The sequence below is a fragment of the Ceratotherium simum genome, chromosome 15 (assembly GCF_057802395.1).
Source record: "Ceratotherium simum simum isolate JZ-2026a chromosome 15, ASM5780239v1, whole genome shotgun sequence".
NCBI lineage: Eukaryota > Metazoa > Chordata > Mammalia > Perissodactyla > Rhinocerotidae > Ceratotherium > Ceratotherium simum.
In genome coordinates this window covers 58,639,511-59,186,174 of record NC_141914.1, presented here as the reverse complement: position 1 = coordinate 59,186,174, position 546,664 = coordinate 58,639,511, and the positions used below count along the sequence as shown (strand labels likewise).

The following is a 546,664-nucleotide window of genomic DNA, read 5'->3' as shown; positions in this document are numbered from 1 at the left end:
TTTAATCACATTATTGTAAGCAATAAAGTTTTAGAAATATGCTAAAGTGTCATCCAGGTTTAAAAAAGAAAGTGAGACTAAATCATCCTGGATTACTCCCAGACTCCTTTGTGTCTTAAAAGGTTAAATTTTCCATAAATGCATAAAATAATTTTACATTTACTGGAACTAATTTATTAAAATGATAAATATTTCAAATAAAATTGCAATTCAAAATAACATCATAAAATTACAAACTTACTTCCACAAATTATAAATTATTGTGATCTTAATATTAATGAAATTTATGTTTCCAGCTGGAAATACTTACTGATTAGTTATGATTCAGTGAGATGTAAAACCAAAATTATGAGAAGAGAATTATCCTAAATACATCACTGAGAAAATCCTACCTAGCCCCACCAATTACCCGCCTAGGGTCTTGAGCACTCGCTATTCATGTTGAAGCTGAGACATAGACACTCACCCAGCTGAGCCTTTGGAAGTTATCCTGGCGTGCAACTGTGGACCCAAGACATGAGTCATAAGAAAAGGGATGCTGGTCAGCTTCCATCTCTCTCCAGGCCCATGATTGTCGTGTCACCCTGTAGAATCAGGAGATCTGGCCTTGAGAGATTGATGGAAAGGAGAGCCACCAAAGAGAAAACTGAACCAAAATCTAATTGCATTGAAAACAGGCAGATACAAGTGAACAGCTGGGCTTTCTCAAACCTTTCCGCATGTGGAGCCTTCATTTTCCTAGGTCATCTTTCTCTCGGCGCTGGGTGGGTTGTATGGTCCTCAGTCCTTGTCTACATAACAGAAGTCAAACAATAATCCTACCTTCAAAAGGACTTTTTCATATTTATTTCCATGTCAGATTATCCAATGTATCTTCACTGATACAAAGATTCCTGGTGGCCTTCACATATGTCCCTGGATTTCTCAGGGCCACATCTGCACTATCCACCACTTTTGTGGGAATGAGGAAAGTGCCCTCCCCCAGACCTATGCAGGTGAAGGGCTTTTTCTCCAGAGGACACAGTCTGAGTGAGGGGCCACCCTGGCGTGGAAGCAGATGCAGGCTCCTTTTGCACCCCTACACACCTCCACCTGTTGGGCAGGTGCATTTTGGGAGGACAGAAAGGACACCTTCCTTCAAGCAGCACTGAGGGGTTGGCAGAGCATGGCACTATCCTTCTCCGGGTGACTTATTTCTACATGGACATCCAGGCTCCCAGAGTTATATGTTTCTCTCCACACCCATCCCCTCAATCTCTCTCTGCTGTTTCTACCATAGGGCTGTTTTATTTCACACTCAGAATTAGAGAACCCAATCCTCAGCAACTGCCAGATTTTATTAGTTTTTGTGACACCCACCCACCTCTCATCTGTTATAATGAACTGTAACTTTAACCTTAACCTTAATCATGACTACCATGTCTGTGGCACTATCTTAATCAAATACCACCTGATGTCAAAGTAGTGACTTTCTCCCCACTCAACCTATGGATCTAGCCCAAGGCACCAGATTTAATCATGCTTGGATTCAGCCTGGTGTACGCTCATGTCCCATCTTTGATTGTCTAACAAATAAATTGTCCATTTGGCTGCAGTCAGGGTCACCCTACTCCCCAGGCTTCTACTGCATTCTGTTAGAATTCTCCCTGCTGTTTCCAGCCCAGTCCAATATACCATCACCTGCCATCACTACAAAATCGTAGCTCAGTTCAGTCACTTTCCTAGGTCTTGATTTGTGTGTCCTCTTGGAAGCTTTTCAGCTCCTTGTTTATAATCTTTTTGTCCAATGCTCAAAGAAAAAAACTGTTGACCAAGGATTCTATAACTAGAAAAGCTATCTATTAAAAATAAAGGTGAGATGAAGACATTCCAGATAAATAAAAACTGAGATAATTTTTTGCTAGCACATCCACCATACAAGAAATAGTAAAAGTTATTCAGACTGAAGGAGACTGGGCTCAGATAATAATATGAACGCACATAAAAAGACAAAGAGCACTAATAAATGTAATTATAAGACACTATCAATGAATATTTCTTTTCTTAACGAATTTAAAAAGCAATTTTAGGGGCCGGCCAAGTGGCGCAAGCGGTTAAGTGCGCGCGCTCCACTTCAGCAGCCTGGAGTTCACTGGTTCGGATCCCGGGCGTGCACCGACGCACCGCTTGTTAAGCCATGCTGTGGCGGCATCCCATATAAAAAAAAAGTAGGGGAAGATGGGCATGGATGTTAGCCCAGGGTAAATCTTCCTCAAGGAAAAAAGGGGAGGATTGGCATCAGATGTTACCTCAGGGCTAGTCCTCCTCACAAAAAAAAGAAAAGCAATTTTATCAAAACATGTCAGTAAGTGTACACTGGGGGGCACAGTCATTTAAGAAATCTGTGCAAATCACTAGTTGACCACTAAGCTCATGGAATGTAGACTTCAATGGACATACATGACAAAGCATACAGTGTTTACAAAAAGAAGTTAGAAAACAAACAAACAACTGCAACCCACAATAAGTAGCAAGAAAATCCCAAGGAAGGGAGATAATCTGATTTCCAAAGTTACTACATTATAATATTCAAAATGTCCAATTTCCAAAATATCTACAAACTATGCAAATAAGTAAGAAAGTATGGTCCATTTATAAAAGAAATAAAGGTAACAGTTGCTTGTGAAGACCAAACATTCAGCTTTAAAATTTTTATATGAATTGCCATCAATATTCTCAAACAGCTAAAGGAAATCGTGGACAACAAATCAGGAGAATGTATTCTCATCAAATAGAGAATACCCATAGAGATAGAAATTATAAAAAAGGACCCAAAAAAATGCTGATGCTGAAAATACATTAACTGAAATGAAAACTTCACCAAAGGGTTCAACAGCAGATTTGAGCAGACAGAAGAAAGAATCAGCAAACTTGAAGGTAGGTCAACTTTAAATATCCCATCTGACTAGCAGAGAGGAAAACGACTGAAGAAAAAGGAGCATGGCCTAACATACCTCTGGCTGCCCATCAGGTGTACCAACACAGGCATTATGGGAGTCTCAGAAGAAGAGGAAAGAGGGAAAATTTCAGAAGGACAATTTGAACAAATAATGGCTGAAAGCTTCTCATGTTTGAAAGTCATGAATCTACACATCCAAGAATCTCAACAAGCTGCAAGTAGCATAAACCGAAGAGATCCACACTGAGACACGTTATAATCAAACTGTCAAGAGCCAAGACAAACAGAAAATTTTGAAAAAACTAAGAGGGAAGCAATTCATCATGTGCAAGGCATCCACAGTAAGATTATATCAGCCAATTTCTCATCAGAAACCATGTAGTCCAACACATAGAGACAGAGATTGGATTGATGGTTACCAGAGGGGAAGCGGGGAGGGAGGAGGGCAAAAGGGATAATTCGGCACATGTGTGTGGTGATGGGTTGTAACTAGTATTTGGGTGGTGAACATGATGTAGTCTATGCAGAAATAGAAATATAATGATGTACACCTGAAATTTATACAATGTTATAAACCAATGTCACTGCAATAAACAAAAAGTTAAAAAAAAAAAAAAAAAGAAACCATGTAGTCCAGGAGACAGCAGGGTGACAATGTGTTGAAAGGAAACATTATCAACCAGGAATTCTATATGCGGGAAAACCGTCCTTCAAAAATAAGGAGAAATTAAGATATTTCCAGATAAAATCTTCAAGAGTTTTTCACTAATAGACCTGTGCTACCAGAAGTGCTAAAGGGTTTCCTTTGGGTTGAAATGAAGGGACACTAGACAGTTACTCAAAGTCATGTTTAAAAAATAACATCAGTAAAGGTAACCACATAGGAAATATCAAAAACAGTAGTAAAGGCTTTCTGCTTTGGAACTCCCATTTTTTTCCATTTTCGTATATGACAAAGTCCTAATGCATAAACAATCATTATAAATCTATGTTAATGAATACACAATGTATAGAGAAGGAATAAGTGACAAAAGCAACATAAGGGGGAGTAAGAGCTCCATATAGGAGCAGTTTTTGTACAAAAATGCATTTGTTTGTATTAAACTAACTGTCATAAATTGATGAGATTAATTGAAATTCTCAGGGTGACCACTAAGACAATAACTAAAAAATATACAGAAAGGGAAATTAGAAGAAAAACTGTACACTAGAAAAAATCAATAAAACACAAAATGGAAATGAATTAAAATCTACAATTAAAAGCAAAGATTGGGGAACCTCTGTACTCTTTTCCCATTTACATGTCCAGCAGAAAAAGTGTGATGGATTAAAAAACAACATGATTCAACCTTATGCTGTCCACAAGACACTCTCTAGTTCCAAAGTCACAAATTGTTGGAAAGTTAAGTGATGGATAAAGATATTTCATGCAAATGATAACCAAAACAAAACTGTGGTGGCTATACTAATATCATTCAAGACGTTTTAAGTCACAAATACTAAAGTTACAAAGAAGGACATTGTGTATTGATAAATGGGAAAATTCATCAAGAATATATAACAATTATAAATACGTGTGTGTGTAACAATGCAGTCCAAAATATATGAGGAAAAATGATAGAATTAATAGACAGTTCCATAATAATATTTAGAAACTTAAATATCCTACTTTCAGTAATGGATGGAAAAACTAGAACAGAGATCAGTGAGGAAATATAGGACTCCCTAATAAAGTGGGAATTCTCACTTTCACACTGGTATATATAATACAGTATGTTATTATAAGTTTTGAACTTGAGAATACATAACTAGACTCTCCTTATTATCAATTTAAATAAATCACAGACTCATCACAAAGCAAGCAATATCCATGGTCTGCGACATATAACTGATTATGGGTAAACATTTCCCCTATATGAACCTTACATTTCTCCTCTGCAAAATGGTTTAAAAATCCATGATGGATGTTGACAGATCCAATGAGCTAATTTGCAAAGTACCGCCTTTATAACAAACACTCAATAACCATACGTAATAAGTATATTAGTACTAAAAGGGTGGAGAATGGTGAAGCGATGCCCACCATTATGCAGAACTGATCAGGCTGAATAGAGCAGATTGGTCAGCAGGTGTAGCCTCTCTCTCCTGCCTCTACACATCTCCTGCATTCATTTTCAAGTCTAAGGACAGCTCGTCCAGAAACACAACCCGGCGACCCTGACGCTTCTGTGCAGAAGGATTGCCCTAGCCTGACCCATCCTACAGTGAGGTTTCCACCGTGTTTTCTCTGGGACCTCCAAGCATCAGTTTCCATGGTCTCTCTTCTATCTTAATCCCATCTACCTGCCAAAGGGAAACAGGAGCCTCTCAATTGTATGTGATCACTCCAGTCTCCCCCAAAGTGCCGTAGAATCCAAAATTTTTTCCTATCTACTATATTCCTTCTCCTCAATACACTGCCAAAATCAAAAAAATACTTGCCATGTATTGTGTTCAGTTTTCAAATTTGATCAAAAGCTAATTACAGACACACTGGGTTTTGGGAAAGGGAGTAAGGAGAATTTTAGTTATCTTCTTTTACACATCAAAATGTTCAATTACATTTTACAAAACTTTAATAAATTGAAAGTTGGTGAAAATGAATAAATGAACTCTCATTGTTGTCTCTGGCCCACTCCTCCCTTCACCCCACCACCTCAGTGCTGCACAGCATCGCCTCCAGCCCCTGTGACAGAGGGTTGAGTGAGCTCCCTTGAAATATCTCCTCCCCCACTGGAATACAACCTTCTGCTCTTACTCATCTCTACACCTGTGTTAACCACATGCCTAAGGCCACTGTAGCCACTGACATGGGTATGAGTGAGTTACTTCTCCACCAAGGCTGTGGTCTGGTACAGAAAAAATAAATGAAACAACCATTCACATCTCTTCACTGCAAGGACATCCTTAATGGAGAATTGACTAAATTAGTGTAAATGTAGGATGGAGATCATTTATTTTTCACTCCTAGACCTGCCATAAGCCTCCCAGAATCCTAGTGAAACTTCTCTCCCATTAATATTTCCTGGGTGCCCTTAGAAGATCCAGGCCGAGAGGAGGGACCTGCCCGTCTGTCTGCTGTAACAGAAGAGTCCATGCAGGAGAGAGAGCAAGTCCCGACTCACCCAGGGATGCATTGACAACACTCAGCTGCCCCCCCTCTTCCTCAGTATTCTCCCCGTGGGACAGTCTGATAACTAAGAAGACAGAGCTGAGGGAGGAAAAAGAAGCCAGGAGACTCCAGTCTTTTCCACCATTTGTACATACACCAGTCATCAATTCCTAAACCTTCACATGGCAGAGAATCCCCTGGCTCAAACTGAAACTGAACACAAACTCAAGTTCATTTCCCTGATAAGCAGCAAAGCAAATCACCACAACGTCCAGATTGTAGCAATGAAAGAGGTTTATTATGGAAAGGCAGCCAGACGAGGAGACGGGAGTGAAAAAACTCAACCCCACCTCCTTGAAAGGAAAAATGTAGGGGTATTTGTCAGGGGTTTTAGGTAGGGGAGGGGGAGCATGTGGCCTTGCTGGTTGGCACCTTCACCCTGCGTTTAGTCTTGTGAGACTGAATCTCCTTTCTTCTTGACTGTCTGGACATTGACTTCCTGAGAAACACAACTCATCATACACTAAAAGGGACAGAAACATCTGGATAGTTTTAAAAAACAATTGATTATTAGTAGCTGAGTATGCACAGCTGCAATTAGCAAAGCTTATCTCAATTTATTTTTTCTCTCTTCTAACCTACGGAAAATTTTAGCTCATTCATTCTTGGTCTCAAAAGCACACCTGTGGGCGGCCCGGTGGCGTAGTGGCTAAGTGCATGTGCTCCGCTTAGCCGGCCCAGGGTTTGCAGGTTTGGATCCCTGGCATGCACCGATACACTGCTTCTCAAGCCATGCTTTGGTGGTGTCCCATATAAAGTAGAGGAAGATGGGCATGGATGTTAGCCCAGGGCTAATCTTCCTCAGCAAAAAAGGGAAGGATTGGCAACGGATGTTACCTCAGGGCTGAACCTCTCCACAAAAAAAAAAAAAAAAAAAAAAAAAAGCACACGCATGAAGAGTGATCTAAGACAAACAGGGGGAGCAGTCTCTTTCCTAGGGTCACAGGGAGAAGACGTTAGCAACCGATGATCACAAAGAAGATGTTAACATCCTTATTTTACAGAAAACAAAATGAAAGTCATAGGGTTTTATACTTTAATTAGACCTGGTGCTCAGAGATATTATTTAATTCCTTCCATGATACCAAATCCTAGGAGAATATGATTTATGTTACATGGAGACTACTGTATCCACAACCAAGGGTACCATTCTAATTTAGTAATTCTTGGTTAGGTGCATCCCCATGTGTCCTTCAATACCTGCACAAGCCCCTGGTGGCCCACATCCTCCACGGTACTCTGTCCCCACCCTCTGCATGTACTGGCCCTCAATCATCGCGGCTCCTCCACATGGGGATTCAGGCAATATCAGTGCAACCTCCGCTCTATCCTCCGTATCCTTGACTAGGTGACTGGGCTCGTTTGGAGTCTATTTAATGGTAATGTGCAACAATTCAAAGCTTCATCTCCTGTTGGAGGGTTCAATAACTCTCATCATGTAAAGATAGCACAAAAAGTCCCTTGTACAGGAATGAAGCAAGAGTGCATACATGGTAATGCCACTGTTGTGTCCCACATTCCCCACAGGACAGGAAGGCTCAGACATATGGCGTAAAGGAAATTTAGTTGAGTCTTTCAGATGTTGTAGCGAGATGGTAGCTGGAGTTCTGTCCTAGTAATTACCATCAACAAGAACATCCCTTCATGTCATAATTTATATAGAGAGAAACAACTTTCAACTGTAAATACCACCAAAAACATTACTAATGAAATGTACTGCATGGACAAATAATGATAATGTGTCATGAACAAGGTTAGGATTACAACCCTTTGAGCCTGAGGTCTGGAGGGGAGAAAAAATTATCTGATAAATAGATTGAGGGCCTGCACCTGGAATTACATATATTTGCTTATTTCATCCCCAAATAACACTACTGTTTATGAGTTAGTTACCCATTTAACAAATGACATAAACTGGTTCAGAAAGCCTTATGAATATGACAAAATCACATGGCTACAAAATGACAGAGCTAGAATTTAAACTCAGCTCTGCCTGTCTCTGGATCTCAGATAACTAGACATGCCCCCCTTGAGGGCTTTCACCTAGACCCAGACCCAGGTTTTCCGTGGATATGTCACCTCTCAGCTCAATGACCAGAGACCTCTCCGTCTTCCCACAACCCTTCTCCTTTCACCCTGTTCACAACGTTACTCCCCTTGCCCAGGTCCTCTTACTGCGGGAACCTCCAGTATACTGACCTCCTTCCCAAACATCAACTTCCACTTTTCCTCAGTTTCACTGACCCCGTTTAACCCCTACCTACTCAATCCAACATATATGTACCAAAACACATAGATCTCATGACCCTCGACCTTTCACCACATCTTTGGATCAAGACCCCAATCCCAGGTGACTCCAGAATCTCTCTTTCCCATGGCTGCATCTGTCTCAGCACAGGATTAGGATACTGACCTGGTCTAATTACAGGGCCACAAATCTCCCAGTGGCTTTTTATAAATATCTCCTATCCTACTATAACTTGATAATTAAGTCATTCTTCCATGATGCATAAATGTTCAGACTTCTCCCATGCCTTATGAGTCTCACAAATGCTCACCTTTCTCTTCAGCTTCTACAAATGGGACCACCTCTTACTACACAGATGAATAGATAAGTTGAAGTCATATTTCAGCTTGCTGCTGTGAAATCCACAAATATCCCTGAATTTCTATCCACCGGTGACCCCTCACCTCATAAAATTGGAAGTTCATCTCTATCGCGGCGTAAGCTGATTTCTGCAAAGATATTCCCTCCTCTCCTGCTCTCTCAAAGACTTTTTATTACTAATTATAAACTGGATCTCTTTTACCAGCAACCTCTCCATCACTTCCCCATCCATCCCCTTAAACTCATTCAGTCTCTCAATTCGTGAAACAAAAGCCTCCTCTGAACCAATTTATCTCTAGTTTATGCCAGGGTCTTTCCTCCCCTTGATAATGAAACTGAAAGAGAAGTACACACTTTGTGACAGTCTCCTCACACCTGGCTCACCCCTTGAGTTACTATGAATGAGCTGCACTTTAATAATGATATTCCAATGAATAGATCTTTTTTCAGCTTTGTTGAGGTATAATTGACAATAAATGCATATATTTAAGGTGTACAACATGATAGTTTGATATACATATACATTGTGAAATGATTACCATAATCAAGCCAAGTAACGTTTATTATCTCACAAAGTTACCTTTTTTTTCTGGTGAGAACACTTAAAATCTACTCTCTTAGCAAATTTAAAGTATACAATACAGTTTGATTAACTGCAGTCGCCACGCTTTAGATTAGATTCCCCAGAACTTATTCATCTTATAACTCAAAGTTTGTACCCAATGACCAACTTCTCCCCCGTTCACCCAACCCCCAGCTCCTGGCAACCTCCATTCTCTTCTCAGCTTTTCTGAATTCTAATTTTTATGATTCCACATATAAGTAAGATCATACAATATTTGTCTTTCTATGCCTGGCTTATTTCACTTAGAATGATGTCCTCCAGATTCACCCATGTTGTCAAAATGGCAGGAAACCCTTCTTTTTTATGGCTGAATACTATTCTATTATAGACAGATAGAGAAATAGGGAGAGAGATAGATCACACTTTCTTTATCCATTCATTCATTGACAGACAGGTAGGTTGTTACCACATCTTGGCTACTGTGCATAATGTTGCAATGAACATGCGCATGCAGATATCTCCTAGATACTGACTTCATTTCCTTTGGATATATACCCAGAAGTAGGATTGCTGGAGCATATGGGAGATCTATTTTTAATTTTTTTAGGACTCTCCATACTCTTTTTTTTGTTTTTTTTTTTTTTTAGAGTAAGAGTTGATTTTGTTGTTGTTGAGGTAACATTGGTTTACAACGCTATATAAATTTCAGGTGTACATCATTGTATTTTGATTTCTGTGAAGAATACATCATGTTCACCACCCAAAGATAATTAAAACCATCCATCACTATATAAATGTGCCCTTTTACTCCTTTCACTCTCCCCTTCCCTTCCCCTCTGGAAATCGCCAGTCTAACCTCCATATCTATGTGTTTGGTTTTGTTGTTGTTGTTGTTGTTATCTTCCACATATGATTGAAATCACACGGTATTTGGCTTTCTCTGTCTGACTTAATTCACTTAGCCTAATACTCTCAAGGGCATTATGCCCATGATGTATTTTATAATGGCTGTACCAATTTACATTCCCAGCAACAGTGCACAAGGTTTCCCTTTTCTCCATATCCTTGCCAACACTGTTATCTCTTGTCTTTTCAATTATACCCATTCTAACTGGTGTGAATTGATAGCTCATTGTGGTTTTCATTTGCGTTTCCTTGATGATTAATGATGTTGTGCACCTTTTCATACACCTGTTGGCCATTTGTATGTCTCCTTTGGGAAAATGTCTGTTCAGGTCCTTTGTCCATGTTTTAAATCGGTTGTTTGTTTTCTGGTTGAGTTATATGAGATCCTTATATATTTTGGATGCTAATCCCTTATCTGATATACAGATTCCAATACTTTCTCCCATTCTGTAGGTTGTCTTCACAATTTGTTTATAGTTTCCTTTGATGTGCACAAGCTCATTGGCTTGAGGTAGTCCCACTTGTTTATTTTTGCTTTTCTTGCCTGGCCTATTGAGGTCATATCCAGAATATCATTGTCAAGACCAATATCAAGGGGCTTTTGGTGTCATATCCAAAAAATCTTTGCCAAGACCAATGTCAAGGAGTTTTTTCCTATGTTTTCGCTAGGAGTTTTACAGTTCCAGGGCTTATATTTAAGTTTTTAATCCATTTTGAGTTAATTTTTGTGTATGGTCTAAGACAAAGGTCCAACTTCATTCTTTTGCACGTGGAGATCCAGTTTTCCCAACACCACTTATTGAAGAGACTATCCTTTCACCATTGTGTATTCTTGGCACTGTTATGAAACATTAGTTGACCGTGTATGTGTGGCCTTAGTTATGGGCTCTCTGTTTTGTTCAACTTGTCTAAATGTGTGTTTTTATGCCAGTGCCATACTGTTTTGATTACTGTAGCTTTATAGTATAGTTTGAAATCAGGAATTGGGGTGCCTTCAGCTTTGTTTCTCTTCCTCAAGATTGCTTTGGCTATTTGGGGTGTTTTGCAGTTCCATACGAATTTTAGGATTTTGATTACTGGTTGAACCTCTTACTCACTATTGGTCTGTTTAGATTTTCTATTTCTTCGTGATTCACTCTCGGTAGGTTGTGTGTCTCTAGGAACTTCTCTGTTACTTCTAGGTTATCCAATTTGTTGGCATATAATTACTCACAGTAGTCTCTTTTGATCCTTCATATATCTGTGGTATCAGGTGTAATGTCTCCTTTATCATTTATAACATTATTTATTTGAGTCCCCTCTCTATTTTATTGTTATCTTTATTACTTTTTATCTTTTATTGTTTAACCTAGCTAAAGGTTTCTCAATTTTATCTTTTCAAAAATCAAACTCTTAGTTTCATTGATCTTTCTATTGTCTTTCTAATGTCTATTTCACTTATTTCCCCCTAATCATTATTGGTTTTCTTCTGAAAAACATTGAGAAAAACAATCCCATTAAATAACATCTAAATGGTAAAATACTTAAGAATAAATTCAACCAAGGATGTGAAAGACCTTTACAATGAAAACTACAAGACTTTGATGAAAGAAATTAAAGAAGACACAAACAAATGGAAAACCACCCTGTGTTAATGGCTTTGCAGAGTTAATATTGTTAAAATGTCCAACTACCCAAAGCAATCCACAGATTCAAAGCAATCCCTATCTAAATCAAATGGCATTTTTCACAGTTATAGAACAAACTATCTTAAAATTGGTATAGAACCACAGAAGACCCCAATCCTGAGAAAGAAGAACAAATCTGGAGGCATCACGCTTCCTTATTTCAAACTATACTACAAAGTTATGGTAATCAAAACAAGGTAATACTGGCATAAAAACAGACGCATAAACCAATGGAACAGAATCAAGAGCCCTCAACTAAACCCATGCATTTATGGTGAACTAATCTTTCACAAGGAAGCCAAGAATACTCTATGGGGAAAGGATAACCTCTTCAATAAATGGTGTTGTGACAAGTGGATAACCACATGCAAAAGAATGAAATTGGACCCCTAACTTACACCACTCTACAAAAATTAATTCAAAATGGATTAAAGACTTAAATGTATGACTTGAAACCATAAAACTCCTAAAAGAACACATAGGAGAAAAGCTCCTTGACATTGCTCATGTCAATGATTTTTTGATTTGACCACAAAAGGAGAGACAAGAAAAGCAAAAATAAACAAATGAGACTACAATAACCTAAAACCTTTCTACCCAGCAAAATAAATAATCAACAAAATGAAAAGACAACTTATAAAAAACAAACCAAAACAAATAATCTAATTAAGAAATGAATCGAGGGGCCAGCCCAGTGGCATAGTAGTTAAGTTCACACGCTCCACATTGGCAGCCTGGGGTTTGCAGGTTTGGATCCCGGGCATGGACCAACACACCATTTGTCAAGCCATGCTGTGGTGGCGTCCCATATAAAATAGAGGAAGATGGGCACGGATTTTAGCCCATTGCCAATCTTCCTCAGCAAAAAGAGGAGGAGTGGCAACAGATGTTCGCTCAGGGCTAATCTTCCTCACCAAAAAAAAAAAAAAAAGGATAGAAGGTCTGAATAGATATTTTTCCAAAGAAGATATACAAATCTCCAACAGGTACCTGAAAAGATGTTCAACATCCTTAGTCATTAGGGAAATGCAAATCAAAATGACGATGAGACATCACCTCACACCTACTAGAATGACTATAGTTGAAAAAAGAGGTGTTAGCAAGGATGTGGAAAAACGGAAATCCTTTTGTACTGCTGCAGGGACCATATATTACTACAGCCTCTGCATATTGAAAACAATATAGAGGTTGCTCCAAAAAGTTAGAAGTAGTTATCCAGTTTTCCCAGTACCATTTGTTGATGAGACTATCCTTTCCCCATTGAGTGTTCTTGGCTCCCACTTCAAATATTAGGTGACCTGATATGCAGAGCTGTTCCATTGTTTTGTAGGTCTATTTTTATGCCAGTATCATACTGTCATAATTACTATAGATTTGTAATATGGTTTGAAATCAGGAAGTGTGATGCCTCCAGATTTATTCTTTCTCAAAATTGCTTTGGCTGTTTGGGGTCTTTTGTGGTTCCATCCAATTTTAGAATTGTTTTTCTATATCTATGAAAAATGCCATTGAAATTTTGATAGGGATTGCACTGAAACTATAGATGGCTTTGGGAATATGGACATTTTAATAATATTAATTCTTCCGATCCATAAACAGAGGACATCTGTCCATTTGTTTGTATCTTTTTCAATTTCTTTCATCAAAGTCTGGTAGTTTTCATTGTACAGTTCTTTTCATTTCCTTGCTTAAATTTTTCCTAAATATTTTATTGTTTTTGATGCTATTGTGAATGGGAAAGGATAATCTCTTCAACAAATGGTGGTAGGAAAGTTGGATTACCACATGCAGAAAAATGAAATTGGACTCCTAAATTACACCACTAAGAAACTTACCTCAAAATGGATTAAAAACTTAACCATAAGACCTGATATCCTCAAACTCCTAGAAGAACACAGGGAAGAAGCTCCTTGACACTGGTCTTGGCAATTGTTTTTTGGATATGACATCAAAAGCACAAGCTACAAAAGCAAAAATCAACAACTGGAACTGCATCAAACTATAAAGCTTCTGCACAGCATAAGAAACAATCAAGAAAATGTAAAGACAACCTATGGAATGGAGAAAAATATCTGTATATTGGATAAGGAGTTAATATCCAAAATACAAAAGGAACTCATACAACTCGCCAGCAAAAAAAACAACCATAAAATAATCAGTTTAAACTATGGGCAGAGGATCTGAATAGACATTTTTCCACAGAAGACATCCAAATGGCCAAGAGGTACATAAAAAAATGCTCAGCATCACTAATCATTAGCAAAGTGCAAATCAAAACAACACTGAGATATCACCTCACACCTGTTCAAATAGCTATCATCCAGAAGACAAGAGCTGAGTGTTGGCTAGATTGTGGAGAAAAGGGAAGCCTTGTGCACTGTTGGTGAGGATGTAAATTTGTTCAACCACTATGGAAAACAGTATGGAGGCTCCTCAAAAAATTGAACTACCATATGCTCCAGTAATCCCACTTCCTGTTATATATCCAAAGGTAATGTAAACAGGATATTGAAAAGATATCTGCACTCACATGTTTACTGCAGCATTATTCACAATAGCCAAAATCTGGAAACAACCTAAGTGTCCATCAATGGATGAATGGATAAAGAAATGTGGTACATACATACACAATGGAATATTACTCAGCCATGAGAAAGAAGGATATCCCACCATTTGCAACAACATGGGTAGACTCGAAGGCATTATGCTTAGAGAGATAAGGCAGACAGAGAAAGACAAACATTGTATGATATGATTTTATGTGGAATCTAAAAAAGTTGAATTCATAGAAACAGAGAGTAGAATGGTGGCTACTAGGTGCTGGGGGGTGGGGGAATTCGGGAGCTGTTGTGAAAGAGTAAAAACTTGCAACTATAAAATGAATAAGTTCTCAAGATCTAATGCACAGCACAGTGATTACAGACAACATTTATTCGATATTATATACTTCACAATTGCTAAGAGATCTGATCTTAAATGTTCTCGCCACAAAAAGAAATTATGATTATGTGACATGATAGAGGTGTTAGCTAAAGCCATGGTGGTAATCATATGGCAATATATATGCATCAAATCTGCACAGTGTACACCTTTTAAAAACTAAAAGTAGAACTACCGTGTAATCCAGCAAGCCCATTCTGGGTATATATCCAAAGGTAATGAAATCAGAATCTTGAAGAGACAGCTGCACTCCCATGTTCACTGCAGCATTAGTCACAGTAGCCAAGACATGGGAACATCCCAAGTGTCCATCGACAGATGAATGATAAAGATGAGGAGGAATATAGATGAAAATGAAACATTATTCAGCCATAAAAAAGAAGGAAATCCTACCATTTGTGACAAGGAAGGATCTGGAGGGCATTATGCTAGGTGAAATTGGACAGAGAAAGACAAATACTGTAAAATATCACTTCTATGTGTAATTTAAAAGAGCCAAACTCAGAAACTGAGAGCAGAATGGTGGTTGCCAGGGGCTGGGTGGCAGCAGAAATAAGGAGATATTGGTCAAAGGGCACAAACTTCCAATTATAAGATGAATAAGTTCTAGGGAATCTAACAGACAGAATGGTGAGTACAGTTAACAGCACTGTATTATATACTTGGAAGTTGCTAAGAGAGTAGCCCTGAAATATTCTCACCACAAAAAAATGGTATTATGTGAGGTGACGGAGGTGTTAAGTAACCTCGTCATTTCACAATGGTAATCATTTCACAATATATACATGTCTATCAAATCATCACGTCACCTTAAACTCAAACAATGTTATATTACATCAATTATATTTCAATAAAGAAAGAATTTCAAGATGATGAGAGTGGAGCATGAAACCAAGCACGGGCTTTTCTGAGCAAAGGACCCTGTGTGACAGCACAGGGGTCACACCAGTGAAGCTGGCCCTGGTTCTACCTGCAAAAACATATCTAACAACTGAGCACTTGTCACCGTCTCCACTGGTAACAACCTGGCCTGAGCTCCCACCTGGGTTACTACCGATGAGCCAGTGGTCATCAAGATCAAATGCAGTCAGCCACCGTCCCACGCACATTAATGACATTTACCAAATTCTAATATATGTGTACAATGTATAAAACATATTAGTTTATAATATTTATTAGAAAATCAAATATTATATTATTATAACTATATATAATATAACATCAAATTAGGAAGTACACCATGCTGAAATTAGAAATATCTTCGTGCAAATACATGACAAATTTTGATGCAGTTATCATGATGAGATGATATTGGGAAGCAAGTGGAAATTGTTAAGAAAGCTCACAAAGCAATGTCCTGACCCCCCGTGAAGATGCATGCTGAGTATAAGGCCTCTGCCCTTGCTCACAACCAACGTGAGGAAGTAACTTTGAAACAGAGGACTGTAAATAGTTAGAGGACTGTAAAGCTTTAACGAGACATGAAATGTACTTTCTGATTTAGAGAATAAACAGAAAAGAAAAGTAAAGAAGTGGGAAATGAAGAATCAACAGATAAAAATATCAATTCTTATGGGAAAGAGGTTTATAATAAAAATAAGGTTATAGATATCTTACTTTCACCTTTTGAATGGAGATATACAAAATTAAACTCAATGCCTTCAGATTTTACATTTTTAAAGGAGAAAATTTGTTTGCAATGAACGTATCTAACTTACAAAAAGCAGCCATTGTCTCGGCTCTTTAATATTCTGAAGATTTATGTTTAATATATTTCATCTTAAATGATTTAAGCAGCATGAAATGGCTGGTATTTCAAAAAAATCACCATTGTGTTTGGATCGTCTACAACTGATTCATGATATCTTCTTATCACATTCTTACCAAAAATTTGGTAGCGGCCTGGATTTATTATTATTGTTTAATAATACTAGTCACATTGGAATCCTGCAAAAGATGTTTCAATCAACTAATATTTAAAAATATTTAAGACTGTCACTGTGATATGAGAAAATGTCAATCATAGCAATATTCTCATTTGTAAACAAGATAAGCTAAGAAGTATATTTTAAATATATTATAGATAATTTGTCTTCCTTGAAAGCCAAGAATGTAAAATTATAATAACTCCTGACTTTGATATACTTAAAATATTGAAACAAAATAATGTGGTGTTTTTTTGTGTGTGTGAGGAAGATCAGCCCTGAGCTAACATCTGCCAATCCTCCTCTTTTTTTTGCTGAGGAAGACTGGCCCTGGGCTAACATCCGTGCCCATGTTCCTCCACTTTATATGGGACACCGCCACAGCATGGCTTGACAAGCAGTGCATCAGTGCGCGCCCGGGAACAGAACTGGCAAACCCCGGGCCGCCGCAGGGGAGGGCGTGCACTTAACCTCTTGCGCCACCCATCCACCCAAAATAATGTGTTTTAATACATCTCATCTTTACTTTTTCAATATTTTTTCAGCTACCTTCATGTTATAGGAAAAATTAGCCATTAACAATTAATGAAAGTGTGTATACAATTGTACACTTCTTCCCTTTCGCTCAGGGATTCTGTAGTCTCCTCCAGGCATGTCCTGTGTCCCCAGCTCCTTCCATGGGAAGGCCTGGATATCTCATACATTCTTTTCTCGAGTGCACCTGTGTGTCCCCCTCTCTGAACCTGTGCAGGGACTCCTCTCATAAACCCCCTGAGTCTGTAACACACAGCGGGCTGTGATTTCCCCCATCAGCCCCTTAAAGGCTGATTCTGCTGTAAAATAAGCCTCATGAAAACTTGCCCTGAGAAAGCAGAGAATAAACTACATGGGAACAGTCCAGAGCATGAAGGCTCTGTGCTCACAACTGAAGAAAAACATCAGAAAAGTCACCGCAAAGCCCCCTCCTGAGCTGGAGGGGTGGGCAGGGACAGTTTTCCTCCCTCGGAAGTGGCCACGCCCGGTTGGGTCCTGAGGACAGGAAGCTCTTGTCTCACTGAGGCCGGGCACATGGGTCCATGGGCAGTACACCCAGCGCTTCACCCCAGTCTCAGGGGCCTGGGTCAGGAAAAGGCGGGTTTGGGTGCCCTCTGCCCCAGGTCCGGGGGCAGCGCTGTCTACTGTTGAGCACTGACTCTAAAGCTGAATCACAGCAATTCATAGATTAGGCAGTCTTAATTTTTCAAGTTCAAACGGAAACGGAAACGGGGCATAGTATCCCACCCCTTGATGAGAGTGGATTCAGATAACAAGAAGTACGAGGTCAAAATACAACAGTCAATTAACATCCTCTGTGCTGGCAATGAATGAGTAGAAGTTAAAATAAAGGAAAATACCATTTACAAACTGGTACAAAATCAAAATAAATAAAATCCTTAGGTAAGAATCTAAAAGAGTAAATACAAATCTGTATCCAGAAAACTATCAAACACTGTGGAAAGCTAGCAAAGGAAACCTACCTAATTGGAGATTTATTTCACTTTCATGATCAGTAGACTCAATGTTATTAAGATGTCAACCCTTCCCACCTTGACCTATAGAGTCAACACAATCGCAGTCAATATCCCAATAAGATATTTTGTAGATATCTACAAAGTGTTTCTAAACTTAGAAAATCCTATACAACAGTGCAGAACAAAGTTGAATAAGTCACCCTTCCCCATTCCCAGATTTATAAAGGTACAGAGATTGTGATCTTGGGGTATGAATGTGCAAACAGATAAACGGAAAAGGATACAGAGTCCATAGACTCACAAACATACGGTCAACTGATCTTTGTCAAAAGATCAAAGGCAAGTTGATGGCGAAAGGATAGTCTTTTAAACAAATGGTGATGGCACAACCGGGTGGCCATATGGAAAAAAATTAACAAAGACACACACTTTCCACATGACACAAAAATTCACCGAAAATGGTTCATAGATGTAAACATAAACTGCAAAACTATCAAAATTCTAGGAAAAGCAAAGGAGAAATCTATATGACATTGGCTTTCATGATGAGCTTTTACATACAACACTGAAAGAATGAGTCTTCAAAGAAAAAACAAGATAAGGTAGACTTTGTTAGAATTAAAATTTTCTACTCTTTGAAAATCACTGTTAAGGGAAGGAAAAGACCAACCCAAGACTATGAGAAATATTTGCAAGATGCATATCTAAGAAAGGACTTGTATTAAAATGTACCAAGCATCATGGATTCAACAATAAGAAAACAAACAACCCAATTAAAAAATGGGTAAAGATCTGAACAGACACCTAAGCAGTGAAAGTATACGCATAAAATAAGCATGCAAGAAGACGCTCAACATCATTTATCATTAGAGAGAATCAAATTCAAACAAAAATGAGAGGCCATTCCAGACAGATAGACAATATCAATTCACGGCCGGGTGGCAGAACAGCATGGACTCTCTTTCATTGCTGTGGCCTATGCCTAGTGGTACAGCCACTTTGGAAGGCACTTGGGCACTTTCTTACAAAGTTAAACATAATCTTAACACATGATCCACCAATCACATCCCTAGGTATTTACACAACTGTTTTGATATATAATGTCAACAAAAAGCCAGCACACCTATATACTGCACCTTATTTATAATGGCTGGAAACTTGAATGAACAAAGATAACCTTCAATAAATGAAAGGATGCCCAAATGTGGTACATGCAATGTAAAGCTACCCAGTGATGAAACTGAAAGAGCTATCAAGATATACAAAGCCATGGGGGCCAGCCCGGTGGCGTAGCTGTAAGTTTGCCCGCTCTGCTCACGGCAGGCTGGGGTTAGCAGGTTCGGATCCCAGGCGTGGACTGACATACTGCTTGTCAAGCCATGTTGTGGCAGCGTCCCATATAAAGTAGAGGAAGTTGGGCATGGATGTAAGCCCAGGGCCAATCTTCCTCAGCAAAAAGAGGAGGATTGGCAATGGATGTTAGCTGAGGGCTAATCTTCCACACACACACACACGAAGAAAACCAAAGATATACAAAGCCATGGATGAATCTAAAATTCATATTTCTAATGGAAAGAAGCCAGTCTATAAAGGCTGGGTAGAGTATGATCTCATTTATATGGCATGCTGCAAAGACAAAGCTGTCAATCTGGTACACAGATAAGTTTACCAGAGTTGTCCAGGGATGGTATGGGTGGAAAGGGATGAACAGGTGAAGAATTCTGTGTGATGCTTTACTGGTGGATGCTTGCCTCTCTGCATTTGACAAAATCCCCGGATTTTTACAGTATAAAGAGTAAACCTTGACTTATACAAATTACAAAAATTATTTAGGTCTGTGGATCCTTGGATGGAATGCAAATATGACTAAAGAATATAACTATATTGCAAATGTACAAAATGAACTCACTGCAAGTGGTGGGGGAAATGGTATTGACCTAAGTAACTTCAGAAATCACTGGAATCTGTAAGACTGAAAGAAAAGGAATTGAGTAAGCAGAGGACTCTGCACTTGTCCCCTGCAACGTGATGCAAAGGCACAGCCACTGTCCACGTGGATGGCAGACAGCACCAGCCACTCACGGCAAGATAACGGGGCTGAGTGATGAAGTCTCAGGTCTGTTTCACTCCATTGGCAAAAAGACCAAGACTAATGAAGAGTTCTGCGGATCAGACTTTGCCCAATTCTCATTTCCACTCTCTATGGTTAGGAGCACACTTGGGGGGTTGCATGTTAAGAAACACTTGGTTTGATGACAAGACAAAACTTTATGTTACTGAAGAAGGGGGTGAAGTTTCCACATCAGGACCATTGAACTGTGTGATGGTATTTTTCTCTGGAAGAAACTATGCCCTCAATCCAACAAGATTCTCATTGCTTCCTCTTTCCCAGGCCTTCTGGTGGGAGGGATAGAAGGAAATTCATGACCTCAGCCTCTAATCCGGTAGGCAGAACAGGCACACACAGCTCTCTCTCTCTCATGGCCACTGGGATGAGGAACGGATCAAAACTGACCTGGGCTTTGGTCACAGAGAGGACAACAGATCCCCTCTGCGAAGGGTGGGATCACCTGGGTCAGCCATCTGTCTGAGGAGACAGACACGAGGTGGGCAGGTGTTCCAGGTGGGGACAAGAAGAACAAAGGTGTGGCAGCCAGAGAGCCCCAGGCATGTTTGAGGAGGACAGGCCATCAGCTGTGTGGGGTGTCGGCTGTAGGAGCTGTAGGGGCTCGACAGCCATTCCAAGCAGGCCCGGATGCCCAGCTGGGAGACCTGGACATTCCTCTTTGTGCAGACGGCCCAGGACTTACCCAAATCCTTCACGCTCAAGCATAATGTCTCTGGTGGCCGAGGACCTGTTCGAGTCTGACAATTCAGACACTCATGAACCTGTGCAAGAGCTACGAGGACCCTCCAAGAGGGTGAGGGAAATCCCGTCCCCTCATGAGTCCCAGAGCCGTGGAAATGCAGCTATCATTCTTGAGACTTCACCGTAAACCCAGTCGTGTCACTAGCTATGTTTGCCAGACTTCTCTCTTTTCACTTAATGTCCATGACTCAGCTATGTCATTCTGCTTTCAGAAACTGAGCAAACTGGGACTCAGAGTGTTAGGATCCCCACAGCACCAATTTCCAGCTGTGTGACCATGGTGAGATTACTGTGCCTTTCTGTGCTTCCTTTGCCTTCTTTAAAAAACTGGGATAATACCCACAACACCCCAAATAATTTTCAGTGTAAAATGAGTTATTTCAAAAACTGGGAAAATAACCACAATGCCCCCAAATTATTCTGAGGGAAAAATGAGTTAACACACAGAAAGTCTCTTAATCTAGCCACCCTTGCCTTCCTCCCAGCCCTCATTAGTCCAGGGTCCTGGCACTTCTCTTGCTCTTTGGAGATAAGGTATGGTTTTCCCTATAGCCAATCACATTCCTGGATGGCTGTGCCAGGTCAGGAAGGGCCTGGGCTGTGGGGAACCAGGATGGATGCTCAGCCCCCGCCTGCACCGTAAAGGCCTCCCAGACAGAGGCCAGCCCTACTGCGTGTCTGAGGGACACTTGCAGCCTTGAGATGGAGGGGGAGCTCAGAACTGCTAAGCAGTTCCTCTGGGTCTTGCTTTTAGAGGGTGTTTCCACGGGAGGATGTTCAAAACACTAGGTGGTCACCCTTGAGTTCCTGATCATGGGGCAGGCTCTCGGGGTGAGCTCAGAGCAGTGTCTGTTTTCCACCCAGATTCTAAGCCTTTGAGGATTTAGATTGGTGAGGCCGTGTCCATGCATGCCCAGAAATCATCAGTTTGGAGAAATGCCCTGTATGGACCATCAGGCCCCAGGCAGGGAGGGGTGCCCATGAGGTACCTGACCGAAGGCTGGGGCCCTTGAGGGAATTTCTGCCTTAAAAAGAATTAAAGAAGGAAGTGCAGGAGGCTGGAGATCCTCGTTCACAGGGAGCAGTAATGTGCATGGAACGAGGCCCAGCTGCAGCCTTGAAAGCTGCATCACAAATCCTTCCCCTGGAGAGAAAACGGGCTGGAAAAGGACTTTGGAGTCAGGGACGGGGATCCCACGAGGATTCTAGTCTAGGTAAAGGGTGCACACGGAGCCCATGGAGGGAGATTGAGGGTGGCAGGTCCTGCCTGCCCTTAGTCCATTTGCCAATGGCCTTCCCCTTGCCTTGTCCTCTCCACACGCACAGTTCCATCTTGTTACACGTTTCCCACTCTTAGAGCTGACGCCTTTCCAGAGATTGAACTAGAAAACTACAAGTTCCAAATATTTGGTCCCAAGAAACCTCAGCAAGAGAAGCAGAAAATGTTTCCTCTTCCTCCAGAGTGTAGAAAGGCAGCCACTCTCCTGGGCACACAGTGGTCCTGGCAAGTGGTATTTTAAAGACAGCGACGTTTCTGTGGCTGGTGCTCTGCCTGGGAATGGACCTCCAACCTGAAGTCTCAGGGGTCTGCTGGGCCATCTCTGCTCCTGGCCCAGCGTCATGACACTGAAATGAACCTGTCCTCTGAGGAGGGGTCTTGGGGTCTCCTTCAGTAGCCAGGGAGGGGAGCTGGCCCCTCTCCCTTCTCCCACATACAATAATCTGATGACTGTACAATCTCTTAATTCAAGGAGGAATCTGACAGTCAGTACAGCATTTAAATTGGCATAGGAAGTAGAAGAACCAAACCACAACTCCCAGGCTGTAATCAAATAGGAATTTAATGTAACAATATTCAAATCTAGCGTTAACTATTTACAATGAAATATCGCTGCTACAAAGAGATAAAGCGGCCTTGGGGAAGAGGTGGCAGGGAGATGGGGCCAGTGCTCCCCGAGTGCCCTGGCTGTGTCCCGACTGCAGGGGGTGAGGTCGTACTAGCACTGGGCACTCCTTCAGTCCTCGGCTTGATGGTGGCTGTGTCCTCTTGGCCTTGAGAGTTCTCTGGCCAACTAGGAGCGGGGCTCCAGCAGGCACGACAGCATGTAGCTACAGGACAGAGTGGCACCTGTGACCTACCAGAGACCACACTCCAGGTATCCCTCCCAGCATCCGCCCAGCAGCTGGAGCCCAGGTGCCCTGGCCGTCACAACGCCACAAGGTCGGGGCTGAGGAGGGAGCCATGGACACGGGCTGTCTGGACTGGCCAGCAGGGAGAGGCCACCTCCACCCTCCCCATCTCTGGTCCGGCCTCACCTCTCATTCTCACTGAGCCGCTCCATGTCGGAGAACCAGGCCCCAAATCGCTCCTCGGGCTCTAGGTTGTAATCCTCGGCTGCCTCCTGGAGCTGCACGATCTCCATCATTACTTTGTGCTCCTGGGACCAGAGGGAAGGAGGGATGCACACAGAGCCTGCTGGGGGATGCTGCAGGGCCCTGAGGCAGTGAGGAGTGGGGCAGTGGACTGGTCCTGGGGCTTTGCTCACGTGGGAACCTCCTTCCCTCCAACTCCATCCAGGCCCTACCTGTACTCAGAGATGGGGATAAACAGCCCCTCCTCCAGGAAGTTTCCCTTGATGCCATCCCCCTACCCCCACCCACCTGCTGGGTGGCTCTCCCACTTCTCTGTTATCCAAATCTCTCGATACATGATACTCGGAGGATGCAGGGGATGGAGCCCAGGAGTGATCTGCCCAGGGGCACCTCTGATTTCCACTCCTCCTCCCTCCCCCACAGGGACTGCCACAGCTGCTCACCTTTTTCTTTTTCTGGTAGTTGACCACATTCCCCTGGAAGGCAGATAGCCAAAGTCCATCAGAGAGAGCCCCCTAGCCATGACTAGCCCCCTATGCCCACCCCTTCTCATGCTGCACTACTGCCAGGTCCCAGGAGGGGGCCGGGCATGCACAGACAACAGGACTTGGACCTAGGCCAGGCTCTGGGCTCCAGGGAAGGGAGGACATGGGGGCTGAGGTTCAGGGACCCTGTAGCCCAAGCCTCGCTGATGACAGACAGGGAGGCTGAGGCCTCAGGCAGGGAGGGGCTGCTCCATCCTTGATGTGTTACTTGTTTTGGAGGGGCCCAACTTCTCTCGCGTCCCTCAAACAAGTCCTCCTGCAGCTCTGCAGTCAGGCAGCTCTGCTGCTTCATCAGCCTGGGGAACTGGGGTGCGGGTGTCATGTGCAGACTTTGTTCCCTCATCCCTAAGATGTGCATGATGGCCCAGCTCACAGGGGTGGCAGGTAGGCTCTCATGAGAGGAAGTTACCGTGTTCTGACCACTCAGGGCTCAGTAGTGCGGCTCTCTCTTCCCAAGCCCCAATCCTGGTCACCCCTGCCCTGCCCCCGGCTCACCCACCTCCAGATAATCCTCCATCGCAGCGTCCAGCATCACTAGCTCAGTTAGGATGGCACCAAGGAAGGGGACGACAGCCTGTGCCATTGGGGTTGGATGGGATGAGACCCTGGTCTCAGGTGTCCCCAAGGTCCCTCCCCTGAAACCTCTCATCCTCAACCTCCTGGCCCACGCCGAGGTTCCCAAGTGGAGCATCCTCAACCCTTAATAGCCTCCCCTCATTCCCCACCCCTCACACTTCAAGAACACCCGACTCCTCCTCATCACCTCCCAGGGCCTGCTTTTGGCCAATCACAGGGTATTTGATCCTTGTGATCCCTCCACACTCCTAAGTCCATCCTGCACCAGCTCTCCAGGCCCTCCTCCTGGTCACTTCTAAGGGAGGATTTCAGGCACTGTGACAAAGGAGGCAGGGCTGCAGGAGGAAGGCCCCTCCTCTCTGGATTAGAGGCCTCCAGCTGGGAGGGCAGAGCCCCTCTCCTCTGACCCTGGAGCCCTTCCCCCACAGGCACACTCACCTTCTTCTGCAGCCTCTTCTGGCCTCTCTGGAGGTTCATCAGCAGGGTGGCAAACTTGGAGGGCCGCTTCTGCCAGGATGGAGGACAGGGTCAACCAGGCCATACTCCCCTCATCCCCTTTGTCCTCAGCACCACTGGCCTCAGACCCTGGACATCTGAACCAAGTCAGCTGGTACCAATGCTACTCCATCCTCCATTAAGCTCTGATTCTAGAACAATCCCAGCTCCAACAGTCACTCAGTGTGTGACCTTGGGGCTGCGGCCTGTCCTCCTTGAGGCTGTTTCCTCATCTTGAAAGTGTGAGAACTCACCTACCTCACGGGTTCTCCTGAGGACTCGGGGTCGTGTGACCATCATCATGGTTCTCGCCCTCACCCCTCCAGATGGAGCAGGGCAGAAAGCACCACACATCCCTTTCCTCCCTTTTCCCTCATCCCCGCTCTGTGAGGCCTGTACCACATGATCCTCATCCCTCCATTTCCCAGATGAGGACAGAGGCCCAAAGAGGGATAGTGAGTTGCTTAGGGGCCCACAGAGCAGAGACCGCTTGCCCAGCACAGCCAGAGATGCTGTTCCTGCTGCACTCCCCTAACCCCCAGCCCCACCGCTGACCAGAGTCCTGTCCTCTGGGCTCTCAAGTTGTGCCCTGACCCCCATCTGGGCCGAGCCACGGATGGGGAAGGACAGGGTGTCTCGGGAACCTGGTTGAGTGGCTCCTGCTGCCCCAGCCCACGGGAGTCTCTGCCCTGCAGACTGGAACTGAGGCCAAGCCAAAGCCTTCAGGTCCCCAAGGAACCCCTCAGGATGGTCCCCTGCTCTGCAGTATTTCTTCTTCCACACAGTAATGGGAACCCCCGAGGTGCCACCACTGATGGATGGTGTAGAGTGTAACAGGATGCTTTTCTTCCTCTTTTACGTGAAGCATATGAGGTCTATTCATGAAGGATCCAAGAAGAATCCATCAGTTCCCCAGACACCTCTCATAAGCCACCTGGGCACGATTTAGTTCTGACTAGGCACCAGGTGAGATTCCTGACTGTGACAGACAAGCAGTGAGAGCTCTAGGGGCCCAGTGTGGAGTCACAGAGGCACACACATCCGTCTCTGCCCCAGCCATTTGGACCCAAGGCTGGGCAGCCTTTGCACACCTGGCCCAAGGGAAACCCCCTGCAGTGCCCTTCCCTGTGGCTGGCAGGGTGCCCTCCACTTGGAGGCGTGGTGAAGACAGAGGAGCAGCAGGGGCCTGGCTTCCTGAGGACAGACTGCACTGGTTTAGGGAAGAAAGGTACCCCACCCACCCCATCCACCCCACAGCCTGGAAGAAGCTAAGTGCCAGCAGCGTGGACCGGCACGGAAAGCAGCACCTGCTAAACTGGGCAGCTCAGCATCCCCTCCTGGATATCCCAGCCACCACCACTTCATGCCATGACCAGGGCCTCCCACCCTTCACACCCCTCCCCCACCTGCCCATGTAACAAACAGATCCCAACTTCCTGTTCATCCAGGAGAGATCAGAACTTTTCACAGAAACTTTGAGAAACTAAAACACCACATCCTGCCCAGTCCCCCTCCCCCCTCACCCCTCCTCTCCTTCCAGACCTCCAGCCTCCACTCTACCTTGATGAGCAGTTCCCAGCCCACTGCGTTGTCTTCATTACAGAGCTTTTTAAATTTTTGGCAGCTCTTCCTGAGGGTAGGGCAAAGAAGGAAGGAGAAGTTGGGGAATAATGTGGGGGCTGGGGAGTATGAGTGCAGATTCCTTCTATATGAGCACCTCAAAGCTCCAAACTGCCCGGATGAGGGTTGTCACTGGGTTCCTCTGAGCACTAAGGTCTCCATGGACCACGGAGGGGGCTCTCGTGTTGGTCACCTGGGGTCTCCATTCGCATGTCTCCTGAGAAGCTCTGTGTCGACCAGTTTGTTTTCAGTTGGGCATAGAGCTCTGGGCTATATTGGGAAGACTTGAAAATCTCCAGTGTGGCTCAACCCACTCTCTGCCATTAAGGAAACTGAGTCCTGAAGCAGAACTGCTGGCCTAAGGTCCCGGGGAGGATCAGAGACCCTGCCCACCAGCCCAGTCCGGTCCCCAGGTTTGCTGCCTCCCAGGAGGCCCCAGCTGACTAGGGGCCATGGCAGCCATGTGGGAGATGCCTCCTCCCCCTGGTCCTCCTGTGGAGAGACGCCACCCACCTGGACACTTTCCCCCAGGTCTTCTTGAGACGGTGTATGGACACGCTCTGCAGGGCGGAGAGGATGGCGTGCAGGGAGGAGAAGTTCCTCAAGGCCTGGCACTCCTGAGGAAGGGGAGAGAATGAGCTGTGAGCGGGAGCAGGAGCCCGATTTGCTCTAGCTGCAGTCCCCCTCCGTTCCAGTCTCCCCTCCCGGGTGGGACAGACGCCCAGGGAGCCAGGCAGGGCACAGTCGGCCCCAAAGACTCACACTTCCAGGGAGGAGGATTGTAGCTCAACCCAAGGAAGGAGCCAGGTGGGAAGTGAGCACCCCACCACTGGGACATGTGAGTCAGGGTCAGCGGCCCCTGGCAGGAAGGGCCTAGGGACCGTGCAGGGGCTTAGCCCACAGACTTCAATCCTGAGAGCTGATAAAGGAGAAGAGGCAGTTCCGAAGGCTCTGGAGAGGGCCTCCCACAGCGTACCCTGGCCACCTGAATCCAGTGCTCCACCACCCTGGCTCTGTCCCGGGCCGTCATGCTTGGGTCCCCGAGGCAGGAGGTGACAACACAGTTGGCCACACTGTTGAACTGCACGACTGTGGCACGAACGGTGGGCGCCAGGTGCTCATTGCCAGGCTTGTTCCTCTTGCTCCAGGTGGAGCCCAGGCACTGAGAGGGCACCACGTTCTTGAACAGTTCCTGGGGAGCAGGGGAATGTCACTCGGCCGTGCCACAGCCCAGCTTTGTGTCCCTGGCAGGGGTCACCAGTCAGAGCTGGAGCTCAGGAAGCTGGGGCTGTGTTCTGAGCCCTGTGGGAGCCCTGGGTTTCATTCTCCATTCACTGAGGCATCCCAACACAGGATGACCCAGGACCCCATACTGGGGGCGAAGAGAGGGGAGCACTGCACCCAGCCCAGCCCCACTAACTGCAGGCTCCAGAGGGCTGCTCAACTTGGCTCATCCCAAGGGGGCATCGTCCACCCATCCTGATCGTCCTCTGCTCCCACTCTCCACTCAGATGCGCCTGCATGTGGGGCCGCTACAGACACGAGCTTTGTTCGTGTGTCTCTCTTTTAGTGAAGTCCACATCTGGTGCCTAATAAGTGATGAGGCTGTGGAGCCTCCTGGGCAGATGAGTGGGTTGCCCCTGGACCTGGCTGCACTCAGTGAGTTCTCCTCCCCGCCTCTTGGGCCAGGCCCCACCAGCTTTCTATCTGTTCTACCGCATTTACCCTGCACAGCTACTCTGTGCAGCAGGTCCTGGTACTTCCTGTCTCTATGGTTTGAAGGTGCACAGAGAAGGCTTGGGAATTGCCCAGCCCACATGGCTGGGAAGTGGGGCAGCTGGGATTTGGACCCAGATCATAGGAACCCAAAAGGGGAAAGCAGGTGTGGGGCAGCTGATGGCAGAGGGAAGGCTTGCCCCTCCCCACCCTCGAGCCAGATGCTCACTGCGTCCATGACAGTCAACTGTTCTGCCACCGCCCTTGGAGAGAAGGCCATGAGGCTAGGCGTCTCCTCATGTGGCTGCTTCTTACTGGCCGCACGCCAGGGACAGGAAGGCTCTGGAGCTGAAGGTGACTCTGCCTCTGTGATCAGAGCTGGAGATGGAAATCCCAGCAGACCTGCTGGCCCCGTTGGCTCCAGTTCAGGACCTGGCACTTGAGCTGGAGCTGATGACGGCACCCGCTCCGCTTCTGGAGCAGCTGATGGAGGTGCTGCTGGCTCTAGTGCGGCAAGTGACGGGAGAAATAGAACTGGAGCCACGTGTGGCTTCAGATGTGGCCCTTGCTCTGGCTGTGCAGCTGGCAGAAGCGAGGGAGCTGGTGCTGGAGCAGAAGGAAGACAAAGGGTCACCTACAAAACTGACTTTCCATGTGCCCTTCCCCAAAGAGGAAGGATCCCATGGCCTTTAAAGGAATACCCAGTCATGACCCACCCCCTGGGGTAGTCTTCCCAACCTGCAGCCCCCCTTACCCGCTGACTCGGCCTCAGTGGCCTGGAAAAGCTCCAACTGGATGAGGAAAGGGGTGGCATGGTGCTTCCGGCCCAAGCCAGGCAGGATGTCCTGCATACATGCCAACTTTAGGTTGAACCCGGAACAGTGCAGGTGCTGCCAGATATCCTGGGGAGACGGCTCAGGCCAGGTGCCCAAGATGGGAGAGAGGGCGCTGGGGAGAGTCCCGTGTGGGGCAGAGTCAGAGGCCCGGCCTTGCATTCCACACTGTGTTCCCAGAGCACCTTCTCTGTGTCTGGGCCCAGAGGACGGCCAAGCCTAGTCCAACTCCTCTGTGGCTGTCCTTGCAGTGGAAGGCCTGCTCATCAAACAGGTCTAACAGAGAGCCTGTGTAAGGCTGCTCTTCCAACTGACACTCTTCTCCTGAAGGGCCTGGGCATGGCCTACCCCATCCTCCATGCACTTGAGCATCAGGACTGAGGTTTGAGCAGACTTGTGAGCAGGCTGCTCACCACACCTACTATTCTGAGCCCCGATGGTGGTGGTTAGGAGATGTGCATGTGGAGAGGGCAGACAGAGGGAGAGGGAACCGTGGAAGCGATGGTCTCACAGTGGCCAACTCAGCCCAGCCTCTCCTCTGCTTCCCAGGGGTGCTGGGACCCCATCCACAGCTCTCTCTGACTCATTTCCTCCCGCAGGGGAAGCCCCCAGACCTCAGCCCTCCCACAGAAATCCAAACATCTGTGAGATCCAGCCTTCTGCCAGTCGCTCCCCACACACAGTCTCCATAGTCCCCCAACCACTTCTGTGGAGACGGGAGGCCCTCCTGCTGGACCCAAAGACCACTCATGATTTTAATTGATCCTGAAGTCCATCATTGTGTTCAGACTACGAGAGGATGCATCCATATCTAGAGGGAGCCAGGGGGTGTCACATCTAATGGACTGTGGACATGACTACTTATGACATCTAGAAGCGACTGTGAGGCTCTCAGCCTAGAAGTGAGCCGCAGGGATTGTATCTGCTTCATTCATTGGATTATCTCAGTGTCTAAAAAAGTGCCTGCCGTAGTAGGTGCTTAATACACATAGTTGACTGAATGAACCCCAACCAGATCCTTCCCAGTTATCTGAGTGAGCCTGGGCTCCTCTGCTGCCCCCAGAGATCACGAATCTGGACTCGCCAAAGGCAAGAACCAGGATCAGCTAGAGGAAATCTCAACATTCTCTGCCAAACGGGGAAACAGTTCTCTTTCCAGGTGTTTTCCAAACTCAGTAAGGCCACAGGCCAGTGAGGTGTAAGGCAGAGAGCTTCTTCACTGGGGACAGGGAAACAATAAATGTGAGGACACACAGCATGACCAGCAGCCCTTTCTCTAGAGCCAGGCAGCAGGTAAGCACCTGCCATGGCTTCTGCCATGATTTCCTACAATGACCCTATGAGCTTCATCCTCTTACCACCCCACCATTCAGATGAGCAAAGTGAAGCTCAGCGAGGTGTGGTGACATTCCCAGGACACACAGCTAGTAGGCGGGAGACTCACCACTGTGCTGTGGAGGGGGTGGGCACTCACCAATGGAACAGCTGGCCCAGGACCTGTGGGCTGGCGGTGAAGGCCTGGTACACGCATGAGAAGGTGGTCACGGAGATGTTTCTACCCTGGAAGGATGGTAGCAGGGAGTCTGCCACCTTCTCCACTGTGCCGGCCTTGAGGGTCAGCATCGTGCGGGCCTCATCCACGGACAGGGTGGATTCCTTTTCATACCACAGGGACAAAGAGGGACATATAGTCAGTGGTGTCACCATGAACCACCAGGAGGATCAGGGTCTGGAGCTCAGACCTGAAACTCCCCGCACCTCAGGAACCTGTGTGAGTGGGACATGAGTGTCCACCTTGAAAAAGGATTTGGGTTTCAAGCACATTTGAGTTTTAGGGGAATGATAAACACGTGGCACCTTGAAGGCCTTCTGTCACCTGAGGAACACTAGCACCTCCCTGGATTCAGAGCCTGTATTAAGAGCATTGTCCCAGTGAGTCATCAATAAACACGCCACCGTAGATATGGGAAAACAGAAGGTTGGGATTTCACATAGCTGCTCAAGACCATGCAGGTCAGAACTGAGAGCCACCCGAGGCTTGGGCTGCATGACGCTCCCTTTAAGCTCCTGAGGCTTGGTCCGCTCCTGACGTGGAGGAGAAGGGTCAGGGGACACCACACTCCTTGGAGGACCCTGCAGAGTCACCTGACTCAAGTGTGGGTTCTGGGCCCGCCCTGACCATCTCTGGTCCTGGGATGGAGACCCATCTCTGCGTGCTCTCACCCCAGACCAGCACTGGATGCTGTGTTGGCCTGATGCACCTGCCCCGTGTCCACACATATGGAGTAATTAAACCTGTCAACCAGCTCCTCAACGATGTCCTGGGAGGCATTCTGCAAAGTCAGAGCCCGGGACCAGGCCAGGAGGCTTTAGGGACCTTCTACCCGATCTGTGGTTTTATGTTATGGTAGGCCTAGCAAACTAACACAGTCTATTAGGACACACTTAAGCTGTTCCCTGCAGCACTGCTGAAATGGCAACAGAATTGAGTCATGTCAAGGTCCAACAGCATTGAAAGGATGAATTGCTGTGGCAAATGCCCTCCTTTAGGGAACATTATGAAGTCACCTAAGGCCACAGCTCCTGACCTGAAGGCCCACAGTGAGGTGTGTTCTGTGAGACGACAAGATGTAGAGAAACGTACAGAATCACGTAATCTCACCCCATCACCATTGTGTATAAATCCCCCCAGCAAGTGTGATGGTTTGTGAGGCTTGGAGAAGGTCTACAAGGATAGTGTTGCTGACAGCCGGGAAGTGAAAACAACCAAAACAGGGCGAACTGCTAAGGTATCCATGACCTCGTGAAAAGTGAAAACAACATTAAATATCTTCTCAACGATTCCAACAAATATGTGAAGAGTGTCTTTCTACCCTACCACATAGCGGGTTGGGGAAGTGGAGGTCCAGATTCCTTAGGGAGTGGGCCTGTAGGACGCCCAGTTGGGAAAGCCATGGGAGGTCCCAGGGGAGTCCTCAGATTTGTGCCTGGGTTGTCGGCTCGCCCTGATCATCTTGAGGTCCTGGGTGCAGAGACCCACTGCTCATGCTCTCACCTCAGACCAGCCCTGGATGGTGGTGGGCTGTTGCACCTGCCCCTTTTCCAGGGGCCTTGAGTTGTTGATACCATCGGATAGCTCCTCAAAGATCTCCTGGGGAGAGTTCTGGAAAGATAGTGCCCGGTAGTCGGGCCAGGAGGCATCAGGGGCCTGCCTGGACATTGCCACCGGGGGACACCCCCATGAGAAATTCTGTTCCCTACTTCAGGCACAGAGGGGCATCTGCAAAGACATCCAGCCAGGGAGGGAAGCAGATCAAACCTCTAGGTCTCGCAATTAACACAGGGCCGAGGAGCTTGGTCCCCAGCACTCGCCTTCACAGCCTGCCAGCCATGACCTGGGGTATGAATACAACAGACTGGCCAGGCTCACAACACATAACAACCTGCTCCTGCTCTGGAAGGACTCATTCCTCACCCCCTGCCTCCCCCAACCCAAAACACACACACACACACACACACACACACACACACAAATAAGGGGCAAGGGGTGTGGGGCTGCTCAGGTGGGATCACAGTTGTGGCCTGCCCTGCACTGGGCTGTACTGGGCTGCCCCATGTTACCTCTGGGCCCCTCCTGCCAAACGGCCAGCAGTATTGGTGATGAAGCTTGAGCCAACCTCGATAGGAGGACAAAAGTCTCTGTCTCTGGGCTTTCCTGAGCCTAGAGCTTCTGAAGGCTGGGAGACAGCAGCAGAACATCCTGGCGTCTGAAGTGTCTCCAGCCAAATGAGCTGGATAGGGGGCTGTCTCTAGAATGTTGGTGCATGGTTACCAGATTTCAAAGTCTGTTGGGGTCTATCACCGAGGAAGTGAGGTCACTACTTCAAGATTCCATGACCTGGGCTGCTTCTTGCAATCAGACCTACCCAAAGTCCCCCATGTCATCTCCTCAGCTGTACACATGGAGCTAACACAGCCCACCCACAGGTACCCGGAAATGTACCGAGGGTCCTGGCTTTGAGGAGGCAGAGTTGAATTTAGACCTCCTTTATCTGACAAGTTCACTGTCCAGGAAAGCTCATTGTGCCTCTCAGGTCCTCCCCAGTCTCCAGACCTGCACTATGGGGATCAGGTTAGAATCTGCTTCCTAGGGACATCATCAGGTGTATAGGAGATCACATCTATACCACCTGTGAGCTGGTGTCGAGTGTATCTAAGGCAAAAACTTGGAAATAGAAGAATGACTAGAAGGGAAGTAGCAGGAATACCACTCAAAACAGGCCTGGGTTCCAGCAATCTGATATTGGAACAGGCACTTTAGTCCCTCTTGGCCTCATTTTAATGTCAGCACAACAAGAGGGTCGATGAATGAAACTCAGACACTGTCGTCCTCTGGATTAAAGCTCAATTGTTTCCTGTTCTACGTAGAATGAAACTCAAGTGCCTCATCCCGAACCACGGGGTGGGCAGCCTTCACACTGGCTCCCAGTGATCCCCACCCGTGGGACACACACCCCTTAAGGATTCCTGTGTGACCACTGAGTGCTCACTGACTGGCTCTCACCAATAGAACACAGCCCGTGTGATGGGATGCCATGTCTAAGTCTTCAACACAAAAAGTCTCTCACTTCCTTCTTCCCCTCTCTCTTGAGTTCCATCTCTCTCTCTCTCTCCCCTATCCCTGAGCTGGAGAATGAAACCAGATGTTTTGAGCTGTCATATATAGAGGCCCACATAGGAGAGAACCCAGGCAGTGCCCAGGCCAACAGACAGAAAGAACTCATGCTCTGAGTCTCAACTGCATCCTGAACCCTTTGCATGAGCTTGGGAGCAAATTCTCTGCCAGTCGAGCATCAGTGGAGGCTGCAGCCCCAGCCTGGAGACACCTGTGTGGAGGAACTGAGCTAATCCGGGTCTGGATTCCTCATCCACAAAAGTTGTGAGAGGGGAAATATTTGTGGTTTTCAGATGCGAGGGATTGGAACAAGGGTTTCAGGCCCCAGGATCTGGCCCTGCCCTCCCGCCTCCCCTCCTCTCTCCCGGCTGCCTCCAGCCGCACTGGCCACCTTTCTGACATCCTCTGGCCAAACCCCTCTTGCCCTTGCGTGTCAGCAGCAGTGGTGCCTCCTCCCTGACACACTGCTACCAGACTTGTGCAGGGCTGGCTCCCTCTTATTCTGTCCCAGCAGATGTCACCCCAGCGAGGCCTTTCAGACCCTCCCACCACCGACCCCCAGCCCTCCCTCACAGCCCCCTGCTTTGTTTCCCTCCAGCACTGGCTCTTTCCTTTCTCACATCTTTGCTTTCACACTTTTGTTCTAGTCTGTCCAGACTGGGAGCTCCTGGCAGGCAGGGACCACTCAGTCATTGTCAGCCCTGCATGGAGGCCCACCCGGGCACCCGGCACAGGGTGAGTGTCAGTGCGCAGTCGCCGAATGAATGGGAAAAGTGTGTCCCCTCCTCCTGCCTTTGACCAGCTCAAACTGTGGAGATGAAAGCCGGTAATAGGAGGTGCAAGTTGTTCTGAGGCAGGGGACAGCCAGAAAGATCTCTGCACGACTCTTCACTGCTCCAGGAGCTGAGGCAGAGCTGAGTGGCAGTGTGTAAATTTAAGGTGTACAGCACTGTGACTTGTACATACACTGCGTAATGACACCAAAGTTCCACGTATATCCATCACCAAGAAGAAAAATCTTTTATCTTGTGATGAAAGTTTCAGGTTCTTCTCTCTTAGCACCTTTCAAATATACCACACAGCAGTGTTAACTTACACAGTGCTGTATGTCAATTAGATCTCAATAAAACTGAAAAACAAAACACAAAATCCTCAGTGGGCACCACTGACACGGGAGGCTGCCTGCCCCCTGGTAGCCAACACCAGCACTGCAGCCCAGGCAGGAACTCCACTACACAGGAAGGAACCTTTCCGTGGGTGTCCTCAAGGCAGAGGCTCTCCAGTGTTCCAGGGTAAAGGAGCAGGACCTGCAGGCTTCCGGGGCATGGGAGGAACCTCAGGAGACCACCTTCCTCCCCTTTATCTGTCCCCCACTCCGGGGTCCCCTCTTTACTCATGACGCCTCCTAACCTGAGCCAGGACAATGATTCCCCCCTACTTCCAAATGAGGACCCTCAGGGTCCAACAAGGACTCATCTTGTCCCTGGACTCTGGACTCAGTGTGCAGTGCTCTGGCATGTCCTTCTCTATCCCAAGTTCTCATCCACCCAAGCCACCAAGCCTCTCTCTGTTCTGAAGGCTCTCCAGGGGGTGGGAAAGGGTTTTCTCAGGCTCCCAGAGCACAGTGAGTCATCCATGGAGAACCAGTGCAGCAGACACTTTCTGAGCACGTGGGACGCATGGAGTCTCCCACAGGACGCACTCCACTCTACACAGGAGGACACCGAGGCCTTCTCTCCTGCACCCAGTGTCTACACGAGGGAGGATGGGCTCACCAGAGTTCCAGGTGCCCACAGAGGCGGACTGCAGCACCCCAGTCCTGTGCTCTCCAGGCCTGGCCAGGGACGTCCCCGGAGCAGGTAGAAACCTAGGAACCTCAGGGATTCTTCTGTCCACCTCTGGGCGCCTGGGCGTGTCGCTAGGAGAATGGATGCTACCGCCCCATGGCAGAGGTGCCTCCAACCTTTCCCCTCTGCCCCTTGTCACTTCTCTGGTGTCTACTATTTCTTGACTGCACCTCCATGGTCCCCACAGCAGAAGTCAGTGTGAGCGTGCCTGTGCACGAGAGGATGAGAAGAGGAAAATGACCCCATATGGAGAGGGGTGGGCAGGGTTCTCCTTGGATCTTCAGGTTTCTCATTTCTAAAAGAAAACCTGAAGGGAAGGGGTTGAGCCTTGGCCAAGGAAGCTGGAGCCCTCCCTAATCTTCTGGATTCTGACCCCCTCCTGTGGTCTGGGTCAGTACCTGCCTCTTTTGGGCCACAGTTTCCCAATTGTACAGTGGGGGGTCAGGTGTGGAACAGCATGAGCATGTGCTCAGCCAGGAGAAGGTGTCACGCTCCATCAATACTGGGGGTGTCAGGGTGGTAAGCTGCTCAGATGAGCAGAGGCACACAATGCTCGCTATCACAGGGAGACATTAGGGAACAACCTGGCAGTCAGCCAGGCCTCCTGTCCAAGACGTGCAGACTAAAGGGGCATGTGCCAGGCCGAGCCCAGCCTTGCCAGGCACACACAGACAAGACACCTACGGCTCTGCTCATGTGACAGGTCTCCGTGCCCTTGCCCCCACTCCACGCTCTGCCGCTCTCTCTATTCCCAATAGAAGGGGACATTGGTGCTGGCCAGGCAAAAGCATGAGATACCAGCATCCTACAGTCTGCCTCCACGCCTGCCTCTGCCACTGTGCATAAGGGGATCTCTCTCAGAGGACAGTCCTCTCTGTCGAAGGTCACACAGGGCTTCCACGGCTAAACACGCACATTGGTTAGGAATAGATTCTGCCGCACAGTCGTGAACACCCTAAATAATAGTGGCACAAACATGAAAGAGTTGTGTCTTTCTCATGTAAATACCCATGGAGGTAGGCAGCCAAACTACTGCTGGAAACGTCACAACTCATCTGCCTTTCTGCTCCAGAATCTTAGGATGTGGTCTCCGTCATCAAGGTTGTCCATGGCCCAAGATGGCTGCTGGAGCGCCAGCCTTGACAAGCAGCCCTGTCTGCACGTCCCACCACCGGCAGGAGAACAGGAGGAGGGAAAGCTGGCCCTCCCAGCTCTGCCAGGTCCTTCTGGCAGCCTCCCCACAGTCCCACACCAGACTTCTGGTCACACATCATTGGCCTGCACTTCATCTGGTCACTCTTAGCTGCAAGACAGGTCAGGAACTTCATCTTTCAGTTTGTTGAATTGCTGCCTGAAAGAAAATGGATTCTCTGTTCTACAGGTTAAGAGAGGGTGGAAACCACCAGTGCTCTCTCCCTACACTAACCTTCCAGTTGAAGAGAAGATGAGGGGATTATCAGACAAATTGGGCGTTTCTTCATCTACCACAGCCTCTCTTTTCAGGTTGTTTATTCATTCTCACACAGCACAAAAAGTCTTGCTTCCAAATCGGTAAATATGAATGGGGTCCCTGCCTCTGTTCCCAGCAGGATGATCGGAAGCACTGTGTGGCTTTCACCTGCCTGTACCTTCTACGTAGATCTGAGCAAATCCTCCTATTTCGTAAATGGAGTGGGTCTGAGGATGCAGAGCCTTTTAGGCAAATAGCATGTTTTTCAAGAGCAGAGTCAATTTTGAATCCTGCAAATCCAACAAGTACAGCGCCTTGCCCCGGCCCCCCCATTTCTACTCCAAGGAGACTTAGAACCTTCACGGTGAATATTACTAGTTAAAAGAATCCACACTAAAGAAAACTGATAATGGTTAAAATGGCACGTGGTAAAATTTATCAGTGACTAAATAGTGATAGAAGAAGAAATACATCTGAACACATTTTGATATGAATAATAAGATCCAGGAAAGTTGACTTGGTAGAAATAATGAGACCTAAACAAAACTCAGAATAGCAGAATCTGTAGTCAGTACATTATGATGGGGATTAAGAAAAATCTGTCCATTTGCATAAAAAATAATTGATTCTGAGAAAAAATAGTATCAGAGAATTAAAAATCAAAGGGATACACTAGAATTGTTTTACTGTGCTACATTTTAAAGAAATCAATCAAGGAATTAATAATACTGTATTGCATATTTGAAAGTTGCTAATAGAGTAAATCTTAGAAGTTCTCATCACAAGGAAAACAATATAAATCTTAATGATGATAGATGTTAACTAGACTTCTCGTAGTGATCATGTCACATTACATACACATATTGAATCGTTATGTTGTATACCAGAAACTAATATAAAAACTGTATTTAAATTTAAAAAATGTCTTATTATGTTTTCTCTGAAAACTATATTATAACAAAAATTTTTAAGTGTGTTGTATAATTCTGATTTCAAGGTTCTATTAGGCTCAGAAGGAAAACATTTGGTCTTTGAGACAACAATCAAAGTTGCCTCAGGTAAAAGAGCTGAGATGAAATACCAGGGTCAAAATGGAAGAGTACAAATGACAAGTCTAAATTGTCCTCTGCTCATTTCTTTGTATTTGCACTTTTAAAGTAAAATATATTTTTATTGAGGTAAAATACTCATAACATAAAATTTACCATCTTAACCATTGTTATGTGTACATGTCATTAAGTTCATTAAGTTCATTTTCAGTGGATTACCTACAATAATATTGCTGTGCAACCATCACCACAATCCTTCTTCAGAACTCTTTTCATCTTGCAGAACAGAAACTCTACGCCCATTCATCAATAACTCCCCATTCCTCTCCTCCCAACTCCTGGAAACAGCATTCTGCTTTCTGTGTAGACCCTAAGAAGTCAGGACTGCAGGCAGAACCAGCAGACTCCAACAAATTTGTGACTGTGGACTAACCATGTGCTAGAGACTCAGGTTCCCAGTGGAACCATCTGCTAGTTCAAGCTTCCTGCTAAGCCTTTCACTGCCACTGTGGACTAACCAATGCTCTGTTAGAGCATCTTGTCAGATTGGGTCTGTGACCCATTAAGCCTAGACTGGAGGGCCGGCCCCGTGGCTTAGCGGTTAAGTGCCTGCGCCCCGCTGCTGGCGGCCCGGGTTCGGATCCCGGGTGCGCACCGAGGCACCACTCCTCCAGCCATGCTGAGGCCGCGTCCCACATACAGCAACTAGAAGGATGTGCAGCTATGACAGACAACTATGTACTGGGGCTTTGGGGGAAAAATAAATAAATAAAATCTTTAAAAAAAAAAAAAAAAAAAGCCTAGACTGGAAAGCCAGTTAGATGGGGCGCTCAACGCAAAGAGAGTGGATCTCGGATGCAAGAGGAACTTACCCACAGCTCTCAGAAACAGCGAAAAAGACAGAGAATTCAAAGGTTTTGCCGGTACCAATCGTAGTGTTTCTCATCCCTGAAGCCATCAGAAGTCTCATTCAAATCCCACTGCTGCCACCAAACTGTTAAGAGGATTGACTGGACTAGGCACAGGTGCTTGGCCATAGCCACAGAAAATCAGGTAATTGAGGCCACCAAGAAGTATTGACAACCACAACCCAACACAGACAACAACTACAAAAGACTCTATCCTATTCCTTGTGCAACAGTCTCCTAAGTCTCTTGCCAAATGGTTTTAGGAAACTGCCTGGCCCCAGACTATACTGGCCAAGGAAGGAGGGGTCTGTGCCCTTCCAGGGTCCACTTGCTGCAGATACATCAACAACTCACAGGTTCAAACCTACCTATACCAGGTGGCCCATGAGGTTAGAATACTGCATAATTTTACCCAGATCTTTGAACAGATTCCCAGGGCCCCCAAGACCACTGACCTATTTTCATGGCTGGTCTCTTCAAGTTGGGGACCATGGCTACGGATTGGATGTCAGACTGTTGCTTCTATGATTATAGCCTTTGTTACTGTAGCCCCAGTCAGATGTTTACTCTCTGGGCTACAATGTGCCTTACACCTAATAGCTGCATTAATTACCCTAATTTCACAATTTTATCGAAGAAAATCTGCTTTGCATAACAAACACCATTTTAAAGTATATAATTCAGTGACTTTTAGTACAATGATAATGTTGTGTGGCTATCACCACTATCTAACTCCAGAACATTTTCAGCACCACCAAAGAAACCCATACTCATTCGCTCTCTAACCAAAGCCCATGGAAACGCCTCATCTGTTTTCTCTCCCTATGGATTTGCCCATTCTTGACTGAACACTTCATTCAAATGCAATCTGTGGCCTTTTTGTATGGCTTCAATTACCACATATTTTTTAAGGTTCATCTATGGCCTAGCATGCAGCAGTACTTTCTTCCTTTTTATGGCTGTATAATATCTCAGCTCATGAATATGCTCATTTGACTTATGTATTCATAATTTGATAGAAATTTGGGCTTGTTCCACTTTGGGACCATCATGAATAATGCTGCTTTGAATGTCCATGGGTAAGTTTTTCTTTGAACTTATGTTTTCCATGCTTTTTTGTACATACCTAATATTGGACTCTCCAGGTCAGTGGTCATTCTAGGTTGAAGATTTTAAGAAATGCCAAGCTGTTTTGTACAGTGGCTGCATTATTTTACATTCCCACCAGTGCTGTATGAGGGCTCCCCTTTCTCCACATCTTTACCAACACTTGTTATTTTCCGTTATGTTGAATATACCTTCATATTGAGTGTGAAATAGTGTCATATTGTAGTTTAAATTTGCATTTCCATAATATTTAATGATATTGAGCATCTATCCTGTGCTCATTGGCCATCTGTATATTTCCTGAAGTAATGTCTATTCCAATTGTTTGCCTACTTTTTTTTTTTGATGAGAAAGATTGTCCCTGAGCTAACATCTGTGCCAATCTTCCTCTTGTTTGCATATTTTGATTGATTTATTTGTCTCTTATTATTGAGTTCTAGGAGATATTTATATATTCTTTTTGTGTGTGTGTGATGGTTGCACATCCTGTGGTTTTTTTTTTTTAATTTTTTGCTTATTGCAGTAACATTGGTTTATAACATTGTATAAATTTCAGGTGTACATCATTATACTTCTATTTCTGCATAGATACATCATGTTCACCACCCAAATACTAATTACAACCCATCACCACACACATGTGCCGAATTATCCCTTTCGCCCTCCTCCCTCCCCCCTTCCCCTCTAGTAACCATCAATCCAACCTCTGTCTCTATGTGTTTGTTTATTGTTGTTATTATCTACTACTTAATGAAGGAAATCATACGGTATTTGACCTTCTCCCTCTGACTTATTTCACTTTGTGTAATACCCTCAATGTCCATCCATGTTGTCACAAATGCCTGGATTTCATCATTTCTTATGGCTGAGTAGTATTCCATTGTGTATATATACCACATCTTCTTTATCCATTCATCCCTTGATGGGCATTTAGGTTGCTTCCAAGTCTTGGCTATTGTGAATAACGCTGCAATGAACACAGGGGTGCATGTATCTTTATGCATTGGTGTTTTCAAGTTCTTTGGATAAATACCCAGCAGTGGAATAGCTGGATCATATGGTAGTTCTATCCTTGATTTTTTGAGGAATCTCCATACTGTTTTCCATAGTGGCTGCATCAGTTTGCACTCCCACCAGCAGTGTATGAGAGTTCCCTTCTCTCCACATCCTCTCCAACACATGTTGTTTCCTGTCTTGTTAATTATAGCCATTCTGACAGGCGTGAGGTGATATCTCATTGTAGTTTTGATTTGCATTTCCCTGATAGTTAGTGATTTTGAACATCTTTTCATGTGTCTGTTGGCCATCTGTATATCTTCTTTGGGGAAATGTCTGTTCAGGTCTTTTGCCCATTTTTTAATTGGGTTGGTAGTTTTTTTGTTGTTGAGATGCATGAGTTCTTTATATATTTTGGAGATTAAGTCCTTATCAGATATATGGTTTGCAAATATCTTCTCCCAATTGTTAGGTTGTCTTTTCGTTTTGTTGATGGTTTTCTTTGCTGTGCAGAAGCTTTTTAGTTTGATGTAGTCCCATTTGTTTATTTTTTCTGTTGTTTCTCTTGCCTGGTCAGACATGGTGCATGAAAATATGTTGCTAAGACTGATGTCGAAGAGTCTACTGCCTATGTTTTCTTCTAGAAGTTTCATAGTTTCAGGTCTTACATTCAAGTCTTTAATCCATTTGGAGTTAATTTTTGTGTATGGTGTAAGGTAAGGGTCTACTTTCATTTTTTTGCATGTGGCTATCCAGTGTTCCCAACACCATTTGTTGAAGAGACTTTCTTTTCTCCATTGTATGTTCTTGGCTCCTTTGTCAAAGATTAGCTGTCCATAGATGTGTGGGTTTATTTCTGGGCTTTCGATTCTATTCCATTGATCTGTGTGTCTGTTTTTGTGCCAGTACCATGCTGTTTTGGTTACTGTAGCTTTGTAGTATATTTTGAAATCAGGGAGTGTGATACGTCCAGCTTTGTTTTTTTTCCTCAGGATTCCTTTAGCTATTTGGGGTCTTTTGTTGTTCCATATAAATTTTAGGATTCTTTGTTCTATTTCTGTGAAAAATGTTGTTGGAACTTTGATAGGGATTGCATTGAATCTATAGATTGCTTTAGGAAGCAATGGACATCTTAACTATGTTAATTCTTCCAATCCAAAAGCACAGAATATCTTTCCATTTCTTTGTGTCTTCTTCAATTTCTTTCAACAATGTTTTATAGCTTTCCGTGTACAGCTCTTTCACCTCTTCAGTTAAGTTTATTCCAGGTATTTTATTCTTTTTGTTGCAATTGTAAATGGAATGGTATTTTTAATTTCTCTTTCTGCTACTTCGTTGTTAGTGTATAGAAATGCAACTGATTTTTGTATATTGATTTTGTATCCTGCAACTTTACCATATTCGTTTATTATTTCTAAAAGTTTTCTGGTGGATTCTTTAGGGTTTTCTATATATAAAATCATGTCATCTGCAAATAGTGACAGTTTCACATCTTCCTTTCCAATTTGGATCCCTTTTATTTCTTTCTCTTGCCCAATTGTTCTGGCTAGGACTTCCAGTACTATGTTAAATAGGAGTAGTGACAGTGGGCATCCTTGTCTGGTTCCTGTTCTTAGAGGGATAGCTTTCAGTTTTTCACCATTGAGGATGATATTAGCTGTGGGTTTCTCATATATGGTCTTTATTATGTTGAGGTACTTTCCTTCTATACCCATTTTATTCAGAGTTTTTATCATAAATGGATGCTGTATCTTGTCAAATGCTTTCTCTGCATCTATTGAGATGATCGTGTGATTTTTATTCTTCATTTTATTAATGTGGTTTATTACGTTGATTGATTTGTGAATGTTGAACCGTCTCTGCATACCTGGAATAAATCCCACTTGATCATGGGGTATAATCTTTTTAACATTGTTGTACGCGATTTGCTAGTATTTTGTTGAGGATTTTTGCATCGATGTTCATCAGTGATATTGACCTGTAACTTTCTTTTTTGTGTTGTCCTTGTCTGGTTTTGGTATCAGGGTAATGTCAGCTTCGTAGAATGAGTTAGGGAGCTTCCCCCCCTCCTCAATTTTGGAAGAGTTTGAGAAGGATAGGTATTAAGTCTTCTTTGAATGTTTGGTAGAATTCACCAGGGAAGCCGTCTGGTCCTGGACTTTTATTTTGGGGGAGGTTTGTGATTACTGTTTCGATCTCCTTACTGGTGATTGGTCTATTCAAATTCTCTACTTCTTCTTGATCCAGTTTTGGAAGGTTGTATGATTCTAAGAATTTATCCATTTCTTCCAGATTGTCGAATTGGTTGACATATAGCTTTTCATAGTATTCTCTTATAATCTTTTGTATTTCTGAGGTGTCTGTTGTAATTTCTCCTCTTTCATTTCTGATTTTACTTATTTATGCCTTCTCTCTTTTTTTCTTGGTGAGTCTAGCTAAAGGTTTGTCAATTTTGTTGATCTTTTCCAAGAACCAGCTCTTGGTTTTATTAATTTTTTCTATTTTTTTTTTGGTCTCTATTTCATTTATTTCTGCTCTGATTTTTATTATTTCCCTTCTTCTACTGATTTGGGGCTTTGTTTGTTCCTCTTTTTCCAGTTCCTTTAGGTGCATTGTTAGATTGTTTATTTGAGATTTTTCTTGTTTGTTGAGATAGGCCTGTATCGCTATAAACTTCCCTCTTAGAACCGCTTTTGCTGTATCCCATAAATTCTGGCATGTTGTATTTTCATTTTCATTTGTCTCCAGTATTTTTTTTATTTCTTCTTTGATGTCTTCATTGACCCAGTCGTTTTTCAGTAGCATTTTGTTTAATCTCCACATATTTGTGGCTTTTCTGATTTTCTTCCTATAGTTGATTTCTAGTTTCATACCATTGTGGTCAGAAAAGATGCTTGGTATTATTTCAATCTTCTTAAATTTATGGAGACTTGTTTTATGACCTAATATGTGATCAATCCTGGAGAATGTTCCATGTGCATTTGAAAAGAATGTGTATTCTTCAGTTTTTGGATGGAATGCTCTGTATGTATCTACTAGGTCCATCTGTTCTAGTGTGTCATTTAAGGCCAATGTTTCCTTATTGATCTTCTGTTTGGATGATCTATCTGTGGGTGTAAGTGGAGTGTTAAAGTCCCCTACTATTATTGTGTTACTGTCTATTTCTGTTTTTATGTCTGTTAATAATTGCTTTATATATTTAGGTGCACCTACATTGGGTGCGTAGATATTTACAAGTGCTGGGCCAGCCCCGTGGCTTAGAGGTTAAGTGCACACGCTCCGCTGCTGGCGGCCCAGGTTCGGATCCTGGGCGCGCACCAACGGCCATGCTGAGGCCACGTCCCACATACAGCAACTAGAAGGATGTGCAGCTATGACATACAACTATGTACTGGGGCTTTGGGGGGAAATAAAATAAATAAATAAAATCTTTACAAGTGTTATATCCTCTTGTTGGATTGTTCCCTTGATGATTATGTAATGCCCTTCTTTGTCTCTTTTTACAGTTTTTGTTTTAAAGTCTATTTTGTCTGATATGAGTACTGCTACCCCTGCTTTCTTTTCATTGCCATTTGCATGGAGTATCTTTTTCCATCCCTTCACTTTCAGTTTGTGAGTGTCTTTAGGTCTGAAGTGTGTCTCTTGTATGCAGCATATATATGGGTCTTGTTTTTTTATCCAGTCAGCCACTCTATGCCCTTTATTTGGAGCATTTAGTCCATTGACGTTTAAAGTAGCTATTGATAAGTATGTACTCACTGACATTTTTAAGCTTTTTTTTGTCATTGTTTTAGTAGTCCTTCTCTGTTCCTTTCTTCTTCTATACAGAATTGATGGTCTCTTTAGTTTGACCTTTGTCTGAAAGCTCTACTCTTTAACTCCCCTCCTCCCTCCTTTTATGTTTTTGATATCATATCTAACCTCTTTTTTGTGCGTTTGTATCCATTACCCTCTTATCATGGAAATAGATAATTTTTCCTATTTGTGGCCTTCTCTTTTCCCCTTAAATCAGTCCCTTTAACATTTCTTGTAGCACTGGTTTCTTGGTGACAAACTCCTTTAATTTTTGCTTGTCTGGGAAATTTTTGATCTCTCCTTCCATTTTGAATGATAACCTTGCTGGGTAGAGTATTCTTGGCTGTAAGTTTTTTCCTTTTAGCACTTTAAATATATCGTGCCATTCTCTTCTAGCCTATAAGGTTTCTGCTGAGAAGTCAGCTGATAGCCTTATGGGGTTTCCTTTGTACATAACTTGACTTTCTCTTGTGACTTTTAGGATTCTCTCTTTATCTTTAATTCTGGACATTTTGATTATGATGTGTCTTGGTGAGGGCCTCTTTGGGTTTATCTTCTTTGGGGCTCTCTGTGCTTCCTGTACGTGGATGTCTGTTTCCTTCCTTAGGTTAGGGAAGTTTTCATCTATTATTTCTTGAAATAGATTCTCTGCCCCCTTGTCTCACTCTTCTCCTTCTGGGATACCTATAACACAGATGTTGGTGCACTTGATGTTGTCCCAGAGGTCCCTTAGACTGTCCTCACTCTTTTTAATTCTTTTCTCTTTTACCTGTTCAGCTTGGGTAATTTCTTCTAGTCTTTCATCCAGCTTGCAGATCCATTCTTTTGTATCCTCTACTCTGCTTTTGAGTCCCTCTAGTGAATTTTTCATTTCCAGTATTGTATTCTTCATTTCTGATTGGTTCTTTTTTATATCTTCCATTTCTTTGTTGGCATTCTCACTGAGTTCATCTATTCTTCTCCCCAGATCAGTGAGCATCCTTAACACTCTTTGTTTGAACTCTCTGTCAGGTAGGTTGCTTATTTCTGTTTCACTTAGTTCCTTTTCTGGGGTTTTGTCCTGTTCCCTTACTTGGAATGTATTCCTTTCCCTCCTCATTTTGCCTCTTTCCCTGTGCTTGTGTCTACGTATTAAGTAGGTCAGCTACGTCTCCTGCTCTTGGATAGGTGACCTTATGTAAGTGATGCCTTAGGAGGCCTGCAGTGTGCTTCCCTCAGTTCTCAATATTCCTATGTGGGCTACGTATGTCCTTCTGTTGTGGCCTGTTTGTTTTCCCTGTAGGCACCCAGGGAGGCCGAGTTATGCTCCTGGCCAGCTGTTGTAATGCTCAGCTGCTTGTAGTTGTTGTGGGCCCTTCAGTCTCTTTATCAGGTGTGGGGAGCCCCAGCACAGTTGGCTGCAAGTTCTAATACGACATTTGTGTTGTAGTATATCTTTTAAGTGAGTAGGCCCCCAGCGTGGCAGGTTGTTAGGCTCAGGGCCTTACAACTGCTATAAGCCTCCAGCCTTTAGGTCTCTTGTCAGCTCTCTGAGGATTGCAGCTGGGTGGGGCTGGCCTCAGGCACGGGAGCACCCAATTGTTTCAGGCTTTGGAAGGTGGGGCAAACCCCCTATGTGGGTCTTTGAGAAGCACAAGTCTTCTGCAGCTGACAAGCCCTGCCGCCCACAGGTCCACACACAAAGTCAACACAGTCCTGCCCCGTGTGTGCGCCCCGACCTCCCGAAGCGGACCCAGTCTCTCCACGGCGGGAGCCCCACACACTCTACCACCACCCCACACTCTCCACCTGCTCCTTGTGCATGTCCTGCCCCACTGAAGTCAGCTGAGTTGCCAGGCTGCAGGGAATCCAGTCACCAATCTATGCAGGTCCACAAGTTGTCTGAGGGCTTGTTGTTGGGTGGGGCCAGTCTCTAGGGTGGGCTGCCTGCCCTGGCTGAGCTGGATTAAATCGGTGCTCTAGCGGGTGGGGCAGACCCTGGGCTAGCAGGCCCCAGGGAGAACTCCAATGGCGTCTGTGTCAGCACGCCCACACCAGGCCACAACAATGGCCGCCGCCAATGTCCCAGTCCCTGGAGAGGTCTCACCTCTCACCGAGATGCACTCAGGGCCTATTAGGTGAGTCTCTTTTCACCAAAGCACTGTGCACCTTTCTAGCTAGTGATTTTAGGTTGCTTTCTGAAATGGGTGAGTTTGCTCGTGGGCCCTTTAAGAGCCGGTTTTATTTTCTTTGTGAACCAGCATTTCTGGGGGTGCTCCCCAATGTTTCAGTAGCAGGCAAAGTCAGATATTATGCCACTCATCTCGATTGTGCTGAGTCCACAAAATGCCCACAGCAGGGGCGCTCCCCGGCTCAGGGCCCCACTCCTCTAGGGAGGGCTGCGTACCTTTGGGCTGCTCCCGGGCGGCCGTGAAGCTGGCGGCTTGTGAAGGTGGCGTTTTTCCTCTCCAGAAGGAAGTCTCTGCCTCTTCCACCACAATTAGGATTGTACTTTGTTGCAGGAGTTCCTCTTATCCAGTTTTCAGTTCTGTCTCAGGGGTAATTTTTCCATGAGTAGTTGTAAATTGGCTGTGTCCGCGAGAGGAAGTGAGTTCAGAGTCTGTCTACGCTGCCATCTTGGCTTCCTCTATGTATTCTGAATCCTAGATCCTTATCAGTTATACAAGTTGCACATAGTAGGAGAATTCAATACCCCACTTTCACCAATGAATAAAACATCCAGGCAGAAAATAAGGAAACCGCAGACATAAACAACATGAAATACTAAGAGCATTTTACTGAACAGCAGCAGAATACACATTCTTCTCAAGAATACACAAAATATTTTCCAGAAGAGATTACATGCTAGGTGACAAAACAAATCTTAACAATTAAGAAGAATGAAATCATATCAACTATCTTTTCCAATCACAATGGCATGAAACAAGAAATCAATAACAGAAGGAAAACTGGAACATCCATAATAGGTGGAAATTCAACAACAACCTCTTAAACCGCCATTCAATCAAAGAAGAAATCAAAAGAGAAATCAGAAAATAGCTGAAGACAGACAAAAAGAAAAAAAATACCAAAACTTATGGAATGCAGCAAAAGTAATACTAAGAAGGAATTTTGCAGGGGATAAACTGGCACTTTAGGCAGAGGTATAAGTTCAGGTCCTGTTGTAGAGGCAGAGTATAAGAGAGATTTTCTGGAAAGGGAGGCAGGAGCCATATCATCAAGGGCCATCAAGTGGAAGCATTTGGATCTTATACCCTGTGGGAAGCCCATAGAGATTTTAAACTGAGTTGTGACACAATCCTCTGTTGTTAGGTTATAACCACAGCAAAATTTACATTAAACAAATTTGCCTGCTTTTCTCCTGTTCATCTGTCTTTGTCAGTTTAATTTTCAGATCCAGCCAGGGACCCTAAGAGGGTGGAGAAAAACTTTTTCCTCCCCTAAAACAGGCAATAAAAGTAAAGTTAAAAAGAAACCAAACTTTTGGGGCCAGCCCGGTGGTGCAGGGGTTAAGTTTGCATGCTCTGCTGTGGCAGCCCAGGGTTTGCAGGTTCAGATCCTGGGCGCAGATCTACACACTGCTCATCAAGCCATGCTGTAGTGGTGTCCCACATCTAAAGTAGAGAAAGACTGGGACAGATGTTAGTTCAGGGCCAATCTTCCTCACCAAATAAATAAACACTCAAACTCCCAGCTTAGTCTATGTCCTGATATGACCACCTCTTTGCAATTAGAAAAATCAAAGTAAAACCCAGCCTACTGAGCAAGAAGTTACAGTTGCCCACCCAGTAGTCATTTTCCTTTGTCTTACAATATTTGACACTTACTTATACTAAACATGATTTGTTATTTATCTGAAACTGAAATTTAACCGAGAATCCTGTATTTTGTTTGACAACCCTAACATTGATACATCCAACAGTCATATTCCTCAGTAACATATACTTATATAAACATATTCAGATTATCAAAAAAATAATTTTTTATAGTGGTAATTATTTCTATGTCAAACATGAAATTTATAGGTAACGAATTGCACACACCAATACAAAACTAGGACTCCTCTCCTCATAGTTTTGAATAATAAGTAATAAAAAGCCATACCAGAAGTATCAGATTATTTTTTAGCAAATACAACTATATACTATGGACAGAGTTAAGTATCCTGACTTAACATTTAGTAAAATTTACTCAAGACTTTGAAATGGCAAAAAATGATTACTGAGTGTTCTGTCTTGTGCATCCTTCTGGATTATGTCCTCCTTTGATTTTTTTTTTTTTTGAGCTATTTACAACTCTGTCAATGGTGGACAACCGAGAGCAATGCAAATGACTCTCGTCCAAAACTGTGCAAATGAATTCTGTCCAGTGAGGGACAATTTCTCTCCCTATGCCCTGTGTGAAAAGCCAGTTTTGCATTGATTTGTCAATTCATTTCCTCATTCCTTCTCTACCTATCTAGCTAGCTAGCTATCATTTTGAATTCTCCTTTGAACCAGTTATAATATCCTACTGGTTCCTTCATCAATTAATGAATTAATTAAATAAAACCTTTGACACGTATTCATTTTAGATTTGTACGAAAATCATGATTTTTACCTTTAAAATACGTATATTTTGAAAGATAAATCAGTTCACTGATATTTGATCATTTAGTGCTAGGATTTATTCTCAATCATCTCAGGAGGCTTTTTGTTTTGTTTTGTTTAGCTAGTCTAAAGCCAGTTATCTGTTTACATACATTTTTGGTAACATTTCTTGCTAAAGGGAAATAACTGTAATGACAAACAAGATAAAATGTGAGGCATTGTTTGTCATAGGGAAACTTAGCAAAGTAACTGGATGAAAGGGTGAGGGAAGAGAATGATAATTAATATTTTCTTCAGTAAAATAAAAAATAACCTTTGAGCCAAATCCTTGGAGAAGGTGGACGATGCCTCTAGCACCATGGAACCAACCAACAGCTGTAATCTGAAGCAATTCTTACCCAGGATGAGGACCAATCCTGGGGGAAGGAGGAAGGAAGGAAAGAATGGAGAAGAAAAGCCTTCAGTACCTTCCCCTAGATACCAACATACCATTTCTGTTCTGTTTTACCCCTTCCAGATGTTTCCTCTTCAAAAACATCCTCCTCTCATGATGCCGTCCCTTAGATGTCGTAGGGAGGAAAACGTTTCCTCGATCTTCTTAGGGTCCCCAGATGAGTCTGAAAATTAAACTGACAAAGACAGATGAACAGGAGAAAAGCACATAAATTTTACTGAATTTTTACCTGTACGTGGGAGCCTTCACATGAGAATGAAGACCAGAAGAAGTGACCAGAGCAGGAAGCTTTTATATCTTTCAGATGAAGAAACAATACATTTGTGAAGAATTGACAAGATAAAGGGGGTTTGGGCTAGAGGTAGAAGGGGAAGAAGTAACTAGGAAGATAAGGGTTAGTTTAACAGGGTTTGTTTGTACAGATTTTTTGGTCCCAAATTCCCCATCTCTGGTAATAAGAATGTCTTTCCTCCTCCTGGTCCAGGGAGGGTACCTTTCACATGGGAGTTTTATGACCTGTTTCAGGGAAGAAGCGGGGAGAGGGGAGGTCAGAGTGACCATCTTGCTTTGGTGTCTTTTAAATTCCTTCAGCTTAAGATATTTAATATGCCAAGGTGCCGTATGGGAGGGTAGTGTGTCCAGACCCCCAGTGATGCCTTAACTGTGTCTAAGGACTGTATTGAGAGGGAATAGGAGGAGTAAGTATTTCAAGAAGAGCACAGACTGGAAGCAGTGATTTGGGTGGTGGGTGGTGCTGGGCTGGATCCTGTAGGAAGCGAGGAGCTGGAAGAAGAGGAATAACCACAGGGGCATCTGAGAGGTAGATGTGTGGATCTCTCTGAACGTGGAGAAAAACTTGAGCAGGCTCCCCAGTGATGGCCCTTTAAGGCCCCATAGCAACCCTTTCTCCCTCCTCTGCATGCCTCAGCCCTCCGGACGCCTCTTCAGGAGACTTCCAAGACCCCTCCCAGGAGTAGAAGGCAAACAGTATGCAAAGGTCCTGAGCACCAGTTTGGATAGTGTGCGAGGGGTGAGTGGGGAATGGTGTGGGGACAGATGTGGCGGCGGCAGCAGCAGGCTCCTAGCACCAAAGTTGTGAATTTGGTGAGGGCAGGGGCATTCCCCAACTCCTGGGCAGCTCTCATAGCTCCTAGAGCCCTGAAAAGCCTTGACTACTATCCCCCCAACCCCTAATGAAAGTTGTGGGTGCCAGACAGAAAGTTGTGGGGGCCCTAAATGATTTATTTTTTTGCTGTTGTGTTAACTGCCGAGCACAGCATTGCCCTTCCACCAGTCATGGCTGCTGTTTCCTTTCCAGACAAAGTAACTGTAGTAACTTTTACTTATTAATACTTTATTATACCACATTACAATATATCTATATCTATAATCTCCAATTTTCCAAATAACGCTACAGAACAGCTATTATTAAAAACTCAACCTGGATGTCCAATATCAAGTCCTCAAAATCCAAATCCCAAAAGTCCTGGGGTCCCAGCCCATGACTCCAACTTTGTGCACATTGAGAGCCGTGTTGCATTGGTAAGAAGTGTGTAGGGCTGTGTTAGCAAAAGGGGTGAGGTTGTTGGCATGGGATGAATCCTCTGGAGGGAAACTGTGATACTGAAGGCCCATCAGTGAAGACAAAGTGACATCCAGTCAGCCTCCCCATCTCCTGTCAAAGAGAGAACTAGATTCTCTGAGCAGAAATGGTTCAGACAGGCCTGCTTCTTCCAGAGGGCGATGTTACATCTCCTGTAGCACCCAGATTTCTGGCTGTGGACAAAGCAAGCAGACCTGTGGAGGATGTGAGGCCTCTTTCTCATAATTTCTCGCTGCGTCTGAAAGAAAATCTCTAGGAGAGACCAATTATTTGTCTCTTCATTTCCTTTCATGAGTTTTCCCCCACCCAGACTAATGGTGGTCCACGTGGAACCCGAGACATGCAGAGGCCTTTTAAGGCAGAGTCCATGTCATATGGTCAAGCCTCTGCTCCACCTGCCTGAGCTCTGCAAATGATCCTCAGGGGTACACAGGGTTCCTGCTCTGGCCCAGCCCTCCTCCCATGCCACTCACCTGGTAAGCCACAGCAGCATCTGGAACACCCACAGGGCTTCGGGTATTGGCATCACTTCTTTTTGGGAAGAAGTTTGAAGAAGCAGAGAAGCAGCCAGCCAAGGCTGACTCTTCACACCTGAAGGTGAGGGCAACCGCCTCCATGTCCTCTCCTCGTCCTTCTGGGCCAGGTGGGGCTGCTCCCTCCATGACTTGGAAATGAGGCTCTTCATTTTCATCGTCCAGCCCTGGACCTGCTTATCAGCTCAGTGCCTTCTCAGGTACTTGTAGAAGCAGGGAAGTGTGGTGTGAAGGGATCAGAATATGCCATCCCCAAATATGCTTCTTTGGCATAAGGATTATTTTGAGCTGATTATTCTGAGAAAGTGAAGACACAGGAGAAGCTCTGGAAACAGCAGAAGTTACTCTTTGGTAAAGGAAATTGACACTGGAGAGGAGGCCTGTACCAGGAAGAGAGGTATTCCCAGAGATCACTTTTTCACCTGAGAGACTTCTCTGCATGGTCACCTTTGTTTATCAAACATTTCCTCATCTCACCTTCCCATGAATTGCCTTGCCCCCTCTGAAGCCCCAAATCCCTCTCTTTCCTCAGCTCAGAATGGTAAATAAGCCCCCGTCATCTAATTGCCTTTTGAGTCCCATCTTCGTGGGGCTCCCATACATATGGAAGTAGGTAATTAAAATTGTTTTTCTTTCCTGTTAGTCTGCCTTTTATTACAAGGTGTCTCAGCCAAGAACCTAGAAGAGTAGAAGGCAAATATTTTCCTCCCCTGCAAGTGGAGAGAGCACAGGCTTTGGAGTCATTCAGTCTCTCTAACCTACCTCGGTCCTGTCTCCTGTAATTTACTCTTTACAATACTCATTTTTTCTTTTAATGCACTTGTCACATATCAGAATGTACTTTGTGTTACTATTATTTATTTATTTTCTTGTTTCTTCACTATAATCTATATTCTCACTAGTTTGGGGCAGGGACCGTGTGCACCCAAACCCTAGCACAGAGCCTGGCACACAGCTGGCCTTCAGTAAACATTGGTTAGAGCAGATGAACACATCACACCATCTTCTATTTTGTTCGCATTAAGAAACAAAAGTGCATAATTCTCTTTTAGCAGTAATAAGGATTGAGTTATTGGATAATTATACAACTTGTTCCAATTAATAAGTATTGGAACAAATTGAAAATTAATTCAACAGCAGACTGCTATAATTGGCCAAGATAATGAATTCCCTATTTCCCGCACCAGATTCAGATGCATAGAGAGATTCCTTAGTACAACTGATGTAGTCAAAACCTTGTTTATGACTCATTTTAGAATTTCCATGAGAACTCCACTCCACTCACATGCCCCTACTTACTCAAACACCTCTGGCTGAGAGCAAAGGGATTTACCTCAGGAGGTGATCAATGACTTTACTCTCCTGCCTACGTGTTCCTTGAGGTATATCACATTCATCCACCCCCATGCCCTAATCTTTGAGGCTAACCAACCACCTAATACTTTTTCCTTTGACATTTCTATAGAATACTAGAAATAGCTAAAAATAGTATATAATGGCCCCGCACAGACTCTTCCATGCAGCAGCTCTCTACTGCCCACGGGCCCTGTCCCCAGGCAGCTCTTTACTACCCACGGGTCCTGTCCCGATGCTGAACACAAAATAAAGGTGCACAAACGATCGGCTCCTGTCTGAAAATTCTTTTTCCACTCGCGACTCTGCAGCCCCACATCACAATCATAAAATCTTGCAAGAAAAGTGAGCACAGGTTATATAATTATATGATAATACATGCACATTATAAAAATTCAAACAACACAGAAATACATGCAGCAAAAGTAAGAGTCTCTTTCAACTCCACCCCCTTCAATCCTACTTGTCTCCCCAGCAATATGTATTGTTAATGACTCAGTATGTAGCCTTCAAACCTTTTTTTAATCCCCTTATAAAAATGTATAGTGATTTTACATAAGTAGGATTATGATCTACATATTGTTCATTGTTTGGTATTTCATTGATCACCTTTCCACTTCAGTATATCGAACTCTGTTTGCTGGTTGCATGGTATGGATATTCCATAAATTGTGTAATTATTCCTTTAATGATGGATGGTCAGGGTGATTCTGATATTCTGTTCTCAGAACAATGCTGTAATAAGCATCCTTTTGGGAATGTGTGTGCATATCTCACATTTGCTTATATTTCTGTAGGATGGATCTCTAGAAGTGTTACAACCAGGGCAAAGGATATGGGCATATAACATTTTGACAGACACTACCAAGCAGGTTTCCAAAAATGTTGTATTCCAAAAATCATGTGTCATAATTGATAATACATGCTTGATGATTGATACAGATGATTGAGGTGCCCATCAACTGTATTTGATGGTGCCTTACTGACATTTCTTACCGATACTCAATATTAACAATATGTTCAATTTTTCCCAGTTGTAAGGATGAAAAATTTACATCTTGTCGTTGTTTTATTTTTTATTTTTCTAACTACTACTGTGTGTGGGCATCTTTTATAAAGCTTCCTGGCCATTCACCTTTCATCATAAATGAATTACCTGTGCATGTCCTCAAGAGGTAGATATCCCCATCCTCCTGTAGCCAATGGGGCTGAGAGTTTCAATGAGAGCATGTGTAAATTTTCCAGCATCTTTTGCCTGACACCCACATAACCTTGCTTCCAAAAGCCGGGAGGTTTGCCTTGGGAATACTCCTCATGACTACCAAGAGTAGGCTTTAACCAACAAATCCAAGCTGGAGAAGAGAAAGGACCTACAAGTTAGAATTTAAGAGTTGGATTACTGTCAGGGCCGGCTCCGTGGCTTAGCGGTTAAGTGTGCGCGCTCTGATGCTGGCGGCCCGGGTTCGGATCCCGGGAGCGCCCCGAGGCACCACTTCTCCGTCCAACGTGAGGCCGAGTCCCACGTACAGCAACTAGAAGGATGTGAACCTATGACATACAACTATCTACTGGGGCTTTGGGGGGAAAAAACTGAATAAATAAAATCTTTAAAAAAAAAAGAGTTGGATTACTGTCTATCTGAAAGTAAGAAGGATCCCCATGTCTGGTGGTAAGTGGGGCGATAATAACCCTTGACATGTACTAGCATATTTCTAAGGCTCTCATCTACAATTAATTGGGACTGGGTGCACTTGGAGGACAAGATGTTGGGAGACCAAATGCTTACCTCTTTAAGTCAGTATGGGGTCATTGATAATTTTTAGGATTGTGGAGTGGGATACTCCCTTATAACTGTATGGGAGGCCAAAAAAGAAAATGATAGGCTTATATTAGTTAATTGCCAGCCTAAAGGATGCTCTGAAAGCCAGAGGGCCTCTATGGCAGCTCGAAAGTAGACTGCAGACTGTCCTGAAAATCAGGTTTAGATCTGATTATAAGGGGGCAGAGCTGCAAAGGAAACTAGATGCACAATTTCAACAGGTCTCCTACATCAAAGTCAGGGCCCTGATACAGAAAGAAACGGACCCTGAGACCTGGGATAGGGATGTTTTGGTGGATGACTCTGAGAATCTTAAACCTCAGATTTCCCTAGGCCTTACTACCTGTCAGAAACAGCTCTTACCCCTGAACAAGTCTCCTCTTGCCCAAAAGGTGTGCAAGGACCTTACGTGAAGCATATACCTTACAAGATGATGCTGCTTCTCCTCAAAAGCTTCCTCCACCACCCTTCATTACCCACAGGCTTATAGCCAGAGTCCGCTCTAAGCCCAGCCTTAGGAGGGAAATATGAGACCTAGTGTGGGAATAAATAGCTTATACACCAAAGGAATTGCAGAAGCTTGCTAATATAATCAAGAAGGAATGGGGGGAAAGACATGTGAGTGGATATTGAAGGTGTTATTGCAGTGGGAAGAGTGAACAATAGGCCAGAGAAAGGAGTTCATTGACAAGGGGTACTCATCCATGACTCAGGACTTAGTGTCTGGCAGAAACACTGGAATTGGTTCTGAGACTTTTTTTGCGTCGGCTTGTTGAACCCTGGACATGATGAAACCCTACAGTAAATGAAGTGGAGTTTCCAGAACTTCCTTGGCATGGTATTGAGTTGGTTCCTGGTGAAGAGAATATTAGAATGGATTTATTACATAAGGTCTAAGAACTCATAACCTAACTGTGTTCCCAGGAGGACCAGACACTCCCTTTACTAAGGTAATAAGAAATGCATAGCAGAGAAGCCACTGGCACTTATTGAAAAGCTTGCTAATCCCCGTTCTCGGCAGGCTGGATAGTCTTTCTCGTGAAACGGAACTCATTGATGTCAGCAGGGATGTTAGGATTCTAGAATGGCAGAGGCCAGAAGACAGCACTTAAGCATTGTAGCCAAAATGGTGTAGTTATTGCAGCAAGGCCACCGACGCAGGCAATCAAGGGCCTTGATGTGCAATATCTATGGCAAATGTTGAAAGATCACGGTGTTCGTAGGTATGAGATGGATGAGTATCCAACTAAGGTGTTGCTTAATTTTGTGACATTAGCTTTATCATTTTTGTTAAAATGACACACAGTAATAGTGAAAAATTTCTACTTTGGTGACCGTTCATCCTATCTCTCTGTGTTTGTGTTTACAATTTTACATGCGTGAGGTCTGGCTATAAGTGCTGTTCTATAACCTGCTTCTTTAGATCATTGTTCTGCAGGCATCTTTCTTTATCGATGAAAATAAATATACATGAGAATTTTGATTCCATAAAGGCAGTATGACATGGTTTGATTAGCCTGGACACTGGGCCGGACTGCCTGAGTTCAAATGCTAGGTCCACCAATTTCTAGCTGTGTGAAAGTAAATTGAATTCTCTGTGTCTCTGTTTCTCCATCTCTAAAACGAGTATAGTAACAGTACCTACTTATTAAGATTATTGTGAGGATTAAATGATTTAATCTATACTTAGATCATGCTTGACAAGCGCTACCTATTATTACGTATCGCTTTCCAGTCTCCTAATAATGGACATTAAAGTTGTTGGGGTTTATTTAACATATAAACAATGCTGCAGTAAACAACCTCACCCCTACATCCTCTATGTGAGTCATTGTTTTCTTAAGAAAGTTCCTAGAAATGAAATTTCTGGAGCAATGGTCATGACCTATTTCCTGAATGATACTTTTTATATTTTTCAGAATTTACTTCAAGTTTCTAACATGAGAGTTGAATCCCGCCTGGACTACTTTTAAATATGGATGTGTCCTATTATCTCTTTTTTACTATTAAATAGGAATTTGAACTTGGGGGAGAGGGAAATTAGAAACATGGGCTCAGATCACCATTTGGTGTTTTGTGACTTTTAAATTGCTTCTAATTCTGTGCCCTGCATGTTGTAGCATGAATACAGCAGCGCTGAATCTTGACCAGGGTCTCACGTTCAGAACAAGTGAGTTAGATCAGTGACCTTGTACCAATGGCCTTGATCCTTTGGTAAGTGGTTTTTGCAACCAGTAGTTTAATGAATGATATATGGGTCTTGAGAAAAATAATTCATTGATCATCCAGATGTGACATATAGATGCTTCCCAGTTCTCCCATACATGGCTTAACTGATCCTGATGGCAGTATTTGCTGACTGGGTTCCTATCCTGTGGTTCCTTGTCTCTGAGTCTGTGAACCACAGTAAATTTCCCTCTAGAGAGAGGGACCTTCATTCCTTCCACTCTATTCCATCTTCATTTTCTGCTCCTCTAAGGAAATCTCTACCTTTACCGTCTGCCCTGTTCCTTAAAAGTTAACTTACTCTTTTTTTGAGTCTTTTTTCCTAACCTAACCTCTGCGTGCCTCTCTCTAAACTATGTTTCCATGTCACAGCCCTGTTTTAGGGAGAAGCTCATCATTCCTTTTCTTAGCATGTACTCTAATAGATAGGAGCCTGAGGAGGGGGTGAAGTCAAGCATTCAGATTGATTAAAAATGGTCTCAATTCTTGTTTTTATGAATTCATTCTTCATTCATGCTTCCATTCATGCTTTCATGTGGGTCCCCTTCATTTGCTTAGTCATTATGCACTTATTCATGCATGAAATATTAATATATTCTGCATGTCTGCATTCAGTTCTCAGACATTCATCCCAGCACTCATTCATTCATTCATGCCTTAATTCATTCAATTATTGAATTCACTCATTCATTTACATAGAATTCATATATTCACTCATTTATTTATTAATTTCTTCTATATCAGTCAGGGAAGCAAGAAACCAATGGCACATTCAAATTAGGGTCATTGGAAGGGATTACAGAAGTGTGGGTAGAGTGTAGGAAAACCACAAGGATTAGTGTAGCACACAGAGGGCACTTTTACCACCTCCGGGTCTGAGCGGGCAAGGGGAGGGATAAACTGAGACCCTTCATTGAGGGATCCCTGTCTGGATGGGAGGGAGTCTGGACATAAATACCATGATCCAATTCTCCTTCCTCTCGCAAATCTTCTGCCAATGCCTCCTCACCACCAATATTCTCTGAACAGAACTGGAAGTCAGTGTGCAAGAGAAGGATAGAGGCAGTCCACACTGGTCAGCCCACTGGAGAACAGAGGGTGAAGGTGGGTGGAGAATGTAGCTAGAGAGGCACAAAGATGTTCCACATACTCTCTGAGATTCTACGGCTAGTCAGCATTGCATCTTCCCTCATCTCCTTTTCTTCTATTGGGAAAGAACCAGCAGGAGTGGGCAGAAAAATCCTGCCTAGGAAATTATTTTCACAACAGAAAGCCACATAGAATGGGGTCAGTCTGGCTTTCTATGAATCTTTGGATTATGCCTCCTTGGAAAAGTCTTTTGGGTTCCTCCATTATCCCACCCCCAAGAAGAGTGCTCTCCCCTGGGACAACATTTTAACAACACATTGTGTCTGGACAACTGCATTCTGCATATCTTGAGGACACAGAGGGTGTCTTACTTGTCTTATGTGCCTAGGGTCTGGCCAGGGCCTGGCACAGAGTAAACGCTGGATTAAAGAATGCATGCATGCATGAAGGCTGCAATCAGAGGCTGCTACGGAGTTGAGGGAGGGAACAGTATCATGAGTTTCTTTCATTCTTCCACAAGGTGGCAGCAATTACCATGGACCAATTTTCTTAGGTGTGGAACTCACGCACATCGCTTCCTTGAATGTCTTGTGATAGAATAAATCTATTTTTAAAATCATTATATCAAGGACAGAATAAAATACACTGATGATAAGGAAGAGAAAAAAATGAAACTAAATATTTGCTATCACTAACATTATTAGATATGGTACTGTAACTTTTACTTTAAAAGGCATTTGGAAAACACGTGTTACTAAATTTCTGAAAGAAATAAAATGTGCCCTCTGTGCAAATATGAGATAAAAAATGAATAACCTCTGCCCCGTGCGGGCCTTGCTGTTATCTGTTCACCCAAATCCCTCTGCCGGCTCTTCCCACACACCTGGGCCTGTCTCTTGTCCTCAAAGTTAAAAAGTTCCACAGCTTCTAGTTTCTAGGTGGCTTGCTTCTTTTCCCTCTTCTCTCCAGCCACTTCAGTCAGTGCAGAAAACATACATTGTGCTTCTTACACTGGCCTGTGAATGCTTGAATTCATCTCCATCTCAGGTCATATGAACTTCTGAAAAAGGGCACCATTTTTAGAACATTGTTACTAAGCGTTCTTTACAAGCTCAGGGATGATGGTGTCCCAGTGAGGTCAGGGGTATCTTAGTTTTCTTGAAAGTACAGGTGGTCCCCGACTGGTCCCCGACTTAACGATGGTTCAACTCAAGATTTTTTGGGGCCGGCCTGGTGGCTTAGCGGTTAAGTGCGCGCTCCGCTGCTGGTGGCCCGGGTTCGGATCCCAGGCGCATACGACGCACCGCTTCTCCGGCCATGCTGAGGCCGCGTCCCACATACAGCAACTAGAAGGATGTGCAGCTAGGACATACAACTGTCTACTGGGGCTTTGGGGAAGAAAAAAAGGAGGAGGATTGGCAATAGATGTTAGCTCAGAGCAGCTCTTCCTCAGCAAAAAGAGGAGGATTAGCACGGATGTTAGCTCAGGGCTGATCTCCCTCACAAAAAAAAAAAAAAAAGATTTTTTGACTTTACGATAGAGTGAAAGCGATACCCATTCAGTAGAAACCACATTTTGAATTTTGAATTTTGATCTTTTCCTGTGCCTGTGATATGTGGTACGATAATCTCTCGTGAGGCCGGGCAGCGGCAGTGAGCCGCACCTCCCAGTCAGACCTGTGATCACAAGGGTAAACAACAAATACACTTCCAACCAATCTGTACCCAGGCAACCATTCTGTTTGCCACTTTCGGTACAGTGTTAAATAAATTACATGAGATATTCAACTCTTTACTATAAAATAGGCTTTGTGTTATAGATTTGCCCAACTGTAGGCTAATGTAAGTGTTCTGAGCATGTTTAAGTTTGGACAGACTAAGCTATGATGTTCAGCAACGTGGGCATATTAAATGCATTTTCAATTTATGACATTTTCAACTTAAGATGGGTTTATCGAGATGCAGTTCCATCATAAATTGACGAAGATCTGTATTTACAATTCCTGAGTGTCTTAGAAATCAAGAGCATGCTCCCTGCATTTTATCTTTTTATTTGCAGAAATCTTGCTTGGATTTTACTACTTTTACCCTGCAGCAAAGATTGCCAAGACTCATCTTCAAATTTACCAACAATTCTGGATTTAGCATAAATTTTGTGCTGTAACTTTCAAAAAAGCTATGTCCAAGAAATTAAGGAAAAAAATGCTAAATAAAAGGAGACTTTTTATAATCAAGGAGTCACTACAGAAGACCAGTAAGGAGCTAGCCATTGGAGTGGTTGGCTGGACCACGAGCAAATTCCTGGGGTGGGGAAGGGGAGGCCAAAAGCAAGCTGGAGCTCTAAGGGGGAGGAGGGGTGATATGTTTGAAGGTGTCAACTTCTCAATAGAGACAAATTTAAGAATTTTAAAAATTCTCAGTTAAGATGTCTCCCTTAGGAACAGACAAGAATAAGAAGGATGAGGAGGTAGGAAGAGAATAAAGAAAAGAAGTAGCACATAACACAATTGCTTTGGTGACAATGGTCTCCTGGCAGTGGAGAAAGTCTCTAAGAGGTTGCTTCTCCCAAATCTCCCAGGCTTTTCTCAGTTGCTAAGGGAGAGCTCGTCCTCATTCTACACCTACCGTGTCCCAGGAACCTTATTCTTCTTTTGTATATTATATCAGTTAAGCTTTACAACAGCTGTATGTCAAAGTACTATTTCCAAAAAGTTAAAAACATGATTTACATATAAAAATAGAGAGAATGTGTGTCAAAATTGTATTCAACTCATTAATGAATGAAGGAACTAGTAAAATGGCAAAGTTGGTTTCCAAGAGCATTTGAGGAAAAGGGGTTTATGTAGCACATAGGAAAGGAAATTTTTAAAAAGTGAGATAAGTCAGAGAAAGACAAATATCGTATGATATTTCTTGTATGTGGAATCTAAAAAGAACTGACTCGAAAAAACAGAGAGCGGGATAGCCGCTATCAGGGACTGGAGGTGGGGGAATGGAAGAGATGTTGTTTAAGGGAACATACGTGCAACCAGTATATAAATAAGTCCTGGTGTCTAATACACAGTACGGAGATTACAGACAACAAAACTGTATTATAAACATTAAACTTGATAAGGGACTAGATCTTAATTGTTCCCACCACTAGAAGAAATGATAATTACGTGATGTGACAGAGGTGTTAGCTAATGCTACAAAGGCAATCATATTGCAATAGAAATGTATCAAATCAATATGTTGTACACCTTAAACTTACACAATGTTATATGTCAATTATGTCTAAATTTTTTAAAAATTCTGTTATTGGAAAAAAAGATTGCTAATGTCCTACAGACAATAAAATTATAACCTTTGATATTATTTTTTTCTACTGGACAGAAATCTACAAATTAATATTTAACTTCGTGATTTTGGGGCTCTAATCAAATAGCAAATAGGAAAGTTAAACAAAGGTACACTCTTTTAGGGAATCAAACAATCCTTGGGCAGGCCTGATAAATAATCACCCCGCATGACATTGAAAGGACATGAAGTCATTCTATTTCTGATAATTTCTTCTTTAACCTCTAGCTGTTTTCTCTCTAGACTGAAAGCTCTATGGGGTCAGGAGCCAGCTGTGTCGTCTTTCCCACCATTGTGAACATCATGCACACACATAATGTGCAGTGACAGGCACCAAGTATACAGTCACTAAAGCTGAATTGAATTGAGTTTTAGAAAGGTTAGTAACTTACATAAAACCAAGGAGTAGCTGAGTGGCAGATTCTGAGATTTCTCATAACCTCTCAATAGGGAGGCGTGTTAGTTTCCTAGGCCTGTTGTAACAAATTATCATGAACCGGGTACCTTCAAACAACAGAAGTTTGGAGCCAGTCCTGAGGCCTAGTGGTTAAGTTCAGCGTGCTCTGCTTGAGCGGCCTGGGTTTGGCTCCTGTGTGTGGACCTACACCACTTGTCGGTGGCCATGCTGTGGCGGCAACCCGCATACAAAATAGAGGAAGATTGGCAACAGATGTTAGCTCAGGGCTAATCTTCCTCAGAAAAAAAAAAAATCAGAAGTTTATTCTCTCACAGTTCTGGAAGCTAGAAGTCTGAAATCAAGGGATCCTTCTGATGGCTCTAGAGAGAATCCTTCCTTGCCTCGTCCTAGCTTCTCATGGTTGCCAGCAGTTCTTGGCTTCCTTGGCTTTAAGCTGCATCACTTCATTTTCTGCCTGTCTTCACATGGCTGTCTTCCCTCTATGTCTGTCTGTGTCTCTGTGTCTCTTCTTATAAGGACACCAGTGACTGAATTAGGGCCCCTCCTAATCCAGTCTGACCTCATTTTCATTTATAGCTTCATTAAATCTACAAAGACTCTATTTCCAAATAAGATCACTTTCACAGTACCAGGGGTTAGAACTTGAACGTATCTTATGGGGGGCTCAATTCACAATTTACAGCAGGCTATGGAGTCAGGAGATGTTGGGTTTGAATTCTTCTAGACTACTTAGTCAGGGGAGGATCTCTCAGTGGTGTCTGCAGGCTTTCTGCTTCCCCAGGTCCTGGGGAAAATCCTGTTCTTAGCCAGATGGAATTTCAGGAGCCCCAGGCACTTATCATGACTATTTTCATCAAGTCACCTTGATCTTGTATCTCTAACTCTAATAATAAATCCCTTTCCTGTTCTCTGAAATAAAGTCCTTCCCTTTTACCCATGTTCTAGGAAGTGGGTCCTTATCGTGACCCTTCCAGGTCTGGGCTTTTGGTACCTACCCAGGAGACCAGTTCTTCTGGGACCTAGTCCATACCCTTCTCTTGCCAGGGTACCCAGGTGCCATCAGTGCCATTGGAGCAGCGTCAGTTACTAGAGAATAGGGAGGGAACAGACACTCTATTCTGATTAGCAAAGAGAAAAGTGGCTGAAGGTGGCCTGTTCCTTTTTGCAGTTGGCCTGGCATTCAGAGGGATGGTGAACAGGTGTCTAGTCTGGGTGGGCGTCAGTGGCCTCCCATCCAGGTTGGGGTTTGGGAGCAGCAGCAGTTCTCAACATTGGGTGGCTGTAGAGAGCAGTCATCTTCAAGGTTTTAGCTTAAGAAAACTTCCAAATTAATTTTGAAAAACTATGAACCCCTTCATATATTTTTAGGTTAGCATCTAAAATTTTTCATCATTACTTTAAATAATTGCAAAAGACATAATTTTTGACATTTTGTAATATGGTAACATTTTAAAATAAAACTGTTCTATCCCTCTTTTAAAAGTGTCCAGTGGAATCTAAATACTACTATAATGATTTGATATCCATGACCATGTCTTTACATATTCATGAACAAGTTCTTCTTAAATGGTTAGATTTTTTTTTTTTTGATGAGGAAGATTAGCCCTGAGCTAACATCCATTGCCAATCCTCCTCTTTTTGCTGAGGAAGATTGGCCCTGGGCTAACATCCGTGTCCATCTTCCTCCACTTTATATGTGGGACACCTGCCACAGCATGGCTTGATAAGCAGTGCGTAGGTCTGTGCCCGGGATCTGAACCTGCAAACCCCAGGCCGCTGAAGTGGAGCATGCGAACTTAACCACTATGCCACCAAGCTGGCCCAAATGGTTGGAATTTTTGTATATTTGTTTTTTCCTTCTTAAACTTTCATTTCCATTTTAATTCTTCCACAGAATTTAAGCTTCATGTAATACACTTTTAAGCATGAATGTCTTTAATTGTTTACTGTCCTACTTCTCTGCCAAAAAAATAAAAATCATAATCTAAAATGATCTTCTTGACAATAACAACAAAGTTCTGAGGGCTAACAAATTTTTCTTTTGGGTTGAGTTATTGTAACCATTATCAGTACATAATCAAAACAACATAAAGATAATAAATTTTGATAAATAATCAGTAAATATAAAATGTAAAATTTATTGGAAATCCAATCCCCGATGAAATAACTGAGTTTTTTTCCTCCAATTGGTTCATGAATCTATGAATGATTATTAATTATTGCTGGAATGAGACAGAATTTTGTATGAATTCTATTACTCTTTTAAATTTTTATAGATAAATGCACTGAGAAATATTATTAATGTAAATAAGTAGCAAAAATGGAAGGAGTTACATACTATGAATGCCATTCAATTGTATGAGCTCCTTTTGAATTAGGTGCCCAAATCATAATAATAAATAATTATTTTAACTCACCTATTACCTGACAATTTAATTAGATCATCCTTCAAATGGGCTAAAGAAATGAACTGGTTATGACACGACTTGCAAAATGATTTGTTGCCCAGTCATCAGAGGCATTCAGTTTCCCAGATTTCTGGGAAATATATCAAAAAGACTTTACTAAGACTTAACAAATGATTATTAATTATACTTATTACTCTTTCACTTTGAGATACATTGATAAACTCAACATACCCAGAGAAGACCGGGAAAATTGAAATATTGTTAGTTTTCTATACCTTTGCCAGTACAATATGTTTTATAAAATGGTTTTATCATATAATTTAAATATATTTTCATCTCAGTCTTGGAGCTGAAAATTTTCTTCATTTGGATAGTGGAAGGGTGTGATTGGCAAACCAGTCATCTTTGTTAGTCCCATCGGCCCCAATCAGACTTACTGTCTATCAGAAAAAGTCTGACCACATTTTTCAATATAAATATATGTTATGCATTTCAAAAAACAGTATAAAAAAACACTAGAAAAAGGTTATGGAATACTTTTTGCAAGATCGATTACTAAGAGCAGTCAAGATTTAAATGACATAGATCTAACATAGTTAATTCATCGATGTTATAACAAGGTAGTAAATCAAAATGCTATTTCTCATTACTTAATTTATAATGATGCAGTGTAATTTGTAGCTTAAAATATTACCTATTTATGAGATACAGAGTATGATAAAAAGTGTACTCAGATGCTGGTATTCAGCTTTTGGGATTAACTAAATGAATTGTACATAAAATTATAATTAACTCCATTAATTTTGTTAGACATCATGATCAAGCTTTCCTAAGTATCTAAAGAAAAAGAAATGTAACTAGTACTATTAAAAATAATCAGTCCATGGGCCGGCCCCATGGCTTAGCGGTTAGGTGCGCGCGCTCCGCTGCTGGCGGCCCGGGTTCGGATCCCGGGCGCGCACTGACGCACCGCTTCTCCTGCCATGCTGGGGCCGCGTCCCACATACAGCAACTAAAGGGATGTGCAGCTATGACATACAACTATCTACTGGGGCTTTGGGGGAACAAAATAAATAAATAAAATCTTTAAAAATAATCAGTCCAGCAGTTAGCATTTATTTTAAAAAAATAGAAAATACTAAATATTTTAAGATGAAATAAGATCAGAATTGATCATAATTGAAACAAATACTTTATTGCATGATTTGATAAAAATAGATTACAACTCCATATTGAATAATATGCACCAATTCTAAAAAAAAAAAAACACTTTATAAAGTTTTATATGTAATTTTTATCCACTGAGTCTTTAAAGTCTTGGTTTTTTTAGTTACATGAAGAGCCAGTTACTGACTATGGTAGATAGTGTCTAAGGTGACTCCCCCATGATCCTTGCCACCTGGAGTTCACGCCTTTGTGTAATCCTTTCCCTGCAGTTCTAACCAACCAACAGAATATGGGAAAAGTGCTGGAAAGTGATTCTGTGACTATGTAATGTTATATAAGACCCTGTCTTGCTAGGAAATCCTCTAGAGCCTCTCCTTGTTGGTTTGATGAAGTAACTGGCCATACTGAGGGAGCTCATATAGCAAGGAACTGTGGGTGGCCTCTAGGAGCTAACTATAGTCTCAAGAAGCTGAGGACTGCCACCAGCAGACAGCCAGCGAGAAGTCAAGGCCCTCAGTCCTACAACTACAGGAAATGAATTCTACCAATAACCTGAGTGAGATTGGAAGTGGATCCTTCTCCAGTCAAATCTCCAGATGAGAATGCAGCCCAAATAATGCTTTGATGGCAACCTTAGGAAACTCCAAGCAGAAGTCTCAGCTAAACTGTGACCAGTCTCCTGACCCACAGAAACTATGAAATAATAAATGTGTGTCGCTTTAACCTGCTAAGTTTGTGGTAAATTGTTGTGCAGAAATAGATAACTAATATATTAATCTATTCAGCTTTGGAATTTTTTAGGTGCTTTCTTTTAAATAATTACAAATACTAGAAAAGGATATTAGAATATCTGAAAAGAATAATTTATGTTTAAATATGTGGGAGAGGGACCTTGTTTTTTTTTTAAGCATTCAGTATATCTCATTGATTCTTTCTTGGCTTTGTTTTCATGGAACTCTTCTGAATAATGCTTTTATTTTGTTGTTGTTGTTGTTGGTAGACAGAAAATGGAAGTGGCAAAGTCCTTACATGAGAATTTCCATTATTCCCACTACTCTATTACCACACAGCAGAATCCCTAGGCCAAAATACTCTGTTTATAACATAGTGCTTTACTCTTTTTTTTTTTTTTTGAGGAAGATCAGCCCTGAGCTAACATCTATTGCCAATCCTCCTCCTGTTTTTTTTTTTTTTAACCTTTTTCTCCCCAAAGTCCCAGTAGATAGTTGTATGTCATAGCTGCACATCCTTCTAGTTGCTGTATGTGGGACGCTGCCTCGGCATGGCCCAACAAGCGGTACGTTGGTGCGCACCCGGGATCCGAACCCAGGCCGCCAGTAGCAGAGTGCACACACTTAACCGCTAAGCCACGGGGCCAGCCCCAAGTGCTTTACTCTTAACAGAAATGCATATAAGACCGGGAAAGACAAAAAGCTCTAAGGATTTATTATGTCCTAATAAATCATTAAAGGAGTCTGCTCCTTTGTTTAGCCCCCTGGAGGTTTTTACACTCAAATAAAATGCTCCCCTGTAAGACTGGGGGTGGGGGAGAGGGGGGCCTTTATTTAAACAGTGGGAGAAGGGCTGATGTGAGCACAAGCACGTTCTCTGGCACATGAGTTTTGGGAAAGAGCACCTCTGGAAGTTCAGGATCTGGATTTGCTCCTTTTACATTCTCCCCACTTACATACCCCTTGGAAAGTTTTAGGACTAGGTGATTAATCCGAGGCATCCCTAACAATTCAAAAGCCCAACCTCCTGATGCTGAGGCTTACAACCAGGCTTCAGTTCTCCCAGGAAGGATAAAACTACAAGGAAGAAAACACTCTCCACCCTCTGGAAGCTTATATTCTGGTGGAGGGATACATACACTACACAGAATAAGGAAGTTGTATAGAATGTTAGGAGGTTAAGTGTTATAGAAGAAAATAAAATAAAAAAGTGGGATGGAGGTGATGTGAAGTCTGCAGTTTAAAGACTTGGTCAGAGAAGTCCTCCCTGAGCAAGTTACATTTGAACAGGGACTTGAAGGAGGAGAGGGCAGGAGCTATGTTAATATCACAGGGAGTCCCATGCAGGGTAAAGTGAATCCGATTGGATTGGATTTCTAATCTGTAACATTGTGTACTGGAACAATGGATCAATGTTCATCTCCTGTAAGAAAACTGTACTTGAGGAAGTTATTTCAGTCATATTAATGTAAATCAGAAAAAATAATTTAAGGAAAAAAAGGAGGGCCGGACCCGTGGCTTTGTGGTTAAGTGCGCGTGCTCTCCACTGCTGGCGGCCTGGGTTCGGATCCCGGGTGGGCACTGAGGCACCACTTCTCCGGCCATGCTGAGGCCGCGTCCCACATACAGCAACTAGAAGGATGTGCAGCTATGACATACAACGATCTACTGGGGCTTTGGGGGAAAAATAAGTAAATAAAATTTAAAAAAATAAAATAAAAGGAAAAAGAACTGTGGTCTACAAGAAATAGTGATGAGCAATAAAACCAGTAAGAATTATAATTAAATATAAGTACTTAAATTGTGGTTGTAGAGGTTAATGTAGTCATTAAAATTTTTTTTTAAGTAGAATAAGAAGAATGTAAAAACTTAAAAATAAGAGTCTATAATTTTAGACCCAGATTTAAAAAAAGAAAACCCAGGAAATGGCACATTATAGAAGTGGGGAGAAGTATAGTAGAAAACAAGCAAGTAAAATCCTTATAAAATTTTTATCTTCTTGGGAGAAAGACACAGAAACTTTAACTCTGGGCTTTTTTCTTTTTAACACTTAAAGGTTAATACAATCAGAATAAAAATGGAATATAAAGCTTCATCCTTATAGTGAAGGGCAAAAATGAGTGGCACAGATAAAGATTATGGCTTTATCTTGAAGGTTCATTTCACAATAACGGTAACCAGTAGAAGAAAAAAAACTCTAAAATGAAGAGAGGGAAAATGGGAGAGAATGTGAGTATATATTTAAAACAGGGAGTCAACAGTAATGATGAACTAATTAATCTTGGTATAACCTTGGGTAAACTTCCTGCTGAGAACAACCAGAAAATCTCAAGAGAATATATATTTATATCTAAATCCTCTCTCTCTGTTCCTGTCTCTCTCTCTGTTTCTTTGGAGAAGATGGAAGCATAGAGAGAAATGTGAGCCCACATGAAGCTGTTTTTTCCTAGTGACATCTGCCAATTCTAGAAGAGGCAGTCAACGGACCAAAAACTGAGCAGAGCTTTTGAGAGACACCAGTGGTTAGGAGGACAAAATTGGAGTTCAAGGCCTATCCAGCCAGGAGGCCTTGGTAAGCCCCCCAGTCTTTGGGCTGTGGTCTGGAAGAGCTACACCCTATGAGTAAACCAGAAATAGACTGGCCCCCAAAGGGACTGAAGTCCAGTTTTAACTCATCTCAATGAGAATTAAAGGAATCTGGAATTGCTAGTGTCTCCAGCTGCCAACCATAAATAAATAAATTCTCTCTACAACTTTTAATACACACTGATACTAGTAACAAGGACCTTAGGATACAGGACAACATGTTCAAAACCAAGAGAGAAAACACACACTAGAAAGGGATTCGTGGATGATCTAGATAATGGAGTCATCACTTGTGGACTTTAGCTATGTTAGTATGTCCCAGAAAATAAAAGAAGACTGAAAATTTCAGCAGAGAACTGTAAAGTGCCTGCACGCATGCACACACACACACACACACACACACACACACACAGAGAAAATGGAAATTCTAGAACTGAAAAATATGGTAATTGAAATTAAGAACTCATCTTTTTAAAGTCAGGTCATATAAGGCATAGATCCTGGTCAGCCTACGGAATGAAGTGCATGTCTACTGGTCCAAGCAGACATTGTTGGTGCGAAGGTAACAGAATATACACCACTAGCTGGGGGTAGGGGGTCCTGGGTCAGCCAGGATCCCACGAACAAAAGTGAGAATGCTCAAGGGAAAGTAAGAATGCTTCAATATTACAGAATCAATTATTATAAAAAAACAAATTAATGGGGAAATAATAAGTAATCATCACAATAGAGGAAAAATAAATTTGATAAAATTAAATATTAATCCCTGACTCTTAAAATTGACTCTTAGTAAACTAGGAGAAGAAGGCAACTACTTTAAAGATATCAAAATTATGTTCCAGAAATCAACAACACACATTGTACTTAAGAGTGAAGTACTAGACTAGATCTATTTCTGTTAAGTTTAGAAATTAGACAGGGGTTTCTATTGTCAACCTACAAAAACAGAAACCATTTTAAGAGGCGAAGTATTTATTTGGGATCAAAGAATTGCAATTCGGGGAGCACAGATTCAGGTAGATAGAAACCCAAATAGTGTGCCAATTATAGGAGAGGGGCTCAGGGTTTTTATGGGAAAAAGGGAGGAGGATGAGTTGTACTAAAGAAGAGTTCACTGATGCTAGATGAGGTAAGGCTGGGTTTGTACTTCATAGATTAGCTTGAGATTCAATCATCAGGCAAAAGGCTAGACTTGTACTTCATTGATTGTTTAGTGATTCAGTCATCAGCAGAGTCCAATTTCATCAGTCCTAACAAACAGTGTATTCTTGGAATGTTGGTGGTTTGGTCCAGTTTGGAAGATAAAGAAAACAAGATGTGCAAGGCAATTCTTCTGAAATGGCTGCTATGGCTCTATTTTAATATGGCTCCACTCATGTCATCTTTCACACTATTATTTTTGCTATTTTTTAACATTCTGTTGAATGTTCTAGTCAATGCTACAAGAAAAATAAACAAAAAGCATACTATCAGAAAGGAAAAGCAAAATTATTATTTGCAGATGATATAATCTAGATATATACCTAGGAATCCCAGGATAGTCAGCTTAAAAACATATTAGACCAATGGAAAGATCAGATATCCAGACATAAGATAAATATTTTTTAAAAATTAACATGTACATCATAGCCATATGGACTAAGCAGAGATTATAGATAGGCCAACAGAGATAAACTCATCTAGCACTCAAAGCTGGCATAAGATTAATACAAAACTTGGTGAACTTTAGTTTTTTGTTTTTGTTTTTTTTAATTTTTCCCCCAAAGCCCCAGTAGATAGTTGTATGTCATAGCTGCACATCCTTCTAGTTGCTGTATGTGGGACGCGGCCTCAGCATGGCGGGAAAAGCAGTGCGTCAGTGCGCGCCCGGGATCCGAACCCGGGCCACCAGTAGCGGAGCGCGCACACTTAACCCCTAAGCCATGGGGCCGGCCCATACTTGGTGAACTTTAGGATCACAACACCACCACCACCACCACACACACACACACACACACACACACACACACAGACCCATTTCATTTATTCAATAGCTTTTCTTTACTCTAGCTATAAATTGGTAAGAAAGCATAGTGGAAAGAAACTCTATTCACAATAATAAGCTATGAAATAAGTAGGAATAAAATTACCAAAGAATATCTAAGACACAAGTATATTGAATTTAAAAGAAGACTTGAATAATTTGAGAAATATATCATATTCCTGAATGACGAGATTCAATATTTTAAATATAACAATTCTCTCCAATAAATTCAATGCAATCCTAATCCAAACCTCAAAGAGTCTGGGTGACAGTGGAGAAGAGGGATGAAAAATGCATTCTAAAGTTCCCCTGGGAGAATAAATTAGTTAAAACCACCATGAATATTTTGAAGATGAAGATTAATGATAGGAGACTTGCCCTACACAATATCAAAACATATTGTCATATTGTAACTTACAGTTATTAAATAGTGTGGTACTGATCCAGGAATCAATGAATAAAGTGAAATGTAGAAATTACATATATATGTTAATTAATTAGTTATATGATGAAGATAGAGTATTTCCGTATTTCCATATTTCCAGTCAAGGGGAGAATATACAGATTGTTCAATGTATGGCACTGTGTTAAATGAATAGTCGTTTGAAATATATATAATATAATATAGGAATATATATATTCCTACTTCATACCATACATTAAAACAATTATGAGGAATATGAAATGTTTATATATAAAAGTGAAAACACTGAAGTAATAGGAGAAAATATTAGAAAATATAATCTTTGAAGGGAAGAAGTTTTGTTAGCATGTACCAAAACCAGAAATCATAAAGAAAAGATTGACAAGTGAGTGCATCAAAAGACACCAAAAACAGCTAAAATGAAAAAGTGGAGAAAATAGTTAAGCATATATGACAGAAAAAAAAGTTAATAATTCATAATACATAAAGAGCCTTTGCAAATAAATTATGAAAAAGGTAACCAACTTAATAGAGAAATGAGCAAAGGACATGAAAAGGCAACTCAAAGAAGAAATGCAAATAACCAATAAGCATTTGAAAAGACCTCAGACTCAGGAACAATCAAAGGAATGCAAATAAAAGTGAGATGGCTTTTTCTTTTTCTTGTTAGATTGGCAAAGATGAAAAGTCATCTTGGTGAGAGTGTGAGGAAACAGACTTTGTTGGTAGCAATGTAAATTGGTACAGCTTCTCTAGAGGTTAGTTAGGCGATATGTGTGGACACGTTTTAATGTGTAAGGCCTTGGGCGGGCCCCGTGGCTTAGCGGTTAGGTGCATGCGCTTCGCTACTGGCGGCCTGGGTTCGGATTCTGGGCGCGCACCAACGCACTGCTTCTCCAGCCATACTGAGGCCGCGTCCCACATACAGCAACTAGAAGGATGTGCAGCTATGACATACAACCATCTACTGGGGCTTTCGGGGGAAAAATTTTTTTAAAATTTAATGTGTAAGGCCTTGAGTTCAGCAATTCCACTTACAGGAATTAATCCTAAGTAAGTATCATCTGTAAAGATGGGCAAAGATGTATATTGCAGTATCAGAAATAGCCTAAATTTTATGATAGGGTATTGGTTAAATGAATTAAGATATATCTATAGAAGAGAATGTGCAGCCATTGGAAATGACAACATAGATCTATGGAAACACGGCTACTACATGTTAAGAGAAAAAGAACAAGTTGCACTCATATCTTGCTAGTGCAAGAGTAAATCGGTAGGGTAGTTTGGCAATATCTATCAAAAATTTCAGTGCAGAAATGCTTTAACTCAGACATTCCACTTTTCTAAATATATATAAAGATATATACAAGTTCTCTCTAAGAAGTATTGCTTTTTTTTAGTAGATTTTATTTTTTTGAACAGTTTTAGAAATACAAATAAGTTGAGAAGATAGTACAGAGAGTTCCCATAAACCCCCACGCCCAGGTTCCCCTATTATGAACACCTTACATTAGTACATTTGTTACAATTAATGAACTGATGTTGAGACATTATTAGTAACTAAAGTCCATAATGTACTCAAATTTTCTTAGTTTTTTTTCCCAGTTTTACTGAGAAATAATCAACATACAACCCTGCATAATTTAAGGCGTACAGCATAATGGTCTGATTTACATACATTGTGAAATGATTACCACAATAGGTTCAGCTAACATCCATCATCTCATAATAGATATTTTTTCCTTAGTTTTTACCTAATGTCTTTTTTTGTCTAGGGTCCCATCCAGGCTATGACATTGCATTTACTTGCCATATCTCCTTAGACTCTTCTTGGCTGTGACAATTTCTCAGAGTTTCCTTGTTTTTGGTTATCTTGACGGTTTTGGGGAGTACTGGTCAAGTATTTTGTAGGATACCTCCCTGTTGGAATTTGTCTGATGTTTTTCTCATGATTAGACTGGAGTTATAAGTTTTGGGAGGAAGACCACAGAGGTAAAGTATCATTTTGAACATATCATATCAAGTGTGTATGCTATCGACATGATTTATCACTGTTGATGTTGACCTTGATCACCTGGCTGAGATAGTAGAGGCATTTAAAAAAAAAAGTTATAAGACACTAGAGTTAATCTAAAGTATCTATCTATAGGGCCGGCCCCGTGGCTTAGCGGTTAAGTGCGTGCGCTTCGCTGCCGGCGGCCCGGGTTCGGATCCCGGGTGCGCACCGAGGCACCACTCCTCCAGCCATGCTGAGGCCGCGTCCCACATACAGCAACTAGAAGGATGTGCAGCTATGACAGACAACTATGTACTGGGGCTTTGGGGGAAAAATAAATAAATAAAATCTTAAAAAAAAAAAAAAAAGTATCTATCTATATAGGGGATAATTGTACATGCATGCAGTGGCATATTATGCAAACATTAAGAATAAAGAGGTAGGGCCGGCCCCGTGGCTTAGCGGTTAAGTGCGCGCACTCCACTGCTGGCGGCCCGGGTTCGGATCCCTGGAGCGCACTGACGCACCGCTTCTCCAGCCATGCTGAGGCCGTGTCCCACATACAGCAGCAGATAGAAGGATGTGCAGCTATGACATACAACTATCTACCGGGGCTTTGGGGGAAAAAATAAATAAATAAAATTATTAAAAAAAAAAGAATAAAGAGGTAGACCTATATATGATATTAAAAAAAGATATCCAAGTTGAGTATACAAAATAAGTTACAAATCATATGATCCTATTAGTATGAAAAAGAACATATAATACCAGCTCAAGACAAGGTTGACATGAGGGAAGCCATGTTGTAGAAAAGAAACTCTACTGTAACTTTGAATGACCTCTGACTAACTAGCCCAGCTGGATATGCACCCTCCAGGAGATCTAACTGCTCTGTTGATTTCCCCTGCTTGTGCAGGTACCTCCCAGTTGCCATAAGATGATAACTTTGTTCTTTTGAGTTCCTTAGGAACGTGATGACCCCCAACAGAGAATCTATGCTAACTGCCGTCATCAATGAAAACTGAAAGACCTGGCATGGCGACTCCCAGTCTGTAAGACCAGAAAGTCAACATTCCTAACCCCCTCCCCAATAACCCACCAGCCTATATAACTGCTGTAAGACTTTGTGCCCCTTAAGATGGTTTTTTTCAGACATTAGTTGGCCACCTTCCCTCTTGCTAGCAAGCTGTAATAAAAAACGTCCTTTTTCTCCTACCACCTTGCCTCTTGACTATTGGCATGTCCTGCGGCGAGCAGAAGGCCCCACGTTGGGCAGTAACACATAGACGTAAACATTTGTATATGCAAAAATTTTTTTCTGAAATGATACAAAAGGAAATCTTAAAAGTGATTGCTTCTGGTGACTGGAAATATGAGGCTGGAGAGTACTTTCACTTTGTAACGTGCTCCCGTCTCTCTTGTTTGAATTTCTACCTGGAGGATATGTTACTTTTATGTGCAACTTTTTAAAGTAAGTTGATACTATTTTTGTAAAATAAACATATTTTTCTCTGTGCATTGAAAAAACAAATCTAGAAAGATAGGCATCATTATTAGTAGGTTAATATCTCAGTAAATGGCAACTCCATTTTACCAGTTGCACAGGCCAAAAACCTAGGAATCGTACTTGACTCTTCTCTATCTCTCTCACCCACATTTAACCCATCAGCACATCCTGTGGGCTCTGTCTTCAAAATACATACAGAATCTGACCACTTCTGTTCCCAGCCTGGGTCACTGGATTATTGCAATCCAAACCTCCTATCTGGTCTCCTTGGTGTCACACTTGCTCATCTGCAGTCCATTCTCAACACAAAAATCAGAAGTCACGTCATATTACTCTCTTGCTCCGAGCCTTCCAATGGCTTCCATCTTATTCTGAGTAAAAGCCAAAGTCCTTACAGTGACTCATAATGTCCTAAATGATCTGTCCACCATACCCCACTTTCTTACTGTTCACCTCACAATCTCATTCCTTTCCTTTCATACTGGCTTCCAATCTTTATGCAAACTCCCTTCTCAGAGTCCTTGCACCTGCTATCCACTTTGCCTGGACATGATCCTCTTACCAGATTTCCCACCATCTGCTTAACTTGCTCCCTCACCTCCTCCAGGTCTCTACTCAAATATCAGGAGTTCAGGGGCAGGAATGGGCACTAGTAGGGGTGCAGTGGATTTGCCGGGAGGCCATGGCAATGCTCCTGGGAAGAGAAGAATGGTGGCCTATCATGGTAGCCATGGAGAGGTGGAGAAGTAGATGGATTCAAGGTGCAGCTTAGCAGGGTGCCTCCAGCTCAAGTCACAGTCAGGGTGGAATCTGAAGGCTTGACTGGGCGAGGACCCACTTCCAAGCTCACTTATGTGGTTGTCAGCAGGATTCAGTTCCTCAGGGGTTGTTGGACTGAGGTGCCACAGTTACTTGCTAGCTATGGGCTGGGGGTCTCCCTCAGCTCTTCGCTGTGTGGGCCTCTCCACTGGGACTCACAACATGGCAGTTGGCTTCCCTCAGAGGGAAAGCCCAAGATGGAAGCAACAGTCTTTTTGTAACCTAATCTCAGGGGTCACATCCCATCAGGTACTTTTGCCATATACTATTTATTAGAATTGAGTCACTGGGTCCAGCCCACACTCAAGGAGAGGAACTGCACAAGTTCATGAATACCAGGAGGAGGGGATTATTGGGAGCTATTTTAGAGGCTGCCTATCACAACCACTATCTGAGATTTTTCCAGTTGAAGCATCAATTTAAAATGTCATTGAGGGGCCGGCCCTGTGGCTTGGTGGTTAAGTGCGCGCGCTGCGATGCTGGCAGCCCGGGTTCGGATCCCGGGTGCGCATTGAGGCACCACTTCTCTGTCCATCCTGGGGCCGAGTCCCACATACAGCAACCAGAAGGGTGTGCAGCTATGACATACAACTATCTACTGGGGCTTTGGGGGCAAAAAATAAAATAAATAAAATTTAAAAAAAAATTAAAAAAAAAATAAAATAAAATGTCATTGAAAAAATTCACTTGAGATTACTGCAGCCACAGCTTTGGACTCCACCCGGCACAGGTGGACACAAAGAAATATGTGTCAATTTAAACCCCCATCAAAGAGACATAGATGTGGAGGATGTGACACTAGAAAATGATACATTCCAGAAGCAGCAATTTACAACATATTGTTATTAAACTTTTGATTAACAAGTATAAGCTGAATTATCTCAAACAAAGAGAAGCCATAGTACAATTGTTATTACTATCTACCACAATAACTACAGACAGAATTTCTCTATACTAGACCTGTTTTTTCCCCCTACAGAGTTTGCAATTGACGTTATAAGCAACAAGACAATAAAAAGGCAGGAGATGTGTGTTGAAATAAGTGGGGCACAAGAGCATATTATAAGAAAAGTGAAAGTAGTAAATATTAAGCCAAAGCCAATTTCTCCATTTCTAGAATCCATTCTGGGGTAGCAGGAGAACTACCATACTAATCAAAATAATAGAGCTGAAGGAAAACCATACATCAGAACATTACAGAAACCCACAGCATGTCTTTGATTACTGTTAGAGCAATTTAATGCAGAATAAATAATAAGGCATGGCAAATGGAATTTCTATAGTGACAGACTGATGATACTAAAAAACTCAAAAGAAATGAGTATTATATGAATAGCAATATCTCTGAAAACATAGATATCACTTATATTTGGGTGGTTTTTTAAGGATAGCTAGGCATAAATAATTTTTGAAAAATAATTATTTTTATTGCTCCCCTTCTCTATTTTCCTTTTCTTTCAGTTATTTTATCTTTTTTTCATATTTAACATTTTTTATTGTGAAATTTTTGTTGTACATTATTGTTTATCACCATATAAGTGCATCCCTGCACCCCTTGTGCCCACTCCCCACCCCCCTAGCCCCTGGTAACCACCAAACAGTTCCATCTGTGAGTGTGTTGGTTTATCTTCTACATATGAGTGAAATCATGCACTGTTTGTCTTTCTCTTTCTGGCTTATTTCACTTAACATAATACCCTCCAGGTCCATCCACATTGTTGCAAATGGGATGATTTTGTCTTTCTTTATGGCTGAGTAGTATTCCATGGTATATATATACCACATCTTTTTTATCCAATCATCAGTCAAGGGACACTTGGGTTGCCTCCATGTCTTGGCTATGGTGAATAATGCTGCGATGAATGTAGGGTGCAGAAGCCTCTTTGGATTGTTGATTTCAGGTTCATTGGGTAGATACCCAGTAGTGGGATAGCTGGATCATAAGGTATTTCTATTCTCCTTTTTCTTTTCTTTTTTTTTTTTTGTGAGGAAGATCAGCCCTGAGCTAACATCCACGCTAATCCTCCTCTTTTTGCTGAGGAAGAGCTGCTCTGAGCTAACATCTATTGCCAATCCTCCTCCTCTTTTTCCCCAAAGCCCCAGTAGATAGTTGCATGTCATAGTTGCACATCCTTCTAGTTGCTGTATGTGGGACGCAGCCTCAGCATGGCCGGAGAAGCGGTGCGTCAGTGCGCGCCCAGGATCCAAACCCAGGCCACCAGTAGCGGAGCGCGCACACTTAACCGCTAAGCCACGGGGCCGGCCCACCTTTTTCTTTAGTTCAATTTCCTTTTCCTTACCTATCTAATTTTTTCCGTTTCTTCATTTTGTTGTTTCTTAAGTTATTGTTGGTTAAACTTTGCTTCTAGTCTCAAAAATATAACTAGGTTTTGCAATAATATATCTTGACTCACAGGTATATGAAACAAATATTTTAGTTACTGTCTGGCTCTCAATTCATTTTCCTCAAGAGAAGGTATTGGGGGATAGTAACTTCCACATCTGATACTCCTTGCTGCACAACAGGCGAATTGAGCATCCTCCTCTTTTAGTCTCTTTGATGTTGAATTCACCCAAGTCTAGGGACTTTGTGTTTTAATATTAAAACATGAAAAAATAAAAAATAAAATAAAATATGGATCAGGCATAACAGTTATGATACCACTACTAATAATAACTTGAATATTTTAACAGCTTTAATGAGGCATAATTGACATACAATAAAAAAAACATAAAAACGAATTTGAATATCACTTTTTTCTTTTCGCTTTATGATTGTGCTTTGAACATTTTGATAGAAATACTTCTCCCAAGGTGGAACATAAACAGGTTGGTAACAGATATTTTTGATGATATCCTTGGTGGATATGGCAAACGCTGTTAGTTGCCAATGCAGCCTTGTTAAAAATCCTAATTTTTTCAGATTATCAAATGGCAATGTACATAGGGAAATAGGATCCCTCCTGATCCCAAAATTATAAATTATGATTTGCCCAATCCTATTCATTTTTGCTTTTGTGTAGACAGGTGACCCAGTCCTGGTCAATGAGATATGAGTCAAAGTCTGCAGGGCACTTCTGAGAAAAAATTTTCCTCCTTGTCAGCTGTTTTGGGACTCTGAGGGACCAAGTCAACCACTGAGGATGCGGAGTAGAAAGATGAAGAAATATAGGTCTTTAATGACTTGTTGAGCTGCAAATTAACTGACCCTGCATCAGGCCTCCCTCTGAACTTCTTGTTAAGTGATATCATAAATAGCCTATCAGAGCCACTATGTTATATAACTCTAGGGAGGACTATTCACATCATACAACATGGTGGTCCTGGATCTCATTGGTTAAGCCACTTATAGTTGCAGCCAAAAGCATCCTACTCCATAAAGTGGGGCAGATAGAGTTCCAATATTAAGAAACTGCCTCTGTACACCAGTTTACACCTTGCAAAAGACTATTATTGGAAAGTTTTAAATTACAAGTAACAGAAGCCACAGTTCAGATCTCAACAATAAAAGGAATTCATTGGCTCGTGTAAATGAGAAGTCCAGAGGTAGGCAGGCTTCAGGGGGTTTGAACTAGAATTTCTTGATGTCATCCGTAATGCCTGATGTTCTCAACTGTCTGCCCCAGGTACTGGCTTCTTCTTCAGTTGGCTTCTTCATGGTAGCAAAACATTTGCAATTGTTTCCAGCCTCCCATTTCCACATCCCACCCCTCAAACTCTGACTGAGCCATTGGCTTAGCCTGTGTCACTGCTCAATCTTAGGAGCTGAGGATAGAATCAGATTTCCTAGAAGCTCATGGGTCCCTAACTGGAAACTGGAGGCTGGAAAGGAGAAATAAAATGCTGGGACCCAACCATGAAGTGTCCGCTCCATGGACTGAGAATTATAATGCAGAGGGACTGTTAAAACATGTGTTTGGAATTCATTTATATTCTACTTATTCTCAAAAGAATGTGAGAAAGAAAGAGCCAATGACGTAGGCCCATGGATTACCAATAAAGCATGAGATTTGGTGAGCTCTTTGGAACTAAGAATAGCCCTGGTTGTCTGTGAACCTCTGCTAAGTCCGAGTTTGAACATTTGTGAGATAGAACTTCTGTTTATTTCTAGAACTAGAAGTCAAGGCAATCAATAGTGACAAAGCAGCTGCTTCAGGAGAAATGTCAAACTCTACGCTCTTTAAAATTGTTAATGCAAAGTTTTGAAATTTGTGAACTCAACACCTTCACTTTTCTGAAATGCAAAATTACGAGTATAAAAAAAGAATGCAGTGCAACTCAGTCAAATCCACAGACACTTAGTGGTACAGCTGCCATTTGCACCAGAAAATGAAGCAAAATTGGCCGAATGCACAACTAGCTATTTGCAGAGGCACTGGAAATCCACCGCCTGTGTTTGCACGGATTCCTGGCCGTGCTTGGTGGCAAACCATGGTCATCGAGAGCCTGGCTTAGGTACTCATCACCCTGTAAACCTTAAATTTATTTCACACCTGCTTTTGAAACTGGAAATACTGTGAACTTGTTTTCCCAGATGGATTTGGCAAAAATTCCAGCACATTGTACAAAATGATAGATCAGAGTAAACCCAGTTCTCAAATTCATTAGACATCTGGAATCAGTGAAAAATGTGATATCTCCTTCAGAAAGGAACCTGATGCCCTCAGAGGGCCAGGGCAGCGCCAAGTAGAAGAAGCTGCCGTCCCAGGAGTGGCTTGCCTGGGGCCTTCCCCTCTCAGGAATGTTCCTAGTCAGGTAAGCCTATCCAAGCCCAAAGCTGTAAGGACTTGGCTACTTTCTCGCAGAAAACCGTTCTACAAACTAATTGCCTTTAGTATGGAAATGTATTCCGGGACTGAACTGCAAGGGTAATGTTGAAAATTCAATGCAGTGCAGTGCGTATAGAAACAAGCTGCTTAGGAGGGAGAGGAGAGAGGCAGCCAATAATAACCCTTTACTAATGCTTTGGGATTGCGGTTTAAGCAATTAACCTTTTTTTCCCTTCAATTTTTAGAAAAATATAATTTGGGCACTTTTAAAAAATAACCACAGCAGTGCTATGTTCACACTGTAAGTAGAAAGTACAAGTAATGGAAACATTGATATTTCCCCGACCATAAACTCCAGTTTTCTCTTTCATGTACTAAAAGGCTGTATAAGGCAGTGGTTAGGAGCTTGGATCTAGACCAGGCTGCCTGAATCCTGGCTCTGCCGCTTGTCAACTAGGTGATCTTGGATAGATGACACACGTGCTGTGCCTGGGCTTCTTTATCTGTAAAATGGGGATAATAGGTGTGTCGCAGGGCTGTTGGAGAATTTAGTGAATTAACATATGTAGCACATTTAAAGCAGTAAACACTATTTCAGCATGAGCTATAATTATTTGTGAACTTTCAGATACATTTACTGAAGGTAGTTTTATTGGAATCCCAAGATGACTAAATCAATATGTACCTCCATGCTATGTTTTTACAGACAAAATTATCTGCTTTGAAAAGTCATTTAACTATCTTATTAAAAGTTGAATAGCACTATTAGTTAAAAGTAATTTAGAATATTATATTAGAAGTAGTCTTTGCTCTGTGCAAACATTCCAAAATGTATATTATTTGAAGGTTCTACAATTTATTTAACAAATATTTTGGGCCGGCCCCGTGGCTTAGCGGTTGGGTGCGCGAGCTCCGCTGCTGGAGGCCCGGGTTCGGATCCCGGGCGCACACCAACGCACTGCTTCTCCGGCCATGCTGAGGCCGTGTCCCACATACAGCAACTAGAAGGATGTGCAGCTATGACGTACAACTATCTACTGGGGCTTTGGGGGAAAAAATTAATTAATTAAAAAAAAAAACACACAAATATTTATTGAGCTCCTACCATGTGTAAGGCACTGTTCTAGCATGGGGTTGATGGTTGTGAAAAATCCTTGCTTAAGGAACTTATATCCTTTCAGGAGGACACAGTGAAGAAACAAATAGATGATATGTCAGGCGGTGATAAGTTTATGAAGAAATATAAAGCAGTCAGGGTAGAGAGTGATGGAGAGTAGGCTCCTATAGGGAAGGCCTCTCTGATAAGGTCACACTTGAGAAATGACCTAAAGAAGTGAGGGAATGAGCCATGTGAATGTTTGAGAGAAGGGTGTCCAGAAAGAAGGTACAGCAAGTGCAAAGGCCCTGAGATGGGAGAGTGCTTGGTACATATAAGGAATGTCAGTGTGGAATTTAAACCCAAGAAGTTTGTCTCCAGAACCTGCATTCCATAGTCCCACATTACCTTCTGCACTTTCCTCCATAAATTCTCTGCCTCAGACAGGAAGGTTATAGAAAAAATGGTCATCAGAGTCATATAGTCTTACATTTATGTGTTATATTGACTTACACATGAATTCCAAAGAATCAGCGTGGACAATAAATTTGACTTTTCCTTTTCTAAAGTAGCTCAGAGTAGGAAGCAAAATACATTAAATTAAGAGCAGCAACTAGGACATTCTGAAATGCTCTTTAGCCTAGCAAGACCCTCGGCACAGGGTTTTTGTGTAAAATTTTGCACGTCTAAGTCTTTTCCTGGGGCAAGTGCTGGGTCCCCAAACCCAGTAAAACTTGAGACTCACCACATCAGTGAAGAGTGTTTCAGAACTCAGAAATACTTTTGGTTTTGTTTTTTTTTAAAAATCTCACATGAGCAAAAATGTAACAGAAAAATAAACGTTTTTGATTGTCTTAATTTGAAAAGGGAAGTATAAAGAAAACCAATTGCTTTTATTTATCTGTTTTTTGAGGTTGTGTGGATATGGTACCATTTAGAGAATTACTAATTAGCTGAATTAAAGCTGAGGAGTTAAGTCTGGAAGAGCTTATTTTGAGGGCAAATTGTATGAGTAGCAGATGACTTCACAGAAAAGCAGCCACCTGGCTAGAGGAATATTTGGAAGAAAACGCACAACTGACTATTATAAGCTTTCTATTTCTGAGGCAGAGCCAGAAATTCTGGGTAAAGAGAATCTAAATCAGTGGTTATAAACTAAGAAAGTGTGTTATTCTGGGTCCGCTGAGAATCAGCCTCCAAGATGGGACTAGAAGTGAGAGGATTTTATTAAGGGAAACATCTGTGTGAGAGAAAATGGGGAGGACGGCAGATAAGCTGGGAGAGCCTCATGCTGTGATGCGAGTCTGACTCTGAGTGAAGGAGCCGGAGCAGGAAGGTTAGAGGGAAACGTCCTAGATCACCTGCAGTCTAAGGAAGGTTCAGCACGGCCGGCAGGGAGTCCTGGAGCCAACGTCACGCGCTAGAGAAGTCCCATGTTCCAGCACTGGCCTGTCTTGGTACTGGTGTCCCTGAAGCACTATCGGCTACGAAGAGCCTGAGGGAAGCCTGGCCTCCACACAAGCTAGTGATGGACTTCAGTGTGGTGCCCATGGTCACTTATGCTCTAGTTGACACTGGAGAGGTGCAGTCTTGGACCACAGAGGAGGTAATGGATCACCTGGGGAGCTGTCTCTCTGCATCTTCCACCACCTCCCATCTCAGCCCCTCTACCCAACTCAAGAAGTCATTAGCAGCCGTGGGGGCCTGCTGCCTAGGGGAGAAGCACCGCCTGGGCCGCCGGACGCTAGTGAGGGTGGGTCATGTCCATCTCATGTTCTGAGTTGGTAAAAGGGGTTGAGATCATGGGAAAAAGAGAAATATCTTCTGTTTTGATGTTTATTTTATGAATGCATTGTTGGGAAAGATCTTTCATAAATGGCTTACTAAGGATTTGTTACAACGTTACTCAGTAGCTGATAAATTGCTATGTCTGTATCTCTGACTTGTTCTAAAACTTCAGAGGACAAAGTTGTTTAATAAACAGTTCTCATGGTCATTTGAACAGAGCCCAGTTTGTGTGGTCCCAAGAACATTTCAGTAAAAGACAAGTTTAAATGCCTGCTGATGAAGGTAGCTCAGTAAAGATGACGCTGTGGCTACATGGCAGGGAGTGTCAGAAACACATCCCACCCACACACCCCTCAGCCACGCCCCCTCCACTTTCTGCTCTTCCTCCTCACTGAACACTCTCCTCTCAGGCTTTCTCAGTGGACCACTTCCCACTTGCTACAGTGCACATGGAAGGTGTCTTGTTCCAGAATGAGATCTGACCTAGAGTATATAGCATTTGCTTATCAATAGGCATCTCCCTCTGAGCATGAGTACTCCAGTCCTGAAAATCAGGTGTTAAATGCAACAAACCAGGTCCTAGTTGCCATTGTTTTAAATGGGAAAAACTGTTAATGGCTATTGGTCAATGCTTAAGCATTTCCTAAAATGCAATGTTACACAGTGAAAAGTCTGAATATAATAAACAGAATCTTCATATTAGAATGTGAATTTTCAAATTGTCACTTTCTGATCACCAAAAAATTAATTCTTTGCCTGAGGCCTTTCACAGTCACTGGAGCTCACAGTCCGCTGCACTAGCACTTTGTCACAGGGTAGAATGTCTTCCAATTAATGCCCTCTGGGAGCAGTTCTCCCCCAGTGACTGACGGGAATGGGTGGATAAAGACTGCTGCTACCTCACCCCTCGACGGAGTAACTCTGAGGCATGTATTCAACACTGACTACCTTACTGGTATTTCCCAGATCATTAACCAAATAAGATATTTGCACTAAATCCCTGTCTCTATTTTCTGCTTTTGAGGAAACTAAACCAAGTCTTGTAACCACAGACTTGATGCGTTATGGATGACTATGATGTTTTGATCTCTTTCTTAGCTCTAGCAGCATCCCAGATGGACATCCCCTTCATTGATACTCAGCACACTTTTCAAAATATCTATGTGTGATTCTGACGTCCTACCAATTTTATTTAGAATATAAATCATTACTTTTCTCCTGCATCATTTTGTTTAAAATGTTGTATTAATTTTTGAGGATGGAAATATAAATTTTTCTATATAAACATTGCTGAAAACATTATTTCAAGAGGTATGACATTGTATGGAACTTGAGCATTAAAAATCAAGAAGTATCAAAAAGTGGAAACAAGCAAAATGTCCATCAACTAATGAATGGATAAACAAAATGGGGTATATACAAACAATGAAATATTATACAGCCATAAAAGGAATGAAATACTGATACATGTTACGACATGGATGGCCCTTGAAAATACGCTAAATAAAAGAAGCCATACATAAAAGGCCACATACTGTATGACTCCATTTATATGGAATGTCCAGAGTAGGCAAATAAAGAGACAGAAAATAGATTAGCGGTTGACAGGGCTGGAGGAAGGGCAAATGAGACTGACTGCTAATGTGTATGAGGTTTCTTTTGGGGTAATAAACATGTTCTGGAATTAGATAGTGGTGAGGGTAGCACAATCTTGTAAATACACTAAAAATCACTGAAATCAAGAGGCGTCCTACCAGGAAAATGCTGACCGGGAAGATGTCTTGTGGGATATACCTATACTGCCTTGCAAGGATCTCTAATTATTTCCTGGTTGAGTATGTATTAGACTTAGTTTATGAACCTTCCTGGATTTCCTCAAAGATGACTTTCTGCTCAATACTACTGATGACCCTCTGGGAAGATTGCCTGGCATGGACCATACTCTTATAGGCTACAGAGAGGAAATTTTGATCCTTTTTGGAGGCAGGCTCTCAATGAGCTCACCTTGGCAGCTGAGTTTCATGGCACTTCACCAATTTGCCAGCTGGGCTCCCTGCAGCAGTTGCTCCCAGTCCCCAGTGCTCATGAGCACAACTCATGCCTCACCTCACATCCCTCTCATCTGCCTCCCTGGGGCCTCACTGTCCCTGCTGAGGCACAACACACTGCAGGACCTGCCTAGTACCCATGACACACACTGGTTTGACCAGGCAAGTCATGAGGCTGCAGGTAGGCAGGCAGGAGTGTCCCTGGTTCTTGCCCTCGTCCTGCTGGCTCTCCCTTAACCTATAGTTCGCTCAGAGGAAGTCCCCTCTCTGACATAAGCTTTAGCATGTCCAACCGCTGCCCGGAGGACCAGCTAACAACTGGGAAGAGTGGGGAAGTTAGTACCCCTTCGGGTGAACTTTGACCACTAAGAAAGAGTAGAAATGAAGAAGCTGACAAATGAATACTTCTTTCTCCTTGCTCTCCTACCTGTGAACTCTTCTGAGATGTAACGTTCCACACAGTTTCTTGAGAGATGAGTGTCATGACTGAGCACCCAGCTGTGTTTTCTGGTGCAGCTGTGGCCAGCGCAGTGAGTACCACCTTGTATCTGCTTCCCCTCTTTTCTGGATTCATTTCCCTTTTCCCCTCGCTCTTGCTTCCTGGTATTGCAACCATCAATTAAGTGTTTGCACATAAGTTTTGCCTCAGGATCTGTTTTCTAGGGGACCTGGGATAAGACGGTATACCATTTTCTCTTACAAAGAAGCACAACCTGCTGAGAGCAGAGACTAGCACACACTGGAGGAAAGCAGAGGAAACGCTGGCACCCAGCACAGCAGGCCATCGAGACCCCACACAAGACTCTCCAATTCCCTTCCTTGCCATTAGACAAAGCCACCACTTCACCTTATGTGGCATCCAAATTTACATTTTGTAAAGAAAATTAAAACTTTATACCACAACCAGCTTGCTAGTTTAAAATATCCTATTGTAAATCAGCATTTTACCCTGTGTACCGCAAGTGCACAAGCAATGAGCATAACATAATAAAATTAAATCAAACACACTAGCAAATATCCAGCTCAGTGAGTCTTGTCCTTAAAAATATTTACTCTTGGAGGCTAATCACTTCCAACTTGGTGCAATTATTCAGAACGGTTTGGGAACTAGTAGCCACATTTGGTGTATGGGCACGTCATATCAGCCATCAGGACAGCCGGACCTTGCCAATTAGCACCTTTGTTTGTGTTGCCTGAAGACCCTTGGAACAAGAACTGAGGATATCAGGGCCTCTCGGGGGATCAGGGCCTGTATCTCCTGTAGCTACTCTCTTCAGTGTGTGGCTCAGGCATGAATGCTTCATGACCCTAGAGACCAGGAACGCTGCATTTCTTGAATATCCTAAATTAAACCTGATTTGAGCTTTCTATTTATCTATTTCTGTCACCAACTAGGTGCCTCCAGAAACTCAAAGGTGGGTTTGGAAGCAATTGACTGTTTTTCCAAGTTGTTTCTTTTCCTTTTGTGTGTTAAGGAGATGTAACCACCAGCCATCCTGAAACTGACCAGGGGAGGCACTCAAGGGAGATATAACGGGAACCATCCTGAAATTGACCAAGCCTCACCACAAGAGCCATGCCCATGACCTTTGCCTTATTTTTAATGCAAAGATCTCTCCAGGAGGAGCTTAGGCCTCATTATGTGGAAGCATGTTTTCCAACTGAGCCTGTGCAAGCGAATACCCGCCTCTCCCTTTTGAATATTAATTCTCCAACTGAAACAAAAGTTCCTGCTTCCGTTTCTTGGGCGGACACCATGACTTTGGAAATGATTCCTCATGGCCTCTTATTTGCTGCAAATACACTTTACTTTGTGAGACAACTTCCACTGGTGTAGAGTCTTATTTAACTCACCAGGAGGCGAGCCCACTTGGTTGGGTAACATTTCTACTGGTACTAGGTGGAATGTTGGTCATCTTCTAGCCCCTTTTATCCACTGGACCCTAGAGTCAGAGTGCTAGGACCCACGAGGCCTACGATAACGTTTAAGACCTGAAGACTAAAAAAGATCTCTTGTTTCAAAAAAACTAGCCAAATCAATATTAGTGGATGCTTAATTAAATTTTACAAAATGTTCTATTGTTGCATATTTATTAGGAATTAAATTTAGTATTTAAAAAACTCCGTCACATTTGAAAAGAGTTCAAAAATATTTTTACAATATGCACAATATTTTCCTCAGAAATTAGAGCCAAATATAAATTAAATGAATTAGGCATAGAAAAATCATCTCAGAAGCAAAAATGATAGAAACTCAAAAAAATTTTTTGGCCAAAGAAATTTCATTTAATGTGGGACATGGGTGCATTTCAATACGTTTTATATAATGTGAGGTGTGGTCTCTGAAAGTAAGTGCTTGGGGATTATTACAATTTTAAAGCAGCCCTGTCGACCAGGGTCTTAGGGAATCCTGACTGGAAGAGAAGCTTGTCCTTGAGGCCTCCAGGGGCCTTGCCCATCTGAAGCAGGTCTTGCTTACCCGGCATTGTGCCCAGGTCAGCTCACTCGTGGCTGCACCTTGAGGCAGCAGGCAATCTCTGATGGTGGCATCCACTTCCTCTGTCCCCAGCTTGGGCATCTGAGCCTGGCCTGGGCCCCCAAGGGCACAAGTAGTCACTGGGGCTTAGCCCTCAGGAGTTCACATAGCCCCCCCGCCCCCAGGGTGCTAAGGCCCTACCACTTGGTGCTCCTCCTCTCCAGAAACTCTCTGTCCCATCCAATTCCAGGCTCCTTCTCTCCGCAGGCACAGACCTTCCAAACCAATGTGGGGGTGGTCTGCAGGACAATCCTGATACCACTGAATAAGCTGTTAGCGCCCTCCTGGGGTAAGGGAACCCAGGTATCTAGAACTGGAGGTCTGGAGGTTCTTTCTCCTGGTAGAGAGGAGGAGGGAAATTACTTTTTCACTTTTTTTTTGCTCCCAAGGCTACAAGAGCAAAACATAAAAAACAAAAAAATTTTTTTTTTTTTTTTAAAGATTTTATTTATTCAGTTTTTTCCCCCCAAAGCCCCAGCAGATAGTTGTATGTCATAGGTTCACATCCTTCTAGTTGCTGTACGTGGGACTCGGCCTCACGTTGGATGGAGAAGTGGTGCCTCGGGGCGCTCCCGGGGTCCGAACCCGGGCCGCCAGCATCAGAGCGCGCACACTTAACCGCTAAGCCACGGAGCCGGCCCCAAAAAATTTTTTTAAGAAAGGATTGATTTCTTTGTAACTCAACCTGTTACATTTGTATTTCTTTTAAAAAAAGGAAGCTTTAACAATATGCTTCATCAAACCACATCCTCCCCCTCCCATCTAATTCTCACATCTGCTCTTTGCTCTCTTCCTCGCCTTCATTCCCAGGGAGAATCATCCGTGTGAATGCTGAGGCTTGATTGTTCAGTCACTGTCAATCTTTGGGATTGTGAAAATTGATCAAGGAAAACCTCATTTAAAGATTTTATTTATTCATTTTTTTCCCCCCAAAGCCCCAGTAGATAGTTGTATGTCATAGGTTCGCATCCTTCTAGTTGCCGTACGTGGGACTCGGCCTCGGGTTGGACGGAGAAGTGGTGCCTTGGGGCGTGCCCGGGATCCGAACCCGGGCCGCCAGCATCAGAGCGCGCGCACTTAACCGCTAAGCCACGGAGCCGGCCCCAGAAAACCTCATTTAAAATGGAGTCAGGAGGCAGGAAGGGGGAGCTCCCACACAGTACCACTGGAGGCCAATTACGGGAAAGATAGTCAAGTACAGACCCCGACAGATGTCCTCAACAGGAAAGAATCGGTTAATTACAGGAAGAAATGTACACTGCATCCCAAACAGAACTCCACTACCCAGCAAGGAAGAGAAACCATCACCACCCTGAACTCTTGCTTTTCTCCAATGGACTTTCTTTCCAAACAACCCCTCCCAATTTCCTCCTTTTTCTCTATAAAATAATATTTCTCTCCCTTGTTTGTTGGATTTGCCTATGGCCCACCATAGCATGTACATCCTGAATTGCAATTCTTTGACTATTCCTGAATAAACTTGTTTTGCAGGTAAAATAATTGGCTGTTTTATTTTTAAGCTTGACAGGATGAATCCCAAATAAAAATGTACTCCCTTCTTTTTTTTTTTTTTTTTTTTAAAGATTTTATTTATTTTATTTTTCCCCCCAAAGCCCCAGTGGATAGTTGTGTGTCGTAGCTGCACATCCTTCTAGTTGCTGTATGTGGGACTCGGCCTCAGGATGAACGGAGAAGTGGTGCCTCGACGCGCACCCGGGATCCGAACCCGGGCCACCAGCATCGCAGCGCGCGCACTTAACCACCAAGCCACAGGGCCGGCCCTGTACTCCCTTCTTAACCTACCAAACCATAGGATATTTCTGTTATCAGGTTATGGATATTTTAAAATTAGATTCAGACATATAATCACAGCAATCAGGCCTTCTCTTAAAGATTTTTTTTTTTATTTATTTTTATTTTTTTTTCCCCCCAAAGCCCCAGTGGATAGTTGTGTGTCGTAGCTGCACATCTTTCTAGTTGCTGTATGTGGGACTCGGCCTCAGGATGAACGGAGAAGTGGTGCCTCGATGCGCACCCGGGATCCGAACCCGGGCCGCCAGCATCGCAGCACGCGCACTTAACCGCCAAGCCACAGGGCCGGCCCTCAGGCCTTCTCTTCAACTTCTGTCTGGGTCTCATGCAGCAAGCATCGGTTCTTGTGGAAAGACATTTTCACTGAATAGTAAGTGCTTACAGTCACAACAGAGTGACCTTTTATACTTACTTTATGTCTGCTCACAACTTGCTCCTCCCGAAAGTGTACCCAGGATTTCAACATCTGTCCTAAATGCAGTCACTTTACATGTGGATGTCACAACCTCTGAGACCTACTGTTTCTTAATGTCATTCTAGATACTCTGGTGCTAAAGTCACATTGGTTTGGGCTTGACTTCCCTAGAATTGTAACTGTGGGGGCACCAAGTCCAGCTGTGATCAGCCTGTTTCAAGGGAAGACTTTGCATAAAAGATGGACCTGACACTATTGATACGTAAATGAATTTTGACTTGAGAGGCTGACTCTGCTTTCAAAAAGGACTCCAAATCAGTTTATTAGTGGGAAATATTGAAGTCACCAGCAGCAAAGTCTAAGTTTTTTTTTTTTTTAATTATTATTCTGGTAAAAAACACATAAAATTTACCATCTTAACTTTTTTTTTTGCTGAGGAAGATTTGTTCTGAGCTAACATTTGTTGCCAATCTTCCTCTTTTTTTGCTTGATGAAGATTAGCCCTGAGCTAACATCTGTGACAATCTTCCTCTATTTTGTATGTGGGTCACTGCCACAGAATGGGTATAACGAGTGGTGTAGGTCTGAGCCTGAGATCCGAACCCGAACGCTCTGAACTCAACCACTGTGCATGGGGCCGGCTCCCCGTCTTAACTATTTTTAAGTGTGCAGTTTAGTAGGTTAAGTATGTTTACATTGTTGTGCAACAAATCTCCATGACCTTTTCATTTTGCAAAATTGACACTCTATACCCATTAAAAAACAACCCCCATACCCCCCTTGCCACAGCCCCTGGCAATCACTATTCTACTTTATGTTTCTATGAATTTGACTACTCTAGATATCTCATAGTATAAGTGGAATCATACAGTATTTGTCTTTCTGTGACTGGCTTATTTCGCTCAGCATAATGTCCTCAAGGTTGATCCATGTTGCAGCATGTGACAGGATTTCCTTCCTTTTTAAAGCTGAATAATATTCCATTGTTTTATATATATACCACATTTTATTTGTCCCTTCATTCATCAGTGGACATTTGGGCTGCTTCCACCTCTTGGTTATTGTGAATAGTGCTGCTATGAAAATGGGTATGCAAATACAAGGTGTAAGTTTTGAGGCACCTTTTCCTATTACGATGATGGATTTGAGTGGATTTAATCACATTCTAGTAACCATATTCTGATCTTGCTGTTGTTCCTCTTTCAAAAACTGCCAGCCTCCTGTATAGCCAATGAAGTAATATAAACTTATTATTCAAAGCTCTTCAAAATACAGTGTCAAGTGACCAATCCTGCTTTATCTCCTGCTAGTCCTCTAAGCTTTCCTCTTTTTGAAACACTGTGAGCAAACAGAATGAATGCCATTTCTTCTTTCTGGAAGTCTATATCCACAATCCTACCCCACTTTTTCTGCATGTCCAAATCCTCCCATCCCAAATCCCCCACCCCTCCTTCATGTGAAGCCTTCCTGATCCCTCCAGCCAGATACGATTTCCTTCTCCTAAAAATCCTAACGTCTTCTGTCAGGTAGGGTCTTATCATACCCTGCTCTGTATTTATAAGAGTTTCCTGTAAACTTACTGTATCTATTCATCCCCTTCAACTAATAATAATTCACTTCTATTGGGTGCTTACTATGTGCCAGACACTGTTCTAAGCACTTCATGTATATTAGCTCCCGTAATCCTTAAAATAACCTGTGGAATAGGTATGATAATTATATATATTTTACTGATGAGACAATTAGGTACAAAAAGGTTAAATAACTTGCCCATCCACACAATATGCTTTGAGTGGTGGCACAAGGAGGGCCAAGGCAGGAATGGCAATTTCTTCCATTACAGAAGGGCCACCAGCCCCTTTTGCCTCACTATACAATCAGCAAGTTCACCACAGGAAGTATATACTGTATGCTTATGCTTTTGTCAATGACATTTGTCAATCTGCAGTATATTTATGATTTGTTATATGCTAAAGAACTGTCCTTCTCACTACAAGCTCCAGGAAGATAGGAATTGTTAGTTTTCCCTGGTTCCTAGTCAGTGCCTGACACATGATAGGTGCTGAATAAATGATATACTTATAAATAGATGAATGAGTAAATGAATGAGTTATACTCTACACTGTCAGGGGGATGGTGGGAAAAATAGCTGGAGAAATGTCCCCTGGGTGCATTGCAGATTCTGGTGTGCACGGAGGAATAAAAAGCTTACTTGCCCATTCTAAGCATGATATAAAAGGCACAAATTATGAAGGAAAAGATAGAATTGACCTTATAAAAATAAAATATAAACAAACAAGCAAAAAGAAATCAAATAAAGCTCCTTTATATTTCAAAGCATCATAAACAATGGAAAGGTAAATGACAAGGTAGAGAAAAATTTACAACTTGAATGATAGCCTTAAGATGTAAAAAACTTTCACACTTTAGAAGTAAAGACAAATGTCCTAGTAGAAAAATGGACAAAGGACACACTTTGAAAAGATGTTTGTTCTTGCAAAGAATTTCCCTGTGTCTGTAGTGAAAGTATAATCTTAAGATAAGATGAGCAACAAAAAAAAGTTAAAAAACCTAAATGGCCTTTAATGTTTTCTATCTGTTAGTAAAATCAATTTTTAACTAACTGATGGGTGAGTTATTCTTTGACTTCTCTTTTTTCTGCTGAGGAAGATTTGCCCTGAGCTAACATCTATTGCTAATCTTCCTCTTTTTTTGCTTGAGGAAGACTAGCCCTGAGCTAACATCTGTGCCAGTCATCCTCTATTTTGTATGTGGGATGCTGCCACAGCATGGCTGATGAGTGGTGTAAGTCTGCCCCAGGGATCTGAACCTGTGAACCCAGACCGCCGAAGCAGAGAATGCTGAACTTAACCACTATGCCACGGGGCCCAGCCTCTGACTTCTCTTTTTTTTATTGCTATCTAGGATTCAAAGGCACATTGATTAGTTTCATTTATTACCAGCAATAGTAGAGAGAATTTGAATGGGACTGAAATAATGATTTTAGAATAGCTACCTTCATTCATTCATGAACAAATATGTATAGCATGCCTACTGTGTGCCAGGCATTGTGTTAGGTGCTGGAGTTACCATGGAAAGCAAATGAGACACAGTTTCTGGTCTCATGGGGCATGTAAAGTACAGTGAGAGTGAAGGGAAACAGATATTAATTTTTAATAAATCACAAAAAATATATATTTACAACTTGGATGAGCCCTCTGAAGTAAAAGTACAGGTTGCCATGAGAAGGAGCAAGAGGGACCTCACTCACATTGCAGAGTCAGGAAGGCTCTTGATAAAGTGATGTATGAGCTGAGGTCTGAGGGACACTAGTTAACTGGGAAGAGTGGGTGGGAGAGTGGGCTTGGGGAAGGCGAGCATTCCAGCCAAATGGAACTGCCTGAAGAAAGGCCCTGAGTCAGGAGGGAGCTTGATGCTTTGTAGGGAGTGTGAGAAGGCAAATGTGGCTGAAGTGGATGGGCTGAGGGAGCAGGGGGCATGGAATAAGGCTGAGAAGAAGAAGGCCATAGTTAAGACTTTTGTCTTTATTGTAAGAGCAATAAGAAGTCATTTAAGGGTTTTAAGCAGGATTATTCAACTATTCACAATGTTTCATATTATAAATTAGCTAGAGTGTTGATGTGTGTTAATTAGGATAAAAAAATTTAGGTAATGCTTTAGATTAACGTTATAGTTTAGGAAGCTTGTTTGAAGATTACCCTAGTGAAGCCTAGGGAAATCAGATGAAGGATTCTTAGGGTAAGTACGGTTTACGTAAACACTTGGTGCAATGGTATAAAAATTTTATTCAGAAAACAAGTATCCTTGATCTATCTCTGTAATTAATTAAAAAACTTGGGTTGTAGAAAAGGACCTTGTGCTTTTGGAGTCCAGTGAAATAAAACTGCATTACACCCTAACATGATTGGTGTCTGTCACACTAGTTCTCCATTCGACAGAACACCTGAGACATTAAAATTACAAGTCCAGATTGATATACTATCATACTTATTTAAAATGATGAATTGATTTTCTTAGCTGTACTACTAAAACATTCATTTTCACTTAAAGGCATTTAAAAATGAAGATTTATTATTAAATTTAGCATCTAGAAAGGTTTTATGAGAAGCACTGCAGATTTAATATAGTTTTTGTGTGTGTGTGAGGAAGATCAACCCTGTGCTAACATCTGCCAATCTTCTTTTTTTTTTTTTTTTTTTTTTGCTGAGGAAGACTGGCCCTGGGCTAACATCCGTGCCCATCTTCCTCCACTTTATATGGGACGCCACCATAGCATGGCTTGCCAAGCTGTGCATCAGCGCACACCCAGGATCTGAACCGGCGAACCCCAGGCCACTGCAGCGGAGCACGTGCACTTAACCGCCTGCACCACCAGGCTGGCCCTGTAATATAGTTTAATAGTAATGATCACGGTTAATGACTTACCAACAGGACAACTATCAAAAATCACTTTTAAGACAGAATTTGTAGTAATGGTACCTGATGTTAAGGTGCTTTGATCACACCATTGGTGGGAGTGTAAATAAGAACAACGTATTTTCAAAAACAACTTGGCCCTAAATTGTAAAGTTGAACATTTTCATTCCCTACTACTCAGTAATTTTACTTCTAGGTATATACACTAGAGAAACTTTTGCACGTATGCACCAAGAGAAAGTACAAAATTAATTTATGAAATCATTGATCATAATAGCAAAAAACTGGAAACTCAAACGTTCACAGAAAGAAGATGAATACATAAATTATAGAAGAGTCACACAGTAGAATATTATATAGCAGTGAAAATGATAGAACTATTTGTAACAACATGGAAGGATCTAGAAATATAATATTGAGTGAAAGTATAAGGATCAGAGGACTATCTACAGTAAAATCCCATTTTTATAAAGCTCAAAACCAAACAAAACTAAAAAATATATTAGTTAGGGATGCAGACATATGTGATAAAGTTATTTTTAAAAAGACAAGGCGGGGCTGGCCCGGTGGCGCAAGCAGTTAAGTGTGCGCGCTCCACTGCGGTGGCCCAGGGTTCGCCAGTTCAGATCCCAGGTGCGCACCAAGGCACCGCTTGTTAAGCCATGCTGTGGTGGCGTCCCATATAAAGTAGAGGAAGATGGGCACGGATGTTAGCCCAGGGCCAGTCTTCCTCAGCAAAAAAGAGGAGGATTGGCATCGGATGTTAGCTCAGGGCTAGTCTTCCTCACAAAAAAGTAAAAAATAAAAAAAATAATAAAAAGACAAGGAGATGATAAAACACAAAATTCAGGATAGTACTGTTACTGAACCAAGTGGGCTCGCCTCCTGGTGAGTTAAATAAGACTCTACACCAGTGGAAGTTGTCTCACAAAGTAAAGTGTATTTGCAGGAAATAGGAGGCCATGAGGAATCATTTCCAAAGTCATGGTGTCCACCCAACAAACGGAAGCAGGAACTTTTATTTCAGTTGGGAAATGAATATTCAAAAGGGAGAGGTGGGTATTCCCTTGCACGGGCTCAGTTGGAGAACATGCTTCCACATAATCAGGTCTAAGCTCCTCCTGGAGAGATCTTTGTATTAAAAATAAGGCAAAGGTCATGGGCATGGCTCTTGTGGTGAGGCTTGGTCAGTTTCAGGATGGCTGGTGGTTACATCTCCTTAACACACAAAAGGAGAAGAAACAACTTGGAAAAACAGTTAATTGCTTCCAAATCCACCTTTGTGTTTCTGAAGGCACCTAGTTGGTGACAGTGTCTACCTGTGGAGGAGAGGCAGGGCGGTGGGCTAGGGCCAGAACCCCTGGGCTGGTACAAAGATATTGGTCACAGCCCAGCTTTTAAGTCAGGCGGTGGTTCATGGGTGTCACACTCATGGTTGTTGTGCTTCCTAACAACACTTCCATGTGCTCTTTTATATAGAGTTTAAAATACACAGGTGTATATTGATAGAATATTAGTAAAAGAGTCCTACTCAATACTCACTACATATTTATATGCAGATAGCAGGAAGGATTTAAGAATACTAACCAAACTGATAATTGGGAAACTTAAAAATGTGCAGAGAATTTCTATATGTATAAAAGGTTCATTTAAAATTTATTTTACGGGATTTTTATTACAACCAGAGGCTTGGCTGGTAAGTCACTTTACATTTGATTTTTATAACTTTGTAATAAGTGGCAAAAACAAAAAGAAATGAGAACATCGTGGGACAACATCATAGTGGAAAATAGATTTATTAAATTCTGTTTTAAAGATTTCTTAAACCTAAGAGCTACAACTCTGAAAGTTTTTCTGAGAATATATTACTTTTAAAAGCTATATTTTATGTTCTTTATATACTTGCAAGGCTGACATAAATTAATTGCATAATTGAGAACGATACTTCCCTGGTAACTATTTTATCCCTATTATAGTATCTCATGAAAACCTAGGATTGCAATTAGCTCTCTGTTCATTACGTCACTTGTAATGGTAAAATGTTTGCATGATGTACATTCTACGGCACTTCTTTCTTCCCTGTGAAATTCAGATAGTATTTTACTTTAGCAACAGATCTTTTAGGCGTTATGTAGAGACAAAGGACAGGTTACTTGCTCTTGTCTTCTGTTCCACAAGTGTTCCCAGTGGGTGAGGGAAATACTCATAGAACAGGGCTGGTTCCAAAAGCTGAGGTCAGAATTGGGGGATGAGACCCCGTGTGTTTTTTTGAGATTTCTGTAACAGAGATCTACTGAAATAGTATTAGTATAAAAATTAGACTAATCATCTCAGCACCCCTGGGCACTCAGTGGATGTTAGAGTACTGAATTGGTGGTCAGAAGAACTGAGTTTGAGTTTTCAACTTCTTATTTGCTGAATTGTGATATTCATTTAACATCTTTGTGCCTCATTTTCCTCATATTTATAAAATGATAATAGCTCCTTTCTCTTTCTCATAGGATTATTATGGAATGGAAATAAGTTAATAAAAATGAAAAACCTTTATAACCTCAAGGAATATGCAAATGTTAGTTTGTCACTAGAGGAAGGTCTCTTTTATTAATCAAATATATTAAAGTTCAGAGTAAACTGTAACAAAAAGCATATTTAGGCCTTTAAAATAATTACTATGTAAAGTACGTGAATTTCTTTTTTTTTTTTAAAGACTTTATTTATTTATTTATTTTCCCCCCAAAGCCCCAGTAGATAGTCGTATGTCATAGCTGCACATCCTTCTAGTTGCTGTATGTGGGACACGGCCTCAGCATGGCCGGAGAGGCGGTGCGTTGGTGCACGCCCGGGATCCGAACCCGGGCCGCCAGCAGCGGAGCGCGCGCACTTAACCGCTAAGCCACGGGGCCGGCCCCGTGAATTTCTTAATAGAAATAAGAAAATGCCTAAAGGGTCTCTTTGAAAAATTTTATTTATTTTCACACAAATGAACTACAGATCTTTCCTGACTTATATTGGGGTTACATCCCAATAAATTCATCAAAAGTCCAAAATATCGTAAGTCGAAAATGCATTTAATACATCTAACCTACTGAACAACATAGCCTAGCCTAACCTACCTTAAACGTGCTCAGAACACTTACATGAGCCTACAGTTGGGCAAAATCATCTTAACACAAAGCCTATTTTATAATGAAGTGTTGTAATAAAGTGTTGAATATCTTATGTAATTTATTGAATAATATACTGACAGTGAAAATCAGAATGGTTGTGTGGGCACATGGTACAGAATGGTTGGAAGGGTATCGGATGTTTACCGTCCTGATGACTGGGAGCTGTGGCTCGCTGCTGCTGGCCAGCATCACGAGAGTATCCAACCGCATATCTCTAGCCCTGGGAAGATCAAAATTCAAAATTGCAAATCTGGGTTCTATTGAATGTGTATGGTTTTTGCACCACTGTAAAGTCAAGCAATCAGAAGTCAAACCATTAGGGACCATCCGTATTGACGTCAAAACGTATCTCCACAGAATCCGCAGGATATCTAGATTTATTAATCAAGTCAAGCCCTCCTTTTGCTATTTAACCTCCAGAGAGACCAGTATGGTCCTGTCTCTTCTTTGTTTAGGTATGGAGGAAACACAGTCATGCCTCTCATGAATGTCTGCTGCCATCCGCAAGTCATGTTGGGACCGGCTGGAAGGGCCCCTAGGTTTGGAGTTTTACTTCTGCTCCAGGGCCTAGTTTGACCTGTAGTTCCAGAATCTTGATAAGCTTAATTACAAGTTGCCTTTGCCATAGAGGAACAGATTCATGTACAGAGAGACTGAGAATACACCTGAAAGCCATTGCTAATTTACAGTAAGAAACAGCGTAAGCTTATCTTCATAATAACAATAACACAGTCCCCTTTCTTCATAGTTCCTAAAGGCTTTTAAATTTATCTCCTTTGGAACCTCATGGCTTATGACTTTTGAACAGGAAATGACATAGTTTACTTCTAAACTGTTTATTTTCTCTATCAGGTGGAAAATACTGAAAAGTGCAAAGTAAAACAGGAGACCATATCTTAGTTGTCAAAAATAACATACTGTTAACGGTTCTTCATATTTCCTTCCTGTCTTTTCTACGCGTTTGTATTATAGAGATCATATTGTAGACGTCATGTAAATGTCAAATGTCATTTTTTTCTGGTTATGAGGGCAATCTACGCCTTTTGTAAAAACTTTGGAAAAGTTGTAGAAAAGACAAAAATCCAAAGCAGAAAATGAAAATCACATACAATTTACTACTGTAGTTAACCACTGCGAACATTCTGGTGTGTTTCCTCCCGGTCGTTTACTTCTTTTTACTTATTTATTTTGCAAACGCAGCGGGGATGTACCAAGGCAGGGGTGGTCGCTGGGAGGGGCAGCCTCTGCTCTCCAGCCTAGTGGACTGGCAGCTGCAGATCAGCACCTTCTTTCTGGACAGGGGAAGCGGGAGGGACTCGCTTCCTCTAAAGCTCACTTGTTTCCGCATTCTAAACTGATCTGTACATTGTTCTTTTCCCAGCATCTTCAAGGACACCGACACCCTGAAGTGTGGCATATCTGGGCGGCGTATTTCAACAACTTCTCCTTGACCCTTCTGGAAGCCCGTGCTCCTCCCTGCGGCCTTCACTACAGTCGTCGAGACTCCCGCCCCCATTCGCCTCCCGCGGCGACAAGGGGCGGGAGAGGCCGCCAGGTCCGGGCTTCAGGGGCACCCTCCAACCCGAACAGCGGAGTCGGAGCCCTAGCTCGCGGCAGGGTCGGGAGCGCACCGGGCTCCACTAGGAGGCTCCGTGTGCCTCTGGGGAAGGGCTGCGACCAGGGGAGCCTCCGTGGCTGAGTCCCCTGCCCCCAGGGCGGCAGCTCGCAGAGAGGCAGGCCCTCCCCGCCCTCGAGAGGTGACCGTCAGAGCGCACTTCCTGGTGCTCCGAGTCCTCATCAGAAGGTCTCTGCCCGTCGCGAGGAGGCTGCTAGGCCCCAGGCTCGTTCTTGCCTGCGGGCTCTGGGCAGGCCTCCGTCAAGGAACACCACCCGTCTGTTCTCTCCGCCCCGCTTTGCGAGCCGGCAGAAGTGCGTCCCTTCTCGCTTGCCTTATGCCGCCGAGGCGGGGACGGCACTACCGCGCGGCCAGCGGAGGGGGGGCGCTCACGCCCGGGCCTCGGCTTTCCAGCCGGCGGCAGCGGCCTCGGGCAAAGCAGCGTTCCGACGAGGAGGGTCAGTGTTATATTGCCCCGGGAGCCCGCGCGGGAGGAGGAACCACCGTCCACTTGAGCGCGGCCGTACACGCGGCCCTCAGCTCCCCCTCGGTTCGCTGGGCCGCCCGGACCTACGTGTGCGCCCGCCGCTGCCGAGCCTCCTCAGCCTCTGACAGCTCGGCGGAGCCTCGGGCCTGGAATCCCGGCTCCGGGGGCAGGACGGGGCGGGGCGAGCGCGCGGGGCGGGGCGAGCGCGAGCCGGCCGAGGAGGGAGCGCGCGGGCGAAGCCGAGCCGAACCGAGCGGAGCGGGAGGTGCCGGGAGAGGCAGGCAGAGCCGGGCGGCCGCCTGCGGCTCCGCGCGGATCGTGCTGCGTCGCCGGGCTCCGCGGACCCCGCCTCTGCCCAGGCTCCCGCAAAACTTTTATTCTCTGGGGCCCCGGTGTGTGCAGGAATCCGAGCGCTCGCGGCTCTGCGCTCCCCTGCAGCGGCGACCGAGGAGACTCGCGTGCCTCCCCGCGGGCTCTCGCGCCGCGCGCCGCCTCACCTGCCGATCGCTCCCCGAGCGGCCAGGGGGCCCCGCGGAGGGGCCGCGCGGGCGCCGGCGCCCCTGGACTCTCCCGCCCGCCGCGGCAGCCCCGCCGGCGCAACTTTCCCTAGATTCCTGCCGCCCAGCCCGGCACCCGGGGCTGCCGCCGCCTCGGCCGCCGCCGCCGCCTCACAAAGGGGCGCGGGGAGGGGAGGCGGTGCGGGCGGCGGGCACGGGCGCCGGGGCGCAGGGCGCGGGCCTCGGGCCGCCGGGGCCGGGAGACAAAAGGGGAACTGCCTCTGTCGGCCGTGCGGCTCGGAGCCGCCGGCTCGTCCGCCTCCCGCCCGGCTCCGCGAGCCTCCTGCTCCCCCCTCCCGGGGGCTGTCCCCGCAGAGCTCCGGGGCGCGCGTGTGTGGTGGTCGGGGCTCCAGCGATAATAAATGATAGAGGATACGATGACTTTGCTGTCTCTGCTGGGTCGCATCATGCGCTACTTCTTGCTGAGACCGGAGACGCTCTTCCTGCTGTGCATCAGCTTGGCGCTGTGGAGTTACTTCTTCCACACGGACGAGGTGAAGACCATCGTCAAGTCCAGCCGGGACGCCGTGAAGATGGTGAAGGGCAAGGTGGCCGAGATCATGCAGAACGATCGGCTCGGGGGGCTCGACGTGCTGGAGGCCGAGTTTTCCAAGACCTGGGAGTTCAAGAGCCACAACGTGGCGGTGTATTCCATCCAGGGCCGGAGAGACCACATGGAGGACCGCTTCGAAGTTCTCACGGACCTGGCCAACAAGACGCACCCGTCCATCTTCGGGATCTTTGATGGGCACGGGGGCGAGGTAGGAGATCTTCGGGGCGTTGTTTGAGAGTGTGTGTGTGTATAGACAACAGGACCTTGTGTGCGCCACGGGGTAGGACCTGGGTGCGAGGGGCGTGGTGATGACCTATTTCGGGCTAGACAAGGCCAGTCGTTCAAATGCCGCTCAAATTGCCGCAAACACTGCTGGATCCAGACCTCTTGGGACTGAAGGTCCAATTTGGGGGAGGGAGGGTCATCCACAGCCTATTTCATGCCTCATGATTTATGAGGTTCCCCAGGGCCAGAACTTAGCTTATGACTGTGCTAGTTTTGCTGGGAGAGTTGATGGTTTCTACAGTGAACTTTGGCCTGGGGCCTCAGTGCTCCTGTTCCAAGGTTTGAGGCTAACCTAGGCACAAATCGGGAAGCAAGTATCTTTGATGCTCCATTTGGGAAAAGAGACTAGATCTTGAGAGCCGAGGCAGTGAGGGCTCAGGGGGAGTGAAGGAAGCTGTGACTCCTTTCCCTCACCCTCGCCCTGAGGAGGAATCCGCGGGGTATCTCTGCGCTTCTTCTCAACTCCATTCACTTGGCAAGTGCAATCCAGCCAGGTGACGGCAGCGCCTCGCTGGCCGCCTGCTTTAGCTGGATCGCGGCGCGGGACCCAGCTGCCTCTGGCCTTTGCAGAGGTTGGGATGCCCACATCTCACCTCTACGCCCTGGCCGGCGTGGGGGCGAAGACGTTTCTCTGCTGCTAAAATCCTTTATTTTGGGGTTCATTTGGGAGCTAGAGACGAGGTTAGAGGCCGGTTCAGGTCCCTTTCCCGCATTTCTGCGGTGGCCTGATTGCGCGCCGGGGCTCAGATGAGGCGGAGGTTGGCTCTGGTCCTTGGGCATCGGCTCAGGCGGAGTGAGTGGCAAATGTGGCTACAGCGCCACTCCAAAGAGCACCAGGCCAGCCCCCCCGCCCCCCTGTTTCCCAATCTGGCAATTGATAACAGAGTTTACTGCTGTTAACTCTTTGTTGTCGTTGCAGCATGCTTTCTTACTCATAGCCCCCCCTCCTTCGCCACCTCTTCTCCGTCATTTCCCCTTCCCTCACAGCCCCAGGTGCCCATCCAACTTTTCCCCCAATTCTCTTCTTGATCTTTCTGGTCTTTGGACGGGCTGTAGGGGAAGTCATTCTTTTTCAAGCGTTTGCTTGTTCTTCTGTCTTTGGTTTGGGTGGAGATTGAGAAAGCTTTCAATTGGTCATCTTATCTGTATCTTTGATACAAAATCACTTCACCCACCGCTCTGCTAATCTTTCCAAGATACTGTGTCTTCCTGCCTTGTAGATCCAACTGTGCCAGGAATGACAAACTTGGTTGGAAAATTTATTTGGCAGAGCTGAAATCAATTTTTGCTATTTTCCATCCACTAGCCTTTTGTATGTTCTGTCTTTCATAATGAAGTTTTCTCACTGGTTGTAATTTTGTAGCCTCTGGTGTAGTGTGGGGTTCCTTTCCCCGAGGTCACAGGGTAAGAGAAAGACAGGAAGTGAATTGAGGGAAGAGATGCTGTGTACTCGGGGAAAAAACATACCTGAATGACAAGGTTGCCACTGTAATGACTAATTTGTTTCCTTGGTTTGAGTCAGAATGTCTGTATTTTCTTTTTATATGCCTAGACTGTTGTGAACCAATTAATAAAGCTTATATTTATTATATAATTTTACATTAAAATTGTTGGCAGGTGATAATCTGCTTCTGGTCTTAGAAAGCACAGTTTTGCTTTTAATTTAAAGGTCTGGATGTAATATGAATGTTGTGAAACTTTGGGTTGTACTTATCTGGGTGTGCTGTCTTGGCATGTTTTGAGCTGCACGTGTAAGTGAATAGGTATTAAATTTTGCTTTAAGTTGATATACTAAAACCTGAATGTTACAGACCCAAAGAGATTTCAGGTTAAAAAATTTCCAGTACTATTTTCCAGTAAATGTACCATCCAGAAAAGGGACATGATAAATGCTTTTATTTAACGAAAAGTATTTTACATGTACAGGGCTTTTCATTAAATTTTTGAATAATCAACAAGAAGATGATCATTGATAGCCAAACTATGAAATGCTTTTCATTGTCCCTTACATTAGAAAGCCTGCTGTTTGCAAAATAATTAATATTATCAGTACCTTAAAAATAGAATAAATTGTTTTGCCTGTAATCTCGTGTGGTATGTAGACAGTTCATTCATTTTTGTTTTGTTTTAGGGCAAAATAAGGAAAGTGCTATACACAGGAGTTATTTAATTGTCATTGGGAATGTGATAATAACAAATAATATTAGGTAATTTCTCTCCTGATGTTTTTTTTTTATTCAAAGAAAATCTCACCATCGAATTCTTGTCTTTTGTGTTGTTCAGCTCCTTTAACACTCACCAGAGGAGGGTGCCACTGTTTGATTTTGGTGTAGATGATACCTATCTCCTTTCAGAAAAGAGGAAGCTTTTTCTGAACTATTATTTATATATATGCTGTCTGTTGAGTCCTACAGAAGATGAATGATGAGTTTAATTTATTTCTAATAATTTAGACTGATAAGATAGGCTATTAAATACCAGGGCTCATCTGCAGTGGTAGTGCTTTTTAGATCCAGAAGGGACTTAAGCTGCCTTGTATATCCATTTCATCCCATTTTTTAGATGAGATATTTGTTGATGGCTGGAGAAGTTGTGACCTTCCTAAGGCTACATGGTTAGCCTTCAAGGCCTTCAGCTTGGTGGTCTTTCTGTTAAACTACTGACAAATCAGTTTGCATGTTTACCTGGTTAGATAGACACATAGCACACGAGGGATACAAAGGTGAATGAGACATGATTCCCAGCTTCAAAAAAGTGTCACTGTAGTGAGAGAGAGAGAGAGAGAGACCCGTATACCGGAAATTACAGTCAGTGGGTGCTTAGCGTGGTAGGGGACCCCAAGGAGGGGGCTTTAAATCAGACTGGGCGGTAGAGGCCCTGGGAAGACACCTGGAAGGTGTCTTTTTATTGCAAGGTTAAACCGAGGCTTTGGCTTGAGACCTGACTTTGAATCTCTGCTCTGCCTTGTACAGCTGTGACCTTGGGCAAGTTGCTTGAGCAACTTTATCTGGGAGGTTTTAATCTGAAACATAGGGATAATGATGCGTGTACGGTGCACTCTCATCAGTTGTATTGTACCCTCTCTAGAGAAGTACTTAATGGAGAGAAGGATGTGGAAGAAGAAAGCTTAGAGACCTAGAAGTCTGCTGTGTTAGGGCAGCGATGTCCAAGGGAGAGAGACTCTGCATGTGAAAGGCACAACTTTGGTCCCTAGAAAGGTCTGTGTTGGATAATTTCTTAGGTATCCCCCAAATTCTCTATTTCTCTTTGGTCTAACTTCTGGTGAACTGATTATTAATTTAGGATTCCAGGTATCCTAGCATTAGGAAAGCAGCATCCTGGCTTTGGATGGGAATTTTGTGATTAGTGAAAAGAGATAGTCTCTATGGTTAATTAATAAATTGGTATTCTGATTTGCACTTCAGCCTCTTATGAGTTGGGTTAGCATGAGTTAGTTCTCTTGAGTCTAATCAACTGTGTATTTTTGACAAAGATGTGTCTCTGGACTTACTGTGCTGAGGACCAGGCTGGATGGCTGCGATGTCTAGATGGATGAGATCTTAAAGAGCTGTCTCCGTGGTCCTCTAGGCCAGCTTCCTCACTTGATGGCCTTGAGCCCTTGAGACATTCTAACCACGATACTATAGGTAGGTGGTTGACTCTGAGTGTGTGTGTGTGTGTGTGTGTGCGCGCGCGTGTCTAAGGCTACAGCAGTGATTGTTTGGCTGTATAGCAAAAGATTAAAACAACAAAAAGGTAAAAAAGAACATAGCTCAGATTGTATCAAGTGATGTGAAAAGGTTACTTTTAAAATTAAATAATGTTTAGGAAAATGTTTTTTTTTGTGCTTATCTGTAATTTTTATCTGCAAGCAAAAGATGGGTTTTTGTTTTTACTTTTTATATTATCTAGAAGAAATATCACCAGTCCTTTGAGGTAACTTTGTCAGTGTTTATGGGTGAAACCCGTCTAGAAGAACAGATTGTTAGGTGCTCATGCTTATGGGCATTACGGTGTTAAAGATCGTGTATCATTGTATCATACAGTTGACACACAGCTTGGCCAGTGGTAAGCTCAGAGTTCCACACTTCACATCAGAGAGAAGCTGTACTCAGATGCTTGTCAGGGGCAACAGTCTTGAGGCTCAGCACTGCTCAGGAGCTCAGAAGACAAACTGCTTATGGAGGGTTGCCTGAAGGATATACAGTCTAGTTCTTTGGATCAGTGGTTTTTAACTTTTCTTGAGTCTTGCTTCTCTTTGAGGATGTTATGAAACTACAAACATATTCCCCAGAGAAATGGACTTGTGCATCAAGTTTTGTTGATAATTTCAAAGATAAGTGGATGCATGAAGTTTCTGGATTTTAGGTTGGTCTAGATAGAATAAAATCCGTTTCTGATAAATCTGGACCTGCAGGGAGCTGTGTACCTGGACCCTTTCCTTGGCTGGATTGCCTTCCTCTCCATCATTTGCGTTTGTTGACTTGTGTGCTGTCATTTGCCTGGGAGTGTTATTATGAGGGATGGTCTTCTAAAGCTCTATGACAAGTCAACTGCAAGGATGTCATTGAGGGCTTGATTTGTTACATTAGGTAGTATCCTCTTTATGAGGACCAAGGGAGAGAGAGTTCTCTGATAGCTTTTTGTTTTTATCTTAAGGATGCTGAATCATGTAACTGATTGGATCATCCTGTATTTGTTGGCTGCTAGAAGTCTTAGAGCCAAACCTCTGAGCTCCCTCGAGCAAATGTGCAGAATTTTATAGAATACATTAATTTGGCACATGAACTTACTCCCAGGACAGCTTCTCTTTTCTACATTCGGTTTTCCTTTGTCCCATTTTTCTCTTTCTCCTCTTAGATATGTCATTTTATCTTGTTGTGGTATATGTATTTATGTAAGTTTCACTGGATCCTTTTTGAAATAAGATATAGTTCTGAATAAATAAATTATGAGTGGCACAATGTGTGATCTGCTTTTAGACATTACAGCTGCTGTTAGTAAATGTTGGGTTCCCACATTACTGATGTACAAGAGGCCTGTGGATTTAGTGTGGACAGATGCCTTATGGTTTAAGAGAAAATTCAGATTATTTTGGCTTAAAATGGCACATTAACATTTCTGCCAAAAAGTGAGAGTTGCTTCCCCCTTAATAAGCCCCATTCGGTGCTTAGGAACCTCTTTGTAGGTGAATGTAGGGTCCTGACTGCTGACCTTGGTGCATCTTCTGAACAGATTATTTAGGAATTCAGTTCAGTTAAACCAGCATTTTCTGTTTAGTCTGCCACATGTGGAAAAGTCTTATGCTCTCTGTGATGCTCAGAGATGAAACAGTGTGTTCTCTGCTCTCAGGAAGCATTCTGTCTACTTGGAGAGATGACCTTTTTAAAAATAGCAGAACAACAAGATTCAGTTGGACCACCTACAGGAGGGTGATGACCTGACTGAAGGAGTTTGGAGAGTCTTGGATAATTTGGAAAGGAACTGATGATGTTTGATTATATCCTAGCATTTCAGTAGATGGAGATTGGTTGGAGAGAGGATGAAAAGATGCTATTACAGGTGGGAGAAAAAGTGTGAAAATGGTATAGAGGAAGTAAAATGCAGGCACAGTTGGAAGAAAGGCAGGTGCCCCATTTGTTTAGAGCAGGGTTTCCCCAAGTGCTGTCACTCTAGTAGTCCGTTCATTATTTTTTTTTGTATTTGAGTTCCCTCTGTGTTTTGATATACTTAATATTGTTTTTTTAGATTGACTGACTTTTTTTTAAGTATATTTATTTTTAAAAGAAACTTTATATCAGCACTGTGAGTGGAAAATCCATAAAATGAAATTCTTGGCCTCCAACTTGCTAAGAAGCTGTCTTTATCTTGATGGAGTAGAATGATTCTAATGATCTAATCATTAGAATCTAATGATTCTAATGATTCCTCTCCTAGTCTCTGTCTCTAGAGTCCCACTGTCCCCCTCCCCTTGCTTTTTATGAGCAGAAAAGTGGCTTTTAAAATTTAATTGTTGGCCATAATGTGAGGTGAGGCAGGCTGCTTGCTCCCTTCGTAGGTGGAAGGTACCTAGTGATGCCCCTCCTTGAGGAACCCTGGTTTGCAATAGCTTTCCTCTGTGACTTATGGGACAGATAAGGTTTCATATGTAACTTACCTCCCTGGGGAACCCAGAGTTATGGATAGTTCCCAGTGTGCTGGCAGAAATCCCATCCCCATTTCTAAAAATGAAGGTCAGTGAGAAGACATTATAGGAATAAACCTGAATCCTTTCTAGTTTAGTTTGAAAAGTAAATTCACAGGTTTCAGCACTTGAGCCATTATTGGTCACACACTGTGACATACTGACAATGACAAGACACACCAGTGTGCTGGGACCCACAGTTGAGGAGCCTTGGCCTGGAGTTTACACACAGATGAGGAGAGGGAGATTCTGCTGGAATTGTTGTTAGCACTGTTGCTAACTATTGAAGCCACATTGAGGAGCATAGGCCATGCTGTAGACACTGGAAAAGCATTGGAAAGTTTTGAGCAAAGGAATGGCATGAGATCTGTGCTTTAGTAATCCTGTTCCTGTGATCTACATAGAGGGTTGATGTGAAGAAACAAGACGGAAGGGCGGGGGAGGGATGGTCAATTTGGAAGCCTGGGCCAAAGCAGTGAAGATGAAACTGGGGGTGGGGGCCATTGCTGAAGGAGAGGGACACAGTGGAATGGAGACCCCCTGAAGTGTTAGACTGCTGTCAGGGTCCCATTGTGGCACCAACAGTGTGAAAGAGGCCAGTTGGATAGAAGAGCAGATTTGGACTATAGTGAGTTTGGCTGTAAATTTGTTTCCTTCTCCCTTATATTTAGACATTTTCTGGGATTCATAAGATGACCGTTGACCATTTCCTCCCCAGTTTTTAAAACATTATTTCTATCATAGCTTATCTAAATGGACTCATTTTAATAATTTTATTTATTTATTTTTTTCCCCCCAAAGCCCCAGTAGATAGTTGTATGTCATAGCTGCACATCCTTCTAGTTGCTGTATGTGGGACGCGGCCTCAGCATGGCCGGAGAAGCCGTGCGCCGGTGCGCACCCAGGATCCGAACCCGGGCCACCAGCAGCGGAGCATAAGCACTTAACCGCTAAGCCACGGGGCCGGCCCCTAAATGGACTCATTTTAAAACAGTGAAAATATACTTTATATATAATATCTGATTTATTCAAATGGAAAGGCATTTATTACTGTTTTACTTCGTTACCAGGAATAATTCAGGTTTTGTTACAAGAGATAGCTTTTCCAAGACTAAAAAACAGCATGTCTTCATTTCTCTTGAATGATTTCGTTTCCCTGACACTGATTTTAAAATGAAAGATATGTATATCATTCAGTCTCACATGTAAATGGTCCTTGGGCTCTGTCCAGTTAAATATAGGCACTTAATTCATTAGGGACTCAGTTTTTTAAAAAGTACTATTTTTATTTTGAGTGTTAATATTTGAAGCATTTGTTTTATTCTTAATTTCTACTTTGATCTTTAACCACTTCAGTAATATATTTTTGTGGTTTAACTTTTGTTACCATTTTCCTAATTCTGTTTAATTAATATTAAAATAAATCTGTAGCAAGTTAAGCATATTTAAAAAAATTAATTTTAAAATTATAAAAGTAATATGACTACATGATAGATAGTATAGAAAAGAAAAAACACTCCAAATCTCATTATTCTTCACATCCATTATGACGATTTTGGTGTATTACTTGCTTATCTTTTTTTATGTGCATTTTAAATATGATTTTACATTGTTATAATAATGTACATATAGTTTTAAATCTTGGCATTTTTCACTTTGTATAATCCTATAAACACAGTGATTTTGCTCCATGATTCTTTATTTTATATCTGATGTATTTTTAGTTACAGAGAAATATTTTGCTGGATGGATATTTGATATATTACTCAGTTGCTTCCTTATTGGTATATGTTTACTTTTCTCTTACTTTTCACTATTGTAAATAACATGGTAATAAGTATTTTTGTGCCTTTACTATAGTTTGGATTATTTCTCCAGGGTAGATTTCCAGAAGTGGGATTTCAAGATTAGAGGAGAAATAAAGAAACTACCATTATCGGTAATAATAATAATGGCTGACATTTATTGAATATGTATACTATGCCAGGCATTGTTTAAAAAGTACTTTATATATATTATCTAATTTTAATTATCATAATAGTTTTTGAGGTAGGTACTGTTTTATCCCCATTTTATGTATGTAGCAATGAAGGCACTGAGAGGTTAAGTGATTTACCCCGGGTCTCTCACAGCTCATAGGTGGTGAAACTAGGATTTGAAACTGGGATTCAGACTCGGAGCCGTCTGTATCCAAAGCCTGTGCTATCAGTTTCTGGTTGAAGCTCCACAGATCTCATAATTTGAGTCATAAAGTGTGGATGGCAGTGTTAGGTGGACACTGCCTGGTCTTCTCGTGTTGCTCAGGACTTGGAGTTTCTTGTTTGATTCTGACGGTTGTGTGCCTGTGACATGTGGTGGTGTTCTTGAAAACTCTGTGCTGGAAACCTTAGTAGGTGGAGCTTGCAATTACGTAAGGAAGTCCTGCAGTTAAAAAAAGCAGGGGTCAGAAGTCGGAGCAGATGGAAAGTCACATTCAAACAGCTGTTCTCATCCACTCCCCTTCTTTGCTGACAGAATCTCTGTCCCACTACAGAGAATCTCTAACATTTTTACCTGTTGGCTCACGAAAGGCTTCCATGGAACTTAGAGTGGCATTAACATAGCCATTTGCAGTAAACAGTAATGATTTATGTTTTATTTTACTTTCAAGTACCAAAGGCTTGACTTTAGGATAAGTATATAGGGGTATGTATGTGTTTGTGTAATTTCTCTTTATCCTGAGGCGTTGTTATTGGTTTTTTTTTTTGAGGACCAAAACAATTTCCTAATAATATAAGTGATTGTTAGTTTTAAACAGCAAAGTATTTTTTCATTTGTTTGTAATACTGAGTTGGTCTGTTTAGTTTGAGTAGATGCTAGTCTTGTATTTTCATTCCAGAAGGCTACTTAATACATTATTCTCAAAGTTAACCTAAGTCAAATGCAAGCTTTGGTGATGGTTAGTTATAATTTGTTGTTAATATAAATTTTCAAAGGCAAAGTTTAAATAAACAAAGGAAGCCGTCATTTAAAAAATCATTAATGGCATTGTTGTACCTTTTATAGCTCCTTTTATAGTTATAGGCCCTCCCTTCAAAAGTGCAAAGCATTTTCAATGAATAATCATATACAGAAAAATCATAATACTGATAAATTGATATCCTTTCAATGAAGTTGAAGTCTGTGCTATGAACAGCTGTCCTTAAAAAGTGAAGATTTACTTTACATCTGAAAAACAAATCTATAAATCTTGATTCCCTGATCTCGCTGGAGAATTTTTTTTTTCCCTTTCCCTCTTTAGTGAGAAATAGGGCCCAGTTTAATGGAACTGTAGCTGCCTCCAACTTTTCTAGAGTGAGAGAGGGCTTTGGTGGTTGAGTCTGTTAAGAATGAGACTTCCTTTGCTCTATTCCTGGAAGACCCGGGAGTTCCTGTGTGCTGCTGGGCACGGGGCTCCTGAAGGTAGGTTTGGGGTCACTATGTATGATTGTGCAAGATGTATGTTGTACAGCGATACCAGATAGAGAGACTCCATTTTCTAACATGTACAAAAGAACTGTCTGCTCCCCAAGCAAGGCATCTCTGGGTCACCTGGAAAGGGTGCCTTCATCTAATTTGTGCAAACGTGAAAGGCACCATAGCAGTAGGCTTTATTTCTGAGACTCACATTCTTTCCCATACCATCATCAGAGTTGCCCTCCTTGTTTTGCTCCTGTGTGAGTAGCTGACAGATAATTTATGTGTCTTAGTTGCTAAAACAAAGACCAGTTATCCATTGCACATCATGTCAGCAAAACCTTATGACTTCCCTGGAGAAGTGAACACTTATTTGCAGTGGCTTTTCAATGTTTGTATTCAAGGTTTTGGTCATTATAAATATGAGTGGGGATTTAGTGCCCTGTAGCAATAAATCTTAAATATGTCAAATTGTATTTTTAATAGGATAGTCTATATTCAGTACTACTCTTGGACAGCAAAGTTTTTAATCTAAAAACATTTAAAAAATTTATTCACTTAGTTATTGAATTGCCATAGGGCAGAAATTGTTTTATTCTGATAAGTATATACCATTTCTTTTTAATCCAGTAAGTGCTTCCATTTATCTTTTTAATTAAATAAATTAATTTTCAGTTAAATTAGTCACTGGACATTTTCTGGCCAAGTAAGTTACTTACTAACACTGTCAGGATTTTATGGAAATTGAGACATAGTAGGATTTTTGGTCATACTGTTTGCCTTTTTTTGCTCCCTAGAATAATGAGGTGAATTTGCCCTAACAACTGGTTTGCATAGGTATGTGATAAATATTATTGTCCTAGAGTTTGGGATTAAGAAGTTTTTCCTTCTCTTTTATTTTAACACTTAGATGTTTTTCTACATTTCTGTTTAGAAAGAAGATAAATTTTCTCTTTAGATCAGCCTGGCAGGGATCTTGAATTGTCACGTAATCCAAGTATAGTGTCTAACGCTTCACAGCTACACGAATCATCTATTTTTAAAGACTTTCATCAAGGAGATTCCACGTTGTCCCTGGAGAATTTCTTTCTCTATAATCCTTTCTCTCAGGAAATTCATCTTTATATATGAACTAGGTCCCTTTGGTTAAAGCCTATTTCTGGTCTCAACAGAGATAAATTAGGATTAGGTTGTTACTATTTGTAAATTAGTAAGATTGTGGTAATGAAAAACTCCTCCCTGCCTCCCCCCATATTAAATAAGGACATCCAATTTATGGGAGAAGTACTCATCTCAAAAAAAGGAGATACAAGGTAATTTCTACCGAAGACAGAATATTTTCCAGATGAGCAATAATAGCTCCTCTTTGTAAAGAGCTAGTTTGGCTGTAAAGGACATGTCCTCTTCTAGTGTTACAGATTGGTTGATTTTGTCTTTTATGTCCGTTGTCAGAGGCTTATTCTACAGGTGGAATAATTCTAGCCGGACATCTAGATGGTCCTTTATTTGGAAGCTTTTGGTTGCAAGTGACAGAAAACTCAAGTGGAAGCAGCTTAAACACTAGGGGCATTTATTATCTCACATAACAAAAGACCTGGAAAGTGGGTGTTTCCAAGGTTGGTGGATCCAGCAGCTCAGTGACTTCAAGTCTTTATATAACTACATCCAGAAACATGAAAAACAGACTGTACTTGTGGTGTGTTCTTAAAGCATGAGGAAAATCTTCCAGAAACTACCCCTCACATCTCCTAGGCCAGAACTGTGCCCATGCCTAAACCAGTGATTTGGCCATGGGAATACTATCACTGTGATGAACTCTAACCCAGAGTTCATCAGAGCATAATCCACTCTGGGTACGGGGAGAAGTCCAGCCTTCTCTGGAGGGCATGACAGCCCAGGAAGGTGAAGAAGACTAGAGTTTTGCTAGCTGGGAAGAAGGGGAATGGTTGTTGGGTGGGCCACACAGGTGGGAAGGGAGTTCAGAGGTGGTGGCCTGTAACATTTCTTGTCTGCACATTAGCAACTGCTGTAGAATGTTGCTGTAAAGTATGTAACATTGACATAGGGGAAAAATTAGCTTGAGAGCCTTTAGACGAGAGTAAACCATCTTATTTTTGTATTGGCTTAGAGATGACTTTTTTTGGAGCTGAGAGATAAAGTTGGTATTGTAGGGTCCCAACAAGTCTTAAGAAACTGTTAGTAGATAGTTTTGTAACTCAGATTTTCCCTCTGTTCTGTGTTAACTAGCAACAAGGAGGGGCCTGAGTGTTCGGAGAACAACAGGGTGTCTTTCTTCTCTAACATATGACTGTGTTTTCAGTACAGTTAATCTACTGATGAATGTGGAAGTGTCACAGCAGTTCTCTGGTGGCTCTCCATATCTGTTTTAAAGATTTTATTTATTTATTTTTTCCCCCCAAAGCCCCAGTAGATAGTTGTATGTCATAGCTGCACATCCTTCTAGTTGCTGTATGTGGGACTCGGCCTCAGGATGGACGGAGAAGTGGTGCCTCGGTGCACACCCGGGATCCGAACCCGGGCCACCAGCATCGGAGCGCATGCACTTAACCACCAAGCCACGGGGCCGGCCCTCCATATCTGTTTTAGACAATGAATTTGCTGGTCAAATTCAGAAGGATTTTTATCCCTTAATTATTACATATCATTAGTTTTGTTATTTTGTTTTAAAATATTCAAATCTACTCCAGGCCAAAGAGGAGAGATTCCTGGGAGGTTCAGGATTTTTGTACCCATTTTGGAGGGGGACAGTCTAGGTTGCAGTGGGAGGGGAGGACATTAAAGTCTTCAGATTTTTCTGTGGGCCAAATGGATGCCCTTGGAGTAAATTCTGTGTGTGAGGATGACATCCTGCTGCTGCTGTAAATGGATTACAATGAGGGCATCTCTTCATTATGCTTTCCTGACTGATTATTGCCAGACTATAGAAGTGCTTACTGACTTAATTTCCATTTAGTTTTAGTAGCTTTTCTGATTCATTCTCTCTCTACTTTTTTTTCCTTAAGATATGCCATCATATTGTCTATATATAATGTAATTTTGTCTCCTGCTTTCTAAATAGTTACACTTTTTGTTTTTGTTTCCTGCCTCATTGCATTAACTAGGACAGAACAATGTCCTGAATTCTCATGACAGTGAGTGTTATCATGTTCCTGTATTTGAGATTATTTAAAAAGTTTGACATGAGGGGAATATAAAATGGCTTCAGTTTATGGATAATAGGTCTAAAATTTTCTTACTGATGTAATGAAAAATGAAAACCAGTGTTAAAGTAAGAGCCAAAGAAGAAAAGATATTTAAGATATAGTAATACAGAGAATTAATGATCACGAGGATGGACTAGAACTTAATGGATGTGATGCTGAAAACTGGCGTGCATATGTTACGTGAAGGGAAGAACAAACACTGTCTTGTCTTCTTCAGGGAAAAATTATCATCACTAGATCCATCTCATGGAAATATCCTGGAAGCAGTAGTCTGAACAACAGACAAAACATCTGACTGGACAGAATACTGATTCTGCAGGTTGGGGAAGATGTAGTGAGACACACAGGAATCCCTCCCCCGGCTCCAGAGCAGTGGGCGGTCTGGAACCACCTTGCCCCTGCTCTTCTGCTGGTTTTGGTGAAGGTTGTCCTTGTTTTAGCTGGGATTTCTTGTTTGGAAAACCCTGGCCCTAATTTCAGCTACCTGTCTGGAAAGAAACTGCAGCTGCTTCCAGGAGAGTCTCATACTGTGGGGTCAGGTCCTGAGTTGGTGTACAAAGACAAAATCATGTGTAGCCAAAATTTCCCTTCAAAGATCCCTCAAATTGCACGTAAAACATAATGTTTGTGATTTTGTACCTCTTATTCTGTAGAGCAATATGTAGTTATAAATGTGTAATATCTGAACTAATGTATAGTACAGAATAAAGTATATGCATGTAAAATATAGTTTTATAGTGTTTTAAATGATATAAAAGAGTATCTTGAGCTTGTGTAAATTTGTACATGGTATCATTTCACTATGCCTTCTGTAAGATACTAGAATAAGAAATTGAAGAATATTTTGAGATTTTCAGGTGGTAATAGGAACTCTTTTATCTTTTAAATTTTATTTATTCATTTTTTCCCCCCAAAGCCCCAGCAGATAGTTGCATGTCATAGGTTCACATCCTTCTAGTTGCTGTACGTGGGACTCGGCCTCACGCTGGACGGAGAAGCGGTGCCTTGGGGCGCGCCCGGGACCCGAACCCGGGCCGCCAGCATCAGAGCGCGCGCACTTAACCGCTAAGCCACGGAGCCGGCCCTCTTTTATCTTTTAAATAGAGCATATTATGTATTTCTCTGTGTGATTACTTGGAGAAAATTTAGTTTTTTGAAGTTTTAAAAATACAAAGCAGAATAAGCATGTGGCTTTTTGAAGTTAAAATTTATTTATCCTGATTATTTTTAAAGTAAATTTTAGAAAGATAATTATGATGCCATATTGAATGCTTTATTTTTAATCTAAAAGTGCTAGCCATATCTTTGACAGCAGATAGGAATATAGAGATGGGCCTGGTAATTTATACTCATAAATATGTAGAAGAAGTTCACACTTGCTATTTTTTTCTTGCCTATGGCTTAAGACCTGGGGGATTTTATTCTGCAGTCATTTCAGAAGAGAGACCAGTTGGGGATTCTGACCTTCCTACTTTCCTGGCATCCATCCTCAGCTTCCGGTATGGGACCTTCAGGCCTGAACTGTTGAGTAAATGTCTGGTCCTGGGTTTGTCTGAGCAGTCTTTGAGCAGCAAAGACTTCTTGGAAAGGGAGTTCGTCTTTTTAATATCTAGAGGATCCAAGCGGCTGCTGATGAAGGAATCACACGGGTAAAGAACAGGGATCCTGACAGTGGCCAGAGAAGCTCTCTACGCCTTCCTGTTAGAGCCACAGGCTGTGGTCCACAGAGCGACATAGGGATGGAAATTGTTTATTCCAAGACGATGAGGTAATGCAAACTGTTTTAGACATGAAAGAGTACAGGCAGGGATGTATTTTGGAAAGATTGCTTAAGAGAGAATTCTTTGATAAAGAGGACAGCTAGCTGTTTTTCTCTCAAAAATAGGATAACAGTGGGAGTGCCCAACTGATGTTCCCACTTTACCAGAGAGAATCCCTCCTCCCCAGCCTTCATGGTGACTTTAGGTTATGGGGATTTAGGACATCCACTTTCTTCATTTTTAAAAATTTAACTTTGATACAATATGATACAGTCCATATTCAAATTTTGCCAATCATCCCAACTGTTATTTTTAAAAAACAGCTTTACTGAGGTGTGCTTGGCATAAAATAAACTGCACATATTTAATATGTACAGTTTTATCAGTTTTGTATATATCTATGAAACCATCACCACCATCAGGATAATGAACATATCCATAACCCTCAAAAGTTTCTTCGTGCCCCTTTGTAATACTTCTCTTCTGTCCTTCTCCAGTCCCTCCCTTCATCCCTAGGCAACCATTAATCTGCTTTCTGTCACTATAGATTTATTTCACATTTTGTAAAATTTTGTATAAATGGAAATATACAGTCTGTATGCCTTTTTTTGGCTTTTTTTCCCCACTCAGTATAATCATTTTGAAATTCGTCTATGTTGTTGCATCTATCAATAGTTCACTCATTTTTATTGCTTAGTATTCTAATGTATGGGTATACCAAAATTTCTTTATCCTTTCACTTGTTACTGGACATTTGAGTTGCTTCTGGTTTTTAGCTGTGAACATTCATGTACAAGTCTTCCCATGGACATATGCTTTCATTTCTTTTGGGTAAATACTTAGGAGTAGAATGGCTGGATCATAAGGTAGGTGTATGTTAAGCTTTAAAAAACTGCTAAACTGTTTTCCAAAGTGGTTGTATTATTTTACATTTCTATCAGCAGTGTATGAGAGCTCTAATTGCTCCACATCCTTGCTAGTCTTTTTAATTTTAGCCATTCTAGTAGTTATGAAGTGGTTTCTCAATGTGGTTTTAATTTGCATTTTCCTAATAACTAATGATGTTTTTTTTTTAATGTAGTTTTTGGAAAATGGCCTTCTTTTGAAAACATGGAAGAGAAATGTTTATCAAATCTTGGTTTTCTTGTAAAATCTGACGTTTATCCTTGCTTATATGGTGTGAGTGAAAAAAAGAGAGAGGTGAAAGGGATACAGGTGATTAGACATGACCCTCTCTTACTGAAAGGAGAGACTCTGAAGTATAGCCTAGAAATAAGGGGTGTCGAGAGGCTACACAAGGTAGTCAAGAAATCAGAGGAGACAGGGAGAGCGGAAGGGAAAGATTAGGGCCTGTGACCACTAAAGGCAGTTTGTCTTACCAGATTCTTTCATTTTCTTAAAACTACACATTCTTGTTTTCCAGGTTACAAATCTGAATGAGACTTCTACTAGAAAAGTGCCTTTGAAAGCATAGACTGTAGGTACTGCTCCTGCTTTCTTCCTACTTGCTTATTTCTTCCTGTCATCTGACACTTTTTTGAACCTGGTTTTTTGAAGGTTTCCAGGGGCCTCATAATTGCCATGTGTGATGACTTATTTTCAAGCCCTCATCTTCTCAGATTTTTCTGAGGGATCTGGCTTTCTTGACTGCCTCCGTCTTCTTGAGACTCATCTCCTTGGCCTTAGTGACACTACTTAACTTTTTTTTTTGCTGCTTCTCTGTCTTCATTGAGGGTTTCACTTCTTTCATGAGCTTGGGTTTTGAGAAGGGCTATACTCAGTGTGCTGGTCCCATTTTGTTTCTTTGCACCAGAATCTTTGCAGCTTTCATGGATTCAGCCACCCTTTCTGAGCTGAGGGTTCCGTTACCATCTAGATCCCACATCTTCGTGTGCTGACTTAATATTTTCTTTCTGGGTATCACCTTGGTAACAACCTGTCTGGAACCGAATTTGCCTCCTGTGTCCGTAGATTACTCCTGACTTGTTTCTTCCTCTCATGGTGTTGTCATTCTCTCAGTTTCCCACTCTTGAAACTACCATGTCATTTTTGCTTCTTCCTTCTTCATTCAAGTCTGTGAGACTTTGTATAATACCTCTCATCTCTGTCTCCATCTTTATTGTCATGTGGCCACCTTGCCAATTCAGGCTTTCATCACTTCCTGCTAGGGTTGTGACAGTAGCTCCCTAACTGGTCACTTAGTCTCTGGACTCTCCTCTCCAGTCCACTCACTGATGTCTCTGATAGATCAGTCTTCTCAACTCACTGGGTTATACATTGTTAGTTTTTAAAAAGTCTGGGATTTCTACCAACCATGATTTATTTCTCTGAAATTTGTTTTTTGGGTTCTTCTAATGTCATCCCTGACTGCTTTACCTTATTCAGTCTTCTGTCACTCATCTACACAAAACTCTGTGCTACAGCAGAATTGTGTCTCTTTATTATTCCCTGAATACCTGACGGATACACATGCCCACTGCTGCTACTCTGTGAAATCTATTCCATTCCTTGAGAGATTTCATTCCTCCTCCCCATAGCAATGTCTTGTACTTATTTCAAGGATTTCCTCAGTTTCCAGCTCTTCCATGAGGTCTTGCTTGGTCATGTCAGCTTTAAGTAATCATTCTCTCCTTTGAATTTATGGTCTGTGACAGGCAATCGAACATTTTGTGTTATTGTTCATTTGTAAGGAACTTTTTCTCTCCAACCAGAGTTGAACTTCTCAAGTTTTCATGTCTCTGTTAAGTCCCTGTGGTGTGCCTGCAGTGTTCCAGATGCTTGCGTTCTAATCATAATGATGCCTTACAGTAATTCTAGAAATAATGATGCCTAACAAAGGAAAAGGAAACACCAGGTTGTATGACTGCATATGCTACCACTTATATCTGGTGGAAACTGAAGGACTCTGCTCATTCTGATTGAGTGCTCACCACATGCCAGGTGCTCTCACCGATGCCCTTACGCTGAATCCTCGTGGTCTTTTGAGGTGGCTGTTGTTATCCCCGTTTTACAGTTGGGGAAACTGAAGCTCAGACTACTGTGCGCCCAGGGCTACACGACTGCTTAGTGGCAGAGCTGGGATTTAAATATTTCCCCTGTCTGTCTAATTCCAAAACCCTCCTCTTCTCTGTGCCCCACTGTCTTTGCAGGCCTGGTTTGGCAAGGCATTCATATGGGGTTATTTCTGAGGTACTGTTAGCACTCCATTTCTAACACTTTAGATTATCTGTAGTAAATGTTTCAAGTCCATGGAAATGGAATCAAATTGAGGAGATAAAGTAATTTATTTACACCATTCACTTGTATTTACTCCTTCTTTTTCTCATCAACTCTCACGGCTTGTGCAATGTATAGTCCATCCAGCAGCCCTTTAAAGAATGACCAAGGAGGGGCCGGCCCGGTGGCGCAAGCAGTTAAGTGCGCACGCTCCGCTTCGGCGGGCCGGGGTTCGCAGGTTCGGAACCCCGGGGGCGCACCGACGCACTGCTTGGTAAGCCATTCTGTGGCGGCGTCCCATATAAAGTAGAGGAAGATGGGCATGGATGTTAGCTCAGGGCCACTCTCCCTCAAGAACAAAAGGGGAGGATTGGCATCGGATGTTAGCTCAGGGCTAGTCCTCCTCACAAAAAAAAAAAACAAAAAAAGAATGACCAAGAAAAATGCAGATTACATATATAAAATTCTGAAGGTTAGCCTAGGCAAATGGTTTTCGTCCGTTTGACAGGTAACACTATTTCTGGTTGTAAGGCAGGAATTTTGAGAATTGAGGCTGGCTCCTCAGAGGAAGCTAGGCAACATTCTTAGATTGAACTCAGTCTGCCCTTGAAAAGATAGTTCCTTTTCACGGAAGGAAAAGGTAGTTATTTGGTTAGGGGTGTATGGATTATAAGACATTAGATGTGCCTCGGTTTTCAAATGTAAGTACAAAAGAATGTGTCCTAGAGTCAGTTGAAAAAAAGGTCAATCTGTAGCTTCCCTCCCAAAAGCATCATGCAAAATAAGATTATCCATGGTATTTAGTGAGTATCAAAGATTGGGGAAATGTAAGGGAACAGTTTCAGCTGCCTGGGGCAGAAATAGTGATTCATATACTTGAAATCTGGAACTCAGACATTCCTGGTTTGTACTCAGCCAAGAAGAGAGGCATCAAGTAAGCCACACGACAGAAGAAAACAACTTACTGATGGTGTAGGGACACCTTAGAAAGGAATGGAAATCATCCACTTTATCTGATTTTACCTAATGTCATCAAAATATGTTTGTTTCCTCGAAACTAATTATTGAGTTAAAGGAATGACATTTTAGAAAATGTCCAACATGAAGAGTTTATAGAATTCTCATGTACAAAATGGACATTTTCTACTTTGTGGAGCTTTATGATTCATATTGAAAACCAAAGTAACTCGATTCTTAACAGGTAACACCATTAACTGCCTCTTTCTCAGCTCTTCCAATCATGGGAAACAGAACTTAGTTAGTGGTTTTTTTCACACATGCAATTACTACAAATCACCATTCCAGAGAAAGATTAGGTCTCGTAGGATGAAAACATGATACTTCCTCCAGCATTAGATTAAGTTTCCCTTTGGCAGTGTTGAATCTGAGTTGAAAAACATTTTTACCTTCCTGAAATTGGGTAGAGGTATGGCTATGAAGGTTTAGGTTAGCATTATGCCTGTTTTTACTGTTTAGTTATTGTATGTCTACTTTCAGATAGACTGTGGTATCTTGGTGGCTTGTACAGAGTGGGTATCCCATAAATGTTTGTTACCTTAATCTCATCGTAGAATCAGAGAAGATTAGTACTATGAAGGGTCTTTGGTAGCTTTTCCATTTCTTCTAGAATGAGGATTTAATCTAAATAATTTCTAAAATATTTTCCTTTCTTTTAAAAAATTTTTAATTGTGATAAAATCATATAACATAAAATTTACCATCTTAACCATTTTTAAGTGTACAGTTCAGTATTAAGTATATTTACATTGCTATGCAACAGATCTCCAGAACTTTTTCATCTTAGAAAACTGAAACTCTATACCTATTAAACAACGACTCTCATTTCTCTCTCCCCTCATCCTCTTGTAACCACCATTTGACTTTCTGTCTCTATGAGTGACTACTTTAGATACCTCAAATAAGTGGAATCATTCAGTATTTGTCTTTCTGTGATCGCTTGTTTCACTTAGCAAAATGTTCTCAAGATTCATCCATGTTGTAGAATGTGATAGGATTTCCTTCATTTTTAAGGCTGAATAATATTTTATTGTATGTATATACCACATTTTGTTCATCCATTCATCTGTCAATGGATATTTGAGTTGCTGCTACCTTCTGGCTATTGTGAATATGCCGCTATGAACATGGGTGTGTAAATATCTCTCTGAGATCCTGCTTTCAGTTCTTTTGGATACATACCTGGAAGTGAGATTGCTGGATCATATGGTAATTCTATTTTTAATTTTTTGAGGAATTGCCATACTATTTCCCATAGTAGTTGCCCTATTTTACTCTCCCACCAACAGTGCACAAGGGTTCCAACTTCTCCACATCCTCGCCAAGACTTATTTTGTTTCTTTAAATAGTAGCCATCCTAATGAGTGTGAGGTGCTATCTTGTGATTTTGATTTGCATTTCTCTAATGATTAATGGTGTTGAGTATCTTTTCATATACTTATTGGCCATTTGTATATCATCTTTAGAGATATGTTTGTTCAAGTCTTTTGTCCACTTTTTAATCAGGTTATTTGGTTTTTGTTGCGTTTTAGTAGTTCTTTATATTCTAGATATTAACCCTTTATTGGATATATGATTTGCAAATATTTTCTCTCATTTCTAATAATATTTTTGTAACTTTTTATACTGATGTAATTTCAAACTTAGAGAAAAGTTGCAAAACTAGTAGAAGGAACTCACTGTTTTTTCAAGGAGCACCTGGGTTTCTTGACATACCTTTCACTCTGAGTGGTGAGGGGCAGTGGAGTGCACTGGTTAAGGCTGTGGACTCTCACACGTACTTGCCTGGCTTCAGATTTTCACTCTGTTGCTTCTAGTTGTATGCCCTTTGGTAAGTTTCTCCACCCTTCTAGGCCTCAGTTTCTTCATTTGAAAAATGAGAGTAATTATAATAGTGTTTACCTCATAGGGCTATTATGACATTAAATGAATTAATACATAGAAAGCGCTAAGGTGGTACCTGGCACATAGTAGGCACTCAGTAAATGTTAGCTATTTTGGGAATTAATTTGAGGTAAAGGATGTAAAGGACTGTGTAGTGTCTAGCAAATGGAAAGTGCTTGATAACTGGCTTTTAAAAATTTAAATTTTAGTAGCAGACAGTTTATTGTGATATAATTGCCGTTGTAACAAAATTTCATTAGCCCCTGAGGTTAATTTGTGGGGTTTGATCTTAAGAAGTCTTCAGGATCCCGAAAGGAAACTGGTCATTCTTTTGTTTCCTGCTTATACCTGGCAAAGGCTCCTTTGGATCCTTGTTCAAAAACCTGCTTGAAGAATTGCAGGCCTAGCCAGACTTCTGTGGAATTATAAGAGGACACTAGAACAGCCACCTGAGTGCATGGAGTGGTGAGGGAGGTTTGGGTTGGAAATAGTTGTTTTTCTAGCCCTGCTTTCATGAAGGCATCCTTGATGGAGAGCAAGAGGAGAAATAGCAGGAAAAGTTTGATTCTTTCCAAACTCGGTTCATCCTTGAGGTGTGGGGTGTATCAGGGTGGGTGAAGGGGTCATTTCCTTCTGACAGTTTAGGGGATTTAGACTCACTCAAAGGTAATTTACAGTGGAAGCAAATATTGGGTTGTACCAGTTCCTGCCAAGTATTGGGCTGTAGACAGAAGTATTTATAGGGCAGACATGGCGCAGCCCTTTTTTGAAATGCAAGAATATATTATCTCATTGTAAGATAAAGTGTATATAAAGGGTTTAGCATAGTGCCTGGCTTGCGCTTTATTAAGGGTTAGCTGTCTTCGTCGTCATCATCGTCATCATCATCATCATCATCATCATTTCTTAAACTTCATGTTTTAGTTTAGTTAAGAAACTAATGAAGTCTGCTATTCATTCAGCAACTCTGTTTCCCTTTTGTTTATTTTATTTTTTTACTTTTCTGTGGACATATATACATTCAAAAAAGTGCATGCCTTAATTCTACAGTTTGATGAATTTTCACAAACTGCATACACTCATGTGATCAACGCCTAACTCAAGAAACAGAATGTGACCAGTACCCCAGAAGCCCCACTCATGTCCCCTTCTGGCCATTATCCTTCAGTTTTTAGGAAAAAAATGTTTTTAGTGATATTCAAAGCTATTCATGGCTTTTTGTAAACTCTTAGTAACTATGGCTGTGACAGTTGCAGCCGTAGGGATGGCCCTATTATATGCTTTTATTTTCTTTTGCTTTAAAAAGCACATCTCGTGGAAAGGGATTTCAGTCCTGCAGGTTGTTAACATTTGCACATGGATAGGCCAAGTGATCTTGTAGATCTTCCTCTGCAAATAGGTGATGTGTTCTTTGATTTTATTTGTCCATACTGTAGAAGTCTGTTGAAACCAAAAAGTTGTCCATTGTATTAAAAGAAAAGGAAAATGGCTCGGCTGCACAGACCTCTCAGAGGTCCTCTCTAAAAGCATTCCACATTCAGAAGAGCTCAAGGTACGTGAAAGGAATTCTGTGGTGGAGGAAGGCTGCACAATGCTGGGTGCACTTGTAGGCCCTCTTCTCTGCAATCGAACGAGGTGATTAAGCCAAAGGACTGGCGACTTCTGGAAGTAAGGGACTGCAGTGTGTTTACCCTGCTTTTGTCTGGAAGTATTTAGAAAGGCATTGGTAATTTTTCAGAAGGCAGCTTCTCAGAAGAATAATAATAATTGGGGGATTGAGTGAGGCTCTTTGTATCTTCTTTTTGAAATCAAAGTACAGAACACATTAACTTTGAAACCTCAAGGGCATTAGCCTTGCCTCGTGTGTCTTGTTAAACTTCCTGGGCGCAGCTAAAATATCATACATGCATTTTAGAATGTTAGTACTCATTTTTGGCCAGTGTTTTATTTCTTGAGATTGATTTATTTATGTAGTTTTTTAAAATTGAGATATAATTTACATAAAATTCACCCCTTTAAAGTATACAGCTAAGTGGTTTTTAGTATATTCATAAAGTGGTGCAACCATCACACTATCTAATTCCAGAGAGTTTTCTTCCCCTGAAGAAGAAACCCCGTGCCCATTAGCTGTCACTCCCCTCATCCTATATATTTAGTTTTGCCAAATAAATGTTGTCATCATTATCTTTATTTCATAGAAGTCTTTCCTCTACAGGTGTCATGACAGTTGTGTCACCTTTCACAAGGAGGTTTGGCCCATCTAACGTCTGTTCTGAAGTTGATTTGGGGGCGCTTTTTCAGCACTGCCACCAACACCATGTTGACTGAAGCTGTTATAGGACGTAAAATGACAGTATGTTAGTCACAGTCACTTATGAACATTTCCGTGCATAAGAACAACAGTGTAGTTCCCACAAACTGAGCATGGGGAAGATTTCTGAGTCCCTGCCAAAGTTGGCTTGTGTTTTAAAAGTTTAGTAGATTGAGAAATCAATTCTTATGGCCTGTGTGGAAAGGCTTAGGTTTATTTGTTTCTTTAACTAGTTTTTGGGAAAAAATGCATAGAATGTATTTGTATTTACAATTAGTTGATTTCTGAAGGACTGGAATTGATTGTTTCTAAATGAATATGAATAACCTATTTAAAAAACCTCCTTTAGATTAAAACATTTTTTTGAATCTATATTTTTTATTATTTCAAAAGTAATGTATGATAGTTGAAAAAAATTTTAAATGTGTAGAGCTTAGAAGAGTTAAGTAAAAAAAGAGAGTTGTCATCCTACCTCTCACTTTATAGAGTTTATACTTCAAGTATTTTTATGTTTAATCCTATAAGCTGCTTAATGTTTACTAAATTTTTAAATACACTGTGGAAGCACTTTTTTATTGAATTTTGTTGTTCTATAATTTAACGATTTAAAGTTTCTGGAAGGTTTAAAAATTTTTTCCTTTCAAAGTGGTGATTACTAAAAAAACTCTTAGTAATCTTTTTTTTGTTTGTTTATTGCAGTAACATTGGTTTATAACATTGTATAAATTTCAGGTGTACATCATTATACTTCTATTTCTGCATAGATTACATCATATTCACCACCAAAATACTAATTACAACCCATCACCACACACATGTACCGAATTATCCCTTTCACCCTCCTCCCTCCCCCCTTCCCCTCTGGTAACCACCAATCCAATCTCTGTCTCTATGTGTTTGTTTATTGTTGTTATTATCTACTACTTAATGAAGGAAATCGTAAGGTATTTGACCTTCTCCCTCTGACTTATTTCACTTTGCATTATACCCTCAATGTCCATCCATGTTGTCACAAATGGCTGGATTTCATCGATTCTTAAGGCTGAGTAGTATTCCATTGTGTATATATACCACATCTTCTTTATCCAGTCGTCCCTTGATGGGCACTTAGGTTGCTTCCAGGTCTTGGCTATTGTGAATAACGCTGCAATGAACACAGGGGTGCATGTACCTTTGCAAATTGGTGTTTTCAAGTTCTTTGGATAAATACCCAGCAGTGGAATAGCTGGATCATATGGTAGTTCTATCCTTGATTTTTTGAGGAATCTCCATACTGTTTTCCACAGTGGCTGCACCAGTTTGCACTCCCACCAGCAGTGTATGAGAATTCCCTTCTCTCCACATCCTCTCCAACAACACATGTTGTTTCCTGTCATGTTAATTATAGCCATTCTGACAGGTGTGAGGTGATATCTCATTGTAGTTTTGATTTGCGTTTCCCTGATAGTTAGTGATTTTGAACATCTTTTCATGTGTCTGTTGGCCATCTGTATATCTTCTTTGGAGAAATGTCTGTTCAGGTCTTTTGCCCATTTTTTAATTGGGTTGGTAGTTTTTTTGTTGTTGAGATGCATGAGTTCTTTATATATTTTGGAGATTAAGCCCTTATCAGATGTATGGTTTGCAAATATCTTCTCCCAATTGTTAGGTTGTCTTTTCATTTTGTTGATGGTTTCCTTTGCTGTGCAGAAGCTTTTTAGTTTGATGTAGTCCCATTTGTTTATTTTTTCTGTTGTTTCTCTTGCCTGGTCAGACATGGTGCGTGAAAATATGTTGCTAAGACTGATGTCGAAGAGCATACTGCCTATGTTTTCTTCTAGAAGTTTCAGTTTCAGGTCTTACATTCAAGTCTTTAATCCATTTGGAGTTAATTTTTGTGTATGGTGTAAGGTAAGGGTCTACTTTCATTTCTTTGCATGTGGCTATCCAGTTTTCCCAACACCATTTGTTGAAGAGACTTTCTTTTCCCCATTGTATGTTCTTGGCTCCTTTGTCAAAGATTAGCTGTCCATAGATGTGTGGGTTTATTTCTGGGCTTTCGATTCTATTCCGTTGATCTGTGTGTCTGTTTTTGTGCCAGTACCATGCTGTTTTGGTTACTGTAGCTTTGTAGTATATTTTGAAATCAGGGAGTGTGATACCTCCAGCTTTGTTCTTTTTTCTCAGGATTCCTTTAACTATTCGGGATCTTTTGTTGTTCCATATAAATTTTAGGATTCTTTGTTCTATTTCTGTGAAAAATGTTGTTGGAACTTTGATAGGGATTGCATTGAATCTATAGATGGCTTTAGGAAGTATGGACATCTTAACTATGTTAATTCTTCCAATCCAAGAGCATGGAATATCTTTCCATTTCTTTGTGTCTTCTTCAGTTTCTTTCAGCAATGTTTTATAGCTTTCCGTGTACAGCTCTTTCACCTCTTCGGTTAAGTTTATTCCTAGGTATTTTATTCTTTTTGTTGCAATTGTAAATGGAATGGTATTCTTAATTTCTCTTTCTGCTACTTCGTTGTTAGTGTACAGAAATGCAACTGATTTTTGTATGTTGATTTTGTCTCCTGCAACTTTACCATATTCGTTTATTACTTCTAAAAGTTTTCTGGTGGATTCTTTAGGGTTTTCTATACATAAAATCATGTCATCTGCAAATAGTGACAGTTTCACTTCTTCCTTTCCAATTTGGATCCCTTTTATTTCTTTCTCTTGCCCAAGTGCTCTGGCTAGGACTTCCAGTACTATGTTAAATAGGAGTGGTGACAGTGGGCATCCTTGTCTGGTTCCTGTTCTTAGAGGGATAGCTTTCAGTTTTTCACCATTGAGGATGATATTAGCTGTGGGTTTCTCATATATGGTCTTTATTATGTTGAGGTACTTTCCTTCTATACCCATTTTATTCAGAGTTTTTATCATAAATGGATGCTGTATTGTGTCAAATGCTTTCTCAGCATCTATTGAGATGATCATGTGATTTTCATTCTTCAGTTTACTAATGTGGTGTATCACATTGATTGATTTGCGAATGTTAAACCATCCCTGCATACCTGGAATAAAACCCACTTGATCATGGTGTATAATCTTTTTAACGTATTGTTGTACGCGATTTGCTAGTATTTTGTTGAGGATTTTTGCATCGATGTTCATCAGTGATATTGGCCTGTAATTTTCTTTTTTTGTGTTGTCCTTGTCTGGTTTTGGTATCAGGGTAATGTCAGCTTCGTAGAATGAGTTAGGGAGCTTCCCCCGCCCTCAATTTTTTGGAAGAGTTTGAGAAGGATAGGTATTAAGTCTTCTTTGAATGTTTGGTAGAATTCACCAGGGAAGCCGTCTGGTCCTGGACTTTTATTTTTGGGGAGGTTTGTGATTACTGTTTCGATCTCCTTACTGGTGATTGGTCTATTCAAATTCTCTACTTCTTCTTGATCCAGTTTTGGAAGGTTGTGTGATTCTAAGAATTTATCCATTTCTTCCAGATTGTCGAATTGGTTGGCATATAGCTTTTCATAGTATTCTCTTATAATCTTTTGTATTTGTGAGGTGTCTGTTGTAACCTCTCCTCTTTCCTTTTTTTTTTTTATTTAATAATTTTATTTATTTATTTTTTTCCCCCAAAGCCCCAGTAGATAGTTCTATGTCATAGCTGCACATCCTTCTAGTTGCTGTATGTGGGACACGGCCTCAGCAAGGGCGGAGAAGTGGTGCGTCGGTGTGCGTCCAGGATCCAAACCCGGGCCGCCAGCAGCGGAGCGCACGTACTTAACTGCTAAGCCACGGGGCCGGCCCATTTTCATTTCTGATTTTACTTATTTGTGCCTTCTCTCTTTTTTTCTTGGTGAGTCTAGCTAAAGGTTTGTCAATTTTGTTGATCTTTTCAAAGAACCAGCTCTTGGTTTTATTAATTTTTTCTATTGTTTTTTGGGTCTCTATTTCATTCATTTCTGCTCTGATTTTTATTATTTCCCTTCTTCTACTGATTTTGGGCTTTGTTTGTTCTTCTTTTTCCAGTTCCTTTAGGTGCATTGTTAGATTGTTTATTTGAGATTTTTCTTGTTTGTTGAGATAGGCCTGTATCGCTATAAACTTCCCTCTTAGAACTGCTTTTGCTGTATCCCATAAATTCTGGCATGTCGTATTTTCATTTTCATTTGTCTCCAGATATTTTTTGATTTCTTCTTTGATTTCTTCGTTAAGCCAGTCGTTGTTCACTAGCATTTTGTTTAATCTCCATGTATTTGTGTCTTTTCTGATTTTCTTCCTATAGTTGATTTCTAGTTTCATACCGTTGTGGTCAGAAAAGATGCTTGGTATTATTTCAATCTTCTTAAATTTATGGAGACTTGTTTTGTGGCCTAATATGTGATCAATCCTGGAGAATGTTCCATGTGCATTTGAAAAGAACGTGTATTCTTCGGTTTTTGGATGGAATGCTCTGTATATATCTACTAGGTCCATCTTTTCTAGTGTGTCGTTTAAGGCCAATGTTTCCTTATTGGTCTTCTGTTTGGATGATCTATCTGTTGGTGTACGTGGAGTGTTAAAGTCCCCTACTATTACAGTGTTACTGTCTATTTCTGTTTTTATGTCTGTTAATAATTGCTTTATACATTTAGGTGCACCTACATTGGGTGTGTAGATATTTACAAGTGTTATATCCTCTTGTTGGATTGTTCCCTTGATGATTATGTAATGCCCTTCTTTGTCTCTTTTTACAGTTTTTGTTTTAAAGTCTATTTTGTCTGATATGAGTACTGCTACCCCTGCTTTCTTTTCATTGCCATTTGCGTGGAGTATCTTTTTCCATCCCTTCACTTTCAGTTTGTGAGTGTCTTTAGGTCTGAAGTGTGTCTCTTGTATGCAGCATATATATGGGTCTTGTTTTTTTATCCAGTCAGCCACCCTATGCCTTTTAATTGGAGCATTTAGTCCATTGACGTTTAAAGTAGCTATTGATAAGTATGTACTTACTGACATTTTTTAACTTTTTTTTTTTCTCAGTGTTTTAGTAGTCCTTCTCTGTTCCTTTCTTCTTCTATACAGAATTGATGGTCACTTTAGTTTGACCTCTGTTTGAAAGCTCTGCTCTTTAACTCTCCTCCTCCCTCCTTTTATGTTTTTGATATCATATCTAACCTCTTTTTTGTGCATTTGTATCTATTACGTTCTTATCATGGAAATAGATAATTTTTCCTATTTGTTGGCTTCTCTTTTCCCCTTAAATCAATCCCTTTAACATCTCTTGTAGCACTGGTTTCTTGGTGACAAACTCCTTTAATTTTTGCTTGTCTGGGAAATTTTTGATCTCTCCTTCCATTTTGAATGATAACCTTGCTGGGTAGAGTATTCTTGGCTGTAAGTTTTTTCCTTTTGGCACTTTAAATATATCATGCCATTCTCTTCTAGCCTGTAAGGTTTCTGCTGAGAAGTCAGCTGATAGCCTTATGGGGTTTCCTTTGTATGTAACTTGACATTCTCTTGCGGCTTTTAGGATTCTCTCTTTATCTGTAATTCTGGACATTTTGATTATGATGTGTCTTATTTTGGTCTGTTCATGGTCCAGTGGAACTTCTGAGCAACTATGGAAATGTACATACTTCCAAAGCTGGGTCTGTTTATTATCAAAGAAGGCCGCGTGAGTCCAGAACTCTTAAAGAGGCCTCCGTCCTCAGAGCAGCTTTTATCCAAAGGCTTCAGTACCAGATGACTTCCAAATTCTCATCTGCATCTTTTCAGGCACAAATATTTAATCATGGTGATACAGTTGTACATGCACACTTTTTAGTAATTCTCAGGGAGAGAATGGCATTTATCATGTGCTATGTCTAGAAATTAAATAGTGGAGGCATTAAAATTCTTTGGTTGACTGAATTAGCTAGAAAAAGTACCCCCCCCTCGGGGTACTCCTTTTTAACTTTTAAATCCTAGTGTTCTGCATTGTCTCCTGGAGTTTCCCAAAGGCTTTTTTGTAATTACATTGGACTGCTTGACTTTAGAACTTTATTCTTGTGAATTAGATATTGGACCACAGAAAGACCTTACAGGTAGAAGAGAAAGCTCTAGCAGTAAGCTTTTTGAAATTCCAAAAAAGGGATTTCGAGGAGAATCTTAAGTTTATTTTAGGTTAGAAGTATTTAGGAAGACGACATAATGTATGTGAACTACTACTGAAAATAAATAAGTTGGATTCAGCTGTTGCCTGACCAATTACCTAGTAACGGATTTAGCATCTTTGAACGTGCAGTAATGTTTTCATTCTCCTAGGGTAACTTGTAGCAAATTAATTTTAGGATCTTTAATATGTATATCTGCATCTTCACTGTTTTTAAAGTGGTTTGATACTGTTCTCATCTGCCATACTGTTTCATTCATATATAGTATCATTTACTGGAGTTGTATGGCTATTGCAATGTGACTCGATATTGATAATGGACTGGGAGAAGTTGTGAAGAGCCAAACAAACCAGCTTCTACTATATGAATAGTTAATTAGGAATAAGAGTATCTTGTAGAAAACTCTGGAGCTTTAATGGATATTGGATAGCACTCACTGTTGAAAAATAAAAGGGAAAAAAAAAAGCCACACAGTGTAAAATGAGGTCAGGTTATGCACACACTGTTTTCCCAGTAAAACAGAGAAGAATTTGTAGGCTGTGAAGCTTACCCTGTGTATTCAACAGTCCACAAAAGGTTGGACTTAATACTTATTAAATAGTATTTTTAAAAGTTATTTTTGTTTTTTTCCCTACCTTCTCTCTCACCAAAAGGCAAATTCATTTCCTTGTATAATCACCCTGTCAAACATTAATTTATCTCAACAAATCCTTAGTATGTTCCTACTATATAGTAAAAAAACTAAGCACTGAATTTTGGATAAACACTGAATTTTGGATACATCAGTGGTTAGTTGCATTAGTTGAAAGGAGAGTACTTCTTTTATTTGTCTCAGATAAATCTTACCTAAGAGAAGAACTGGGAGGTTGAAGAAAAGATGTGCTGATCAGCAAGCTAGGGTTGGAAAGACAAAAGTGGTGATTGGGAAAGAGTATATTATCAAGAAACCACTCTGACCGGTGTATCTGGCTCTGTGGTTGTTCTGAGGGTGACTGGAAACTTTCTAAGCCTTTGACACAACCAGGAAGTTGTTTCTCATATTTGAAGACTAGCACTGGGGAGTATGTTTTGTTTCACTGTGTTCATTTTGTCTTTATCTTATCCAACAAGCATTTATAAAGTGTTTGCTTACTCTTTGTTAACCAGTGTACTAGGTATTCAAAATCAGTGGTTAAATCATTAAAATTGTGCTTAAGAGTATCCACATTTTTATAGTAAAGAATTTTAAAACTTTACTTCCTGGAACATTTTGAATGTTGTATATAATTTTAAGCTTTGCATAAGAAATAGTAAATGATTATTTTATTTATTTAAAAAGAAAAACATTTATTTAAAAGAAACATTGGTGGTTTATAGTACCATAAGTCTGAAAGTAAAATGAATGATCTGTTATTTTTGTAACTTAAAAATGCCGAAACTAAAAAATTCAAATGATGTAAAAATATGTTCAAGAAAAAATTCAGTTCCTTTCTACTCCAGATTTCTAAACTCCCTCCCCAGAAGCAACTATCCTTATCAGTTTTCTGTCACGTCTTTTGAGTAATATTTTAAGCATGTACAAACATATCTATGTGATTCTAGTTCCCTTTTCATACAAATGGGAGTATATTATGTAAACTCTTCTGCTCCTTGTGCTTTTTCAGATCTCTGTAATCTTTCTTACTGGCTCCTCAGTATTCCATTGTATGGGTGAACCATTCGTTATTTAACCATCCCTTGGCAATAGGACATTAAGTTTTGCCCAGGTTTTTGCTCTTATAGATAGTGCTACACTGAATATATATATTTTTAACATACGTCTTTCCCATCTGTATATATTTAGAATAAATTCCTAGAAATGGAATTGCTGGGTCAAAGAGTATATAGTTTTAATTTTGATAGATACTGTCAAAAGGAGCACTGTGGGGGTTGACCAGTTCATACTTTCATTAGTGCTGGGTGAGAGCTCCTGAATTCCCACATTGTTTTCAGAACACTGTATTTTTGGGGCTGGCTGGGTGGTGAAGCGGTTAAGTTCCATTAAGTTCATGTGTTCTGCTTTGGCCGCCCGGGGTTCGCCCATTCGGATCCTGGGCGCGGACCTACTCCCTGCTCATCAGGCCATGCTGAGGGGGGCATCCCGTATAGAAGAGCTACAACTCTACAACTATGATACACAACTATGGACTGGGGCTTTGGGGACAAAAAAGAGAAAAAGAGGAAGATTGGCAACAGATGTCAGCACAGGGCCAGTCTTCCTCAAAAAACAAAAAAAGAAAACAAAAAAGCACTGTATTTTTAAACTTTTTGACCTTTGCCTGTTGGATAGAGGAAATTGGTATCTCATTTTGATTTTCATTTCTTTATGATTAAAGTTGAACTTCTTCTTATGGATTAAAAGCCATTTGTAGTGTTTATATTTTGTGAATTTCTAGTTTATATCCTTTGCCATTTTTCTATTGTATTATTGGTCTTTTTCTGATCAAGCTGTATGAGTTTTTTTTTCTCTCTGTAAGAAAATTTGCACTTTGTCAAATGTGCTGCCAGTATATTTTGCAGTTTGTTGTTTGTGTTTTGATTTATGGCATTTTTTTCTCTGCAGATTAAAAAAATTCTTATGCTGTCAGATTTAGCCATTTCCTTTCATAGTTTTGAGATTTTGTGTTTCTTTTAGAAAGCATTTTCACATTTAGAGGTGATAAAGATTATCTATTGTTTTCTTCTAGTATTTTTGTGAATTTATTATTTTTTCCTTTGATCAATCAGAAATTATTATGTTATGAGAAGTGAGGTAGACAGAAATTTAGTTTTATTTTTCCAGACTACTAGAATAATCCATGTAGTCTCCACCTGTTTGAAATGCAGTTTTATTGTATACTAAATTCTTATATATTTTGGGTCTATTGCTGAACTTTTTTCTATTTCATTGCTTTTCATGCACCCAGTACAAACTGATTTTAATTACTATAGCTTTAAAATGTTTTACAATCTAGAATTTTCCTGGCTGTTCTGGCATGTTTCATTTTACTGTCTGACCTTTAGAATCAGCTTCTCTGGTTGCAAACAAGAACAATGACAAAAATTCTGTTGCTTTTCTTATTGAGGTTGCATTATAATTTGAGGTGAATTGATAATTTTACAATACCCAAGAACAGAATACTTCTTTAACTTATTTAAGACTTCTGTTATGGCTTTTGTAGAGTTTTAAAGTTCTTCATATAGTTTAATTTGTTATTAAACTTTTTCTTATGAATTTTTTGTTTACTTATTGTTCTAATAAGTGAGATCCTTTGGGGCATAATGTTTTCTGGGTTTTTAAAATATATATATATACAGGAAAGCCACTATACTAAATTTTCTTACTGTTTGTAATAGGTTTGCAGTTGAGTCTCATAGGTCTTCTTGTTATCCAATTATATTAGCTGTAAATACTGATAATCTTGCTTCTTTCTTTGCTGTTTGTATCTCTTATTTTTTCTCTCTTCTCATTGCATATACTTCTAGAATAATGTTAAATAACAGTGGTGATAATGTGTATCTGTTTTGTTCCTGAGTTTAGCAGGATTGTTTCTACAATTTCATCATTACTCATGATATAGGCTTGGGATTTCAGAGATATATATATATTTATCTACCTACACACACACACACACACACACCCCGCACACACATACACATGTAATATATACATATATATCATATGATCATGTTACGGAACTATATATACGTTTTTGTTTTATTAAGAATTTTTTTTTTTCTGTTGAGGAAGATTTGCCCCTGAGCTAACATCTGTGCCAGTCTTCCTTTTTACATGGGACACCGCTGCAGCACAGCTAGTGAGTGGAGTATGTCCACACCCGAGTGGAGTATGTCCACACCCGGGATCCGAACTTGGGAACATGGGCCGCCGAAGCAGAGTGCACAGAATTTGAACCACTCGGCCATGGGGCCTGGCCCTTATTAAGAATTTTTAAAATTAGGAATTTATGTTGAATTTTATCAAACACGTTTTCAAATTTATAAACATTATTTTTTTTCTCCTTGGACCTGCTAATGAGGTAAATTACACTGGTAGATCTCCTAATATTGAACCAGTTTTGTCTTGCTAGTATGAACCTCACATGATAATGCACGTATTATTCTTTTCAAGTATTGATGGATTCTGTTTACTAGTATTTTCATCAGGATTTCTGCATTGATATTTACATGAATATCATTATGAATTATATGATCTTCATAAGCAAGGTGGCTCTATGGGTTTTTATCTTTTTTAAAAGATATTTGTATCAGAGTTATTCAGGCATTATACAAAGAATTTTAAATCTCTCTACCTCTTACTCCCAAACATTTAAAGATTTTATTTATTTTATTTTTTCCCCCCAAAGCCCCAGCAGATAGTTGTATGTCATAGCTGCACATCCTTCTAGTTGCGGCATGTGGGACTCGGCCTCAGGATGGACGGAGAAGTGGCGCCTCGATGCGCACCCGGGATCCGAACCCGGGCCGCCAGCATTGCAGCGCGCGCACTTAACCACCAAGCCACAGGGCCGGCCCCAAACATTTAAATATCATTGCAATTTTATCTGTTCCTTCAGAGATTTGGTAGAATTCATCTGTGTAACTATCTGGGCCGAGTGCTTTGTGAGATAGGGCTTTGGTATATTTCTTAGTTACACGAACTATTATTAACGTATTTTGATGAAGTCTAACACTAATTAATGACATGATGTTTGTATATTTGATATTTGTTTGTGAGATGTCAGATTATCATCTTTAGCATTTAAAGGTTTACTAATATTCTCGTTCCTCTGTAGCACCTTAGAACTTAAGCATACTTCTTTAACTATAATGTGTAAAAGAATTTTTCAGGGTAAAAATGTAGCACAGTTCTTTGCAAATATGTTGTATGTAAATATATAACAAGATGAACTAAGTTGGGAAGGGCAAACTGGCCTGTCAGAGAAGCAGTGAATCCAGGGGTCTGAACACCTTTTTTTGTGGGGGGACTCTGCCTAGTAGAGAGGGTCACATTTGGGAACACAGACTTTGGAAAGCTAAGGGACATGAGAGAGAGCCTGTGATGTGGTGGAAATGCTCTGAGGGTAAGATGTATCACTGTCATGAAATATCACAAATAAATGCTCTGTGCAGTTGGATCGTTTTGGAGATGGGACAGTGTGACAAAGTCAAGCTGCAGGGAGATCACCGAGGAGTGGCAGAGCCTGCCGTGGGGAGACCAGCCATATCTGGGTCTTTTAAGGGGCGGCATTTAGATTTATATATGTAACAACTTTCATATTTTCTGATCCTCATTAGTCAAAGTGTGTATATTTGACATGGGAAGGAAATTGGTTAAGGCTTATGTTAGTCAGGGTTAAGCTGATCTGTAGGGTTATTTTCAGGTTGTACAGTGTTGGTAGAGGATTCTAGGCTCGAGAGGTTTCCTTAGGACATCTTTCAGTTGAATTTGAACCAAGTGTTTTGACCAGTGGAGAGATTCAGAAGGTCTCTGACTTGTCAACATCTCACCAGCTCACAGTATTGTCATTCATTGTGCCCAGCTCTGTCACTACTCCTCTGTCTTCTGGTCTCACTAGTTTTATCAGGTCAAGGTCATCATGACAGTCACTGCAGGCAGTATTCTGCTGGATTCCAAGTTGCCATGAGACCATTTTTTAAAGAGGGTCATCAAATGAAGAACTGGGTTTATATAGTAAAGAAGTGGAAAGAGCACAGGCCTGGAGTCAGTCAGTTGCGAAGTCATGTCACTTTTGCTATTGAACTACTTATTAGACTTCTCTGAGCCTTCATATGTAAATAGTAAGTAGAGATAATAATGTATGCTTTGCAGTTTTGTGAAGATTTAATAAAATAATGTATCTGAAGAAGCTGCAGCATAATTAGCATTTAATAAATTTCTTAATAAATTCATTCCTCTTTCCCTTAATAGCTTATAATTTAGTTTCATTGCATGATTTTTCTTTGCGTCTAGTTCTATTTCATTCATTTCTTCCTTCATTCATCAAAACCCATTCATTGAGCACCTACTCTGTGTCAGGCACTGTTTTAGGGGCTGGGCTTAGAGCTGTGATCAAGGCAGGCAGAGTCTCTGTTCTTAGGAGATTTGCATTCTAGTACATAGGTAGAAAGAGATGAAAAACAAACTAGAAAATATCAGGTGGTGATTAGCAATGTGATAAAAAATATAAATGAAGAGAAATAGAAATAGAGTGTTAGAAGTGCTCCTTTAGATTGGAGGACAGGAAAGGCCTCTTAGATAAAATGACATTTTACTGAGACTTGAATAACAAGAAGGAACCAGCTGTATTAAGATCTGGAGAAGAATGTTCCAGGCAGAAGGACCAGCTAGTGCAAAGGTGGCAGTGAGCTTGTTACTCTCCAGGAAAAGAAAGATGTAGCTCTTCAGACAAGGGCCAGATCTTGAGGGATCTCAGAGGCCAGCATCTGGGGTTTGCTGTGAGGGGAGTTTGGAGTTTCTCATGGGCCCAAGATCTGTGCGTGTGTGTTGATTTTCATGGCTGAACTGCAGTGGTAATAGTCTAATCTCAGTGTGCACCCGGATAATATACATAATATTATCCTTTGGGGAGAATGAGAATGAGAGCCTTATCTTAATATAGTGGAGTAAGTGGATTAAAAATTAGAGAGAGGCTTGATGCACATAACTAATTTTTGTGTTAGCTAATGAGAGGTGATTAAAGTAATATGCTCATATAATTAACTTTTAATTATTTTTCTTAATGCTGTTTAGTTTATGATAATTCTTCTTGGGATATTGTGGCATAATATGAAAAGCTATGACCAGTTAGGTAACAAATTTGTACTGAACATTACTCATGTTTAATGGTTGCTTAGAATTCAGATAAAGGTATATTTTTAAAAATAAACTTTTTAGAATGGTTTTATATTTGCAGAAAAGTTGCAAAGATAGCACAGAGGGTTCCCATATACTCCATACCCAGTTTCCCCTATTATTAGCATCTTACATTAATATGGTACATTTGTCAAAATAGAGGAACCAATATTGATACATTGTTATTAACTCAAGTCTCTACCTGCAAGGCTGTTCTTGTGCTAGCTGCCTGGAGTTAGTGCAGACCTCACAGGTTGAGGTCACAGTCCTCCACAAGACTCTTCTCGTTTCAGACACCAGCTGCAAGCTTCAGGGTTCCCAGACCACCTGTGTTTCTGAACAACTAGCTACAAATTCAGGGATTTCCACTACCCCCTCAGGTTCAGTAATTTGCTAGAATGATTCAGGACTTAGGAAAGTACTATAATTATGATTATGGTTTTATTATAAAGGATACAAATCAGGACCAGCCAAAGAAGAGATGCATAGGGCGAGGTCTGGGAGGGTCCTAAATGGGAAGCTTCCATGGCTTCAGGACACATCACCCTCCACATTGATACGTGATTACCAACCAGGAAAGCTCATTGTACAACATCCCTCAATTTGGTTCATCAGAGGTTTTTCTCTTGATTAAATTCGGGTTATGGCTTTTTGGGAAGAAGACCACAGAGGTAAAATGCCATTCTTATCCCATCATATCAAGGACGCAGAACCAACATGACTTATGACTGTTTATGTTGACCCTAATCATCTGGCTGAGGTAGTGTTTATCAGTTTCTCCACTGCAAAGTTACCCTTCTCCTTCCCGCTTTTCCTGGGGTCTCCTTTGGAAAGAAGCCCCTGTGTACAGCCCACACTTAAGGAGTGGGGAGTTCTGTCTACCTCCTTGAGCGTGGAGTACGAGAAAGGTAATTGTGATAGAAAGAGAAATATTTGAAATTTGTAGGTCATTAAGAATGTGTTAATAACCTTTTCAAATATTAGAAAACTGGAATCTTAGAGCTGGATGGGACCTTTCTTCCGAGAAGCAAAGTTGGAGGGCCATAGAGTTAGAGGCTGATAGAGTTCACTGCTGGGGAGAGAGACTGTCATCGTTCAAGTGCTGCATTTACAGGTTTCCATCTCAAGTTGTTATCTGTAGAGTGTGAGGTAACCTGTGGTAACCCTGCTGAATAGAGCTGTCAGTCGTCCCCTCCCAACCTTCCAGTGTGTTTTGTGATAGGAAATATGGTGAGAACTGCTGCTTTCCACTTGTAGAGTGGTGTGCATGTTACTTAATTTCAGCTCAGAAAAGGGATGTGCAGGTTAATTTCCATGAAATTTAATTCTTCCATCGGTTGACTTTTAGAAGTGGAATTTTGGTGATTTTGTTATTGTTGTTTTTATCTGGGAAGATTCAACTTCTGGCTTATGGGAGGATTATTTTAATGTATCATGTATATTCAGGTTCTGGGATGTTAAATTACTTGTAGAACTACGTAGAGAAAAGATGATCACTCTAGTAAATCTGATAGCTGGTGACTGGGAAAAGTGCATTCTGAGTTGGCTGAAGGATTTGAGAACCCTGCTGTGACTGGTGTCTTCACGCAAACAGCTCTCATGATAAAACTCGAGCTTCCAGCCATATGCAAATAATATGAAATTTTAAGTCAGAATAGTCACTGGAAAGCATTTGGTGTGGGGGGAAGAGACGTTGTTCACCTTGCAGTTTGATTTGCATCTTTTTATTATTATTCCTTCAAGTGCTCCAAGCAGGGAGCATCATTTATAGCATCTAAAAACACTCAGCCCCTTTTGTCTTCATTATAAAGCATGTAGTTCTTTAAAAGATTTTATTTATTTTATTTTTTCCCCCCAAAGCCCCAGCAGATAGTTGTATGTCATAGCTGCACATCCTTGTAGTTGCGGCATGTGGGACTCGGCCCCAGGATGGACGGAGAAGTGGTGCCTCGATGCGCACCCGGGATCCGAACCCGGGCCGCCAGCATTGCAGCGCGCGCACTTAACCACCAAGCCACAGGGCCGGCCCCAAGCATGTAGTTCTTAATGGGGCGATTAATCTATATGACACCCTCTGAGAGCCAAGTGTTATCTTCACTTTGTGGAAAGAAGACACCTGGGGCGGGGGGGTGATGGTGAAATGCTCTGATTTGAGGCAGTGGCTGAAGCTTTGAGGAGGTTAGCTTGGGTTGCCGCGACTGGGTCCATATCTAACTGAAAAGAAAAGCTGCTGCTTCTGCTTTAGCTGGTGAGCCTCCCCCACCAGGCAGGGAATAACTCTCCTAGGGAGACCTGGTGCGTATGGGCTAGAAAATGGGAAGGTACTGACTAGATAGTAGACCGTGGAATGTATGGCCATACCTTTTCTTCTTCAAAATTCTGATCCATCAGTATTTTTTCCTACTTCATCTTTTTTTTAAACAACAGATATTCGCCTTTTCTAATTAACTTTAGACTAGGGTTTCTCAACCTGGACACTGTCGGCACTTTTGGCCGGAGAATTCTTTTTCTTTTGGTGAGGAAGATTAGCCCTGAGCTAACATCTGTTGCTAATCTTCCTCTTTTTTGCTGAGGAAGATTGGCCCTGAGCTAACATCTGTGCCCATCTTCCTCTATTTTATATGTAGGATGCCTGCCACAGCATGACTTGATGAGCAGTGTGTAGGTCCACACCCAGATCTGAATCTTGCGAACCCCCTTGGGCCTCTGAAGCGGAGTGCACGAACTTAACCACTACGCCACCAGGCCAGGGGCTGGAGAATTCTGTATTTTTGTGGAGGCTGTCCTGTGCATTGTAGGATGTTCAGCAGCATCTCTGTCTCCTGCTCAATCCCCCTTCCCCAAGTTGTGACAAACAAAACTGTTTTCAGACACTGCCAAATACACTTTGGGGGGCAAAATCACCCCTAGGTGGAAACCACAGCTCCAAGGTAGCAAAGCAAACTTCAGACCCCAGTTTCCCTGTGATGTGTAGCTTGGCAGTGCCATGCTTCACCACCAGCCTCATTTTCTCCAGCTGCAAAACGGGGGACATTGTTGTGCCTGTTTATGGTGTTTCTGGATTTGGTTTAGAAGATAAAACACTGAGTAACTTCGTCTAGCAAATTAATTTTGACACAAAGTTGAGCAGTTTTGAAGTAATCAAAATTATATTTACAAGTTAAGTACATTTCCCCGCCAACTGTGGTCAATCACTGTTTAATTGTAATCTTGTGTCTTTTTACTTTTAGGAAAGCTGCAGACTTCTCCCACTTGACTCTTTGCAAGCCTTCCAGGGCTCCCCCGCAGTTTTTGTCTGCAGCTCTTTGATCTCAGAGTGGCTTTGCTAACCAGGGCTCAGCGCTAGTGCTTTCAACTAGTTATGTCCCTAGGGAAAGACCTGATGCGGTCAGTCTCAGGGAAATCCCTTTACTCCTTTCCCCTAAATCTGCGCTTAAAGCAGAGAAAGGGAATACTTTCTTTTCAATCAGGGAACCAACCAGCATCTGTGGACTTCCTCTTCTCAACCTTCTCCTGATTCAAAGCTAGGAGCCTTAGGAAAACGCTGGTCGGGAAATACGTAAAGGAATAAATCTCTACTACTTTCTTTGACCATCTTATGCACGTTGTAGACACAGGTATATATGGTGTTTGCTTGGATGCCCTTACGGGAAAATGGAGTAAAGCAGAAGAAAAGCTGCAAGCATCTCTCGCCTCCATTATCTTTTCCTTTTGGATTTCCATATTTATACCTCTCACTCTGGGAGGTTGCTTCTGCTAAAAAGCTGGAGGGAGGGTGGGGCCTGGGAGAAGGGTGGAATGAGCTGCCTAAATGCTGTGACATCTCTGCTACTTGCTTCCTAATCCACCCTTCATCCTCAGTTTTGAAGGTATCTTTTACGTCAGTTAACACATTAAGTGCCTTCTTTTGGGTGATCTGAAAAAATAAGAAACCTTGAGTAGCATATACCTGTAGAAGTATCGCACGGATCTCGGCCGTGTAGTTTTACTTTCCCGTTTGTGGGCCTCGGTTAGTTTGCATAGTCTCCCTTCTGCAGCTGGTACGTTTGGCTTTCTCAGGAGCATAATGATGAAGGGCTTCAGCTTCGGAGTTGGAAGGATCTGCATTTAAATTAGTTTCTGCCCATTACTAGCTCTGTTACCTAACTTCTCTGTGCCTCATCTGTAAAACAAATGTAACAACACCATTTTTCACAGGATAGGAATTAAATGAGATAATGTTCTTTATCAGGTACTTAATAAGAGCTCAGTGAAATGTAGTTTCTGTCCTTTCACTCTCCCTTCTGCTTTCCTTACCCTTCATCTGCTGAAGCCAGTTAATTCTAGATACTTTGGATAATCCAGAATAAACAAAAGGACCTCATCTCCCACCACTCTGCCGTGCTCACTCTGCCTACCCTTTCTAATCCTCAACTCCCCAAGTATGTTCATGCCCCAGGGCCTTTGCATTTGCTGTTCCCTTTGCCTGGAACATGCTTCCCAGATATCCATATGGCTCACTCCTTCATTTCCTTCTGATCTCTATTCGTATGTCACCTATCAGAAAAGCCTCTGACCACCGTATAGAAGATAGGACTTGCCCTCTATTTCCTGGTGCTTCCATCCCCCTTATGCTGCTTGTTTTTCTCCATGCCACTCAGCGCCTGCTATTGGCATAGTTTTGTTTCTGTATTGTCTGTCTCCCCCACTAGAATATAAGCCTCATAAGGACAGGGACTCTGGTATTGGCTGTATACTTAATGCCTTAAGGACAATACTTGGCCTATATTTGGTACTCAATGCATATTTGTGGAATGCACGAATAAATATTATTTTTTATTCACGCTACATTTTTCTTGAGTTTTTCAAGAAAGAAAGTGTGTACTTATTTTACAAATAGTTAAAAATATTTAAATTATCCCATATTGTTATTGTCTCAAAATATTATTCAATTTAGAGATGACCATATTTAGCCTTCACTGTTTTATATTAAAATATGATTTCTTCTGGGGCATTTTTCCTTTATACAGTTTTAATTTTAGAGATCTTTTAATTGTATCATTAACATTCCTGTCTGTAGGTCACTGTTGTGTGGTGGATTGGGAAAACAGGGAGAGACCCACGTTCTACTTATATCAATTTTGTGTGACCTTCAGCTGACTGTCAAAATCACAAGACTTTTTTCTTTCTATGGAGAACTTGAAAATACCTGATATATTAAGGTAGATTTTCTCAGTAACCTAAAATGGTATTGAGAGATGTTTTGTGGTGTTGAGAGATGTATCTTTAAAACTCTCACCTAAGAAGCTGTTTTATTTCTGCCCTCTCTTTGGTGCCTCACCTCTGATTCTGCACCTAGACCCCTTTGGATTAATAAGGTACTCTAAGAACAGGAATATCTGGTATCCTTATAGTTCTATGGCTTTACCATATTTTCTGTATTTTTATTTTAGGTAGAGAACAATGATTAACAATTTAAACAATTTTTTAAACAAACTTTGATAAGGTAGATTTTTTTAATGAGCTAGTTCATAAGTTCTGTATTTTTTTATAAGACTGCATAAAGTTTTCATTTTCTGTTTATTGTTGTGTACAAAGCCTGTTCAGAGAGTGTTATACTTTGCTATAGGTCAGCTTTCACAATTTATTTGAGAAAACATAGACCAATAAATAAATCTTTTCAAAGTGGGAATGATGAGAGAAAAAGCAAAAATATTTACTGTATCTACCCAGACCATCCCAAACATTGGTGATTTTTATCTGGGAGATTTATCTATCTTGGGCCAAACAGACTTTTCGGAATATGAACGTAAAACTTTTGCTTTGAAGGACATTTTGCACTTGGAGCAAAGCATAATTTGTTAAGTAAATGGATTTTATATCTTGCAGGGCTGGAGAAGTAGTATTTTATTTCTGGCTACCTGGGATGGAGAACACTGTCCAATTTAAGACTGCCAGTCCACAGCCATTCACAGGATGAGGAGTGTTTAAAGGAGAACCATATACATTTTCTAAATTTTATGTACATCAGCAAAAGATTCAAACTCTGTTCCCATGTGCCATGGGGTTCTTGTGTTGATGTGATGAAACTTGGAACAGCACAGTCCTCCAGCGGAACGGTGCCTGGCTGTGCCCAGGTAACTGGTACCCTGCTGGCTTTACTCGGGGATTCTGCAGGGTTTTTTTTTTTTCCTTCTCAGACTGTGTCCCCTGCCTCCAGTGCATTTCTGTTTTAGTACTTTTCCTCTTCCACGGTGTCTCGGCCTGAGATAATGAAGCTCTCTGTAGTGTATAGGAATTTGCGGGGTTATGTTTACAGATTAGGATGCTACATAGATTCACATCGCTCAATTCTGGTTGGCTCAGTGTCACACATAGTTTGAACTTATATAGTCATTTCCGGCTCTCCTTCCAGTTTCTCCTTGCTTTCAGCTACTGTCTAATCTGGGCTAGAGCTATTTCTATCGTCATGGTCACTGGGAAAGCAAGCTCTGCCCCCTCCCACCCTTGGCTTCAGAAGTGCTTTCTTTGTAACTTCCCAGAAGGCGTCTTGGTGGCTAACTTGGGTTCTGCCCAGCATCCCCTGCTTAGAGGTCTTGTTCTAGGCATTACCTCTACAAAGCTCCTCCTCCTGGAACTGATTCCTTACGTTGGAAAGGCCCATCTTTGTCTTTTTGGCTCCACAATGTTTTGGAAAGCTGTAGTTTTCTCACAACTCTGCCCTCAGGGTTTTACCCTGCTTTCTCTTACCGTGGGTCCCCAATCCTGCCCTGGGTGTTGTCTGGGATCTGTGGCAGTGTCTACTCATGTGATTAGGAGAGAAGGATGTGGTCATTGTGTGGCTTGGCTGTGGTATGCCATTGAATCAAGTGGCTAGAAACCTACCAGCCAGAGTTCAGAAACGAGGTTTAAAGATGCCTATGTGATTTTTATGCAGGTGAGCAATCCACTCTTATGTTAGAATTCCTTCCTTTTTAAAAGGTAGGCAAGAGGGTCTTAGGAAGAGCACTAATGTTCACTGAGCCCTGTTCTCATTCAGCCCTCACAGCATTCCTGTGGAGGGGCAAGTGAGTGGCAGGTGCGTTTAGGAAAACATGCATATGCATACAAACAGGTGCACACATTATTTATACTGTAAATTCTAAATGTGCCTAATAAAGTCACACTAGAAGACAGCGTGGCATGGCAGAAAGACAGTGCTGTATGACGTGGGCTTTGGAAAGTCACAGAGGCCTGAGTTTAAATCTTGCTTTTATCCCGGCAAAAGCAATAGTCCTCGTAGGGCAATGTACTTTTTAAAAATTAATTAAAAAAAATAAGTATAATTAAAAAACAGTTTTTAATTAAAAAAAAAAATCTCACTATTCATACCACTGGTGTGGTTGTACAGGCTCTTTGGAGGTAGAACTGGACTCTGTTAAGAAAGAGAATGGCAAATTCCCTTCATAGATTAACTGCAAGATTCCTGGATTTTTCAGGAAATCCAAACAGGTGAAAATGGAAGAAACAGTGCCGGCCAGCTGGTCTCGCTACAGCATTGAAGGGAACCCTGGGGGACAAGTCAACAGTGTAGTATGAAATATACAGAGGGGAAATTTAGGGTGCTCCTCAGAAGCAAATCTCCGAGTCGTGGAAAGGGCTGTGTGTGTGTGTGTGTGTGTGTGTGTGTGTGTTTCCCTGATAGGCAGTCATGTACTCATACAGTTCATTTTCCTTCTTCCCCATGTAGTGTCACTAATCTTGGCCTCTCTCGTTGGCAAGACCATCCCTATTCCAGCAGCTGATGATTTGTTTAATCAAAGTTACAGTCTCTCTGAGTAAGAACTTCAGAAATTAAGAACTTGTGCCATATTTTAAAGAAAGCAGTGGTAATTTTTACACAAACATTAATTTCTGAATCAAGAAAAAAATTAAAATAGTATGTTGGTCACATTTAGATAAGACCTAATGAAAAATGTTCCCGTTATTGGTACATTCTAATATAATGTATTCTAATACATGCTTTACAGGTTCACTAAGGTGATTATATTCTTGCTAAAAAAAACCTTGTTCTAATGATTTTACTGCTATTATTTCTTTATTTAGCTATTTAATTATGCATGACAATGGATGGATGGAGAACAGTTTTTCAAATTAAGGTTTTTTTTTTTTTTGTGAGGAAGATCAGCACTGAGCTAACATCCATGCTAATCCTTCTCTTTTTTTGCTGAGGAAGACCAGCTCTGAGCTAACATCTATTGCCAATCCTCCTCCTTTTTTTTTTTTCCCCAAAGCCCCAGTAGATAGTTGTATGTCATAGTTGCACATCCTTCTAGTTGCTGTATGTGGGACGTGGCCTCAGCATGGTCGGATAAGCGGTGCGTGGGTGTGCACCCGGGATCCCAACCGGGCCGCCAGCAGCGGAGCGCGCACACTTAACCGCTAAGCCACGGGGCCGGCCCTCAAATTAAGCTTTGAGCCTTCATATTCAAAGGTATTTTCCCTTCTCTGCCTTCAGAGATCTTTTCTGAGTTTATGTAATATTTAATTTTTAAAAAATGTTTGAGAGGGCCGGCCCCGTGGCTTAGCGGTTAAGTGCGCGCGCTCCGCTGCTGGCGGCCCGGGTTCGGAACCCAGGGCGCGCACTGACGCACTGCTTCTCCGGCCATGCTGAGGCTGCGTCCCACATACAGCAACTAGAAGGATGTGCAGCTATGACATGCAACTATCTACTGGGGCTTTGGGGGGAAAATAAATGAATAAATAAAATCTTTAAAAAAAAAAAATGTTTGAGAGACTCTTAGCATAGAGATTTAACTTTAAATAGCCTCTTCCTTGTGAAAGAAAGGACCACTCTTTTGCTGAATTATAAATGTTATTGTATAATTTTAAGCTTCCAGAGATTCTCATATCTCGAAGTTCAGCAACCCCTCTTTGAAAGTCAGAATGCCTGAGAGAAGCCCATTTCTACATCTAAAATTAGCAACGACATGGAGAGACTCCAGGCATTTTCCCAGACATGGTGATGATATGTTTTCTCTTTCTGTTAAAACCTGAAGAAAAAAATCAAGCAGTTAGCTCTTTACTAAGTAAACTTTCTCTGGACAGGACTTCTGCCCACTTATTTGTTTTGAGAATCAGTTGCAGCCAGGTATCGATGATGTGTTCCTTAGCACTACCCATTTTGTGACTTAGGATTTTTTGTTTCCCTAATCAAATCTATGAAGTCATATAAATGTTCTCATTTCCTAATTTTGTTTTTAGACAACTGTTTCTGAAATATGCCAAATTTAAGCCAAGTGCCTTTTTATAGATTTTTAAAGAATCTTCTATAAATGCTCTGTTTACCATGCATGGGGCTTTGCTTTGTGACTTTATCTATTTATTTTTTTAAGGAAGATCAGCCCTGAGCTAACATCCATGCCAATCCTCCTCTTTTTTTTTGCTCAGGAAGACCGGCCCTGAGCTAACATCTATTGCCAATCCTCCTCCTTTTTTTTTTTGCCCCTTTTTGTCCCCAAAGCCCCAATAGATAGTTGTATGTCATAGTTGCACATCCTTCTAGTTGCTGTATGGGGGACGCCGCCTCAGCATGGCGGGACAAGCGGTGCGTTGGTGCGCCCCGGGACCCAAACCCGGGCCGCCAGTAGCGGAGTGCGCGCACTTAACCGCTAAGCCACGGGGGCCGGCCCGTGCTTTGCGACTTTAAATGGTTTCTAACTTCTTAGAGAGAACATGGAGAATTCCCATTTGCAGTTGGGCCTTGCAGTATTTGACAGTTGATCATCATGTGCAAGAGATTGCCTCCTCCGTTACATTTGGGAAATTAACCTTGGGGAGGAGGTGGAGGTGGGGCCCAAATGGAGGAAGCAAAGATGTCTCTGGGGACTGGGTGACCCTCTCCTGGAGTCTGGGTTTTCCACCCTCTCCTGTCAGGCTGCCCTGCGTGGGCAGCTGGCTGTATTCCCAGCCTACAGAGGATCACTGCCCAGCGCCTAGAGCCTAGCTCAGCTTGGCAGATCATCTGTGATTTTTGATTACCACCTCTGTACTCCAGCAGCATATGTAATTCAGATCTGACTATAATTTACATCACCTTCAGTCCTAATAAGTGTAGTGTTTACCTGCATCTTAATATTTACGAGGTTGTTTTTTATCCCTACAGTTAAAGGTAAGACGGTCCTGTATTGACTCTGAGAAATGAAAAAGTAGGGGCCTAATTTCAGAACAGTGGCACCTTGACTAGCATTACTGTGGGGTGGAATGCTTTATACTGTTAGACTTGTCAGATTGCTGTCTGCAACACTGCAGTTCAATTTCAAATTTAAAAATGTACTTGAATCTAAACTGGACATTACTGCTTTCACCCCTTTAAAAGCCTTAAGTAATTTTCCATAATGTAGTGAAAAGGTGTAGCCCATGCCTCACCTGTAAAGAACAACTTGCAGAGCTCTAAGGAAGGGGCCATGCTCTTCCGCTTCTGGGCCTTGGCACATTCTAGTCCTTCTTGAGGTGCCTTCCCACTTTCTCCTCCTGGCAGACTCTTACTTAGCCTTCAAGACCCAGCTCCATCACGGTATTGAGAAGCTGTCCCTGACACTGCTCCCTCTCTGCCGGGTTGTGTGAGACGCCCCTCTCCCAGGCTCTTTGCACTGCGCCCTGCGCCTGGTCACAGCACTTAGCGCGCTGTATGGTAATAGTTGAGGTAGTGCCTTTCTCCCCCTTAGACTGAAGGCCTTGAGGGCAGGGGCTGTCCTACACTTTTCCTTTTACTCAGTAACTCACAATTCTTGCCACCAAGTAAACTCACAATATGTTGTTTTTAATTGATATGTTTAATATTAAAGGCAGTGGTTCTCTACCTTAGCTGCGTATTAGCATCACTTGGACAGCCCTAAAAATCCCCCTATTCAGGCCTCACTTGGGGCCAGTTACATCAGAACCTCTGAGGGGCGGGGCCCAGGCATCAGTAGTTTTTAAAACTCCTCAGGTGATTGCAGTGTGCCGACAAGGGTGGGAGCCCTGGTCTAAGGCGTTTGACTAGGGTAATCCAAAGAAAAGCAGTTTGCCATGATTTTAGTTTGGGATTAGAACATTTGGTGATGATTTTAGGAAAGTCCACCTGGGATGAACATTTTTATTTAACTTTGGTAGCACATGGGCATTTAAACAAGTGGGACTCTATCTTCAAGAAATCAGTTTCTCCTGCAACGGTCAGATAATTCTGCAAGCTGTAATGGGGACAGATAGCTAATCAGCACTGTCACTGCAGTGCATTAACAGCTTTTGATAATTTGGGTAGTTTATGTTGTGTAGCCATGTGCTATTTTCCACCCTTGCTGCATTTTGATTTAAAATTCAAGTGGATTATTTTCCAGTCACTCTATAAATTAGCTTAGGCATCAGTTGAGTTTCCAACACCAACTGCTTCTCTTTTCTGCATATTCTTCCTTGTTTTATGTTTGGACTGCTGGTTGCAAGATAGACAAAAACAAAACATTAACTGATGTCGTGTGGAAAACACACTTGGGATAAAGCCATTTTAACGTGGTGACAGCTATGACCAGCTGCTTTGTCGAATAATTAGATGATCAGTCCTGAGCTCATGATTAGTTTGGAGAGGGTTCAGAGGAAAAAAAAGAAAATGGTGAAAGAATTGAGTAAACATTTATGAATTAGGATTCTTTATTTTGGAGAATAATAGACTGAGGTGAAAAAATTTCTGTCTGGGCACTTCCTTTGTGAATAGTAACTTTTGTTTCCGCTGAGAATGAGGTAGTAGGCATTTGGTTTAAAATAAAGGGAGTTTTAGAGATTTTTGTCTAAAGAATTATTTATTATTTATGAAGACTGTTAGTGGTGTTAATTGTGTGATCGCTTTTCTGGGAGAGTTTTATGAAGAAGATTGAGTACTGTCTGTCTGACCAGACAATTTCTTGAGATTTCTTTTCTATTATCAAAAAATTTCTTCCAATTTGTCTTTTATATCTGAAGCAAATGATCTTTTTCAGACTGCCCGTTTATGTCACTGATAATGCTGATTTATCTAGATTGAATCCAGCAATAGTACCTTATTGGTGTGGTATTTTAGATTTTCTAAAAATTTTCTGCTTATTCAACTCCATTTTTCCCTTTGGGCTAACTGAGGCAAGAAGGGAGGAATCTGGTTGTTCTGAGCTCCCTCTGCCGGGAGGAGGAGTGAGGAGGATGCTGGGCTTCTGGAGAGATGCAGGAATCCATGAATGAGATACAGTGGGACTAGTGGCTGCCTGAGGAGCCCAGGAGCTTTGGCGTCACCTTCCAGCCCCACCTTCCAGCCCCACCCCTTGACCCCACTGGCTTATTCCCAGGCCAGTGGCAGTGGCATCGCTTGACCTGAAGGGAGAGGCAGCCAGCCCAGAAGGGCCAGACCTGAAGCCCTGTCCAGCCTGCTGTCACCTTCAGGTACTGAGGACACCCAGGCTGTGATTAACGTGCCTTCAGACAGTGGCTTCCGTCACGGAGCAGAGAAGGGGACTGATTAATCATCGTCAGCCTAGCACACTCCACTAGATCTCTCTTCAGTCATTCCCCTGGTGAATCAGGGTTGAATTTTGAAATCCTACCCCACTCCCCCCATATTTGTAGATGATCCTCTTCTTTCTGGAGAGAAGAGGAAGGTCACCAGTGGGGGTATTTACCTTCCTGGACACCTTGTCCTCTGGCTCACTGCTTCTGCTGCCAGCTTCCTTCTCTTCCGCCTCACGTGATCCAGGACTGGCTTCATGCATTTGATGGGTGACTTGGATAAAGAAGTAGTGGCGGTAGCCCAATGCCACTCTCGCCCACTCTCACTGGGGAGGGGTGCCAGCTGCTAATGTTGGTGTGCCTGGCACCAGTGTTGTCCCAGAATCTGCTCCCAAGGCCCAGCTCTGCCAGTGTGAGGCTGCTGTTTGAGAATAAAAAATTATGATCTAATTTTGGCACAATACTTTTTTTTTCTTGAGTTTGCTTAGATTTTTATCTTGATTCCCTTTGTTCCTTTGATTGTGGAGATTTGGCCTTCTGTAAAGGTTATCAGCATGAAGAAATGGAAAGGAAGGTTGATTGTATTTGCCATGGCCCTGAGGTAAAAAACTGCCAGTTCTGTCTCAGAACCCTGCCCTGCTCCCTCCTCTTCCCCATGTCGAGTTTCTTGCCTGAAGTCTGGACATTACTTCCTGGACCAATCTGTCGCCAAGACAGACAGTTTTTAAATAGCTTCAGCCTCTCAGTCAGTGGGGTCCAGGTTACCTTTCTAGACAGGTGACCCCCTGGACTCCTGTGGTGCCGCCTGAGTCTCAGCTCTCCCCCTTCCTACTTGGTGCCCTTGTCTGTAGCTTCATGTTGACAGTGCTGGGCCTTGGGAGCTGACTTTGGGAAGATCATTGGTGCCAAGTATGTCATCATTTGCAACTATGGCACTCACGTCCTGGCTTGCTTTTGCCATCTCTCCCATGGGACAGTAGAGTCCTGGCCTGAACTTGGGACTCTACTGTTTACCAATACCACCTGCCTGGCTAACTCCTGAATGTCATCTGCTCCATGCTCTGTTTTGGTATTTTTTCTGATTGAATGAAGGGGCAGGTTTGATCCCAGACAGACCGAGTTCAAATGGCAGGCCTGGCACTTCTTACTTATGTGATCTTGGGTAAGTTTCTCTCTTAGCCTCAGTCCTCTGCCTGTAAAATGGCAGTGCTATTTCCTATCTTACAAGTTAATGACGATTATGTGATATACTGTATGTGAAAAGCATAGCACACTTCCAAGCCGTTAGGAGGAACTCACATCTAATTCCTTTCCTTTCTCTGCTTGGTGTCTTATCGTGACTGAGGGTGTCAGTCATGCCCTTTGTGTGTGGAAGGAAGTGCACAAGGAAGCACCCTCCTTGCTTGACTGCGCCCTGTAATTGGGTTTTGCAGTGGGCACTTGTTAGATTCTGTTTAATCTGAGTTAGTAGGTCTTGGGCCAGGTCTTTTTCCTGACGGTCCTGAATTTCACAAGAGGGGATTATGCAATTGGACAAAAGGGGCAAAATTCAAGAAGGGAGCTGCTTTTGTTGCTCTTACCCCTCTCCCGATTTGCCAGCTATCCTTGTAATTAACATCAGCCTGTATGGATGTACCTGTAGGATGGGCTGTGTGGTTCCACACGCAACCTTATGAAATAAGGTACCAGCCTTTGGAATCTGCAGTCTTCTGGTTTCCAACTTGTTTAGCTCAGCAGTGAAAATAACATTCATTGCTATTAAGTTGGTCCCTGGAGGCCATCTTCTGTTTCCACTCTGTAGCTACCAAGCAGCTGGGCATGAATCAGCAGAGTTGAAAATATTTTAATCAGAAACACTTGGACCTGGCACTAAAGTTGTATTGCCCAGGCCAAGGCGGAGGTCAGCCAGCCAACAACTGACAGGGCACACGGCTAGCGTATGCTTATGGATGGTCCTAGAGCAAATCCTGGATTAAAGGTCAGTATCTAAAGAGAAAAATTAAGGAGATCATAAATGGTAGATTATTTTGCCTTGCATAGCAAAATCTGAATGTCATTTAAAATGCATCTCATTATGTGTTCTAGTGTTGATGAACTGGATCCAGTTTGCAACCCCCGTTAAGTTGACTTGATGGTTATTGCAAATTGTAAGGAGTGTTCAAAAGCCTGTTTTACAAGTGTCATAAAGTCAGTGGAAAATATTTTCTATAATGTCAAATAACAGAACCGCAGAGGCCTTTGATCATGTTAAAAGAGCCCATAGTCAGCTATCCCTAGGTTTCTGTTCATTATGTTATGACCTTCTGGAGTAGTTTTAATTAGACTGCAGAAATTATTGATTTTTAGTGACAGATGAATGCCTAAGTTGGAATATACAAAGGCATGGAAATAGAATGAGGAAATAAATGAAATAAATGCCAGACAGCTTCTAAAACTGTCTAATGAAGGAGTATAAGTAAGGGGCTGCTTTCCTTACACTTTACTTAATAATGGAATGCATATGAAGTGACTAGATTGAGTTCTGATCCTCTTCTAGCCTCCTCTTTTCCCCCCATCCTGAAGTGAGAAGTGCCTTGATGAATCAAGACACTGAGTCAGTGATACAGGTCTCATCCATCAGAATCACTGAGCCTTGCTTGGACCGTGTGTTCTAACACAGCGGTCAGCAAACCGTGGTCCATGGCCAGTTTTTGTGTAGCCTGATGAGCTGAGATGGTGTTTATGTTGTTAAAGGGTTGTAAGAGAAAACGAAAATGAATATTCAACAGAAACCCCACCTGGCTTGCAAAGCCTAAAATATTCACTGGCCCTTTACAGAAAAAGTTCGCCAACTCCTATTTTGATATATTGTGAATAAGATCTTTCTCTTGATGAGCTTAAGCTGAATGTTCTAAACTGTGCCCTCTGTGAGTTCAGAGCAGTGGAAGAGAGGAAAAGGCATGGGCTTCAGAGCCGGGCAGACCTGGTTCTGAATCCTGGCCGTGTGACTTTCTGAGAACCTCAGGAGAGTTACATTGCTTGTGTAACCCTCAGCTTCCTCAGGGTTGTTGTAACTCTGTGCCTTGTACTTAGTAGGGTCTTAGCAAACGATGATTCTTGACCATCTGTACAGCTGTGAAGAGCTGTAAACAGATTGCAACAGGCCTGTCTGCACGTGGGCAAAGAGGACATGGCGTGGCACTGAGCAGGCACCATCTTATCACTTCAGTTCCAGGGCAGTTCTGGACTGTGGTGCTGTCCTCTCTTGTCCTGAGCTGGCCCTGCTTCAGACCTCAATGAGCTTCAGACTTTCCTCTCAGCTCACTACTTTGGTGCCTTCCGTGCCCTTCAGCTGCCTGAGATGTCCATGTCTTTGAGCCTAAGCACTGGGCACTTATCCAAATATATGTGCACGTTTGGGCCTTTGATAGTGATTTGCTGCCAAGAACTATTCTGTCTCCATTCTCTTCTCCTCTCCTTTTTCCTGAAAGACAATGTGTGCATTAATTGGGTCAAAAAGAAGAATTTGATCCTTCTTAACTGTCCCTTTCCTAAGTTGTCACTGTGATTTCCAAGAAGTGACTTTAGGCAAGGGATTTAAATGGTTTTCCTTTTTCTCTCTTCATGAAATGAAATAGTATCTCTGGTTTATGCCAGGAGGACTCAGAAGCATTGCGTTCTGGGATGAGTGTCCCTGGGTACCTTTCCACTGAGACTGTGGGTGTGGTTATAGAGAATAAGTCTCCTTTATGCTTGCTGTTTTGAAATGATTGGGGCTGAGAAGTTCTCTGGCTGGGTAGTTATATATTGCTTGATTTTCCAAGAGAAGGTTTGATAGGATTATTCCTTTCAAGTAAGATCAGGCTGTTCTCCTTTCCCTGGAAGGGTGGGGCTGCTTGGTAAGTTGGGCCTTAGAGGAGTGCTTAGTGTGTGACCGTAGGATGGGCTGCTGGCGAGAATTTCTGACACTCTGAGTACAGGTGGCAAACGCTAAATCAGGGTTCTGCACCCCTAGCACATGGCTGCATTTTAGCAGGAGTGAAGAAACCTGAGTGTAAGAAGGTCCCTGCCAACCTTATAAGAAAGTAGATGATGTTTATAATGCCTCTTATTTATGCACTTTCTCTTTGAGGGCAGAATGGCTTTATTAAGATGTTACTTAAATATTCTGTAAGGATATTCCCTTTGTCCCCTTATGTACTATTAATAAATAGTATTTATTGTTGTTGAAGGGCCAAGTGGCAATTTTTTCTGAACTGGCTGGAGAGACCCAAGTTTCTGGATGTCAAAATCTATTTTATGTACTCAATGACACTGAACTGTACACTTAAAAATGCTTAAGAGAATTTCACTTGTATGTGGAAGATAAAACAACAACAACAAACACATAGACACAGAGAACAGACTGGTAGTTACTAGAGGAGAAGGGGGTAGGGGAGGGTGAAAGTGGTAAAGGGGCACATTGTATGGTGACAGATGGCAACTAGACTTTTGGTGGTGAGCATGATATAGTGTATACAGAAGTTGAAATACAATGATGTACACCTGAAATTTATATAATGTTATAAACCACTGTTACCGCAATAAAAAAAAGTGCTGGTAAGGTAAGACTAAGAGGAAAGAGGAGGCAGCCACTAGGCCAGAAGCAGGGAAACACCAACTCAAGGTTTTTTAAAAATTGTAGTGGTGATCAGGAGCTGATTATGTACCAAAATAATGAAAATTATTCTGACTTTTAAGACTCAATTATACTTATGAGGTATCTATGCTTGTAGGAGACTGATAAGGTATTAATCCTTGGGTGATCCCGACATTTTCACCAGTACAGGATCTACAGTGACAGGCATGATCCACCTTTTAGAGGCAATGACTTTGGACCTTGAATCCAAAGGTCAATGTAACTTCTCGTAGGAGCACATCTGCTGCTCCCCTCCTCCCCTATCTTCCCATTTTCCTTACACATCCCTTATTAGCAGATTTTCCTAACAAGAATAAACCCAAACTTTTTACTTAATTACTTAAAAAATTACTTAAATTACTTAATTAATTTAAATTACTTAATTTAATTACTTAAAATTACTTAAAAAAATGGTTATGAGTAAATTTTATGTTATGTGTATTATACCACAATTTTAAAAAGTCTATTTTAAATTACCAAATATTCATTTTTAAAAAATTATTAAGTAGCAGTTATCTCTGGGTAGTTTTAATGTTCTTTTTCAGTTTTTTTACATTTCCATTTTTTTTTTGAACAAGACAAATGTATCACCTTTATAATCAGATAAAAAAAGTAAAGGTTTTTTTTAGCACTCTTCTACAAACACTAATAATACTCCCTAACCCCTCACCCTTCTGTAGCAAATTTAGCCCATTGGTTTAGCTTCTTGCCTGCATTTAAGCCATAAATGTTATTTTTAAAATCAAAAATATTATTCTCTAATAACTCTTGCCTTAGAGATTCAGAAGTGAAGGGAATGAGTTTCATTCAATGGACAATCTGAACACACTATACATCTACTTTATTCTGGAAAGCAATAATTTTTGACAATTTGACATACAGATCTCTACATCTGAAACAAAGTGGGGCAATAGTATAGTTTACACATTTGAGAAACTTTGTTTATAGATACATAGAAAAGTAAAGATTTTTTTATTCTCAAGGATTTTATCTTTTACAAACCGCAACTGGCAAGATATATTAAGTTGCTTAGACCAAAAGAGAATTAAAATAAGGAAACATTTGGAACGAGGTAGGGGAGGTTTAGCTCGCAACCGTCTGCCTCCAGGAAGTTGCCTCCCTTCTCCTACCTGACGTCTCCTTGCCTTCCCCAGAGTAGGTCTCGCCTGGAGCACAGGGCAGGGCAGACAAGCTTCCACCTAAGCTAAGTAGGTAGATGATCCAAAGAGGGCGACTGGAGAGGCACTGCCCAGGACGTCCCCACACTTGGCGTCCTCTTCCCATTTCTGCACAGTCACATTTTACCCATCCTTCATGTTCTTCCATGAGGCTATTTCTTTTTTTCTTTTCTTTTCTTTTTTTTTTTGTGAGGAAGATCAGCCCTGAGCTAACATCCATGCTAATCCTCCTCTTTTTGCTGGGGAAGACTGGCTCTGAGCTAACATCTATTGCCAATCCTCCTACTTTTTTTTTTCCCCAAAGCCCCAGTAGATACTTGTACGTCATAGTTGCACAGAGGCTGTTTCTAATTCTTCTACTCCAATGTAGGTTTTCTCTGCCTTCTTTGAATTCTCCGAGCACAACTTTTTCCAAACCATTTTGCGGAGCAGCAAATAGATGTTTGTTGAAAGGAGCGCTGGTCAAATAAGTCTGGGAGCCCTGCATGCCAGAACTGCCTCTTACAGAGTCCTGGGTGCTCATTCGCGTATTACAGGTTCTAAGAAACCTGCTTGATCCAGTTAAAAAAACAAACTTTTGATTATAAAACCTTTCTTTCCCAAGAACAATGGTTGACATTTTTAGGAAAGTCTGAATTGTCCATAATGGGTGCTTAATAAACATTCTTTCAACTGTCCTGATAACCTCATAATATAATATCTGACATTCTGCCGTTAGAAATTATTCCCAGGGGCTGTGCAGAGAACACCAGATTTCTGGGAGATATAGTTATAATCAGAGAAGGGAAAGGGTGAAGAATGCAGAAAAAGACTTTTGCTAAAACAAACCAAACATTTTACATTTTGCCTAGGGCAGGGCTCTGAATGAGAGCATACATTCAATCCTGTGGATAGATACTGGAACAGTGAAAGGTTATAAATGTTCTGGGTCCTTTTTCCCCAGGAAGGGCAGTGTGTTTAAGTTAGATGCCAGAAACTGAAACGAAGAGAAGTCCTAAATGTAAGCATGACTTTTCAGTTACCTGAAGTCAGCTTTTACTCCTCGACTTTCTGCATTCTCACAAAAATAAGCTGTCAGAATACATATGGCCTTCCCTTTTGCATAGAGCCCCTAATTTTTCCTTCAGTGAAGGAAGAGACAGAGGAAGGGAGAAATTTCAAAATACCTAGATATCAATTAAACTGGTTCCACCTTCTTAAGAGTAATAGGTATCCAGGACAGGGGGAAAGGAGTGAATTCTGTGTATGTGTGAGTATGATATATCTGTGATAAACAGCAATTTCATTTTTAGGTGAAACCGATAGACCTCAGATTTGTGAGTACAGTTGAGAATTATTTGTTATATTTCTTTTCTGTGAAAACCAGAACATTTTATGAAATGGAAAATAAAATTTATTTTCCTTTGAAGATGTAAATATAGCCTAGGAAATTGCAGTTAAAATGTGAGATTTAAGAAAAGCAGAGAAAGTATTTTTTTAACTCAACTAATTACAGGCTCTGTAAAGATAAGATATCCTTGGTTTGATTAGCAGAGGGAATAATATTAAAAATTTCCCAAGATTCCTTAATTTTATATTGAGTTCTTTTCCATTTGATATTTATCTACACTGGAGGAAAAACCCAGGGCCCTGTCTAGCTTCTGATAAGATATAGAGGAAAATCTAGAAAACTATAATGAGAAAAATTATGTTCATGTTACTTCTGTATTCCTGAGAAGAGAGTCAGCAAGGCATACTCTTTGTCCTCAATGAGGCCTTCGTTGTCAGATCTGAGAGCTTGTATGGCCTGACTCCTGACTTTTTTTTGGAATTGCAGTGAGAACCTTGGATACACAGTTATTCCAGAGCTAAGATCTCCTTCCTTCTACTTTCCATTCTGTTATGTCTTGAGTCTTTATTATTAGTAACTATTAATTAGAACAAGGATCAATAATCTTTTTAGTTCTTAGAGTTAGTAGGGATTAGAAATTCCTCTTGGTGCTATCAGCATAGAGAAGGTGAAAACGAAATTAAGTGTAAGAAAGTAGTAGAAAAGAGGAAAAGTTATGAAGAGAAGATAGAAGGAGAGAAAGAGAATAAAAAGGAAGCCATTCGATGTGAGTTGAATTTACCAGTTATTTTTTGATCTCACACCTACGTGGACACTGTCAATCTGTGAACTGTGAGGATTATGTCTGAAGTGGAAGGGCTCCCCAACGCCAACTCCAGAAGTGGAATATAAGATTATATGCCAGACTAAGGAGTTTGAGGAGTCGTTGAGTCTTCGGGTACATGAATGGCATAATATTTTTAGGCACTGATTGATGTCAGATGTTGGTGGGCAAAATGAATTGGAAGAGGAGCAAGACTTGTTGAGCTACAAGGTGATGAAAGGCTAAACTAGAGCAGTGGTGTTGGTGAGCAGAGAGGAAGGGACGGCTGTGAAGACAAGCGTTGCTAAGATAGGGGTGACGATAATTGGATGTATATGATAACCATACATCTGGATTTTTACATAGCATGAACATCAAATATTCCGACCTCAAACTGTGGTAATATTTGGGAAATGCTAATATTTTGATATTCAAACTTTTTCTTTAATTGCTTTACTTATGTGGTGATACTTTTCTTTTTTCTTATTTTTGTAAATCATGTCCCAATTTTGGCTCTGTAAGTAAAGATTTATACTTTACTTATGTGGACTGAAGTAGACATAGAGGCAAAGATGATTCTGAATATTTGTGTCTTTGTAACAGAGAGAGCCGTGGTGCCATTGATGAAGACAGAGTAGTTGAGAAAGGTGGTTGGTTTGATTGGGGGAGGAGGGGTGTTTGGAAGAGGGCAAGTTCAGTTTTGGACATATTTAGATTGAGGAGATAATTGGCCACATAAGCATCTCTTACTGGCTATAGCCTGGAATGGATAGTAGAGACAGCAAATAGAACTTGAGATTTGAAAATCAACTATGGGGAGTTGTTGGTTAAAACCATGGAGTGCAGTCTGTTCATCAAAGGATAGTTAGCAGATGGAAGGAAAAGGAATATTTAAAGAGAGATGGAATCATAGTATGAGAAAACCAGAAATGTATAAGTTAGGGAAGCTCAAGGAGGAAAGAATTTGAAGGAAAAGTTTAATATTGCCAGATGCTCCAAAAATATCAAAATGAACTAAGTACACTGGATTTGACAAGAAGTTGGGAAGTCTTCAAGAGCAATATCAAACATGAATGAAAGGCCATGGAGCAAAGACAGACCTGCAGCCTAAGAAAGGTTGGTGGTGACGTTGAAACCAGTGTAAAGTTAACAAGAATAGTCCAGGGCATGTTTAGTATAAAATTGGTGCCTCACTCAAGTTGCTGGGGCAGCGTATTTGTTAGAAAGCCTTTGTGTTGTGTTTGGGACATAGTCCTAGTAAACTGAAGTCTAGTTTACTAGTAAACAGAGACCTCAGTTTCTGATCTGATGTCCAGCCGAGATATTGAGCTCACTGCCCTACATTTCTTTCAGTTCTTTACCCCATTTAATAGCATTTCTAGTACAGCAAAATGTTGACTGAAATAATCAATTGACAGTTTTTTAAACTCTGAAAATTAATATAGCTCACATTAAAGTGCAACAGTTGTACTATTAAAACCTGAGTTTTCTTGTCTTTCAACTTCCATTGGTCTTGTCAGACTGCTTTTCTTCTGCTATCATTTTATGGTATCTTCTGATATGTTTTGGGACAAGCAAAAACAGGCCTGCCTCTCTTTTACTTGTGCATGGTTCTAACTTCTATTGCCCTGTCTCTTTTGATGAGCTGCCAGAAGTCTTGCCTTGATATTTAGTTTGGTCAAAAGTGATCGAGCCGGCCCTGCTGGCCTAGTGGTTAAAGTTTGGTGCTCTCTGCTCTGGTGGCCCGGGTTTGGTTCCCAGGCATGCAACCACACCACTCGTCTGTCAGTAGCCCTGCTGTGGCAATGGCTCACATAGAAGAACTAGAAGGACTTTACGATATACATAACTATGTATTGGGGCTTTGGGAAGGGAAAAAAAGAAGAGGGCAATAGATGTTAGCTCAGGGTGAATCTTTCCCAGCAAAAAAAAAAAGGGATCGAGATATTGCTGTTTCCCTGGGTGGCAGAGTTGAATAGCAGATGAAAAGAAATACAGTATTATAAACTGAGTATCATAATTATGGTAGACAGTAGCACTGAGTCTAAAATGATATTCTGAGTCCAAGAATTCTAAACCAGTTTTTAATAGGTCTGACTTCAGACAGATTGCGTAATCTCAGTTGATCTAAATTTCTTCTTTTAAATTATACTTTTTTTTTTAAATTGAACTTTGTTAGGTACCCTGAGATGTGTGGTTTAGTGATATTACATAGTCTCATTTAATATAGCATAAGAAACTGAGTAATTCAAGTCACAGGAATCACTTGGTGGAGGTCTAGACTGTAGACTTACTTTTCATTGGGATTCCAGCAGTGTTGGAAAGCAAGGTGTTTGCGTTTCCAAAATTCATTTTCCATTTATTATCTAGTATGTGTAGTAGAGAAGGCCATACTACAAATTCGGTGCTAAAGGCAATAGCAGTTAACATCTGTTGAACACCTATTTTGCCATATATTGTTCATTCATTCAACAAATATTTATTGATTGCCCTACTATGTGTCAGGCGGTATTCCATGTGCTGGGGCTACAATAAAAAAATTCTTGCCTTCTTGGAGCTTATATTCTAGAGAGGGTAATTGGTCAGTAAACTAAATGTTTCACTGTCTAACATACTGTATATTTGATGTATTTATTTGTTAATTGTCTTTTTCTATCCACTAGCGTGTAAGATCTATGAGGGAAGGGAGATTAGCCTGGAGAGCTAGGTTGCCATCATTATTTTGGTTATTTTTAAATAGACCTTAGGTATATAGAGTTAGGTTAATCGTGATCTTTACTTCATGACAAACGACATCCTTGGTCATTTTATGGTTAGTTTATTTACGTGCTAATAATGTAAGGAAAGCCTGTGAACCCATCACTGATATCAAGAACTATAACACTGACAATAATTTTGACTTTTTAGATGAGTTCCATATAAGCCTTATTTTGAAGTGATTTTTGAAAAATCAGCAGGCAGTGGGGGCAATGTGGAGTCCAGGTAGGAGGTGGCCAGAGACCAGTTAGAGCTGAGAGATGATGAGGCATAACCTTAGCAAGACAGTGGAATGAAGAGCTGGATGGAGTTGGATATACGAGAGAATGCATTAATGCATTGTCATCATGGCAGAGTTATTATTCACCAGCTCCTCACATGTGTTTAGATAAGATGCGTGATGATGAAATCATCCTTGGTTTATTTGCTTTTGTACTTGCAACATTTAGTGCTACAAAGCTCTCTAGAGAATCTCAGAATTTTTGAGATTTAAATTTTTATTGTAAAATATTTAAGACATAAAAAGATATGCAAAAAGATATGAAATTTAATGCATTAGACCCCCATAGTCACGCTACCTAGTATAAGAAATTAAATATATTAACCCCTGTATTCTGCTCTTTGATTTCGTTTCTTTCTCATCAACCTCAGTAGTAACTCCACTATTTAAATTGGCTGTTTATCATTTCCTTAAAAAAAAAGAATGTTTACTACATATGTATGTATCTCTAAGAAATGTATTGTATTGTTTTGTATGGTCTTAAACTTTATGTGAGTGGTGTTATGCTGTACACATGCCTCGGCGGCTCTGTTTAGCTCAGAGTTTATGAGATTCGTTCATGTTGATGCATGTAGCACTCATTTTCACTGCTGTCCATGGTGTGAATATACCATGATCTGTTTATCTCTTTTCCTGTTAATGGACATTTCAATGTTTTCCAGGTTTTGGTACTATAAAAAGTGTTGCTATGGATATTATTGTCTGCTTCCTTGTGTACATATGCAAGAATTTTTTTAGTGTATCTTTGTATGAGTGGAATTACTAGGTGATGAGATATGCCCACCTTAAACTTTACTAGATATTACTAAATTGTTCTCCAAAATGGTTTCACCAATTTACACTCCCATCAGTAGTACATTGTAGAGGCTGTTCTTGAACTTCACAGCTGGAAAGAAAGCTACGTTTTATAGACTAGCTCTTCTTAGCAGGGGCACTGCAGTATGTGATGTATGAGAATCACTTCCTGAAGCACACACCTTTTCCTCCCTCTGTTTCTCTCTAGGTTTTGACCCCTTGGTGTATATGTGTTGTTGGTACTGGGAACTGGGACATGTAATTATAGAAAGTCTTACTTGCTGAGCCTTACTTGCTCTTTGAGAACCTTCAAATTAGTGGCTAATTGATTTAATGGCTTGTTACCATCCCTAAAGACCTTGTAGCCCCTTGTTTTGTTTGTTGGTTATTCTATCCAATCCTAATCATTTGTTTTTTCTTTATTTCTGCAGTTTAAAAAATTGAAATGTATTAGAATCCTTGGCTCCAGTATTATTGTCATATACTGTCTGAAACAATGGATTGCAGTTTTCATATATAATCTTAAAAATTTTTTTGCTTAGCTGGCATTTTAAAGACAGGAACATTTTAATATAACAACAGTATAATAATTAGTTTCGCTGGTAAATTTTAGTTTAAAACAGTATAGCTAAGAGGGAAGTTTATAGCAATACAGGCCTATCTCAACAAACAAGAAAAATCTCAAATAAACAATCTAACAATGCACCTAAAGGAACTGGAAAAAGAAGAACAAACAAAGCCCAAAATCAGTAGAAGAAGGGAAATAATAAAATCAGAGCAGAAATAAATGAAATGGAGACCAAAAAAACAATAGAAAAAATTAATAAAACCAAGAGCTGGTTGTTTGAAAAGATCAACAAAATAGACAAACCTTTAGCTAGACTCACCAAGAAAAAAGAGAGAAGGCACAAATAAGTAAAATCAGAAATGAAAGAGGAGAGGTTACAACAGACACCTCAGAAATACAAAAGATTATAAGAGAATACTATGAAAAACTATATGCCAACCAATTCGACAATCTGGAAGAAATGGATAAATTCTTAGAATCATACAACCTTCCAAAACTGGATCAAGAAGAAGTAGAGAATTTGAATAGACCAATCACCAGTAAGGAGATCGAAACAGTAATCACAAACCTCCCCAAAAATAAAAGTCCAGGACCAGACGGCTTCCCTGGTGAATTCTACCAAACATTCAAAGAAGACTTAATACCTATCCTTCTCAAACTCTTCCAAAAATTGAGGAGGGGGGGAAGCTCCCTAACTCATTCTACGAAGCTGACATTACCCTGATACCAAAACCAGACAAGGACAACACAAAAAAAGAAAATTACAGGCCAATATCACTGATGAACATCGATGCGAAAATCCTCAACAAAATACTAGCAAATCGCATACAACAATACGTTAAAAAGATTATACACCATGATCAAGTGGGATTTATTCCAGGTATGCAGGGATGGTATAACATTCGCAAATCAATCAACGTAATACACCACATTAATAAAATGAAGAACAAAAATCACATGATCATCTCAATAGATGCAGAGAAAGCATTTGACAAGATCCAGCATCCATTTATGATAAAAACTCTGAATAAAATGGGTATAGAAGGAAAGTACCTCAACATAATAAAGACCATATATGAGAAACCCACAGCTAATATCATCCTCAATGGTGAAAAACTGAAAGCTATCCCTCTAAGAACAGGAACCAGACAAGGATGCCCACTGTCACCACTCCTATTTAACATAGTATGGGAAGTCCGAGCCAGAGCAATCAGGCAAGAGAAAGAAATAAAAGGGATCCAAATTGGAAAGGAAGAAGTGAAACTGTCACTATTTGCAGATGACATGATTTTATGTATAGAAAACCCTAAAGAATCCACCAGAAAACTTTTAGAAGTAATAAACGAATATGGTAAAGTTGCAGGAGACAAAATCAACATACAAAAATCAGTTGCATTTCTGTACACTAACAACGAAGTAGCAGAAAGAGAAATTAAGAATACCATCCCATTTACAATTGCAACAAAAAGAATTAAATACCTAGGAATAAACTTAACCAAAGAGGTGAAAGATCTGTACACCGAAAACTATAAAACATTTCTGAAAGAAATTGAAGAAGACACAAAGAAATGGAAAGATATTCCATGCTCTTGGATTGGAAGAATTAACATAGTTAAGATGTCCATACTTCCTAAAGCCATCTATAGATTCAATGCAATCCCTATCAAAGTTCCAACAACATTTTTCACAGAAATAGAACAAAGAATTCTAAAATTTATATGGAACAACAAAAGACCCCGAATAGCTAAAGGAATCCTGAGAAAAAAGAACAAAGCTGGAGGTATCACACTCCCTGACTTCAAAATATACTACAAAGCTATAGTAACCAAAACAGCATGGTACTGGCACAAAAACAGACACACAGATCAGTGGAATAGAATCGAAAGCCCAGAAATAAACCCACACATCTATGGACAGCTAATCTTTGACAAAGGAGCCAAGAACATACAATGGGGAAAAGAAAGTCTCTTCAACAAATGGTGTTGGGAAAACTGGATAGCCATATGCAAAAAAATGAAAGTAGATCCTTACCTTACACCATACACAAAAATTAACTCCAAATGGATTAAAGACTTGAATGTAAGACCTGAAACTGTGAAAGTTCTAGAAGAAAACATAGGCAGTACGCTCTTCGACATCGGTCTTAGCAACATCTTTTCAAACACCACATCTGACCGGGCAAGAGAAACAATAGAAAAAATAAACAAATGGGACTACATCAAACTAAAAAGCTTCTGCACAGCAAAGAAAACCATCAACAAAACGAAAAGACAACCTAACAATTGGGAGAAGATATTTGCAAACCATACATCTGATAAGGGCTTAATCTCCAAAATATATAAAGAACTCATGCATCTCAACAACAGAAAAACTACCAACCCAATTAAAAAATGGGCAAAAGACCTGAACAGACATTTCTCCAAAGAAGATATACAGATGGCCAACAGACACATGAAAAGATGTTCAAAATCACTAATTATCAGGGAAATGCAAATCAAAACTACAATGAGATATCACCTCACGCCCGTCAGAATGGCTATAATTAACAAGACAGGAAACAACATGTGTTGGAGAGGATGTGGAGAGAAGGGAACTCTCATACACTGCTGGTGGGAGTGCAAACTGGTGCAGCCACTATGGAAAACAGTATGGAGATTCCTCAAAAAATCAAGGATAGAACTACCATATGATCCAGCTATTCCACTGTTGGGTATTTATCCAAAGAACTTGAAAACACCAATTTGCAAAGGTACATGCACCCCTGTGTTCATTGCAGCCTTATTCACGATAGCCAAGACTTGGAAGCAACCTAAGTGCCCATCAAGGGACGAATGGATAAAGAAGCTGTGGTATATATACACAATGGAATACTACTCAGCCATAAGAAACGACGAAATCCAGCTATTTGTGACAACATGGATGGACATTGAGGGTATAATGCAAAGTGAAATAAGTCAGAGGGAGAAGGTCAAATACCGTATGATTTCCTTCATTAAGTAGTAGATAGTGACAACAATGGACGGATACATAGGGACAGAGATTGGATTGGTGGTTGCCAGAGGGGAGGGTGGGAGGGAGGAGGGTGAAAGGGATAATTCGGTGCATGTGTGTGGTGATGGGTTGTAATTAGTATTTTGGTGGTGAACATGATGTGGTCCATGCAGAAATAGAAGTACAATGATGTACACCTGAAATTTTTACAATGTTATAAACCAATGTTACTGCAATAAACAAAAAATTAAAAAACAAACAAACAAACAAACAAAACAATATAGCTAAGAGTCCTAGAAGAGCTTTGCTAGGTTAGTTTTGACTCATCCATCTGTTTTCCAGCTTCCAAAATTTTGTTTTTTTGTCTTCTCTTTTCATTATATTTGTGGCTTCTTTTCTTCCTTTTTAATCCCATTACATTCTAGAAGAATTTTGGGAGGGTACCAAATAAAATATGTATTTGATGTGCCTTCTTTTTTTTTTTTGTGAGGAAGATCAGCCCTGAGGTAACATCTGATGCTGATCCTCTTCTTTTTTGCCGAGGAACATTGGCCCTGAGCTAACATCTGTGCCCATCTTCCTCCACTTTATATGGGATGCCGCCACAGCATGGCTTGACAAGCACTGCATCGGTGCGTGCCCGGGATCCGAACCTGCAAACACTGGGCCGTCGAAGCGGAGCACATGCACTTAACCACTTGCACTTAACCACCACACCAGGCTGGCCCCTCAGTGTGCCTTCTTTTAATAGTAAAGTTGTTATTATTTAAGGAGCCCTTACCATGTGTCATGTACTGCACTAAATATATTATCTATGTAATTTTATTTAATTCCTTTGATAGCTTTAGGAGTAAAGAGGCAAAGGTGGAATCAGACCTGAGGTCTTCTGGCTGCAAAGCCTGTATCCTTCCCACTATACCACAGAGCCTCTAGGCTTTTTTTTTTTAATAACTTGAAAAAGATTTACAATACTATGTGAATGTGTTTGTTTTTTGTACTTGTTTGTAACAGTGTTAATTATAAGCTGTTTAAGATTAAGGAGAAATCATCCAACACAATTGTCATTCTTTTAAAATCTTTTCCTTTTAGCTTCTCTTTCTAAAAGCCAACTTCTTGGCAAATCGTCAAAAGATATTCTTTAGATGAAAAAATTAGTGCTCTTGTAATGAACATATGAAGTCATCCCAGGATTCTGGTTCTAAAGGAGGACTCAAGAACTCAAGAACTCAATCATTTGAATAAACCAAAATATTGCTTATCTTCTCTCATCTTTGCTCCTTTAGTTACTGCTATTCCTTACAGGATACCTTCTATGATCAGAGTCCTCAAAGGAAAAAGTTTCTGAGGATATTTTATATATATTAGAATAAATATACATATCATTTATATGTATGTTTATGTAATAAGTGTGTTGATCCAAAAATTTTGGTTTGTGCATTTAGTATTTAATGTAGTGCCATTGTCTTTGTCTTTTTAAAAAATTGCCTACTTATTCTCCATAAATAAACTTCCTTCCTAACTTTATTGAGCATCATGATAGTAATTATCCATGAGCAATATAGATTGGAAGGCATATTTCAATTTGAAATGTCATCAAATAGAAATTACCCTACTGCAAGTGATAATTTACGTAGGCCCAGGATGGTGGAAATCTATTAGTAGTAATGAAAATTAGCATGCACCCAGATCTGAGAACGTTGCAAATTGCTAAGATGACCACAGACACTTAGCTACAAGTATTTAACAAATAGCTGAAGTGTCTGTTATGTTTAAGGCACTGTCCCTGGCCCAGTACATAAAATTGAATGCTAAATTAAAGAAAGTTGAATTAGAATATCGAAAAGGAAGAATTTTTTAAAAAGGACTATGTTTAAGGAAGATAACATGAGATAAAAGGGGGAAACATACAAACAAAAGCCATGAGACAAAAAGAATATGAAAAGTGAATCTTAGAAGACAAAGAAAACTAAAAAAGGTCACTACTCATAACAAGATGGAACTGTCTTTTGTTATCTAAAGAGAAAAAAAAGCCTGATTTACATAAATTACTATGCATAATTTGTACAGGCGCTGGACGCCTGGAAGGTTGCCAGTGAGACAACCTTTGGTGAGACAAAGGTCAGGGGAGTTCTGAGTTACAGGAAACCAGTTACTATTGTTTTCTGTTCTTTAGTTGTCTACTTCCTTTGATTTTTCTTAATGTTCTTCTTGATTATAGATGGCTAGAGGAGTGAGGGAGTTTTCAAAAATAGCTGATGTGTGATATATTAGTATGAAGTAATGTTAAGGCTCTTAATCGGTTGTGCAAATGTATAAATGATTATACGTTTTATCTTCATATATAACGATTCGTCTTTGTAATGTTCATCATTCATTTTCTATATATATAATATCGTTGTTAATACAGATAAGACCAGAGGTAATTAGTGTCACAGTAATACTAACTGCTCCCATTTCTTCAACATTTACTGTGTGCCAGGTACTCTGCTAAGTACTTTTCATATATTAGCTCATTTAATTCTCACAAGAACCCTACGAGGTAGGCACATTAGTACCCCCACCCCACCCTTTACAGATGATGAAAGTGAGGCACACAGAAGTTAAGTAATTTAAGTTCCTATAGCTGCCAAACTACCTGGGATTTAAGTCCAGGTAGTCTGACATGGAGCCCCTGACAACAATGCTCTTCAGTACAGATGACCAGGTTTGATTTACTTTAAAGTTGGTTTGTTTGAATCATAGTGGACACAATATCCAGAGACCAGAAGAACTCTCACTTTTATTATGCAGTTCACAGCTAGACATAAAGTTTTCATTGAATTTCAAACAGGGTTATTTACGAGTGCTGGTTAAAAGTACTGAATCGTAAAGTTGACGGTATTTTGAAGGCATGATTTAGCACTGTTAGTGTGTGATTAGGACAGGGAGTTCCCTTATGAGAGAAAGGACATAGGCTGGAATCCTGTGGTTGTCAGTTACCGTGCTCACTCTATTGCCAAAGTCTGCCCTTTTAACCCTAGCTCCCCCCGACAGAAGAGGGCGTTTGGGTATAAGGGGCGCCAGTTGTGAGGATGTGGATGGATCGTTGCCCCTCCATCACTAGGATGATGGCCACAAATCAAAGCTCTGTCACTGAAAGCCTCAGTGAAAAAAATATGTTTATATATATAATATATACAAATATTTTTATTTACTTGAATATATATATTTTTTTAGTCTCATATTTTTATACTTCCCTTTCTGCTTTGGGCCTCATTTTTTTGAACCTAGACTTATTTTCTAAATTCTTCCTTTTGGGGTTTCTAAACCTCCATATTTTAATTTAACTTTCCTTAATTTGGAATTCCTGTGCTCTAGGACCTAGGACAGTGTCATAAGCATGGTAATTGCTCAGATGGTTAAACTATGTAGCAAAAAAATCTTGTGGTCATCTCAGCCATTTGTAACATTTTGTATCCTGATGTAGGCTGGCTTTCCTTATTCTTGACACATCTTTATGGGAAGATCAACAAAAGATAGGTAGATAGATTGATATAGAGGCCCTTGCAATGGAGTAGTTTTCTATTTGTCAACATTTCCAAGTTGAAATGAGAGCATCTGGGAACCTAAAGTAGGTACTTAAGAGGTCACAAATCTTTGTCAATAATAATACTAATATTAATACTAATAAAGTGATCATAACAATTGATATAGATTTTATTTTATTTTTTTTGTGAGGAAGATCAGCCCTGAGCTAACATCCATGCCAATCTTCCTCTTTTTTGCTGAGGAAGACTGGCCCTGAGCTAACATCCGTGCCCATCTTCCTCCATTTTATGTGGGATGCCGCCACAGCATGGCCTGACAAGCGGCGCATCGGTGCACGCCTGGGATCCGAACCTGGGCCACCAGCAGCAGAGTGCACACACTTAACCGCTATGCCACAGGGCCGGCTCCTAAATTTTTGGTTGAACCATATGAAATTGCCAACATTGAACCATTTTGACCTATAAAAATGGCATTTTTTATGGTTTAAATTAAAATGCTGGTAATAGTAGCTGCACCCTTGCATTGATTGCTTACTATATGCCAGGACTGTGCTCAGTGATTTTGTGCAGAACTGCATCCTCCAACCCCATGAGGCAAGTAAAATTGGTTCCCCCATTTTACAGACAGTAGACTAGGTTAGAGAAGTTAAGTGACTTTTCCAAAGTCACTTAGAGCAGCACTTTAATGTTTAACTCCCTCCTTATTTTGCCTAGCGATGCTGATTGAGTCAATAGAACATAACAAGATGAGAAGGAAGATAAGAATATCGGACTGGTAAAAGAGCCCTGACACTTTTGAACCAGTGTCAGCTCTGACACTTTTTGAGCCAGTGGTATTCTGAAGTCATTTTCTCATCGGTTAGAGGAGAATGCACAAAGCCTCCAGCTTCTCTTTGGCTCTGGCTGATCTTTGTGAACCCTCAACACTCGTATCCATTAACTGCTGTAAAACAGGGCAGCGTACAGCAGCTTCTGCCATATAAGGAGGGTTTATTATTACTTCTCATTCTGGTTGCCTTTGCCAGCCTTCGAATTTTCTAGGTGAGGGCTTGCCTTTGTGCTTAGACTTTTAAAACCTAGCTGCTCCTAGGTGTGCAGCTGATCTGCATGGATCTCATCACTTTCTGCCTAGTCTTGTGCTATTTGCTGAACCTTCTGTATGAGAGGATACTTAGTCTTGCCCCTCCTGGTTAGCACAGCTACCCATGCCTTGACTTGACTGTCAGAATTCCGTTGTTTTCAGACATGGCCTCACTGTAGGTAAAAGTCGTAGTCTTGCCTCTGAGATGAGTCTTATGATGGACATGGGAATGCATAGGCATTTAGATGTCTTCACCTTAATTGTTGAAAGAATATGATGAACTGCAGCTTGGTCTTTAACATAGACTTTGATCCATGGCGCAGACCATGGTTTGGGGTCTTTATTAGACCCTGGCTTAATGATACTATTTGTTTTAACTTTTTTATATTTTCTAATATCACTAGAGGCCATTAGGACAATTGGTAAATTGAGTATAGTAAATGAAATAAAATGTTTTGTGAAATTAATGAATATGGAGATGTATTAATAGCAACAACAAAAAAGTCACATTTGAGTACTGAGTATTATAGATGAGTTTCTTTGGCAGTTTTACATATTAATTGCAAAAAATATATCAGCACATTTTACGTGATTAGCTTACCAGGTGCAGATGAATTCCCTCCCTGATAGAACCATTATTCAGTCTATTTAGATTTATTACATTTTTTGTCTCTTAAAGTTCATTTTTTAAGGTAATGTGATCTTGGAGTAGGGAATGAAGCAAATTGTGGAAGTGTTATCTCATGATACTACTCAGCCTAGTTTTTATTATTGAAAAGTACTGTCTTTAAAAAAATGTATATTTACAGCACTCACTGAAACAGATTTATTGGATAATGACAACAATCTGTGGGCTGAAAACAGCAATGCAAAATTTGACTTAGTTTTATCACTCTCAGGAATTTTCATTGGATCCCCTGTACAGAATTATCAGCTATAAATAGAGATCAGCTAATTTGATGAAGAGGCTGTAGGTCTACAGATAATTGAACACATGTATCATGGTTTAAAAAAACTCACATGAGATGACAGTAATAGTGAATAGGACGGAGGAGAGAACATAAGGGGGAGAGAAAAGAAAAAGAAAATATAAAGGAACAATGATGGATTTGTGTGCAACAAAGTGCAGTTCCAATACCGACCTACTTAACATGCTTTCTCGCTAGGAGGCCATTGTTCTTTCTCAAACTCTTTTTGCTTGGCTGCTTTCCTTCCCCATTTAGAAAGAGGACAGTGCCCCTCCCTCCCCTCTGGTCCTTTGACCAGAGACTCATGTTGCTGAGATTGTTGAGGAGGTGTTGGAATTTTGCATCTGCAAATGTGGTCAGCCTCTGCGAGGGCTGGCGTCCAGCAGAAATCCTGTTATCCTCTGAAATACTTTTTCACTGGCTGATTTTTTTTTTTTTAAATCTTAATGTTTAAAAAAGCTTCTTTAGATAGATCAGTAATATTTCTTCTTGTTTCTCTTTCCCTTTACCCCCTTTTGGGGGTATGCATGCCTTGATGTACATAATGCCTACTGGGAAAGTGTTTTGGTATAAGGGGTGTGTGTGTGTGTTTTAAATTCCAAGGGTAGGAGTGGCAGGACTGGGGAAAATATGTGCATACTTTGGTATCCAGAAAGACTTCTACTTTTACAGAAGACACTTGGAGAGGTAGGAGAGAAAGTACAAAAGTATGTGGCCAAATCACAATGCCTGACAAAGGGCTGGCTGTTAGGCCGTGTTTTCACACAGGACTCTGCACTCTGTCCAATTGATTAACCACTTAATGTCATTAGTGTAGATTAACGTGGGTTAGATTAACGGGGGTTAGTGGGTTAGTACTTCCTGATGCTGTGGAAGTATGGTGCTTAAGTATCTCTACAAATAGCAGATAAGATACTTTGAACTATGAGTAGCAGTTATTAAGCTGCTTTACCTACACGTGTGTATTCTGTGTCTTGCTTGACCATATTTGCCCAAACCCTAAATCATGACACATGATGTAGATAGGGATATGTCTATGGGGACAGTGCAATAACGTATTTGGAATTGGGACTATCCCATAGAATTCATACATTCTGCATGCATTCAACAAGTACTGATGGAATGCCTACTATATGCCAGGCATTCTTGTGGGTGCTAGGGATGCAGTGGTGATAAACAAGAAAAATCCCTTATGCCCTAGAGGGGCATATGCTCTAGACAATAAATAGATAAATAACTTAAAAAGTAGGGTAGGTTCCGGCCAGCCCCGTGGCTTAGCGGTTAAGTGTGCGCGTTCTGTTACTAGTGGCCCGGGTTTGGATCCCGGGCGCGCCCTGATGCACCGCTTCTCCGGCCATGCTGAGGCCGCGTCCCACGTACAGCAACTAGAAGGATGTGCAACTATGACATGCAACTATCTACTGGGGCTTTGGGGAGAAAAAAAAGGAGGAGGATTGGCAATAGATGTTAGCTCAGAGCCGGTCTTCCTCAGCAAAAAGAGGAGGATTAGCATGGATGTTAGCTCAGGGCTGGTCTTCCTCACAAAAAAAAAAAAAAAGTAGGGTAGGCTAGATAGTGATGGGTACTAGGGAGGAGGCAAAGCCTATACAAAGGGATGAGCAAGTGTGGCTGGGGGTATGTAGGGATTGCAGTTTGGTAGGGGGTGAGCCATATTCCTATCTGGGACATGTGGTCCTGGTACCACCTGTATGTTCTGTCCACCCACAGCTCTTACGTCTCCTGCATTATTTTCTTAGATTCCACATACTGCTCCCATCTCAAGAAAAGAGAACTTTTCAGCATATAGAGGTAGGTAGAACCATGAAAAACTAAACCAAAGTACAACACCCCAAACACCTTTTATTTGTAGCATAATTAGCTAAAATAACTAAATAACAAATATCCAGATAGCTGGAAAGAGATGCATAGTTTAAAAAAAATACTCTTACTTCAAATATTTGAGTCTGAATCTTTGTGCTTCCAATAGGATTTTCATTCTTAGCTTGATTAAAGAGACCAGCGATTAGAAGGAAGCAGTAGTTCCAGGCGAGGGATCTCAGTGAGAAGATGACACGTTGTCATTACTGACCCAAGGAAGAGCAAGCAGTAGAAGACCCCATCTCTTCAGTATCCAGAACATGCTGTGCTTTTGTTGCCTACCTCTGCATATGGTTTACCTACCAGTTAAGAGGGAATGCCCTCCCTCCTTGTTTTTGTTATCAGATTTCCACCCATCTCCTGGAGGATGGGGACCCAGCTCTTTATCTATGTATCGGTAATAGCTTCTGTGGTATCTGGCACCCGTTGAGTGGTCAATAAATGTGTAATACACGAATGCGTGAATGAAGTGAAGAAGGGGAGCACAATTGTCATTTACTTACCTCACTTTTCAGTCCAAAAATCGCTGTTAAAGTAGCATCTCTAGGCTTTGTCCCATCTCTGACTTGTCTCAGACTCTCCTTCCTTTCGCATTCCTCTAATTAAAACAAAGCAGGGGCCGGCCCCGTGGCTTAGCGGTTGAGTGCGTGCTCTCCGCTGCCGGCGGCCCGGGTTCGGATCCCGGGTGCGCACCGAGGCACCACTCCTCCGGCCATGCTGAGGCCGCATCCCACATACAGCAACTAGAAGGATGTGCAGCTATGACAGACAACTGTGTACTGGGGCTTTGGGGGAAAAATAAATAAATAAAAATCTTTAATTAAAACAAAGCAAAACTACAGTTAGGGAAGCTGCCAGACAACTCACCCAACTATCAGAGAGGGATGCTCTTTTGCTTTCGTATTTCTAAGTGGACATCAGATACAGTTTACTCTTTTCACATCTACATTTAAAAAATGGCTGATTTTCCCTTACCAGAGGCCTTCTTTCTCTTCTTACCTCGCTAACTCCCTTTGCATCCTGTAGGTAGACAGGCTGGAACAGGGTTTCATTTGTAGCCCGTCAGCTCTCCTTGTCAGCTGGCAGAGATACAGTTGAGCACTAAGAGGGGCTTGGGAGGTAGAGTTATTAAGGGAGAGCAGCAGCCTTGGTTTATCAGCGGGTGGGAGGTGGCGAGATGAATACACAAATATTTTCTAGCTCATTAAAGAGAGCAAAAATCCCAAGCTTTGGTCCCATTGGCACACCTTTCCTGGCCTGTTCCTTAACGCATTAGGGTGTCCTTCACACCTCAACCTGCAGAGGTGCAGCCTGGTAGCTGCTTCTCAGCCCTGGGAAACTCAAGTGGACTGGCCTTCACATAAACAGGACTGAATTCCTTAAGGCAGTTGAAGGAATTTCAAAAGCCTGGTATGACTCTTGCTTTGTGAGCTGACGTTGCTCTCTCAAATGTTTAGGCATTTCTTTGGGTACAATGGGTTTTAGCTTAATTTAAAACAAATATAAGGATTTTCTTTTGTTATCATCATTCTTATCCTCATTATCCTTTCAGTCATTGTCATAGGTGCTATTTATTTAATGTCACTTCTGAGCCAGCCATGGTCCTCGTGTTTTACGTGGAGTAGCTCATTTAATCCCCCAGAAAGGTTCCCAAGGAAGGATTGACCCTGAACTTTAAACCATGCTCCAGTACTAGATCAGAAAGAAAAACCATATAAATTTTCTATGGAGGCATAAGTGTGAAGTAGGGTAAAGCCATGAAGGGAAGTCATTTATAAACTTTTTCTTGGGAGTGAGAATATTTTATATTATTCCCACCCCACCCTAAAAGTTAAGTATTTAGTTTTCTAAATGGATTAGAGAAGTTTAGATTCACATAGAAGAAAAACAAATCAAATTATAATTACACTTTGTTGCTCTGAAAATTAGACTCTAAGGTCTTTACATTTGTTGCTGAATTTTTTGGTCTCAAGATCTACATGGTATTGATAGGTCAGATTCTATCCTCAGTCTACAATCGCACATTCTGCAAGGAGGAGTTGAAGACCTCAAAATTGTACTCAAAGCTTTTTTTCTAGTGAATTTTGATGTTATATTTTGTCATGCAATTTCAAAACTACTGTAAGTAGTTTGAGTAGCCTTAAGTCTGCTATTTGTAAGCGTGCATAAGATTACAACAGTGGTAGACTTCAGTGTTTAAGACCTATTTAAAGGAGCTTTCTAATTGTCCACTTTAGCACAGATTATAAGTCAACAAAACATTTCCAAATTCCTCTTCCACGCCAGGAACTGTGTTGGGTGTTGGGGATGGAATTCAGTTGCATGGTACCAGCTATAGACTGCACACCTACCTTGGACAGCACCCAAGAGGGTTTAATATTAGATGCATTGAAATGCACTTGTTTAAACGTGTTTCGGGCCGGCCCTGTGGCTTAGCGGTTAAGTGCGCTCGCTCTGCTGCTGGCGGCCCGGGTGCGGATCCCGGGCGCGCACCGACGCACCGCTTCTCCAGCCATGCTGAGGCCGCATCCCACATACAGCAACTAGAAGGATGTGCAACTATGAACATACAACTATACTGGGGTTTTGGGGGAAACATAAATAAATAAAATTATTTAAACGTGTTTCGTATGTTGCCGGGGAGAACTCACGTTTTTCATTAGTGGCCACATGATTAAAAATCAACCTATGTGTGATCTGAATTAATTTTTTAATAAAAATCAATGATGAGTTGGGAGCAAGGGAGTATTAGTTGGGGTTTGAATATGAATTAATGATGGTGGAGACTTTGTTCTTATATATTTTCTTTTCGTCAGCCATCCTTCATGATGCCCCAGTATTGTGATTTATTTTTAGTGGAATTAAGCTTAAACAGCTCAAAATTATATAGTTAAGACGTTCTGTTACAAATACTATTCCAAGTTAATCTAAGTCAGGTAGCATGACCTTCTGCTACACAAAGACTAGTACAGAGAGGTTGAGGGGCAGCTGGGTAGGGTCTTCTGCATTGCTAGTTTGTGGGAACTGATCTGATCTTTTGTTTTTTTCCACTAATAATCTGTTAGGCTGCCTTCTAGGGTAAGATAGGCTGTTTGTGAGAAGCTCAGGATCTGTGAAACAATGAGCAGAGGTATAAGAAATCTAGATTTGAGTTCCAGCTCCCTCTTATTTATCACCTATGTTATCTTAACGGAGCGCAAGCTTTCTGAGGTTTGGTTTTCTCATCAGTAAAATCGATATAACAGTACTTACTCACAGATTGTTGTGAGGATTAAATCCAAAGCACCTAGCACAATGCTTGACATGTTCCAGGCTAGTGTCGGCGGTCTCTTCTCAACTCCTAGGTACCCCTAACTGGGAAATGCTGTATTGTTCTGCAAGTAATATTTATGTAGTTAATGATATTCGCTAGTTACTTTATTGATTGCAGTTTGGAATATAGTATTTTCTTTATAAATCAGGTGTAAATTAATCTACATTTCCTTATTGAATACCTTCTATGCAGCAGGCTTTGTGGAATATTAGAGATATAAAGGTGAATAAGATTTCATTTTATTCAAAGAGTTCACAGTGTATTGAGGAAAAAGGGTGCTAAGTTAACTACCCAGAGTACAATGTGGTGAAATGTTTTATTCTCTGACTAAATCCACAGGGTACACTCTTGTGGATTATGGGGATGGAGGAGAACAGTCAGAAGTCTGCCTGGTAGAGTGGGGGAGCTCAGGCCAGGCAGCGCTTCTCAGAGATGTCATTGAACGAGGGTCTTCAGATATGATGGAGGGCATTCCAGGCAGAGGAGATAGCCTGGGAGAGGCATGGAATGCTGACCAGGAGCCTTCTGCTCTAGTACTGATCGTGTAGCTCTCTAGCAAGAAGTTGTATGACTTTGAGCAAGTCATCTAACCTGATTTTCATAATTTGTAAAATGTAGGCGCTAGATGGAGTTTTTTCAACTTTAAAATTTTGGTATCTGTGATCTACAGATGCAGAGAAGCTAAATGAATTGCTTAATGCTTTAGTCAGTTTGAGCTGCAGTAGCAAGATGCCTTAGACTGGGTGGCTTAAACAGCAGATATTTCTCTCTCACAGTTCTGGAGGCTGAGAAGTCCAAGATCAAAGTGCCAGCAGATTGGGTGTCTGGTGAGGGCTTTGTTCCTGGTTTGCAGATGGCCACCTTCTTGCTGTATCCTTATGTGGTAGAGAGAAAGAGAAAGCTCTGGTCTCTTCCTTGCCTTCTAAGGGCACTAATCCCATCATAGGGGCTCCACCCTCAGGACTTCATCTAAAACTAATTATCTCCCAAAGGCTTCACCTCCAGATACCATCACATTGGAGATTAGGGCTTCAACATGTGAATTTGGGGGGAGACAAACATTCAGTCCATAGCATTTAAAGTCACATGATTCACCAGTGGCAGGGCCAGCATTGGAACTCTAGTGTCATTGTTGCATTCCACTTGCCTCTGTCATCTTGGTTCCTGTAGCATCTGCCTTGTACATGGATAGTAGATTAGCTGAGTGGAGGTTGGACACCTTCTGTGCTTTCTAAATGGACTCCTTTAATCAGCCAAGCTTAGCCAACCAAGCATTTGTGGTTATTACCATGCACATTCCTAGCATTTTTAGGTTCCTTAAACTGGTTGGTTTCCTTTACACCTCTCAGTGAATTTTTTTGTTTTTTTTGGTGAGGAAGATTAGCCCTGAGCTAACATCCGTTGCCAATCCTCCTCTTTTTGCTGAGGAAGATTGGCCCTGGGCTAACATCCTTGCCCATCTTCCTCTACTTGATGTGTGGGATGCATGCCACAGCATGGTTTGATAAGTGGTGCGTAGGTTCGCGCCTGGGATCTGAACCTGCAAACCCCAGGCTGCTGAAGCTAAGTGTGTGAACTTAACCACAACGCCACCGGGCCAGCCCCTCTCAGTGGGTTTTTACCAGTCTCATTTGATAAGGCTTATGGAAGCCCTAAATAATGTTCTCTAAATGCAAACTTGTATTCCACTTCTCTTCTTAAATAGACATTTCCTCCACTAGAGGAAAAAGACACAAAAGCTCATTTCATCTTAAGAATCAGAGTTCTCTTGCCCTATAATCTAAAGCAATATTTGCAACATTAAATTATTTGAGTCCCACCTTGACATTTTTTCCTTTCTGATTGCTACCTCTACTATTATTTCCTTAATATTTTTCATTAAATTGACTTATTTTATTTTACTCAAATATATTTTAAAAATTTAATAACTGAACTCACAGGTTGATTTCATTATATTTTTGATTATTATGATATATTGTTCATTGTATATTTGTTTCATTGTATTGTTTCCAATTCACTTTATTTTTTTATTTTTATTTTTTTTAAAGATTTTATTTATTTATTTTTTCCCCCCAAAGCCCCAGTAGATAGTTGTGTGTCACAGCTGCACAGCCTTCTAGTTGCTGTATGTGGGACGTGGCCTCAGCATGGCCAGAGAAGCAGCGTGTCGGTGCGAGCCCAGGATCCGAACCCGGGTCGCCAGCAGTGGAGCGCGCTCACTTAACCACCAAGCCACGGGGCCGGCCCCTCCAATTCACTTTAAAGTAATTAGCTATATATAAAAAAGCATCCTGGTACCATCTAAAACCTTTTCATGTGTGTGTACTATGCTGGAAAACCTTACTGAAGACCACCTGGGTCTATTGGTTGCATAGTGAAAGAAGGGAGGAATAAAAAAGAAAAATAAAAATGATATTGTTATAAGTGTATAAGTTATATGGGTGATAAACGAGAATGAAATGAATGAATGAATGAGAATGAAAACATGAGTTTATAAAAGACAAATGAGTTCCCTTGACTTCAAGCCACTGTTATTGTTGGGGTAAAGTTGTGCATGTAAAGAAGGCAGTCTAACAAAATGACATTCCTTTTGGACCTTAAATGCTTGCCTTCTCTTTTTTATCACTCTTGCGTCATTGACTAGCACTGAGATCATAAGACCATACAGATGTAAATGCTGTGTTGTACATCTTGTCAAGAAGCCTAGTCTTTGTGCCAGGGAAAGAAATTCTTGTCCTTGTTGCAGGAAGGGAAGAGTCAGAAGCGAATGAGATCAGATTCAGGTTGCTAAGGACTCTTGGAGGCCAGAAAAACAGATTGGAGAGCTTGGCTAAAAGGAGGGGGTGGGTAGGGCTGGCTTCATGGGCTCGTGACCTGTGTGGTTGCACAGCTTGCCACATTTAGAAGAGCCCTGTACCTGGTTTAATGCTCTGCTGTTACTGTCTTGAAAATCTTAATAATTTTTGAAAAAAGGGCTCTGCATTTTCGTTTTGCATTGGGCCCTGCAAATGTAGCCAGTTCTTGGGGTGGAGTAGGGAGCTGATTATAGAAGACTTCATAGTTTAGGTTCATGGGGTAGAAATGAAAGAGTGAAAATTAGACGTGAGTTGTGAAAAGGTTTCAGGTGCTACCTGGTGGGTCCCTTCTGATTGACCTTAGCTCATAGGTTAAGGATCCAACACTGGATTCCAGGATTCCTTTTGCTTTAAACTCCTGGGCTGGCTGGCTGCCTTCCTGCCTTCCTTTCATGCTTACAGGGTAGTAGAGGGACCAGCAAAGTATACAAGGAAGACTTGGGCAATGCAATGAACTCACTCTTAAGAACCTGAAGTAAGACTGTGAATTAAAATCAACCCGTGGTGGATCAACCAGGAGCAGGCAAATGTAAATACCCACCAGAAGTGGCTGTAAGACAACAGGGAGTGGTGGGCAGTGGGGGTGGGCACCAGAGGAAGCATGACCTGCGTAAAGGAAAAGTTGTATTCTGCTTCAGCCTGTTATGGCTATGTTATGTTCCACCATGTCATGTCCAGTGTGGCTAAACCCTCCAGGCTTTTTGGGAGGAGCTGGAAATCTGGATTTTTTTGACTATGACGTTTTCCAATGTGTGAACTAAATAAAATGTGTTTAATTGAATTCACATCAATCCTTAAGCAGACATTTTAAAAAAACTTATTTTCTAAAGGTAAACATGGGGAAGTGACCAAGATACTGTTTTAAGGGAGGGGGAGCAATAGCTGTGGACCTAATTTTAATATCTTTGATGAGACCATCCGTAGTAAGGAGATGGAGTTAGGGCAAGAGTTGCCAAAGGATGTTGAGGATTATGATACAGAAGGAGCCCCAGATTTTCTATATTGGAGGGGCTATGGGGTTAAAAGGGAGATTGGTTTTGGGGGACCTATTTTGGAGCTATGTTTGCATGGCAAACTCACTGTTTTTAGTTAGATTATATGACATAGATCATAAATAACCCAACTTTCTAATAATTTTTTCCTCCACATTTTATTTTTTATTTTTTTTATAATTTTATTTATTTATTTATTTTTCCCCCCAAAGCCCCAGTAGATAGTTATATGTCATAGCTGCACATCCTTCTAGTTGTTGTATGTGGGACGCAGCCTCAGCGTGGCTGGAGAAGTGGTGTGTCGGTGCACGCCTGGGATCCGAACCGGAGCAGCCAGCAGCAGAGCGCGCACACTTAACCGCTAAGCCACAGGGCCGGCCCTCCCCCACATTTTGGATAAGATTGAAAAGACTGCCCATCTTCAGGAATGGACAGAGGAGTTTTAGGGCTGTTGGAGATTAAGGAGGAGTAAAAGCTTCTCACACCCCCATACCAGTCTTTTGCCTTATTACAGTTTATTGTTAAAACAAGACATTCTGAGATGGACATATCAGGCCTTCTTAGTCTGATGCCATTAAAAATGCAATTCATCTACCATTACTTCCCCCTGATGTGTGCTCACCTTCCGAATATAATTTGGCTCCCAAAGTGGATCTATCAGAGGAGGAAAGGGTGGGTTCTACAAGTTAGAATATAGGTGTTTCAGTGACTATTTATTGTTAATTGTAATTTAATAAGTCAACATTCAGGTGTTGTACTTATGACTGTGGTTACTGTGGATCTGCCAGTGAAATTTGAAATTTCTTTGGCGTGCTGACAAGCTCAGTTTTGAACTTGCACAGCTCAGGACCAGACCTTATGCTATGGCAAATTTGCCAAAGTAATGAATATGTCACTTTGGGAGGCCCCTTGGGAGGCCATTCTCTAAGTGACACCAAAAATATACCTTGAATGTATGCATCTTTCCTATTTGAATTCCTTTAGTAATAGAGATGGGACATATAGTACATAAAAATCATGGGATGAAGGGGGGTAGCCCCATGGAAGTATTAATAGAATTTCAGATAAGTTTAGGAAATGCTGGCTTAAGTGAAGGTAAATTGATTTCTTTTTAAGAAGACTTTTTCCAGAACATTTCATCTTCTAATGATTGACCTCAGTAGGAACACATGATAAGTAGTGTTTCTCAATTTCATTTGGTAATGGTACCTTAAAATGTTTCCTTTGGCAATGCCTTTGGAAAACACCATGAAATATTTGCAAAGCATGGTCTTAAGAATGTACTGAAATTGAGATATTTCTGGAATTCTCCTGGGGGAGAGATGTGTGTCTAATCAGTTTGGGGGAATTTTTGTTGACCCCCAGTTTGCATTGGGTTTCATAAGATCTACCTGAGTGTTCTGGAATCCAGAGGAAGGAAGACCTGTTATGACCATTTGCTTACTAGGTGTTTGAATCTGGAGTTGTCCCCTGTGGACTCGAGCAGAAATGGAACTTGGCAATCTGATCTTGGGAATTTGGATCTACATACCAGTCAGCCTGGTATTCCCAGAGTCCAAGACTTGCCTTATCTGTATGTTTCTTCTCCTGATAGCTCACTTCTTAAAAGGGAACTTGGGAGGTTGCTTATTAAGACCTATCCCAGAACTCAGCCATATTCTCATAGGATTTAATGAACATGGTGGTTAAATATCTTTATAGAAATTATTTTCAGAGGATCAGAGATTATGTTATAGAGTAATATGGTTTTGTAGACACTCATGTCATTTTCCTTGATTCTGGAATAAGGAAAACGAATGCAGAATTCTTTCCAAATATGAAATGGTGATTGCAGGTACAACTCAATTGTGTATTCTTAGTGTGTAATGACAACATTGAAAGGAAAATTGATTAGTATTTTTAAAACAGCAGGAAAATTATTTCCTGCTCAAATACTGATTAGTCTTGGAATAGGCTTTCTTATAATCCTTTTCTTCCATAGACTGCAGGGTGCAGCACAGTCATATTTTATGTGGAGTCAAGCAGAGAAACCTACTTGCTGCGATTAAACTTACTGCTGCTTTTTTCAGCAGGTTCAAATAGCTTCGTCTTCAGTAGTTACACTTTCCTGGCTTGATAACACATCAGGACTTCTTTAGTTTTATTTTGATTAAGGAGATTAAAGAAACTCTTGTCTTATATTATGAAATATGGAAACAAGGAAATATTGAAATTTTCTGATGATATATATTCCTCCCCTTGGCTTATAAATAGCAATTTGCTTAGCATCCTCGCATGAGTGCTTTAAAATTCTATTAGCTGAAGCTCGTGTTACACTAATTTGTTCCTGGTTAGATGTTATGTAAAATATAGGGATAAAGAAGACTGAAGTCCTTTCCCCTCAGGGAACTTAAGATCTATTTGAGGAGTTAAGACATTTGTTGTTAGTGCTGTTGAGTCAATTCTGACTCCTGGTGACCCTGTGTACAGCAGGGTTGCACCCTCTTCTCATCTTCTGCACTATATCAGACAATGCTCTGCTGCTATTTATAGGGTTTTCATGGCTAATTTTTTCAGGAGCGGGTGACCGGGTCCTTCTTCCTAGTCTGTCTTAGTCTGGAAGCTCTGCTGAAACCTGTCCACCATGGGTGACCCTACTGGTATTTGAAATACTGGTGGCATAGCTTTCAGCTTCATGGCAACACGCAGCCACCAGAGTATGACAACCATTAGACGGGTGGTGTGGTTCCCTTACCGGGAATGGAACCCGGGCTATGGTGGTGAGAGCGCCAAATCTTAGCCAGTAGACCACCGTGGCTGAGAGAATATGAGAGTTTATGATGAGCCTCAAATGAGTAGTTTAGAGTGTTACATAACTGGTATAGGATTTCAGAGGGAGAGAGACCTTTTATGCATCCTCAGGTAGTTGGGGAACACTCATGCAGGAGCTGGGACTTGAGCTGGTCCCTGGAGATGGGAGGATTTAGCCAGGTGGAAAAGGTTAGGAGGGATGCTGGTGACATTACCTAAGGCAGCTAGGCCAATGTGCCTGCCTTTTCCACAATGACTAGACCTTCTTGGCTCTAACAGAGGACTCATGAAGGAGAATAATGGGAAATAAAGCTGAAGAGGCAAGTTGAATTCAAATCGGAAAGGGCTTTGAATGCCAGGCAAAGGAATTTGGACTTTTATTCTGAAGAAAATGGATAAATAGTAAAAGTTCTTGGACAAGAATACGTAGACAATGCAAGAAATGGATTTATTGTTAGAGCAGAAGCAGCACACAGCTCTGGACTGAGGTGCTTTCTGATGGGAGACAGCGGGGAAAAGAGCTGCGAGCAAGCTCTGCCTTCATTTCTGATGAGGATGTAGGGGTTAGCTGCTTCGTTTCCATTCTTCTCTCTATTTTTCCTGTTCTCTCTCTTTTTTTTTTTTTAATAATTTTATTTATTTATTTATTTCCCCCAAAGTCCCAGTAGATAGTTGTACATCATAGCTGCACATCCTTCTAGTTGCTATATGTGGGACGCGGCCTCAGCATGGCCGGAGAAGCGGTGCGTCGGTGCACGCCCGGGACCGAACCCGGGCCGCCAGCAGCGGAGCGCGCGCACTTAACCGCTAAGCCACGGGGCCGGCCCCTTTCCTGTTCTCTTTTAAGGCTTGTATAAAACCTTTTTTCATTCTTAAAATACATTAATTCAAATTTGACCTTCTTTACTGTGTGAAGTTTGAATACCCAAAGCTAGTTTCAGTTGTTCCATATTGTCACAAGCAGGATTGATGTCCAGGTGCCAACTGGAAGGGCCAAACCTGGCCTGTGGAGGATTGTTTTTAAAATCTGATACGAAATTAAGCACTTTGGGACAGAAAAATGAGATGTGGCCTACTTCTAACTTACCATTTAACTAAAAGTATACGTGTTTTTCTTCTTTGCCTAAATATTTGCTTGGCTCTTTCAGACTCAAAAGACATACAACTCAGAACCAAGAATATTTAGATTTCTCTTCACTCCATTTTTTCCAGAGTAGTTTTGGCTTCCATTATACTTAAAAAATACTTGTAAAGGAATTTCTGCAAATATTAGATAATAATTGTTTAAAAAAATTTTTATTCCTGGCCCTCCTATTCCATATCTCACAAATTATTGAAATGGAATTTAATTTTTTTTGAAGTGTGAGCCATCAATAGGCTTTTAAACATCTAAAATTCAGTTCTAAACGACAGCGTCCGTATTAGCAGCAGGAGTTGTGGTGTAGGGAAGCAGATCATAGTGCAGGCTTTGGAGCCAGAAAAGCCTGGTTTCACATCCTCCCTCTGCCACTCACCGACTGGGTGACCTGAGTGTATTACTGTGACTACACATCATTTTTCGAGTTCCATGGGTAGAACCTAAAGCAGGTTCTTTTCTCTCTGTATAAGTGGTATTTATTCTGAGACTCACGTGACAGAGTATGGATAAAAACACAAATAGACTTTTAAGGGTGTCTCAGCCTGGAGACCTTCAGAGACCTGCTGAGATACACAGTAGAGGAAGTGGAGAGAGTCTCTGGGCAAAAAGGGAGGTCAAGGGTTATGTCTCCTCGGATTGCAGGCCCTTATCCTCTCTGAGCCTCACCTTCTTCCTCTTTAAGATGGAGAATAATATGTTATAGGGTTGTTATGAAGATAAAAATAGATTAAAAAACAACAACAACGCTAGACCCATACTAGGCACTTAGTAAAATAGTAGCTGTTATTATCGTTGGTGGTGGGATTTGGGTGGGTTTAATTTAATTTAATTTTTTTTCCAGCTGTGCCACTCTTTTTCCTGTATTTTATTTCCTTTCCTACCACCCTAGAGGATGTGGATATGTTCAGAGCCTAGGATGTTGAGCTAGGAGAAAGAAAAAACAAACAAAAAACCCTTAGAGATCAGAGTAGTCTTTTAAGGAAGGTGCCAAGACACTACCCTGTGGTACTTACACTTTCATTCCATTGGGCAATGCTTAGCCACATGGCTATACCTGGCTGCAGTGGAGGCTGGGAAATATAGTCTCTTCCTTGGGTGGCCATTACGGTGGAAGAGGGGAAGATCAGATTTTGATGGATAACCAACAGTCTCTGCCAAGGTATTCAGTGGGCTACTGTGACTTAGGCCAGCGTCCCTATGAAAACAATACCAATTATGATGTTTTTCTCATGGACATATTATCATCTTAAATATTTTATATATGTGTTTACATTTCACTGATATTCTTAATGTAGAATATTTACCCTCAGTTTTTAATCAACTATAAAGCATTTTCACTTTCCAGTTAAAGAGGTTAAGATTTTGTGTGTAGTCATTCAGTCTAGTATTACCATTATTCCTTTTTATAGTAATGAGGTCTTAGAATTTGGGATCTGATCTCCTCAACAGAATCTCTCCTCGCAGTCTCAGTTGACACACTTTGTGCCAGTTTCTGCTTTTCAGCCACAGATACCTGTACTGTTCATCACCTAGAATTCTGAGGGTCAGACTGTTAAATATGTACCACAATCACAGTCACAACAAATATATAAAAACAATTATCACATGTCTGAAAATACATCTTTTTGTGTACCCAAACCTGCTATTGTAAAAACTCGTTATCTGTTTTTCCTGTTTTTCATCATCTGTCTATTTGGGTCCTTAAACTGAATTAAAAATTTTTTTTAAAATTTTGAGATAATTGTAGATTCACATGCAGTTGTAAGAAACAATACAGAAATAGCCCATATACCCTTCTACCCATTGTTCCCCAATAGTAATCTCTTGCATAACTATAGTACAATATCGCCACTAGGAATTTGACTTTAATACTGTCCGTAGTGCTTATTCAGATTTCACTGGTTTTACATGTACTCGTTTGTAAGTTAGTGTGTGTGTGTGTTTGTGTATGGTTCTGTGCATACACATTTTATCACATGTATAGATTCATGTGACCACACCACTGTCAAGGTACAGAACAGTTCCATCAACACAAGACTCTTTTTTGTTACCCTTTTTAGCTACAGCCACCTCTTTCCTCCCTAACTCCTGGCAACCACTAGTCTATTCTCCATCTTTGCATTTCAAGACTATTATATAAATGGAATCATACAGTATGTTATCTTTTTTTTTTTTTTTTTTGGTAAACCTTCCGGGCCTAGGAACTACTGTTTAAGTCTTAGTCATTTACCATTGAGAGAAGGACAAAAAACAGCAGTCCTCTGGGCTCGATACCTTCCCTCCCTCACAGAGATGTTTATGAAAATATATAAATCTGATATGCCTAATTTTTTTTTATTAATTGAAATTTTATTAAGATAATTGTGTATATAAGCTTTTGAGACTGGCTTTTTTTACTTAGTATAATTCCTTTGAGATCCAGCCAATTTGTTGTAGTTCATTCCTTTTTATTGCTGAGTAGTATTTCATAGTATGAATATATTACAGTTTGTTTAACCATTTACCCATTGGAAGGACATTTGGATTGTTTTCAGTGTTTGGCTAATACAAATAAAGCTGCTGTGAACATTTGTGTACAGGTTTTTGTGTGAACCTGTTTTCTTTTCTGTGGGATAAATGCCCAAGAGTGCAATTGCTAGGTCATATGAGAAGTGCATGTTTAGTTTTATAAGAAACTGCCACTCTGTTTTCCAGAGTGGCTGTAACATTTTACTTTCCTGCAAGCAAAGTATGACCAGTTTTGCTGCCTTCTCTGAGTCCTCACCGGAATTGGTGTTATCACTATTTTATTTTTACCTTAGCTAATCTAAGTGTATAGAGATATCTCATTGTGATTTTAATTAGCATTTCCCTAATGGGAATATGTATATATCTCTCTCTCTCCAATAAGCACATGAAGAGAATATGTATATCTTCTTTGGAGAAATGTCTGTTTAGATCCTTTACCCATTTTTAAACTGAGTTACTTATCTTTTTATTGTTGAATTGTGTGAGTTCCTTATATATTTTGGATCTAAATCTCTTATCAGATAAATGATTTGCAGATATTTTCTACCATTCTTTGGATTGTCCTTTTCGCTTTCTTAATGGTATCATTTGCAGCACAAAGATTTTAAATTTCAATGAAGTGTAATTTACCTTTTTTTTTTTTTTGTCTCTTGTGTGCTTTTGGTGTTTTATCTAAGAATCCATTGCCTGATCCAAGGTCACAAATTTACTCTAATGTTTTCTTTTAAGAGTTTTATACTTTTAACTCTTACATTTAGATCTGTGGTTCATTTTGAGTTAATTTTTGTGTATAGTGTAAATATATTTTTTTATGCTTTAAAAAATTTTTTTCTGGCTTTGTTGAGATATGACTGACATACAACATTGTATGAGTTTAAGGTGTACAACTTGATGATTTGTTACACATATATATCTCGAAATGATTACCACAATGGAGTTAGTTAGTTAACACCTCTTTCACCTCATATAATTACCATTTTTAATAGCTTCTTTCCTAAGTAAAAGTATGAGGATTAAAATCAGAAATACCAATTTCTTGTTATAAAGGCACTTTGTAATGCCATGTAAAATAAGACTTACAAATGAAATAGTGTTTGATAAGATTACTTCCCAGTAAAGAAAATGAAAGGGAAGTTTCTCCTTAAAGATGAAAACACATGTATTATTTTAAAAGTTCTAAAGTTTTCAAGCTAAAATAATGAACCGGGCCGGCCCTGTGGCTTAGTGGTTAAGTGCGCGCGCTCCGCTGCTGGCGGCCCAGGTTTGGATCCTGGGCACGCACAGACGCACCGCTTCTCCGGCCATGCTGAGGCCGCGTCCCACATACAGCAACTAGAAGGATGTGCAGCTATGACATACAACTATCTACTGCGGCTTTGGGGGGTGGGGAATAATGAACCACAATAAAAAAAGATTTGGCTTTTCATATTGCAAGCCTTTTTGTCTAGAACTTTTTTCATCCGTGGTTTTTATTAGATTGTTTTTGAACAGTTGGTGGACATATGGTGAAGTTACACCTCATTAGTAGAATATAAATTTTCCATGTGGTTTTGTTGCCTCTTTCTTTGCAGTTATTTTGCTTTAAGACAAACTTCTGTTTTATAAAAGTTTGGCCTTTCTGTCTTGGTAAATCTCTGCAGATACTTTATATTTGTTTTAAATTACCCATGGTCTCTTAAGTTTTGCAGTTATGTGCATTAGATGCTTTATGCTTCATTGTGTACTATTAAAAATTTGTATCATTGGGTTGCTCAATTTGAAAGATACATTACAAAAAATGATTATGACATATAAGATAAACCTTTAAAAGTACAGCAATCTCCTGTTTTCTGAAGAATAGCTGAATAACAGAGAACTAGCGTATATACCGTAGGTGGGTTACCAGTGAAATCAGTTGGTTAGTTGTAAAGTATATTTGACAATGTGCACAGTGCTTTTGCTATACTCTTTTTAAAAGACTTTTTAATTATAATTATACTGTAAATATAGTATAATTTTAAATTCACATACCATAAAATTTACCCCTTTAAAGTATATGTTAGTGTTTTTAGTATGTTCACAAAGTTGTGCAATCATCACCACTAATTCCAGAACATTATGATGTTGACTATTTGTCAATCCCTTATGACATATTTTTTGCTAATTTTATGTCTATTTTACTTCAAAATAGATTTGAGGTGGTTTACAATAACAGACTCATTGTAACAGGGCCAGTATGATATAAGAGATCAAAAACATTAGTAGGAAGGGAGGAGTAAATATGCCAAAAACTCAAACTAAGCTAATGGAATATTGCTTTTAAGCAAAGCCTGTAAATCTAGAACTCCTAATCTGATGGTATTTCATCTTGTATCATGGATCCAAAATTATATTCCTAAAAACAAATCACATCACACTGCTTCCCTGTTTAAAACTCCCTGTTGATGCCTACAGTCAAAAGTCACATTTCAAGTTAATGTATGAGACTCATTCAAGGTCACATATATTGAAACTGGTGAGTGGGTAGGGGTTTGTGTATGGGGTAAACATGGTGCATCTTCTTGTTTTTATAAATTTTACCTAAAAACTTTACAGAAAAATCAATATTTTATATTAACTTAAACATTGCTAACATAAAAAATAGGTATAGGGTAGAATGCAGAATTTGCAGGAAATACAACATAAGACTTCAAATAAATGTTGTGCTTGATCTCAGTTGATAAAAGGTATGGTCCCAGGAACCGTTCCACCTTTCATAGTTCCCTCTTTGCCTAGTGGTTCTGCCTTGGAAATAACTGTGAAGTTCTGCATACCAAACCAAACAAACAAAACAACCCAACAAACTCCAAAACTCTATCCCCAAATCCTTAGATTGGTATAAAATCCCTTCACAATATGCTAAACTTCTCACACTTCTGGGCCAATATCCAGCCCTTTCCAGATTCTTTCTGCCTGGAATGCCCCCACTGTCAACCCCCTCGACTCGTCCTATTCCCAGCTTGTGTAATTTCTGTCCAGCTGTCCCCTATTGCTGTAATTACCATGGTGTGTTATTGTGGAATCAAGGGCAGTCTGGTTAGGTAGAGAGAGAGGTGGTAATGGATAAGTGTCTCTCCACAACTGTAGACTCCTCAAATGTAGGGCTCATCCTTTATTCATCTTTATATCCTGTGCATCCTATGGGTTCTGACACATAGTAGTTATTTAATAAATGTTTTCTTGAATTAATGAGTGAATTCTGAATGACAGTAATTTGTGGAGTATAGTAGTGCAGATAATGGTGTTTATTTGGGCTTGGTAGATTTTATTTTTTATTTCAGGATAAATAGTTTGTTGTACTTCTTATTCCCTCTTCAGTCACTGCAGGTAGGCCTCTAGCACCTGTCAGAGTACTGAAACTGCTCTTGCTAGGTCAACAATGACCCAGTTTCCAAATCCAATATACCTTTTTTTTTCCCACTGCTATCTTTCTGGAGCTCTTTGCTGCATTTAACAGTATTATAACTTCTCCACTTTTGAAGCTCTTTACTCTCTTATTTCTGGAACAGTGCACTTTCCAGCATCTTCTCATGTTAACTATCACATCTCCACAAGCTCCTCTTCCACTGACTGCATCTTAAGTTTTTGTTGGTGTCCCCAGGTTGTATCTTCGGCTCCCACCCTTCTCTATACTTCGCTGGGGCATCTCAGCCACTCTCCCTGATTTTGTTGTCTGACCATAATCCCCAGATTGGGGACCTTAGTCCAGTCCTCTTGAGTGAGTATCCTTCTCGTCTCTGTAGCTGGCTCCTTGCCATTGCCACCAGGGTAGTCCAAAGCTTCACTAACTCTACATGTCTAAAATAAAGTTCCCCTTCTTTCCTGCTGAATTAATTCTTCTCCTATATTCTCTCTCTCTCAGTTAGTGAAACCACCATCTACTGAATTAGTGAAGCTAGAAACTAGCAGTTCTCCAGGATCCTTCTTCCTCACTATACCCTTCATATTAACTGTGAGACCTCTCCATTTTACTTTCAGATATTTTACAGATTACTTTAATTATTCCAAAATTTCCGCCTTCTCTCTTCAGTACTGCTGCAGAGTGGAGAGTGCATCCAGGGAGTTGAGAAGTTGACACTGTCTCTCCCAGTGACTTCATTAGGAACCTCCAGCTGGTACTTCAGAACGTGTCAGTTATATGGGCACATATCAGACATTTAATACTCGTGTTGTTTTCTGGTTCTGACATTTCTGGGATCACTCTATCTTTATTCTCCTCACCTATACATGCACTGTTTCTTGATTTCCCTTCTGGCCTGGACTGCCCTAGAATGCTCTGGACTGCCCTAGACCTAGAAAGACCTGGGTCTTTTCCAGAGCCACATGGCATCTCCATTAGGGAATCTTCTCCAGACCTTCTCTCACATTCAGCATACCCTGTATTTGAGTGGCAGACAGAGAGGCCTCTGCTATGTCCAGGAGACCTGCGTTCTCTGGGTTGTCCCAGAGCTTGGGCTGGAATTGGGGACAGTTTCAGTTTTTTCCTGGGCTGGGCGGGGGACAGAGCTGCTTAGCTGGCTCTGAGTCTGCGGCTCCCTGTCATGGCTCCACTGCTGATTCCACGGGAGGAGGGAGCCTCCCACTTGTAGGATGGTTGCTTTTTTATCGTTCTGTTGTTCTCTCTCTGTCCTTTCCCATACTTTTCAGGGAGTCATTTCTTTCCTTAATCATTCCTGTAGGGTTTCCATGTCCCTTCAGTCCCTCAGTGCCCATCACTCTCTAAAAGACATCCTTATAAATACTGTCATTTTACACATTTATTTTATTCTCCTCCTGTCTCAAAGAATTTGAAATATTATACAGCTGCAAAACCTGACAGTTTTTAAATTTCGCTTATCTCGTAGGCAGGATTTGCTTTCTATCTATCTATCTATCTATCTATCTATCTATCTATTGTGAGGAAGAGTGTCCCTGAGCTAACATCTGTTGCCAATCTTCCTCTTTTTGCTTGAGGAAGATTGTTGCTGAGCTAACATCTGTGCCAGTCTCCCTCTATTTTGCACTTGGGACGCCGCCACAGCATGGCTTGATGAGCGGTGTGTAGGTCTGTGCCCGGGATCTGAACCTGCAAACCCTGGGCCACTGAAGCGGAGCATGCGAACTTAACCACTACGCCACTGGGCCGGCCCAGGATTTGCTTTTTAAACAGGGGAGTGGTGTGATGGAATCCTGTTTAGAAAACCAGAAGGTTAGCCCCTGCCATCAGAGATGATTAAAAATTGAAGAGAGTACCTGCTTCAAGTTAATCCGTATTTACCTGAGTAGATGTATTTTTGATTGTCTATTGTCTAGGGTTAAAAAAAGGCATCAAAGCAGTGACTTTATTCTTTTCTTGTTTTTTTTTTTGTTTGTTGGTTTTATTTTTTTTTCTGAGGAAGATTTGCCCTGAGCTAACATCTGTGCCAGTCTTCCTCTATTTTGTATGTGGGTCGCCATCACAGCATGGCTGATGAGTGGGGTATGTCCGTGCCTGGGATCCGAACCTGTGAACCTGGGCCGCCGAAGTGGAGTGCGCTGAACTTAACCACTCCGCCACAGGCTTGGCCCCTCTATTCTTTTCTTTGAAAAGCTGAGGGCTATGTCCCAACTTGAGGCCAAACCATGTTAAAATAGGCAATTCAAATGCCTGTTTTTTCTTAGAAATAAATTACCTGTGCCAGTAGATTCCATGGCTGCTTGACAGGAGTAATTTGCTCCAGTACAATGCTTTCCAAGTTGAAGTAAATTATTCCTTTTAGGAAGTTAGATCTTCCTGGAAGAAGTAAACACTTGTTTTCTTTTTTTTAATATTTTGGAATGGTTTTTATTGCTGTTCCTTGACATCCTCCTGCGGTTCAGGTCACTATTATTTCCTTTTTTTTTTTGTTTTTTTATTGTGAAGAAGATCAGCCCTGAGCTAACATCCGATGCCAATCCTCCTCTTTTTTGCTGAGGAAGATTGGCCCTGGGCTAACATCTGTGCCCATCTTCTTCTACTTTATATGCGACGCCGCCACAGCATGGCTTGACAAGCGGTGCATTGGTGTGCGCCCAGGATCTGAACCAGCGAACCCCGGGCCGCCGAAGTGGAGTGCGTGCAGTTAACCACTGTGCCACCGGGCCTGCCCCTAAACACTTGATCTTTGAGCAAAATAGCTTTTTAAAATATTCAAAGCATTAGTTGAACATCTAACATGAAGAAGAAAAAAAGGTAAATTTTAGACATCAGGACTTTTTTTTTTTAATTTTTTTTTTTTAATTTATTTAATTTTCCCCCAAAGCCCCAGCAGATAGCTGCATGCCATAGCCGCACATCCCTCCAGTTGCTGCATGTGGGACGCAGCCCCAGCATGGCCGGAGAAGCGGTGCGTCGGTGCGCGCCCGGGATGCGAACCCGGGCCGCCAGCAGTGGAGCGCCCGCACTCAACCGCTAAGCCACGGGGCCGGCCCGAGATCAGGACTTTTTATAAAGAGGTGGCCTTGGGCAAACTGCTTAGTAGGAACATTAGTTAGCTAGAGAGAAAGATCAGATACTCCGGGAATGGAAAGAGGCAAGCCAGGAAAGGGGAAGGAGGAGGAAGGTGGGAAGGCCCCCAAGACACATTCTGCTGTTATTCCTTACAACAAGCCTTGCTGGAGCATGTATTCTCAGAGCCAAGACCTTCCGTTCTCTTTCAAGTGTAGGTCCTGGTTTTGCTCTTTGCAGAAAATGAGTTCAGTGTTGTTTTTGATGTCATGTCGATGTTTTCCCCCTAAGGGATAGATAAGTAGAACTTTCTGATGAAGAAAAGGTCCTATGGTCTGTTTTATAGATAATCGTTTTCTGAACCATCAAGTGAAATTCAGCTTTAATCTTCAGGGCAAATGAAGATTAGTTAGGATGTATTAAACTCTGTGAGTGTAATGTTCATGACAAGTGTTTCATAAAGGAAGATGCTGGCTATTATCCCTCCTCAGAAGGAAACTGTTGATAAGAAACCATTTTGAGAAGTAAGATTTATGGAAAATCAGAAGCTGGAAAAGCTGAGGCAGCTGAGCATCCAGGACAATAAAGGCACCTGGGACAACCGGGTTTTTCTTGTGCAGTCTTCTGTCTTACAAAAGAAAAAAATGCATGTTTGTGTCGTCCCCTCCTCCCAGAACAACTGAGGAAAGTATTTACTCTTTAAAAGCAGTACTCTATTCTAATGAGGCATGTTAATTCCTGGCAGAGACAGTTCAATGAAAAGGGATACCACTGAGAGAGCTTCCCCCCCACTCTTGTCTTATTGTTTTTCCCCTCAAATAAAATCCTTACATTTGAATAATCTGTTGATTCAGGACATAGTAGATTGGTAATTTTATCTTGACCTCATTCATCCAAAGAAGCATATGACCCAAATGCAAAAAGTCAGACCGTTAATGCTGCAAACTCCAGCTCATCCCCTTGAAACAAACTGGTTGGAAGGGTCTCAACTTTTGAGTGTCAGTCAGCAACTATGCTTTTAATATTGTACTTTTCCAGTTGTATTCTGTGGACAGTTGGTCATCTCTAAAGGTACGTCAGGTGGTTTATTATAGAATTTATGTCTATAATGCAATCGTGTCTATATTTTATATTCTTTGGAGTTCACCAAAAGCAGTGTCATTTCCCCAGTTAACTGAAAACAGATATCCGTTTGCGTACTGTATTAGTTTCCTGTGGCTGTTGTTACAAATTACCATAAATTTGGTGGCTTAAAACAACAGAAATTTCTTCTCTCACAGTTCTGAGGCAAGATTTCTGAAATCAAGGTGTTGGCAAGGCTGTGCTCTTTGCGAAGGCTCTTGGGGAGCATCCGTCCCTTGCCTCTTCCAGCTTCTGGTGACTCCTGGCATTCCATGGCTTGTGACTCATCATTCCAGTCTCTGCCTCTGTGGTCACATTGCCTCCTCCTCTGAAAATTCACTCTGATTGCATTTAGGGCTCACCTTGATAATCCAAGGTAAACGCCTTTTCTCAAGATCCTTAGTTAATCACATCTGTTGCTTTATAAAGTAATATTCACAGGTTCCGGGGATTAGAACATGGACCTATCTTTTTGGGGACCATGATTCAGCCCACTACAAATACTTTGTCCTTTCTTATTGGTCTATAAGATTTAGAATGTTCCATCTACCTGTTCTACGTAAATTAAGAATATATCATCATAATCTTTCTAAAATTCTGAGTAGATCTAGATAGAAATAAAAATAGAAACTTTTGCCTTTCCCAATAATCAGCCTAGATTTAATTATCCGTGCTATAGATCACATCAATGAAACAAAAGATAGAAAATCTGAAAGAGAAGATAATCTTAGTATCATTTATATTTGACCTTGGTCAACTATAAAAGTATAAAAACATTAAAATATTAAAAATCATTTTTACCATTATTTATACACCTGGAAATTATGGAGTGATAAGGGAAGACATACATTTGGGTTATGCTAAAATAATTTATTTGGGGTTGAAATTTTGTCAGTGAAATAATCCATAGAGTGCATACATTATGACCAAGTTAGCAAGAGTATTTTGATACAAAGTATTTGTGAAATTAAAGATAGTTTGCACTGGATTTGTTTACAATTTAATTCATTTTGACAGGTGCCAACAAAATGTTTCTCCTTTTCATAGTATTCAGAAATAAGAAAGCATGTAGTGTCAAACTTTAATTAACCTTTCTGTGCCTATACCTGGACTTTCCCTACACAAACAGGTATTTATGTTATAATTACGAATCCACATACGTCAGTCGCTGATAGCAGTGTCAAGTTAGTGTGTACCCACCTCAGAAGGTTTACTGCATTTTCAGGTGGTCTTGGCATGTAGGCAGGCAGTGCCAAGTTATTTAGAGAGACCTCAGAAATGTCTTCTATGTGTAAACCAGATAGATGTCTTGACCCCGTTAAGAGGTTCAGTTAGTTTAAAAATGAAGGCTGGGGCCTGGGGAAGAGTTGTGCTTGTTGCTCATGTTTACCTGAAGTTCAGGGAACTCGTTTAGAAGGAGCCAGAGCCAGCTGGTATATCTCTGGGGTCTGTCCTTAGACTCTAGGCTGGTGGAGTTTTCTCAGTCCTTCTGTGTAGGGTAAAGGTGCTGGGTGAGGTGTTTTTAGGTGTTGTAGATATAGGTATCGGGTGCCGCAGAGGGCACAGTATGGGGGCAACAGTGAAAGATAAGGGTGGAACCATTCACTGAGTTCTAATCATGGAAGGCCTTGAATAGCAGGCTTAGAGATTTGGATTTTCTTCCTTTTCTGATCCTCTCCCTCTCATTTAATCTTTCTCCCTATTTATTTCATCTTAGATGGCAGTGGATTTACTTAGATTGTTTTCGTAGTTGATTGTTTCGTAGTTGATTGTTCAGTAGTATTCTCCCTTCTATAATTTTAAACAAATTTCGGAAACTCCTTTCCTAAAGTGTATTTTGATGTTTAATTCTAAATTTCCTATCCTTTACTTGGCCAAAAGCAACAAACAAACAACCCTGGATTTTGAATTTTAAAAGTTTCTACCACTTAAAAAAAAAAAAGAAACAGGTTAATATTCTTGATATTACACTTCTCTTTAAAAAATGCCTTTCGTTTCCAGACCAAATATAGAAATTTTGCTTCCAAAAGGTCATGATTGCTTCTTTCTAATTATATTCTTTAGAATTCTGACAGTGTGGGCCCTTAAAATTATACTACCACAACTCTGAAATGTACTTTTCATAAAATTCAACACATTTCATCTTTAGCTCCAACAGTCCTTAGGACTTAAACCGTTATTCATAAAAACCGCAGGTTTAGAATTAAAAACCCCAGAACTCCTGCTTTGACATACAACTAAAATTATTTTGGTTGTGCTTCTGGTTGGGTTGTCAAGGTTGGGCTCTGTGACTAAGTGGTGTAATTAAGATGGCTGCCTTAAAAATATAATGCAAAAACCAGCCATCTCGTCTTGCAAGTGGGACTTTATCGTTTTCTAAACTTCATATGTATAACAGTCCTTTTTTAGAAGTGTAGACTCCATTAGTTTATATTCTACTGTTCATTCATTCTTTCATATTGAGTTCTATTCTGTACCAGTCCTGTGAATACAGAAATGCAAGGCATGATTGCTGCCCTTAAAGAGGTTACAGGCTTGTGAGAGAGCCAGGCATATAAACAAATAATTAGAGCCTAAAATAATAAATGTTATTATAGTAGTAAGACAAAGTCCTCCTTGTGGCTTACACTCTACCCACATTTCCCAACTGATAATTTTCTTCCGTGGATCTTTTCTCCTTGTCCTCCAGCCTCTTTTTCAGGTACACACGTGTATATATTGCTTGCATACTCTTTTCTGCTCCCAGAATTCCCCGTTTTAGGTGAGAAGCCTTTTCCCGTGACTGCTCCTTTCCTGATTCTTTTGGTAGGCCTCTCTGATATCCCAGCTTTGCCTTTAAATTTGAACAGAGAGAAAAATCATGTGTCTCATTATTAGTGATGCATTTAGTGTGTTGCAGTTGATATGAAAAATGGCAGAGCCTACTGTCCTGAAAGGAAAATTACCCATTTTATATAATGTGAGCTATTTATACAATAAGGAATCAGGTGTAATACATATGTACATCTATATGCAGTAAGTAAAGCAGTGCCTTCATTTTAGGACAAATAATTTTCAAAGCAGCTTCAAGTGTAATGAATGAATCACAGTAGAGTCTTAATCGTCTTATTGTTAGATTTTTTTCGTAATGAAAGGGAATATATTACCCTTAAAAAGGGGGGAAATTTCTCTATTTCATATTAGTTATATTTTGAATAAAAATGTAAGGCTTAAGAGAGAGTTTACTAAACAATGAAGCACAGGTAAATAAAATCCAGGATTGTCTATGTAGGTAGTACTAAATTTCTGTTTAAATTCTGAATGAATTACTGGAGCTTGGGAGACAGCCCTCGCCCTCTGAGCCTGGGCGTTTCAGGTTGCCATCTGCAGTAAGGGGTTGGTGTCACAGACGTTCACGTTGTCTGCTCAGCTTCCATTCCTCGCCATTCTTGGGGAGTTGCTGCTTTCCCGTATCTGGTCTTCATTGTTCAGGTTGGTCCAGCCCAGTCCAGGCCTTTTTATCCAGAGATGTGTGCATGTGACCCAGCCCAGGTAAATTAATTGCTACCTCCCTGGCCACTGTGGTGAGTTAGGGCCGGCAGGCAACTGTATGAATCAGAAGTCAGCTTCTGGGCTTTGTCTGGAACTACTGAGAAGAGGCTTACTTTCCAGTAAGGTTCATGGAAAGCTGGATTTGTAGGGGACCTCCACATGGGGAGAGCTGGAGATGGAGCCTATACAGAAGAAAGGAGATCCAGTAGATATCTACATGTAGTATTGCCTTTTCACATATTTGACCAATAAAGGCTTTTTTGCTATTGTTTTTCTTAAGCTGGTTTGAGTTGTCCTTTGTTCTAGCACATGCAAATGCAGGGTCCAGGCTAATTCAGCTGGGTTAGTTAACCTCCAAGGCCTTTCTGTTTTCCACAGTCTGTGATTCTCTTCATTCCTGTGTCACGTGCAAGTTAGGTTACTGTGATTGAATGAGGTTAGACAAATAATAACTGGGTCTTCTCAGGAGGAGTAATTTCTACATCTGAGAAATACCAGTGGAAGGGTCAAGAGCAGTTGTTCTACATTTTTATTTCGTTTATATTTATTTTATAGCATACTTCACCTTCTGCGACTTTTACCTCCCCTTCGTCTAGTTGTATTTGCCCCTATTAGGGCCTATAAAATAAAACAAAAGAAAATGACAAGCACAATTCCACTTGGTGTTAGAAATGATAAGCATTGGGCCGGCCCAGTGGCTTAGTGGTTGAGTGCGTGCGCTCCGCTGCTGGCGGCCCGGGTTCGGATCCCAGGTGCGCGCCGACGCACCGCTTCTCCGGCCATGCTGGGGCCGAGTCCCACATACAGCAACTAGAAGGATGTGCAGCTATGACATACAGCTATCTACTGGGGCTTTGGGGGGAAAATAAAATAAATAAAATCTTTAAAAAAAAAAAAAAAGAAATGATAAGCATAAATTATCCCTTTCTGAGCATACACAAATGATACCTTTCTGAGCCACCCCACCCCTGGGTTAATATGTGCATTTTGTGATGATGACTTTTTAAGATTACTGCATGAGAATGGAGAAAAAGAAAACACCGAGGGATGCCTGATAAAACTATAAGGTGTTTGTGAGAGGGTTTGTGAGGTGGTGAAGTGGAGTGGGAAGAACATGGACACGGAGTCCCTGGTGAGAGTCCTGGCTCCACCCTTACTTAGCTGTAACCTTGATTAATCACATAAACTTCCTTCATCTTTGAAATGTTTGGGTTGTTGTGAGGATGGTGTGTGTGAAAGTAGTTTACATATAAAACCTGATAATGGCTGAAATCAGTAAGGCATGAATGAGCCTAGCTATTCAGTGAGTTTCATTGATGAATTTGTCATAGAAGCAACAGATTGGGAAATATTGGGACACAAGATCAGATACGAAGTTTCAGATTTTGAAATCCATCCTGAGGAGTTTGAACTTGTTTAGAGGAGCAAGTGTTAGTTACTACTCCCAGGTACCTTCCTCCAGATCATTTCTTAGACTTTGTTCCTTTTTCTTCATTTCCACAGCCAGGACAAACTCCTAACTCACCTTGTGGATCCCAGCCTATTCCTTATGCAACATCCTGTTGCCACATTTTTCTTTCTAAAAATAATATATCCTAATTACATGAAGAAGGCAGCTGGATGTGGTGACTGATAGAATATAGAGTATGAAAGACAGGATTGAGTAAAAATCTGTCTGAGAGATGGGACAATGGTGGTATTGTTAACAGAAGGAGGCAGATTGATAAGGGGCCCATGATGAGGTGATAAGGCACCCAAGTGGAATCATTGCATAGGAAGGTGCAGGTTTAGGAATGGTACTTAGTGGAGGAAGTGGAGTCCCCGTATAGATTTCGAAGTTATAGTCATTGAACTTTATATCTCAAAAGGTCCTGTCTTAGTCAGTTTGGGCTGCTGTAACAGAATACCACAGACTGGGTGGCTTTAAGCAGCAAACATTTATTTCTCACAGTTCTGGAGGCTGGAAGTCCAAGGTCAAGGTGCTGGTAGATTCGATGTTTGGTGATGGCCCTCTTCCTGGTTTGCAGACAGCTGCCACCTTGCAGTATCCTCACATGGCAGAAAGAGAGCGAGAGAGGAAGCAAGCACTCTCATGACTCTTTTGAGGGCTGTACTCCCATTCATAATGGCTCCACCCTTGTGACCTAATTATCTCCCAAGGCCCTACCTCCAGATACCATCACATTGGGAATTGGGCTTCAACATATGAATTTTGGGGACACAAATATTAAGTCAATAGCAGCTCCTTAAGACATTGTTTGGCTATGATTTTTTTTCAGATAAGAGATTGAATCAAAGTGGAAGGTCATGGGGACAGCCTCGTGGCCTAGTGATTAAGTTTGGCATGCCCTGCTTTGCTGGCCCGGGTTCAGTTCCCAAGCACGGACCTACACAACTCGTCAGCGGCCGTGCTGTGGCGGCTCACATACAAAACAGAGGAAGATTGGCACAGATGTTAGCTCAGGGCGAATACTCCTCAAGCAAAAAGAGGAAGACTGGCACAGATGTTAGCTCAGGGCGAATCTTCCTCAGGCAAAAAGAGGAAGATTGGCACAGATGTTAGCTCAGGGCGAATCCTCCTCAAGCAAAAAGGGGAAGATTGGCACAGATGTTAGCTCAGGGCAAATCCTCCTCAAGCAAAAAGAGGAAGATTGGCAACAGACATTAGCTCAGGACAAATCTTCCTCAGCAAAAAAAAAATTAAAAAAAAATAAAGGAGGTCACATAGTAAGTACATTGTCAGTAGCACAGCTAGGAATAGAATTATTTTATTTGCTGACTCCAAGGCCAGTGTTCTTTCTTCTCCATCATACACCCTCCTTGTGACGTCAACCCAGAGATTACAATGGAAGCTTTAATGATAGAGTAAGGATTATAATGAGGGCCAACTATGTTCTAGGCAGAATATAGTGTAATTTCCTACTATTGGCTGGTTACAAATCTGAAGATACTGAGAGTTTTGACATGAAAAAGCCAAGATGTTGGACCATTTAGATAGGGTTGGTGACAGGGAAAAGCTGTGTTATCAAGTGCTTAGTGGCTGATAATAAAGAAACACTAAATCATTCTTTTTCTCATGCCAATTGATCTTACAGGCATTATAGTGTAATTATTGTCTAGAATGTGAGTTTTGATGGCAAACAGTCTTGCATTCATCTGATTCCTGGCTCATACACCTTTGAGCTTCAGTTTCCTAATCTGTAGAGGGGGGAAAATAACAACTATCTCATAGGGAAAATAACAACTATCTCACTATAATCATATATTGATGATTATATTAGTTTCCTGCTGCTGCTGTAACAAATGATCAAAAATGTAGTGTCTTCAAACAACACAAGTTTACTTTTCTAGTTCTGGAGGTCAGACTTCTGAAAATGGGTCTTATGGGGCTAATCCAGGTGTGAGCAAGGCTACGTTCCTTTTGGAGGCTCTAGGGGAGAATTTGCTCCTTGCCTTTTCCAGCTTCTAGAGACTGCCCCCATTCCTTGGCTTTTGGCCCCCTTCCAGCAATGGCATCACTCCAACTTCTTCGTTGTCACATTTCCTCTAACTCTGACAGTCCTGCCTCCTCCTTATAAGGAACCTTGTGATTACATTGGGCTCACTCAGATAATCCAGAATAATCTCCCCATCTCAATATCCTTAGCATCATCAGTCTGTAAAGTCCCATCTGCCATGTAAGGTAACATATTTATAGGTGTCAGGCATTAGGTCGTGGACATCTTTGGGGGACCACTGCTCTGTCTACCGCACTGATGATGACAAAACTAACAAAGATGATGAAGCATAGTAGCTACTACTATTAATATTTCACTTGCTTCTCAAATTACTTCTGGTATTTTGTCAAAGAAAATACTATTCTATTCCAAAACATGAAAGAGCAAGGCTGGCCTAATAAGGGGATTTGATAAAAGCTTCTTCACCCTGCATTGAAAATGGCTTCCTTCACAGGGCTGCCTGGAAACCCCTGGAATGTTTACATTAGTCAATCCTTTTGATTCAGGCAGTGAAAGGCTAGCAAAATGCAATTATGTTTTCTGGAAGGAAACCAACTATCAGTGTAGCACAAATGACTATTAGGATTCAAGCGAGGCACTGAGGAGATGTGAAACAGGACAGGTGGGTTTGGTTTAGAATGAGATAAAGGAGTCATTCATAGCAGAGGGTTACTATTCATATTTGAAATATTGACCAATCTGTTTGGCTCAGGTCCTGGTGAGGGGACAGTGTAACACAGAAGATGCACAGAAAGTTTTAGTCTCCATCCCTGATCCTGGGTGCGCACACGTGCGCGCGCGCAAACACACACGCACGCGCACACACAGTTCTGAAACCATAATACTGCCAAATTCCCAAATGAGTCTTAGTTTTGAGGGGAAACTGTGGATAAAAATGAAGAGGCCAAATTCAGCAAAATAGTAAGAAAAAAAAAGTTTGAGAGAAGTGGCAGCAGACTAAAAGATGATCAGCTTTTAAAAAAACACTAGTGTAAAGAATAACTCTTGCTTTAATTTTCCTTCTAATTTAGTATAAATTATAGGTCTGCTGAGGAGAAAAATGAAGAAAAGACTGTCATTTTCTTTAAAAACACAAATCATACAAATTATTACACAGTGGGAGGAGGATGTACCACTAATTTTGACAGCCACTCAGTGTGTTCGTTTCCTAGCCTTTCTCAGGCACAATACCTGTGTGGCTTTTATTTTACCAGACATTTCCACTAATACATTTTCACATATCAGGTATTTTTGTCAATTTATGACAAGTATAAGTTATAATTTTTTTTACTTCAAGTAAAATACCACAGATTAAAATAGCTGTTTTAAACTAAAGTCTAGAATTTTAAAAATTAAGATTTGGAGACCACATTCAAAACAATCTGTAGCAAACCAGAGGCTCTCAGTTATCTGGTCCTACCTTAGTTTTCTATCCTCCTTTCTCAGCTCCTGGGATACCCAGTGCTGCCTACTGGTCAGCTAAGTTTACTCTTCTGCTTGGCATGTGTATATTCCCCTTCCCCCACTAAATGCCTTTTGTGATTAAATTATTTCATCCTACAGAAATTTAACTTCATCTCTCATTATTGCTATCTTGAGAAAGCTTTGCTCTTATCACTCACGGTAGAACAGGTTGACATTTCTCATTAAAGCTCCAACCCCTGGTCCGAACCCTGATTTAAATCATGTGCTGTTGTGAAAAGTGTCTAGTACTTGTGAAAGTATGACTCTGAAGTTATTCAGCTGTGAGAGGGGCACCTTATAGACCGGATGACTATCAAGTATGTTGCTGCAGTTTGAACCTTAACAATTTGTAATCAATAGTTGGCTCCTTGGTCACACAAATAAGCTTAATTCTTCAAGTAAGCTGTTCTTTCTGCCTGAAACCCTCATATCCCACTCTTCTCCTTGAACATTCCTCTCTTCCAGGTGTCAAGGGTACAGTTCTAGAGATTTCATAGCCCTCTGAAAGCCACCTATGGAGAACTCAGGGTGAGAATGTTCATTCTGTGAGAAAGTTAACTAATCTAATTGAAATATTGGAATTGGAAAAACCAGCTGGATAGATGTAGGAAAATGAAGGAATCCTATGTAGGTAAAGAAGATGGTTTCAGCAGTGCCTGAAAGTCTTGTGACAGAACCATCTCAGAATCTGTACCTCCCTCAATCAGAATTTTGTTAGATTTGCTACCACCTAGATTGAACTGTAGGGGTCCTACTGACTCTTAAAAAATCATGTCCCAAGGAGATCTTAGAACCTCAGTTCTCCCTTGTCTTTCTTGACCAGCATCTGCTACTGCCCCAGAAAGAAGGTGTGAAAGGATATTTAAATGAAAATTAGAATCCCAGAGTAATCCATTTATCTCTTTTTAGTCATAGTTTCAAATCTTGATCAATTCTTTTAGCAAATATTTTTTTGAGCAGCTACTATTTGCCAGGTGCTGGGCATAAACGGATGAATAAGATATGAATCTTGTCCTCATGGATGACCACCAGCGCTGACATGGTGCCATTTCTGCGAGAGATCCTTCCTGTCCCCAGGGCAAGGCCTAAGTCTCAGTCTTCATCGGGGAAGACTTTATTCTCCTGTTTATTCTCAACAGAAAATAAAGGGTAGAAGGTTGCGGAAATTTCTGGATAAAGTATTAACGAGGATTGTCTAGGAAGTTTATATCTTAGGAGTGGGGAGAAAAATTGGCAATGAATTCAGAGTTGCAAGTTTAAAAAAATACATAAACTAAAAAATCCAATCACATTCATAAAAATGTAGACTTTAATCTACCAAATGTTGTCTGCAGATGAAGACAACCCCCTGTAGCAGTTTATACAGGTCAGTAAAAGCTAGCCAAAAAAGGAAGTTTTTTGAAAAACAGAACAAATTAAAAAAATTCTAGTATCTTTGTCTTAGCCATAATTTGTTTCTAATGTATCCAGTTCTGATGCCAAATATCAGAGAGCTGAGGTGTTCTGGAAAAGTCAATAATTGAGGCTCTCAAGTGGCTTCAGTATAATGACTAACCAGGAAGACTGACTTGCTAGAAAGACGAAATCTCAGAGGAGACATGATCCAGGTTTACGAAATCATGAAGTATGTGAATAGGGTAAATATGAACTTGTTCATCAAATTCTAGAGACATTTTAAATCTTTGAAAAAGTAATTTTAGCATAGATGGAAGGTCATAGGGATTGCAGTTTATTATGGCATAAGCTGTAAGATTGCCTAATAGGAAACCACTTTAAGATAAATATCTTCTGCTGTTGTAGTAGTTAGCTCCCCTTAGATTAGTTCAAAATTGTTCGACTTTTTTCTGAATTTAGTTATGAAGAAAATGAATCTTCTATCATTTTCAGATACAAGTAGGAAATTTTTTATTTCAGTGAGTGATATAGACTTATTTAATTGATACCCTTTAAGTAGTGGATGGCGGATTCATAGTGGATTATTAAAGAAATAGATAATGTTAAATATGTATCCCTTAGCATCAGTTGTAATGGAGAGCAAATGTATTTTTTCTTAAAATGTGTTTTGATATTTCTGTCAGAGACCAAATACCAAGTTGACAATTGATCTTATTCAGTGAGGAATCTTAGGTTATCCTTAACTGTTACAGCTGCTGTGGCTTTTTTTTCCCCCTGTTAGACATAGTCAGGTTATTTTCTCCTCTCCGTGACCAGAAAGGTACTTGGCTAAAGCTCTTCTGAATATCGAGAAAGTAAAGCCTTCTACTTAGAAAATATCTGCCTTGTATTTAGTTCTATGCAGAATGGTCATGCAGACACCCACTTTGGGCTTTTAGTATTAATGTATATAATGTAGTATAAAACTTTATTAGTTTTATAAATTATAGAGGCCACTGGAGCTGTTTGCTAGATTTTACCATAAGCTCAAGCTAGTGAGGCCTTAGTCCATGAAAACATGAGAAACCTTTACAATTTCATTTCGCTTTGTTGGAAAGATCCATGTTGCATGCTCACTTTATGACTTAACATTTCCTTTAGAAATACTGAACAGTTATACTTGATTGTTACTATTTTAGATGATGATGTGCTCATGATGAGATTAATAATACTGAAATAATGATATATATCACCACATAATATAAGCATTGAATGTCTTTGAATTTTAAGATTTCCAGCTTAAAACTACTTTAATAGATCTCTTTTAAATATTGAAGGTGACATCCATGATGCTGTACAAAGATGTGATCATGGTAAACCATCTGTCCCAAAAGAAAGCACTCATCTCCCTTATGGTTTAGGGGACTTATCTTTGTTCATGAGGTATTTTTGATGACATCTGATTACCTTTCTTTTTCTAATTCATAATCCCTCCGACTAATTTTTGGACTCATACAAAAGCGTTTTTTCATTGCCTTTTTATACTCCTGGAATCCGTTTATCTTACAACTTTTAAAAGAACTGAGAGAAAAGATGATCAGCAAATATGTAGTTACTGGAAATTACCTGACTTTCTGAATTTTCCTGAACTCTTAAAAGTACCTGTAGCCTTAATTGATCCAGCAGAAATCTTAAAATCAGATTCCTATTTACTATTTTGGCCTAAAATCAGTTCCATAGTCTATTTCTTGTAGTTGGGCAAATGGGCTTGTTGTTTGCATTTCTGTCCTAAGGACATACATCTAAGTGTTAACAGGCTCTGCCTCCCCTTCTTGTCTCCTTCCTCCAGCATACGCCTTGTACTGTTACCACGTAATGAAATCATGCTAGTTCTAGGGAACTTTCCTTGACACCTCCCGTCTCCTAGTCTTCTTCCACTCCCTCCATTTTCTATAGATGTTTAAATCTAGAAGAAACTTTTGTCCTAAATAGAATATTTTTTGGTCAGTATTGCAAACGGACAGTTGTAAACCTCATCTTAGTTGATGAAGTACTTGAAAATAGGATTCATTTTCTTCTTTGTTATTATGGTTAAAAAATAGTGATAATGTTTTGATGAATGGCTGGTGAAAGCAGCTGACACAGTGCAGTTGGTGGCATGCTGTCATTCTAAAGGGTAAACAGCTGTGCTGAAAAGAGTCATTTTGGTTTACTTCTTTTAATTGGGAACTTTTTGGAGGCTGAGTTACAAGACAGAATGTCTGTGACACTAACATATTTAACATAATTTCAAAAACTATTAGAACTCAGGCTAAATAAGCTAAACTACTTGACTTCCTGCTGGATTACATTTTGGTTGTCAAGAAAAAAATAAAGTTGGTTTTTAAAAGAGCAGGCTGGTCTGCAAAAAGGCTATGAAGAAATAACACTCTTTGATGAAAGTTGAGAAGTATTATATAAGCCTTAGGCTGATACTGTAGAACGGCTTCTAAGACCAAGGAACTGGAGGCATTCTGTTTTAATCCTCTCTAACCCAGCCACATGTGTGAAACTGAGCACTCTTAATACCTGATATGTTTAAAAAGGGTAAGAGAGCTATTTTTCTTTGTACAGGGGATAAATATACAAGTGACGCCTATTGCCTGTCCCCTCTGCTCTCCCAACCCTGGTCTCAGGGACTGAAGGTCCTGCCGTTTTCACCTGGGGATATAGGTAGCTGGTGGCAGATGCAATATTGGTGACTTCCTGGAGTGTGGCTTGCCTTCAGGTCACCCTGCCAAGACTTCAGTGTCCGGGGAGCTGGAGGATTAGGGTCAGGAAGCAGGGCCTCACCTGTACAACATGGCCATCCCATCAACTCCAGCAATCCGAGCATGTCTCAGACCATTTCTTTAGCACTCCTTCCCTCAGCCACCAGAGCAGGGCCTACTTGTCACTGGTCCTTCTTCCTTGGATATGTTTCAATAAAAATGTGGATTTGTTTTTCATTGGCTTATTTCCACCTAAAACCCAATCTGAGGAATAGGCATCTAGTTATTCTTGATGGAACTGCTTTATTTTACTGAAGTGGACAGAGTTTTGTGACACTTAAGAATTAATTTTTTTTCAAGTCATGGTTTCACTAATAGTACGAAGTTAATCTATATTTTATTTTATTTTTTAATTTTTTTTTGTGAGGAGGACCAGCCCTGAGCTAACATCCAATGCCAATCCTCCTCTTTTTTGCTGAGGAAGATTGGCCCTGGGCTAACATCCGTGCCCATCTTCCTCTACTTTATATGGGATGCCACCACAGCATGGCTTAACAAGTGGTGTGTCGGTGCGTGCCCGGGATCCGAACTGGCGAATCCTGGGCCACCGCAGCGGAGCATGTGCACTTAACCGCTTGCGCCACCAGGCTGGCCCCGTTAATATATTTTAAATCAGTTTATCTTTGAATCTAAACATATTTAATTTGACACTTAACTTCTTTTCCAAAATGAGAAAATTGCAAACAGAACTTTAAGAAATCTCCTATGCAGCTAGGTATAAACATTTCAGATTCATGAAACGTGATGCCTCTGGCCTTAAGTTACTGCTTTGAATGTAAAACTCCAAGGTCCTCCTCTCGTTCTCAGGGAGGATCTTTTATCTAAATAAGTTTTGGAATTGTGCTGTGATCAGAAGCTGTATCAGAGGTCTGAACTTGGAATCTGGGCTTTATCATACCTGCTAGGGGAATTTGCTTAAATCACTCAGCTTCTCTAGCTCAATTTCCTCCTCTGTACAATGATATGTAGCTCACCAGGGTGTTGTGAGTTTTTCATGAGCTCATGTTTGTGAAATCTACTAGTACAGTGCCTGGGATAGAGAAGGTTCTTTCTTTTTTTCCAGCCTACATTAATAACTGGACTTTTATGAACATTCAGGTAGAGGTTAAGGCTTTAAAATGATCATTATCATAATAGTAACAACATAACTATTTAGATATAAAAATTTTTGGCCTCTTCTTTTGTGAATTTCCTGTTCATATCCTTTGCCCATTTCCCTATTATTTGCTCAGCTTTGGTGTGATTTATAAAAGCTCCTAGCTCTTGAGGATATAAACCTTATCAGGTGTGTTGTTACATTTTTTCTGTTTTGCGTTCTAATTTTCTTTTTTTTATAATTGTTTTTTTTTTTAAATAATTTTATTTATTTACTTTTTTCCCCCCAAAGCCCCAGTAGATAGTTGTATGTCATAGCTGCACATCCTTCTAGTTGCTGTATGTGGGACGCGGCCTCAGCATGGCCGGAGAAGCGGTGCGTTGGTGCGCGCCCGGGATCCGAACCCAGGCTGCCAGCAGCGGAGCACGCGCACTTAACTGCTAAGCCACAGGGCCTGCCCTTGCCTTTTAATTTTCAAGAAAATTCTAGAAAGAATGTGGTTGCAGAGAGCTCAGAAGCCCTAGTGACTTCAGGTATTGCTATGGGATGCTTTAGTCTTGGCTTGTCCATTGTTGCCAGAATCACATGCTGCCCTGGCTGTTGCACTTGTCCAGCTGTCCCTGTAACTCGGTCCCTCCTCATCTCTGTCTATGTGGTAGCAACAATTCAGAATTTGCCCTGAGGACGGGGTTAGTATTTCCTGCCAGCACCTGCCGCTTTCCTTTCCAGACCCCAACTATAGGAGAAAGCAGGGGAGGAGGATGACAAACCCTGTAAAGCTCAAAGCGGAAAGCTAAAACACCAGGTAAGGGCTCTCAGGGCGGAGGGCTATAACTACCCCTTCACCACTGAAGAAAATTGTCCTGCTCTCCTCTCCAAAGAAGAGTCAAGGTTGCTCTAAGGCCGAGAAGCAACTGTCCTCCTAAAGTAATCCAGGAATGTAAGAGTTACTACAAGATTGTTTATTTGGGAGTCAGGACACCAGAAGTGTCTAAATGGTTCAAAAAGGACTTTAAATTCACTATACACTTAAAAAATCATTGCTACTGTAATAATTAATTATTATTAATAATTTATTAATTATTGGCATAATAAGTATGCCACTTGCTGTGGTGCAGGGCATAGTAATCACTAGTGAATCATTAGTTGATGATGTCATAGTGGCCTAAGACCCAGAGTACAGACAGGGTGGTGGACACCCAGCGAAACATTGCCGTGTCTCCGTGCTAATCATGAGCTGCCTCAGTTCTTCGTCATTTCTATGTTTTGGCAGGTAATGGTGGCTTTAAAGCCACTGAAAATAAAGCCTTAAAATTGTAATTCATTGTCTGAAGCTTATAATTAGACTTATTGAGGTCCTCCCACATAAAACAGGTCTGTATACACAATTTATGAAAACAGAATAATTAATAGAGAATTATTTAAATTTGTGTTCTGTAATATTTCACTTAAACAAATGTAGTGTGGTTTTAGCTTTTGGCAAATTCTGAAATAATAAAAAAAGAGTGAAGGCAGCTGTGCGAAAGAGTAGTTTTTTTTTTTTTTTTTTTCAAAGAGTAGTTATTTTTAAATCTCAGTAGACAAGTGGGACCTTACTACTCATCCACTGAGCACATCTTTGTAATTTCTCAGAAGTTAAATATGACCCTTTGATTGAATCCAAAGCTGGAAATTTAAATAGGTAACTTCAGAGTAATTGGCTTGAAATCAAGGATCTATTCTGGGATGTGTTAGAAATGTTTATTTCCTTTTTACCCCAGCTTTAAAACATATAGAAATGTCAAGACTTCAGTTTCCAAGTGTACTGCTATACTTCTTGAAACTATTTTTGTATAATTGGCACTATTCAAATTCTTTTCAGAATAGGATTTGAATTGGAGTGGAAAGAGAAGATGGTTTGGAAGAATCAAGAAGTATATAACAGTGGATCTAAAAACCAAAACAAAAAGAGGTTGAAGGGACAGATCTGATTTATTCCAGAGGAGCAAGAGTAGAAGGGTGATATATTATCATAAAGTTCTTCATGCACATGAAGTGTTTGATTTTAGACTTTGGGGATAAGCTGTTCTTAAATAAAAGGACATAGTTTTAAGACTGAAGCATGAAGAGGTTAAGATTAGACAAGGAACCATTTAGAAATACCTATTTGTTAAACTAAGTACCTCAACCATCTAAACAAGATGAAGTATACCAATAATTCTACCCTGTTAGTCTGATTAGGTTGTAGAATCTTGAATCGTCCCTGGATAGCTTTTAAACTGACATGGGATGGTTAGGTATGTCTCAAGAGTATTTCCAATCTTAAGATTTAGTGATTTATTTTATTTCAGCAGGCGCTGTAGCTAAATTATATGCTTGTTTCCCTCCCTCCTTTCCTCCTTCCCCTCCTTTTCTTTCTTATTTTGTAAAATATTGAAGAGTATTTTACATTTAGGTGTCATCTAAAAAAATTCATATTAAAGTGCCCCTTTTTACTGTGGGTTCATGTTGTATATTCAGATAGCATAATTGGAACATTTTTATTGAGCAAAAAAATGTCCATTTTTGTGTTCTAATTAAAGCTTCCTTTTAATCTATTGTTTATTTTTTCAAGCAGTCCCTAAACACTAAAGTTATGTTATATGCAACACAGATCTTTTCTCCATCTTACACAGAACCATAATTTACAGAGAAATAAGTCTTTGCCCAAAATGAGACACTCCTATAGTGTTGAAAGGAGATACGGGCTTTTAGTGTGCACTGAAGCTAACAACTGGCAATCACTCAGCAGTTTAAGTGTATGTTGGCTATTTTCTGTCATTTTGCGGGGGCAAAGAGGTGAGGCATCTGAAATTTGGAGGACAGGGTGTAGGGGGTCATTTATAGCATCCAACTTTCCAGAAGAAATGAATTAACAGTCCTTACAGAAGATATCATTGGCCCAAACACTATTCTAAAATAACCCATTATTACTTGCTTTCCTCTTTTTGCTATTTTCTTATCCTCTCTTTCTTCCATCCCTTTAAAGCTTCAACAACAACTGATCTGTCGAGCACTTGCCATATGCCCCCTACTAGGAACTGGGGTTATAGCAGTGAATAAGACAGACAGGTCTCTGCCCTCATGGAGGTTACATTTTCTCTATTATTTTGTGCTCACTTATGACACAGGACAAACTATATGACAAGGAGCAAACTAAAATTTTTGCCCTGGTAGTCTAGTGGTTAAGACCTGGCATTCTCACCACCCTCAGCAAGCGGCCCGGGTTCGTTTCCCAGTTGGGACCACACCACTTGTCTGTCGGTTGTCATACGGTGGCAGCTGCATGTTGCTGTGATACTGAAAGCTATGTCACTGGGATTCAAATACCAGCAAGGTCACCCATGGTGGACAGGTTTCTGTGGAGCTTTCAGGCTAAGATAGACTAGGAAGAAGGACCTGGCCACCGCTTTGGAAAAAATTGGCCATAAAAATCCTATGAATAGCAGCACAGCATTGTGTCTCATTGTCTGATATAGCACTGGAAGGTGAGAGGATGGTGCAGAAAGACCGGGCAGGCTTCTGCTCTGCTGTACACAGAGTTGCTAGGAGTTGGAATCAACTGATGGCAGTAACAACAACAAAACTAGAATTAGTGCCTGAGATATAGCACATAGTAAATATTTTGACTATATTTTAATTTATTATTAAAGTAACATAAAAACACTAAATACTAGTTTTACGCGTTTGAAGTTTATAAAAAGATATTAGCTATAGTGTTTAGGATTTTGGGAGAATCAGTTACTTGTCTGAATATTTGCATTCAAAAGTTTGTGGAGGATTTAGATAGATCCTTTATCCTAATATGTAGTAGTGTCTAAGATGATTTTTAAAAAAATGAATATGTAGAATTTCCTTCCATACAAACAGTCGCCTTGGCATGGAAAGCATTTTCTTCCCACGGTAACAGGGCACCTGCTTTCCTGCTACCAGTAAAGCCAGTAAAGGAGAGTCTCTGTTGCCAAGGCTAAGGCCATGGTGTTCAAGGTTCTAATGATCATGTGGGCATACTTCCCCCATAAAAAGCCATGTTCTAAATACTGCTTATATTCTGTAAATTACTGGCTGTTGTCAGCTGCATAAAATTTTAAACTAATTAGATGCTTGTGTGCCAACCTGGCCATTTAATAATTGTTTGGAAAATTTTGTTTTAAATTGAGAATAGCTGACCTATGTATAGATGGACTTTGGAATATTACCTACCCTTGCACTGGGTAAATGCAAGCCCATCCTCTTGAAGGGAACAAGCACATTTCTATTTGTGGGATGTCCACAGTGTTAGAATTCAACCTTGCTCCAGTATAATTATGATCTTAGTTAATATACTTCACTGTGAGGAATTTTCTTATCCTCATGGATTGCATCATGGATTGAGGATTTGGCCTTTATTTCAGGTTAAAACCTGGTTACTAACCAGGCTCTGTTCTTACTCTTTGCTGCCAAAAAATGGTATGACGTTTCATTTCAAAGTTGTAGAGAACTGTTAGTTTTCTGTGTGTATCAGACATTTGCCGGGATTTTGGCTACCCAACGTCTGAACCTCTGTTCTTATTTGGGTCAAATTCTTTGTTGTATGGGCTTTTGTGGGAGGCAGGATTCCTCCTCCGGAAGGGGCTAGATCCTGCCTCTTCTTGACCCTGGATACTAGGTCTCAGGAATGTGACTTAGGCTAAGCCAATCAGAATTGTTCACTCAGAACTTTGAATCTTGAGGGCGACTCAAAGAAGTGTAGACAGTTTATTCTTGTTAGCAGTGGTGGTGTTGCGAGTCCAGCAACATCACTGGCAAGTCACGGCAGTGGTAGTGAGAAAGGTCTGTTACCCAGACTCTTCTGTGGCTAATACGCCTTTTCCCAGCCTCTCTCCAGCCTCCCGTGATTCTGGGTCATCTCCAGGCCAGGCTTCCAGCTTTTCCTTCGAGTCTTAGAATTCTCAATATCCTTCAGATAAACTCCTGTTTCCCGTTTAAGACTGCCAAAGTTGGTTTCTGTTGTTTGTAACCAAGAATGCTGACTAATTCATTGTGTGAAAGCTAACTATGGCAGATTATATTTTCCAAAAATGGTCTCACCAATGTATATCCTATCCTATATCCCCTTCTTACAGTGTGGTTTTCTGGTCTTTCAGTGAGAGGTAGGGGGTTTGTGTTCCCAATCTTTAAACCTGGGAAGATCGATAGAATGTGGTGGAATTGATGATGAGTGAATTCCAAGGCGAGGCCGTGAAAGGCAATCGAGTTTCCGCTTGGTTCTCTTTCTTTCTTGTGACCTGTGCCTTTCAAGCCCTGACTCCAGGTGCCCTGAATCTGCCATGTTGGAGAGATCACATGGAAAGACTATGTACAGTTAGAGGGAATGCCAGAGGAGCACCAGCTGTTCCAGCTCCCAGCTGTTTGAGTTTTCAGTTTAGTTGACAGACAGACATGTGAGCGAGTGAGCTTTCAGATGATTTTAGCCCCCAGCCTTTGAGCTGGCCCAGCAGATGCCGAGTGGAGCAGAAATAAACTATCTCCGTTGAGCTCTGTCCAGATGGCAGATTTATGAACAAAATAAACATTGCTCTTGTTTTAAGCCACTTTGGATTTGTTATGCAGTATTATGTATCTTAAACTATGGCTATTATAAATATTCAAACTAGAGCATCTAAGTTGCAGCCTCTAGTATAGAATCATGCCTTCAGATTCTTAAAAGACAGGATTATTGATATGGAATGGACTTACTGATCTAGTTTCCCCCTTTTACAGTTTACATATTTAAGGAGTGGTACTTATTTGGTCTTTTGTAGAATTACTTGGCTGGAATAACGTTACAGAGCTTTACTGTTGTTGAAAATACAAAATATCAAGGCTCTCTTCAATATTGAAATGTTACAAATATTGGTTTTCTGGATATTTATGGCTGCTCTACATTTGATTCCATTGTGGCCATGATAAAATGTTGCTTGGCATTCCCCTGTTTAAATATGTCTCTAAATGTAAATTCATTCCCTCTGTTAAGACTTTTAACACATCTTTCAAGAAGCAACATGAAAATGCTACTTTTCTTTTGGGTTGGTTGTCCCACACCTACAGGGGGATTAAGAGGGAGTTTTAGAAATGAAGTAAGAATGGCCAAGAGTTATTGAGGCAGTGCCAGGCAGTGTGCTAAGTACTTCCAGGTCTTCTCATTTAATCATCACAACAATCTTATGAGGTAGATTTTATTACTCTATTTTGTAGGTGAGGAAACACATTTAGGCTGGGATTTGAACCCAGGACTCTTGTGTCTCCAGGGTCAGTGTATTTGTAACCACCATGCTGTACAGCCAGAATGCCTGAGTGATACTTCAGCATGTTAGCTCCTGCCTTCCTCTTCCTTGTCCTGGATTGCCTCTAAGGTCCCTAATATTCAGTGAGTACACACACAAACTCTAACCTTTTCACACATTTTCCTTTCAGAGTCAGACAGGGATACACTTTTCACACCTTTCCCACCTTTCCCATTTGCTATAAGCCCTGGTCTTGAAGGGGCTCCACTTACTAGCTTAGGAAAAGTATGAGAACATAAGCTTTATGGGGATCTTGATGGCCTCTGTGGCACCTTGTTTCCACCAATTCTTTGAATCAAATCTACTTTTTGTAGGCAGGGTACAAGTTGTATACAAATGATGCAAAGTAATTTATCCTTCATGATGACACTAATTGCTCAGTGTTAAACGTAGAAAGTAGAAGATTCCTACCTCTAATACTTCAAATTTGAGTGACTTGTGACAGTAATTCCAGGGTTTGTGGGCCTCTGAGGGAAGAACTTGGAGACTATTCTGGTTTTGTGTGAGTGTGTGTTTGTGTGCACTCTCCCTGCCACACTTGTTCGCATGGGATGATGGCAAACTGTGCTGCCCTGGAGTCCAGGGAGAACCAGGAAAATGATATTGATGTTGAATGAGACCCTGATTAGTTTAGCGTTTTCTTATATGTACATCATGCCTAGCTTCATCAGCATAGATGATTTATAGGAGGAAATTGGCAAACAAGATGTTAGAATAAATTCGTCTCTGTGCTCCTCACAGAGCCCAGGACTCCTCTCTGACAGTACTCCTGTATGTTACTGCAGATACTGTGCTATTACCGTGTGCTGGCACCATTGCATTTTGTATTTAGAGGCATTGATTTCCTAGCAAACAAACAACATGCCCCTGGAAACTCAGCACTTTCATATACTCTGCACTGAGTTACCAGCAGTCCTTTTAATGCAGAGGCTCAGTGAGGGCACAACGACAATGGTTGAAGTGCCATATTGGGAGAGGGGCATGTTCCGTTTCCTTAATGACACAGAGGGAATGAAAAAAGGCTTCATGTTGTTTTTGAGTCTTGTACACAACAACCTGAGCCTAGCATGTAACAAAAAGCCTTTGCTGTTTTTATATCCTTTGAGAATGACTTCTGCACCTAGGCAACCAGTCATAGGCTGAGGACCCCCAACTATTGGGGAAAAGGAACGTTTTGCTAATTAGCCACAGAGAAATGGACATTGCCACATTGTAGAGCATCTAGGTTTGCAAGAATCTGGCCAAGGACCAAGCTTTGCGGGTTTTTTTTTTTTAAGTCTAATATTTGTTCTGGTGTTTCACTGCAGAGACCGAGATTTAACTTGAATACTCCTCTAAGGACTATTTATTATGAGCCATGTGTGTCATAGGTATAAATCTGTCTTCAAACTCAGGTTGGTAAGAAATATTCACAACTGAAAAATTCTTTTTGGATAGCTTAACTTTCAGCAGAAGACCTTTCCCATTCCCACCAGAGTGGAGAAAAATGGTGGAGTTCTTCCGAACCGCACCATGTTCATGGCAAGCTGGGGGTGGCAGTCGTTTCAGCTAAGATGCCTCTTGCCTCAGAGCACACATCCTCTTCAGCTCTGGCCACTCTCTGGTGCTTTCCGATTATGCCTGGCTCATAGAAACCATTTTGGCTTTAGAGCCTGGAGACCCAGCGCCTGCCATCTCCTCTCCACAGGTCACCACTTACACTGGCCGAGTTGGACTGCATGCAGTTAATTCAGCTCACACACGCATTGACATATGCAAACAAAAGGTTTTCTTGTTTTTACTAAGGATTTGGGGTCAGAGGTCTAGTGAGATGCCATAGAGGAGAAATTCAGAGTGGGGGCCTATATTAGTCTGCTCAGGCTGCTATAACAAAATATAATAGACTGGGTGGCTTTAACAACAAACATTTATTTCTCACAGTTCTAGGCAGTCCAAGATTAAGGTGATGGCAGATTTGGTTCCTGGTAAGAGCCCTCTTCCTGGCTTATGGACAGCCACTTTTTTACTTTGTCCTCACATGGTGGAGAGAGCGAGCGGGGGGGGGGTGAGTGCATGAGCAGGCTCCAGTGTTTTATGAGGGCCCCACACTCATGACCTCATCTAAACCTAATTACCCCCCAAAAGCCACATCTTCAATTACTAGAGGGGTTAAAGTTTCAACATATAAATTTGAGGGGCATACATTCAGTCCCACACAGGGCTCCTTTTCAGATTGGCCTGAAGAACCTACAGATGTAATTGGAGAATTGGAAGAACCTAGGAGAAGCCTCACTCTTAAGTGTGCAGGCACTTCTTAAAAATACCAGGTGCAGTACAGGGGAGGCACAGGTGATCGTCTCCCTCATAATGTGGACTGTCTCCGCAGTGCTAACAGAACACATCTGAACAAATTTCGTTTATTTATTGTGCCAGGCGGAGGAATTCCCCTGTGGTTAGATCCTTCCCAGGAACCACCACTAAGCTCCCAACATTTATTAAGCTCAGAACCTGAATCATTAGCAACTGAGTAACTAGTTCCACTTTGCTCAGGGTTAGTGAGGGCACCTGTGTGAGGGGAAATATTTATTTGCCTTTCATGTTTTTGAATGTAGCAAAGAGAGAGAAGGCAAACAAAAACAGCATTTCACATTATAAGAGTTTGGAAGGGCGCATCCTGCCACAGGGGTAACTAATGAATGTTACCATGTATCTGACCCCTACTGTGTGCTTCTGAAAAAGAAATGCAGCCTCTTCTTCCTCCCCTCTCTGTTCAAGTTCCCCAAGCCTTTGGGGGAAATAGTTTTTGCAACTTTAATTTGTTTTTCAGTTGGATTATCCAAATTCTGAAACTGAGCAGTTCCATCCCAAGAATGAATGAATCCTCTCTAGACTGTAAATTGGAGAACTAGGGCCTTTTATTCCTAGCTCATAATTAAGGGAAATAGATATGTCAGGTGGATGGAGTATCATATTCAAAAAGAGAGAACTCTCCCCAAAGCCCCCTCCCCTGCCTCTGTCACTCTGAACACTCATTATGTTTCCTTTTGCTTATTAGCTCTATGTAAGATACTGGTGGGTGAGAGAAAGCAGGGGGAACAAGGGAAGAGAGAATTTTTGCCCCAAGGATCTTACAAATTAGTTGGAGAATATATACACATGAAAATGTTTGGTAACAATTCTGGTGGCATTAATAACCAGAATGAATTGGCAGATAGTAAGTTCCTGTGGGACATGGTTAATCAAATCAGAATCTGTGGAATGCTTGTTGAAACAGATTCTTGTGTCCCACCCCTAGAGTTTCTCATTATGTAGGTTTAGTGTGGGGCCTGATCATTTGGATTTCTAATAAGTTCCCAGCTGGTGCTGATGCTGCTCATCTGGAGACCACAATTTGCTAACTGCTCTAGATCAGAGAATGGAGAGGTGATGGCAAGGGTATGATTGACGTGTATGGAGATGGTGCTTCTTGTCGTCACGCACGTGCTACAGTTACCCAAGCTTCTCTTTTCTGGCCCCATTTTAAGAGGACAGCTCGTAGCACTCTTTAAAATATCCACTTTTGATATCATAAGCAGAGAGTATGCTCTTTCTATAATTAGGTAATTCTCCACAAGGAGAGGAAATTTATACCATCTTCTTGGCAACAGTAGAAGAAGATAAACAGTATTCTTGTTTTTGCTTTGACCATTACTGTTTTATCTTTTATCGTTCTGCTTCCAGCATTCACCGTACATTCCCTAATGTACATTAAGAATTTTTTCTGTAGCCAAATGAAAATAGGAAACACATGTTTTTGGATTCACACCCAATTAAGTTAAAATTAGGAAAATGGAGAGGAGAAAAATTCAGAAGTAATGTAAGGTGAAGAGTTTAGAAAACAAGCTTCCTTGGAAGCAGTTATTTGGTGCTTTTGAGAAGAATACTTGCTGATTGAGTATATGTTTCTGGAGAAGAAATGCAGTAACATTTTCGCATCCTCTAGATGGGGGTTTGTCCTAATGTTTACTACAGCAAAGTGGGAGGTTTCATTGCTCTTTAGTAGCAATCCAAACGATTCTACTCCCAAATACGTGTTCCTCCTACTTTGTATTACTGGGGAAATAGCATTCTGCATTTGTGTTTTTTTTTAAAAGCAAGGAATCATTACTTAAATGCATTTGAAGTTTCTGTCAAATACCAGTACAAGCAGAATAAAAAGTTCTCCTAAAGGATTTCTGTCCTCTGCTGAAACTGGCTCCTAACCTGCCAATAATTTAAGGTTGATCTAATCAAGTTGACTTGGGGGATTTTGAGCACGAACAAGTTACCGCAAGTCCTACTCCCCTCCAACCCAGATTTTCCTCCATTTTCTTCCAATGATAGACATTCAGCTCCCCAAATACAGTGATATTAGGATTTGGGGATATAGTGAAACTCAGCATGTATTGCATAGGACAGTAGTTCTTTGTTTTACTTTATGGTAATTTTTTAAATGCTTGGTTGCATGTGATTCTTGCTGTAGAGAGCAGCAGCATGTTACTTTTTCCCACTTTTTCAGCAGCATTTAAAAAATACGACTCTCTAAGGTAATGTTCTTCTATCTTGAAGCATACCAGTATGTACATATAATTAGGCACTAAGGAGGACTGTACTATTTTTTTGCAAAAATTTTAACTACAGAATTGGACAATAATCTTTTGGGTGTGAAGATGCATGTTACATGATATCTGTCACTTTTGTTCTATTTTTACTTCTAAGAAGATTGAGGACCTGGTTCTAAGAGAGGGCACCATTTCTTTTAAATGTTTTCTTCCCATTTTTTCATGACGTGGTAATGACTAAAGTATACTGTCAGTTTCTGGAAACTTGAGTTATCAGTTTTCTTCTTAATTTGGCAATAGCGTAAAAACAGAAAGTTAAGAGAGAAGATAGTATAAGGAAGTGTGTTGAGCCTGATTTGTACGTAATTCTGTTCTTGACCATCCTTTTCAGAATAATTTTAAGACACTCCCCCCTTCTTTCTTAAGATGGTAGAATCCTCCAGCATGACTCATTCTTCTCCAGTTTTCATTCTCTTAACACTAGAGTTAATGATTTCAGAATCTGCTTCCATTTTCAACCATTCTTTTGTGTTTTTTTTTTTTTATTCTTCCTTTTTAGAATTCTTGATAGGGTTTTCATGCTGTGGTACATATTCAGTGACCTCCCTCTCTGGTAGTTTGTGTCCAGTTTCTCAAGATGCATCTTGAATCAGTCAAGTACTTAATTTATATTTGATATCATTAGTCTTTGAATAGAGGGAAGGAGAAAGATCATCTGCCTCATATATATGGTTGAATAGCACTTAATTTGATCTTAATCTTAATTCCTCAATATACATGAATAATGCGTTTGCTATGAGTTGATGTAATCTAGTTCCTCTGCAATTATTTGAGTAGACATCGTCCTAAAGACAGCCTTCCCTAGGCTACTACATCTGGCACAGAGTAGCACTTAGTTGAAGTTTGAATGAATTAATTAATGAACAAAGGAACATGTAAAGTTTTGAGGAAAAGTATGCATATTTTTAGTCACGGGTTCAAAATGGTTACTAAACAGTAATGTAAAAAAGGGAAGAACTTTTGGCTTACTTTATGATTTAAAAATATTTTTTATTAGACTTTATTTTTTAAAGCAGTTTTAGGTTTACAGCAAAATTGAGTGGAAAGTATGAGATTTCCCATATACCTCCATCCCTACACATGCATGGCCTCCCCCATTATCAACATCCCCCACCAGAGTGGTACATTTCTTACAATTGATGAACCTGTATTGACACATCATTATTACCTCAAGTCCGTAGTTTATATTAGAGTTCATTCACTCTTGGTGTTGTGCATTCTATAGGTTTGGACAAATGTATAATGACATACATCTACCATAATAGTATTACACAGAATAGTTTCACTGTCCTGAAAATCCTCTGTGCTCTGCCTGGTCGTCCTTCCCTCCCGTCACTCCATCTTAACCCCTGGCAACCACTGATCTTTTTATTGTCTTTATAGTTTTGCCTTTTCCAGAATATTATATAGTTGAAATTATACAATATGTAACCTTTTCAGATTGGCTTCTGTCACTTAGTAATAGGCATTTAGTGTTCCTTCATGACTTTTCATGACTTGGTAGCTCATTTCTTTTTAGTGCTAATATTCCATTGTCTGGATGTACCACAGTTTGTTTATTCATTCACATGCTAAAGGACATCTTGGTTGCTTCCAGATTTTGGCAATTATAAATAAAGTGCTATAAACATCCGTGTGCAGATTTTTGTGTGGATATAGTTTTCAACTCCCTTGGGTAAATACCGAGGAATGTGATTGCTGTGTTGTGTGGTGAGAGAATGTTTGGTTTTGTAAGAAACTGCCAAACGTCTTCCAGAGTGGCTGTATGATTTTGCATTCCCACCAACAATGAATGATAGTTCCTGTTTGCTCCACGTTCTCTCCAGCATTTGTTTGGTGGTGTCAGTGTTACAGATGGTGGCCATTCTAATAGGTGTATAGTGGTATCTTGTTTTAATTTGCTTTTCCCTGATGACATGATGTGGAGCATGTTTTCATACACTTATTTGTCATCTGTATATCTTGTTTGGTGAGGTCTCTGTTAAGGTCTTTAGCCCATTTTTAATTGGGTTGTCTGTTTTCTTATTGTTGAGTTTTGAGAGTCTTTTGTATATTTTAGATAACAGTCCTTTATCAGGTACATATTTTGCTAATATTTTCTCCCAGTCTTTGGCTTGTATTTTCATTCTCTTGAGCTTATTTTATTTTGATTAAATTTTTTTTAAATTTTTTGTTTATTGCAGTAACATTGGTTTATAACATTGTATAAGTTTAAGGTGTACATCATTATGCTTCTATTTCTGCATAGATTACATCATGTTCACCACCCAAATACTAACTACAACCCATCACCACACACTTGTGCCGAATTATCCCTTACACCCTCCTCCCTCCCCCCAGGTTAATTTTTGAGTATGTGGTAGAGTCACATTGTGTAAAATTTAAAAGCTATCGTATTAGTTTTCTAGGGTTGCCATAACAAAGTACCACAAACTGTGGGTGGCTTTTAAACAACAGCAATTTATTCTCTCGAAGTTCTGGAGGCTACAAGTCTGAAATCAAGGTGTTGGCAGGGCCATGGTCTCTCTGAAGGCTCTAGGAAAGAATCCTTCCTTGCCTCCTCTGCTTCTGCTGGTTAGGGGAAGTCTTGGGTGTTCCTTGGCTTGCAACTGTATCATTCCAGTCTCTGCCTCTATCATCACATAGAGTCCTTCCTGTGTGCACCTTTGTGTCTGTATCCAATTTTCTCTCTTTTTATAAGGACATTAGTCATTGGATTAGGGCCCACCCCAATCTATTATGACTTCTTAACTTGATTACATCTGCAAAGACCCACTTTCCAAACAAAGTCACATTTACAGATATGGGGGGGTGTAGAGAGTGTTAAGACTGGAACATATCTCTTTTTTTTTTTTTTTTTTATTGATGTTTTAATGGTTTCTAACATTGTGAAATTTTGGGTTGTACATTTTTGTTTGTCCATCACCACATATATGACTCCCTTCACCCCTTGTGCCCACCCCCCACCCCCACTGCCCTGGTAACCACAGTCCAGTTTTCTCTGTCCATGTGTTGGTTTATATTCCACATATGAGTGAGATCATGTAGTGTTTGTCTTTCTCTTTCTGGCTTATTTCACTTAACATAATACGCTCCAGGCCCATCCATGTTGTTGCAAATGGGATGATTTTGTCTTTTTTTATGGCTGAGTAGTATTCCTTTGTATATATATACCACATTTTCTTAATCCAATCGTCAGTCGAGGGACACTTAGGTTGCTTCCACTTCTTGGCTATGGTGAATAATGCTGCAATGAACATAGGGGTGCATAAGCCTCTTTGGATTGTTGATTTCAGGTGCGTTGGATAGATTCCCAGTAGTGGGATGGCTGGATCATAGGGCATCTCTATTTTTAATTCTTTGAGGAATCTCCATACTGTTTTCCATAGAGGCTGCACCAATTTGCATTCCCACCAGCTGTGTATGAGGGTTCCTGTTTCTCCACATCCTCTCCAACATTTGTTGTTTTTTGTCTTGGTGATTATAGCCATTCTAACGGGCGTGAGGTGGTATCTTAGTGTTGTTTTGATTTGCATTTCCCTGATGATTAGTGATGTTGAGCATCTTTTCATGTGCCTATTGGCCATCTGTATATCTTCCTTGGAGAAGTGTCTGTTCATTTCCTCTGCCCATTTTGTGATCGGGTTGTTTGTTTTTTTGTTGTTCAATTGTGTGAGTTCTTTATATATTATGGAGATCAACCCCTTGTCAGATGTATGTTTTGCAAATATTCTCTCCCAGCTGGTTGGTTGTTTGTTCATCTTGATTCTGGTTTCATTTGTCTTATAAAAGCTCTTTAGTCTGATAAAGTCCCACTTGTTTATTTTTTCTTTAGTTTCCCTAGTCTGGGTAGGCATGTCATCCGAAAAGATTCCTTTAAAACCAATGTCAAATAGTGTGTTGCCTATATTTTCTTCTATGAGTTTTATAGTTTCAGGTCTCACCTTCAGGTCTTTGATCCATTTTGAGTTAATTTTTGTGAATGGCGATAGCACATGGTCCACTTTCATTCTTTTGCATGTGGCTGTCCAGTTTTCCCAACACCATTTATTGAAGAGACTTTCCTTTCTCCATTGCATGTTCTTAGCACCTTTGTCGAAAATTAGCTGTCCGTATATGTGTGGTTTTATTTCTGGGCTTTCAGTTCTGTTCCATTGATCTGTGTGTCTGTTTTTGTACCAGTACCATGCTGTTTTGATTACTATTGCTTTGTAGTATGTTTTGAAGTCAGGAATTGTGATGCCTCCTGCTTTGTTCTTTTTCTTTAGGATTTCTTTAGCTATTCGGGGTCTTTTGTTGCCCCATATAAATTTTAGTATTCTTTTTTCTATTTCTGTGAAGAATGTCATTGGGATTCTGATTGGGATTGCATTGAATCTGTAGATTGCTTTAGGTAATACAGACATTTTAACTATGTTTATTCTTCCAATCCACGTGCATGGGATATCTTTCCATTTCTTTATGTCATCATGGATTTCCCTCAATAATGTCTTGTAGTTCTCATTGTATAGGTCCTTCACCTCCTTGGTAAGATTTATTCCTAGGTATTTTATTCTTTTTGATGCAATTGTAAATGGTATTATCTTTTGAGCTCTGTTTGTGTTAGTTCATTATTAGCATATAGAAATGCAACTGATTTTTGTAGATTGATTTTGTACCCTGCAACTTTGCTGTAGTTGTTGATTGTTTCTAACAGTTTTCCAACAGATTCTTTAGGGTTTTCTATATATACAATCATGTCATCTGCAAATAGTGAGAGTTTCACTTCTTCGTTACCTATTTGGATTCCTTTTATTCCTTTTTCTTGCCTAATTGCTCTGGCCAAAACCTCCAGTACTATGTTGAACAGGAGTGGTGAGAGTGGGCAGCCCTGCCTCGTTCCTGTTCTCAGAGTAATGGCTTTCAGTCTTTCCCCGTTGAGTATGATGTTAGCTGTGGGTTTGTCATATATGACCTTTATTATGTTGAGGTATTTTCCTTCTATTCCCATTTTATTGAGAGTTTTTATCATAAATGGATGTTGTATCTTGTCAAATGCCTTCTCTGCGTCTATTGAGACGATCATGTGGTTTTTATTCTTTGTTTTGTTGATGTGATGTATCACGTTGATTGATTTGCGGATGTTGAACCATCCCTGCGTCTCTGGTATAAATCCCACTTGATCATGGTGTATGATCTTTTTAATATATTGTTGTATTCGGTTTGCCAATATTTTGTTGAGGATTTTTGCATCAATGTTCATCAGCGATATTGGCCTGTAATTTTCTTTCTTTGTATTGTCTTTGTCTGGTTTTGGTATCAGGGTGATGTTGGCCTCATAGAATGATTCAGGAAGTGTGGAACATATCTCTTTTTGAGGACACAGTTCTACCGACTACAGATATAAAAGTGTGTAAATGAAAGGTTTCCCTCTCACTGCTGTCTCCAGGTCACACAGTTGCCTTCCCCAAAGGTTACCACTGTTATTTTAGTTTATTTTAAATAATTGCAACTAGTCTAAAAATGACTTAATGGGGGGAAAGTCTCATTTTCTCCTAGAAGAGTCAGTCTTGTTCTCATGTTTCATTCATCAAAATTTCCTGATTTTTAGTCATCAAATTTATCCCTTGTCCTCAGTAGGTTCACCGGATGGGGAAGAAAAGGTGAAATGTTCAAGTAGAAACTAAATATAGTGAACCTATATTAATCATTGAGGGAAACACAGTCTGCATCCATGAGACTCCCTCATTAAATGTCAGACATTGTGTGGGTAGCACTTAATCACTCACTTGCTGGCACAAAGTAGCTTGTTGCTAGTTCCAAATCCTAGTAACATGAAATCCTATAGCATTTGGTTGTGAGATTTCTTATTTAGATTCATGTTATTAAATGGTTTTGAAATGAGTTTGTTGCTATGCATGTATTATATTGTGGAAATGATGCTGTTAAAATAAAACTCTTTGTTATAAAGCACTGCTCTGTTGAATTAGAAGAAATTTATGAAGGATAGTTCTGTTCCATGATACATAAAATTTGTATTAATATCTTGTACCTTCTAAAAATATGAAATATATATATACAAAAATGATGTATAATGCTGCATAGTAGCATATTAAATGATATGCAAGGTCCTGCAGTAAGCAACCAACGTGTTTAACTTTGTTTAGTCTACAGTTTCCCATAAAGCTCTTTTTTAAAAAAATTACATGTCTAATTACTGTTGTTCCCCAGAATATACCTGGAGTAATAAGGTCTAAAAGTGGAAGGTAGAGTTAAAACATTCAGTCAGAAGCCAGGCAATGAGTTAGGGCAGAAAGGTAAAACTTTCAGGCTGTCTATCTCCAACATCAGGTGACCTGTGGTCTTTTTGTTGCCATGGGAACAACTGGCTTGCTGTCTTAGAGATGCCAGAGGGTGGAGGATAGGGGAAAGAGCCTGGGTTTGGGGGTTAAACAGATCTGGTGTGAATTTCAGCACTGCCGCTTAATAGTTACCTGACTTTAGACAAGTTGCTACATTTTTCTAAGCTTAAATTTCTTCATCTGTATAGGGGGAAGACACAGTTCCTATCCCTAAAGAATTTACCATCTAATTGAGAATGAGTTTAGAAGACCTATGGTTATGTAACAAGAATACGATTATTGCTTTAAGAGATATCCATAGTGGTTGGGGGGTTTTAAAGGAGGAGGAGCCAGCCAATTGTGGACAATCTGGAAGGGCTTTGTGGAGGAGCTGGCATGTAGGTAGGTAGGTCTACATGGGTTAGTAAGACTGACATTTGGAGACCTAATAGTGGGGAGCACATTCCAGGCAGAGCAAAAAGCAAGAGCAAAGGTATGGAAATAAGAAAGAAAAGACATTTAAGGAATAGCAAGTGGCCTTATTCTCCAGAGACAGTAGAGATTAAGCAGCTATTTTAATTGTGGCCTGTGTGCTGTAAGGGACCCAGTGGTCCAGATAGTTTCAGCAGTGCTCCTGGTGGTTTTTGAGTAGACTAGTGCATTTAATGATCACTCTGACACCATTACCAAGTAAATAACTTTGTACTTGAATAAAATGTAGCCTTTTCTGGATGTTCTTAAAAATCTGGTCATGGTACTACAGTGCCAATACACGTATAATCTGGCACAGAGCCCCCATACGATAGAATAGGACAATTTTCATAAATATTTCAGGATTTCTAATTTATCTTCCCAGATAGTGTTGAGGGAAAGCTTAATAGATCAATAAGATTTTAGCACTGTTAAATAAAATAAAACAAGTTTCTGTACTCCTAAACTTCTCGGGAAGTTTACTGTGCTAAAGTGCAGTGTGAGTCCCATGGAGGGAGATTTTAGAGTGTGGTATTTCCCGAGCTTATTGGACCTCAGAACGCTTTGTTCCCTGAGTTCATGTTAATATCTCCCCAAAGATGTTCTCTTCCAGTCATCAGGGTCAGTGTTTTTATTACCTGTGGACTTTTTTCAGAAGCAGCTGTTAGACTTATCCTTTTCCTTACCCATTTCCCCTTCCAGCATATCAGACTCTTGGTGGGTTAGGAGTGAGGCAGGTACTCAAAAGGTTAGGAGCAATGGAGGCTCCCTGGTGATTCTGATGTCTCTTGTCCACCCCTCCCAACTCCCACTCCCTGTCTCCACCCCTTCTCTGACCTGACCTAAGGTATTCTAAATCATTCTGTCAGGTGCATGAACAGTTAAGGCTCACTCTCCTGATCTGTAATTGCTAAACTTTTGCAGGAAAAACTTTATTAAAAAGTTGTGAAGAAAAATATAAATACAAACATGTAAGCAAAGGCAAAGTAAATTATAGCTCTCCTCTAGAATAGCAGCAGATCATTGGGTATACCATGCGTGGACTATTATCGTGCAAATAGAATGTGTTTTAGAATTTACAAGTTTATTTCTAAGCCTAATTTACTTTGATATTAGTATTTTAAACCCACATTAATGTATCTTCAAACCAAACAATGTGATGTGTAGAAAACTTGCTGCTGCAGATTGAGGTTTGATATTTTTAAATTTAAATAAAACAAACATAATTTGGCTTAAAATTATCAAGAATCTGCTCTGCAACTGATATTACTTCTCTTTGCATGTTTCTTTTGTTTCTTAGATTCTTAGCACTTTTTTTTAAGAGATCAGAAAGAAGATAAAATTAAAGTTTTTACTACATGTTAACATCTCTGGAAGCAGGGGAGATTACAATTAATCATTAGATTCCTGGAATTTATTGATAATACAATCATTTCAGTAGAAATCATTATTCTTTTGGCTGTATAGCTGTATTTCTTTTTTTAATCTGTTTGGTATTTAGACAAAGATCTCCATAGTAATTTTTTCTTAATAGTTTTCTGGTAGAATTACACATATATATAATTAATAATATAATAATTTATATATATGTATATATATAAAATAATAATCAATGCATGTTAAATGTAGCATGATGCAGTAGACCAAAGAAGGCTGTCTTCAGTAATTCTTAGAAACAAGATGTTTTCACTTCCAGACCAAGTACCTCAATATATACTGAACTTGCTTTCCTCTCATCATCAAAATGCATATACTTCCTGTTGGAAATTATAAATCTCTCCTTCTTTTTATGATGGATAAAAATTTACTCTATATAGAAGGGAAGGAACCAATATAGGGAAATGCCTAAAGGAATGTGTATAAGTTGCCAAAATTTATACCTCCTGAGATGTTTCTAAAAGCATCATAAATAGCGTATAGTGAATGCCTTCCCTCCAGCTGAGTTTTTGAAATGGCTCACTCAGCATTTTTGTTAAATAATACCCCTGGGACATGAACCAAATAGCATTTCCTGTTCAGTCTCATCTGTCATTTTCTGATTCTACAAACCAGTCTCTAGATGTCAGAATTTGAAGGTGAAAGTGAATGAAATGTTTTTGTTTACAGAGCTCCCTAAATCAAACCAGCAGACCAAGATTATCCCCTGTCCCCCTGCCTAATAGATTCGTGGGTGGTCCCAAAGTAAAGGCTTGACCCTGGGAGTTTTAAATCATCTTTAACCTTCATTGTAGTTTAAAACAATACGCTATACTTGGAGGCCATTTTGTTGTGTAATTTGTTTTATAAATTTTGCCATAGTGAAATAATAATGGGCCTTGGATAATCATTGTAACAAATACTTCTACAAATCATTTATAAATACTACACTGAAACTCTGGTGCTATTTTAATATCTCCAGCATTGCAAGAAAGATTTAGACCATTGGTTTCTGTTTCTGTTGCAAGTACTTATGAGGATGGCTTCAAGGGGTGGAAGAAATGTGAAAGTGCACTGTGAACACCCAAGTACTATGTGAGTTTTATATTAGTTTCGTGGAGCCTGGTTTATCTGTTCTATGTGCATTTTAAGTTTTCAAATGTGCAAGTTTTATTCTATTCTGTTAGGTGGAAATGGCCCTTATAGTCTTTTGAATTGCCTCTCATATGTCCAAAAGCTTGAGAATTAATAGACTCAATTTTAGAAAAGAAGGACCCATAAATATCACCTAGTTGAGTTGCTTCATTTTTCATATCAGAACCAAAGGCCTAGAGAGGTGAAGGTACCTTGCCTCATCACAAAGCCATTTAGTGGCAGAGCTGAGATAGGAACCATCTAATCCCCAGATCCCAGCTTATTATTCCTTCTTTGGTTCAGTAGATGTGGAATTTAGCAACAACATTAACAACCACAAAGCATGTTGGCTTTGCCCATTTTGTTAGTATACTTTTTTTTTTTAATCAATAACAAATCTGCCTTCAGCAGATTTGATTTTCCCAGAATTAGGCATCATGATCACTTTAGAAGTTATGGATCTAATGATTTTGAAATTCTGGATTCCTATGATTTTTTTTATTGTTATCCGTTTTTATTTTTTGCTAAACTACATGTCTTCTACTTTTTTCTCCTATGCCTTTTATTATACTGTGCCTTGGGGAAGAAAAGCAAGTTTTCATATCTTGTATCTGATGTCACAGTCACATTATTGCTTAAGAACAAGAGTTCGATGTAGCTTGGGACTTCACCGTACAGGTGCAGCCTGACTGAATTTCGTCCTCATGTTGGTGAGCCGGTGGAGAAAGCTCTCCACCCTCCGTTGGAAGACCTGGCTGAGTTGCTCCTGCCCTGCTGCTTTTCACTCGCAGTTTTCATTTGGGGTGTCACTATCCCCTCAGAACTTTTTTCGTGATAGATCAGTGGAAATAATACTTGTCCATTCTGTATATTAGAATGTGACACTCATAGAATTTCTGAGAAGTTTATAAAAGAGTGCTTTGTTTTGTTGGGGGCCCCTGGTCCTTTGGGTATATTGTCTCAGTAGGGACATCAAGAGTCACCCCAAACTCCCAATATCTGTTCAGGAAGAAGAAGGAGGAGGAGGAAAAGGAAGAAGGGGAGTGGGAGGAGAAAATGTTTTGTAAGTTGTAAAATGTAGTCTAAAGATTGATCACATGTTCAAGATGGTAACCAGAGCCTTCCTACCCCCTTTAAAAGGTAAGCATAGGAGCCATTGTGAGAAACGATGCTTTACATTTCATTTTCCACGACTAGAATGTTTTAAAATGATAAAAATCATTTTTTGTAATATTGTGGTGAAAAAGAAAAGATATTTATTGGCTGGGAGCCTTGTGTTTCTGATAGCTTTGTCTGGAGTTATGATGGAAATTTCAACAGAATCATAATTTAAGTTGACGTTATTGAGAATCGCTTCATTATGATCTTGTGTGGCCTTAATAGAAGGTCATTTGGAAATTTTAGATAATCAGATGGTTCTATGACCAAGTAGAAATAGTGCTTTATTTTTTGTCTTTTAATCTTTGGGTGCTCCCACTAAGTGTAGCCTTAGTGTGTATCCTTCCTTTACTGTTAATACCTCTTACAGCTATAATGATTACTAGTTTAGTCACAGTGAACAACTGACATTTCTATTATTACTAACTTTTGTAAAGATTCATTATCAGATGATCACAGTAATCCTGAAGTTTCTGACTAGGTAGTTCCTATTTGCTTTTCTTAGTCTTCTCCTGTGACCCCTCCATGCATCTCTATAGGGGACGTGGTCCTTACCTTCTGATGTAAAGGCATGTGGAATGGGGCAGAGAGACCAAGAGAGCTCAGTGCTAGCATTGGCTCTCACAGCTAATGAGCTTTAAAGCTTTGAGCAAATGACTTCTTCTTCTCCAGACTTCATTTTCCGGATCTGTAATATGTGGAGTGTATTAGGTGATCTCAAAGATGCCTCTGACTCTCAGATTCTATAATTCATCAAAATTCATCTGCCAGAATGGCACTGTGATAATTAGAAAGACTGACAGCTGGGTGCAGGCAAATGGCAGAGCTAAAAGCTTTAGTCTACACTACCCCTGGTGAACATTCATGTTTGCATATTTTAATAACAATATTCTCAGCGTCCCACCTCCACGCAGTCACTCACTTAGCAAGAACCTTTCTCCCTCTTAACATTTTACAACTGTGTAATTTAATGAAGTCCATTAGTACCAACAAAATGGAGTAACAATGATACTTTAATATACCTTTAATATCATTTCTTGTACTTGAGAAACCAAGTGAAAGATTTTTAGCTTTGACTTCTAAGGAAGAAAAAAATCACCCATCTTTATTTAATGGAGGAAAAAAGCTCTCCAATAAAGATAATGCCCCAGAATTGTCATTCATGTCACACTTGCTCCTCTCTTGGCATGCAGAACCTCATGTATTCTTAAGCATAAAATGGAAGGTGACACATTAAATGAAGGGTCATTCTGAAAAATAAAGACAAAATCGCTTTACTCTCAAGGATAGTTGGAAAATAAAAACCAAAAGAATAGCTTATTCATAGCTATATTTGGAGGTATTCCTTAAGTTCAGAAAGGTCAGAGGGAAATCCAGTAAATGTCAATGCTGTTTGTCAGGTGGGGAGACTCACAACATCTCCTGAGGAATTTAATTTATATTAATGAGGAGTGAGACCTGCCTAGGGCTCTCTCAGAAATTGCTCTGGTGTCAATTTTAATGATCTCACTTCATGAAAAGGATTTCTAACAAATTATTCAGCAAGACAACCTCATATGAGATTGCTTTTTTTTTTAAATTTAATTTTCTTTATTTTTTCCCCCAAAGCCCCAGCAGGTAGTTGTAGATCATAGCTGCACATCCCTCTAGTTGCTGTATGTGGGACGCGGCCTCAGCGTGGCCAGAGAAGCAGTGCGTCGGTGCACGCCTGGGATCGAGCCCAGGCCGCCAGCAGCGGAGCGCACGCACTTAACCGCTAAGCCAAGGAGCCGGCCCTGAGATTGGTTTTTGATTGTGAGGCTCAGTTACTCTGACTCCTGCTGAACCAGTGGGGCTTCTTGAGGATTTGCCTCACTAAACTGATAACTGGTTGTCATTTCTGGCCCTTGTTTGGGTATCAGGGAACCAAGCCAACCCAAATGAGATTCTGACAGTAGAGACACATTCAATTCAGCAGACATTCTTGAAGACCTATAATTGAGGCAATGTGGGAGTGACGACGAGAGCTATTTATGAGCACTTACTGTCTGCCAGGCTCCCTACTAAGTGTTTCTTATATTTAGTTTCTAAACTTTACAGAATTACAGTTTAGGAGAAGGAGACTCAGAGATGTTAAGTCAGTTGCTCAAGATCGTGCTGTTAAGTAACTTGCAGAACCAGGATTTGATAGGTCTGTTTGGCTCCAATATCCATGGTTTCCACTACTTATTCTTAGCTTTTTCCTTTATTCATCTAATTTATTAATGTTCATAATAGTTTCCCTTTATCTAGCACCAGCTATGTCCCAAATATTGTTTTATTCTGTAAACTTACTAAACAGATGATACTAGTTCCACTTATAAAAGAGAAAGGAGGGGCTATATGGTTAAGCAGGTTGCCCCAAGTCATACAGCTAGAAAATAACAGGGCTAGAATTCTAACCTAGGTCTATATGACCTTCCAAATCTATGCTCTTACCATTAGAAAACAGTGACTTCTAACAGGGCTGTGCCCTGAGTTGGTAGAAGGGTGATAACACATGGTCCCTATACTCTAGTAGCAGGAAGTCCACTGGATTGAGATAGACATGAACTCAAGTGTCTGTAAAGCTGAGCAGAATGATGTAAATGTGAAATGAAGTGATTTTAAAAGGTGCTTGGGAAGTACAGATGTAGGAAAATTAATGCCAAATAGAAGTTCTAGAATGGTTTTGCCAAGATGGAGGCATTTAATGAATTGGATTTCAAAATGGATTTAATGAATTGGATTTCAAAAACAAAGAATGAAAAAAACATTTCAGGCTGAGGAACTAGTTTCCCCTTGAGTACAGCTTTGGCCACATTTCTTAGATTTGAGTGTATAGTGTTTTTGTTATTAATTTCAAATGGTTTGTAACTTTAGTTTTAATTTTCTCATTGGCTCATGGCTTATTTTCTAGTTGTCAGAATCTATAATTGGTTAGATTTTTTTGTTATCTAGTTAGTTGTTTTTGTTTGTGTTGCCTTTGGGTCAGAGAAAATAACTGAACCATTCTTAGTTTAGGGATTTATTAAGGTTTTCTATGTGGCTTGTTAAATCATCAATTTTTATAAATGTTCCATGGATATTTGAAATTCATATTCAGGGCCGGCCCCGTGGCTTAGCGGTTAAGTGCGCGCGCTCCGCTGCTGGCGGCCCGGGTTCAGATCCTGGGTCAGATCCTGGGCGCGCACCAACGCACCGCTTCTCCGGCCATGCTGAGGCCGCGTCCCACATACAGCAACTAGAAGGATGTGCAGCTGTGACATACAACTATCTACTGGGGCTTTGGGGGGAAAAAAATAAATAAATAAATAAAAAAAAAAAGAAATTCATATTCAGATGTAGATGAATTTTCTAAAGAGTCAAAGGTACAAACTTGTTTATCAAGTTTATTAATTAGATTATTCTGATCCATCCCTATTATTTCTTTGCGTGAGGATCTAACAAATTCTGAGACAAGAATCTCCCACTGGCATTTTTTGTTGTTGTTTTTATTTCTTGTTTTCTGTTTCCAGAAATCTTAGGTTTTTTTTTTTTTTTTTTTTTTGTGAGGAAGATCAGCCCTGAGCTAACATCCATGCTAATCCTCCTCTTTTTGCTGAGGAAGACCGGCTCTGAGCTAACATCTATTGCCAGTCCTCCTCCTTTTTTTCCCCAAAGCCCCAGTAGATAGTTGTATGTCATAGTTGCACATCCTTCTGGTTGCTGTATGTGGGACGTGGCCTCAGCATGGCTGGAGAAGCGGTGTGTCCGTGCGCGCCCGGGATCCGAACTCAGGCCGCCAGTAGCAGAGCGTGCGCGCTTAACCGCTAAGCCATGGGGCCGGCCCCCCACTGGCATTTTGGGTTCATGAGATTCTTCTCATATTTCTAAGTTTTTACTTCATGTAATTTGATGCTGTGTATTATATAAAAGTTTGTGGTTATTATGCCTTCTTAGATTATACCTGTTATTAATATAAAATATCTATCTTTGATCCATTTGATTTTTTTTGCATTAAATTTACTGTAGTATAAATATTATCTAATATAGCTATATTATATTATATATATTAATATTAGCTATAGCTGATCTGTTTATATACCAAATACATTGTGCCCACCCATTTGTGTCATTTGGTTTTAGGATTATCTTTAATATTAACAGCTTTTTACTCAATTAGGTGGTCTTTTAAAAACTGTAATCAATTAACATTTATTTTAATTGCTCATATGATAGGTCTTATGCCTGCCATTTTATTTTGTGTTTTCTGATCCTTTTTTCGTGTGTTTTATTTTAGCCTCCTTTTCTTTCTTTGACTTTATTGAGTTCCTAAAAGATGCTTGAAAATTCCTTTTCTTTTCTATAGTGGTGGCCTTTTAATCAATACATATATACTTTATCAATATCAAAAATAAAAAAAATCTGTACCCTCTGACTAAACAAGAAAAAATATTTAGCATGCTTTAATTTATCCTTTCTTCTTCCTTCAATACTTCAAATATTTTATAGAAATAATCTGAAATTTTATTTCCACATCATTAGCCATATAGGTGTATTTTACCTGCATGTTTTATCTCTTTTTAAAACATTTTCTTGCCAATTATATGAACATTTTGCCACAGTATAATACTTACATATATCTAACTGAGTTTTACTGGGTTCATTGGTTACAACCATTTCATGCTTGCTTATAACATCCATTTCTTTGAGTTTTTAATTTGGATTAACTTCTCATTTAGCTGGAGCATTTCCTCAAGTAATTATTCTAGAAAGGGTAAATGAGTGGACAGTATCATTAGTATCACCACTGACTTCCATATCACTATGGCTAACGGTCAGTTCTTTGTCCTCATCTTATTTAAGCTGTCTTTAGCAACTGACTATCACTTTCTCTTGTCTTCATTTGTCTTCTAAGATGCCATTTTCTTTTGACTCTCCCTTTAGCTCACTGGACACTACTACTTTGCTAGTTTTTCTTCATCTCTCCAGTCTCTTTATGTTGAAATGTCCCAGGGCTTGTTCTTCAACTCTCTTTTCTTCTATTTACTTTCATTTCCTAGATGATCTCATCCAGGTTCATGGCTTTAAATGCCATCTATATAAATCCAAAGTTTACATCTTTAGCTCAGATCTCCTGTGACTGCATATCTCCCATGAAAATTGATATCTCAAACTTAACATGCACAAACTGAACTCCCAGTTTCTCCACCAAAACCTGAAATTTCCTAAGTATTAGTCATCGTATTAAGTGACAAATCTAGCATTCTAGTTGTTCAAGCCACAACCATTGGCATTATCCAGTTCATCCAGCAAAATAAAACCTTGGGGTTATCAAATTTATTGGAAAATCTTGTAAGCTATACCTCCCAAAATATATCCAGAATTAGACCACTTCTTACCACCATCCTAGTTACCACACCAGTCCAAGCTACTACCATCTATTGCTATTACTGCATAGCCTTCTAACTGGCTTCTCCACTTCCACCTTTGGCCCTCTACAGCCTATTCTCCACATAGCAGCCAACCAGCATCAATTTCACTGAGTAAAAGTCTATGTCCTTGTAATGGCCTGTGAGATCTCTACCACCCCCTACTGTGAACTCATCTTTTCCTAGAAATCTCCTCCTTACCCATTCTTCTCAGTCACATTGATCTCCCTGTTGTTCCTCCATAGCAACAAGTATTTCTTTCAAGGCCTTTGCCCTTGCCTTTTCTTTCGCCTGAATGCTTTCCCCTAGGTTTCAACATGCCTCCCTCCTTCACTTCCTTCAGGTCTCTGTTCCTAGGTCACCTTATCTCCAGTGCTTGGAACTCACCTGTGTTGTAGTTCCTCCATACATATTTGTTGATGTCTGTGCATAGTTGAAAAATGTTTTTTATCGATTGGGTGTAAAATTTTATGTCCTAATCCTTTTTTCTTAGAACTCTGATCAGACCAATTTTTGGGAGTCTTTTGGAGAAAACTGTCAACCTTCACAAGGTGTGAGGAATCTCTTCTGAGCTTCTTTTGGGTGGCAGGCAACTTTGCATTAATCTGTTTTTGGATAAGTTTGATCTTATTTGTTCATATCTTCCAAAAAATTCTTTAAAATTTCTGATGTATTGATGGCTTCCCGAGTTGTCAATGCTATATTTTTTATAACTATTGTTTGTCTTATTTTCATCATGTTCATAGGATTTTTTAGAAGGATGGGAGGTAAATGTGTCAGATCAATTCTGAATCTTTAAAACAGAAGTAGGTAAAATGTGTTTGGATTTAGTCACAACCATATCTAACCATTTGAAAAATTAAACATTTCTCAGAGTGTGTGTGTTTTAATTTAATTTATTAAGTCCAATAATAGTGCTCAGTGGTGCGTTTGGATTTTCAGAACCTTTTGCAATAATCCCATAGCCCTGGAATTTGGAAACCATTGCTATGAATATATGGTGGAAAAATAGTTGTTAGGAATGGTATCTCTCATATTGGTATCTCTAAAAAGTAGAGTAAGATTCATTTTCATCTAGAGGATCCCAATCTTCTTGTTTCATATTCAAAAACCATTTTTGGTCATTACCTCATATAGTATCTTAGAAAATTCGGGGTAAGGAGCACAGGTGCAGGAGAAGAAAAGGGCAGACAGCTCTTCAGAGATGTTATAAAGATAACATTTTCCTTTATTTTCTGAAGATTATAGAGAAATGGTTGACAAAAGATCTTGAAAGGTACTGGTCTAGCATAGTATGTGAACTGTACCTATTTATGACACCTATTTTACTCTTCCATTATTATCAAAAGGAAGCCAGTGTTCTCCATTGGCTAGATTTCTGGAGATAGTTAACACTCAAACAGTTCTACGATGCTAAATATTTAAGTAATTTTTTTGCATGTTTTGTGATCCTTCTGAATATGGAATTAGCATGTCCTAAAAATGAATTTTGGAAAGAGACAGCTCGTTTTTTTCCCAAAAAGTCTTGTTTATTTACTTTTTTTATACATTTAGTTTTTCTTTCAACATTTTTAGATTCAACCATCAGATGCAGAAGACTTTTTTGCATCTGTGTGGATAACCTTGAGTTGCATCTGCTGTGTTAGTTGTAGATGCCCCTTCCTCCTCCACCTCTCATTTATATACCATTAAGGCATTTACCTAGCTAGACTAACACTGAATATCAGAGTCTGCAGAGTTATAAAAGTGAGAGGCTTTAGACAACATTTCACTTCCTCTGAAAAAAGAGAAAGCCTGAGAGAAAAGGCATGAATTCTGGAATCAGACAAACTGGAGTTTGGACCCAGCCCTGGTATCTGTGAATTTACTTGTGGGACATTGGGCAAGTTAATTAACTCTAAGCCTCACTTATGTATCTGTAAAAAGATGGATAATACTACTCGCCTTGTTAGATTGTTGTGAAGACTAGAGATAATGTATATGAAATTCATTGCCCACGGTTAGGTATGGAATAGTAGGTGTGTCAGTTAGGGTTCTCCAGAGGAACAGAATCAATAGGATATGTGTGTGTGTTTGTGTGTGTGTGTGTGTGTGTGTATTAAAAGATTAATTTTAAGGAATTGGCTCATATGATTGTGGGGGCTGCCAAGTCCAAAATCTGTAAAGCAGGCCAGCAGGCTGGAAACTCAAGCAGGATTTCTATGTTACAGTCTTGAGAAAGAATTCCTTCTTCTCTGAAAAAATTGTTTATGCTCTTTAGACTTCAATTGATTGGATGAGGCCCATCCACATTATTGAGCATAATTTCCTTTACTTAAAGTCAACTGATTGTGATCAGTTAATCACATCTACAAAATACTTTCACAGGAACATCTAGACTAGGGTTTGACCAAACAACTGGGTGCCATAGCCTAGCCAAGTTGACACATAAAATTTAAAAATCATAGTAGATATTTAATAAATGGTAGCTATTATTTTTAAGGATGATATTTTCTATTATTGATTTTTTATTCAGTAAACATTTAATAGGGTCTACCATATATCAGGCATGTGTTAGGTGTATGTGTGTGGGGGAGGATAAAGATGGATAAGATATACCACTTGTTCTCTAGGAGTTTATATTCTAATGGGAGAGACAACAAGTCAAAGGGAAATTATAATATACTAGGAATTATGGATAGATATGTAACACTATAAAATATATATGTATGCTATTGGTATATGTTTATATCTATACCTATATTTGCCAAATTCTATCTATGTATCCATCCATCATCCATCCATCTAATTGGGGGGGTTGTTTCCATCTTTGCCCTGAGTTGAAGAAAAGAGAAAAATTGTCTTGGAGGAACCTACTCTGGATAAGCATAGATTCATGTCAATGGAGGAATGAACCCCTACCATGGATATAGTGGATCAGGCAACTATGTTATTTTAAAAGGTGTTGCAAAGACCCTTCTCAGAAGCGGGAGTAAAATACCTTTCCTGTGTGTACCAAGGCTAAAGTTCTACTCCTCTGTGTTTTGTAATGTTCCTCTAGATAATGTGTATTGTTAAATTATGGTTCGTCCATATGAAAAAATATTAAGTTTATTAAGTCTTTCTAAAAGTATATTAGGGCCAGTGCTGGTTGCCTAGTGGTTAAGTTTGGCATGGTCCACTTTGGCAGCCGGGGTTCGGTTCCCAGGTACGGACTTACACCACTTGTCTGTCAGTGGCCATGCTGTGGCAGCAGCTCACATACAAAAAAAGGAAGATTGGCAACAGATGTTAGCTCAAGACAACTCTTCCTCAGCAAAAAAAAAAAAAAAAAGAATATTTGACATTGTTACAATTTGTTAGGTAGGGGAAAATTCATATAAAATGTTATTTAGTATAATCTTTATATGCATTGAAATTGACTAGAAGAGACTATACCAAAAAGTTCACAGTAGCTATTTTCAGGTAAAGAGATGATAGTTGGTTTTGATTGACTGCTTTATGTGTTTCTATATTTCTTAAGTTTTCTCATGTGAATGTCTATTACTTTCTTCTCTCTTTTTTTTAATTGTGGTAAAATCCCTTGTATGCGATGATTCGCTTCTTTTTCTGCTTTCAAGATTCTCTTTTTGTCTTTTGAAAGTTTGATTATAATGTGTCTTCAGTGTGGGTCTCTTTGAGTTCCTCTTGCTTGGAGTTCATTAGGTTTCTCAGATGTTTATATTCATGTCTTTCATCAAATTTGGGAAGTTTTCAGCCATTATTTCTTCAGATATTCTTTCTGCTTGTTTCTCTCTCTCTTCTCCTTCTGGGACTCCCATGATGCATATGTTGGTTTGCTTGATGATGTCCCACATCCCACAGGTTCCTTAGGCTCTGTTCACTTTTCTTCAGTCTTTTTATTTTCTGTTCCTCAGTCTCAATAATTTCCGTTGTCCTATCTTCAAGTTCACCAGTTCTTTCTTCTGCCTGCTCAAAACTGCCTTTGAATCCCTCTGATGAATTTTTCATTTCAATTATTGTACTTTTTAGCTCTCAAATTTCTTTCTGTCTTCTTTTTAGCTTTTCTATCTCTTTATTGATATTTCCATTTTGTTCACACATCCTTTTCTTGACTTTCTCCACATCTTCTTTTAGTTCTTTGAACTTCTCTAAGACAGTTGTTTTAAAGTCTTTGTCTAGTATATTTGCTATTAGGTCTTTTTCAGGGACAGTTTCTGTGGATTTATTTTTTTCCTTTGAATGGGCCATACTTTCCTGTTTCTTTGTATGCCTTGTGATTTTTTTGTTGAACACTGGACATTTGAATCCAGTAATATGGTAACTCTGGAAATCAGATTGTCCGCCTTCCTCAGGGTTGTTAATGGTTTTGTTTGTTGTTTTTGTTGTAGGCTGACTCTGTGCCAGGGATCAGCCTAAGGTGTAACCTTAATGTCTTCTCAGGTCTTTTCTGAGCCTTTCCCTGGGCGTGTGTAGTCACTTTCAAATTTTCTTTGTGTATACATTTGTTTTTTTTGTGTGTGTATGTGAGGAAGACTAGCGCTGAGCTAACATCCGATGCCAATCCTCCTCTTTTTTTGCTGAGGAAGATTGGCCCTGGGCTAACATCTGTGCCCATCTTCCTCTACTTTATATGGGACGCCGCCATAGCATGGCCTGACAAGCGGGGCATCGGTGCGCACCCAGGATCCAAACCTGCGAACTCTGGGCCGCCACAGCGGAGCGCGCACACTTAACCACTGAGCCACCAGACTGGCCTCCTATACAGTTGTTTTTGAATGTCCTAGTCTTTGATGTCTGGCTTCCAAAAAAGGAAAAAGTGAAAAATGAAGAGGGAAAAAAGGCCATTAGCTTTTTAAATCTCCTGAAAGTCACTTTAACTAGAGGGGGAAGGGCTTATAACAAGGGGGAGAAGTGCAACAACAGTAATTACCTGCCTTTTTGTCTATACCTCTGTGATCAGAAGCAGCAATCAGCAGTCAGTCCACAGATCCTCAGTATTTGGAAGACAGTGGGTTTTTTTTGCCCATCCTAGCTCCCATAAGCTGTGTGCAAGCTGCTTGAACAAGTGCACAGCTACCTGGTACATGGCTGGAGGTGGGGGATGGGCAGATGCTAATGTGTTGAGAGCTGAAATTGTCCAAGTCTTCCTCTGGAAGTAGCAAGCCTCCAAGAGAGTCCAGAATTCCAAAATAGTTACATCAGACAGATTCTGCCAGTGTAATTGTTGTCTAAGTGGAGAGACAGATTCCTGGTGCTTCCTACTCTGTCATCTTCCTAGAATCCTTTCCTATTACTTTTATTTCAGAAAAAAATATATAGGTAATTGAAGGGGAGCAGTTAAGTTTCTTTGATATATGCTTAAGCAAAATACACAAGTTTGTATAAAATAGTCATGTGTTGCTTAATGATGGGGATACGTTCTGATAAATGCATTGTCAAGCTATTTCATCATTGTGCAAACATCATAGAGTGTACTTACACAAAGCTAGATGGTATAGCCTACTACACACCCAGGCTGTATGGTACTAATCTTATGGGACAACCGTGATATATGCGATCCATCATTGACTGAAACGTTGTCATGCAGTGCATAACTGTAATGTGAAAACTACCTGTATTTACAAAATGTCTTGATATTTACTATAAGTACTGCAGCATTTGGCATTTCTAAATTCAGACAAGGAAAGATAGGCACCATGTGTAAATTTTTGTGAGCTTTTTGAATTGACAGTAGTGAATGAAAGAGAGGCTGCCTACCAAAAACTAATCAACTTTTTTTTTGAGGAAGATTGGCCCCGAGCTAACATCTGTTGCCAATCTTCCTCTTTTTTTTTCTTTTTTCTCCCCAAAGCCCCAGCACATAGTTGTATATCCTAGTTGTAGGTCCTTAGTTCTTCTGTGTGGGATGCTGCCTCAGCATGGCTTGATGAGCAATGAGTAGGTCAATGCCCGGGATCCGAAACCACGAACCCCGGGCTGCTGAAGCAGAACGCGCACACTTAACCACTGCGCCACTGGGCCAGCCCCCAAAAAACTAATCAACTTTTATTAAGAAAGTTGTTGCTTAGAGTTTATAGGAAAGCTGCATAATGAGAGGATCCATCTTTCACTTCATAATGAAATGATCCTGAGGGTATTATAAAATTGTTTTCTAGTGAATGAAAGAGAGAGAGAGAACTGGGTATTGTGTGGATAGATAAGAATTTGTTTGATTGCTGGTTATCTACTCCACCCCTTCTGGGTATGGAGACAGTGTGGATAGTGGATGTGGCATACCATCTAGCATTCTAAAACAATGTTTTCAAAGTGTGGTCCCCTCACCAGCCCCATCACTACCAACATCAGCATCACCAGGGAACTTATTAGAAAGGCATATTCTACTTGGGGAGGGAGTCTTCTGCGTTTAAGAAGTCCACCAGATGATTCTGATGCATGCTAAAATTTGAGAACCACTCTTCTATGGGAAGAGATCTTTAACTTGAAGTTTAATATCTATACTATTTCTCTCTGTTGTTTGAAAATTTTTCCTATATATGTATTATAGGAAGGAGGTATTTCATACCTTTTTACTCTGTCGAATTGATCTTTCCAACATCTGGGTGAGGTTGCCAGGAATCTGAGGCATAGAACTTAAATATTCAAAGGCTATGAGAACAGTGTCAGGAATAGAATCAGATCTTCAAATTCTAGATTCAGAACTCTACCCACAGGAACAATTTCAGATTTTCCTGTCAACAAATTATAAAACTTACTCATTGAAGATTTTTATTTTTTTGTTTTTCTTTTAATTATTCAAAAGTTAAGGGCCGGCCCCGTGGCTTGGCGGTTGGGTGCGCATGCTCCGCTGCTGGCGGCCTGGGTTCGGATCCCGGTCGTGCACCGACGCACCGCTTCTCCGGCCATGCTGAGGCCGCGTCCCACATGCAGCGGCTGGAAGGATGTGCATCTATGACGTACAACTGTCTACTGGGGCTTTGGGGAAAAAATAAATAAATAAAATTAAAAAAAAAAAAGTTAAAAAAAGTTAATTGATATTAGTTGATTAAAAATTATTAATTAGTTAAAAATCATTTTGTTGTTGTTTTGCTATCTATGTTGTCACACCCCATTGCTGTTAATCCTTAGTTCTAGATACCCTGCACTGGCAAAGAAAACCATTTTGGGGCTTTAGGATGAGTCTAGGGAACCAAGACCCACTAGCTGTTATTTTTTAATTGAGCTCTGTCTTATCTTCAAAGGTAAGACAAATCAAGATAAGTGTTTTAAGATGTTTGATTTCATCTTTATTTTCTTTTGAAGTTATGTTTATTTTCCAGTAGCTGTGGTGAAGAGAAAGTCAACGAAAAAGTCGACAACATGGTGTTCCAGGGCAAAAATCAGTTGAGATTTAGGGCAGCACAACATGTGAATAAAATATACTAAAACACGTACCACTTAGAGCAAGTAGGTAAGATAGAGCAGTGGAAACTCAGAGTGTGCCAGAAGCTGATATGAATGGAAGACGCGGGCCAGCCCCGTGGCTTAGCGGTTAAGTGCGCGCGCTCCGCTGCTGGCGGCCAGGGTTCGGATCCCGGGCGTGCACCGACCACCGCTTGTCGGGCCATGCTGAGGCTGCGTCCCACATACAGCAACTAGAAGGATGTGCAACTACGACGTACAACTATCCACTGGGGCTTTGGGGAAAAAAATAAATAAATAAAATTATAAAAAAAAAAAAATTGAATGGAAAACTCATCAGCTAAAGCAATTTGTCAGCCACATGAATCCTTTTTCTTGCACAAAATAGATATGTAGCATATACCATATAAGAGCAAGGTTTTCTTAGGTTAACATCCACTAGAAGAACAGGTTTTTTTTTTTTTTTAATACTCATTTCAGTGTTACTAAGTTATATTTTCTAAAGTTGAAGTGGTTCTGTGTTTTGGCATTAAATTACTCTTTGATGGACAGAAGCTAACTAAAATAAACGTGCTAATTATGTTTTTTATTACCACAATATCTTTTAAAATAATTTGTTTTTAATTAATTCTCTTGTATGGCATATAAATTCTTGTCCTCAACCTTTCTTTTTTTTTTTTTTTTTTTTTGAGAAAGATCAGCCCTGCACAAACATCCATGCCAGTCCTCCTCTTTTTGCTGAGGAAGACGGGCCCCAAGCTAACATCTATTGCCAGTCCTCCTCCTTTTTTTCCCTTTTTCTCCCCAAGGCCCCAGTAGATAGTTGTATGTCATAGTTGCACATCCTTCTAGTTGCTGTATGTGGGACGCTGCCTCAGCATGGCCGGACAAGCGGTGCATCGGTGTGTGCCCGGGATCCGAACCCGGGCCGCCAGTAGCAGAGCGTGCGCACTTAACGGCTAAGCCTTGGGCCCAGCCCCCTTAATCTTTCTATTAGCAGAATTTAATTCTAGGCATTTTCATCTCTCTTTCTCTCCCTTCCTTTTTATTTATTTATTTATTTTTTGTGGGGAAGATTGGCCCTGAGCTAACATCTGCCAATCTTCCTCTTTTTTGCTGAGGAAGACTGGCCCTGGGCTAACATCCATGCCCATCTTCCTCCACCTTCCTCCACTTTATATGGGACGCCACCACAGCATGGCTCCATAAGCGGTGTGTCGGTGCGCGCCCGAGATGTGAACCGGTAAACCCCGGACCGCCGCAGCAGAGCTCAAGCACTTAACCGCTTGCACCACCAGGCCAGCCCCTCTTCCTTCCTTTTTAAATCTACTTTTTAAACTTAAAAAAAAATTGATAAGAAGGGGGTGTGTGATTTTTATAGCAGAATAAAATCCCAGATAACTTTCTTTGACTTTTTCCTCACATAAGCAAATAATCTCAATTTTAAACAAGTTTTCTATTTCTGTGTAAGCACTGACCACTATCCATACTTTGGAAGCCTGTCTTACGTTGTGAAGCCATAATCGACACAATACCTTGGACGAAATTTCATCTGGAGAGTATTTTGGATTGACACAAGGAGCTAATGAGGCAAGGGTATTGGTTTGATGTTCTAGGAATCATTTGCTTCCTGTTCTTCTGTTACGTGGGTGAGGCCTGGGGCTTCTCTCTAACCAGACATTTAATACGTTTTTACTCCAGTAACATAATCATCATCATCAACAACAATAACAGCATTTATTTAGAGCTTACATTGTGCTAAACACTGTACTAGGTGATTTATATATATTATCTAATTTATCTTCATCGCAATCCTATTGCAAGTGGGATATTATTGTCCCCATTTTAAAAGGGAAAACAGAAGCTCAGAGAGGTTAGCAACTTGCCCTTTGTCACAATTAGAAAGTGGCAGCACTGCTATTTGAACCCAGATTATTGGACTTCAGAGCCCAAGCTCTTAAGTATTAGGCTGTAACACTTCACAAGAGATTCATTCTAGTACCAGAAAAAAAGAATTCAAAACATGATATAGTGCGAAATAGAGACATAATCCAAAGCTGAAAATTACCTTAGAGAGATCACTGTCTGGAGTAATATGCTTATATTTCTAAAAATAGAAAGCTGAGGCCTAGAAAAGTCATGGGACGTGTTCATGTTCACACAGCTAGCGTAGGGTAGGGCTGATCTAGAGCCCAGGTCTCTTGACTTTTAGAGTGGTGCTGTTTCCATCCCACCTTGATGTGTCTATCCTCCATGGTAGGGCAGTCTTTAGTATAATCACCTTATAGAAGAGGAACAGATAGTAATGGTGTGACTATGGCCTGTCGTGTTGGGAAGTTGTGCTCAAGTCAGTGGGACAAATTCTTACTGACCTTGTCTTAAAAATATCAGTGCTACATTGCTGTCAGCTGCCATGATAACTGGATCTTTGTCACTCTGTTCAACTGCAGTGCTTTATTGTCATATGCACATTATATTACGGGAGTGGAGAGAGAGGGGGAGAGAAGGAGATGGGAGGGAGACAGAGAGAGATTGAGAGAGAGAAAGAGAATATAACACTTATATATATAATATTTATATATTAATATTTATAATATATATAATATTTCATGTTATGAGCCATTCCCCTGTGCTATTCTTGGAGCGAGCCTGCAATGTGAGATGTGAACCTGCTGTTCCTCACTCATCTCGTGCCTCTCATCTTGTGAGCCTCTTGCCATGCTGGGTGTGATTTTGGTGTTGATAGATATGTGATTTTGTACAGCATGCTCCAACTTCTTCGTCTGGTTCACAGTAGACAAGTAAAGGTCTGTTCCAGTGCGGGAGGAAGGACTGGCTGAGTTGGACTCACTGAGAGATGTCACAATCATTATTTCCATGACTCTTTCTAAGGGATTTTCAGGGGTAATTTTGACTGCATGATTTGCTAACCTAACCTCATATAAGGTTACTCTACTGAATTTCTTTTTGCATTTTTCCTGTTAGTTCTAATATATAACAATGTATTTCTCAAAAGTGTTTCGTCCATTGTGGCCCTACTTTGATACCACTCGCCAATTATAAAGAGCATGTTCTGCCAATCGGTCATTCTCAATCTCATTACACCCCAAACTGAATCCTGTTACCCTGGAACATTATGTTCTTAGAGATTGACACTGTTTCATCAGTAAGTGTGGAATATTGACCTTCCAATCACTTGAATGCCCATCAATTAGTTCCAAGAACTATATTTTATTTTCCTAGTTTTTTAGTGACTCCTCCCCCTCCTCCATCATTGAAGTTAAGCTTACAAATCAGTAACTTCTAGGACTGTTTTAATAGTCATAAACAAATCATAATGTATTTATAATTTCTGAACATTAAGATTCTTTGTTTTAAACAGTTAGCACAAGTGGTCATCAAGATACTTGTGCAATTTCTTTTAGTATCCTAACAGCAAGAAATCAAATCTATAGATTGAAATTTGTGTAGCTTTTTATATTATCTTTCATTAATTCTTTCCTTTCCTTAGTCCTCGTTCCCTTTAAGAACAGTTTTCTGTTCTTAAAATTCTAGTATTGGTTAACTCTATTCCCATTTGCTTTTTGATGGGAAAAGTAGAACTAGAGAAAACATATTTTAAAACCTTTTTAAAATATCACATTATTTGTAACACAATTTTCTCTCTTTATTTGAGTGCTTTACATTTTAATTTCTCATTTAAGCCTTTTAAAATCTTAGCTGTAGTTTTCCTTTATTAATCAGTTTTAGCCTCTCATTTCTCTGTTATTTCCTTTTGGGCTTCTATTCATTGAACAATTTCTAATTTTAGCTGAATTTCTTTCTATTTCCTGCCCCTTCCTACCATTAATTATTATTATCATTATTTTTTTTTTTTCCAGGAAAGACCACATGTTCTGATGTTTTAAAATTTTATATCCTTCCCTTGGTGCTATTAGTTTCTGCAGATTGTATTTCTATAGGAATATTAATTTTAAAAAAAGAACTGACTGAGATGTCTGGTCATGTGTATTAGTTATCTATTGCTGCATAACAAATTACCCTACAAGTTTACAGCTTAAAACAACAACCATTTATTTTCTCATAGTTTTGGTGGATTAGGAATCCAAGCACAGCTTACCTGGATGCTTCTGACTCAAGAATGAGGTTACATGGGCCTGCCCTATGGCTTAGCGGTTAAGTGCGCGTGCTCTGCTACCGGCAGCCCCGGTTCGGATCCCGGGCGCGCACCGATGCACCGCTTGTCCGGCCATGCTGAGGCCGCGTCCCACATACAGCAACTAGAAGGATGTGCAGCTATGACATACAACTATCTACTGGGGCTTTGGGGGACAAATAAATAAATAAAATTATAAAAAAAAAAAATGAGGTTATAGTCAGAGTGTTGGTTGGGGCTGAAGCCTTATCTGAAGGCTTGATGGGGAGGATCCACTTCCAAGCTCATTTACGTGGTTGTTGGCAGAATTTAATTCTTTGTGGCATGTTGAACTGAGGACCTCAGGTTCCTCTCTCTCTGTTGCCTGGAACCTCCCACAGTTCCTCGCCATGTGGGCCTTCATAAGGAAGTTTACAACATAGCAGCTGACTTCTCTCAGAGCAAGCAAGTGAGAGAGCAAGACAGAGTACCCAAAATGGAAGCCATTGTTTTTTGGTAACTTCAGAATCATCACTTTTGCCATATTCTACCCCTTCAAAGCAAGTCACTTAGTCCAGCCTACATTCAAGGTGAGGGAGGTTGGGTACACAAAGGCATAAATACCAGGAGGCAGGGATTATAGGAGGCAATCTTAGGGGCCACATAGCACTGAATGTGTGTTAGGAACATAACATAATTCATACTTGGATGCAACAAAAGCATGGCTTCCATGAAACATGGAAGGCAATGAAAGTACAAGTTTGAGATAATACCTTGGGTTTCAACACTTGAACAGTAGCATAGCTTTGTAAAAATATAGGTAGTAAGAAATAAGTAGTTTAGGATGAAAATTAAAGAAAATTTTCTTATCAATATTAATTCTAGTCTAGAAAAAAATCACATCAAAAACTGAGAATAATTAAGCAATTTATGTTTAGGAAGTTAGCAGAAAATTAAAAAAAAACTTATCTGCATACTTTTCTATTTTTCTCTCAAGTTTGTATTTTTTTTATTTGTTCTGCACATCTTCATTTTTCTTAATTGGCAATGTAGTGTTTTCCCTCTTAGGTATATAAGTGTATTATGTTTTATTTTGTTTATTGCTGAGATTCAATATTTTCTTCATCATAAACTATTTTCCTCGATTCCTTTCCAAGTATTGTCACTATGTTTAATAAAAGGACTATTTACAAAAGTGTGTCCGAGTTAAGGGAAATCAAAAAGGGATGGTGAAGCACCCTTGGGCTAGCAATAGTGGGAAGTTGTGACTGCCCCTAAGCTTTAAGGGGGGGGGGTTCATGTTACTGAAAACCAGCAAGAGCTGAAGATGTGAGAGAGGGACTATTCAACAGGAACAGGAACACAGCCACTGCCAGCCTGTGGTCTGGCAGGGAGGAATCCAAGAAGATAAATGTCTCAACTTCGCCCTCTTCCCACCCTCTGATCTCCTGCTTCCCGTTGGCCAAACCCAACGAGAAGCCACAAGGCAAGGGAGTCCAGTTGATGCTGGCTGTGCAGATCAGCCTCTCAGGGCAGAGCATGGAGGAGAGTGGAGAATGATTTTGGAGGGGCGAAAGGAGAAGATTCAGCAAAGAAGGAAAAGTCTTTTTTATTTCTTTGTATTGTTTTTGTGTGGAATATGGACCTATTTGAATGTACCCACTGTCTACCTAAAAAATTTTGAGTGTTTACTAGTCTTTAAACTTGAATGACCCTCTAGTGGTTACAATCAACCTAAGAAACTTGGTCTTAGGCTTTCTTTTTTAAGTATTAGGTCATGTATATATTAGATTCTATTTATGATCAAAGTCATGACTTAAGAGTTGCTTTTACTGTGGATTTTTGACCTTAAAATGACTTGCAAAGAAGAAATATGGATCCTTGTTACATTTGGAACAGTAAGACATGGGTGTTATATTGTTTATACAAACAATTTTTGTTAGATAGTTGTTTATCAGTTTCTTTAAGCGCTATTTTATAAATACCTAAAACTTGGAGTAGAAAGTTTGCTTGACAGAAGTTGATATTATATGTAATCTACTAATCACTACTTTCCTTTTTTAAAAGCATATCTTATATTTAGAAACAGTAATCATAACACAGGAGCAAAGAGGGTTGATGAAATTTATTCACCAAATATTTATGGAGGCCTGTCTACTTAATGTGAATGTGCAGAGATAAATATTATAGGAATATGGTGATTACCAAAACAGAATCCTTGCTCTCAAGCAGTTCACCACAAGTAGGGCAGTTAAATGTGTAAACAACTAGCTGTGATGATGAGCAGAGTCCCATACATACTCTGTTAGAGGTACAGGCTCTCTGCACTCCTTTAGAAGTGATCAGCAGAGTGATCACAAAGGGACTAGTATTTGAGCTGAGCCTTGAATAGTGAGTACGTTACAGTAGAGGAAAGGAGAATTCATTTTGAGTTCAGGGAACGGCACAATAAGGTACAACTGCATAAAAATACAAAAGTGAAGGTGGGTGAACTCCTATACATACAAGCAATGACAATCGTGAAGGGTGCTCAGAAACATTTGATAGATTAGGCCAACAAGAGAGAATAGGGCTGGATTGTCAAGGTCCTTGAATGCTTTGCTAAGAACTTTACATGTTCTACATAGCCTCTATGGATTTTTTTGAAAAGGGGAGTAAATAGTAGTAAAGTAAGGGATCAACTGGTGATATAAGAGAATGGTGCACAAAGGCTATTGGCAGTAGTGCAGGAGGGGTGAGGTGGGATTTGCATGAAGGCCATGGCATGGGAATAAAATGGAGACCATAGATATGAGACATCATGGATGCTGATGATAGATGTGTGTGTATGGGGCAGTGGGTCTTGATTTTCATTTGGGATGACTGATAGAAGGTGATGCTGTCACCTAACAAGCAATAGAAGAGAAAGAGCTGGCCCTAGAAGGAAGTTAACAAGTTCAATTCTAGACTTCCTGAGTTTGAGGTCTTGGAGCATTGGTCTAGTATAGATGTCAATTAGACATTGGGAATTTTATTCGGGAGCTCAGGAGTTGCCTGGGCTCCGGATAGGAATCTGGGAACATCAGCCTAAAGGCAATTTTTAAAGCCATGAGAATAAATGAGCCCTCTCCCCCATAGACAGTTCAGGGTGAAGTGTGGGCCAAAGAGAGAAATGTTGAAGGCCATAAAGAAGACTGAGAAGGAGAAATCAAAGAGTGAGGAGGAAAATCAGAGGACTGCAGTTATCATAGAAGCTAAGGGGAGGGAGTTTTTAGAAGTTAACCATGGGACAGTAAGAACTGTGTTTTTAGCAGCTTGCCAATTAGCCCTTTTTAACCCCAAGAGCTCTAAATTCTGCCCATATGGATGGGTTGAGGGGCGTCTTCCATATTGCAGTAGTAACTCTGGATCTCTAAAAAACGTGAAGGTGGTTCCCGTAGCTGAGGTGGTGCTGTGACTTAGTTAATATCCCGTAGTACTGGGAAGAAGGAAGGGAATGTAGCTGAAGAATACATTTCTTGTCATGCTAGGTCCTGTCATGTCGTGTCAAATCTTGTCATGAATATTAACCATTCCCCCTTCAAGCCGCAAGTGAAAGAAGAACCTGGCTGTCTATTAAAACATTGAACATGTAGGAAGAATAACAGTGCTTTCTATTACGGATTTTCAATCTTGAAATATAAGCAAAACTTGAAACTTTTCACGTTTCTTTCCGTTTAGTTCAGTGGCTTTTTTTTTTTAACTCAATTATTTCCTAAGTCTATTTTTCTAATGTGTGTTTGTGTTTAAGAAGTTTTCTTAACAACTGCATATACTAAATGAGCTCTTACAAAGTGTTTCTTTTGGTTTTTGTGCTTCTGTTTTATCGAAGAAATTGAAATAGCTTTTTAGATGTTACATCTTTTTTTTTTTTTAAAGATTTTATTTATTTTTTCCCCCCAAAACCCCAGTAGATAGTTGTATGTCATAGCTGCACATCCTTCTAGTTGCTGTATGTGGGACGCGGCCTCAGCATGGCCGGAGAAGCGGTGCTCGCCCGGGATCTGAACCCTGGCCGCCAGCAGCGGAGCACGCGCACTTAACCGCTAAGCCACAGGGCCGGCCCTAGATGTTACATCTTGATTGCAGGCTGCAGTAGGTAGCCAAGATAACATGCACCATGGTAAGCCATTTCCTTTGGGACTCAAAGACATTTCTTGAACTCAGGGATTCAGGAACTGAAATTTGAAATTACCCTACTCTATAAATGACGTCAACATTATGGTATTTTTATAAACAGTTTGAAGCTTAAAGAGCTTGAGCAAACAGGATCCAATTCGGGCACACAAAATTAGCTGTCATGTGTGATAGTTTGGGTATCAGGGATGTGATTCTATAGCTTCATGGACAACTAGGATTTTTACTGGTATTTTCCTACCACAGCTGCACTATTCTGATACTAATAACCTCATTCTTTACCTCTCTGCTAGATTTGGCAAAACATAAGTAAGAGATCTGAAGAAAGATTAATGTTGTTGAGTGTGTCCTTGGTCAGAGTGTATATCACTGTCTGAGTGATGAGATTTGGAGTAAGGCTGTATTGCATGTGTCTCTGATGGAGACAGTTTGAAGGATGGCCAGGTAGAACCCCAAACCTCAGCCACAGCCATCTGGCACTGCCATGTGTTCTGCAGAGAGCTCTGCAGTGCAGCCCTTTCAGCAAGTGCACACTGTTCATTGTGGCCGGGCTTTGACCCCAGAGTCTTCTGTGGAAGTCCTAGGTCTGGTAGGCTGGCCTCAACCACTTGTGGGTGGGTGCTTATTTTATCCCTCTGATCTATGACTTGGACTAAAAGAAGGCTCCCTGAGCTCCTTTTATTAGATGCAACCCTCTTATTTTTATCCTTGGGTTCCTGCCGTCCCTATGGTTTGAGAAAAACAAACGCCAGGGGCAGAAAGAAGAGTGCACTAGCATTGCTTCCTAGTTGAGGCCTTCACAGGGCAGGGGTCCTACTAAGCAAGAAGCAGCCTATTACACAAGGAAAGAGGCATTTCAAAGGAGGACCAGTAACCTCTATTGACTCTAATAGAAGAATCCAAAAGGAGTGTGCAGAGTGGCCCAAGAACTTGAACTGTCCCACTTCCTAACATGTGGACCATTTGGCATTGATCCCATACCAATACCAATTCTTCTGCTTCTTGTGGTGATGGAGGGAGAGTCTTGAACCCCCTGAGGGTGGTTTGTATCCCTACATTCAAGAAGGAAAGCTTGTGGAAAGGCTTTTCAGTTTATGAAATTAATCTGTATTAAATCAGGGGCAGTAGTAAGAAGGGAGAGTTGAGATTTAGAAGGCTTGGGAAGACCTGAATAATGGTGTGTGCAAAGCTATAAGATGTGTGGTTTTGGTAAGGCTGGAATCACACACTTTGAAAGTTGAACAGAATTTAGAGATTAACTGGGATATTTAGTCTCCAGGCTTCTCCTGGGCCCAGAGCAAACCTTTCTCTCAGCTTTTCCTCAAGTAGTGCTTCAGGCAAATTATTATGCAAGGTAGGGTCTATTTGCCATCCCCGAGCAAATCCATGCCTCCCCACCTCTTCTAGGTTCGGAAATAATCCTTCATGTTTGTTAGTGTTGCATTTACAAAGGGCTTCCACATCTATTAACGTGTAACCCTGCCCATTAATCACAAAGCTAGAAATTGAGGCACTCATAGAGTCGAGCCTCTGTCCAGGCTTGGTACTATCTTCTGTTAATAGAATTCTGTATTGGGAGAGCAAACCCTTAAACGTAGGGTTAAAAATACTAGGAGGCAGTTGTCTGAGGGATTCTGAAGGCCTTCCCTTTCCTCTACTAAGACCTGAAATTCCACCAATTCTGGTAATCCACTTCTCTGAGTCTTCTCTGACCACCTATAAGAATGTGACTATCCATGCTTAAATTGAAGTGTGTCATATAGAAATTGTTGAAGAGGTGGTAATTATAGCAGATTGGTTGAAAGTTTGATGTACTAATTCAGGTGGCAAACAATTATTAACAAATTGTGAAGCTCAGGGTACTGCTGTAGGTGCTGTGAGGGAAAAAATGTGGAATAATAAATGACCCCTTCCCCAAAGATTTTACAGTGTAGTAGGAGATCCTCCAGTAAGGAATGGAGGAGATTTTGGAAACAGAGTGGCTGTGAAAAGTGATGAATAGAGATATAAATAACCCTAAGTTTTCTTTTGTAATAGTTAGATTTGATAACCACTTTGAGACGTATATTTGGTGGCATTATATGCTGTGATGGGATAAGTTGAATATGAAACAGGTTCTCAGAGGATAGGTGAGATGTTAATGGGATGTCCTTTAACTAAGATGTTCCATGGATAACATATGAGTGTTCAGTGCAGATGATATATGAATTTTTTGAAATAGATGAGATGTCCCTGGGGCCGTGTTTAAACGGAAGAAGAGCAGAGGTACAAATAATAGCTCATAGAGTCATAGGCCCCTGAACAGCTAGTGGAGTTGGATTAATGAGTTTTGAAGGCAATAATGCACAAAAAGTTAAGATTATAAAGTTGCAAAATAGGTAAACTCTGTATTTGGAACAAGTGTAGGGGACCTAGGCTATCACCATGTGATAGCCTGGTGAACCATGATGTCAGAAGTTGAAGAAAATCTGATTTTAGTAATATTTTTTGGTTTTATTAACATGAAACTAATTTTTAAATCAACTTTATTGAAGTATAACTTATCTACAATAAAACAAACCCATTGTAAGTACATTTCAGTGAGTTTTGATAAATTTATATAGCTATGTGATCACCACCACAAGCAAGATATAGAACATTTCATCACTCCAGAAAGTTCCCTTGTGCCTCTTCCCAGTTATTCCCTACCTTGACCCAGTCCCAGGCAACCACTGATCTGCTTTGTGTCACTATAGATTAGATTTGTCTTTTCTAGAGTTTCATCTGAGTGGAATTGTATGTTATTTACTCTTTTGTGTCTGGCTTATTTTTGCTCAGCATGCATCTGAGATTCATCCCTGTTATGTGTATCAGTAGTTCATTCCTTTCCATTTCTGAGTAGTATGTATCCATTCAGCTATTGATGGATATTTGAGTTGTTTCCAGTTTTTGACTACCATTAATAAAGCTGCTGTGAGCATTCATGTGCAAATCTTTGATTGAAAATATGTTTTCATTTTTCTTGGGTGAATACTGAGGAGTGAAATTGCTAGGTCATATATTAAGTGTATGTTCACCCTTGTAAAAAACTGACAAACTGTTTTCCAAAATACTTGTACCATTTTTCATTCCCAGCAGCAGTGTATGAGAGTTCAAGTTCCTCCACATCTTTGCCAACACTTAGCATGGTCATTCTCTTTAAGTTAGCCATTTTAATAGATGTGTAGTGGTATATCATTGTAGTTTTAATTTGCGTTTGCCTGAGGACTAGTGACGTGCTTGTTGCCCATTCATATATCTTCTTTTGTGAAGTGTCTGTTCAAGTCTTTGGTCAATTTTTTTCTTGTGTTTGCCTTTTTATTATTGAGTTGTAAGAGTTCTTTATATATTCTGGTTGTAAATTCTTTAACAGATATATGTGCTGTGAATATTGAAACTAATTTTTGGCCACTAGAAGTTACTGAAAATCTTGCCACAAAGTGGTTTTAATGCATAATTGAAATAAAAATAATGGTCTAGATGCTAAAATGTAACACATCTCTGTGATGTAGTTTATTTGAGAACAATAGAAAAATATAGATTAAAAATACTCTCTTTGTCATCTTCAACTTTCACGATCTCAGATTTCAACCAAGATGCCTGCCTACGTATCTCTCTTTTCAGTATGCTCTAAAATCCACCTTTTTAAAAAATATATATTTTTTAGACAGCTGCCAGTTGAGTGCCAGGTTTATATTCCAGGTTTTTTTTGGCAGCACCTTTGAGAAACATGCTTCCAACTTAAGCTACGTGCTTTTTGTTCCATTTCTACATATCAGAAAGGCATTTGGGCTGAATATGTGCATGATTAAGATCATGGAGCTTATTAGTGGAGTCAGGTTTTCTGAATAGGAGGGACAAGAGAACTTGACCACCACCAATTTTTAAAAAAATGACTTAGAAACATGTAGTACCAAACCATTTTCTACCAGTGACTTTAATTTTTAAGCTATAGGAATGCTTGCTTGTCACCTATTTCTTGTGTCATCTCTGTGCATTGTTCTAAGTTTAACTTCATGTGGCAAAACAGAGACACTTCTCTGAAGAGCTTAGAGAACAGACGCTGAGGACAAGAGAAGGAATTAGGATTCTTGAATGCTTCTAATGCCATTCATTTCTGTTCCTCTAAAACTCCATGTCATCATCTGTTTACATTGACTTAGAGGCTTACGTGACAGTATTTGGTTCCGTGACATTGAGTAGGCATTCTGCAAATGCATTAGTGGGACAAATTTGATCTCACAATCTCGCTGACGCTTAAAGGTATTAAAGAAATCTCCCTATCTACTGGCATTATAAATAGCCTATTCTAGCTAGATTCATCTAAACTTACATTGTCATGTAAACTATAGAGTGACAGGTCAGTGAGTGTTTCTACTTTTAGAAATTGTTGATTGTTCTAGAACTTGTATTTCTGGCCTTGATTACTTTGAATATAACTAATCAATGGACAGTAAGCAAAGTGATCTCTGGATGACTAAAATAGACATCTAAAGGTCCTTTTTTCCTATCTCATATACTTTAGGCATAGCAGAATTCCACCAGCCTTATTCAGAGCTTAGGTCTTCTTATGTTAGACGTGATTTTCATAAGTCTGTTTATCTGGTTTCTATGTCTACAGCTATTAAGAGCAAAAAGGCAGGTAGGATGGAGAGGGACTCCTATATACAAAAACATTGATAGCAGATCAGAGGAAGAGACCACCATATAAAAAAAGGGCATGATTTCAAAGCCAAGGCCAATTCGGGACCATTTAGTATAGGTGTAGCAAATCCCAGTGGAATCTGAGAGCATCCCTGTGTTAGAAGCTATACCAACATTGTGATGGCCGTGAATTATAAAGAAAACATTAAATTATCATCAGTGTTCCTTTTGTTCTTTGTTTGTAATAAAATTCTACCTAGATTTCAAACCAAAATGATTAAATAAAAGTTGTTATGCATCAAGATTTAAGTACTCAACCATCAGGAAAACTTTCTCCCGTTCTGTGTCCTGGTGCCTCTGTACTGCTGCTCTGGATACACACGTATACACACTAACTCCTCACCCAGGACCCACTTGCTAAGGGCATTTCCCCGGGCATTTCCTCTTGGAAAAACTGGTTTAGCTGCCCCTCCTTTGAGGGCCCTTTGCTTGTACTCCTATGACATTCACAACCCCGTATGGTAATTGCCTGTTTACTTGCTCATTTTTCCCACCAGACCAAAAGCTATTCACTGATGTATATGCCTGGCACTTAGCACAGTAGTACCTGGCACATAATAGATGCTTAATAAACAGTTCTTAAACAAATGAATGGCTGAATAAATGTGAATGAATCCAGAATAACTTCTGGGTAGGCAAGATTTGTTTGTACAGTATTTTGGAAAAGCAGCATGCCTAAACCTTTTGAAAATTTGTGTTCTAATCTTTTTGGAAATTTCTGTTACAAAGCATCACAGTGGATAAGAATTCAGAGTAGGATCAGGGATGTCTTTCAGATGTGAAAAACAAAACTGAATCTAAAAAGTGGTACTATGTATAAATATTTTAACATAATAGAGAAGTTATGGATTAAATGTATCTTTCCGTAAGAGTTCTTGTTTGGTATTAAAATATCCACATCAAATTGTAAAACTGGATAGACTATATTCCTATAAGTTAAAATATTATTTTGGAAAATGTTACTTTAAGAACCATTAATAGTTCACCACTGACTTGGCGAAAAGAGAGCAATAAGATACATGTTATTTCACGGATCTAGTAACTAATAAAATGCTGTTATATGGAATAATTTGAATTCAGAAAAGGGAAAAAGTTCATTAGTGACAAGTTTGCTAATGATCCAAAATTAGATGCTGGTAGATAACAGCAGGCAATAGCATTAAATTTCAAAGTGCTATGTTCAAGTCGTTAGACTTGGAAGCACAATGATACATACAAATGAAGAGGAGACTGGGTTTGAAGTACAGTGCCAGGAATAACACAGATTACAGAGAAGGGTTATTAAACCCTGGATGGTTACTGAAAAAGATTATGAAATCTTCTCAGACTCGGGTAATGGCTTTGAAATTCCTTTTCTTTGTCTGAGTGAGAATCATAACCATTAGTACTATTTAGTTTTAGAATAAAGGTGATGAAACCCACTAAATACAAAAAGAGTTGGGTTAGACTGGATATTTTTAGGGCGAGCTCTGTGAACGCTTTGATTTAGCAGGCTGACTGCCCTAGAAGCCTTTTCGGAGGACTTTTTCCTTCTTTCTTTTCCCCTCTGTCTGGCCTGTGTCATCTATGTTGTGCTTTTTCACTTATCTGAGATCATAATTGGGCCGCTTAAGAACTGGGCTTTCTTCCAAAAGAGGATATTTGGTTGTGGCCATTTTGACAGTGTTGTCTTACAGATAAAAAGGCACACTTTTTTTTTTTTTTGAAGGAAGATGAGCACTGAGCTAACATCTGTTGCTAATCCTCCTCTTTTTGCTGAGACAGGTTGGGCCTGTGCTAATGTCCGTGCCCATCTTCCTCTACTTTATATGTGGGATGCTGCCACAGCATGGCTTGATGAGCAGTGCGTAGGTCTGTGCCTGGGATCCGAACCTGTGAACCCCGGGCCACTGAAACAGCGCATGAACTTAATCACTACGCCACCAGGCCAGCCCCAGCACACTTTTTTTTTTTAAATAACCAATGGATATAATAGGTATGCCCAGGCCTCATCCTCACCTATGGTAGGTACCCTCATAGGCTCAGGATGGAGGAAGGCTCTTGGAAAGGGAGGGGATGTCTGTTGTACATATTGTATTACTTGTTATACAAAAGCTAGAAGTTTAATAGTTTGTTTTTAAACTGAAGAAAAATTTCCCCATCAGAAATAGCTGCATTAAAATATCAGATACCTGCTTTTTCCTGTTTTGGGTTAGAAAGTTAGTAAGTAAGTAGCTGGTGTGAATTCCTCTATGAAACTTGCGCTCAAGAAAACATTACTTGTCTTTATTTTTATCATTCAAATTAAATCTATTTTTGAGCCCTTCTTGCGAGGGCTGGTGAGGAATCTGTTGTCAGTCATTATTGGGGTCCCCCCCGCCGTTACACACAGACACACACACACACACACACACACGCATTGTATTGTCCTGGCCTCCCAGGGCTTAAATGACCCTGGGAACATAGGGAGAGGCCTGTCCTGTGCCGTTGTCGTGGTCACCGTGGCTTCTTCTGTCCACTTTGCCAAGGCTGAAATGACACTCCCCTGCTGAGGCTTAGGGAGCTCTCAGAAGTGCCCGCCCACAGTCCTTGTCCCTGCAGGCAGGCTCCACAGTGCCAGCCAAAGGCAGCATGCTCCAAAGCCAACTAGTGTCCCCATCTATTTGTGGGTGCCCTGCTCAGAAGTCTCCCACCTCTGGGAGCTCTATGGGTTAAGGGCCGGGCCCTCCAGACTCGACTCAAGGGACCCACTGCACCCCTAGCCTGCCCCTCCCTCTTCCCAGGGTCCCAGGACCTCAACTCTGGAAGGAACTTGCTTGGCATTTTCTTTCACAATGAGGTTTAATGACCCATTTGGAAGCTCTAAATGGATAAAACTCTAGGACCACAATAGCCTGTTTACTTTTCCTGCACATAAGAAGGTCTTAGTTTTTAGGAATCTAGTATATGGTTTCCCATCCCCCAGGGATGGACTGCATATTTCCTTGAAGCAGCTGAAACCCAGCAATTGCATTTATGCATTTAGTTTTCGTATCCTGCCACATTAAATTCTCAATCACCTGCATATTTTTCCTCCAAGTTTTTGCAAGGCTAATCATGGCATGCTCTACAGCTTCAGGGTTTAGGGTCTTATATTCCTTGCAAGTGTGTGACTGTCACATAGATAATCTTTTTTTTTTTTTAAGATTTTTATTTATTTATTTATTCTCCCCCCAAAGCCCCAGTAGATAGTTGTATGTCATAGCTGCACATCCTTCTAGTTGCTGTATGTGGGACGCATCCTCAGCATGGCCGGAGAAGCAGTGCCTCGGTGCGCACCCGGGATCCGAACCCTGGGCCGCCAGCAGCGGAGCATGCGCACTTAACCACTAAGCCACGGGGCCGGCCCATCACCTAGATAATCTTAACAAAGACTGAACTGTCTGTCTGTCTGTCTCTCTGTGTCTTGCTCTGTCTCTGTCACACATGCACACACATACACACTTTTTAAAGACCTGAGGATATTTGTTTTGGACAATCTCTTTTAGCAATCAAAGAGTGGTGGTGAGGGCATTTTTGTGTCAGAATGCTAATGTTATAAAGTTATTTTACTTATCTCCCAAACTTTCTTCATACATTAGAAACTGACTATAACATGATCCAGTTTTAGTGTGGAATTTAGCACACCCAGGTGTCCCCAGCATCTCAGAAGGCATAGTTACTAGAAGGCCCTCATTCTAAGATGGCCACACTTGTGAGACAGCACACAGTAGTGACCATGACAGCCTTTCCTTCTATTTTATTTAGCTTTCCAGCCCTATCTTGCTTATCTTAAATCAGAAATTTACAAATCTCCTTTTTAAACTCTAATTTTGCCAAAGACATACAAATCTGATCTGATTTCACCAGTCAAAACTCATTGAAACTTCTGAAATTTAGATTAAACAATCCCTGTTTTTCACTGTAGTGTGTTCCTATAAAGGATGTCAGAAAACAAAAACAGCAAAAAAATTAATATTTAACCTTCCCCCCTGCATTATTACTGTAGAACCTGCAGTAACCCTTTTAAAGATTTTTTTTTTTTTTTTATTCAGTTTTTTCCCCCCAAAGCCCCAGTAGATAGCTGTATGTCATAGGTTCACATCCTTCTAGTTGCTGTACGTGGGACTCGGCCTCGCGTTGGACGGAGAAGTGGTGCCTCGGGGCGCTCCCGGGATCCGAACCCGGGCCGCCAGCATCAGAGCGCACGCACTTAACCGCTAAGCCACGGAGCCGGCCCCGCAGTAACCCTTTTAAATCACTGGGTGACGCTTGCGCGTTGTTAAGCCTCGCGATGCTAACTGGCCAGTTGGCAGGCGGAATATTAAGCTGGTAGAAACAGAGGTTGTGGGTGATGTGTTTTTTGATGTTCTCAAGGGTGATTTTTTGTGTGCGTGACCAAAAGACTATTCAGAAGGTTTAATTCTGGTTTTAAAAACTGACATTTAGTTTTTAAAATACAAATCAAAAAGCCTAGTTCTTTAGGCTTTTAAGTTCAGCTTCCAACTCTAGTTTCTTCTTCTTTTTTATGTATAAGTTGGACTACGTTTAGTAATAATTTCAAGGGGCCTTTGAATAATGTTTGGCCTCATTTACAGAATTGATAAATTAAATATTTAAACTGTGTTTTAAATTTAACATTAATTTTTTTCTTTTTAAGTATTTAAATTGTCTGAGTTAAAATATTGGTGGGTAGTAAATAATACTTGCAAATCTAATAAATCAAACATAAATATAGTGATCCTCAAGTTTTATTAAATGTTCTAAATACATCAAATTCCAAAAATGAATAGATTTATGAACAGGAAATTATTTGATTTTTAAAATATCTTTTATATACTTTCACTTAACTTTTGAAACTTCTGGGGCATGAAAGATACAACTCCATTTAGGGAAGGCAGTTAACATCTCAGTTAACTAAGGACACTTATGACCAGGGATTTCAGTCAGTTCAAGTCCTAGAGTTGCAGAGACCCCGAGCTCTTCTCACCACCAGCTAAAGAAACCACCAAATGCCAAGTAATTCAGGGCCATTTCTCAGTTTACTGAGGTTACTAATGACCAGAGATTTCTATCTGGATGCTGGTTAGATTCCCACTGATTAGGTTCTAGTTAACCTGGAAGGGACTCATAGAAATTATTTTATAGTTGTTCTCTCAAGGACGTCAAAACAGGCACGTAGTCTTGTAGGTCCCTGTGTCACTGGGTTTAGATTATATACACGTTGCCAAGTTCTGATTACTCACAAGAGCCTCCATCACGCACCGTTTCATCACTTGTGTCCTTTTGGTTCCGAAGTTATATAAATGACTCTTCCATCCAAGTCTAAAGACTTTTGAACTAGATGGGATCTTATATTCTTAGGACCGTACAACTCTAACTTAAAATGATCTAGATTGAATTTGGATATTTCCGTATCTACCTTAAAGTCACCTCTCATGAATTCATGGTTCCCACAGCAGTAAAAAGTGAAAAGATTTATGCATCTTTCGTATTTGCAGATAAGCAAACTTATGTAATAGCTTTCAGTTTTTTAGAGCCATCTATCTGTCAGACACTGTGCTAGGCAAAAGGGATGCAGTCATAGTGAAGACAGACATGGATTCTCTCCTGTTAAAGTCACAGATAAAGTGAGGTTGACCATATCCTAGTAGTGAAATTTGGGGAATATAAGGACAAGTATTTATATATTGGGGCTGATTTCTGCCCATTAATAAACTACTAAAGGTACTAATTTTTCCCTTCTCTGGAGTCCAACTAATGCCTGTTCAGTTGGAGTTGCTATAAAATTAACTTGGAGATTATTACTAGCGAAGTAACTAGAATTTGTGTCTGGTTACATCAAGAGTAAGCTTATGGAACAAAGAAAAATGTTCACTTCTAAAAACAATCGAGGGCCGGCCCCGTGGCTTGGTGGTTAAGTGCTCGCGCTCTGATGCTGGTGGCCCGGGTTCGGATCCCGGGCGCGCACCAAGGCACCACTTCTCCGTCCATCCTGAGGCCGAGTCCCACATGCAGCAACTAGAAGGATGTGCAGCTATGACATACAACTATCTACTGGGGCTTTGGGGGGAAAAATAAATAAATAAAATCTTTAAAAACAATCGATTTATTCCCTATTTACTGATGAGCTTTATTTTAAAATGAAGCTACTCTGCTTTTTATGATCTCACTATAGATATCATAGTAAAGCTTCATCATAGTTTGGGCAGCTCCCCTTGAAGCCAGTCAGGAAATTGGAACGAGTCACACATTACAGAAACCAGTTACGCTGATTCCTGCCTTATTTCCACTTGAAGATATTTTTTAAATGAATATTTTATTGTTCTGAAAGAGCTTCATGAAAACCATATGTTTTATTTCCTGATTCTCAGAAAAGGGCTTTAGAAGTTATTCTGGTCAGTCAAGATGACTTAGAAAATGTGGCCTTATTTTAGCAAGGTTTAGGTCATTGAATATTATGTATAACTGGTTTATTAAGTGGGTTCAACTCATGGCAACACGTGGGAAAGAGCTTTATTCTCTTCCCACTGCTGTCAAATCACATCATATCAAAGAGTATTGAAATGTGTGCTAGAACATTAAATAGAATAGTAGTTAGCCATAAGAAAATAACAATTTCCACTTCAATCATCTTCACTTTTAAATGAAAATTGAGGCTGAGTTGGAAATTCAGTGTAGGATGGTACCTGTGTTTGATATGACCCAAGAGTGATTCTCTGCTGGGCAAAATAGTCTCTGTCAGTAAAACATGTAGGGGTGAGTTTGAACCTTTGAGGATGATAAAGTCTCAGGACAGTCTTCTTGGGCTCTGGGACTCCTGACACCTTAGCGAGATGATTTTTTTCTTCTCAGGGGAAGCAGATGGAATTAAGAAACTCTACTATCTGCTATTCTTGGGCAAGTTAAACCACGATCTGTGTTCCCATTTCCCAGAGGATGAGCAACTTAAGCAAAAAAGTATAAATTTTTCTGCAAATGTCCTGTGAAAAATGTCTCTTTAGAAATTATATCCACTTGTTTCTGTTTCTTTTAGGAAAGAGGTTAAGGTGTACTCTCTCTGCCAAATGATGAAAGAGGATGTGATTGGATGTTGCCATTGAGCCACGATTTCTGCCCCAGGGAAAATAATTATCCTCTTTGGAATAGTCAATTGGTTGCTCCCACAGTGCTTGGCTATGAGCAAAATCCAGCTACATCGGCTTAAAGCCTAGAAATTTTGGATACATTGAAGAATCCAGTCTTTTGCAGAGAGTTAGAAGCAGTGTGGGTAATAGCTAAATGTTGTATTTGAGAGGGACCTTAAAAACTTTAGGCTGTTCTCTATCTCTTTATATTCTGAAACTTCCAGAATCAAAGGAAGGTCTAGCCCAGAGAAGAAATCATCCCTAGTTTTGGCAAGTTCTCTCACAAGTAGTGAGAGCATCAAGTCTAGCCAGCCAAATCTAGCCTGATAATGAATGGGACAACCTCCATATGTGGAAGTCAGCACCTACCTACACATTGTTCTCCAGGACAATATAAAATAGTTTAATAAGCCATATGGCTTAAGTGTTAGAAAAATGCAGCATCCTCGGTATAGTCAGTGCTTGGAAAACATTTGTTATTTCAGGGCTTGATAGGGGTACTGGCATATGCCCTCCTCAATCTAAATGTAATACATAGCACCTCATAGCACCTTTTGTCATAGAGAAAAATCTCTAGAGCAGAGGGAGCAGTTGTATAATAATTAGGCTGATTTCTTTATATGGGACGGAGATAGGTCAGTTACGATATTTTTGCAAAGTGAACCTAAAATTACAAGCTAAATTCTGACTTATGTCTGATGATAGGAAATAATTCACATTTAGATTTCCTTTCAGATATGTTATTCTTCTGTCAGCTCTTTACTGACATAAAACCTCATCGTAGAAGTGCTGGAGGTTCATTTTTACCTAGCTCAGCACAAATACTCAAAACGATAGTCTCTCCTGTTTGTTTTATTTTCCGTATAAGAATAAACTGCGTCTGTCCAAACACATTCAACTTGTAAATATCAGAAAATCAGGAAGCCATTCCTAATCGTTGAAATCAGCTCTTAGAATTCTAAATGTGGAAACTATGTGTTATTATCAAATGAGAAGCAGTCATGAGCATTTGCAACAGCCACTGTTCTGCAAATCTGATTTACCAGTTCACGAAAACTGCTATTTATAAGTGTCAGGTTTGCATGCATAAAATTGAATTTCTCATTCCAGTTCATGCTTCCAGTGAGTTTTGGAAGTAAGAATCATGACATTTTTGAGAGGTTTTTAATTTCTTTAGTATCTGTGTGTTATAGAGCACATAGAAGGAAATACAGTCTGGTTTTACTTTAAGCTAGCCATTTGGTGATCAAAACAACAATTCAGTTGAGTTTAGCATATTGTTCCCATTTGGTCATTGTTAACAAAATTTGTCATCTTGAACTTTTACAGCAGTTGTAAAGTGTGTAGGTAAGTGAGTCCTTGTGTTCTCAGGAGGCTGTTTGTTTTGCTGTAAACTAGTCCACCATTAACTGGAAGTACAATACCAAACTTTTTAAATTCATCATCTCAATAAGTCCTCACAACTGTACCGTTAATAATAAGGATAAAAATAACTACCTTATGTTTTTAGAGAGCTTTAAGGTTTAGTCACGCCTGTTATTTCAAGTAATTTTCTCAAATGAAATTGGTGATATAACTAAAGCAGGTGTTTTGAAGGAGAAAAATTGAAGTCTAGAGAGGTAAGTGACTGGTCCAGGACTGAAGAGTTAGTTAAGGATAGGACCAGACAGCGGACAGAAGCCCCACCTTCTAGTTCTGCTCACTCCACTCTTACAGGGTGCTAGCATTCTTTAAAGGATGGTCTTGACAGGGTTGATGGTGGTAGAGTAAGGTGGTGCCTTACTCTAGCTGTAAGGCAAGCTACTCTCACAGCCACAAACCTCTGGATTCAGAAATCTAGCAGCAAGGAATACTGTTGATAGCAGAGGCAGAGGCAGAGGTGGAGGAGGCAGGATGAGAGAGATGTAGCCTGTAGCTAGGAACTTTGAGACAAGGGTCTTGACTGAGCGTCTCCTTCAGTGGCCTAACGTGGATGGAGCCAGAAAGGCTGGCTCTGTACCTACGTGCCCCTTGGCCCCTTTCCTTTGGTTTCTTTTTCTCTGCCAGTTCATGCCATAGCTCAAATGAATCCCTTTCTTTCTGGAGGGCTCCAGCAGCACCCTCCCTTTGTTAGCTCTGAGCCTTAATGGGTTGTGCCATACATTTTGATGCTTGATTACAATTCTAGAATTTGGGAACTGGAGTTTACAGATCCTCTAGGCAGGCCCTTTGTTCAAAGGAGAGTAACGTGAGGAGACTGCCATGTTTGAGGGGAAACTGCTAATAAACAGTAGGCCTGGAACCAGATCTCCTGTTTCATCTCTCTTTCCACCACAGGATTGCTCTCTGTAGTTTCCTTTTGATAAGCCAGACTCCACACCAAGAGTTTAAGCTCTTTGAGGACACGGACTTCTTAGATCTTCCCACAACAGCGACACAGTGCTGAATACATCCCAACGTCTTGGAATTGACTTGGGAGCAAAAGAATTCTGCCAGCTGTGCTAGCTATGGTGCCCTCCAACCATGTAGGGGGATATTTGTCTCAATTTGAGAAATCCCTTTTCTGGCTCTGCTATGAATGTGCTATGGCAGTGATGGCTGTGGGTGATGGGTACAAAGTCCAGTACTACTGTCACAGGACTGCACTTGACCCAAATAGATGGTCATCATAAAAGTATCCTCCTAGGCCCTCCTGACTTGTTTGGAATATTGGATGTGTAGAGCATGAGTTGATAGAGAGACTTCTTTAAGAGGCAAGGCACTTGTGCTTATTTTATTTCAAGTATATTCCAAGGAGCTTGTGATAGCCCTGTAAATAATCATTGATCCTCCCAGGATGCCTCACAGGATTTCTGTTTTGCAGATGAATCAAGAAAGCCAGAGCTGTTAGATTTTCAATCTAAGGCACATGGGTGGATATTGTGCAAATAGATGCTCTGAAGAACGATGGAGCAGGAGGCCTTTTTCTGCATCTTTGCCTTTGCCAGATGTGTGTACAAGAACATCCCATGCCTGAAAGGAAAGATAGAAAAACCCTAACCTGTGTCACTTTAATACACCAACATCAGCAAAGGCCCCGAATCAAAGCCAGACTCTGTTATGTCTTCTCACCAGAAGCTCTCTTAAGAAGTACAGTTGCAAAAAAATAATTTCCAGTTATGTCTTTGAAGTTGTCTGCTGTGATATCATGGGTGTTTAATACCTGCTGTGGATATTTTTTAACTAGAGAGAAATTATAAAGTGACAGAGGAACTGTTTGAACAACCGCATTTAAGGCCTAAAAAATAACCTACAGAAGATGTTGTTTTTCTCCTTTACTTTGTAGCTGTGTCTGCACTCTGATGCTGATGAATTTCTTTTTTAAATTAGACTTACACATGCTGGTGGTGGAACTGTTATGCATTATGTGATTTTTGTACCATGAACTTTCCCATTTTCACGAAATCTACCATTTCCAGAGTGTGGGAGTATGTATGTGTTAGTGATTAATATGTCTATAAGAAAATCTATTTGCTTCTATCTCCTCCTGTGGCTAGTGAAATGAAACTTGCCACTAATGGATGGTTTTAGTTGGTGACTATATGAATTTATTATACTAATTTTTCCATTTTTTTTGTCAGGTGGCTGCTATGTGGTTCGGTGGTTTAATTTGGGTTTTCGGCTTCTAGATGAACAATATGGCAAGAGAAGAGTGCCTGGCACATAGTAGGTAGTAGGTACTCAGTAAATGTGCACTGAAAGAACTAAATGATCAGAGGAATGAGTGACTCCAGAGCATACAAAAAACCTGGACTAAATCAGTTAGTGACCTATTTTAGAATCAGAGAATGGTACAGCTGGAAGTGACATTAGAGATCACTTAATCTGGTTCCCTATTAGGAGATATCAAATAAATTATATCTGTTTGCTCTAGAAAATCTTTTAAAAGAGAGATTTGGAGTATTGGAAAGGGTAGTAGATTTACATACAGTTAGATGATCTGGGTTCCAGAGCCAGCTAACCGCTTGCTTTGTTGTATGGCCTTGAATATGTTACTCAGTTTTTCCCCTCTAAAGTAAGGACAAAGTGAGACAATGGATGTAAATTGTGGGGTTCGTGTATTTAATCTGTCTGGCACCCTTCTTCACTTCTAGCAATGGACAACACACCCCTGGTGCGTACCACACCCCATCTGAACACAGTGATTGGTCTGGGAGGTGGAAACATGATTGAAACAGGACCAGTTAGAGTTTTTCTGTGAGATTCTTCAAACCAAACTGACAAGGCCTTTTCTTTAGTACAGTGTTGCTGTAAGGATTTGAGCTTGGAGCTGCTGGTGGTCAGTCCCTGCTCTCCGACTCCCACTGTTGGAGAGAATCAGATGACAGAGAGGGGCAGAGATATAAGGCAGATGGGGCTTAAGTTCCTTGGCCCTGAGGCAAACCTAACTCTTATCTTTACAACAGCTTTCCTAGTTTTTAACCTTGAAATTCCCGTTTCGGGTTTAAGGTAATGTATTAGTTTGTTGGGGCTGCCATAATAAAGTGCCACAGACCAGTTGGTTTAAACAACAGAAATTTATTTTCTCACAGTTCTAGAGGCTAGAAGGCCAAAATCGAGGTGTTGGCAGAACTGGTTTCTTCTGAGGCCTCTCTCCGTGCCTTGCAGATGGCTGTCTTTTCTGTCTCTTCACATGGTCTTACCTCTGTGCATGTCTGTGTCCTAAGCTCTTCTTCTCAAGACACCAGTCATAGTGGATTAGGGCCCACCTTAATGACCTCATTTTAACTTGATTACCTCTTTAAAGTCCCTATCTCCAAATGCAGTCACATTCTGAGGTACTGGGGGTGAGGACTTCAGCATATAAATTTTGGGGGATACAACTTAGCCCGTAACAGAGATTTTATTGAGTTTCTATGACTTGCTACTAAAAGAGTTTCATTTAGTTAACCTAGTAACCATAAATTGATTAAGATTAACCATAAATTAAATAAGATTCATGGAATGTAATCAGAAAGCATCTTTATTTTTGATTCCCACTGTCCAGTTAGAACGTATTCAGTAGAGGAAGTTCTTCCCCTACCCTAGGATGAAACCTTGGGCATTCCTATGACTCTTTTTGATGATTTGTAAGTAATACTCTTGATTACATTGACTTTTAAATTGCAAATAGGGTCTCAGATCAGAGAGTACAATGGCCAGTTCCATGAGGTAATCAAAACTTCAAACTTGATGTGAAATTAAACCTTGTCCTTCTTCCCTTCCCCAGCTAAGGCCTTTGCCAATTGGGAACCCTACCTTAAGTTTCCGATCTTGTCAGAGACTATGCTGAAAAAGAAGGAGAGGAAAAGAGAGGGACAGGGAAATGCTTACTTAACTGATAGTGATACAAAATGGCTTCATGCTCTCAGTACCGTGTAAGTATTTAATTCTGACTCTTTCTCTGCTGGTTACTTTTTGTGAGTTTTTCAGCTACTCTCCTGCCCCCTACATTTTACTTGCTTGTAATATAAGCAATGCATTATCCTTACCTCCTGATTTTCAACAATCGGTTCCATGCAGACTTTGTTCTGGAGTCCTTCCACTGCTCTAGGCAGTCTCTCTTGGGCAGGATCTGAGTGGCTTCAGACCAGCTCTCTCCCCCTTGTGGCCCTGCGTCTGTTCACAGGAAGTACTCAAGATCCTCGGACAGACAAGTGCTGGGAGTGCAGGCCAGTCTAGCGTAGTCTCCTGGCCTTCCTACCTCTCCTTCAGCCCTTGTTCTTTCAGCTTTTCCAGGGAGGAATTGGACATACATCCACCGTGTCCTCCTATCTGTAGGGGAACATGCCAGGCTTTCCGGATGGTCCTTTTGAAGCCCCTCTCTCCTGACATGAAATGAAGGGAGATGCACCCACCACCTTCACCCTCCCCTCTATGTTATATGTGAGAAGGGACACACAAAACAGCACTCTCCCAAGAAATCTTCCTCAGAAACCCTTAATCTTGATAACTCCCGACCCCTTCATTTTGAATGTGGGTTAGGTCTTTTTAGAATCACAAAGCAGATTGTTAAATGTTTCTTTTACAAGTTTGTATGTAGGCCTGGAACTTCAAGTTGGAATTTCATGACCACTATATCTTGGTATCTCAGTTGAAACTTCTAATTTAACAGACTGTAAAAAAAAAAAAGTGCTTCGTAAACCGTGAAGTACTACAGGAATGTAGGGAATTAACTTTCTTTGCTTTGAAGAGGTACAAGGACTGAATTAGATAGAGCAAAGAATAAAATGTGGCTGTACTTCTTCAAGAAGCAAACATTTCCAACAGATTTATGTAAGTTAGTCTGGGTGACATTGTTTTGTGTCTGGTTAGTACCTACTTTATTAGTTAGTTAAGGTAGAATTGTTAATAATACACACTTACAATCTGTGCAGCTCTCCTAAATAAATGTATAAATGGCAGTAATCAAGACAGTAGGGGACAAACATTTGAAATGAGAAATGAGTGTCTCCCAGGGAGCCAACATTTCTCTTCCTTTTAGTTTGTGCAGCCTGCAGTTTGTACAAATATGCACCATGTCCACACATTCAATGTAGGTTTTTGTGGTTGTGGTATTTTCCCAAGGTGCACAAACTGATTGACCATCCTATACCTCACTCAAAGAAGCACTTTCTTCACTCAAGGGTTGGAGAAATTGTCAGAGAAAAGTAGAGATCCAGTGGGAAGCTGCACCCATCACTTGGAATCCACAAGTCCTCATTTGTCCATTTAGTTCATTCAGCAGTTATTTAGTAAACACCTACTATTTTTCCCAGGCACTTGTGCTAGCCACTAGGTCGTTAGCCACTAGGTCTACAGTGATGAGCCAAACAGACAGAGCTTACAACATAGGGGAAACAGACATCAAACGCTTAAATGTACAGTTGAAAATTGTGCTAAGTGACAAGAAGAAAAATGATGGGATGGGGGAGGGCAGGGTCTCCTACCTTAGTTTGGGGGTGAGGGAAGGCATTCATGGCAGAGGAAGTATGAGGGGTGGGTCCCACTATCTGTCCAAGTTTGCAGTTCACATGTATTCCTAATTAAATGCAGTAGTCAATAATTCTCAATGGAATCTTACATTTGGTTAGGACAGTGTTTCCAGGGCTAGGCTCCGCCTGTTCTTCCAAATGTTCTTGTCTTCAGATGGTGCTTGACGTCTTCCCAAATAGAGCTTAGAATTTGTTTAAAGAGACGGCTTTGGGAATCATCACTGTTTACTGGACGAGAAGTGTGTGTATAATATTTTCTCTAAGTGGTCAATTCTGCCCTCTCAGAGCTTCATGTTATCCAAAATCTGAAGAGCTCTCACAGAGGAGTCATTCTTGTGTTCTGCTTTCTGATCCTCTTTGGTTAATCCCTCTGCTTATTTATTCTGTTTCAAAGCAGGGATCCCAGGGAGGTGGAGGGGGTCAGAAGGATGAGTGAGGAAAGCCTTTTTGGCTATGAATAGTTTACTAATAAGGGTGTTTTCTCCAAAACAAAGTACCCCAGGCTTTCTTCAAGAAAGCAAGAAAATGAATATGGTTATGAGCATACTGTGAACATAGAACAATTTGGCTAGACTGAAATGGGATGAACTGAGAAAAAGCCTGTATTTCCACTGCGATATAGTATCTGCTTAAAGTGTGGACTACAAGGAATGCTTGACCCCTGTTGAAGCTATCGGTTGTCACGTTAGTTGTTTTTTTTGTGTGTGTGTGTGAGGAAGATTGGCCCTGAGCTAACATCTGCCAGTCCTCCTCTTTTTGCTGAGGAAGACCGGCCCTGGGCTAACATCCATGCCCATCTTCCTCCACTTTATATGGAATGCCGCCACAGCATGGCTTGCCAAGGGGTGCATCCGTGTGCGCCCGGGATCTGAACTGGCGAACCCCGGGCCGCCGCAGCAGAGCGCGTGCACTTAACCGCTTGCACCAGGCCAGCCCCTCAGGTTAGTTTTGATAAAAGTTACTTCCCAAATACTGCATGACATAGAAGTAATGCTGGACAGTGCATTAGGAAACTTGGTCTCTGGGGGCCGGCCTGGTGGCATATTGGTTAAGTTCGCGCACTCTGCTTTGGTGGCCTGGGGTGGGCGGCCCAGATCCAGGGCACAGACCTACACATCACTCATCAAGCCATGCTGCGGAGGTACCGCATATACAAAATAGAGGAAGATGGGTACAGATGTTAGCTCAGGGCCAATCTTCCTCAGCAAAAAGAGGAAGATTGGCAACGGATGTTAGCTCATGGCCAAGCTTCCTCACCAAAAAAAAAAAAAAAGAAACTTGGTTTCTGGCTTCTGTTTTGCCACTGTCATCATTAAGTCACTTGGTACTCTGTACCTCAGTTCCTAGCTACAAGGTAGAGGAGTGGTAATACCTGCCTTGCTGCCTCTCAGGGTTGTTGTGGGGTAAGTGAAGGAACCTTCAGATGTTTTTGATAATAAAAATCTTCACGTTTGGGGCCGGCCCTGTGGCTTAGCAGTTAAGTGCGCACGCTCCGCTACTTGCGGCCTGGGTTCGGATCCCGGGCGTGCACCAACACACCGCTTCTCTGGCCATGCTGAGGCCGTGTCCCACATACAGCAACTAGAAGGATGTGCAACTATGACATACAACTATCTACTGGGGCTTTGGGGAAAAAAACGGAGGAGGATTGGCAATAGATGTTAGCTCAGAGCTGGTCTTCCTCACAAAAAAAGAAAAAAAAACTTCACGTTTGATAAATTATTATCATTGCCATTTGTCTATTTTTGAGTTTTATGTTCGTGACTGATCTTAAAGCCTATAAAGCCATTCTCCCCAAGTTCATTCATCCTGAGGCCAAGATTCGTGACATCTTACCTGTGTACCTGGTTGGGTAAAAGTGTTAAGATGTGACCGCTACTAATACAGGTATTCCTGGCAGTCATGTATGTTAGAAAAGTATGTTTTTTGAAGCAGGAGGGAACCGGGTTTGGATTTCAGCCCAATCATTGACCACTAAATGGCCTTACGGGAATTTACTTCTTCTGTGCTTGGGCTTCCTCATCTCTGAAAAGGCTTTAAAGATTAAATGATAAAAATTATGAAAACACTTATCACACTGCCATTTGTTATGATAGGCTTTTAATAAATACTGGTGTTCTTCCCCTTTAAAACAAACAGTATGGAACCCAGTATTTGCAAAACAGATGATTTTTCTTTTTTGAGGACAGTTGTCCCTGAGCTAACATGTGTTGCCAATCTTCTTCTTTTTTCTTTTTTTTTTCCTCCCCAAAGCCCCCAGTACATAGTTGTACATCCTAGTTGTAGGTCCTTCTAGTTGTGTGTGCGATGCCACCTCAGCATGGCATGATGAACCGTGAGTAGGTCTGCACCCAGGATCCGAACCAGCAAATCCCAGGCGGCTGAAGCTGAACGCACGAACTTAAGCACTGCGCCACCGGGCCAGCCCCAGATGATTTTTTTCATTAAAGGATCTATGAGGAGTTAGGATTAACAGAAGTTCCGTTTCTTTTCAAATTTGGCTGCAGCTGAGAAAGTAAGGCACATCTGTGTTTGTTTTCTAATAAAATTATATTTTAAAACTAAGTTTAGTCTTTGTATTGTATACCTATTATTTATCGGGAACTGAGTACAGCTATTTTTTGATAGAAATATTATAGAATCAATTTATTTTTATTTTATTACCATTTGAAATGTTATAACTTGAATAAATGACTTTTGTTATTCATGTGGGATTTATATCCTACCTATTTTCAGAGAAGTTTTAAAATTGTTTACAAAATTAAGCCGAATAGAAAACAAAATAGTTAAAAATGAAATTGGAACAAAAATAAGAAAAGCAGATGAGTATCTTCAGACGCCTGATGATAAGTGATGCAAATATCTCTAAGGGAAGAGGAGAGCAGGAGCTCTTCTTGTTTGTTCCGCCATCAGTTTTCATCGTCCCTTTTGGAGTGTCCCCCACTTCCCTCCCTGCCCTGCCCCCTCATCATTTGCAGGAGAGGGAGACATGGGAGCCTAGGAGGTTGGTGAGAAATGACCCACAGCTGACCAAGAATTCGCAGCACACAAATAGAAAGTGTACATTCTTTTTGTTGCCTTGACAATTTTTCCCGAGTTGAGAGCTTCAAATATTGTATCTGCAAAGCGTGCAGTCTCTTGCCTGGGATATAACCTAACTTTGTCTCTTTATCTGAAATTCTGGGCCAGGAATGGTGGAACAAATGATTTTAAACAATCTGATTACAGAAAAAAGGATTTTGATACATAGCTTTCTGTTTATGAATTTAAAATGAAAATGAATTTCTCTTTAATCAAAGTGCCTCTTGAGGAATATGTTTAATGGAGGTTTATGCTGTCACGGATATTTCAATCTAATGGTGTAATTACCATATGTCATTAATCCTATTCCTACAGGGACTTGGTCTTTTTTTTTTCCTTTTAAAGCTAGAGGGTAACAAGAGCAGATGTTTTCAGCTTTAACACATTATTCATTTTAAATGTAAGTTGACAAGTTGAGGATATGAAAAACAAGAAATCTAGATTATCAGTTTCTTAAAAAGTGGAAACCATTAAGCTGTGTTCAAAAAGAACGCCTCGTGGCATCCCGCTTCTGTGCTGGTATTAGTGTAAGACAACTTCTTGCTGCATCTCCTATTTTTAGACTTTGATTTTCTCTGGGTTACATCTGTGCCTGCTCTGCTCTTCCCCACCCCAAATACTTTTTTTGCAGGTTCCCTGCTGCGACCAAAATCAGATGATTGGAAAGGAGGGAAGGGTAATATTTAAGGGGTAAATTTAAGAGATTACACATTCAATGTTCCCTTGCTCACTCGTCTCTAGGAGAAAGAGGTGGTACAATCTATTATTTTATCACAAAAGTAATATGTATTTGTTGTAGAAATCCTTAAAAAACCCCAAAAAACTTAAAGAAGAAAAAAAAAAATCACGTGTAGTTCCTCCAGCCAGAGAGAACCACTCTTGATAGTGGTTCTGTGTGGTGGTATACAGCCTTATTTTATGTTATGTGAGTTCATCCCATAGGACAGTTTGGTAAACTTTTTCAGTTAGCGATATACTGTAAATATTTGATGTTATTAAGACTTCTTTTACATCACCATTTTTGGTCGCTGTATGGTGTTCTTTCTATCATATGAATGTATCTAGATAGGGACAAACCATATTTATCTGAAGACAGAAGCCTTCATGCCCCGAACCCCGAAGGCAGGTCACCATCTGTATAACCCAGGACCCAGTGAGGACCTGTGTATTGCTCCATGAAGGCCGGGCTGCTGGGACAGTCCAGACAACTGGTAGGACTTGGAGGAGGGTCTCGACTGCTCTGTCTCTGCTTTCTCATGCTTGGTGCCTCGCTCCTTGGTGGCTGAAAAAAGCCTTGGGAGAGGGTTTGTCAGTTACCATTGCTCAAAGCAAACAAGATAATTTACATATAATTTTTTTTTTTCTTTAAAGCTGTGAGAACATGCAGTCTGTAGGGACTGTTCAACTTCTTTTAATTATAAATAATGACTCTTGTGAACTTTACATTGGCAATCATTTAATTCTCTCATCCTGCAGGATGTAGTAGATTCTAATCTGTTAATCTAATCTCAAACTCCAGCTCCATCTTTAAAGAATTGTGTAATTTGCAACAACTAAGGTAGCCTTTTTGGAGGGGAGCAGGGAGAGGGAGTGACTGGCTGCATACATTGGTATGTGTGTATAAATGCCTCCTCTTTGTGTTTGGTATCATGTAGTCAAAAGAGTAGTGATCCATCACTTACAGTTTGCCAGGCCAGAAATGCTGCACTGCAGCAGAGACACTGGAAAATGTGACGATAGCCTGTGCTGGCAGTGCTGAAGTAGCCTTGCATAAATATGGATGCTGCTCTTCCCTGTTTGTTTTTCCCAGCTGACTTGTCCTGGGGCCTGGAGCTGTGCACCTCAGGAAGCTGAGAGCAGAATGAGCCTCAGTGAAGGAGTCCTAATTGCACGAAATCAAAGCTCATTGAGTCAGCCAGGTCATTAACTGCTTGATATTTAATTATTAGCTGCTCCACTGCTGGAAAATGTCATCAGGCCCCTGTACTAAATCTGCTCCTAAAGAATGCATTTTCCCTTTGCATGGTTCATGTTTTAATGTACCGTAGAAAGATCAGGAAAACATTTTGACAATCTAGTAAAGCTGGAGGTGCCAGCTGCTGTGTCCTCAGCTACCATTGCCCTCCCAGGCCTGCATCTGACTGCCGGCAAGCAGAAGAAACATATTCCAAGATGCGGCAATAACCTGACACTCCCCTGAGTTCCGTTTGAGATGGATCCTTGACCCTAGGTATTTTGTTGGTCTGTTTGTTTCTCTCTTCTGTTAACAACTGTCACGTGTGGGGAATTCAGGGAGAATTTTTCATTGAATTTTTTAACATGATTTTAATGGCCCAGGATTCATTCCACCCTAGGTATCTGTCTAACGACATGTGAAGAACTTACACAGCATCTTCTCTAAATAGCTGTAAGTGAATAGAGTTTCTCAGACATTTAGCATTCCCAAGGGTGTGTTTTGTTTTGTATTTTGAAATATGGTTTCAACGTTAACAGAATTGTTTTTTAAGGTACTAGGTATTTTGCTTGTGTAATTATACTAGTTAGTTAAGGCAGAAATGTTATAACGTAAAACAACCTAAGAAGTGACGTGTTAGAAGTTCAGCCCCGTGGCGTAGTGGTTAAGTGCACGCGCTCCGCTGCTGGCGGCCCGGTTCGGATCCCAGGTGCACACCGATGCACCACTTGTCAGGCCATGCTGTGGCAGCGTCCCATATAAAGTAGAGGAAGATGGGCACAGATGTTAGCCCAGGGCCGGTCTTCCTTAGCAAAAAGAGGAGGGTTAGTGTGGATGTTAGCTCAGGGCTGATCTTCCTCACAAAAAAAAAAAAAGTGAAGCATTAGAAATAGTTGTGAGATTTATGTTTCCCAAATAGACTTAATAAATCTCGCTTAATATTATTATATTATATATTAATATTATTATGTTATTATATTATATATAATATTAATATTAATAATATTATATATTTATATATATATAAAATAATATATAATAATATAATATATATAATATATTATATATAATATTAATATTATATATTATATATAATATATTATATATTAATTTCCTTTTTAGGAGAGTTTGTCATCATAATTATTTTATTGATCATGACCTTTTAAATGATTCTTTAATATTTTTCATCATTTCACATAGGTAGAGTACAGTATATATTAATAGTTATGCAGTTTTTGATAGATTGAAGCGTAATGAATTTCACTTGAGAAAACCAATCTAGTGTAGTTTTTGCGTTGGCCAAGTGGATTGTTTTTCCTCCCAATTTTAGTTTACTTTCATTGCAGTAATACACGTATGGTTCTTAGCTCAGTGCCTGGCCCATAGTAAGAGGTCGATAATGTTAGCACTTGTGAACATTTTCATTATATTCACCAAAATATTTCAGTTCATTTTTTACCTCGAGTAGCAGCTTGTATGTTTTTGTTTGAAATAATTAAATCTCCAACTATTTACATAATCTCACAGAATTAAAGAAAAAGTAAACTCTGAATAAATTTCAATAAAATGTGTTTCCCAGGAGCTAGTAAAATAATTTAAATTCATTTCATAGTTGTCTCTGGATTAAAACTCTTCTCATTTATAATCCATATCATTCAATGATAAAAGAATGCAAAACCACATAAGGGAAATCTTTGATAGAACAGGAATAAAATACCTATTGACTGGTTAAAGCATTTCAATACTTTGTATTATTTTTAAAATTCTGTATTTGTCTAGATCCCAAATGTTTTATGCCCAGAAGTGCAATGAATTAGCATAAAGAGTCATTGAATGGTAGAAACTTATGCCACAAGTTCAGGATACCTTCTAAGTGTGTGTATTTCAGTATTTAAATTATTGTTCAATATTATTTTTTACAGGTATAGATCTCCATAAAATTAAGAGTGTGTGGCTTAAGTTTGATGATATTTCAATCTTTTTTAAAAAATTGGCATCAAGAGTACTTGCCATAAAGCGTTGTGTTTTTAAATTCTTGCAAGTATTTTTCCTGCTTCATTCTTATAGCATGACTGCTTATTAACACCACACTCTTGTAATGTTGAAAATCAGTCACACTAGGTCTCATTTTTGCTGCCTTAGTTAAGACTCAGCAAGAGAATTGCTGTTGTTAATAAATGGATTGCTTCATTGTCACTAATGTGACAGCAGGAATTTGAAGCCATCTGATTTCTTAGCTGGTTCTGTGAATTCAGTAATGGCTTCATACTGCCAGTTGATGGCTGCTAAGACACTAAAGCTAACAGAGAGGTTTTGGAGAAACTTCTGTTCCAATGATATGTGAAAATATGAGCATATTTTTAACCGTCTGGATAGTCAATATGCCCTCTGTTATGCTTATACAATTTAATTTTGAGAGATTGTTACTTAATATGATACCTGCAGAACAGAACGTTTGCAAAACAGATATTAGGAACCTGTGAACTATTATTTTTCTTTGCTAGTCTGTTGAATTATAGTTAGTTCTCAGGCTTTCCAGGGTATATAGGTTTTACAGGGTTTTTTTCCCCTCCCTTATCTTACTCAGTAGCACCTTCAAAGTAGGATGATATGATAAAGGGGGAAAAATTAAATGAATAAATTTTAAAAATTCATAAAATTTAAGACAGAAAGGGATTTTGAAGATCCTCCAACCCAGTCTTTGCCCTTCAGCCCACTCTCGTGTCTTACAGATGAGGAGACTGAAGGCCAGAGAGGTTAAGGAATGTGTTTAAGAGCATACGGCTGCAGAGCTGGCCAGTGGCAGTGTGACCTAGAACCCAGGTTTCCTAGTCTTCTTTGAAACTCCTTCCAGAAGAAGCTGGAACAATGGAAAACTTGATTGTCCCACAGTTTACTATGGAATAGAATGAATTACCCAAGGAAAGCATGTCTAGCCCACTTCCAAAGGTTTTTTAAGTAGGTGGGAGAGACTATCATTAGAGCAGTCCACAGTAGGAACCCAGGACAGACCACGGCAGTCATCCAACATATTGTTTAGAATGAGTTCTGGGCATTAGCCGGGAAGTTTATTTTTTAAAATAACATCCATAAATTAGTTCAGCTATTCTTTAAAGGTCGTAGAGATGAGAATAACTCCATTTCTTCATGCATTCTGAACCTTTGATCCACCACATTTAATTCACAAGTGTATGAAGTAGCCCAACAAGAATGTTATATTTCTTCCTTCTTCCACCAAGTGCATTAGGAAGGTAAGTTATCATATAGGTCATCCTTTTAAGTCATCCTTTCCCTGATTATTGCCTACTTAAAGAACAATTGAATTGTATAATTGAAATTTGAGAAGAGAGTAGAACTTAAATGTTCCCACAAGAAAAAAAAAAGAAAAGAAGCAAAAGAAGAAAAAGACAGGGGCTGGCTCGGTGACGTAGCGGTTGAGTCTTCGCTGCTTCAGTGGCCTCGGGTTCGTGGGTTTGGATCCCGGGCGCAGACCAACACACTGCTTGTCAAGCCATGCTGTGGTGGCGTCCCAGATAAAGTAGAGGAGGATGGGCACAGATGTTTGGTGAGGGCAAATCTTGCTCAGCAAAAGAGAGGATTGGCAACGGATGTTAGCTCAGGGCTAATCTTCCTCACAAAAAAAGAAGAAAAAGATAAATATGAAGTGATGGGGTGTGAATTAACTGGGTGGGGGGAATCCTTTCACAATGTATACATATATCAAATCACCATGGTGTACATTTTAAATATCTTACAAATTTATATGTCGACTGTACTTCAGTAAAGCCGAAAAAAGAGCAACTGAAACTTGACTCAATCATACTTTGGAATTTCTCTGGAAAGTGTTTATAGGGCCCAAAAGCATAATTAACTATGCAGCCTGGAAATTGTTTTAAAAAAACTTTTTAATCTCAAATGTTAAAGTCAGTTTAAGGCCCTGGTAGGCAATTGTGTTTGAAAATAATTTATCTGTTTCCATCTGATTTACTATGACGAACTTAATATATCTACTTCAGATCTCCCTTCTGCCATGCTTTTCCTGTAGCATTGCATCCTCCACACTGCTGCCCCACGTGCTGTTTTAAATCACAAACCTGGTGGTCCATTCCTTTGTTTAAAACACTGTAGGGATTTGCTTATATTGTAGACTCTACAGGAAGATTCTTTACAAGCTGTGGATTTAATTATTTGGTCCTAGAATCAGATAGTCACTCGGGTTGAAATCCCAGCTACACCATTTACTAAGCTAAGCAAGGTAGCTAACCTTTTTGGGCCTTATCTGAAAAATGGGCCTAAAAATAGTACATACTTGTGAGAGTCATACAGAGGACTAAATAAGATAGTGCATTCAAGTGCTGAGCCTAGTGTTCATCATATAGAAAAATTTCAATAAATATTAGCTCTTGCTATTTATTATCATAGAATTAAAATTCCTAAGTATACATACATTGTTCTACCCTGCTGTTAGTTCTTCATCTTCTGCCATTTCCTCCACCTTTCCCTCTCCCTTGAAACACACATACACACTCTTCACACCAGCCCGAAAACCCAATTTTGGCCTCAAGTATACCAGGCTTTTCATGCCTCTGTCTTTTGTGGGCTGTGCTCTCTGCCTGCACTTGCTACCCAGCACACTGTTCTGCACATCCCTTACATCCCTCAGGACTCAGCGCACGTGTCTTCTGACATGGTGCTTCCAAGTCTTCTCAATTAGAGAATTTATTGCACTCTTTTGTAGTTATCGCTTTCCCAGTCATTTGCTTCCTTAAATCATAAGTTCTTTGAGGGCAAGAACTCTGTCTTTTTGCTCTCTGTATTAGCATGATGCTAGGAGCTTCATTAACACTCAAAAAATGTTGAACGAATGAATAATTGAATGAATTACTAGGCTTGCTTTGTAACTCAGTACAGGCAGCTTCAGCTTTTCATAACTGAAATTTTGACAATTGCTGGTCTAGTAGACAAGAGGACAACCACCCTTTACTACATTTATTCAGGTTCCCTCTGGAATATCATGGAAGTTTGGCATTTCACTTGATTCAGCGGTGCCATCTGGTGGAGAAAAGGGTAACTACAGGTGCAAGCTTAACCAAAACCATATGGAAGTTAGGATGATTACTGTTCATTAATATGGAAGTTTCCACTGTTTCATGGTGGTTTCCAGAAGCATAGTCAGGAAAAACTCCCTGGTAATTGTTCTTTCATTCTTGTACATTTGGTTTCTTAGTATTTTAAGAAGTTGGTCAATCATGAATAATATTTGAAAACAATGTGGCTAATAAGATGTATGTAACTAAATATTGTTTACCCGAACAGTATGTGATAGAATAAAACTGGAAAGTCTTATAATACTTGTTTATAAAAATATTTAAGCTCTGTGACTTTAGGAATTTTCCAGACCCTAATTGCTTTTCTAATTGCTTTAGCTCATATAGAGAATAGTGAAAACCAGTGGCAGAGATCATACAGCAAATGGTCCATCCATTGTATATAGCTCTAACTTCCTAGACTGCATATGAATTTTTTCTTATCAAATAGTGAAAAATATAGCGTAGTGACTTAAGTGATTTAAGGTAAACTGATTATCTAAAATTTGGATATTGACTTTTTAAAATGTTTCTGTGACACTGAAGTCTTGATTCATTCATTCACCAAGCATTTATTGGGCACCTACCGAATGCCTGATACTGTACAAACTGCTAAAGAACCAGAGATGAAAGATATAGTTTCAGTTTTGACCCAAATAATGAATATTTAGGTAAGAATGCAAAGCTATGTAACTTTGCATAAGACAAATCATACCCACTCCATTTAGATTTTCGTAAGAGTTGCTTATGTTCGTTGACCCATCCATGTGCATTATAAACATCATAGGTATAAAGTTACCGGTTGTATTCATGCCATTTTGATGGGCTTTCTAGGAGTATATGAATCTAAAGGGAAATTATGATTTCCGATAAAAAGTAGATATGCATTCAACATTCACATTTCTGACTTCTTACACTGCATTTATCTGAAGGATAGATCCCCCCGCCCCGTCCCCCTCATTTCAACTATCTGGAGCGCTGTCATGAACCAGGAAGTAAGTGAAGAAGGACTAAGGGGATAATAATCACAAAGCCTGTGTACCTTTTTCCAATAAGAAGGTTAAACATTTTCCACGTCTCTAGGCTAGATAATTGTGCATAAAGTAGCTGCTTAGAAGCAGAATTACCTGCCTATGAAGGGAGAACCACGAGCTTCTCCCAGCAATCAGGGTGATTTGGTGTGGGAACCAACTTCATATGCAGGAGACATGCCTCCCTTCATGTTCCAAAGATGGTCTTAAATCCTCAAAAGAATGCTGGATTTTCTTCTGTGTGTTCTCTGTGAAAAACTGTGAAAGTATGTGTTTCACTTCAGAAACATTTCTATCAAAAGAGGTTAAAATAATTTTTTATCATTTAGAGTATTACAGTTGAGTTAAATGGGACATTCACTTATGTGGAACTCTTCATTCCCTGATGGCACTTGTTAAATGAGGTATTACAGAATTGAGCTATCATTGGTAGAACTTTAATTTGAAAAATTGCATAGGACACACACGTATATATCCAAATTTAATTTTCTCTTTAAGTGAAGAACTAGAAAGGACCTGAGAATTTACCTAGTTCTTGGGAAGGATACTATTAAAGTACTATATTAAAATGTGTTATATATAAAATGTTGTTTTGTAAAGCTCTTGAAGGAAAGATTTCACACAGAGCTGGCAAGTCACTTATTTTATAAATAGCTATTCAAAGCAAATAGCCAGCCACCTGTCTTATAAAGTCCTATTACTTTCACCACTTAATTGCCTGAATGTGAATATATGATTTGTTTTAGAAAAGAAAGCTTGGTTTGTTGAGTGCGTCTCATAAGTCATGTTGACTTATTTAATATAACTTCTTTATCCTAGGGCACTAGATCAACACAATATGTTTTGAAGAAGAATCATAGGTCCCACCTTGGAGAATAAAAAGAAATTAATAATTGAATATTGTAGATTGCAAAGTTTATAGTTTTTCTAGTCTTATAATTTCCATACTGATTTATGACATTTGGAAATTGTTTGTTGCAACAATAAATCTTTAGGTGGATCTCTCTTTGGATGTAGACTATGTGGGTGTAGGATGTAAAGATAGGACACTGCGCCACAGCAGATTGGGTTTTGCTTGCAATTTCAGAGACACCAGCCCTCACTAAGCCATTCATTATTTTTTAAGGTTGAAGCAGCTGTGGATTACTATAATTATGAATTTATTATGTCTCTGCCAATCGACCATGAATCCTAATTCAAACTTTACATGTCTCTTTGGAACTCTGTTATTTTCTTGTGATTATGTGGTTCCTAGCAAATGACAGTTTTGAGAATCCAAAGTTGCTTAAGTTAGTTTTTTAGGGGGCATCGCCAGTTGCCCATTGTTTTTGGAATGCCTAATGACCTTTTCATTTTTAATGTTACATCAAGTTGAAGCAGCCACTCTTTATAATGTCTGGCTGCATTTTTATTCACCCCTTTCCTCTAAGGGTTGCTACAGAGCTACAATTTCCAAGACTACCTCTGACTTTTTAGGTTGCATGATCAAGTGGAAAGCAATAGAATGTTTAAGAAATCTCTCTGGGAAGCCGGCCCTGTGGCCTAGTGGTTAAGTTTAGTGTGCTCCACTTCAGTGGCTCGGGTTCGGTTCCTGGGCATGGAGCTACACCACTCGTCAGTGGCCATGCTGTGGCAGCGACCCACGTACAAAATAGAGGAGGATTGGCACAGATGAAAAAAAAGAAATCTCTCTGGGGTGTTAGATTTTTTAAGTCACTTTATTGGGTTCACATAGTAAATTATATGTACTTATGTTTTAGAACTGATGACATTGTTTTGTGGTTATCTCTTTAGTTATTTCTGTAGCTGGATTGTGAGCTATTTCAAGGTGACAACTCTGTACAACTTATTTTTATACACCTAGAACCCAGCACAGGGCTCAATCCATGAAGGCAAATAATAAATGTAAGCTAAATAATATGAATAACATATATATACATATATATACCCACACACATGTGTATATCTGCTTATTTTGCTTTAGTTTGGCCATTCATCTATACCAGGGTTTGGCAGCCTGTTTCTGTAAAGATCCATGTGGTAGTTTTGTATATCATCTGTACTCTGTCTCAGCTGTTCAGCTCTGCCATTGAAGTTCAGAAGCAGCCATAGACGATATGTAAACAATTGAGTAGAACTATGTTCTGATCAAACTTTATTTACAAAAACACATGTTTGGGCTGTAGTTTGACACCCGGAATTTAGCCCACGTCTCATAAACAGGTTTCATCTCGTGTGCTAACTTTGATTGATTGGTGGAATACTGTATTGAGAAGGATTCTCAGGGTGGGTCTGGGCTCAATGGCAAATAATTCTTTGATTAATAGTGTCTGCCATAAGCATTATTATTATTTGGTGAGGAAGATTCACCCTGAGCTAACATCTGTTGCCAGTCTTCGTCTTTTTTTGCTTGAGGAAGATTAGCCCTGAACTAACATCTGTGCCAGTCTTCCTCTATTTTGTATGTGGGTTGCCACCACAGCATGGCTTGATAAGTGGTGTAGGTCCACGCCCGGGATCTGAACCCACAAACCTGGGCCGCCAAAGCGGAGCATGCCAGACTTAACCACTATGCTATGGGGCAGGCCCCCTATAAGCATTATTTTGATCCTTCCTATAATTTATTTTAAGGACAGTCTGACCTGTGTTGCCTTTATTTCTTTGCTTTGGGTTCTAGGGAACTCAGTCCATTTTTAATTCATCTCTAACAAATAAAAGAAATCTTAAGGCATATATTTTGTGTCTCAGTTTTATCCCTGTCTTCATCTCAACTTTGTTATCTTATTTTTCTTAGCCCCAAATTCCTAAAACTTGCCTACACAAAATATTTATGAAACTATAGATTTGGTTGAAGAGCAAAGGACTATCAGAGGTGTGCAGGGGCACGTCTGTAAAACCTAGCTAATCATACCTACCTTTCAGTGGTGTTGTGAGGATTAAATGAAGTAACTTATATAAAGTACTAAGCTTAGTACCTGGCAACCAGTAAGTACTCAGTATGTGATAGCTGTTAAATATATGCCAGCTAAAGAGCTGGGCCAGCCCACCTAGAGGGTAAATTACATTATATATGATTTCTCCAGCCCTCCTCCCAGGTGGGAGGGAAGACCCCTGGAGATGTGAATGCTCTCTCGTTTACCCAGATTTCATCTTTCTGAATTAAGTTCCTCCCAGTGGAAAATACTCGGCTACACTATACATTTGAGTCTTTTTTCCTACTCTTCTGTTTGTGGGGAACTTTCTGCATGAAATAGGACCATATATCCACACAGGAGGATAATGAAGTGAGATTTGGAGTGGGGAGACCACTGGGCTTCTTTCTTACCCTCCTGAGGCAATTTCCATACATTTCCTAAAACAGAAGAGCACATTTTAGTTTTATTTCTCTGACTTTTTGGGCAAGAATTTTACAACTTAGGACGAATGATTCCAAGCTAGTTGATTTTATCAGTTGACGCTGTTTTAGCTCATAGTTCCGTTCATAAGCGAACATCTTTTCTGACCTAAAAAAAATGAATAGTGTAAGTCACCCAGATGTGTTATGACTCTGTATGTTATTGCAAAAAGGTCAAAACTTGGTGTAAATTCGACTCTTGAGAGTCATATGGAAGGAGAGCTAAAGTTCTACCAGTTGCCTACAGTGAACAAAGATTGGCCACAGTGAGAGGACCAGGTGAGAAAGACAAAGAATGAAAAACACGTGAGGTATTGACTGAGAAGTCGAGAGCTTGCTGGGGCCTAACGTGGTTCTTAACTCAGATTCTTTGTAAGAAACCCATTTTAATGAAAAGAAATTCAAAAACTAATCCCCCCCACACACAACAGAAGTTGTTATTGGTTTTATTTGGGCAGGCATAGTGCACATGCTCCCTTCCTTCTGTTCTCAGCTGGTATCTGACAGCTCAGGGGCTGGTATCTGACACCTCAGAGCACAAGGTCATCTTGAAGCCTTCCTTCCTGTAAAATTGCAACTTTCATTCACCCGTGGCTCTCATTTATTCACATTTTTGAAAATTCATGTCAATAAAATCTGCTTCTCTTTACTGCCTCTATTGACTTCTTCCTCCTTCCCCCTTTGTCTGTGAGCCTCCTAATCCTGTTTTAGATCTCGGCTCAAGCATCGCTCTCTCAGGGAAGCCTTGCTTCTCCCCACCAGGCTGTTTATGTTCTTTTGTTATATCTCCTCAAAGAACCTGTTTCTTTCCTTAGAGCACTTCTCCTTACATTTATACACTGACTTAAACGACTGTTTGGTTAATTTTTGTCTCCCCGCTAGACCACAAGCACCATGAGAGCAGAGACATGTCGACTTTTGCCCACCATTTATTCCTGGCACCTAGCACAGTGCTTGCTACACAGTAGACAATCAATAAACGTTAATTGAAAGGATGTAGTTCTAACCTGTGACTGCATGCCTGCCCTTCCAGCTGTTGTCTTTTGGAGCTGAAGCAGGACTTGGGAGAGAGTATATTTTTCCCTGTCAAGTCCATGAACTATTTGACCATTAAAATTTTAACAAGTATCATTTTATATGTACACAAGCAGGTGCATTCACTGCTGAAATTATAGCTTTTCCACGCACTTAGTTATCCCATTTTCCTCTTGCTAAAATAAGATACCCTTTCAAACTCTGTATGCAGAAGTTATGCAACACTGCTGGTGACGCTGATTGGCTTTCCCTTCTGCTACATTTTGCTGCAACTTGCCAGGCTTCAAAATTCCCCAGCAGAGGGCAGGTCAGCGTTCTGACCGTGCCTGGGCATGGTCAAGAGGAAATCGCTGTGCTTTCAAGGTGATTTGCCAGAGGTCACATTGAGGCCTGTTCCACACAGCCTGCTGAGACTTGCTTGATTGCCCACAAGCTGTTGGACAAGGGTTCCAGGTGCTCCTGGCAGCAGACGTACTCAAGGTCAGTTAGCTTGCTTCAGGGAAGGACTGAACCTTTCAGAGGCCGAGCAGATTGGCAATTTTATACGATAAAAAAGCCTGTGGCACTGAGGGTAGACGGGTCACATGGGAATGTCACTGCATACAGTCAAGGTTTTTACAAGAATTAAAAATTTGCTTTCTAAACTGAGTCTAGGGGATGCAGGAGGGCTGTTATTGTGGAGGGCCTGGTAGAACTCGGGATGTACATCAGAATTCATTGTATAGCTTTGTAAAAATACAGGTGCCTAGACCTTATAAAATCGGAACTCTAGGGCCGGCCCCGTGGCTTGGTGGTTAAGTGAGCGCGCTCCACTGCTGGCGACCCGAGTTCGGATCCCGGGCTCCCACCAGCACGCTGCTTCTCCGGCCATGCTGAGGCCGCGTCCCACATACAGCAACTAGAAGGATGTGCAGCTATGACACACAACTATCTACTGGGGCTTTGGGGTAAAAAATAAATAAATAAAAAATCTTTAAAAAAAAAAAAAAAAAAAAAAAGGGCCGGCCCCGTGGCTTGGTGGTTAAGTGAGCGCGCTCCACTGCTGGCGACCCGGGTTCGGATCCCGGGTGCGCACCGACGCGCTGCTTCTCCGGCCATGCTGAGGCCGCGTCCCACATACAGCAACTAGAAGGATGTGCAGCTATGACACACAACTATCTACTGGGGCTTTGGGGGGAAAAAATAAATAAATAAAATCTTTAAAATCGGAACTCTAAGGGGTAGAAACTGGTGGGTTTCACCCTTTAGTGAGCCTGTTAAAATACAGCACAAGCTAAAAAAGCAGATTCTAGAGTCCCACTCGAAATATCTTGATTTACTAAATATGGAGCAGGACCCATATTCTGCAGTTTTAAGAAGACATCCCCTGCCCCCACCCCAGGTGATTCAGAAGCAGTTGGTTGGAGTACCACCCTTGAGAAACACTGATCAAATCCAACCACCTCAATTTGTAGAGAAAACTAAATTAACCCTATTCCTAGTGCCCCTCCTGTGCATGGATCTAATAAGGCTTCACTGTGACCCAGTTCATGAAATTCATGACTTCATACCTGGGTTCCTAAAATGGGACACTAGATGGTGTGTGTGTGTGTGTGTGTGTGTGTGTGTGTGTGTTTCTGAGAAGAATATCCATTGCTCTCAGATTTTCATTTAGGTTCAAAATTATATAAAAATAATGGGAAACACTTTCTTAGTTTGAGATACAACAGGCTCTGGCTCTGTCTAAACCAGCAGTCCTATTTCCTGTAGTATTAAACAAGATTTGGTGCTCAAGAAGTATAAAATAGTATGACATCTGTATGCTTTATGGCAGAACAGTGGCAAATGTCAGAGTGATGAGAAGAAACACAGTGCGCCTGGTCCTTTTATCTTTTATGTTTGTGGTCGTGTAGAATTATTACTCATGGAGTATTAAGCCTGATTTTAAAGCGCCCTCCCCATCCTTTTCTTCCAGCTTGCCTACACTGAGTTAGGTGTTAAGGTGTTAGGGAAGACCACATATGTGAAAAAGCTTTTGTTATACCTGCTAGTTACTCAAACTAGTGAGGAGACCAAGAGGTGACTGGATGGAGACATTATGAGGTGATTGAGAGCCGTAGTAGAGGTCTGAAGGAAGGGCAGTGCTGAGGCAGCGCAGGTGAGGGAGCAATGGCTTTTGTTCTGGAGAAGACTGCTTTTGCAGCCTAAGCAGTGACTCCTGTCTGTACAGAAGAAGTTTTAAAACTATGTGCATGGTGTAAGGTAAGGATCTACTTTCATTTTTTTGCATATGGCTATCCAGTTTTCCCAACACCATTTGTTGAAGAGACTTTCTTTTCCCCATTGTATGTTCTTGGCTCCTTTGTCAAAGATTAGCTGTCCATAGATGTGTGGGTTTATTTCTGGGCTTTCGATTCTATTCCATTGATCTGTGTGTCTGTTTTTGTGCCAGTACCATGCTGTTTTGGTTACTATAGCTTTGTAGTATATTTTGAAATCAGGGAGTGTGATACCTCCAGCTTTGTTCTTTTTTCTCAGGATTCCTTTAGCTATTCGGGGTCTTTTGTTGTTCCATATAAATTTTAGGATTCTTTGTTCTATTTCTGTGAAAAATGTTGTTGGAACCTTGATAGGGATTGCATTGAATCTATAGATGGCTTTAGGAAGTATGGACATCTTAACTATGTTAATTCTTCCAATCCAAGAGCACGGAATATCTTTCCATTTCTTTGTGTCTTCTTCAATTTGTTTCAGAAATGTTTTATAGTTTTCGGTGTACAGATCTTTCACCTCTTTGGTTAAGTTTATTCCTAGGTATTTTATTCTTTTTGTTGCAATTGTAAATGGGATGGTATTCTTAATTTCTCTTTCTGCTACTTCGTTGTTAGTGTACAGAAATGCAACTGATTTTTGTATGTTGATTTTGTATCCTGCAACTTTACCATATTCGTTTATTACTTCTAAAAGTTTTCTGGTGGATTCTTTAGGGTTTTCTATATATAAAATCATGTCATCTGCAAAAATTAACTCCAAATGGATTAAAGACTTGAATGTAAGACCTGAAACTGTGAAACTTCTAGAAGAAAACATAGGCAGTACGCTCTTCGACATCGGTCTTAGCAACATCTTTTCAAACACCACATCTGACCGGGCAAGAGAAACAATAGAAAAAATAAACAAATGGGACTACATCAAACTAAAAAGCTTCTGCACAGCAAAGGAAACCATCAACAAAACGAAAAGACAACCTAACAATTGGGAGAAGATATTTGCAAACCATACATCTGATAAGGGCTTAATCTCCAAAATATATAAAGAACTCATGCATCTCAACAACAGAAAAACTACCAACCCAATTAAAAAATGGGCAAAAGACCTGAACAGACATTTCTCCAAAGAAGATATACAGATGGCCAACAGACACATGAAAAGATGTTCAAAATCACTAACTATCAGGGAAATGCAAATCAAAATTACAATGAGATATCACCTCACGCCCGTCAGAATGGCTATAATTAACAAGACAGGAAACAACATATGTTGGAGAGGATGTGGAGAGAAGGGAACTCTCATACACTGCTGGTGGGAGTGCAAACTGGTGCAGCCACTATGGAAAACAGTATGGAGATTCCTCAAAAAATCAACGATAGAACTACCATATGATCCAGCTATTCCACTGTTGGGTATTTATCCAAAGAACTTGAAAACACCAATTTGCAAAGGTACATGCACCCCTGTGTTCATTGCAGCCTTATTCACGATAGCCAAGACTTGGAAGCAACCTAAGTGCCCATCAAGGGACGAATGGATAAAGAAGCTGTGGTATATATACACAATGGAATACTACTCAGCCATAGGAAACGACGAAATCCAGCCATTTGTGACAACATGGATGGACATTGAGGGTATAATGCAAAGTGAAATAAGTCAGAGGGAGAAGGTCAAATACCGTATGATTTCCTTCATTAAGTAGTAGATAATAACAACAATAAACAAATACATAGGGACAGAGATTGGATTGGTGGTTACCAGAGGGGAAGGGGAGGGGGGAGGCTGTAAGGGATAATTCGGTACATGTGTGTGGTGATGGGTTGTAATTAGTATTTTGGTGGTGAACATGATGTAGTCCATGCAGAAACAGAAGTACAATGATGTACACCTGAAATTTTTTCAATGTTATAAACCAATGTTACTGCAATAAACAAAAAATTAAAAAAATAAAAATAAAAAAAATAAAACTATATGCATACAATAGATGCTACTGAATGCATTCTTTCTTTACCTGTGTGTGAGATACAACAAATTAAGTTTTCTTTGTGAGGTTAGCCTCAAAAAAGTTTTGATGATAGGTCTTGCAGGTGGAGCCAGAGATGGAGAAGAGTAAATTAAACCTTACAGCAGTATAGATCCTTATGTTTTCCTCCATACAGGGTTAAATTTCAGAGTAAACAAGGTCTCTCTTTCCTGACCTTCACTTTCCCACTTTATACCTCATTCCCAGGAATTTCTCTGGGTGCTTTCCTGCTTCTTATTCCACTTTCCTATGTGTAAAAATCTGATCAACTTGTCCACTCTAAGACTGAACATTTCTTAGTGTAGTACTCCTCCTTAAAATATCTCCTTTTGCGGGGCCGGCCCGGTGGCACAAGCGGTTAAGTGCCCGCGCTCCGCTGTGGTGGCCCAGAGTTCGTGGGTTCAGATCCCGGGCGCCCACTGACACACTGCTTGGCAAGCTATGCTGTGGCGGCATCCCATGTAAAGTGGAGGAAGATGGGCATGGATGTTAGCCCAGGGCCAGTCTTCCTCAGCAGAAAAAGAAAGAAGAGGATTGGCAGATGTTAGCACAGGGCTAATCTCCTCTCACACACACACAAAATCTGCTTTTGATAGGGGAAGAACTAGCATAAACTAGAGATTGAAAGCTGTAATGACTGAATTTCAGAAATCAAAGAGAGCCAAAAGGGAAAATGATTTGGGGCAGGGATCCTTTTTGGGTTACTCATCACATTACATAAGACAGTTACCAGATTCCTGGACAGAAAGATGGACCCTTCTCCACACCCCCACTGCACATACAGGAGCCTAAATCTAATACTGGTTTTGAAGGCACTGCTTCAAGTCATGTCAGGCTAGGGACATCAGCCCAACTGGCATTGGCTTTGAGTTTCCCTGCCACCCTGGCCACACCTGCTCTGTGGAGGTGTTCCCTAAATAGCCTGACAGGTAGCTGTGGAGCAGATGCCAAGTGAGGCCCAAGAGGGGTTCTCTGGCCCTATTGGTAGCCAAGGAACATTTTGTCTGACTATGTTTTGGCTGCCTTCCTGAGGGAATTGTTCTATTGTCATAGCTATAGAGTTCTTTTTGATTAATTACTTATGAGTGTTTTATAATTTGTTTATAACAGTTGGTCCCTTTGGCTTCCTGAATCCTTAAGGGCATTTTCAGTTAGCATTCCGCATGGAACCTAGCACTCATGGAAGTTAATATTTACCCCAAGCTTTATAGCCTACGATTCAGAAATGGAAGGAAATTTTATCAGTAATTAACCATAATTTTCTTTGAAATATGAAACATTTTTCTGTCTGTAAACAAACATTACCTCACATTTTTCTTCTATAGATCTCAAGTGTATAGAATGTGAAACAATTTCTTACTTCTTTCTATAACTGCTGAAAAGATAGGAACTCGCGTGCCACACAAATTTAACAGGACTGCTTTGGCTGAGTGCTACTCGTTTTCTCAACAGATTGATGAACAAATCTGCTGGTAGGCTGCTTTTATGTTCCCATCTCTCAGGAGAACTTAAATGTGTATGTGTGCTTTAAAAAAAAAATTAAAAGAGGGACCATGGAACTAGTCTAGCCTGTTCCCCCTGATTCTCTGGAATATGTGTGGTCACTGAGGGGCAAAGAATTCATTAATGATCAGTTTCTTAGTGGGGAAATAACTTCAACTTTTCTCCAGGCTGTAACCAGGTAATTGTTTTAATCCCTTAGAGTTTGAATGTAGATAAGATTAGGAAAATGGACCACGTGGCTAAACAGTATTTGATACCTTGGCTAATTGTATCTTACTGTGATTAGAGTGTAGGGATCTAGAAAAGGGAGGTAATTTACTTTTTATACATAAAAAGCAACCGTCTGCAGCCTGGGAAGCCATCATTCCGGAGGCGGAGTTTGAGTTCTGTTTTCACGCTATGGCGTGCGTGGTGCTACCTTGTGAATATGGCCTCGGATTAAATGTGGATCAGATGACTGATAAAGTTATTAAAGGTTTGTCATCTGAGGAATCCCAGAGGGACTGTCCTGAATAACCTATAACTTAGCAGTCATCACCTTAACGTTTAAACTAAATGAAAACTTCAATCTCCGTATTAAGTAGGTTATATGATTTCAAGTTCCTTGCATGCTGAGTGTTATGTCCTCTGTGGTGGTCATTTTGCCAAACAACTGACTAGCATCTGCATGTCCATGGCTTTGGTTCTCTAGAGCAATCTCAAATCTCCATAATAAGCATAGGATTTCATTACTATACTTCAGGTATAAGCCTGGGACTGTCTCCTGTTGCCATCTCTCTTGAAGGAATCACATTCACCTTCTTGAGGCAGAATTATGAATTCAGGAGTGCAAGATGGTCCTCTCAAAGATGCTTTTCTTATTTAAATAACCGCTCCAGGTTAGAAATGTCAAAGACTAAAAATGGTAAGAAATGCGGCTCTTGGCAGGCATGAGAGAGGAACAACTCGCCTTATGTCCTCTTCCTCGTGGGCAAGGGCACTCACTCGGACTTAGTTTTAAAGTGCCTGGAGCCAAAGAGCAGTTGTCAAAAGTTAATGATATGTTACTGCAGGAAAGATGGATTCCAAGGTGGACCTCAGTAAATTACCTGTGGTCTGTGTGCTGGCTGCTGCCAGATCAGCACGTGCATGGTCACTTCCCTTCAAGGGCAGGGAAACCTTATCTGCGGTGAAATAGGACTCCCTTCTCTCTTCTGTCTTCCTGTGGCACGAATTTTGAAGGACCTCCTTTATGATCTCTCCTTTATCTCGTGAATGCCTAGCAATCATCCCCGAGTTACCTTTTCCCAAAATTCAGCTCTTTTCCTACTGAGGATTTGCGGAATTGATTTCCCATCTTACCTCGCTTGTATGTCTTTCTCCAGAGTCTGCTTCTCACCCAGAGGGTCCCTGATCAGTGTTAACTCTGCCCTCAACCTGGGTCCAAGGATCAGCCCCTTTGCTTTAGGCTCCTTTTGATCCAGTTTTGGAAGCCTGTGTCCATTCGCAACCAATACTCATATCCGAAATGGTAACACTGCATGTTCCAAGTCAGGCATCTGTGTGGTGTGAATATAAACCGAAAGATGTGGCCATCAATTATTTGTCCATTCCTTTCAATGGCACTTGAGGATTTCTCTCTGCCGAATTACAGTTGTGTGTGTGTGTTTTAAATAAAATGAATGAGAAGGGCAATTTATAATCAGGGAATTTGAAAGATATTAAAATTCTGAAACCTATTTTTATCTTGGCAAAGCACACCCTAGACTATCCTTGAGGCAAAAGTGGGTATATTTTCTTATGGTGCGTTTCCCAGGTTTCGTAATCTTTGAATCTCATCTGTTGGTTTTTCAGAGTTGCTTTGAAATTGTGTCAGGCCCAACATTTATAACATAACTTATTACAAACTTAATGATAAAATCCATTCCTTGATTTTAAAAATATCTTCTAAGTAAGAATTTATTGCATATGGGGAGCTTTCTTTCTTTTGAATACTATAGCTAAAACTTTTAAATATAAAATTGCATACTATAGATTAAGTCTTAGAATTGGTAATAAAATAGAACATTTGATTTAAAAGGAGTGGGCAAAAAATAAAAAATTCCCACAACTGTGAAAATATGCAGTATAAAAATAAGAATTATAAGGCATATTTTCATAGTTAAGGACGTCAGAAACCTGTTTTTAAGTTTATTAAAGTTCAAAATGAATAGTAACTTGATCTTTGCGAATTCCTGGAGAACAAATGCTAAAAGTGATTTGAACATAGGTCTGATTTACTCATGATCTTTCTTTAATGGAGGATCTATTAGAATTTAATTCAATATCGCTTAATATCTTTTCTTGAAAATAGCTTTTGCCTCGCTGGAACTTGTAACCAAAATCATTAGTCTGGTATTTTTCTTTGGAGTTCTATAAAATAAATCTTTTCCTCGTGGAGGTTTTTCTTTTTTGAGGAGTGGTGATGTATATTCCATATAATATGGAGAGGTGGATAGTTTTCAGGCTTGCAGTTAAATGTTCAAAAGTAAATTTAGTACGTTATGTTGCACATACATTAGGTTATACTCAGTTTTCTCTTTACTCTCAGTAGCACCACTGTTGTCTTTAGCTTCGAGTTTTGCAACATGGAAGCCATTGTACATCTTTTTCTTTCCCATCTGTCACCAAGCTTTGCTCGTGGGCTTGTTTGTTCCCTTCTCAAGGACTTTATCCTAGCCTGGGGCTGCTTTACTTTACAAAGGAATGACCACAGGAGGCATCGCTTTCTTTTTAAAAAATTGTGGTTTTTTTCTTTTTCTTTTTCTTTTCTGGTTCAAAAGTGATTGGTATTTCCTGCTCCACCACTCACTGCATAACCAACGGTAAGTTACTTGACCTCTCTGACTCTGTTTCCTCATCTGTAAAAACCTGTTATGGTTATTGTGAGGATTACATAAACAAACGTGAAATAAACATGTAAAGCATTCAGCACAGTGCCCGGTGCATAGAAAATGGGCAATCATTTTTCTATTATGTTTATTGTAGAAAATTTGGAAAATGCAAAAAACTACATAGAGAAAAAAGTTAATATCACCCAAACTCTTACTACTCTAAGATAACTAATGATACGTATTAATATAATTCAGCTAATTTTCTTCTCATACAGGTAGTATTCAAACTATTTTGTAATTTGCTTTTCATTAGGGACATTTTCCCACGTAATTTAGTATTCTTTCATAACATGATTTTTAATAGCTGCATTGTATTCCATTGCATGGATATCCCACAATTTAATCAACCAATTTCTAGACAAATTTTCATTGTCGTGGGTAATACTTTGATAAATGTGTTTGCACACAAGTCTTTATGCTCATCTTGAACTTTTTCTTAAAATAAATTCCTAGAAAGATTATAAGGTAAAAGGTGTAAACTATTTTAAAGTTTTTGTTAAATTTTTTTCATTTTCTGTCCAAAAAGATTGTTCAGTTTATACTATAATCACAGTGTAGAAGGCCGGTTTTCCTTTCCTTCAAACTTTTTGTGTCCTTCCTTTCATCTCATTCTATTTCAGAGCATTTTAAACTCAGCTTCAAGCATATTCTTCCTCAAATAAGATTTGATCATTGATTTCCCCTTTTGAGACCTTTCTGTTGTTTCCTGTTACCAACTGCTGCCAATCCAAACTCCTGGTTTAACAGAGAGTTGAATTCGCCAGCTGCCAGCTCTCGCATATTCCTAGTTTTATCAACTTCATTTCTTTTTTTTTTTTTTTCTGGTGAGGAAGATTAGCCCTGAGCTAACATCTGTTGCCAATTCTCCTCTTTTTGCTGAGGAAGATTGGCCCTGGGCTAATGTCGATGCCCATCTTCCTCTACTTTGTATGTGGGACGCCAGCCACAGCATGGCTTGTTAAGCGGTGCATAGGTCCGCGCCCAGGACCTGAACCTGTGAACCCTGGGCTGCTGAATCGGAGCATGCAAACTTAACCACTATGCCGCCAGGCCAGCCCCTATCAACTTCATATCTTATTACTTCTCCTATGAACTCATATTCACTACTTTCTGGATTGCTTTTCTTTCCTCCAGTAAGTGCTTCTTAACCTCAAAACCGATCTGTAAATGCCACCAGAATGATTTCCTGACTCTTTCTCGTCCCCTCTCCTTAATTTCTCTCCCTAGAGGCCGCTTAGCACTTAACATAGCTCTAATGTTAAGTGAATATGTTAATTCATCTCAAGATTCATGCCCATTTTTGTATTGCTTTATAAGATGTGTTTTCCAGTATTCCACATGTGGATTTGGTGTGCACATTATACTGCAGGTTCCTCCATGGCAGAGGTTTGTTCTCCCAACACTGTCGAGTCTAACGTGCTGTACTCAGCAGATACTCAATAAATTGGAATTGGCTAGGTGACAGGTTTTCTTTCTAAGATGAATTGTGAAGCATTTAGCAGCTTTTAAAATACACTTTGCACTCCTGCTCCCCCTCCCCCTGCCAAATTCTTTCATATATATTGATTATTTCTTAAACAACATACCAGTGTAATAGAAAATAGTTTTTTTAGCATAATGACCAGTATCAGCCTTGTACCTACTAGGTTCCCAGAATCTAGATCCTTGATCATTCTGCCTCTTTTCTTCCATCCTTTGCGTCCATTGAGTACTTTTTGCAGGGTCTACTCTAGCCGGCTCTTCAGTGTCCTCCAGACTGAGGTTAGCGTGGGTAACATAAATGCATGCAAATTCTGTAAGAAGGGGCATTGGGCACCCTTTGTGCCCTGCCTCACAAGCTTTTTATTCCAGCTGGTAACCATCTTCTCAGGTGTAACCAGAGGAACCCGTGAAATATGCCGCTTCTGCTTTCTGCCCTAAGGCGTCTCTGTCACCACCTGGGGTGTGTTTGGGACCCTGCTCAGCCTTTCAGACGAGCACAAACCTGAATGTGCAGGCGGAGTTAACACCCCACGAGACAACCCGTAACTCAGGGGCACAGTTCTGAGGTACGTTCTGCATGATCCCTCAGGGGGTCCCTAGCAGAATCAAGCCCATTGCCAAATGAAGAAATAAAGGCAAGAATGAGACAATCAAACACTTATGGAGAGGAAAGCGTTAAATAAAGCTTCGTATACAGCTTTGTATGTCAAGTACATAATTTACCATTTTGGCATGTGAAGGATGATTTAGGTTTGAGCTGTTTACTTTCCTAAAATAATGACATCCATGATAATTAAAGACCAAGTGTAGTTCCATTTGCCAGTAGAAACCAGACTCATGCTCTATCTGGAATCATGAAAGGAGGTTCTGACTGCAGGCAAAGAATTATGAACTGTCAAAAAGTTTTCTCCAACGGTTATCTCAAAGTCTCTGATTCTTGGATACAGTCAAGATATTAAGCTTCTGTGGTACAAAGCACTGGACCAGATGCTGGGGGAACACGAGGGTGTGTAAAATACAGTCCTTATCTCAGCCAAACTGGGGAGCTAAAATACCTATACCTATACCAATACCTATATAAATACTTGAAAGACTGTTGGGTGCTATTAGGTGTGTTCACCAACAGAGTTTATAGCATTTGAGCCAAACTTTGAAGGATATGAAGGATTAGTCAAAACTAATAATTGCTGTACTTTCACTAAAAGTTACAGAATGATAACAGATAAGAAGAAGCTGTGTCTGTGAAGATACACAATGATAACACCATAAATTGCTCCAAAAAATATAAATTACTGCACAAATGCAAGATACTGATAATGGTAACAATAATGTTGTTTCTGGAATGGGTAGGTTATAAGTATATGCAATTTAGGATTTAAGCTTCCAGTAACACTTATCATTGATTAAAGAATAAATAAATAATCTTATATTTTAATTTTGCTTTTCACTTCATTTTTAGAATTCCAGTGAAATTCTTAAATTTAAATTGCTCTTTGTATTGTTTATTACTTGTGGAATAATTCCAATCTCAGTTAATAATATTTCAGCCTGTTTTTTAACATAGTTCATGGTTGAACCTAAGATTTATCTGCCATTTGAGTACATTTAGAGCACCTCCTCATTGTGAAGGTGATTTCTTGAAATATATTGACAGAATCTAGTATTTTGCTAGAGCTGTTCCTCTTAAGAGCAGACTGTTTTCTAACTGAAATGCCTAAATATAACTCCAATCTAGTAAAAAATGTAGGCCCTATTCAAAGACCTATATCATGATTTTAATTAAAAAAGTAATTTTCATTTCAAATACAGTCAGTGGGCACAATTAGAAGGAACTATGTGGTATGCTTTCAGTAATACAGAGTACACCAATATTTGTAAAATGTGCATTATAGAATTATTTTGTGTACCTCACAGGTATTTCCAAGGAAAAAAATTAAAGATAGATGTTACACTGAATAGCAAGGTGTAGTATGAGTTTAAAAATAGTCATTCTGCAGTGTGTCTCTTCATTTTCCAGTGTCAGGAGAAGATTGTTATTAAACTCTAGAATTAAATATGTTGTGCTAATGTGCTGAATCAATTTACATTTTATGGAATAATTTTATTTGTTTTGCACTAGCCAGCTGGCAGAGAAATTGAATAATGTTGGTTGTATTTAAAAGTTATAATTTCATCAGCAACTGACTTAGGAAATCTAAATATAAATGTGGAAATAAAAAGTATTGTGTGCTATATTTGGCTACTCTGAAGACTGAAATATAACTTTGCCCACCACTTTTCCTGGGAGATTAGTTGTCATTGTTCTGGCAGGTTTCTTTTCATCCTAAATTTTGCTAACGTTTAAAAGGAAAACTATGAAAGTTACCAAAAAAACAAATTTTTTGTGTGTGACGAAGATTAGCCCTGAGCTAACATCGTTGCCAATCCTCCTCTTTTTGCTGAGGAAGATTGGCCCTGGGCTAACATCCGTGCCCATCTTCCTCTACTATACATGGGACACCGCCACAGCATGGCTTGACAAGTGGTACATTGGTCTGCACCTGGGATCCGAACCTGCAAACCCCGGGCCGCCCAAGCGGAGTGCACGAACTTAACTGCTACGGGGCCACCTGGGCCAGCCCCCAAAAAAACATATTTTAAAGATAATTTTTAAAAGTTGAAATAGTAAGAACATTGAAACAATACAGAAATGTGGAAAATAAAAAGTATCTTCCACAACTGGAGTATATCCTTCCACATCTTCTCTCATGCATATATGATAATACAAAATACAGTATATACATATACATATGCTTTACATAAAAAGGATATACTGTCACTGGTATTGTGCAACTTTGTTTTTTAATCTTAACAAAATATATCATGACGTTCTTCCTTGTCAGTACATACAGACCTATTTCATTTTTTTCCAAAGGCTCTAGAGCATACTAGTCTATAAATGAAAAAAAAACTGAACTCCTGTTGATGAGCATATATTGTGTATATATTCTGTGTGTGTTTTTAACTCAAACTTGTTTTAAATTATACAATTAGTAGCTGTTCAGGGTTTTTAAAAAATATATTAAACTATGTAGATGGGTCTTTGCCTTATTCTAGGCTCATACCCCAGAGACAATCCTTTTTAAGTTACTTTTGTTTAAGTTTTCTACTGGTTGTGCATATAATTTTAAACATATATGTATGCCTTCATTTATTGTTTTACCAACTTTACACCCCATGCATATGATGCAGGACTGCACTGCAAGGAGATGCCAAACTCTTGGCACTCTCAAGAGACATGTTTTAAGAATTTCAGAATTCCCCTGATTCATACATGCCACTCTATCACTTGATTTCTCTCTTTAAGTTCTGTTTAACTTTAACTGTGATTCTCAACTGGGAGAGTGAAGAGTATGCTATCTTCCCAGCCCACCGGAAGAGCATATCAGAATCTTTGGGAAGGTCTTTTTCACATACCTTCCTTCCTACCTCCAAGGGAAGCATTCTTACCTGGTTGAAAGTCACTGCCTGTACTTTCAGATGTTACTAGTCTGTTGCACAGATAGTGTAGAAGCAGAAAAAGAACCCAAGAGTAATATTTATAAAGGCCAAGACATTTAAGTGACTAACAGTTTTTTTTTCAGGTTAAGTGATATCATTGTCTTAGAGTTCTTCATTTCCATTTATCCCATTATTCCATTATTAGCCCTAGCAAAGAGCCTCTTTGTCTTCACTTCACAAGAGTTCTCGTGTAAGCATTAATGAGTGGAAGACAGCAAAGCAAAGCAGGGATGCGGGTGCTGTAGCATGGGTGGGCTTGCTGCAGAGATGAGTGACTGGCTTCTGCATTCTAGACAAGGGCAGGTCAGATTTATGTCCAGGAAAATTACTGCCACAGGGCCTTCAGAGTTCACTGGGATAGTTGAAACTCTGAGTACAAACCAAATCCATCATCTTGTATACACCTTTAAACCTGATAGAAAACTCTTAGAGGTCTGTGGTTCTGTCTATCTGAAGATCCACCTTACTTGGTATAGTGGAGTCTAAAAATGATTGGGGCCGGCCCGGTGGCTTGGCAGTTGAGTGCGCGCGCTCTGCTGCTGGCGGCCCGGGTTCGGACCCCGGGCGCGCACCGACACACCGCTTCTCCGACCATGCTGGGGCCGCGTCCCACATACAGCAACTAGAAGGATGTGCAGCTATGACATACAACTATCTACTGGGGCTTTGGGGGGGGGGGGGGGTGAAATAAATAAATAAAATCTTTAAAAAAAAAAAAATGACAGGGACAAGGATGTGCTTGTCTGGAGAGTCGGTTCCACAGTGCTCTGAGTTCTCACAACAGCACCTGAGGGGACGTGAAAAGCCTAAGATGAGAAATACTGATGAGGTTCTCTGCCTGTTTTATCTGCAGACTGCCGCTGAATATGTAAAATCTCGACTCCCAGAGGCCCTTAAACAGCATCTTCAGGACTACGAGAAGGACAAAGAAAATAGTGTATTGTCTTACCAGACCATCCTTGAACAGCAGATTCTGTCAATTGACCGAGAAATGCTAGAAAAATTGACTGTATCCTATGATGAAGCAGGTATGTTTGTCTTTAATACACATGCAAACACATGTACATACATACACACAACTTTTTTCCCTGCAGAAATTTCTTTATAGACCTTGGTTAGATTTAGGCCCTTTTCTAAGGTAGCAGATGAAGGGCACACTGGATTCAAAGTTATATAACATGGATTAACAGTAAGTTTCTTCTCTGCAATTTTAGTATCAAAAATTTCATCGGGAGATTCCTAAAAATGGCCCTTAAATATCAAATCCCTTGTAAATTTTTGATCTTTTTTAAACGGAATTTTTCTGGCCTTTTATCAACCATGTACTCCTATTGATATAATCTTTTAAAGTGTCACTTCAATTTTGGATACCAGCTGAAAACTCTTACATCCAATAATCCAAGAACCGTTATTTGCTTCAAGTATTATCTTTTTAATTTCAAAGATTTTCTTTTCTACAGAGGTACTGTTTTTTTCTTGAAGTTTCAAACTCAACTTGACTTTCCTTTAGCTCCTCAGATGAATCCTAGCCCCTAATACCACACCAGAGACTTCGGTTCACTGCCTGCCGTAAGTTCATTCCATCCAAGGGAGCTTATTAATGAAGGCATGGACAGACCTCCTTGTAACACCATTTTTATTTGTGACATAGTCTGTCAGCCAACACTCAGTTTTAATAAAACCAGTGCAGTATTACTTGGAATTATTAAAATCCTTAATAAAATTACACTTAGGAGAAATACCCTGATTAAAATGGTCATACCTCCTCTCTCCCCAACCCCCCCAAAATAGAGAAAAAAGTACAGGAAAATAGATTTCTAATGGTCAGATGTTGGTAGTATTAATCCCTATTTCAATACCAGGAACTTCTGTTTTTCTTTCCACGAGGAAGTTGTTAGTTTGCGTCTTATTTTCTTCATTATGATGTAAGCAGTCTTGATGCTGATATTCTTAACATTTTACTTCAAGCTTAAATAGCAAACAGAAGAGCAAATTAAAAAAAATACAAAATGATTATGCTACGTATGCCTAACCACTAGTGCAGTATTTCTAGTTATTAAGCTGTTCCCATTTACGTTCCGCCCTCTGACCCTTGTACATCTCTCTCAGGCAGGATCCACATTCTAGCCTTGCCCAGGACATCTCTACTCCCTCTGATCCTCCTTTGCTTTATGAATTTTCCAGACATATTGGCTTTAGGCCTGTTGGGTGGTTAGTTATTTGGTCTCTGTGTTTGTCTTGTTTTTAACATTCTTGCCTTTGGAATTCACATTCATCTCTTCTCTCATCCCTCATGGAATAAAGTAAGGCTATGATCAGCCCAATCAAAATAGTATTTAAATATTCATAGAATTTTAGAGATCATAGAACTCATATAGTCCACCCACTTCCTGTCCCTATAACTACTTTATGGTGAGAGAACTGGACCCCACAGACTTGCCTGCAATAACACAGTTACTCAGTTGTGGAGCTGGGACTTCAGCCTCCTAATACCAGCCAGAGTGGGCTCCACCACATTAAAGCCAGTTCTCGCTCACTCTGGGCATGTGGTGAATGCATAGCAATATACTAGGCTGTATATTGGAAGAAAGAGGGAAGAGCATTCAAAAGGCAGGGAAAATCTGAGATGTGGAAAACATCACTTTTCCTTAAAGTCCAGCTGGGGAACTAAAACATCTATGTATGACTACGGGAGGAACATTTCTGAGGAATCAGGGAATAAATACACTCTGTAATATCTACAAGCTACTCGAGAGAAGCTGAGGGGATGTGGGGTGAAGGAAGAGTGCAAGTGGCTCAGGTTTTCAGTGGAATTCTTAGGGGAGGGTATCAGTTTAAACCCTGAAGGACGAATGCTGAACGTGGAGAGAAGACAGACACAGTCTGTGAGGATGAGGGGGAGGAGTGAACATCAGCCGCAGCCTCCCACCACTCCATTTTTCCTTCCTCAGGAGTAATTTTCCACTCACCTACACTGTGGTTGGGCAGGTACTAATCTGCAGAGGTACATTTGTACACGGCCTTCAGGGGCCAATCCTTTGCACCAAATTAATCTATCAATAACTGCAGCAAGAAACAGTGGGAATAACTACAGGATTGAGAGTTAGAGGATCTAAATTCCAGGTCTTTCCTGCAGCTTAATACTTGTGTGATCCTTAGGAAATTAATCTCTTAGAGCCTCTGTTTCTTCATCTATGAGGTTGGGCTAATAATATCCCACAGGGTTATTATGGTAATAAAATTTATCATGTTTGGAGAAGTCCTTAGAAATCATATTGCAAATGCTGCTCATGCTGAAAGAGAACAGATTTGGATCTTGTTTGTCCCTCAGACAAATTTAAAGACTCTTAGAATATTTTCTTGGCGTGTAGTGTTTGGGGAGGCAGAGGGAGATTTTAAAAACTGATCTTTAGAAGCTTTGACAGTCAAGCAACATCTATTTGTTAAATCACTCACTCTGGGCTCTGTTTGCCCTTGGTCATTCCTGCATGAGGTGACACATTTGGTGGGGGCTGTGTGTATATATGAATAAATGAATGTCACTGTGTGTTGTAAAATCAAAAGGTCACTGCCTCCTCCTCCATTACCCATATATTAATGATTTTATTAAAAGAAAGAGGAGAAAATATGAAAAGATATTGCTATTTAAAGGAAAAATATTTCATTGTAATACCAAGGAATTGGGATAGATAATTAGTAATAGTATCCAATACCTTCAGATATAAGACACTCATTTGCTTCAACTGGCTTAGCTTCTTTCTGTGCTATCTCAGTTTTGAGTTCCCCACATTGTTAATTCAGCTCTCCCAGTTTTAGAAGGTAGTTAGTGGTTAATTCGAAGATGTTCTGGTCTCTAGAAAGGTCAATTTGTCTTTAATGCTCATCCACTGATAAATCAGCCTGAGTGACTTAATGACAGTTACTACCATCTGTGGCTTCTAAATTTCTAAAAACCAATTAATGAAAAATATTTAGACACTTGTCTAAAAGGATTGGCTCAGAATCTTTCTCCGTCCCTTCTCTTTCTCACTTTCCTTCTCAGTATCCTCTCTTTCCCTTAAAGTATCTACAGACCTTAATGCTGTACTCATTCACAATTCAACTCTCTGGCAACCTGACATAGCTGAAATTCAGCAAAGAAATGGGAAGTAAGCAAAAACCACGTGCAACCATACCATGTCCCAGAATTTGTGGACAAGCCCATACAAAAGAGGCTTTAGAATCTCGCCTAGAATCTATATATTTTTATTTTATATTGTTCTGACCAGTTAGGTTGTATTTTCCAATGTGATATTTTCTTTTTTAAAATTCTTTTTTGACTTTAACAGTGTTATACTTTTATTGCAGAAATAAATAGAAATAAGTAGAATGGTATAATAAGAGAATAATAATTATCAATAATCCTACCATTGTAAACATTTTGGTATATTTCTCTCAGCATTTTTGAAATGTGGTTGATGTCTTGCAGTTTTATATTCTGCTTTTTTCACTTAACATTATTACATAAGCACTTCCTCATTTTATTAAAACCTCTTCATGTAACGATAATTTTAATGGCTGCATAATATTCTATTCTTTGAAAGTACTACTCACTAAACATTGTCCTGTGTTGTACATTTATGCATTTATGGTTTTTGTTTTTGCTGTTATGAATAATGCTGCAATGAATATGGCAGGCATTTGTCTGCATTTCATACCACTCTGGAGAATAGACTTTAGAAAACATGAGTCTAGAATTAGAATTAGGAGGTGGAGGAAGAGGATGATACTTGGAGCAGAGACACTGAGAGCAGCAAGGAATAAGAACAAAGAGTAAATCCATAGAAATCCATAAAAAACAGTTATCATATCTCCAACATTGCACTACACTCTGTCAAATCAGCATTTACAGACTCTGTATTACAGAGTTTACATCATTGATCTTCATAATGGTGACTTTGATTCACAGAGAAAAGGTTCAATAATATTAATTATATTCTGTATATAAAAATAGGAATTGTGTATAGGCACATGTGTGTGGTGATGGATTGTAATTAGTATTTGGGTGGTGAATATGAGAACATGATGTAATCCATGCAGAAATAGAAATATAATGATGTACACCTGAAATTTATACGTTATAAACCAATGTTACCACAGTAAACCAAAAAGAAAAAAAAGGAATTGTGTAAACCACTTTAGAAAGATTTTCATCCAAGTGGTTTATTTTTAAGTTTTGACTATTATAGGAATAAAGATGTTTTGTGGTATAATTGAAAGAGGTCTTGGAACCAAAAGACCCAGATTCTAATCCTAGCTCTGCTGCCAACCAGATATGTAACCTTGAGTAAGTCACCAAACCTCCCTAAACCCCATTTTCCTATAAATCAAAGGCATGAACAGAATCTCATAGATGTCTTCCATTTCTAAAACTGTGATTCTGGTGTCTTGACAATGGAAAACTCAGGTAACCATGGTTTCTGCAAGGTTGCATGTAACTTCATCTTGAACTTTCTGCTTGCTCTATTGCCTTTCTCCTCTCTCCTCACACAGCCCATGTAATTTGTACATAATATCTGACGAAAAGAAGACCATTACTCAGCCTTCCTGGCACCTGCACATGAGTATGCCCAGGGATACTTTTTTTGGTGGAATGGGGAGTGACACTGAATGAGTCAAGCAAAACTAGGTTTTGGAAGGAGAGGTTCTGAACCATCATTCCTGGATCCTTGTTAAGATAACTTAAGATATTTTTATTAGCCTTTATGAATGCTAAGCAAAATCCAGATAAGACGTAAGGTATGGTTTGCATTTGATCTCTTAATGTTTTTATTTAAATTGAGGTACAAAAGTTCATACCCATTTCAATAGACTGGGCTTAGCATAGAGAAATTTCCAGGAAAGTACTTGCATGAGGTGAGAAGAGATCAAAATAGCATTTCACACTGTCTCAGAGAGCATCATTAAGCTAAATATTCATTATTTGTCATAGTGGGCAAAAGTTGAAGAGTTGAAACAGCAGGAGAGGGAATCTTTCCTTGCATTATTTATTTTTATGATGGTATATTTTTCTTGTTTCTTTAAGTAACTTCAAATTGTTTCTAATTTTTTTTTTTTTTAAGTTTAGGCATGAATAAATAACCTGCATATTCCCTTGTTAAGGATAAAGTAGTATGGCTTATAATGCCTTGTGTTTGAGGGAATTGTGAGGAGAGTAGGCCCACTTATTTGAGAGTATTTGAGAGTATATTCTCTGTCGCACACAAAAGAACCCTAGGGCGTGGGAGATGGCGGTAAAGAGCTGCCTGCTTCTCCCTTTGGGAAAAGCTGAGCATACCTGTTGGGGGTGGACTGTCCAGTGGTAGTATCTTGCTGCAGACTTTGAGACAGTTGCCTCAATTGCTGCTTAGATCTTCTGAGAGTTAAACGTGAGACCAGCAAGGGTTTTATTTCTGTTCTTACAGTTCACTAGAAACCCATATAGCTTTCCAGTGAGCACATGTTTCTACCACGTAGAAGGAGCACTTAGAAGTAGAAAGTGAACCAGATAGTGCAGATGAGAGAGGGAAAGAACTAGGCTGGCTGTTGATTGTGTTCTTGTGGGCATCAGCTAAAGCTGGCGACCTGCGCATTTATAAGTGTCAGGCAGTCACATACAGCTTTCCCAGAGGAGATGAGAAAGAGCAGCATTAATTTTTCAGCCTTTGTTTTGTGCTTCTTTGTTGCAGCTCTACGTTAGAAATTCCCGAGAGCTGAGCCCAAAAAGCTACCTGCCCTGAAGACACACCAAGTACTGTAAAGTACTTTTTGGAGAAATAGCTTTTAAAAAGGGTGGGGGAATGTTCTCTAAGCAATTTAGGAAGTAGCTGTAGGGTTACCTCCTATTGAGCTTATTTTGTTCTTCTTAAAATAGATGGTACCTAAAAGTTACATCTATGATTTAATTGAACTGTTAGTGTCAGAGTAATCAGTGCTCTCAAAAAGAAAGCCATTTACTATCATGGGGATAAAATTGAACACACATCGAGAAACCAAACCCAGGAAAGAGACTGTAAATTATTTAGGGCCCTTTCAGGGTTTCTAAGAACATAAAAAATGCAGTAAAAGGTATTTGCAGGAAGTTCTTCACTCTAACAAATAAAGTGAATTTCTCAGTATGTTTCTCAAACAGGTCCTAAGGGAAGAGGTGGCACTCAGTATTCTTTACTTTGTATCTTCAATCAGGACCCTGTTTCTGGGCTCAGAAGATATTCATGCTTGCTGACAAGGATTTGGAAGGAAGACAAAAACAGGGACTCAAAAGAGACTTAAAAAGGGAAATTCAGTGTTGGTTGTGTACTTCTGACTCCAACTTCTGCATTTCTGTAAAATATTAAATCTGTTTTATTTTTCCATTATAAGAGTAATATAAATACATTTAGAGCATTTTTAAACTATGGAAAAATAAAAGAGGAAAAGATAATCTCTAATTCTACCACCTAAACATAATCACCATTTTTAATATATTTATTTCTAGTCATTTATCTCTGCTGGGTTTTAATTATTTATGCCTAATTTTATATCTTTTTTTTTCATTCAACACTGAGATATAATCCTATTTCTGCATGCTCTTATAAACTACTCATAAAAGTAACCTGTGGGGCTGGCCCGGTGGCGCAGTGTTAAGTTCGCCTACCCCATTTCGGCGGCCCAGGTTCTCAGGTTTGGGTCCTGGGCATGGACCTACACACTCATCAAGCCATGCTGTGGTGGCATCCCATATACAATAGAGGAAGACTGGCCCGGATGTTAGCTCAGGGCAACTCTTCCTCAAGCAAAAAGAGGAGGATTGGCAACTGGTGTTAGCTCAGGGCCAGTCTTCCTCACCCCCAAAAAAAGTAATCTGTAATGGCTACAGAGTACCCTATGGAATGGTTATGCCACAGTTACCATTCCTATAACCTTGTAATATTTTCAACGTGGTCCTTCTCTTTTATCCACGTTCCAGTTCTCATCATATAGAATCCCTGAATTTAGAGGTCTGTTTTTTATCTGTGAAAAGATGAGAATGGTAGTATGATTAACAAAAACATGATGAAGACTTTTGTAGTGCAGCCAATTATTAGTCGTATAACAGTGGGAGCAGAGGATGAAAGTAGATAGTCAGATCCACTTGTAAACTGAGAACTTCTCTCTGGCCAATAGTACCAATCTTTTTAACCAAGCTGATTTGGATTTCAGTTACAATTCTTAAATTTCCCCCTTTATTATCATGGATTTAAAAAGCCAGAAGATAAAGTGTATGGGAGTAGTAACTAAACAAAGTGACTTTGCCTCTACAAACTAGAAAACCATCCACCAAGGCTGTTCCAAGGGACCCACACATGTGATTCACAAGCCCTGGGGTCAATTTCCACGTTTGTGGCGAGACATTGTACCTTTCTCTGCTTGGTTTCTTCGACTGTAAAATAGGACATTGGATTAGATATTTTCTCAGTCTCTTCCAGCTTTAACAATGTGTGATTCTGTCTTTGGTTCATTTAACATTAACATTCATTGGTTCATTCATTTATTTACTCTGTAAACATTGACTGAGCACCTGCGAGCCAGGTTCTGTGCCTGCCACTGGGAATGTCCCGATGACCACCTGGCCCTTCACCCCAGTTGTGTGTGTGTGCATGCATATGTGCGTGTGCACGTGTGTGTGGTGGTGGGAGGCCAGGGAGACTGGTAGAAACAGATAACTAGAGTGCGGTGTTCAGAGGACAGTAAATGCATAGAGGAGGAAGGAGTTAGGTTTGGGATTAAGAAAGAGTTCTTAAATATATCAGACAATCAGAAGAGAACCTGTTAAGTGTGTTGAACTGGTCATCTTGAGCTTTAATGTCAGTTGCATTTTTATTATTTTTTTGTGAGGAATATCAGCCCTGAGCTAACATCCATGCCAATCCTCCTCTTTTTGCTGAGGAAGACCTGTCTGAGCTAACATCTATTGCCCTTTTTTTTCCCCAGAGCCCCAGTAGATAGTTGTATGTCATGGTTGCACATCCTTCTAGTTGCTGTATGTGGGACGTGTCCTCAGCATGGCCGGAGAAGCGGTGTGTCGGTGTGCGCCCGGGATCCGAACCCGGGCCGCCAGTAGTGGAGCGCGCGCACTTAACCACTAAGCCACGGGCCTGCCCCGTCAGTTGGATTTTTCAAGGCAGGCTTATTGTGAGTAATGCTTTCTTCCTTCTTTGCTTCTGTAACTGTGGTTCTGTGCCAGTGCCTTATACAGACCTTTTCTTGCCCTCTACTATAGCATCACCTTTCATATTCTAAGTGTCGCTCTCCAAATAATATCAGTTTACACTAATTAGCTTATATTAATGTGTTATCAGCATGGCCTGTTTTCTTATATGATCTCTAAAATTTAAAAAAAATGATAATTCAGACTGAATTTTGTAAAAGTGATATGATGGGGAGTTATTTAAAAAAAAAAATTACATTCCCCAACTTCATCTTACCTTTTTAATAATAGAAGGCCTCATATGCACTCGGAAAATACGTTGATCTGAGCTTTGCAGTGGGCAAATAAAATTTTAAATTTTAAAGAACTTTGCTGAGAGTACTGGAAACCAGAGGCTAACACTGAGATTTAGAATCAGGAAGTGCCGCCCCTGGTGATGAAAACATTTGACTGGAGCTGTGTTTATCTTTCTAATCAAATTGTCATTGTTTTCCATAAGGGAAGTAATGTTACTACCTGCTCTAAAGTAGTATTTGATTACTAGGACTGGAGAAAATATGTACACTTCAAAGAAAGTAATTGTACCAGGTAGTCACAATTTAGACCGCATTGGCCAGCGAGAGACAGAATGCCGATGCTATCTGTATCTGTTCCTTTCTGTACTATTGGAATTTTGTAACCAAGATTCCGTAGACTTTGTTGGATTGCCGTAATAAATTTTAATGAGATCCAAGTTAATGGTAAGAAGACCTTCAGTCTGTAGGGAAAGGTAGGATAGTTTTTACAGTGCCAGAATTTCGAATGTACTGTGACTGTCCATGTGTGAGTAGGGAGATGTAAGCAAAACGCATCCTCTGGCTAACGTTTTCAGACTTGGAAGATTTATAGTTATAGGCAGCTGACTGCTGTTTAATGTCATTTTGCAAGAATGTGAAGTTCAATCTTTGGGACCTACTAGACACTCTGAAGTTTCATCTGGTAAATTGCCTCCTGAAGGCACACACTGTTTTTAAGCCACCTTCTAGTGCCCAGAAGAATTCTCATCATGTTTCTTTCTTTAGTTAATGTCCTTGTCTCTAGGCTGTGTGGTTTAGGCCTCTGATGAGGCTCTTTGATGAAGAGTTTCTGTAGTATATACCCTCAAGAAGCATCTGAATGTGCTCCTGTAGTTCTCTAATCAGTCCAAGGGAACTGTAAATCAACCACAGAGAAATCACGAGGACAAACACCACTCATTCAGCACAAACATGTACTGTGTCCTGGGTTCTGGCTAGGTGCTGAGAGTCTAAGAAATGGGAAAGGACAGATGCGTTAGAAGTCTTTTCACATTGAATGTATTGCTAATCTTGCCTGTTGTCTCCATAAATCCATCTTCTAAGACCTGCTTCAAAATGGCACCTTAACTTAACTGGCTTCTTCCTTACCTGAGTCAGGGCTTTCCATGCCTCTCATCTCCGGCCTTCTCATTCAAAGAGGTAACACAAATTACTTACTTGTTATTTATTTCCTACTTGCTTCCTGAAAGTTTGATTTGCCGTACATACAATAATAATGTTAGAATAAAAATAGAAAATCAAAGCCAAAAAAAGAGAAGGAAGCAAATGTACTAACCATGAAGAATAGACAAAATAAAACAGTTTTTCATTGGAGACAACTTCTCTTCTAGTACTAAAGTTTATGGAGACTTTTTCACAAGGTACCTCGTGTACTTGACATTGACCAGCATTATCTCAGCCTGAGTGCCCCAAAAGCAGAGCCTGAAACAAAGGCCTGAGTGCAGATGCAGTGCCAAGGAGCAGGAGTGAGGGGCATTGGGATGGAAACAGGAGAAGGGAAAAGAGATACAAGGGAAAGCTAATATGAGGACACATTATGGAGTTGGCTTCCCCTGAGGGCAACTGCTGCTTAAGCCTACTAAGGGAGCTTATAAATAGCATCCCAGAACCATTGCCAGGAGGTGAAGGGGGAAGTATTTAGCTACTAGTCTTATCCCCTTATTTGTCAAGGGTAGCTCCACATACATTAGCTGCCCTGCACTTCTGGTTTCCGTATGCCTGAGTGCTGTGTGGGTTCTGGAGGCATCCCACACCTTGGCATCAAGGAAGCTTTGGGGAAGGGAGCAAGTGATAAGTGGTTCAGGCCAAGACTGCATCTGGGCTGAACTGGCCCCTGTGCCAGTGGCTGGTTTAAGAGGTGGGACCAAGCGAGTGTGAAATGGTACCCAGGAGATGTCCCATACGAGCACAAGAGATGAAATCTTAAAACAACTTTACAGGAAATACATAGGAGTTCATTTTATGGTCATTTCTTGTGTAACAACCATCTGTAAAAGCTGAGGATACATTGTTCATGTTTTTCAAAGCTCCTGTAGAGCATGTGGCTATGTCCAATGCAGGCAGGGTTCAAATGATTTTATAGAAAAATCTCACACACAGCAGAAGACAAAAGGAGAGGGAGTTTTGTTTGATGTACCAGTTGGCAGCTTCCCAGCTCAAACCAAAATAGTTGACTAATCCTCATTTTTATAATGAATGAATTCAAATCCCTGGCCCTTCAGCCTGAGTGGCACAGTGAGATCCAGCTCTCAGACTGGGTTGTGTATTTTCCTATGTGTAAAGAATAATTACTTTCCGTAGATAGCTCACAACAGTGGGTACTCTGGAGAGGAGAAGCGGGGGAAGGAGACTTAGTTTTTCACTGAATATTCTTATTATATTATTTGAATTTTTAACTTTGTCCATGTATTTTCCATTTTTAAAAATTTACAAAAAATAAATAAAACTAAAAAAAAAACCTTCCTAGTACATTTCCCGTTATCTTCAGTGCTGGAAATGGAATATAATAAGGCAGAAAGCCATTCTCCTTGTTTTCAGTAAAGCTTTTCACCTGTAAGTCATGTATATCCCTGGAATAAGTCAAGAAGGGAACTCAGCAACAAGGCCGGTTATCATGGAAATGCAATGTCAAGGTCAGAGAAGGTCAGTAGTGAGATCAACTCAGTACTGTGCCAGTGAGCACCTGGGCTCCAGGGCTTCTGCCAAAGAGTTCTTGGTAGTCTTCCTGCCCTGAGCAGAACTGGTCCCACAGTCCAGGGAGAGCTGGTCTTATTTAAAAAAAAAAAAAAATTTCACCTGAAAGAGAACAGGATCCATGGGCAGCGAGCTGGGGAATTCAGCAGTTTCTGATCTCCCTTCCTGTTGGTTGCCTCTGCCTCACCCCAGACCTTGATCTTCCTGTGTCTGACAAGTTACCTGACTTACTGGTGTACTTGGCCTTTTTCCTGCATTACAGTCAAACCTCTACTGATTTTCTTGCAAGGAAGTATACTATAGTGGAAAGAGCCTAGGTTTTGAAGCCAAACTGGCTTCATGATAATTCCTTATGATATCATGCCTGATGGGGCTTTTTATGAGGGTTAAAGATAATGTAAGGAAGATGACAGACATGGTAGACACTCTAACAATGATGGCCTTTCTGTTATTGTCTCTGCTGTCTCTTAACTTGGCATGTACTTCACCTAGTATACAGGGGTATTTTTTAATCCCCTTCGTAGTGGAGAGGATTGCCCATTTTGTAGTTTGCATAAATTAACTTCCTGCCCAGAGCACAACAGAAACCAGCAAAATACTGGCTCCGTCAACCTCCTATTCCTCCCTTGCCCTGTCCTGGATGGAAAAGCTGTTCCTCAAGTTAAGTGTATTTGCACTGAGTTTTTATCTGTTTGTTTGTTTTTACCTTTCCCAATGCTGTGTGTTAGTTGTCCCTCAGCATAACAAGTTACTCCAAAACTTAGTAGCTTAAAACAGTAAACATTTATTGTCTCACATGGTTTCTGAGGGTCCAGAATCCTGGTTGGCTCTCGCGTGAGGTTGTGAGCCAGGGCAGCAATCTCCAAAGACTTGGGCTGGAAGTGCTGCTTCCAAGCTCACTTATGTGGCTCTTGGCAGGAGGCTTCAGTTCCTTTCCACATGGGCCTCTCTACAGGCTGTTAGCTGTGTGGCTCCCCTCAGTGTGAGTGATCTGAGAGAGCAAGGGAGTACCCGGACAGAAGCCACTATCTTTATAACCTAACATCGAAAGTGACATACCATAATTTCTGTCGTGTGCTGTTGGTCACACAGACCAACCCTAATTTGGTGTGGGAGGGAAAACGAGGAGGTGGGGATCACTGGGGATGTCTTGGAGACTGGCTCCCACAGTCTGCATTGTAAAAAGCTCTATTCTTGACTCTGCCGACCCCTCCACCTCCCCTCTCTATTGTCATCACCATTTCCTCTCATTTTCTAATCACTACCTACATCCTGCTTCCCTTAAGTCCGAAGCTGGAGTGTTCAGCCCTGCACCTAGCAGTAGGACGGCGGACGGCCTTAGGACTATTTAGACCCAGCATCCTTTCCCACTACTGCAGCTTATATTTCATTTGGTCAGTGTCGATGCCCTCAATGTATCAGTTATTAAGTATTTTGAATATCACCTCTGACTCCTGCAACTCAATGAGGATATTACCTTCTAGAACTTCTTAACACAATTTCTGGTGTTGTAGTCTGTTTGGGCTGCTATAACAAAATACCACAGCCTGGGTGGCTTATAAACAACAGAAATTTATTTCTCACAGTTCTGGCGGCTGGAAGTCTGAGATTGGGGTGCCATCGTGCTTGGTTGAGGGCCCGCTTCCTGGTCACAGACTTCTGACTTCTTGTTGTGTCCTTACATGGTGGAAGGGGCTAGGGAGCTCTCTCAGGCCTCTTGTACAAGGTCACTAATTCTGTTATGAGGGCAGAGCCCTCATGACCTAATCAACTCCCAAAGCCCCCACCTCCTAATACCATCATGTTAGGCATTAAGATTTCAACATGAGAAGTTTGGGGGGACACAAACATTCAGACCATAGCACCCAGGTACCTCTACCATTGTGAAACCACACCTGAGTTTTTCATAGCAGTATGCTCAAGGCTTCAAGACTGAGTCAGTACTCTCTAGGCAGTGATAGTCTCTGTGTCTTTGTCTCGCCCACTCCTCCTTCATCATTCTGTCTCTCCCTACCCCTCACTTTATTTTTCTCTCTTTGTTTCTTTCCTTTAACCGTCTATGTCCTAAAATTTATCACATTTAAAATTTTTATACTAATTAAATATTTTGATGTCCTGTTCTGTTTTTAATTTTTAAATGGATTAGTAGAATAACTAGATAAATTATTTTTATATTTGACCCAGCAGTTGCCTTCAGTAAAGAAGTTTCCAGTCTTTCTTTATTGCTTCTTGGCTACCTCTTTTATTATGTGGAGAAAAAGTAAAGAAGCAGAAATGAGGAAGTCACTGACTATCTTGTCTGTCTCTTCCACTTTTTACTATGCCATAATTTCCCTTACTTGTGGTCTCCCACTTTTCTACCAAATCCCGATCAAATTCTTTGTTCCTAAAGAAAACAGCAGTAAACAAGTGAGTCTCACTGTGTCAGCATTAGTGGGAGAAGAATGTGGATGGAACTAAAACATTACTTTCCCCCATTTCCTAGAGACTGCTTCATTGTGGCTATATTTTTTTTTAATGTTTTGTGAGAAACATTATTTTTGAGAGAACTCATATTTTTAACCTCTCCCTCTTTTTAAATTGCTTTCTGATCTAGATGAAATTCAATCTGTGATTAAGCATTAAAGAGCTAGGAAATGAAAATGCCCTCACAGAATTAGAGATGAATTTGATCTTTGCACTCAAGACTCAGCTTACGAAAAGTATTGGCCCACATGAATAGAAAGAAAGAAACTCAGCCAAATTTGCCTGCTGTCTGCAGGCCTCCTTGTGTTTTAAAATCATACCTGAAAGTGTTATGGGCCTCGTGTAATTGCAATGGCAAATAAAACGCAGGAAGGTCTAGGGCTCAGAGTACAATGAGCCATGCTGATTTTCCCTTTTTGCTCTAGTGCCAGTAACTTGAACCTCTCTGGTTGACAGTTCTTCCTTGTAAACCTTCCCCTGTAGAGGAAATCAGTGTTCCAGAGCCACCATAGAAAATGAACTTGTCTAAAAATAGTTGCCTGTTGACAAGATGTTAGCAGATTTCTTTTTTTGGTAATATGAAAGCCTTATGAAATGGAATGAGGTCAAATATGACAGATGTGGTTAAATCCACTTCTGATCTGTAATCCCTGACTAGCTGCAGTTGTGCTAATGTTTAAATGGGTATTTTGAAGTTTTACTGAATTTATGACATTCTCAGTGTTTTCCTATATCTCTAAGTATTTGAGGGTACTCGGTTGCTTTCTGTGCTTTGCAGATCAGTTCACTGTTCACTGGTGCCCACCGGATCCTACTCACTAGAGTCTCAAATGAGATTCTGTTTTACTCTGCTTTTATTTGTCAGGAATTGTTTTCTAACAGCCCAAAATGATAAAACTGGTGTTTTACTATACTTTTACTATACTATACTTTTACTAACCACTCCTTATAGCAGTGGTTCTCACCCTGCCCCCACTTCAACATTTGGCAATGTCTGTAGGCATTTTTGGTTGTCACAACTGAGCAGGGGCAGTGGGAGGGAGGACTAGTGGCATCTACTGGGTCAAAGCCAAGGATGCTGCTAAACATGCTGTAACACCCAGGACAGCCCCTCACAGGAAAGAATTATCTGGCCCAAAATGTTGACAGTGCCGAGGCTGAGAAACTGCTTTAGAGCAATAGTTCTCAACCTTTGCAGCATATTAGAATCACGGTGGTCGGCGGTGGGGGCGGGCGGGGAGGGTATGCCCCAACTGCACCCAGACCAATTAAATCAGAATCTCCGAGCAGTGGGACCCAGGCCTCAGGATTTTTAAATCTCCCCAATTGATTCCAGCGCAGCCAGGCTTGAGAACCTCTGCTTTAGAGCAGACGTTTGTAGGGGCAAGACGGCTTAGGCATCATCCCAGATAGTGTCCTTACTAAGGTTCCTGAAAGGACTCAGTAAAACGTGGCTTGATGTTTCAGACAATGTCCCATTATAGTGTTTTAGTGAGCTTCAAATTAATTTTTAATAACTTTTGTATTCTCTAAAGCCGGTGCTTAACACTTGAGAAACTGCTATTCTCACTGCCATATTGGAAGTTTATTTTCCCCTGGCTCTTGATATCTATTAAATATGTTCTCTCTCCTTCTAGTGAGTGTAGATAACAAGTATTTACTGGTAGCTTAGTCGGTAAACTTCTCCCAGATAACATTTAGGGTTTCAAGCACTGGTGATTTGTTTTCCTTGAAGGTTTCTCATGTGCCTTTATTCTTTGACCAGGCCTCATCATTTGTATCTGAATCGATGTGCTATGCAAAGGAGCTAAGGTGTCCTGAGACTATTTTATTCAAATTTTTGCCCTTTCGTTCCTTTCTTAACCATTTTCTCTCACCAATAATTAAATCTTAAAATGCATGGACAGTCATTCTAAACTCTAATGGCACAGGTTCTCAGGGATCCCCAAAAAACCAAAATTGCATCTGAAAGCTTTTGATAGGGTAGATTGAACAATTCTTTGTGATGTATTAGATAGTAAAAACCATTCCATTTATGAAAACCAGCACACACCTGCCCAGTAAACAATAAGACTGTTCTTTTCCACCTTTGTCTCAAGCCTCAGTGGAGATAAGTTTGTTGAACTCTGGGAAACATCCAGCTTCTTTGAAGAAATAGAATGCAGTTGCTCATGGAGAGCTTTTGATATTTGAGTCTTTAACTTGCTCTGCTACCTGTGCCCCACAAGCTGTCAGTAGATGAGGGATCTAAAGGGACGAGAGTGAAGAGAAAGTGGTGGTGGCTGCAGAGCCCAGAGGCTCCTGTGTCCTCTAGGTTAGTCAGCTTCCTCAGGCAGCACAGGGACAGGCCCAGGTTTTCTGGGGCCTCAGTTGTACACCATTTGGAGAACTCTCTTTAGGAAAAAGGAATAAAAATTAGGTACAAAATGCAGATTTATTTAGAATGAGAAAAGAAATCACAACAAAGTGCAAATTTAAAGAGCTAACACATATCCAAGTATCACAGAACCTAGAAAAATAATAGTATTTTTATTAATTAATTGCCTGACATATGCTTTAGTCTGACCTATGTCTAGTTTTTCCCACATCTTTTGGCAACATACTCTTTGGTTACCTCTTTGTTATAACAATGTTTGTCACATTATTTCCTACAGAGGGGCAGGAAGATAATTCCATCTCTCCTTTAGAATGGTTGAACAAAACTGTGGGGTTTTGTTTTGTTTTGTTTTTTTAAGTGATACTTTAGAAAGTCTTTTTCAGCTTTTCAACTTGTTATGGATAATGTCATCTAAATTTTTAGGATTACTGCCAAACCTGAGAAAACTTCTATCAAAGTTTCATGCATATATGAGATAAGAGATTTTAGGTCATTTGAAGTTTTCTGATGCAGTGACCAGTCATAAATACTCTTTGAATTTGTAACTCATTAACCTATTTGTTGTTATTGTCCTTGTTGTAATGATACATTGTGAGTTTTATTTATCTTCACTGAATGTCAAATTATCACTGAGAACCTGTTGAGATGTGACAGAGCAAGGCCATTTCCGGTCAAGGAAGAGCACAGTTGGCATCCAGCCAGGGCTTGGTGTCCTGTTTGGGTAGTGTGTAGTGTACAGAGGGCAGCACTGGGCAGCAGGACTAGGAAGGTGTGCTGCAGCCAAGGATGCAAGTGGGAAAGATTGTCCAAGTTGGCAGGTGCCTCAGGACAGACTGTCTGTTGTACCTTTAATTTAAGGAGTCCAAGGCCATTGGTGGACCACCAAGCTTATGAAAGCAGCATAGTAAAATGTTAACATCATTGGCCTTAGAGCCAGCCAGATTCTGGTTTGAATCCTAGCTCTTTACCTGTTGGGCCTGTGAAACCTTGCTAGCAAAAACAACTATATGTGAAAGTAACTGCAAACTACATAAATATATTTCACTCTGCCCAAAATTAATGTATCATCAATTCAAGTCCTCTTTAGCTGCATCCCAACTGGAGGCCAATCTAACATCATTCTAGTCAAGGGGAAATAGGACCAAGGGGAGGGCAGAGTGAAAAGAGACAGTGGTCTTACCCGATTACTTCTCCAAATTTTCCAAAGACATCTGACCCAGGGCTTGTGCAACGGAGGGGCCCTCAAGTTTAAGCCTAATTAGCTTCAAGTAAACCTGACCTCTGGTCAGGCCTTACTCTTCCTCTCCTGTGCAGTTTCAGAGTCAGACAGATGATTTTCATTGCAGTTACTTAGGCTGTTGCTATCATGGCAGACAGTAACGTAGGAAAGATATACTCGGATTACGTTTTAGACTAGCTCATAAAACCCAAGCAAAGGAACATAAATGTCTGAATTCAAGACTCAGACAGAGGGCAGGGTGCTTACTCAGGGCAGGCCAGAATCTAGTGCCAATCACAACATGGTCAGCTACCCTCTCCAATCCGAAAGTGAGAGCTGATGACAGGTGGAGTCTAAAGGGTGCAGCAAAGCATCATGATTTAAGTAGTAGGTGGTCTTAAGGTTTCTAGAAGAGAGCAGAGTAGTAGGAGTAGGAAGCCCCTAGCAACCAGGAATCTGGGCGTTGAAATTTAGTCCTGAATCACTCAGGTGTGAGCCCTGTCCCAGGGGCCTCTTTAGCTGTGGGAAGCAGAAGCTTGGGAAAGGGACTGATTTGTACTTGAAAACAGTGGCCTTCAAAACAAAGTTTGCATATCTTCTAAAAGAATTTTGAAAACTACAGACTCTTCTAGCACATTTATAAATTTACATAAAAACCTTCCTCATAAGTTTAAATAGTACAAAGGATATAATTTCTAGCATATTATATATTATATATGAGCTTTAAATATTTTAATCAAAATCTTGAGCTACAAATTTAGATCATGCAGTTTGAGAGAAATGGCTACTATTTAGCCTGGTTTTCAAAGTAAGTCCTTACTGTCAAACAAAAGGGCCAAATTAGACTTATTTTCTATAAGAAAATGTCTGTCTTCATTTTTCAGTTCAAAGTAAAGATATTAAAACAACTCCCTATAAAAAACATCTTATGTCTGAATTCTAATTCTAAGATAGCTGGGTGATGGATGAATGGGTGAATGGATAGAAGGAGGGAGGGGAGAAGGGAGGAGGAAGGAGGGAGCTTCCCGACGTTAGAAATTGGGTTGTAATTAGTATATGGGTGGTGAACATGATGTAGTCTATGCAGAAATAGAAGTATAATGATGTACACCTGAAATTTATACAATGTTATAAACCAATGTTACTGCAATAAACAAAAAATTAAAAAAAAAAAAAGTTAAGAATTAAGAAATTAGAACACCCTGCAGCCATGACCTTTGTGATTCATCAACACAGACACCAATATTAAGCCATTAAAAATGAACATGAAGACTCAGTAATACACTTGTGAAAGACAATGTCAGTGAAGAAAAAGCATCCAAAAGATGCTTTTTGAGATCCAAAACTTGCCCACATTGGTTTTGTGAAAACCAGATAAATCCATTGGTTATGTTGGGGAGGAAAAAACTTTCCTCTACCGTCTTAGGTTCGGGTTGGGGGACTGCAAACCAAACTGACAAAAGACAGATTAACAAGAAACAAAAACCAGATTTAATTATGTACATATACGTAGGAGTTCACAAAGATATGTGACTCAAGGAGGTATTTAGAATTTGGGGCTTATATGGTATTTTAACAAAGAACAATAAATTGTAAAGAAATAACTAGATGAAAGAAAAGGGGTTGGGGGCTTTTGGAGGGGGTAAATTGTGAGAAAGTGACTAGGAAATGTATGATAAATAAGGGTTGTTTAGCAAGGTTTGTTAAGCAAATAAGAGTCTTTCTCCTCTTCCTGGTATGGTAGAGGGGACCACCTTTACAAGTGGAAATTTATGTCAGCTTACCAAAGAGAAATTTATGTCCTGCTTTTAGACAGAAAGAGGGAGAGCGGCGAGCTAATTGCCCTCAGCTCAAAATAATTCTGATGCCAAAGTGGCGTATTTTGGAGTGGCATATGCTGGTCCCCTTCAGTTCAAAACTAGGTAAGACTAGGGAGAGAGGTGAGTGGTTGTATTTTTAATGCTAAGGTTATTGTGTTTGTTGATTGGGTTGATTTTTTTTTGTAAAAAGACGCACGATCTTTATACAAATTCCAGCGAGAAAGAAAAAGTCCAAAAAGGAAAGTTTAAAAAAAATCCTGCAAAATCCCACCATCTAGAAACAGCATTATTAAGACTGAAACATTCTTTGTCATCATGCTCTGCATATATTCAAAGTTTTATTTTAGAGACGTCCTCTTTAATGAGAGGAATGCAGGGGAGGGAGCCAGCCGAGGCTTGAGGCTTGGGGTATTTCAGATGGATGGGCTGCCAGGAAGGAAGAGCGCCCGAGGCAAGGAGACCCCCCCCCCCCCCCCCCCCCCCGACTATGAACATTTACAGAGATTAAGCCCTATCTTTGCAGGATTACAGCTCCTAGTTAAATGGATGGATAAAGAACATCCAAGTGACGCCTTGCCATAAGTATGTCAGCTAGATGAAAGAATGCACTTTCAGATTCTCCATCTGTTGGACCTCCAGTAAGTTTTTACACTCTGGGCAATATCACATAGTAAGATTCTTGATGGATGTGGAAGATACTGTTCTTTTGTACTGCAGGAGGAGAGCAGTTATGAAAGGGAAGGTGGGAAAGGAGAACCAGCAGAGGTGTCATCTCAAGCAGACCTAGGTTACAAAAGAAAGTTCTGGGAAATAGGATCTGAAAATTGATTTCATTAAAACTCTGCGTCCACTTGTGTTCTGGGGAGTTTTTGTATATCCCTAGGGGTAAAGTTAAAGAAGGCTACTCTAAAACAGTAGTTTTTTACCTGGCTGAACATCAGAGACAGAAGCCTCTAGGGAAGGACTACCTAGATAAATTTGTTTTGATACATTTCTCAATATGGGAAGAAATTTATGCAAATCTGATAGTGGTAACTAGGCTCTCATATCATAATCGGTTTGATAATATTTCAAAGTCTGGTTAGACTGTTGGAATAAGTGTCCCTACTTTAATCTAAATTGGTTTTAAATCCTGCCCATCCAGTTATCAGCTATATAACCTATATAATTACTTAACTTCTTCAATTAATAGTTTCCTCAACTGTAAAATGGAGCTAATAAAGAATGATACCTACAATACAGGATGCTGTTAAGATTAAATGACATAATACATGTAAAACAGTGTGCAGGGGTTATGTTCATGGGATGTTTGTTTGTTTATGGCTAAGAGGAGAGGAATGGATCTCTTTTTTTTTTTTTTTTTTTTTAAGATTTTATTTATTTATTTTTTCCCCCCAAAGCCCCAGTAGATAGTTGTGTGTCACAGCTGCACATCCTTCTAGTTGCTGCATGTGGGACGCGGCCTCAGCATGGCCAGAGAAGCAGCACGTCGGTGCGAGCCCGGGATCCGAACCCGGGTCGCCAGCAGTGGAGCGCGCTCACTTAACCACCAAGCCACGGGGCCGGCCCTGGAATGGATCTCTTTTAAAATGGGTTCCTAATATATAGATTAACATGCACCTGAGACAAATGGAGAAGATGTGATAATATCATGCAGGGATGCCTTCTGAGTTACCACCTGGCATGTCTCAGAATTCAAGACAAGTTTCTCAATGTTACAAATGTTGGAGTAATAAGTAGGCTTTATTAGAGAAAGAGAGAACTTAACAAGGCCAAGATTAGCAAGAGAAGGTCTAGGTTCCCCATACTCTAGCACCCCACGGAGAGGGTGTGTGTCCATGGCCAGGGCCCTCTACTGGACATGTCATGGTGTCTATATTATGCAGAGAAACCACACCTTCACACCCCACATTGTTTTCCTTTTTCTATAAGCAAGTGTGACAGCATTCTTCTCAGTGATGGGACACAAACTTCTCAAGCAGTATAAATTTAGGTGCCAGCGTTTTACAGTTGTTAGCTGGGAATACCAGCTTTCCAGCCCCTGGAGACCTTGGGCCATGGGAAGTTGTAGCCCCTCTGGCTGGAGGAGGAAACTTCTGATACCATGGGAAGCTGAGTTTGAGTCAGCCCCTCCTGCAGGGACATTCCTTAGTCCTAACCAGCTCCTCATCTAGGCAATCACAGTGAGTACTCAGTGTCACTTTTAGACAGTGCTGCTCCTCCAGTCATGGATATTAGCTATTCCCTGCTCAACTCCTAGTCTGGATCTGAGTTCCAGTGGGAATAGGGATTTGAGCAAGAAATTTAAAGGAATTTAAATTTCTTTCTTGTGGAAGACTTGGGCATAGTTAGTGCTGCTTTAGGACCAAGGGGTCAAGGTGCAGTAGAGGACCAGGTTTCACCCCACTGCATGGGACTGTCCTGACATCCATTAGGCTCCTTGAGAATTGGCAGCCTTGGTTGCAATGGGAGATAGCACCTTTGTCATGGACAACCTTGTGATGGGCATTCCCTTACAGCATGTTGGACTGTAAGGAAGAAGCCTATTCAAAGTATGTCAAGACAAAAGAAGATTTATTAGGAGAACAGAATCTTTTAGAATTTAAGGAGGAGCTGAATAGCCAGAGCTAGAGAAGGATATAACCAGCGCAGCTGTAGAAACTCTAACAGGAGTGTCTGGATCTTCATTCTGAGGCACTGTCATTCATGTGATTGGGTGTTTCAGTTACTACTGCTGTGTAACAAACCACCCCAAACTCTGTGGTGAAAAAGAACCACCATTTTATTATGCTCATGGATTCCAGGGGTCAGGGCACAAGGAGAATGGTTTGTCTTTGTCCCTTGATGTGTGGAGCCTCATTTGGGGAGACTCACATGGCTGGGGACCTGGGGCTATAGGAGCCACTTCCAAGACAGCTTCTTCACTCATACTTCCAGCACCGTGGTAGGAATAGCTAAAAGCTTGGCTTCACTAGGACTGTTGGCCACAGTGCCCACACATGAGCTCATTAACATGGGGGCCAAAGGATTGTCAGTGTTTTGAGAGGGAGTGCTGTAAGAGAGACTGTCCAAAGAATGATCATTCCAAAAGATCCGGGTAGAAGTTGCATGCCTTTTTTCACTTAGCCTGGGAGTCACTTCTGCCAAATTCTATTGGTTGAAGCAGTCAAAGTCCTGCCCAGATTCAAGGGGAGGGAGCAGAGACTCCACCTCTTCATGGGAAGAGTGTCAAAGCATTTGTGGCCATTTTTAAAAATCCTTATACTGGGCTACCAGCTTCACTTTGTTTCTTGGTTTAAATTCTTGAACTTGGGAATCTGATTGACTCAGCTCATGCTATGGATTGGTTCTATCAGCTGTGGCAAAGGGGGGGCAGGTGTACATATTTAGTAGAACTTCCCTTCCCTGGCTCTGGAAGAGGCAGATTCTCTAAGAAAAGTTCATGATGGAGGAGGAAATGATAGGATGTCTAGTGTAGACACTGCCAAGAGTGGCAGCTGTTAGTACTGCCTTCCACAAACAGTTTGGGCGATGGAGGGAACCTGGCAGAGAGAAGGGAAGAGGACAAATGCCCTGGGGTGACCAAAGCTCATAGGAGGCACAGGTTCTGTCAAGAGCGTGGCATTTGAGTTGTTTATGTTTACATGACATCCACAAGCAAGTGAGGTCTGGAAACATTCAGGTGAAGCGATAAGTGAATGATATGAGAAAATCAACCTTGTTCTTGAAAAGAGAACAGGTTTGACCTTGAGCAAAATTGAAGAACGATAGGACCACTTCAGAGCTGCTATAGACTTCCAACTTTTAGAAGTAGATGTTGAATATCAGCTTTTCTTGGCTTTTAGTCTGTCAGTCCCAGTCAGTAATTAACAACACTGAATAAAAGATCTTTCCTCTGAAATTCTCAGGCTGCTTAACTGATCGGCTTAGCTTGGCTAAGCATCCTGGGGTGGTCAGCAAAGGGAGAGTATGGCTCCAGTTTTGGTGTGGAGGCTACTAGGGCGGGCACTAAAGATGCAATAGAATGTTTTCTAATCTTCCTTTCTGCTTGGAGAACTAATTCATGGGGAGATTATGTGACTTTCTCAGGGTCTCAGAATAACTTAGAATAGAACAGCCAGTCTTTTAACTACCAAAGCTTTTCTGGGACCCACGATTTATGCTCTACTAACCTGCTTCTTCTGTTCAGATAGAATTTATACTGGTAGTGCAGTTAGCCAAAGGTGTCTGTGTGGTTCTTTATGCTTGAGAAGAGGGCAGGAAATGTCTGTGACTTCATAAACTAGTTCTGTGGATCTCATGAGCAGCAGATTTTAAGGGTAATCAGAACCTTTACTAGAAAAAATATTTGCTATGGGAAGGAAAGAGGCATGATTCTTTTGTAGACAATATCAAGCCAGAGCTGGCTAATACAAAACCCAAGGTACTGATTAAAATGAATGTTATTACTTCCTATGTCAAGGGGAAGAAAGGAGGAAGTCGACTGAAACCAACTGAGTGATGCCTTAGGGAAGTGTTGATGTCTGACGAGTTCGAGGACCTCAGTGCCTCGTGTTGAAGCCTTGCCTTTCCTGTTAATACTTCTTGTCTGTTTACTTACCTGCCCGTTTCTCCTTTTTTTTTTAATTTATTTTTTTTATTTTTATGGCACCAAGTCCTATAAAACCAATGATGGTCGCCCTCTAATAAGTCCTTCTGCAGTGGGAAGTCTTAGAGAAAAACAATTGCATATTTCTTTCCTCTCTATCAATACTCTAAAGCAGTAATTTTCACCCTTAAAGAACCAGCACTTTCTTTTTATAACAAGTATTTTTAACACTGTATTTCCTATCCTGAAATGAAATTCATAGATAGTATAATCTACCTATATGCATGATGTTTTCAGAAATTTAGTGAAATGTCCTAATAATGTAAAGGGAAAAACAAAGGGAAAGTAATGTATAATAAAATTACATGTATTTCAATATGTAAATATTCAGGCACCAGTACTTTAGAAGTCGTAATGGAGTTGCCAGACGCCTGCACTTAGATGCTCTTAGTATCTTCCTAAGTACAACAGCTACAAATGCAGACTGACAGTGGATTATTTTGAAAACTCAAGTCCAATGAGTGGTGAAGTGATTTTTCCAAGATGTGAATAAGTCTTTGTAAAGTTCTAACAAAACAAAATGCAGGCTCCTTTTAAGCTGCATTCCTGGAAAATTCAATGTATAATAAAGCCATTCCAAAAATATTTTTTGTTTACATGTAAAACAGAAGGTCCAGGCTCATGTGATTATAAACACATTTTTCACCTCTATTGTTTGAAGATTTCGCGGGATGTGGAAAGTCTTTGTTTTGCAGGACTGTCCACTGCCTTGCAGAATCTCTAGTGTCCCTGACCCCTGTGCTTCTGTATGTGTGGAACCCAGAGTCATTGTGACAACCAAAACCGCCCCCACAAATATTCAAAACGCACCCCCAGAGCCAGTGCTCTAGGGTCTGGAACAAAGGTGAAGAATTAAATTCAGGTGAGAGAGATTCAGGACTCTTTCTGAGTTCATTTTGAATTTTTTTGATTCATTTTCTTTGGTTTTGAGCAGTTGAGAGCCACTGTTTCATTTTCAAATATTGGAACCTTAAGACCCTAGGATCTTCTTAGGAAAAAGAAAGATGGTGTGATGGTTTAGATATGGCACATTAAATTTATAGCTTTCACAAAACCATTTGCATTTCATTAGAACCCCTAAGAAGAGTTTGGTTAGGGGAAGAAGACTCCCAATTGTAGTTATTTGTTCAAGCCTAAACACGTCTTAAGGAACCTAGAAAATGGGGTCAGTTATATCTTGGGCAATTGTGTAACTATTTTATGAAATTAAAAAAAATTATTCTTTCTAGGATTAATCTAGATCTACTGTAAGTGTATTAGAATCTCCTGAATGTCACTCCTCATTTTCTGTGGAGACTTTGAAACTTAGCCTTAATTGTAGTCCCAGGGCTCTGGCCTATGGGAATGACCCGCAGGAGGAGCCTGAAACCACTCATACACTCATGAGAGCCCAAAGTGCCTAACTAGCAATTGACTAGGCTAATGTCTACAAGTTTAACCATTCATCTCATTGTATTGCATTCTGTATATGCATTTATATATATGTGTATATGTATATACCTTTATAGTAAATTTATGAAGAGAGCTCAATCTCTAGGTTCCCCTAGAACCTATAATAATAATTAATGACAACTAAAATTTATTGAGCACTTCTATTTGCTAGACACTGTTCCAAGCACTTCACATATTCAATTCTCTCAACAGCCCTAAGAGGTGGGTATTATCATTATCTGCATTTTACATGGTGAAACTGAGGCACAGAGAGGTTAAGTAACTTGCCTAAGGTTCTATGACTAGTAAGTAGCAAACCCAGAATTTGAACCCAGGAAGTCTCTGTTTCCAGAACCCCAGCTCTTAACCATTGTGCTACACATATTTAAGAAATAACAAGGCTTAGTAAAGGAGATGGGTTGGCAATTCATAATACACAAAGAGGTACCTCTTTAAATACCATCTTGCTCCCAAGTCTGACCAACCTAAATGTTTGAAAGTGATAATGGTTGAGAAAACTGGTAGTACTGTTACAGCTTTATTCCTTAAGTATCCACAGGGAACTAACTCCTAGTGTTAATTCCCATGTAACCAGGAGCACATGAACAGCATTATCGTAAAACTGAGAAAATGGCAAGTGTAACTTTCACTCAATTCATCAAAATTTGGGCTCAGGGCTCTCCATGCCAACTGATAGAAATTCAATTCTAACTTGTTTAATCAAAAAGAAAACAAGAAAAAGGAATGTGAAATTGGTTCCGTTAGTGTAACGTCCAGGGAATACACTTGATTTGGAAATGGTGGGATCCAAGTCTCAAATAACTTCAAAGCTCTGTCTCCTTCCCTGAGCTCTGCCTTTCTTTCCATGTTAACCTTATTCTTGTCTGTTGCAAGTAGCTTCCTCCTTGGAGCCACAAAAGATGTTCACAACTTGTGATTCCAGAGGAAGAGAGAGACTCTTTTTCCTGGTATCCACAGGGAAGCTTTTGATTGGCCAATGTGGGTCACATGCTCATCTTTGAACCAACAACTGTGGCCAAGGAGGAAGAACTCTGACTGGCTAGCCTGAGCCATGTGCTCATCTGCCTCATCCCTCTGCAGGAGGGTGAGCAGGCACTGGGAACCTCATGGCTTGGAAAACAGGTGGCTCCCAGGGGAAAGCAATGCTGGACAGGTAAAAATAACAAGTGACTGCTTCAAGGACCCAAACTGAGCCAGAACCTGACTGCTACTGTTTCTGCATTGCCAAGCCATTGCATCTCCGACCTGTAACTGAATTGTTGATCCGGGTACAGTGTACACTGGTTACAACAAGCGTTTTTTTCTTTGTTTTGTTTTAGACATGAGGATATAGAATTATAAATAGTCTGTGGCATAGGGTAATATAGTTCAGTAATTGGTAGCTGATATTATTATTATTCTGTGCTTATAAGTAAGAATGATATTTCTGCTATCACCTCAATAATGAATGTTTAACAAAAAACTTATTACAACGTATACTGTAGTATGCAGTTGATGCCTAGTGACAGTATCTCAAGGCATGTCAGCAGCTACATGAATTATGGAGCAAGATTTCCTAATCTAGTTTAACTCTTGAGTTTGATAAATTATCTGATTCTCTACAGCAGAGTTGGGGAGGGGAAAAGGCAGTCAGATAAGAAAATATGGGAACTGAACTACAACCTTTCATACTAAAGAGAGTCAGAATAGAAATGGTCACAAGAGGTAAAAAAAAAGCCTCTTGCCTGCCCTAGGTTGGCCAGTGGAAAGCATTGTTCTGATAATGGTTCTAAACCATCAGCAGCAGTCTGCCTACATTGGGTGACTTGGGGAGCTTTGTAAAACTAGAGCTCACAGGCCTCAACCCTGGAGACTGATTTGGTAAAGGGGGAGGGGCCCAGATTCCCAGGGTAAGTCTGATGTGCAGCTAGACATGAGAACTGCAGTAATCAATCTCTGTAATTTATAGAGGAGCTGTCAAGGGAGGCTGAAAAATGGGGCATCTGGGCTGTTTGCAATTGCATAAAGTCAAATAACCTAAATGCCCAACAATAGGGGATAATTGAAGTAAGCTCAAGTTTCAAAATAACCTATAATAAACTAAAAATCTACCCATTAAGGATTAGTTGGAACAACTGTAATGCCTCAAAATAAGGGATTAGATGGAAAAATGAAATGTCCAATAATTAGAATGACTTAAATGTACTTCAACCTTATACATAAAAATTGAAAATAAAAACACTTAAAATAGAAAACATAGCACAGATCCCCTATAATCTCAGATTCTGGTGGCATAGGATTTATTTTTTAATATTTCATCTTATTTATTATAAAAGCAATGGATGTTTATTTCTAGAGCAATCAGAACATACAGACAAGCAAAAGAATATTTAAAAATTCATAATTCTATTTAGAGATAAAATACTGCTTCTACCATAGTACATATTTTTTGCCAGAATCCCTTTTCTATGAATATATAATCATATGTTATTATTTTCTGTAAAGATGGAATCATTCTGTACATGCTGTTTTATAACTTACCATAATTTATTTAAGCCACCCACTAATTTGGGGTATTTCAGTTGTTCCAACTAATCCCTATTATGGTCATTTAATTTGTTCTAACTAATCATTCATTTGCTGTTAGACATTTACGTTGCCCTAACTTTTCACTGTTGACAATAGGAATAACTGGTCAAACATGAATTAGGAATTTATGAGAGTACAGATATAAATAAGGCAATATGAAAAAATTTCAAGTTTATTTAGGAGGTTCTCCTAACCAACCTCCACTTAATTGACTTGTCAGATTGATTGACTCTTTCTGGTCCCCATGTAAAGCATGCTGACTGACACCCATGGGATTTGAACGGTCACGAAAGACAGCCGCTCTCCTGTACACACTTCACTGGAATGTCAGCTCCACCAGGGCTAGGGTTTCTATTTGTTTTATTTAATGATGTATCTTAAGTGCTGTAGAACATACTTGGCCTTTCCTGTATGACTGACTGAATGAACAAATAAATAAGGAGAAATATGTAAAAATCGAGAAGGAGTCTGCTTGCAGATTGTTTTTGTACTTGTCTTTAAATGGATGACACTTTGTTCTGCTTAGAGCACCTGAAACTGGACATCCGTGATCAGTGGTTCTCAAACTTGAGCATGCATCAGAATCACCTGGAGGGCTAGGGCCCACCTTGGGGTTTCTGATTCAGTAAATCTGGAGTGGTCCCTGAAAATGTCAAGTTCACAGGTGATATTGTTCTGTCAAGTTCACAGGTGATATTGATGCTGCTAGTCCAGAGTCCACATTTTGAGAACTGTCCCATATAATACCTGATGGATGTGATTTTTGCCAAAAGGTGGAACTTGGATATCGAGCAAACTACCAGTCTCAAATGTGCCATCTAAGGAGTTTCTGTTGTACTTAGAATTTGATCAGGTATGGGAGACAGTGTCAAGGAAGGGTCACAGATGCTACCTTGGACTAGGTTTTTGTTTTCTTCAGTTGTTCCAATCAACAGAAAGAATCTCTAGCTAATTCAAGACAAAAGGAATTTATTATAAGGCAATTGGGTAGATTGCAAATTTGCTGATGAGGCTGGGGAACCAAGCTTGAAAATTATGCAGGAATAGAGGAGGCTGCACACCAGAACCATGGCTAATTTGTCCAATAACACAACTGAACTTGTCCAATAATGATTCAGCTTCCACAACTTATATCACCAACACTGGGTGCTAGACACTATTGCTGCCATTGTTTCTCCTGGAAACTGGCTGATGTTACCACTGCCTGAAAGAATTCTCCCCGGTCCCTGCAATTTCTCATGCTTAGCTTTGGATTCGGAGTCTAGGGCCAGGTGACCTGATCGGCCAAGCCTTGCTCTTGTGCAACATCCTGGCTGGCAGGGGAGGCTGCGAAAGTGAGTATCTGGGCTTTTCAGTTTCTGTAGCAGGAGGTAGACTCTGCCTCCCACTAGTTATTAAAATGATGAGGATGTCTCAAAATATTTTAAATATCCACTGGAGGTGACGTTTGAGTTTTTCACCTTGAGTGAAAGGAAGAATGATAATGCTGTTGGCAAAAATTTGGATTCTGACAGGGGAAACCAGATTGGGAAACTATTTTTATATTCTTTTACGCGTGTCAGTTATGGCTATTTAAGTGTCATAGGAAGTCTGAGCAGTTCCAAGCAGTCACATTGTCAGATGCCAAATGGACTAGTTTAATGACTAACTCACTGTCAACTGAAGGACAACCTTAGGTCAGCCTTGAACAAGACTGAGTAGCTCCAGGTCTTGGTAGCTGGTCTTATTCTGGCTCTAAAATTCTCTTGCTAGGATTAAACTAAAAGTCAGTTGGACAAGCAGGAAGCAAAGAAGCAGATATATTTTGCAGTTTTGTTTTTCTCGTGTTATAAATAGCTTCTTCTCTTCTAGATTAAATAAGGACAACCTATTGCTAATAATCTCGAAATAAAATTATGCATGTCCTAAAGAGCCTGCCAGGACTTAAAACAGCTGAGAACCATGAGAAGCAGGATCTTAGTCTCCTATACAAGGAAATAGGTTTGATGAAAAACTTCAGAAGCGTATATCACAGAACCTATTCGGAAAATATAATAGAAGGAAAGTAATATGTAACTCAAAGCTCCAATTGTGCAAATTACTTTGAATTTACAAGTAGCTTTGCATTCAAAACAAATAATGTTACTGGAAAAATTTCTCTCTGTTGGAAGACATTTCCAACTTAAAAACAACATGAAATTGCTCAAAATTGTATTGAAATGACCACAAACACCATCCTTAGGCCTACAGGATTGATTTTCACCTGGGACTCACTCTTCCAGTTGTTTACGGCTGGCATCTGTTCTAATTGTTTAGCATCTGTGCCTTCGGGTTGTTAATGTTTTTATCATCACCCCTGCTAGAGTATGTATTTATTCGCCAAATAGCAAAAACTATATATAAATTAATATAACAGGAACAAAACACATAAAATACTATTTAACATGAGTGGTTCTTATCATTGTTATTCTTGTGCTTCCCTCACCTCTCCCTCCCTTTTCTTTTCTTTTACAGCAAATCATAAAGGTGACTTTGTCATCACCTTCATCAGAGTCACAGAATTCAAAAGGACCTTTTTTGAGGGAGATTTTTGACAGGCATCTTTGAAGAGATGTCTGGGAAGTCCCTGGATGACATTTTAGGAGATTGAGCAGGAATGAATAAATTTATTGTCAGTATTAGCAAGACTGTTAGAAGTCTTTTCTTTAGTGTAAATTTTTATGAAGCAAGAATAAATACTGACCATTAAGTTATGTCACTGTAACTCATGGATCATTTGTAAAGCACTGTGAATGGAAAGGGATATGATCCCAGTAAGCCCAGAACTGACAGGGTTGACCTGCAAGTTATTTCATAATTGCATTTATTAACAGTGAGTTACAGAAGTACATGGCTTTTTAATAAAGAACTTGACCTAGTAAGACAATGAGCTTCAGTTTTTATGACTCTATTAAAAAAAAAAAGAAGCTTCTTGTGAAAGGAGCCATGCTTTCTCAGTGAAGGCCACTCAAAGTATGACATAGTTGCTACCTCCTGGCTAAATAAACACAATTTTGGTGCAATGTGGTAAAAACAGTAATAATAGCTTAGACTTTTTTAGCAAATTCTATGCACCTGCACTCTCTTATGCATTCTACGTGTAGCTGCACTCTCATGCATTCTACGTGTAGTAACTCATTTAATCCTCACAACCACCCTCGGAGGAAAGAATAATTTGTCCATTTTATAGATGAAGAGACTGAGGCTCGGAAAGGTAGAGTAACTCACCCAAGACCACATTTGTTGTAAATGGCCAAGCTGGGTTTCTACTGCAGACAGTCTGATTCTAGAGCCTATAGTTAGTAGAGCTTTGTATCATGTTGTGATTGCACTTAGTAAGCCATATTTCACTGCCCTAATCTGCCTGTGACTCATAATATACATTTTTAATCCAGATTATTAGACTGTAAACCCTGACTTGCCTGAGGGAAATAAAAACCTCTCACACCCCAGCTGTTGTTTCCCAGGACGCTGCTTCCCAGGACACCACTCCACACGTGCTCACTGTTTTCTTTCCAGCCTTCTCAGCTTGCTGCTGCGATTTCTGCTATCACACCCTCTTAGGAGACTGCTGCTCTGCCAGGCATAACCATTTTTTGGATGCAACCACCCTCATCTCCGAACTCTCACCTCAGGAAGGACACAGCTTCCTGTAATTCCTCAGATTGAGATCACCCGGTGACCTTCAAAGTCCTGCTCACATGCCCGGTTTACAGGGCCAGTATCTCCATCTGAAGCCTCTATAATTTGGTCATTTTGCTTTGTTCAGGACTTCACCAAAAACAAAGCAAAAGTTCTTACCTTTGGCTCAGTAAAGTGTCCTTCCCAGAACCGAGAGGATGTGCAGCCCACTTCTAATTGTAACCTTTAATATGGCAGTCTTATGGCTTTAAAATCTGGTGTGTATTTGTCTTCTGAGGACTCATTTTCAGGTATTGTTCCTTCCCGAGACTCGGAGGGACTCCGGAACAGGACCTGTTGTGTTCACCGTGATATCCACAGGATCTAGCACATAATAGACATTTAGTCTGTGTTTGCTATGTGAAGAGATGATTGAAGAACAGCTCTTTGGTACAGCAAGTTGATGGTGAAACATTCAAATACACATGTGCTTTAAATAATGAGAAGTTAGAGGCCAGAAATTGGACAAGAGGTCTAAGCTGCACATACTCAGATTTGCAATCAAGAGTCCAAAGTTGAAGCAGTAATTCAAGATAGGCCTTAAAGAGAAAAGCAGTGAAGGATAGGGAAGGAAAGAGTGAACCTCGAAGAACACACACAAAGTATGGGAGAACGTGATCTCACACAGGAGCTAGTGAAGCAGCATTCAGAGAGGTTAGATGCAATTCAAGAACATGCATATATCAGAAGCTAAGAAAGAAGTGAGTTTTCAAGAAGTGACCAGTGAAAACAAACAAATACAACACATGACCAGTAAGCAGGGTCAGATATATAAGGCAAGTGAAGAAAAATGAGGGAGGCCAAGGAATTTGGCAACAAAAAAAAGTTACTAGAGACCTTGAAAAGTACCTTTCCAGTGGAGTAGTTTGTTTTTCCCATTTCTGAGTTATTTATATTAATTGCCTTGATTTCTAACAAAGACTATTTCAAAATATGTAGCATTTTGTGGTTTTTATAAGACATCCTAAAGAGATTTACCAATTACAAATAATCATTTGGGTTGATCCCAGGTTCACAGGAACCATTTTAGGAATTTCTCCCCAGCAGCACTGTGTAGAGGGTACATTCTCAAATAGGTCATTGGATTTTTTTTTTCTGTAAACACTTTACACAGCTCAAAGGTACATCTGACTAAAACATTTTTAATCCATCAGTGACCACGTTCAAGACTATGCTGGTGCTTTCTTTCAGGGAATGGTAAGAACACCAGATCACTGAAGAATTAATTTTATTTCCTAAGATTCAGGTGTATTTTAAACTCTTCCTAGGAATTTAATTTCAAGAACATGGCTTGAGTCTACTTCAAACTATTATAATTTAAGATCTTCTAAATTAACTGTAATTTCTGACTAAGTCTAATAACAGTAATCATTTGTTCCTCTCAGTTGTTATCCTTCTAAGAGTCACAGACTAGTTATTTGGCCATTCTTAGAGCAGCCGATAGACTAGATTGCAAGAAAACACCCCAGGAACTAAAAAGGTGTGGGTTTAAAGCAAATAGAACCAGCTTTCCCAATGATAGGAAAATATATGAAATTCTATATGTTTATATATCAAGCTCAGCCATAAAAAAATTATATCTTAAATATATGCCCCCAGGCCTTCTTTTTTCCTCTTATCAAAACATCACTAGCTATCAGTGCCCTCAAGCTCTCTTTCTTCTCCATCCTATTAGAATTTAGGATTGGAAAAGGATCTTTTATCAACCATTCATAACTTAATATCAATTTAATATGAACTCTCCCAAGGTATTTACATTTTAAGCATTTTTCTAATTTATCTATTTGTTCACCCAATAAATATTTATTGAGCTTTCTGCATAATACTAGTTTCTGTGAGAAATATAAGGTGAATTAAGCGGCATGAAATGTATGCAATTAACTGTGATCTAAGATTTTTAAAAAGTGAGGAGTACAAGTTTTCTAGAGTTTAGGGAAGAGAGGGGGCCATCTTATACTCAGGGTGGGGAAGTGTTATGGAAAGAGTAGTAGTTGAGAGGGTAGCACAGCATCATGATTAAAAACATGGCATCTGCAACCAGCCTTGCCTGGGTTTAAGTCCTGGCTATCACTTACTGAATGATCTTAGGCAGGTAACTTGTAAGCTGTCTGTGACTCAGTCTCCTCGTCTATGAAATGAAAATAGTAGTATTTACGTCATGGATCTCTTCTGAGTGTTAAATGAGCTATGACATGTAAAGCACTTAAAACATAATGTAAGTCCTCCACAAAGGTTAGCTGTTATTCTTTAGACTGGACCTTGAAAGATAGGATAAGTAGGATTTAGACATGCAAAAATGAGTCAGAATGAAATAAATTTCAGAAGGAGCAAAGATTAAAATGTAAAAAATCATAGAAGAAATCTGAATAATTTTTTCTTACAATCTCAGGGTAAGGAAGGCCTCCCTAGGTATGACTGCAGATCCAGAAGCTGTAAATGAAAGAGTTGATAAATTTACCATTAAAATTAAAAACTGCATTAAAAATACATAACACTAAAATTTTGCATAACTGAATAAAAACCAACAAAGATAAACCTAAGTATTAACTAACTGCTTATGTGATTATTTCTAAAATGTAAACTTTGAGCATAAAACTATAAAACTCCTAGAAGAAAACATAGGGGAAAAACTTTGTGACATTGGATTTGACAATCACTTCTTGGCTATGACACCAAAAGCACAAGCAACAAAAGCAAAAATAGATAAATGGGACTACATCAGACGTAAAAACTGCACATTGAAGGATACAATCAACAGAATGAAAACCTAAAGAATGGGAGAAAACAATTACAAATCATATATCAAATAAAGAATTAATATCCAGAATATACAAAGGACTCCTCCAACTAAATAACAACAAAAAACCTGGTTAAAAAATGTGCAAACGACCTGAATAGACATTTCTCCAAAGATAAATATAAATGGTCAACGAGCATATGAAAAAAGGTGCTCAACATCACTAATCATTACAGAAGTGCGAATCAAAACCACAATGAGATACCACCTCATCCTCATCAGGGTGGCCACTATGGAAAAAGCAAAACAAACGAAAAACAGAAAACAGCAAGTGTTGGTGAGGATATGGAGAAATGGGAACCCTTGTGTCCTACTGGTGGGAATGTAAAATTCTGTATCCACTATGGAAAGTAGTATGGAGGTTCCACAAAAAACTAAAAATAGGATGACCATATGATCCAGCAATCCCGCTTCTGGGTATATATTCAAAAAATTGAAAGCAGAATCTTGAAGAGGTCTTTGCACAACCATGTTCATTGCAACATATTCACGATAGCCAGGAGGTGGAAGCAGCCCAGATGGCTATCAACAGATGAATAGGGGCCGGCCGGGTGGCACAAGTGGTTAAGTGCACGCGCTCCGCTGTGGCGGCCTGGGGTTCGCCGGTTCGGATCCTGGGCACGCACGGACACACCGCTTGTTATGCCATGCTGTGGCGGTGTCCCATATAAAGTAAAGGGAGATGGGCACGGATGTTAGCCCAGGGCCAGTCTTCCTCAGCAAAAAAGAGGAGGATTGGCATCGGATGTTAGCTCAGGGCTGGTCTTCCTCACACACACACACACACACACAAAACCCACAGATGAATAAAGAAAATGTGTTACAGGGGCCAGCCTGGTGGCACAAGCAGTTAAGTGCATGTGCTCCGCTGCAGCGGCCTGGGGTTCGCCGGTTCGGATCCCGGGCGCAAACCAAGGCACTGCTTGGCAGGCCATGCTGTGGCGGCGTCCCATATAAAGTGGAGGAAGATGGGCACGGATGTTAGCCCAGTCTTCCTCTGCAAAAAAAAGAGGAGAATTGGCAGATGTTAGCACAGGGCTGATCTCCTCACAAAAAGAAAAAGAAAGGAAATATGGTACATGGGGGCCGGCCTGGTGGCGCAAGCGGTTAAGTGCGCGCATTCTGCTGCGGCAGCCGCGGTTCGCCGGTTCAGATCCCGGGTGCGCACCAATGCACTGCTTGGCAAGCCATGCCGCGCTCAGGCTTCGCTGGTTTGGATCCCGGGAGCGCACTGATGTACCGCTTGGCAAGCCATGCTGTGGCGGCGTCTCATATAAAGCGGAGGAAGATGAGGCATGGATGTTAGCCCAGGGCCAGTCTTCCTCAGCAAAAAAAGAGGAGGATTGGCAGATGTTAGCACAGGGCTGATGTTCCTCACAAAAAAAAAAAAAAAGAAAGAAAATGTGGTACATATATAATGAAATATTATTTAGCCTTTAAAAAGAAAGAAATCCTGTCACATGCTACAATATGGATGAACCTTGAGGACATTATGCTGAGTGAAATAAATCAGTCACAAAAGGACAACTACTGTATGATTCCACTTATTTGAGATATCTAGAGTAGTCAAATTCATGGAAACAGAAAGTAGAATGGTGGTTGCAAGGGGCTGGGGCAGGGGAAATGGGGAGTTTTTTAACAGGTATAGAGTTTCAGTTTTGCAAGATGAAAAGTTCTAGAGATCCATTATACAAAAATGTGAGTGTAGTTAACACTACTGAAATGTACACTTAAAAATAGTTGAGGGTAAATTTTATATTGTATGTTTTTTACCACAATTAAAATTTTAAAAAATTGTTTTAAGTAAATTTTGAATAATGCTGAAGGTGAAGTGGGAAAAATCTTTTTTAAATAATTGATTTTCCCAAAAATTCCATTCCTTTTCTCTTCACTCTGGTATTTGAAGCTCTTATGCCACAGAATACTTTCTGAAATTCTACTGTCTCCAATGTGACGCCTTCCCTTTTGCCATTAGGAAAATGTGCTACTTCTAATTACTCCTCTTACCATCCCAGTCATTCATTCATTTAATATTTATTGAGCACATACCATGTGCTAGCTGTTGTTTAGACAGGAATTTAGCAGTTAGAACAAAATCCCTACACCCATAGACTTATATTCTAATGGGAGGAGACAGACAATAAACAAGTAAATAGATAGTATGTCTGATGGTGTTAAGGGCTCTAGAAAAAAACAGAGTGAGGGGAAAGGAATGCCAGTGCATAAGAGGAATGCTATTACATATAGTGTTACCGGGGGAAGCCTCACGTATGAGTTGATATTTAAGCAGATATATCTGAGGAAAATGAAGGAAGATGAACAGTGAATATCTGGGAGAAGACTGTTCCATGTTGAGGGACCATTGAGGACAAAGGCCCAGAAGCAGGAACAGCTTGATGGGTTTGAGGAAGAGCAAGGAGTCCAGTTTAGTTTGAGGAGAGTGAGCAAGGGAGAGAGGAATGGGAGGTTAGGTCAGAGAGGTAGTTGGGGACAGGGTATTGACTTTTTCGGCCGTGTTATAGACTTCGTTTTTAACTGTGAGATAGGAGCCATCAGAGGATGCTGAGGAGTGATGATCTAACTTACTATTTAGATGGTTTCTGGCAGCGGAGTGGATAACAGACTGTAGGAGGGAGAAGAGGGAAGCAGGGAGGCAAGTAAGGAGAGAAATGATGGTGGCTGAGACCAAATGGTAGCAACAGAGGTGTGAGAAGTGTTGGATTCTGGATACATTGTGAAGGTAGAACCAGTGGGCATTCTAAGGGATTGGGTGTGAAGTGTGAGAGAAAGAAGAGTCAAAGATGACTCCAAGTGTTTTGGCCCAGACTACTATGGGATGCAGTTACTGTATACTGAGGCAGGAAATACTGTAAGAGGAACACATTTGCTGGGATAGTGTCAGGATATTCGTTTTGAGTGTGTTAAGTCTGAAATGGCAAATTAGGTCAAGTAGGTAATTGAATATATGAGTCTGAAGCTCAGTGGGAAGATCAGGGCTGGAAATAAAAGTTTGGAAATCATCAGCAGGTAGATGATATTTAAAGCCATTAGACTGGATGAGACCAGCTAGTGAGTAAGTGTAATTGAGGAAGAGTTCTGTGGACTGAGCCCTAGGGTGCCTGCCCCAGGATGGAGGAAATAAGGAAGGAGATGCAGAGACTGAGGAGCAGCCAGTGAGGTAGGAGACTGTTGTCTCAGAAAATCTCTCTTTGCAAGTGACTCTTTGCTTAGTCGATGCTAATACATATTTATACAGTGTTCCCTCCGTTTCCAGTAGGATCTTTTCTCCTGGTTACATGGGTGGTGTTGATCTTGGATTACTCTTAAAGGTAAGACCAGTGTGGATAGTTTGCCCACAGTGTTTCCCCCATAAGTGGTTTCTTTTTTTCCTTTTTGGAATGAAACATTTGCTTTTATGTAAGCTTCCATATGGAAAGTTAAATTTATCCAAAAGTTAAAAAAAATACATGACCACATATTACCCATACCATTTAGAGATGCAGTGTTGTTTTTTCAATAAGATGCAAATAGACTTTCTACATCATCTCAATGAAAATAATGTTTTGAAATCCCAGTCCATCTAGATTTGTTACCTAAACCCTCGTCTCGTTCCTCTCCACTCTCTGCAGTCAATATAGCCTTTCTGCAGCCTCTTAAGATGCAGTGTAGGAACCTATCGATTTCACTTGTTACTCCGCCTCCCTCGCCTCTGGCTACAAATTAGTCTGAGTCAGAAAAGGTGGTGAGTTAAAAAGGCTATTTATAGCCCGTCCTTTTCTGTGCTTTCCAAAAAGCCTTTTTTTTTTTTAAACTAGAAGGTGACAAAAGCAAAGCTCAAAACCAGCTGCAAGCTATACGTCCTACTGCATCCTTTGTACTTTAAAAGCAAACATTTTGGCTTGCTGCACCCTATTACTTAAGCACAGGAAGCAGTGCTTGCCAGGATTTATCTTTTCCTAAAAGTATATTATAGAAGATATTCAAATTCATTGTGTCATTTAACAGAAATAATTTTCTAACATCAACCCCAAAATGTAAAATATCCATGTGGTTTTTATGTCTCCGTTCTCTAATTTAGGGAACAAGAAATTGATGCTATCATCTCATGAAGCCAAACAATATCACTTGCTTTTTCCACGTCAAGATTTTTAATAGTAATAGAAAGTAGTATAAGCACTACCTCTTCAGCTGTCTCTGTCCTTGCCTTCGTCTTTTGGTCTGGGATGTTTGGGGGTTATATTGTACTCCCTCCAAGCAGCTGAATCCTGCCACTCATGAGCAAAATGAGCACTCCCGCTTCCCTGATGCTGTGTGCTGGCAGCTCCACTTCCGTATGGAAGCAGCTGGCAAAGGAGAGAGCTACTCCTTGGGGAAGGTCACACTTGTAAATCAAGGAACATTAAGTCTAGGTGTGTGTGGGTGGAGGGCAGTTGGCAGGAGAGGAGCAAAGGGGAGTGAATGGGGAAAATTGTTAATGAATTCTCTAACCACCCCTCCCAGACACCAAAAGCATCATAATATATATTTTTATTTGGACAGAGTCAATTTTTTAATTAAGAAGCAAGTATATTGGGTTCAGCTTTCCAGGTTTGGGCAGTGGGACCCTAGAATCCCATTACAGAGCCTGTCTCATTTGTGAGATAGTGCTGGTGATCCTTCTTTCACTTCAGTGCTTCCACACGAGCTGGAAAGCTCGTTGTTCACAGGGTACCTCAGTGAAATTAGCAGGAGACTGAAATATAGTTGTGTCACTGATATGTGCAAGTGCTTCACTGCCTCACTGCTGGGGCCCAGAGATAAAACAGTTGTAGTAAAAACAATTTGTCAACTGTGATTGGAAATCCTAAAGGGGATTTTCCAGCAGATGTGTTCTATTAATGCTGGCGCTGCCTGAGTTGATCAGAAGATGTGAGCTGCATCTGTAAGCTGGTCATTATGTGCTCCGGCTGCATTCACTAATTAAATCCCCTGAGTTCTCTCCAACACCTACCACCTGGGACCCGTCTTCAGACAAAGGCTTTCTTGTGGCACACAGCTGAGCCAGGTCTGGGCCCTTCTGTTTCATGTCAGAGTAAATATTTTACCTCTAATTCTTTTTGTCCAATTGGATTCAGTGGTTCTCTTGTTGGTTTGCTTTATTTCTTCAAGAATCAGTTTACCAAGCTAGCTGCTGTTTGAACTGGCTAATTAAAACCTGCTCAGTGTGTGTCCTGGCAGCCTCCAAGCCAAACACTGCCCTGCACAGAACCCGAAGGCCGTTTTTATTCGTTAGCAGAGATGGGCATTGTGAGTTACCCCAGCCAGTCTGACCCCAGTGTTTGCTTTTAATTGCATGCCTTTATGGGAGTATATCCCCACATGAAAAGAGGAGAACCCAGTATACCTGGTCTTTGAGGAGTCCTATGGAAAGGAGAAATGTGGCCTGAGTGTTCCTGTTGTTAACTTCATGGTTACCGCGTCACCAAGAGATGTGGCTATATCACAAATGACATTTGGCCCCCTGAGGCACTTTGGAATTAGCTATTTATTCTTGCTTATCAAGGTTTCATGCAAAGTGGCTAACTAGTTACGGGAGCTTTGCCAACACTGCAGTTCCTTTGAGTAGGGGCACTTTAGGCAGCTGGTAAACAAATATTGTCTCAGATGGTTAACAGCATTTGACTATGATCTCCATCAACATCAAACGTTTCTTCACTTCTGCGGTATTGTGTGGTGCTGTATTCTGAGAGAGACCCATCATATTCCCCTAAGGGACTAACAGTCTTGTTGATGCAACAGCTATGCAAACAGATAATTCTACTACAATGTGATATATTTTCTCTCAGATTTCTAAATTGGGTAAATGGGTGGATGCTGATGCCCTAACCAAGACATAGAACCCTAAAGAAGGAGCAGGTTGAAGGAGGGGGAGAGATGGAGAGAGATGTTAGTTTCAGGTGCTCACTGGGCATCCAGGTTGAAGTGTCTGGTGGGGAGTCCTAGGCTGGGCCGAGGAGACAGATGAAAAACTGCTTCTTGCAGGAAACTCTTATTCCATCATGTCGCTGTCAGAGAAGTAAGGCATAGTCCAAATAGGTTTTGATAGGAGAGAGAGAGAGAGATAAAAGCTTGCGAGTAGAGGCCACAGTGACAGGACACCAGGTTAGGGAACAATAAGCTTGTCGAGAGCAACTTTACTAATTCTCAATTTTATTTAGAGTGGGCCCTGATTATAACAATATGTCGTGATTTGGAAACCTTTTGAGAGGTTAACCAGTGAATGAGTCTTTAAGAGAGCACCTCATGCTCATGGATTGGGTATCCATTTGGAGGAGAAGATTCTGTTTTCCAGTTTCTTAGAAGATGATATTTGGAATGTTGTCTGAACCAAACACAGTTCACTTTTTTTTCTTTTTGTCTTGCCAGATCATGAAAGAACTAGTTTGAAATATTTCAACTGGTATTTCTAGCTGGGAATGAATGGATTATGGAATATGTCCTTATTTTTAAAGTAGAACTGTGAATAGAGGTGATTCATAGCCTTCATTTTTACGTGTGACTCCTTAGAAAGAGGGAGTTGAGAGTGTGTCTCCAGTTATCTCAAGGAACATGGTGAAATTCTCGCCCCAATGATCCCAAGTTAAAGAACATTTTTGAATCAATGCCGGGGTGAAAATTGGAGAGGAAAGGGAATGTCACAGAATACAATAAACAGCAAATTGTCAGAACTCTAGGGAGTTTGAAGGAGATTAGATCTAGAGCAGTGTCACATTTTTCTTTTTAGCCCAATTATGGAGTCTGAGCATCTTGACTCAACTGATTATGCTGACTGGCTCTTTAGTTGCATTTTCATTTCTTCACCAATTTTCCTATTCTCCAAAGACCTTCAAGGTTCTAGCACATTGCTTAATGAACTGCCTACATTTCGGTGTTTTATTGAAGGTCCACTGGTTCTATCTTCGTAAGTAAATGCCAGCCTCAGAAGTAAGTGCCATTATGCCCAATGTGTTACAATTTTACTAAGCCCAGGACTGCCATGGGAGGTTGAAAACATTTCAGTGGTCAAAGAGAGAGGGTAATTAGCTCATTTAAATCCTCTTCCGTGTCCCATTCTGTCCTTGGTACAAAGGTGCCAGCCTGTCTTTATAAAAATAAATGGGGCAGATAGCCTAGCATTATTTCATTCAGCTATCAATCTTAAACTGAGCAGATTATAAACCAAATTAAATTTGCTTGCAGACTGGGTGTGAATGTGTTCGCCTCCTCATAGATTAAGTGGTGGCAACCCTATTCTCTGCAACAGTTCATCAGGGAGGGCCATCTTTACAGAAGAGTGCTCCATGGCAGAGCACAAATACAGGATTTGAATTTATGCATACACATAAAAGACCATGACGAGTCAATTTTTAAAAGTGCTATTTTCATTTTACAAATAAATTGGTTCTAAACAAGAATTTTTTTGAATAGAAATCTTCAAATGTATTTTGTTTATTCAACAGTAATAATATCAAGTGGTTTTGTATCCTTTCTCATTTTTCTATTAACGTGAAAGGTAGCCTCATATTTTTGTATATGAAATTCCAATATTATTGCTTTGGGCTTTTCTAAAATTTGAATTTAAGATACCATATTATGTAAAATGTCAAACCACAATTGATGACAAAGAACATTTAATTAGTTAGGATTAGATTTAGCATTTTAATGAACTTGAATTATAGTTTTTTGTGTGTGTGTGTGTGTGTGTGTGTGTGTATGTGAGGAAGATCAGCCCTGAGCTAACATCCAATGCCAATCCTCCTCTTTTTGCTGAGGAAGCTTGTCCCTGGGCTAACATCCATGGCCATCTTCCTTTACTTTATACGGGACGCCGCCACAGCATGGCTTGACAAGCGGTGTGTCAATGCGTGCCTGGGATCCGAACCTGCGAACCCAGGGCCGCTGAAGCAGAGCACAGTGCACTTAAGTGCTGTGCCACTGGGCCAGCCCTGAATTATAGTTTTTTTAAAAAGGAATTTTATAGAGTGTCAGGATTATGGATTTTTTTCTTGAGTATAAATATTTATTACACACTGTCCAATTACTATAAAGATGTAAAATTTACATCTAAGAATATTTCTTAAAAATGTAAGTTAATAGTCAAGAGAAAAAAATTTAAGAAAACTAAGAATCTTATTACTGTAGGAAGCTGGTGACAAGAAAATCAAAGCAGAGCTTTGCATTTTCCAATATATGTTCCTTGGGACTCAGATATTCCATGTATTCCAGGGAAAAACAATTGGGGGTATGTTGCATAGCATACCCCCTTTGGGGATCCACCATTTGACAGTACGTTAAAGTCTCTATCAAGACTAATAAATAGTTTAACTGGCTTAACTTCGATAAGTTGGTATTTCCCAAACTTACTCAAATATGAACCCTTTTACTGAATAACCCCTATTTACATCTAGCTGAATTGGTGCTCTATGGAAATCACTTTGAGAAACACTGAAGTAGAGGATAAGATTATTTGATGAATTTAGTTACTGGACTGTCAATTTTAGATAATACTACATATGCTACGAAAAATCTTAATCCAAATTCAGACATTTTTGCAATTCTGATTCTTTTTTTCTTTTTTAAAGATTTTATTTATTTATTTATTTTCCCCCCAAAGCCCCAGTAGATAGTTGTATGTCATAGCTACACATCCTTCTTGTTGCTGTATGTGGGACGCGGCCTCAGCATGGCCGGAGAAGCAGTGCGTCGGTGCGCGCCCGGGATCTGAACCCCGGCCGCCAGCAGCGGAGCGCGCACACTTAACTGCTACGCCACGGGGCCGGCCCTGCTTCTTTTTTTTTAAACTACTAAGGTAGGTTCTAGATACTTTTTCGTGAGGTCAGTAGCTTAAATATTACATACATAAGGAAATTCATTCAGAAGCAAAATAGAATCAAAGCACCATTTAGCAGTAAGAATTTTGTGTATGGAACAAATTCACAAATAAATAAATTTGAGTAGGTCTTTGTTATCCACCACTGCTGTATCATCAGTCAGTCCTGCTCATGTTTGCTGAGCATCTACTGTGTGATGTGCAGCCACTAGGATCACAGTAACACATTAACAAGATGATATGTCACATAGCAAGTTGGCCTTAACTTCTAAAATCTTAAGCCAAGCTAACTATAAAATGTTGTGGTAAGCCTAGAAAAAACAAGCCATCTCATAACTCAATTTTATACTCTAATATATTCTGGCACTGCAAAATATAGGAACATGTATTTAAGTCCTGAACTCTTATGTAGTTGAATTTGTTCATTATGTATTTCTCCAGTGGGAAATCTAAAATAACATCCTTTCTTTCCCCTCTAAAGTTTATAAGCAATTGAGAAATAAGGCATAGGAGACAGTCAAGTAGCAATCAAAATAACAGCTTTATTTTGATGAAGCTGACTGAGGAACCTGACTAATGTGAGCTGGCATTTCAGAGAAGAAATAGGAATATCCCTTTAAAAAATGCTCAGCTCAGTACTAGTCAGGATAATGCAAATTAAAATTACCATGAGATACCATTTATTCACATCAGATTAGTAAACATTAAAAAGTCAGCAATATGACATGTTGCTGAGGATGTGGAGTGACGGCAGAGCATGTGATTTGGTAGACTCACTTTGGAAAACAATTTGGCATTATCTAGTAAAGCTGAGACTGTGCATATGCCATGACCCAGCAGATACGTCCCTAGGTATATTTCTTAGAGAAATGTATATATTTTTATGAGAAAACATGTGCAAGAATATTCATAGTTGCTTGCTTATAATTAGGGAAAAGATACCTGGAAACAAAAATGTTCGTCACCAGGAAAATGGATAAATAAAATATGATATATTCAAAGAATGGGATACTATACATCAGTGAAAATGAATGAATTGCAGAGAAGGGCACACTAAAGGCTTCCAAGTCATTCTGGCAAGCAGCCTTAGCGGTAACTGGCATACTGCCCTGGCGGTGCATGACGTTTAGATTGACTTTCACTGTTGTGGCGCTTAATTTATGTTTTTGTTAGGAAATGTCCTTGATAGGAAAAAAGAAAGGATTTTCTTTTGTTGGTGTGGAGAAAGAAGTTTCATGTCCCACAACCTCCAGCTAACTGCCCAGAGTCCCATCACTCCAGTTTCTCATTTACCTGGAGTTTTTCCATAAATAAGTTTGTGGATTCCTGACCCACAGCCAGAGAAACCCTCTTTTAATGACTAATAATAAAAATCTGGAACAACCACAAGGGAAAAATCTAAACCTTTTCCTGTTACAATGATGAATGAGTCAGCCTTCCTTTCACACTTGCCAAAATCTCCTGTGGTGGTCAGAACTCTAGGATGGCCCCAACACTCCAGCCCTCTAGTATACACACCCTGTATAATTTCCTTCCCTTGAGTGTGGGAAGGACCTGGGAATATGCTGGGCCACTCGTTCCCTTGACTGGGTTATATTATATGAGCAAGGTGATGGGGCAGTCATCTCATGATGTTACATAAGACTACTACTCCTGCCGGCTTTGAAGCTGCCACGTTGTAAGAGGGCCATGTGGCTAGGAACTAAGGGTGACCTCTAGGAGCTGAGAGGGACCCCCCTGCCAACAGCCAGCAAGAAGATGGGGAAATCAGTCCTACAACTTCAAAGACCTGAGTTCTGCCAATAACCTGAATGAGCTGGGAGAGGATGCCAAGGTCCAGATGAGAACTGCAGCTCTACTGACACCTTGATTTCACCTTTGAGAGACGCTCAGCCCAGACTCCTGGACCCAGAGAAATTGTGCAATAATAAATTTGTATTGTTTTAAGCTGCTGAATTTGCAGTAAGTAGAAAATTAGTACATACACCCCCTATTATTGTATGTAACTGCTAAACAGCCTAGGCTGCCAACCTGTTTTTGGCCCCTCCCTTTTTTCCTTTCCTCACATTTCCAAAGAGTTAGCAGTTTTGAGATCTAAGCCAGAGTTGATATCCTCTTTCATCATGAAAAAGAAAGATTGCCAGAGTTAAAACCTGCACTACAGACAGTCCTTCCTACCCTTCTCCCCAAGAAACACCCTCATCATGTACCAGGGACAGACTGCAACACGGGTCACTAGACAAGACAAGTTGAGCTGGCTTCCTTCCTTCTTCCCCTCCTTTCTTTCTTCTCTCCTTTCTTCTCCTTTCTTCTTTCCTTTCTTTCACAAATGTGTTTTGAGCAGCAGCTGTGTTATGTCCCGTGTTTGCAGAGAGAAACAGTCTTTTTCTTTGAGGAGCTCATGAGTTAGTGGTGGAGACAAATTACCAAGTGGTAATTTCTTTGCTCTTGGACAAGCAGCTAAAGAGTGGGAGAGAGAAGGTAATTATCTGGAATCTCTTCCTTGCTTTGTTGTCACACACCCGCTCTCTCCATTCTCTCGTACACACTCATTAGCGTCCTATATAAATAAAATCTTTGGTTTCAGTAGAGGTTTTCTGTTTCAATCACTAAATTGCTGTTCAGAAGTGACAACGTTTTTAAAATTGATTTGTGACTCATTACATAGAAGGAAAGCAGGGAGAGGAGGAAGCTGATTTGGTTTTTAGGCCTGCATTTCCCTGTAAGTTTGAGCCAGGCCATTGAAGATATCTTTCGTGTTTTATTTTTGAAGTGTGGAGTTTGTTTGTCCTAATAGTAGTCAGTTGACTATGATTTCAGAAACACCATCCTGAAACACTGAGAGTGGCAGGAGTACAAAACAACCATTTGTCACTGATGCCTGCAGCTGTTTCTGTGGCTGACGCTTCCAGCGTCTTATAATTAGAGCATTTTATGCTTGCACCGTGTCGCATATCTAGAAGTGGCCATGTAACAGGATGGTGATAATCAGTTAGGCTCTCTAGATAGCTGCAGCATACCTGGGCAATGTTACCCAGAGACAAAATTAGATGAATATGATGGAAATAAGTTGCTGCCATCAAAAGGAATTTGTTTACAGTGCTTAGACTTTGAAGTAAAAATAGAGCCCAATCAAAATGCCTGGGTGGCAACTGAGGAAAAGCAAGCACAGAACTAAGCAAACCCAGACATTTTTTCTCCTCTTCTAATCCCCAAACCTATGTCCAATTGCTTATAGGTGGCATTTCTAAAAACCCTTTTTAAAAATATATAAAAACAGCTGTAGAAGAGAGCTCAGTCTTGGCCTTTGGCTCAAGGACTGGTTTTTATTGCTGTCCTTTTACTAGTGTTCAGAAATAAATTGCTTGATGTCTCTGTGGGGTGAAGATTCAGAAGATGAAGAGGCTGCCAAAGGCATTCCGTTACTTAGGACTTAGCTTTCCTGACTGTGCTACGTAAGATTTCATACAAAGGTCCACTTATGTTGAGCTCATTTCATTTCACAACGATCATTCTGCTATCCAAGCTTTAATTATAGACACTCTGTTACTCATGTTGCAGTCCTCTGCATTCTCCTTCTCTATTTGACTTAAATTGGATAAATGTGGTCATGCTCCACTGTGCACGCAGAGACTAGAATAGAGGAGGGAGAGAGGCAGCCTCTGCACAAGACACCCAGTCCAGATTAAGGGGGACCATCCAAATGGTCAGTGTAAACAGCAGCAGAAAGGATGAGGTAATGAAAGGAAACTCATCACAGGCTCCCAGCCGGGGTGCTTAGCTTCTAGTTTACAATTATTATTCCTGCCAGATTTAGTTTTCTACAGGAACAAATGTGGATGTCTGATTTTTCCTTCTTAGCAAGGATTATTCAGGGTCTCAGGCAATGCCAGAGTAATTTGAAGAATACATATATATATATATATATATATATATATATATATATATATATATAACAGCTTTATATAAAACAGCTTTATTAATATGTAATTCACAGATCATAAAATTCATGCCTTTGGAGTGTACAGTTCAGTGGTTTGTAATATATTCACGGAGTTGTGCAACTATCACCACTATTTAATTGCAGAATATTTTCATCACCCCCAAAAGAAACCCCATACCCTTTAGCAGTCAGTCTCTGTTCCTCCACCTCGGTACCCTCCAACTCTAGGTAACACTGCTTTCTGTCTTTATAGATTTGCCTATTCTGGACATTTCTATAAATGGAATCATACAATATGTGATCTCTTGTGGCTGGTTTCTCTCATTTAGCATGATGTTTTCTAGGTTCATACATATCATGGCATATATCAGTACTCATTCCTTCTTTCAGGTGAATAATATTCCATTATATGAATATGCTACATTTTGTTTATTCATTAGGGGATGGACATTTAGGTTGTTTACACCTTTTGGGTATTGTGATGAATATACAATATGTACATTATGTACAAGTTTTTGTGTGGACATATATTTTCATTTCTCTTGGGTATATACCTACAAGTACAATTGCTAGGTCTTGTGATAACTCTATGTTTAATGTTTTGAGGAACTGCTGAACTATTTTCCAAAGTGGCTGCATTATTCCACATTCCTACCAGCAATGTATGAAGGTTCCAATTTTTCCACATCCTTGCCAACAGTTGTTGTTGTCTGTCTAATTTTAGCTGTCATAGTGGGTGTGAAGTGGTATCTCCTTGTGGATTTGCATTTCCCTAATGACTAATGGTGTTGAGCACCTTTCTGTATGTTTATTGGCCATATTCTTTGAAGAAATGTCTTTTCAAATTCTTTGCCTATTTTATTTTTATTTTTTTGGTGAGGAAGATTTGCTGTGAGCTAACAACTGTGGCCAGTCCTCCTCTTTTTTTTTTTTTTGTTTGTGTCTTTTGCTGAGGAAGATTGGCCCTGAGCTAATATCCGTGCCCATCTTCCCCTACTTTATATGTGGGACACCTGCCACAGCATGGCCTGATAAGCAGTGTGTAGGTCTGCACCCAGAATCTGAACCCACGAACCCCAGGCCACCAAAGCGGAGCACACGAACTTAACCACTACACCACTGGGCCCGTCCCCCTTTACCTATTTTTTAACTGGGTTGTCTGTCGTTTTATTGAGTTGTAGGAGTTCTTTATGTACTCTAAATACAAACCCCTTATAATATGATTTGCAAATATTTTCTCCCATTCTGTGTTGTCTTTTTCTTTTTTGAGATATCCCTTGAAGCACAAAAGTTTTTAATTTTGATGAAGTCCAATTTATCTATCACTTGTACTTTTGGTGTTATAGCTAAGAAACAATTGCCTAATACAAGGTCACAGAGGTTTACTCCTATATTTTCTTCTAAGAGTTTCATAGTTTTAGTTCTTACATTTAGGTCTATGATCCATTTTAAGTTAATTTTTGTATATAGTGTGAGGTAGGGATCCATTTGGATCCATTCCTTTTGCACATGGTTATCCAGTTGCCCCACCACCATTTGTTGAATAAACTGTTCTTTCCCCATTGAATTGTCTTGGCACCTTTGTCAAAAATCAATTGACCATAAATGTAAGGGTTTATTTTTGACTCTCAATTCTATTCCATTGATTTGTGTGTCCATCTTTATGCCAATATCACACTGTTTTGATTACTGTAGCTTTGTAGGAAGTTTTGAAATTGGGAGGTCTGAATCCTCTAACTTATTTTTTAAGATGGCATTGGCTATTCTGTGTCCCTTGCATTACCATATGAATTTTAGGAGCAGCTTGTCAATTTCTGGCCCCCCAAAACAGCTGTGCTTTTGACAGGGATTGAGTTGAACCTGTAGATCAGTTTTGGAAATATTGACGTCTTAACAATATTAAGTCTTCTAATCCAAGACTTTCCATTTATGGAATGTCTTTCCATTTATTTAGCTCTTTTAAAATTTCTTTCAGCAGTGTTTTGTAGTTTTCAGTGTACAAATCTTATACTTCTCTTGTTAAATATATTCTTAGGTATTTTACTTTTTTAATGCTATTATATATGGAATTATTTTCTTAATTTCATTTTCAGGCTGTTCATTGCTAATGTTTAGAAATAGTATGTTGATCTTGGATCCTGCAACCTGCTCAACTCATTTATTAGTTCTAATAGTTTTTGTGTATGTATGTGTCGATTCCTTTGGATTTCCTATATGCATGAGCATGTCATCTGTGTTGCCTTTCCACTCTGGATGCCTTTTATTTCATTTTCTTGCCTAATTGCCCTAGCTAGAACCCCCAGTAAAATGTTGAGTAGAAGTGCCAAGAGCAGACATCCTTGTCTGGTTCCTCATATTAGAGGAGAAGAAGCATTCAGTCTTTCACCATTAAATATGATGTTCTGTTTTTTGTGTATGTTCTTTACCTGGTTGGGCAAATTCTCTTCTATTCCGAGTTTGTTAAGTATCTTTATATGGAAAGGTGGTGGATTTTGTCAAGTGCTTTTTCTGAGTCTATTGGGATGATCATGTGGTTTTTGTCTTTTATTCTCTTAATGTGGTGTATTGTGTTTATTGATTTTCATATGTTGAGCCAACCTTGCATTCCTGGGATGAATTACTCTTGAGCATGGTATATAATGCTTTTTATCTGTTGCTGGATTATGTTTGCTAGTATTTTGTTGAGGATTTTTACACTATTTTCATAAGAGATTCTGGTCTGTGGTTTTCTTTTCTTATGATGTCTTTGTCTGGTTTTGTTATCATGGCAACACCAGCCTCATAGAATGAATTGGAAATGGTCCTTCCTCTTCTGTTTTTTGGAAGAGTTTGTGAAGGATTAGTATTAATTCTTTGCATGTTTGTTAGAATTCACCAGTGAATCCATCTGGACCTGGGCTTTTCTTTTATTATAAGTTTTTTGATTACTAACTCAATTTCTTTCCATATTACATATCTTTCCTTATTTACTTCTTTATTTAGGTATTTTGTATCTTTATAGGAATTGGTTAATTTTATCTAGGTTATCTAATTTGTTGGCATATAATTGTTCATATTATTCCCTTATAATTCTTTTTATTTCTGTAAGATTGTTAGTGATAGCTCTTCTTTCATTCCTGATCATAGTAATTTGAGTCTTTTCTCTTTTTTTTTCCTTCATCAGTCTTGCTAAAGTTTTGTCAATTTTGGTGATCTTTTCAGAGAACCAACTTTAATTTTCGTTGATTTTTCTCTACTGGTTTTCTATTCTCTATTTTTGTTCTAGTCTTTATTATTTTCCTTCTTTAGGGGTTAGTTTGCTCTTCTTCTTCCAGTTTCTTAGGGTGGGAACTTAGGTTTTTGGTTTGAGAACTTAGTTCTTTTTAAATATAGGCATTTATAGCTATAACAGACTTTAGCTGCATCCCATACATTTTGGTATGTTATGTTTCGTTTCAATATATCTCAAAATATTTTTAAATTTCTGTTGTGATTTCTTCTTTGATTATTTAGGATATTTGGTCACTGGTTATTTAGGATTGTGTTCATTAGTTTTTTTTTAATTGAGATAACATTGATTTATAACATTATATAAATTTCAGGTGTACATCATTATAGTTCAGTTTCTGTGTAGACTACATCATGTTCACCACCCAAAGATTAATTACCATCTGTCACCATACACATGTGCCCTTTTACCCCTTTTGCCCTCCCCCTCCCCCATTCCCCTCTTTATTACTTTTTAACATGTGTTGAATTTCTCAAATTTATTTCTGCTATTGATTTCTAGTTTCATTCCTTTGTGGTCAGAGAACATACTTTGCATGATTCCCACCATTTTAAATTTATTGATATTTGTTTTATGGTCTAACATATGGTCTGTCCTGGAGAATATTCCAGGCACAGTTGATAAGAATGTGCATTCTTCTGTTGTTGGGTGGAGTTTTCTATAGATATTTGTTAGGTGTAGTGGTTTACATGTTGTTTAAGTCTTCTATTTTGTTGTTAGTCTTCTGCCTAGTTGTTCTATCCATTATTGAAAGTGGGATTTTGAAGTCTCCATCTGTTATTGTTGAGTTGTCTGTTTCTCCCTTCCGTTGTGTCAGTTTTTGCTTCATGTATTTTAGAGCTCTGTGGTTACATGCATATATATTTATAATTGTCACATCTCCCTGATGCATTCACCCTTTTATCGTTTTAAAATATCCTTTATTATCTCTAGCAATAATCTTTGTCTGAGGTCTCTTTTGTCTGATATTAGTATAACCAATCCAGTTCTCTTTTAGTTATATTTGTATGGTATAATTTTTTCCCTTTCTTACTTTCAACCTATTTGTGTCTTTAAATCTAAAGTATTTTCTAGACCACATATAGGTAGACCATTTTTAAAATCCATTCTATCAATCTCTGCCTTTTAATTAGAATATTTAATTCATTTATGTTTAATGTAATTACTGATAAGGTAGGATTTATGTCTGCCATTTGCTATTTGTTTTCAGTATGTCTTATTCTTCCTGTTCCTTCATTATTGCATTCTTTTGCATTAACTAGATATTTTCTCTTTTAATTCCACTGTTGTTTCTTTTACTATATTTTTTTAGTTGTTTTCTTAGTGATTGCTTTGGAGATTACAATTAACATCTTAAAAGTATCTAGTTCATATTAATTTCAACTTAATTTCAATTTTATACAAAAACTTTGCTTTAGTATAGCTCCATTCCCTCCCTCCATTCTCTGTGCTATTATTGTCAAGTTACATTTTATACATTATAAGCCCATCAACACAGTTTTATAATTATTGCTTTATGTAGTTGTCTTTTAAATTAGATAGAAGAAAATAAGAGTTAAAAACAAAAATACATTTATATTGTCTATTGTATTTACCTATTTAGTTATCTTTATCAGTGTTTTTCATTTATTTATGTGGATTCAAGTTACTGTCTGTGTCCTTTCATTTTAGCCTGAAAGATTCCCTTTAGTACTTTCTGTTTGTTCAGGGTCTCAAGTGATGAATTTTCTCAGTTTTTATTTGGGAATGTCTTAATTTCTCCTTCACTTTGAAGGATAGTTTTGATGGATATAGAATTCTTGGTTAACAGTCTTTTCCTTTCAGCACTTTAAATACATCATCCCACTGCCTTCTGACCCCCATGGTTTCTGGTGAGAAATCAGCTGTTAATCTGTTTGAAGATCCCTGGTACATGATGAGTTGTGTTTCTCTTGCTGCTCTCAAGATTCTCTTTTGGTCTTTGGCTTTCGACAGTTTAATTATGATGTATCTTGGTGTGGGTGTCTTTGTTTTTATCCTACTTGGCATTCATTAAGCTTCTAGGATGTGTACACTAATGTTTTTAATCAGATTGGTAAGTTTTTTAGCCATTATTTCTTCAGATATTCTTTCTGTCCTTTTTTCTCTCTCATCTGCTTCAGAGACTCCCATTACACATATGTTGTTAAATTTAATAATGTCCCACAGGTCTCTGAGCCTCTATTAATGTTTTTTTCATTCTTTTTTCTTTCTGTTCTTCAGACTGGATAATCTCAATTGGCCTATCCTTGAATTAGCTGATTCTTTCTTCAGCCTACTCAAATCTGTTGTCGAGCCCTCTTATTGAATTTTTCATTTAACTTACCATGCTTTCCACTTCAGAATTTCTATTTGGTTCTTCATAATTTCTGTCTCTTCGTTGATATTCTCTATGTAATGAGATATCATTCTCATACTTTCTTTTAATGCTTTAGACATAGTTTCCTTTATTTCTTTAAAGATCTTTATGATAGCAGATAGAGTCTTTTTCTACAAAGTCCAACATCTGAGCTTCCTCAGGAACAGTTTCTATTGACTGATTTTCTCCCAGTGTATGGGCCATACTTTTCTGTTTCTTTGTATGTATCATAATTGGTTTTCAGTTCTTGCTAGTGTAGGACCTTAGGGTCAGATAGAAGTAATAAATTTTCAGGTCTTTCCTGGGCATGCATATAGTCCTACACATAAAATATTTATAAGACTTTTACACTGAAAATCACAAAACATTATTGAAAGAAATTAAATAAAAGCTAATCAAAGTTAAATCTATCCCCAAATCATGAAATATAAGGCTTAATATTGTTAAAATGGCAATACTTCCCTAATTGGTTTACAGATTCAACAGGCTTTCTACACCCCAGGATTGTGTTGGAATTTCTCAAAGCCCACTATGGATATCTCATTCCCAAAATCTTCCTCTTAAGTTTTTTGGCTAGTCCCTTGTTTGCCCCTCAGATAGCTGTGATGTTAAATGATTGCCACTGGTTGTTTTTAACTGATGCCCTGGAGATAGTGCTTTCCACTGAGGGAGCTCTGAATCAGGTCAAATAACAAGCCCAGCAAATGGGCTTTTCCAGGGAGCTGCCAGACAGGTCAAATAGCAACAGTTTTCCAGGGAGGAAGCTTTTTTAGGAGCTCCAAACTTGCTCTGCCCCTTCTAGTGGCTGTTAGGCTGCTAATTTTCACAGCCACTGTGGTTGCAAGGTTGCTGGTTTTCAAGGCTAACCACAGAGCTGGTGAGAGGGAAAGGGAAATAGGGTGAGTTAAAATACACAAAGTTCACTCTTCTTACCAAGATTCAGCCTTTCTTTTTTTTTTTTTTTCGTGAGGAAGATTGGCCCTGAGTTAACATCTGCCAATCCTCCTCTTTTTTGCTGAGAAAGACTGGCCCTGGGCTAACATCCATGCCCATCTTCCTCCACTTTATATGGGACGCCGCCACAGCATGGCCTGACAAGCAATGCATTGGTGCACACCCGGGATACAAACCGGTGAACCCCGGGCTGCCGCAGCAGAGCGCGCACACTTAACTGCTTGCGCCACCAGGCCGCCCCCCCCCCTTTTTTTTCTTGAATAAACACTCCTTAGATTATTGAAAGCCTTAAGGTAATTTCTAGAATTCTGAAAAAGTTGACTTTGACAATTTTTGCAGCTGTTCCCATTGCTTCATGGAAGAGCATAGTTTTGGAAGCTCCTACTCCATAATTCCAGAAATTCTCCAAGTGTAGATTTGTTAAAATGTCATTCAAATATAACTGAAATCTCTTGAGATTAAGTTTCTTCTCTAATTCATTAGGAAATTGGTAGTTGCAGGTATTTTTCTGTAACAATATTTTAAAGATTGAAAACAAAGTAAAATTTTAAAAGTTGTTAAGTGTATGGTAGGTATATATATATTTTTTATATTTTACGTTTATTATTGAGGGAAAGTCTCAATAATAAACATAAATAAAATCTTTTTAAAAGAAATCTAATCAAGACTGGTTTTGCCTACAGGCCTGAAGGACCCCAAAGAAGGAACCCAGTGAGGAGGTAGGAGGATAGGGCCTAAAAGTGCCATTAGATATAGTTTACATTCACTCACTAACAGATGGTCATTCACTGCCTCCTAGATGCAGTGGCAAGAGTCTGCACTGCCCTGAAAGCAGTGGTCACCATTTGGTGAAGGGTTGGACAACTAAGCAGGTGGGCATGGTGTAGCTCCAAGAGACAGCTAAGTGCTAGGTGCTAGGGGAACCTCCACAGCAGGAGGGCCCTTCATCCACAGTTGGTGGGGAAGAGCTGGGAAGACTTCTCAAAAGAGGTAACATCTTAGCCAAGCTTTATGAAGGGTGAATAGGAGTTGGCAGGAAGGTGTTTCATGCAGGGGAGAGTGTACTTGAGAAAACAGCTTGTAAAGGCTGGAGCTCGGGGAACAAGGTAGTGAGTGGTGAGAGAGGAGGCTTGAGGGTCACATAGGCCATGCTAAGGGTTGGGCTTAAATCCTGGAGCTGTGTTGCTCTTTGGAGAATTTTAAGATGGGGAAATGACAGGGTCGAAGGACAGTTAGTACAGTGGTTAAGATCTTGGGCTCTGGAGCCAAGGGCTAGGATCTTGTCTCAAATTCTGACTCTGAAACTCACTACTTTCATGATCTCAGACAAGTTACTTAAGCTCTCTATGCTTTGGTATCCTCATCTGTAAAATGGAGATAATATTTTCTACCTCATAAGCTGTTCTTAGCTTTCAATAAATTCACTCATGTTTTAAGCATTTAGAACTATGTCTGACCACATAGTAAGTGCTTAGCAATTACTAGGAAGTTCAAGCAATTTTTATGTAAAGATTAGATAATGTTTTAGAAAGATGGCTTTGGCAGCACTGTGGAGAGGGTATGGGGTGGGGGCCAAGAGGCCTTTAGGCTGTGGGTGCAGTCAAGGTATAGGCCTGAGAGCAGCAGAGTCCGCATCACCTGGGAACTTGTTAGAAATGCAGATTTTCTGAGATTGTGCCCAGCAATCTACAGTTCAGCAAGCCCTCCAGGTGAATCTTATGTGCAGTCAAGTTTGCAAAGCACTGGTCTAGCTGAGAAGAAATGAGAAATTGAATAAAACGTAACTATACGAAGGCTCCCCGATGGTCCAGGTATGAAACATGAACTGGTTTAAACAAGAAATCAGATGTTATCCCCATTTTACAGATAAGAAACCAAGGCTTAGAAAGAGCAAGGTCCTTGCTCATGACCACACAGCTATTAAATGGTAACACTAAGAATCAGACCCAAAGCCGATGATTTTAACCACTATGCTCTGCTTCTCCTAATCAGAACATGACCTAGAGGAAAGGGGGATTTTCAGAGATGGTAAAGTGGTAGAATTAGCAAGACTTTCTGGGTGATTAGCTATGGGCATAGAGGGAGGTGTCCTTGTTGACTCCCAGGTCTCTGAATTTGGATTAGTGTTGATGCCATTATGCCATTCTCTGATTCAGGCTACATGAATGAAGATGCAAGTGTAAAGCAAAGACCATTTTTTATTTATTTTTTTTTTTTAAAGATTTTATTTATTTATTTTTCCCCCAAAGCCCCAGTACATAGTTGTCTGTCATAGCTGCACATCCTTCTAGTTGTTGTATGTGGGACGCGGCCTCAGCATGGCTGGAGGAGTGGTGCCTCGGTGCGCACCCGGGATCCGAACCCGGGCCGCCGGCAGCGGAGCGCACGCACTTAACCGCTAAGCCACGGGGCCGGCCCACAAAGACCATTTTTTAATATATTGAGTTTGAGGTCCTGTAGGGAAAACAGAATGGGTGGGCCCAATAAATTGGACACTCAGGCTGGAAATACAGATCTGCTGAAGTATACAGGTGGGTGTGGCTGAAGATGTGGATGTGGGTGAGATGCTCCTGGGCAAGTACAGCAGGAGACAAGAAAGGGGACCAAGGACAGAACCCCAGGGAACAAGTGGAGGAAGAAGCTTCTGCAAAGTAGACTGTAAAAAGACACTGAGCAGAAATAAAAGAGAGAAGGAAAGGAGGGGCCCAGAAATCCAGGAGAAAATCAGCTGCAAGTCAGCACAAAGGGGGCTGGGTCAGCATCAGCTGGTGCTGAGAATCCCAGCCATCCTGCAAGACAGAATCTGATAACCATCCCTTTTCCTTCCATCCCTCCCACGTGAGTCAACAAGGATGCATGACACCACAGACAACAAGGCTCTCCTCGATGGCAGAACGTTAGGAGAGAGTGCCCTAGGCCTGAGGCAGTCATTAATAAAAACTGACAGAATGCCAGTGTGCGTGCCCCATAGAATTTTAATTGGTGAGATTGTATTCCTTAACAGGCAACTCCGTGTAATAGCAGTAATCTTGATAAACTCTGGTCAGTGTGGATTCAGGGAGGTCATCCGTACTTACAGAAGTCTAATGTATCACGGTTAATGGACTTGAAGTTTTATATTATCCTCACAGTGCTGTTAAGTATTTACTGTGTTCTAATGCGTATTGCTTTCTCATCTCAGTTCTAGCGTCAGAGCCAGCACATATGCAAACAAAAAACCCTAACTGCATAGTCGAATGGCAGCTCATGTATGAAAGGGCAGGTGTGGATCTGAAGTCTCACGCAGAGGAAATAGCGCTTACTGAGTGTTCATTATGACCAACATTTTACATAGGTTATCTCATTGTATCCTTTCGAGCACCCTCTGAGACACTTATGGGAAAGAACGAGACTCAGTGAACAAATGAGGAAGTTGAGTTTCATAGTGCTAATAACTTGCCAGGGTTGTACAACTAGTAAGTACTAAGCTAAGATCTGAAACCCCTGCCCATCTCACTCCAAAGCTCATATTATTTTCATTAATGATGCCAAAATGGAATCAGTATTAAATCAACCTGCATACCTTATTAGGATGTCATAAAATTCAAATAAATAAGCTATGTGAAAGCACTTTTAAACTTTGAGAAGAAAGCTATATGCAGTCAGGATATTTTTAATTTCCACTATTAACATCGGAAGTAGTATTGGAAAATATAAAAGATGTTTCAAAATTATCTCTAAAAATGCATTCTCATTAGCCCCCCAAAAGAGAATTTTAATATATTGCCATTTTCTCTTGACTTTGCTGTTTATCACTACCTCCCAGAGCTCATTTTTATACATACCACTTTGTGGGAACCATCTTCCCCTCTACATCACCCTTAATACACACCCCATAGAATTTCTCCCTTCCTTGCTTTTCTACTAGGATATAGAGCAGTACTGGTGGGAGGAGCCAAAAGAGAGTGAGCTTTTAACCTGTCTGCCTGAGTGGCTGTTTTATAAAAGAATGTGACTTGATTATATTCCTGATATCAGAGCCCCCTGCCACCACCCTGTGGCCTCCCTGAGGTTCTGGGCAGCCATAGAGAAAAGACTAGGCCCAAGTTGCCCATGGGAACTTGGGAAACTTTCTTGACCGCATGGCTGCCAACACCATGGGAGCAGACTATGAGCTGTTTCATGCCTATCTCAGACAAAATCGTAGAGACTCTCTCCTGTTTTCCATTTTACAGTAACCTCTCCATCATTTCCCAGTCAGCAAACTCCTCCTGTCACCATTACAGTCACATCTATTATCAAGAGATGCAGAAGTGGGAATTTGGGTAGAGGACCACCAGTTAAATTCAAACTTCTAGATGGGCCCGGGCTTCTAATATTTTTGCTTCCAAATGTGTTTTTCAAAGATATACATGTCTTTCTGCATATACAGCATCCATATATCGAAATCCTAAGTTGCATGAAATAAGAGAAAGGAGTCTCTAATGTACCTGCTATATCCTAATCACAGTGCAGGTTACAGAAACAACTTCCCTTGAGCTAAAAAGGAAGGCTTCCAGAGGCCATTCCTTTGGTATAATCCACCAGACTTTAGAAAAGGAATGGGAGGTCAGACCAGACTTCTAAGTAAGAGAACAAAAGGAGAAAGAAATCTCAGGCAAGTAGGCTTGACCTTAAAGACTGCTCCCCACCCTCCCTCTTGAAATGGAGACCCAAAATGACTCACCCCATGGTGTTTTATTACCTTTATAAGCTGCTGCCAAGGGCTAGGTGACAGCTAAGGTCTCTTCCTCTAGAAATTCAGGCGGGTCAGAAGACTGTATTATGAGAAGTACCAAGGAAGAATCAGATGTCCTTTATCTGTCTGAGCAGGCAAGAGGTCAGGTGTAGTTAAGGTAGAAGGTTCAGGAAGATACCACAGGTGCAAGCTTGTGGTAGGGGTTATAGTGACCTTGTAGTGACCTGGAAAGAAAACCACAGGGAACAGACAATCCTTGAGCAACGACTATGTGCCAGATAATTTCTTAGGTCTTAATATATATCGCTGAAACCAACAGAGCTTAGTTCATTTGCCTAAGACATGTAGCTAGACTGTGAGGCTAGGTTGTCGGATCTGAAGCTCGTGTTCTCTCCATCACACTCTCTGGCAGAACAGCTCTTCGCTGTCCTTGTGGATGGCAGCCATGTGTTCTGCATCCTGAAGCAGCAACAGCAACAGTCTGTGAGTCTGTGAAGCAGATGCAGCTGATTTAGCTCACCTGCTGATGGCGCTTTTTAATCCCAAACAGCTTTTCTGTACGGCCACGGGATGTGAAATGGGGCAATAAGGGTGCTTCAGTGGCATCTTCTTCTGCCTAGGGGAAGAAATAAGAAAGAGCGAAGTGTAAAAGAGCTGACCTTTCCCCCTTCTGTCTCCTTCCCTCCTCCCCTTTTCCCCCAGCCCACTTTATTTTAGGACTTGAACACAAGAGGCCAATTTTTAAAGTACTCCCGTGTAATAGTATTTAGTATAGTAGATTTAACCAAATGGTTAAAGTGGAGCCAGTTCCTTTCCCCATAAGTGGCAGCAATGAAACTGCCTCCATTCTATCCTGTTAGGGTTGGGTATTCCAGTATTTCACAGAGATATCCTATCCTAACCTTAGTTCATTGCTCCATCACTCAATAGGTCACCCCTGAGTAATCTGTGAACATTCGAAGTGACTCGGAAATTTATTACAAGGGCTATCCTTACACATAAATGAAGTTAGTCATCACCTACCTGATAACTTTGAAAAGCACAAGAAAGACTTCCTTACTGAAATATGTATCTCCTACTAGCATGTGACATTCCTACCATTGCAGAATCCCGACCTTGTGTTAGTAGATCAAGTTGCTGTTATTCAGTGTTCACCTAACACCTAGGATCCTCAAACTATGGTAATAGGAATCCTAATGAAGGGGTGGGGTGGAGAGGGAAGGGGTAGAAGTGGGAGATTTTGGAGGCTTGGAGCATTGCTTGTGAAAAATAAGCACTAGTAGAGTGCCTCAGTAGACAGAAAAGCCCTAAGGTATTGGCTGCTAAGGGATGGAGTCAGCCCCCCACCCCCACCCCTGGGGAAGACATAGAGTATGAGATCCTTTGAGACAAAATGGGGCCGTTGCACAGTTTTGCCAGAGCTTGGTTCTGCTTATTAAATAGGTAACTGACCTAAGCAAAAGGAAGTAAGTGGTGGGCAATGCAGGAAGCTCTCAAACCTGGTATAAAATATGTAGAGTTTTCATTGTTTATGTGGTACAGGGCTCCTTGGCCAAAGAGGAAAGAGCTAATTTTGAGAGAAGTAACCATTGCTTTTAAGTCTCTAGAAATGGTTTGGAATGTCTTCAAAAGTGCTGAGAGTTTGTGTAACGATATTTGAAGGCAAGATACTTACAGCTTCTCTTTGTTGTTGATACAGAAATACTTGCTGAAAGAATGAATAAAAAGAATAGGAGATGCAAGATTAAAATGACACAAAGAAGTATAAGGCTACAACTTACCTCGTGTCAGAATGATTGGTTTATTTCTCAACTAGATAAAATCATGTCACGGATGAGTATAAATGGCAAGTCTTGTTGGGAATGCTAGAGTTAAAGTGACTCCACAGATTGTTCCAATTTTCCAAGTTCCAGGACGTTCCTAATAGATGATTTTTCTATCTTCAGGATGGTATACTTCAGGTCTTTCTTGCAGTGCTTTTTGATTTATAACCTAACGTATTAAGGGGCCTGGTAGTCCAGCCAGTTGATTTCAACATTGCTTGGTTCTCCTGTTCTTGGTCTCCAGTTCATAGACTGTGCGTGTGATGTCCTCTTTTATTTTCAGCACCAGAAACCACAGAAATAAAGAGGAAACAGTATACCAGCAAGTCTGAATCAAGCTGTGACTCAGATTTCCTAAGAAAGAGAAAATCGGAATCTAATTTGACCTATTCTATCTTGAATACAGAATCACTTTTGGGGCAACATTAATTATCCAAGTCAGTGTGGGGGTATCGCCAATCTTCCCCGACCATCCTTTTCGTAGCATATACTTACTGACTTGACATATCTTTATTAATAAGTTGTTCACCTCTGGGGAATGGCTGATTATAAGTGTATATATGGAATAGTATAGGGATAAACCAGACTTTAAAGTTTTGGGGTTAAGTACAGAGGATCAGGCCCTGTAGAAATTAATAACATGGGCTGGCCCCGTGGCTTAGCGGTTAAGTGCGCGCACTCCGCTGCTGGTGGCCCGGGTTCGGAACCCCAGGCACGCACCGATGCACTGCTTCTCCAGCCATGCTGAGGCTGTGTCCCACATACAGCAACTAGAAGGATGTGCAGCTATGACATACAACTATCTACTGGGGCTTTGGGGGAAAAAATAAATTAATTAATTAATTTAAAAAAAAAAGTTAATAGCATGGACCTTGGATCCAGGGTGCCTGAGTTCAAGTCCCATCTTCTCTCTTTAATACCTATGTGACCTTGGGCAAATTACTTAACCTCTTTGTGTCTTAGTTCCTCCATCTGTAAGATAGGGATAATGAGAGTATCATTAATAGACTTGCTGTAAGGATTATGTGAATTAATGTCTGTAAAGCACTTAGAATAATGCCTGGTACAGAGCAGGTGCTTGATAATGTGTTATTATTATCTTTTAGTAAGTGGTGAATTTTAGATATGGAGTCATAGAGTTTGATTAAGCCAAGTCAGGTGCTGCTGAAGACATGGCAGAGCTATGGAGGAGTTTTTTTTGCAGAGTACACATTCCTTCATGTTTATCTGTTTTTTTCCTTCCTTTTTAATGTTACCTTCAGTCTCCTTGCTAGTCATTATCAACCTTTGGTCACCAGTCAGGGAATTCCACGTGCATTTAATGCTTCAAATCCAAGGGCCCTTTCAGAGCAGAGATCCATGATTTTTTTTTTTTTGGTGAGGAAGATCAGCCCTGAGCTAACATCCATGCCAATCCTCCTCTTTTTGCTGAGGAAGAAGGGCCCTGAGCTAACGTCTATTGCTAATCCTCCTCCTTCTTTTCCCCTTTTCTCCCCAAAGCCCCAGTAGATAGTTGTATGTCATAGTTGCACATCCTTCTAGTTGCTGTATGTGGGACATCGCCTCAGCATAGCCGGACAAGTGGTGCCTCGGTGCGCGCCTGGGATCCAAACCCTGGGCCACCAGTAGCGGAGCACGCGCACTTAACCGCTAAGCCATGGAGCCGGCCCCAGAGATCCATGATTTTAAGGGATTCCCTTTAAGGCTAAAAAGATATGTGACAAGTCCATTTTTCCTGCCAAGAATATAAGTTGCTACCATGAAATCCCATGTGACTATATTTCTTGATCTAATGAAGATTAGTTCTCTAGGAAGCCCCTCATTTTTTAATCCTAAAAGAGGACAGTATTCAAAATCCTTGATGTTCTGATCTGTGCTTTGCTAGCCCAGATTTTGTTATGTGACCATGGTAACCATTAGCAAACATTTACTGTGATGCTTTTAAAGATATGTCCACATATTCTTTGATACTTCTTCCCTCAACAGGTAGAGCTTAATTCCTCTCCCCTTCAGTGTGGGTGGGACTTGGTGGCCCCCTTCTAATGACTGAATATGGCTTCAGTTATAGGCTATATATATGTATTAGGTTATAAAAAGACTGTGGCTTCTGTCTTGAATGTGCTCTCTTGCTCTCCCTTTGTCTCTTGAATCACTTGCTCTGGGGGAAGCCAACTGCTATTGTGAGGCAGCCTTGGGGAGGGGAAAGTCAGCTGCCAGGTCATGAGGTCACTTGGGCAGCCAATGAAGCAACGCACATGGGGAGGAACTGAGGCCTGCCAAAAGCTGCATGAATGAGCTTGGAAGCATACCCTCCCCTAGGTGAGCTTTGAGGTGACTGACAGTTTGACTGCAACCTCAAGAGACCCTGTGGTACAACCACCCAACTAAGCTGTTCCAGGATTCTTGACCCTCAAAAACTATGTGAAATAATAAATGTTTGTTATTTTAAGCTGAAATTATGATGAGTCTATCTTATGTCCATTTCTTCATCAAGAGATGAAGTCACATTGCCTTATAAATTTACAGCAGAGAGCTAGTTATAGGTTGCATATAACAATAAGTGTAGTCAAGAGTTTTATTTTTCTTTTAAAAAGCAAAATTGACTCCATCCTGACACCGTTTTTATAAGCACATCTCCTTGGTGTGTATTATAATCCTCTGCTCTTCAGTAATTAGTCTGAAAATCACGTGAAAATTCTTCCGTTTCTTCAGTGGTTCTGCTTCTCACCAATTAAAGAAGAGACAGCCTGAGGACTATCCTTCTGGAAAATGACCCAGGTTCTCAGTGCTCTGCCCTATTAGAAAGCAGGCTGACTGATGGAGAAGCATGTATTTTTTTCCTCTGAAGCTGTTCTGGTATTTTATGAAACTCTCACCTCATCATATTTTAAATTATAATGCTTAACTTCTACCATTTAGCAAATTTAGGTGGAAAGCATTGAATGAACCTGCTTCCCATCTGCTGATCAAAATGAAGCCTGAATTAAATAAACTTTTTTTAAATAAATGCTAAAGTCTGATTTCCACAAGCCTTTGGATCTTTAAAAGTTGACTTCTGGAAAGGTGGTCCTCGATCTCAGGGAACATACACTCCCTTTGGAAACCGGTGTAAATCTACCAGGGTTGGGTCTAAGATGGGTTATTCCATTTGTGTACCCTCTTTAAAGCCACAGGAGTTTGCCAGATTCATGATCATACTTTGAAAAGTATTAGCTGGCCAATTGCTTGGTGCTTAATGAAACAGTACCTTCTTTTATCTCTGAATAACCCTTTACTTTCTTCTTTATGTTAAGATATTTCTTTCAAGGAGTGAAAGTTCAGCATTTTTAATCAACGTTTTTAAGTAAAATACATAGTTTTATAATTATTTCTAAATTGTAGCCTTAGAGATTTAATTCTTAAGTAGTTCCGAGATACTCGTTCCCCTCTTTTAAACTCCTCAGCTGGATGTCTTTCAGCCATCATAACAAGGGACTGATGTAACACGTGTTCTTAATTTAAGATCCGTAAGGCTGGGGATTTCCCCATTGCATGTTCGTTTAAATTTGCAAGCAAGCAAGAGCAACGTGTTCCCTCACTCCTTGTAAGGTTAAACATGTGAACTGAAAATAGAGCAAGAGAAAATCAAGTACAATGCAATTCAGCACTGTAGCATGTGGTCAAAGCTCTTACTATTAATTAAGCACAGAAAATTTCATGTGGGTGATTTGTGAACCTTCTCAAGTCAGGTTAGGGATTTGATTCTTTTTCATATTTTCTTTCTTAAGACAATTTTCTTAAATAGCATGTGGGTCTATATATATTCATATTTGCAACTTGGTAATGTTTAAGAGCTTTGACATTTCTTAATGTCAGTAATTTCCATATTGAGATTTGACATATATTTGGACTCATGTTAAATTAGATGTCCTAGTCATCGTCAAATTAGAAAAAGATTTTTAAAAATCTTTCTCTGGGCCGGCCCGTGGCTTAGCGGTTAAGTGCTCGCGCTCCGCTGCTGGCGGCCCGGGTTTGGATCCCGGGCGCACACCAACGCACCGCTTCTCCGGCCATGCTGAGGCCGCGTCCCACATACAGCAACTAGAAGGATGTGCAGCTATGACATACAACTATCTGCTGGGGCTTTGGGGGTGGGGGCGGGGGGAATCAATAAATAAATAAAATCTTTAAATAAATAAATAAATAAAAATAAAAATCTTTCTCAAGTATGGAAGAGAAAAAATAATCCCCTTTTATTCATTTATTTATTCAACTCTCCCTCATATAAACACACACACACACACACAATCCAAGCCGTCCTCCCCACCAACTTTGACCAACTCCTATTCATCAGTCAAAACTCAGCTCTCCCTCATACCACTGCTTGCCTGTCTCAACTTCAGCCACACTAGAATTGTTTGTCTAGTCTCTCCCCTCTGGCACCCCGTTAAACTGTGACTTCTTCACCTAGAGACTGACTGCACCTTTTGTTTCTGAGGCCCCAGCTCCTATCAGAAAGCAGAAAGTGCTTGTTAAAAGCCTGCTAAAGGAGTGAATAACTTTAGCCTCCAGGCTAGGTAGCGATGAGTTCAGCGGCTATATAAGCATCATTGATAAGCTCAGCCAGAATCCTGTTGCAACCAGAGTGGCAGGAGCCCAGCGAGTCAAGGACAATGCCGCCCTGGGGGTTACAGCTCCCTCAGGGCCTGTGTGAGGCCAGACCAACACGGGAAACCACGTGCTGAGGTGCCCTCCCACCCCGGATCCCTGCTGCCTAGCAGTTCTGCGCTGTCTAGGGCTCAGGACCAGCTTTGTGTGAGCAGGACTGCTGCAAACTTTTAGCTTATTCGGGAACTCCAAGAAGTAAAATAGGTAGAAACATTCTCCTAGTGGAGCCCTAAAGAAAATTCATTTACATGAATCATGCTTAATGTTTAAAAACCTTGTTTCCTATTCAAGTCATAGGTTGACTTCATTACATTTGCCTGGAAAATAGACTGGTGACAAGTGAAATAAGTACCTTCAGAGGCCAGTTCAACTTAGGGTGGCTTCACAAGGGCAGCAGGGCTCTGGGAGGCTTCACTTCTCAGCTGTCACCCAGAGGGGTACTTTCCAGGGATCCTGAGAGGCGTGTTTAGTGGATGTTCTGCTCCTTGAAGTGTTCTTATTTTTCAGTTCACAACATGTCTCCTGCAGGTCACAGATTAAACAGTTGCAGGTCAAGAGGGGATTTAGACCTACTTAGAGCACAGTGTTCCCCATTTAATTATAGAGTCTCCTTCGTTCTTAACTAACCTGGCAGCTCGTTTATCAGTTACGTTCAGGTAGCTCATGCCTTAAGTGTCCTTTTAAACCCTTGGGCCTGTAACTGCTAAGGCTTTCTTTTTATACCTGGAAAATGTGAGCCTTTAGGTTTTATTCAACAGAGGCTCAAGCTAGCAGCCTGGAATTAAGCCCCAGTTCTAGGGTGGTGCCCAGAGCGCTAGACTGAGCAGCTGAAATGCAGCTTAAGTCCTCGTTCCATTGCACATCTTAGTCCTGAGCCTCTTGCCTTGTCTGATAAATGGAAATTAATAATATCCCTCAGGGTCATTGGAGGAAGTATTTGATATCACTTTGCAAACTCTGAAGACTATCTAACCCTCTCTCTGATGCACTCCGGACATTACATTTTATATACCTCAGAGCCCCTTCCAAAGTGACTTAGTCTCAGGGGCGTGGGAGAGGATGTGTCTCTCATGCTGTTTCCAAACTGATCAGCTCCTCTCCCTTGCTTATTTCTTGGGCTTTGTACTTTCTTATTGTTTCTGGCCTACAAGAAAATCATATATTTATCTTCCAACTCAGCTATGATTTAAAAAAATTTTCTTAAATATTTTATATATTATTTGCATACTGTACCAGAAAGATTTGTCTGAATATCTAGATTGTATATTGCCCTGTATTGTTCTTTAGTGGAAGCAAATATAAACTTTAAGGAATCCTTAAATAAAGCTATTTGCTGCCAAAGCTGACTACTTCCTTGCCGCAAATTTTAAAAGCCTCCTTGAGAGTGTCAGACCTGGGTTCAAATTCCGGCTCTCCCACTCAAAGCTGTGTGACTTTGGGGAGCTTCTTGTTCCTTATCTGTAGGATGGAGGGATGATGATGATGGTGATAACAATAATAATAATACACACCTTGCAGGATTTTTGTGAAACTAACAGAGGTCAGGTATGTGTGAGCAGCAAGCAGTGTGCCTGGCCCATTGTAGCTTGTTGAGTTCATGACATTTCCCTTTGTGGCCTTGAGATTCTGGCATCCTGTAACTCTTTCTGCTTTGTCTCCTGCCCCCACCCCGGTCAGCCTCACCTCCTGTAATGTGACACCCACTCAGCAATGGCCTGTAGCAAGAAGAGGCTTACCACCTGCTACCTTGGGGAACTGGCTCTCCCTGGTCAAGGCTTCCTGTGCAGCACATGTGTCATTATCAGCCTGTTCCTGCTGCCCTCCACTCTCTGTCATCATCCCGTGTCCCTTTTTGGGCAGCAGCATCAAATCATGTGATGTTATGGTGTCATAGAAGTGTGGTGTCAGCAAACCCGGAGCTTTCTGAGCCCTACTCATGATGAGCCTGGGGCCTGGCATTCCCCCACCACTGTTCCTTCTTTCCCTGGAACTACACTGGCCAAAATGGAAACGGGAGGCAGTCAGGTTTATCAGTATTTCACTTGCATAGCCTCAGTCTTGTTACTGAAATGGCAGGTCGATTCAGTGAGGAAAATCAAATGACTGGACAAAAAAATCCCGTCATCATCGCAGACCATGGCAGAAGACCCTCAGTGGGAAGGAAAAAGATGCCTAACATCAAGGAACGTGAAAGTAAAAAGGACTGAATTTGGTAAAAGTGAAATAATTTCTCTAATTGAATCACATTAAATGTAGAAAATTTGGAAAAATTCAGCAAAATCTTTTTTTAAAAATTTAAAACAATTGTAATAACCAATATTCTCTTTTTGTTTCCTTCTAATATTTTTCTGCATATATTTATGCACATATGTATTTATTAAAGTAAATGAAATTGGAATAATATTTGGTATACAGTTTTTCAACTAAAAATGCTAATGTAATATATTTTTTAAGAAATTTTATGTACAGTTTTACTTCATTTTTCACTCATGAGCACTTTCCCATGACGATATATATTTTTCAGAAACATTATATTTAATACTCATACAATGCTTTATTATTTGGATATTTCATGATACATATTATATCTACTCATCTTGGTTATTTGTGTTGTCTGGCTGTTTTAATTAATTCTGTGAGGTCAGTCCTTGTTCAGGAAGCTCTGTTCACATCTCTGATTTTTTCCTTAGGATAAAATTCAAGAATTGGCAATATTGAGTCAAAGAGTATACACAAGTGTTTGTTCTATTCTTTGTTTTGAAAGTGAAATATGAAGAAATCCCTTCTAAAAAGCTGCTGCTTTCATTCATTTTTATTCTACAAATTCTTTACCTCCTCCTTTGTGCCAATAACCATATTAGGCTATGTGAATTCCTTACCTTGTTGCATCTTCAAGAGAGAGTTAAGGTCTCACTTCCTCCCAGTGGTCCTCCCTGCAGTTCTCCCCATCACCCACCAGCTCCCCAGAATGAGCCAAGCCCCCTCCCTGCCATCATCCCCATCCACACACCCAGGCTCTCAGTACTGTCATAGCATTTACCACGCTGGATTCTATGTGTCTGGGTCCATCTAGCCTTTAGGCAGTAAGCACCTTTGGGTTAAGGACTATATCTTGTTCATCTTTATTGTTCCAGCACCAAGCCTAGTAATTTGCACACAGTAGGCACTGAATGAGGGAACGAAGAACATAAAACTATTTAGTCAACATTCACATGCATGTGCACATGCACACACACCAAATCTTATATTATTATTAGGTACAGGAGATAGAGGTGTGAAAGAGAAAAAGGAGAAAGAGGGCCATTTTCGTGAAGTAACATGGTTGTGTTTTCTCAGTTGTAGATGTATAGATGGGATATCACTTTTTGGTGTGTGGCCACATGGGCCCGATGGAATTAAAGTTAGAATTTCATCAGATCTTTGGGGCAGCAGTCTTCCTAGACACATAGCTTTAGAGTCAGTTTTGTAGTCCACTGAGCCCAAAGCAACCTGGAGAGTTAATAATTATTGGATCAAATGTGCCCCAAATCAGATTTTGTTTTATTTACTAATCCAAAATGAACATAATTGAACAACTCTTATTTTGTCCCTTTAAATGGGGATATAAGTGAGTATGTTCTCTTTGGCTGGAAAAGATCATCTGGAAATAATTTATGTCTAACTGCAGAACCTGCCAATGGCATGCTTCACAGGGGCAAATTTGGCTTTGGAAACTATTTCTTCTTCCAGCTGAAATTCTTCAGTATAGGTATGTGCTAACTAACTCAGTGGCCAGGGAAGTCATATTTGGTTATCAAACATTATTGCTACTGGCTATAGCATTTTTACAATTAAATTTCATAATTTCTAGGCCAGGGTAAAATTTAAGATGTGCAACATGCAGTAGATAGATAGATAGACAGATAGATAGATAGATAGATAGATACACACACACATTTCACAGCTACAGAATAAACATGTGTAGAAATGTAACTTAATTTATTTCTCTAGAATTGAATGTAACTTAGATTTTGAGTCCATATTGGATCTGATACTAAAATCTTGCTGTATTCACTTCCAGGTATATTCCATAATTTTCTGATTTTTCTCAGGTTCTTATCTGTAAATACCAAGCTGGGTTTATGTTTTCATCCTCCTTTTCTCCAGGGTGATTGTTACTATCCTGGCATCTGCTGGGATGACCCAGGGTCTCCAGGACCTGAGATGGGAAGGCTCTGAAGCTCCTGAGAGCTGCCTTTCCTCCCGCAGGAAAGCCCAGCAGTTCTCAGCTGTTCTCTCTGCTTCACCCGAGGTTGTCCACGTGAGCTTCTCTTTCATCCATGGCCTCTCCATACTGGGGCAAAGGTTTATCATTTTTTGGGCTTTGCCCTGAAAAGCAAGGTCTGGGTCTTCTGTCCTTTGAGCTCCATATAATTCTTGGAGATCCACACGTCACAGATTCCCTCTTGTTTTCCTCTTTGTCTTCCTTCCATCTCCCCCACCCTTCAACACTGCCCTCCTGCCTGGCCAGCCTTACTTGTCAGGGGCAGCAGGAAGAGAGGACTCATGGGCAGGAAAACGCACTGCTCCATCTTCATGTGCCCATGGTTTAGTCCAGAACCGGGCCTGGTGGATGCTCACAAAGGTTTTTCTCTTGAGAATATTGTCTCTGTGAGTTTCCACAGTATCCTCGAAACTCAGAAGCTCAACATGACTATTTCTTTCTCTGCACTTCAGCCAGAGCCATCCTAATCTTCCCTGGGACAATGAGTGCCACAGTGAATGAAGGAGGGTCATGTACACTCAAGGGGGCAGGAACTTCAATTAATATCTCCAAAGGTCGTCCTTCCAACACATGTATATGTAAATAGGTTTATAGCTATGTGGTAATTTAAATAAAGATAACTTAAAAACCTCAGAGACCAGGTTTGTTTTTAATTGAAACAATAGGGAAGAGAGTTGACTCTACACTGAGAAAAAAGGTCAAAGAAAGTGTAATTCCCTGTTAAGCACAGAATGCATCAGGCTGTGCCTCTCATTTCCAGCCTTCTCCCCTTTTCTCCCTCTGCCTTTCTCCTCTCTGCCTTTTATTAAAAAGCAAATGCCCCTTTTAATAAAGCTCAATTTTAGAAGTTCCTATTTTACCCCACCCCCATAGCATTCATAAAGAAGCAGAGACCGTACTTGTAATTTGCTGGGAACCCTAAAGAGAAGTGAAATATCTCACTGAAGAATTCTCAAATGAAATGAAGACATGAAAAAATATAGGCAGTGCATCTCTGGCTTATGTAGAAAGAGTCAGAGAACCATGAAATTAATTTTATTTACCACTAAAAGATAATGGACTTAGAATCCAGGTTGTATTATGTAATTATAAATTAATTCCAGTAGCATGCTATCATCTGAACTAAATGTCAGCAATAGTTATGAGAAGTATGTTAATGAGCATCACAAGAGCTTGTCTGGTTACTTGTACCTCAAAATAGTCATGCCCAGAGAGTACAGACGAAGGCTCTTACAGCAAGAGGACCTACTGTGGCTTTCTAAGACTCCCCAATGCATGTGACCAGTTTAATAGGAGGTGACTCTCTTTATTTATTTATTTTTTTGTCTCTCAAAAGAGTTTAATAAAGTACAATTATAAAATGACAAAGCATCACAGTCCAGAGCAAAAAGAGGGGTTGACATTAAATGAGGCGAGTGAAACTGGGGGCTGTTCATGGGGAACCACTTCCCCAGGGCCACACTTCTTGGCTTCTTCAGCATGACCTTCTCCTATTTTCCATCAGGTCCCAGAACATCATTTTTGGCTCCTTGCTCTCTCTGCCTCCCTGGCAAACGTGGCTGCCCTCAGGGCCTCAGCCGGTCTCTCCCTTGCTTTTTTCACTTTCTGACTCTGTCTGCGGATGTCTCCATAAGTTACGGGCTGTCTGTAGAGTGGGTGGGGGAGACCGAGACCCACTCCTGGGATCATCTCTGCCCAGTCTGAAGACTATGTGGCCGTGGGCTTGAGGCTGGGGTTTAGAGACCCAGCACCAACACAGCCCAGGGATTCACCTGGACCACCTGGTGCAATTATATTTAAGGTATTTGTGATATCAAAAGTTCTTAAAAGTTCTCCTTCACTGCTGCAGGCCTGGAGTCCCTGCAGTCTCCTGTGTTCACATACTTGCTGGGACTTCTGCAAGGTCTCCTCCCATTGACTGTACCTGACCTCATTGCCAGGGTGGAAGTTATCCTTGTAACTGGCCTCTTGAAAGTGCAGCTGGTGAGTCTTATAGGAAGTGCAGACCTTTCCCGATGTCTCCGCTTGGTCTTGGCTAAATGGACCTGTCTTTTCTTCTCTGAAGTCTGGGGCATCATATTTCTTTTGAGCTTCCCCAGAATAGACTGGCTTGGAAAACAGGCCGATGCAGGTTCCTCCATGGCTGCAGAGTTGTCCTGCTGACCCCACTCCTCATGTGCAGACAGCCCGTGGATTGCTGGAAAATGCCAAGTGACTCTCTTTAAATGTTCATACTTAACTGAAGAGGAAGGATTAGAAGGGTGTCCACAGGCCACGATCAAGTGTGAAATACACATTATTATTATAGCAGTTGAAATGTGAAGTTGAAGAACATTTCAGTTTCATAGTGGTGTTCAGTAGCATGAGATGACATATCTTAACTCTGGTGAAGCATGAAAATTCAATGAATACACATACCCCCATTAAATAGATTTTCTTATTTAAGGTGGCACAGTTCATTTATGGAGAAGACCTTTCTGGCATTCAGACACTGTTTCTGATTTCTTCTAGTCATTTTATTAATTACTATATGTTTGCTGAGGAAGAGCCCAAGTATACCTAAATCTAGAATTAAACTACACAGCACTAGGATTTAAGATAATAGAATTTGTCATCAAGTTGACTACCTTACATTCAGCCAGTGAAACTCAGTGGCTGATATTTTTGCTTATGCAAAAATATCAGCCAGTGAAACTCAGTGGCTGATATTTTTGCTTATGCAAAAATATAAGAGAGGAAAAGAAAATTATAATTTGTAATAGATCTTCTTCTCAGAAAATGTTGTTCCTGCCACTCTGTCCTCCAACATATGATGAGGGGAAATTGAGGCAGCTTCGGTTGCAAAGGAAGACCCAAAGAGGTGCCATTTGGAGGGGCCCTCTGTCCGTGCCCAGTCTGCAGGACTCACATAAGCCTCCCTGCATACATGGGAGTGTCCTATCCCTGCTTCCTCTATTTGGGAGCCCACAAAGATAGTTTGCCACCCCAGTCCTTCAGGTCTTGCGGGAAGAAGGCCTTAATGTGTTCTTGGTAGCACTCAGATGTGGCCTCAGGTGTGTTGCTGTCGATATTTCACTCTTGCGGGTTGGGCTTTAGAGCTGCTAGGATTCTCTGTGTGCATTAGAAACCCTCTAATGTGCTGTTCTGCTGAAAATCCTCACTGAGTGACCCTCTCCTGTGGCATCTTTCTTCCTGGGGTGAGCGGGGGCGGGGTGTGGCCTAGAAGCAGGGTTGCCCATGTCATTGTGCGTGTTTGACTGCACAGCTCTGGGAGGCACTGTTCACACCGTGGTCGTTGTCAATTTGAATATGTATTGTGGCCATTTTATGGAGATGGTAGTAAAGTGTCTTAAGGAAGAGATACCTTTTTCTGGTTTGCACAAAAACATTAAATGCAGGCTAGCAACAGCCTGCCTCAAGGTTGAAAGCAACACTCTGGCAACACTGGGCGAGTTCTGCCCCTCACTAGCTGCGTGACCTTGGGCTAATCCCTTAATCTCAATTTTACCATCTGTAAAATGAGGATAATAGTACCTCATAGGCTGTGAGGATTAAAGAAGTTACATATGCCAAGGACTGAGCATAGAGCTTGACACAGAGCGAATGGTCAATATATGGTAGCTCCCATAATTAGGGCCATACGTGTCTCTCTGCACACATAGATCTCTTTCCAATCACTTTCCATTCAAGGCTCTCATAGCATAAAATAACTTTCAAACTTACTGTAAGACTCATCTCGCTGAAGCTATTGATTTGTGGTATGAATGGTTAATTAGTATTCATTCAATAGCCTCCTTCACAGAGTGAGACATGTGTCGGGATTCTCCCAGCCCAGCCACACACATTACTGTAACTGAAGAGGGCCTGCCTCCGAGAGAATTTACAGCGGGAGGTGCAAGGACTCGGGCAATAGATGAGAGAAAAGAAATAAAGAAGGAAGGCTCACTCTTTAGTTTTCCAGACAACGGATTGTCCCTGACAGGTCTGTATCCGCCGTGGTATTACAAGACTGGTGAACAAACTCTAAGCAGGTCAAACTTTGGCGGACTTAGACATTGTGCAGACAGGGGATGGGGGCTGGGAGTCTTATCTACCAGCTGCCTGGCCATTTATCTGTGTTTCAGGCTCATCACAGACCGGCTGTGGGAGGCAGGGCTGGCAGCCCTGCTGACAGGGATCTTATCATCCCCGTGATTCTTGCGTTAATGACTGGCTTTGCCTGCTCTTTTTCCAATATGTTGCACATCAATATAAGTTCTGTCAGTTACCAGGCCCTGATGTCATCTAGGCCCTGAAATTGTGTTATTGAACTAACATTCATTGTCAAATCTTTACAGGATAAACCTATTTCTCCTCATCCTATAAATGTTGATTCTCCTTTGCTGTGTGTAATGAATGGCCTTTAGGCTGTTGTTTAACAACTTCACTGAAATCCTCTCTCTCTCTTTCTCCCGGTCTCGAATGTGTGTGTGTGTGTGTGTGTGTGTTTGCATGTGTCTCCCCTTCTCCCTCTCCCCCTCCTTACCCCTTGTCACCCCTTCTCCCCCTACCCCCAATTTCTCTCTTTCCTAAAGAAAAAAAAGTCACTTTCCCTTACTGTCTTACAAAAGACTTTATGTCACAGAGGGAATCACTATTAGCACGAGCAGTGTGGCATGTATAGGAGAGTGTCCACGTGCGTTATGAAGCAAGGCTCCCGAGGCATGTTGTTAACTCTATCCAGCTCTCTCCACTCTGCCCAGCCTCCCACCTCCACCCCAAGAATGTGGAACTGCAGGGTCACTCATAAGTAAATGTTGCAGTAAGGTGAACTTTCATAAAATAAGGATTCTCACGACTCCAACTTTTAAATCACATCTGTTTGCATGTAGAAAGAGGGGGTGGGGAGTGTGAGAGATTGAAGGTGTGTGTTTGGATGGCTCCCAGGGCAGGGTGTTGTGCTCTGAATAGAGGTTGTGCATGGCGCCGCTCAGAGATGAGGTGAGGCTGTGCAGCGGGAGCCTAAAGGCAGCTGAGGCTCACCTGTCCATCACCGAGTCACTGATGGATGGTCACTGATGGTCTAGGCTGAATCTGAACTTCAGCTGTCAACAGTGCCACAGTCGTCATTGTCACTGCTGTTCCTCTGGGCCTTTTTTCTACCTATGCCATCCTACTACCACAACGGTCAGTTCTGTTTTTCTGTTTTATATCTTGTAAACTTTGCTTCATGCAATGGATATGCTCCTGAAATTTTGTGACTAAAGTGTAGTTTTAAATAACATGTTAAATTCATCTTAATACAGAAAAGCATAAAGAAGAAAACAAAGTGGTCTAAAATCCCATCACCTGATAACCCTGTTAATATTTTTTAAAAAATAAGATTGTGTATATTTACATGGTTAGAGTATATATATTTACACAGTACAAAGGTGTGAATTGTACAAATACTACAATTAGTACAAGTTGTAAATTGAAAAACACCTCCACTTTTCTCACCACCACCCCAGTCCTTACACCTCCTCAGCGTAGGAGTCTGTGCCGTGTACAAAGCACTATTATAAGAATACAGCAATGAGTATTATAAGAAACACTTTATTTTAAAGGACTTTCTAATAAAAAATAGTTTAAAAAAAAAACAGCAATGAATAAGGCATCGCTCTGGCCCTAAAAGAGGCTGTTAGTCTAATGAGTCAAAGAATCATTTGACCTACAGTAACCTTTTGTTTGGCTTGCACTGTTTTTTACAATAAAAGTTGCTACGTTTAAAAATCAGGAGAGTTCATATAAAAATGGCTTCCCTTGAAAAACCTGAGGAACTGTTCACAATGGGCCTGCATTCCCGCGTGGCAGTATCTTCATTGCTGAAGAATTGCTGCCTCTTGAGCATGCATTCTCCAGTTTGCCACAAGCCCCACCACTCCGTGTTGTGGACCCAACACTGAAACTTGATGTCAGTTGTGACTTATCATCATGCTTGCCCTTTCTTAGAGTAGAAAAACATTTTCAGAACCCATGTTCCTATCAAAAGTAGGGGGGGTTGATAGGATGGATTGGAGTTGGCAGTTCCAATTCGAGACCACCAAAATATTTAGGTTGAAAAGGGTCGGGAGATAACTAATCCCAGCTGCTTGCTTTTGACTTTGGAGAGCTTCAGATGCCTCTGATTGATCACGATTGAGAATTTAAATGTTCCAGCTTTGTTGAAGTTTATACAGCATCACAGTTATATTAAAGGAAATTCACGTCACACTGATCAAATTTTTTGCTGATTTACAAACTTTTCTGTAACATGTACCAATGTATACTGCAAAAGGGGATGAGTTGATGGGGACTATTCAAAACGCAGACATGTAGAAACTGGCCACAGAAATCATTCCTTCTGAGGGTAGGAATAGAACAGCTTAGAGCAGGAAGAAGTGCCGATTGTGAAAGCTGTGGCCTAGTGGAGGTGGACAGTCCAGGTATGTGACTGGGCAGGTTGTTATTCCTAACTGACACCTAGTTTCCCCATCTGTAAAATGGGGATAATTTTGCCTATCTCATAGGGTAGTGCAGATTAAGTTATATAGTGTAAATAAAATGTTTGGCATTATAGTAAAATGCTTAAGCAGTAGGATCTGTCATTGTTATTACTGAAGTAGTAATTCTGGATTCCCAGGTTTTTCAGTCATTTGGGCATTCGGTACGTATGCATTGAGCCATGTAACCATGGATAAGACACTTGAAGTCTCCGAGTCCCATTTTCCTCATCTGCTTAAAGGGGGAGCAGTGCCCGCCCCTCCCCCACCCTGCCGTGGTGGGAAACCAACTGCAAGTGTGTTTGTGAGTCACTTAGTGATGTTTATTGTGCTGAACAAATTGTTATTACCACTTTATTATTAATCTAACTGAGAAAGTTTTTAAAGTGTTTATAACTAGGGTTTTTTAAGATGCCTGAGATACCCCAAGTTACTTAACCTTCATTAGGATTTACATTTTTCTCAAGTTCAACTCATCAAATGAATTAAGTGCTTAATATTACCCAACCAAAATATTTAGGTAAGTCCAGAATAGATTTTCTTGTGTACCTTTACTTTGTCTATATCCCAGAAATTAAATCAGAAGAGAGAATGGTTTAGAGGAGACTGATGAATAATTTGCATTTGTGTGTTTTTCCTAAGGAAAACAAGAATTAATAGGACAACACAAAAAACGTGCCACTTTTGCTGAAGTACAAATTGAGGTCAGAAGCAGACACAGATTGCTCATGTAATGCCCACCATGAGGCCCCTTTATGGCTTCACAAGGCGCCACGGCTTTGGAAGCTGTGGTGAGGATGGAAGGCCTACCCGTGTTCCAGTTGCATTGGGCCAGGAGCCTGGACTGGAGAAAAGAACTCAGGACAGGCCCGGGCTGGGAGTCCTCTCCACGTCCTAGCAGTGTGGCTGTGAGCACGTGTTGTATGTGCACAGGGGGCTGTCATGTTTTGGTCAATGTGTAAAATGTATTTTGCTACAGCTGAGTATCTCCCTGCTGTGGCGATATCTGGAAGACGGTGTACAGTGTGGTATTGAACTGGATCGACGTGCTCAGAGCGAGAAAACAGGAGCTTAGCATAATGTCAAATCAGGACCAAAGAGACAGGGTGTGATTGTTTATTCATTCATCTATTAATTCATTTATTCAGCAAATACTGAGTGCCTGCGATATTCTAGACGTCAGCATCATAATAGGGAAAACAAGCAGACAGTGTCCTTACCCACGTGAAGTGTACATTGTACAGGAGAAGACTGACATTAAATAAATTGTTTAAATAAATGAACAAGATGTTTACATAATTGTGTGTTGTGAGGGCAATAAAAGAAATAAAGAGGAGATGAGATCCCCTGTCAGGGAATGCCTCTCTGAAGATGTCACATTTGAACCAAGACGTCACCATATTCTGGTGTCAAGGACAGGGAGATAATACTGGGAGGAGGGAACAGTGAGTACAAAGGCCCAAAGGTGACAAAAGGCTTGGCATGTTTGGGCAACAGCAGGGAGGCCTTGTGCAAGAGAGAGAGTGGTATGACGTGACACTGGGCAGTTGGGGGGGGCCAGACCACGCAGGACCCGCCACCACTGTTTCTCACAGGGCCTCTGAAATAGCGCACTGGCTGAAATGGTGGTGGTTTAGACTAGAGTCAGCGCAGTGAGAACAAGAGAACTGGAAGGGTTACGTGTATTTTAGAGATGAGGGTGACAGAACCTAATGGTGGATTGAATGTCAAGAATGAGGAAAAGAGAAAAACCAAGGATGCCTCTTAGCTTGAGCAACTGAGTGGATTGTGCTGCCATTTTCTGAGGCTTAAAAGTTAAATAACTTGCCAGACCTCACTCAGCTAGGACACTGAAGTCTAGACTGTGTGAATTCACTTTTTTAGTTTTTTTTTAAATCTGTGAAGTGAGGTTATTAGGTTAAATTTCCAAGATATCTTCCAGATTGCAATTAAGTTCTCATCTAGATTAAATTATTAATATAGAAACATCCTGAGGTTCAGAATCAAGTAAGATTGTCAGACTCTGGTATTTTTGATAAATAGTACTATGATGGAGTACGTCTTCCATCTCAAAACTAGTAGTCAGAATCTTGGGAGTCTTTTTTCTCACACATACAAAATAACAAGTGATTTTGTCCATTTTCTCTTGGGTACCGTGTTCTTCTGGAGTTTCTGAGCAACAAGGTAGTTTGATCTGTGAAGTAAGGTTAGATTATAAACTGTTTCTTATAATCCTGAGCTATGACTGCCAAGCCCAAACAATAAGTTGCTTACACTGAAGCATACTGATATGTTTTAGATCTTGCTTGAGATCGTCCCAGGATACAGGAAGTTTCTACAGAGAGGGAATGGTGACATTTCAGTGATCTAAACACTGCCTGCAACTCTAATTCCACCATCAGGGGCTCACCCATTTTGGCCAGGTCTAAGATTGTATTGCTAACATAGACAGTCCCCACTTCTCAAAGCAATACATTCCTGAAATCCATGTTAAGAGGTAGATCTTATTCACCCACAGAAACAATGGAGTTGTGTTCTTGACAAAGGAATTGGCGGGCCTTGAATCTCAAGTATATCCAACTTAAGCAAAGCAGCCACACTCTAAATCTCTTATCGATAAGCCTCTTATTGAACTATAAGACCCTGAATCAGTTAAGATACTACAAGGAACACAAAAATCCAATTTAAAAAGCCTTAAGCAGTAAAGACATTTATTGTCTCACAGAAGGAGAACAGGCAGTTCCAGGCTGGTTCGGCAGTTCCGTGATGTCTCAGGGACTCAGGCTCTTTCCCTCTCTGTCTCCCCTCCTGGCACAGTGCCTTGACCCTGAGGCATATCCCGTCATAGTTGCAAGATGGCTGCCACAGTTCCGGGAAACACGTGAGCCAACACTAGGCCAAAGAAGTGGGTTTTTCTGTGTCCTTTCTGTTTTAGTGAGAGAGAAAGCCTTTCCCAGAAACCCCAGAGAGATATCCCCTGAAATCCTTCTCCATGGAACACCCAGTCCCCCATCTAGACTCCAGGACAGTCCGTATCCTAGACTTTCCCTGCTTTCCTTTATTTCCCTCATTGTCTATGACCTGTCCATTCTGGTTTTAATCTGTACCCTACCCACTATCCCTACATTTATTTTATTTTATTTTTTTAATTTTATAATTTTATTCATTTATTTTTCCCCCAAAGCCCCAGTAGATAGTTGTATGTCATAGCTGCACATCCTTCTAGTTGCTGTATGTGGGATGCGACCTCAGCATGGCCAGAGAAGCGGTGCGTCGGTGCGCGCCCAGGATCCGAACCCAGGCCGCCAGTAGCAGAGCGCGCGCACTTAACCACTAAGCCACAGGGCGGGCCCTATCCCTACATTTACTACATTAATTCAGATCCTCATGAACTCTACCTATTCTCTCTGCTTCTCGTTTGTCTTCTACAATGCCACTGAAATGGTCTTTTTTTGTGAGGAAGAGTAGCCCTGAGCTAACATCTGTTGCCAATCCTCCATTTCTTGCTGAGGAAGATAGGCCCTGGGCTAACATCTGTGTCCATCTTCCTCTATTTTATATGGGATACCACCACAGCATGGCTTGACAAGCGGTGCGTTGGTCGGCACCTGGCATCGGAGCCTGCGAACCCTGGGCAGAGGAAGCAGAGTGCAGGAACTTAACTGCTAGGTCACCAGGCCGGCCCCTGAAATGATCTTTTAAAACATACATCTCAGCATGTCACTATCTTGCTTAAAACCCTTCAGTGGTTCTTCATCACATATATGATTAAATTTCAATTGTCTTTCTAGCTATAGAATGACCTCTCCCCTCCTTTTTTTAAAAAAAAAAAATCTTACATGCATCTCAATACAGCTAACAATGGAAGTAAAGCTGCTATGGCTGACATGGGGGTGTGGCAGGGGCCCACAACTCAGCCGGGTGGATCCCTCTGCTTCCCTCACATGGCGACCCCGAAGCCTTTCCCTGGATCCCTTGTAGCACAGGCAAATGGAAATATCCACTAGACAACTGATGTGGACCCCAGGAGAGTGTGAACCAGCTAGCGGCACAGCTGGCACAGCTCAGAGGGTGGTGGAAGCCAAGGTCAGGAACACGTTCTGGCCGAATGTGCAGAGTGAGAGGGAGGAGGGCCCCACAGAGAGACGGCGCCAAGAGTTATAGTGATTTGATGCCCCAGCCATGTAGTATCCAGTAAAGGAATGTTTCCATCTCACCTTTCAGACTCTAAGAATGTGCCTCGTAGGAGAGTTTATGCTCCGATTGTGTTAGACAAGTTAACCCAATCAGATGCTTGAGGACAGAGGGAGGCGGCTGAAGACCAAAATGCAACTAATATCAAAAACTGAGAATAATTTCTAATTGTATGAATTGTTCTTGTATTAACATTTCATTCTTATGGTTTTTTTTTTAAAGGTTAAAAGATTTGTGATTTGCTTTGATAATCCCCAAGATGAGTCTTTTTTTTCTTTCACGAGACTTTTCATATCAGAAATCCTTACTTAACCAACATTTCATGTGTTTCCATTTCTGATCAAGGCAGTTTTGAGTTAAACAGGCTTAAGTTTAACTTTGTTTGAATTTCAAACCAAACTATAATAACTGAATATGCTAATTATTCTAATTATTCTCCCTGCTCATGATGTTGACCTGTGTTTATTCTTTATGTCTATTAAAGAATGCAGTCTTTTTTGTTTTCTATGAAGACTAAAGAGCTGTTTAGGTGCAGTTTACATTCTGTTATGGAAAATGACCTTCTTATTGAGGAGGGAAATATTAATGAAGACTAATTGATAAATAATTTTAACAAGTCAAGGTGTTGTCACTTTGAAGCAAGAGCTTAATGGGCTGTGCATTTCAGCAGGTATTTGCATACGCAGTGTCTCTGTCACAGGGAGGGGGAGAGAAGGAGAGGTGGACAGGGGCACCAGGCAGGTGATGAGGGCAGTCTCCAGCTAGCCCAGGCTGGCCAAGTCTGCTTTTACACTCTTTCAGTCCACGAGGGTTTGAGGAGAGCTCGTCCTTGTGTGTCTCGAGTAGGCTCCAGGCAAGCAGGTCTTCTGTCTTGCTTCTCTCATGACTCTGACCACCCCCAGCCCCCACCTCCTGTCTAGGCCTCATTTCTGTCGTCATGGTAGGGGTTTCTGCTTCTACCTTTGTAGTCCGCCCCCATCACACCCTGGAGCTGACCTGTCTCTGGCCACCAGTCTTTGCTGTCAGACGTTACGTAGGCAAGTTTGTATGAGCAGCTCCTTCACGGCTCCCGGTGGCTCCATAGGATCTGGGTGTTGTCATCTGTCATTTACTGGCTCTTCCAGGCCTTCCAGCTGAGGATCCCACCCGACTCCCATCTTCCCCACTTTCACCTGGGAATCACAGAAACTCAGCAGCAACGAGAAGCAGAAAATATGTATCAATTGTCTGAAGCTTCAAACTGATTTTGTTTCTCGCCTAATCCTTTTAAATGTGATATGTGTTTAAATTAAGAGCAGCAGAAACAAAATGATTTGGGAAAATAGTGATCTTATCTTAGCCTATTTCAGTGACACTCTAAAGAAAATTGACTGTCAGATTCAATCAGTGTTGTTGAAGTGAACAGCCATCATTCCTGGAGTGGCTGGAGTCAGATTCTCACCCAGCAGGAGCGGTTTTAATGACTGAGGAATCCGGTAACCACAGAAGCAGCCTAACCTCAAAGCATTGCTGACCTCCCACATTGCCTCTCTCTTCAATTTTTCAGGTACAACATGTTTGATTGCTCTCCTATCAGATAAAGACCTCACCGTGGCCAACGTGGGTGACTCAAGAGGGGTCCTATGTGACAAGGACGGGAACGCCATTCCTTTGTCTCACGATCACAAGCCTTACCAACTGAAGGAAAGAAAGAGGATCAAGAGAGCTGGTGAGCTTGTGAAGGCCTTCCGAGGACTGTCTGCCGTCCTGTTCCATGGACAGGCGGCTTGCCTGGATAACCCCGGGGGATAAGATGTGCAGTTACCCAGTGATTAGTAGATCGGTACAGAGGCTGCTGCTGAGGTAGCTGAGACCAGACTTTGTAATATCTCCTGTTAAATAAATGGCCGCTGAATTTGTCCTTCTTCCTGGCCAAAGATTCCTAAAGGGCCAAAAATAGCCCTTTACTATTTGAAGGCTAATGAGATCTTTGGGCCCCTTCTTTCTGCCTCATTCTCACCTCTTGTCATACTCCATTCCCCTCCAGTCACGCCAAACTACTAACCAGTCCCCAAATGAGCCGTGTCTCTGCTAGCTGTGTACCTTTGCAAGTGCGTCCCCACTGTCTGGTGGATAACAATTACTTGGTCTTTAAGACTCAGTTTAAGAGTGTCCTTTGGAAGCCTTTCCTGTCACCCTGTGCAAAGGCTCCCCCAGTCTGGGCTGGGTGCCCCTTTGGTCTCTCCCCGGCATCCCAGGTGGACCTCTTGGGTCCCCTTGCACGACATATGGACATACCTGGCTCTCTCATCTGCCTTGTCTTCCCGACTATGAGCTCTTTGAGGGCAGGAACTGGGTCTGTTTGTCTCTATAATCGCAGCACCTAACTCAGTGCCTGGCATAAGTTACTATTCCAGGGAGTGGAGGGTCCCTTTTTCATTCATTTTTTCAGCACCCAGGGGCTGGGGATACAAATTCACATTCTGGAATTGGGATAGGGGTGGGGAATGGAGTAGACAGACATTAACAATAAAATAAATAGGTAAAAATAAGTGCATTATCTGGTATATTACGAGGTGGTAACTGCTGTCTAGTGACATAAAGCAGGTAAAGGAATGGGGAGTGTCAGGGGCGTCATTATAGGTAGGGTGGTGAGTGCAGGCCTCATTAAGGTGACATGGAGACAAAGACTTGGAGGAAGATTAGCAGTTGATGATGACATTTTCATAATTTTATGTGGGGGGATTCTTTTCTACCTGTGGAAGGGAGGAATCCTTCCCTCTCCTCCCCAGACTGACACTTGTGCCTGCAGGCTCTGGGTGCGCCAGGTGGCAGGCCCAGCTGCCAGGGGAGCTCATACACCCTGGGGCCCTGGCCAGGGTGGACCCCTGCTGCCTCTTGGCTCAATCTCTGCAGGTCAGCTTCTGCCCAGAACCTCATCAACATTTGCCTTTTCACAGTAGGGACTGTGTCAAGAGTGTATTTTATAGCAAGGCTTAAGGGACAAGGATTGATTTTATTATTTTTAAGTGTATTTTCTCTGACCTCAGCCTTCCTTCTATCCCCGTCCTACTTAGCATGACAATATACTGCAACCAGTCTGGGCCAAATACATGTTGGTCCTTCTGTCTCCACCCCTTATGCTGTTTCCAACAGCAGTGATATCAGCCGCAATATACTGTGTGCTCACTCTGCGCTGGGAGCCACGCCTCGTGCTTTACCTACGCTTTCTCTTTGCCTTCTTTCTGAGGTTGGTAACGTTATCCTCATTTTACAGCCAAGGAAGTGGAGCCTCAAAGAGGCGTGTGTGTCCAAGGACACACAGCTAGTGAATGGTGAGACCAGAACTGAGATCCAGGACAGTCTGACTCCAGAGCCTTGCTCTTGCCCACCAAACTGCACTTCCTGGAATGTTCTCATACATCCCTGCCCATGGCAGTCCTACCCATCACTCAAAGCCCAGCTTTAGTGCTCACTCCTCCCTGATCATCACAACCAGACATCATCCCTCCCTCCTCCCTCTGTCTGCAGCATTTAGGGGTACTAGTCTCCCTGGAAGAAGATTGCTTTATGCTGGTAGCTGTTAATACATGTGGCTTTTCCCTCCTGTCAGACTGTCTACTTCTTTAGAGAAAGGTCTGGATTTTGTGTAACTTTATAGCCTGCAAATTGCCTTGCATGGAATATATATTTAATAAATATCTAGCAAATAATATGTGAATGACCAAAGTTCTAGCTACCTTAAAGAAAAAAATAATAATATATAATATTGAGTGCATGTTATAGTCAGGCACTGTGCTAAGATTTTATATGCAATAACTCCTTTATTTCTCCCAACAACTCAGTGGAATAGGTACTATCATTGTCCCCATTTTGCAGCCAGAGAAACCTAGGATCAGAGAGAGAGAGTTTCTCCTCCAAAGTCACAGTAGCTAGAAGTGACAGAGCCAAGAATCAAATTGAAGCAGTCTGATCCAGAGCCTGAGCTTTAACCACTGTGCTAAAATACGCTGTTCTTTCACCTGAGCATATTTGGGGAGCTGTTTTGAGATCTATACAGGCGCACCCAAGGGTGGCCTCCAGCTAAATGAGGTATCCCGGTGGTTGTCTCTGGTGCCCGTCCCCCTACCTTTCACCTCTCCTTTGCCAGTCTCCTCAAAGCCCTACACTAGTGCCCCCTAGAGTCAGTCACTGAGCTGCCAAGGTGTTGTTGAGTTCACAAGATGCCCTCACCCATACGTATCTCCCAGCCTCAATATTCGTATTGATATATTCTTGAAGGCCTTTAAGATGCCCAGGATGAGGGCATGAGGATCTACTGGTGTCGTGTGAAACCTCAAGCCATGCAGCAGGAAAGCTGCTCCTTCCTGGCAGTGCAGGGGTGGGGTGAGGGGAGCACATGCAGGGTCAGCCTTTTGTACTTGCACCGAGACTCTGCCAGGTGGATGAGATATCAGCTGGTCAGGCTAACGGGCTCATTCTCTCTTTCCAGGTGGTTTCATCAGTTTCAATGGCTCCTGGAGGGTCCAGGGAATCCTGGCCATGTCTCGCTCCCTGGGGGATTATCCACTGAAAAATCTCAATGTGGTCATCCCAGACCCAGATATCCTGACCTTTGACCTGGACAAGCTCCAGCCCGAGTTCATGATCTTGGCGTCAGATGGCCTCTGGGATGCTTTCAGCAATGAAGAAGCTGTCCGATTCATCAAGGAGCGCTTGGATGAACCTCACTTTGGGGCCAAGAGCATAGTTTTACAGTCATTTTACAGAGGCTGCCCTGACAATATAACAGTCATGGTGGTGAAGTTCAGGAATAGCAGCAAAACAGAAGAGCAGTGAGCCCTTCAGGGTCTCAGCTGCCTTAGACTAAAGGACTTTCAACACACTGGTCTCTTTTAATGTAGTGAAAGGTGTGGGAGTTGCATTAGGGTCATCCATCCTGGACACGGGATCCCCTCCCTGGCAGTCTTAGGTCTGTACGCAGTGATAGACAGAGGGTGCTCTTGGCCAACGTAGTTGAGAGGCTGGAAAACGGTTTCTTCATATTTCCCAACTCTTTCATCCAGTGTTTCAAATATATAAATATCTAGCTGTAGATTCACATGTATGACGTGAACGGCATATGTGCCATATAGTCTCCCTTTTAAGATTCTCTTCAAGACCCTTGCGGCGCCCTCCGGGCATCCGACTTTGTATCCTCTCTTTGGGGCGGTGAGCAGGGCAGGCTCCCGAAGCGGCGGCGGGGGGCCGGGGGCGCAGGTCACCTGTGAGTCGGGGCATGTGGCCACGCCCTTGCCAAGGGCAGCTGTCTGAGGATGCTTTGTCCTCCTGAGCCCAGGATTTCTGCTCAGCAGCGGCCCAGACACAGATTTGGGATGGTTTATTATTCCGCGCCTGCTGTTGGAGACTGAGGGAAGTGGGGAGGATGAGAGCCGCCTGCACAGCAGAAATAACCTTTTTCCCTCCCTCCCTTTATTAGTTAAATAGACTTTGTGTACCTAACCCGACCAGTCTTTGTGCGTTTGTCCTAACTGTGCATGACCTTAACCTTTGGCTTACCCTTACCTTATGGACTAGGCTGCTCTTAACTTCACCACCACCACCGGACACCATGGTTTTTGTCTTTCATCACCAAGAAACCTCTTAGGGGAAGCGAAAAAAGCAAATCACTGTACCACAATTCCTTCCGTCTCTAAGGGCAGATAGAGGAAAATAATGGCTGAATGAGTCACAGTGCCCCTTGGGAAGTCCGCTGTTCGCACTGGGAGAGAGCTGGTGAGGTGACCCCCTTGCAGTGAGCTCCAGCTGCCAGTTTTTGTGCAGGTTTTTTTTCTCTCCTATTCCAGTAGTTTTCAAGTGTCTTTCAAGCAGTCTTCTGAGGAGCTGCAGCCTGGAACTGCATGTGTGTACCTTGAAGCCGAGTACAGAGTTCCCAGTGCAGTTTGGAATTTAGTGGTGAGCTACTGGGATGTGCTTCTCCTGGACGATAGACAGGCAGCAGCCTTCGACTTTTGGTTGCAAATGACCGTCTGTACCAGGTAGCTTTCCCCAGGCAAACGCGAGCTGCCCCACACTGCCTGCCCTGCGTTCAGTGCAGCAAAGCTGGTTGGGGACTCAAGCTTGAACCTGTATTGTTAAGCTGCCGGAGTTATTTTGGGGCCAGGCTTGCTGTTCTCCATTTCCTATCACCAAAGTCATGTTTTCAATCTTAGTATTTTATAAGTTAATTGACAGAAATGCTGGGTCATCCTGTTTGCCTGACTGAGATAGCTCGAACAGCCAAATAAGATTTCCTTTGCATTCCCATCCTCTGTGTCTGACATGCCAGGGTATCCTGGTTTTGTTCTTTTTGAGTGGGCATTTGTTGTTATACTTTCTCGAAGGCCCCATTTACTGGCCACCTCTTGCCCACAGTGCCCCTCCCCTGCCCTCCTTCAGCTGTGGAGCTTTCCAGAAGCAGCTTCCAGGAGAGCACTCTAGAGGATGAAAAGATTCTGTTGTGGCTACCAAGGACTGTTAGATTCCTCCAAGCACTAACCTTTTCTTTGATTGCAATGAGAATTAATAATGACTTCCCAAGAGATTTGCTTACTTTTGTAAACTGTAACATTAGAATTTCCAATATTAGAACCCTGGTTATTTTTTTAGCCATAGAATATTCTAGTACAAGATATCTGCCGCCATTTTAGATTGAAGTGTTTGCCTATTGAAAGACACTGAACGTTTGGATGTGTGCATTTGGATGTGTGCATTTGGGGTGGGGTCGGGGGGGAATGTGGGGAACACGCGGGTTGTGATCAGTGATGGGACCCTCAGGCCAGGTGGCCTGAGTTTTCCTGGAGATTCAGGACGTTCTGACTCTGGAGAGTTAGCAAAGCCCACCGTCTAACTGAAGGTCAGGACTAAGTAGTCTCAGCCTTTTATGGTACGTAGTCAATATTCCTTTTTAATTTTTATCTTAACCCCAAAATTCACAATAAGGGGAAGAGATTTTTAAATTTCATGATCATTGTTATTGTCTAAAATGAAAATAGTAATGTTTTGGTGAAGATGAAAAAAGCTACTAAATTAGTAAATTAGTGTTTATTTTCCCTGCAAAATGTCTTAGTAGATGGTGCTGAGTGCAGGGGTGCATGACTTTCCCTCTGAGGTTCACAAGGCGTGTTCTAAGTTTTACTTTGTAGAATTAATTCATTTCTGACTTTAACCAAGTAGTGTGTGTATTTCCTAGTCCCTTTCTGCCTCTTTTCCTCCCACTTTGACTTATAGATTTTTAAAAGATAGAAGTTCTAGGCAAAATAGTGGCAATGGTTAATAGTTACATCCACAATCAGAGTACTTTGCTCCCTTCCCCTGTCCTCCTGGGGCGCTCTCTCCCTGACCCTCTTCCAGCTGTTGGGGTGGGCACACATCACCCCCGGGTGCCCTGTGGCGCACAGCCGCTCCTGTTTTCTAGGGACTAGGGAAGGTTGAATCTAACTGTAGAGAAACTGATTCGAGAAGTTTGCATGTGAGGCTTCCCTAAACAGTACTGCTAAAGCTCTGGAATTGTCGCCCAAGGCTGCCTAGACTCCCTAGCCTGAGTTCACATTGCCAATAACCCCCATGATGCCAGATTTTGGGATAGTTTTTACAGTCTTTTAGAAATGAAGCTGGGAACGAACGAGTATGTGCTTATGAGCCCCCAGCAAGATGCCAAGCCCAGGTCTTCATTAATGCACTGCTCTGCTGCCGCTCCCCTGGCAATTTGTACTCTTAAAATAGGTTAGCATTTGGAGGGGAGGGAGAGAGCAGGAAAATTTTTAAAAATTCATTGTATTTTCAATTCTCTAATCAAAAGAATAAACAATACTTATGTGGAAACTCCAGAGCTAGTTCCCAAGACCTGCATTTATTTTATGTGACCAACTTGCCCAAGGCACTCAAGTCTGAAGTCCTGTTCTAATATAACCTGACTGACCATGTGTACACATTACTGGTAGCCAGTGGCTACATTCTATTCCTCGCTGTGAATCAAGGTACTGGCCCCTTGAATCTTGTCCATGTGATAAGAGTATTACAGAGAGTGTCTGATAGAGTAAAGGAGCATATGCAATCTAGATAACTTAAAACAGGCCTTATTTCATACAGCTGTAATGATTTCAACCCAGATACATTTTGTGCAAACAGGATTGTATTTCAGTCCTATCTGAAGTGATTCTAGGAAACTGATTACACTATTGAACTGGATCACGGTGTATCTGGCAATACATGAGGGATTCACGAAGGGAAAGATCACTCGTTCCTTTGCCAGGCACACCTTGATTTTCCTGATTTGTTCTTCCTGAGTTGTTGCCAGATCTAACTCTTGCAACTGTGTCAACGCAGAAGGTTTAGAAAGGGCAACATTTCATTTGAAAGTACAGGAATACATACTTTGGGTAAAGCTTTATTTTCCAATGATCTCAGACATTTTCTTCCTTCTTATGACCCATCATTAGACTGATCTTCCCTTAATATTCTCCCAAAACTGCCTTAGCTCATCACAGCAGCATTCCTGACCCAGCTCTGCAGAAATGACATGACTATTAGATACCATGCTGGGCCTATTTAATTGCCTCTGGATTAAACTGTTTTTTTTGTTTTTCTTTGTTTTATAATTTTATTTATTTTTTCCCCAAAGCCCCAGTAGATAGTTGTATGTCATAGCTGCGTTTCCTTCTAGTTGCTGTACGTGGGACGTGGCCTCAGCATGGCTGGAGAAGCAGTGCGTCGGTGCGCGCCCGGGATCCGAACCCAGGCCGCCAGCAGGGGAGCGCGTGCACTTAACCGCTAAGCCACGGGGCCAGCCCTGGATTAAACTGTTGATATCTAGGCTTTTGAGCTAGTTAGCTGAACACTGCAGGAGTAATAGAATCCAGTGTTCCCCAAGAGGTGTTCCACAAAACACAAGTTCTAAAGGTACTCTTCCAAATATAGGGCTCCAGGGTCAATGACTTTGGGAAACATACCATGTTAGAAAGTTAGGGCATATAAGCACATAAATTCTAATTTAAATGTCCTGCAGAAGGAAAAAACACACCACAAATGTAATTTCAGTTAGCTCAGTGTTTTCCAGATTAATTTGACCACAGAAACTTTTTTTGAGTTACACCTAGTAATATTTCAAGGAGCTCATGTTCCATAGGCCCCACTTTGGAAAATTCTGGTGTATAGAAATATTACTGTTTCCTCATTCATTGTGACTGATAATAGTAGCAGTAAAACAAGCAATTTAGAAGCACTGATCCTTTCATGTAAGAGGCTGCTTTGTTATAAAAGCTGTGTTAAGAAAGAGTGTGATTTAGTATGACCATCAGAGCCTCACGTTGATAGCAGAAGCCCAGCAATCCACCTTGAAGCTCTAAACATCGTCTCCCCTCTTTTATGTGAATAATAAGCAAGAGCCTCACCATAGCTAGGGATTTCTCAAATTCATTCCAAGACTGAATCAAAATAAATATTTCTACATTTCATCACTGTGAGAGTGAAAAAATTACTGAAAATAAAAGGAAAGGGGGGAAAAGGCATATTTGGTTTTAATTCATTTTTAAAATTTTAAGCAGATTTTTTAAATTATGTGTCCATTGTATAACAATGGAAATGTAAACTATTAACACTTATTTACTCTCTTTCCTCTGTCGTTCTTTCCAGATTCAGTGAAATGATTTGAAATCAAAGCTCATTCGTTCTAAAGTCCCCGTCCCATGTTGTCCCACCTTTCACATTTTATGTATATAATTAAGTTTGGCAAGTCATCTCTTGCCTGAAATGTAAGGCTTGACTCCAGCTCCCTGCTCATCACTCTCAGCCTGGGCAGTGTGTTTGGGAAGCTCTCAGAGAGAATCCCAAAATAAGGGATGAAAGAAATCTAGTCGAAAACATGTCACAAAGTGAATTTAGGGTAAAGTCATTAATTTAAAATTATATTTAATATTTAGACTACACCTGCCTTCTGGACGTTATACAAAATAGTGAAAAACGGAGAGTAAAATCAGTTAGGCCAGGAGGCGGATTGCGAAGGGCAAGTGACAGTGGACGCTGTAAGGCTTCCGGTAGACATGTGCTTCTGAACATGTTTTCTAACGTAAATTTTTGTGCCAATTCTTCATAATGTCGATGCTTTGTCCATTATTTTTACCACTGTTAAGCTGCAAGTGTTTAGTGAAGGGTCGATTATGGTAGTTTTTATGTGTTTGGCAATAACCACACCATCATTTGTACCATCATTTTAATAAATCCAAGCTGAGGACTTGGAGGAGAGCGTGTAGTTCTGTTCACTTTAACAGACCATCGTAGGCATCGTCACAATTCAAAACTCCACCAAAAAGCAAGCAAGCAGCAAAGGTGCAGGCTTTAGAGATGTGGTTCTGTGTATTGTAGACGTCCTATAATCTGGCATTATTAGCCACAAAATCCCCTCTGATTTTGCCAAAACCAAATTAATGTCAAAAACCTCGAGGGACTCGTGTCCCTAGCTCTGAGCACAAGCAGATTACTGGGAAGGCTCTGGTGGCAGACTGTGATGAGGGACAGTTAGGGGGCAGGACGATCTGCTGGGCCACTTGCTGCCTCTGTAGGAATCAGCCACCTTCTCATCACCTTTTGTCATTAAGAAGTTCAGAGGTTAAATGCAATATCATGCATTATCTCAACATATTTCTATATTAATTAGACAATGCATAACTTAAAATGTGTTCATGTAGAAGCAAAGGTAGAAATGATAGTCAAGGAATTGGGGGTGGGACCTTTAGGGATACCCAGACATTAAAAGTGAGAAATTGGTTATCAAAATTGGCTAATGAGACTCCTAGCATGCCCACGTTGTGTTCAGTAGCGGTTGCTGACACGGGCACGTGGATCAGCAGGAGGCAGTCGTTCCCGCCTTTCCCCACTCAGGTGCAGGGCTCCCCTTCAGAGTAGTGGCTAATGCTTTGCTTACATGTTGATGAGGACGGAATTTTGAAGCTTCCTTTTCATAGGATTGATGGCACAGGTGGAATCACATTCAAGAAAAATAGTTTGGAACGTCTGCATGGTCAGCCAGAAAAAAAGAAACAAAAACAAAAGAAGAAGAAGAAATTTTAGTGAGTTCAGAAGAACAATTATTCTGACAAGCCTGGAAAATAGTAAAGAAACGGTTAATTCCAAAACACCCCAGTGTGGTCTGTGTTCACATACGTAGTTCCTATACACCAAATGCACAAGGTGGTTTTTTTAACAAAAGCATCATTGCATTTATAACAGATTGATCTATCTTATGAACAGATTTCATTGGGAAAGTCACTATTTTTGCTATAAGTAAATCTGTTTGTATATTTTATTCTTTCCTTTATTAATGTTTTTTCTGAGCATCTGCCATGTGCTGATAGTCTAATTGAGCACTCGGGCACCATCCCTGCCTTCCTGGCACTTACAGCCCAGGGGAGGCTTCACAGATACTATAATGCTCAGTATTGGCTGAATGAGGTGAAAATTGGCATCTTTTATGATTTCCTTCAGTGGGCTTAGATTTGTGAGAACAGGGCAGAATTAGAGTAATTCTTCCCTACACATAATAGAGAGTGAATGGTAAAAGATTGGGAACATCTTACCCACATCCAAGCAAATTACATCAGATAATTACTCCATGTTAGGTCACCTAAATTTCTCAAGGATAGAGTGGGGAGGTGAGATGGAGCCTCCTGGGTGGTCCCCAGGGCAGGGGCATGGCTGTCCCAGTGGGAGGTACCACTGGAAGCCTCTGCCCAAGGGGGATAGCAGCAGTGCAAGGGCTCAGCTGAAGGACAAAGTCAGGGTGTCTGTCCCTGCAGAATCCTTCTGGAGGAAAGAGAGAATTACAGAAAAGGAGAACAGGGAACGGTGAGAACATCTCTCCATGGCCTTTTTTTTCACTTTTGTTCCCAAGAGGCTATATAGTATAACAACCTCATGCCCCCAAATTGAACCCAGAACTGAGAGTGTTTATCATCAGTGTTCCTGAGTATATAAATTAGTGAATTCGTCATATAGATAATCAACATATTTCAGGAATAAAATTATGTCTTGATTTTAAATATGAATAGAAGACTAAATGCCAGATTTTTTTCCAATCATAAATTTGGTATCCATAGTTACTTTAGACATTCCAGAGCCTAGGCATGGGATTTCAGTTGTATATTGTAAACAAGAACAGCAACATCTATTTTCTGTACGGCAAAGCAAAACTGAATACCAGACTTTTATTTTTAACCACAGAAGCCATTGCTTCCTTCTAAATTTCTTGCCTGGTTATCTTCCCTAAATATCTCTTTATCTAAATAATATTAGCTATTGCCAAGTTACATTAGAATCCTATTGAATTAGAATGATAGAGAATGAATGATAAGAGACTGAGAATATCTCATTTTGATCAAAAGTGGGGGATTTGTTGTTTTTAATCATATAAAAGGAAATTCAAATTAAGTCAAACCTGATTTGGTATGATTAAAACCATAGATGGAGCCCAGTTGTTAAGGAAGGAGAGGAGGAAAGGAGGGTTGGAGAGAGTAAGAGGGAAAAAAACCCACTTAATTGAGTAGTATTTTTCATGAATATCTCAAAATGCTCTGATCTCGTTCCCTGCTGAGTTTTGAAAGAGTGACTTTTAGGGCCGGCCCTGTGGCTTGGTGGTTAAGTGCACGCGCTGCGATGCTGGTGGCCCGGGTTCGGATCCCGGGTGCGCACCGAGGCACCACTTCTCTGTTCATCCTGAGGCCGAGTCCCACATACAGCAACTAGAAGGATGTGCAGCTACGACATACAGCTATCCACTGGGGCTTTGGGGGGAAAAAATAAAATAAATAAAATCTTTAAAAAAAAAAAAAAAGAAAGAGTGACTTTTATAAGCTTTTACTCTACCTATTTCAACATCATGAAAATTTTTCCATCAGCATGTTGTTGCTATTTTTAAAATCATAAGAGGTTGTTTGTTTATAAAAAGATAGCAGGATCCATAATTTATTAGACAATGCTTTCTTTTAGGACTTCAAGTTGTATTTAATAATTAAATCACAGGTCAAAATGACTGCTCAAATCCGTCAGGCTTTCTGGTAAGTTAGTCCCTGAAAACTATCCATAATAAATACAACCAAACCTTGGCAAAATCTCATTACTCTTGGTATTCTTCAGAGGTTTTTATACCTACTTTCTATATTTGTCTCTAAGAGACATTTGAAACAAAGTTAAAATGTCAATTTGGTGTAGGGCTCAGAGTATATGGTAGTGCACGGTCACCCGAGATGCATGGTGTGTCATTCTGGTCCCTTTAATGTGTGCTAGGGGTAGATTTAGCCTTGTAGAGACTAATGTGTTCATGCAATCACTGATTCTCTGTTGTTGTACGAAAGGAACAGCTAAAAATTCACCCTTGATGACAAGAGTAAAGCAAAAATAAACACATTAAAGTTATTGGACTTTATACATGGGACTGCTTGCCATTTTCTTTTTGTTAAATTTATTTTCCATTCTAATGTCTGTTCTGCAATTTCATAACTTCTCAGTGCTTTTGAGTTGGAGTAGCTATTGAGTTGGGATTCCAGATAGAAAGCAGAAAAACAATTCATAAGCCAAGGATAAGACCAAAGCACAACAGAAGCAAGAGACTAGGATATACTGAGACTTCGGGTGCTTTCGTTTGAAACAGGAATAAGCCTGCCTCTAGTTCAAAACAAGGTAACTTTTTAAAATGTATACAAATGTATGCAACAAAAATTGTTTATTGTTAACATAACAATTTTTACCCAGCTTTAGACTTAATCAACAAAGTTTATATAGTGTAACCAGTATTAGGTGATCAGGGCTGGATTAGCTACACATATGTTTGCACTCCAGCAACACAGCATGACACACCTCTGAGAAAAGTGTTCAGAAAAGAATATCCATCTGCAAAGCTTTTCACAAGATGCAGGAACACTGAAATTTGGAGACAGAGTGAAATATATATATATATTTATATATATATATATAAATATATATATATATATATAATCTTACACACACACACACACCTGTACACATGTAGCACTATTTTTAGGTATTCTAAAGAGGAAATGCCCAAAAATGAACAGAGCCTGAGACCTTGATGAAGAACCATAAAAGTTAATCACCAGATTGCTGAATTTGGAATTGGGTGTAACAAAGCAGATAAATGTGGCCTTGGATTATTTTTCTCCTTTTTATTAAAGATAATATTTGATAGCTAGATCAGAGAAGGCAGCCCACAAATTCTGGTCTTCCACTCCTTTCTCTGGGTAGAAAATTTCTAACATAGAAATGCGGGGTGTGATTAGAGATTTCAGGATGGATATTTGTCATCTGGGTTAGAGTAAGAATTATGGACTTTTCCAATACCAGCCACAGAGCCAAAGAAATAGGAACCAAGAGCCACAAACCCCCGCCCCTTCACTTACAGTATGGGTTATATTCTCTCTCTCTCTCACCTTCCTTCTGTTTTATTTTAGAAATATAGTAGTGACAATCTATCTGGTTTTTTGAGGTAACAACAGCAGATCCTGGTAACTTCAGCAGAAAGGGGACTTTAATATAAGGATTTTAGTACTGTCTCATGGAATCCAAGGGCAATAAGTATTTAAATGGGGCCTCAGGAACAATTCACCTGAGGAGTCTACAGGGCTTCCTCTTGCAGCGCTCACAGATTACCTGGTACTGAAGTAGGCCATCCACCCTACACAACCATAAAACTAGACAAATTCTCTTAGGCAACTGTTTTCAGGCATGAGACACAGGCAGTGCAAGACAGCAATCCTTGAGAGAAGGAACCACAAGTTGTCCCATGATCACTTCAGCTCTCTATGAGGGGACAATTTTCTGATTGTGGCACAGCAAGCCGGAGTCCAAGGAGAGCTGAACAGAAGATACAGAAATCAGAGTTTGGGGTAAGCGAAGTGGCTAGAATCTGTGGAGAGCTGTACAGAGGGGGAGCTTCAGAAGTCTATGTGTGGGCCTCTGATGAGTCCCTAGCTGAGGGCTTTACGGCATGTGTGCAGGATGAAACACCCAGGGCTTAACAGAAAGTGGCTGCTACAGGATTGAGAGGGGAATAGAAAAACTAAAGACTGAGAATTGCTGGGGAATATCAAGTTCTGTCCTAAAGCAGAGTGGAGACACCTCAATATTACACATTGTTAACAACCTAGACATTGAGCTGAGACACTTAGGCTGTGCCTTAAGGGTAAGGACCACTGTCTAAGTTAAGGCCTACTTCAGACCTAGCCTAACTGAGCCTAAAACCAAGTGCTGACAAGATCCACAAGAGAGACAGAGGTGGGAAATTGAGTTCCAACAAGTTGGAGGGGCTTGGGAGCACCTTAGGCCTTTACAGACCGGCTGAAACAAACCATAACATGTCCCCCCTGCCTCTATCCCCCCAAAAACAAGATCAAGATGATCAGGTAATAACTGAACCACTTACTAGAATAGAAAGCAAAAATCAAAACCCTTCAGAGGAAGATAATAGAATCCAGAATATTTACATTTTTAAAACATTATTCACATTGTCTAGTACAATATAAAATCAAGAAATTACCAGACATGAAAAGAAACAGGAAAATGTGACCAATAGTCAAGAAAAAACAGCAGTCAACAGTAACCAACCCTGAGAGGCCTAGGTATTGATCTGAGCAGAATTCAGAGCAGCCATGTTAAATATGTTCAAGGAATTAAAGGCAGCTATGGTCTTAATGAGAAAATAGATAGGGAATCTCAACAGAGAAATGGAAAGTTAAAAATGAAAATTCTAGAACAGAAAAGTAAATAACTGGAATGAAAAATTCACTGGATTGGATTAACATAACTTGGAGATGGCAAAAGAAGGAATCGGTGAACTTGATCAATACAAATTACTTGATCTGAAGGAAAGATGAGAAAAAAGATTGAAGGAACGTCAGGGACACGTAGGACACTAGGAAACAGTGAAGATACATATTACTCAAATGCCAGAAAGAGACAAGAGTGAGAATGGGGCAGAAAAGTATTTGAAGAAATAACGGCTATAAACTTCTCAAATTTTATGAAAAACATCAACATATAGAACCAGGAAGATCGGCAAACCACAAGGAGGATAAATACAAAGAAAGCACACCCCATAAAGAATTATCTGACCTACAAGGTCAATGGTGCCAAGGTTGAGAAGCCCTGCTCTAAAGCAATCAATGTCAACAATGATTTTAAAACAGAGAGAGAGAGAGAGCACTAAGAAGGCAACAGGGAAATTAAATGCAATACCAGCGATTAGTCAGTTAATTCAAAAGAAAGCAGAGAAGGAACCACAAAGGTGGAAAATGGAGAGTAACAGGATAGTACACTTCAACCCAATCAGCCATAATTACATTCAGTGGAAAATGGATTAAACGCTCCTCAGTGGGGAAAGTCTTTTTTTTTTTAAATGTTGCTGAGACAACTGGATATTTGTACAGAAAAAAATGAACTTCAAACCTTTCTCACTCTGAATAACAATTTAAAGTGGAGATGGATCATAGACCTATATATAAAACCTAAAACCATTAAGCTTCTAGAAGAAAATATAGGAAACAATCTCTCTGATCTTAGTGTAGGTACAGATTTTTTGGGCAGGGCACCAAAAGCATGAACCGTAAAAGAAAAAATGTGCATGAATGTACAATGGTAAAAACAACTCTGAGAACTGTTTGGCATTTTATAATAAAGTCAAACACACATCTGCCCTATGGCCCAGCAATTCTGTTCCTAGGTGTTTACACAAGAGAAGTGAAAACATAAATATACAAAAAAAACTTGTGCAAGGCTCTTCATAGCATTCTTATACACAATAGCCCCAAAACTAGAAACAACCCAATGGATGAACAAATTGTTGTTTATTCATATAATGGAATAATACTCAGCAATAAAAAGAATAAACTTTTGACACACAATAACATGGATTAATCTCAAATACATTATGTTAGGTCAAAGAAGCAAGATTCAAAATAATACATACTGCGTGAAGTACATGAAATCCCAAACAGGCAAAACTAAATCTATAGTGATGGAGATCAGGAAGTGGCTGCTCTTTCGTGGGCTGGGGTGGGGATGGGATGATTGGAAAGTGGCTTCAGGAACCTTTCTGGGATGATGGAAATGTTCTATATCTTGTTTTAGGTGATGGTTATACAGATGTATAAAACTGCCCAAGCTCACTGAACCGAGCGCTTCAGTTTTGTGCATTTTATTGTATGTTACTTATACCTCAATATAAAATACCATTGACAACAGCATCAAAAAATAAAAAATACTTAGGACTAAATCTAATGAAAGATGTGCAAGACTGCTACATTGAAACTTCAGAATATTGCTGAGAGAAATTAAAGAAGATCTAAATAAATGGAGAGATAGAACACATTCATAAATTGGAAGACTCAATATTGTGAAGATATTCTTTTCCTCCAGTTTTTATTTTTTCTAATTTTTTTTAAATTAGTTTATTTTTTCCCCCCAAAGCCCCAGTAGATAGTTGTATGTTGTAGCTGCACATCCTTCTAGTTGCTGCACGTGGGACGCGGCCTCAGCATGGCCGGAGAAGCGGCGCGTCGGTGTGCGCGCGCCCGGGATCCGAACCCGGGCCACCAGCAGCGGAGCGCGCGCACTTAACTGCTAAGCCATGGGGCGGCCCTTCCTCCAGTTTTTAGATTTAATGCAATCCAATCAAAAGCCCAGAAGACTCTTTATAGAAATTGACAAGCTGATTCCAAACTTTTCATGGAAATTCAAAGGGCATGTAATAGCCAAAACAACACTGCAAAAGAAGAACCAAGTTGGAGAACTTATATTACCAGATTTCAAGACCTAGTATAAAGCCAGCGTAATCAAGACCGTATGGCACTGATGCAAAGATACACTTAAAGAGCTGTGGAGCAGAATCAGCGAGTTCAGGAACAATCAATGCCTGTATACCCAATTCATTTTATTCTCTTGTTTCTCTGCTTAGAATACACTACCTGCTTCCACCCTCTGTCTTCCTGCCTGCTGATGGCCTTTCCGACTTTGGGCCTGGGAGCAACAGCAATGTCCACCAATGTCCACCCCATCGTGCCCTTCACTCTGTTTACCCTTCTTCAGAACCAAATGGTGATTTAACAACACTTCCCAAGTCCTGGATCCTACTGCCTGCGGGCTCGTTCATCTCTCCCACTTCAATGCATCCTTACAGGAGCCCTACGGGGCAGACACTCGTTACCTCCCTGCCATGTGCAAGGCAACTGAGGCGAGGAGAGAAGAGGAGCCTAGCTGGTAAGAGGTGGCGTCGGGATTTGGACGCAGATCTCAAAGCTGATGCTAGTACTTCTCTCAGAGCTAGACTTTTCAAGTCCAAACCCTGTCTATTCTCAACTCCTAGCTTCTTTGCCAAAGGACTCTCCAGCTTGTCTCACCTCCTTGGGATTGGGACTTCACCCTTTCCTGAAGCAGCCTGCTCTATCTCTGATTTTCTCTGATCCTTCACTAGAATCTCTCTCCCTGTCACTCTCCCCACTGCTCTTGGTCCTGCCTTCCAGAGTTACTCTGGTCAAGATCATTTTCTCTGCCCCAGGGCCTCCTCATCTCCAGGCTGATAGCACCTTTAAACGATCATCTGACTCTCAGAATAGAATGAGAATTACAGGGGTCCCCCCCTTACCCACCAGGGATACGTTCCAAGACCCCCAGTGGATGCCTGAAGCTGCAGATAGCACCGAACTCTATGTCTTCTATGTTTTTTCCTATTACATAGTTCCTGTGAGAAAGTTTAATTTATAAATTAGGCACAGTAAGAGATTAACAACAATAACTAATAATAAAAGAGCAGTTATAACAATATGCTGTAATAAAAGTTACTGTAGATCTTAGCAACCTCAGCATATGATTTTGTTTCTTTCCTTATTAAGTCGAGAACTTTCACCTTTTCACTTAGAGGAAGCACTTCACGGCTTCTCGTTGGCGTATGTGAATTGCCAGCATCACTGCTCTTGCACTTTGGGGCCATTACTAAGTAAAATAAGGTTGACTTGAACACAAGCACTTCGATACCTCGACAGTTGATCTGATAACTGAGACGGCTACTAAGTGACCAACAGGTGGGGAGCATATACAGCATGGATCCTCCGGACAAAGGGATGATTCACGTCTCAGGCCTGATGGCTCGAGATTTCGTCACACTATTCAGAACTGCACACAATTTAAAACTTAACGATTTGTTTATTTCTGGAATTTTCCATTTAATATTTTCGGACCATGGTTGACCACGGGTAACTGAAAGCATGGAAAGCAAAACTGTGGATAAAGGGGGACTACTGTACTATCCCTCTTTATAGACAAGGAAATGGAGATCCAGAAAAAGCCAAGTACATTCCAGGTAGAGGAAAGAGCTTAGACGAAGGCCAGGCAAGGGTCTGGGTGCCTGAGAAGCAATGGGCAGAATAGAAAAGGCTGGCATGCAAGGTGTGGGGCAGAGGTTGGGGGGCCCTGGGCTTCGTTTGTAGTTTGGAACCATAAACCCCCTAAAGGTGCTGGTCCCCCGTCAAGTCTTTGTGACTCCAAATGTAAAGTCAACTCTACCCTTACCCTCCTGGCTCCTCCCCGGCCTGCCCAGCGGGGAGGCCAGTCTGGGTTGGCATCCATGGGAATCCTTGCCGTCTCCTCTGAGGTCTGAATGGAGGAGAAGCTTGTAGAGTCTTAGGCCCACCAGCCTGGCCCTAGGCCAGCCATACAGAAGGGGAAGTGGCCCTGGCTAAGGGCCTATTTGAACGTGGGCATTTTGTCTATGTCTGTAAGCTGCTGCCATTCCAGGAGCCCTAGACTCCAGCTCTGATGCTTTCCAGGGATTACAACCTCAGCCTCGCTGCAAGTCCACAAAGAGTCCAACAGAAACTGTGGACTTTGGGTGATAATGATGTGTAACTGTGGTGTCATCCAGTATAATGAACATAGTGCTCCAGTGAGGAACGGCAATAGTGGGGCAGGCTGTGCATATGTGGGGGCAGGGAGTATGTGGGACACCTCCACACCGTCCTCTCAGTTTTGCTGAGAACCTAAAACTGCTCTAAAAAAATGAAATCGAGGGGCTGGCCCGGGCCGGTGGCGCAGGCGGTTAAGTGCGTGTGCTCCGCTGCGGTGGCCCAGGGTTCGCTGGTTCGGATCCCGGGTGCGCACTGACGCACCGCTTGGCAAGCCATGCTGTGGTGGCGTCCCATATAAAGTAGAGGAAGATGGGCATGGATGTTAGCCCAGGGCCAGTCTTCCTTAGCAAAAAAAAAGAGGAAGATTGGCAGATGTTAGCTCAGGGCAGATCTTCCTCACAAAAAAAAAAAAAAGAAATCTATTTTAAAAATAGCTAATACCAAAATTTCCCAGATTTGTGTCACCTTAGCTGGAGCGAATGCCCAGACCTAGCCTGGATTCCTTAGCCCTAATTCTAAAGTCTTTCAGAGGGCCGGCCCCGTGGCTTAGCGGTTAAGTGAGCGTGCTCCGCTACTGGTGGCCCAGGTTCAGATCCCCGGCATGCACCGAGGCACTGCTTCTCCCACCATGCTGAGGCCGCGTCCCACATACAGCAACTAGAAGGATGTGCAGCTATGACATACAACTATCTACTGGGGCTTTGGGGAAAAAAAATTTAAAAATAAATAAATAAATAAATTCTTTCAGAGGGACTGCAGTTGCCCAGGGAGAGTCGACTGGACCAGTGGACTGTCTCCAGGGTGCTGGGACTTTAAGAAGGGGAGTCCTCCTGGCTCGGGTCACTCGGTACTAACATGGTGACTTATACTAACCATGTAGACAGAATTAGTGGATGAGACAAATCTCAGAGGTAGAAGTTTCTAGAAAAGAAGCTTGTTCAGCAGGCAAAACAATAATTGCCCATTCTACCTGCTGTCAAATTTAAGGCTGAGAAATATAAAATTTCATTTCTACATATAATGCTTTTTTTTTTTGTGAGGAAGACTCGCTCTGAGCTAACACCCATTGCTATCCTCCTCTTTTTGCTGAGGAAGATTAGCCCTGAGCTAACATCTGTGCCCATCTTCCTCTATTTTTGTATGTGGGACACCACCACAGCATGGCTTGATGAGCTGTTCCTAGGCCCCCGCCCAGGATCTGGGCCACCGGAGCTGAGCGTGTGAACTTAACCACTAGGACACCCAGCCGGCCCCATATGAAATCTTTCTTAAAAATTTACTTTGTTTCTATGTTAAGGTTCACTAAAGGGGAGAGAGAAACAATGTGCAAATTCTTTAAAGGTAAATATAAAAAGAGGTTCAATAACAAAAGTGAACAAAAATTACCCTCCTGGTCCTCCTGTTCATCGAGCTGTGAGATAGGGTTGATTATCACCATCTCTGAACACCAAATTAACCACTATTTATAGCTTTTCAACTGTTTCTTGTCCTGAAACGGAGACACTTCATTTTGAATAAAGTAATCACAGCGGCCTGGAGGCAGACAAGAACTACAAGAGCTGTGTCCAGAGCGCTAGTCATTTCATCGTGAGTTTGCCAAAAGCCAGAGATTTTCCAGCTTCTTGTTCATGAAGAGGGCACAGCAGGCTTGTTAGCGTCAGGCCCCGAAATTACTTTGTGCCAAGTTCATAAAACAAACCTCCTCTGATGACGTTCAGTGAGTGAACCACAAAAGGCAAACCAATGTGGCCAGGCCCCCCGTCTCCTCCCAGATGCGAAGACCTGGTGCTGCCGGTGGGAGACTCTTCAGGTCTCCCCGCCCCGCCCGCCCCCCCCCCCCGCCAGGTGGGCCGCAGACCCGGGCCCCACGCGGAGGGCCGGCCCTGGGGGAGGAGCGAGAAGGCCCGTCCCACCTCCTGCCGCCCGCTGCGTGCCCGGGGCCGCGCCCACAGGCGCCCTCCTGCAGCCGCGTCTACGCCGATCGCCGATCGTCAGACCTTCGGGGCTCGACCCAGCTGGTCTCCCTGTGCCCCGGGGGGCAGTTTCACTTCCCTTCACGTCTGCCCTCTCACCGTGGCACCAGCCCTCCTGGAGGAAGCTGTTCTCAGTCCCACAGTCGGGATGCCCTCCGCTGTAACCGAGCCCCGGACGCACCACGGTGGTTCCTTCGCGCACGAAGGATGTGGTCCCCGGGTCGGGCCAGGCTCGCCACCGCTGCTGCTGCCCTGACCTGCAGGCTTGTCGCCTCATGGCATCAACATGGTAGCCGCGGATCTCGGCACTGCAGACAGAACATCTGACCAAAGAAAAGGAGCCTTTCTCCTTGGTCTTTTTTTATTAGGGAGGAACGCCCCCAGGAGCCCCCAGCAGACATCCCCCGGGGCCCCGCTGGCCCGGACTGGCTCGCGCGCCGGGCCTCCGCGGTGGGGCAGCCTCTGCCCTGGAGAAGCGGAGGGTGGGCGCACAGGGCTGGGGCCTCCCTCGGCCCGCCCTCCCCCGCTGGCCTGTCCTCAGGACATTCCTGACCCTGCTCTTTACCTTCACCTGCGTTTGTTAATACAGCTGTAAAAATATTTATGAGTAACGTATCCTGTTGTTGAGCATGAAGCAATAAAAGGTGCTTTAAACGCAGGGAAAAGTTACTGAAAGGCAATTCCTGTTCCATTTTGATATATTCTCATTCTGCTTGTGTCTGCAGTTTCTACACGTGTCTCGAGAAGGGAAGAGTGGCATTTAAGTCAGTCACTGCAGCTGCTGCAGCTGTTTAGAGAATGTCATAATTTATCTCAGGGGAAGTGATTTCCTTTTATCTGGGAAATGTAAGCAGCACTCACCTCCCCCCACCTCCCCCACAGTCTGAAAGGCCAAGCATAAAGAGCGCTAAATTGAAAGACATTTTAGAAATTATTCCTTGATAACCTAAAACAGAGGGGAGGGCTTGCGAGTATGGAGAAAGGGCCAGATGTGAGGAGAGAGGGCCAGGCCCCGGGCCTGTGGAGGGCGGCTTGTAACACAGGACAATGGACTGGGTGGTAGTGAGGCTTCGGAAGGAAAACAGAGAGTTGGTTGGGATCCTCCATGAGGAAAAGGTAGAGGGGACATGGCCACAGGCCCCAAGGGCCACAGCCAGGAGGGGGCCACAGGAGAGAAGCGGGCGGTGGCATGGACTGACTCATGAGAATCATAAGGCACTTCTCCATCCTGGAATCATCAGAGCTTTGAGGCAGGGCAAGGTGGACTTCCCATAGTCTATTACAGGAGGATGCAAACTACTCTATTTAGACATTGACAGGAAAGGAAGACTTGAGAATGTGGAGGTATCTGGGCGCACACAGTCCAGAACACATTGCACACACACACACACATTTGGATCTCACACTTTTTATTTTAAATAAATTTAGGCTCATGACAAAAAAAACTTTTCATAAACATCATCTTTTTTTTTTTTTTTGCTGAGGAAGATTCGCCCTGAGCTAACATCTGTGCCAATCTTCCTCTGCTTTATATGTGGGTTGCTGCCACCACATGGCTGAATGGTGTAGGTCCCCACCTGGGATCTGAACTGGCAAACTGAGGCTGCTGAAGCTGAATGTGCTGAACTTAACCACTATGCCACAGGCCGGCGCCCATCATTCTTTTTTTTTTTTTTGTGGGAAGATCAGCCCTGAGCTAACATCTGCCTATCCTCCTCTTTTTGCTGAGGAAGACTGGCCCTGGGCTAACATCCATGCCCATTTTCCTCCACTTTATGTGGGAATGCCACCGCAGCATGGCTTGACAAGCAGTGCAACAGTTCACGCCCGGGATCTGAACCCCGGGGCCACCGCAGCAAAGCTCATGTACTTAACCGCTATGCCACTGGGCCGGCCCCGGCCCCCATCGTTTTGTTTGTTTTGTTTTGTTTTTTTGTGAGGAAGATCAGCCCTGAGCTAACATCTATTGCAAATCCTCCTCCTTTTTCTCCCCAAAGCCCCAGTAGATAGTTGTATGTCATAGTTGCACATCCTTCTAGTTGCTGTATGTGGGACGTGGCCTCAGCATGGCCAGAGAAGCGGTGTGTCGGTGCGCGCCTGGATCCGAACCCAGACTGCCAGTAGCAGAGTGCGCGCACTTAACCACTAAGCCATGGGGCAGGCCCCCCCATCATTCTTAATGGCTGTATTATATTCAAACTTATGACAACACTGAAATTTAATCAATGGTCTCTTCATGTTGAACACTGAAAGATTTTTTAATTAAAAAAAATAACACTGCAGGGCTGGCCCGGTGGTGCAAGTGGTTAAGTGTGCACGCTCCACTTCAGCCACCTGGGGTTCGCAGGTTCGGACCTGGGCGTGCACCGACGCACCATTTGTCAAGCCATGCTGTGGTGGCGTCCCGTATAAAGTAGAGGAAGATGGGCATGGATGTTAGCCCAGCGCCAATCTTCCTCAGCAAAAAATAAATAACACTGCAATGAACATCTCTGATCAATTTTTTAGGAAGATTCCTCGCTTCCTTTCTGAGGCAAACGGTAGGAATATTGGAAAGGCAAACCGCCAAATTGCCTTTCAGAAACATCCAACAATTTACACACCACTGGCAGTGCAGGAAAGGCCCTCTTGGGCCAGCCCCGTGGCTTAGTGGTTAAGTGCGCGCGCTCCGCTGCTGGTGGCCCGGGTTCGGATCCCGGGTGCGCACCGACGCACCGCTTCTCCGGCCATGCTGAGGCCGCGTCCCACATACAGCAACTAGAAGGATGTGCAACTATGACATACAACTATCTACTGGGGCTTTGGGGAAACAAGAGGAGGAGGATTGGCAATAGATGTTAGCTCAGAGCTGGTCTTCCTCAGCAAAAAGAGGAGGATTAGCATGGATGTCAGCACAGGGCTGATCTTCCTCACACACAAAAAAGAAAGGCCCTCTTACCTTAAGGTTGGTCACGTAAATGTGCTGTTGTCCCCTTGCTTTCCCCATGCTCTGCCTTGCCCTGCCCATGGTGGCCATGTCCTTCCCCAGGGCACATGCCCCCTGGTTCACCATTTTACTGGAGACTTCCTTCTCCCACGAAGCATTACTACTGGGTCTGACGCTCAGGGCCACCCAGCAAGGGCTCGGAGAGTCTCCTCACCTGGGCAGTTCCTGGCTAGGGGAAGCCTTCCTGCACCACAGGGAAGGGGAGGAAGGTGCGATGGCGTCAGGGTTCTCTGTGGTCAGGGAGAGATTGCGCCTTCTGAAACTAGCAGCCACCCAGGGCCCTGTGACTGGAGACTGACAGGTGCGTCTCCTAACTGGACTGCAGAAGTCCTTGTGGGATGGACCTGGTGGCCTCATCTAGGAAGGGGACAGGCCAGTTATCACCTCACAGATGCCAGGGAATCCATGAGCCCTGAATCCAACTCCTCCACCTGGTAGGGACTGTTCCACAGAGGCCGGAGATGTTCCGCCCGGCCTGCCTTCTCTTCCCTCCATTCCCCCAGCCCCAGGTGTTGAGCTCGGACCTAGCGCAATGGGAAGCAGGGAAGTGACGCAGGAGGCAGAAGAGCTGTGGGTGGCGGCCCTGGGAGAGGGGCACCAGCATTAGCTCAGGTGGGGCGGCTGCAGGGAGGGTGCGGAAGTCAGAGCCCAAGACCTTCGGCCTGCTTCTGAGTGGCAGCAGCAAAATGCCTTAAAATGACTTCTCTAACCAGCACAAAGTGTGGGTGCTCTGTGACAAATCCCGAAATACTACTTAGAAGCCCAAATGCAGTTTTTCATCAATAACAAAAATAATAATAATTATATAGCCAACAGCCCTACAAGGCAGGTCATTTTCCTCTTTTTTGTAGGTAAAGAGACTGAGGCACAAAAAGGGTAAAGAGACTTGCTAGAGGTCACAGAGCTGGTCCTCAGGGAAGCCTTGATTCAAACCCAGGCAGCCTGGTGTAGGCTATCTCCGGGCAGGAGAACCTATTTTAGGGTTTCTGGCATTCGGGTGCAAAATGGCAAATAAATATAGTCCCAATTACAGGCAGCTTGAGGTTTGCAAGAATCAGTCTTTTCTCTTGAGTGACTGATATCTTTTCATTGAAATTGTAGGAAATCAGTGGAAGCCTGTGGCACAAAGACCCTGGTCCCATCTGGAGCTGTCTCACTGGCCCTTGCCCCTGCTCAGAAACGTGGACTCGAGGTCCCTGCCTCCTACACAGCCCGGGGCACTTCCATACGCCAGCACCCTGATCAGAGTACTGAGGACAGACTTTTATTTTGAAGTGCATGTGCAGCAAGCTTTGTACGATGTCGCCAGACATCCCAGTGTCCTCTTGCTGGGGCCTGGCTACAGGAACTTGCCATACAGGAAACTTACTGGGGCAGCACTGGCCCAGTATGGAGTAACTGCCCCTTGCTCCACTGCAGTGACTGGCACCTTTTTTTTTTTTTTTGTGAGGAAGATCAGCTCTGAGTTAACATCCATGCCAATCCTCCTCTTTTTGCTGAGGAAGACTGGCCCTGGGCTAACATCTGTGCCCGTCTTCCTCTACTTTATATAGGACGCCGCCACAGCATGGCCTGACAAGCGGTGCATTGGTGGCGCTCGGGATCAGAACCCGGGCCGACAGCAGCGGAGCGCGTACACTTAACTGCTACGCCACGGGGCCGGCCCCATTGACTAGCACCTTCTAACTGCAGGCTGTCCCCGTGAGTCCCCGAGACGCCTGGTGGCCACACCTTTCCTTAAATCCTTTGGCGACTGCAGCCTGGCATTTCAAAGTTCCTCTCATTCCTGAGTCAGGGGTAATCCTTTCTGGAAATCTCTGCACTTCCACTGAGGGAGTTTCTCCCCAGGCCCTCCAACCTAACTCAGGGGCAGCAAGGGAACAGCTGTGGAGCTGAACCTGGAACATTCTAGTCCTGACTTGACAATGACCATGGACAAGTTACATCACCCCACTGAACTTAAGTGCCCTCATATCAAAGAATAGGAGTTCCGGGGCTGGCCCGGTGGCTTAGCGGTTAAGTGTGCGCGCTCTGCTACTGGCGGCCCGGGTTCGGATCCTGGGCGCGCACCAACGAACCGCTTCTCCCGCCATGCTGAGGCCGCGTCCCACATACAGCAACTAGAAGGATGTGCAGCTATGACATACAACTATCCACTGGGGCTTTGGGGAAACAAGAGGAGGAGGATTGGCAATAGATGTTAGCTCAGAGCCAGTCTTCCTCAGCAAAAAGAGGAGGATTAGCGTGGATTTTAGCTCAGGGCTGATCTTCCTCACAAAAAAAAACAAAAACAAAAAAACCTTAGACTATAAAAAATATGTAGTTAAAAAATATAATGACCCAACCTCGTAACGTTTTTCATAATCATTTAACTTTTTAGAGATCTTTAAGGCACCGATCTCTAGTTGAGAAGAAATAATCATCCGAAATCTGGCAATTATTTATATTTTACTTGTGGTGGGGTTTTCTGACTTATTTTCCAGTAAAGGAAAATTATTTTTTATTTTAAAAGTTCTCTCTAAAAAACCTGAGCTAGCTTCCCAAATGTAAACTTATGCAAAATTGATCAAATCTAACGATACCACAAAAATAACCACCATCTGTCTTAAAGAAAGTGTCTTCTGTATGAATGGGGACTAGTCCACAGAAGATTTCATTTAACTGATTTTATTGTAACTGGATCAGGTCTAAGACCAGGGAAACGGAAACAGCCTTGTTACAGAGAAGCACACATAATATAATAGTTCTAATTGAAATTCAGTTTATCTTATAGGAGAAGTATAAATATTTGAGTATTACAAGAGCTGACTACATTCAAGTTTATATTTTCTGCCAAAGGATTTGATCTTTTGCCATCCAAAAACAATCACTTGTCTCCTAACAGCTGTAACAGGAAATTGCACAATCCCAAGAACTCCCAGGGGTGAGGAGTGTTTCTCTTTGACCTGCTAGCAGCAAACCCCACAGAAGACGCATCCCCACTCCTATGAAGACACGTGCTGCTACATGACATGGCGATTGTGTTTGATTTTAGACCACACAGTACGGCTTTCCTCTTGAAGTGAAGCTAATAATAGCAGCAGCGTTTTTTTTTTTTTCCTCTTTATTCTCAAACTGATTGTTCATGAGAAAACACACGGAGCAGATTAATAATGTGACTTGAATCTTGAGCCTTTTCTTTCCAGCTCAAGCACACTCTTCTCATAATATTCTGGTCATCAGCTTCTCTCTTTTTTCCCTTCAGAGTCCTTTACAAAAGGGAATGTGTGGCCTGGCCTTCTATATTATTCCCAATTTCCAGGTGGAAAAATGAGACAGATGAAGTGACATCTAAAAACAATGGGGATTATATTTTTAAAAACAAGACAGATCTTCTTGCTTTAATTCTTCTCTACATTACCATGGTAAAATATTGATCAAAGTCCAAGAGATTACCAATACACAATAACGACCAAGGACTTCACATTAATGGAGCTATCAATAATGAATTCATCAGTGAAGTAACTGGAAAAAAGTTCAAATGTACAGGGTGATTCACTATTCTGTTTATACAGTTTAGAAACAACCATAACAAACACCCAGAAAGTTCTAAGTAACATTAAATAATAACTGATACCTCTGAAATACTGCAACATCCTGAAGAACTTTCTAAATGACCAAAAAGAGATGAAATTCTGTTCAGTATAACTTTAGTTGTTTTTTTACACAGAATTATATTATTTTTAAAAATTGGTAATCCATGTAAGACACACACAAAACCCTTAACTGACTAGATTGTTCAATGAATAGCACGTTGCTTTGCTGTTATGGACTAATGAGCTTATAATTCAACAAAACCCTTTTAAGAAGCTCTAGTCTACAGAATGACATGTTCAAATGGTTTGGTCCTATTAATTTTGTTAACAAAAACCCCAAATTCCTTTATAAGATGTTTAATTCCTCTGAACATCATCTTTAAAGGGTCTGACTTGATTTTTCAAAACAAATCACAAGTGGAACCCTCCAGTCTCGAGTCTACAGGTTCTGCATGAGTTTCAGTTCAGTGTAAGCCCACACAGTGACCTCCCATGAGTTCTCCATTGGAGATTTTACAGCACCAACTTGAACACTTTCCACAAAGTATCCTGTCCTTCTCTAGGCTTTTGGTAGAATGTCAAATTAATAATGGCATGTGGTGTTCCTTAGCATAACCTGCCAAAATGTGATAATTTCCTTGGAAGAAAAGCCATGGGCTGCAATCACACGTCTGAGCTGACAGACATCCAAGTGGATCCTATATAAAAAGAAAAGGTTTGTGTCTTCTGGAATATGAATGTCCACTTTTAATAAATTCAAACATATCCCAACATAAACATCTTCAAACTTGATGGGTTTTACGTGACTCATCATTTCATAGATTCTTGGCACCAAATCTCTGGACATTACATAACCCAACCCACTGCAGTAGGGAGGAAACACCTTGAACGGATACTCCTGGTATGAAATATGGGTTTTTTGGTAAAAGCCTCTATAGGAATAATTATCAATTAGAGGATAACCTGTGAAAAACTTCTCTGAGTGGTTCAAATTTAAAAGATACTTCACTAAATTGCCAGTATTGATGAAAACATCAGTGTCTGTCTTCATGATGTACTTGGCATTGGGGCAAAACTCAGTTACCCACCTGAATGCCATAATTGTTTTCAAGGTCAGGTTATTATATGTGTCTAAAAAATCTTGTCGTATTATGTCGCCATAAAGAAGGTGTTCATCCTCTAAAGACAATGCTAACACTTGGTCTTCCCTTTCAGCCTGTCGGCCTAATAAGAAAAACGTAAGAACCTCATATCCCCACCACGACTTTTTTTCACCCCAAGTAACTCTAATGGCCTGTCTGGCTTTCACATCTGAGGGGTGTGAGGTCACCAGGATGACAAGAAATGGGTTTTGAAGAGAGCAGTTTGAATGCTCTCGAAGTGTGAAGCGGAAGTCTTGTCTGTAAATTGGCTCATACTCGTAGAAGTACATCCAGTTTACACGCTCGATCACGTTGTACTGGGGCAGGCTGAGGTACCACATCACCAGGAAACTCAGGAGTGACAGCAGCAGGAGGCTCCACTTGAGGGTTCTCAGTGACATCCTACTTGGAAGGGTGGTCACGAGAGCCAGGGCCATCCACAGCAGCTCGGAAGCACGCGAGCTTCGGGTTCTGAAAAATTTATCAAAGACCTAGTTAGTATTCTACCACCCACCACACATTTTCAAACGATATCTGATTATCACTTAAGGAGAGAGTCGGAGAACAGCAGCTCCAAAGCAAAACCAAAAACTCTGACCTGAATCCGCTTCACTTCACTGAACTGTAAGAAAAAGGGACACCAACAACCAAAACGTACTTCAGCTTTTGAAATCAAGACAGAGGTTAAAAACACATCCTTGATTATTTGGGGAAAATTAATACTTCTTGTTTGACATAACTGTTGAAATATGATTTTGTCCTGAATGTCCAGAGGAACAGAAAGAGATGAGTAATGGAGGGGGTTAAAAAATAAATCTACAATAAATTCCCCCTCTACAAAAAACCTGCATCCCTCCTTTACCACCGTGACCATGAAGTATGTAAAGGATTTAAAGCAAGATGTCCAAATAAACCAAGGGTCCTTCTCAGCTGTGCGATCGGATATGGATTCTAGCAAATCTAGAGTAAGAAAAACCCAGTAGCTACAATTATTCATGGTGACCTGCTGGTGGGATAAGATAAAGGTGGAGAGTCTTCACCCAAACGATGAGTCCTTCAGACACAAACAGGATAACCATCGCTGGAGTTTTTAAATGCTCAGACTGTGAAATAGCCTTACTTGCCCAAAACGCCACCCAGGTCCCTTTCTACCTCATTGGCCGAACTTAGTGCTCACTCTGGATAGTGGGAGCTTACAAGGCCTGTCTGTAGTATTGTGGGGTTTTTTTTTGTTTCCCATTCCAATCTATTCAGAAATCATGTACCAGATCAGAATCACAGGATGGAACCTCCTAAAACACTTGCTTTTATACAGAACCTCCAGCTGTGACAAGAAGACAGCTAGGTGACACACAGCATTCACTGTGGAGTGACAGCCGCGGCCTCGGCTCTGCTCCAGATCCTGAGGATGAGGCTGGATTACAACTTGGGATCCCACGGGGCTTTCCTGGCACCAAGACCACAGCCCTCCATCTAAAGACATTCACGCACTAAGTGTTTACTACACATCTTCCCCATCCAGACTATACCAGGCACTAAGTGTCTACTACACACCTTCCCCATCCATAGACTACACCAGGCACTAAGGAGACCACAGGAAGCAGGAAGCGGGAGGAGCAGAAAATCCCGAGGTTACATGTAAGCACGGCATGCAGCATAGCACAGACTGATCTATCAGATGCTCAGGACTTCAGAGCAGGGGACACGTCAACACCATGGGGGGCAGGCTGAGGAGCTTCTGACGGGGCCCATTCACCCACAGTCATCTGGGAACCCAGAATTTGCTATGGGGGACGTACGTTAACGTCATCACATGGGAAGGCTGGTCTACAAGGGTCAATCTTAGGTCTTTGCACACAGCTCTTCTGCCTGTTAATACATGTGAAAATGACACGCTCTCCAGACTCCTTATCCTCTCCATCTGGCCATATCTTACCTGAACTGATTACTTCTGGCCACAATAACCTTTCTTCTCTCTTGCTTTCCATATTTTAAGTCATGCAAAGCAATGGAATGTTTTAGCAAACTCTCTCCAGTTTGGTTTCACGTACACGTGTCTTACTTCTCCACTTATGTTCTATGACCTTGGTAGCAAAGAACATTTTTCTCACAATAGTCAAAGTGCAAGACAGAGGGCGGCCTACAGCAGGAGTGCAACAAACGCTGACTTGGTATGATATTTCCATTTATATAAGGAAAAAATGTAGGTCTGTCCATCCCACCCCCTAGGGATACCCCTCCTCCCAACTTACACAGCCAGCCCCTGGAAAAACCTCAAACAGAATAGATCTAGAACGAGAATGATGGAATAAATTAACACCTTCTTACATTTTCTCCTCAGCTGGCTGCTAGATACTGCACAACCCTAGGGGGCTCCACTTACCTGTCAGCCATCGACAACTTGTACATTTATTACAACAGCTGTCAGATGGCAGTTTTACACCTTGTTCTAACAGATCAGCACATTATAACAAACTTCGGACAAATGCCAAGTGCCCTGAGCAAGGGGCGCCATTTACAGTTGCACACAGGCAATGGAGGTCCTGCAACTCTTCAATAATGGGGAGAACTCAAAACAGCAAATCTTATTATAAAAGTTGTCTTATATGCATTCTACAAGTCCTGGTTTCTAAACGTGAAAATGTGACTGTGGTTATGACATCTTGATGGGCTTCTGGGCCCATCAAGAAAATAAAAAAGCAGCAAAAAGAAGAGGAACTATCTAGTCCAGAGGGAGAGGGAGGGGGAGTCCAAGAGGAGGGAGAGGCCTTTGAAGGGTCGGCCAGAACAGAGTCCAGGTGGCCCACAACACAGGTGTCTCTGAGGCAGAGACCAGAGTCCACACCCAGCTCTGTCCTCTACCAACCAGGGTGAGCAAGTATGTCCTTTATCTCTTGCAGCCTCGGTTTCCCCATCTCTACACTGAAGATGCTAAGCAAGTGCAGATTAATGATAACGTGTGCAAAGCATCTGGCCAGTGGTAGGGGATCCACAAACAGAGGCTGCCACCACCAGCTATGGGTCTGCCCTTGGCATCTTGTCCATCCTGTTCGTGTCTCTAAATTGATTTTTATTATCAAAAGGGATTATTCTAAAGAAATAATCTTGATGAATTCTTACTACTTGAAGAAAATTATGTTTCAGAGCCATAAATATATTTCTATTTCATACCTTCTTCTTGATTTATTTCTTCTGAGTGCAAGACCTTCAATTTCCTCAACTGGACATTCAGTATTAAGTAGTAGTCAAAAATAACACCTGGAATTTCTGTAAGATATACCCCTAGTCCACAGAATTCAGAGTTCATGCTTCTTCATGGGAAAAGGGCTCTTGGTATTCACGGCTTACAGCATGTGTAAGTTCTCCCGTCCGTGGTGTCGCACATCACCCACTACAGTTCCCCTTCCCTGGAGAAAGAACTCAGGGTCACGGACAGAAGTGAAACACAGAACTTCTACAAGACACCCTGCTGGTGTCCTCTCTAATTCTCTGTCGACACACACACAACAGGCAACTCCGACATGCGATTACCAGCTACCACTTCCCAACTCACTCCTTCCCTCTGAACCTCCATCTCTACTCACAAATTCCCAAGACACGTGAATAAACAAAAACACTGAGCACATCTCACTTCCTGCCCCAATTCAGGAGGCTTATACCTTGGTTTTTACTAGTCAAGTTTAAAGAGCAGGATGTGAAAAACAGGGAGGCACCGATACCTATCACTCCTCATACCAAAAAATACTCCAAACAGATTAAAGATCCAAATGAGAGAAAAATGACCCTGGAAAAGTAAAATATGGACGAACATTTCAGTAATTTTGAAGTAGGAGAGACCTTCCAATCACTCCGTTATAAGGAAACAACCCAGAAACCATAAAGGAAATTTTGATCAAATAGAAATTTCAAGAAGTTCTTGAGCAAGGTTGAAACACACACAAAAAACCAAAATCAAAGCAAAGCACAAACAAGGCTGAAAGATAAAAAACTGGGGAAAAATGCCTGAGACATTTATGACAGAGAAGTGATGAGCCCAATAAACAAAGAGTTCATACAGATTAATAACAGAAAAAAGATGAAAACTACAAGAGAATAAATGGCCAAAAGGGAAACTGTCAAAAGAACTAAAAATGGTTGATAATATAGATGTTCAAACTCGCAAGCAGAGATATTGACAAAAATCACAAATTGGCAATTAAAGAGAAAAAGTGACAATACTCAGTATGTGTGAGGGGAGAAGGAATTTTTGTGCACTTTCTGGAGGGAAATTCGAAAATTTTAAATGTGCACATTCTTTGACCAAGCAATACCACCACTAGCAATTTATCCTAAAGAAATAATCAGGCAACTATGCATAATTTATAATATGGAAAATTTGATTTAAATGCTCCCAACAGGGAACTGGTTAAACAAAATTACGATACATCCATACAACACCACGTATTTATTCATTACACGCAACGATGCTTGTCTATATTCCCTTGACATATTACTAAGTGAATAATGCAGATGCAAAACTGCATATGTGATATGATTCCTTTTCAAAGATGAAAAGATAAGATTCTATAAACCCTTACAGCCACCTGAGCAGAGCCAGGTGTCTGGAAGGAAGTGTCCCCCTATGTCAATGGTTTCTATTCTGTGGGGTTTCTTTCTTTCTTTTTTCTTTTTTTGTCATTTGGCTTTTCCACACTATTCATGTATTGTGTTTGTAAACAGATAAAAACAAAGCCAAAAAATTGGATTTTATGCTGCCTACCTCAAGTCCCACTGAATGGCAGTCACCTTGATCTGGCAGTCAGGATCCTGAGTTTCATCTCATCCCAGCTCTTCCCCCCAAAGTGTGACCATGTACAATTCATGATATTTCTATTATTCTTCTCTATTATTTCAGCAAATATGATCTCAACATAGTAAGGAATGATTTTTAAAATCCATTGAAAATACAGTAATTCTAATATAAATCTAACAGGATTTACATTAGTTACTAACAATAGCATTATATATACATATCCACAGAAACACACATATATAAAACAGTTTATAAAGTGTTTACCACAAATGTTATTAGTCCTGCAATCACCTTACGTAGTGGGTTTTATTGTACCTATTTTACAGATGAATTTTAGAGAATTCAAGTGAAATGAAGGTGAAACAAAGTCACTTGCAAACAGATTAGGACTTAAAAATCCACAAACTCTAGGGCCGGCCCCGTGGCTTAGTGGTTAAGTGCGCGTGCTCCGCTGCTGGCGGCCCGGGTTCGGATCCCGGGCGCGCACCGATGCACCGCTTCTCCGGCCATGCTGAGGCCACGTCCCACATACAGCAGCTAGAAGGATGTGCAGCTATGACATACAACTATCTACTGGGGCTTTGAGGGGAAAGAAAATAAATAAATAAAATCTTTAAAAAAAAAAAAAGTGAAACTTTGGGGCTGGCCCAGTGGTGCAAGCGGTTAAGTGCACACGCTCTGCTGCAGCAGCCTGGGGTTCACCAGTTCAGATCCTGGGTGCGCACCGACGCACCCTTGGCAAGCCATGCTGTGGCGGCATCCCACATAAAGTGGGGGAAGATGGGCACGGATGTTAGCCCAGGGTCAGTGTTCCTCAGCAAAAAAAGAGGAGGATGGGCAGATGTTAGCACAGGGCTGATCTTCCTCACAAAAAAAAAGAAAAGAAAAGAAATAAAAAAGTGAAACTAAAATACTATATAAAATTGACATAGTTGTAAAAAAATTTTTCAGAGGAAAATTAAAATGTGTTAACATCCTTATCTAGTTCAGGAGGAACAAGGAGATAGCGATAAACTTTAACATGTTGCAGAAAAATTCATTTAAGAATGTATTAACGTGGAGCCGGCCCCGTGGCTTAGCGGTTAAGTGCACGTGCTCCGCTGCTGGTGGCCCAGGTTCGGTTCCTGGGCGCGCACCGACGCACTGCTTCTCCGGCCATGCTGAGGCCACGTCCCACATACAGCAACTAGAAGGCTGTGCAACTATGACATACAACTAATTACTGGGGCTTTGGGGGAAAAAAATTAAAAATAAAATAAAATAAAATAAAATCTTCTTTAAAAAAAAAAAAAAAAAGAATGTATTAACGTAAGAGTGACCATTGAAAGAACAGATATGGAAATGCACCTTCCAAACTGATTGTCTGAGAAATGAAAGAAACAAAGCAAGCTACCAACTGAACAGAGGGTAGGAGAAGAGGGAAAAAAGCAAGAAAACGCATGGTAAACAGAAAATACAAAAGCAGAGGGCAGAAGGAAATCTAAATGTATCGTCAGAGTAAATGTAAATGTGAACTCACCTATTAAAATAGAGACTCTCAGCTTGGTTTAAAATTCTGCCATGTTCTGCTTATCAGACACATGCCTACAACAAAACAACACACAAAGTTTACAAATGAGGAAAGAAACAAATAAGGAACATGCCAATCAAAAGGCTGCTATAGCTAATTATTAACATCATGTATTTTAAATAAACAGCATTTAAAAAGGACAAGGAGGGGGCTGGCCTGGTGGCACAAGCAGTTAAGTGTGTGTGCTCCACTGCGGCAGCCCAAGGTTCGCTGGTTCGGATCCCGGGCGTGTGCCGATGCACTGCTTGTCAGGCCATGCTGTGGCGGCATCCCATATAAAGTGGAGGAAGATGGGCACGGATGTTAGCCCAGGGCCAGTCTTCCTCAGCAAAAAAAAAAAAGAGGAGTATTTGCAGATGTTAGCACAGGGCTGAGCTCCTCAAAAAAAAAGAAAGGACAAGGAAATTTTGTTACACGTAAAATGCACCATCCAACAAGATAATTTAACACTCTTGAAGCTATATAACCATAAAAACATAGTCTCAACATATATAAAGCAAAACCTGAACAGTATGAGTACAAATGAAAAAATTCATAATCCTAATGGGAGATTTTTAACAAATTTCTCTAAATAACTAGTACATCAAGCAGGAAAAAAATAAGGATATAAGTGTTTCAAATAATATTATTGATATCTTGATCTAACAGAAACATTTAGCACCTTTCATTCAATAAAAAGAATAGGAATATTCGTTTCAAGACCACATGAAACAGTTACTTAAAAAACTGATAGTATTAGGTTACCTAGACAATCTCAACAGTTTTAAAAACTCAATTTAACACAGGCCACATTCTCTGACCATAATTATAATTCAACCACAAAAACATAACTTGAAAAACATAAACAAAAAAAAATCTGTTTGGAAACAAAACCCTTACACAGACAATTTGTTTAATCCATACATTTAAAGAGAACACCATATTGCAATTATAACTGAATACCAGTGATGTACGTTTCAATGAGGCAGCTATTACACCAACCACTTACTTGAAAATTATTGAGGGGAAGTGGGAGACAAGCATTTTGTTTCCTGCTTTAAATAATGATCTGTAGTTCAGGGGAGGCAAATAGCTCTAACTGAAGAGGAAAAGCTCATCTTTATGGAAAAATGCCAATTATAAATGTAGATGAAATGTTAGATTAAGAAAAATATCATTTTGAAGAGTGATGTCAGTATCATGGCAGAGTAAGCTTTCCCCATTGAACTCTCCCCCCTAAGACACAACAAAAAGGACATTCATAACCCAACAGAAGCTATTCACACAACAGAGGGGACATCTGAGGCACCCAGGCAGCTGTATACCCAAGGACTGAGGTGCTGGAATCCCCAGAGCAAGTGGAAGGAGGTAAGAGGAGCTCCCTTCCTTCCCCTGGACTGCAACCCAGAGACTGAGACCACGCGGCTCTCAGAGGAGGGGGAGGTGCGGCTCACCACGTGAAAACCAGTGCTCTCCAAGACCCCTCACAGCCCGAAGGGATCCCCCTACGGAAGGAGCGGAACTGTTGCGAGGGTAGTTTCAACAAGCTAGCCCCTCAGGAGAGCAGAGAGCAACAGCGAGGTGAGAAACCTCTGAGATCAGGGAGGCGAAAGTAAGTACCCCTCCCCGACCTGGCCCGTCCGACCAGCGCTTCAGCACAGCGGCGCTTTAGCTCAGCCCCGTCCCCAGAGGCAGTGGCCTCCAGGTGTCCGGGTCCCACCAGCAGGGGCAGCGGCCCCCAGGTGCCCATGACCCACCAGCAGGGGCAGCGGCCCCCAGGTGCCTGGGCCTGACCAGCTGCAGGGCGAGCCCGCACCCCAACACCAGGGGCAGCGGCAGCTCAGGCTCCACCGTGCTATAGTCCCAGCTGCTCCGGCTGGACCAAGTGACAGTCCCAGCTTCCCCAACTACACTATACCACGGCCCCAACTCCTTTAGCTTGACCGCCCACCCTCCCCCCGGCTCCAGCTGCTTCGGCTTGGCCTGTGCTCAGGCTCCAGCTGACTTGGCGCCAGCAAAACTTCAGCCCAGCACACTCCAGTTCCAGCTTCTTCAGCCCAGCGTGCTCCAGTTCCAGCTTCTTCAGCCCAGCGCGCTCCAGTTCCAGCTTCTTCGGCCCAGCGCACTCCAGTTCCAGCTTCTTTGGCCCACTGCACTCCAGCTCCTCCTTCTTCGTCCCAGCAGCACTGCAGCTGCAGCTGCTTCAACCCATCTGCACCCGAGCCCCAGCTGCTTCGGCCTAGCTGTGCTCCAGTCCCAGCTGTTCCCACGCTTACCCCCCAGCAGCCTCCACTCAGCCACGCCTCAGATCAGCCACGGGCCAATGAGAGTGCCCACGGATTGAGGCACGCCAGAATACACGGCCCTTGACCCCCACCCAGCAGCAGCAAGAGGAAACTGCGACCATATATTTTCACTATGAGGAAAAGTAAGGCAACACCGACAGGCACCATGCAAAAATATATTAAATATCCAGACCAAAAGGAAAATGACAAGCACCCAGAAGTCAACCCGGAAAGCAAAGAAATGTATAACCTTAACAACAGAGAATTCAAAATAGCCATCATAAAAAAGCTTAATGAAATACAAGAAAACACAGACAGATAATTCAATGAAATCAGGAGTTTCCTCACAAACGAGACTGAAACTATAAAAAAAAACCAATCACGAATCTTAGAGATGAAAAACACAATAGAGGAGATAAAGACAAATCTGGAAACCTTAAGCATCAGAGCTGAAAATATGGAGGAAGGAATTAGCAATATTGAGGACAGCAATGCAGAGATGCTCCAGATGGAGGAGGAAAGATAACTAAGACTAAAGAGAAATGAAGAAACTCTCTGAGAAATATCTGACTCAATTAGGAAATCCAACATAAGGATTATAGGTATTCTAGAGGGAGAAGAGAGGGAAAAAGGAGCAGAGAACTTGTTCAAAGAAATAATAGCTGAGAACTTCCCAAACCTGGGGAAAGAGCTGGAAATACCAGTGAATGAAATAAATCGATCTCCTAAATATATCAACATGAAAAGACCCTCTCCAAGACATACACTAGTAAAGCTGGCAAAACTCAATGACAAAGAAAAAATATTAAGGGCAGCCTGACCAAAAAAAATAACATACAACGGATTTTGTATCAGGCTCTCAGCCAATTTCTTGACAGAAACTTTAGAGGCTAGGAGAGAGTGGAATGATATATTCAAAATTCTGAAGGACAAAAACTTCCAGCCAAGAATACTCTATCCAGCGAAAACATCCTTCAGATATGATGGAGAAATAATAACTATCCCAGATAAACAAAAGCTAAGGGAGTTCATTGCCAAAAGACCCCCACTACAAGACGTGCTCAAGAAGGCCCTCATCCCTGAGGAAAAAAAGAGAAAGGAGATGCAAAGTTTTGAATGAGGAGGAAAACAGGTCGACAAAACCAGAAAAATTGCAGTCCTCTATCAAAATAGATTAGCAAACACTTAATTATAAAACCAAAGATCAAGGGAAGGTAAGCACCAAGCATAAATATAACCTCATCATGTTAAACACGAACTCACAACACAAGAAGGAATAAGATGTGACAACAGTAACTTAGAAGGGGAAGAGGAAAGGGATCGAATTGACTTAGTCTAAGGGAATAAGAGGCCATCAAAACATGGACTATCATATCCACAAGATTTTTCACAAACCTCATGGTAACCACTAACCAAATAATCAGAACAGAATCACACACAATAAAGAAAAAGAAAACTAAGAGAACCACCATACAGAACTACCAAACTGAACTGGTAGTCCGAAACACACAGGACGAGAAACAAAAGAAATGCAAAAGAACTGGAAAAAGAGCGATAAAATAACAACAACAAGCTCCCGTATATCAATAATTACCCTAAATGTAAATGGACTGGACTCTTCAATCAAAAGACACAGAGTGGTGGGATGGATTAAAAAACAAGACCCAACAACATGCTGTCTCCAGGAAACACCTCAGCTCTAAAGACAAACATAGGCTCAGAGTGAAAGGATGGAAGACAATACTCCAAGCTAACGGCAAACAAAAGAAAGCAGGTGTCGCCATACTTATATTAGACAAAGTTGACTTCAAGATAAAACAGGTCATGAGAGAGAAAGAGGGGCAATATATAATGATAAAAGGGACACTCCACCAAGAAAACATAACTTTTAAATATATATGCACCCAATACAAGAGCACCAAGGTACATAAAGCAACTATTAACAAACCTAAAAGGAGATATTAACAACAACACAATAATAGTAGGGGATCTTAATACCCCACTCTCATCAACAAACAGATCATCCAGACAGAAAATCAATAAGGAAATAATGGACTTAAACGAAAAACTTGATTAGATGGGCTTAACAGATATATATAGAGCACTCTATCCAAACACAGCAGATTACACATTCTTCTCAGGCGTGCATGGAACATTCTCAAGAATAGACTATATGTGTGGAAACAAGGTATGCTTATACAAATTTAAAAAGATTGACATCGTAACAAGCATCTTTCCTGACCATAATGCCATGAAGCTAGAAATCAACTACAAGGAAAAAAAGCAGGAAAGTAATAAAGCTGTGGATACTCACCAACATGCTACTAAACAACCAATGGATCACTGATGAAATTAAAGGAGAAATCAAATTCATATCTGGAGACAAATGAAAATGAAAATACACCGTACCAACTCATATGGGATGCAGCAAAAGCAGTCCTGAGAGGGAAACTCATAGTGATACAAACCCACCTTAACAAACAAGAAAAAGTCCAAATAAGCAACCTTAAATTACACCTAACAGAATTAGAAAAAGAAGAACAAACAAAGCCCAAAGTCAGCAGAAGGAGAGAAATAATAAAAATCAGAGCAGAAATAAATGAAATTGACACCAAAAAAACAGTAGAAAGGATTAATGAAACAAAGAGTTGGTTCTTTGAGAAGATAAACAAAGTCGACAAACCCTTAGCCAGGCTTACTAAGAAAAAAAGAGAAAAGGCTCAAGTAAATAAAATTAGAAATGAAAGAGGAGAAATTACAACGGATACCATGGAAATACAGAGGATTATAAGAGAACACTATGAGAAATTATATGCCAACAAATTGGACAATGTAGAAGAAATGGATAAATTCTTAGACTCATACAACCTCCCAAAACTGAACCAAGAAGAAATGGAGAATCTGAATAGACCAATCACAAGCAAAGAGATTGAAACAGTAATCAAAAACCTCTCCCAAAATAAAAGTCCAGGACCAGATGGCTTCTCTGGAGAATTTTACCAAACATTCAAAGAAGACTTAACACCTATCCTTCTCAAACTATTCCAAAAATAGAGGAAGATGGAACACTTCCCAACACATTCTATGAGGCCAACATCACCCTGATACCAAAGCCAGACAAAGACAATACTAAGAAGAAAAACTACAGACCAATATCCCTGATGAACACAGATGCAAAAATCCTCAACAAAATATTGGCAAACCAAATACAGCAATACATTAAAAAGATCATACACCATGATCAAGTGGGATTTATACCAGCGACACAGGGATGGTTCAACATCCGCAAATCAATCAATGTGATACACCACATTAACAAAACGAGGAATAAAAACCATATGATCATCTCAAAAGATGCAAAGAAGGCTTCTGACAAGATCCAACATCCATTTATGATAAAAAGTCTCAACAAAATGGGTATAGAAGGAAAGTACCTTAACATAATAAAGGCCATATATGACAGACCCACAGCCAACATCATACTCAATGGGGAAAAACTGAACGTCATCCCTCTGAAAACAGGTACAAGACAGGGTGCCCACTCTCGCCACTCTTATTCAACACAGTACTAGAGGTTCTGGCCAGAGCAATTAGGCGAGAAAAAGGAATAAAAAGAATCCAAATAGGCAACAAAGAAGTGAAATTTTCGCTGTCTGCAGATGACATGATCTTATATATAGAAAACCCTAAAGAATCCATTGGAAAACTATTAGAAATAATCAACAACTACAGCCAAGTGGCAGGGTACAAAATCAACTTCCAGAAATCAGTTGCATTTCTATATACCAACAATGAACTAACAGAAAGAGAACTCAAGAAGACAATCCCATTTACAATTGTAACAAAAAGAATAAAATATCTAGGAGTAAATTTAACAAAGGAAGTGAAAGACCTATACAATGAAAACCATAAGACATTACTGAGTGAAATCAATGATGACATAAAGAAATGGAAAAATATTCCATGCACTTGGATTGGAAGAATAAACGTAGTTAAAATGTCCATACTACCTAAAGCAACCTACAGATTCAATGTGATCCCAATCAGAATCCCAAGGACATTCTTCACAGAAATAGAACAAAGAATACTAGCATTCATATGGGGCAACAAAAGACCCCATATAGCTAAAGCAATCCTGAAAAAGAAGAACAAGGCTGGAGGCATCACAATCCCTGACTTCAAAACATACTACAAAGCGACAGTAATTAAAACAGTATGGTACTGGTACAAAAACAGACACACAGATCAATGGAACAGAATTGAAAGTCCAGAAATAAAACCTCATATCTATAGGCAGCTAATCTTTGACAAAGGAGCTAAGGACATACAGTGGAGAAAGGAAAGTCTCTTCAATAAATGGTTGCTGGGCTTATATAGTGACTGATAAACAATAACGTACAACAAAAATTTCACAATAAAAAAAAATGGTGCTGGGAAAACTGGACAGCCACTTGCAAAAGAATGAAAGTAGACCATCTTCTTTTGCTATACACAAAAATTAACTCAAAATGGATCAAAGACCTGAAGGTGAGACCTGAAACTATAAAACTCCTAGAGAAAAATATAGGTAGTACACTACTCGTCATCAGCCATAAAGGGATCTTTTTTGAATTCCATGTCTACTCAGACAAGGGAAACAAAAGAAAAAATAAACAAGTGGGACTTCATCAGATTAAAGAGCTTCTACAAGGCAAATGAAACCAGGATCAAAATGAATAGGGAATCCCCCAGCTGGGAAAAAATATGTGCAAACCATATATCTGACAAGGGATTAATCTCCATAATATATAAAGAACTCACACAACTGAATAACAAAAAAACAACCCAATCGAAAAACGGGCAGAGGAAATGAACAGACACTTCTCCAAAGAAGATATACAGATGGCCAATAGGCACATGAAAAGATGCTCATCATCAGGGAAATGCAAATCAAAACCACACAAAGATATCATCTCACACCTGTCAGAAAGGCTATAATCACCAAGACAAAAAACAACAAATGCTGGAGAGGCTGTGGAGAAATGGGAACCCTAATCCACTGCTGGTGGGAATGGTGCACCCTCTATGGAAAACAGTATGGAGATTCCTCAAAAAATTAAAAATAGAAATACCTCATGATCCAGCTATCCCACTACTGGGTATCTACCCAACGAACCTGAAATCAACAATCCAAAGAGGCTTATGTACTCCTATGTTCATCGCAGCATTATTCACCATAGCCAAGACATGGAAGCAATACAAGTGCCCCTCGACTGATGACTGGATAAAGATGTGGTATATATATACCATGAAATACTACTTACCCATAAAAAAAGACAAAATCGTCCCATTTGCAACAACATGGATGGACCTGGAGGGTATTATGTTACGTGAAATAAGCCAGAAAGAGAAAGACAAACAATGCATGATTTCACTCATATGTGGAAGATAAACCAACACACGGACAGACAGAACTATTTGGTGGTTACCAGGGGCTAGGAGGGTGGGGGTGGTCATAAGGGGTGCAGGGATGCAGTTATATGGTGACTGACAAACAATAATGTACAACAAAAATTTCATAATAAAAAAATAAAAAGCAAAAAAAAGTTTGCCAATCTCTAAAAAAAAAAAAAAAGTATCATTTTGCAACCTCTATGAAATTACTAATTCAGGCAATGATTATCAATCAGTGTTTTGATCATCAAATGAAAGATGATGGAGAACTAGACATCTGTATGGTGCCAAAGATTACATTTTCCTTGCAAGGACTGAAAAAATAAGGACTTTACATTGGAGGAATCAGAGTGCCACCCCTCTCAGCCAACCATCAATCTCAGTATTACAAATGGTGCAACAAGCACACGCTGTGCCTCCTGATGAGATACAATGTGGAGTACGCAATATTGTTTCTCATGCATCCTAGCCAAAATGTTTAACTGGAATCTAATCCAATTTTACAAGAAATACAGAGGTTACGAGAACAAGCTAAGGAACCTCACAAGGAAGCAATCAAACAAATCCAGGAGGTGGGGTGCTCTATGGGACAACTAGCATGGTGTCTTTAGCTAGTCAATGCCACGAAAAAGGGATGGCTCTAGATTAAAAGAGATTAACGGACATACACAATGGCAGTGTATCGTCTGGACTGGATCGTGGAGAAGTGTGAAGACAATCTAGATATTAGGTGATTAGGAGGATTATTAATTTTGTTAGGTGTGATAATGTTAACTGGCTACAAAAGAAAATGTTCCTAGATAAATAAACGTAGTCTATCCACACAATGGAATACTATTCAGCTATAAAAAGAAACAAAGTACTGATATAGGCCATAACCAATATCAGCTGTAAGAATTCAGAATATGGATGAACCTAAAAAACATTATGCTAAGTAAATTAAGCCCAACACAAGAGACCATATATTTTAAGACTCCATTAATATGTCCAGGAAAGGCAAGTCTGTAGACAGTATGTTAGTGTTTGCCTGGGGGTGGGATCCAGGACTGTCTGCAAATGAACATGAAGGATATTTTGGGGTGATGGAAATATTTTAAAATCTGATTGTGGTGATGCTTGCACAACTCCATAAATTTAGTAAAACTCTTCGAACTGTACAATTAAAATGAAATAATTTTTTGGTATGTAAATTATACCTCAATAAAGCTATTAAAAACAATTTAAAAATTTTTTTAATTTTCCTATTTTTAAGAGTCATACACTGATGTATTTGGAATAGAATGTCAAACATCTGTATTTACTTTAAAATATTTCAGTAATAAAAACTAAAGAGAATTAAGGAAAGAAAAAAATTCCCTCATGCAGTTTTGGTGGAGTATAAAATGGTAACACCTCTATGGAGGGCAATTTGGAAATACTTAGACAAATGACAAATATATTTACTCTTTTATCAGTAATTTTGTTCCTGGAATTTATTTCAGACATAGCTACATATGTCTAAAATGATGTATGTATATAAGGTTATTGGTTGAAACATTGTTTGTTATAGCAAATAATTAGGAATAACCCAAGGGATCATTAATGAGGGATTCCTTACATAAACCACAATACATCCACACAATGGAATACTACACAGCTATTAAAAAGAAAGAATGAAGATGTTCTCTATGTACTGACATGGAAACATTTATAGAACATATTAAGTGAAGGACGTATAGAACAACGCTTATAATCTGCTAACTTTTGTATCAGAAAGGAAAAGGAAATAAAAATATATATTTGTATGTGCATGAGAAAAACAATGGAAAGACACACATGTAAAGTGGGCAGCAAGGAATGGGGAGGATCAAAAAAGGGGTGAGGGTACCCCTGTTTATACCGTTATATTACTTAATATTACTTTATCATATTACTTAAGTAATGTTAGTTTGTTACTTACATATTACTTTATTTTTTTTTTTTCCCCAAAGCCCCAGTAGATAGTTGTATGTCATAGTTGCACACCCTTCTAGTTGCTGTATGTGGGACACGGTCTCAGCATGGCCAGAGAAGCGGTGCGTCAGTGTGCGCCTGGGATCTGAACCCAGGCCACCAATAGCGGAGCGCGCACACTTAACCGCTAAGCCATGGGGCCGGCCCTACATATTACTTTTTATATTATTTTGATTCTTTAAAATTCAAAGCAATGAAAATAAAAATTTTCCCCTCCCTGTTTAAAAAAGTGCTACTTATAAAAATGCACTGGATATAACTAAAGCAGTCCTTGCAGAAAATTAATAATCTTTTAAAAATAATCTATCTTTTTAAGAAGAATTACTTTACATACATTTTTTGTATCCATTTGATATTTTTTACTGGTATATAATTTACATGCAGTACAATCTACCCTTTTTATCGCACTGTTCTGTAAGTTATGACACTCACATAACCACCAGCACAATCAACATATAAAATAGATCCCTCACAATAAAAATTCTACTCGCGTCCCTTTACAACCAGCCCTGCCCCACCGCCAGACACCACTAACCTGTTTTGTGTCCCAACAGTTTCACCTTTACCAGAATGTCACATAAACGGAATGATACAGAATGCAGACTTCTGAGTCTGGCTTCTTTCATTTAGAGTAATGAATAATATATTTTTTTAAAAAATAGGTTGAAAATAAGTGAGAGGAATACTTAGCTCAAGAAGTTAAAAAAAATTCCAATGTTATTACAAAGAAAATAGAGGGGGGGCCGACCCCATGGCTTAGCGGTTAAGTGCACGTGCTCTGCTACTGGTGGCGCGAGTTCAGATCCCGGGCGCACACCGACGCACCGCTTCTGCGGCCATGCTGAGGCCGCGTCCCACATACGGCAACTAGAAGGATGTGCAACTATGACATACAACTATCTACTGGGGCTTTGGGGAAGGAAAAAAAAAAAAAGGGAGGAGGATTGGCAATAGATGTTAGCTCAGAGCCGGCCTTCCTCAGCAAAAAGAGGAGGATTAGCACGGATGTTAGCTCAGGGCTGATCTCCCTCACCAAAAAAAAAAAAAAAAAAGCTGACTTTAAAAAAAGAAAATAGAGGGAACAATAAAGATAAAGCAGAAAATAATGAAAAACAAAGAAGCCAATAAAGATGATTATTAAAAAAACAAATATTAGGAATAGAAGGAAAGTTCCTTAACCTGTTAAAGAAACTATAGCAAACTCAATGATGAAACTTCAGAACCATTTCCATTAGAGTCAGGAAGAAGACTAGGACGCACACTATTGCCTCTATTACTCAGCATTGTTCCAGAGAGCCTCACTATCCACTAGAACAGGAAGAGGAGATAAGACGTAAAAATTGTTAAGGAAGAGAAAAAAAACCGCCATTGTTTTCATATTATATAATCATCTACGTAGAAAACTCAAGGGGAAAAAGACGACGTGTAAGAACAGGTTTACCAAGATGCTGGACAGAGCTCACCTACAAATCAGAAACAATAAAAAAAAATAAAAATCTAACAGGAAAAACACAACAGCAACAAAAACTACAGAGTGTCAAATAAAGCTAACCAAAAATGTGCAGGACACGGATGTAGAAAACTCAGAAACCTTTCTGAAGAATATAAAAAAAGATGTGAATACAGGAGAGAGAGAATGTGTTCGGGGATAAGAAAACTCAGATATAAAGATTCCACTTCCCCAAATTAATCAACAAATTCACGGGATTATGAAACGGACTTAATGATTTACGAATAACCAACATAATTTTGGAAACAAAGAATGAAGTGGGGTGGGGGTGCGTTGGGTGTTATCAAGTCATATTGCAGAACTACAGTAACCAAAACAGTGTCACAGGGGCCGGCCGGTGGTGTAGTGGTTAAGTTTGTGCGCTCTGCTTAAGCGGCACGGGGTTCGCAGGTTCAGATCTGGGTGCACACCAACACACCACTTGTCAAGCTGTGCTGTGGCGTCCCATATAAAGTGGAGGAAGATGGGCACGGATGTTAGCCCAGGGCCAATCTTCCTCAGCAAAAAAAAAAAAACAGTTTCACAGACACACAGATCAAACAACTGAAGAGCAAGGCCAGAAGGAGACCCACACACACAGGGACTCAATAATTGGCAATGTGGAAAGGATTCAATAAATGGTTTCAGAATAAATGTGGAAAAAGTAAAATTATATTCTTATTTATTTCCAAAATAAAATTCCAGGTATATAATATAATTAAACACAAAAAAAGCAAAACTAAAACAATTACAGGAAAATATAGCAGAATATATTTGTGACCTTTGTGTGGGAAAAGCCTTTGTAAACAAGTCACAAAAAGCATATCTCATAAAAGAGAGGAGAAAAACACTGGGTCACATTAAAACATAAAACTACTTACAGGACAAGGCATCATAAACACAGTTAAAACGTGAGCCACAGACTTAGAGAAGATATTTACAACAAATAAAACAAAGGACTGGTATCCAGAATCTCTTCATGACACTTGTTCTATAGTATATATTTGTAATAATCTGCTATTGTGGCAGATCCACAAGAGCTGAAGAAAGATCCCAAATAACAAAAAAGCCCAGAAACCTCCAGAGACAAAACAGGTTGTCAGGTCCAGATTATTAAGTGTGCCAATGCTTTAACCATCAAATGAAACCACTATCCTCAGAGAAGTAACTGGCTTCTCAGTTATTAAGCCCCAGAACTGACGGCAGCCCGAGACGGCCACCTCACTGCCCCGTCCAGTCACAGCCTGCATCTGCCTCTCAGTTACAGGTGTTCCAGCCTCACGAGCTCTGTGGACCAAAAAATCGGAAATCATTCAAACAAATTTAAACTATTATTTTTCAATGGAAAGCTTTTCAGACCTTTTAATATATTAATATACATTCTCTGAGAAGAGGATATATCATGCAGTGTCTCAAATTTATCTGAACAAAGAACCTATTTTAATTTTCAGAGCCTCTGGCAGGACTAGAATTCCACATTCCGGAAATCCTGTTCTAGAACATTTTTGTATTTATTGAATTGAGAAACTAGTTTCTGTGAATTAATAAACAAAAATTTAAGAGTAGTTGGGAGTAAAAAAAATTGAATCAGTTCAATTGCTTTGGAACACTTTTTTGTGTTATTCACTAAGGCTGGACATACATGTAACCAGTAATACAGCAACTCCACTCCTAGGTACAACACTCAACAATGTGTACGTACGTAAGGACGCCAAAATACATTCAAGAAGGTTCGTAATAACACACTATTCACGATACAGCCAACCTGGAAACAACCCACTGTAGAAGAGAGAAATAAATTTATATAAGAGCACATCATACAAAATGAAAACGAACAACCTACAGCCTCCCATGACACCATGGAGCATCTCTCAAACATAATGTCGAGCTAAAGAGGCCAGATACAGTAAGAACAGACACTACAGTTCCACTTACACAAAGCTGAAAAGCAGGCGAAAGGAACCTGTGGGGTTAGAACTCAGGACACTGTCACCTCTGGGGAGAGGGAGGAAATACAATGGGGAGGGGCCTGCGCGGACTGTGTGGGGTGCTGGCCATGCTCTACTTCTTGACCCACACGGTGGCTCCAGGTGTGCTCACTCTGACGACTCATCTTCTAACCTGTGCACTTCTCTTTTGCATGCTACACTTCAGCAGAAGCGGGAAAAGAGCTTGGCAATCCCATCAGTCACTTGTGTGTCTGGTTACCGCGTGCGGTCAGTGTTGGCAGGTGTCTCCGAGACACGCTGGCCCTGGGGGCCCCAGTCGTGCCAACAGCACCAGCAGGGTCTACCAGGCCCCACCTCATGTAATCTTCAAGAGAGCCCACAAAGTTAGGCACTCTTCAAACCTTTACTGTTCACATTTAAAAGGGAAGGAAACCAAGGCTCGGGGAGAGTCAGTAACTTGCTCAGTCAGGGCTTGTACGTGGTGGAGACAAAATCAAACGGGACTTCAAATCTCACAGTCTCAGCCACACCCTTCCTATCCAGGAGTCTGCCACACTCCTCCTGACCAGAGCTGCTCTGAGTGGCTTCTAATTTCTTGCATCCAATGAACCTTGACAGAAACAGTCAAGCAGCACCACAGCCTTACATCTTTACACAGAAGGACTCGATTCCCACCCTCAAAACCTGAGACATGAATTATTAACAACAGTAATAACTAATTCATGCAGATACAGACCTTTCTATTTTGCATCAAAAACATGCTGGGCAGGGCCGCCCAGTGGCGCAGCAGTTGCGGCGGCCCGGGGTTCACGAGTTCAGATCCCGGGTGCCCACCAACACACTGCTTGTCCATATAAAGTGGAGGACGATGGGCACGGATGTTAGCCCAGGGCCAGTCTTCCTCAGCAAAAAGAGGAGGACTGGCAACAGATGTCAGCTCAGGGCTAAACCTCCTCACCAAAAAATAAAGAAAGAAAGAAAGAAAAACCACGCTGGGCACTAGAAAATAAATTGGGGGGGGGGGGTGGGCATGAAGGAATCAGTTCAAATGCAAGGACTGCAGAGAAACAGAACAATTGTACTGCAACGGTACAATTATTTAAGCCAAAATAACCTGAAATTCTATCCTGGGATGTGAAAACGTTGGTTATTTTCTGCAAAATAAAAGCAAATTTAATTATTTAAAAGATGCATAAATTTCTTCAATTGCCAATGTATGTTCATTAGAGAAAATTTTGTGAAAGCAAAAAACAGCACAAAGACAATAAAAGCTTCAAGATACCAATGTAATATTTTCGAGGAAGCTATCAAGTCTGTCTCTCCACAGGAATACACAAGCCTCCACCTCATCTGCCCCTGCCTCCTCCCCTCCTACTTCAGCCACAACGGCCTGCGCCTGCTCTCCCTCTGACTCAAAAGCTGGCTCCTGGAAAGGCTGGCTCCCTCTCAGGCTGCAGGTCTCAGCAACATGGCATTTAGAAGAGTCCTTCCCTGACCTCTTACCTCAAGTACTTCCCCAGCCCTTATTTTCTATCACTTCCCTCTTAACTCTCAGCATTTAACCCCACAGGGAAGTTTTTGTCTGTCTATGTGTTTACTGCCTGCTCCCTTCATAACGTGAGGTTTGTGAGGTCTGTGCAAAGACCCAGCCCATCCTGTTCACGGCCATATCCCCGGGCCCAGCATGCAGGAGGTGCTTGGTGAATATTTGAATACGGTGCAAATGGTCTGGAAACGTGCTTTTATCTACCTAATACATTAAGAAAATATTCCCAAGAATAAGCTCAACCCAAGAATAACCTCCTGAATTTCTGTTAGATGATATTTACTTTTCTTCAGCTATCTTTTAACACAAAGCCTTCTTCTAATAGGCTACACTGATTCTGATCATGTGCATTTTAAAATGTCCAGATAGGAAAAAACAAAAAAACAAGTTTCACTGAAATTCTAAGCCCAAGCATGTGAGATCCAGGGTCATCCAAAAAGAAAACATGTACTAAAGATCACTATGAAACTATTACCAGTTGTGCAACATTCCTACTTTTCTTCTACATAAGAAACAATACTGCAAAAGGGTTGGAAATGCTAATCGTCTAAAAAAAGGTCCTATGCACATTGAGTTTAATACAAATCATAATTACACACATCAACCATTTCTTGTTCCTTATAAGGGGGGGACCACATGTGAATACACACCCTTGAGGAAAATGTCCCTAGGAGTACCCTCCCAAGCTGAACACATTAATTCACAAACACAGCAGTCAAAACTGGTCCACCCTGACCGCCTCCAATTATGTCAGAAACAAACACAACCAGTGAGCTCCGACTACCTCTTCTCTCTTCCCCCTTCTTTCCTTAACCCAGTGGTTCTCAAACTTTGCTGCATATTATAATCTCCTGGAGAAGCTGAAAAACTCTGGACACCAGGCCGCATCCCAGAACAACTAAATCAGCGTTTCAGAGGGTGGCGAGGCTCAGGCAGCAGTATTTTTAAAGCCTCCGAGGTGACTCCAGCATGCTGTTCTAGCCCCTCAGAAGGCAGCGTGGGCACCACCTGGGAGCTTGTTAGAAATGCAGAGCCTCGGGCCCCCAGACCTTCTGCAGCAGAAACCACGTTTCATGAGATGACACGTTTAACATCTAGGACGGGGCTGGCACACAGTAAGAGCTAAGTCGATGGTTATTATTCAAGTCCACACTATACGCTCCATCTCACTCACTCTCATTTGCCCATATTCCTTCCATTTACAAATGCTAGCTCCCAATGTCTATGACATCACAAGCTCTAATACACATTTAAACAGGCAAATCAACCCTGGTCGATCCACCTTCTCCCTCCAAATCAGTATGCCTTCTTTTAGAGTCCAAGGACTATGTCTCCTCTAGGATCTTAAAATTCCTATTGCTCTGCTACCCTGTAGACATAAGCCCACAGGAACTACTCACAGAGGTCCACAACGCCACAAGTGGGCTTTCTTGGTTCCTCCACTCGTGTGCTCCTCTCTCCCATGACCCTTTCTTCTGCACCACGGTCTTCCTACAACTGAATGACACTGTTTTTCTGGGCATGATTTGCACTGTAAGAAGTCCTACAACAGGTGCTTCTGGCAACCAGAGAACTACAAAATAACCTTTTCAAATTGAGGTCTGAGATATTTTAGTGGCATCAAACTACTTGAAGGATTGTGCATATTTGATAAGGTTTTACATCTTTTTACCTTGAAGCACACAGCTGGGCGTTTAATAGCGAATCAAATTTTATTTATTGAGTGAATGAACTACAACCACTATATATGCCTAATTTAATGACGCTTCAAAATGAAATATGCTTTACTCTGTCAGGGCAAACAAAGGTTTACGATAAAAAGAACCTGCTTTCCATTTTATCCATTTCCTCAGGCTCCCCTCTCTCCTCGTTTCAGCAATAGCTCTGCTCGGCCCTGACTGCAGTGAGCACTTTTCACACCTCCAACTATTTGATGGGCCCCGTTATTATGACATTTATCTTTCAGCTAAGGAGACTGTCAGCTGGGGACCTTTCCTCAGTCAGGGTCTCGCAGCCAGCAGAGCAGGGCTGGGAATCCAGCCATCCTCGCCCCCAAGCGGGGTCTGTAACCACTTCCTGACTTGTTTGTATCCCGCTGGCCTGGCATTCCATACTTTCCTCCACGTAGTGCAGCACCTCTGATCTTCCTCAGGGATGAAGAGTTGTCAAAGCTAAACTAGAAACGTTTAAAAAAAGGGAAAGCCTAATATATTTGCAAACACCACTCAATCTCCAAGCAAATCATGCTTAGCTCTTTCTAATTCTTACCCAGTTTTAAACTTGTCCTCCCTTCCAAATACACTTTTCAGAAACGGAGGAATTGCTGAGGGGAATGTTAATTAATTTATACTCCAAATGACCCTGAACAAGTCGCTGAGCTTCTGTAAACATCAGTGAACATGGAGACACAAAATCAGCGACCATCAGGAGCCAGCAGGGTCCCTCAGAACATTCCACCTGACTCACCTCACCCCCATTGTCAACAGGGTCCCTCAGCTAGAAGATCAAGGGAAGCCTGAGATAACACACAGAATTACGCTTCTCTGGGGCCGGCCCCGTGGCTTAGCGGTTAAGTGCGCGCGCTCTGCTGCTGGCGGCCCGGGTTCGGATCCTGGGCCCGCACCGACGCACTGCTTCTCTGGCCATGCTGAGGCCACGTCCCACATACAGCAACTAGAAGGATGTGCAGCTATGACCTACAACTATCTACTGGGGCTTTGGGGAGAAAAATAAATAAATAAAATTATAAAAAAAAAAAAAAAAGAATTACGCTTCTCTGAAGAGGGCAGGGCACTGAAAAGTCCTTCAGGACAAAATGGAAAATGTGAGTCCAACGACAGTGCCTGGGTGGTTTCAAAATCGGCTGACCCATCACAGCCAGTGCATCTTCCATGCAGTCACTTGTTCAACACATTTCTTGGACTCGTGCTGGACTGTGAGGATACAGCACCAACCCAGCCACCAACCCACCCTCCTGCTTACGTTTTAAGGTTGTTTGAGCATCTCTGTCAACCTGGGAGAAAATCTCTAGGATTTAATCACAGGCCAATCTTCAGCCTTTTCCCGATATTTCTTATCAAAGACAAATGAATATAGGCTTATTCAATTCTGTAGATAAGAAAAAGCAGGAAAAAAATAGCAAATTCCTTAGAAGATGTAATTATGACCTAAAAAGCTTTCAACAGGTTGGAACAGGGCTAAAGCAAGATGAAATCTGATGGGAAGAACTTTACTGTCCTATATCAGAGTTCAAAAAACCAACTGCGTAAGAGCAGGATGGGGGATCATTTTAACAGCAGCCTGAGTTAAAAGACCTTAAGGTTTTAGCTTAAGGAGTAACTGGAGACTCAGGAGACAAGGCTTTTAGTTCTAACAGCTGGGGTGGGGAGGAAGTCATTGAATCTGGAGAGTTGCTTTCCTCATTGGAACACTAGGGGGCTGGGTCAGGATACCTCTCAGGCCCCAGCTAGCTCCCCCAGTGCAGAGATGATGTTCATTTCTGCACACCACTGTGTCCCCAGCATCTAGCAGTGTCCAGCATATGGAAAGCATTCCTCATGTACTTGTGAATGAACGACAGTGCTAAAAGAACTTCCATGAGTTAATCCTATAATGCGTCCCCCTCCCCCAACACGCACACACCAAATCCTAATACACTCCTGGGTTCAAGAAACAGAAAAAATGGGCAGAAGGGGTCATAATCCCATAGCCATACGTGTATTCCATTTTAAAAGGACCACTGGGGCCGGCCCGGTGGCTTAGGGTTAAGTGTACACGCTCCGCTGCTGGCGGCCCAGGTTCGGATCCCGGGCGCGCACCGACGCACCGCTTCTCCGGCCATGCTGAAGCCGCGTCCCACATACAGCAACTAGAAGGATGTGCAACTATGACATACAACTATCCACTGGGGCTTTGGGGAAGAAGAAGAAAAAAAAAAGGAGGAGGATTGGCAATAGATGTTAGCTCAGAGCGGGTCTTCCTCAGCAAAAAGAGGAGGATTAGCACAGATGTTAGCTCAGGGCTGCTCTCCCTCACAAAAAAAAATAAAAAAATAAAAATAAAATAAAATAAAATAAAAGGACCACTGACAAGTTAGATATAATTCAGAGGAGGTAACCCCATGGGTTAAGGGTTTGGTTTGTCATCTCCCATAAGGTCCAGATGAAGCAGGGGCTGAAGGAACTGGGAATGTTCTGTTCTGGGGAAAATAAAAGCTCAGAAGGGCCATCATGGATGCTCTCAAATATTTTGAACACTACGTCAGTCTAACTCCAGAAGCAAATGGAAGCCCAAAGACAAAAATTCGTGAGAGGGTCCAATATAGGGGCTGGCCCGGTGGCGTAGTGGTTAAGTTCGCACGCTCTGCTTTGGCAGCCTGGGGTTTGAAGGTTCGGATCCTGGGTGCGGACGTACTCACTGCTCATCAAGCCATGCTGCGGCGGGGTCCCATATAAAGTAGAGGAAGACGGGGCACAAACGTTAGCTCATGGCCAATCTCCCTCACCAAAAAAAAAAATTCATGAGAGGGTCCAATATAGATTTCCAGAAAGGGCTGCTCCTCACCAACAGAAATGTTCACAGAGATTAAGTCCTCCTTGAGTTTTAAGTTATTGTAGGTAACTTCTAAGGTCCCCTCCCACTCCAAGATTCCATGACTTTGTTACTCCTAATGTTTAAAATGTAGTATATAGAAAAGGTCTCATTTTTGCATAAATTGTTTTAATTGTTCGGTTTTTAAGAATGAATCTGAAGTGTTCACTGAGTTTAAGAAAAATCCCCACGTCAAGCAGAACTCTCCAGGCTGTTAACCAGTTGCAGGCAGACAGTAAGGATGAGTGCCTAATACTCCACCACCCCAGTTCTGCCCTTGAACCCCCGATGCTGCAGCAGTGCCACTTCAGGTGTATTCTGAGATGTGGGAAGAATGCCTGGCATTCAAGCCTTATTAAAACAGACGCCTCCTGCCTCAGTGTATTGATGTAGAAGACATCTGATGTTTGTTTTTAAAAACATATTTTAAAAAGATATTATATACTGTTTGCAAACAAAGTACTTTCTTATACGACTAACAATATATGTGAATATTTTATAGATTTCTGGGGTTGTGGTGTGTAGGGCCTTCCGGCTAAGAAAAATGAGGAGCAACCAAAAGTAGCAGGACCTGACAAGGAAAATTCTGCTGCAATTTTCTTGTGGCTTCTGCCCTATCTGCACGTATATCCAACAAAAGACCCCCATTCCTAATAATTTGCAGTACACGTTAGGATTTTAAGCAGAGTTTTTCTTAAGGGAAAGTGGGCTTTTGGGCTTAAGTCTGTATCACTTCTATAGCCATTTACAAAGCACATTCACAACACTGTAAAATGAGTGTTAGCATCCCAGTTTTCAGAGACCTGTGCAGCCCAAGTACAGGCAGACCTGGAACCCAAACTCAGGCCCAACCCCAAACGCTGCGCTCCTTCTCCAGGGCACAGAGCCCACAGAAGAGCCCAACCTCACACCCACCCCACAGCCTCTTGAGATTCCTGGGCAGGGAGCAAAGAGTAGAGCAAAAGTGGATGCACCTCTGTGCTCAGGGCTGGGCAGCCTGAGAGCCCGGTGACAGAGCAGCCTGTGGGGAGAGGCTGCAGAATGGCCGGGTCTGAAGAAGCTAGAGAAACCGGAGCAGAGCAAAGATCTGTGTGATCTGTGTGTCAGGCAGAACAGCAGCAAGGCTGACTCAAGAGCTGGGCTTCCTGTCTGTTTTGTTACAGCTTTACCCACTGGAGGAAGACGACACAGGAAGCTGCTCTGGTTAATATTTCTTCCTGTCGTTACCCTAGATTAGGAACGCTACAGATTGTCCTTATTCTCATCGGTCAAGCTACGTGACTGATTACCCTTCCCTCAGTTATTTGAGTGTGCTTCATTCATTCAACATGCGAGACCTGTGTCAGAGGCTGCAGCTGCAACAGGGAGGCAGACAGACAAGCCCTTCCCTCCAGCTGCTGACATTCCATGCCGAGCAGGAGGAAGGGTCATGAGTAAAGCCCACCTGGAGAGGCTGGAGGGAGACCTCGGCTCAAATGTCTCCAAATTAGCGGTCAGCCTCCCTGGCAGGGAGCTGAGTTGCCTTCTCAGAATGCGTGGATGTTCAAAAAAAGTGTAAATTATAGAACTTGTACCCGTTTAGAGAAAGGAACTATTGAATATTAAGAAATAAGAGTTGATTGTAAGTTTTTCTCTTAGAAAGTGGGTAATTCCACCCATGGAAAGTTTGTTATCAAAATAGTAGTCAAATATAGTCCCAGATACGAGACTTGGTTTGAGTCATCGCTGCCACGCAGGGGGTAGATGGCCACAGGCTTGTGACATGTTCTAACAGGAGCAGTGCTTCTTTATTCTAACTTGAAAGAGCCTGTCCAAGCAGAGCTGGGGAGTTTAGCAGAATTCTACATTCTAGCCCAGGTGTAGGCAAACTTTTTTTTTAAATAAAAGGCCAAATAGCAAATATCTTCTTTGTGGGCCATATGGTCTCTATCCCAGCTACTTAATTTTGCCTTTGTAGTGAAAATGGAGCCACAGACAATATTGAACACATAGGTGTGGCTGTGCTCCAAAGAAACTTGACAAAACAGGCTGCTGGTCTGGAAGCATTCTAGCCCCATGAAATGGCATCCCTCAGAACATCAATAAAATCTCCTAAGACCTCTCTTCTCTGTTTCCTCATGACCCCAAATGGCCATGCTACTGAAAAGGCGGTCCTAGTGCTGGTGACAGGTTCCCAACATGAAATGGTTCCTGGAGGGGAAGCAGGGCTGATAATATTCACCTGGGCTGTGGATGCTAAAAGGGGATCACAAAAGGCCTTGGCTTCCTGGTTAACTACCTGTATTCAGGGTCATGCACACACAGAATGGGAAACTCAGATAATCTACTCTAGCTCTCTGGTTTTCATTCCTAAATTTCTCAGAGCTTCAAGGGGCACAAGTTATCCCCCTAGCCCAATCTTCTATTCTGCAGCCTCTCAGGGTCCCCCTACAGATGTTCTGTGCCTTCATCTCCCCCTCGTCAGGTACACCCGCTACAAACTGCTATGCTTCTGGCCCCTACCTTCACCTTACCCTCTCCTCTAATTCACAATGTGCCAAAAGCAAATCAATATTTATAATACGCAACTTTTTATTAAAACAGAACCACTGTTCATAGTCCCAAAGAGATATTTACCAAAGAGCCTGCTTTAAATGAACTGGAACTTTTGAATACATCTGTTGTGCAAGGTTATTTAAAAGCATGCTGTTTAACCCTACACATTTCACCTCACTCATGAAGCTGTACAGTGTGAGTATCTACCATACAGTGAGCAGGGAGGAGCAATGACAGCTGTTAGAGCGGCAACAGAAAAGCATGTTTGGCTTGGACATTGTATATTTGTGAAAGGGATAAAGGCATTTCATCCAGAATACAGCAGGAGACTAGGCAGAGAGAGAAGGCAAATTCTGAAGGGGAAAGAAAAGAGAGGGCCGGCCCTGTGGCTTAGCGGTTAAGTGCACGCGCTCTGCTACTGGCAGCCCGGGTTCAGAACCCTGGGCGCGCACTGACGCACCGCTTCTCCGGCCATGCTGAGGCCGCGTCCCACATACAGCAACTAGAAAGATGTGCAACTATGACATACAACTATCAACTGGGGCTTTGGGGGAAAAAAAGGAGGACGATTGGCAATAGATGTTAGCTCAGAGCTGGTCTTCCTCAGCAAAAAGAGGAGGATTAGCATGGATGTTAGCTCAGGGCTGATCTTCCTCCCCCCCCCCAAAAAAAAAAAAAGAAAACAGAAGTTTCCACGGGAGTATTTTCTTTGGCATAAAGAGAGTTCAGTCTTGAAGTTGAATATGATCACCAAATTAAGTTTATACAGTAAGTTTTCCTGAGGTACCACAGTACTTTAATAACTCAATTTTTAAATACATATATTTTATCCAAAATGGTTTAGTAGAGCGTAACTCTTGCACCTCCTCAAATCCTGTGTGGAAAGAAATATACAACAAAATTTGTAGCTGTGTAAATGATCCTTAAAATCTTGTAAAGGAGACTACATACTATGGTCAATTTTAACCAATTAGGATAATTTCTAAATTAAAACAAGATAAACTTACCTGTAGAATTTCAGATGAGACTAAGGCACCAGCTGAAGTTTTCTGTATTTCATGCTTTAATTAAAAGTTTTGCTGTGAACTACTGAACAGAACAGAAAAAAAAATCTTAAGTCATAACATTGCACATCTAAAATCAGTTTTACACCTAGCAAGCTGCTATGGGTGCAAATTATTATACATCAACACTCTTCATTTTTGTTAAAACCTTGATCCTCTCTTCTTCCTCCTTGCTCTCAAATCACCTCATGTATCTAATCTGGAATTACATTTGGCCACTGTTTTGATAACAGACTATTTTCAGGGCTGGAATTACCCTCTAGTCTAGGAAAAAAAATATCATAGACTCTCATCTCTTAACATTAAATAGTTCCCTTCTCTAGACCCACCCAAGGTCCATGTGCGCCGTTGATCGGGCGTCAACACGTTGCGAAGGCCCCAAATCAGCACCCCCCCTCCGTCTAAGCCGCAGGGGAAGCTACAACACAAACTCCTTCCCAGGTGAAGACTACAAACTCAAATCTTTTACCAAAAGACATGGTTTGGTAACTTGTGCCTTGGTAGTAGCTCTGCCTGACAAAGCGGTCCCCCTAAACGCTGGTACTGTGTGCAAAAAACCCCGAGGGCAGAACCCATCTCTGCCTGCCAAGCTCCCTCCGAGCCCAGCGGGCGCGGGAGAAGGAGCACGGAATGCAACCGTGTCTGCTGCCGGCGTGGCCGCTCACTGCTCGGAACAGGGAGGCCCCGTCGCACCTCAAAGACTTCTTTGAAAACGCCTCATCGGCTCGTTAAGATCGCGTCTTATAAATCACGTAACCCCTCGGGGTTTCCTCCTTCTCGGCCCAGTTCGCCCATTCTCCTCCTCAGGGCCGTATTCCTCCCAAGCCCTCCCCAGAAGAACCCTCCCACAACCCGACTCCCGGTTCCTTCCCTGCGCCTGGCCACGGCGTTCGCGCGGGGCCTCTTGGGGACCCGCTAACACCCAGACCGCCCCGGTCCTCTCACCGGCCGCCGCGGTCCACACGCCCGGGGCGGCTCCAGGAGGCCGTCGCCAGGGCGGCCCGGCGGACGGGGAGGCGGGGCTGCATCCGGAGCAGAGCGGGCCCGCAGCGCGCTCCCTGCGGCCGCGGCCTGCGCCCGCCGCGCGCCCCCAGCTGCTCCGCGCAGCCCCGGGCCCGCTGGGCCCCTTCTCCGGCCTTCACCGGGCCCGGACAGCTTGCTCGTCACGGAGGCCCGAGCGCCAGGGCGCGGCTCCTGGCGGAGCAACCCGGGCCGCGCTCTGCGAGAGGCCGAAGGAGCGCGCGGCGCCACCCGGGTCTCGGCGACCCGGAGCAGAACGCGTCCCGGGAGAAGCGGGCCCAGGACCACGCCCGCCACCCAGCCCCGGGGTCTCCGAACCCGCCGGGCCACCCGGCCCAGCGCCCCCGCCCCACGCTCACCTCCTGCGCGCGGCGCGCACCCGGCTCCGACGCGGGCGGGCGAGCGGGCGGCCGACGCTCGGGGCGGCCGCGCGCACACGCAGCCTCCCCTCAGCCGCACGGGTGGCCGGGCGCGCGCAGACCACGCGCCGGGCCCCGAGCCCCTCGCTCGCTCGCACGCACGCACGCGCGGGTCCACACGGCTCGCCGCCAGACGCACTCGCCGTCACCCAGCCCGCCAAACCCCTACCACATACCCTACCAAGTCGTCGTAGGTATGCATTTTACACTTGAGGCTGGCAGGGATAGGCGACCTAGTGGCAGACCTGTGGCAAGGATTTTTGTTTCAGACTCGCTCCTCTTTGCCTGCTTGCAGTGTTTCCAAGAGGCAGCCCTGGAGGGATTTACTTATTAAAAATCCGCATAGCGCTAAGAAGTCTTGGGAGGTTCTTTGCTCTCTCAGAAGAAATGCACGTTCTCCTTCTAGAAATCGATGGAGAATGCAGGATGGGGATACGTCGGTTATAGTGGTCTGGTGTATGAACAGGAGTCCCAGGGAGTTCCGTGCTCTCGGGAAATGCTTCTCGAAAGCCTCCTTTGGTCTGCAGAATTCAAAGAGGGTCTGCCCCTCCCTGAGTCGTGACCAACTAGTGCTCCGTGGGAGGAGTGGAGACGCTTTTAGGCGAGGGAGCTGGTTGTTGCTGTGTGGATTCTGATCGTTACCTGTCTTTGGGTGGAGATGGTTGAATTAATCCAGAAATATTCCCTCTCCTCACTCGGCACCCCTGGAAGAGTGCCATCTGAAAACAGTTGCCCATTCTGGCCGCTTGGCTGTGGGACTGGCTTGGCTCCAGTATCACGCGTGAAAAGTTGAAAGAATAGTTCAGTGAACAGCCACGTACCTTCCTCCAAGATTGAAGAACTGTTAACACTTTGCCATCACTCTTCTTTCTCTGTCTCCTAAATACTTCAGCCTGCTTGTCTTAAGAATAAAGACAACGACATTCTTCTATGCAACCACGTGAGAAACGTAATCACATCTAAGATACTTAATAATTTGATAATATCACCTAATACTTAGCCCATAAGCAAATTTCTCCAATTATCAAAAAAGTCTTATATGTTGGTTTTGTAGAAAGATAGTCCAATGAAGATTCATGCATTGCATTTATTTGTTTGTTAAAATTAAATACAAAATGGAGACTGGACTTGGGAATTCCCTGAGCAGACAAAACCATTTAAGCTGCTTAAGCGGAACTAAATCTAGCTTATTTCATGATGAGAAAGTTAACAGGTTATTTTTGTAAATTTCTCTGACAATCTTAAAGAAACTTGTCATCTTCCTAAAAGAAGTATGAAATAATCACTTTTAATCGATCCCCCTTCCAGAAATCCCCATTGTAGTGAGCACTAATTGTAAAGGGTAAATAACTGCCTCATTCTGGTAACAAAATGAGGCAGGCTCCATTGCAAATAGATTAATATAGGGAAAACTAGACCTCTGTATTTGGAAGGATGCTTTAGGATGTTGATCTTACATCTTAGAAATTCTGTATTTTTATTTTAGTTATATTCCAATACCTACTTTTAAAATGTTTTGAATGTCCCGTGAATAAGTGGTGGGTATGTGTGGCTCATAGCTGCCAAAACCTCCCTAGAATGCAAAACAGCCATGACGGCAGATGGGGGATAAGAAATTCTCCTCAATAAAATGAGTAGAAGAAAAGGTCCAAAACCTTTAAGAGGTTATGTCCTTCCAGGCAGTCTTCTTGTTCTTTGTTAGCACTTATTAGCTTGTGATTCAGTTATCTGTTGCTGTAGATCCCATATATTAAAAATATATTTTTAATCCCATCCCATATATTAAAAATATCCATTTAATGTTTCTCACAATTCTGACGATTGGTTGGGTGGTTCCTCTGCGGTTTTGTCTGGGTTTCCTCGCACAGTTACATTCGGCTGTAGCAGGGGTCGACTACAGAAAACACTGATAACATGTTAACTGTAAGGACTGTAAGGAGCCAGATAACGCATATTTTAGGCTTTGTCTCTGTTGCATATTCCTCTGCGTTATTTACAATAGTCCCCCCTTATCCGTGGTGTCGCTTTCTATGGTTGCAGTTACCTGTGGTCAACTGCGTTCTGGAAGCAGGTGATCCGCCTACTGACATGTCGTCGCGGAAGGTCAGTAATAGCCTAAGGCTGTGTTACAATGCCCACTTCATTCCCTTCATCACGTTGATCTTTTATCATCTCACATTGTGGCAGGAAGAAGAAGGATGAGTATGGGACAATAAGATATTTTGAGAGAGAGAAACACACACAACATTCACATAACTTTTATTAGAGTATGTGTTATAATTGTTCTATTATTGGTTATTGTTGTTAATCTCTTACTGTGCCTCATTTATCAATTAAACTTTATCATAGGTGTGTATGTATAGGAAAAAACAGTATATACAGGGTTCGGTACTATTTGTGGTTTCAGGCATTCACTAGGGGACTTGGAATGTATCCCTCATGGATAAGGGGGGACTACTGTATTTATTTTATCTTTTACAAACCTTTAAAAAGCAAAAGCTGTTCTTAGCTCAAGGGCCCTACATAAAAACAAGCCAAGGACCAGATTTGGTCCACAGTCTGTAATTTGCCAACTCCTGAACTGGAGAGTCAGCTGAGCTGAAGGTCCAAGGTGGCCTCACTCACATGTCTGGCAGTTGGTGATGCTGTCCACTGAGGGCCACAATTCTCCTCCTGGAGTCTCCAGGAGGAGTCTCTGGTAGGAGGAGGATGTGGCGTCTCATCCTCCACAGGCTACATTGCCAGTCTGTAGGCAGCATCCGAGAGAGTAGAGGCAGAAGCCGTCCGACTTGTTAAGGTATAGCCTGGGGAGTCAAACAAGGTCATGGAAGCCACATTCTACGGATCAGAGGAAACCACGAGGCCAACCCAGATTCAAGTGATGGGCAAACAGACTCCCTCTGGATGGGAGGAGCTGGTAGCTATTGGTAGCTATTGTGGCCATAGCTACCAGAACTAAGTGGCAGATTTCTGTGGTGTGTACCACCAAGGGAGACTGAGGGCTGATGCTGACCTTGACATTAGATGGGCTCTCAGACCCTTATTCAGGTAACATCAACTTGAGTCATAAAACTTTGAATTTATGATCTCTGATGGCAACTGTTGTTCTCTCTGCTTTGCCCATACTGCCCCAGTCTATTTCTAATTCTGTGAGCACTCGCTTCCCTCAGTACTTGTTTACAGATGTCTCTACTGGGAGATTATCAGCTCCCTGAGGAAGAGACCACACCCTACCACTTGGCCTTGCTGTGATATACCTTCAATACATGTTGTTAAAAACAAGACAACAGGCCCCAAAGAGAGTCACTTGTGTGTGTGTGTGTGTGTGTGTGTGAGGAAGATCAGCCCTGAGCTAACATCCGATACCAATCCTCCTCCTTTTTTTTTTTTTCTCTGAAGAAGATTGGCCCTGAGCTAACATCTGTGCCCATCTTCCTCTACTTTATGTGAGACACCGCCACAGCATGGCTTGACAAGCAGTATCGGTGTGCGCCTGGGATCTGAACTTGTGAACCCCGGGCTGCCGCAGCAGAGCACGTGCACTTAACCACTTGTGCCACCGGGCCAGCCCCCAAAGAGAGTCACTTATGCTAAGCACCATGTCACCAGACTGAGGCTTAATACTTAATTAAAGTTTCTGCTCTCCAGGAAATGGAATCTAAACCAGTCAATCAGAAATTACCTGGTCAGCACAAGAGAGGTCATCTGCCTGATAGACCCCTGCCGTCCATGAAAGGGAAGTGACCTAACTACAACTAATCCACTTTTTTGCTAGTACAACTTCCTTGTTCCACTCCCCCCGTCCATAAAAGTCTTTCATTTTGTATATCTCCTCAGAGCTCCTTTCTATCTGCTAGATGGGAGGCTCCCCAAATCATGAATCATTGAATAAAGCCAATAAGATCTTTAAAATTTACTCAGTTGAATTTTGTTTTTTAACAGTTTTTCGTGGCAGTGGTGGTATCCAAAGGAAACTTCTGATGGCTTTGGGGACAACGAGAAATACAGGCATTGATACTCACAAATCCTTTGAGTTCTCTGTTATTTCTTGCTATTTCCAAGTGCCATGAGTAAGTTCCTCTCAGTTCTGAGCTCAACTCTCTTTGCACAGAGCTTGCAATCTAATTGGCTTTTCAGTCCAGGCCAGGTCAGCTCGAGCTAGCAGATGGTTCTACCTGGAACTCAAGCCCCTAGCCCTTGGTTTAGTCTGCACTTCCCTATTTGATTGGAATCCCTAGCCCTCAATCAGTCCCCAGATTCCATGGTGGGAACTGCTGGTGGTTCAGTCTGCAGTTCCTCAATTAATTGGAATTCCAGTCTGCAGTCCTCATTTGTTGCGATATACTGGTTCAGTCCTTTCCCCTGTGCCCAGTTCCATGTTGATAATTGCTGGTGGTGTGCACAAGGCCTTCTCTTGGCCAGGCTACTCTTGGTTCCTGTTAACGTGCACATGAGGTAAAGCCTCTTGCTAATGGGAACCTTGGAAGCTGAAGCCGCAAAATTGGTGGGCATGGGTCAAGCACTTACAAGCTGTTAGGGTGCTCACCACCTCACTCTAATACACCTGTCTTAGGATAAGTTCGTCATGGAATGGGTTAGATTGACACTATGTTACCTGCCAACCTCAAGAAAATTTCTGTGCAATGAGGTATGCCATAAAACACCACACAATCTTCAACCCAACGGCACATCCCTCTTAGGTATGAATTTGACTCTGAGAGACCAAAGGCTTAGTGAAAGAAATGGGACCCTTAAGTTCCAAAGAGTTGAGTGTGCCACCTTCTGGCACACCTGCTTATTTTATGTCTAAGAACTGTGGTCCCAGAAGCTGTAGATGCTTACAAAAATGGCAAAATATTACTGAAGACAATCAGAATTGTGATTTCATTATGGGGAATGTTCCAGTTAGACAGGATTATTCATTTAAGAAGTGCATGTGAAAACAAGAGTTCCCAAGTTAACAAACAGAATGGGTTACCTATTTTAATTGGTATGCAGAAGCTTCTAGAAGGCTTCAAAATGCCAAACAGCTTCATTGAAAGATTTGTTGCAAAAGGCTAATGAAAAATTAAAGACACAAGAGGTACCTAATACAAAAGGCAGTAAGACTGACATGACTCCCACTGCCCCTATCCTCCTTTACCTGAGTACGCATGTTCTGCTAATCCTCTATCTGAATTGCCTTTCCACTCTGAAAAGACTACTAAACAGTTACCTTTTATTTATTTTTATTTTTATTTTTTTGCTGAGGAAGATTCACCCTGAGATAACATCTGTGCCAATCTTGCTCTATTTTGTATGTGGGTCACCACCATAGCGTGGCTGCTGATGAATAGTATAGGTCCATGCCCAGGAACCAAACCCAGGTTGCCAAAGTGGTGTGTGCCAAACTTAACCACTAGGCCATGGTGCTGGCCCCTACAGTTAACTTTAAAAATAAGATCACCCAAGCCTAGATTGATCCTCCTCAGGTATCTTTCACTCCTTAGCGTAAGATCAAACTAAGGGCCATAGTTAAAGAATTTCCTAAATGCAGGGAGGATCCCCAAAAGTTTTATGAAGAATTTAAAGTCCTTTTTGGGGCCTACAGCCCCAGGCTGCCAGATCTTCATCAGCTTGTGTACATGCTGGTAGGACCTGGTGAAGCCCAAATGTGGATGCAGGAAGCAGAATGCTGTAACCCCAAAGGTGATATTTGAGATCCTCAGTATTCAACATGGTCCCCTTATGGACCAGAAAAAGCTCACAAAATGGCAACTGAACTAAAAGCCATTTCTAGAGTCTTCTCTGTCTGCACTGATTGGTCCATTATTCAAATGTGCGAACAAAAGAAAGATGAATCTTTGGCACACTTTGAAGCCTGTCTGGAAGTTCTGGGTTCTGTACAATAAATGATGTCACCCAACCTGCTCTAGCTGCCCTATTTGTAAATGGATTATCTCCTGAGATTAGTCGTTTGATTAAAAGGCAGAAAATAGGATGGGAAGCCACCAGTCTGACTGAACTTGTGACCAAAGCTGAGCACTTTGAGAGGACCTTGGGACAAGAATATAAACAAAAGTCTGCCAAGCTATTAGCCTTACAGTTGCAACAGTTCCAAGGCCAGAAACCTAAAATAACACACGGGCCTCCCCCATTGGACCTTCCTAGGGATCCATCATCAAAATGCTGGCCCAGGGATCAGTGTCTCATTTGTAATCAACTGGGACACTGGAAAAAAGATTGTCCACAAAGGTTTTATGCAAATTCTTCAACATCAACTCAAATGCCCCCATATCAACCCTCAAAGGAGGGTGTCCACATGGGCCCCTCCCAGAGTTGATAGGACTCTGAAGGATTCTCTGGTAAACTGCTACCAGTAATTCCCTTAAACAGCCAAGGGAAAACTAAAATTAAAATGAATGGGAAACCTTACCAAATTCTGGCACTCTCTACTTTAAATCCCACTCTCATAGGCCAACAAATCCCTCAGAGTAAAAAAGAAATTTCTGTAGTCGGGGAATCGAATAAAATTCAAAGTTTCTGTCTCAACTAGTACAAATGACTCTGGGACCTTTCACTGAAAAACATCCCTTTTTGCTGTGCAATACAGCTCCAGTCAATCTATGAGGTAGAGATCTCCTTTCTAAATTAAAAGGGCTAATATATTTTGCCTCCAATGGAGACCTCACCTTAGAATTTCCTGACTAACCTGAAGCTGATCTTTTTATGTTCCTTACAACCTGCCCTTGACGTAGAAGACAAAGAATTCCAGCAAAAGATCTCTAATTTAATTGAGATACCGAAATATCTGTGGGCACCTCTAAAACTGACATTGGGAGAATAAAAAGTGCAGAACCTATTAAAATTCAGATAGACATAACCAAACCTCTTCCTAAATTACCTCAATAACCATTAAAGCCCGAGGCCATACAAGGCCTCACACCAATAGTAGAAGACCTACTCGCCCAGGGGCTGATCATTCCGTGTACCAGCCCCTTTAACAGCTGATCATACCTGTCCAGAAACCTAATGGGCAGGGATGGAGATTTGTCCAGGACTGGAGAGCTATTAACAATATAGTTGTTTCCTGTTTCCAAGTTGTTCCAAACCCAAACATCCTTTTGTCACAAGTTCCACCAGACTCAAATGGTTTACTCTTTTGGACCTATGTTCAGCCTTCTTCAGGATCTCTGTAGACCCTGTCACCAAGTAGTGCCCCGAGGAACTCAAGGGTGGGTTTGGAAGCATTTAACTGTTGTTACATTAAGGAGACAACCAGTAGCCATCCTGAAGCTAACCAAGCCTCCCTACAAGAGCTGTGCCCATGACCTTACCCTATTTTTAATTCGAAGATCTCTTCAAGAGGAGATTAAGCCTCATTACCATAATCTGCAGTGTACCTGCCTCTCCCTTTTGAATATTCATTCCCTAACCAAATAAAAGTTCCTCCTTCCCTTTGTTCAGGGATGCCATGACTTTGGAAATGATTCCCCATGGCCTCCTATTTGCTGCAAATATACTTTACTTTGTAAGACAACTTCCACTGCTGTAGAGTCTTATTTAACTCACCAAGAGGTGAGCCTCTTCATGGTGCCTGTGCCGCCGGCTTGATGTCGCTGCCCTATCAGGAGACCCAGCGGCTGCACTGAGTGCTTTGCTTGGAGGATCTCTCCATGGAGGTGAGTGGCACCAACTCCACAGCATGGCTATGAGTTATTTTCTTAAGTTGTCTCACAAAGCCTGTCTGTTGGGGCCTGGCTTTGGGGTTTGAGTCCCCACACAGAGGTAGCCTGGCTCAGGGGAGTGAGAATCTCCTCTGTCTGGAAGGATTGCATGACCCGGCCACTCCAGAAGGACCGATGCTCGGTTCTGGTGAAATGGGAGCAAACCCTGGTGACTAGTCAGGGGTCAAACCCCATCTGGAGATTGAATCTTGTCTGGAGTGCACTGAGTCTGTCTGTCTAGGGGTCAAATCCCCTCTGGAGATTGAATCTCATCTGGAGTGACGAGGTGGGGGTTTGAGGCCCCCTGAGGTCACTGAGTCTGTCTTTGTGTTGTGCATGTGATCAGAGGACGGGTCCCCTTGGATGGCGTTAAACCCTTCTAGAGTTGCTGAGCCTTTGTTTGTTGTTGTTGTTGTTTGTTTGTGTGTTTTGGTTGAGAACACATGACATTAGTGTTTTTGTCGAGGACACTCGACATTTTCCACAGTCTGGCTTTTCTAGACTCCTAGGTCTTTCTTTTTTCCTTGCCCTCCTTATCAGTGGTTTTACCCAGTGTCCACCCATTTTATTTTCCCTTTAAGGATTTAGTTACATGGCCTGGGTCTAGTTTCAGGCTATTAGGGTGCTAAATTTCCTCTGGGCACAATCTCCTGGCATCTGTGTCACCACTAACCATTACAGGTTGCTCCCTGGAGATTGGAAACAGACCATAAGAAAAGACACTGGAATCCACAGTCAGAAAGCTCTTGCAATGACAATCTTAAGAACTTCACCAAATTTGTAGTCTCAGCCTCCTCTTGTGGTCTCTATGAAAGCTCTCCTCTGGGTTCTGGTTTCAGAGAGTCCGTGCTCCACCTCTGGGAGCTCTCCTCTGGTTTGTGGGCACCTGGAGTGATTCCAGGTTGGCTCCTAGGTCAGTCATTTGACTGACAATCTGGTCAGTTATGGGGACGAGAGACCTGTACTCTGTAAACTATCCTTCGAGGTCGTGTTACCTCAGCTCAGGAACTGTTGTCTATGGGACTCTTATCTTGATAATCCTTGGGAAGAGGCCACAAGGTCAAGCCCTGATCATCTTTTCCCCTTTTTCCTCTCATTCATCATGTCCTCTTTTGTCAGCAAATTGAGGTTAAGTTCAGGCTGGACCTGAGCAGAACCTGGACCTTCTGTAAAATTGAAAACTTGAAAACCTTTTGCCAGGGACTTAACTCTCAACCCTGACAATGGGAGTCCCGGCCCCCAGCCCACTCTAGGCTATTGCCTCTGGCCTCCCTGGCTTGCCTTGTGCTGGTTCAGGGACTGGTTTCCCTGGGCTGAGTGGGACTTGACTAAATCTTATAGCTATATTGATGCCCGCAGTGGGGCTCAGCACCCTTCTCTGGCCCATCGTCAGTTGGACACTGGCTTTCCGCTCATGGGGATCGTCCCAGGCATCCCTGGAGACCTACCCCTTGGGTACATTTTGACTGATGGGAAACACTTTCAATTGGATGGATTATGCCCCAGAAACTCCATCTTAAAGAAAACTTGACTGCTTTCTCTGTGTCTTTATGATGTGGGTTTTCTGCTCCCATCTTCTCTAGAACCCAAGAGCAATTCTTTGAAATGCAAATGTTTCTCAGAAATTGGTGAGTTTTGTATTGCGCCTGATTCATAACAAAAATTTAATGTCTCTGTGTCTACCTGTGCGTTCATGTGTGTTTATATGTATGTGTGGGGGATCAAGGTTGGCCACCTCAAAATATGTTTCTTTACATTGATTGTTTTGGGAACAGGAGACTGAGGGAAGGCTTGACCTCCCCCACCACTCACTGCCTGAAAGAATTTAAGATAAAAGACTTGTCCCCAGGACAAGCCATAACATTAGATAACTCTGGGTGTCAATACACTGGGAGGGTCCTTGCTAAGCCCATTCTAACCAAAGTGCTGTTTACCAAACATTTACGTTTGTAAGGGAAATCTCTATTTGTAAAGGTATCTCCCTCTCTGTACCGGGAAGGGGGGGATGATGTCATCTCTAGAAACTTATCAATGTGGGAGGCCTTAAATCTGCATAATAACCTTACTCTTGTTTACTGTGCTTTTCTGGTAAAAGCAGCCCTAGAGGCAGTTCAGATTCCACCCAGTTCCTTTATCTCAGAAAGGATTATTGCCTCTCTGGGAAGTGTTATCTAGCCCATCACTAATTCCCAAGACTGGGGGAAAAAAAAAAGGGGGGAGAAAGAAAAAAAAAAAAGAAAAAGAATGGCCATTAGAGCACCCTCACCAAAAATCTAGCATCTTGAGTGTCTTCTCCAAAAATAAGTAAAAAGGCTTAGAACAAAAATTTGGATTCATAACTAGGGAGGCTTTTGCCTGATTTCTGACAGTAATTTTAAAACAATAGCTGTGGAATCTCTGTGTATGTGTGTCTATATGTATGTCGTAAATGTGAAATATTTTTCTACCTCTGGATGGTATGTCCAAAATTAAGAGCTCTATTGAAATTGGCTTAAAGTAAGTACCTACATAAATTCTAAATGTAATAGCAATTAACCCAAATGTCTTTCCAGTTAATGTGATATAAAATAATCTTTGGTGAATGAAAGCTTGTTTAAGTTTGTTGGTTTGATTAAAATGGACATGTCCTCAGAGTTATCAACATTGGATATGATGAAGACATACAGCCTGGGTTTACTAGTGAGATAAGCTCATGTTGTCCCTGTTACAAATTTGTCAGCAAAAATAGCTTAAAATGATAGTTAATTCTGTCCAAGGTCTCATGAAATTTGATTTACTTGTAAGTTATTTAGAATTTATAGATAAACTTTTTGCAATAATTATAGTTTGTGACACATGTACTTAAAATAACTTCCAAAATCTTTTTGGTAACTTGAAACTTTGAAGTTTTTCTAGGTTAAGGATAAAAATTATTTGTGTATTTAGATCATTTTCAAATAAGATAAGATATTAGATATTAATTACTAAATATGTTTATCTACTTTTTGCTTATACCGAAAAACTAAAAGGTATTTTGGGTATATTGGTAAACATATCTTGTGTTTTATTAAAGTTGTACTATAAAGCAACACATTTCCAGAAATTGTTAAAAGTATTTGTAGGTTTATCAGGCCATGGGAGGCTAATGAGAAAGAAAGTTTATAATTGCTTACTTAGTTTTTACTTAAAATTAAAGTTTATAAGGGTTAAAATTCTAATATGTGATTAAAGCTACTAAAAATTAAGGAAAATATGTTTGTATTCAAGGAAAGTAAGATATGTTTTCAGTAAAGAAAGTATAAAGAATGAAAATATTTTGCTTTGGTTTTTTTAAGAAAGATAAATTTGTTCTAAAGTACTAGAAGGGAAGAAAGGAAGGCACAGGACAAATTCTGAATGTAAAAAGTGACAGTAATTTTTTTTTTTTGTGAGGAAGATCAGCCCTGTGCTAACATCTACCAAGCCTCCTCTTTTTTTTTTTTTTTGCCAAGGAAGACTGGCCCTGGGCTAACATCCGTGTCCATCTTCCTCCACTTTATACGGGATGCCGCCACAGCATGGCTTGACAAGCAGTGCATCAGTGCGTGACCGGGGTTCCGAACCAGTGAACCCCGGGATGCCGCAGTGGACTGCACGCACTTAACCGCTTGCGCCACCGGGCCAGCCCGACACTAAGTTTTTTTTAAATTTTTTTTTTTATATATTTATTTTTTTCCCCCAAAGCCCCAGTAGATAGTTGTATGTCGTAGTTGCACAGCCTTCTAGTTGCTGTATGTGGGACGCGGCCTCAGCATGGCCGGAGAAGTGGTGCCTCGGTGCGCGCCCAGGATCCGAACCCGGGCCGCCAGCAGAGGAGCGTGTGCACTTAACTGATAAGCCATGGGGCCGGCCACTGACACTAAGTTTTTGAAGGTAAAACCCTCAGGAGTTTTATGCCTGGTCAAGTTGGCTAAGATTAAACTAAATCCAATCAAGCAAATGAGTTTTAACTCAAAAGTTAAGCTGGTGCCTTCATTCTCTTAAAAGGATAATTTTCTTGAACTACATAAAGAGGTTATGAAAGGTTTTTCTTTCCCTTTAAGTTAGTCTACCTAAAAGACAGAGAAACTATGTTTTGTTAACATAATTTCCTATGTTCAGGGAGACTGAGGTCTCTCCATTAAAGCTTTTTGGACTGTTTTAACTCTCTGTTTGCCCTTGACTGTTTCTGTTGTCACTTTGTTTGAATGGATAACTAACCATTATTTCAACAGTGACAAGATCAGCAATTCCATCATTTTGTCTGACCAAGTGTTTTAAAACATTTTGATATTTTTGGGCCGGCCCCATGGCTTAGAGGTTAAGTGCTTGCGCTCCGCTGCTGGTGGCCAGGGTTCGGATCCTGGGCGCACACTGATGCACCACTTCTCTGGCCATGCTGAGGCCGCATCCCACATACAGCAACTAGAAGGATGTGCAGCTATGACATACAACTATCTACTGGGGCTTTGGGGGAAAATAAATAAATAAATAAAATCATTAAAAAAAAAATTTTGATATTTTTGACAAGCTCCCCAAAATTCAAATCTTAAATAAATTCTTTCTTTTGACGTTTTTCTTTGAGAATTTTCAAAGGGCCCTGGGACTTCTCAAAGAAATTTGATCTCTTCCTATAAGGAGGAAGATACTAAACTTATTAGTCTTATTCTGTATGTTAAATTACATGGAAAGCATTGTCAAATAAGTGATAAACCTTCTTATCTTAGGTGGTATTATGTGGGTGAATGTTATTGACATAGGTGTTTTGAAATTGTATAACATTACTGAAATTCTGATCTGTCCCAGTTATCAGTTCAGTTCTGGTTATTATTTTGAAGTATTGTATGGCACAAAATTAACCAAATTTCTTTGTCAATTGCCATTTTGGGATCTTGTTGTTTAATGTTTATTGTTTGATGCTTTTGCAAAATATATTTCATCTTCAGAGAAATTCATGGAGAGGACTTTGGCACTTACTCTAGAATACAGGTTTCTGATAATCTTTCAGACTATGAAACTGAACTAGGTAAGAAATTATAAAACTCTAATGGAGAAACTAATGGCCCCATAAAACTGCTAGAAGAAGATTAAGATCAAGAATCGATTACACAGGACTGAATGAACTGATGAGGATGATTATAATTTTTATAACTTCATTTGAAATATTGCTGATTTAAAAAAATTTTTTTTGTCAGATTTAAGGAAACTTATTTTCTGTTCTCTTTCAAGCTAAGAGAAAAAATTGCTATAAGTCATCTTATAGCAATTTGGTAAGTTATACCTTTGTGAGTAGAATTGAAACATTTGTCTTTTTCTCTCTACCTGATCCCTCCAGAATTTGGAAACTGTTAGTAAGTGAATATTCTTATTTCATGGAAATATAGTTATTTGCATAAGTTCAATAAGAATCTGTTCTCCTTATAATAGGACACAATTGGAAACGTTGGTTATAATATGAAGGCTCTGACTGGAATGTCATATTTAAGAGAAACATACAGACTCAGATATTACAAGAGGGCTTTTGAGAAATAAAAGTTGACTTTCTGGAGTAAAGCCACTTGGAAATGTTGGCCTGATACTTTGTTTACAGAAGTTGTGAGCCATCTTACCTGGGTGAGTAAGGAATATCACTTAGCTGACAGGTGCAAGGAACCTCAATATTTTGGGGGACCTCAAGAAGAGAGGAATTCACCCAAATCTGTAGGTATTGCAGGTGAAGTCTGATGACAAAATCCTGGGCTTGGCTTTCCTGGCCTTGAGAGGCCTTTGAATTTCAATTTGAGAGTCCTTATAAAAAGTTCCAGCAAAGCAGATTTAAAAGAGCCTGTATGATCAATTGCTATTCTTGCTGTACTTATGTAAATAATTGGGCCAAATTTATTAAAACTAGACTTATTTTACAAACTAGTTAGTCTTAATTTGGCTATCTTTGATATAAATGAAGGTGATTTTAGAGAGAAAAATTATTTTAGTGGAAACTATAGTACACATTTGTGGATATTAGATCCTAGTTTTGTTAATTGTCTTTGAGGTTTTTGTTTTATATCTGTTAACTGGACCGGATCCTGAATTCTTCTAGTCTCCTGAAATATCTGGCTACAAATCTCAGAACTAACATTTTCAGTTTTCCCATCATTTTCACCTGGAATCACTGAGAACTGAATCTACACTTTTTCCAGAAGCCATGTAAACTGAAGCAGAACAACTTGATATAAACTTGAGATCACCGTGATTGTATGACTGTTGCTGTGCAAGCCACTCAAAGCAAAGCTACAAGAGATGCTTCCATGCTGACATCTAGAAATCTTCTTAACTGGCCGTCCACTGAACTCAGAAACTGGTTTATAACCTGTTCCAACCATTAACCTTGTTTTTCTTTTGTTTCCATAGAAATGCTTCTTATTAAATACCTGATTGCTTGCTTCCACAATATAGGCCTAACTTTTACAAACAATTCGGGGCTATGCCTCTGGTGACTTGCAAACCTATTTGAAGATTAGCTGTAAATTCTGTTCCACTACTGGTCCCTTTGACAACACCCATGCTCAGCAGGAAGCAGTTACAGAAGACAGACCTTCAACCTGTGGCCCTCAAGAATGAGGATCAGGATAAAACTAGAGAGGGGATTTGTCACTGACTAGTGCCCCAAGGAACTTAAGGGTGGGTTTGGAAGCATTTAACTGTTGTTAAGGAAACAACCAGTAGCCACCTTGAAGCTAACCAAGCCTCCCTACAAGAGCTGTGCCCATGACCTTACCCTATTTTTAATTCGAAGATCTCTTCAAGAGGAGATTAAGCCTCATTATCATAATCTGCAGTGTACCTGCCTCTCCCTTTTGAATATTCATTCCCTAACCAAATAAAAGTTCCTCCTTCCCTTTGTTCAGGGATGCCATGACTTTGGAAATGATTCCCCATGGCCTCCAATTTGCTGCAAATACACTTTACTTTGTAGACAACTTCCACTGCTGTAGAGTCTTATTTAATTCACCAAGAGGTGAGCCCACTTGGTTCAGTAACAACCCCAACAGCCAATGTCTATTTGCCTTTACTTGGAACAATCAACAGTATACCTGGACAGTCATGCTCAGGAGTTCACTGAGCCCCTTCTTAATTCTCCCAAGTGCTCCACCAAGATTTAAATATCCTCCAGTTCCCTAGGAAATCAACCCTTCTACAGTATGTAGATAACTTGCTATGCTCAGTTACCAAAGAGGCATCTATAAAGGATTGCATTTATTTGCTGCAACAGCTGAAAAAGGACATAAAGTATCTAAGGAAAAATTATAATTATTTCTAGACACTGTTCATTACCTAGGTCATAATCTAAGTGTTTAAGGAATCCAGCTGTCTCCAAAAAGAATTAAGCTAGTCCAAGAATCCCCTAGGCCCACAGCTAAGTGACAGCTTTGTGGATTCCTAGGCCTGGCTGGCTATTGTAGACTATGAATTCCTAATTTTTTTCTATCAGCTTCCCCACTCTATGAACTTACTAAAATTTCAGTCCCTGAACCCCTTGTGTGGGAAAATAAACAGGAGCAGGCCTTTATAAGATAAAATTGTGCCATTTGCTATGACATGGATGTACCCTGAGGATCTTATGCTGAGCAAAATAAGTCAGACAGACGAAGACAAATACAGTATGATTTTACTTGTATAAGGAAGATAAACCAACATGAATAAGGAGAATAGATTGGTGGTTACCAGAGGGGACGGGGTTGGATGGAGGGTGAAAGGGATAAAAGGAAACGTGTGTATGGTGATGAATGGAAAATAGACTTTTGGTGATGAACTTGATGCAGCCTATACAGAAGCTGAAATATAATAATGTACACCTGAAATTACACAATGTTATTGAAGAGGAGGAAGACTATCCTCTACCCATTCTGGGTCCTTTCTGGCTGGAGAATGAATTAAATTGACATGAGACAGAATAACAGGAGAAAATCAAACAAAACTTTATAACATGTATACATGGGAAAGACTGTATACATGGAAAAACTGGGCTACTTGACAAAATGGGGGAGGTTCTCATCTTAAATACTATCTTCAGCTAAAGACAAAGGAGGATGTTGGGGGTGGGACATTACCAGAAAAGCACAGTAAACAAGAGTAAGGTTATTATGCAGATTTAAGGCATTGATAAGTTTCTAGAGATGAGGTCATCCCCCCCTTCCCAGTACAGAGAAGGAGATACCTTCACAAATGGAGATTTCCCCTACAAATGTTTGGTAAACAGAACTTTGATAAGAATGGGCTTAGCAAGAACCCTCCCAGCCTATCCATAACGCAGAGTTATCTATGGTGATGGCCTGTCCTCAGGAGAGGCCTTCTATCTTAACTCCTTTTAGGCAGTTGTGGGGGTGGGGGTGGGGCAAGGGGTGGTCAAAGTTTCTTTTAGAGTCTTCTGAACCTTTATTGTCTTCAGCTCAAAATAATCCACGTACCAGAGTAGCACATCTTGGGGTGGCCTGCCTTGAAACCCATCATTATAAACCAATGTGACCAATAAATAATTTTAAAGAGAGACAGATTAAAACAAGCACTGCAACAACCACCTGCCCTAGGGCTACCTAACTATTCAAAGCCTTTCATGTTATTTGTGTATGAAAGAGATAATCAAGCTTGGCAAGTACACAGCAATAAACATAGGCCTATTGCCTATTATAACTTACAACTTGATTCAGTTCCTCCTGCCTATCCCAACTGCCCTAGGGCTATAGCTGCAGCTGCAAAGTTAGTAGAAGCCTCAGTGGATTTAACCCTAGGAAATGGTATTTACAAACTTCACACACCGTCCAGAGTCATCTTAATTCTGAATTGACTCAGCATTTCTCTGCACGCAGAGTGACCCCATATGAGATTCTTCTGCTTTCACCACCTAATCTGCTCTTAAACATTACAACATTCTTAATCTTGCTGCCTTACTACCCCTGCCTGATGAGGGTGAACACCATGATGATGTGGTAATAACGTCCCATTTTGTGCCATCATGTTCTGATTTACAAGGTGCCCCATTTGACTAATCCTGATCTGATTTTGTTTGTTGATGGGTCATGTTGTAGAAATGAAAAAGAGAATTTCTAAGCTGGCTTTGCTGTTACTACTCAATGTGAACTATTTGAGAGGGAAACCTCCCACAAACTGAATAAGGTCCGAAAGCAGAGCTCCATGCCCTTGCCAGAGCATGCCAGTGATCAGAAGGACAAATTGTTAATCTTCATACTGACAACCAGTATGCCTTTGGGGTTGTCCATGATTTGAGGATGTTATGGAAACAAAGGGGTTTTCTTTTTTTTTTAATTTTTATTTATTTATTTTTCCCCCAAAGCCCCAGTAGATAGCTGTATGTCATAGCTGCACATCCTTCTAGTTGGTGTATGTGGGACGCGGCCTAAGCATGGCTGGAGAAGCGGTGCCTCGGTGCGTGCCCGGGATCCGAACCCGGGCCGCCAGTAGCAGAGCGCGTGCACTTAACCGCTAAGCCACGGGGCCGGCCCACAAAGGGATTTTCTTACACCCAGTGGGGCTCCAATCAGAAGTGGACAAGTAAATGATCCTCTTGCTGTTATTCTCTTACCTTCTGAAATTGCTGTCATCAAAACTAAGGCTCACACTAAAAAGACTGAATCTCACTATCAGGGAAAATGGCCTGGCTGACTTCCATGTAAAGGCAGCAGCAACAGAATCTATAAAGCTTGTGGCACATGTGGATGAAGTCCATTCTGCTTCTTCAAAAAATGACCCTGTGTTGCTGGACTTGCCTCTTTAATTCCCCTGAATTACATTATTGAGTTAGAGGGGACCTACCAGAAGGCATTTGTGATTCAGGATTACTTCCTCTGGCAGGTCCCTACTTCCCTGGTTAGGAGTGAGTACGAATGAGGCTATGAGCAGGAACCTCTCCTTAACTCTTGAAGATATTGTAGAATCTGCTGCTAAAGCAATAGCTGACCAACAAAAATCCTTAGACTCTCTGGCCAAAGTTGTTCTTGATAATAGGATAGCCCTTAATCATCTTTTAGCTGAGCAAGGCCACCGGCTGCACCTGGATTAATACTTCTGGAGAGGTTAACACTCAGCAGCATAAGATCACTGAGCAAGCCACTTGGCTTAAGAAAGTGACCCCTTCCACAAGGTCTTTCTCTGACTTATATTATTTTGATGGTTTGGGTCTGGGGGACCATGGCTCCAAAGTGCATTCCAGACATTGGGAATTATCCTGCATATAATAATCACAGTAGTCTCACTGGTGTGCTGTATTCTCTCAAAAGCTTTAAATGCATGTTCACAACCACTAACCAGCAAGCAATGATCTCCCTAGGACTAGAACATTGGAGAAGGAATGAAGAGAATGACCAATTTAAAAATGTGAACCTGAAGTCATAACCTGTGAATACCACACAGAGGATCAGCAAAAACTGTTGAGAACTTCAGAGCAGTAGCTGAGAGGGGCATGAATGCCTTAAATTTTGATCACATCTCTCAGGGTGAGAATCTGATTAGTAGGGAAAATTGAAAAACAAGACCACAAACCCAAAATAGAGCCGCTTATGCTAAGCCCCACATCAACAAACAAAGATATGTCTGACTTACATTCCTGGCTCTCCCATAAATGGAATCTTAATCAGTCAATCAGGAATTGCCTGATCAGCACTAGGTAGGTAATGTGCCTGATAGACACCTGCTGTCCCCCAAAGGAAATAACCTTGCAATAACCAACCCGCTTTTTGCCTAGTATGACTTCCTTTTTCCTGCTTCCTTCTGCCTGTAAAAGTCTTTCATTTTGTACAGCTCCTCGGAAATGCTTTCTATCTGCTAGATTGGATGCTGCCCGATTCATGAATTGTTGAATAAAGCCAATAAGGTGTTTAAGATTTACTCAATTGAATTTTTGTTTTTTAACCATATGTATGGAATTTAATTGAATAGCCTTACTGAGGTTTAAAGTCAGGTTATTTGCTTACTTCACAAAAAGCAAAACAAATTTAAGAATCTAGCACTACCTACAAATTTCAAAGAACAACATGCATCAAAGAATTACATTTCACACCCAAATACTGTCTAATCAATCAGATGGTTAAACTTTTCTAGCAGTTTTCCAAGGCTGTAATCAAGAGTTAGGAAGCAGTATGCTTAATAAGTTTGAACTAGCAATCACCTTTAAGGAAATATTACATTTTAAATTTAAGTGTGTCTGCAGATGATAATTGAAACATTAAAAGCGGTTTGTAATATATGCTGTGTATGTTCCAAGGCAGAAGGGATTCTGGAGAGGGTTTCTAATCTACAGTAAGTGATGCTACTAATTGCTCAGTTGAAGCTTTTAATATGTGTTTTCTCCCAAATTTCATTTTAACTCTGTCTTCTTCCACTTGATGGAAAGCTTTGAAGCAGCTGGGGTGTATTTCTAATTGATGATTTGTTATCTTTTCTTTCTTACTTGACTATCCTCATTTTTCATTCTCTTCAACATTTTCCTCCAGTGTCTCCTGTCTTACTGAACTAGACGGATGGTGCTGCTTTTGTGCAAATGCAGGCAGTATTTCAGCGTCTCCTCTGTTTCCTTCCATCAGACTACAGATACATTCAGGACTGATACTAGACAACACGCATATGGCACTCAAACATTAACACAGCATATTCATATATACCATATGAGCTGATTATCAATACATCAGTCCTGTGGGATGGATACTACCACTACTTTCATTTGGCAGGTGGGCAAACTGGTGAACAAATCTCCCAGAATACCTCAAATTTAACGTGTCCAAGTCAACCTCATAAAGTCTATTTATTCTCCTGGAGTCCTGATTTGGTTAAAGCAGCTCCAATTTTCACTCACCCAAGTTTGACCCTCAATTCATCCTTCTCCCTTACTCCACACATCCAGTCAGTGACAAAGACCCTGTAGGTTCTCTGAGGCCCTGCCCTTCTGACCCTTCTCTGACTCCCAGAAAGCCTCATCTCTCTGGGTTTGGGTGAGAGCTGTCTATCTGCTCCCAACTTCCAAGTTGCCTCTCTGGTCCTTCACATTAGCATGAGGGCTGTGTTCCTCAGACCTAGATCTTTTCATGCACTCCTTTCTTCAATTGGTCAGTGCGTCCCCATAGGGCACAATCCCAAGGGCTACAAAACTGTTCACATCTGCCTCAGCTCCTGGCTCCTGCTGTTCTGGTTCCTGCTGTGGGTGCATTTTCATGCACTTGTCTTTGTTTTGCACTGTTTTCTCAGAATGCAATTTCCCTCCACCCTAGAACCACACCTACCTGACTCACCCAAGGCCTACCTCTTCTGTAGTAGTGCTTCTCAAACCGAAATGTGCATAAGAATTACTGGGGGTTGGGGGGGTGGATCTTGTTGAAAACAGATTCTGATTCTGTAGGTCTTGAATGGGGCAGAAGATTCTGCACTTTAACAAACTGATTGGCGCTCGGATACTCCTGGTTGGTGGACCACGCTTGAAGCCGCAAGAGTCTAGAGCTGCACTGTCCAATAGAACTTTTTGTAATAATGAAAATGCTCTCTATATTCAAATACCAGAGGCACTAACAACTTGTAGCTATTGAGAACTTCAAATGTAGCTAATGAGACTGAGAATTGAATTTTTAATTTTACTTGGCCACATGTGGCTAAGTGGCCGCCATGTTGAACAATGCAGATCCATATGAATCACTTTTCATCTTTCAGAACTCAGTGCAAACATAGCTCAACCTCAGGAATAGCTACAGAATATGTGGAGCCCAGTGCAAAACGAAAATGCAGGGACCCTTGTAAAAAAAATTATTAAGAATTTCAAGACACTGACAGCAGAGCATTAAATAAAGCACAGGGCCCTTCTAAGTGCAGGGCCCTGTGTGACTGACTGCACATTTCTCATGCCCATGAAGATGGCCCTGCTTAGACCAGTAGAAAAATTGACCAAAGATATGAACCAGGAATTCCCCAAAGAGGAAATCTGTATGGTCAATAAGTATCTGAAATGAAACACATTTTCATAGGAATCAGAGAAATGCAAATTAAAGCCACAATGAAATACAATTTTATACCTGCTCATTGCCAGAAATTTTACTATTTTATTTATTTTTATTTTTTATTGTTAGTGCACTTTTTTAATTGAGGTAACGTTGGTTTATAACATTATGTAAATTTCCAGTGTACATCACATTTTGATTTCTGTGTAGACTACATCATATTCACCACCCGAAGTCTATCATCCATCACTATGTACATGTACCCTTTTACCCTGTTCACCCTTCCCCCACCCCTTCCCCTCTGGTAACCACCAATCTATTCTCTATATCTATGTGTTTATTTGTTGTTCTTTTTATCTTCCACGTATGAGTGAAATACTATGGTATCTTTCTCCATCTAATTGATTTCACTTAGCATAATGCCCTCAATGTCCATCCATGTTGTTGGAAATGGCAAGATTTCATCTCTTTTTATGGCTGAGTAGTATTCCATTGTATATAACACATCTTCTCCATCGATTAATAGGTTGATGGGCACTAAGGTTGTTTCTAAGTCTTGGCTATTGTGAATAATGCTGCAGTGAACATAGAGGTGCATATATCTTTTGAAATTAGTGTTTTTGTAATCTTTGGATAAATACCCAGAAGTGGAATAACTGGATCGTATGCTAGTTCTTAATGTTTTGAGGAATCTCCATACTGTTTTCTGTAGTGGTTGCACCAGTTTACATTCCCATGAGCAGTGTATGAGGGTTCCTTTTATCCACATTGTCTCCAACACTTGTTTTTTTCTTGCATTTTCAATAATAGCCATTCTGAGGGGCATGAGGTGATATCTCATTGTTTTGATTTCCCTATCACTAATAATTAGTGATATAGAACATCTTTTCATGTGCCTGTTGGCCATCTGTATATCTTCTTTAGAAAATGTCTGTTCCTACCCTCTGCACATGCTTTAATTGAGTTGTTTATTTTTTTGTTGTTGAGTTGTATGAGGTCTTTATATATTTTGGACATTAACCCCTTTTCAGATGTATAATTTGCAAATATCTTCTCCCGTTAAGTAGGTTGTCTTTTCATTTTGTTGATGGTTTCCTTTGCTGTGCAGAATTGCTAGTTTGATATAGTCGCATTTGTTTATTTTTGTTTCCCTTGCCTGGGGAGATATGATATTCAAAAAAATACTGCCAAGACTAATGTCAAAGAGTGTACTGCCTATGTTTTCTTCTACAAGTTTTATGGTTTCAGGCCTTACATTTAACTCTTTAATCCATTTTGAGTTAATTTTTTGTGTATGGTATAAGACGATGGTCTACTTTCATTTTTTCACTTATGGCTGTCCAGTTTTGCCAAGACCATTTATTGAAGAGACTTGTCTTTCTCCATTGTATGTTCTTGGCTCCTTTGTCAAAAATTAGCTGTCCATAGATGTGTGGGTTTATTTCCTGGCTCTCTATTAAGTCCCATTGATCCATGTGTCAGTTTTGGTGCCAGAACAATGCTGTTTTAATACTATAGCTTTATAGTGTATTTTGAAATCTGGCAGTCTGATAACTCCAGCTTTGTTCTTTTTTCTCAGGATTACTTTGGCTATTCAGGGTCTTTTGTTGTTCCATATAAATTTTGGAATTCATTGTTCTATTTCTATGAAAAATTCAATCAAGGGATTGAATTGAATCCAAAGATTACTGTAGGCAATATGGACATTTTAAATATGTTAATTCTTCCAATACATGGGTGGGGAATATGTTTCCATTTCTTTATGTCTTCTTTGATTTCTTTCAACAATGTTTTATAGTTTTCAGTGTATTGGTCTTTCACTTCTTTGGTTAGTTTCTTCCTAGATTAAATTTTTTTCTTAATCCAATTATAAATGGGATTGTATTCTTGATTTCTCTTTTCTGCTGTTTCATTGTTCATGTATAGAAAGAATTGATATTTTTTACATTCATTTTTTACCCTGCAACTTTACTGAATTCATTTATTATTTCTAATAGTTTTTTGGTGGACTCTTTAGGGTTTTCTATATATAAAATTATGTCATTGGCAAATAGTGACAGTTTTTCTTCTTCTTTTCCAGTTTGGACCCCTTGTATTTATTTTTCTTGCCTAATTGCTCTGGTTAGGACATCCAATACTTTCTTAAATGAGTGGTGAGAGTGGGAACATTTGTCTTGTTCCTGTTCTTAGAGGGATGGCTTTTAGTTTTTCACCATTGAGTATGATGTTGGCTGTGGGTTTGTCCTCTATGGCCTTTATTACGTTGAGGTACTTTCCTTGTATACATATTTTATTCAGAGGTTTTATCATAAATGGATATTGAATATTGTCAAATGCTTCCTCTGCATCTAGTGAGATGATCATGTGATTTTTATTGTTCATTTTGTTAATGTGGTGTATCACATTGATTGATTTGCACATGTTGAACCATCCCTGCATCCCTAAAATAAATCCCAGTTGATCTTGGTGTATGATCCTTTTAATGTATTGTTGTATTCAATTTGCTAATATTTACTTACAGATTTTTGCATCTATGTTGATCAGTGATACTGGCCTGTAATTTTCCTTTTTTGTGTTGTCCTTGTCTGGTTTTTCTATCAGGGTAATATTGGCCTCATAAAATGAGGTAGGATGCATCCCATCCTCTTCAACTTTTTGGAAGAGTTTGAGAAGGATAGGTAGTAAATCTTTGTATGTTTGGTGAATTCAGCAGAGTAGTCTTCTGGTCCTGGACTTTTGTTTTTTGGGAAATTTTTGATTACTGCTTCAATCTCTTTACTAGTGACTGGCCAGTCAGATTCTCTATTTCTTCTTGACTCAGTTTTGGGAGGTTGTGTAATTCTAAGAATTTATCTATTTCTTCTAGGTTATCCAATTTGTTGGCATATAGCTTTCCATAGTATTTTCTTATAATTCTTTGTATTTCTGTGGTATCCATTGTAATTTCTCTATCATTTCTGATTTTATTTATTTGAGCCTTCTCTCTTTTGGCTTAGTGAGTCTAGCTAAGGGTTTGTCAATTTTGTTTATCTTTTCAAAGAACCAGCTCTTAGTTTCGTTAATGTTTTCCATTGTCTTTTTAGTCTCTTTCATTTATTTCCACTCTGAATTTTATTATTTCTTTCCTGTGCTGCTTTGAGGATTCATTTCTTCTTCTTTTTCTAGTTCTTTTATGTGAATTGTTAGATATTTTTTTTTTTTGGTGAGGAAGATCAGCCTTGAGCTAACATTCATGCCAATCCTCCTCTTTTTGCTGAGGAAGACTGGCCCTGAGCTAAAATGTTAGGTTTTTTTAGTTAAGATTTTTCTTGTTTCTTAAGGTAGGCCTGTATTACTATAAACGTCCCTCTTAGTACCACTATTTCTGTATCCCATACATTTTGGTATGTTGTATTTTCATTTTCATTTGTCTCTAGGTACCTTCTGATTTCTCCTTTAATTTCTCTGTTGACTCAATAGTTGTTCAGTAGTGTTTTGTTTAATCTCCACATATTTGTGACTTTTTCAATTTTCCTCTTGTATTTGATTCCTACTTTCATACTGTTGTGAATAGAAAACATGCTTGATGTGATTCCAATCTTCTTAAATTTATTGAGACTTGTTTTGTGGCCAAATATGTTATCTATGCTGGAGAATGTTCCATGTGCATTTGAGAAGAATGTGTATTCTGCAATTTTTGGATGACATGTTCTGTGTGTGTGTATATATATATATACACACATTAAGTCAATCTGGTCTAATGTGTCATTTAAGGTCAATGTTTCCTCATGGATCTTCTGTCTAGGTGATCTATCCATTGATGTAAGTGGAGTGTCAAAATCCCCTATTTAATTGTGTTACTGTCAATTTCTCCTTTTATGCCTGTTAATGTTTGCTTTATGTGTTTAGGTTGTTCTATGTTGAGTGCATAGATATTTACAACTGTTATATCCCATTGTTGGATGTTCCCTTTATCATTATAATACCCTTCTTTGTCTTTTGTTACAGTTTTTGTTTTAAGGTCTATTTTGTCTGACATAAATATTGCTACCCAAGCTTTCTTTTCATTTCCATTTGCATGGAATATCTTTCCCTCCCTTTACTTTCAGGCTGAGAGTGTCTTTAGGTCTTAAGTGTGTTTCTTGTATGCAGCATATATATGGGTCTTGTTTATTTATCCATTCAGCCACCCTATGTCCTTTGATTGCAGCATTTGGTTCATTTAAATTTAAACTGACTATTGATAAGTATTTACTTATTGCCAATTTTTTTACTTATTTACTGGATGTTTTTGTAGTTCTTCTCTGTTCCATTCTTGTTCTCTTCCCTTATGATTTGACGATTTTCTTTAGTGTTACCTTTGGGTTCTTTTTGCTTTATAATTTGTTTATTTATTACAGGTTTTTGTTTGTGATTACCATGAGGTTCATATATGTTAACCTATGTAAATAGTAATCTATAAGATAATAGTCTTGTAAGTTTGACCTGTTACTAAAAGCCTTACATTTTTACACCTTCCCTCATATTTTGTTTTTGATATCATATTTTACCTCTTTTGTTTTTGTGCAACCCTTAACCTCTTATCATAGATACACATGATTTTTTTTTAATTTTTGTTTATTTTTTTTTCCCCCAAAGCCCCAGTAGATAGTTGTATGTCATAGTTGCACATTCTTCTAGTTGCTGTATGTGGGACACGGCCTCAGCATGGCCGGAGAAGCAGTGCGTCGGTGCGCGCCCGGGATCCAAACCCGGGCCACCAGCATCGGAGCACATGCACTTAACCACTAAGCCACGGGGCCGGCCCGATAGATACACATGATTTTAATTCTTTTGACCTTCATATCAGCTTTATAGGTAGTTGGCCCACTACCTTTATTGTATATTTGCCTTTACCAGTGATATTTTTTCTTTGATAATTTCCTTATTCCTATTCGTCGCCTTTTCCTTTTCTCATAAATAAGTCTCTTTAACATTTCTTTTAAGGGCACTATAGTTGTGATGAACTCCTTTACTTTTTGCTTGTTTGAAAAACTCTCTCTCCTTCCATTTTGAATCATAACCTTGCCAGGTAGAGTATTCTTAGTTGTAGGTTTTTCTTTCAGCACTTTGAGTATATCATGCCACTCTCTTCTAGCCTGTAAAGTTTCTGCTGAAAAGTCAGCTGGTAGCCTTATGGGGTTTCCTTTGTATGTAACTTGTTGCTTTTCTCTTGCAGCTTTTAGGATTCTCTCTTTATCTTTAATTTTTGACATTTTAATTATAACGTGTCTTGGTGTGGGTCTCCTTGGGTTCATCTTGTTTGGTACTCTCTGTGCTTCCTGTACCTGGATGTCTGTTTCCTTCCCTAGGTTAGGGAAGTTTTCAGCTATTATTTCTTCAGGTAAGTTCTCTGCCCCTTTGGCTCTCTTTTCCTTCTGGGACACCTATAATGCAGATGTTAGTATGCTTGATGTTGTCCCAGAGGTCCCTTAGACTGTCTTCATTCTTTTGAACTCTTTTTTCTTTTTTCTGTTCAGCTTGGGTGATTTCCTCTACTCTTTCGTTCAGAACATTGATCCCTTCTTCTGTGTCATCTACTCTGCTGCTGATTCCCTCTAGTGAATTTTTCATTTCCATTATTGTATTGTTCAGCTCTGATTGGCCCTTTTTTATATTTTCCAATTCTTTGTTAATGTTCTCACTGAATTCATCTATTCTTCTCCCAAGATCAGTGATCATCCTTATGACTATTAGTTTATACTCCTTGTTAGATAGATTGTTTATCTCTGTTTCATTTAGTTCTTTTATTGAGGAATTGTCTTCTTCCTTTATATAGAACATATTCCTTTGTCTCCTCATTTTCCTACTTCTCTGTGCTTCTTTCTACGTATTAGCTAGATCAGCTATGTCTCTCAATCTTGGAAATGTGGCCTTATGTAAGAGATGCCTTATGGAGCCCAGCAGCGTGCTCCCCTCTCATCACCCATGCCAAATGCTCAAAGAGGGTCCCCTGTGTGGTCTGTATGTGTCCTTCTGTTGCTGCAGGTGCATGAGTAAGCTAGGCTGGCTCCCAGGCTAGCTGGTTGTAAGGCTCAGCTGAGTGTTGTTGCTACAGTCACGTTATTGAACAGGGCAAGCCCCTGACACAGCTGGCTGTGAGGTCTAGTAGCACACAACTACTGCAATTTTGCTGGCGAGTCATGCCCCCAATGAGGCTGGTTGCTAGGCTTGGGGGCACACAGTAGCACAGGTTGTGTCCATGGGAGGAGGCGAATTCAGGATCCTCCTACACTGCCTTCTTCTAAACTCCCACCAGAAATTTTAAAATGCAATATTACCAAGTTGTCAGGATATAATCACTAAAGAGTGTATAAATTGGTAAAACAACTTTTCTAGTAAAATTGAAGATGTATATATCCTGCAAACCAGCAGTTTCACTCCTAAGTGTCTTCTCTGGAGAAACTCTTGGATGTGTGCACAAGAAGATACACAGAAGAATGTTTATGACAGGTTTCATTTAAGGGAGATGCATCTGAAACAAACAAAATGTACAAATGAGAGGATTGATAAATAAGTGCAGTATGTTCTTAGGAAGAATTTCATATAAAGTTAAAATTAATGTATTAAAGCTATATCTCTCAGCTTGGATAAATTTAAAAAATACAATATTGAGCAAAGAAAGCAATTCCAGAAAGGTGGTATTTATGACTATGTGAAAAACATACGTATATATTGTTTGTAAATATATACATATATAACAAAGCACAAGAGTGATAACCAGCAAAACCAGCACAATGATTTCCTCTGGGGAAGGGGTAAAGTGACGGAGACTAGAAGTACGAGGTGTTTCACTGAATCTGCAGTCATTTATTTCTTAAAAAATAATGATTTCAGTGAAACACACAAACAGGCATACACACACACAGGGGAAACAATGCAAGTAGTAGAAGAAAACATGGATGAATTGTTTCATAACATAAGTGAAGGAAAACTACATAAAATATGACACAAAACCAAGAAGGAATAAGATTCATAATTGTGTCTATATAGAAATTAAAAACAAACTTTTCATAAGGAAAAATATAACCAAAGTAAAAAAAGGTGACAACTTGGAATAAATGTTTGTGCTGTGTATCATTAGAGGGCTAATATTTTCCCCAATATTTCATTATGCACATTTTCAAACATATAGCAAATTTGAAAAAATTTTATAGGGAACACCCACACACCCAGCACCTAGACTCCATCATTGACATTTTACTGTACTTGCCTTATCACATATATATTTTCTCTCTCTATTCATCCATATTATTTTAATGCATTACAAAGTAAACTGTGCACATCAGTGTACTGCTCTCTAAATACATCTGCATGTATATCATTAGAGTTCAATATTTGTTTATAGGTTTATCTTCTGATATAAAATTTAAATACAATGAAATGCACAAATCTTAAGTATACATTCACTGATTTTTGACAAATGTATAGACCTGTATAATTCAAACCCCTATCCAGACAGCTAATACAGTAATATATAAAGAACTCCTAAAAGTTGAAAAAATACAAACAGAAAAGTAAAAAGAGTGAAAGATATGAACAGACAGTTCCATAGAAAAAGAAATGCAAATGGCCCCTAAACACATGAAAAAAATACTCAACCTTTTCATAACAAGAGAAAATTTAACAATGAACAATCCAAAAAGGAAATTAAGAAAAGGATTCCATTTATAATAGCATCAAAAAGAATAAAATGCTTAAGAATTACTTTAACCAAGAAGGTGAGCAACTTGTACCCTGAAAACTATAAAACGTTGCTCAAAGGAATGAAAGATGATGCAAATAAATGGAAAGACATTCCAATTCATGGATTAAAAACTTAATATTGTTAACATGTCAGTACTACTCAAAGTGATCTACAGTCAATGAAATCCCTATCAGAATCCCAACATTTTTTGCTGAAATAGAAAAATCCATCCTAAAATTCATATTAAATCTCAAGGGATCCCAAATAGGCAAGACAATCCTGAAGAAGAACAAAGTTGTAGGTATCACACTTCCTGATTTCAAATCTTATTACAAACCTACAGTAATCAAAACAATGAGGTACTGGTGTCAAGACAGAACAATGGAATAGAATGGAGAGCCCAGAAATACCCCCTCATATATACGGTCAAATGATTTTCAGCAAGGGTGCCAATACGACTCATGGTTTAGGACAGTCTTTTCAACAAATGATGCTTAGAAAACTGTACATCCATATCCAAAATATAAAGCTGGACCCTTACCTAAAATCATATACAAAAATTAAGTCAAAATGCGGCCAGCCTGGTGGCATAGTGGTTAAGTTTTCACATTCTGTGTTAGTGACCCAGGGTACACAGGTTCAGATCCCAGGCATGGACCTGCGCACTGCTTATCAGCCATGCTGTGGTGTCCCACACATACAGTAGAGGAAGATGGGCACGGTTCTTAGCCCAGGGCCAATCTTCCTCAGCAAAAAGAGGAGGACTGGCAACAGATGTTAGCTCAGGGCTAATCTTCTTCACCAAAAAAACCCATCAAAAAACAAAGATTAAGTCAAAAGGGATCAAAGATCTAAACATAAAAACTAAAACTATAAAACTCTTATAAGAAAACATAGGGGAAAAGCCTCATGACATTGGATTCGGCAATGATTTCTTGGATATGAGACCACTGATACAAGCAACAAAAGAAAAAATAAACAAACTGGACTCATCAAAATTAAATACTTTGAGGCCGGCCCCATGGCATAGTGGTTAAGTTCAGCACACTCCACTTTTGCTGTCTGGGTTCATGGGTTTGGATCCCAGGTGTGGACCTACACCACTCATCAGCCATGCTGTGGCGGTGACCCACACACAAAATAGGGAAAGATTGGCATAGATGTTAGCTCAGGGCGAAACTTCCTCAGGAAAAAAAAATTAAATACTTTTATGTGTCAAAGGACATTATCAACAGAGTAAAAAAGCAACCCTCAGAATGAGAAAAATATTTGCAAATCATATGTGTAATAAGGGATTAATATCAAGAATATACAAAGAACTACTAAAACTCAACAACAACAAAACAACCCAATTTAAAAATGGGCGAAGAACTTGAATAAAGTTCTCCAAAGATATACAAATGAGAAAAAACCACATGAAAAGAGGCTCAATATCACTCATCATTAAGGAAATGCAGACCAGGCCACAATGAAATACCACTTTAGACCCATTAGAATGGTTATTATAAAAAAAACTCCAGAAAATAACTGTTGGCAAGGATGTTGAGAAATTGGAAGCCTTGTGCATTGCTGATGGGAAAGCAAAATCATGCAGCTGCTAGGGAAAAAAATATAATGGTTCCTCAAAAAATTAAACACAGAATTACCATCAGAACCAGTAATTCCACTTCTGGGTATATACACAAAAGAATTGAAAGCAGGGATTTGAACAGATATTTGTACACTAATGTTCACAGAAGCTTTATTCACAATAGCCAAAAAATGGAAACAATCCAAATGTCTATTGATAGATGAATAAAGAAAATGTATGTACATACTATGGAATATTATTCAGCCTTAAGAAGGAGTGAAATTCTAAAACCTGCTACAACATGGATGAACTCTTAGAATAAATTAAGCAAAATAAGCTGGACAAAAAAGGACAAATATTGTAGGATTCCACATATATGAGGTACCTAGAATACTCAAATACGTAGAGACAGAAAGTAGATCAGTGGTTACCATGGGCTGGGGAGAAGTGGGGAATGGGCAATTCTTTAATAATTATGGAGTTTCAGTTTAGGATGATGAAAGTTCTGGAGATGGACAGTGGCAATGGTTGCACAACAGTGTGAGCATACTTAATGCCACTGAACTGTACACTTACTTAAAAGTGGTTAAAATAATAAATCTTATGTATATTTTGACACAGTAAAAAATTGTCTAGAGAATGATATCAGCATCACAGTGGAGTGAATTGTTCCCTTTGTCTCTCTCCTCTAACTCAAAACCAATAGGACATCCAAACACCAAAAAGGACTCCCTGCACAGCACACCAGAATTCCTGAGAGTTACATACATCTATACATCTGAAGGTTGGTGGACTGGACCTCCTAGAGGTGGTGGAATCAGGGGAGCAGTGGCAGCAGTTCTTTAGACAAGAGGCCCCCAAAACGTGGTAATGCCCACAAGTGAAGGCCCCAGCAACTGAGGTAATCCCCACAACCAGAGGCCCCAGGAATTGAGGTAACACCCACAAATGGAGGATCCAGGAATCAAGGCAGCCAATGCTTCTTAAGGTGCCAAGAACTGCTGCTGAGCCCATGACCAGAGACTTCAAGAAGCACAATGATACCTGTGACCCAGCCCCTCCCCTGTGCCCCAGCAGCAGTGCCTTTGACCCAGGCCCGCCCAGCAGAGGGGACTGATCCAAGACTCTGATACCTCTGGCAGTGGTGGAGGTGCTCATGACCTGAGGTTGCAGGAATGATACTGGTGCTTGAAACTAGAGGCTGCAGTAACCAAAGTGGCACTCATGATGCAGCACCTCCACCTCTCCAGAAGTGGACAGAAGCACCTGTGACCTGAGACTTCAGGAACCTCAGTGGTGCAACTCAGCCTCCTCCCCCTCTCCCAGCAGTGGCACCTCCAACACTGGCCCTTCCAGTGGTGGGGGCTGTATACAAGACCCCAAGTCCTTTGCAGCAACAGTAGTGCCCAGGACCTGAGGTGTCAGGAACCATGCCAATCCCTGAGACTAGAGATTTCAGGAACCCTGGTGGCACTTGTGACCAAGGTACCCCTCCCTTGTGGTGATGTCACCCATGACCCCTCCCACCTAGCAGCAGCAGTGAAAGCACTCCCAGAAAACCTGGGAGCAGCAAGTGCAGCTGGCACACATGACAGCAGTGCCTGAGCTCGGGGAGAGCCCACAGAGAGCCAGGTAAGAGCAACAGCAGGGCTCATGACCCCAGTCTCCCCAGATGCAGTAGTACCCACAAATTTGCCTTTCCCCACTTGTAGGAGCGGCATCTGGAGACCCACCAAACCTAGTCACAGCAGAGGTGCCCATGACCCTGGCTCCTACCCCATTCTCCCCTACCCCTGCTGCAGTGGGGGAACATGTGACCTAGGTGACCCCAGAAGCAGCAGAAGGGCTTGCAAGCCTGGTGACACCCATAACTGCAGAGACATCATAAGCAGCAAGGTATCAGCAACCTCTGAGGCATAAGCAGCACAAGGAGGACACTAACAATACCTCTTGCAGAGGCAGTGGATGGTGGAAAGTGTAGGCTCTCAAATACAACCAGAAATAGCAGGGGCTCAAAGTAAACAAAGCCTTACCCAAATAAGAAAGGTGTTTGCTACCACAAATGTGCCAGCAGTGGAACAACTAATCAAGCACCATGAAAAATTACAGTATCACAAAAAGAAAATGTCAATTTTCCAGCAACAAAACTTGAAGTCACAGAAGATTGCAGTCTAACTGACAGAGAATTTAGCTGTCATGAAGAAACTCAATGAGTTACAGGAAAACTCAGAAAGACAGTTCAGTGAGCTCAGGAATAAAATTAATGAACAGGAGCATTTTATGAAGGAGATTGAAACTTTAAAAAAGAACCAAAGAGAAATTCTGGATCTGAAGAACACAATATATGAGATAAAGAATAAAGTAGAAAGCACTGGAAATAGAGCAGACCACATGGAAGAGAGAATTAGTGAACTTGAGGATAGAAATCTAGAAATGATTCAGGTGGAAGAGGAGAGAGGACTAAAATTTTTTAAAAATGAAGAAATTCTACGAGAAATATCCAACTCAACTAGGAAAACCAACATAAGGATAATGGATATTCCAGAAAGAGAAGAGAGGGAGAAAGGAACATAGTGCTTATTTAAAGAAATAATAGCTGAGAACTTCCCAAACCTCTGAAGAAACTGAATATACAAGTACATGAAGCCAATAGAACTCCTAATTATCTCAACGCAAAAAGACCTTCTCCAAGGCACATTATATTAAAACTATCAAAAGTCAATACAAAGAAAGACTATTAAGGGCAGCCAAAGAGAAGAAAATAACCCACATAGGAACCCCCATTAGGATATCAGTGGATTTCCCAGCAGAACGTCTACAGGCCAGGGAAGAGTGGAATGATACATTCAAAATATTAAAAGATAAATACTATCAGCCAAGAATACTCTATCCAACAAAGTTATCCTGCAGATATGAAGGGGAAATAAAGGCTTTCCCAGATAAACAAAAGCAGAGCTTATCGCCACAAGACTTGCCTTACAAGAAATCTTCAAAAGCTCTCCTATCTGAAACAAAAAGGCAAAGTTATACAAAGCTTTGAGTAAGGTGATAAATAGACACATAGAATCAGAAGATTGCAACTCACTACCAGAATAGGTTAGTAAACAATTATAACATACAGACTAAAGAGAAAGAAAGCATTAAAAATAAATATAACCGTTCAATTTGGTAACAAACTCACAGAACAAAAACGGATAATTTGTGATGACAAAAACATTGAAGGGGAAGAGGAAAAGGATGGAATCTGCATAGGCTAATGGAGATAAGATGCTATCAGCCAGGAAAGGACTATCTCATCTATGAGATTCTTTTATACAAACCTCATGGTAACTACAAAACAAAAATTCAGAGCAGAGTCACAAATCATAAATAAAGGAAAAACTGAAAGACATTACAGAAACCTAGCAAACTAAAATGGCAGACAGAAAGACAAAAAAAGAAGCAATGGAAATATAGAACTACCAGAAAACAAAAGATAAAATGGCAATATTAAGTCCTCATGTATCAACAATCACCCTAAATGTAAATGGATTGAATTCACCAATCAAAAGACACAGAGTGGCAGAATGGATTAAAAAAGAAGACCCAAAAATATGCTGCCTCCAGGAGACCCATTTCAGCTCTGAAGACAGACATAGGCTCAAAATGAAAAAATAGAAGATGATACTCAAGCAAATGAAACCAAAAGAAAATGCGTGTAGCCAGACATATATAAGACAAAATAGAGTTCAAGCCAAAAAAGATAACAAGAGACAAAGATGGACATTACATAATGATAAAGGGGACAATCCACCAAGAAGCCAGAATATTTATTAAAATATATGCACCTAACTTTAGAGCACCAAAGTACATAAAGCAACTAGTAACAGACCTAAATGGAGAAATCAACAGAAACACAATAATAGTAGGGGAGTTTAATACCCCACCTACATCAATGGATAGATCATCCAGACAGAGTCAACAAGAAAACATGGGGCCTAAATGAAATGATAGACCAGATGGATTTAATAGATATATATAGAACAATCCATCCAAAAGTAGAATAGATTCTTCTAAAGTGCTAATGGAACAACCTCAAAGATAGACCATGTGTCAGGAAATAAAATATGTCTCAATAAATTTAAGAAGAAGGCTGGCCCCATGGCTTAGCAGTTAAGTGGGTGCACTCCGCTACTGGCAGCCCAGGTTCGGATCCCAGGCACACACCGATGCACCGCTTCTCCAGCCATGCTGAGGCTGCATCCCACATACAGCAACTAGAAGGATGTGCAACTATGACATACAAAAATCTACTGGCACTTTGGGGGAAAAAAAAGGAGGAGGATTGGCAATAGATGTTAGCTCAGAGCCAGTCTTCCTCAGCAAAAAGAGGAGGATTAGCATGGATGTTAGCTCAGGGCTGATCTTCCTCACACATACAAAAAATAAAATAAAAATAAATAAATAAATTTAAGAAGATCGAAACCATATCAATCATCTTGTTCAACAATGGTATAAAACAAGAAATCAACTGCAAGAAGAAAGCTGGAAAAATCACAAATATGTGGAGACTAAACAACATGCCACTGGATCTATGAAGAAATCAAAGTAGAAATGCAAAAATATCTAGAGACGAATGAAAATAACAACACAACATACCAAAATCTATGGGATGCAGCAAAAGCGGTAGAAAGAGGGAGTTTTATAGCAATATAGGCCTAACTCAAGAAACAAGAAAAATCTCAACTAAACAATCTAACAATTCACATAAAAGAACTAGAAAAAGAAGAACAAAGGAACCCCCAAAGCAGTACAAGTAAAGAAATAATAAAATTCAGAGTGGAAATAAATGAAATAGAGACTAAAAAGACAATAGAAAATGTTAACAAAACTAGGAGCTGGTTCTTTGAAAAGATAAGCAAAATTGACAAACCCTTAGCTAGACTCACTAAACCAAAAGAGAGAAGGCTCAAATAAATAAAATCAGAAATGAAAGAGGAGAAATTAGAATGGATACCACAGAAAAACAAAGAATTATAAGAAAATACTACGGAGGGGCCGGCCGGTGGCACAGCGGTTAGGTGCGCGCACTCCGCTGTGGCGGCCTGGGGTTCACGGGTTTGGATCCCGGGCACGCACTGACGCACCCCTTGTTGGGCCATGCTGTGGCAGTGTCCCATATAAAGTAGAGGAAGATGGGCATAGATGTTAGCCCAGGGCCAATCTTCCTCAAGAAAATAAAAAGAGGAGGATTGGCATCAGATGTTAGCTCAGGGCTAGTCCTCCTCACACACACAAAAAAGAAAATACTATGGAAAACTATACGCCAACAAATTGGATAACCTGGAAGAAATGGATAAATTCTTAGCATTATACAACCTCCCAAAACTGAGTCAAGAAGAAATAGAGAATCTGAATAGACCAGTCACTAGTAAAGAGATTGAAACAGTTATCAAAAACTTCCCAAAAAACAAAAGTCCAGAACCAGATGGCTTCTCTGCTGAATTCTACCAAACATTCAAAGAAGATTTAACACCTATCCTTCCCCAACTCTTCCTGAAGAGGATGGGATGCTTCCTACCTCATTTTATGAAGCCAATATTACCCTGATAGAAAAACAGACAAGGACAACACAAAAAAGGAAAATTACAGGCCAGTATCACTGATGAACATAGATGCAAAAATCTGTAAGAAAACATTAGCAAATTGAATACAACAACACATTAAAAGGATCATACACCAAGATCAATTGGGATTTACTTCAGGGATGCAGGGATGGTTCATCACGTGCAAATCAATCAATGTGATACACCACATTAACAAAATGAAGAATAAAAATCACATGATCATCTCACTAGATGCAGAGGAAGCATTTGACAAGATTCACCATCCAGGGCCGGCCCCGTGGCTTAGTGGTTAAGTGCACGTGCTCTGCTACTGGTGGCCCGGGTTTGGATCCCAGTCGTGCACCGACACACCGCTTCTCCTGCCATGCTGAGGCCACGTCCCACATACAGCAACTAGATGGATGTGCAGCTATGACATACAACTATCTACTGGGGCTTTCGAGGAAAAATAAATAAATAAAATTAAAAAAAAAAAAAAATAAACATAAACTAAAAAAAAAAAGAAACAATACATCAAACACTCATGAAAATGGTTTCCTATATTGGGGGAAAGGGTGCAGGGTTAAGGGGCAAGGACAGAAGAAAAAGTTCCATGGCTGCATATTGTTACATAGTTTTGGCTTCAGAACCATATAAACAGTGTAAATAGTTAGAAAATGAGAAAAATAAATCCCTAAAATTGCAAACAAATGAACCTAATCATATATCAATTTGGTGCCATAGCTACATCAATAAAATAACTCCTTCATTTTAAAATACAGTACGACCCTATGGGGCCGGCCTGGTGGCGAAAGTGGTTAAATGGGCGCGCTCTGCTGCTGCGGCAGCCTGGGGTTCGCAGGTTCGGATCCCAGGTGCGCACCCACGCACCTCTTGTCAAGCCATGCTGTGGCGGCATCCCATATAAAGTGGAGGAAGATGGGCATGGATGTTAGCCCAGGGCCAGTCTTCCTCAGCAAAAAGAGGAGGATTGGCAGATGTTAGCTCAGGGCTGATCTTCCTCACACACACACACAAAATAAATAAAATAAAATATAGTATGACCCTAGTAGGATATATTCTAAATAAAAATGAACCATGAAGAAATTTTACACTGCATTCAGTTGTCTTACTGTAGCACTAATAGTGACAAAATGTAGAAAAAAAAAGCAAATAATGTATTAATGCTATTACAAACGGAGATTTTCACAATAAGAAAAAAGTGATACCAGTATAAAATAAATAGGTAAGTAAAAACAGAATAATGACTGCAACGGATTGAAGTGCCAGATATATAAAAGTTCTTTTTTATAGATGAATTCCAGCTAATGAATAAAGAAGCAATGATACAATGGCCCATCACCATTTTGCAACCTCTAATGAAATAAAGGCTGTCTAGGAAACTATCCTCTAAGGCTACTAAAACTATTAGGTACAATGTTGATAGGGAACTTGAAAATGGAGAAAACTGGCTGACAGCACCAGAACCCAATTTTAGCAACAATAAAACCAGGACAACTGGTAATGTGTGCCTCATGGTATGATGCAATTTGAAGTACACTGCACCATCAGTGAAGTATTCTTGCATAAAAATCCAATCAGGATTCTAGATCTACCTTCTATTTTACAGGAAGTCTAAGGGATACAGGAAAATTAAGGCAGTGATAGGTGAAGAATCAATAGCCTAAAATTTTATCAGTAAAAGTGGAAGAATGAAAATAAATGAGCTAAATTTTCAGTTCCAAACCTAGAAAGACAACAGTAAAATGAACCAAAAGAAAGCAGGAAGAACAAAATAATAAAGATTAAAAAGCAGAAATTAATGATTGGAAAAAGAAAAATAAAAGAACTAGTAAATAAATCTTTGGAAAAAATAAGCCAAATAGTTCTTTGGAAAAAAATAAATTAAATAGACTAACCACTCCCTAACCTAACCAAGAAAAGAAAAGGAGAAAACATACAAAATGGGAAATGGAAAGGGAGATAAAAGCATTGAAACTGAAGCAATTTTTAAAAGTTTGAGACTATTTTGTACAAATTCTTGCAAATGCATGTGAAAACCTAGTTGAGGGCCGGCCCGTGGCTTATCGGTTAAGTGCGTGTGCTCCGCTGCTGGCGGCCCGGGTTCAGATCCCAGGCGCGCACCAATGCACCGCTTCTCCAGCCATGCTGAGGCCGCGTCCCACATACAGCAACTAGAAGGATGTGCAGCTATGACATACAACTGTCTACTGGGGCTTTGGGGGGAAAAAATAAATAAATAAAAATCTTTAAAAAAACACCTTTTAAAAAAACCCAGTTGAAAGAAATAATTCCCTAGGAAAATAAAAATTTCCAAAATTGTCCCTAGTAGAGATAAAAGTTTAAAGCAATCAATTTTCATAGAGAAAATAGAGAACAACCTAAGCACCCTTCTATATAAAACTAGTGAGTATGGGGCCACCTGGTGGCACCGGCGGTTAAGCGCGTGCGCTCCGCTGTGGCAGCCCGGGGTTCGCCAGTTCGGATCCCAGGCACGCACCGATGCGCTGCTTGGCAAGCCATGCTGTGGTGGCATCCCATATAAAGTGCAGGAAGATGGGCACGGATGTTAGCCCAGGGCCAGTCTTCCTCAGCAAAAAAAAGAGGAGGATTGGCAGATGTTAGCTCAGGGCTGACCTGCCTCACACACACAAAAAAACTAGTGAGTACATGATAGTACCTCCACAGTGATACTCTGCAGCAAAGATCTCTCTGAAATGATACGGAGTGTTTTCAAGGAATATTTTGTTAAATGAAAAAAGCAAGGCGTAAAGGAGTACATATAATATAAACATTTTTGTAACAAAAAGGGAGAAATAAGACTACATACATATTTGCTTATTGTTAAAAAAAGAAATATCAGGATAAACCAGAAACTAATGAAAATGTTGAAAATCAGAGTGCAACCTCACTTAGCTTATCTTTTTATACAGTTTTGACTTTTGAACCATGTAAATATTTTTCATATTAAATCAACAAAAATTTGGGGCTGGCCCTGTGGCATAGCGATTAACTGCGCGCGCTCTGCTGCTGGGGGCCCGGTCCGGATCCTGGGTGCCCACCATGCACTGCTTGTCAGGCCATGCTGTGGCGGCATCCCATATAAAGTAGAGGAAGATGGGCATGGATGTTAGCCCAGGGCCAGTCTTCCTCAACAAAAAGAGGAGGATTGGCATGGATGTTAGCTCAGAGCTGATCTTCCTCACAAAAAAAAATAATAAAATAAATAAATCAACAAAAATTTAAAAAGCAAACCCTAATATTGACACGACAGCCACAAATTAACCTAACTATTGAAACCTTCAAATTGATACCATAACCACTCAGAAAAGAGTTAATTCAACTAGCTTTTGAGCACAGTACTCCCTTAATGGACTGTATTTTAAGTACAGAAAGAACTGCAAAGAAATACGGATCTTTCCTTAGTAAGTTTGTTTTTTCTAATGATAGTAGCGAAGAAATCCTGAAATTATTTTGCATGTGTTATAGGTTAGAGAAAACTATCAGAAAGCAGGAGTTTTTTTCTCACTATGGGAGAAGGGAGGTACAATTGGAATAGGAGAAGTTTAGGAAGAACCATGTTTTTAAAAAATTTATAGAATTAGAAAAATCACCATTTTGCAACCAACACTGTAATAATTCAGGCAAGGATCATCAATGGACGCTAATATTATTGAGTGAAAGATTTTTGAGGATTATTGGGCAATACGATATTCACACAGTATCATGTATCACCCCATAGATTACTTATTAATCACAATATAGTACACAGATACACAGACACACAGACACACACACATCCTAGTGTGCTGAGATTGTACCTTGATCTTCAGGGAAATTCAGTACCCCAGAAATGGGAGAAGCTCTTTTATGAGATCTTCAACAATAATCTTCATCAGAAGAAGAGACTTCCAATAGTCTGAGTCTGTTGTTTCGGAATGCTCCTACCTCTGGAGACTCAAAAGTATCTTTCCTGAGGGAAACTGAAGCCACCAGAGATGTTTAGGTTTGAGAAGCTAAACCAAGCGCTTTATTTTGTAATGTAAATCAGGTGTGTCTTGCTGCAGAGCGATGTTTTAGCCAAACCAAGACCCTGCGGGCTTGTATCTTCCACAGGAGAAAGGATTATTTTCCAGATTTGGATTTAGATTGTGCTCTGTTGGGTTTTTATTGCTGGAGATGTGTATATGTTCTTCTTTGTGGGGTAACACAGAAAATCAGGAGCAGAACCCCTGAAGCTTCAGGAGAGAGACACACACCTGATCTTCCTCTGGGGCTTGGAAGAAATGACGTACATTCGGCCCAGGTTAGCAGAGTGGATTGTGGATACACCCGCTAAGATTCCATCAGCCGGAATATGCTGATCTTGGCTGCTGCTCTTTTGTAATTGTCCCGAGGGGTGGGAGGGGATGGAGCTCAGGATAGCCAGAGCCTGAGGGTTAAGGTGGGGATTCTTTTGAAGGGAAACATACTTCCTCTGGCAATCAGCCGCCCACATAGTAGTTGTAAACTACTGGGGTGCAAAACTTGGGGATGGAGGAGGGGCAGGAACTAGAGAGGAAGAACTTTTTCTTCTTTTGGGTCCTTGTTGTGAGTTTGGTGTGGACCTTGAGGCATCAAGATAGATAGATGGGAGCTGAGCAGGGAGGCCATCAGGCGGGGCCCCACTGCGGGGTGGCATCTCCGAGAGAGGACACTTCTAAGAGCAGTTGGAAGTGACTGCCCAGGCTGAGCTTCTCCGCCAGCCTGTCTCAGCTGTGCTGGGGGGACTGAGGGAAGGGCTTGCCCCGGCTGGTGGACAGTAGTAAAGGGCAAAGCACTGCCTCTCCCCTGAGGCCAAAGGGGAGATGGCAGGGACATCCCCAGTTAGCAAAGATGCACACATTTTCTCCAAAGGGCAGAGGTCGTCAAGCATAAATTCGAAGTAAATTGATTAATTAATGGAGTGTGTATCCATTACTCATTGGTTCTGCCTCCCCCATGATAGGTCCACAATCCTCTATCAACAATTCTGAAATCCCAATGATTTTGAAAACAACGTTTTTTCATAAGTTTGCAACTGTCACGTTTGGTGGTAAAACTTGACTAGAATTTATGTGACATTATTTATACTCTATGTATCTCACTTGATTTCCGAATATTTATATGCTTTGTTGCAGAGAAATGGATGCGTTTGTAAATAGGGCACTGCCTCAGAGTTCTCTTGGCAAACTATGTGGCATGGGCCCCGTAAATCTGAAAAATCCCAAATCTGAAAACCTCTGAATTCCAAAGGCTGTCTGCGCTCAAGGGTTAAGGATTTGGACCTGGATAAGGGGTTTGTACCTGTATTCAACTCCAACCAAGCTGGAGATCGGCCTCAGGGCCCTTAAGGGAAGCAGGGCCTTTTTCCTTTGATTCTTGGATATATTCCACCCCCCAACACACCCTCCTGCTCTAAAATAGAACCCGCAGACTGGTGTGTACCACTTGGTCACAGACTAGCTTGGTCCACACAGGTTTAAAATATTTGAATGTGCTGCCAACAGTTAAAACTCAGGTGATTACCCATAAAAATCTAAATTTCTATTGTCTCTTGTGAAACTGGAAGGCTAGCAATACTGAGTCTGCGTTCTGGCAGATCAGAAATTTGCTGGAACCTAACAGCAGCTGCTTTGTTCAGATGGGACAATTGTCCTCTATTTGCCACAGTTTCCCCCACTCCCAAGTGAGCTATCAACTATGATGAGGCTCAAATTACTGACAGAAATTTATCTTCCTTAAAGTCAATAGTGTTTTTTAGGAGGCTAGAAAGGAGTGGCAGGGCAAATGCCTCTATGCACCCGGCTCACTGCGTTGATTTTCATTATCCCTCTAGCCACTGTAGGCATCTCAGTTTTGGATCCCCACTGTAGCCCTGGATCAAATTGTTACCAGATACATACCCAGGTTTTTTACCCGCCACACAAGAGGGGCCAAATAAAACTAGAACGCCAGGCGGGGCCGGCCCTCTGGCGCAAGCGGCTAAGTGTGCGTGCTCCGCTGTGGCGGCCTGGGGTTTGCCAGTTTGGATCCCGGGTGCACACCAACGCACTGCTTGGCAAGCCATGCAAGCCATGCTGTGGCAGCGTCCCATATAAAGTGGAGGAAGATGGGCACGGATGTTAGCCCATGGCCAGTCTTCCCCCGCAAAAAAAGAGGAGGATTGGCAGATGTTAGCACAGGGCTGATCTCCTCACAAAAAAAAAAAAAAAAAAAAAGTAGTCTTTAGGGCTGCCCTGTGGCTTAGTGGTTGAGTGCGCACGCTCCGCTGCTGGCAGCCCGGGTTCGGATCCCGGGCGCGCACCGACGCACTGCTTGTCAGGCCATGCTGGGGCCGCGTCCCACATGCAGCAACTGGAAGGATGTGCAGCTGTGACGTACAACTGTCTACTGGGGCTTTTGGGGGGAAAGAAAAATTAAAACTAGAACGCCAGGCTTATGGCAAGGAAAGAGTGTTCATTTCGAGTGATGTCAGCCGGGAGACGAGAGCTCTCAAATTTGTCCCATCTCCCTGAAAAATGTGAGGCAAGGGGTTTTAAAGGTTGTGAGGGAGAGCATGTGCTGGGGTTTTAGGTAAGGGAGGGGGAGCATGTGGACATGCTGGTTGGCACCTTCCCACCAGCTTGTGTTTGGCCTTGAAGACTGAATTTCTTTCCCTTGACTGTCTGGACTTTCCTGGTTAGTTTTCATCTTCAGCCTGCGTTTGGACTTGTGAGGCTCAATCTTGATGTCGGGACCTTGACTTCCTGGGAGAGACAGCTCACTCATGTACTAAGGAGGGACAGAGAGACCTGGTTAGTTTTGAACAACAGTTGATTATGCTGAATATGCACAGCAGCAGTTAGCAAAGCTTTTCTCAAACTTTTTGCTAACTTCTAGCCCAGGGAAGATTTTTTTAACCTCTTCATGCTTGGTTTCAAAAGCTGTTTTCCTCAAAGTCCCTGGGAGCCCCACTCGGTTGCTCTGACCCAGCAATGACCTTCAGTTGACTTCACTCGGGACAGAGCCCCAGGTACTTTCCAGAAGAGGTGGCTTCTCTCCTGGCTCCCTCGTCCTCCTCCATTTCTTTCTCCAGGCCTGGAAATCTCCCTAAGAGCTGGCCGTTGTTGGGGGAAGAGGGAGAATCTCCCTCTGCCCTTTCCCTTAAAGTTCTTATGGCTGGCCAAATAATTAACAAGACAGGTTAGCAGGAGAAAATAATACCAAGTTTAATAACATGTATACATGGGAGAAACTCAGAAATGAGCAAATCGTCCCTCTGTCTAAGCTGCTTGCTTAAGTATTGCAGCTAAAGGCGAGGAACGTGTTGGGGGTGGGTAGTGGTCTGGGACTTCAGAGGGCAGGAAGACAATTCTTTTCAGGGTCATCTATAGATAATGTGGTCAGGGAGAGACAGAGTTTTTGATAAAAGAGACTTGGTGCCTTTCCTATTGTAACCTCTATTCTACAGCCATCATGATAGAAGATCTGTTCCAGGAAGGAGCCACCATGTCAAATTCTTTAGGCAGTTAGTGGGGGAGGTCAAATGTCCCTCAGAGAAAACAATCAAGGTAAAGAGATATATTTCAGGGTTCTTTAGGCAGTTAGTGGGGGAGGTCAAATGTCCCTCAGAGAAAACAATCAAGGTAAAGAGATATATTTCAGGGTGGCCAAATCTTGATCTCCCATACCGTCTTCATTTAAGCCCTTTCCAGAGTCAACACAAAATAACCAACAACAATTCTAGAGATAAGAGAAATAAGGTGAGTTTACTAGAGCCAGAGTGAGGATTATAACCTGAGAAGGCCTTAGAAAGCGTTCCAGAGAGGGATGGTTTTCAGTACAGTCTTATATTTTTTTAGAACAAAGAACATACATTAAACACACGCAGGGTACATTATCAAAGTTTCAAAGAAGTGCTTAGTTGCAAAATAGCAAATCAACATGACCCTCATGTCCAGAAACGGACTAATCTGGGTGGACATTACCAATAGGGCGTAGGAGGGGAGGTATGCATTCTTATCTTGAGACTGCATTCTTTACTTTAATGGTTAAAGCAGACGTACAATGCATGTTTGATAGGCCATAAGTCAGGCTCTTTAGTTCAAACTGAATCCCTTTTGAACCCAAATAGTTACCCCATATACCTCAATTTGTGAAAATCTCATGTCACCAGTAAGAGCATTTCTTTCTACCTGCCCTGTAGCCTTTCAGCCCATGCCTACTGGTGCTGTTTGCCTGCTGTCACGCTCTGGTCCTGGCCCTGGTGGGCAGGGTATACTGTGGCATGAGTGACCCCCTCCTGTGTGCCTGGCTTTGATGTGGTGCTCGTTCTGATGCTCCACGTTCCTAAATGATTTCCTGTTCTTCTTTGTGTTTCCAGCCCCAGCCTGGTCACATATAGTTTATTTACTCTGGAGCTGGCACTCTTGTTAAGCCCACCACACATCTCAGCCAGAAGGACCCGAGGCCTTCATCCTGACACATGATGAGAAAGAGCCCTGAGCAAGGAGCTGGGGGATCTGGCCTGTACTCTCAGCTACACCCTCACTGGTAGAAGGTTCATGAATGAGTCACTTTCCTCCCTGGCCCTTGGATTTCTCAATCGTAAAATGAGGGGATTATACTCCAGATGTATTCAATATCCTTTTTATCCTGTTTAATAGGCACCCCTCAATGGATAAAACATGATTGATTTATTTATGTGAGGCCGCCCTTTTTTCCTGTTGGTGTTGGTTGGGGGACCTTGATAGAAGGAAACTTTCATCTCCTTATTTGGTGCCTGAGGAGTCTCTCACTGTAGTAACATAAAGTATGTGCTTCAGAGCTGGCCTCTCTCCTGGGTGCCGACAGAGGGCCTGAGTAAGACCAGATGCACCATGTAGGGAGGGATGGGGGCAGGCCCCAGACTTTGAGATTGAATCCTGGGCAGGCAAGTGCTGTTGAGAGCAAGAGATGGAAATAGATGTAATTTCATGTCATCATTGTCTTCTACCCCTCCTGCCTGGGAGTCGGCTCGTGATCTTGAGGTCAGAGATTGGCCTCCTGCAGGCAGGCCTCATTTCTAATGGTAAGAGCAAGAGCAAAGACCTTGGATCTGACCTTTGTTTGAATCCACTTACTGCTGTGTGACCTTGAGCTATTTACCTCTCCTCTCCTAGTCTGAAAAATGCAAATTATGGTGACTTTTGCATAAATGCAATTATAGTGCCTATTGTCAATATTAAATGTGATAATGCATATAAAGCTCTTAGCACAGAGCCAGGCACATATTAAGTATCTAAAAGGTGTTATGTAGCTTTATCATTATTGCTTTATATGCAAAATAGCACATTTTGTTTTCTAAGGCCTATCAGTGAAAATTTATATTCTGTCTCAGGAATTTTAGGAGTGTGCAAAAAAACCTTCCCAGGGCCGGCCCCGTAGCTTAGTAGTTAAGTGCTCGTGCTCCGCTGCTGGCGGCCCGGGTGCGGATCCCGGGTGCCACCGACGCACTGCTTCTCCAGCCATGCTGAGGCCGCCTCCCACATACAGCAACTAGAAGGATGTGCAGCTATGACATACAACTATCTACTGAGGCTTTGGGGGAGGAAAATAAATAAATAAAAAAAAAAAACTTCCCAAAAATTAGTTTATGAAGAAGACTCTCCATTTAACTCCTGCCCTTGGCCCTCCTAGTTCCCAATGACAACCTGAATAGATACTTCCAGCTGCTCCAATAAACCTAGAAGAATCAATTCCAAACTAAAAGTCCACTGCTTTATTTTACCTTCACATGTGGCCTTAAGTGTAAACTACAGATACTGTTTTTTTTGTGTGTGAGGAAGATTAGCCCTGAGCTAACATCCGTTGCCAATCCTCCTCTTTTTGCTGAGGAAGATTGGCCCTGGGCTAACATCCGTGCCCATCTTCCACTACTTTATATGTGGGACACTGCCACAGCATGGCTTGACAAGCAGTGCGTAGGTCAGTGCCGGGGATTGGAACCTGTGAACCCTGGGCTGTCAAAGCGGAGCTTGCAAACTTAACCACTACGCCACTGGGCCAGCCTCTACAGATACTCTTAATGATCTTTCAATAAAAGAAGAAGAACATTTCAGTGATCATGAACATTCATTCTTTTAAAAAAAATATTTTTTTAAATTCCCATTTAAAATCAAATGGGACTGTTTTATTGATTCCAGTGAGGATTTTTCTGAATTTGTATTTATTTTCAGTTACATATGTAATACTTTAATACGTTCTGATAAAACAACTCAATGCAAATAAAATGAAAGTAGGAAAGTCCTTTTTAACACCATTCCTTCCCCTGCATCCCCACCCCGTTTAGCTTCCCCCCACACCCAAACTCCACTGCCCTTCCGGGAGAAACCACTATTGTCAGCTGCTGTGTAGCTGTCCAGGTTCTTTTCCCCACATTTGAGAGCTGGATTTCTGCACGTATGTGAGTGAGTGTGGGCTAGACTTAGTAACTTGCTTCTTTTTATTTATTTATTTATTTATTTTTTTCCCCCAAAGCCCCAGTAGATAGTTGTATGTCATAGATGCACATCCTTCTAGCTGCTGTATGTGGGACGCGGCCCCAGCATGGCCGGACCAGCGGTGTGTTGGTGCGCGCCCAGGATCCGAACCCGGGCCGCCAGCAGCGGAGTGCGTGCACTTAACCGCTAAGCCACGGGGCTGGTCCTAGTAACTTGCTTCTAACCAATAGAACAGGGCAAAAGTGATGGCCTGTTGTTACTTCCATGATTAGGTTACAAAAAAAACTCTGGATTCCATCTTGTTCTCTTTCTCTTTGAGCCCTTGATCTGGGGAAATGCAAGCTGGCACATTATGAGTAGCCTTATAGAGAAGCCATGTGGCAAGAAATGTGTAGATCTCTGGTCAACAGCCAGTGAGGCTATGAGACCTGAAAACAGCCACAAGTGAGCTGGAAGTGGGTCCACCCCCACTCAAGCCTTGAGGCAACTGTAGCTGCAGCCGACACCTTGATTGCAGCCTCCAAGAGACTCTAAGCTGCACCTGATTCCTAATCCACAGCAGGGAGACAATAAATGTTTGTTGCTTTTAGCTGCCATATTTTGGTATAATTTGTTATGCATCAGTAGATGTAGTGGTTAATTTTATGGGTCAACTTGACTGGGCCACAGTGTACCTATTGGTTCTATTTCACTGGAGAACCCAGAGTGATACAGATTTGGGTACCAAGAGTGGTTCTAGAGGAATAGAATGTTAAGGATGAGTTTTCTGAATTGGTTCTGGGGTTTCTGCAATTAGCTCTCTAATCTGATTAGATTAAAAGACACTAATGACTCTATTTCCAATAGGAAAGAGAGCACTGATAGTCCATGGCATGATCTGGCAATAGAGATACGAAAAATATCTCCCTTGGGTAATCCTAATCAACCACTCATAAGAAACAAGGAGAGGGGCCGTCCCTGTTGCGTAGTGGTTAAATGTGTGCGCTCTGCTGCTGGCAGCCTGGGTTCGGATCCTGGGCACGCACCGATGCACTGCTTGTCAGGCCATGCTGTGGCAGTGTCCCATATAAAGTAAAGGAAGATGGGCATGGATATTAGCTCAGGGCCAGTCTTCCTCAGCAAAAAGAGGAGGATTGGCATGGATGTTAGCTCAGGGCTGATCTTCCTCACAAAAAAAGAAAAAACAAGGAGCCGAGTGACTGTGTAGATGATACTTTCAAACATTTTTGGAAAGCTAACAAATATTATGAGGTTGGCTGTTTATTCCTAATGTCTCTGGACAAAGTGGTAAAGGAAACGGATGATCTAACTTCTCAGCTCAAGTACCACATAAATGACCTGAAAACTTCTATGTGCACCCTGAAGGAGACCCTTATCTTTGTAGCTTCAAGGCTGAGATTGCATTGAAAATCAAATGCAGAATCCCATCCTGTGATTGGCTGAATTACAAGTTAAACTCCCAGCCTCTGCGGAGTGTCTGTTGTTAAAACGAGGGCACTGATTGGGAAAAATGAGATCCTGTAAATTGAAATGGGGACTTGTGGAAAAATCCTGATGAAACTGGAGACATTGAGCCTCTAAATTCTGATGAGTCTTCTTTGCCACTGGAAGAAGACTCCCCACCCCCAGCAGAACTGGCTTCCCGATCCCCAGTGGTAGCAGCCTCTCCACCCCTATCTGAGGGGATTAACCTTGCCTTGTCTGAGGAAACTGTAATGGCCCCTCCTGAGGCAGTTGCCATACAAGATAATGCTGAGTCTCGTCAGGACCTACCCCCATCACCCATCTTTGTTTCTAGACCCATAAGTAGACTCAAGTCCCAGCAGGCCCCTAAAAGTGATGTACAAAGTATAACCCATGAGGGGGTGTGCTTTACTCCAAAAGAACTACTTGAATTTTCTAATTTATACAGATAGAAATCTAGGGAACATGTGTGGAATGGATACTGAGGCTATGGGATAATGGTGGAAGGAACATGAAGTTGGATCAGGTCAAATTTGTTGATATGGGCTCACTAAAGAGATTCTGCATTTAATTTTGCAGCTCAGGGACTTAGAAAGGGCTCTAACAGTTTTTCTGGTTGATTGGCTGAACCACGGACCAAAAGATGGCCCACTGTGAGCAAATTGGATGTGCCAGACGTGCCTTGGTTTAATGTAGGAGAAAGGATTTAATGGCTTAGGAAGATTAGAATGTCAGAGTGAATTTGTCATTTAAGTCATACTCACCCACATTGAGGGGGTCCACAGGCATGCCATTCACCACTAGTGAGAAACAAATTTATGAGGGGAACCCCAGCATCCTTGAAGAACTCTGTGATTGCTCTTATCTCTAGGCCAGATCTTACAGTGGGGATGGCAGTCGCTGAATTGGGAACCCTAAATGCAGTGGGAGTAATTAGATCATGGGGTGGCAGGGGCCAAGTGGCAGCACTCAACCACCAAAGGCAAGGTGGATGTGGTTACTGTAATGCACAGCAGAGTCAAAGCAGCAGTCAGAATAGTCTTACTCCCTCAGACCTATGGTATTGGCTGGTTGATCAGAGTGTTCCTAGAAGTGAAATAGCTAGGAAGCCTACCAAATTCTTACTTAATATGTATAAACAGAAAAGTTCTAGCTCAAGTGAACAAAAGTTCAACCTGAATCATAAAAACAGAGTCATGGCCCCTCAATCAATTCCCAGATTTGAGCCAGTTACAGATGCAGAACCTGTTAAATGAAGGGGAGGCCAGGTACCCTTGAGGAAGCTCCCTGGTACACTGCCAAAAATTTATACTGTTAAGCTTTCTCCCAGCCTTCCCCACAGGGACCTATGGCCTTTACCAGAGTCACTGTGCATTGGAGAAAAGGAAATAATTTGAACCTTCAGGGACTATTGGACACTGGCTCTGAACTGACACTAATTCCAGGAGACCCAAAATGTCACTGTGGTCCACTGGTCAGAGTAGGGGCTTATGGAGGTCAGGTGTCAACAGAGTTTTAGCTCAAGCCTGTCTCACGGTGGACCCAGTGGGTCCCTGAACCCATCCTGTGGTTATTTCTCTGGTTCTGAAATGCATAATTAGAAGATATACTCAGCAGCTGACAGAACCCCCACCTTGGTTCCCTGAGCTGTGCGGTGAGGGCTATTGTGGTGGGAGAGGCCAAGCAGAAGCCACTAGAACTGCCTCAACCTAGAAAAATAATAAACCAAAAGCAATACCACATTCCTGGAGGGACTGCCAAGGTTAGTGCTACCATCAAGGACTTGAAAGATGCAGGAGTGATGATTTCTACCACATCTCCATTCAACTCACCTATTTGGCCTGTGCAGAAGACAGGTGGATCTTGGAGAATGACCATGGACTATTGTAAGCTTAGCCAGGTGGTAACTTCAATTGCAGCTGCTGTACCAGATGTGGTTTCATTGCTTGAGCAAATTAACACATCCCCTACTACCTGGCATACAGCTATTGATCTGGCAAATGCATTTTTCTCCATACCTGTTAGTAAATATCACCAGAAGCAGTTTGCTTTTAGCTAGCAAGGCCAGTAATATATCTTCACTGTCCTGCCTCTGGGGTATGCCAACTCTCTGGCCCTATGTTATAATTTAGTTTGCAGGGATCTTGATCACCTTTCCCTTCCACAAGCTATCACACTGGTCCTTTACATTAGTGACATTACGCTGATTGGACCTACTGAGTAAGAAATAGCAAGTACTGTAGACTTATTGGTAAGACATTTACATGTCAGAGGGTTGGGAAATAAACCCAACAAAAATTCAGGGACCTTCTAATCTCAGTGAAATTTGTAGGGGTCTAGTGGTGTGGGGCATGTTAAGATATCCCTTCTAATGTGAAGGATAAGTTGTTGCATCTAGCCCCTCCTACAACCAAGAAAGAGACACGATGTCTAGTGGGCCTCTTTGGGTTTTTGGAGGCAACATATTCCTCATTTAGGTGAGTTACTTCAGCTCATTTAGCTAGTGACCTGAAAAGCTGCTAGTCTTGAGTGGGACCCAGAAAAGAGAAGGCTCTACAACAAGTCCAGGCTGCTGTGCAAGCTGCTCTGCACTTGGGCCACCTGATCCAGCAGATCCAATGGGGCTTGAAATGTCGGTTGCAGATAGGGATGCTGTTTGGAGCCTTTGACAGGCCCCTATAGGTGAATCACGGTGCAGGCACTTAGGATTTTGCAGCAAAGCCCTACCATCCTCTGCAGATAACTACTCTCTTTTTGAGAAACAGCTCTTGGCCTGCTACTGGGCCTTGGTAGAGACTGAATGCTTGACCAAGGGCCATCAAGATACTATGTGACCTGAGCTGCCCATCATGAACTGGGTGTTATCTGACCTACCAAGCAATAAGGTTGGGTGTGCACAGCAGCACTCCATCATCAAATAGAAATGTTATACAGGTGATTGGACACAAGTAGGCTCTGAAGCCACAAGTAAATTACATGAAGAAGTGGCCCAAATGCCCATGGTCCCACTTCTGCTACACTAACTTCTCTCTCCTAGCTTGCACCTATGGCCTCACAGGGAGTTCCCTACGATCAATCAGTTGAAGAAGGAAGGGACGCCTTGGGTCTGGTTTACAGGTGGTTCTGTGTGATATGCAGGCCCCGTCTGAACGTGGACAGCTGCAGCACTGCAGCTTCTTTTTGGAACATCCCTGAAGGTGAAGGGAAACCCTCCCTGTGTGCAGAACTTCATGCATTGCACCTGGTCGTTCACTTCGCTTAGAAGGAGAAACGGCCAGGCATGTGAATATATACCAACTCACAGTCTGTGGCCAATGGTTTGACTGGATGGTCATGGGCTTGGAAGGAACATGACTGGAAAGTTAGAGACAAGGAAATTTTGGGAAGAGATATGTGGCTAGACTTCTCTGAATAGGCAAAAAGCATGAAGACATTTGTGTCCCATGTGAATGCTAACCAAAGGGTGACCTCAGCAGAGGAGAATTTTAGTAATCAAGTGTATAGGATGCCCCTTTCTGTAAATACCAGTCAGCCTCTTTCCCAGCCACCCCTGTCACCATGCAATGGTCTCATGAATAAAGTGGCTATGGTGGCAGGGATGGAGGTTATGCATGGACACAGAAACATGGATTTCCACTCACCAAGGCTGACCTGGCTGGGGCCACTGCTGAGTTCCCAGTCTGCAAGCAGTAGAGACAAACACTGAGCCCTAGATATGGCACCAGTGATCAGGCAGCTACCTGGTAGCAGGTTGGTTACAATGGACCACTTCCATCATGGAAGGAGCAGCGTTTCGTTCTTACTGAAATAGATACTTTCTCTGGATACAGATTTGCCTTCCCTGCACACAAGGCTTCTGCCAAAACTATCATCCACGGACTTACAGAATGCCTTATCTACCGTCACGGTATTCTACACAGCATTGTTTCTTATCAAACAACTCACTTCACAGCAAAAGAAGTGTGACAATGGGCCTAGGTCATGGAATTCACTGTTCTTTCCATGTTCCCCACTATCCTAAAGCAGCTGACTTGATAGAATGGTAGGATGGCCTTTGAAGACTCAGTTACAGCATCAACTAAATGGCAATACCTTGCAGGCCTGTGCCAAGTTTCTCCAGCAGGCTGTGTGGGCTCTGAATCAGCATCCAATATATGGTGCTCTTTCTCCCACAGCCAGGATTCATGAGTCAAGGGGTGGAAATGGGAGCGCCCCTACTAGCTGTTACCCTTAGTGACCCACTAGAAAAATTTTTGCTTCTTATTCCCATGACTTGATGCTCTGCTGGATTAGAGATCATAGGCCAAAGGGAAAAATACTTCCATCAGGAGTCATAACAATGAATGTTGCCCAGCCACTTTAGACTCCTCATGCCTCTGACTCCACAGGCAAAGAAGGAAGTTACTATGCCGGCTGGAGTGATTGACCCTGACTACCGGGGGGACACTGTACTTCTCCTCTGCAACTGAGGCTTGGAAAAGTGTGTCTGGAATAGAGGAGATCCCTCAAGGAGGCTCTTAGTGTTACTATGCTCTGTGATTAGGGGCAGTGGAAAACGACAACCCAATCTGGGCAGGATTACTAAGGGCCTGGATTCTTCAGGAATGAAGGTTTGAATCACTTCAATGGGTAAAGAACCATAACCAGCTGAGATGCTAGCTGATGGCAAAGGGACTAGAGAATGAGGGGTGGGAGAGCTGGTATTTATAAGTAAATACCAGCTCTCAACACGTGACCAATTATAGAAACAGGGACTGTAATTGTCATGAGTGTTCCTCCTTATTTTGTTATGAATGTTCATATGTGTGCATGTACTTTTAAGCAAATATCTTTGTTTTCTTCCCTCTCTTATTTCCTTATCATATAACATAAGATTTATTAACTTTAATTAATTAATTAATTAATTAATTTTTCCCCCAAAGCCCCAGCAGACAGTTGTATGTCATAGCTGCACATCCTTCTAGTTGCTGTATGTGGGACTCGCCCTCAGCATGGCCAGAGAAGCGGTGTGTCGGTGCGCGCCCAGGATCCGAACCCCGGGCAGCAAGCAGCAGAGCGTGCACACTTAACCGCTAAGCCACGGGGGCGGCCCAGATTTATTAACTTTATATCATAGTATTTAGGTTATAGGATATCAAGGAGAAGAGTAAATATCACTCAAAGGCATTACCTCTTCTGGGGAAGGGATTAGTATATTTCCAGTTGCAAACAGAATAGTCCTGTCATGTTAGATGGAATTACGAGCTTGTTATTGTCTTTATTGGAGATTAAGTATAGTTTAAGAAGGCATATATGATTGTAAAGTTGACAAGGAGTAGACTTGTGACGGTTAATTTTATGTTAACACATAAAATTATGTGTATATAGATCTGGCCACGGAGTGCCTAGATATTTGGTTAACATTATTTCTGGAGGTGTCTGTGAGGGTGTTTCTAGATGAGATTAACGTTTGAATCAGTAGACTGAGTAAGGCGGATTGCCCTCTCCAATGTGGGTGGGCCTCATCCAGTCTGTTGAAGGCCTGAATAGAGTAAAAGGCTGAGTGAAAAACAAATCTCTCTGTCTAGCTGTCTTCAAACTGAGACATACATTCTTCTCCTGCCTTTGAACTTATACTCGGACTTGAACTGACACCATCAGCTCTCCTGGTTTTCAGGCCTTCAGACTTAGACTGGAACGGCACCACTGACTCTGCTGGGCCTCCAGCTTGCCAACTGCAGATCTTGGACTTCTCAGCCTCCGTAATTACATGAGCCAATTCCTTGTAACAAATCTCTCTCTCTCAGTATGTGAGTAGGTAGATATATCTATATCTATATCTATATCCTTATCTATATCCATCTATCTATATATTTAGAGAATATATATTTATTGGTTCTGTTTCTCTCTTTTTGAGAACCCAGACTAATACACTTGATAACTAATACACTCCTTCTTTCATAAAACACTTGGTCAGGGAGACCTTTACTTTTCATACATTTACATCAGCCTCATTCTTTGTAACCGCTGCATGATATCCCTAGTTCTATGGTAATTTAACCATTTCCTTTTTTTTTTTTTTTGTGAGGAAGATCAGCCCTGAGCTAACATCCATGCCAATCCTCCTCTTTTTGCTGAGGAAGACCAGCCCTGAGCTAACATCTATTGCCAATCTTCCTCCTTTTTTTTTTCCCCCAAAGCCCTAGTAGATAGTTGTACGTCATAGTTGCACATCCTTCTAGTTGCTGTACGTGGGACGCGGCCTCAGCATGGCCGGAGCAGCGGTGCGTCATGCCTGGGATCCGAACCTGGGCCGCCAGCAGCGGAGCACGCGCACTTAACCGCTACGCCATGAGGCCGGCCCAACCATTTCCTTTTTGATAGATATTTTAGTTCTTTCTGTGTTCTGTTCTTGGAACAACTGCACACAGCATTAGGGCAGGGTGAGTTGCTTCGATGTGAGTCTGAGTGTTGCTGAGCTAGTCCTGCCCACATGGAGGAAAATGGCGGCATCTTCCACAGGGAGGATGTGTTTATCCTGTACCACAGACTTTAGGACCATAGCTCCTGTGGCTTTTTGACCTTATTTTGCCAAGTAAGGACATTACTAAAAAACCAAAACAAAAACGTTCCTACCTGTTACCATTATAATTTTTTTAAAAAGGCTGTTTTAACATAAAAGCACAGAGACAACCTCAGAATAATGCATGGTCTAATTGAATAACTCAACTCTTCAAAATTCACTGCACTGTCATTTTTCTCTCTTTTGTAGTCAGCAAGTGAAAACTTTCTCAATTGCCTATTTCAGTTTCTATTTGCATTAGAAGTGACTGCCTTAATATTATTCAGATTTCTAAATTAACAAAGAATTGAGAAGAAAGCTAAAGTGAAAGATTCTTGCCTTCTGACGAAGAGGAAGATCACAATCTAGGAAAAGAGGGTTGAGGATGTTTCCTTTTTTTTTTTTTGTGAGGAAGATCAGCCCTGAGCTAACATCTGATACCAATCCTCCTCTTTTTTTGCTGAGAAAGATTGGCCCTGAGCTAACAATCCGTGCCCATCTTCCTCTACTTTGTATGGGACCCCACCACAGCATGGCTTGACAAGCGGTGTGTTGGTGCGCGCCCGGGATCCGAACCTGAGCACCCCGGGCTGCCGAAGCAGAGCACGTGCACTTAACCGCTTGTGCCACCAGGCTGGGTCCCCAAGGATGTTTCTTTGAACTCTGACGTAGGAAATGATTCTAGGACAAGTTGGAGAGAATTCAAATCTGGGTTCTTAAGATCTCAAACAACAAGAGGCCTGAGATGGAAAGATGAGCATGATAAAGGGTTGCCTGAAGAGATTGAAAACCCATAGGAGACAAAAAAACAGTGACCTCCTGGTGGCTCCACAATAGAAATCGAAGAGGTATTGTAAAACAGTTGTAGGTACCAGATGGCTTATTTAGAGCATAACATCTGAATCCATTAAATCATCTTTACTCTGCTTTCTTTAACTCTTTTCCCTTCTCTAGCGTGAAAAAATGATGAGAAAAAATATGAAGTTTATGTGAAGTGAAAAAATTAGTGATTTTTTCAAAATAAAATAGCCACTTTTATTGGTTGTAGCAGCTGTTCTATTTTCAGACACAAGAAGAAGAGGGAGAAATGTTGGCCCAGCAGAAAAGTGGGTGTGAAAAAGGAAAAGACAGAAGCACTTTCTGTGGTTAGAAAAGTCCCTCAGTTCTAACAGTCAACTTCCAGCTCAAATGATCTCTCTCATCAGAGAGACATCTGAAATGATTATGTTGCTTCTAAGCTGCACTATTTTTTTTTTTTAACATTTTAACATCTCTGAACCTGAGATGCATTTAACAATTGCTAGTGTCTTATGATTGTGATTAACCAGGCAGCAGGCATAATGTAGTTGTCATTGCTTGTGCAGATGCAAATTTGGATGTTATTCCTGGTGGGTCTATGGGACATCTGCCTCCCCCTGACAATTCAGTTACCAAATCAGGGACACCAGATACTGGAACCTGCATATCTAACACAGAAGACTCAAGTGATATTTTAAAGATCCAGATCTGTCTGCTTCAGGAAGATTTTTTTTCAAAGACTTTATTTTTTAGAGCGGTTTTATATTCACAGCAAAATTGAGAGAAAGGTACAGAGATTTCCCATATGCCCCCTACCCCCACACATGCACGGCCTCCCCCATCATCAACATCCCCCACCAGAGTGGTATTTTGCAGGAAGATTCTTTGTCTTTGAAAATGGTGAAGCATATGCCAACTTTCCTCACCCAAAATGAGAAAACACAATTCCTTCTCGGGAGGTATTCACCTGTGTTAGAAGCCCACTCAGGTATAACTATATAACTGTATTTTTATATAATGTAAATTCATGCATGTATTTTAAACTTCAAATTTGTTTTAAAAAATTGTGTACCATAGATATTGACACGTGAATAATATACATTTTTCCCCAGAAGACTTTGTCAAGAATATGACAGAAGAATTGAGATTCAGGCAAGCAAAATACTTAAGAGACATTGACAAAATGCCTGATGATGAGCATATAATTTTTATGTAAAACTAAGACGAAATGAGAGATGTAAAGAAGAGAATAAAGTGTGTAAAGGCTGAATGCTCTGACAATGCAGACCCAGTACAATTGCAAACAAATGGGGCAAGAATGGGGAGAGCATATGCACAAGAATTTGTAACTCTTTCCAGTAATCACATTGGTGGTATTGTTATTGGCTCCTACTGATTAAAGATGAAATAATTTGAGTATCACTAGGTTAATAACTGCAATGGTTCAAAATACATCAAATATATTTAAATCCATGATTTCATCCTGATGCAAAAAACTAACTGATCATTGCTGAAGGATGCTAGGAAACCAAGTCTTTATTTCAAACACTGGTAAATAAAACAGTCAAGCACTTATCCTGCCTTTCCTATATAAACTGTAACCCTAGGTAACCAAATAGTAGATGATGTGAAGTTTCTCTTAATGGAAGTAGTCCATCAGATAACTGAAGAAGAAAGAATAGACTCTGAATATCAATATTTTTTGACAGTCTCTAATGAATTATTGAATCTAAGCATTGAGCATCAATGGCTGCTAGCATCACAGAAAGACAGATAAGCAGGTATTTTGTGCCGGAAGAACATAACATCACCTGTAAGGTAGTATTGCCTCCCAAAATTAATAATAATAATCAAACCTAAATGCGGCTCAGCCTGGAGATACAGGAAGGTGCTTTGTGTGGCAGCCTGCAATCCAAGTTCTGACCACTCTATTTCAGAGCTCAAAAAAGCCAACTGCTTCTATGTCCCAGACTAAAGCTGTTCTAAGTATTTGGTGGCTTTAAAGCACTAGCCTTGCCGAAGACTGTGCCCCAACCTTTTTTCCAGTATGTTCTTCTAAGAATCTTCAACTAGAAAATAGGAGGAAACTCACCAGCAAAGATCCAGATTACGAGCGTTATCTTCCAAATGGTCTGAAGCTAGCTATGAGTGAGAGGGATGCAGAATGGAGAAGCCAGTAAGTAAATGATAAGTATATGAATTAAAATTATGTCTGAATAAAGTCTTTGGCTGTGGTTCTCACCGTAGACTAGAAGTCTACTAAATTTTGGGGTAACCACATTGCAAAAAAATTTCTAAGTTCTTCTAAGTTCTTGAAGTTTATGAACTTCAACCCTTAAAATAATCCCAGGCCCAAATCTGCACCCAGCATGAAGTCAACTGCAAAAGCTGTCCATCCCCAGGAAAGGCATCCTCCCAAGTCACACCTTGATTGAAATCTTGGAAGAAAACAGACCAGGAAATTCCTCCTAGCATAGCTTATGGAATTTTTTTCATTGAGATATTTGATCTATCTTAAATTTATTTTGGTAAAAGGAATGAGGTTGTCTCAACTCCATCTCTTGAATAGTTCTTTTTTCCACTAATTTTTGAAATGCTACCTTTATAATACATTAAATTCTCATACAAATTTCTGTCTATTTCTGGATTCCATTCTGTTTCATTGATCCACTTATTTATGTAGCACTACTAAATTTAAAAATGGTACTATGAGGATGCTGTATTATTGCATGAAATACAAGGAACTACTGAAAACCTAAGCCTCTGGAATGAAATTAGGAAGCTTCAAGGAATAGGAGATCTTTCTAGAATTCTGCCATTAAGATGACTCACCTCTAACAATTCATGTTCTGGGTGACTTTTAGTCCAACATTTCAAATTCCTTGAAAGATCTGATTAGCTCAGCTTAGGCTGAATATCAATCCCAGAATCAATGATCTATTCTTGGGGGACAAGTCTGTGTATTACAGACACGATTGCTGGATACCCAACCCTGTATATCAAGGGGAGTTTCCAAAGAAACCTAAAGTGTTGTGAGCTAAAGGGTACTCCGGAAACTGTCTACTCCACTATGCCCACCCACCCATCTCACACATCTGAAGCTTTCCCCTCTCTGCATGGTGCAACTCTCCCACAGACAATTGTAGCCCCTCTTTCCAATACGAGATGGTGCAAACTCCTGTCCATTCTTGTATTGATCCAGAGGCAGTGTCATGGGATCATACAGCTGTAAGCCGAGGATTTTCTAGAGCATTCTTACTCCTCCAGTTCTGTCAAAATATCCTTACGTATTTTACAACCCATGAATTAGCTGGAAAATTTAATCATTACTAACACATCCTAAATATTGGTGATTTTCAAACTGGGGTAGGAGTGCATTTAGAGGTACATTAAAACATTCCGAGGGGTATTCCGGTATGGAAGGTTTTGAGGGATCAGTGTCCAGACCCTCAGCTTCAATGTGGAGCCTCTCTGATAGTTGATCTGCCTGAGACGTGTTGAGTTGGAGGACTCGAGCCTCTCTCTGTTTTCCCATCTTCTCTTGTACAATAGACTTTCTTTACTTTACAAGTATACCTTTCCCTCATCACAGATCTTACTAAGGTGCATTTACTAGGGTGTAAAACCCCATGACAGGGCCGGCCCCGTGGCTTAGCGGTTAAGTGTGCGCACTCTGCTGCTGGCAGCCGGGGTTCGGATCCCGGGCGCGCACCGACGCACCGCTTCTCCGGCCATGCTGAGGCCGCGTCCCACGTACAGCAACTAGAAGGATGTGCAGCTAGGACATACAACTGTCTACTGGGGTTTTGGGGGAAAAAAAATTCATTAATTAATTAATTCACACTCTTTAAAAAAAAAAAAACCCACAACAAGATATTTTAGGCTATTGGTGTTGGAGAAGCTTTCTTTAATTAAGGAACCATAGATCTGCAAAAAAGCTCTGTCTTGCTGTCTAACATGTTTCTCTGTTGAGAATGAAGCGTGACATTAGAAACACGGTGTTCTGAATTCAGATAGATTAGGAAGTGGCACAGCAGGAGAAATGAATTTCCTTCAGTGACAGTCTCTTTCATGTCCTGACTCTTGTAAAAGAAGTATTCCTTCTGTGGGAGGGTCTCTTGAAAGCAGAGCAAAGACCATTGGCAAGAAATGAGGGCTCTGGCACCTTATCTCACTCAGGTGACAAACACATGATAAGACTCTGTGCCCTGTCTAACATGGATACTCAAGATTTGACAGACCAATTTAAGAAATACCCATTTGCTTAGAAGCAAGCTCTCTCTGCATTTAAACCACTCTCAGCTTGGCGGGTACTTCCACGCACTTGTGTCTTGGTGTATGTTTCAGTTGCATGTTTTTCAAAATTTCAAGAAAAAAGGAAGCTAAAAATTTATTTTTACTTCTGAGAAATAGATCAATATTATATCTTCAAAGAAGAGGAACGTAAATTGAGGCTAAGTTAGTGTTTTATCTTTGTTGACCACTTATCCAGACTGACAGAAGAATCATTTTCATTAACTTTTAACAAGAGTATTGCTTACTCCAAATCCATATTTATTTTTACTTGGAGCGAAGTCTACTGCTGGCTGTCACTCATTAACCAATTCTCTGCTCATTTATAAAATATACTAATTAGATATATGTTAACTAGCAGGAATATGTTTTGGATTTATAGAAGTAATGCATTTAACGGCAATCACTGAAATACTTTCTTTAGATCTGCTTTACTAGTAACCCAATACTTCCTTTTATTTTGTTGTTAATTTGCACAAAACAGATTAAACTGTATTCTTAGAAAAAATAGTTATGATAAATGTTACCCAAATGCGATCAGGATGTAATGCCTAAGTTAAATATTTTAATAACAAAAGATTCATTCCTCTTTCGCAGATGATGATCTGTTGTTCTAATTCTGTCAAATGCATAGTTACAAACTTTATCATTTTCAGCCACTAAATGAAAATTCATATATATACTTAGATATCTACATATATATCTAGTATCCTTACATATCATATCATATCAGTATCCATCTCTTTGTCCATCTGTTACCTTTTTAAGGCACATTGAGACTATCAAATATTGAAATTTAGTATGAATATTGTCTGTAGTCAATAGTAAAATATCATAATGTGAAATTTCCAATTTTTAAAAAAATTTTATTTATTTATTTTTTTCCCCCAAAGCCCCAGTAGATAGTTGTATGTCATAGCTGCACATCCTTCTAGTTGCTGTATGTGGGACGCGGCCTCAGCATGGCCAGAGAAGTGGTGCAGTGGTGCGCACCCGGGATCCAAACCCGGGCCGCCAGCAGTGGAGTGCGCGCACTTAACCGCTAAGCCATGGGGCCGGCCCGAAATTTCCAATTTTATGGGGCTGTTTTTAAACCATTTCTGCTCAATTTTAGCTTAAAAAGTAAGATATTTCTAAATAAAATAGGTGTAATTAATAGTCATTTGATAAGTATTGGTTAAGCTTTTTAGGTATATTTTCCAGAAATGATAAAGTGAATAACTCTAGTAATTGGGTTTAAAAATTTCTTTGTGGGCCGGCCTGGTGGCGCAAGTGGTTAAGTGCGTGCACTCTGCTGCGGCGGCCCAGAGTTCGCCAGTTCGGATCCCAGGCGCGCACCGACGCACCACTTGGCAAGCCATGCTGTGGCGGCGTCCCATATAAGGTGGAGGAAGATGGGCAGGGATGTTAGCCCAGGGCCAGTCTTCCTCAGCAAAAAAAAAGAGGAGGATTGGCATGGATATTAGCTCAGGGCTGATCTTCATCACAAAAAAAAAAAAATTAAAAAAACATTTCTTTGTGAGTTAAGTGGTTTCTAATTCTTTGCTTGCAGTAAAATTGAAGGAGAACTTAATTGTGTGGTCAGCTATTAGATTCTTAAAGATATTTTTGATGATAGACGCCATATGATTTTTTAAAAATTAATTCAGAAAGAATTCAAAGAACAAGATGATACCACTAAAACAAAACTCCTTCTAGTCCCATCTACTTATTTATATGAATAAGATTTCTGAGAAATAAAATCTGTAAAAAAATAAAAAATTGGAATATGATTAATGCTGTACCCTGTCTCATTCTACTAATGAGTATTATTCATCCATAAATCCATAAGCTATATATTTTAAATAGCTGTCTAATTCAATAAGAGATAAATATCTAATAATTTTTTATATTTATTATTTTTTATAAAAATATTTTTATGTCTATTGTTTTGATCATTATTGTTTTTATATAATAATTGTAGGGTTGATTCAATCTAGAAGACATTTTTTAACCTTAGAGTCTCATATTCACAAAGAGTCTAAAAACATCAATTTCAATGTATATACATATTTTTGTTACACAGAGTATGAGAGAATGGTCAATAAAAGACATTCAAGCATAAAAATACAATACATTAGGATAAAATTATGTGAAGGAAGTAGAATGCAAATATGAGTTCAAAGAGTACAAACGATGTAAAACTTTTGACTGTTGAAAAAGAGCTTGTTCATATAATTTTAAATGGATGCTGGTAGCTTTCAAATTGTTATCCTGTTAAGTTTCTATTGAATTTATTTAAAAGAATGATGTATTTATTTTAAAATGTCAATACTTATAATATACCACACATTACAACCACTTAAATTTATGCTGAAACATTTTTTTTTTTTCGTGAGGAAGATAAGCCCTGAGCTATCATCCATGCTAATCCTCCTCTTTTTGCTGAGGAAGACCGGCTCTGAGCTAACATCTATTGCCAATCCTCCTCCTTTTGTTTCCCCAAAGCCCCAGTAGGTAGTTGTATGTCATAGTTGCACATCCTTCTAGTTGCTGTATGTGAGGTATGGCCTCAACATGGCCAGACAAGCGGTGCGTGGGTGCGTGCCCGGATCCGAACTCGGGCCGCCAGTAGCGGAGCGTGTGCACTTAACTGCTAAGCCATGGGGCGGCCCCTGAATCTGGGGCATTCCATAGGACAAATGACCCAGTTTCTTCAACAATTAAATGATATTAAAAAGGGTTTTAAGAGACATAACAATCAAATGTGATGAGTAATTTTGAATACTGATTTGAGAAAACCAACTATAAAAAGACAATTTTGAAATAGGAAAATACAAATATAGACTGTATATTAGATGTTATGAGGGAATTATTGCTAATTTTTAAAGATATAATAATGGCATAGCGGTTATGTAAAAAATAAAATATTTTTCAGTTACAAAGACATACTTAAGTGTCTGGGACTTGCTTTAAAATATTTAAGCAAAAAACAAGAAAAGGAGAGGGATAGGTGAAATGAGATTGGCAAAACTTTAATAATTGCTGAAGTTATGTGATAGGTACACGAGGATTCATTATAATATTCATAATAAAAATTAGAAAACGAAATAAAGGTGGTAGCTGCTGTGGGAGATCAAGATTTGGCCACCCTGAAATCTATCTCTTTACCTTGGTTGTTTTCTCTGAGGACATTTGACCTCCCCCACTAACTGCCTAAAGAATTTGACATGGTAGCTCCTTCCTGGAATAGATCTATCATGATGGCTGTGAAGATAATGTAGGGTAAATGTTACAATAGGAAAGGCACCAACAAGCCCCTCTTATCAGAAGTTCTGTCTCTCTGGCCACATTCTCTGGATGACCCTGCGAAGAGTTGCCAGACAATCATTTACATTTATAAGGGAAATCTCCATTTGTAAAGGTATCTCCCTCTCTGTTTAGAGAAAAGAGGGAGATGAGCTCATTTCTAGTGACTTATCAATGTGGAAGGTGAGGCCTTGAACTACATAATAAACCTTACTCTTGTTTACTGTGCTTTAGTGGTAATCTCCTGTAACTGACTCCCCCCACCCCCAAAATCCTCCTTTGTCATTGGCTGAAAATGATATTTAAGATGAGAATTTCTGCTATTGTGTTGAGAAATGCAGTGTCCCTGCTTTCTCCCATGTATACATGTTATTAAACTTAGTATTATTTTCTCCTGCTAACCTGTCTTGTTGATTGTTTGGCCAGCCAGAAGAACCTTAAGAGAAAGGACAGAGGGAGATTCTCTCTCTTCTCCCGACACTGCTAATAAGCCCAAGCTGATTATTGCTATGCAGGAACAAAGACTTGAGCTGCCAGATCTCCACATTTTTCAAGAGAAGTGAAAACTCCAGTTTTTTAAAAGATAAAATCTCTTGATTTCATAAAACAAAAACAGTACGGCCAAACAAAACACATCTGTAGGCTGGAATTTGTCCTTGGGCCATCTGTTTCTGGTCTAGGAAAACTTGTTTTGTTAATGAAGTGTTTTCCCCTGAATTTAGAGTGTGTTCAAGCTTTCCAATAACTTCTGGAAACCAGTGGTGTTTGTTCAGTGTCTGGGGACAGAGATGGGTGACACATTGCTACCACCCGAATGGAGCTCCGAGTCGCATCAGGGGAAGGGCACATAGCCAGAGGCTTAGAGCACAACATAAGTGCATGCAGGGAGGAACAGGCAGAGATGTAGTGTTGGGCCAGCCATGGGGTTATGGGCTGAATTGTGCCCTCCCACAAATTCATATGTTGAAGTCCTAAGCCCCAGTACCTCAGAATGTGACTGTATTAGGAGATAAGGACTTTAACGAGGTGATTAAGTTGAAATGGGGTCATTAGGGCAGGCCCTAATCCAATCTGACTGGCATCCTTATCAGAAGAGGAGATTAGGACACAGACAAGCACAGAGAAGATCCTGTGAAGACACAGCAAGAAGACAGCCATCTGTAAGCCGAGGAGAGAGGCCTCAGAAGAAACCAAACTTGCCAATGTTAATGAACCAAGTGGGCTCGCCTCCTGGTGAGTTAAATAAGACTCTACACCAGTGGAAGTTGTCTCACAAAGTAAAGTATATTTGCAGCAAATAGGAGGCCATGGGGAATCATTTCCAAAGTCATGGCATCCCCGAACAAAGGGAAGGAGGAACTTTTATTTGGTTGGGGAATGAATCTTCAAAAGGGAGAGGTGGGTACACTGCAGATTATGGTAATGAGGCTTAATCTCTTCTTGAAGAGATCTTTGCATTAAAAATAAGGCAAGGTCATGGGCACAGCTCTTGTAGGGAGGCTTGGTTAGCTTCAGGATGGCTACTGGTTGTCTCCTTAACATAACAACAGTTAAACGCTTCCAAACCCACCCTTGAGTTCCTCGGGACACTAGTCGGTGACACAAACACCTTGATCTTGGATTTCTAGTCTCCAGAATTGTGAGAAAATAAATTCTGTTGTTTAGGCCACCTAGTCTGTAGTATTTTGTTATGGCAGCCCTGGCAAACTAATACATGTGGGAAGCCTAAATTTTGCTTAAGAAAGTTTCTGAAGGTTTCATAAAGAAAGCGCAACCCATGTATTTGCAATAAAAATCCTGATTTCCTCATGTCACTTGAGGAAATTTTTAGGTTCAAGGCATAGTCTCTGCGTCTCTCGAGGCAAGGTCGTCTCTCTCATGACTTTAATTGCTTTCTGTATGTATGACTTTAAAATCTGTCTCTCTGGCCGGCCCCGTGGCTTAGCGGTTAAGTGCGTGCGCTCCACTGCTGGCGGCCCGGGTTCGGATCCCGGGCGTGCACCAACGCACTGCTTGTCCGGCCATGCTGAGGCTGCATCCCACATAGCAACTAGAAGGATGTGCAGCTATGACATACAACTATCTACTGGGGCTTTGAGAGAAAAATAAATAAATAAATAAAATTATTAAAAAAAAATTTAAAAAAAATCTGTCTCTCAATCCTCATTTTTTTCTCTACACCTGACCATCCTACTGGCCATTAATGTTCACCTAGATGTCTTATTAACTCTAAATGAAAATATCTTCCTCTTCTACCCACACCCCAAACACCCTCCTCCTCCTGTTTTCTCACTTACTCTTCTTTGGTGGTAAAATAGAGAAATCTGGAACTCAGCCCAGACTCTTCAGTGTCCTTTACCTCCACTTCTAATCCGTCACTAGTTCTAGCTCACTCACATCCTGATGATCCCGTCTTCCCTTACTATCTCAGCCCTGCCTTGGCTCAGGCCCTCACCACTTCCTCTCCAATTATTTCCTGGCCTTTTTGGTCTCTCTCTTCTTCAGTGTTTCTCCACTTTGCCTTGCAGTAATCTTCAGAAAATGCAAATCTGACCATATCAGTTATCTGTTTAAAGCTCTTTAATGATATCTCATCACCCATAGCATAAAATAAAAAATACTAGGCCTGCAAGGCAAGGACCTTCACCAAGAGGACCCTGCCTACTCTCCTTGGTCTCATCTTGTTTTTTTTTCTGACTGACTAAATTTTTTGTTAGAAAAGAAGTAGAAGTTTCATGATCTGGGAAGGAAATAAGAGAAATGGGAGAGGTGCTTGGGTTTTGGGAAGGGAGTATATCAAGGGAAAGATCTAAAGGTTGCCCTGCTCTGAGGACACAAACATGAGAACTCCGACGATAAGGTCAGGTCAGTTCAGGGAGATCATGATCCTCACTTGCCGGTTGCTGTGCTGAGCACACCGAGGCTGCCTCGTGGACAAACGGTCAGTGGCATCCCAGCATCAGAGCAGGATGGAGCCCCTGCTGGATGGCTCTCCAGCATTCTGCCCAAGGCCGAGTGTGTCAGGCTCGTAGAGGCCTTGAATGGAGATCCTGTGGGAGACAACTGGGGCTCTGGGGGGAGAGAGAGAGGAGGTTCCTCTGCCCCCTATAATTTTACCAGGACTCGTAGTAGGGAGGGCCTGGAAGTCCAGAGAAAGCACTTCTGTAGGAGGAGGACAATTTAGAAGGTGAAGTAACTACATGAAAAGTGGATTCCAGAGAAAGGTTCAGAGGCTCCTATGGCCATGGGTAATGGAACCAAGATACCAGAAAACAGATGAAATAGTTCCCTGTCCCGTGTCCAGAAAGTAATTGGGCAGGAGGGTCAATAGGCCTGGCCTGAGTCACATGCTCACCTCAGTAGCAGAGAAGGAAAGTTGGGGGAGCTTCAGCCCCACCTGAACCAGGTGGAATGGATTTCTCACAGGAAATAACTCTGTTCCTAGAAGAAGCCTTCTGCTAGATGTGTCCTCTGAGGAGCGTGGATCTGTCTAAACAGGCCTTTATCCCCCAAACGAATTCAACCTGTGGGCACACAGCAATGCCTCGCGCACCACCTAGCAATGTTGTAGCTGTCAGCCCCCAGAGATCAGTAACAACCAATGGGGTGCTTTGTAGGACTGCTTGGTCTCATCTCCTCACTTCTCCACGCATACATAATGTCACTACGCCCGACTACTAGGAATTCCTCAGACAAGCCATTATTTCACATCTCCTTTGCACATCTGTTCTCTCTTTTTTTCCCCTGTTCACCTGGGGAGCTCCTTCACATTGTTGAAGACTCTGCACAGATAGCATTCCCTTTATGGAGCCTTCCTCACCTGCACCTTCCCTGGCACACTCTGTTCTTGAAGACAGTTGATGGAGACCAACCAGCACAGGCAGCAGACAAATGCCTGTGAACAGCTCAGCTTAACTGTGCTCTGAAGCCACCCAAAGGCGCCCCTGGGAAAGGGTGCTGATTCTACGAGGATGGCTGTTACATGCCACCACCAGATGAACTGTCAGCCAATGCTCTAGCTTTGCCGCAGCACCAACAGGCAGGCCGTCCTGCTGATTCAAGGCTTTTCACATGGTCTATGAGTACTTTTGGTGGCTCTCCATTCAATATGACACCCTCAGGCACATAATTAATCTACATACATGTACCTGTGCCCAGGTCATCGGGACAGCATCACAAGACTGTCCAGGCCCTGCTGCCATCCTATTGATGGTGAGCATCATCACTAGGATGGGCCTGCCTGCCCGGCCCTTCCCAGCCCCACTCGCAGCCACTGCGATTGATCAGGAAGATCATCTGCTTCTCAGATGTGAGAGCTACCTGCTCTCTGACCGTGGCCCCTTCATTTAGTGCTCTGCCTCTGGAAGGTGCTGCTTCACACCCTCCGTGTCACTGCCATTTATTTATACCCACCACTCACAGACACACCAGCAAAGATTCTAAAACAGAGCGTCTCTAGGACAACCCCTTGGAAGCAGAGTATCACTGGAGCAGTTTGATAGCCAACTCCAGATCAAGGCCAACATTTGGTTCTCTGTGAAAGATCTGCCATTGTCTCTTTTGGGCCCAGCAGGAGAGAAGAAAAAGTCTTTGGAAGCAAGATCTCGTTATTTAATGCCTTTTTAATTTTGTGTGTAATCATTTCCTTTTTGTTCTAAGAGTTTGCAAAACAATTTAAACATGCTGACTTGTCACAGCCTTGCTAAGTTGAACAAAATATAGAAAGTGAAATCAATTACAAGTCTTTGTGTTTCAAGGCACATAAACCCAAACTGAGTTAAACAATAAGGAGAAGTTAATTGTTTCTGAATGCTAACTGAAAAATCTGGAGGTAGGACTAGCTTCAGGTGAGGCTTGATCTGACTGCTGGGCTATGTCAGTGAGAGCTCAGTCTGCAAGGGAGACCACTGCTCTCACTGCACTGACAAGAATAGATCACAGTGGCACCAGCTGCTGACTTTGGTGGCTGACAGCAGCAGGACGCCCCATGCTGCCTCATTGGGAGTCAGTCCAAGAAGCAGTAGAGACCAGCCACTCCATCTTGGACCATGGAGAATATAGAGGACACAATGTATCTCCCAGGACATTGTCTCCACCTCCTTGCCATGACCTCATGTAGCCGTAGACCTCACTGGTGGAACCAAAGCCTGCCTTGGAGAGAATCTGGGAAAAAGTGTGAAGTTCTGAAAAACAGCATTTACTTGGGTCATTTAGGCAGAGACTGAGTTACATAAAAAAGATAGTTTAATTAGTTGGATTGAACTACATTTACCAGATTGGAATAAAATTTAGCTTTTTATTCTTATCCTCTGGGTTGGGAGATTATTAGAAAGATCAGATAAGGGGCCGGCCCGGTGGCATAGTGGTTAGGTTCTCATGCTCCGCTTTGGTGGCCTGGGGTTCACAGGTTCGGATCCTCAGTGTGGACCCCCACATCGCTTATCAAGCCATGCTGTGGCAGGCATCCCACATATAAAGTAAAGGAAGAAGGGCACGGATGTTAGCCCAGGCCAATCTTTCTCAGAAGAAAAAAAAAAAAAACAAGACAAGTTATGAAGAAATTTTAAAGGCCATATTTTCACTGAACATCTTGATCATAAAGTGAGTAAATTTGTGACCACACCGTTAAGCTTATTTTACCGTTGAAAAATAATGTGTGTTCATTAATGAAAATTTGCAAAATTTGAAAATAGAAGAAAAGTATGACTCTCAGTGGCAAACACAAACACAACCACTATAAATATTGTTATATATTGCCTACCAGTGTTTTTTCTATGAGTAGATCCTCATTACATAGTTGAAATCATATTATGTATGTAGAATTTTATTTCTTTTTTATTTAATATTATATCAAAGAACTTTTGTCTCTATACATATAATTTAAATAAGTGTATATTATCCATTAATATTCCATTGCATAATATCCCAGAGTTTACTTTACTGATCTTTTTTTTTGCTGAGGAAGATTCGCCCTCAGCTAACATCTATGCCAATCTTCCTCTATTTTGTATGTGGGTTGCCACCAAAGCATGGCTGACAAGTGGTGTATGTCTGTGCCTGGGATCTGAACCTGCGAACCTGGGCCACTGAAGCAGAGCGTGCCACACTTAACCATTAGGCCACGAGGCCAGCCCCTTAACTGATATTTTAATGCTGATTCATATTCCTTAAAGAGGAGGAAAACATCAAATATATGTCTACAAGGGCCGGCCCCGTGGCTTAGCGGTTAAGTGCGCGCACTCGGCTGCTGGCAGCCTGGGTTCGGATCCCGGGCGCGCATCGACGCACTGCTTCTCCCGCCATGCTGAGGCTGCGTCCCACATGCAGAAACTAGAAGGATGTGCAACTATGACATACAACAATGTACTGGGGCTTTGGGGGGGAAATAAATAAATAAAATCTTTAAAAAAATATATGTCTATGGTGAAATGTACATAAAAAGGACAATAATTTTATTTTATTTTATTTATTTATTTTTTCTTCATAAGGAAGATCAGCCCTGAGCTAACATCCGTGCTAATCTTCCTCTTTTTTTGCTGAGGAAGACTGGCTCTGAGCTAACATCTATTGCCAATCCTCCTCCCTTTTTTTTTCCCCCAAAGCCCCAGTAGATAGTTGTATGTTGTAGTTGCACATCCTTCTAGTTGCTGTATGTGGGACGCGGCCTCAGCGTGGCGGGAGAAGCGGTGCGTCGGTGCACGCCCAGGATCCGAACCCGGGCCGCCAATAGCGGAGCGCGGGCACTTAACCGCTAAGCCACGGAGCCAGCCCCAAAAGGACAATAATTTTAATTACTTTTTATCCTATACAGATCCTTTCCCTGAATTATTTCTTGGTTTATAGTGAGTCAAGTTGAAATATTGGTCCAAAGCACCTAACAAGCTCTAAAAGTGAAGTATCACATGCTTCAGCAACACAGAACTTGTCCATCTGACCAATTTTGACAAAGTCAGATCAAACGGGCAGGGGAGAGGTAGCTGGTAAATGTAGGCAGTGTCTAGTTCCAGCTCACACCACCCTGGGGTGTTCCACTAATTCTTGGACTCGGCACCTTATACATCAGTGGATTGGGTATCTGCTCTGCTTTGTTTGTGCAAAACTGACCAGGTCTGTACTATAACCTTTCAGACTAACAAGCTCACAGAAAGGGTTTGAAAAGACTAAAGAGTGCTGGAGCACTGTCACTTTCTTTTTTCTTTTTCGTTTTAAAGCACGTACAATCTACCCAAATTGCGTTCCATAAATGAATTCTATAAGGAGATCATATATGTATAATATATGTAGTTTTAATGTGAATAGCGTTTCTTAATTTCTTACTCAACAGCATCTCCTTCAGTCTGCACTAGCATCAAATTTCTTGGCTGATTCCTTTTCCCTGCCAGAGGTGAAACCAAGTGGAGAAAACAGTTAGCATTTTCCATTTCTTTGGCCCAAATGACCTGGATTCTGCATTTCACTTTGCTCTGCATAACTAGCTACACAAATGTGCATATAAAAAATAAAATTGCACTAGGAAAGAGTACGAACATATAAAACACTGTCTTTCCTTTTATTTGATGAAGCAATCAAGCTATTCTCTAAATATTTTCACTGTGGTAAAAAGCATACATTATTGCACAGGCATTGTGTTACATTTCTGGTCACGTGTACATTTAACTGCACACACAAAAAAGGTAACAGTTATACGGTGCAACAAAATGTAAAATCTATTCTTAAAATTTGTTTCTGGTAACATAGCCTCTGTGTTGTATGCAAGCTAAACTTCATGGTTAAAGTATTTCTTGTTTTAGCACTGATTAGTATATAATTTATTGATTCCAATTCGGGAAGGGTTTTCAGAGTGGAAATGTCTAAATAATGGTCAAATTTTCCCGTAGGTCAATTCTGATCTGGTATGCAAAGTCCAATTATAATGGGAGCTGAACTTTGGCCCTCTTATTAAGGTCAGCAAAGATAGAATTCTATACATCTTAATCAAATCTCCTGTGACTAATTCAGTCCACAGGATTGTGCTTGTAAATATTTAATATGTAGCTTCCAGTAATAGTGCTCATTCTATCAATAAATATCAAATTAACCCCAAGATTACTGAAAATCTGGAATAAAATACAAAATACTGAAGCATCCATTTTTAATAGCACAGATAATAAATAGGTATTGCTCTGAAGAAATGACTCTTTTTTTTTTTTTTGGTGAGGAAGATCAGCCCTGAGCTAACATCCATGCCAATCCTCCTCTTTTTTGCTGAGGAAGACTGGCCCTGTGCTAACATCTACTGCCAATCTTCCTCCTTTTTTTCCCTTTTTCTCCCCAAAGCCCCAGTAGATAGTTGTATGTTGTAGTTGCACATCCTGCTAGTTGCTGTATGTGGGACACCGCCTCAGCATGGCCGGACAAGTGGTACGTCAGTGCGTGCCTGGGATCCGAACCCGGGCCGCCAGTAGCAGAGCGCGCACACTTAACCACTAAGCCACGGGGCCAGCCCCGACTCTTGATTTTTTAATGTAAAATTTTTGAGACAGCTTGGGGGCTGGCCTGGTGGTATAGTGGTTAAGTTCAAGCGCTCTGCTTCGGTGGCCCGGGGTTCGTAGGTTTGGATCCCAGGCATGGACCTATGCACCGCTTATCAAGCCATGCTGTGGCAGGCGTCCCACACATAAAGTAGAGGAAGATGAGCACAGATGTTAGCCCAGGGCCAATCTTCCTCAGCAAAAAGAGGAGGATTGGCAATGGATGTTAGCTCAGGGCTAATCTTCCTCACCAAAAAAAAAAAAAAAATTTATGAGACAGTTCCCCATTCTCCTCCATGTTGGAGGATCAGCTCAGTGGGAACGACTAGCAGCCATCATTCATGGGATGTTGGTCCACCTGTGTCTTGTATTCCTGAGGCTGCCCAGTCCCAATTCAACCTGAGGAAGCTCTATTCAATGTAATGTTGTCTAACACTTCAATTTAATAAACATTTAATAGGCAAAGCACAATACTAGGTTGTGTTAATAAGGGATCTCCTAGTTGTAAGGAAAGACAGTTCTAACTCAGGTTTGCTTATGTGGAGGGTAAGGGTGCAGAGAAGTCTCCTAGAGCCTATGCTGGGAAGACAGCCAGGCCTCACTGGAACTGGAAAGCTGCCAGACATCGTCTTCCTTCCCTTCTCCTGACTCACACACTCTCTTCTGTTCTTTCTTCTGTTCCTTTTTTCTCTTTCACTGTGTGGCATCCTGTCCCTGCCGTACTTCTGCTTCCTTCTGCTTTCCGTGAGCCTCCTCTCTGTTCTCTGACCAGCTTGTACATGACCCTCAGAGCTACCCCCAAATGATAGCTTCAAACCCTAAGTCTACATGACCTTCCAACTAGATTTTGTGTGTGTGAGTTTGTGTGTGTTCTATTTTCAAATTCAGAAGGAGAGAGTCTGATTGGCCTAGTCTAAGTCAAGCATCCATCCTGCTCCAATCAGCTGTTGCCACAGGAAGGAGGGTTCAAAGTTCAAATATGATTAGTGATGCCCCCCCTTTTTTTTTTTTCCATTTTTCTCCCCAAAGCCTCAGTAGGTAGTTGTATGTCATAGTTGCACATCCTTCTAGTTGCTGTATGTGGCACGCGGCCTCAGCATGGCCGGAGAAGCGGTGCGTCAGTGCGCGCCCGGGATCCCAACCGGCTGGCCAGTAGCGGAGCGCGCGCACTTAACCGCTGAGCCACGGGGCCAGCCCCTGGCCCGGTTCTTCTTCCTCTACTTTATACGGGCCACCGCCACAGCATGGCTTGACAAGTGGTGCATCCGTCTGTGCCCAGGATCGGAACCTGTGAACCCCGGGCCACAGAAGTGGAGCGTGGGAGCTTAACTGCTACGCCACTGGGCTGGCCCCTAAATAGTTAATTTTTTTTTTTTTTTTTTAAAGATTTTATTTATTTATTTTTTTCCCCCAAAGCCCCAGTAGATAGTTGTGTGTCATAGCTGCACATCCCTCTAGTTGCTGTATGTGGGACGCGGCCTCAGCATGGCCAGAGAAGCAGCGCGTCGGTGCGAGCCCGGGATCCGAACCCGGGTCGCCAGCAGTGGAGCGCGCTCACTCAACCACCAAGCCACGGGGCCGGCCCTAAATAGTTAATTTTTAAGTGCAGGAAAGAGGAAGAATATGTTAAGCTGGTTGTTTTTTGTTAAAAAAAAAAGCTTTCTGTCAGCCCTAGTGGACTGCTGGTCTCCAGGCCGGTGGTTAGGATAGTGTCTTATACAAATGTTATCTCCTAGGATGGTCAGGCTGTGGCTATCAGCCCCATCCTCAGTCATGTAATACGTTCTTAGCAAGCACTTAACAGAGCAAAGCACTGTATAGGCACCAGAGGGCCCCCAAAGCCGGTGGGGCAGAGGGGCTAACATTTTTTGAGGACCTACTATATTCAAGGTACATTGCTGGAGGCTTTCCAAATGCTATTTAATTTAATATATATATTTTTTCACTTCTAGACCTTTCAAGTTTTTATTGCAATTAGTAGGGCTTTTTCTCTGTCCCATCTCCTTGCTTACTTTGTGCCATCCTCTAGAATTGACTTCTTGGGGCCCGCCCTGTGGCGCAAGCAGTTAAGTGTGTGGGCTCCCCTGTGGCGGCCCGGGGCTCGCAGGTGCGGATCCAGGTTGCGCACCGAGGCACTGCTTGTCAGGCCATGCTGTGGCAGCGTCCCATATAAAGTGGAGGAAGATGGGCACAGATATTAGCCCAGGGCCAATCTTCGGCAAAAAAAGAGGAACTTTGGCAGCAGATGTTAGCTCAGGGCTGATCTTCCTAACACACACACACAAAATAGAATTGATTCCTTTTTCCCAAACACACGAGGGTGGGGAGAACTACTTCCCTCCGGAAGTCAGCAGTTAAGATGAGGAACTTGCTTTGTGCCCACATCATCTGCATTTCGCCCAGCGCAGGCTCTGACTCACCTTTGGTGCCCTCAGCACCTCCTCATCCTCTCAGATCTGGGCTCTGGCCCTTCCCCAGGGCACTGACGCTCACCCTGAGCTGCGGCTGTTTCTTCTCAGGCAGCTGCTTCCTTCTAACCGGAGCCCACAATCTATCTGGGGAGCTTCACGTTCTGAAACCTCCCCTTCCAATGCACGGGAAGGACTCTTCGTCAAAAAGACAGTAATTTTTAAAAATACAAAAAACTCTGTCACCTACTTTCAGACATAGAATTTTGGAAAACAAACAAAAAAGCACACTGAGAATATAACACGTTGTACTATTTATTCTCTCAGACCTCGCTGCTTTGTATCTCATCTCTTTATTTGTTTATGCAAATAAGAAAAATGTTTGCATTAATTCCTCTCTGTAATAATTGGTTTCCAGTTTACAGAGTAGAAAGCCATTTGAGATTACGGAAGGTAAAACGTGCACAGAAGGTTAAGGACCGGAAGGATGGGGATCTTTTGGAATTAAAAATAGCCGTGGAGTGATTGAGAGTAAGTTTTTGTCAAACTTTGATCTTGTGTTACCATTTGGATTTACAAATAAATGTTTTTTTAAAGTAATCTGAAAGTACAGTGCAAATGTGGATTTTTTTTTCACTTGCACCAGCGCAGGATTCTCTCCAGCTAGTTTCCCTTCCGCCTGGATGAGAGTGAAAGCCGTCGTAACAACCAACCCAGTCTTTTCCCTACATGAAGAATCTTCTGTGTTCCAGCCCTTAGCTTATTCTAAATATTGTATCTTGAACACAGTGAATTATGCTGCATCAGAAATTTATTATGACAGTTTAGATCATTTTAGCAATCCATCTTTTTAATGAAAAGAATATACAATTATATGAGAAATATTTTCCACATATTTAGATATTTTAAATCAATCAGATTATTTTCTCTATCTAGAATGCCCTCTCTTCACTTATTGTATACATAAATTCCTTCTAAATTAAAAAGTACACACATACACACACATATATGTACTACATAAGTCCATTCTTATTATAAAAATGCAAATACAAAAGTATATATAGAAAATATCTTTTCTCCCTTAAGGTAAAAAAATTCTCATTATGTTTGGGGTCTCGAAGTGCCAAATGAAAAGCTAGGTTTCCCAGGCTTCCTTCCACCCATGTGTGGCCGCACAACATAGTTTTGGCCAATGAGTTATAAGTTTAAGTCTATTGGGAAAGACTCCCAGGAAAGCCGTTTTTTTCTTGAGAAAAAGAGGTGAACTCATCTGGCACAAATCTTTTTCTCTTTATCTTTCTATGTTCCTCATGACTGGAATTTGGAGGCAATGCCTGGAGGTGGAGCAACAATCTTGTGACTGTGAGTATGGAGGACACAGAAAGATGGTGGGACCAAAGCTAGAAAGAGCCTAGAGCCTTGAGGTGCCCCCACCTACACAGCCTACCTCTGGACTTAGGTGAGCAAAAATGAACCCCTTTTTTGTCTACATCAGTGTTCCTGTTCTAGGCAGCTACATATTACTTGCTTCCAACCCCCAATTCCAGCCCCACCCCAGAGATAAGTATTCTTACTATTTAACGTGTATCTTTTAATACTCATCTATATTCATACCACATTAAATTTTTATCCAATTTTTTTCCAAAAGTGGAAGAACACTATATGTATTATTCTGAACCTCTTTTTTTGACTTAACAACATGGTCTAGACATCTTTCCATGTCAGTGCAAGAAGAGTTATCCTCCTTAAAAATATTATTTTAAGGAAAAGAGATTTTCTTTTTTCTCTTAAAAGTGACACTTGCTATTCAAGCAATAGAGAAAAATTTATAGTAAAAAGCAGCAAATGTCCCTAAAACCCACTATCTTGAAATATCCAGGATTATTATTGGTGAGCATTATTTCTATGAGCTCTTCTGGAAAATACTGGGAGTCATTCTTTCCCCCCACCAGTTGCACGTACATGTGTGTACACACACACACAAAAGTACATACACACAGGTACACACATAGACACAAATATACACACACAACACACAATCGCACGCTTACAAATTCTCACACCTACTCACACGGGAGAGCAGGAGAGAAGTAATCTTACAAAATCAGAACCTATTAAAAAGTGTCTAATTTTACTTGAATTAAACAGAAGAACTAAGTAGAATGCCTTTGAAAGTTATAACTAAAATAGTCATAGAAAGCCAGAGAGAGACATCCAAAATTCAAACCAGGCATCATTTTAACACTCATAAACTCTTATGGGTGTTATAAGTCTATAAGTCATAGAATTAATATCATAAATAGTTAAGAGACCAAAACATGTCATATTAATATTTTCTTTTGCTAAAGAATCTGGGTATGGGCCGGCCCCATGGCTTAGTGGTTAGCTCCGCTACTGGCGGCCCGGGTTCAGATCCCGGGCGTGCACTGACGCACCGCTTCTCCGGCCATGCTGAGGCCGCCTCCCACATACAGCAACTAGAAGGATGTGCAACTATGACATACAACTATCTACTGGGACTTTGGGGTAAAAAAGGAGGAGGATTGGCAATAGATGTTAGCTCAGAGCCAGTCTTCCTCAGCAAAAAGAGGAGGATTAGCATGGATGTTAGCTCAGGGCTGATCTTCCTCAAAAAGAAAAAAAAGAATCTGGGTACATTTAGCATTTAGATTTGTGATGTTAACAAGAATTTAACTGATTAGATTAACAAGGTCGCCTTGTGATTTCAATTTAAAATGTAGAATTGAGTAATTGATTTAAATTAATAAATTTAAGTAGAAATGTTGCTGTTTATATATAGTATTAGAACATTTAATACAACTGAAGGTTCACCATATTTTTAAGTTCAACTAATTTAATCCATAAGAATGTCTTAATTACTTGGAAATATTTGCCATTCAGACAATTGAAGGATTTAAAATAAAAGACAATATATTAAATTTATAAGCCCAGTTTAAAGCATTTAAAAGAGTTGAATTAACTAAGTTTGAAAATGTAACCAAATATTAATTGAAGGCCAATAAAAGTGACAGTTCAAATCTGCTAGGCTTATAATGGAATAATGAGATGTATAAACTGAACTTAAATGTGTAAGGAAGAATTAAATTAGAATCTGTGAATTAATAAATTGATCATTAAGTTTTAAAACAAAAGTAACCTCTAAATTGCCTTTTCTGTGATCATAAAGAAACTCACTTCATGCAAGAAGAAAAAAAAAACTGAAGTGAAACTTAAAGAATTGTTGACTTTGAGGGGCCAGCCCGGTGGTGCAAGTGGTTAAGTGCGCGAGCTCTGCTGCGGAGGCCCGGGGTTTGCAGGTTCGGATCCCAGGCTTGCACCAATGCACTGCTTGTCAAGCCATGCTGTGGTGGCATCTCATATAAAGTAGAGGAAGATGGGCACAGATATTAGCTCAGGGCCAATCTTCCTCAGCAAAAAAAAAAAAAAAAAAGAGGAGGATTGGCATTGGATGTTAGCTCAGGGCTGATCTTCCTCACACACACACACAAAAAGGAATTGTTGACTTTGGATAAATATTTCTTCACCATTCAGGCACATTGTGTCTTATATCCCTTACGGTTAAGACAAAAGATTATGAAAACCATTAAGGATTTGTAGTCATTATGTTCTTATTGTTTTTTTTAATTATTTTTTAATTTTAGCACTGAATGTTCTCCTGCTCTGAAAGATAACAGGATTAACACTGGGAAGACTGGGTGACCAACCATCCTAGTGTGTCTGGGACTGAGGGGTATCCTGGAACTTGGGGCTATCCATGCTAAAACCAGTACCATTGGTCATCCTGGTGGAAGGCATCATGGCATAGGCGCTAAGACTGTAGACTCCAACACCTACATTTGAGATTTGGTTCTTCAACTTACTACCTATTCATCATGGGCAAATGACTGATTTTTGTGCCTCTATTTTCTCCTCTGTAGAATGGTGATCAAACAGTGAACATCTATCCCAAAGAGTACTGTGAAAATTAAATGAGTTCTTCTGTGGAAAGCGCCCCCACAGCACCTGAAATGCAGTAGGCCCTAATATGTACTACCTGCCATTGCTGGCTCTGCACCCTCTTTTCCTGGTTGTGTTGCTTATATTCTCTTACTGCCCCAGTTGTTGATCCTTCATTTTAGACTTAAATAGATTCAACGAGTACCACCAGTCCTTTTACCATGGCTTGTCCAGTCCTGAGGGGTTTTTTTGGTGAGAAAGCTTGGCCCTGACCTAACATCTGTTGCCAATCCTCCTCTTTTTGCTTGAGGAAGATTGTCCCCGAGCTAACATCTGTGCCCATCTTCCTCTGCTTTATATGTGGGATGCTGCCACAGCATGGCTTGATGTATGGTGCGTAGGGCCGTGCCTGGGATCCAAAACTGCGAACCCCAGGCCAAGGAAGCAGAGCAAGCAAACTTAACCACTACGCCACCGGGCCAGCCCCTGTTTTTTTTTTTTTTTTTTTTTTTTTACACTTTGATTCATTTCTTGGTTGGCTGGGTTTCATGATCAAGTATATTTTTTACAAGGAGCTCATAGGTGCTGTATTCTCTGATTCTGTGGTCCTTGAAAATGCCTGTTGCTTTGTTTTGTGACTGAGGGATATCTTGGCTGGATATAATATTCTTGGGTCCCTCTTTCTTTCCACTCTTGGGAGACAGTGATCCATTTCCTTCTGGGATTGGAGTTTGCCATAGTGAAGTCTGAAACCGGCTTGACTTTTTTTTTCTCTTATAAATGACTTATTTTGCCTGAATAATATTTTTAATTCTTTTTTAAGAATTAATATTTTTAATTTTTGAAGTTTGGTAACTTAACTGCATTGTATGTTGATCTATGTCAATTTTTTTCTTACATACAATATGTCCTAACTACAGATTCAGTTCTTCTATTTCAGTGAAATTTTACTGTAATTTATTTTTTAATATTTTTTCTGTTTGTTGAGTTTTACCTCAGGGACATCAATTATTGGACAAGTCATCTTTGTCTGGTCTTCATTTTATCACTTTCTCTGAAATTGCTTTAATCTCTTTGCCTTTCCTCGAGTCTTTCTTTCACACCACCTAGCAGACGGCGGTAGTTGCCTGCCTGATAAAAGTTGCTCTCTTCTTCCTCACTAACAGAACCCCATTTTGCTTTTGGTGGCAATATACATAGCTTAAAAACTTGGTTTACTGGGCTCTCTTGAAGCTAGGGATGGATATATGACATACGACACAGTTCTGGCCAAGGAGATCTAAGTCTACCATGTGGGATATTTAGGAAAGCTCTCTAAAAGGGGTCTGCCTAAGCTGGCACATGTCTTTTGTCTTTCTTTCTTCTCATTATTCCTTCCTGGAATATAGATGCAAAGTGGAAGAAGAGCCATCTTGGTATCAAGAGGTGTTCATGAGGATGAAAGCTACACACTAGAGACATGAGAACAGAAAGATAACTAGATCTTTGACAGCTCCTTTGAAGAATCAATAAAAATAGCTACCATAACTTGTTCAACAATTGTTTAGTTAAGTTTCCTGTTACATACAATTGAAAATAATTCCTATTGTGACAGACCATTAGTTTAATTTTTAGCAATGTAAAAAAGTGCAGTAATTTCGCAGTTTTCATGTCATTTTGAGTTGGAATCATGCTAATCTCATTTTTGGGTTTTGCTCCAATTTTGATATATGTGCTACTGAACGGAACAGGATATTGTTTTTTCTTTTATGGTAAAAAAAAAAGTCTAAAAGGAAAGAAGTCAGGTCACCAAGATCAAGCAAATCTCGTCATCCTCAGTGATAATTACACGAGTAATGGGGAGAACCACAGAAAGCGAGAGAGAGACTGGCGATGGGCTCTTCTCCTTAGAGAAATGGGCAGTATACTTTGTCTCTTTATGCCAGGCTTTCAAATTATCATTTTCAAATTTTTGACAATGAGATGTTTTAAAAAATTATTTTCTACTGTTTGTAGAGATGTTTTAAAAAATTATTTCTGTTTTCTACTGTTACCGTTTTCTACTGTTTTATAATATACATATTTAGATAATAAATTTGATAATTTAATTAAAGCAGGTAATTAAAGCAAGAAAGCATGAAATAGTTAAACTCGAGAAAAAGAACTATGGCCAATATTGGCTTGGGATTTAGAACAAATCTGTACCTTTTGTTGTTATTACTGAATTACAGTTGCCTAGTGGCTCTACCCAGCTGTTAATTAAGCACTTAGGCATCCACAGTCATTAACTCCTTCGGGTCCCCAGGGTACTACTTAGTTATTGCTTCAATTTACTGTACTAAGCTCACTAATAGGCAATCCCTTAAAATATTGAGAATATCTGGCTCATAATATGTTTAGTCTTCTATATGATTAGATGGAAAAAGCAATTCTTAGTTCCTCATTCATTTGAATTTGGGTTAGCAGATGTTCTATGTGTACTGCAGTCAACTATTTAATTTGCATTATGGAAGAGCCTATAACAACAATTTATCAGAATTTTTTTTTGCTGTTATAGTGTGGTTTTAACTTCCTCCAAAATGTTGCTATAAAAATAGGATGCATTTTATTTTCTAACTCATGTAGAATATCCCAAGGGCAAAATTGGGCTTGTAAAATTCAAGCAATATTTTCAAATTAGTTTTGTTTGAAGAGGGAATGAAGGAAATAGAGAAAAAAAAGTAAAGCAAAGGAAAGAAGGAAAGTAAAGTGAACAATGAAGCTCTCAGCTTGCCAAGGCCCCACAGCCACCATGAGGACAGGTGGTGGTGGGAAGTTCATGGAAAACATTCCTATTTCTAGTACAGTCATGTGCCACAAAAGGACGTTTCAGTCAACGACCGACCGCATATATGACAGTGGTCCCATAAGATTAGTACCATACAGCCCTATGTGTGTATTAGGTACACCATCTAGGTTTGTGTGAGTATGCTCTACGATATTCATGCAACAATGAAATCACCTAATGACGCAGTTCTCAGAATATATCCCTGTTGTTTAGTAGTAATAATATTATGTTACTTTTCAAAAACTTATCTTGCACATATATATATATTTCGTGGGTATATATACATTGAGGAAGAATTTTGAACAAGCCACCATCAGAATAAATGGAAAGGAATGTACACATCAGCGTTTTACTTTTGTAATCATATAGGTTGTTCTAAGCCTTATTTAGGGTTAATCAAACAATAAATGTTTGTTGTTTTTAGCTTCTAAGTTTGGGGGTAATTTTTTAATGCAGTAATAGATAATGAATACAATCTACGTCCTAAGATTGTCTTGATGACTAAGTGGGAGCAAGGGAAAAATACATACTATCATTATTGGTTTGTTCTATGAGAACTTTGGTCAGGAAGTTACTTTTTCACACAGGTTGCACCTATTGTGTTGATGAGTTCAATTTTTTGGTGTTCTGATAACTTTTCTTGTTTTTAGTTTCTCCAAATTCTCCTGTCACTCTTAAGTTAGGAGTTACAGACATTTCTACTTTCACTTTGTATTGGAAATATATGATTGGCAAAAATAGTGAATTCTTAGATCTAATAATAAGCATTAAAAAATTATATTAAAAAAGTATTCAACTACTCTCTAAAAACCTGTATATATAGATGAACACAGAAAAAATAGTTTTTGGCTTGTATGCTGAAAAGTCACTTTAGCAAAGCCTGCATATTCTCTGTAGGGGTTTGATTAAAGAGTGGTTACTCCTGTAATCTGCTGTATTTGGGCCTGGTTCTCAAAGACCACTGGGCCTTATCAGTAACAACTTCATCTTTGCATACATTGGTGAATAACGCCTACAAAATAGTGTTTTAGTCAGGTAAGGCCTAGATCTCAAACTGAATTCCTTTAGGGGCTGAGCAGGTCAGGAAAATGGATGGAGTGAGCTGGATAGGGAGCACAGGTGCTTTAGGAGCTGCAGATACTCAGGTCACCCCAGTGTTCTCATGCAGGAATTTGAATGCTGGGTTGCCAGATTCTCCAGGTTTCAAGAGAAGATGGAAATCTGGGTTTTTGTTTTATGCTTTTTAAAAATTTTTTGAGAGAAAACTCTCCATATTTTAAAGTATTATTTTATTTTTTAAAACACATGCAGATCAGATAAAATACATCTGTAGACCAGAGTCATTTCCCAGGTACCAAGAGATGAGAGAGAAGCTGAGTGTATGGCCTGAAAAGTTATTATTTTGTGGACAAAGCCTGTATCTACTGGAAGAAAATTTCAGAAGCTCGTGTTCTACACATTTCTAGGTGTTGGATAAGTAAAGCGTGGTTTCTACACAGAGGCCAGCAGTGACACGGCGTCATCAGACAAATGTAGTGCTTAAAGTCTTCTCATCAAGGGATCTGTTTCATACAGACAAACTAGCTAAAATTTCCAAGGAAGATATTTTCTCTGTGTCTATAATCACTTTCCTGTAGATTCACAGTGGCCTATGTAACAACATTGCTGTTTAACCAGCGGCAAAAATAATAAATGGAAGCCATTGTGGGAAGGGTCCTCTGTTGGTTGGCCAGCACTGATTCATCTTCACAAGGGCCCAGAAAGGGGAGGTGCTATCACCATCACCTCACCTATGTCAGCAACTCGGAGGGTCCAAAATCAGTGTGCTCTACTTGTAACCTTTACTCTTGTCACTTTTGCGATGTTTATTACTTTATTCAGCATGACTGCTCATGTAAAACATGAGTCATTTCCTTTAATGTTGTAAATGCATAATTACATAGCAGGAGATACCTTTGAATTGTTGGAAAATGAGAGAGGACGTCTTCAGGCTCTTCCAGGCGGGTTCGTGTTCTGCTGTCTTGACCATATGTATTGTTCTTCTTACGGCTGCTATTTTGGACCTCGTTAATTTCTGGCTACTGAAAAGAGTAATATGGAATACTTTTTGTTTTTCTGATAGGTCTGTTGGATAAGATTAATCTTTGCATCCTAAATTTTGACCTGGAAAATACACTTTACCAATTAAAATAGAAAAGACAATGGCTCTGTTAATTGTATACATTACTCATTGTATAAAGCTTATTTTAAAGACTTATTAAGTGGCCATACTTTCCCAGACTGCAACTCATGATAAAATGTTGAATAAGACCTTAAATTAGTCAAATCAATCCAAGTAGGAGACAACTGATGACTAACAATATTTCCTTTTATATATAAGAAAAATCAATAGTTTTATCTGTTTTAAATATATTAAGACAATAGACATTTTTCATTAGCCTATTAATAAAAATGGACACACAATATTAGCAATTCTTCAAAGAATTGGGGTATTTTGTAAAAAGCAAGATTAAGCACTTTCTGTGTAGATTTTTTTCCCCCCAAAGCCCCAGTAGATAGTTGTATGTCATAGTTGCACATCCTTTTAGTTGCTGTTTGTGGGACTCGGCCTCAGCATGGCTGCAGATGCGGCGCGTTGGTGCGAGCCCGGGATCCGAACCCGGGCCACCAGTAGTGGAGCACGCGCACTCAACCACTAAGCCACGGGGCCGGCCCCTCTATGTAGATTTTGATCCTCTTCATATTATGTATTCAGAAAGGTTGAATACCTGAAAAGGTGAGTCCATTGTCACATTTCTTTTGTCTTCTGAAAGAGAATTGTGAAGTAAGTGTAGTTTCTATCAGTCCAATCCTCCTGCATATGACAGCTATAAACTCTGGGCAAAAGTAAACAACTACCTGAAAGCAGTGGAGATTAAAAGCAGGTAGAGGAGCTGGCATGGTGGCGCAAGCGGTTAAGTGCACACGCTCTGCTGCGGCTGCCCAGGGTTCGCTGGTTCGCATCCCTGGTGCGCACTGACACTCTGCTTGGCAAGCCATGCTGTAGCGGCGTCCCATATAAAGTGGAGGAAGATGGGCATGGATGTTAACCCAGGGCGTCTTCCTCAGTGAAAAAAAAAAAAAAGAGGAGGATTGGCGGATGTTAGCACAGGGCTGATCTCCTTTCACACACAAAAAAGCAGGTAGAAACTAGGGCTACAATTGGAAGAGGAAAATTGCACTGGGTGAGTTTCCCCATTTTTAAAGACTTTTAGCTTGAGAACAAGCCCTAAGAGGGGTAGCTAAAACCCCTGTGCACAGAAATCCACAATTTTACTGGCTTGAAGAACCAAAGGACAGAGTTCAGAGGGACCACAACCACAGGAAAATAAAGGGGAACATCTTGGAAAGGAGAGAGCCAGAGGGGGAGGACCCCAAATTCTGCATATGAACTCTGCCCAAATCTCTGGTTGGGCCCTAAACTGTGCATGCATGGGGAAGGCTCTAAGCAGCCCAGCTAAGGACGAAAGAGCCGAACAATGATTCAGATGTACACCCACTGCAGGGAAGACCAAGTTTGGAGTTTGGTTCCATCCAAGTAAACTGCCTAGTATAACAACAACGAAAATCAACACTTTTCAGAGGAACGGGACCAGAAGGGGGTCACGTGCCCCTGTTCTCAGTGCAGTTAAACTAGTTGGCCATTTTCAGTCTCTTTAGTGGGAAATAGACTCTTCCAGAAAGGAAGACGAGGGTTGGAAAGTAGGTAAGTTAGAGGGTCTATAACTAGGCAAATTGTTAGACCCTCATTGGGGCAACAGAAGCATGTCTGTTGAATTGGACTAGGAACCAAATTTTAACTCACTATCTGGTAGTAATCCCTGCTGTATACTTTAAAACTTTTTATTGTGAAAATGTCAAACATAAATAAAAATGAGTATTATGAATCTTCACATATCTATTACTCGCCTTCAACAATTATCAACATTTGCCAATATCGTTTTCTCCTATATTTTAAATTTTATTTCCCCTCAACTTTTTTTTTTTGTGGTGAGGAAGATTGGCCTTGAGCTAACATCCATCACCAAACTTCCTCTTTTTGCTTGAGGAAGACTGGCCCTGAGCTAACATCTACGCTAAACTTCCTCTACTTTATATGGGACGCCACCACAGCATGGCTTGATGAGCGGTTCGTAGGTCCATGCCCAGGACCCGAACCCATGAACCCTGGGCCGCCAAAGTGGAGTGCGTGAACTTAACTACTATGCCACCAGGCTGGCCCCACCCCCTCAACTTTTAATTTGAATAATTTCAAGTATATATAAAAATGGAAAGGATAGTACAGTGAATACCAATAAACCTTTCACCTAGATTTACTAATTGCTAATATTTTGACATATTTGCTTTACCTCTCTCAAATATATGTATTTATATATAATATATAAATATATATACTGTCTCAAAAATGTATATATTTTTATATTATATATATACTTTTTTCTTGAAACACTTGAAAGTAAGTTGCAGACATCATTATACTTCACCACTATATCAGTTAACTTTTGCTATGAAACAAATCACCTTGGGGCCGGCCGGGTGGTGTAGTGGTTAAGTTCTCATGCTCCACTTCAGTGGACCGGGGTTTGAGGGTTCAGATCCTGGGTGCAGACCTACACATTGCTTGTTAAGCCATGCTGTGGTGGTGTGTCACATACAAAATAGAGGAGGATTGGCACAGATGTTAGCTCAGGGCCAAATTTCCTCACCAAAAAACCCCCCAAAAAACAAATCACCTGGGGGCTGGTCCCATGGTGTAGTGTTTGGTGCATGAACTCCACTGCTGGCAGCCCGGGTTTGGATCTTGGGCACGCACCAATGCACTGCTTGTCAGGCCATGCTGTGGCAGCGTCCCATATAAAGTGGAGGAAGATGGGCACAGATGTTAGCCCAGGGCGAATCTTCCTCAGCAAAAAGAGGAGGATTGGCATGGATGTTAGCTCAGGGCTGATCTTCCTCACCAAAAAAAAAAAAAAAAAAAAATCACCTGGTGTTTTAAAATAATCATTTATTTGTTGACGATTCTATGGGTTGGTACTTTGAGGAGAGCTTATCTGTGGTGATTTTTCTCTGTTCCATGTAGGTTTGTCTGGGCTCAGTCTCACACTTGTGATCAGTTGTGTTAAAAAGAAACAACAGGCCCAAAATGGAGTCACTTATGCTAAGCACTACCGAGACTTAATATCTAACCTAATGGAGGTTTCATCTTCTCCCAGGAGTGGAATTTCAAACCAATCAGTCTGGAATTTCCTGATCAACACTAGTGAGTCCTGATAAGACTCCCTGCCTTCCCCCAAGGGAAGGTGTCCTTGCCCGAAATAATCTACTCTTTTAACTTCTTTGTCCTACCCTCTTTCTGCCTATAAAAACCTTCCATTTTTGTATAGCTCCTATGACCTCCTATCTGTTTGCTGGACGGGATGCTGCTTGATTCATGAATCACTGAATAAAGCCAATTATATCTTTGTATTCACTCAGTTGAGTTTTTGTCTTTAATAGTTGGCAGGAATAGCTGGCTCTCGATGGCCTCATTCACATGTCTTGCAGTTGACTAGGGCCTCAGTTCTCTTCCATGTGGCCTCTCATTGTCAAATAGGTCACACCAGGCCTCTTACGTGGTAGTGTCAGGCAGGGTTCCAAGAGGATGAGAGCAGAAGCTGCAGTATCGCTTGAGGTTGAGGCTCGGAAGTCACACAGCATCACTTCTACAATATTTTGTTGGTCAAGGCAAGCTAAAGACTAGCCGAGAGTCAAGAAATGAACCTGTATGCCCTACAGAATCCCTGAAGAACTCACATATCAGAGATACCAGAGGTCAAGATATGGTATTGAAAACAAGGGGATCTTCTGAAGTCAGTTTTCAGAGTTCTTAGTTCTCTTAGTTCTCTTCCTGTGCATCCAATGACTGCCCCCAGGCAGCAATCACAGGCTTATTTTCTGGAGAAACTGAACCAAATAGTAGGTCTTAGGCACACCATGTGTGGTAGAGGGTGGAGGTGGAGGACAGAGCTCCTAAAACCCTTGAAATTTCCTGAGTGATAGTGTTACCCCAGCTCCTGGCCCCATAAGACATTAACCACAACCTGCTCAGAACAAGCCTAACACATTCTCTTTAGCTCACAGGAAACCACAAGAAGAAGAAGGAGGACATGGCTGAGACATGTAGTCAAAGCCAGTTAAAGCCGGCTGAAGGCAACACAGCAGTCTGATTTGACCTGACATGGACCCCGCAGCTCATTATATGCTCATTGTAATACATTGCCATGCTACCTAACACACCCACCAGCACCATGACAATTTACAGTTGCCACGACAACAGCAGGATATAACTAAATAAGGAAAGAAAACAGGTGGCATCCTTGCTCCCCGGAAAAGCCTACCCATTTCCCCAAATAACTATGAATATTCCTCCCTTTCCCTACCTAGACCCCTTATAATAACTGCTTAACCACTCCAGGAGCTGAGAAGTTGATTTCTGAACATAGTTCCCACTTCTCCATTCTTCGGCCATTGAATAAAAGCTTGTGTTGTTGAATGTTCAGCTTCATTTTTGTTTCAAATCCATGACACCAAACAGGAAAGAACCCTCTGAGGAATGGATGGATTGTGAGTACAAGGCCCACCCATGGGCTGCTCCTTGGAGCTCCTTCGAATGTGGGTTGGAGTCCCACTGGAGTGAGGTGAAATTGGTAAGAAGAGCAGTGTCTTTGTTATTCTTAATTAGTCTCTTTGGATACACCTGCATTTATACTAATGAGGTGACTGAGGGTGAGGCCCCTAGATAGCTCAGGAGGGGGCTGGTCATCAAAAGACCAAGTGATTAGAGGGTTGGAACTTTCAGCCCCACGAATTGACCTCCAGGGAGGAAACCAGTGACTGGAGATTAAATTCATAATATCTCTTGAAGAGAAGGTTTTTTTTTTTTTTGTGAGGAAGATCAGCCCTGTGCTAACATTTACCAATCCTCCTCTTTTTTGGTTGAGGAAAACTGGCCCTGGGCCAACATTTGTGCCCATCTTCCTCCACTTTATATGGGACGCCACTACAGCATGGCCTGACAAGTGGTGTGTCGGTGGGCGCCTGGGATCCGAATTGGTGAACCCCGGGCTGCCGCAGTGGATTGCGCGCACTTAACCGCTTGCACCACAGGGCTGGCCCCTTGAAGAGAAGATTTGATAAGCTTCCAGGTTGGTGAACATATGAAGTGCTGGGAGGTGGCAAGCTAAGAGAAGTCATGGCAGTTCCATGCCTGCCCCTATCCCCGTATCTTGCCCTATGCATCTCTTCCATCTGACTTTTCCTGAATTGTATCCTTTATAATAAACTGGTAAATGTAAGTAAAGTGTTTCTCTGAGTTCTGTGAGCCATTCTAGCAAATTATTAAACCTTAGGAGGGGATCATGGAACCTCCAACTTATAGTAGTACGTTAGAAGTATGGGTGGCCCAGACTTGGGATTGGCATCTAAAGTGGGGCTAGTCTTGTGGAGGACTGAGCCCATAACCTGTGGGGTCTGTGCTAATTCCAAGTAGTTAGTGTCAAAATTGGGTTGTAGGACAGCCATTTGGTGTCCAGAGAATCAGAGAATTGATTGTTGGCGTTGGACAACCCTCCAGACACGCATACACATCTTTTCTGTATATATTGACTACTAACATCTTATTAAGTCAGACCTAGTCTTACATTTTTTCCCTCTTTGAATTAATTAGAATATTAAGTAGTTTTCATTGGTAACTAAAGATTTTCAATTTGTTTACTGGCAGGAACTTTTGGCAAATGTGTCTGATTTCTGCATCAAAATGATAATCAGCAATGCTATTATTCTCCCTGTTGATGTGCCAAAAATTTGTATTTTTCCTAATTAATAGATTTTGGGGAGCTACTCATATTTTTTCCTTCTCCTTTTTCACAACCTAGTTTTATTAATTGTTTAAATTAATATCAATTGAGAATATGTCTTCATTAATTCAAAGTGAATTTAGAAAGAGTATAACAAAGAAATCAGAAATCTATAGAAAACAATTATAAAGCTCTGAAAGTTAAACATACTTTCTAAAATTTCATTTATTACCTAAGCTTTTGTTTTGTTTTCAGATTCCAAGATTTATTGTCCTCTTTACTTCTTTTTGGAGTTTCCAAAAATGTTCTACACAGAGAGTATATTAATCACACACACAAAAATGACAAAAAGTTTTTTACAAAGATGGAGCTAGGAAGAAATAAAACACAGAAAAAGAAAAGAGATGGAAAGGAGGTACATAAAATTGTTAATCATGGTTTTCTCAGCTAACCAGACAGAGTAACAATTAAACCGAAATGTACCATGCATCCTTTCACTCAAATGATATTTATTACCATCATATTATTATCTCCTGTTAAACACCTAGAGAAATCCAAAGATCTCACTGTCTAAAGGACGATGACTTAGGAGAAAGTGAGATCCCAGGCCCTAGAAGTATCCAAGTAGAAACCAGAATATCACTTGTTAGGGATAATGTATGAGGGACTCAAGCATGATGGACAGTAGGACTTGACTTCTCAAGAGTTTTCTAAATGTTGAGCACTGGCTCCCTGAAAATTCTACCAAAATAACCTGTTGATAAAACAGAGCTGAGTTTATTGCTTGCAATCATAAAGGAGAATACTACCTTGAAAAGTCTTAGCAGTGTTTCAGATTGAGGAGGGCAAAGGCAGGATATTTATGAGGTTTTTTTAGGAGATGGTTTATGGTGGGCCTTGCAATGCAGGGTGAGGGGGATGAGGGAGAGGGTCGGGGATTTGTGGGGGTGGAGGGAGGGATTGATTAGGATTGGCAAAGTCAAGACATAATAGTTTACAATTGGTAGATACAGTGAGGGGAGGGTTTCAAAGCAAGTCTCAGAGTTGATAAGCTGAGTTGAGCAATTGTTATTAGCTTAGTACTTTCAGGAAATTCCTAAAAGAAACAATAATGTTATTTGCAATTTTATTTTCCTGGGCAAGAGTTTCTTAAAATAGGGGCTGGCCCCGTGGCGTAGCAGTTAAGTGCGCGCGCTCCGCTGCTGGTGGCCCAGTTCGGATCCCGGGTGCACACCTATGCAGGGCTTGTCAGGCCATGCTGTGGCGGCGTCTCATATAAAGTGGAGGATGATGGGCACAGATGTTAGCCCAGGGCCGGTCTTCCTCAGCAAAAAGAGGAGGATTCACAGGGATGTTAGGTCAGGGCTGACCATCCTCACCAAAAAAAAAAAAAAAAAAAAAAGAGTTTCTTAAAATAGTAAAGTCATTTTATTACAGATGGTTGAATAGTAAAATCATAATGATGAAGACACTCTTAGTTCTTAATCTTGTGATGCTGTGTGGCTGCTTTCAGTCCTCAAAACCCTGACATACTATGATTTCTCTACTTCAAATTGTAGCTCAGTCAGGAGTGGGTTGAATGGGAGATAAGGAGACTGGTTGTCATTTAGCTACCTTTTTCCCGGAGAGAAGAGACCTTAAGTATATTTCATTTTACTTATTTAAAAAGATAACTTTTTTACTATAAAATCAGTACATATTCGTTATAAAAATTTTAGAAAATAGGGAAAAGTTTAAAGGAGATGGGGTAGGATTTTCTCCTTTAAATTTTTCTCTGTTTTCCAAAGTTTCTGTAATTAACTTCGAGTAATTAACTTGAAGTGAAATCTTACATTTGATGACATTTTAGACTCTAGGAAAAACAGTTCATATAAAACTGGAGGGAAATAGGGTGAAGGACATAGTTTATTATGTACATGTAATAGTTTATTACATTTCTTCCCACTAACTTTCAATACAAACATGTCACAGGCTGAATTGTGTCTTCTCAAAATTCATGTGTTGAAGCCCTAATCCCCAGCACCTCAGAATGTGACTGCATTTCAAGATCGAGCCTTTAAAGAGATAATTCAGTTAAAATGGGCTTATTAGAGTGCGGACCCTAACCCAATATGACTGGTGTCCTTATAAGAAGAGATCTGGACACACGGGGAGACACCAGAGGTGAAGGCACATGGAGTAAAGACCATGTGAGGACATAGCAAGCAGGCGGCAGTCTCCAAACCACGAGGCCTCAGGAGAGATCAACCCTGCTGACACCTTCCAGCCTCCAGAACTGTGAGAAAATAAATTTCTCTTGTTTAAGCCACCCAGTCTGTGGTATTTTGTGTTGGCAGCCTGAGCAGATTTATACATGCATCTACATAATTACCTCTTTTCTCTTCAGTATTGCAACTGAAATCCAAGTCCAGGACTTTCCCACATTTTGAATATGAGTATTCTCTGCACGTCATCATGGAGACGTGGTAATGTCCAGAACATGTGCTCCTGATCCTGATTTCTTTAGCAACCTCAGGCAGACAGTTGCAGATAGCTTTGTTTTGAAGCTTATCAAGCAATTTCAGGGTTTGACTGTGTTACCTATATGGTTTAACTCAAAGGTTTTGTTGCATTCCTGAACTGAATTCTATTTTGAAGGAAGATAAATACCTTCTCCTAAAAGTCAGCAAGAGGCTTTTGACAGATTGATGGTCAACATCTTAGTAAGAGTCCTTCATGAAGCACGGATGGATCACACCAACCTCCTCTAGCCTTGAAAATTCTATGATCTATTCCAAAAACTCTAATAATTTCTCCAGCCTTTTGACGGCATTTCCTGGCATGTGCCAAGCCATCATTTTGCACTTGTATTAGTGACAATAAGAAAGATAGCTTTATCTATGTGTGGTCATTCCTTAGTGGCTAATATTTACTTCACCTGGTGTACACTTTCTGCAGCTCTATCTCTGTGCTCTTTGGGTGCACAATTTTTGAAGACAATTTAAGAAAATTAGGACTCCAAATTTATGTTAAAATTTAACCTTGAATATGGTTATCAACGCCAAATTACTACTCAGCTAGCTACTGACAATATGTATTTTAACTCCTCTGGTCATACAATACCAAAACCTTTGCTAATTTCCTATATAAAAGTGGTATCTCATCACTTGATAGCAAATGTAAGATATATTTCATTTTTTAGATAAGACGTGAACAAAAATAGTTATCTTAGAACAAAGATATATGAAAAACCAGAGAAAAATAATAATTTTAAACCAAACCTGAGTATAGCCATTTCTACCTTCTGAGGGGGGCTGGAGGTGAAGGATAGCATAATTCACTTCAGCAGCTGGGCAGTACATTTCTACTTCTCTCTTTTTTCCCCTCAGAGACTAGTGGGAAAGGAAGAAGAGAAAAGACTGACATTGCAAAGCCTCTGCCCATTTTTCTCTGCAGACAAATAGTGGGATCTGGAGTTGGTGCTCAGGTGTTAAAGCATTTCAGGGTGGAAATGTCTTTGATGCTCCAGAACCTAGTTGTGGAGGAAAATGAAATTGCTCTGCATAACAATACAAGGGAAATTGAGTCTCTTGGGGAAACTGAAGGGAGGAAGGTGTCCAAAGGGGAGAAGCAAGGAGTGTGAAGCCAGATAGGGAATAAGAAAACATGGCAGGAGGCCCGAGCCTGCTGAGATAGGGGTGCTCTGGGCCAAATTCCAGCCCTCGGGGTGGCCAGAAGACTTCAACAACAAGGATATCTCAAGTTCAACTCTCAGATGTTTGCCAGGTGCCCCATCATGTGGTCCTGCCCTTCATATGTACCACCCCGGAGTCCGAAAAGCTGCTGCACGTGTGAGGATAAATAAAAATGATTTCTCTCTGCCTATAAAGGGGAAGAAGAAAGTTCCTTTTTCCTTCTCTTTTGAAAGGATCTCTTTAGAAACAGAAAGGAATTGAGTCCCTACTCTAACTTTTTGGACCGTAGATAAATCTCTCCAGGGCTAGATAAGCCCCATCTCCTGTTTCCTTATGCAGAGATGTCTCAAGGTCTGGGCTTCATACCCCCTGGAAAGGTCCACACACAACTCTGGAGGTAACCTAGCAGGTTATCTGAGTGACTATTTGTCTCACAAGGAGATAAGAGAAGTTTAATTATTCTGCTTTCCTCAATTAATTGTGTGAAATTTCATCCTGACTTCATAGTTACTCACGGGCTGCCTATGTGTATGTACTACTGTGTTGTACTGATTCAGTTAGATTCCTGGACCCAATTCCAACATGTGTGTTGGGGGCAGTGCTTCCCACACAACACCAAGCAATTCTCAGACGAGAGAAGGTGTCTGAGAATTCAACTCAATTCTAATACTATCTACCTGAGATAGCATCAGATTCCACAGATTAAGGGTTCAGTCCTACAAGACTGGCCCCCACACACACAGTTGAGACTCCAGTCGAAAGTCCAGGTTATTACCTGTACTTCTGACCAACTGGCTATAAATCAGAGGTTCCCATGACCTCCTCCTTGGGTTTGATTAATTTGCTAGAGTGGCTCTCAGAATTCAAACATTTTACTTACCAGATTACTAGTCTATTATAAAAGAATATAACTCAAGAATAGCCAGACGGAAGAGATGCACAGGGCAAAGGGTGTATGGCGAAAGGGTGTGAAGCCTCCATGCCCTCTCCAAGTGCCCCGCTCTCCCCAATCACCATGTGTTCACCAACCCCATGGTAGCTCTCCGAACCCCATCCTTTTGAGTTTTTATGGAGGCTTCATTACAATGGTATGATTGATTCAACCTCCAGCCCCTCTCGCCTCCAGGAAGTCAGGAGATGGGACTGAAAGTTCCAACTCTCTAATCACATGTGGCTCCTTTGGCACCCCCCATCCTTAGGTGCTTTCCAGAAGTCACCTAATTAACATAACAGAAGACACCTTTGTCACTCTCCACACTTATGAAATTCCAAGGGTTTTGGGAGCTGTGGGCCAGGAACTGTGGATGAAGACTAAATGTATGTGAGAAATATATTTTAGTCATCTGAATGACTAAATATATATTTCTTATAAATCACAATACTAAATCAGTTTTCTTTCTTTTCTGCATTAATGTGGAGGGGTCTGTCTTTGTCAGTAGGACTTTTATTTCCCCAACACATGCAAATGACTTATTTTATGCTTTAGAAATCAAGAAAAAGGCGATGTGACTTATACTGGGGGCCATGTTCTAGAGAAGAGAGATGGCATCCTTACACAGAAACAATTATCAAAAGCAAGAGTTTAGAGCCAGAGAAGACAAGCAGAAATGTAGTACCCCCTCCTCCATCCCCCTCCCCCACCCTAACACAGACACGTCTTAACTCCTAGAGCTGTTATGAAGTTGAAATCAATTTTATTAGGATCTTCTTACTTTATTTGACATCTGGTACAAACACATAAGCTATTTAAAGTTTGACCTAATTGGGATCATCCTATATGGATTGTCTTGTTTTTTTTTTTTTGTGTGTGAGGAAGATTGGCCCTGAGCTAACATCTGTGTCAGTCTTCCTCTCCCTTATATATGGGATGCCACGACAGCATCACCTGATGAGCGGTGTGTAGGTCTGCGCCCAGGATCCAGACCCTCAAACCCTGGGCTGCCAGAGTGGAGCACCTGAACTTTACCACTATGCCACTGTGCTGGCCCCCGTATGGATTGCTTTGATTTCTACTTTTTGTTTGAAGGATCATTTTTGTAACATGCTCTCATGTTATGGAACATTTTTAAAACATTAGTTTTGATGACTGTATGAAAACATTAAATGGATACATAAAAATTTATTTAATAGTTTTCCTCTTTTCTTTTTTGCTATTATATATATCATTTCAATGAGTAGTTCTGTTTTTTGTTTTGTTTTGTTTTTAACTTTTTATTTGGATATAATTTTAAAATTACAGAAAATTTACAAGAATAGTACAAAGAACACTCATATACCTTCTACCTAGATTCACCTATTATTAACATGCCTCATTTGCTTTATCATTTGCTCTTTGTTAGGGGAAAAACTTTTCCTTTAGCCACTTAGGTCAGAGTGGGGTGGTGGGGATCTGCAAATTAATGTACAATAGCCAGATTCACAGGAGAAAAGACAAAGTTTATTTGCATACATGTGGGTGTGCTTATAACGGTTTATGTAGCAGCTTAATAGGGAATAAGGGGGGGTGGTTAAGGGCTTCAATGGGAAAATATAGATGATTCTATTGGGGTTTTTCATACTGATGCTAATGGGCAGTCTTCTTGCTGGCTGGAAAACCCTCTGGAGGGGAATATTTGGCAGCTGAATTCTCACTTCCTGGTGCTAATAGTCTGTTTTCTCCCAAACAGGAAACTCCATGGGAGGGGGGTTAATGACAGCTTTAGTCAGATAAGGGAAGGTCAGATCAGATTTCCTTATGCATCTGTGGGAGATCAAGATTTGGCCACCCTGAAATATATCTCTTTACCTTGATTGTTTTCTCTGAGGGACATTTGACCTCCCTGACTAACTGCCTAAAGAATTTGACATGGTGGCTCCTTCCTGGAACAGATCTTCTATCATGATGGCTGTAAAGATAATGTAGGATAGAGGTTACAATAGGAAAGGCACCAAGCCCCTTTTATCAAAAACTCTGTCTCTCCCTGACCACATTATCTATAGATGACCCTGAAAAGAATTGTCTTCCTGCCCTCTGAAGTCCCAGACCACTACCCACCCCCAACACGTTCCTCGCCTTTAGCTGCAATACTTAAGCAAGCAGCTTAGACAGAGGGACGATTTGCTCATTTCTGAGTTTCTCCCATGTATACATGTTATTAAACTTGGTATTATTTTCTCCTGCTAACCTGTCTTGTTAATTATTTGGCCAGCCATAAGAACCTTAAGGAAAAGGGCAGAGGGGGATTCTCCCTCTTCCCCTGACACATCTTTTGTAGCTCAAATGTTTCCCATTTAAAGTAATCAATTCTGGTGGGTTATTATTCCCTTCATATATCTCTCTGTTTCTCTAGATAAACAGAGAGATAGTTTTAAACTGAGAGAGAGAATATGTATATATTTTTTGTGTGTGTGTGAGGAAGATCAGTCCTGAGCTAACATCCATGCCAATCCTCCTCTTTTGGCTGAGGAAGACTGGCCCTGAGCTTACATCTATTGTCAATCCTCCCCCTTTTTTCCCCAAAGCCCCAGTAGATAGTTGTATGTCATAGCTGCACATCCTTCTAGTTGCTGTATGTGGGACGTGGCCTCAGCATGGCCGGAGAAGCGGTGTGTCGGTGCGTGCCCAGGATCCGAACCCGGGCTGCCAGCAGCGGAGTGTGCGCACCTAACCAATAAGCCACGGGGCCGGCCCAAAAGGTCACTTGTTGAGCATTTGCACAGGCCCAGTTGATGGATTGATGGTCTTAACTGGCCTGAAGGGGTTGACTTTCAGCTCCTGAAAAACTCAAGCGCTGGACCCATTACCATGGTGACCCAAGCCTCAGAGATGTTATCTATAGGGTGGGTTTTAGTTATGCATTATCTAACTACTTTTGCAAACAAACAGCTGAGTATAGTTAAAGCAAGTTGGCCCCCGGTTTCAAAAAAGAATATTCCTTATTCTTTTTTTTTTTTTTTAACCCTTTCTTTTTTTTTTTTTTTTTAAGATTTTATTTATTTATTTATTTTTTTTCCCCTAAAGCCCCAGTAGATAGTTGTATGTCACAGCTGCACATCCTTCTAGTTGCTGTATGTGGGACGCGGCCTCAGCATGGCTGGAGAAGCGGTGTGTCGGTGCGCGCCCGGGATCCGAACCTGGGCTACCAGCAGCGGAGCGTGCGCACTTAACCGCTAAGCCACGGGGCCGGCCCTTCCTTATTCTGAGTTTGTCTAATATTCCTTATTTTGAGTTTGTTTGTCTCATGGTTAGTTTCAGATTGTGCATCCTGGCTAGAATAGTACATTAGTGATGTTGTGTCCTCAGAAGACCACACCTGGAGGCACACAATGTGTATGTCATCTGTCCTTCATTTGTGATGTTAATTTTGATTTCCTGGTCAAGGTGTTGGTCTAGGTTGTTCACATTATAGTTAGTCATTTTTTTCTCTTGTTACTCATAAGCAGTCTGTGAGAAAAATTATGTTCAGTAGCACACCTTTGGTGAATATTACATTCTAGTCCTGTTACTTGTCTTCAAGGTTTTGTTATCTACCTATAAACTGGACTGTATCCTGAATTCTTCTAGTTTCCTCAAGTATCTGGCTACGACTCTCCAAGCTAACATTTCCAATTCTCCTCCACCCTTCTGACTTAAAGTCACTAAGAATAAAGGCTGCTCTGCACACTGAAGCTGGACGACTTGATATAAACTTCAGAGAAATCACTGCAACAGCTCATGTGTGGACAGCCTTCATGCCTGTTGCTATGTGGGTCACTCAGAAAGTTCACCAGAACACCTGACGACATCACCAGAGACATTCAAACTGCAAAAGATGATTTGAGCCCAACATCTATAAGTCACTGGCTGCCCTCAGGACTCAGAAATTGGGTTTAGAGTCTGCTCCAATCATTAACCTTTGTTTTTCTTTTGTTTCCATAGAAATGCCTCTTATTAAATACCTGATTGCTTGAACCATATAGGCCTAACTTTGGAAGCCCACCTGCATCACCAACTCCTGAAATGAGACAGAGCTCTTTAACCGAACTGACCTATTCTCAGGACTAAGAAACTGATTCAATGAGGTAGAGGAATCTACCAACTCAGCTTCTGGACTGAACATTCTTAGGGAAGTTTCAAAGGCAGGACTAAAGGGGAGCAGGATTTGCCAACTCAAAATATGCCTCTTTGGCATAAGGATTATTCTGAGCTGTTTATTTTTTAAGAAATAGCAGGCACAAGAGAAGCTCTACAAACAGAATAGAATTTACCCTTTTGTAAGGGAAATCTCCACTTTTAAGCGTCTCCCTCTCTGTACCAGGAAGAGAAGGATAACTCTAAATTACAAGGAACTCTTATCAATGGAGAAGGCACAGACTTAAATCTGCATAACAACCTTACCCTTGCTTACTGTGTTTTTCCTGGTGATCTACCATTACTGGCCTCCCCACACTCCCTCCCCCCAATATCTTTCTTTTGTCTTTAGCTGAAGATGGTGTTTAAGGTGGTAGCTTGGGCCATTTGGGGGAGTTTTACTCAGTTTTCCTGGGTATCTCCCATGTATATGTGAGGTACACATGTTAACGAACATGTTTTTCTCTTGTTATCTGTCTTTTATTACAGGGGGGTCTCAGCCACAGAACCTAGAAGGGTAGAGAAAAAATTATTTTCCTCCCCTACAGTGGGAAGACACTATAAGACCATGCAAATATCCTGCTTTTCATCAAAAATGTCCCTCTAGATTTAGCATCTATTGATGACTTTTGCCTGAACTAGTCTTTACTGTGTTCGCCAAGAAATGAAGATTTTCCAGGTCAAGCTTTTCTCATTGACAAGTCAGCACTTTATTACACCTGCAGTGCATGAAATTGTGCTCTCTCCACCCTCATTAACATTTATTATCTTTTCCCTAAATTTATAGGGTTAGAAAGCATATCATAATTTTTGTGTGTCCTGGATTATTAATAAGGATTACTAACTTGTTAACTGCTTTCATTAAATTACCTGTTAATATTGTATCTACTTTTATCAGGAGCTTAGTGCTTTGTGTACCTGCATGAGGTGTTTATATATATTAAGGCTGTTAATTCATTCTATATATTTGTGACAATTATTTTTCTAGTTTGTTATTTGCATTTCAATTTTGTTTATACTTTTACTTTATATTTAAACATTTAATTTTTGTGTTGAGTCAAATGTATTCTTCTTTTCTTTTGTGATTTTTTTCCATTGATATAACACATAGAAACTCTATTTTATAGAGTACATAACAAATTATATAATAAATATTTTGGTGTTGATTATATTCATGCTGCCCATATTGAAAGAGGCTTTTTTATGGAGAAGAAGGGATAAGGAAGAATGATGATTTGTTCCAAAAATAATTTCATAATGTAACAGTTATTAATACTGGAACTGTTACTGAAAAAGATTGTGTGTGTATGTGTTTCTAAAAGTTCTTTTTTTTTTTTTTTTTGTGAGGAGGACCAGCCCTGAGCTAACATCCAATGCCAATACTTCTCTTTTTTGCTGAGGAAGACTGGCCCTGGGTTAACATCCATGCCCATCTTCCTCTACTTTATATGGGACACCGCCACAGCACGGCTTAACAAGCGGTGCGTTGGTGCATGCGGGAATCTGAACTGGCGAACCCTGGGGCGCCACAGTGGAGTGCTCGCACTTAACCGCTTGCGCCACCAGGCCGGCCCCAAAAGTTCTTTTAACATCAGGATCATTCATAACTTTCTCCCTAGGTTCAGGTGTAGTTAAAAGGGAATGTAAAAACATTAAGCAAAAGATTGGTTCTGTTATTTACTTTTACAAAAGACCAAATGGGATAAAGGCGCCCTCTAGTGGAAGGTTAGGTCCTCTCTACAATCAAACCAAAGGATAGAAATTTACTATCATTTTGTAAAGTGCTTCACACATGCGTTTGCAATGTTGGGCTTTTGCTTTCCTTCTGAACAACAGAATCAATAACAGAATTAAGAAATTAATTTCCTTATATAAGAAATTATATTCCCATTCATGTGTTCTTCCTGAATGGATTTTATTTATTTTAATTACTTCTGTTACTGCACAAAAATGGGGTTCTTCCACCCGATGCACATAAAAAAGCCAATTAATTATGACATCAGCTTTTGGGAAAAGAAAAGTAGCTTATTTATGAGATTGGTCTGCAAGGAGACAGGAGAGATGTGCTCTCAGATCTGTCTCCCCAATTCAGGATTTGGGGTGAAATTTAAGAGCTTAAGGAGAACAGGCTGGCATGCAGAAATGCTGGTGGGACACATTTTAACTGATGGGCTTTAAGCATTTATGGTAAGGTTCTAAACATTTATGGTAAGGCTTTAAACATTTATGGTAAGGTGAGGAAGGGTTTTTTTTTTTTTTAATAATTTTATTTATTTATTTATTTTTTCCCCAGAGCCCCTATTTATTTTTCCCCCAAAGCCCCAGTAGATAGTTGTATGTCATAGCTGCACATCCTTCTAGTTGCTGTATGTGGGACGCGGCCTCAGCATGGCCAGAGAAGTGGTGCGTCGGTGCGCGCCTGGGATCTGAACCTGGGCCGCCAGCAGTGGAGCGCACGCACTTAACCACTAAGCCATGGGGCCGGCCCCTGAAAAGCAATTCTTAATCACTCTGTTGATAAGAGATGGGGTCTGTTTGAACCGGCTCTAGGGAGCCCATGGTTACACTTCCAAGGTGTATTATCCTGTAAACGGGAACAACCAAATTGTCATGGTCAACAAAGTCTATTGTTTTCTCTTTTCAAAAAAAGAGTAGATCACTCTTTATTGACAAGTAAATCTACTCTTTCTCATGAGTTTATACATGTAAATATTGATTGTTCAATAGATAATCTGAATGCGTTATAAGAATCTGCTTTAATTTTTTGAAAGAAATTGTTTTAATTTTGCTTTTTTTTTTTTTGTGAGGAAGATCAGCCCTGAGCTAATATCCATGCCAATCCTCCTCTTTTTGCTGAGGAAAACTGGCCTTGAGCTAACATCTATTGCCAATCCTCCTCCTTTTTTTCCCTTTTTCTCCCCAAAGCCCCAGCAGATAGTTGTATGTCATAGTTGTATATCCTTCTAGTTGCTGTATGTGGGACGCCTCCTCAGCATGGCTGGACAAGCAGTGTGTTGGTGCATGCCTGGGATCTGAACCTGGGCTGCCAGTAGCGGAGCACACACACTTAACCGCTATGCCATGGGGCCGGCCCCTGAACTCTTGTATTCTTATCTACAGTTGTAATTCAACCAGGCTTTAATAATTTTTTTTGAGTTATTCACAACATATCAGCTAGAAACATGATACTTCTCTGTTTAATCTGCATTATTAACATTTTCCCCATCACTTTCTTAAGTCTATATAAATCAACAAAACAATAAATCAAGCCTTGATTAGCAGCATGTCCCAATTCCCATGGTGTAAAGACTCCATTGTGGTCTATTTCAAGCTACCCACATGATATTGCTGAGGAGATGAACAGCAGCACATCAGTATATAGTATTTCCACCATACAGATACAACTGACGTAAATAACCTTAATACTATAGGTGATAGTCAAATGTAGTAAAATAATTAGGAGATGATGAATTTTGAATATTTATTACATTTGTTTTTGTATAACTTAAGTTTATGTAATTTAATTTTTAATAATGGTTGTGTTTAACAAGTAGCTCTCAAAATTCCTGAAAATTTAACCATTGGATCCTGAGAGTCAGTATGAACCAACTCCAGCACATTATTGAACCTACCAGAATGAAGAGATAGCCAATACCAAGTGAGGCCTTATGACCTGACAATCCAATACCTACATATATCCCCAACAGAAATGCACACATATATTCACCAAAGAATGTTCATAATAGCCCTGAACTAACAGCAACCCCAAACCCATCAAGAATAGAATAGATAGGGCTGGCCCCATGGCTTAGCGGTTAACTGAGCATGCTCCGTTACTGGCGGCCCGGGTTCGGATCCCGGGTGCGCACCGACACACTGCTTCTCTGGCCATGCTGAGGCCGAGTCCCACATACAGCAACTAGAAGGATGTGCAACTATGACATACAACTATATACTGGGGCTTTGGGGAAAGAAAAGGAGGAGGATTGGCAATAGATGTTAGCTCAGAGCTGGTCTTCCTCAGCAAAAAGAGGAGGATTGGCATGGATGTTAGCTCAGGGCTGATCTTCCTCAAAAAAAAAAAAAAAAAGGTGTATCTGGGGTCCTTTTTCTTAAACAACACTGTTTACACAAGTGTGTCCAGTTCTTGAAATTTCATCAAACTATGCAACTTAAAATCTGTGTGCTGGGCCAGACTGGTGGCGTAGTAGTTAAGTGCGCGCACTCCGCTGCACAGGCCTGGGGTTTGGATGCCGGGCGCGCACGACGCGCAGCTTGTCAAGCCATGCTGTGGCGGTGTCCCATATAAAGTGGAGGAAGATGGGCATAGATGTTAGCCCAGAGCCAGTCTTCCTCAGCAAAAAGAGGAGGATTAGCACAGATGTTAGCTCAGGGCTGATCTTCCTCACAAAAAGTAAATAAATAAATAAATAAATAAATAAATAAATAAATAAAATCTGTGTGCTTTTCTGTGGATGTTGCATTTCAATAAAGAGTTTACTTTACAACATTTTTTGAAAACCAACTCCCTAGATTAAAAAAAAAATAAAACTGACCTAACTGGTAGTTCCAAGGTAAAAGCAAGTTGGCTAATTTAATTATATCTGAAGGAGCAGGGGAGTAGAAACCAGAAGGTTAAGTAATGGAGTCCTGTTATCTCACCATGAGACCCTGTGAAAGGAATTGTGTTCTTTTTGTGACTCAACCCTTCCTACCACAAAACAGCAGTGCTGGCGGATTATACAAACCAGAAAATGATTGAAAGAAAAAGCTCACCAAATATCTGTATTAACCTTAAAAATAGCTAAATTATGTCAGATAGCAATGTATCCAAAGAATCTACCTTGTCTCTAAAAATACGACTTTACTATAAGAATGAAATAACCTTTTTAAAAGTTTCAAAGACATAATAACCTTGTTCATTTCTTTCCCTTTGGCCTAAATCCACAGAGCAAAAACAGCTGCAAGCTAATAAAATGAAAAGGAAAGGAGTGCTCCTTAGTAAAAGATATGGGTAAATGGTTAAATGGATGTTGGAAATGGAGTGAGAGCTCCATTAGCCATAAACACAGTGGAAGGCAAGGAGCAGCTTTCCGCTGAGTAGAAGTTAATTTAACATTACATACTGCAGATAAAAATATTTTACAGAGATTATTAATTCCTGTAGATCTATAGCTAGATCTTCAAATAAGTATCAAATTACTTTTGGTTTTCTCCTTTCATATATAGCATATCAAAACATTACATACAAAGGGGCATTAGACTCTGTTGCTACAGACTCTCCTAGAAGTTTTACTACTGCAGCATATTTCACATTTCATAAATTTTTATGCCTGTTTGCCCTAGACTTTCTTTTCTATGTGAAGTACTTAGCAGAACTTAGTTTAAGAATATGTGATATGTCTAAAAGAGTATAATTTTAGATGGATGTGATAGAAAGAGATCCTTTCTTGAAGGTTCCTGTGAGCCTTACATTTTGGTCAAGGATGAGAACCATCGCTGTTCATCAGTTTCACAACAAATCTACCCACCTCCTTTGAAAGGAATCTTTAATCAGCAACCAAAGATCTTGGGATTATTTTAGACATTTGGCTCTGCACAAATACCAGTTTGACAAATGTGAATAATAGGCTCAGATTGACTGAACAACCAGATGAAGTCATCATTTGGGTAAATCAAACAAGGTTTACATATTTAAAGGTGCAGCATGAAGTCAGAGCAGTACTCAGTAGAAAGATCAGCTCTCATTTCCTATTGACAGACAGAAGTGCTTTCACCTAAGGATTCCCTCAAAAGGGCCACACCAGCAGATACACAGTTAGGGATGGTAAGTCTGAGCAAATGAGGCTCACGTCAGACCTTTCAAAGCTCAGCTGCCCCCTGCAGAGCTAGTCTTACACACATGATGCTAAAGCAGTCCAGGTCGTGGTCTGGAGTACGTAGTAGAGACAACTGCACCCTGGCCAGCTGTACCTCACTTATCTCAGAGTCATATGACACACATTAGGTTTGCAGGAGTAGAGCACATAATACTCATACTTCTAAATAAACTCCTGGTTCATTGCTCCTAAATTCTCCAAGCTAAAATAGCTTGGGCCATATATAATCTTGATTTCCACGCCGTGGAGCTAGAGCAAGGGTCGGTCTGTCACCCAGATTGCCCTGGGAGTCATGCTAATGGGCCCTTGGACAAGCTCTAGGGTCTAAGCTGCAAGTCCAGACTTACTTATGTTGACAAAGAATCATGAGATTAAAGAAGGAAAAAAAGACTCAAAATATCTACCCCAGGCATAGGCTGTCCAATTATGTAGTCACTAGGCATTGCAAGACAATTTTTCTACATCATTATTTTATATATGGTTTTGTTTTATTTGTTTTTGCCTTCGAGACCTATGCATTGAGATATGAAGAGATTTATATCCAGCATCCTTTATCATTTGGGGGCATCCTTTCATCAGGTGAAACACTCATTTGCTTTGGACACGTCCTTCCTTTCAACCTGGTTTTGAATGACAGGATGTCAAATTGTAGTGTCTCAATGAAATCCCAACAATTTGGGTTCATCATTAGCTTAATCCATAATATTTTAAACAGGGAAGAATTGCTAGATGTGACACATCTCCCCCTAAAGCTTAGTCTACTTTAACTACTCTCTCTGCTGAAACTCTTATTCATCCTGGATCACTCTGCCGAGGCAGAGAGCTGATTTAGATCAGGAGCCAGGCTCAGACCTGGCTTTACCACCTACTAGCTTTGTGATTTCTGTTAAGTCCCATAGACCTTGAGCTTTGCTTTCATCATCAGTAAAGTGGGATTAAATCCCTCAGGAGTTGTTAGTGACAGTTAAGATAATGTTTGTAACCTTATCTAGAACAGTGCTTGACACATGGTCTATGCTCAACAAGTATAAATGGAGTTTAAATCTGACAGCTGAGTCTTTTGGAATTTAGCATGTGCAGAAAATCTTTATTGTCTATGATTTTTACTGCCTTGGATGGGTTTTATTGAAAAACCTCTAAATTTCAGCAATAAATTAATTATTAGGATTTTAGAGGATGAGTTTGTTGTGTTCTGAACAGAAATAAAAATGCTTTCAGCTAAAGTATTTCCCTGTATGTGAAATTAAGGCATGTCACTGCATGCCAAGCAACTCATGAATAAATATCATATTCTGGGCCACCGCTTACCCTCTTAGAAGCTTTTTGAGAAAATTAACGAGTGTATCCAAGAATTTGTTGAACTTGAGTAAATTTTCACGGAGCTGTTTGATTGCTCACTCTGTTAGGTGGATTAAAGGTTCTTGGAGAGGAGCCATAGCTGACAGTGCAGCGGATGGGCCAGGAGACAGTGAACCTGCACAACAACGCAGGGAAGGAAAATCACTCCATATAGGGATTAAGACTTTAATTGGTTTCTCAAGGCCTTGCAGACTCTACTCAGGAGCTAATTCTGAATCTTAGAGGAATACTGGAAGAGTGCAGCCATGACCATTTAGGGCTTCCTATTTTACATTCATAAATATTAATTGAACCTATTACCACTGTCTAAAAATGATCTAATAAATATTTACCAAGAACAGCCGGCTATTAGACTTCTTAGTGCTTCCAACTGTGTTAATTTTGGCAATGAATGTGCAAATTACTAAGCTTGTTTAGGGATTCTAAACTTGGAAGGGGCAAAAGTGGGGGGAGTAGGAGGGAGTTATTTGAAAATGAGCAGGAAAGGGACAGGAGCGTAGCAGGTGGTGGCGCAACTCTCCCTCCATCGCTAGTTACTGCCCAAGCTCTTCATCTGCTCACGTGATGCAGGCTCTGCTGATCAAAGGTGTCTGCCTTGAACTTCTGAGCTAACGATGCAAAGAAGCAGGGACTTGCGGGGAGCCTATGGTGGCAGAGTGGAGTTCCCAGGGGAGCAGGGACAGCAGTGCTGGCAGCAGAAGCTGTGTCTGCGGCGCAGGCTGCAGCGTGTGTCCTGCGAGAGTGATGTCTGTGTGGGCTTGACGGGATGAGTTGGCTCTGCTGTGTGATTTCGGGTGGTGTTCCTGGCTGCTTGGCCCTGAGTCTGGTCCTCCACCCTCCTTTGGATTCTGGGACCTAGCCAGAGCATATTCACAAATTCCTTTCTGCCAACTAAGCCAGAGTCAGTTTCTCTTGATTGTAACTAAGAATATTATGTGATAGAACAATTAATTCAATTTTTTAACAGCTAATGTCAGGCTGTCAAAAATGCCCATGGATTGGATTTGGTGTGGCACCCCAGTTTGAGACCTCCCTGGTAAATTATAAGCTCCTTTACAAATGGAGTGGGAGAAGAGGAAATATGAACAGAATCCATACAAGTTGGATTTCTTTATTTTTTTCTCCTCATTATCAAGGTAATACATCATCCTATCTTTTTAAAATGGTATTTTTTTTTTTCATGAGGAAGATTAGCCCTGAGGTAACCTCAGTTGCCAATCCTCCTCTTTTTGCTGAGGTAGGTTGGCCCTGGGCTAACATCTGTGCCCATCTTCCTCTATTTTATATGGGATGCCTACCAGAGCATGGCTTGATAAGCGGTGTGTAAGTCCATGGCCGAGATCCGAAACTGCGAATCCCAGGCCACTGAAGTGGAGCATGTGAACTTAACCACTATGCCACCGAGCCGTTCCTTAAAATGGTATTTTTAACAGAGGAATGTTATAAAGTAATTCTGTAACAAATTCTTATAGGTTCAAAGAAAAGGCAAGGGTCAAGGGTAGAATGGCTGGTGCACAGGGCACGTCTAGTTTGCCCGGTGCCTGTGATAAGCTGGCTGGAAAAACGCATATTCCAGAACACCTAGAACCATAGCTTAGCTCGGTGAGAAAACAAAGGAGACTTTTTCCTTTCTTTCTTTTAACACTTGTGCCAATCAGTAAATGATGTCTACTTTGGGCAAAACATTGCTAGCAATCTGAAGAAACTCAAAGAAGTATGAGTCACCTGACTGCCCTTAAAGGAAACCCATTCATGCATTCATTCATTCATTCATTCGTTCATCTTTAAAATATTAAAAGAGTAGAATCAACTGTATTCGACTGGATGGATACAAAGGTTGTATAGGTATGATCCTTGTCCTCTGAGGCTCATGGTTAACAGGAACAATCATTTGCATGGCTAGAGGCCCGTATGGCCTCCTGTGGCCTGACACACAGGATGCTATTAGATATATTTATTTACTTACTTTTGGTTAACATTTTAAGCACGTATAACCAATTAACATAGCCTATGGTTTTTTAAAATTGATATTCACTGCAGTATCTTGAGCTCACAGATTTAAGGAGTATATAATCAGAAAGTTATAAGTACTCAGATTATACAGGCAAGGTATGTTCCTGAAGGTGACATGTACAAGTACATTAATTAAAAGCATGCATCTAAAATTATGACCAAGCTCTTTCTAAAATGCAGAAATGTAAAATTATACTTTTTTAAAAAATGACGAGATTATCTATACACGTCCAACATCAAATGTGGCTTATCTCAGAGATGGATGACGTTTATAGGATTGTACTCTTCATAGCCAACTATCTAATATTTTTCTTGCTACTGAAACAGTAGCAATGGCATTAGAAGAAATTTACACTTGCATTTTAATTGCCAATCTAGCTAGCATTAAGGAACTTCTGCAAAAAAGTAATGCAACCAGAGGGCTTCAAACTCCAAATTAAAAACCTGCTAGACTCAGATTAAAATATGGAATGTTGCAGATGAAAAATAAAGATACAGTTGGTTTATTGAATGGAATCCAAAGTTGTTGACATTTCTTTGAATCTTGGAACGACTATATTTCATTTCTCTACATATTTCTTTCTATTATTTTTTCTTAGTGGTGTGAGGTTTCTCAAATAGTTTACAAAGTTATTCTCTAAAAAGCACTTCTGTTTGCTGCGTTCAGATAGAACAAAAACTATTCTGCATTAACTTAATGATATATGTATTTTTGCTATAATTTTTTTTTTTTTTTGTGAGGAAGATCAGCCCTGAGCTAACATCCATGCTAATCCTCCTCTTTTTGCTGAGGAAGACCGGCTCTGAGCTAACATCTATTGCCAATCCTCCTGCTTTTTTTTCCTCAAAGTCCCAGTAGATAGTTGTATGTCATAGTTGCACATCCTTCTAGTTGCTGTATGTGGAACACAGCCTCAGCAAGGCAGGAGAAGCGGTGCGTGGGTGCGCGCCCGGGATCCGAACCCAGGCTGCCAGTAGTGGAGCAGGCACA

The 546,664-nt window shown here is 40.9% G+C and overlaps 3 protein-coding genes and 1 pseudogene across 12 annotated transcripts; 1 reads left to right on the top strand and 3 right to left on the bottom strand.

Moving 5' to 3' along the window:
• Positions 1–23,151: 23,151 nt before the first annotated feature.
• On the bottom strand, positions 23,152–38,487 carry LOC106800201 (ral-GDS-related protein-like). The gene is made up of 14 exons (XM_087439447.1): positions 38,476–38,487; positions 32,354–32,461; positions 31,547–31,631; positions 30,773–30,980; positions 29,226–29,413; positions 28,695–29,083; positions 27,726–27,941; positions 27,263–27,366; positions 26,690–26,759; positions 25,073–25,141; positions 24,558–24,632; positions 23,957–23,989; positions 23,457–23,578; positions 23,152–23,249 (listed from the first exon to the last, which is right to left on the bottom strand). Exons 1-14 carry the CDS (start codon positions 38,485–38,487, stop codon positions 23,213–23,215), a joined length of 1,716 nt encoding a protein of 571 aa, XP_087295573.1. The 3' UTR covers positions 23,152–23,212.
• Positions 38,488–101,147: 62,660 nt separating this feature from the next.
• On the top strand, positions 101,148–386,135 carry PPM1L (protein phosphatase, Mg2+/Mn2+ dependent 1L). The gene is made up of 4 exons (XM_004424789.3): positions 101,148–101,697; positions 299,477–299,651; positions 380,967–381,128; positions 383,892–386,135. The coding sequence occupies exons 1-4, from the start codon at positions 101,299–101,301 to the stop codon at positions 384,236–384,238; spliced, it is 1,083 nt and encodes a 360-aa protein (XP_004424846.1). The 5' UTR covers positions 101,148–101,298; the 3' UTR covers positions 384,239–386,135.
• LOC147915221 (methyl-CpG-binding domain protein 3-like 2B pseudogene) lies at positions 370,300–371,023 on the bottom strand (annotated as a pseudogene).
• A 21,490-nt stretch (positions 386,136–407,625) lies between the features above and the next one.
• B3GALNT1 (beta-1,3-N-acetylgalactosaminyltransferase 1 (Globoside blood group)) lies at positions 407,626–479,172 on the bottom strand. 10 transcript variants are annotated; one of them, XM_087440093.1, is made up of 4 exons: positions 479,061–479,172; positions 438,186–438,267; positions 415,330–415,394; positions 407,626–409,489 (listed from the first exon to the last, which is right to left on the bottom strand). In XM_087440093.1, exon 4 carries the CDS (start codon positions 409,453–409,455, stop codon positions 408,460–408,462), a length of 996 nt encoding a protein of 331 aa, XP_087296219.1. In that variant the 5' UTR covers positions 409,456–409,489; positions 415,330–415,394; positions 438,186–438,267; positions 479,061–479,172; the 3' UTR covers positions 407,626–408,459. The 10 variants fall into 10 exon arrangements, with proteins under 10 accessions (XP_087296219.1, XP_087296218.1, XP_087296222.1 ...); XM_087440092.1 differs by lacking the exon at positions 479,061–479,172 and adding an exon at positions 439,858–440,198; XM_087440096.1 differs by lacking the exon at positions 479,061–479,172 and adding an exon at positions 439,927–440,198.
• Positions 479,173–546,664: the final 67,492 nt, after the last annotated feature.

Coding starts and splice junctions, on each gene's coding strand:
- LOC106800201 (XM_087439447.1), bottom strand. Junction 29,414..30,772: donor CTGGGCCAGCTGTTCCATTG/GTGAGTGCCCAC, acceptor GACTCTCCCCAG/CGCCCTCTCTCCCATCTTGG. Junction 27,942..28,694: donor AGTTGACTGTCATGGACGCA/GTGAGCATCTGG, acceptor CCTGCTCCCCAG/GAACTGTTCAAGAACGTGGT.
- PPM1L (XM_004424789.3), top strand. CDS start 101,299: ATGATAGAGGATACGATGACTTTGCTGTCTCTGCTGGGTCGCATCATG. Junction 101,698..299,476: donor TTGATGGGCACGGGGGCGAG/GTAGGAGATCTT, acceptor TTTTATCTGCAG/ACTGCCGCTGAATATGTAAA. Junction 381,129..383,891: donor AAAGAGGATCAAGAGAGCTG/GTGAGCTTGTGA, acceptor CTCTCTTTCCAG/GTGGTTTCATCAGTTTCAAT.
- B3GALNT1 (XM_087440093.1), bottom strand. CDS start 409,455: ATGGCCCTGGCTCTCGTGACCACCCTTCCAAGTAGGATGTCACTGAGA.